This window comes from Mus caroli, unplaced genomic scaffold (assembly GCF_978045245.1).
Source record: "Mus caroli unplaced genomic scaffold, Mus_caroli_1 scaffold_11, whole genome shotgun sequence".
Taxonomy (NCBI): Eukaryota; Metazoa; Chordata; class Mammalia; order Rodentia; family Muridae; genus Mus; species Mus caroli.
The window spans coordinates 119,843,773-120,420,488 of record NW_028227266.1 but is presented as its reverse complement, the minus strand read 5'-3'; the positions used below and the strand labels follow the sequence as shown (position 1 = coordinate 120,420,488).

The 576,716-nt window shown below is 48.6% G+C and overlaps 4 protein-coding genes, 1 long non-coding RNA gene and 2 pseudogenes across 20 annotated transcripts; 3 read left to right on the top strand and 4 right to left on the bottom strand.

Annotated features, from left to right (window-relative positions):
- The first annotated feature begins 20,191 nt into the window (after positions 1-20,191).
- On the top strand, positions 20,192-26,271 carry Cck (cholecystokinin). 2 transcript variants are annotated; one of them, XM_021173380.3, is made up of 3 exons: positions 20,192-20,394; positions 21,506-21,721; positions 25,903-26,271. In XM_021173380.3, the coding sequence occupies exons 2-3, from the start codon at positions 21,508-21,510 to the stop codon at positions 26,034-26,036; spliced, it is 348 nt and encodes a 115-aa protein (XP_021029039.1). In that variant the 5' UTR covers positions 20,192-20,394; positions 21,506-21,507; the 3' UTR covers positions 26,037-26,271. The 2 variants fall into 2 exon arrangements, with proteins under 2 accessions (XP_021029039.1, XP_029337758.1); XM_029481898.2 differs by lacking the exon at positions 20,192-20,394 and adding an exon at positions 21,207-21,304.
- Positions 26,272-41,536: 15,265 nt separating this feature from the next.
- Positions 41,537-147,872, bottom strand: Trak1 (trafficking kinesin protein 1). 12 transcript variants are annotated; one of them, XM_085828195.1, is made up of 16 exons: positions 147,574-147,872; positions 119,202-119,396; positions 85,944-86,020; positions 76,890-77,006; positions 74,929-75,029; positions 73,964-74,072; positions 71,808-71,886; positions 70,912-71,042; positions 69,644-69,718; positions 68,887-69,018; positions 65,970-66,046; positions 64,226-64,462; positions 63,056-63,372; positions 56,917-57,276; positions 47,338-47,440; positions 41,537-44,238 (listed from the first exon to the last, which is right to left on the bottom strand). In XM_085828195.1, the coding sequence occupies exons 3-16, from the start codon at positions 85,992-85,994 to the stop codon at positions 43,476-43,478; spliced, it is 2,652 nt and encodes an 883-aa protein (XP_085684321.1). In that variant the 5' UTR covers positions 85,995-86,020; positions 119,202-119,396; positions 147,574-147,872; the 3' UTR covers positions 41,537-43,475. The 12 variants fall into 12 exon arrangements, with proteins under 12 accessions (XP_085684321.1, XP_085684318.1, XP_021027598.1 ...); XM_085828192.1 differs by lacking the exon at positions 147,574-147,872 and adding an exon at positions 130,441-130,675; XM_021171939.3 differs by lacking the exon at positions 147,574-147,872 and adding an exon at positions 130,441-130,674 and having other exon boundaries at positions 57,058-57,276.
- A 78,642-nt stretch (positions 147,873-226,514) lies between these two features.
- On the bottom strand, positions 226,515-228,873 carry LOC110302576 (uncharacterized). Its single transcript, XR_002378814.3, has 4 exons — positions 228,346-228,873; positions 227,781-227,928; positions 227,358-227,468; positions 226,515-226,964 (listed from the first exon to the last, which is right to left on the bottom strand). It is a non-coding gene; the product is annotated as an uncharacterized LOC110302576 (long non-coding RNA).
- On the top strand, positions 228,566-512,024 carry Ulk4 (unc-51 like kinase 4). 4 transcript variants are annotated; one of them, XM_021173384.3, is made up of 37 exons: positions 228,566-228,582; positions 233,267-233,450; positions 238,170-238,269; positions 238,392-238,531; positions 240,902-241,064; positions 242,019-242,120; positions 242,638-242,721; positions 244,073-244,148; positions 245,289-245,381; positions 246,845-246,966; positions 247,117-247,186; positions 247,869-247,965; positions 249,309-249,413; positions 251,949-252,009; positions 253,495-253,676; positions 254,867-254,913; positions 258,624-258,702; positions 274,985-275,092; positions 278,415-278,498; positions 290,938-291,099; positions 295,540-295,722; positions 309,722-309,849; positions 317,742-317,875; positions 320,797-320,918; positions 321,056-321,112; positions 326,367-326,418; positions 326,512-326,606; positions 332,381-332,432; positions 333,230-333,374; positions 336,414-336,506; positions 350,031-350,079; positions 378,765-378,870; positions 400,254-400,420; positions 408,402-408,500; positions 439,212-439,397; positions 510,073-510,158; positions 511,861-512,024. In XM_021173384.3, exons 2-37 carry the CDS (start codon positions 233,313-233,315, stop codon positions 511,922-511,924), a joined length of 3,831 nt encoding a protein of 1,276 aa, XP_021029043.1. In that variant the 5' UTR covers positions 228,566-228,582; positions 233,267-233,312; the 3' UTR covers positions 511,925-512,024. The 4 variants fall into 4 exon arrangements, with proteins under 4 accessions (XP_021029043.1, XP_021029044.1, XP_021029042.1 ...); XM_021173385.3 differs by lacking the exon at positions 228,566-228,582 and adding an exon at positions 228,972-229,134 and having other exon boundaries at positions 246,848-246,966; XM_021173383.3 differs by lacking the exon at positions 228,566-228,582 and adding an exon at positions 228,972-229,134.
- Positions 256,211-257,862, bottom strand: LOC110301392 (mitochondrial import receptor subunit TOM20 homolog pseudogene; annotated as a pseudogene).
- Positions 363,065-364,462, top strand: LOC110302596 (elongation factor 1-alpha 1 pseudogene; annotated as a pseudogene).
- Positions 512,025-516,098: 4,074 nt separating the features above from the next.
- On the bottom strand, positions 516,099-543,125 carry Ctnnb1 (catenin beta 1). Its single transcript, XM_021171279.2, has 15 exons — positions 542,946-543,125; positions 526,415-526,475; positions 525,854-526,081; positions 525,452-525,705; positions 525,094-525,332; positions 524,812-525,013; positions 523,580-523,724; positions 521,377-521,480; positions 520,961-521,299; positions 520,655-520,813; positions 519,397-519,516; positions 518,957-519,107; positions 518,745-518,866; positions 517,953-518,013; positions 516,099-517,306 (listed from the first exon to the last, which is right to left on the bottom strand). Exons 2-15 carry the CDS (start codon positions 526,425-526,427, stop codon positions 517,098-517,100), a joined length of 2,346 nt encoding a protein of 781 aa, XP_021026938.1. The 5' UTR covers positions 526,428-526,475; positions 542,946-543,125; the 3' UTR covers positions 516,099-517,097.
- Positions 543,126-576,716: the final 33,591 nt, after the last annotated feature.

The following is a 576,716-nucleotide window of genomic DNA, read 5'->3' as shown; positions in this document are numbered from 1 at the left end:
ATGACCTCACACTTTATTCCTTGTTCGATGAAAAAAAAATCTGAGACAATCTTTGAGAACCTCTTATTCAGTGGTTCTTAACAGTACTCCATACCAAGGAGAGCGTGTGAAGAACTGTCCCACTGACCACACACAGTCATATCCCATTTCTCCTCACGTTGGCACACGCCCTGCCTGCTTCTTCATTAATAGCATCATGGAGATAATGAACAAAGAGAAAGAGAAATAACAGTGGTTGAATGTGTTGGGTGGCATTTAGGGAATCCTATTTTTTCCCCAGAACTCACAAGCTGAAGGAAAGAATTGAATGCTGAATGTTGCCCTCTAATCTCTAACTGTGGCCCCCACTTCAAGAAATAAACATAATTAAAAAAAAAAAACACTTTTTAAAAGAGCCCTGAGAGGTGATGTAATAGTCAAGAGAGCACGCATAAGACCTGAGTGAGGCTCTTATTATCCACCAGGCCAAGACCAGGCCAGGAGCTCACAGCTGCCTGTAACTCCAGATCTGAGGAATCGGTCAGCCTCTTCTGACTGCTCCAATACCCCTCACAGATGTAGATGTGGGGAGTGCGTGACGTGGTGTGTACATCCTGCCATGAAGGACTTGCTCTGGGCCCATACCCTCAGAGAAGATGGATTCTTATTTCTCACCAGCAATTCACGCCATGGTTTGGGAGGATGTTCAGTGTCTTCTAGCCCCCTTACCTAGGGGATAAGAACATGGCTTCCTGCCTTTATTCTGCTATAAGAAGTAGAACCCCAGCACCCATATGCTTCCCTCTGCCCACTCTGAATCCTGATTGCAGGTTGCGGTGTGAATTCTCCTCTTGGTGCTGACTGGATTGAATTAGCAGTTCAACTTCCTTAGAGTTTCCCCAGCCTATTGTTCTGCTTATTTGGGATTGGCCTCTATACTGGATACACTCAGCCTTAGTTTTCCAGTATATGTTGCTGATCTGTAAATATGCAGACTTTGTGGGTCTTTGGTTTTAGCTATATATTCTATTTTCCTTTTTATATTTTACCTATCACTCTTTGAAGAAGAAGGAACTCAGTAAAGTAACATTTTATAGAAGAAAATAGAAACCTGATTTCCCTAAGATCTTATAGGTAAGAAACACAGTGAGACCACCTGCCAGGAGCACAAAGTGGATGCTCCAACCATGGCATCAGAATGCCCTTCCTTTCAAAAAGATTTGTTCATACATTCATTCGTTCATTCATTCGTGTGTGTGTGTGTGTGTGTGTGTGTGTTTGTGTATGACAGAGAGAAAGAGAGAGAGAGAGAGAGAGAGAGAGAGAGAGCATGTGGGGAGGGGCACATGTCTGTCTGTCTGTGTGCACTACAGGTATCCAGGTGCCTAGGAAGAGGCCAGAAGGCGGCACCATATCCCTTGGAGCTCCAGACACTGGCTGTTGTGAGCTCCTCTGCAAGAGCAACAGAATTCATAACTACTGAGCTATTTCTCCAGCCCAGACAATGGTCTCCTTTTCACTCTGAATCTAGAGGTTCTTTTATGGATGCCTAAACAGAGACTCTCATCCTGTATGTATAAAATGAATCAATAGTCAAGGTAACAGTTAATCAGGAGTTGAATGGAAAGCAAAGTATCTTTTTCAGGGGACAACCTGCAACATTCACTCCTCTTGTGAATGACATTGATTTCAAGTATTGGCGACGACAATGTTCACAAAGAGCTTTTAATGCTCAAGTAGCAGCAAAGATGTAAGCTACACACCACTGTCTGGAGCACAAGACACAATGGGATTTACAACATAGGCCCTACTCCGAGCTGGCCCCAAAGTATCTGTTTTTAAAAATACAATATACAAAATGACAACTCAAAGAATTTGGGGCTGTTGTAGAAAGCTATCTTCCAAGCTAACAGAGGATCATCATGACTGCGGGACTATTCAGTGATGCAGGTGCTTTGGGAGGGGATCACTCAAACTCTTATAATTGAGAGACAGACAGACAGACAGACAGAGGGAGGACAGCTACGGGTGTCTCCTCAGGCACTTTCCACCTTTGGTTTGAGAAGGGCGTCTCTTACTTAGGCCCAGATCTTCTCCCTGCAGGCTAGCTTGTCTGGCCAGAGAGCCCTGGGAGTTACTGCTGCCCCCTTCCCAGCACGGAGACTGTAGGTCTATCACAGTTCTTACCCTTGTGCTTGAGCTTGAGCCCAGACCCTCATTCTCATAAGGCAAGCTCTGAAACTTCCTTCACTTAATCCAAGGGACAGGCAGGTTCTCCGCCTGGCACGGTGGGTCCGGGCAGTCCTGCGGTAACTAATTGTGAAGCACAGCACATCCTCACCTTCGTTTTTTATGACCTGCAAAACGTCACTTAGCTATTACGTGGTCTGAGAAAACGGGGGATTGTGAGCACTTCTGCAGTGATACATATTCACATCACTAAGGACAGCTGCAGGTTCTTACCGTGGTATCCATTTCCATCAAACTGCACTCAACTGATGGAGCTTCATACATTTCAATGTTAAATAACAGAGTAACCTTCATGGATGCAGATTAGACAGCACCTCGGGGTAATGTGCATAAAACCAAGCACGTATCCATAGGGGTAATATCAGTATATCAGCATGAACAGCCAAGGTGGCCCTGTGATGACTCATCTTGGCTGTCAACTTGACTACATCTGGAACCAACTAAAACACAAGCTGCTGGCACTTCTGTGAAGGATTTTTTTTAAAGATGTATTTATTTATTTATTTATTTTATTTAACACTGTAGTTGTACTCGTGGTTGTGAGCCACCATGTGGTTGCTGGGATTTGAACTCAGGACTTTTGGAACAGCAGTCAGTGCTCTTAACCACTGAGCCATCTCTCCAGCCCCTGTGAAGGATTTTCTTTTTCTTTTTCTTTTTTTTTTTTGTGAAGGATTTTCTTAATCACATTATTTGAAGCAGGAAGATGCACCCTAAATCTGAGCAGCACTTTCTGGTGGCACCCAGATCAAAGGACTTGGAAGAAGGAACCTGCTTTCTGCCTGCTTGCCCTGACTCTCGCTGGCTGATATTCCTTCACTGATATTAGAAAGTGCTAGGTTCTTTGTGATTCCAAGGTAGACTAAAGACCAGAAGCTCTTCAGGAATTTTCTAGGCCTTCAGTGCCAGATTGAGACCATAGACTGAACAACTACTGATTCTTTACTTTTCCAGTGTGAGACAGCCATGGTTGGACTATACAGGCCGTATCATATAAGTCACTCTTATAAATTCTCATATATGTATACATATGAGAGAGAGTGTGTGTGTGTGTTTGTATATACTTGACCCAGAGAGTGGCACTACTTAGAGGTGTGGCCTTGTTGAAGTAGGTGTGTCACTGTGGGCATGGACTTAAGACCCTTATCCTAGCTGTCTGGAAAGTTAGTGTTCCACTAGCAGCTTTCAGATGAAGAGGTAGAACTCTCAGCTCCTCCTACACCATGTCTACCTGGATGCTGCCATGCTCCTGCCTTGATGATAAGGGACTTAACCCCTGAACCTGTAAGCCAGCCCCAATTAAATGTCGTTTATAAGACTTGCTTTGGTCATGGTATCTGTTACACAGCAGTAAAACCCTAAGACAGAAGTTGGTACCAGGGACTGGGGTATTGCTGTGATACGCCTGACCATGCTTTGGTTTGGAAAAATGTGGATTTTGGGACTTTGGATTTGGAAAGCAGTGGGATGCTTTAAATGGGGCTTAATGGGCCATCCTAGTAGGAATATGGAAGACGTTGTTGCTGTGAGTGATTTGAATTGTGCAGACTTGGCCCAAGAGGTTTCAGTGAAGAATTTCAGAATGTGGCGTAAAGACTGTTTTTGTGCTATTTTGGTGAAGAATGTGGCTACTTTTTGCCCTTGTCTGAAGAGTCTGCCTGAGGCTAAGGTGAAGAGACTCAGATTAATTGCATTGACAAAGGAAGTCTCAGAAACGCACGCCATAAACTTTGTTCTCTGGTTAAGTCTCATGAAGAACATTTTAAACAAGCGTAGTGAGCTGAGAAAGGGAAAATATAAAATATATGGTTCAAGTATTAAAGGGGCACCAGGAAGTGAAAAGGAACTGAATCCTGTGTTCCAGGATTAAATTGAATTAAGGGAGTCGTGACCTTGGGGCAAGATTCCACCCAACTAAATTTAGGCCCAGGCATGGTAGTATAAACCTTTAGTTCCAGAAGGCAAAGACAAGTAGATCTCTGAGTTCAAGGCCAGCCTAGAACAGAGCAAGTTCTAGGTGAAGAAAACTTAAAATATGGGCTTGGTGGATCACACCTTTAATTCCAGTGCTCAGGGCATGCAGATCTTTGAGTTCAAGGTCAGTCTACAGAGCAAGATCCAGGGCAGCCAAGTTTAAGCAGTTGAAGGAGCTGGAAAAGAGGAAGCTGGTGATAATGTAATAGAACAAGGGGGTCGTGTTCCAGCCCCAGCAAGCAGCAGAACTCAGCAGCTTTGGCCATGTGGCTCTGGCTTTAGAGTCAAAAATAAAAGGGACTACTGGGATATTGATGCTGGTTAGCTGGAGCTAAGAAATTAGTAGTGATTAAGAACAGACCAGCATCACTGAGGTGAAATCTGGGAAGTGTTTTCTAAGAGCACAGAGGTTGTGTTCCAGAGATAGCCAAGTTTTACCTTGTGCTGGACTCTACTTGGTAATGTATAAGAGTCACCCAGGTGGTACTGGTTTTGAAGTCATGAAGGGGTCATGGAGAGCAGCTGAGGCTTGGCACTGTGAGAGGCCATAGAAGGTCAATGGTGAAGGTGCAGCCTCAGTTGCAGTGATGGCCCAGGACTGAAGGGATCATGCAAAGGAGTTGAGGCTTGGCACCATGAAGAGAACCTATGAAAGACTATTGGTGAAGCCTAGTTGGAATGGAACACCCCAGCATTTTGGAGACACCAGTACCATAGGATGATCACCAAGAACAGCAGCAGCAGTGGTGTGGATCAACCTGAGCTTAGAGTGCTACAGAGGGCAGAGCTAGAGAAGTGACACCAACCCTTTGGAGGTCCCCCGGAAGATCTTGTGTAGATCCCAGACATTGAAACAAGCTGTTCTTGCGTGCGAGTCCAACTGGACCAGCAAGAACAACGCTGCAACAGGATCCTTCTGCACGTGCTTATTGGGAGAGCTTGATTGTAGAGGCAAAGAGACCCCGAGCCCAGAACTGGTACTGCTTATATAGGCCTAGGAGAGGCGTGTCTCACACCCGGATTGGTTATGCACTACACCTCATTTGCATGTTCCTCATCTGATTGGCTACTTTCTCTCAGTATCTCACAGTACCTCATTAACATACCTCATTTGCATGTCTCTCATCTGATTGGTTATTCTCTCAGTACCTCATTATCATACCTCATTTGCATGTCTCACATCTGATTGGTTATTCTCTTAGTACTTTGCAGAGCCTCATTATCATGCCCGGGCCAGGCAGTGTTTTGGTGAAAAATTTTACTGCATAAGTAAGCATTGGTCGTTTGCTCAAACTTATGCGTGGTGGCCAGCAGAAGCCTGCGCCACTCTGCAACGGCACATGCGGCTTCCCACAAGCTGTAACACTGAAATTGCTGTGGAGACCCCAAGATGTTCAAGATGCCAGAGCTGTGGGATATCTGCTAAGGAATGCTGCTAACAGGGAGTGGAACCAGCCCAGGAGAAAGAAGTTTGTTGCAGTCAACAAAGATGAAAAAGGAGTTGGAGACCTGAAGACCACTGTGACATCAGACATGGAGATGCAGAGTTTGGAGTTTGCCCAGCTGATTTCTTGTCTTGCTTTGGGGATTACAGTTAAGTGACTGGATGGATCTTAGAAGAGACTTTGAACTTTGGACTTTTAACATTGTTGAGACTACTAAAGACTATGTGGACTTTGGAAGTTGAACTAAATGTACTTTTTAAAATTATGCTATGGTTTTTATGGCCCCCATAGACTCATATGTTTGAACAGGCCTATGGGGGCCAGGGAGTGGGATATGATGGTTTGTACATGCTTGGCCCAGGGAGTGGCACTATTTAGAGGTGTGGCCTTGTTGAAGTAGGTGTGTCACTGTGGGTGTGGGCTTAAGACCCTCACCTTAGCTGCCTGGAAGTCAGTCTCCCACTAGCAGTCTTCAGATGAAGATGTAGAACTCTCAGCTCCTCCTGCACCATGCCTGCCTGAATGCTGCCATGCCTTGATGATATTGACCGAACCTCTGAACCTGTAAGCCAGCCCCTATTAAATACTTATAATACTTGCCTTGGACATGGTGTCTGTTCACAACAGTAAAACCCTAACTAAGACAAATAGATACAGATATATTCACATATACACAAACACATATATATGATTGGATCAGTTTCCAATCAATTGATTTCCTCTGGATACAGTTTTATGGCATAAGAGAGAGAGAGAGAGAGAGAGAGAGAGAGTGTGTGTGTGTGTGTGAGAGAGAGAGAGAGAGAGAGAGAGAGAGAGAGTACCAGATTTTTGTCATTTAAAAATGTCACATTTAGCATTTTTAAAGGACCCTGACTAATACAAGCCCCCAGCTGAAGGGACACCAGTCTGAATAGGCAAGACTAAGACAAAGACAATCACAGGCCAGCTAGTTTCCAGCAACTGTGAAGTGTCATATTGTAGAACATGTCCTTGCTTCAAAAATGCTAAATGTGACATTTTTAAATGACAAAAATCTAGTATACACACACACACACACACACACACACACACATACACACACGTACTCCTATGCCATAAAACTGTATCCAGAGGAAATCAATTCTCACAAAAGGTCTTCTGATTGCTGTTCCCATCCTGACAACCTCGAGCACACTCCACAGTGGGATCACCATCAGTCGGCTACTTGACCTAGTTTTACAAACTGTGCTGTCCCCAAAGCACACTTCTCATAAATGGAAATAATTAAAGTGTGGGCACTCTGAAGGACTCCCCTTCCACTCAGCACACACCCTGCTGGGGAGTTGAGAGCATCCTGGACCTATGTCCTTTCCATCCGGGTGAGGTAGCGCAGGCTCATTGTCTCAGACTGACTGCTGGAAGTGTCTGCACTGCCAGGGTGAAGCCAATACCTGAACTCTCTTAGAAACAAGAACAAGGCAATCCTTGGACTCTACGTGGGTCCTGTGGGATCCACACTTCAGGTGAGCATAACATCTCCTGACTCTGAGCACTGGGAACATGCACCAATGATCCAGGCTCCTTAACGCTAGTCAAAGCTGAGGATGCAGGCTCGTCTGCAGAGTGCTTGCCTAACGTGCAGAAAGCCCAGGTTCAACTTTATAGAAACCAGTGATGCTGTTGCACATCTACAATCCCAGCCCTTGGGAGGTAGAGGCCAGAGGACAAACGTTCAAGGCCATCCTGAAATAGACTCCCAGACCTTAGCATATCTGTTGCCATTGGAGGTACCATTCTGACCTTAGAACCCAGCCCCTGCCAAAACGGAAACCAAGACCTGATCCATCAAAGACCTGGTCGATAGCTACAAGGTCCAGGAAAACATCTGAATGTGTTAACCTGGCCTATTGGTTTCTGTAGCTTTGCTTCTTGCTAACAGAAGTACGCCAAACAGAATGTGGTTTTGTTCATAAAAGACAAAGACCATGAGGCTTGGAACTGCATGATTTGGGCAAGTTCTCCAAGCAGTTGCTGGCCAGCAATACACACTTTCTATTTGACTCTTTTTTTTTTTTTTTAACTTGTCTGTGTGTTCTCTTACACGTTGAGTTTGAGGCTAGCCTGGGCTTCATAAGATCCTGTTTATGAACAAACCAAACTTTTTTTTTTTTAGTTTAATTTTTCTAAAGTGCCACCAGCTGGGATCAAGTGTTCAGCCACATTAGCCTACAAAGGAAGGACACTTCACATTCAAAGTTCAAGTCTAGCCTACAACATGGTCTCAGGTAGTCCCCAAGAAGAAAGGGAGGTGGAAGGTGGAAGGGTATCAATTCTCCAAAGCTGAAATTTACCTCTATGTATAGTATGTTGGGCTCCTCCCAACAAAAAGCACACTGGGAGTCACGGGGCCATAGAAGTCAGGCCAACCTATAGGGGAGAACTGTGCTAGGGCACTCATGGGCTCTGAAGCCTCTAGGGTCGTGAATGCAGGCCTGCATGTGACCACCATTTTCTCCCACTCACAGTGTGGTAAGGGTCTTTCTAGAGCCTGGAAGCAAATATCCATGGGTGGAAAGAGAAATATAACCACCTCTCTGAAGACAGCAGCACCTTCTCTCGGGTTCTTTAGGCCCATCTGTGTCCTCTCCAGGCAGGCAGACTGCCTGTAAATCCCAGGGCTCCGGCTGCAAACTCACCCACTCCTGGCTCCGGATCTTCTCGGCTGTAGCACAGTACATGCGTCTCCTTTTGCAGCCTGGCACCTCTTGCAGTAACAAGACTTGCCAAGAAGTAGCTACACTCCCTTTCCTGCTCTTTACATCCATAATTTCGCTTTAAAATTAGCAACTTATTATACAAAGGGTCGTCCACCAGGAGCCTGAAATAGTCAGAGAGTTTAGAGCTCTGGTGGACTTCAGTGGTTTGTGTAGTATCCCTCTCTTCCTTTGCCTCAACTGAGTCAGAATGGAGGATGAGTGGCTGGGAACCTTGGGATGCCTTTCTAAACTGAGAGCTTCCAGAGAGCCTCTGCGCTCTTCTCCTTCCCCTGAGCATTGTTTTGACATCAGACTTTGTTCAGAGAACGGCAGTACTTGGGGAAATGGCAGAAAATGCAAATTCTCTCATCCTCAGGGCTTCTGACCCACTAAAGATTTATCCTGTCTGGGCTGGTGAGATGGCTCAGTGGGTAAGAGCACCCGACTGCTCTTCCGAAGGTCCAGAGTTCAAATCCCAGCAACCACATGGTGGCTCACAACCATCCGTAACGAGATCTGGCGCCCTCTTCTGGAGTGTCTGAAGACAGCTACAGTGTACTTACATATAATAAATAAAAAAAAAAAAAAAAGATTTATCCTGTCAATGAAAGACACAGCTCTCACCTCGTGAGTGGCCATGGCTTGGGAACAGGGACTCAGGTTTCCCTAACTCTCTCAACATGAGACTCTGGGAATATTCAGATTTCTTGGGCTCCATTATTCAAAACTTAAGAGCTAAAGGGAGAGAGCCAGGTCTCCCTTTAGAGAACTGTCATTCCTGCCAGCCCAGGTCCCCCTTTAGAGCATTGTCATTCCTGCCAGCCCAGGTCCCCCCTTAGAGAACTGTCATTCCTGCCAGCCCAGGTCTCCCTTTAGAGCACTGTCATTCCTGCCAGCCCAGGTCCCCCTTTAGAGAACTGTCATTCCTGCCAGCCCAGTTCCCCCTTTAGAGAACTGTCATTCCTGCCAGCCCAGGTCCCCCTTTAGAGCATTGTCATTCCTGCCAGCCCAGGTTCCCCTTTAGAGAACTGTCATTCCTGCCAGCCCAGGTCTCCCTTTAGAGCACTGTCATTCCTGCCAGCCCAGGTCCCCCTTTAGAGAACTGTCATTCCTGCCAGCCCAGGTTCCCCTTTAGAGCACTGTCATTCCTGCCAGCCCAGGTCTCCCTTTGAGCACTGTCATTCCTGCCAGCAGGCAGCGAAGCTCTCCAGGATTCTGACCTCCTCCCCAGCCGAAGGTCTGCTTGACAAACTGAGGCAGGGAGCAAGACTATAAAACCAAGATTCTTAATTAAAGGCTGAGCTTCTCCTTTTCCTCTTGACTCCAAGCTCCAAACTCTTACATAAGCAACACAATCTGGCAGACAAAAATCATTCTCTCACTCCTCTGCAAGTCCTTGGCAGCCCTGGGTACGGCAGCCAGAAGTTCCTCACCCATCTGGAGCCAGGATGCTGCCAGCCATCCCCACAGAAACTAATAAACTCCTTCCTTCACCCATGTCCCAGGTGAAAGTATTGCGTAGATGCACATGTGCAAGCGCATGTGCACACACACACACACACACACATACATGCACATCCACTCGAGAACACACACATACAGGTATGCACACTCACGTGCACACGATCTTCTCCAGCTGCTGGCTTGTAACAGTGTGTGGCTCTCTGTGCAGTTTCAGGCCTGCCCTAAGGAGCAGCCTAGGTTGTTAGGGTTAGGACTAATCAGGCCACGCCTACCCGTCCTAACCTTTCCTTTCAGGAACTGTAAAATAATTGCAAATCCCTCGCCAGTGAGCCTCAAACACCCTAACATGTCCCCCCAGTTCCAGGAGAATAGTAGGCCCTTATTTAATTTTCACTTCCCTAAGGAAGTTTCCAGGCTGGGGCTGCCTGTCTGGACACCTGAGTGCTGCCGACAGAGGGTGTCTTAGTCCTACAGCTGTGAAGAGACCCCACAACCAAGGCAGCTCTTATAAACAAGAACATTTTACTGTGTAATGCTTACAGTTTCAGAGGTTTAGTCCATTGTCATCGTGGTAAGGAGCTTAGCAGTACGCAGGTGGGTGCTTCGGAGCAGTAGCTGAGAGTTATAATCCAATCCATTGATGAAGGAAGACACTGAGCCTGCCATGGGCTTCTGAAACTTCAATGGCCATTCAAAGTGACCCACTTTCTCCAACAAGGTCACACTTTCTAATCCTTGTGATCCTTTCAAATGGTCCCACTTCCTATACTGACGAAGATTTCAAATGTACCAGCCTGTGGGGACCGTTCTTATTCAAACCACCACACATGGGTCCATCTCTTCCTCACTTCCCTACCGGTCAGCCAAGCATTTGTTCCCAGAATGGAGACGCCACCTATGAATCAGAGACAGCCAGGCTGAAGCAGAGCTAGGCTGGAACCTCTCCCTTCCTCTGAGACCTGTAATCAGGGAGCCTACTCTGTACTGGGGCCTGACCACTCCTCAGAGCCCCTACCCTCCTGCTGCCTGCCTTTGGCTTTAGTAACTCTTGTACTAAATGTCTTATTCAGGACACTCTGCCTGAGTGTCCCCTCCAGTCCCAAACCTGAGGCCTTTCGGGTGGGAATGTCTAAACAAAGGTTTCGTTTTAAGGTGAAATTCCCACCGCCCGAACACAGCAGCATGAGCGCAGCAGGACAAGAGAGCCTCCACTGTTCCTTCATGTTGCATCTACCTGTGTTTTGATTGTTTTGTGTCTGTGTTCCTCCCCCATAAGTCCCCCCAAAATATCACCATTCACACTGAAAGGTATTGCCTGTCTCCAACCCTCTCCCTACTGGCTGCCAAAATTCACACACAAAGGGATGGAATCCCAGGTTGAATCCTGTTCACCCCAACAGACAGTTTTCCATGACTGAGCTCCGTCTTTCAGGAGCTGGCTTTGCTGAGTGAAGCACTAGTAAGCAAGAAAGGGTAAGAGAGGGTTCTCAGCAATGGTTGTCAGCACTGAAAATGTTCAGACCCTCTTATTCGGCAATGCCACACCTAGGAACTCATCCTATTGATAAGATTGTGCATATGGGGAATGAATGGGTCAGCATGTGACTTTCAATTCATACAATAGGTCGTGTCAATCCAGTCAATGCCACAGACTAACAGCTCTACGGGTCAACAAGCAACCACCCAGCACAAGCCTTACAATGGATGACTGTTCCAGTTTCATTCTGATGCTGTGATTTTATATATATATATATATATATATATACATATATATATATACATATATATGTATATATGTACATATATGCATATATATACGTATATATATATGTGTATATATATATATATATATATATATATATATATATATATACCCTAATGATAAGCAGCTTAGGGAGAAAAGGGTTCATTTGGCATGCAATTTCAGGTTATGGTCCATTGTGGAGGGGAAGTTAAGATAGAAGCCTGAAGCAGTTCACAGCTCATCCACAGTCAAGAGCAGAGATCAATGCACACACCATTGCTTGCTTATGCTCAGCTCAATTTCTTCACGCTTATGCTGTTTAGGATCCCTGCCTAGGGAATGGTGCCACCCATGATGGACTTGGTCTTCCCATATCTATTAATAACCAATACAATCCCCACAGACACACCAACAGATCAACCTGCTCTATATAATTCTTCAGTTGAGGTTCCCTTCCCAAGTGACTTGAGGTTGTACCAAGCTGATGGGTAAAAATTAACCAACAGAATGGTTAAGTCACTGTTCCTGTATTGGGACACATTGGTGAAACACTTATATAAGAGAATAGGTACTGAGGACATTTTATACATTAAGCTCTATGGGAAATGAAGGTAAAAATCTGATAAACACTGCATTCACAGGGTCAGGCAGGTGAGGCTGTTCTGCCCCGGGTCCCTCGGATGCCCCTCAGGCCTTAGAATGGCAATGTCTGTGCCCCTCCCAGTTGTTTGCAGCCATGGGTCTCTCAGAAGAGCTGGATCATGGACACCCTAGAGACTGCTCTCAGAGGGGGTGGGCTGGAGATGGTGAGCACCCCAGCTCTCTCCTTCCCTCAAGGACATAAAAACATTTACATATTTCCCTCCCTGTACCCCAGCACAACAAGCCTCACATACGTGTCCCCTTATCTTCTCACTGTCGGTTACACCTGCCGGTGTAAAACCACTGTTCTGTCCTCAAGGGTGTGAGAGAGAGTTTGTTCTGAAGCAAAGATGAATGACCATGGGCTCTGGGCTCTGTCTAGGGAATGCAGATTCAGATCACAGTGTCAGAACAAAGAAAGCCGTAAATCACTGCAGAGGCATTAGTGGGGAACATCAGGTAGGCAGTTCAGAGCCAAGCAGGAAAGTTTCTGCATAGACCTCAGCTGCTACCTGATGGCATCCTTAGCCTTTGGTTGGTGGAAGCTGGAAGTCTGTCAGGTTAATATATCCCAAGTATTTTTACCTGTCAGTCACAAGGACGTTAGGTCAGATGCAGGGAGGTGGGTGAGAATCGGAGATGAATGGGGCTCTGAATGATGGCCTAGCAGAAATGTCACAGGGCTCTGGACCTTCAACACCATCACTGTAGTTCTGCTCAGGTGTCAGCTTGGCAGAAGGTTTGGTGGAAGGTACCGCTCTCCTGGGAACTTGTTCACAGGCTCTCCCTGGGGTTTTCCCCGTTCGCTGCTGCTTGAATGAACTGGATTCTCTTCAAAGTCTCCCCAGATAGAGGATTCCTCGTTTCCACACCAGCTTCGTAGAAATCCCAGGGAAACAACAAAATACACTTCTGTGGTTGTTTTTGTTTGAGACGGGTTTCATGTAACCCAGGCTGTGTAACCCAGGGTGGCCACACACATGTACATGATCACACACATACGCGCACACACACACACACACACATGCTATATAGGCAAGGAAGACCTTGAACCCCCGATCTTCCCACCTTTGTCTCTCTAATGCTGGGGCTGTAGGTGTCCATCAGCACACCTGGCATGAACAACTGAAAGCTTTTCTAACTTGTGGGAGTGTTCTATGTCAAGCACTGCCCATGTTTTAAAATTCCCTCCCCACTGACGTACTGAGAATGGGGGCACTTTGGAAGTGACCAGGTCATGGATGCTTCTGCTAATGTGAAATGTGCCCTTTAAGAATAGGCTACCTTGGGCCGGAGAGATGGTGCAGCTGTCAGGAGCACTCGTTGCTTTTGCAGAGGACCTGCGTTTGATTCCTACATGGCGGTTCACAACCATCTGTAACTTCGGTTCCAGACCATATGACATCCTGTTCTGACCTCCTTAACCACCAGGCATTCACGTGGTACACAGATATACCTGCAGGCAAAATACTCATACTCATAAAACAAAAATTAAAAAATGTAAAAAAGACTTCCCTCTGTCACCTGAGGTACAGCAGGACAGCGTGCCTGTAGCCAAGCAGAGTCCTCAGCAGGTCGCACACCTTTCTGGTCCTGGAATTCCCAGCCTCTGGCTTCCAGGAACACACTTTCTGCCCTGCCACTGGTCTATGGTGCGTTGTCCTACCAGCTTAGATGACTAACAGACAAGGCTGCCTTCCCGGCTCTCAAGGCTGTGAGCTACTTGCCAAGGGGAATGTCAGAGTCCAGAAGCAAAGAACTCACTATTCACACATACTGGTTCTTTCTCCCTTGCCTCTTCCCTCAGTCCTGATTTCTGGGATCCATCCAAGGTCATCTTCCACCCCTAGATGTTTGTCCTGGGTTCTGTCTCTGTAGGAACCCAAATGGAGGCGAGGTATCCTAAGGGAGCTCTCACCAGGAAAAGTGGGCACTGCCCTCCAAGCCAGGACTGCTCCCTTCTTTCTTGTTAAGTTTTTTCAGATAAAATCTGATGACCATGCCCAAGGATCTTATAAAAGTGTCAGGGTGTCAGGGTATAGTCAGGCCAGTATTCTGAATTGTGGCCAGAGGAACACTGCCTTGAAGCAAAGGTGGCAGAGCTCACCTTTCCACACTGGACATTTTTTTCCTGAGGTGAACAGAAACCCTGATAAGAAGGACTTGTGTGAGCCTGTGCTCACATCCACCACTATGACACTGGACAACTCTCTGGGCCCAGGTTTACGTCAATGTGGCTGCAGACATAGGGCAGGATAAAAACAAGAGCCTGCTGGGCAGGGTCACGCAGCCACTCCAAGTCACCCACACTCTCAATAAACCCAATAACTTCAGTTATTTCGCCAAGCTGGACTGGACAGAGTCTCTCTTTGGTCGGTCTGCACCCCCTTTACTGGGATGAATATGAGATTCACCAGACAGGGGTTTGGATGTGAATGACCGAGGTAAACCTGAACCTGTAGTCAGCAGCTGAATCTTCCCCAGAGGTCAGCACATCCCCTGTTAAGTGCCTCGAAGCTACAGTTAGGTTGTGACTAAGCTCCATCAGAAAGGACGGACCAGTTGCCCAGTCGGCACAGGTGTGTGCTGACCAAAGGTCGCCACCCTTGTTATAATATCTTTTACATCAGTTTAGACCCTATCCCTTGTGGGGTTTTCTAGAGAACCATGAGAAGAAATATCCTACAAAACAGATCTTGTTTACCACGATTTGGGAGAGGAAGGGGGTCATTTTCCTCCATACACATGACACTTACATTATAAATATTCATTAAAAAACACCTTTGAAAGCCATGGTGGAAAAGTCACTGTGCTCTGCCTACTCATGGCACAGCCCAGCCCAGTCTCTTTTGAGTAAATATTTCCCTCAGCTTCACTAAATACGCTTCTTACACTGTCTCTGTTTTCCAACTGGATTCCTTCCCTCTAGAAGATAGGAGTTGGAAGACCCACGTAATAAACAGACACTTGATTTGTGTCCCAGGAAACCACACAACAAATTACCATTTCTAAAATGGAGAAAAGAAGCCCTCAAGACCTAAAACAGACACCTTTCCCAAAACCGATGCCTTTGTGGTTACAAGACAGCTTCTTGACCTCCACTAAACAGGATGAGCGGTGGCAAGCAGAAATCCAATGAATAATAAATCAGGCTCCTGCTTGTCCCTCGATGCCCCACTAAGCTTCCTACACTGTGAAATGGACTCGTGTTGTTGAGAGGCCTCTCATGACTGGAAAAGCCCTTTGTTGAAAATGTCATGTATTTCCCAGCACTGGATGAGATATCATTTAACATTACAATTTTTTAAAGATCCATTTGTCTTATTTTATGTATGCAGGTGTTCTGCATGGATGGATGCATGGATGGATGGATGGATGGATGGATGGATGGATGGATGGATGGATGAATGGATGGATGGATGGGTGGGTGGATGGATGGATGGATAGATGGGTGGTTCATGCATGCAGTGCCTGAGGAATCAGAAGAGGGTGTCAGATCCCCTGCAACTGGGGTAACAGATGGCTGTGAGCCACCATGTGGGTTCTGGAAAGCAAACCTGGGTCCTCTGTAAGAGCACCAATCACTCTTAATTGCTGAGCCATCTCTCCAGTTTGTCCTTCAACATTTTAATCACCAAAACCAGAAATAAATTCCTAGATTCCCAAATTGGCCAACAGTCAGATTTCTCGTCACTTCTTCCTTTTTTTTTATTAGATATTTTCTTTATTTTCATTTCAAATATCCCCCCCTTTCCTAGTTTCCCCTCTGAAAATCCCCTATCCCCTCCCCCCTCCCCCTGCTCCCCAACCCACCCACCCACTCCCATTCCCAGTCCTGGCCTTCCCCTATACTGGGGCATAGAACCTTCACAGGACCAAGGGCCTCTCCTTCCATCGATGACCAACTAGGCCATCCTCAGCTACATATGCAGCTAGAGCCACAATTTCCACCATGTGTTTTCTTTGATTGGTGGTTTAGTTCCAAGGAGCTCTGGGGGTATTGGTTAGTTCATATTTATGTTCCTCCTATGGGGCTTCAGACCCCTTCAACTCCTTGGGTACTTTCTCTAGCTCCTTCATTGGGGACCTTGTGCTCCTGGCAAATACAGAAGTGGATGCTCACAATCGTCCATTGGACGGACGGAGCACAAGGTTACTTCTTCCTTTCAAATATAACATCCGGACAAGATGTTGGCAGTCCTCCATGGGGGACAGGAAGGGTCCACCAAGGAGGAGTTCTGGGCTCTTAATGTGGAGTCTGGGGCAGGGGTGGGGCGCAGTGGAGACCACAGAGTGGACACTACCTTTTTCATCCTGTTCCAGAGAGCAACTTGAGGGAGGGCTTATTTTGGTTTGTGGTTAAAGGGAGACAGGCCATCATGGCAGGGAAGACTAACAGCAGGGAGCTTTGTGACAGCAGCAGAATAGCACTGGACCTCCTACCTGCTCACACCTCCGTGGTACAGGAAGCCAAGACCGCAAGTGAGGCCTGGCAATCAACCTCCAGGCCTGCTCCAGTGAGCCACTTTCTCCCATGAGGCTGTAGCTTCTAAGGGTTCCACAACCTCTCAGAACAACCCGACTAGCTGGGACCAAGTGTTCTAATATGAGAGAGAATCTCACATTCAAACAAATCTGCTACCAACTCTCAGCAGATGAAACACAATACAACCCACAACCAAGACATAACCCCTTCTTTATGTGGGCAGAAAAGCTATCCCCCTTCCCTTCTAAGCATACAGTGAGCACACACCAAAGATCCCCGAGGAGGATCCTCCAGCAGGCCTTCCTATGCATTCAAGCAAACTTGCCACCCAGCCATCTCCAACCTCTGCCCACTTCCGTGTACCCATCCAGGACCATCACACATGCAAATTATCTTCCCTGCTTGCTGTCTTTCTCTTCCACATCTCTCCTGCTACAGTGGATGTGTATATTGTTCACCGTGGACCCTCTACGACACCTGCAGACAGCTGGTGTTCTCAGCATGGTTATACTGAGATGAGACTGACTCGGGGAGAGAGATGATCTCAGGGAACAGAAGTGAGGACCAGGAGAAGCTAGTTAGAGATGCTATCAGGGTTACTGCTGGAGTAAAGGACCTTTGCGAAGTTTCCAGAAGTTTCTAGAATGTTCCATTGCAGAACTGGGTTTTTCCATCCTTACTGGCTTAGGTTAGGCCTCTGGGGAGCAACATCGTCATTTATAGGCATAGAGCTTGAAGGAAGAGAAGTGGAGTTCCAGTGAGTGAGTGAGTGTGTGTGTGTGTGTGTGTGTAAAACTAGAGTGGGGAGAGGAGCATAGAGCAAGGACATTGTCTCAAAAATCATCTGCTTCAGGGGCACTAAACCAATACAAGAGAAACGCAAGCCCCAGCCTCTCTTGCTGCTAAAGGTCATACTCAGAATTACTGTTCCTGCCGGGCGTGGTGGCGCACGCCTTTAATCCCAGCACTCGGGAGGCAGAGGCAGGCGGATTTCTTGAGTTTGAGGCCAGTCTGGTCTACAGAGTGAGTTCCAGAACAGCCAGAGCTACACAGAGAAACCCTGTATCGAAAAAAAAAAACAAAAACAAAAACAAACAAACAAAATTACTGTTCCTGCCTCCTCTGCTTGGAGGAGCCTCACTGAATCACTATGGCCATGGAATCCAGGCTCCACTTATTTTCCATCAGTCCTACCCAGAATTCCCAGGGAAGATGAAGAAACCATGGCTACAATATTTTATCAAATAAAGAGTCCGTTGTGCCACCTTCTTCCAGCTTCTTACTGTCCCTGACACCTTTGGCTTCTCCTGGTGGCTTTTCTACTCTGGCCTTTGACCCTGCCTGTGGTCAGGTGCTGGACCCTTCTCGCGTTCCTTCCTCTGGCTGTCACACCTGGGAGTCTGGGCAGAGATGCCTTTTCCCTTCCCTCCCTTCCCACCTTTTGAGTCTCTTCCTACAGCTTCCAGATGGGAAGCCACAATCTACAGGAAGAATCTTGGGTTGCACCTCCAGTGTCCCTCTGTCCAAGACTTGAGATCACAACCTCCTCTAGCTGTGCATCCACAACCTGGATTCATCACCCACCCCCTGCCAGACACACACCAGTTGGTGTGTTTTCTTCTGAACTCCCCCTGTGGCCGATACACTTCCACCCACCCTTGTCTCTCAGCCCAGAACTTCACAGTCAGCCCCAGACACCAGGTACCTTTGGGTTTCTTGAAGAGCAAGACGCTGCTTCCATGCCTGGAAGTTTCTGCTTATGTCTACTGTTCTAGCTATTTGGATGTTCTATTGTAGGCACTTAGGACTTGTATAGTGTCTGCTACATTTGTGATAGTGAATAAATTTCACAAAAGCATATTAGGCTTCCTATAAATCTGTCCTCATTCCTCAATAGCCCTCCTATCTTCTGTCTTCCTAACCTGTCCTGGTCCCCCATGTCTGCCCTAGGGACACCTCCATGTCACCACCAGACTCAGTGGAAATCCTTACTCCGCCCTTGGCTATTAGTGCAGATCTGAACTCAGTTCCTTGTACTTGCAGGCAAGCACTTTACTGGCTGAGCCGCCTCCCAGTTCCAGCTCCAGGCCCCCGGCTCCCAAAGGTGTTTATTTGTGGGTATTTATTTTGTCCAGTCTTGGTCACACCGCATCCCCAGGGGCTGGGCACGGTTCATAAATCTTGAGGTAAGTGATGGAGGGAAGGAGGCAGCTAAGCGTCAATATCTCAGCCCACCGACCCAGGGAAGACAGCGCCTGTGGATTCCGACCATATCCAACAGCCTTGTGCCAAGCTGCTTTATCCACAATTCCGGACATGCTCGATCTGTCACAGATACATTCGCACAACCTGAGCTGTCTTGTGCAGGAAATCACCCCACAGCATTTAATCTGTTGCTGTTTAAAACGTGTTGCCTCTAGGTTGCAGACACCTCTAGAGCCACAACCATGAACCTAAACTCTTAGCATCGCTTGCTGTTTCTCGTAGTCCCCCTCAGCCGGAAGTCCCCAAACTGTGTGCCTTTTCTATTTAGAAAGAGTTTCTAACCCTTTCTCCATTCACCCTAGCTTGACAGTGTTGAGGGCATGGTTGCCTTGGCTGGCGGTGACCCCAAGTTACAAGTTAGCAGCAAGGAGGCTGCTGTGGGGCTTCCTCAGTACGTGTTCTGTGGAATGGGGTTAGAGGGATTCAGCAAATTCTAGCACCCTGGGCATAGATAATCACTTTGTTCTGCGAGAACTGGGGGTCGCAGTATTGTGCGCACTACAGCAGAGAGAGCCCCCTCTCTCCTTCTTGCTCGGTAAGAGTCTTTTTCTCAGCCAAGATCCTCACCACCAAGTGAAATCCCATAACTTTAGAGGGACTAGACTGGAAAGGGCAATCTGAGCTCTTGGGAAGGTGCGAGCCCAGCCCCAAGGCTCAGCCAGACAGAGCTTGGGGGTGCCTGAGACACTCTCTGGCGCCACTTCGCGACCAAACGCATCAGTAGATGATAGGCCCCCGGGAAGTTGTCGTGGAAAGAAATTACAAATATTTTCCCAAAGGCTTTTCACAAAAAGGCAGGAGCTGCACCCAGATCTTAAAATTGTGTAAGAATAGAATCCAGGATGCCAACTGCAATTGAGTTCTGAAAAACTGGGAGCCCGATTTCCCTCTCTCACTTGTGAGAGCCCACTCAGGTCTGAGGTGGTCCCAGAGAACACACCAGGATTACATCTGCTGACACCCAGCCTGTGAGGGCCCCCCAGTTTTCTTGAAGGATTTGATCCCCAAAGCTCACTGAACTTGGTCAGCTTCTCCATTGCAGATAAACTCCTGTTTTTCACCGAGAGTGGAGGTGGCACCCTCCCTGAGGCAGACTCTGCCGACAGGTGGGAAGGAAGCTCTTTAGATAAAGAGTAAGACCCATGCAAAGTACCCCCTGGGAGGGGCTATCCTCACTCACTGGGCTGCTTCCCTTCTCTCCGGGGGCCACATCAATCGGTGGTCCCTCCAGTGGCTGTCTCTGAGCACGTGTCCTGCTGGACTGCGTCAGCACTGGGTAAACAGATGACTGGCTGCGAACTGGGAGGAGCTATTTAAGAGCAGTCACCCTCCCGCCTGCCCTCAACTTAGCTGGACTGCATCCTTCTGCGCTGGAAACCGCCAAGCCAGCTGATCCCCCATCCAAAGGTAAGTAGCTGGCTGATCCAACAATCTTGAGTGTGAAGAATATTGGCCTGCAGCTTTGCACCTCTTGCTGTTTAGTCTTTCCTTTTTCTGTGCCTTCCCTCCCTTGACAGCTAGAAAGATTTCCTGAAGTCAGAAATAGCCTTAAAATGTGTCTGGGTGGGTACTGCTGCGGAGAGACTTGTTCTGTATGTTCTGTTTACAGCAAGGCTGGGGATAGCCACTCTTAGGGTTTCCCTGCTGTTCGGAGCACTTGGCAATCATTTAAAAGAAACTACCTAGAGATTTAAAGATTTATGCCCATTTTCTAAATGCATTAAAAAATTAAGGCTTTGGGGAATAAAAACATATTATGTATGATACATCACCCATCTGCTCAGTTCTCAAGTGTAGCAGGGCTTTGGCCACATCTGAGGACTGGGCACAGATTTCTGGCTTTTGCTTTGTATAGTGACTTCCCGCAAAACACAGAAGAATCTATATAAATACAGCTTCTTTTTATGGGCCCACACTTAAAACGGCGTTCCCCATTGTCCTGACATTTTTAATGTAGTGAATAAATTTAATCTCTCACATTTCTCTCCAGAAGTATCCTCCCAGTGTTTCTCTGTCTGTCTTTCTGTGTCTCTCTGTCTCTCTCCTCTCTCTCTCTCTCTCTCTCTCTCTCTCTCTCTCTCTCTCTCTCCTCTCTCTCTCTCTCTCTCTCTCTCTCTCTCTCTCTCTCTCTCTCTCACACACACACACACACACACACACACACACACACACACACACACACACGCTTCACTCTGGTTTTCTGGTTAGAAGAGAGATGAGCTACAAAGGCGTCCTGGAACTTCAGGGAAGCAGGAGGAGGCGCTGCTTCTGAACACAAGCATAAAAATAGGAACTCTGCGGGATTCCCAGGTCCCAGGTGTGGATAACACAAAAGCCAGGCAGAAATTACCGCGGTGGCCAGGGCGCATCTAGGAACTTCGCTTGGCTACGGTTGAGCCAGTCTGACCCGGCTGCAGTCCCCATGTTCAACCTCAGCCGACTTCTGTGTGCGGGACTTTGGGCTGGAGCACGCTGAGGCCAGCCTTTGGTTCACTCTCCTCGCCTTTGCTTCCCATAGCCATGAAGAGCGGCGTATGTCTGTGCGTGCTGATGGCAGTCCTAGCTGCTGGCGCCCTGGCGCAGCCCGTAGTCCCTGCAGAAGCTACGGAGCCCGTGGAGCAGCGGGCGCAAGAGGCGCCCCGAAGGCAGCTGAGGGCTGTGCTCCGGACGGACGGCGAGCCCCGAGCGCGCCTGGGCGCACTGCTAGCGCGATACATCCAGCAGGTCCGCAAAGGTAAGGGTGTCCGCTCCCCGTCAGGCTTCTGCTGCGGCTCCAATCTTGATCTTTTCAGCACTGGCAGGGAGGAGGAAACGGGACGCACAAGGAGCAAAAATTTCACTTTTCTTCCCTGAGGTACGCTGCACAGCGCTGTGCAGGTGGTGTTCACAGGGGAGGTGGGCGGAGGGCTTACCTCGTTGGTAAGGGGAGCCGGCTAACAGACCCTTTTCTGAACTGATTTTGACACTGTCTTCGTATGAAATATAAAACCGTTTTAGGACAACATTAAAAATAATAATAATAATCGAGTGCTGGTAAGATTCCTCAGATCCGCCCTATCTCTTCTGCTGGGGGCCACCAGACACTGACCTTGGGAACCCAGGCAGGAAGTGGGTCGGGGCTGAGACAGCCTGAGATCTGAAAAGAGCAGGAGGTCTTGTGCACCTCTCCCCCAGTACAGAGCAGGAAGAAAGGGTCAAAGGGCCAAGAGCGTCCCCTTGACTGCAAGCAGGGGGATGACCACACAGGGAGAGTTCTATCTTACCTTTCTGTAGCTGTTGGAACGCTGAGCTTCTCCGCATTGGAAGGTCTTTCCCATGAATCCCATGGGGGATTCTGCGCCTTGCCCTTTGAATGTTCTTTTCTGTGCCCAAACCTCTCATTTTAGAGAAGAGATGAGAGCAGAGTGACTCAGATCCCCTCCCAGCTCTGGAATTCCAAGGGTAGCCTCAGGAGTCATGGCTGGCCCCTGAGACAGCTTTCATCTCTGACTTTATTCTCAGTGGCATGGATGGTAACCTCTGGTTGGGTGTTAACCTGCACCAGTAGAGCTGGATTAAAACGCAGGAGGTGGGCATCCTTTCTGTGGAGCTCACGAACCCAATTTGCCCTGCCCGAATTTGAACAGCCCATGGTTTGTCGACCCTGCCTGCATTTGGCTTGACTGGAGATGGAAAACTGGAGCGCCTGGTTGCGTCTCCTAGAATTTCACATGAAGATAACACCAGAGGAAATCAAACGATTTCTTACTTTTCTTCCTGTTTGTGAACTCCCACTACAGCTGCCCCTTTCTAGGTTATTTTCTTGCTAATTCAACAGACAGGAGGAAGAGAAGGATGGAGGGACAGAGGAAGGAAGGAAGGGAGGGAGATTAGATAGATAGATAGATAGATAGATAGATAGATAGATAGATATAGATGGGCAGATAGATAGGTGGACAGATAGATAATTGAATAATGAGAAAACCTGGAAACCTGGGATGCCCCTCTCCATTCCCTCTGATCACTCATGTAGGATCCACTCTCTGGTGTAGACCACCAGCAGCCCCTTCTGAAGTATTCTAGACTTCACTGAGCAGTCAGTCTAGAGCCTATTTGCTTAAGTTTAGGACTATTCCAAACAGTTCTAGCAACAGAAAGCCTGGTTGCTAAATTATTGCCTAGAACCAACACATGACAGTGGGGTTTTTTGGTTTGTTTGTTTTTTGTTTTCCCCAGCAGAGGTCTGAGCTGAAAGCTCCTCTGAGCTCTCTTCTTTGACCACTCAGGAAAGAGTTGGATTCCTTACCTCACCCTATGACTTGGCTCTAAGTCCTTCACTATGCAGTACTGGGGACGGATGGCAGAAAAGGTGGTAGCGTCACACCTGAGGACAGATCTGTGTAGCTTATGAGAACCGAGGCATGTTCCAAACACAGCATCCATGACTGGTTGTATGGCCATGCACTGGCCAGGCTGCTGGCTTGACAGAAGCATTGATGGTTCAGAGCCTTCAGAGTGGATGCTAATCCCTCAGCAGGCAGGACGATAGGCTGTGTTTCCATGTGACTGTACAGGGACCCAGGCTGCATACATGCTGGTGATTTTTAATCCGAAAGGTGATGAACAGTTACATAGCTGAAGCTTCTTTGCCCGGGCCAGGCTATCTACCCCCAAAACCTCACTGAATGGATTCTCAGTTCCCAAACAGGGAGGGAAGGCATGGGGCCAGAGAGAGGAAACACAGTTGCTGATCATTGTGGTGGTTTTCTTAAGATTATCTGGTTAAATTCATTATACAGTTAGTCTGGATAACTGACTCTGGTGTCTTTTGAAAAAAAAAGTTTTATTAATGTGTATTAATTATGCCATAACGGTGAGTTTCATTATGACGTTTAGTACACCATATATCACATTCAAATCATACCCCACAACCTTCATCTATTCTCTCCCCCGCCCCTGCTCCCGATCCTCTTGCCAAGTAACCTCTCTACTTCTCTACATTCTTTTCAATGACCCAAGGGGTCTCATTAGGGCTGCTTACTGGAGCATGGGCAAAGATGTATCAATAAGTAATCCTTTTGGCTGTGCTAGCCTGTGGGCAGGAGCTGGCCGGGAAGCTGCCTGCAAAACACCCAAAAGGTGGAAACATTGTAGCCCCAACTCAGTGGGAGCCATGGAGAGGTTTCCATTTCTCCACGGAGGTCCCGCGGGACCACTCTTTACCCTTAGTCAGCACAGAAGGTGCTATACTGGTTACAAGCCCAGGAGGCCATTGACAAACAGTGTGGGGTGGGACCATGCCATCTGCCTTCAGAGGGAGGAATCTTGTCACCACACCCCTCCTTGCCCAGATCACACAGTTGCTGGTACACATTCTTGGTTATAGCATTGTGCTTTGGTCAAAATGGCTGATTTAAGTTTCGTCTTTTGTGACTTTTCATTCAGTTTTTTTTTTTTAATGTCAAGATGCCAGTATTTTAATCTGATAGGATTTATTCTTCTGGTTATTATTTTTAAAAGAATGTAGCTTTCTAATCATTTATAAACAATATTCATATGTAGAGAGACCTTGATTCTATTACTTTAAAAAAAATTTTTTTTACTTATTCACTTTACACCCTGCTCACTGCCCCCCTCCCAGTCACCTCCTCCCATAACCCTCCCTCCATTCCCCTTCCCCTTCTCCTCTGAATGGGTGGAGACCCCCTGAGTACCCTTCACACACACACACACACACACACACACACACACACACACACACACCCTGACACATCAAGTCGCTTCAAGGCTCTCCCACTGAGGCCAGACAAGGCAGTCCCACTGGCAGAACATATCCCACAGACAGGCAAAAGCTTTTGGGATAGTCCCCGCTCCAGTTGTTCAGACCACATGAAGGTCAAGCTGCACATCTGCTACATATGAGCGTGGAGGCCTTGGTCCAGTCCATGCATATTCTATGGTTGGTGGTTCAGACTCTGAGAGCCCCAGGATCCAGGTTCGTTGACTCTGTTGGATCCTATTACATTTTAAACATTTATTCCTGAGGAGGAGCTGTGCCAGGGTAAGCCTGTGGAGCTCAGAAGACTCAGACTCAGGAGTCTGCTCTCTTCTTCACTGTGAGGGTCCAAGGACTCAAACTCTCGTTGTCAAGCTACGCACTAAGCATCTTTACCCACTGAGCTGTCTGACTGGTCCTCGTTCTAAAACTTTCTTCTTCTTCTTCTTCTTCTTCTTCTTCTTCTTCTTCTTCTTCTTCTTCTTCTTCTTCTTCTTCTTCTCTCTCTCCCTCTCCCTCTCCCTCTCCCTCTCCCTCTCCCTCTCCCTCTCCCTCTCCCTCTCTCTCCCTCTCTCTCCCTCTCTCTCTGTCTCGTGTGTGTGTGTGTGTGTGTGTGTGTGTGTGTGTGTGTGTGTATCAAAAGGTGTGTACTTGGCACAGTGCACCGTGGAGGTCAGAGGTCAACCCTGGGTGTTGATTGGTCTTTACCTTACCCCTGATTTGAGGCCGGGTCCTTTTTGTTATTTGCTGATATACTTTGTACTCCAGGCTACTTGACCCATGAGCTTCTAGGGGATTCTCCTGTCTCCACCTTTCATCTCAGCACAAAGACTTGAGTTTGATACCCAAGAAACCACATGAAAAAGCTGGGTGTGGTCTGTTCCTACAACCCAGGGATGGGGAGGCAGGTAGGATCGCAGAGGCTTGCAGCTGGAGTGGCCCAGGCAGTGAGCTCCAGGTACATTAAGAGGCTCCGTCTCAGGAAGATGGAAAAGAGACTGAGGTACACACAAGTGTTCATATGTATATGCTTTTATGCACATACATGCATGCACACAGGCACACATGAGAGCCCTGGCTTTCCCCACTGCTTTAGTCCTGACTTACACTGGTCATATTCTCAGATCTAAGGCTCTCCTCTCCTTCTCTTCTCCCTGCAGCTCCTTCTGGCCGCATGTCCGTTCTTAAGAACCTGCAGAGCCTGGACCCCAGCCATAGAATAAGTGACCGGGACTACATGGGCTGGATGGATTTTGGCCGGCGCAGTGCCGAGGACTACGAATACCCATCGTAGTGGGCCAGCATCTCGGCGCTGCTTGGAGGAGGTGGAATGAGGAAACAACCACACATACGACCCCTCGCCTCTAATGTCTGACGTTTTGAGTATCTATTTATTAAGTCCCCAATATGAAATCTGTCCAGAGTGTGCAATGCAGCCACACCTCAACCTAGCTGTGTGGTCGGAAGGCAGTGTTTCCTTCAGTGACTCCCAGACCTAATGTTGCTATGCTATTAAAGAGATTTCCTTCTGCCCCTCATTCATTGTGTCCAGTGGGAGTTCCCAGACCGGACAAGGAGGGGAGCCTGGTACATGATATCAACAGGTAAAGCCTTGCAATAGGTGGCTCCAGAAATGGTTTGGGGCATGAGTGCTGGGCACAGAGCTGGCCTCCCAGTAAATGCAAGGTGGCCTGTGGGAGTACCCTTGGGTTCAGCTCCAGGGCCCACCCTTGGCTATACTGATGCTGAGTTACGCCCCATAGTTTGTCTTCTACAGACCAGGGGTGAGAGCCCTGAAAGGTAGAAATGGATGACCCCATACCCCAGCTGGTGAGTCGCAGATTTGAAGGCTGGTGCACCCAGATGAGTAGGATTCCATTACCCAACACCCTCAATCTACAGAAAGGAGGAAATCACCAGGGGATGGTGATGGACCTCACGTTCAGATTCAGCCAATCAAGGCACACCTCCAAGCTGACTCTCAGGCGACTCCTACTGGCCACAGACCATTCTTAGACTTCTACTGATGTAGCACCAAGCCTAGGCTGTGTCACTTGTCCTGGGAAATCCATACCTATTCTGCCACAATCAAAGAGGACACTGGTGTACCAGAGAAATGATTCCATCCTCGCCTAGCTTGGTGGCTTTATCAGGTTTACCTTAAGCAGCGCAGACCAACATGGGCGTCAGCTCACGAAAGCCACGTCTTCAGAGCTCCCTGCACAACTTGCAGGCAACTCCATGGCAGAGTCTCCTCTTCCATTTAAAAAAAACATTGACCAGTTTTATAATCGGGGTTGGGGGCTTGTTTCCTGCGAGTTTCACAAGACTGGTGAGTCTCCCTGTCCCCTTGAGGAGGAAATGTTTAAACTAGAGGAAACAGTTACACAACAGCCGGTGACGGCTTGCCTTCAGCCCTGTCACACTGCAGTCAGTCAGCCATGCTGGGAAGACTCCTGCCATCCAGAGCAGAATCTGTTCATTCTCTGTGGGCATCAGCAAAGGGATCTAGACCACAGAGACGATCTAAGAACCACTACCCGCAGTGCAGCTTCACCACAGAGATGATCTAAGAACAGCCACCCACAGTGCAGCTTCTCCCGACCAAGGCCTGCAGGACAGGGTTGCACAAATGGGACATATATTGAAAGCAACATTTTCCAATCTATGTTATGTTCAGCAAGCCCACCCTGGCCCACCTTCACCCACTGGGATCTTCAGTGTTTCTTCAGTGGTAGAAAAGGGATCCTTAGTCCTCCTGGTGACCCCAGGGAAACACGGTCAGAGAAATCTTTAACCTGAGCACAAGTTAGAATACCGTGTAAAATTAAGATGCCAAGTAGATATCACAATGCACTGTCTCCTCCTTGGGTTCTCACTCCATTTGGTCTGACAGTCTGCTCTCTGAGACTGCCCCGGATATGAGGTATCCGATTCCCATTTGTGATAGTAACTTGGTAACTTGATAACTTGACTGGATATAGGTCAGCTAGGAGACACACCTCTAGCTGTGTATTTCCAGAGAAGAGAAACTGAAGACGGAAGAACCACCTAAACATGTGGCACCATCCGTGGGCTAGGATCCCAAGCTGAATAAAGGGAGAGAGCGAGCTGGACACCAGCAGCCACTTCTCTGCTTCCTGATGCTCCCATCATCCTCTCTGTCCAACACAGTAGACCGTATCCCTCTAAACCTCGAGCCAATCTAAATCCTTTCTCCCTGAAGTCGTTCTGGTCGCAGAGAGGGGACTAGTAACTAATGTACCATAAGTCATTCAAAAACATCTGTAGGTCTGTGTTTTTAGCATACCACCAAGCGTGGGGTGGGGTGGGAGAGTATACCCTGTGTGCAAATGTGCGTGGGGGTAAGGATGGGGTGGGCGAAGGACTCAGAATTGAACACAAAGCCAACAGTATCCAAGGAATGAAGAACAGATCTGAATTAGTGGCTTTTGAATCGCCAGACATGTGGGCACTAAGTTTTCAAGGACTCCTAGAAATATAAAACCCATGCATCTTGGTGATGCTGTTCAACTCTTTCTTTAATAAAGAACCTGTAGGAAACACAGGCATCTAAAAGGACAAGAGACACACAGACGACGAGGGGTGGCTCTCATGTCAATAAGATCAACAAACTCAACAATCCGTCCCCAGGCAGAGATTAGTTATATTTTTTGGATATTTCTCCTTCTGCCTCTCCAGACACATCAGTAGGCTCTAGCAGAGAGCTGACAGTGTCTGGATTCAAGGACTGGTGCTGGTGGTACCAAACAGGGGTGAGCTCCACAGAAGGACTCCATATACTGGTGTCTTTTCTCCTAGTTCAAGGACTTAGCTCCATGGGTGGAGTAGCCATGGTAGCAGGCAGCAGAAGGTGGCTGGTCACGTGGTATCTACAGTCAGGAAGCAGAGAGACAAGGGCCCATGTTCAGCTTTCTCCTTTCTATTCATTTGGGGGCCCTGGTCTGTGGGATGATGCCACCCACAGTTAGGATGGGTTGTCTCTCCTCCGTTCAGTCTTTCTAAAAACATCCTCAGAGACATAGCAGAGCCATCTCTTCTAGGCGGCTTTAAATCTCATCAAACTGACAAGAGCAGATGCCTTGTGTGCCAAAGGAAAGACTCTTAATCTCTCAACTTCATTCCTAGGAACGCTCAATATTTTTCCCTGGCACCTTTGAATCATTGCTCATCCTGGAGGTAAATACAGCAGAAACCAGGCAAAGAGAGAGCTGCAGCCTCACTAATTTCCCCTGGGCTCTAGATTCGACGAATATTTGTTATCAAATGTGAAAAGCATTTGTTGTGTCTTTCTTCTGCTCTGAGCTACAGCATCTGCTCCAGATCCCCCCTCACTTCCTGGATCCCACTGGACAAAGCTCCCCCCCACCAGTAGTATCACCTCCACTCACTCCTGAGTCTGACCTCACCCCTCACCCCTCACCCCCTCGCCTCCCTGAAAACACTAAACTCAGTTCTGACTTATCTTCCCTGAAAAGCACAGCTGGATCTTCCTGATCCTTTGGCTCTGCCTCACCCGCTGACCCATCCTCTAACTTGTCTGCTTTGCCTCTTTCCTTATCACCTCTCAGGATTACACTGTATATTAAATGCTTGCTTGTTCTTTCTCGCCTACTAGGACATCGGTCCCATAAGGGCAGGGTTTTGTCTGTTTCATTTAATTTCCACACTTACCATAGTGTCTGGACTCAATAAATATTTGTATAATGGATTAGTCAGCAAAGGAAAGTGTCTTAGATCCCTTCCAACAAGGTTGCAGATGGGTTCTAGAAGCAATTTCATTAGGAAAGTAAAACACACACAAGGGTATGGTCAAGTCCTTCCAAGCCAGCACAGGAAGCCGAAAGGCAGGCTGTCACACAGATGTCACGCATGAGGGACATGCACAGAGTGACAGAGTATTAAAGTACACCCACCCCTCCCCATCACACACTCAGCCTCAGTTCTTTTTCTCCAGTCAAAACCCAGACAGGGAGCCAGTGAGATTGCTCAGGAAGTATGGTTGCTTTCCACTAAACCTGATGGCATGGATTCCATATCCAGGGGCCCACAAGGTGGACAGAGAGACTTGATTCCCATGAGTTGTTCTCCACATACACACCGTACCAGGTGTGTACCCCCAAAATAATAAGCCAAGGAATTCCTATTGTACAGTTGACTTTTTAAAGCTTAGATAATACTGATAATATTAGAGGGAGAAAGGGGAAACATGGAGATTTTTTTCAGTGGGCTTTCTCAAGTGTGTCAAAGACGTGAAAACTGTCCAGATAGCTGCCGGCAAGGGTCTGAAATGCTAGCTACTTGGGAGGCTGAGGCAGGAGGACTGTGAGTTCAAGGCAACTTAGCAGCAAAACTGTGTCTCAAAATAAAAAGTAAAGAGAAAGCCAGAGATGTAGCTAAGCAATAGAGCAGTTAGCATAGGTAAGGCCTGGATTCCATCCTCAACACCACCAACACACACACACACACACCATTCTCACACACTCACACACAGACATATGTACAATCACACACACAAACACACACACCCCACACACACACCATTCTCACACACTCACTCACAGACATGTACAATCACACACACAAACACCCCCCCACACACACACCATTCTCACACACTCACACACAGATATATGCACAATCACACACCCCCACTCACACACACACATTCACACACACTCACTCACACAATACATTCACACACTTAACCCACAAACATATGAACACACACACCACTCATTCACACAGACACACACACAATACATTCACACATTCACACACACACAGTCACATACACAACACACAACACTCACACTCACGCAAACACTCATACTCATTCACACAGACACACACACAATACATTCACACACTCACACATACACTCATACTCGGAGGGGTGCATTTGCACATGAGAAAGATCACTTTAAAGTTCTTCTTTATTAAGGCCTTCAGAGTTCCAGCAGCTCTGAAATCTGACCAGCTGAATCTGTTGAGTTTCTTTTCCTAGGAGAAGTGACCACTTCACGGTACTCTGTATTCTGGAGACATTTGATGTGTGCCCTGGACAAAATGAGCATTCCCCTGAGGCCCTGAACCTTGTTGGCATCTTAAATTGTGTTGGCATTTTTGCTTTAGTGGGTTATCAGCCCGGTTAAGTCTGCACAAGTTTCACCACCTTTTGGCCATGCCCACAGCAGTCTGTTTGAAGAGAGTAAAGGCTGCCCCTGGGCATCCTTTCTGGCAGGTGCCCAGTGGCCAACCTGGGAACTGATTCATCAGAGACCACAGCCATCAGAGCCTTCGGTGGGGGAGTGAGAGTGACTGGCAAACATTGTGCACATGTGCATAATTATCTATAGACAAGCTTAAATGATGACAATATTAATAAAAGGACTTTCCATGGACACTATACCCCTCCTTAGAATTGGGAACAGAACACCCATGGAAGGAGTTACAGAGACAAAGTTTGGAGCTGTGACGAAAGGATGAACCATCTAGAGACTGCCATATCCAGAGACCCATCCCATGATCAGCATCCAAACGCTGACACCATTGCATTCACTAGCAAGATTTTGCTGAAAGGACCCAGACATAGCTGTCTCTTGTGAGACTATGCCAGGGCCTGGCAAACACAGAAGTGGATGCTCACAGTCAGCTAGTGAATGGATCACAGGGCCCCCAATGGAGGAGCTGGAGAAAGTACCGAAGGAGCTGAAGGGATCCGCAACCCTATGGGTGGAACAACATTATGAACTAACCAGTACCCCGGAGCTCTTGACTCTAGCTGCGTATGTATCAAAAGATGGCCTAGTCGGCCATCACTGGAAAGAGAGGCCCATTGGACTTGCAAACTTTATACGCCCCAGTACAGGGGAACACCAGGGCCAAAAAAAATGGGAATGGGTGGGTAGGGAAGTAGGGGGGAGGGTTGGGATAGCATTGGAAATGTAATTGAGGAAAAGATGTAATAAAATAAAATAAATAAAAGGACTTTCCAAAGAGTATTAACTTAACGTTGAGGAGGACCTACCCTGAATGTTGTGGTATTCGAGAATGCACTGGGATTCCAGGCTGAGTAAGAGAGGAAGAAGGAAGCCAGTCAGGCACTACATACCCCTTCCTTGCTCCACCAGGATGAGCGCCACCAGCCCGCCAACCCCCTCCACCGCCTTGCTTTCTTCACTGCCACAGACGACCACCTGCCTTCTTCCTGTACTCAGCAACTTATCAGGCATTCAGCACTGAGAAGCAACTGTGGTGGTTTGAATAGAAACGGCCCCCATGGGCACTTACATGTGAATTCTTGATCATGGGGAATGACACTATTAGGAGGTGTGGCCTTATTGGAGAAAGTGTGTCCCTGGAGTGGGCTTTGGGGTTTCAAAAGCTCAAGCCAGGCCCCGTGTCTTGCTCTTTCCTGCTGCCTGCTTACCCAGACGAAGAACTCCCAGCTACCGTGTCTGCCTGTGAGCGGTCACGCTCCCCCACCATGATGATAATGAACTGAACCTCTGAAACTGTAGGCAAGTCACAATGAAAACTTTCTTTCCTAAGAGTTGTGGTCACAGTGTCTCTTCATAGCAGTAGAACTCAGACTAAGACACTGACCAATGCAGTATCCAGCAATTGCTGCGTGAATCATATCCCTGATGGGGAAGCTTCAGGCACAGTAACTTACCCATGAGCCCCGAGTGGATGCTTACGCATTCTGTTCAGGTTGCTGAAGTCTCTCTGTGAGGCCATGTCGAAATCTGTAGGACTTTCCCTCCTTTGTTATTCAACCAACTGAAAATTTGAGATAATTAAATTATCTTATAAGTTTGTGGAATTATATATTTAATGAGTGATTTTTCATTCTGCCTCTGAGCTTTTAAAGTGGCTACCAAAAAGAATGAATTCGGAAGACCACCCAATCACCAGAAAGAAAATAAAGATGGCTGTCAAATAAAATGCTTTCTGTATAATTAAAACTAAAAAGGGGGCAAAAATCCAAACAACTCTTCAAGATATTTTGAAGACAACTTGGTAACCATGGTTACTTCTAATTAGCGAGCCAGCATCCTCTGCCTTCCAGATCTGAGTAGAGGAAAAGTGGAAGGAAAAACAATTCCAGAAAAGTGAAAATGTTAAGTTCTGCCCAGCGCATCCATGGTTGTGTTTAGAGCATAAAAACAGTGGAGAATTTGCTACTGGCAAGCTGGCTGCTCCCACCTTCACCTTTGCCCCTGCCTCACTGGGAGCCGTAACCACTAACCACAGCCCGGGATGTCTACAAAGTCTCTTTGGAAGAAGTAACACCAGGGGCAGAGCCCGAACCGGCAGAATTAAGGTGTTTCATAGTCAACTTCAGGTGTCAACCTCACACAAACCTAGAGTCGCCATGGAGGAGGGAGCATCAGTCATGAGGTTGGACTGTGGGCAAGTCTGGGAGGCTTTTGACTGAGGACTGATGTAAGAGAGCCCAGTCCACTGTGGGTGGTGCCAGCCCTGGGTGGGTACTTCTGGTCTATATAACAAAGCAAGCCATAGAGGGATCCAGTAAGCTGTGTTTCCCCCATCTGCTTCAGGTCCTGTCTCCAGCCTCCTGTCTCGGCATCACTCAGTGGTGGACTGTAACGTCAAACAGACCCTTTCCTCCCCAAGTGGCCTAGGTCATGTTGTCTTTCACCCCAACAGAAAGAAAACCTGAACAGGGTAAGTCTTGAGTGCTCGGGATCCTTCTGTAGTAGGTTCGGTACTGTTCTGGACAGTAGGAAAATGACACAGCTGGCTGTCACAGCACCCAGCAGGAACTTCTTGATTACCTGGACTGGGTCTTGAGCAGAAAGGAACCCTAGGAAAGAAACTGTCCTGGAGTTTGATCCAGATTTCCTAAGAGATAGGAGTAACGCATACACACACAGGCACGCACATAAGCACGCACACACACACACATGCACTCAAACTCACACTCTCAAGCATACAAGCACACATGCACATCATGTCCACACATAAAACACACACTGCACACGCCTGTCCCTGCAGTCTTTTTTGTTTTTGTTTTTGTTTTTTTTGTTTGTTTGGTTTTTTTTGGTTTTTTGAGACAGGGTTTCTGTATATAGCCCTAGCTGTCCTGGAACTCACTTTGTAGACCAGGCTGGCCTCAAATTCAGAAATCCACCTGCCTCTGTCTCCCGAGTGCTGGGATTAAAGGCATGCGCCACTCAGACCTTCTTAAAGCCCCATCTTCCGCCTGAACGAGCCCACAGCTGAGTCCAGGAATGTGCAAGGCTCCTGAGTCTCTGGGGCTTACTCTACATCCAGGAAGAAAGATTTCATTTACAATGAGTGAAAGAATGAGCCAGGTTTACAGTCCACACTGGCCACAGTGGACAGACAACACAGCTATTGTCAGCCTCTGTCTGGGAAAGAAACCTGAGGTGGAAGCTGGGCACTGTGACCTTTGGCCTGAATGGCAACCTTCTGAGGCTGTTATTTACTCTTCCCACCTATTTACTCAAATGCTATTTACTGGTCTGGGGGTCTAGTGCCTGTCTCACAAGCATAAGGGACTGAGTTCAAATCCTCAGCTCCCATATAAAAGCTGAGCATGACAACAGGAGTCTAACCTCAGTGTTCTAAGGATGGAGCCAGAGAGATCCCACAACTCACTCTGCAGTCAGTCTAGAGAGCCGGTGAGCTTCAGTGTCAGCAAAGAAACCCTGAGCCTAAGTATAAGGTGGAGATTGATTGAAGAAGACATCTACATTGATCTCTGGCCTCTACATGCATGTGCTCATGCTTTAACATGCAATACACATGTGTGTTACATACACAACAACAACAGAGAAGGATTTCCTGGGTTGACCCTGGTGCGGGTGCACACTAGGATACAATGTGAGAGACAGAAGGATTAGTGCCCCAGCTTTCTCTGTCTTGGGTGACAAGTCAAGTTCAGAGGCAGAGAGGTAGACTGGTTCCATCTGGATGCCTCTAAGACATGTAAACACAGCACGTGCCAACTTGAGCTCCTGACTTCCCCCTGCTCTACAGAAGGCAACTCCATCGTCCCCGAGGGTGCTTTAGGCACCCTAACCCTTGGCGTCTGATTGCTCTCCACATCTGCCACCTAAACTGTTGACAGATCTTGTTGAATTGACTACAAAATGTGTTCAGAACCTACCCTGTAGGGTGCAAAGTCGGCTCAGTGGTTTAAGTACTTACTGGGAAGTCTAAGGACAGAATCTGGATCCTCAGAACCCACGTAAGTTCCCGGTCAGCAGAGTTTCAGCCTCTGAAGGTGAGACAGGGGATCTCAAAGCTCACGCTTGCGACCAGCCACATCGATGAGCTCCGGGTTGGCTTGATAGGCCCTGCCTCAAGGAATAAGGTTTAAAAGCGATGGAGGATAAGTCCTGACATCAACCTCTGGCCTCTACATGCGCACACACACTACTGCACACACACTCACACACTTGTGAATGTGCATACACATATGCACATGCCACACATGTGGGTTTTTTTTAAAAAGATTTATTTATTTATTTTATATATATGAGTACACAGTAGCTGTCTTCAGACACACCAGAAGAGGGCATAAGATCCCATTACAGATGGTTTTGAGTCACGGTGTGGTTGCTGGGAATTGAATCCAGGACCTCTGGACAAGCATTCAGTGCTCTTAACTGCTGAGCCATCTCTTCAGGCCGTCACATATGGGGTTTTAATAATTTTTTTTAAAAATTGCTTGCTCTGCACTGCTTACAGACTCACCACCTTGCAAGATGGCAGCCCACCAGTGTCCTTGCTTCCGAGGAGGCTTCCGGTCTGCAGTCCTGACTCCTGGGCTTCACTGTGCATCCGTATCGTGCTGGGACGTGCATGTGTCTCAGCTCTTTTTAAAATGAAAATTTTTCTACTCCCAACAAGGAAAGAGATCAGATCAGCTAAAGACAAAGAGGTGGGTGTCACCCCGGTGGCAGAGAAATTAAGCCATAACCGCTAACCAGTTAACAAGGCTCTGTTTTCAAAAGATGGAATGTTCAGAGTTGGGATTTGATTATTGCCACCCTGGAGATTAAATCTAGGAAAACACACACACACATGCACACACACACACACACACACACACACACACAGAGGCAAGCACTGAGACGCTCCCCTAGCTAGAGAACATGGGCACTGTACTGTGGTAGAAATCAGAGCTCTCTCTTCTGCAGAATTTGGGAAGAGGTGTGGAGTTGATAAAACTGAGATGCATGATGTAGCTGTCTTGAGAAGCGCTCCAAGGAGAGTGCTGCCTGGATGCTATTCCTGCAAGGACGGCTGTGGCCGCTGTTGTTTGATACTACTCCTGGAGCGATATGAACAACTAAATGTCCACTAACCTCAGATAGAAGATAGGGAACCAACGACAAACAGGAGTATGGGAGAGCCAAAGTCCAGCTTGGCGAACCAATGAGACTTATTGGAATATGGGTGAGGGGTTACTTACAGGAGCAGAAATGACTCAGGGACAGCTCCATCACCAAAGCCCACTCTAACAGTGACAGCTCACAAAGCTGGGAGCCTAGAGCACACTGCACAGCCTGCAGGCCTCTCTGCGGGTGGAGAACAGTCCTTTCCAGGTGGCTCAGCTGGTCCCAGCCTCTCCTGAGCAGCTTCCCTTGTTTGAGAGCAACTCCCAGCAGTCTTTCCTGCTTGTGTACTCTTGGGGAGGGAGAAGTCTACTAATTCTGGTCAGTTTCAGGGACTTCCTGAAGCTACACTGAGTTGTTTGCTTCCTGTCCTAACTAGCTTCCCTTCAGGATGGGGTGTATCCCTTCCTTTTAGGACACCCTGTTGTTTTACCTCCTAATAAACAGGCTTCAATTTGAGGCAACTGGTACACAACAGTGACACCTTGTGGTGGGGACAGGGGAAAACCACATACTGTAGCCGGGTAGAGGTGCTGCTATATTGGTAATGGACAAAGACACAGACAGGAAGAGGCTAGTCTCCAGGGATGTGGTTCAGGGAACCCCAGCTGTAGCAAGGCAGTACATGCAAATTTGCACCTGGGAGACAACAAATTCATAATTAGTGCAACCGCTGTCCCCTTGTTTCCCATGCTGGGTGTGTTGTTGCGGTTCACATGTCAAAGCACCCACAGGTTGCTGAGCCCCCAGACAGGGTTTAGAAGGAACAAAACACAGGCTGAATGTCTCGCATATGCCCTGAACCTCCCCTTGGGGGACAAGCGTGAGGGTTTGTTTGTTTTGTTTGTTTTGTTTTTCTTTTTGGAAGAGCTTCCCCACTCCACCTACGCTTCTCTTGTAGCTAGGCCATAGGCTCATACAAGCCGCCCCACACCCCTAGCCTCTCGTGGGCTATAGGTTTATGACAGTGAACTCCATTGTCAGCAGTGTGAACCACATGGACAATGGTCTCCTGGTGGTGGCATCGTCTGGCATGCTCCTTCCTCCCTGGCCACTAAGTCTGATTCTCAACTTTAGGGAGGCTCCTTTATGTAATCATTATCCTTCAATAAACCTTAAAAAAAAATCTCTAACCCAGCAGTTCTCAGTCTTCCTGATTCTGTGACCCTTTAATGCAGTTCCTCATGTTGTGGTGAACCACACACACACACACCATAAAATTATTTTTGTTACTACTGCATAACTATAATTTTGACACTGTAATGAACTATAATGTAAATATCTGTGTTTTCAACAGTCTTAAATGATCCACGTGAAAGGGTTGACATGGAAGGGTCAACGACCCACAGGTTGAGAAGCAGTGCTCTAACCCACCCAGAGTCAATTTCTTGCATTCACAACTAAGAGGCTTAGCTTGTGTGAATGCCAAGAATATCCTGTTTGTTGTCTTCTTACATTAACGTTGAATGCTTCATAAAGAATCTTTTAAAAGGCAGGGAGAGCCGGGCGTGGTGGCGCACGCCTTTAATCCCAGCACTCGGGAGGCAGAGGCAGGCGGATTTCTGAGTTCGAGGCCAGCCTGGTCTACAGAGTGAGTTCCAGGACAGCCAGGGCTATACAGAGAAACCCTGTCTCGAAAAAAAAAAAAAAAAAAGGCAGGGAGATCAAGGCACAGTGGTTGAAATAAGGTGGGTCCCAAAAGAGGGGGGAAGAGGAGACCTTCAGAATTCATGCAGAAATGGGTCAGAATCTTGAGGGAGAACCTGTTTCCTTCATGAAAAACAGAAAAAAAAATCAAAGACAGCTGACAGCAAGCTTGTGAGTCTGTGAGTCTGGACACAGGAAGCAGGGAGCTCTCCTGTGCAGTGTCTCTGTTTTCACTGTAAGAGAGGGGCAAAGGTGTTTGTTTAGCAGAGTAAGGTGAACATAGAACACAGCAACGGGAAGGCCTGTTGTGGTATCTAGAGAGCCAGCAAGCCTGGCATGAGTTGTCTATAAAACCATCCGGCCTCAATGAAGCCTAGCTGAGGTAGATACGGCAGATCAGCACCTGCACTTCTGGCTTATCCTCTCCACTCTTAATCATTTCAGGACCCCTGCTTAGGGAATGCTGCTGCCCACAGTGGGTTGGATCATGCTATATTGACTAACTTAATTAAGATACCCCCCCTTACACACACACGCTCATGAACACACACACTCACACACACACACACACGCAAACTCCCAAAGGCCAACCCAAATGTAGACAATCCCTTAATGAGACTCTTTTCCCAGGTGATTCTAAGTTGTGTCAAGTTGACAATTATTAAAGCTGACATTAGATGGGCCGATGTCCAAGCCCATCTAAAGGAACATCTTAATAACACATAACATTTTCATAATTATCTCTAAGATGCTTTCTGGATGGTCCAGGTGTGGTATTGAGTGTGTGTGTGTGTGTGTGTGTGTGTGTGTGTGTGTGTAAGTGTTTCCTCTCCCATTGGATGCTGAGTTTTGCTATTCTTCATTGCTGTGCCTCTCGGCCCCATGACTTCCTGATGCCCCAAGCACACGGACTCAGTTCCCTGCATTCATGACCACATCTGCTGCCCCCTCACAACCTCCACTCGAGCCTGTCTGGATCCTCAGAGCAGCCTGAGGCAGCCGCTAAGTGGGTGCATGGAGCCTCTAAGAGGGAGAGCCAATCCCCTGCTAGAGAGGCCCCTGAGAAGCCAGTCCTGCTCTCTGAGCGTTTTTCCCAACCTTAACCCCAAGCAAAGTCCCTTTGCAAGTGATGGCCCGAGTGGGGTTAAGAGTGAGACAGAAACCTGCACTCAACTGCTTTTTAGGGGCGAGCAAAAGTCTGATAGATCTGGTGATCACTTATCCAGGGCCCAGTGCCAACAGGCCTTCTTTTATCTCTGAGCACCCTCTACTGGCCGTGAATACAAACTCCTCTTGGGCTATGATGGAACCAGAAGTTCACACATCATTTTCTTCTTAGACCCCCTTTTATACGCTTTGGGGAATTCATATTGATGCCTCCCTCTGTCTGCCTTCTCCAAGATGGTATCAAGCTCTGAATGCAGTACTGCTCGACCTGAAGGGGAGGCTTCTGCTATTCTCTTTGGTCCCATCCACAAGGTTCCTGGATTCACCTCCCTTCCTGCTCCCGGGCTGGGCGTGGTAGTGAGTCCTCACATCTACGTACGTACGGCTGGACGCCTTTCTGCTGAGCCCCATCTGCTGCCATTTCTCCTTCCCCATTGCTCAAGGGAATCGTAGCCCTGTGGTGGAGGTGAGCCTTAGGGTGGGGCTGTGTAACGCCTTCCTTCCTAGCCCCTGTAAAACTGGATCATCTGTCCTTGGCTCCTAAGACTCATTCCAGGCTTTTCCCATAACCTGAAATTCAGACCACTAGAAAAGGGGAATCAAATGTATAAAGAATATTGCGAACCTCCAACCCCTCTCTTTCCTTGTCTGCTGCAAGAACTTCCAACCACTCAGTTCTTGACATAGGTAATTGACTAGTGAGCCTAGGAGCCCGTAGGGTGAAGATTACACTGGACTGGCAGAGAAATGAAAAGAAACAAACAAACAAAACAATGGTCCAGCAAGCTTCCCCTCCAGGTCTGGTTTCACATCAAACTGTGTACTTAGCCTTTTCTTCCCTCATAGTTGATAGCCAAGAATTTGACATCTTTGTTTCCTAATTCTCCTACTGGCCTTTTTAGGGACTCTTGTCCTTGGGTTGGACAACCTGGGCTGGGCGTGAGGGGTGAATTTGGGAGTGGTGGGGAGAGGGAAGTGGATATGGGAGGAGTTATGAAGTTGCCAGTGAATAGGATTAAGATACATTGTATGACATTCTCAAAGAACTGAGAAAATAATGTTTTTAAAAGATACAGACGAGGGGTTCCAACTCAGAGGGTCCCTTGTAGCATCCACAAGCCACATGGACTTAGCATAAACAGTTCCTTTCCCTGCAAGTTGTAGCTTAGCAGGGAACTTCCTGTTCCGCAACCAGGGGATGCTGAGGGTGAACCCCCCTTGCATCAATATGTGGAGGAAGAGAGGAGCCCAGGGTGGCACTTCTATGGTTGGTCTCCTCTCTGTGTCTGAACACTCGGTCCCTAGCTGTTTGGAAAGGTTTCGGAGGAGCCTTAAGCTAATGCCACAACTCACTGAATAAGTGGTCGATGTGGCTGGCCTTGCCTTTCGGTTTGCTGGCCCAGCCTCCCTCTCTGTCTGGCAGTGCAATGTGACCAGACGTCTCCCATTTTCCTGCCCCCATCCTTGCCCACTATGATAGACAAACCGTATTCTCTTGAGCTGCAAGCTAAAACAGTATCTCCTCGTCTTTAACTGCTTCCTATCAGGTACTGGGTCACAGCAATGAGAAAGTAAATTCTCTCTCACCGCCTTTACCTGCCAGTGGGCTGCCTCACTGGCTCTCCCTACTCAAAACACACTCTGCCCCTCACCAGCTGCTTCCTCTGTTCTCACGTGGTAGAGCTATCGCCCCCTCCTTACAGATTAAAAGGGTGGAGGCCTCCAAAGACAGTGAGTGGCTTGCTCGAGGTCATCATTACCAAATGGTTGAACCCGGCAATTTGCTCAACACCAGTGTCCCTGACATTAATGCCACACCCCCAATGTCCAACACTCATGCCACACCCCAGCGTCCCTGGCACTCATGATGCCACCCTCCTCCCTCCCCCCCCCCATCTACCTCCAGAGGCAGCACTGTGAGTTTAGTCTTTCCCCCTCACACTGGTAGCCTTTACCACTCTTGGTTCCTAAGAGTATCAGCAGCATTCTATGGGAGGAAATTTGACACTACCTCTCTGGTGATTCTCTCTGTGATGTCATACCCACGTGGGGAATCTCTTACACAAGGCGGCTTTGATTACTGTGCTTTAGTCATAAAAGATGAAAATCAGCTCTGTGACTGCCTGTAGGGGACTGGCTCATAGGAGGACCAGTATGTTCACAGGATTGAATTTGTGTGGAGCAGCATACAGCCCTGAAAAGTGCATCAGGGTCCGGCAGGGAACTTGTCCATGGAATGCTATTATGTTGGAAAAGGATGGAGGGATGAGAGACTGGGGGGTATATACCTTTCATTTACCATCCCCCCAATAACAAATGCCTTCAACTCTTAAAGAGGTAAATTTCCTGATGAGAAGCTATGTACACACCAAGGCTAGAGAGATGGCTCAGGTGGAAGAGCAAATCCTGCCTTTGCAGAGGACCTGAGTTTGGTTCCTGACACCCACATTAGGCTGCTAAAAATGACCCATGACTCCAGCTCTTGGGGATCCACTGCCCTCTTCTGGCTTCTAAGGGCAATTGCATTCAGGTGGACACAGGCATACTAAGACAAGACAAAAGCTTTCCATCTTTGAGCTTGTTTTTATTGATATTCGTTAGTGAATGAAATCTTGTGGCTGATCCTGATGCATCACAACACGATGTTTTTGGTAGTGTTGCTTAATGTTGATCACCGGTTTGCTAACGATCCTATCACCACCCCTAAAGTGTCGTCGGTTCTTACACTGGTGCTTCCAGTGTGGACGGGAGGGAGGCCGCTCTGAACACGTGACGTGGTCCATCCAAGCCAAAGTTGTCACCCTCCTTTCCTCTTCTACCTACCGCTTTAAAATACATTCAAATAAAGTGTAAGTGACTGCGCGTATCTGCGGCAGCCAGGAGAGCAGAGAACGCGATGAACCAGCACTCTGTTTGGAGAATAAATAGTTTGAAATCGTGGGACTGACACTGGCTGCTTGGAGACCTTCTCAAAGCATCCTTGGTGGGCATAAGGTGACCCTCCTCCATTCAAGGAAACATCTTTTGCTGAGGGTGGGGGAGTTGTTCATGTGACAATTTCTTGTACACAGGATGCTATCCTTCCACTGATGTCTGGGGCAGGTGACCATGTGACACACAGACATACAGCCATCCTCAGACAAAAGTAAATAAATAATATACCTGGGCTGGGATCTCTCTCTCTCTCACTCTCTCACACACACACACACACACACACACACACACACACACACACACACACACAGAGGCTTGAGCTGGAAGCGGAGACAGCATGTGATTAAAATACAGCACACATGGATAATAAATAAAAATTCATAACTGCACAGGTGACAGCAGCAGGCCCAGGCCACGCTCACTTGCTCACACTTCTTCCATTCATAAGCACCTCTGATCTTTTCCTATGGGCAGAAATGGGATGAGGGGACAATGGACTTGGGGGATGAGGAGGAAACTTAATTCTAGTTTTGAAATGAGGGGACTAAAAACTGCAGCCACTGAGGGCCACGGAGCTCTACGATGTGGCCTGAGCTCCCTTCAGAGTGGAAAGGGGCCAGCAGCCATCACACTTGACACACCTTGGCTCAGGATGCCCTGAGGTGTGTTGTGACTTCGGCCCTTCCCCTCCACCATGTATAGGTTTAACAGCCCTGTCCCCTTCCCCATGATCCTATTGTTACAATGAGAACTGGTCATACATCACCCTGGCTGTGACGTTGGGTCCCAGAAATAAGCTCTGTCATTAGAGAGTTAGCGTGTGTGCCGTCTGCACTTTGGTGTCAGAACCAAGAGAAACTGCCAGTACTGAGACTTCCCTGCAAATAAAAATTTTAGAAATGGGAAGAAAAAAAAATCGATCACACAGAACACAGAGGGGCCGCCTGATGGCGCATCAGAGTGTAAATACATTCTTTTCGCGTCAGGCTCTAACCCTGACAGCTTGTGACAAAATACAAGGTAACTTCAAGTCAGAGACGGGAAAAGAAGTCTGGAGAACAGACAGTCCATCGGGGCAGGATAGTGCAGACCTTGATGAAGCTGGGCCACCTACAACTGAAAGAACAGCTCTCCGATGGCGAGCAGCCCTGTCTGTCGGCTGTCATAGGTGAGCGAGGAGACCTGTGCCACATGGCGGCTCTGTGTGCACCCTGACAGTCTTATGCAGAATTCACCAGATTCCTATCCATGGGATAAGAACAGCCTTGGGAATTTCAGTGCTTCTTAAAAGTAAGGAAGAAAGGACGCCACCTTCCCCCAAATGAGCTCAGGTGCCATCCTCACAAGATTGTGACCTTGTAGGGTTATTACTTCCTGTGGATTGGATGAGAGAGCAGACGCAAGGTCCCCAAGTCCTGTATACACACCATATGGAGTTCCACTCTTCCCCCAAGAGGCACACAATTGATCTGTCTAACTCAGGAGGAGTGGACCTCAGAGGAGACAGGGGTGTGAGTGCTCTGTCGGGGGCAGGAGGCAGGGAGCAGACAGGACAGAGATCCCCGGCCTCACCGCAAGCTAGTCTGTTTGGGGAGCTTAGCACCCATCAAGATGCCCGAGGTGAGGATCACAGGGGCTCTCATCTGCACACTGGACCCGACCATGGTGGGGAAGCTGCGATTCCGTCGGATGCCACTGGGGCACCCCAGAGGCAGGCCCTCGGGGACCAGGCCCCCAGGGACAAGAGCCTGTGCAGGCCCTGTGGGTCCACAGAGGAGAGGTCCCTGTTCCTCAGTCAAGGTAGGGATATGGGCTCGTCCTGAGTTCACCACTCTGGCCACCCCAAACCTCCTGACTTTGTCTACAAGGTTGAGGTTGGAGACAGACACATCTGTCTGGCTCTCGCTGCTCCGCACGGGCCTCTTTTCCCTCACCTCCCTCAAGATAGAGCTGGCAGGCTTGGAAGCCAGGAAGTTGTTGTAGGGAGGGCTCGTGCACTTGAACTCGAAGGAGGGCGGGGAGGCCGAGGGTGTTTGCATAGGGGAGTTTGGTGGGGTGGACGGGATCACAGCCATCCTAGGGGTGTAGGAGTGGAGGAGGGAGCCCCTGCCGGCTCTGTCCCAACTCTGGGGGTCGTACACGGCCGCTGAGATGCCTCGCTCCTTCAGCAACCATACCAGCCCCAGGGACGTGCTCATGGTTGTCGTGGACTCCCGGACATTTGTGAAAGACTCAGCCAGGCTCAGTCTCCGGGGGGTGCATGGCGTGGCCACTGGCGTGGATTTCAAGTGGCTGGTGCTGCTACAAGCCGGAGCTGGGGCAGAGTTAAGGCTGAAAGAAAGGGGGGGGGGCTGGTTATTCATGAGAAAGAACCATCAGTGGCCCGGTCGCCTGCAGGGAGTGCAGAAGAAGCTTGGGGAAGGAGAAGACACTCCCTGCTGTGCCCTGTGGAGCCTCTAATCCTCATTTTGTAGGGGGTGGGTGGGGTCTCTTACTGTGCTTCAAGTTAGGAAGCTGCGCATGGTCCCTTGCTTACCCCAGAGCCATCTGTCTCCTCTGTACATGGAGATGCAGACGCTAAGGTCAGTGGGTGTACTCAGGGCTGTACTTGGCTAGTAAGTGGACAACCCTGGACTGGAACCCACATGCGAAGCGGCCCCACCGATGTCAGGACATGACAGGAAGAGACTCTTCAGCAACCAAATTACCCCAAATAGTTCTTTTTCCAAACCTTGATCTTTCAAACCTGGGCCGTGAGTTGCAGAACTTGTTACAGGAACAGCAAAAACACAGCCAAGGCACAGGACTCAGCCTCGGCCCCGTGCTGTTCTTGCTCCCGCTTCCCACTATGCAAACACCTTGGGATGCAGTGGACTGGTCAGGGCAGGGGAAGGAAGCCACATCTAACATGATCAACCTGTCTAGGATTTGTAAGGTTCAAAGCCCATCAGAGTGTGTAACAAAGCCATATTCGTCCGTCTACCACGGCCTGATGACTGGGGAGACTTGGGAGGTCCCAGCATCTGTGATCCAGCTGGGAAAGCCACCAGAATGCAGGCAGCAGGGAGAAGTAGCAGTCTGTGCTCACAAAGCTGGCTTTCAGGGAGGTCTGCCCTGCTTCTGAGAGGGTGCAGAGGGACAAAAGGAAACCTACTGCCACTGCCTCGTGGGACTTCAGCTGGAGTGGTCAGCTTCCCTAGCAATAGGCCAGCTGAGCAGTCCCCAGAACTCAGTCATAGAACCCTCTCCCCAGGCTGCTCACGGGAAGCTCAGGCACCTTGGGCAGGCACCAACTAGAAACAGAAAGGGAACCAGGACCATCTGGAGAAGGCCCTTGGAATGATGAGATGGGGCCCCTCCCTCCCTAGATAGAGAGAGATAGAGGTGCCATGTGACCCCACATTTAGGTAGTCTCCCCACCTAACATTGGCGGGCATGGGGTGGGAGCCACAGATACAGCTCATCACACACAAGCTTGAGAGAGGAGATTCTGCAGAGTTGGGAGTACCTGGAGAGAGCGCAGCAGATCTGGGGATAAGAAGGGGGACTTGCAAAAGGCGCAGGAAAGGTTTTTGTAAATGCTGAGAGTTTCTAGGAGGTAAGAATGTTCTAGACAAGAAGGGAAATGAGTGTGGCCATTCCTACGAAGATTTTCAGGACTTCCCCCCACCCCCCCCCACCCCCACCCCCCCCCCCCAGTTGCATTTCTTCCCACCTCAGACAAGACAATCCCCTACCCCCTTACCCCTTGTAGCTCCCCTTACACCTCACTTCCAAGGTCTTTCTGCCCCGCCCCCCACATAGCTACTTCTGGGGTAAGACATACTTGGGGGCAGTCTGAGGCCTGTGGCTTCAGCCCAAAGCATACATTTAGTCATTTGGCTTCACAAGGGACATCAATGCTCTGTGGCCTTTTAAAACAACCTCCTCTAAACAAAGTCACAGGTTGGGAAGCCAGCATCTCTCAGGGGCAGCAAGGGACAGAAACAAAGCGGAAATCCAGGGACCCCATTGGGTGAAACCTTCTGTTACGCCTTCATTAGTGTTGACATTCAGCTAGTCTGGGGGGTTTAGCTGGGTTAGAATAATGGTCATGACCATGTTAACCAGGCACAACCAGAGAGACACATGGAAGCCTCCGTCCCCGGGTTAGTGGCAGCCACAGTTGCACACACAGCTCCTTGGGCGTGGCCCTGCAGGAGCAGGCTCCATTGGCCGTGTGCTCACCCCCTGCCTTGCCCGTGGGCTCAGACTTTCTGCCCTATATCTCCTCTCAGCTCAACAGGGCATATTGCTGCTTCGTCGTCATCCTCACAAGACCTGTGGAAAATTATTCATAGTTTAAGGTGCTCCCAGGGGTGGCCGCCCCGGCTGAGCTGGCCCTCCTCACCTCCCTCCCTGACTCCATCCATCAACTCTAGGATCTAATTTGACTGTGTCACAAAGAAAGTGGGGGGGTGAGGGGGTGGGGGGTGGATGTCACTCTTCTGTGTTCTAAGATACCATTCTCCCTTTTTCCTGGAAGGCAAGGAGGGAAGCCAGATGGCTGACATCAGGTCAAACAGACCAACATCATTCCAGATGGTACACGGGACAGAGACAAGCCACCACACTGGGCACGTGGCTTCGCCATACTGTGTTTGACACTGGCCATTAGAGTTTGGCTGTGACATGTGGCTCCTGGAGTCTGCTCCAGGGAGATGAAAGGCTTCTATAGAGCTCAGTAACTCTACCGTGAAAGAACTCCACTCTCCGTTGGCAAGCTCAGAGAGAGCAACACCAACTCAGCCCCAGGGCCTGCGGAGATGGTGGCTTCAGCCATCTAAGGAGAGCCCAAAGAATCGACATCACAGCTACAGAGGGGGCAGTGAAAAGAGGTTTCCCAGCCCCCATCTACCCTAGATCTGAACAAACAAGGCCTAGGTTCAGAAAGAAAGATGGGACCCAGAACAGGTGTCCACAGATGCCTGTAAGATGCTTAAGCCTGTTGGGTTTGGCTCTCTGTGTGCATCTGTGTATGCGTATGAGTGCACACATGCATGCAGTGCCAGAGGTCAACCTTAGGTATTGCTCCTTATCTACCTTGTGTTTGAGACAGGATAGTCTCTCTCAGCAAGCAGGCTAGGCTGGCTAGCCAGTTAACTCTAAGGTGTCTATCCACAGGTGAATACAAGGCCTCGCTTTTTTTTTTTTTAATGTGATGGAGTTCAAACTCAGGTCCCTATATCTGTAATTGTCTGCTTTTTTTTTTCTTCCTTGACAAAAGTCTCACTATGTAGGCTGGCCTACAGAGATTAAAGGTGTGCAACACCACACCTGGCTTGGAATCAGCCTTTGAATGAACCTCCTGACCTTCATCATGAGGTCTTGTGAGAAAGTTGGGTCCTGGACTTGTCCCGTTCCCACCCACTCTGGGGCCACAGTCCTTACCTTGGCGTGACCCGAGTGAGCTCGTCTGAAGGGTGCAGGATGCGGCAGGTGGTAAAGGTGAAAGTTGAGTTGGTCTGTGACATGCACTTCCCAGGGTGGTGCGCTAGACCGGGAGAAGAAGGAGAACAAACGATTCCTCGAACCCATTATAAACCGCAAGGGAGGCTAATGTCCAGCAGGACCCTCCACAGGTGTGAGTGGCGATGGGCTACCTTGTCAACTGGATCTGGGCGTGGAAGTCGAGACACCAATGTTCTGGACTGAAGGTGGCCTCTCAAAAATAACCATGTTTTTGAGCACTGGTCTGCAGAGCATCAAATCCCAGCTTCCGGCCCAATCCAGACAGGGTTCCTCATTCGACTTCTTGGACCAGTAGTGGATCCAGTTCTCGGGGGACCGGGGAGTGCCAAGGAGGCTTAAATTTAGTTTTTCACCACAGAGCTCAGATCTGCCTTCTTCTAGCATGCTTGTTGTGTATTTCTTTACAGTGACAAGCTGGTGCCAATGCTCTGCCCAGAGGAAGGGGGAGTGGGCAGGGAGAGGTACTTAGCTCCTGAAAGCAGGCAAGGTTCACACAGCTCCCTTTTCTGTTCACACAAAAGGGGCTCAGGGAAGCTGGCTCCACTACTGTCCAGACACCTGTGACGATCGTGGTGGGACATGTCTTCAGCAGCCTTAGCAACAACAGGTAGGAGTTCCCAGGCCCAGTCTGGTCTGACTACGCCCTCGTCACTGCCCCGCATGCTGGCAGCTTTCTTTAGCACGGTCTCTAAGACACCCATTTTTACTAGAACTGAGACAAGATGGTGTCCTTTGAATGCTCCAAGGTGTTGTTGTTAAGGCAGCTGATGACCACGGTTGGAGCAAAGCAAATCAGGACCATGCACCAGAGAGCCAATGAAGGAGCAGGGAGAGAATCTACGACGACGTCATGATTGTCAAGGTCATCCTAACTCATAACTTGGGCATCAAGGGAAAAGAAAAAGCAAGTGGGTGTTGTGGGAGGGAGGAAGGGTGTGTGCATCAAATCCCATGCAGGATAAAATCATGAGACGAGGTACCCAACCCACTGCCCAGCCCTGCAGCAGCTCAGCCCCCAGAGACCTCCTGGGAAAAGTCTCCAGACCCCAGAGGCCAGGAAACTCAAAGGTTATGAAGATTCAACTATGAGAATCTTTCTCTTAGGTTTGAAAATTAAAAAAAAAATTAAAAAAAAAATAATCTGGCTTTGTGTTAAAAGAAAACTAAAAACTAAATGAAGCAAACAAGAAAAAAACCAAAAAACAAAAACAAAGGAGTGGGTGGAGAGTCGGCTAGAAACACACCACAGGGGGACAAAGTCAGAGCACAAAAATAGTGATGGTGTCCAGAAGAGAAGGGGAGCTTGGCCTCGTGCCTGCTGGTGGTGTGACCCAGCTGTGTGTCCCACGAGGGCTGGGTGACAGACACCTGGGGTGGCAGCCAGCACTGAGACCACAAGCAGAGGCTTGGCGGGAGGCACAGAAAGACACACAAGCAAATGAAGCACGGGAACTGCCTCTGTGAACCATGGCTTTAGCATTGGATGTGAGTGGAGGCTCCTGAGCTCGGGTAACCGAGAAGGTGCTGCGGGGCGCCAACAAAAAAGGACCAAGCTATGAAGAAAAGGTCAGCCAGACAATCACAAGTCTTGGACAGCGACAAAGTCCAGGAACAAAACCAACAGGAAGCCTGGGAGGAAGGGTTATTGGGAAAGACAGAAAGGGAAAGGGGCAAGCAGATCATTAAGACAATGGCAGTAGCAGGAACACTAACAATAACAACTCAACAAGGCAAGGCGGGATTAGAATCAGAAGTGCAGCCCCCATCTGGACACACAGAGAGACTATGCAGCTGCCCCGCCCTAACCCATTAGGTGTGCAATCTCCGAGGAGGTCATTTTAGAGATGGAGTTGAATCATCGGAAGGAAAACCCATCCCATCCAAATGGGTTTGGGAGAGAGGAGAAGGCTGCTAAAAATTCACACACACCCCCCTCCCCAGGAACAACGGACAGCTTTGAAGATCAAGAGGATTGATTGTCTGAAGAGCCAAAGCCAGAGAGATTCGGCCCCTCCACAATACCACTGGGATGCCTGGGTGCTCGAACTCTCGGTGTCACCACGGACTGCCGGGACGCAGCTGTGCCTCCCTTCCTTGGGACACAATATAGAGACAGTGAGTTTCACTGGGAAGGACTCCCCACAGCCCCTCCTGTTTGTCCCAGAGAAGCAAAACATTGAATCCTCAAGCCACCAAGCTTTGACAGTGAGAGACACGAAACACCCTTTGCAGAGCTGGGGCTTGGGTTCAGAACCGGAGTCACCAAGACCATGTTGCACACTGCCTCACAGGCCTCGGGTTGAGGGTACAAAGGGCAGGGTTCCTTGGAATGACTACTCCAACTTCCTGGTGAAGTCCTTATTCTTGTCTGATGCCACGCACTCCGGTTGAGTCAGCTTGACAGGCGGAGGCTTGGAAGTTATCTCATGAGGGAGAGAATTTCACGGAAACTCCCTCCTGGAGTCTGGCGTCCTTTCTAACCCATAAATTAATTTTCCATTCCTGAGTTAGTCTAGTGTATGGATCCACGTGCTCTCTATTAAGCATTACCCTATTATAAGTGCCTTTTAAGATTGAATTCTGACATAGCTAAAGCCTCCCCCAGTGTTCCAAGACCCCAGATAACAGCAAGGAAGTTTAACCTATTCAGTAACTAATTAAGCATTAAAATAGACGAGGCCATTAGCTCAGCTGGTCTGCAGAAAGAGCCTGGGAATCTCACTGAGATAGAAATCCTTAGTACAGGCTACATTCCATACCTAAAGCAAGCTGGTGTACTCTCCTGACAAATGGGGATTCTCCAGATAAGAATTAGCAAGACCTAGGAATTTCGGGGTCCGTGACACTACATTATTCTTGAGGCCTGCCAAGAGTAATAACCCCCTGGTGGTATTAACACTAAAGTGTGAAATTCTTGCCTGTCACTAGGCTGATCCTAGGCAGGGCTGCTAATCTCTATTGTAAACATCTATTTGATTCCTGCAAATTCCTTTCGCAGTCATTCCCTTGTATCTAGTAAATTTCAGTGTACCTTGTCTGATGTGATTTGTAACCCCTGATATTCTCTGTATTATAAAAAAGTCTGATGCTCGACCTGACAATACATTCAGATTCAACACCTCTCCTGTGTGTGTCTGTTTGTCAATTAATCCTACGCTTTGCCCACTTGCCCGAGAGACCCGTTCCACGCAGACACAGGGACCCAGAGGGTCTGCGGCAGTCTGAGCCTGACTGGAGGGCTTCCAGCTTAAGGGGGATGGATGGACAGATACCACAGTTGATCACAGCCTAGAGCTTCGTGGCAGGTGTCCAGCAGGTTCTAGGTTACTGTGATTGAGCCAGCCAGGCACTTCCAGAAGTCCAGTCCTGTGCTAATTTGGGCTTCGTGCTCAATAAGATGAGAGCCCACTCTGTTCAACTACCTGACCACTAAGAGTGCGCTCATCATTTTATATAGAGATGGATTTTTCTTTAATTTAACAACCCTAAACCTTTTGTTTAGTTCTTCTTTCTCCTGATGTTGCTGCAAGCACTGGCAAGCTTTAAAATCAACTAAACCTTGGTTATCAGAGATCTACAGGGGGTGAAGCACAGGTGAGTTGTGTATCACAGGCCAGCACTCCCTTCGTCCAGCTTGTTGAAAGGCATGGGAAAGGCGAGACCCACTCTGTTCTTGGTTTGCTGATGTAGCCTGAGTGTTTCTGCTTGGAGTGGAGGCACCTAGGAAATGACACTGCCTTCTTGCCCATGGCCAGGACCCAGGGTGGGTCCCTGACACATCCCTGAGTCTCTAACAGAGTTGGGAGGTGTCTGCATCAACCAGGGGGAGCTGCTGCACTACAGAGTGTGTAGGCTTCCCAGGATAAAATGCAGAGAGGAGATGGACCCTGGTGTGGCTCAGGTGCTCTGCTAAGCTCAGGGACCCTGCAGGAACTGACAGATGATGGGACTCTGCCCACTTGGGCAGCCACGTTCAAACACACGTTTTGTGCAGTCCTTAGTAATTTTTATCCTCTGTGAGGGAGGGCAAGCTGACGTGCTCTGGAGTAACCATTTTCCCCTCTGAACGACACCCTAGAAGCCAGTCGTTAAAGGAACACCCAAGGGGGCTGTTCAGAGGCACTGAAGCCTGTTGCTTGGAGTTTTGAGAGGTGACACACACTGAGGCTACTCCACAGACCCTTGAGAATGGGGAGGCGCTGGCTCTGCTCACACTCATACTAGGTCTTGTATTGAGACAAGGGCTCATGTGTTCCAGAGCTCACTATGTAGCCAAGGATGGCCTTGAACATCTGACCTTCCTGACTCTACCTCCCAAGTGTTAGGAGTATAAGCGTACACCACTCCTGGTTTATACAGTGCTAGGGATGGAACCCAGGACTTCATGCACACTAAACAAGTGTTCTACCCACGGAAAAACATTGTCAGCCTAAGCTTGCTTATTTAAGATCACATAAATAATTTCTAAAAATGTCAAAAAATTTTTTTAAATGTATCTGAAAATCTTGCAAAAGGGACCTCATCTTTACAGGGCACAGAGTGTATTCTATACTCACTCTGTGGGGCGCAGACAACTGGATGAAAGAAGGAAGTGTACCCTACTTTCCTGACTTGACCATGGGGGTGTGAAGCGGTCATGTGAGCTGGACCTGCTGTGCACTATGATCTCACACACACACACACACACACACAGCCACTGTATCAATAGTGGCACCCAGGAGCAGCCTTTCCTACCAAACAAAGCAAAGCTGCCATCTTCAGAACTGAAAGGCCTGGCTTGAGTCGAGCCCTAAGAACACGAGCAGGTTTCTGGGTTTTGTCTTTAAGGATGCCCAGCGGATGACAACTGTGTCCTGCTCAGGAACAGAAAGCTGCCTTCCCAATACATGAGATTCATTTTCATGACCCAGATGAAGGCAATCTTATAGAATTCTTCCTAAAAAGACAGGCACCGGGGCACAGAAAGATGTTTCATAATGTAACAGTGCCTATGAAAGATCATAGACAGAGAGAGCCCTGTACAGCCATGTGCCCAACAGTCATGTCCCAGAAAGCAGAGGGAAGGAACTGCGTGATTACCTGTGCTTGCCTTGGCACAGGGACACTGTTACACTGACTTCAAAGGAGACTTATACAAAACGTCTTATTTTGATATACAGTCTTGTTATGTAGCTCAGGCTAGCCTCTGAATTCATCATCCTCCGGTCTCAGATGCCTAAGTGCCTGGATGACAGATGTTTGTCCCACCCTTAAGCTAAGAGTGGTTTTAAACTATTCATTGTTATTCCTTTATTGGCAAAGCTTCCTAAGGTCTTAGCTTCTGGCTTCCCCATTTTTCTCTGCTCCCTGAGAGTTTCTTTGATTAGCCCTAGTCAGGTCCTGTAGCTCTGTGAAGGCCCCCGGCTCCCCGCCCATTAGGCCTCAGTCTGGTAGATTTTCTGGAAGGTTCCAATGTGGAGACTGAATAGAATCAGAATCATAAGATCATTTTTCTGATTTGGCACAACTGATATTTATAGTTCTTGCGAACTTAAGCATTCTATTCACATCATAGCAAACTGTTGTCTGTTTCATTACAAAAAAAAAATATATATGTGCATTAGGAGACAACCCACTTCGTTGCATCCCGCAGAGAGGGCAGGCAAAGCTGCTTCGTGACTCTGAGGCATCCTCTTGAGGAAAGAAAGTTTCAGAGCACAGTGGAACTGTCAACGGGGTAAATGCAAAACTCTTCCCTGGATCTTTTTGTACCAACGAGGCCCAACTCCGTGGCCCTCACTGCTCATCCTCCCTTCTGGGGCTGACACAGAGAGGCCAGAGAGCCTCTTCACCTGCTTGGGGAGGTTGGAGAGCATGTCTCCCATTGTTCTCAAGGCGGTGGCTGCCTGTCGGAACATCTCTTATAAATGTCTGCTCATAAAGGCCTCTCCACACAGATCTCTCTAGAGCCTGCTCTGTCCAGTTTGGAGGAATCAGCTCCTCCCTCCCTTCCCCTGCCCTCCTTCCGGGTTGCAGCTGGCCTGTTCTCAGTTCACCAAATGCTCTTAGAAAGAGGCTGGGACTTTCTTAGCCTGTCTTAACCAGGTGGGTGTGAGCAGAGCATTCACTCTGTATGGACGTAGGGATGCAAAGCCAGGGCCTGGAAAATGTTCCCATCCCATGTGGAACACGGGAAGGAAGTTCCTTCTGCCAAAGATACCAGAACCTTCCAGACCCATGGGGTCACTTGTCCAGCTCCTACATACATACAAGTCCATCTGTCCATCTTCTGTGGGTAGTGGTGAGGCTGGGTGGGACAGAATCAAGGAGTAGAGCTTTGCTCCCTCAGGGCACTGCTGTGTGACAGAGCAAGAGATGGGCTTCCCTGGCCGGGCCTCCTCCTTTCTGTGGAGGGCTATTCTTTTGATCCCTTCACCCTGAGCACAGCTCGGATCTCTGTGTTGGTGAAGAAGCAGCAAAAAGCTATTTCTTGGCTTCTGCCTCTGGCATCCTGGGGCTTGAGATACAAGAGACCTTCAGTGGCCTGTTTTGAATGAGTGCAGTTTTCATAGTCTACACTGGTGTCAGGATCTTGGGGCCAGTTGTGAGCCATGTGCACTGCAGGGGACAGAAGTGGATACAGCCCAGGGGTCTTCATGAGCCAGTCTCCATGACACACAAGCCGATCTTTCAGTTCATCTCTGGTGCCGGCTTAATCCCATCTTTCCTTCCACTGTGAATCTTCAGGAGAATTTAACTGAGCTAAATCCTGTAGTGCATTCCACCAACAAGCTACCAATAGAGCTTAATCAATAGAGCTTAATCAATAGAGCTTAACCAACCTCTTCCCACATGCCGGTTGTCCCTGGCCCCAGCCATAAACTAAAATACTGGGTCCTGGCAGGGCCAGGTGGTGACTATCCTGAAAAATATGCTTCCTGTGTAAATCTAGAACATAAGCAATCATTAAAATGAAGTAAAACTAGGACCTAAAAGTTGTTTTCAACCGTCTGTTTTAATCTTCTAGGTAATTTACAACACAACAGCATAGGGCCATCCTTCATCAGACATGGGATTAAAGAGAAAAAAAAAATCAAATGGTGCTTCAAAAGACACACTCAAACACACTAATAAAAACATCTACGAGGTGAGTCTTCCCACTCTTCGGCCCTGCTCAGTATCAGCTGTAATCCTAACTGCCTTCGGATTCAAACTTCTTTCCTCTGACCCCTTCCCAGGTACACAGCAGCTCTTGGGAGCACAGGGACCAGGTCATTGGGACAGAAATCCCAAGACCAGAGCTCCAGGTCTTCCCACGAGACTCACCAGCCTTTAGCCACCCCCTCCCAGGACTGTGCATAAAGAGCATTTGGGGTATCCAGTGTAACTTGGGGTGTCTTAGACTTCTACTCCTAACAGCAGATGGTTCTGTCACTCATCAGAGAAAAGGAGCTATCCTGCCCTGCCACCCTGCCACTGTGTGGCTCTGCATCCCCTCTCTCCGCATGGTGCTTCTAGAGAAGAGCTCCCTCCGGGAAAACAAGCGCTACAGAGCTCTCCCGTCAGCGGGACAACGCCTTTCCTGAAAGGCCCTGAACAAACTGATCAGCTGTGCTTGGAATGCACACCTGGAGCCTGATTCTTTACAAACTCTGCTCTGTGTGTGTTTGGCGCTCCTCAAATCAAGTTGTTGGGAGAACGTGCTGGCAGGTTCAGCAAGAGGTAGGACGCTAGGCAAGAAGGGCCACTGTTAGGAGGGGCAGAGGTTGGGCCTTGGGTCCTCATAGCCAGGACTCTCGCCCTCTGACCTCTCAGGGCAGATCTTGGTACAATGAATTATATTCTTTCTGAATGACTTTCCTAAGATGCACCTGGGGAAGGGATTTGTCCTTCAACTTCCAGGACTGGCATTCTAGCTAGGAGGGATAGATGTGACCTTTGACACCTACCCTTATAGCCACGGAAGTCAGCCAGACACAGGTATGGTGCTGTCTGCCTTCGGATGGACCCAGTGCTGATAACAAAGGGAGATTTGAAACTACAGGCTGCGGTCCAGTCATTTGGTATTGAGCCTGAGATCCTCCTGCCTCAGCTTCCTGGGAATTATGAGTCTATCCCACCAGGCCTAATTGAGTCTGTGGACCTCACAGGATAAATGTCTTCATTTCCTCCGCGTCACTTGCTAACTTACTTTTAAAAACTCAAAACATGGGCCGGGCGTGGTGGCGCACACCTTTAATCCCAGCACTCCGGAGGCAGAGGTAGGTGGATTTCTGAGTTCGAGGCCAGCCTGGTCTACAAAGTGAGTTCCAGGACAGCCAGCCAAGGCTATATAGAGAAACCCTGTCTCGAAAAACCAAAAAAAAAAAAAAAAAAAAAAAAAAAAAAAAAAAAAAAAAAAACTCAAAACATAAATTCTGTGATGACACCTCTAAGGTTGACATTTAAAGAAACAGTTGGTCCAGGTTGGGCCCTTAGACCATGGCTGCCTGTAATTAACCTGGGGGGCGGGGGTATGAGACACCACCGAAACCTTCATTCTACCTCAGCTTTCACAACAAGCCAAGTGTCAGGGCCTCTTAAAATTATGAGGCGGAAAGAGGAATATCCTTTCCTTGCATTTAGTGACCTGGGGATGGCCTGAGGAGGACTGCATCAGTCCATTCATTTTTCCTGACACCTGAGTTCTTCCATGTCCCAGCACAATGAGCTAGGAGCTTCAGCAGGCAGATGAAACATCTGGATACAGAGTAACCACATAACTAACTCCCCAGAGGTCCCAGGAGCCTCAAGCATAAACTTCCCATCCCAGTGCAAGGTTTCTGGGTCACCTGTGGTCACACTGTGTATAGGTGGGATGGGGGCTAGCCTAGTATGTATAGGTGGGAGGTGGGATGGAGGCTAACCTGAGCACCTAGCATCCACCTTGTAAGAGCTGAATGACACCTCTTAGTGTGTACCTGGTTAAAGAGTATCACTAAACACTTAGCGCATGCGCCTTCACTGAGGCTAAGGCACATCACAGAACTGACATGCTTTCAAGCATTCTGAAAGTGCAGAGGGCTCTGCACTTCTTTCCCTCTGGTTTCCGCACATTCTACGTCTTCTCAGTCATTGCCTTTTCCCTAAGACTTCCCCCAGCTTGCTCAGGCTGGAAATCCAGAGAGGACGTGGGAGACATCAGATCCAGGGTAGGATGGCCGTAACAGAACCCTCGGGTGTCCCCGTTCTCAGGGCCCCATATCCCACTTTTTAGCAGCCTTTCCTGCTCCCGCTTGCAGGGCCCCAGGGCTCCATGACGGGCAGAGGGACCCACTCCGTCACAAGCGGAGGATCTGGTCTCTGTTTTCAAAACAGAGCCTGACAACGGGAAAGCTTTTTCCTGTCATCCACACAGACGAGCAGAAGCTACGGACACAGAGTTACTACGGGTGGTGCCAGGAACAGAGACGAGCAAGGCCCAGAGCTCTGCCTCCGGTAAAGGTGTCAGGTTTACAGGACTAATCGAGGCGCCCTCACCAGACCCCTCCTCCTCCTCCTCCTCCTCCTCCTCCAGGCCCGCTTGTGCTGGCGGCTGGTGCATCTCCTCTGGGGAAGCCTGAGGCTGGCTGGAGTAACTTCTGCTGCCTGAGACAGTCACACGTGCTCGAGACCTCTCACCTGAGGTCTCCGGGTGCTGAATTGGCGTGGAGGTAGCTAGGCCCGCCAGAGAAATGTGGTCACCTGTCTCATCTTCCTCAAAGTCGTTAAGGCAGTACACTTCATCCAGGTCAACGTCCAAAGTCCGGAAGCCCTTGGTGACCACACCAGGACGGGGGTCCAGGATGCCCCCAAGATGAGGCTGGGCCAATTGCTGCCAGTGGTGAAGCGTGGCTGAACCTTGTGGGGGAAAGAGAGTGGATACCAAGAGAAGGGAGAGTTAGCATGGCAGCTAGAGCAAATGTTTCCCACCCTCAGAGCTCAATGTGAACACCTGAGCTTGCACAGGACTGTGGGAGGGGCTGGAGTCACCTGAGCTTGCACAGGACTGTGGGAAGAGCTGGGGTCACCTGAGCTTGCACAGGACTGTGGGAGGGACTGAGGTCACCAAGCTTGCAAAGGATTGTGGGAGGGACTGGGGTCACCTGAGCTTGCATAGGACTGACTGTAGGAAGGACTGGGGTAGAACTGGCTTGACCTAACTGGACAACAGTGTGTCCCTGTCACACCAAGAGGGAGCAGCACTGTAAAGAACCAATACTTTCAAAAGTAAAATTACACTATATATTGTGTGCCAATGATGTCTGGTAACAAAGTATTTTAAACCACCAGGTGCTAACACCCAAACTTAACACATTATCACTTTGCTGACAGAAGAGGGTGAAATGGTGAGCAAGGGCCACAGGAAGCTTGTGAAGCCAGCAGGAGAAAAACCGGGGATCAGAAAGATACCCGGATGCTCAGGTACAAGTCGCCTGACGACCATACCAGACCCACCTGCAAACGGAAGCTAAGGAAGGAGAGTGGAGGAGCCACCAGGTGAGGCAGGGAGGACAGAAGGCAAATAAGTCACAGAAGCCTAGAGCAGAGGTGCCATCTCCAGGGTGACACCAAACCCTAGGACTCAGGTATCAGCCCGAGGGTTTGTAATAACACCAGAGTGTGTCCCTGATGACCTCATGTGTCCCAGGTGCTCTACCAAGAAAGGTGTCACAAGGCCAGGAGTATCTGCGAGCCTGGATGTGGAGGAGCCAAGCGGCATCTCATGAGTGCTGTGGTGCTCCATGCTTCTGCCCGGCCTCTGGCCACCTGTCACACCATGCAGGATGCCACGTCTGGCAGAAGGCCCAGGAGGCTGGGACCTGAAGCCCTCTTCTACAGACAAAAGTTTAGACACTCAAATGTACATGGCCAGAAATAAACAGGCCTCATGCTGCAGACAGAGAAGCCCTCAGAGATAGGAGACTGCCTGCACCATGGCTCACAGCATCCAGGACTACTTTCTAGCTGAGTAAAATCTCCTTAACAGGGAGTGGGGGAAGGGGAGGGGTGGGGTGGAAGCTGCTAGCCACCAGTGCCTTGTACATTGAGAGAAGAGACAGAAAGGTGGTTGGGGTGGGTGAGGGGCAGCCCCGGCCAGGCACTGGGTAAGGGATGACATGGAGGTCTTAGAAGGATTCTGAAAATGGACTACTTCAATTCTGCTTGAAATTAAAGAGAAAACCTAAGCACACTGTAAACCCCGACACCCTCAGCCCTTCACGGGCTGCACCGGGTTTAAGGACACACGTTATAGCCTCCTTGATAGACTTGGGCCTAATGAATGGGGTAAAAAAATACCTTCTACAAACAAAAGGAAAAAGAAAAAGAAAAACAACAAAACAAAACAACAAAGAGGTTGTTAAAAATGGAATCCACCCTATAAGGATTTTATAACCAGTCCTCAACTTGGCACAAAGCACAGGTACTTTTGTGGCCAAGACTGTGGGAGAAGACAAGGCTGCTAGCGCCACCCAGTGGCCGAGCTGAACATCCCAGTGATGCTCTGAGGCCCCACAGACTCAGGCACTGACCACTGAGGGAAATGCACGAACTGGTGGGGCATGCAGGCATCTGTGGGATCCTGAGCTCCAAGATGCCACACACAACTGTTTCCTAAGGCTAGCTCATGTCAGACACGGCAGTATGGTGTGCCTCTGTGATTTACCCATGTGGCCTTGACAGAGGACAGAAGGGACAGGTAGGAGCACTTTTAGTCTGTAATCTACATTCTTTTGTTTTCTAAGCCAGGGTTTCTCCGTGTAGCCCTGGCTGCCCTGGAACTTACTCTGTATTCAAGGCTGGCCTCGAACTCAGAGATCTGCCTGCCTCTGTCTCCTAGTGTTGGTATAAGCCGCATTCTAACTTTGTGCTGTCTGCAGGGGCACTTACGGTGTGCCCCTGCACACATACATTGTAAGGATTTCTTTGACCTGGCTGCAATCCAAATGGGACTTGGGGAGGAATTCAAGACATGGTAGTCATAGTAGACCCCCACTACACAGAGAGACCACTCAGGAAGACCATCAGCAGCAACAGGGCAACGCAGAAGCACTGTGAAACTCAGAGACAGGCTAACTCTCTGACTGGAGGGGCAAGGCTAAACTATGGGATGACTGGCTGCCTCTGCCTCCTCTCCCTGGATAACTTTCTGGCCAGGGATGAGATGGAAGGCAGATCTCTGGTGGGATAACCCTTTGTCTTCTCCACTAACTGAAGACAGCCTGAAGACTCCACCCCTGCCTCTGTTTACTGGTGTTTGAAATCATGGTGGCATGTGCTCCATATTCCAATAAAAACTCACTGTGCTCTACACATAAGCACTGTTATGCACTCCTCAAACTTCCTCACAGGGAGTGTCACTCACTGCACAAACGGGAATGGAAGGTTCTTGAAGCTAAGTGACTAGGGTCAGATCATGAGTGCTTCAGGCAAGTGGGCTCAGTGACAGCAGGGGTTAGCCACCAGGTATATACATGGTGCCAGTGACCCACAGCAGAACTTCCAGGTGGATATCCAGGGCCTAGCAGGAGGGCCAGACACTCATGCACTGAGGGAACCTCTGTCACCACCCATCACAATGTCCATGTGCTTTCTCACGGAAGGTTACGGGGAGAGCCTGGAAGAAGCCATCATCAAGGACAACCTGGATGTCCGTATGTCAGGACACCGTTTTACCAGCACTCAGCACTGAGTGTGGGCCTCACCATACGCCTGACTCCTTTAGTTTCGGGATCACCCTGTTGTCTCTCCTCCTCACAGACAAAAACACTGAGTGTGGGAGAGACACACCAGAGGCTGTGTTAGAGCAAGCAGCCACCTCTGGCATCTGTCCCCGGAGGCTCTCAGCAGAAGAGAATGCCTTCCTATGGCTGAGCGTCAGGGATCCAGCAATAGCAAGCCCCGGCGACGGCTCTGCCCATGGGACAGGTGTTTTCAATCCCTCAGACCCGAGAGCTGCCTCAGCCTTAGCTCTGATGTTTGGCTTGTCAACAGTGGACCTCAAGAACACTTCCCCCTGGCTGGGTCGGAGGCTCCAAGTATTCAAGAAGCCTAGCACTGAGCAGAAGCCCCCACCATGACACTCCCATGCCCCAAGTCCTTACCTAGGAATTCCACCCAGCTCCAGGCTGGCTGCCTGAAAACCTCTCCTTGATATGGAGCAAAGGTGAAAGTGACAGTGAAGCAAGCCAGAGCACAAGGGCCTCACCCTGTCCTTTCTTTCTGTGTCACTCCCCAACCCAGCCTCGTTCCCTTGTCCAGCAGGAAGCAGGACATGACCACCACACCCTGCCACCCACCTGAGAACACAGATGGACTAGTGCCTGCCTCGGTCGGTCTCTCTATGACAGATACCTCCCTCTATCTTGAATATTCTGTTCTTCACTTGCCTAACCTTGAAAGGCCTGGTGAGAACATGAGAGCGTCTGTCGCACCTAGCTCCACTGGGCCGGCAGACACATGAGGAGATGGCAGGACGGTTGGCATGAAGAAGGAGATCTAGACAGAGGACACTGTTGGCTTCTACGATGCTCCCAGACAGTGGTCTCCGGGGAACTCACCCCAGGTGCCTTTCCCTGGACTGCTGGTGATCAAAGGCACTCCTATCAGTGTCTCACTGGGCTAGGTGAGAACATGACCTCAGTGTAATGACAGTCCAGATCTGGTAACTGGGCCCTACAGACCCATGTGGCTGAATCGGGACAAATCTGATAATCTTGTTTGACAGCTATTTGCCTATGTTACAAATAAGGAAGATGGCTCAAGAGGGAAGCTAACTTGGCAGGCACGGTGACAGTGTTCGGAGGCTGTAGCTAGGAAGCCGACTATACTCACACCCCATCTTAGAGTAAACATGGCAACACAGATATTGACTGTGCAGGGGAAGAAAGGAAGAAAATATCAGTTGTCTTTGGAACAGCTGGGGAAGACGTCTGAGAAACACAAAATGAAGCCAAAAGGATCCTTATCACAAGGCTGTGTTACAGGCCACAGTGATAAGAAGGACGAGGGTGCCACAGGCAAAATCCATCTTACAAATGAATGGGGTCTCCTCTGACTCTTGTCATAAAAATATTGCCACCCAGGGCGCAAAGTCAGAGAAATAGAGATGAATTGGTCAAAATAAAATGTTCAAAATCTCATCCTGCAATGCACTTGAAAAAAAATGAGCCCAAGACGTAACATAGGTGACCCAACGAAACACGATAAAGAATGGGAAGCCGAGAGGTGGTGTCTAATGGTCTTTGAGAGACAAAAGAAGAAAAGAAAAGAAAGGCGGAAATAAAACTGCAGAAATGGAAGGTTTTATTGAAAGAAAACCAGACATAATTGCAGGTCAGAAAACAATCCCCAAGATTACAACTGAACAAACAATTAAAAAGGAGAGAGCCTCCCTGTCCTGAGAGCTAGGGAGGGACCTAAATGACACAAACCATAATCACTAAATGACAACAGAAAGAAAGAAAAGAGTCCTCCCTCTCTCTTGGGGACACAGGGACCATGGTGCAGGGGTGACCTCAGCTTTGCAGGCTGCCTGCCCAGTAAGGCTGCCTCGGTCCCCTCTTGGGATGAAAACAGTTATTCGTTCTCTATAAGCACGGAGCACAAGTCTGTACCTGTGTGACAGAAACCATCTGTGGCACCGAAACGTTGCAGTGAGTGTGGGGTGTAACTGGATTAAAGCATCAAAGATGCTCCCGAGAAGGGATAAGGATAAAAGCTCAGAACAGTGCAGACATACAGACGTCTGACTTTACATCAAAAATACACTACGTGGTTCTAAAGCAGGGCTTCCAACTCACACGGGCTTCAGACTAAAGTGTGTATGTGGGGGGTGGGGGTGGGGGCGGGGTGTACACAAAACCAGTACACACTAGGTGGCTCCTGACAAGGCAGGGGGACAGAGGAAACAGTGAGGTCTTCTAGGAACTAGAAGTACTATGGGGGAGGGGGATTAGTGGAGTCTAAACAGGCTGGCCTCCAACCCTCCCTCCCTCCCTCCCTCCTGCCTCCACACTTCAGACTGGGGGGTGGGGTGGGCTGGGGGGGACCTAGTTCACAGCAAAGCACACCTCCAGAAAGCCACATCCTCACTATGAAAAACAGATTGGAACATGTGATCGATCACACACACACACACACACACACACACACACACACAGACACAGACACACACACACACATACACACACACACGACACTTCCACATGCCTGAGGGTCGGGGGTCACAATGCACACTTTGCGTTATTTGACAGTAAAATCTCTGAGAAGCCAATGTATCCCTTCCCCACCTGTCTCAGACCCCTGGGTTATCCAGAAGTAGCTTGTTGTCACACAGCTACCATGGAGGGTCTGAAGCTGTGCCACTGCCACTACATTTGGGTCCTAAAGTGTTAAGGACAAAAGTGAGAGACCTGCACCTGTGGGAGTTTCACCCAGGAGTGTACTGCTCAAGCCAAGACAGAGACTGCAGAAACAGAGGGCACACCTCAGAGGAACTCAAACCAACAGCGTGGGTGGCTATCTCGAAAGAAAAATGAATAGGTGTGACACTGGTGGCTGGCTTTCCTGTGGTGGATCAGGGCCCAGAGAGAGTCGCAGAGGAGGACAGAGAGGGGCCGAGGCCCCTGGTGGTCACCTTCGAGTGGCTTCACGATCTGCAGCTTCTCGGGCAGGTAGGAGCGGCTGCTGAAGGACATGCCAGAGAAGCCCGTGAACTCGGAGAAGCGTGAGTGTGTGCCCAGGGACATGATGCTCTCGGTGGGCGTGAGCGAGCCACTGTGCAGCTCCCCCTTCTCAGCCAGCTCTCGCAGCTTCCTCTCCTGCTCCTCCTCGAAGAACCTCCGCTCAGACAGGTAGTTCTCCCGGCGTAGGGATAGCCGCCTAAGTGCTGTCTCCAGGTCATGGGAGCCTGGCGTGCCTGGTGTGCCCGGCTTCTTATTGTGGTCCTCGTTCCTGGGAAGACAAGGGTAAGTATCTACAGCCAGCAAAAGATAGTGAGACCCCACCACCACCACCCAGGGCAGAGACAGGAAATGGTCTGAGGAGACCAGGGCCAGCCGGCCACTGAAGGAGTTCCCTCTGTGGGTCTCAACTGACTATTCTTAGAGGCAGGTGGTTGTACAAAGACGAACTGAAAATTTGCAAAAATGTGTCTTCATAAGCATCTCTCTCCAGGTTGTTCTGGAAGAAACCTTTTGCAGGTGGCTGTACGTAGGTCCTGAAGGAGAACCGACTCAACCCTCTCGTCTCTTAAATGAAGGGGGCTGTGCTCTCAGTTCTGAGTGAAACCTGCTCTGATCTTGGAGAAAGAACCCTTCTGATGGCTTAACTGGTCCAAAGTATCTATTTTAGTAAGTCAGAGGGTCAGGGTGCACAGGAGGATGATGGGATTGGGGCTGGGGTTCTACGGGGCGTTAGGGTGGAGAGGAACTGACCATACCTAAGGGGAACACACAACTGACAAGCCCTACATTCCACCTTCTGAAGCAAACCGAGAGCCTGGGATCTCCTACGCTTGCCAGCACCCAGGCTCCCGAGGGGTCACGGTGATGATCTGTGGGAAACGTGTTAGTTCTCCCTCCATGATGGAGGAGAACTAACCTCCCTCCACAGTAAAGCACACTGTGGACATCAGCTCGAGATACTACCCCAGAAAAGACCAGTGTCGTGGATAAGGTGGGTAACTGGGACGTGTCGGCTCTCATCCACCTCTCTCCGATGGTGTCTGAGCCCACGTTCAAGGTGCATCTCCTCCCCCCCCCGCCCCCAGCTCCCTCCAACAGAAGGAGAGGAGCCCGCCGCTCACCCCAGGTCGGCTGCCTCGGTCTCCAGGAGGATGCTGTTGGTTTTGTTATCGAGGACCACGTTGCTGACGTCGCTGCCGTAGAAGCTGGAGCGAGGGGTGCTGACGCAGCTGGACAGGAGGGAGTTCATGGCTGAGGACTGGTTGGAGCCCGGGATGTTCATGGGGGAAGGGGTTAGTGATCTCTGCTTGACCACTTGATTGACGTTCCTCACCGTCTCGAAGACACGCTTCTGGTGGCTGCGGAGGACAGGGCAGCCGTGAGCCAGCATATCAGGATGAACCTGGAGCTAGCTCCTCCACAGACGCCTACCATGGGTGGCCCGCTGTCTGGGGGGGGCCTCACATGCTCCTTAGGGAGTGGGGTGCCTCCATCATAGCATGCTAATGCCAACCGCACCTAAGGCTCAGTAGCACAGCTCAGCATTGATGAGCTAAGGCTAGCCCAGATGACTCTGTTTATCACAGAGTAGCCTGAGCTACAAATGCTAGTGCTTTGGTGTTGCTTCTTTGTCCCTGGCAGGCCAGCTTCTTTCAGACATACAATGAGAACCACAGGAGGGCCGTGCTCGCTCGCAGACCTTTGTGGAACGAGTGTAACCACTCACATAAAGTGAAACAGCAGAGCTCCACGGCAGTCTGGAGTTTCTGCCTTGAGAGGATAAAACCCCACTGGGCTATTCTTAGAAACTGCCATTTCTAAGCACGGAGCCCACAGTTTGATTTCTCCTTTTAAGGAGAAGAGGGTTGGGCATATGCTCGGACTGGCTGCTTCCTCTGGGGATGCCGGAGCTGTACATACGCCAAAGCCACCAAGACGCTAGTCATTCAGGAGGAGACGTGGTCCCCAGATCTCTCTCAGTGTTCCATGAAGGTTATGATGGCTTGTATATGCTCGGCCCAGGGAGTGGCACTATTAGAAGGTGTGGCCTTGTTGGAGTAGGTGTGGCACTGTGGGTGTGGGCTTTAAGATCCTCATCCTAGCTGCCTGGAAGTCAGTCAGTATTCTACTAGCAGCCTTCAGCTAGGAAGCCAGTATTCTGCTGGCAGCCTTCAGATGAAGATGTAGAACTCTCAGCTCCTCCTGCACCATGCCTGCCTGGATGCTGCCATGTTCCCACCTTGATGATAATGGACTGAACCTCTGAACCTGTAAGCCAGCCCCAATTAAATGTTGTTCTTTATAATACTTGCATTGGTCGTGGTGTCTGTTCACAGCAGTAGGGGAGATGTAGGGGCCGAGACCCCAGGAGTAGCCAGAGGATCAGAAGCCTGGCTCACAGCTCTGAAGAGCCCATGTTTTTCTTTTCTTAGCAAACATGAACACTTTTTAGGGTAATGCTTTCCATTAAGGGAAAAGGTGGAGGGTGGGAGATGGGAAACCCAGCACCCTCCCCACTCCCTAGAAATTCATCAGGTAACCTCCTTTGTTGGTTTGGGTTGTTTTTCCAAGATGGGACCCAAGAATCCCAGCTATAAAGAGGGCCTTGAACGCCTGAGCCTCCTTCCTCTACTTTACCACAAGGTGCTATGAGGGACACAACTCAGGGCCCTGCATGCCAGGAGACTACTCTACCCACTGAGCTCCAGCCTTAGAGAGATGTCGCTGTATCGTCTACTTCCCTTAACCTGACAGGGAAGGACCATGGCTGGCCGGTGGTGTCTAAGGTCCATACACGCTAGGTTATGAGCACCGGTTCTGAGTCAGTTTGAGGGGACTTGAAATATAAAGGCCACGAGGTCATACGTGATGTCTGGAGACTCCAGCTCTTCCAGCTGCAGCTCCTTGCGCATAGTTCCCTCGATTTCTGCAGCCAACGAGTCCTGGGGAAAGACAGAAGACATGCGTGGACTGAGCAGGGGCTCAAGGCTTCCATTTCTAGATGAGGTCTGAGGCCAGAAGAACCAGGAGGAGAACAGGCACCCAGCAGTCTCCAGACTTCATGCCATACAACACAAGGCTAAAAGCAATCCCTACACAGAGAGAATCTGCCAAGCCATGGCCAGGGCAAGTTCTGAGCACACAGCACCTTTTTTTTTTTTTCTGTTTTGTTTTGTTTTGTTTTTCGAGACAGGGTTTCTCTATATAGCCCTGGCTGTCCTGGAACTCACTTTGTAGACCAGGCTGGCCTCGAACTCAGAAATCCTCCTGCCTCTGCCTCCCGAGTGCTGGGATTAAAGGTGTGCGCCACCATGCCCGGCGCACAGTACCTTTTGGGTTTGAGTGAACAGCCCCTGTCTCTCATGTAGCTGAGTGTCTGACAGCCAGGCACTCTTTGGCCAAATGACAGAGCTAAACTTGTGGCTACAATGTGGGATGGAGAACTCAAGGGGCACAGGAGAGTGTGTTCAGAACAGTGGGAACAAGTCCAAATATCTCTAAGCTTCCAAAAGGTCCCACACAGTCCAGTTCATGGTCCCAGTGACTCAGGATTATGACACACAGGAGGCCAAGGCTTACACCTCTGACTCCTAGGTAGACAACCTGCTGAAGGCTCTCTGGTTCTGCTTGCTGGGGAAAGGTCCCTGCCTGCATGGACTGTGGTAGACATGTTGCCACCGCTGTACTTTCTCTGCAAGCTCCTTGCTCCACCAGCTAGCCATGGCAACCGTCTGTGTTCTCAAGTGACAGGACTGCTGCTTCCAGTAAAAACCTGTACTCCCTCTTTGCAGACATTCCCTGCCCACCCTGACCCCACCGCACCCCATCTTCCACACAGTGCGCCAGTTAGCTCTTTAATTCCTACTAACTTTCTGGACTACACTGCTGCCCTTTTCTGAGGGGATGAGGGAGTGTAAGCTTTAGGGTCAGGGGAAGGCTGGTCCTGGAGTGCTAACTGCCCAGGTGTACTGAGATTGACCCCACATACCCCACCCATGCCCACCATGTGAGGGAGGTTTATGAAAACAGAGGACATATTTCCCCAACAAGGTTCAAGGGACACCCGAGTCTGCCTGTGGACTGCAGATTGAAAAATCCCACCACCACAAGGCAATGGAATTGAAAACGCTGATGAGGAAAGCTGCTCCTGGCAGCTGGAGTGGCAGAGAGCAGACACAGATCTGGGCGCTCAGCTCCAGCCACATGGGCACGCTGCAGCCTTTAGACTTTCAGAACAATCCTCTCTAAAACCCGAGCTTGCAAGAGCCTCGAAACGGGCGAACAAAAGCTTTCAGTAAGCATGACAGTGGAGACTCCAGGGCGTGTGCTAGCCAGGATGGTTTGATTTTTTTTTCCTTCTTTTTAAATTATATATATTTTTAATTGTGTGTGTGTGTGTGTGTGTGCATACATACACACAGGGACACAATGACAGTGCTTGTGAACTACGGTGGACCTGCTGAGGTCAGAGGACAATTTGGGGGCGTTAGTTCTTTCCTGTCTTATTGAGATGGGGGTCTTTCCGGTTTCTGTCACTCCTCACAGTATTCCAGGCTTGTTGGCCTGTAAACTTCTGGCAGGTTCCCTGTCTCCACTTCCCATGTCACAGCATGAATGCAGAGATTACAGATGTGTGCCACCAGATCCGGCTTTTCTTGTGGTCTCAGGAGGTCAACCTCAGTCTGTCAGGCTTGCACATCCTAGTGTTTTTATGTGCTGAGCCTGACATCTCCCCAGCCTGGGTTTGTGACAGTTTTAAGGCCTTGGCCAGTAGTAAACTTACAGGCTCACCAAGCAGGACTTGGGAGGAACTGTTTAACTGGGCTGTCTGGGGTGGATAGAAACTGCCTTCTCTGTCTGGGGTGAATAGAAACAGACTTCCCAGGAAAAGTATCTCTGCAAGAGACTCCTCCCTCAATCCCTTCTCAGCTGCTGAGACAGCTCAGAAATCAGAGAACGGACTCCACAAAGTTGCCCTCTGACCTCCATGCATGAACCAACTCTAATCACACATACAAACACAATAATAGTAAACAAACATTTTTAAAATTAAAAAAATTGACCCTTTTCTCGCCTTGGAGAGAATCTGTTATTCTGCAGACGAATGGAACAACACCTGGACCCACAGGAGCTCTTGGGGGCTTGTTCTCAGGCTGTCTGTCATCCATGTGTAGTTGCTGCTTGGTTGGCTACAGCTCTACACTGTCTTGTGCTAACACCCACAGTGCTGTAGGACACAGCCAATGCGTGCCTTCCCTAGCTTAGGAAGCTATGGTCTGGTAGAACATATGATGAGCACGCTCACTTCCTTCTAAGTAGATATCACAGGGAAATGACTGGAGACTAAACTGGAAACCCCTTTGTCCGTCACCAAAGCCCTTCAGAGCCTTGACATCAAACAAGCCATACCAGGATCATGGGGGAATGCTATTTTTAAAAAAGTTGGTTCAAATCCCTGACATCAACAGAAGGGTTAATAAACACACAAGGAACCAGGAGAAGTTCAGGCTCTTTAAGGCATGGGTAATAGCAGCCCAGACTAACATCTAACTAAATCAAGTTCTTTGTAAAAATCTCCTAACAGCTGCAGGGAGAGCAGCCTATAAAGAGCTAGTCCATCTCAAGGAATCAGGAGCCCCCAGCTGGCAGGTCCAGTGCAAACTTTAAAGAAGCAAGCAGCTCGCAGGAAAGATGTAGGACCAGGGATCAGAAGGGGACACGAAGCCCTGGGCGCTAAATCTGAGGATGGTCTGGGGAGAGGCGCACAGGAGAACCCACTCACCATGGGGAACAGGCCCAGAGAGTGGTAGCGCCGGGACGTGGGCATCGTCTTGTTCCGCAGGTTCTTCAACTCCTCCTGAGCCTCGTGAAGCATCTCCATGCACTCCGCGTACTTATCCTCCAGCTCTCGGAGCTGTGGGGAGAGATAGAGGGTCTCAGACAGCTCCAGTGAGCACCCAGGTGCCGACACACCCACCAGCCCTCCTGCCTGAGAGGCAGAACCTGCGGCCCTGTGGGCCCACGGCAAAGCGGGCTAGATCCACAAGGCTGGCTTTTCACAGACTCGGAAAGCTGCTCACACGCTCACAGTGGGCAAGCCAAAGAAAACGCCCAGACAAAACATTAAAGAGGCTAAGAGGCAAACCCTCTTCTCCAGCTGCATCTTTCACTTTTGTTTGATACAGGGTCGGTCTATGTAGCCTAGGCTGTCCTTAAACTCATAGCCATCCTCCTGCCTCAGCCACTTGTGGACTGGGATATATGTACTACAATGCCCAGATTCAAGTTGTATCTTTGAACAGGCTCTTTACAAGTCTGTGGCACATCTTGTTCACCTATCTAGTGTCTATCAGGAGTCAGAATATGTCAGGCCCCCGAGGTACTGAATCCAGCCTCCTTACGCTTACACCAAACGGCAGGCACAGAACCCAGGCAAAGCAATATCATGCTAATTCAAGAGTGAAGTGTTTAGTATGAGGGGAATGACCCGGGCCTATGGGGGAGCAGCTTCACGAGAGAGTTCAGGCAGGGACACCCACCTCGGCTGTGAGTTGACGCTGGGCATCCTTGGCAGCGCCCAGGTGCTGGACAAGCTCTTCATTTTCCACTGCGCACTAAACATGGTAAAGATAAGTCACCTCTGTTAAGACACTCAGGAGCCTGACTGTCCCCTCCTGTTACCTGTCTGTGAGGAGCTCAGCACTGTCTAGAGAGAAGCGTGCACCGGATGCTATGGCAGAGCACTGCCTTTCATATAATTAAAAAAACAGACAGGCTTTTAAAAATGTTCTCATTCGTGTTTGTGTGTGTGTATGAGTGTGTAAATGTGTGTGTGTGTATGTGAGTGTACATGAGTGAGCATGTGTGAAAGAATGTGTATGTGTGTGAACCTGTGTGTGCATGTGTGAGGGTATGTGAGAGTACATATAAGTGTGAGCATGTGTGTATATATGTGTGTGTGTATGTGTGTGTATGAATATGTATGTATGGATGTGTGTGTGAATAAGAGAATGTGTATGTATGTGTATGTATGTATGTGTGTGTGAGCATGTGTGTATATATGAGTGAGTGTGTGTGTATGAGTGTATATGTGTATGCGTGTGTGTAAGGATGTATATGAGTGAATGTGTATGTGTGTGTATGTGTGTGTATAAGCATGTATGAGTATGTATGTGAGTGTGTGTGCCTACAGTGCACGTGGAGGTCAGAGGTCACCTTATGAGCATTGGATAAACTCAGGACTTGGCAGCAGGCGCCTTTCTCCACTGAACCATCTCGCTGACCCCGTCAGGTAATTTTGAAGGTAAAGTCTTCCCTGGGCACTTGGCACTTGATTATTCTCCATAGCCCAACCCCCACCTCCAGAGTGTGAGTGCTTTCTGGGAGTCTGTCCTCCCTCCCCTCCCCTTTCTGTCTGTCCTCCCTTCTTTCTTTTCCAGAGGCACCTCCTCTCTTCCTTCCAGTCAGAGCCCAAGGGACACTAGTCAGACACACCACTCTCCCACCAACAATATCTGAAGGGACAACAAACAGCAGACTCCGTGGTTTGTCAGATAAATCCCAAGGCTCTGTATCTACAGCACTTCTCTATGAACCCCACTAACTTATAGATCACCCTTAGGAGCAACATCATCATAAATAACGCCTCGGCCAACCTGCGGCGGTGGTGGGGTTAGTGCCTGAGCTCACTAAACCTCCTCCAGAAAAAAGTATGCATGGCTCAGGTGGGGAACGGGCCTCCCACTTAACCACCTGTCCCATCCCCGCATGGCCACTGCCTCGTCACCCGGAGACGCAGAAGCCTTACAGATTTTGCCTTCTTCTGTAAGTCCACGATTTGCGACAGCAGGTGCGTGATCTCCTCCTGCTGCCGGGCGGCATCTTCCGTCTTCTTAGCCAGCTCCTCAGAGATGCTCGCAATCTGGACGTTGGCATCCCCTGTGACGAAGTAATGACAAGCAGGTGGCTGAGTTGTAAAGCCACACACAGACCAAAGAGGGAACACCGTCTTTACGGGGAGGAGTGGGGATGGGGGCATGGAGGGAGTGGAAGTGGACATCTTTTCAAGTGGTGATGTGGTTCCTGCAGGGGCTGGAAAGAGAAGGAACCCAGCCTTCTCATTGGCTGTCTCTCCTGTGAGGGCTGACTCTACTAACCAAGGCTGTCCCCAGGGCAGGACAGCAGGCTCCAGGAAGAGATCTGGAAGTGATCCCCCAAAGATGACTGCACTTGGCTGAACCCCAGTGTTCCACTGTGAACAGATCACAACAGGGACTCTGCACACAGAGCACTTTGCCTGTGGCTTTTGGAGCTGCAGCCCATTTTACTAGACATGAATATGAGTTGTGTTTCACTTCGCTGAATGCCTTTTCTCTTATCTTACCTGGAAACTCATAATGGAGGGCATGGGGAAGGTCACTGATTTGAATAGCAAAGCTGAGAGTCAGGCCTTCATTGTTGTAAATCAGATCATTGATCTGGGCCGACCTTGAGCATCATCAAATGATTACAATATTCCAATACTGAGTAGACATTAAAATTAAATATCCACCTCACCGAGAGCATGGCTCTCAACTCACAAACGGGCAAAGGCTGGCAGAGGCCTTCTGCTTTCAGAGAATGCCACGGAGCCGTTGGCTGCTGGGGAGGTGGTGGGAGCATCTTAGAGGAGGAGGGGCGGCCGGGCAGGAGGGGCAGACATACTCAGCTCCTTCACGCAGTCGTTCACCAGCTGCTGCTCCTTCTCCTCATAGGTGATGGTCTCTGTCTTCAGCTGACAGGCCTGTGGATGTAGATGACGCTCAGTCAGGGGACGGCGTCCGCACAGTCAGGACTGTCAGGTGGACCAGGGTCTGGGCACAGAGCTGGGCAGTCTCAGGCTTTGGTATGATCCCCTTCAACATCTCTGTCCCTGCACCATCACACACCACGCAGAGACGTACCGTACCTCATCTGTATTCCCTGCCTAGGCCATGGGCAAAGCCCTAAAACAGAGACCTGATGGCTAGGCACCACCAGGGGGCGCCACACAGAGATGGGAGCGCAAGTTCTACCACTGAAAGGCCATGGCATGTTAGTCTGTTTGCTACTTGCCTGTGTGCATCCAGCTCTCATAGATATAACACTTCTGTGGCCTTTATCATGCCTAAGACACTGTCCTGACCACAGCAGCTGCTCTGTGAACAGCCACACAGGAATAGAACTGTTGCCATACCAGACACAGGTTCTGAAGTGCCATTAGCTCTGTCTGACCCAGTTCTACTAAGAACAAACTCAACATGTTAAAGACAGCGTTATGACATGGTCTCAAGAGTCATTCCGAAATGGTGGGCTTGGGGGCTTATCCCTGGAACCCTACCGCTTGGAAGACTAAGGCAGAAAAACTGGTCTGGCCATGAATCTGGAGCCAGCCTGGGCTACACAGTAAGCTATAAGCCAGCCTGGGATACAGAGACCCTGACCCAAACAAACAAAAGCCCCACAAACCAAATAGTCTGGAAGTGATGGTGCACACCTTTAATCCCAGCACTTAGGAGGTGGAGGAAAGCATATCTCTGTGAGTTCAAAACCAGCCTGGTCTACAGAGTGAGTTCCAGGACAGCCAGAGCTATATAGTGAGACCTGGTCCCAAAACAAAACTGGAAAAGAGAGAAGGCACACATAGCTATTCGTAGGACTTTGGACAGCTTGCTCTGGCTGAAAAGAGGAGAGAAGAATGAGACAGCTGGCTCCAAGAGTGTGGTAGGCCCTGACCAGCTGGCTCCAAGAGTGTGGTAGGCCCTGACCACAGGCAGAGATGAAAATTCTGAGGGCATACATGGGGCCACCAAGAATCCACACCTGGATCAGAGCCCTTGTGCTCTATCTTGAGATGGAGGGGCTGGGTGCCTGGGACTGAGGCAGTCACCTGCACCAGATGCCAGGAGACTGCAGCTAGGAAGCATGGGCTTGCCCTTCTTCAGCCATGGGTCTATAAGACCAAGCCTGGGTGACATTGTCAGTCACCCTAAATCACTGGCTAGTGTGGGGTCTGCAAAGATAGGCTGTGGGAAAGAGTTCCTTGTGCCTTGACAGGAGGCTCTTTCCAGTGTGTGGCAAATTCAAAGTGACAGATGGTCTGCCCTCCTGGGGTGTCTCTGGAAGTCTAGAGCCAGCTAAGTAGGCTCACAGCCCAAACCTGACAGACAAGGGCCATCCCTTGCCTACAGACAAGCTCAATGCTAATAAAGACAAAAAACACTAAATCTACTCGAATCAGAGGTCTTAGAGAGTGGTGGTGGGTGAGGGGGAAAAAGCTTGGGTTTAGAGCCAGAGGCTGCAGATCCCGCCTTTGTCATTTATTAACTCTGACATCTTCAAACACCCAACAGCCTGGCACCTGAGTTTCACTGCAAATGAGACTCAAAGTAAGCAGCTGTAGGCCCTACTGTGAAGACTAACAACAGTGATGCTAATAACAGTAATGTAACAATCTTAACAACGTCGGGAAGGTGCCTGGTACAGTGCCTTCCAGGTTCCCAGGCTGCCTCGGCCCAGCCTTTCCAAGTTCACCATGGCAGACCAGTCTCTGAGACCTGGTACACCGTCTTCTTGGTGCATCTCTACTCCTCAATCATTACCCCAGCCTTCGGGCCAGCGCTCGGGTGCCTGTACCCAACCCAGTCTCCACCCACTGCAACAGCCGCCTGGGAAGCAATGCCCACACGCGGCCGAGCCTGCAGCTGAGCACCCTGACTGAAGAGTGCAAGCTCAATCAGGACGTCTTCAGATGGGCGTTAAGCAGATGGCACTGTCACTGAAGCTGTCGCTGCCAGAGGGACACCCCCACCCGAGGGGTGAAAGCGGGGTACACATGTCACCTCAGATCGAAGTACAACGTTCTCCTCTTCAAGGTCCTTGAGCTTCTTCTGAAGAGAGTCCAGGTGGAAGTAATTCTGGACGGAGGAGGAGGACTCATTCCTCTTCAGCCTAGGAGAGCAGCATGCTCAAAATCAGAGAGGTATAGTGGCCACCTTAGCTCACAACAGGGGGCCAGGGGGCCAGGGGGCCAGGGTCATTTAACCAATGCAATTCCAGGATGTCTAAGAGTTACTTAACTCGAGATGGGCATCTATTCACAAGGAATGTTTTTGTGGGCTGCTGAAGCGGCTCAGAAGGGAAAACTCTTGCTGCCACACCTGACAACCAGCCCAGGACCAACAAGGTAAAAGGGGAACACTTAACTCCCGAAAGCTGTCCCCGACCTCCACATGTAAGCCATGTCACGGCCGTGGCCCCACCCACCCACCGCAATGTACACAAATAAATAAATGAAAAATTAAGTGTTCTATATCTGCCTCATATGTGAACTCAGTCCTCATATGTGAATCCTGTGACCTACATGTTCTTAAGAGCTCCATGCTACAGTGAGGAAATCAACATGGAGTGAAGTCACAACACAGCTGTGTCCCTACAGCAGACCACTAAGCTCCCAAAAGCAAGGGTCTCCTGACTTTCACAGAAGCAGCCAGACTTCTGTCCCAAGGACCTGAGGCTCCAGGATCTATGTTTTCATCCACCATTGAGCACACCCCATTCTCACGGATGTGCCAGGGCAAAGGGCCACTCTAACAAGCCAGGATTGACACCTTGTTAAGAGGGAAATTGCCCTCCACTCAGCAGCTCACTTGAAGCAGTGAGGTGGCGTCATTTGAGGCCTTCAGATGGCCGTTCTGGGAAAGACTATCCCCAAGACGCTAGTGGCCCTGCCTAGGGGCCTCCAAGGGCATCCATTCCACATCAGCCCGCCTGCCCTTAGCTCTGGGCACCTGTGCTGGTGACTTACGGGGTTGAGCAGACAGACTCGGGCTCGCTCTCCTCAGCGGCACTGGTGTAGAATTGAAGCAGCTCGTCTTTCATGGACAGCTCATGTCGGAGCTGAGACACCTGTGTGGACAGCAAGGGGCAGATCGATGCTTGCTGGAAGGTGGCAACGTCTTTCTGTGCTCGAACGCCAGAGAGGGGCGGCATCCCAAGTGAAGGCTGGTTTGCTACTCAAAGTTTCAAAACCTTGAGTTTGACAATGTTTAAGAAAAGCCCAGCCCATCAGTTCTGGGTTGGAAACGGTCTCTGTCCTCACATTTGGTCAGAAGAGCAGAGAGGGGAGCAGAAGGCTCTGGAATGATCAGGGGGTTGATGCTTGTTGGCTCTGGAAGCAGCCAGATGACCAGCTGGGCAAGTGGCCAGAACAGTGGGCCATGATACTAAATAAAATGAGAGGCCACTCACTTTGTCAGAACCCACCCAGTGCCATCTCAGAGCAGATCTGTGGCTGTGCTGCCTCTGGGTGGGCTGCCAGAAGTGGTTCACAGACTCTACCCCTCTTAGAAAGCCACACAGCTCTCCATGTGACCAGCACACCTCAGTGTCCCTCAACAAGCTGGTCAGACCCTCTGCTGCATTTAGAGGTTACTGGGCAGAAACTCAGGGTATGGGAAGAAAGACAAGCCTTGAGGAAAGCCACGCTGCTGACTGATGGCTCTGCCACGTGGCTGGTTTGGGCTCAAGGCTTTCAGACAAGGCAGTAGCTATCAAAAAACTTCTCACCTGCCTTTCCAGCACTCAGTGAGGGCTGTGAGGGAGAACTGAAGTCTGTTTTCTGATGTGGCTAGGGGTTTGTTCCAACTTTCCCACACCACGCAGGGCGTGGACTTGGCTGTCCTTGGTGAGTCCACTTGTTTTATATGCCGCATAAAGGTTCTCCCTACCTAGAGGGGCCACTTGATGATTCCCCAAAGGGAAGCATGACCTCATAGCTTTCCAGTTCAAAGCTTCTCCTGAGAAGCAGGCCATCTCCACTCCCATGGAGTAGAATGCTCTCCGTACACACCCAAAAAGTCTCACACCAGATGGCCACCGAAGGAGGCCAGTGGACGACCACTCGCTGACACCTAGGTGATGTCTCCCTCTACTCAGAAAGCCGACCTGCTTCCTTACCTAACTGAGGCCATTTCCCTGAACCAGGGACGGCAAGAACAACTTTATTTCTCCCCGCAACACTACAGCATTCCAGCTTACCATTGCTGAGAGCAAGCTGGGGATGACACACTTTCTTACAAGTGGTTTGAAAACATTAAGCCCAAGTCTGAAATAGCTTTAATGAGAAAAGGGAGTAAGATTGGCTACATCTTAGGGTCTTAGATGAGGGCATCCTTTCCCACTAAGGGAGTTAATGATGGACAGAGAGGAAGAAAAGGTGGGAAGGAAGAGTCCTCAGAGTTAAAACTTACTGCTGGGAGAACAGCATGAGAGGAGAGAAGCCTCCATGGACAGCTGGGCTCTGACCTCCAAATCCCTGTTCTGTCAACCCCAGCTGACTATTATGTCTCCATGCAGTTTAAACATCACTTCCGGGAGTCAGCATCCTTCCTCCTGACTCTAGGCTCCCCTTGGTGATGGTGAAATAGTCCACAGCTGTCCTCTCCCCTGACAGCCTGAGCACCATGAAATGAAGAGTTTATACAATGAAGACTGCAGGCCACAATGTTGCACCGAGTTTATACAATGAAGACTGCAGGCCACAATGTTGCACCGAGTTTATACAATGAAGACTGCAGGCCACAATGTTGCACTGCTCCGGTGCTTAACACAATGTAAGAAGGGCAGCTGCTCCTGCACCTGCTAGTTCTAAGGACCCAGCATAGAAGGTCTACATGTCAAGTCTGGGTTCTCTTGAGTACAAGTCTTGCCACACCTGCCTGTGCTCCCACCCACCTCCCTGACTACTCCCAGGCCAGCGGTCCTCACCTCCTCCCGGATGTGCTCCACCTGCTCTTCCAGCAGTTCATTCCTCTCAGTTAGGGTCTTGTTCTTCTTCAACAATGACTGGCCGATCCTCGCAGCCAGCTCCAAATCCCGCTCTTTCTATGAAAGACAAGAGGGAGAATGCAGACTTAACATCCTGGAGGGGCCAACAGGGCTCAGTGTCAGATGGGCATGCCCAGAAACAGTAGGAGTATTAACAATTCGCCATCCAGGTACTAGATGCCTGTTAAAGAGCAATAACTTTGGTCACACATGTGCAGGAGCCACGCAGGAAAAGTTGATGAAAACCAGGCACATGGAGGCAAAATTGCTTTATTTGTTAAATCGTTGGTAATATTTCTCCCTACTTGAGAGCCAGCACATGGAAACACCATTGACTCAGATGGGTGAATGGATGGATGGATGGATGGATGGATGGATGGATGGATGGATGGATGGGTAGATGACTGGATGGATGAATAGGTAGGTGAATTGGTAGACAATAGATGAATCTATAAATGGATGGATGGATGGATGAGTAGGTGAATGGGTGGGTAGGTAGATGGATGGATGGGTGAATAGATGGATGGATGAATGGGTGGATAGATGAATGTGTGTGGGAACTAAAAGGGGCCCAGGGGAAGGAGGGGGAGGGAGGATAGCCCATGTCTGGCCAGAGTTCCTCCTATGCTCTGGACAGGCGAACATGGGAGGCTGCCAGATGCTTTTCACTCATCCCCAGGTGGGCATCCAAGCCTCTGACCTACTCGATGGGGGATGGACATGGGGTAGCCCCCGACCTGGGGGCCCCGGGGCCACACCCTGTAGCCCCGGGGTTATGGGAGAGGGCTGAGGGAAGAGAGGTTCCCGCACAGGCAAGAATAAGTGCAGCTGAACAGAGACAGTCTATGGTTTTAGAGCTTGATTATAGAAAGGCGGGGGAAAGAGAAAAGGTAAAAGAGAGAGAGAGACTGGCCATGGCCAAGAGGAGAGAAGGAGGAAAAGGAGAGAGAGAGAAGAAAGGCTAGAGAATAAGAGGGAGAAAGTGAGAGAGAGAGAGGAGAGAGGAGAGGAGAAGACAAAGAGAAGAGAGAGGAGTGAGAGAGCAAGGAGAGGCCAAACAGCCCCTTTTAAAGTATGCTGCTACCTTTTCTGTTGCTAGGTAACTGGGGAAGAGTTTAGCCTGAAGGTCAGAAGTTTGGGACATTGCCTACTGCTAGCCACACACTTCTCCTGTGGGGGCTGAGGGGAGAGGTAACTTTGACAGGAGCCAGGGTTCCAGGAGACATGAGAGAACTCCTTCCATCCCATGGAGATGAATTATCACCACCATGTCCCAGGGTTCAACATCTCAGCTGGAGACCAGGCCATCTGTGTATAGCCCAATGCCCAACAAATATGTAGGTAAATAAGTAGATGACAGATGAATCAATAAATAAATGGATAGATGGGTGGATGGATGAATAGGTGGGTGGATGGATAGATAAATGGATGGATGAATGGGTGGGTGAATGGGTGGGCGGGTGGATGGATAAATGGATGGATGGGCAGGTGAGTGACTATGCTCCTGAATAAAGCAAAGAGCTTGCGTAGGAAGACAGGCATCTTTAGCTCACATCAGGAGGACTGAACTAGAACATGCTGAGTTCCGCATTGTAACCAAGGAAGAAACAATGTTTAAAATAAATTAGGTAGGACTTTATTTGTTTTGCTTTTTTCAGTTTCTTCTTATTATTTTATTTAATTTTATTTATTTACAAGAATAATTCTGTAAGGGCAGAGAAGAACCTGTATCAGCTACTCATACTTTAGAGGCTTTGTACGTGTAGGAACAGGGTGTTCTGACAATTCAGCCATGACAACAGGCAGACAGAGTGGGCCACACAAAGACACGGCTGCCTCAGTGGGAAGAAAGATGTCCCAGGTAGGGGACAGGTGCCAACTCCAAATCCATCCCAGTAAGCTCCACCTACTTGCATTAGATAGGCTGGTAAGGTAGAGGACATTCTAGGAGACCTCACCACTTCAGAGTCTACACCAACTGCCCTCTTCACTTACTCTATGAAGAAGCTGGACGGGCCAGCTGGAGCAGAGACGGTTGAAGGCTCCGATTCCACACTGGGTACTAACTACTCTCATAGCCTGAGTGTTCCTTTCCCCCAGAATCGGCAGCACTATAGTTTTGTTCAAGCCACAGAGGTGAGAAATCACTAAAGTAATCACAGTTGGTAACTTGCATGATAGAAATGAGATCATAAAAAGATGAAGAGGCACGGGAAAGCAGCTGAGCTTTTCACGCAGCATTGTACAGAAAGGGATGCCAGCGTGGAGAAGGCAAGAATGGCTGAAGTGCCTATCTGTGAGAAACAGTCGTTTTAAAGGCCTCGGGTTATAAGAAACCCCCATCCTCTCCCCCCACAGCCCGGGACGTGCTCCTTCACAAACTCCCCACCTCACTGGTTTGGGACACTCAGCCTTGTGTAATGAACAGTCTGGGGCTTCAGATGGCTGCCTGTTCTGACCATGGGCTCCGTCATGTAGCAGACTGCTATGTAAGAGCACTGATTGCTCTTCTAGAGGGTCCAGGTTCTGGTCCCAGCACCCACATGGCAGCTCATGACCTTCTGTAATTTCCCAGAGGATTTGATGCCCTCTTCTGGCCTCTGTGGTCACCGGGCACACAGTGCACAGATGTACACACGGGCAAAACCTTCATACACATAAAAATAAGCCTTTTTAAAAATTAGAGAAAAATCAAAACTGCTCCTCACAAACAGGCTGGGTTATCTGTAATTTTCTAACTCGGATTATTTGTAACTTTCTACTTTGGATTACTTGTAACTTTCTAACTCCGGGTTTTGAGACCAGCACACACCAGTCACCAAGGAGAGAGGGGCTTAGTGCCACCTGCTTGTCGGTGACTCTGATGTACTCCTAAGTACACTTCACACACCATTAAAATCCACTCCTGACACTGTTTTAGGTGAAAAATGACAGCTCAAAAATGAAAATATGACAATGCCTTCCACAAAGCACAGGCGTTATTCTGTGCTCAGGCTTTGGCTGTGTGTCTATAGAAGTGAGCCATAGACACCCACTACATAGTTGGACCTTACATGCTTTCCCACCATCCCTAATCACACAAAAGCTCAGCACGCGTGGAAAGGGAGCTTCACGTGGCCACAGGACACGCTGGCAGTCCCAGCAATCAGAGATGCTCAACCCTGACTTTATCCTCAAGGGCCCTGGGGAGACACCTGTGGCCCTTTGTCATCCTCAGACTCTGGCCATGCCTCACCTGAGGGGAGGGACAGGAAGAATGGTGTGGCTGCCCAGGATGTGAGTACCCAGAGGCAAACTCAAGATTAGCATTAAGTCAAAATGGTTCCAGTCCTCTCACCTGTGGCTAAAACTGCTCTAGCAGCAATGTTCACTTCTCTACAGAAGCCTGGCCTCCCCCGGCCTCCCTCAGCCTCCCTCAGGCCTGTTAAATCCCCTGCCAGGACAAGCACCCAGCCCAGATGGGGTGCTCAGCAGGAGCTTAACATTCTCTGCTCACTTCCTGACCACGTTCCTTGATGATTTCACCCCATCGAAGATGCTAATTTCCAACAAGCACAGATGTGAGTTCTCAATGCAAGGAGCACCTCGGGCACTGAGGCAAGGAGCACTACAGGGCAAGGAGCACTATAGGGCAAGGAGCACTACAAGACCAGGAGCACTACAAGGCCAGGAGCACTACAGTCAGTGAGGCAAAGAGCACCTCAGGAAGTAAGGCAAGGAGCACCTCAGGCACTGAGGCCAGGAGCACTATAAGGCAAGGAGCACTACCAGATAAAAAGCACTACAGTCAGTGAGGCAAAGAGCACCTCAGACAATGCTGCAAGGAACACCATAGTCAGAGAGGCAAGGAGCACTATAGTCAGTGAGGCAAGGAGCACTACAAAGCAAGCCACAGCTGGAGGACATGAAGGGCAAGGCTTCCCAAGGGACAGGGAGGGCTGGCACCTCAGAAGGACAAGGACAGAGAACAGAACAGGAACAAACACACAAGGTCAGGAAGCCCTTTGCCCCTGACCACACCTCACAGCTGCAGGGCCTCTGGCCTCTTGCTCTCTGCCCACCCAGCTGGGAGCAGCTATCACAAGCCTACACTGGAAATCTAATCTTTATAGTAATTACCCAGGGCACGTCTGCAGGATGAAAAGCAGGAAGGGATGAAAAACTGCTTATGAGTAACAGGAAAACCCGAATCCTGTACTGCCTCCAGTCTATCTTGTCTAGCTTGTTTCTGGCTTTTGGGTGTCTGATAGTGTTGTCTGAGAGAGAGGGTCTAGGAGTTCATTCAAGGCTCACCTTGAATCCTTGGTCCTCCTGCCTTAGTCCCTGTACTGCCACAGCTGGCTCTGTCCAGGTTTATCAAGGCAACAAGATTGTTAGTTTCTTTTGAGAATCACAGATATAGGGCAAGGTGTATGTGTGGGTATGCCTATGTGTCTGTGTGTGTGTGTATCTGTCTGTCTGTATGCCTGCATATATGAGTATGTGTGTCTATGTGTTGCCTGCATGTTTGAGTGTGTCTGCTTGTATGTGTGTGCATGCCTGCACACATGTGTGCATGTGTGTGTATATGTGCACCTGTCTGACATGTGTGAGTGTGTATCTGTCTCTGTGTGTCTATGTGTGTGAGTGTGTATGTGTAGGGGGGGAGGAGTCACCTCCCATTTCTTGTTGCCAGTCAACATAAATTGAACATTTAGTTCTAAAATCAAGAAAACAGTCAGGAAATGAGTTTGGTTTTAACCTTAGTGGCCACCACAGACTATAAATAACTAACTCAGGCCCTGGAACAAGCAAGCCAGTCAAAACCATTTCTTTACTCTCTGAGAAATGAATCAAGGTCACTTGAAAGCCTACAACCTGATGTTAGCCCTTGTCACCAACACACACTGGGCTGGCTAGCACTCTCCGTGGAGATGCTTAGCCTACACCCACGCTCAGCAGTGACTCATCCCATTCACCAATTTTAGGATAAAAAGTGTAACTATGGGCCAGCAGAAGGCGCGCTCTAACTGGGGCAGAAGCAGTGAACTCTTAGGTACATCCCAATACAGTCAGGCAAGCAAGCCTGAAGATCTCACACACACACACACATACATACACATACACACACACACACACACACACACACACACACGGCTTGCAGCTGTGCTTGAATGCCCTGAGAAAACCCTGCAGCACACAGTATGCAGTTGGTATGTACACCAGCATTCCTGAACAGAGCCACAGAACCCAAGCAAGAATGGTGTAAGGTGGCTGTAGCAGTCAGACTATGAGTTATCCAGTTCCAGAGAAAGGCAGGGACTTCCCTGTGATATCTTATCAGGATCAAGGACAAAGGGGACAGCAGCTATTTATAAAACAGGGAGGTGCAGGCATGATTGCCTATCAAAAATAAAACAAGAAAGCAGTAACTAAGAAGGGGGGAGGGAAGAAACTGCTCTAAGGAGATGTGATTTTCCTTTTTAAAGCTAGGATTTCATATGGCCATGTTTAGTCAGAAAATTAACCAAGGAAAAGAGAATTCTTTAAAACAAAAATTTTGAGACAAATCTCATGTAGCCCAGGCTAGCCTCAAACTCCCTAGCTAGCTGGGAATGGCCTTCAACTCTTTGCCCTCCTTCTTTGTCCTTCCAGGGGCTGAGACTGCAGGCAAGCACTACCAGCCTGGCCAAAGCGGGGAGTTCTTCATACAGGGACTCTGTATAAAGGGATGGAGACCTTGGGAGGGGTCTGGAAGGGACTTTGAATGTTAAAGCAGAGAGCAAGGTGGTAGGTACCCCATGGAATAACACCCACAATGAGGCCTCATCTATCACAGCCAAGGACTACAGGCTGTGGATGCCCAGAGCCACAAGGGCACAGGGCCTGTGATTGTCTTGACAACCAAGAAGCCATATTGCCAGAGACTCAAGTGTTCTCAAATGCAATGGGCAAAGCTCTGAGTCCCATCAGGGAATAGTTACGAGCCAGAGCCAAAGTCACTGGGATCCTGGTGTCTGTCCTTCAGACTTAGGTCCCTCCACTGTGACAATATCATCTACCATCAAGAGCAGCTGTAGAATTAATGTAAGACAGATGGACAACTGTTGAGGTTTGGTCTGCTGCTATGAATTATAATGCCAAATCTTGTATCCTAAGGTCGAGTTGCCTTAAGACAGCGTGAATGCTCACATATGCCAGCTTTGGTTGTGCAAGCCCTGCTCCTTAATTTAAAACTATTGATTGAATAGAGATGCCTCCAGCCTGTAGCTGTGCAGAAGACAGGTAAGCAGGGGTCTTAGGCTTGGGCTCTAAGGCAAAGACCACAGAGAGAGGACGGAGTCAGAAGTAGAAGTCACCATGGGGTAGGTGTATTGTGCGCACATGGCCTCAAGGGTCAGCCTGTTGGAGTAAGAGCAGCTTAGACGAAACACAGCACGTGATAGCTTGGGATTATTGACAGGAAAGCAGGCAAAATAGCACAGAGGGCTGATATCTGCCCAGCTCTAGTGTTGAAGGCTTATAATAAATATAAAGGTTTTGTGTCCTTTATTTGGGAACTAAATGATCTAGGGTGGAGCAGAAACCCCCAATTAATATCTACAGCAGTTAGCTGCTTGCCAGATTTCACCCCTACAAGTGCAACTAGAGACAGATCTCCCACAGAAGGGATGGGATCTCACGGCAGGAGCTCAGACACAAGACTGACCAACACAAAGGCTCCCGTGCTTCTGTCTCAGTGGGGACGTAGCTACCGTGGCCAGGTTCCAGAGCAGCCTCACAGGTCCTTACAGCATGAGAGTGAGGCAGGTAAGTGCAGACTGACGGACTTGACCTGTGGGCCGCTCTGAATGCCACCTCTGCAGGCCAGGAAGGGGGTAAGGCAACCATGGAGAGTGTGGGATGAGAGCAGAGGCCAAGGACTTAGAACAGGGAGAGGGTGACGCTCACCACCGAGGCTCAGGAGCCCAGAATCCCCCACAAAGGCCTAGAAAAATGGTCCTAAGAAAAGGGCCCTCAAATGGGGGAAGAAATCCCACACAGGGAAAGGTCAGCAGGTCCATTTCCAAACCCAATATGCAGCCAAGAGAGCCTGAAGCTGGGCCCACACCAGCCTCAAGATGGTGACAGCCTAGTATCACCAGAAGGCAGGAGGACCACCACAGAGTCCCAAATCCTGGTATCACCTACGTGGAGCTGAGGGGTTCTTGTCTCCTCCTTCAGAATAGAACAGATGTGTGCCTGGGTGAGTGGAAATGTCACATACAAAGAAGGAAGAAACAACGCAAGGGAGAGGAAGACGTGAGGGGCAGAGGGTTGGGGGCTGCAGGAACCACAATCCCACCACACTGTCGGGACCTGCCCGTACTGCAGTCTCACCCACCGCTGCCTGCAACAGTCACTGTGCTTTCAGTGTCTCCCCCAAGATCCCACCCTCTTCCTGGGGAGCTGCTAATGGAAAGTCACTGGACACAGAGTCATCCTAGATTCTAGAATCAAGGCCCAGAGCTGCCTGTGCACTGAAGGCCAGGTTTGTGGTGGGGCCATTGCTGAAGGACGGGCACTGTATACATACATACACACACACACACACTCACTCACACACACACACATATACATATACATACATACACACACACACATAAACACACACCTATCCCCTTAGTCCCATCCCCATCTGGCAGTGAGGTTTTGGGAGGCTGTGTCATGTTGAGGAGGTGAATCCTGGCTGCAGGCAGTAGGTCAGCAGGGGCCAGCTTTTGCAGGTTATAATCTGGCACTGAGTTCCAGCCACCTTCTGTTTCCTTGCAACCCCATGAACTGAACAACCACGCCCTCATGCTCTCACTTCCACAGGGGAAGCCTCCCTGCCACCTCTTCCTCTAATATAATGTGCTGAAATCCCCGAAACCATGAGCCCAAAATAGCACCCTCTTCCCAACCCCCACAAACTGTTTCTGTCAGGTTTGGTCACAGGCATAAAAAAAAAAAATTACCAGTATTTCTCCCGGGGACTGCCCCACCCTGGCCTTCAGGTATTCAGGGCATACCCATGTGTCCTCAGGGGGCGTCACAGTCCCCTATTCCCAAATGAAAACAGGACACTAAGACCAGCTGAGAATGTCAGTCTCTTGAGGGCATGCCATCCGCCTGATCTGACTTGTTTTCCCCAGATCAGCCATGGCAAGCACTCCTGCTGCTTTGTATTTCTATGTTGATGCTGCGCTTCGCTCCACCAGCCAGCTGAACAAAGTTCCCGAACTACGTTCTGAAACCACAAGCAAGAACATACCCTTCTCCTGAAGGTAGTTTAGGACTCTGATCAGAAGCTGGGTGTCCCGACAAGTACTTAAAGGACACTTTTTTTTTTTTAAATGCCATCAATTCAGAATATCAAAACCAAACAGGTGTATCTGGTCTGCAGCTTACTGTTTACATCCCACAGGTGTATCCAGCCTGAGGCCTGACGACTGTGTACATCCCAAGATGGCTACAAATGTGGGCTCACGCATGTGTCAATGGCAATGTCACACTGCAATGTCACAAGCTGGATAACTCCAATCTCACATATCAGCGGGGCATGACAGTATGTTTCTGTAATCCCAGCCCTTGGGAGGCAGAGGTCAAAGCATCAGGAATATGAGGCCGGCGTCAGCTACACAACAAATCTGAGGGCAGACTTTGCTGTAAACGGTAACAACAAATCTAATTCATGTATACAAAACCAATAGCTGCAAAGGCCTAGGGATAAAGCTCCTAGGTGTGATGGTGAATATCTTTAACCCAGCCCTTGGGAGGCAGCGGCAGGCAGATCTCTATGAGTTCTAGCTCAGCCTGGTCTACATAGCAAGTCCCAGGCCAGCCAGGGCTACACAGTGAGATCCTGTCTCAAAATAAGCAAAGTAGCAAAATGAAAACACTAAATTGCATACTACAAGGCGCAGCGTAAGGGTCCTTCCTGAAACAGCCCACACGGACCCCCTCTAAAGGCCCTCACCTCCCCCAGACACTCACCTCCTCAAGAAGCCTGGTGACAGCATCAATGTCATTGTATGTCTTAGTCATCTGGCCAACTCTTTCGGCACATAGAACTGCAAGAGACAGAAAAGGCAGTGAGATCGCTAACGGCGGAGAGCTGGCTACGGGTGGGCATCTAACTTGGCTCCTCAGACCGTGACATCAGGGATTCGACCCACACCATCCTCACCATCACCAGGCTCTGCCTCCAGTGATGCTGGACTGTGGGTTACCCACTGACCACAGAGACAAGGGCGCGGTAGGTCGGAGCTTTCAGAAAGCAGCCGTCTGTATAACTATTAAACAACAGTCTACAACCTACAAGTTCACAGTGACACACACCCTTCTTCCTGACTGGCCTAGACTCTAAAGCTTCTGTATCTGCAGCATTAGAGTGCTGTCCTTTGAAAATCTACTGCACAGCCATTACCACCATGGCTGCTGCACACACATGCATACACATGCACATACATACATGCACCCAAACAGGCACTCACACATGCCTCCATGTACACATATGCACACATGTATACATATGACACACATGCATATATGCATAAGCATGCACCCATGCACACACATGCACACACATGCACACATGCACTCACACCCATGCACACACCTGCACACATGCACTCACACCCATGCACCCACACACGCACACTGAGCACAATTCCATGACATGTACGGCCCACTGCATCATGAGAGGCTGCTTATGAACCACTTTAGATCTTTGCCTTCTCATTTCCTTCTACTGAGGAAGGCTCTAGACTGCTACTGCCTCCAGGACAGTGGCTCCCAACCTTCCTAAGGCTGCGTGAGGCCCTTTAATACAGTTTTCATGCTGTGGTGACCCCCAACCATAAAATTATTTGCCACTTCGAAACTGTTACTTTGCTGCTGTTATGAATCACACACTGTGTTTTCCAGTGGGCTTAGATGACCCCTGTGAAGGGCCAGACCCACGTTCCACCCCAGAACCTGTGCAAAAAAGCATGCAGGCGTGGTGGGGTGAGTTTGTAAGCCCTGCACAAAAGAGATGGAAACCGGTGTCTGAGGAATGACACTGGAAGTTGACCCCTGACCTCCATGAGCATCCCCTACATGCACACACACACACTCGGGCACACACACTCGGGCACACAACTTCACAGCGATGTAATGTAACACAACCCTGGAGAATAATCCTATTAACAGTGAAAGCTTTCATAATGACCCACATCCGACGACAGCCGCTGAGAGGCACCTGGGACACGAAGTCTCTCACCAAGTCACACCCAGAGCCTTGCTAGAGAGCTGTCACTGGAATTCGGCAGCCTGTAAATATTTTAGTGTGCAAGCAGAGCTGATCCTAGAGATGAGCTCAGAGAAACCTGATCTTCTGGAATGATTTCCTAGCTCAGGCCGAGCCTGAAATCTGGCTTTCAATCTGAAGCACAGGAAACCTGGAAGTGAGAGCCTGTCCTCTGCCTCCTCCCCTTCCATGGCAGCCATTTCCCCCACAGAGTCCTCTGCCTTCTGGCAGCAGACACTGCCTGGCTTTTTAGCCTTCCTCCTTGCCTTCACGTTGGCCGGCAAGGGAATGGCAGGGAGGTGTATAAAGGGGTAGTCTAATCTGCTATCCATGGAATCCAGCTCAAATGCTCTGCACAGTTCAGTGGCTCAAGGTCAACAAGTTGTCTCTGTGAAGACTGCTGGGCTACTAGGAGCACTTGTTTTTCTCCTGAGCAGCTGTGAGGTTCCACACGGAGGAAAGGATCCAGGCTTTTACTCCAGCCTTGCACTCATCAGAGGTAACACAATTTAAAAATTCTAGGATAGGACACATCAATTGATGGAGCTGACCCAGCATGCATGAAGCCCTGGCTCCTTCTCCAGTACCATATGAACCACACACAGTTGTGCACACCTGCAACCCCAGCAGGAGGGAGGCAGAGGCAAGACAAACCAAAACTCAAAACCAAGCCAGGATCTCTGCCGTGTTCCTGTAACCACAGACAGACAGTGATGTGCAGTCTTAATAATATGGAATGGATCCTTCTGTGCCCTAACCCAAATCCTAAAGTGGCTTTAATCTATAGAAATATCGTACCCCGGAGCTCTTGACTCTAGCTGCATATGTATCAAAAGATGGCCTAGTCGGCCATCACTGGAAAGAAAGGCCCATTGGACACACAAACTTTATATGCCCCAGTACAGGGGAACGCCAGGGCCAAAAAAAAAAAAAAAATGGGAATGGGTGGGTAGGGAAATGGGGGAGAGGGGGGAGGGTATGGGGGACTTTTGGGATAGCATTGGAATTGTAATTGAGGAAAATACGTAATAAAATATATTTAAAAAAAAAAAAAGAAATATCGCATGTCAGACCCAAGTCCCAAAATGGCTTTATTCTATAGAAATGTCACATGTCAGACCTAAGTCCCAAATGGCTTTATTCTATAGAAATGTCGCATGTCAGAACTGAATGCTGCCTCAGCCTTCTCTGGTTCATTGATCGTCATCTGTGTGTCCCCCTTGGCATGATGCTCATTTGCATACACATATATTGACGGCAGAGCTGGCAGTCTTTCCAGTCTCTTCTCAAGCCCACACTGTCACCAGGCGCAGACTGTAAAGAGGCTGGGCATGCTCCCTTCATGTTCTCAAGACTGACAACCTCACTAGAGTCTCCGGGGTGGAAGGACATTCCACAAGACGCAGTCTATTGCCTAAGCCCAAACATCCAGGTAAAAAAACACTGCTTGCTCTAAGCAAGGCTTATGTGAAGTATTTCAGTATGTATGCTTTTAAATATATATACTATCACAATTTAAGGAGAGATATGTACGTGTGTGTGTGTGTGTGTGTGTGTATGTACACATATACACACATACATACATATACACACACATACACTAATAGTATACAGAAAATAAAAAGCAAAGCAACCACAAAAATATGAACATTTGGATAGGGTCACAGATTTTAATTTTGCTTATGCTTTAAAAATGATTCTAAAAGAGCAGAGTTTGAAGGAAAGACTATCCAGAGGCTGCCCCACCTGGGGATCCATCCCATAAACAACCACTAAAACCAGACACTATGGTGGATGCCAACAAGAGCTTGCTGACAGGAGGCTGATATAGCTGTCTCCTGAGAGGCCCTGCCACTGCCTGACAAATACAGAAGTGGATGCTCACAGCCATCCATTAGATGGAGCACAGGGTCCCCAATGAAGGAGCTAGAGAAAGTACCCAAAGAGCTGCAGGGGTTTGCAGCCCCATAGGAGGAACAACAATATGAACTAACCAATATCCCCAGAGCACCCTGGGACTAAACCACCAATCAAAGAAAACACAGGGTGGGACTCATGGCTCTAGCTGCATATGTAGCAGGGGATGGCCTAGTCGGTCATCAATGGGAGGAGAGGCCCGTAGTCCTGTGAAGGTTCTATGCCCCAGTATAGGGGAATGCCAGGGCCAGGAATCGAGAGTGGGTGGGTTAGTGAGCAAGAGGGGGCAGAGGGGATAGGGAATTTTCGAAGTGGAAACTAGGAAAGGGGATAACATTTGAAATGCAAATAAAGAAAATATCTAATAAAAAAATTTTTAAAATAAGGGGAAATGATTCTAAAAAATAACTATAGCAACACTACACTATCGAGGGAAATTATTTAAGATATTTTACAGGAAATAGACAGTTGACTAATATAAGGTCACAGGATCTCTCTGGCTGACCTTTAAGATAAATTAGTATCAGCAGAAGCCTTCTCTTAGTTAACAGATGACAGAGATGCATCTTATGGGGCACAGGAAGATGCTGACCTCATCTAAACATCATGCAGCAATTGATCCAGGCTGCTTCTATCGAGCATGCTCGCTGGGGTCAGTTACTGACCACACAGCCCATGCGATCCTCAGAGCACTTCAGAGTGGTTTCTCACAGCCTTTCACAAGTCAGAAGATCAGGCCCAGCCGGGGGGCTGCAGAACTCAAGGTCAGACAGACTAAGCAGGGCAGCAGGTAACCTCTGTGTCTGGGAAGCCTCTGACGCTTTCCCATCGCCTCTTCCCAGCAAACCTTCAGGGCACTTCAACGTGGAAGCTGGGACCTGACACGGACAGTACTGCAGAGAGGTCAGGTCAGGGCACCGCAGGGGTGAGTTTATGAAGTATACACCAAGCTGAAGTGAACGCACAAGCAGCAGAGATGACGTCATCAAACTGGACCCTTACCACAACCAGCAGAAAACACGGGGGAAAGCTGAGGTACAGCTGGAGCTCCTGACCGAGCTTCTCCCATGGAGGCCGAGCTTTGGCCTCTCCGTTCCCACTTGTAGGCATTTTTATATCATGGGCCTAAGGACAGCAGCGTCTATTGGAAACAGCTTACCTCCTAGCTGTCGGCAACAACACAATGCATTAGCTCTTGGGCTATTTAGTTTTCCTCTTCCCTCCCTGTCACAGAGCTGGGGCTCAACTCATCCTCAGTCAAAGGGCCTTGGAGGACACAAACACACTTAGGTCTGAAGTGGGATGAGCAGCCTGGCTTCCAGGGGCTGCTTCGCTGTGAGCTCCCAAGCGTTGCAGGTCAAAGAGACTGAGGCTACACTGTAGGAGCTGAACCTCACCAGTCTGACGTCTGAACTCAAACAGGACAGGGCACCATAAAGGGCAGAGCAACGTTCAGAACCTGCACGACAGAGAAAAGAATCCTTGACCTTGGAGAGGTTTTCACAGAAGGTGGGGTCGGGAACCCAGGCCCAGGCTGGCTCCCTAACTGCTGGGTTTTAGATGAGGTGGTAGACTAAGGAGAGTAAGAAAGGAACAAGCCTGCCTTTCAACTACAAGGCGAGTAAACCAGAATCTGCTTCTCACGTTTGGCTGTCTACCACAGAGCTCGGCTATGTCCTCTCTCCACAGGGACCCAGGCCATGCTATCAAATCCACCCCAAAATGTGTCCAGAGAGAAAGCAGCTACAAATCTCTATAATTCAGGAACACTATGGTCCATATGCTAACGAAAGCATTAAATGCATCCTGCCTCAGACAGCAGATCCACAGGGCACACTCAGCCTTCTGCACCACCCGTGACTCTAAGGGATGCGGTCATCCCGCACCCTTGGGGTGCACAGGAAATAGGTCAATGCAGGAGACACTTCAGAAATAAACAGCTTGAAGGGCTGAAGGGTGCAAAGCCCTTCAAAGAGCTGGGATTGTTAGTTAGACATAGAAGCACGCACCAGTGATCCAAGTGTGCAGATTAGCCAGGTCTACAAACTGAGACCCTGTCCCCAAAAGCTAAGGATTCAGACTTTTGTCATAGGCCTATAGAAAACCACTAGAGGGTTTTCACAGGATAGCATTGGTGTGCGGTTTGTATCTCACAAAACATTTTGGCCCAGTGTGGAGTGACTGGGTATGATACACATAGCAAGCCTGGTGACATGCGTTGTTAATAAATGTGCTAGATTCTTCCAGAGGGCTCCTCCCTGAGTGACACTGTGAGATAAGGACTTAGTAGGAGGTAGAACATAGCGTAGGCTCAGACACAGCCAACAAGAGCGACCACCCTCCCCCCACCCCCCACCTCCAGTAGCAAGATAGGCTGCAAATGAGACCATGACTTTGGGATAGTCACAGCGTCGTAGAGTGAGCTCTGAACATCACTACCAGTGTTGTCACAGAAGGCCTGGTGACAGAGATGCCCTCCTGGGAACTGGCAGGCTGGGCTGCACTGCAGTTTGGGAGATCCCACTTGGAGGAGCTGGAAGGGACCAAGACTTTCTTCTTGGGGAACAAGCCTAGGCTAGCTGACCAGAGAAAGGGACCCCTGGCATTAGGCTGAGGTTCTGAGGGGTGCTTAGATCCAAAAACCAACGTGTGATATTTATGCAAGTTAAACCACACCCCAAATAATTTTGAGAATACATACCGGCAGACCCCAGCTTCCCACCCAATCAGGAGTGACCTTGACTGAGGACTCAGACACAAACCCTACTAGGGAAGGAGATGATGGGGTCATGGGGTCAGGCTGGCAGGGGTAGAAGGAATGAGGAAGGGAATAAACTAAATGCTGACTGGCAAAGGCTAGAGCAGACAGCAGAAAGTCGGAGTGCTGGGCCGCAAGAGCAGAGAGGAGATGCACTGAGGGTGGGATAGGTGGTGAGGAACTGCACAGCTCCATGGCTGCCACCTGCTCTTCCTGAGGGTCCCTGTGTCACCATGTCACAGTAACAGGCGTGTAAGCTCCTTGACACTGTGGCCTGATCAGCCATCTTAGAGCTTGAAGACCACACTCTTCATCCATTTTGGTGGAATAAATGCATAGCTGCTGTGAGGACACCCAGTCAGCGTCAGCATGAATACATGAAAGAGTATCTTACAGCTCTGCAATATATGTATGTGCACACTTGTGGGCATGTGAACATAAACAAAGACATTGCTATCCCTCAAGAAAACGCTGTTTCCTCGTAACTCAAAGGCCACACAGCCAACTTCCATGGCTGAGGCCATCCAGGACTGCAGGTTTTCAACAAAGGGTGCTTTAAAAGTCAGGCTCTGAAGTCAGGTGGTGGTGGTGGTGGTGGTGGTGGTGGTGGTGGTGGTGGACATTTTTAGTCCCAGCACTCAGGAGGCAGAGGCTGGCAGACCTCTGAGTTTGAGGCCAGCCTGGTCTATGGAGGGAGTTTCAGACAATCGGGGCTACACAGAGAAACCGCCTTGAAAAACCAAGAAAAAATAAATAAAAAGGTTCTAACTGGCCCCCCAAGGAGCTTTTCCTCTTGTCGCTCGTAGCTTATTATCCACTTATAACTTGTATTATAAGAAGTTCAGGCCAGCCAGCAAAGATGGCTCAATGGGTAAAGAGGCTGGATGCCAAACCTGATGACTAGAGTTCAATCCCCATGACACACTTTAGTGGAAGGAGAGAGTCGATTCCAGGAAGTTGTCCCTGACCTGCACACTCACGCCAAGGCATGTGCATGCACACACACACAAATGTATTAATGTAAGAAAACATTTGGAAATATACTGACTAAGCAGCCATGTACCCCAGAAACACCAGCCTGCCCCGTGGAGGCAGCAGCAGGTGTCAGGACAAGAAGCATCGCTCCGGTCTGGCCCTTGATCCACAGGAAGCAAGCGTAATAAATCCTACTGTCTGCCCTGTTCACACAGCAGTGGGTGGAGGCCCAGGACCTGTGAGCCACAGCCTAAAGGCTCCCTATCAAATCCTGGTTGAGTCACCTCACAGACCAGGTTTCCGGGCCTCACAGAACACGCATCTTGTAAAGCTAGTCTGCATGCCTTTGATTTAACACATTCATGTCCTGCTTTAAAATGTACCCAGCGCTGCCACTTCCTGCAACAAGCAGCCTGCAGACATGGGACGTCCAAGACCATCCGCCTCTGGAGCAGGCAGCTGTCCACCTCCTTGTGGGTGCTCATGCCCACTCTCCACCAGGCTCATGCATGCCCAGTGATGCCTCGCTCGGTGTCTACCCTGGCCTCCGCACCTGCTATTTCCTCTGGGGAGACTGTCTTTCTCTCACATCTCCATCTGGGAATTTCCTGCTCTTTCCACAGCCCAGCAAGAAGGAAGTCCATCTGAGCACCTGATACCCTAGCCATGTCTCTCCTCTCGAGCCCACATCTGTGAAATGGACCAAGGAGATTTGGCAAAGAACCAATGGCAACTTGTCGTTGCATGGTTCTTGTGAATGCCGAACAGGAGCAACCCCACAGAGACCCAGGGCTGAGTAAGCTGAACATGTTGCCAGGGAAACCAAGGCTCTAAGAAGGGTAGCCGGATTACCTAAAGTCACAGAGCCTTTTGAGCATCCTAAGTATCTGCCGGTGGGAAATGAAAACAAGCCTCTGCCTAAACTGAGCTCACGGCAATCATTACAGGCAAGAAGTAGAAACAAGATACATTAACGGTTGAATGAACAGAGCGTGGTGTATCCATACCATGGAATATTGCTTAGACATAAAAAAGGAACTCGGAAGAAATACATACCACAACATAAACAAACCTCAAAAATCCTTATCCTTGGGGGGGGGGGGTTAGAGGGGAAGACACAAAATGTTGCTTTGTTCTAGGATCCTACTCATATAGAAGGTGCCTTAGCATTTGCTTAGGACTGGGGCTAAGTGTATGAGGTTCTTACTAGGGAGAAAAGGAAGCAGAATCTACGTGCGAATTGCAGGAAGGGTTGCACAATTCAGGGCATTCATACAAATCATGAAACTGCCTGGTAACAATGGATGACTTTTATAGAATACAAATTACATCCTGGTATTTTCAGTAACCAAATACGTACAAACAAGGGTCACTAAACCACAACATATCCCTACCACTTCCCTATAGCAATGTGTGAAAACGTTCTTTTGTTCCCTCAGCCCTGACTATGCCTTGTCTGGGTTGCACTGGTGTTGCCAGACAGGGAACCATCCAGGAACAACTGCAGAGGAACCAGGAGGCAGCCTTGCCCTGCACAGGATTCAGGTGATACACAGAAGAAAACTGGAGAGATCTTTTTGCTTGCAAAGAACAGTCCATTACTACCTAGTGATCCAGAGAGGGGGTGAACACATGTCACCACCCCAAAAATGCAACTGAGTCCCCTCACCTGGCCCTGAAACTTCCTGCAAACAAGCTGACAAGAAATGAAGAGGGGAAAGTGGCAGAGATCTGGGACCTTAGCAAGCAGGAGGAGGTGGACACTCCTCCCAAACCACAGAAGCTTCTGGCCTGCTGGCTTCCAGACAAAGGCACACTATGTCCCTGAAATAGCAGCATGGGCAGAGGCTAGCCCAGAGCCAGAGCCAGGTTCACCACACAGCACTCCAGGAAGCCCTGGCCACGTCTGTGCGGCGACCAAGCGGAGAGAGGGTGGCAAGAGCAGCTCGCAAGCCAGTTCTGAAGCCCTGGGACTGCTTTATTGACTCGCTGCCCCTCAGCCCAGTAGCCCAAGAGGCTGAGGGTACCTAGCAAGTCACTAAAGTCACAGGAGAGGGAGGGCTGGGGACCTGACTCAATGAACAAAGTGCTTGCCAGGCAAGTCTGGTCTCCCAGAAACCTGGTGAAAAGCTGGGTAGTCCTCATGCTGGGTGGGGTGGGGACAGGACCTGAGTGTTGCTGGACGGACAGACCAGGCTACTCAGGGAGTTCCGGGTTCAGGGAGAGAGCCCGTGCCAAAAAATAAGGGAAAACTGGTGGATGAAGACACTTGATGTCAATTTCTGGCCTCTACATAAACCTGCACATGCACCTGGGTGTGTATGCACGTGCACTTACACACACACACACACACACACACACACACACACACACACATGGCAGAGAGGAAAAACAGGCGCTGACCATGACTGAGATTAACAACATGTTCCCTGGGCACTTTATAAACACTATTCCACTTATAGCCAGAACAAGCCTGCAATGCAAACAGGAGTCCCATATAACAAATCAAACAGAGAGCGAGGCCAAGTTTCAAGGACAGGTGAGGTGTAACTATGGACTTCATGCAGTAATCACAGACCTCACCCCAGACTGGAACTCTAGGTATTGACCTATGGTGGGCCACTTATCCCCAAGGCTTTTACTGAGGAATGAATCAAGTTGCTCATTCCTGGGAATGCACCATTGCCCTGGCCCTTGGCTGAGTGTGTATGCATACCCTCGCCTTCATAGCTGATATCCACCCTAGGAGAAGAGCCCACCCCAGTGTCTTTAGAGCTATTACGGGTGGTGGGAGGGGGACTGACCTGTTTTCCCCATGAACTGCCAGAGACCACTATCTTTTAAGCAAATAGATGGACCCCTCAAAGAATTCTTGACTTAGCTGAAAAGGTAAGACACACATACACTACACTGCACAGAGCAGCTGCCAGGCAGGCAGGCAGGCAGGCAGTGCCAGGCAAAGATGCTATTGGGGAGTTAGCTAGGATCTGCCAAAGGACTCTAACATAAAGACCATGGATGATCTCTGCGCAGGGCTGGCTAAGGGGTGACGCTGGTGCCCCACAGTTGTTCTGGGCTAGTTTGTTTCTTGCCTGTGATGCTACAGTGAAGTCCAAGCACCCATGCATCCTGCTGTTCACACAATGTTATATTCCACAGCCAGCAGGACCCAAGGCTTCTCAGCCCTGTACACAGACCCATCCATTTTCTGATGGGCCAAGCCACCCCACCTTGCAGCCCAGGAGTCTCTTTGAACTGGAAGAAAATGTTCAGTTTATACTACTTCCCAAGCTGCCCCTAGGGGCTTGACTGGAGACCTTGGCTAGCCAGCAGATACCGCCCTGGACGCTGACGTGGGAGCTAGCTCAAGGTTCTCCATTGGGCTCTGGGTTTCCAGGAGTAGCTGCCATGTCTTCCCGTCTCTGTTTGTCCGGATTCTAACTTCTGGCTAGTGCTCACAACTGAAAACTTCCTGTAAGTGGTTGCTAACACCTACTCTCTGACACAGGGGGCTACTCTGGGGATAGCAGGATGCACAGGCTGTCACTCGGGGACCCTGAACCTGTTAGCTCTTGTTAGAACCAGAGCTGCTTGTTAGAATCAGAGCCTGGACCTCAACAGCCTGATAGTCTAAGTTCAGCTACATGTCCCCAATAGGTCGCTTAAACAAGGAACAGCAGAAAGCAGAGAAAGGGACCATAATCAACGTGGCCACACTAGGGAGGGAAATAAAGGGGTCCAATGACCTCTGAATCTACCTTAGGGTCCTGACATAAAGTCGAGATTTAAACAGGGGACAAGAGGCATGCCTTAGCTAAGCATCCAAGGTCAAGGTTTGGTCTCACTACCATCGCCGTCCCAAAGCCAGTCTCCCTGGTGGTCTGACTCGCTATCAACCTTCCTCTTAGCACTGCCACCCTTTCCTTCTCCCCATGAGACTCTGGGGAAATCCCCACTTTTGGGGGCCCACAGTCTATACCCATAAGAAGGGACCCACTGTCCCTTTGGAGTATCTTGCTATTGGGATGGTTACATTCTCATATGACCCCTCAGTTCACTCCGGCCCATTCTGCATCCTCTTTCCAAATCCTGGTTTCTGAGCAATCCTGGAAAACACCTGCCTAAACTTTCACAACTCCTTTTGTAACTGGGGAGAGGCCAGGGCGAGAGAAGAGGCGAAGGTGCCAGGCTTAGGCAGGTATTTCCTTGAGAAAGCATGAGACCTGCCAGGCAGGCAGCACACCACAGCCTCTGTTCCTCTCTCACTGTGCCTTCCTCATACCAGTGTGATCCTCAGGCATGCAGAGGCTGTGAACACTCCCTTCACATCGTTCAGCTTTGCTTGATGTCATCCCTGGTGTTAGTAGAGCATTGATCATCTGAGCAGGCCACCCAGCACTGGATATCACCTGCGCCTGTTGCAGCTCCATAGTGGTCCGAGTCACAGAGATAAAATGAGCATAGGGTCTACAAAGGCCTGGAACTATATGAGGAAGAGCCTGGGTGTATAGCTGAAGGACTCACAAGGCCCTGCTAGGTCGGCCTCACTGGAGTCTGTGGTAGAGCACTATCCTCCCAGACAGACAGACTCCATCTTCAGGAGCTCAGCTGTGCCTGTCTGCAAGACATCACCAGAGAGGAGCTTGCTCACTGCCGAAGCTCCCTCACAGAAGGTGGAGCGGGGTCTGAGACCCTCTCATGACTATCTAGCCCCTCTTTCTAACCAGCTGCATGCAATTCTAACTGCGTATTGCCCTGGGGTCTCAGGGAGGGGCTAAAGTATACTGGCTGGGGAGAACATGAGAATGGGGCTCCTTTTGTGCAGTCATGGGGGAGCCACCATCCATGCTGGGTGCAGACCATCGCGTGTGGCTGCTCTGGGGTCATTCATGCCTGTGGTCAATGTCCCTCATCCATGCTCCCAGAACACTAACCAGTGTCCCAGGGTGTACCCTGGGGGAATTGAACTTTGGCTTGTCACTGGGACCTTAGCAAGAAGGGGTAGACCTTGTATCATCCCCCTAAGGGTCCTTTAGCTGTAAACACAGGCAGGATCTTCACCCCAGGTTAATAGTTGGGGAAGCCCCAGGACAGGGCCAACCTGGTTGAGTCTCTTGTGTTCTGACTGCAAAATGGAGATGCCTATCTCAACCTTGGATAATTTTTTTCTTTAGATGATTCAGTGAGTGTATCAGATGCACTGAAATGCCATACTGCACACCAAGCCTCTGTATTGAAGAGTAACCAGCTAAGGTCAGAAAGTGTGCCTTGCAGCCACAGGCCACTCGGGGGGAACCACAAACTAAGGCGTACAGCATCCACCATGATCAATCAGATGGTTAGCTCCCTGCTTCCTCTGACCGGAAGTGCTTCCTTTTAGAGGAGCTAGCATTGCAGCTAAGACCTCAGCAGCCACTTCCCTCTGCCCCCACCAATCACTGAAGGCTTCCTCTGCCCTCCCAGACCTGTAGCTGGGAAACAAGAAAAGCAGTAGAGCTGTGACCGACCTGGTCCGGCCCATTTGCTCTGGGTGATATCACAGCTTCCCGGCAAAACTGACCAGGAAGCCACCACACCTTGCTGATCTGAACCACAGAGTTCTGTTGAGCCAAAAGCAAGCCTCAAAGATCTGCTTGTTGTATTTCAGTGGCAACTGAGTGTCATTTGTCTTTTGAAGTTACTATTCATAAAAATATACTGTCTGAACATTATCAACTGGGCAGCCAGGAAGACTTACTGGAGAAATGAGGAGACTGAAGAGGCAGACAAGAAAAGGTGACTGTAATTGTCTGCGGTAAGACTGAAAGAACAGCAGCAGCCCCCAACTCAACTCCCCAGCAGCCTCACTAGTCTCAGGAGACTTGGGTGAGCACTGTGCGTAGAGCCCGGACTGCTGGGTTGACCCCTACGTTCTGAGCAGGAGTTTGAGGTCTGGGGTAAGGCCAAGAATGGTCATGCCTTAGAAGGGCCTGGAAGATGCTTGGAATTGGAAAGGCAGTTAGCCAGCAGCACAGGTGGGTGCAGACTATAACATATTTTTAACCCCACAGGGTTCTTGTAAGAGCTTAAGAAGATATGAATCCACACAGGGCTGGAAGGATGGTTCAGTGGTTAGGAGTGCCTGCCAATCTTGCAGAGGGCCTGAACTCCCAGAACCCACACAAAGTGGCTCAGAGCTGTCTCTAACTTCAGCCACAGGGGATCCAATATCCTTTTCTGACTTCAGTGGTCACAGTAATCACATACGCGCACACACACACACACACACACACACACACATACACACACCCCAAAACCAAAATGAGAAAGAAACCCCAGAATAAAAATAAATTTTTAAGTTGAATGTGGTGGCACACACCTTTAATCCCGCCACTGGAGAGGCAGAGGGAGACAAGTCTCTGTGAGTTCAAGGGCAGCCTGGTCTAGATAGCAAGTTCCAGGCCAGCCAGGGCTACACAGTAACATGCTGCCTCAAAAACCAGAAACAAATAATAAATCTATATAAAAATAACTCTACATATAGTACTTCAAATGGCCCTTGGCACAGGACAATACCCCATGATCATCTGCAGTTATCAACTGAAAAATATCAATGTGGGCATAGAAAAAGAGATAAATTGTATATGTGTATATGCATCTGTGTATTTATACATGTATGCATGTATATATGTGTGCATGTGTGTGTGCGCATCCGTGTGTGCCTCTATTTGTGAATGTGGTGTGTGCACACATACATGTGTGTGCCTCTGTGTGTATCAATGTGCATATGTGTGTGAATGTGCATATGTGTATGAATATGTGTGTGAATGTGCATATGTGTGTGAATGTGCATATGTGTATGAATGTGCTGTGCATGTATCAATGTGCACATGTGTGTGAATGTGCATGTGTGTGAAGTATTCCATGCACCTGTCCTCCACTCTGACAGTATCTGGCACCACTCCAGAGTCTTGCATGCCCTCTGATTTAGAACCACATGGATCATGGCTTAAAAAGTCACCTTCTTGTGTTTGGAAGTGATTCTTTGATGCACGCACACCATTTTGGATCTTGTTAGAATGCAGATTCAGGCTCACTGGCTCTTGGGCAGTGCCTGTGTCTCTGATTCAGCTCCTGGGCAATGCTGGCCTGGGTCACCCTGGAGCACGGAGCTTTAAAGGACAGGAAAAAAGCCAACGCTGCCTGGGCTGGACCTAGTTCCACGGCACAGACCGTGCCTTCTCTTGATCTTTCTCTTGATCAGGACCCAGGAACCTGACAACTGCTGACTCCATCAGTATCTAGAGACCAGACTGTCGTCCCCCACCTCACCCCACACTACCACCCATCAGCCTGGCACTCCTCCCCCAACACTACCCCTGTCAGTCAGTCCGCTGTGCCTTCCCTCCCACGGTCTGGTGAGACAGCAGACAAGCTCCTGGCCTCATCGGATTCTCAGGTCTCTGGCTGCCCCACTACTCTTCTCTGCAACCAAGAGCTTGCAGCGCTCTGGGAGTGAGGCAGCAACAGCACCCTCAGGACGCTATCTTCAAAAGAAGAGACCTTGAGCTCTTGGTACTTCTGAAAAGTTAGCCTGAGCCATGAGAACAGAGCCTTCTGAGGCAGTTGACAGCTATCACTCACCAGGCTCAAGGGCACTGCTGTAGCCATTGCTTAACTACCTGCTTCACTTCCCAAACCATTTTTCTCAAGCTTGCAGGTGAACCCCAGAAGCCTGGCTAGAGTTAACTTGTATCAATATTTGGGCATGCTGCAGGGAACCTGTCTTCCCCATCCAAGAATCCTCAGAAGCAGCCCTCCCAGTCTCAGGTGGTTACCATGTTACCCGGAGATATCTCTGAAGTACTTCAAAGTTAAAAAAAAAAAAAAACCATCTGGGTGGGACAGCGCAGACCTGTAATCTCAGGATCTAGGAGGCTGTAGCAGGATGATGAACAATCCTAGGATAGCCTGGGCTACATAGACAAGACTCTGTCTCCCAAAAAGAAAACAAAATCCACATTTGAAACCAGTTATTAAAATCTGATTCACTCTCTTGGTAGAAAATGTGTAGCCATCAACTTACTAAAGACCATTTAGTTACCAAACGACTGTCACTCTTTAAACCAGTGCTGGGATATCACAAAGGCAAACAGGGATCCAATCTTGTGAACTGGAGGAATTTCAGAACCAAAAGCATACAGTGAGCCACAGAGGCGGGATGCAGAACCACACACACACTGCTTAATGCTCCTTATGTGATCAAAACGGGCTGAGGCAGATCTGAGTGGGCAAGAGTCAGAGCTATGGTTTCTGGGGAGGTCTCAGAAGCTAGAAAGGGATGCTGAGATGTTCTAGAAGCCCCAGGGTGCTGTGCTACCTGGGCAGGAGTCCTACTTGGACATCAAGCCATTTGTACACCTGTTCCTTTAAGAACTAAAAGAATGAGGCAACATCAGTGGCCAATCTTGCCTGGCTGGACACTAACAGGAAAAGGCTCAAGTAGTCTATGTAGCTCAAGCTAAAGCATAGCATTTACCATCCTCCAAAATGTCCATGGTATCGTTCTGCTCCTGGGTGGCTGCCAAGATGTCCAGGGTATCATGCTGCTCGGGGGTGGCCACCTTCTCTTCATCCTGGTAGTTGTATTCAAAACATTCCTCTTCCCCTCCCACGTCTCTCAGGGACATTGTTGAAGTCGCCCCAAATTTGAAACATTGTCCTAAGGGACTGTCCTTGGGAGAGCCTTTGGCCACCTGCCCAGAGGAGCCATCGGGGTCCAAAGCGCACATGCTGGGCTCCAGCCAGGGTCGCAGACATGCCCTGGCTTGGCAGGAGTGGACGGGTGTGCACAGGGCCACCCGCCCAGCATCACTGGGAGAAGGAAGGACAGAGTGGCTCACAGGACCTCGGAGGCGGAGCACAGCAGGCAGAGCACCTGTTGGAATAGCAGCACCCTGCCAATTGCCCTGGACACAGAGGGGAGCCAGGCAGGAATGTACGGTGCCCTGAGGTACGCTCTTGGCCTTTCTCCCCCTTGAGAAGAACAAGAATGGTAGCGTCCTGAAAGTTTCATAGCAACTGCAAAAGAAAACACCAGCCACGCCTCACGCAAGTACACCTGTCTGTAGGAAGGCGCTGCGGCTAGGGCTGGAGGAGTTGCCCTGATGAAGCATTGCTCAACACGTCTGAGCTGAGAGACTTCCTGTGGGTGTGCTCGTAGGAATCTGAGGAGACTGTGAGGAGCCAAGGACTACAGGGACCCAGGGGCAGGAATCCTGACTTCTCACAAATGAAGAAGGATGTGCAAGAACCATCACCTGACTAAATACCACCACCCAGACCTTCTCGGCACAAGTGCCATGTTATTTTCCTCATTATTCTGTGTTTTATAAACCCCACGTTCCCTTTCAAGCTCTGTCTACAAATCCAGGAAGAATTCTCTCACTGCTAGAACAAGACAAGGGAAAAACTGACCGCCTAATAGCTTACAATGGTGCCCCAAGGAAGAGCCACAGTTGATGGCATACCTTGATAGCCATCCCCTGCATTGCTTGAGTTTGCCTGTCACAGATAACAACGCAGGCGCCCCATCAGATTCTCTGTGAGGTGGCCCTGACCAAGCACCACAGCTGGACATCATAGCTCATTCTGTGGTCCCCAGGCTCCAGCCTTCCCCCAGCTGCACGCAAATCCACACCTGCTGACTTCCATCTCTCTGGCTGTTGTCCCCTGCCACGTAGCCAGGAAGGGAAGCCGAGCAGCGAGATCATGGAAAGAGCAATACACAAGGTGGAGGACTGGGTTTCACCCAGCCTGGAGGCTGAGGGCTGAGGACCCCTTAGTTACCTGAGCTAGCCTGCCACACTGAGCTATAAAGACTTTATAAAGACTAGTATAAAACCATGTGCCGCAGCAGGATGCCACAGAAGGATAAAGTTTTTACTTAAAAAGTCCAACTAGAGGCAGATTATTATACTTCCACTAAAATTTTAGAACGTCAAAACGATTGCTCCATTTTAACACATTAAGATTGTGTTTGGAAATGACAATGTTGCGGAAAATCACAGGCAGATTTCAAGATTAGAATTTCAAATTTTTTTTGAAAAATTATGTATCCACAAGGTTTAAGCACAATGCTTCCAAGATTCAGGCATGGTACCACATGCCTGGATTCCCAGCACCAAGGAGTTCAAGGCCAGCCTGGGTTACACAGCAAGGTTGTATCTCAAACACACTCATTCAGTCAAAAACATAGTTTAATCTTAATAAACGTTATCAAATCATGCTTACTGGTTAACTTTAAGAGATAGTGTGCCAGGGTATCAGGGCTTTTCCAGATGAGAAAACTGGTTGGTTACTCCAAAGTGTAGGAGGGACATGCGGGGCGGAGGAACCTCCACGCAGAATGTGACTCATCGCCACGTATCTGGACTGCTGGAAGTGTAGGATGCAGTACGCAGAAGATAAAGGACAACTCAGGTTCATTTCACTCGTTCAGAAAAACTCGAGCAATTTCACCCATCAGTGAGTTATTCACATTCATCTTTTGGTTTAAATTGAGGGTGTTTTTAACAATGCTGTCCAAGTCACATGTCTACCTACACGTCTACACACACACACACACACACACACACACACACACACACACAGAGCTTAGGATATCACTGTTTAAAAATTTTCCCCCCAAGCCAGGTGTGGCTCATGTCAACAACCCCAGCACTCGGCAGGGTGACACAGGAGGATCACTTAAAGTGGGCTCAAGAAAGACTACACCTACAAAAATCAAATCAAACCAAAAAAAAAAGTTCCTGTAGTCTCGCTTATGAAAGCTCTTAAAGGCACAGTGCACCCCCCCAGAACTAAGCAGAGGCTCTGTGAATTTCTCTGGACATAGCTGTATTTACAGAAAAACCTCGTGGAAAAGAACCAAAATCCCTGAGTATTTTCATCCAGATTCCCAGACGCCAAGACTTGATACATCAGCCTTTCCCTCTCCACAGAGAGGTGCTGTCGTCTGGCCCTCCTTGTAGTGACTGACGGGACTCATCCTCCTTCAGCCTGGGTCTGATTCAGTCTGGCTGCCATGCTCTCTGGTGTCCAGACGCCACTTGTTTGCACAGAGCACCGTTGGCCCATCATGGAGGGTCATTTCCTGGTGACCTCACTTACGACATTGGCACTGTAGTCTTAGCCCTCTGTAGGTGGAGGCAGGAGGACCAGGTTCAAGGTCTTCCTTGACTACAAAGCAAATTTAAAGCCAGCCTGGACTACAAGAGAATCTGTCAAAAATTAAAAAAAAAAAAAAAAAAAAAAAAAAGGAGCTACTAACAAAACTTTACCCAATGAAAGTAACTAACACTGCTTAGCTCAGAGTTTAGACTGTGAAATCTGGGTACGCGGGGATGCATTCTGCAAAGACTCACAATGCTGTGTGCACTGTGTTGATGGGGGCTGCAAATTACTCTAAGGCCCTGAACAATGAGCCTCCTCTGACTCTTATGATGAGCTCCTACCCTGAGACCCTCCCCACACCCTTTAATGTCTTACGTGATCGAGCAAGGCCAGCACATCTGAAACTGAGGTGGGAAATGGACCCAGTAACTCACACCAGGGGAGGCTCTCCTAGTAGTCAGAGATCAGGAGGAAACACACCGGGTTCCTAACAGCACCTTGTCGAGACTGGGATGTGGGGTGGGGATAGGGAAGTGGAGGAGGGGGTGTCTGTCCTCACTGCCCTGAGTTGCACATTCCCATCTTTAGTGCAACTGACCATCTCAAAGAGTCAGAACCTCTGGCATAAATGATGACTTCGTAGATTTCAAAACACTTGACTCACCCTTTGCTATTATCATGGAAAGTTCCTTTAAGCTTCCCTCAGTATTGATTCAAAGGCCAACTGATAACGCCAGAAAAGGCAAGTATCTAATGATCTGCTGTTTGAAAGATCCATCTAAGCCAAGTAAATGTGATTTCCAGGGGGGTTAGAACCCATGTAGTTAGAAACTGCAGAGGAGGGGGAGGCGGCTCAGTAAGGACACAGTACTCACTACGCAAGCCTGGCAACCTGAACTCGATCGGCAGGAGCTACACCATGGTGGAAGGAGAACCAGTTCCACAAAGCTGCCCTTTGACGTCATACACATACAAGAAGAAGGAAGAAAACTGGGGACTGGAAACCAGCATTTGTGGGGTACCTAAACAGGTCATTTTCTAGGTCCCAGATCCTGTTATCCTATTTTGCTATCTTCAGTGGGATTTAGAACCCGCCACTTGTCCCAGGACCAAAGGTACAAAGGTTGAAGATCTTGCTCTCCACGTCCTCAGATGGCAAAGGCAGTCAATATCAACTGGCAATCAATCCTGGGGCAATGAGCCATCCCCTCTTCTATTTCCCTTGCTCTTGGAAAGGACCCATCAGGATGCCTAGAGCCAAGTGACTCCTCTGAGACTGTGAAGTAAGAGCATCCTAGTGGATGCCAGATAAGAACAGACCTCCTGTGCCTCTCCAGACACGCACTGAGCCACGGGCTTCACTGAGAATCAGACAGCACATGGGGTCCAGACACTACGCCCTGCTCCCCAACCTCTAGGATGGCTCAGGGACATGCCCAAGTCACCCACTGTCACCCAAGCTCTCTAAGCCAATGAGACACGGGGGATGAAATGAATAGTGTCATAGAGCATCCAGTCACCAAGGAGGCCAGAAGGGGTCAACAGTGGCTTCCGAAAAGCAGAACCCAAGCATCGTAGCAGGATGGAAACTTGATTCAAAACATTATTTAGCCAGAAAAAGACTTCATCCACCCTTCCCCTCAACTCTACACCCCACTCTCCTTGTCACCCAGAATCTCTGAAGATCAGACAGACCCACGTGCCAGCACTACATACTGCCAGGGGCCAGGGTAAAGTTTCTCTATGCCTTTTAAGAGCGTGTCCCAAGAAAACCTCTTGGCCACCCTGTTGCAGCCAAATGTTTGAAGACAAGGAGATAGTCCCACGGCTCTCTACTAACTAGGCCAGCCTCCGGCCTGTTACATCACCCAGATGTTCAAACGTAGTCACACCTGAAGCAATCAGAAACTTCGGAGTCAATTAATAAGCACTCACCTCACCATTAACGAGCTTGAGGAGAGCTGAGAGGACTTCGCCACTGAAGAACACACTTCTAAAGTGGACGTTAATTTAATTGTCTCCTTTTTCTGGTAAAAGCTGGTGATTTAAGGGTCATTTGCAGAGAACAACTAAGGACAGCAGAGGACTACGACCCACAACGGTACCTCCCAACACAGCCCTTCCTTGGCAATCCCTCCCAGAATTCCTCTCAACACTGTCCACCCTGTACTTGAAACCTGTTGACACCTGTCCAGCCACACACCCCAGCCACCAAGCAGCATCCTCTCAAGTGAGCCACACCCTCCTTACAAACCTTGATGGTCCCAGAATGGTATATTCTCTCTGTGTCCCATCCATCCTCACCCGGGACCCATCTGTGCTGAACGCAGCCAGCAAAATTCACTTGAATCACCCGCTGCTGGGGAGGCTGTTTCTGCCTTCCCCAGGCTCCTCGAGACCCTAGCCCCAAGGTCTGAGCTCTGGAAAGGACAGATTCTTCTAGACCTTCCAACTGCTGACTCCTGAACACAGGCTTCCAGCCTCTAGTACCCTGAGCAGAACACAGGGAAACACACACACACACACAAGATTCAGTCCTACAGAAGAAGTCCCATGCTTGCAAGCCCAGAACCCAGCATACCAAAAGCCATCTATCTCCCATTCTAAACAAATGACTATGCACGACAAGAGTCACCCTCTGTCAAGAGCCCTGCCCACCTGCCATCCCCTCTGTCATGCTTGCCGTGCCTTCTGGTGATGCCAGTTCCTGTGCTCCCATCTCCCCGGGGAGGACTGTACCCCCCCCCCCACACACACACATACATCCCCTGAGATACAATGTCACCGCTCATCCAGCTCTCCCGAAGAGGCCTTAATTACCGTCTGAGCATTCTTCATAATACCAATCCAGTTCATAATAGTCCGTGTCGGTGAATTTCTGCATAGTCAGGATTCTTGCAGAGGAAGGAACGGACTTCACGGCGCCATGAATTGTCAAGTCAAACGCTGCCATGCCTCCCGGCCCTTCCAGAACACCCGGCAGAAGAGCATCCCCAAACACTGCAGAATTTGGCTCTGCATTCTTAATGATAGTCTGGAGCCAGGATGGGCGAGGGGGCAGAGGAAAGGAAGACTCTACAGAGGCGGAGGGGTGGGGGAGTAGAGGCAGAGGAAAGGAAGGCTGTTTGCAGGGCACTGAGAGACCCCGCAGGCCCGGCTGATGAAGCTCACTGGACAGCAGCCCTGAAAGGGAGTAGCTGGAATCATCCTATCCAGACGCCCGAAGGGTGACGTCAGAGCCACACACCACCACCCGCTGGCTCGCTCAAGCCTCGCCCCCTGATCACTGCTCAGCTTTCAATCTAACTGTTGCCATAGAAACTGACCAGCTCTGAAAAAAAAAAAAAATGACACAGAGATGAAGGAAATGTCTTCCAAGGATGCTGGGAGCAGAGGTGCCATTCAAGGAGATGGACGGATGTGGGCGTGGCTTAGAGGCACCACCCCCTCTCTCAGGTGAAAAGCCTGGTTCCTGAGCCTCTGCCTGGGCCACTTCAGAATGTTTTTTTTCCCTCCTGCAGCTAAAAGAGGGTGACCTTTTAAAGTTTGCAAATGATTGTTTATTTGGTTTTCTTTCCTTAACTTAAGACATTTAACGGCGCTTCCTAATTTTTTAAAATCACCACTTAAAGGAGACTGAATGAATGACCCAGAAAAACGAAAACATTTTCACTTACATCCTGTACTATTTATTTGGTTTGTGTTTTTGTTTGTTTGTTTGTTTGTTTTTTGTTTTTTTTTTTTTTTGTTTTTCGAGACAGGGTTTCTCTGTATAGCCCTGGCTGTCCTGGAACTCACTCTGTAGACCAGGCTGGCCTCGAACTCAGAAATCCGCCTGCCACCACCACGCCCGGCTTCCTGTACTATTTATGCTTGTGTCTTTATTCAAACTTCTCAAAAAGTAGCAACATAGGAATTGAGGGGAATGTCAACCTAAAGGGCCCCGTGTCATATAGTGTCATTGAATTTACTGTCCCTTAGGTGGGTGATCAAGAACAGCTATCGAAGAGGTAGATGCCCCTGGTGATGGAGTTAAAGACTGGGGCTTTGAAAGTCCTTACAAAAGCACACGGAATCCATTAAAGCAAGCAAGCAAGCAAGCAAACAAACAAACAAAACAGTGAATTTTAAGTGGGCTTAATTCTAAGCATTTGGCAGGCTTAAAATGTTTCATTATAAAACTGAAACACTGGACAAGGGACAGATCGTTTTAGACTTACTGTAGGTTTAAACTCCAGCCCAGAAACATATTCCCTCTCTGCTCCCTCCCCCCCCCCATCCCCTTGGCACTCAGAGAATTCTTTCTGGAAGACTGTCTTTGGCACTCCAGAACATTCTGCAGCACTCTGACCTTAAGGTACTAGATGCCAAGTAGCTCCATCCTCTGACCTCCAAAATTGACCATCAAAAACGTTTTCCCACAACAACAAGAAATGCTTTTGCATGAAAATTCTGAAATTGTAAATGTATATTTTAATATCTTTGGGGGACCCTGTTTCCCAAAATAAGGCAGAGAAAAAGGGTAAAACTTCCAGACATCGGCCCATGCACACAAGTAACTAAAAAAATAAAACAACAAGTAAAGGGAACTCCTTAGAGCAACTGAGAAATCTCCAAGAAGGCTCACGTCCTTTCCCTGTGGCTGGGCACACTTGTCTCATAGTGTACGGATTGCATCCATATTTTATCTAAGCCCCATCACATACACAAGCGAAAGCTAACAGGAGGGTGAACACAGTGCTATTTCACAGAGAAGAGCCTGGGCTTGCGGAGTCAGCTGGAGGTTGGGTTCAAGCACTTGGTCATTGTCTCAGACATAACGGTGTTATCTGCTAAGTGGAGGAGATACCAATACCTGTTACAGAGATGGGGCGGCGCTTGCTCGGGGTGATGGGTGTTCTGTTTGGCATGAGTTTAAGGTAAGGCAAGTTAGCAAGAAATACTAGTTTCAAGCATCCTCATTACTACCTCTATAAAAAAAAAGGAATGACCCAGCATGAGCAATCAGAGTGCAGAACCCCAGCTATGATTAGAAAGTTGAGGAAGACACACCATTCAGAAGCACACACTGCCAAACACACGGATCTCAGTAACAGCAGAGAGGATGTGGCGGACTAGCTGTGGCCAGCAAAAACTGCCGGACAGCAAAGCAAGGCCGCTCTGACCGCAGTGTGCACCAATTCCAAATCATTTTAATGTTTAGGAAACTGGGAACAAGGGGCTGGGAGATCGACCTGTTACGTAAGGTACCTGTGGTATAAAAATGAGGACCAGAGTTTGGGTTCCCAGCACACAGCTAAAAGCCAGGCATCGGCCCACCTCTAAAACCAGCACCCTGAAGGCAGAGAAAGACTCTAGATCCTTAGAGCAAGACTAGCCGAGCAGGTGAGCTCCCGATTCAGTGAAAGTCCCTGACTCAGTATTAAGTGAAGACTGATCCAGGATGACAGCCAGTGTCAACTTCTGGCCTTCACATGTATGCATGTGCATCTATCATATGTGCACACACTTGTTAACATTCGTGCACATGCCACATCACACACAAGTGCATACACAGACACACACATACACATAGACACACACACAGACACACAAACAGACACACAGTGGGAGAGCACAGAAAGAGAGAGAGCTCAGAGAGAAAGAGAAAAAAAGAAAAGTGGGAGCGGGGGTTGAGGGGGGCGAGGCCTGGCAAGGATGCCTCTCTCCTATAGCAACGCAGTGTATGGCCCTTCAGTACCCATGCTGGGATCAGAGAACACACAGGGTCCCTGCAGAATCCGGAGCATGGAGGAACCATGACAGTAGACAAGTCCAGGTTCTGAGGACGCAAAAGCCACTCCCAATGGTCTCAGATGAAAAGATGGACAAAAAGCCAGCTTAGAGCTGAACTGAGTTGTGACAATTTAAGCATTGTACCGAAAATACAGTTAATTATACCTAAAAGGAACAGGTGGTGTGTTCGAAAGCCATGACGCCACAGTGAATATCCAAAGCAAGGCAGGCAGGGAACGTGCCAGCTCTCACACACAGGGCAGAGACTAACGGAGCTATTTTAATCTGCCTTAGGAAGTTGGGTAGGTGTGCCTCACTGCTCTGTTCCTGCCACCCAACCTTCTGGAGGCATTGTTCGATGTGTCTCTGTGCAGGGTGGCTATGACTACATCAGCCGGATGTGGATTGCACACAGGTACCAAGAACAGAAAAGCTTGGAATTGTGGGTATAAATCACACCCAGACAGGAGGAGGGTCAGACCCAGGGCAAAATGATAGACTACCCAAGGCTCCAGAGGAGAGCAGAATGCCCTACCTTGGGGGGAGAGGGGGTGAATTCTTGAGGTCAAAGTGCAGTAGACCCTGTTAACAGTCGCAGCAAGACACTGGCAGACCTTGTTGTATGTGGATTCCAGGATGGGGTATCTTGAGGTTGGGATCTAGGTGCAAACCCTGTCACTTCAGGGAACACAGGTTGAGGGTTGAAGATCCGTCTGAAGATTTACCTCCTGGGCCAGCAAGACAGCTCAGTGAGTAAAAGCCTCTTAGCCTGGCAGCCGAGTTCAATCAGTGGGACACACATGGTGGAGGGAGAGAGCTGGTTCCTGCAGGTAGCACACACACACCCCTACCCAGAAAGAGAAAATGTAATTTAAAAGAAAAAAAAAAAAAAAAGATTCGCCACCGGAAGCTATGGGCCTAAATTAAACGTTCAAGGTGGTGTCACCCTAAATTAAAGGGGGTCAAAGCCTCCTTAAGGAGAAAGTGGCAAGTCACTGTAGGGTAGAGTGGAGCATGTCCCCAAATCCAGGAGTCACGGGAACAGTGAGCCCCAAGGTCTCCCTCAGAGCGCCCCGAAGGAGCAAACATGGACCCCTGGACTCTGGACTCCTGACCTTCAGAACCGGAACTGAACCCAGGTCACCGATGTGTGGCCAGCTGCTCAGAGCACTGGAGAGCTAAGGTAACTAGGTAACTAACTACTAGGGAACAGCAACGTCCTTAACAGCTAAAAGACTCCTGAGAGGCGGGAGAGCTGGGGTGATAGCTCAGGCTGTGAGATCCTTACTGAGCAAGTACAAGGACCCACATTTGATCCCCAGAACCTGTGCTTAAAAAGTAGGGTGAGTGGGTTGGAGAAAGGCTCCCAGAGGACCTGGGTTCAATTCCATGCAGTTAAAAATGGTGGCTCACAATTGTCTGTAAGTCCAGTTCCAGGGGCTCTGATGACCTCTTCTGGCCTCTACGGGTGCCAAGTATGCCCAGTGCACAGACATACATACAAGTAAGTATAACAGCCAAACACATGAAATCATTTTATAAGCCATGTATGGTGGCCTGCACTTGTCACCTAGTCCTGGGGAGAAGGAAGTAGGCAGGTCCCTAGGGCTCGCTGCTCAGCCAGTCTAGTACATATGGTGAGTTCCAGGCCAGTGAGAGACCAAGTCTCAAACAAAAATATGAACAGAGCCTGAGGAAGGATGGCTGAAATCATCTTAGCTCCCCACCACACACGCAGGTGTAGCAACACAAAGAGAACATGTATATAAATGCACACATAAACACACACGTGCACAGAGAGGAAACACGCTTAAACAGGAGCCCTGCTGCAGCCCTCCCTCTCTGAAACACATTCCCAGCCCTTGCAAAGTACCACCACCTTTTCCCACAAGGCTGGAGGCAGAAGGGAGGGCGGGCCTGGCTAGAGAGCAGGCGTGCCATCACTCTGCCTGACGTTCCAGCTTTCTCTTTCCAATCTTCGCTGCTGAGACTGTCAGTGCCAGCCAGTGAGAGCTCATGACAGCAGGCAGTCTGCAAGGAACAGCTTGATGCCAACTGTCCCTTCTCACTCCAGGCACAGGCAGCCCCGCCACCAGGGGAGGGAAGGGTGGAAGCCGCCATTCATAAGAGGACCTGCAAGCAAAGAGAGGGCAAAGCCCAGTGCCTGGGTCGGTGGCAGCTGCCATCAGTATCAACCGCCTCTCTGGAAGGGCAGGAAGAAGATGTATCTTGGCATCAGTAAGAAGCCTGAGAGGGTCTGAGGTCACCACCTGCCAGCACAGAAGGTCTGCAGAGGGGGGGGAGGCGGTGGGGAGGGGGGAATCTCAGGCTCGTGACCAGCAGGGCACACAGATAACACCACCACTTCAGAACCACGGGCTCAAAAGTCCCCTAATTCTGCTCCCGCACAAACCCTGCCAAACAGCGGCAGCCCGTGGGGATCGCAAGTGAGAGCTGAGCTGTCATGTCAGTTTCCTGGCTGAGCTAGGTCCAGTTCTGTCTCAAACTTGCTGAATTAACACGAGAAGAAAACAATCTGTACAGAACAGCTTGCCGGCCGTGTTGTTCATGAGCAGAAAAAGATAATGTTGAAATCTGGTTTGATCAAAAAACGGTGAAAGATGCCAGATGACCGACGACATGGGACCTCGAGCATGTGCTACGCCCCAGAATCCCTGCCCGGGGGTCCAAGGGCAGCCAGGCGCTTTCTCTCACATGCCCCTCCCTGAGAGGCCACTCCACTCCTCCAGCACCAGTGCCTAGACCTGCAGCTGGGTGTGGCTGCCGCGACTTCAGTGGCTCAGTCGTGGAGTATGACACAGCCTGGCCACACTGCGCTCACTTCCAATTCCCACAGACATCTGAGCCAGCTAATATGGAGAAACATGGAAGGGGCTTTGCTAATGGGAGGAGTTTGCAAGGCCTCTTCACTGACCACCCCCGCCCTGTCCCCACCCCCACCCCCCTGCCGCTGCCGCCGCCACCAAGGTCTGTGTGCGCACGTGTGCGGGTGCGTGCGTGTGTACATTTGTGAGAACGCACTCCTGTGCGCGCACACACACTCTTGGTTAACTGTACACACTCACACACATCCTAAAACGACTGACCCCTCTCTGAGCATCCCCTCCTAGGTAACGGTTGGTCAGCTGTACAAACAACAGTAAAGGAAAGATTCTTGTAAGACTTGTAAGACTTCTGAAAACTCCAAATCTAGTGGCTGCGGGGCAAACTGCTTACATATGTTATGCTGCTGGGTCTGATACCCGGAAGCATGAGGGTCTGGTGGTGGGGGAAGAGGAAGAGGACAAGGAAGAGGAAGAAAGCCTAGATTTTTATCAAGCAATGTGCTAAACAAACAAACAAATCACCTTCAGCTTTTTCAAAAGGTAAGAGCCTGTCTGGAGATGCGGAAAAAAAAGATGCTTAAGCCAGGCATGGCGGCACAGGCCTGGATTCCCAGCCCAGCTGGAGTGGAGGTGGGAAGACCATAGTTAAAGGCCAGCTTACACTACGGTGAGTTCAAGGAGCAGACAGGTTCTGAAGAGGCAGAGCCGGTGTGAGAGGAGAGATGGATGGTGGGTGACGAGGAGCATGTGGACGAAGAAGAGGGGAGAGGAGGAGGAGGCAAAGGGGGAGGAAGAAGGGAGAGGAGGAGGAGGAGACAAAGGGGGAGGAAAAAGAGGGGGGAAGACAAGAAAAGGAGAGGGAGGGGCCACTGCTGCAGATAGTTTAACTGCACAATAGACTAAGCTCTCAATGGGAATACCTTGAATAAGGCTCTTCATACTTACCCAGCATCCTCGTACCCTCCCCAGTAAGAGCTCTCTCGATACAGAGGCTCCTCAGTATGTGAGATCAGCTGCGGGGAGGGGGTGCAGGGCTGGAATGGAAGGGCACAGCAGACCGTGTGTTCCCACAACCAGCCAACACAGGGCCAGGTGCTGCCCGTACCTCTGTCTGGAGAGTTGAAGCTGACAGGACCTGCTCCAAGGTAATCCCTACTGAAAGAGCATGGCAGTCCAGTCAAGGTGTCGGGGTGGGAACCCTCACAGAGGAAAGAATGAAGTCCCAGAGGGGAGGTCACTGTCCTCCTGCCCTCAGCACGAGCCTGCACATGCCACAGTCCTGGGCTAGGATGTGAAGAAGATCAAAACAATAGAGATGTGTCCACCTGCTTAGTAAATCTCAGGCAAGAACTCTGGTGCTGAAAGGAACGCCATGCCTGCCTGATCCTGCACATACTGGCTGGCTGGATTACTGCACACCAAAAGCAAAGGCTGGGGTGACATTCCAAAACCTGTTTGCTTCGGGGCCTGCTCTTTCCCAGATGACCTCTGAGGTGTGGTGGTCAGCAGATCTGGGTGTGACACAGAGAATTCCTTCTTGGATCAATTTGTGTCAACCATAAAAGGCCGGGGAAGAAGGACCAACTGGAGCATGGTCACCTAAGAACAAACATGGTGACCTTGCAGCTTGGTGTGCGCTGAGTGTCACATGACTGGTCTACTGCACACCGGTCACCATCAGACCACATGAGGCAGCTGGATGTCACAGAGCAGGAAGCCGTTTCAGGTAGTGCAGCACATACTCTGTGAGCCATGGAAATGAATTCTCTGAATGAATGAGGTGACTCTGGAAAGGGTGATGTGGAAGGAGGTCTGACTCAAAAAAAGCAGATAGGGAAGTGTTCCCTCTCATCAGCCAGGCAGCTGAGGGCCAGGTTCAGGGGCAGAGCCTGGCTGTCCACCGAGGGGTGGGGGGCTGGGGGGGAAAGGCGGGGGGGGGGGGTCTTACCCCCAAACACGGTGGCCAGGATGTACCTACCCTGGTTTTACCCCTTCTGGTTTCTCATCTTAGGGAGCCCTGTATCCCCAACTCCACCAGTCACAGTGGGCACTGCCCTACACAATGCCCACAGCGGACCTAGAAGGGAAGCAGTGGACAATGTCTTCTAAGCCACCCACAGTGGCCTGGCACTGGTGATTCACTCTACTGAGTCATGTGTCTCCCGGGTTACAGATATGTAAACACATACACAAAACCCAACCAGGGCAGGGATGACAGCACAGTGGATAACCTGCCTGCTGTGCAGACACGAAGATCTGGAGATCTATCCCTGGTATACACTAAAGGAGCCAGGTATGCTGGCGTGCCCCTGCGATCCCAACTCTGGTTCCTAGGGGCTCCTGACCAGCCAGTCAAGCTGAGTCACTGATCTCCAAGTCCACTGAGAGAGCCTGTCTCAAAACGTAAGGTGAGCCAGCACGGTGGAGAACACCTCTAATGCTAGCACTTTAGAGGCAGGTGAAGCTCTGCTTTCGAGGCCAGTCAGGGATAGATAGTGAGACCCTATCTCAGAAACAACAACAACAAAACACCAACAAACATACATTGGTGATGGATAGAAGACAATGCCATCCTCTGGCCTCTACATATACATACATATATGAGCACACATATAAAACACACACACACAAAAAAATACATAAATAAGTAGTAGGACCAGGCACAGTGGTGCACACTTCAATCCCCAGACTCAGAAGGCAGAGGCAGATGGATCTCTCTGAGTTCTAGGCCAGCCAGGGTTACATAGTGAAACCCTGTCTTGAGAATAAACAAACAAATAAAAAAATAAATAAATAAAAACCCAGGACACCTGGCACAGAGCAGGGCCCTAGGTTGCTCTCTCCACATCACCTGCACTTCTAGCCCTCAAACACCTACAGCTGTGTTGTGCAGTTCTGAAAACCTAAGGAAAACCAAATCTGCTGATGTAAGAGCTGATTAATGAAGATCTTTCCAAAAAAAAAAAAAAGGTCCACAGTGCCGTAGCAACGCTGCTCCCAGTGATGGGCAGAGGCAGGTTTGACAGTGTGTAGCCACTGCTGTGGGTGTGCAGCACCCAGGCATCTCTGATCTCCACTGGTAACAAAGTTGCATGCCCTGCAGCTGACATCCAGCCTCAAGTTCCGGTCCACAGAAGACAATGTGACATCTCTGTTGGAAGTTAAGGGAAATAACTAAATTCGTAAAACTCTTACATTTTCCTGACTGACCATTTGGGTGGGCTGTGTCACAGAACTTCACTGTAAATCTTTAATTTCAAAGTGAATACCTGATTGTTCAATTAGCAGATACTTAAGTTCTTCTTTTTAAAAAATTCTATGTGTTTGTGTGTGTGTGGGTGTGTGCACGTGCGAGTGCAGTGCTCCCAGAGTCCAGAAGAGAGCGTCCACTCGCACCTGTGGAGCACCTGTGGAGCACCTGTGGAGCACCTGTGGAGCACCTGATGTGGCTGCTGAGGCCTGAGCTCGGGTCCTCTGCAAGAGAAGTCAGGGTTCGTAACTGCTGAGCCATCTCTCCGGCTCCAATTAATAGACATTAATAAAGAGCCACCCAGCTCTAAGCACAGAATCCACAGAAGGAAATAATACACAAAAAGACTTGGATGCACCCAACCTTAAGCTCATTCCAGCTCTTGTAGTTTACTCTGTGGTACCCACCTGTGATTCTAACAGGGCTTCCTTTGCATTTTCTTACATGCATAACTGAAAACAAATGACGAATCTCTGCTTGAGTCTCCTGATAAAGAGACCTTAGGAACTGGGCACTGGTGGGCCTTGCCTGCCTGTAGATGTTTTATAGGGATTCAATGAGTCACTTCTGTGGCCATCCTATAAAATGGTCTGATGCTGCGGTGACCACCACACCAATTACACTACGCATGCGCAGGTCCATGGCCAATCGATGCTTGTGAGAAGGAACCAGGAGCCTCCCACGGCAGAGACAACAGCGAGGCTCCAATAGAAGAACAAGTTGCATGACAGACTTTTTTACAACTGATTGTTTCAAAGTATACTGTGGACTTACATCCACAAGAGAAAAATACGGAACCTACGTGGTAAGTGACTTGGCTTTCCATGCACAATCCCATACTCACTCCTCGCTGGTACAGATACCCTGGCTAAACAAAACTGACTCACCAAGAACTTCTGACCCACTATGAGGCACGCCAGATACTCTAGACCTGGATTATTCTATTTTCGTTCTTATTGACACGGGCTATCAGGAAAGCCCGTGGAAGATACACTCAACAGGTCAAACAGAATTCCTTCTTACTCGTATCTAATACAGAGAACCTGAGAATTGCCTTGCACACACTCTAAAGCACCAGCTTATAGCTGCAATTTGCTTTATTATAAATGATCTCAGAAATTGGAAAGACTGGTTTATGCTAGTGAACTGGTTTCTAACTGCAGAAGGTTCAAGAATGTACCACAAGCTGGTTCTCAGTGACCCTAACCCTAACCCTAACCACTAACCCTAACCACTAACCCTAACCCTAACCCTAACCACTAACCCTAACCACTAACCCTAACCACTAACCCTAACCCTAACCACTAACCTTAACCACTAACCCTAACCCTAACCACTAACCCTAACCCTAACACTAACCCTAACCACTAACCCTAACCCAAACCACTAACCCTAACACTAACCCTAAACACTAACCCTAACACTAACCACTAACCCTAACTACTAACCCTAACCCTAACCACTAACCCTAACCCTAACCACTAACCCTAACCACTAACCCTAACCCTAACCACTAACCCTAACCCTAACACTAACACTAACCACTAATCCCAAACCACTAACCCTAACCCTAACCACTAACCCTAACCACTAACCCTAACCCTAACCACTAACCCTAACCACTAACCCTAACCCTAACCACTAACCCTAACCACTAACCCTAACACTAACCCTAACCCTAACACTAACCCTAACCCTAACCACTAACCCTAACCCTAACCACTAACCCTAAGCCTAACCCTAACCCTAACCTTCTTCTGTTACTGTCAGAGAAGCAGGAATATCTTTAAAAGGGGTAGTGTGATGACATGAATATGCAAATGAAAAATACACAGATATGTATTGACTGAGAGTATATTAATTTTGTCTTAAGGTTTTTTTTAAATTATGGATATATGTGTACATCTGGTCTTAGGCATGTGCATGAGTGCAGTGCCCACAAGTGCCAGAAGGGGGCATCAGATTCCCCAACACTGGAGTTACAGATGGATGTGAGCTGCCCAGTGTGGGTGCTGGGAACTGAACTCAGCTCTCCTAGAAAAGCAGCAATCTCTCTTAACTGCTCAACCATCTCTCCAGACCCAGAACAGGTGAATTTCTAAAGAACAGAACTCCAGGGATGGAGGTCACTCCGCGGCAGAGCACTTGCCTAGCATGTTGGAGCCTCTGGATTCAGTCTTACTGTGGAAAAAAATAAAGCAACATGTACTGCCTGGTGTGGTGGTACCCCTCCTGTAATCTCAGCATTTGGGAGGCTGAGGCAGGAGGATCAGCATGAATCTGAAGCCAGTCGAGACTACATAGAAAATTCCAAGCTACCTAGTGAGACTCTGTCCAAAAAAAAAAAAAAAATTAAGAAGCATCCTTTTAAGGACTGAATCCTTTGCAAACGGTTAGAATAGTTGCCTAACGCCTAACATGTACAAGACCCTGGGTTCAAATCCCAGCATTGAAAGAATAAAAGAGAAGGAGAAAGGAAGAAGGAATGAAAAGCAACTGGCATTTGAGTAAACATTAGCAACAGTAAATATTAATGTTTAAATCATTCTCCTGTCAGCAGTACACGTCAGCACACAGCACACAGCACTCTTCACTCGATCGCCCTCCCCACCTCACTCCTCGCCTCCAGGCATAAGCTCACCCGACAGGAAGCAGCTCTGCCACCTCGAGGTATAACTCTATACTGCAGCAAGGATTTGGCTCCTGGAATTCCAGCTTAACCAGCTTCCATAGTCAGGCTTTGCTGTCTACACTGACAGAAGCTGCCTAGATTTCCTTGCAATCTTTGTTTTTTAAATGCAAACAGATTCACTCTCAATGGGGATGTATAAGGGAAATGATGGGGCTGGAGAGAAGGCTCAGCAGTTAAGAAATTAATTGCTCTTATAGAAGAAGTGGGTTCAATTCCCAGCACCCATACCGTGGCTCACAACCATCTGTAACTCCCAGTTCTAGAGCATCTATCGCCCTCTCTGGTCGTCTCAGGCACTGCATGCAACAGGATGCGCATACTTACAGGCAGGCGATCACACATATAAAATAATACACAATAAATACAAGTCATTATTTAAACCAAAAAAGAAGAGACATGAGAATAATTTGAAGTTATTCTGCATGTTTCAAATGAAAATGCTTGGTCCCCACTACTCATCTAGACCAAGAAGACCCCTAACATGGTTAACCCCGAAGATCACATCCCTCTTGGCTGCTGCTCCACAGATGGCGGGCCCACAACACAGGACTTGGCATTGCACTGCTGTGCCCACAGAGGGCGCCAGCTACTTACGGAAGTATTTCAGCGTCTCCTCGATCTGCTCAGTTGTGAGGTCGATGTTGGCATCTGGGGAGATGAGGGGCGTATGCAGCCAGTCATCGTGGTCGTAACCATAGATGGTGTCCGCTCTTAGCTTGTAATGGGGCAGCTGTTCCTCCAGCAGGCTAATGATCTCAACTTCTGGAAGGTTGGTGCTGTTGCACACGTCTGGAGAGAAGAAGACTGAGTGAGAACCTACCCTGGCTGTCACTTCCAAGAGATAAGCTTGAGACCTACCCCTTGTCACCAGTCTGCAGCATGCAAAATCCAGGCAAGGACATATCCAGCAGGGGTCTTTTCTAATTTGAATCCTACTCTCAAGACATAGAATTTCTGAGGTGGGAGCTGTCTGATGGGCAGAGTGGCACAGGTAGGTACCAAACATATATCTTAGAACACTGTATAGCCAAGTTTGGTGTCTCCATTAGGGTTATTGCCACTGTGATGAAATGTCACAACCAAAAGCAAGCTGGGAGGAAAGTGTTTATTTCATTCACAGTTCCATGTAACCGTTCATCATCAAAAGCAGTGAGGGCAGGAACTCAAGCAAGGCAGGAGCTGGTGCAGAGGCCATGGAGGGTGCTGCTTACTGGCTTGCTTCCCCAGGCTTGTTCAGCCTGCTTTCTTATAGACCCCAGGACCACCGGCCCAGGGCTGGCCCCACCCACAATGAACCCGTCCCCAAATAATCACTAATTGAGAAAACACTCTACAGGCCTGTCTACAGCCCAATCCTATGGAGGCATTTCGTTAATTGAGGTTAGTCATCCTCTCAGATGATTTTAGCTATATCAAATTAACATAAAACCCCAGCCAGGACATACAGCCACTGTGACTGATGGCCACTAAGTAAACATTTCCAAATAACTAATACTGAGGGTTTTGAAGGATCCCAACACCATGAGATAAATGGCACATAATCCAGGCGGCGTGACTGGGTCACTGTACGGTATATACATGTATTGAACTGTGACACTGTACCCCATAAACATGAAAACTATTATGAGTCCACAGAGACTAGTATTTTAAGCTTAGAACTCTGCGTGCTGACTGCAAAGTCCTCCCCATAGTAGCGCCTCCTGTTGAGTGCCTACTATCTAGGGAGGGAAACTGACTTCTCAAGCCTTCTTCTTCCAAGTCTTTTACCCTCTTCTCTCAGTCATTCACTCTAGAGCTGACCCGGTTACCATTCAACCAAGGCATCCAATTGCTTAAGCTATCCCCTCCCCTAGAATCTAGGCTGCATTTAATTTATTGATCCACCCTTCCTTCCTTCCTTCTATTCATCATTCCATCCATCTACCCTTCTTTTCATCCATCTATCTTTCCTCCCTTCTACCTTTCCATCCATTATCCTTCATCCATCCATCCTTCCTTCCATCCATCCATCCATCCATCCATCCACTCATCCATCCAACCATTCATCCAGCCAGCCAGCCAGCCAGCCAGCCAGCCAGCCAGCCATCTATCCATACAGTCATCTATCCAGCCAGCCAGCCATTTATCCATCCTTCCTTTCATCCATCCATTATTTCTTCCTTCCATCCTCCATTCAATCCATCCATTCTTCCACCTGTCCCTCCATCCATTATTCCTTCCAACCTTCATTCCACTCTCCCACCCATCCATCCATCATCCATCCATCCACCTTCCCACCCACATCCTGAATACTAGAGGCACAGTAGATGCCTGTGAGCACAACCATCACACAGCAGTGTTTCACAGTCCTGACCTCACCACAGCAGTGCTTCTTCCTGTGTAGAGTCAGCAGATACAGAAGCAGGGCCATCCTCCCAGCCGCAGCTGGAACATAGCCCCTTCCCTGACCCCCTGACCCCCACCCCCCAAGCAGAGTTACCTTCTCTGTCCCCCCATACCCACAGTGCCCTGTCAGAACTCCTCTGTCTTCTGAGCACTGCAGTGCATCACCCATCTGACCGTGAGATGGCAATCTTTCACACACAGGTGTCCTTGATTCACCCCTGGACTCCACAGCTCTGGGTCCAGGCTGTGCTCGTAGCCTGGGATGCTGTGGTGGGTGCTTCTCCTGCCGCTGTGACCAAACCTGATCAGAGTCAGCTTACGGAGGAGGGCTTACTTTGGTTCACGGTTTGAAGGCACACAGTCCATCGTGATAGGGAAGGCGTACTGGCAAGAGCGCAGAATGGCTGGCGGCACCGCACCCCAAGTCAGGAAGCAGAGCTAAATGAGCCCTGGTGCAGGGCTCGATTTCTGCTTTTTATTCAGCTCGGGAGTCCAGGAAGAAAACGGTGCTCCCCACGTCCAATACTGGTCTTGCCGCTTCAGTGAAACCTCTCTGGAAACCACAGGATACTGCAGAACACCTGGAGGTGTGCTTCCATGGTGATTCTAAGCAGCCAAGGTGACTGTGAACCACCCCCATATAATCCACCCAAGCAGTCTTTTTATTTAGTTAAACTGAAGCATGGCAGGATGACACCCAGGATGGGGACACCCCCACAGTGCCCTGCAGACTATGATTAAATCAACATGACGAGTTTCTGATGTCACCATAAGCTCAGCCCCTTTCAGCAAGGAAGTGGTTTACAGCAGTAAACCACTGTGGGAGTGGCTTGAGTCTCCTCAACCAGGAAGCTGACTGCTCTCCATGTGGGCCTAGCTGGATAAGAGAGGATGATGGAGCTGGGTGTGGTGGCACACGCCTTTAATCCCAGCATTCAGGAGGCAGAGGCAGGCAGATTTCTGAGTTCTAGGCCAGCCTGGTCTACAAAGTGAGTTCCAGGATATCCAGGGCTATACAGAGAAACCCTGTCTCGAAAAACCAAAGAGAGAGAGAGAGAGAGAGAGAGAGAGAGAGAGAGGATGATGGACTCTGCCTTTGGTGCTAAGAATTGGTCCTCGGCTAGGAGAAACCAATCAGAAAGTTAGCAGGGCAGATGGTTGAGGAAACTGGGAACACAGATGAAGGCAAGGATGAGGCCGGTTCACTCTGGAATATGGAATGTGGCAGGGGGATCACATGGGGAATTGGAGATGCTGGGGGGTGGGGCGGGTTCCCCTTCCTCTCCCTGGATGAGCAGAGGCAAGAAGGCAGGAGGTGGTAACCCAGGTGGGACGGTGGGGATGCAGGTGCCTGCAAGACCAGGTCAGGCTAACCTGCATCCTGTTCCTCTGTAAACTGTCACTCTCTGCGCAGAAACCCAGCAATCCACACCCACCTCAAGATTCCCAGGAGCCTACACTGGCCCACCACACTCAGTTTGTAAAGACTCACTGCAGAACGTTCCCAGGCAGGAAGCCAGCGTGGGCTCTCAAAGTGCCAAGAAGAGGGCAAATGATTGATTGTAAGGTGTGGCCTCTGGGGATTTCAAGGTGCTTTAGGGCCACAGTTCAGTCCCCAGAAGGGGCAATGTGTGCATCTGAGCATAGGGGCTTCTCTGCCTAAGATGGGAAGGATCAGGGCAGGCATATTCAGTAGCTCAGCTAGCAAAGCCTAGGCAAGACCTGCTGTGTCTCAAAAGTGTGTGGAGAACAGAAGCCGTGACCGCCCGCAGAGAGCTATGACAGAAGCCATGACTGCCCACAGAGAGCCATGGCCCAATGTCCTCAAGACAAGGACCTTCCCTTCCCACTCAGTCCCCAAGGAAACACCCTCCACTGCAGGCCTACTACAAGGTGAGCAGCCAGTCCCCACCTCTGTAGAACCCTCAGCTACTGCATGGCCACTACCTGAAGAACCCGAGGAAGAGGACCTGGGCTCAAGACAGCTGCTGCCAGTCAGTGGCATCTTTCGGCTAAATAGAGATCTGACCAAACCAGCTCTGTACAGCTGCCCCACCCCCACTCCCCAAAGGCAGCGGCAGCCTGTCTGCAGGAGAGTGGGCAGGGGACCAACACATTCCCACAGGAACACCCACACAACAGGCTGTCATTCTCTGGTGTCTCTGTGGTGTTTGACAGTAGGGAAAAGAACAGAGCCCAGGGTAGGTGGAGTGTGGAAATCCCTTCTAAGAATAACATGTCACTTGTGACCATACTGTCACTTGCTCAGCCACTGGGACTCGACCTGTCCTTCCAAGACTGGACCAAACATCAGGGTATTTGAACTTTTCATAATGCGGCCAACCATCTATACATAAGCAATGTTGCAGTTGCTTTCACAGCACAGAAAGTTAGGACATAGGACAGGCAGCTGGAGGCAGCCAGGGAGCTCACTCCTTGACCTCAGGGACGGAAGCTCTGGGAACTCCTGGAAGAATGAACATGAGCGTGCTGGACCGAGAAGACACATGGAAGTCTGAGGCTGGGTAAAAGTGGCATAACGAACTATGATGAGGCCAGGCGTGGTGGCACACGCCTTTAATCCCAGCACTTGGGAGGCAGAGGCAGGCGGATTTCTGAGTTCGAGGCCAGCCTGGTCTACAGAGTGAGTTCCAGGACAGCCAGGGCTACACAGAGAAACCCTGTCTGGAAAAACAAACAAACAAACAAACAACAACAACAAAAAAGAACTATGAAGACTCGTGGGACTGAGGCTGGGGAGAAACCCAGTCAGTAAAGTGCTTGTCAAGCGTGCATGCGGAAACCCGAGTTCCATCAACAGAAAACACATAAAAAGGCTGGACGTGGTGATACACACTTGTAATCCCAGCCCTGGGGAGGCAGAGATAGGTGGATCCCGGAGGCTCGCTGGCCAGCTGGCATAGTCCTCCTGGGAATTGCTAGGCCAAGGAGAGACCCTGCCTCAACGAACAAAATGGACTGTGTCTGAGGTAAGCGACATCCAGGGTTGTTCTCTAGCCTCGGTACACATTTTCATACACTCATGCACCTATATACGAATGAAGAGAGAACCCCCACACAGAAAGAATCTGTAGAAACATTGCCAACACTGGAAACCCACAGACGGGTGCTTGCGGACTGTCCCAGCTGGAAACTGAGGACGAGGTTTTCTTTGCTCAGCTTCACAGGTGAGGAAGGAGCATGGGTGATCTTGTTAGTCAAGGCCAGGCAGCTAAGCAGGTGGCAGGTTCAGTCTGAGGAGCCCTCAGTAACTAACAGGCCATCCCTCTGCTACCACTGTCCATCTCTGGAAGCCCGTGTGTGGAGCTTAGGGTGGACGCCTCCACACATGGGCGAAGGGAGGTTTGTTAAGCACCAGGACAAGGCTCTCAAGCTGTGTCCTTGTCACCTGCCCAGCTTGCAGGTGCTAGCCATCTTTAGCCACACAGGCAATGCCAAGGCCTGTGTCGGCCCTGGGTGCCTGGACAAGCGAAAAAGAGCACACACGTGGTGACTTCCATGTAGACCAAAGAGAACACACATGATGCGTTCCATGTAGACTAAAGAGTGCACACATGGCACCTTCCATGTAGACACATGAACACTTGCCTTATGGGAGCCATGATTCACAAACAGCTCTGCCTCTTGTGAAGCAGCCAAGCCCACAGCTGAACCACGCTTCCCAGCTCAGCCTCTGCTGTTTTCTCTCGATTCCCTTACATCAGGACACACAAACCTCCTGCCATTCTCCACAGCTCCCCACCCCCAACACACACAGAAATCTTTTTTTTTTTGAATCAGCTATTTTAGACACCTCTAGAATATTCACTGCCCATACCGCTGCACCCTAAAATGTCACTCAAATGTCAGCTTGAGTTTGTGAACCTTGCCTGACCAATTCTCCCAGGCTTCCCACAGGCCTCGGCACATACACAATTACACAACAGTGCCAGGCAGGGCTTTCTCCGTATCTCCTCCCCACTAACCGAGAGCCACTCAGGAGAAAGGACTCAAGAGTCCCAGTCCAGCCTCAAACCCAGCCTGCAGACCTCTTCATCTTCCAGGAAGAGCTGCCTCCAGCTTTAGCATGCAGGAGGTGCTGCCATCCCATGATGGGGTTATTTCATGGCCCTAGCTCTCTGTCTAGCACTACAGAAAAGTGTCACAGGACAGCAGAAGTGCCCCCACGTCCCAGGCAGAGGCCAATGTAACGCCTGCCATGGAAGTCTACTCCCAGGATCCCCTAGGGACTGCCCAAGCCCTGAGGTCTGGAATGACCCACTTCTAAGATGAAGGCACCTCTCGGGAGCTGCCTGGAAAGGAGGGGACAATACAGGGGACCCCAGGGATCTCGGAATATAGAGGTGGCTCTCTCCATTCCCACAGACTCAGACTGGATGCTTTGAGGAGGCCCCTCCACCTGAGAATTTGTTCTGTGCTGGTTTGTATTTTAACCTACCAGGTTTTCTTCCTTACAGCAGAGACGATGACTCTAGTGTTCAAATTTAAAACTCAGGGAATCTCAGAAGTCAGGCTCCCTGGGAGGAGGTCTCCTCTTCCGCAGGGTACATAACTGCTCTGGGGTGGCTGTCCCCAGATGGAGAAGGGATGCACGCCCAGGATTCTGGGCCTGCTGCTTCAGGACCATGCACAACTGTCAGGGGACAGAGGACACAAACACCCCTGACCACTCTGCAGATCTGGAGACACGGGGAAGTCATCAGGGAAGGAAAGGATAAAAGAGTGCAAAACAGGAAGGCAAAAGGAAAGAAAGAAGTCAGAAGAAGGCTTTGGAGAACCAGGGAGAGGAAGCCGGCGCCACACTGCCACCTTCTGGACAGCCAGTGCATAGCAAGGCTTCAAGAATACCCAAACCAAACCATGTGACCAGCTTCTCCCAAGACTCCGAGTCAGCGAACCAGCCCGGGTGCCCGGCCTCAGAGCAAGAGAGAAGGAAAGCGTGATCTATATAAACACAGTGGATCGCTTTCAGCCTTACGGAGGAAGTCAGACCCGCAAGAAACATATGCATCTGGAGGCTACTGTACTAAGTAAATGAAGGTGGTCTCAGAGAGGCAAACGCCATGCATTCTCTCCCATTTGTAGCTCCTAGATTTTGTAGATACATAAAACCAGGGAGGCAGCCGGACGTGGTGGCGCACGCCTTTAATCCCAGCACTCGGGAGGCAGAGGCAGGCGGATTTCTGAGTTCGAGGCCAGCCTGGTCTACAAAGTGAGTGCCAGGACAGCCAGGGCTACACAGAGAAACCCTGTCTCGAAAAACCAAAAAAAAAAAAAAAAAAAAACCAGGGAGGCACGGGTGATATGAAAGGGAAAACTGTCTAGGCCCTAGACTGTAGGGGAACAAAGCTGGCGGAAAGAGGTAGGAGGGCTCAGAGAGGGAGGGGAGTACAGGGTGAGCGTGCTCAAAGCGCACTATTTGGCTGCGTGAAAATGGCCCATGTGACTTTGTAGAAGTGGGCAAAGCAGTCTGGAGAAAGGGGCCCCAGCCCCGTCCTGCCCACGCTGTGCCTTGTAACCCCCACCCAAGCCTCATCGTTATCTCTCTGGACTCAGTTCCTCTGTGTGTGGGACAGTAGCAAGAGGAAGGCACTCTCTGCCCACCAGCAAACTCTGAAAAGATACAGGGAGGGCCACAGGCTTACGGAGCATCGTCTGGGGCAGCACCCACCTTCTCTGTCCTCCAATGCTGACTTCGCTAAGACTCAGGATCTGAATGGTTACACAAAATCCCCTGATTTCTTTAACGTTTAAAATCACATTTACTAACTTTATTTATTTATTTATTTATTTATTTGGGGACCTAGATGCCACGGTGCACCTGTGTAGAAATCAGTTCTCTCCCACCACATTGATCATGGTGACCAAACTCATGTCATCCTGCTTGGTGGCAGGTGCCTTTTCCCGCTGAGCCATCTTGATAGTCCCTCAAACCCCTTGATTTCTACATGCTAGACTAATTCAGAAGTTTTTAAGTAGACAAAGGCCACATTAAACAAGTCTGTATGCTGGGATTTCCCACCCTGCCTGTCACTGCAGACCTTGGGAATGCATTGTGGCTACATTAACAGAGACAAGCAAGGGCCCAAATGAGAGCCACTCATCAAACAGGGCCAAACTGCCAGCTCCCCCCATCTTCACCTTTCCTCCTAGTCCCTCCCCAACCCACTGCTCAGCCACAAAGTATCCCCACCCTGGCCCCAGTCTAAGTCCCAAGAGGAGCCGATTGGAGGGAGCAACCCTCTCCCTGGTCTGTCACCCTTGGCAGCAACTGTGAGTGGCCACGCTGTGTCAAAGCTGCGCAGGACTCCTCACCTTCTCTGTAGAGACCTGGACACCATTACACCTTCCTGGACATTATAAGGATTGAAGGGTATAGACCCAAAGACACTCATATGCCATGCAGCACAGGAGACACTTGGCCATCTACAGCTGACAGAGAACACTCTTCTCTCGGGATCAGGATGGTTGGGAACTAGCCTAAACTTCTCTGGGGAACGCGGTCACAATCACTTATTTTTGCCTGTTGTGAAGGGTTTGCACTACGTAGCATAGTGCAGGTTAGCCTGGAGCACACCATCTTCCTGTCCCTGGGTCCCGGGATTACAGGCCTGTGTTGCAGGCTGAAGCCACTGGCACTTAATCTTCTCTAACACAGATGCTATAACTCCACAGATTACAGGAGACTCACAGAACCATCTGCTGTTTCAAACACGTCAGTGGATGAAGGCAAGCAGGGCCAGAGAGGCTGTGGCGCCACAGAGCCAAGCATGCGCATTGAGCATGGCCGGCCGGAAACTGGCACATGCGCGTTGGGCATGGCTCCTATGCTGTCTGAACAGCTTCTAGACCCTGCTAACCAAGACCTTGCAGATCCTCTGCAAGGCTCTGCTGGCCTCAGCCAGAACACACTGTACTGGCTCTAAGGACCACCCAGAGGATGGAAGACTTGGGAGGGCGTGTTATGGACTAAGCCAATAGACTGGAAGGAGAGAGCAAGGCCTCAGGGTACTGGGTGAACTTTGGGCTGAGGAGGCACAAGACAGAAGGTAGGGCTCTGTGTCTGAGGTCCCCCATGCTCTCAGTAGCCAAAGAGGGTCTCCAGGAGCACAGGGCAGGCAGACAAGCAGGTAGGAAACTGGAGAGCAAAAGCCAACAGAGCTAAGCTTCAGAGAAACAAACAACGCTGGAGATTCTCTAGAATGGTTGAAGCCTTAAGCACCTGAAGAACTCGGTATCCAAAAAGCAACCAGTTCAGGGGTACGGATATGCCCACCACCCCGATACACACATGCACACACACATACAAGCCCTCACACAGGCTCCTAAGATACATACCCTGACAAGCAGCTGTGCTGAGGTAGCCAGTCCACCCACTCGGTTACAGAAACAGGGTTTCCAGTGTGAGGCTAAAGGGCAACCTTGAGCAACTGAATGTGGCGTGGTTCAAGTGGGCATGCTGGCTTGTTGTGCAACAGAGCGGGCAGCAAAAAGCAGGGCAAAGCAAAGAAGGAGGGACCTGCCGAGACGCCTCCAAAATGCCCATAGCAAAGCAGATGGTCTCATGCTGGTGACGTCGTGGCTGCCTTACTGTGGGCAAAAACGCCCAGGAATGCCCACACATCGATACAATCGGCTATCGATATATCTCCCTAGATGCAATCCTGTCCCTAAAATGGGTGGTGTGTGGCTTTTACAACAAACCAAAATGTTAAACCTACGTGGAGGAGACGTTGTTAAGAACACTCAGAGGGGTGAGACCCTTAAGAGAGTGACCACCACCAGAAAAGGCAGCTGGGAAGAAAGCCACTCCCCTCAGGTTAGCCAGAGCCTGAAGCTCCGCTGGCATCGTTAACGCTGCCCTCTGCCTAGTGCAGATGTGGCCCTGAGAAACAGTTCAATAGCTCCTCAGTAAATGAGAGCTGCCACATGCCACAGCAATCTCTACTGCTGGCTCGCAGGCTGAAAACAGTTGTGCTGAGGGAACCATACGAACACACTCGCAGCAAGCTATTCACAGGACTAAAAGGCAGAAAAGCCCAGATGTCGACAGACTTAAGAACTGATAAATGAATACAAGTACACTCGGACAATGGAACACTAGTCAGCCATAAAGACAGAATGCAGTGTTGACAGGCACTCCAATGTGAGTGACCCCTGAAATCAGAGGATGTGAAAGAAGCCAGCCATGGAGACCACAAGCGGCATGGCTTTTTTTTTTTTTTTTTTTCAAAGCACCTAGAGACTGTCCACCCACCACGGAAAGGAAGACTGGGCATTGCCAGGGGCTAAGGAAGATCGACTATTAATAGAGATCGCTTCCTTTGGGTGAAAATGTCCAGAGCCAGGCAGTGGTGAGTGTGCAGTATGTAAATGCACTAGCGGTACAAAAGTTCACTGGTAGAGGGCTTGCCTAGCATGCATGAAGCTAAGTTCAAACCCCAGACCCGCCCATTTAAAGGAGCGGTGCTCAGGTGCTCAACAGTACAGAACGATGGGCTTTAAATGTGTTCTTTGACAACTGTTAAGTGTATTTTAACACAACTTGTGAAAAGTGTTGTTTAAGACGATAATGAACCACTAACGTGTACAAATACAATGTCTAGAATCCAATGGCAAACAAGGGGTGGGGAAGGCCCCTGGCTCAGGGGCAAAAAGAAGACAGGTGATCCCAAGGCAAGCTGGTTAGTAAGACTAGCCACATCAGTGAGCTCTTGGTTTGATTGAGAGACCTGTCTCAATAATTAAGGTGAAAGATCAATAGAGGACGATTCCCCACATCAGCCTTGGGCTTCTACGTGAGTGTGCACACGTGTGCAAGTGTACCCCCACACATGTGTGCCTATACATGCCAACATGAATACAAATACACAATACACCACACACACAGAGATACACACACAGATACACACACACACAACAAGAGGAAGATAATGTTAGGCATTCAAGAGTATACACTGGCAAGAGAAGTGGGAAATGACAAAGGCTTTGACAGCACACGAGTCTGTAATACACTAAAGGTCTAATCCACTGATGTCTACATTCAGAACAGGTGGGCTCATGGTAAACATGAACTCAGGCTGTTTGGGTCTGGTTTTGTCGAGTGATCCTAGCTCGGTCCAATTATGAAACAATCTAAAATCAAAACTAAAGGTGATCCCGCGGATACAGGAAAAAAAAAAAAACCCTTCTCTCTGGCACACACACACACACACACACACACACACACACTGGCTCACAGGAACCTTTCCAGCCCAGGGTCTCTTCCCACACTACAACCCAAGCCTCAGCCAGTATCACTGGGAACCCTGGATTTAGTTCAAGTCTCCACTGCCTAGGGACAGTGTCAGATCCCACACAACACAGGCTTGATCCCCAAAATGCACCCCTCGAGCTCAGTTATCAGCAGCAAGCCTCAGAATCCTACCTGTGCTTCTGACCGAGGGTCTATGCATCTGGGTTCCCACAGTCCACTCTGTGGGTTCAATGAATCTGCCTAAATGGCTCACAGGATTCACAGGAACTCACTTCCGCTTACGACAGACACGGTTGAGGCTATGTACAGGGCGAGCTTGGTGCTGGTCTCCCGCCTTCTCTGAGGTGCTACCTTCCTGGAACTCTATGTCCTCAGCTGCCAGGAAGTGCAGAAAACATCAAAAAAAAAAAAAAAAAAAAAAAAAAAGCGTGGCCAGCCGTGTGGAAACATGGACGGGTCTGGAGATCAGTGGAGACTGGCAGAGCCAGTCTGCTAGGATTCCTCAACCTTTGCTCTCTGAGGGGAAGGGCAGAATCCCTCATGAAACAGGTTATGTGTCTTCTACTGTCCAACAGGTACAGGAGGGAGATCTGGTCACAGGCCAGGCAAGAAGTGAGGTAAAGGCACTTGCTGCCAAGCCTGGTATCCTGAATTTAACCCCTGAACCCACACTGTGGAAGGAGAAGCCTCCCACACACACACAAGCTATCCTTTGATCTCCGCTCACAGGCCAGGCACACATGTGCACACATGTACATATGCAATAAATATTTATACGTATTCCTTTCTGGCCAAGGGTCTATGCATCTGGGTTCCCACAGTCCACTCTGTGAGTTCAATTAATCTGCCTAAGTGGCTCACAGAACTCACCTCTGCTTATGAATTCTTTCTTAAAAGAAGTGAGGGTGCTCACCTCTGAGTGCATCAAGCAGAAGATGACTCGGGAGACCTTATGAAGGCCGAGGGACTGGGGAGGAACTCCATAGCCGAAGAGGAAAAGGCGTATTATAAACAAAGGGACTTTTGACATATTCTCTCTCTCTCTCTCTCTCTCTCTCTCTCTCTCTCTCTCTCTCTCTCTCTCTCTCTCTCTTCTTTCCTTCTTCCTTTATTTCTGATAGTGTCTCCTGTAGCCCAGACTAGCCTTGAACTCCCAATGCAGCCAAAGATGACCATGGACTCCTGCCTCTACCTCCCACATGCTGGGATAACCGTTGGTATGGGCCCCAGCCCCTGGTTTACACTTGACATTGATTCCTGCGACCAAGCCCATGTGTCGTATTTCTTTGGAAGTAGTCTTTCACATTAAATCCATTACACCACTCAATTAAAATTACTCTACACTAAAGTCCTAAAGGATCTTATAAAAACCTGATCATATTTCCTTTCATGTGTTTTGGTTTAATTATGTAGGGTTAGGAGTGGCCTTGGGAAGCACTGTAATAATTTTTAATGGCTTTCGTAGCTGGATATGGTGGCGACCATCTGGACTTCCCGCTCTTGGGAAACCGAGGCAGAAGGCCGTTAAGTTCTACACAGTAAGTGTACCACCCTGTCTCACTGAGAAGAATGCTCACTGAGGGGAGGTGCCTTGGAAGCCAGGGACACTTAGGTCGGGCGAGCCTCATGAAACAAAGAGACCGGCTCAGAAGCGTGGAAGCCCTTTGCTAAGTGGTTTGGAAAAGCACAAGACATTTTGTGAGGCTGTGCAACGTGTCCGGTCCTCCTGCTTGACTTTCTGGGCTGGGTTGCAGTGTGAAATCACCTGACAGAAAGCACACCACACAGTCAAGGACAAGACCATCCACTCCACAGAGCCCAGAGTCCTCAGGGCAAGGCCTGAGAGAGAAAGGACTCTCAAGCTGCTGCCCAGACAAGACTGCCAACCGGTCTGCAGCAACGATTCCCAGGACAGGCTAGGACAGAGCACATTTCCCAACAAAGCTGCCAGCTGGTCTGTGTCCATGTTTGTTTGTTTTGAGACAGGGTCTTACTATAAAGCCCTGGCTGGGTTGGAGCTTGATATGTAGCTCAAGTTCCTTGAACTCACAGAGATCCTCCTGCCTCTGCCTCCTGAGGGCTGGAATTAAAGGCCTGTGCCATCACCCTTTGAGTTGCCAACCTTTTTATCTGTTCGTCCATCCCTCTATCTACCCATTGTCTATTTTGTTCATCGTCTATCTATATTTATTATCTGTCTGTCTGTCATCTACTAGTCAGTCAACATATGATATCTATCACCTGTCTGCTTGTCACCTACCCCGCTATCAATCCTCTATCTATACGTAATCCTGGCAATGCTAGTAATGTAGAACAAGGGCTTTGCTCACAGGTGACATTTAGAATTCTGCATTTGTGCCCACCCAGACCTTTCCCACCCTCACTCTCTTTCATGAGACAGAAAATCATGAAGCAAAGGACTCCGAGTCCTCCCTTCCAGTTCTAGATCCTTCAGAGACCCATCCCAGCATCCCTCCCACTGTGGAAGGTGTAGGGAGTGGGTCTGATGATCCTGTTCCCCAATTGGTTCTTGAGCTATCAATAAAGATGCCAGGGGCCAATTACTGGGCAGAAGGAAAGAGGCGGGACTTCCGGGTCCTGCAGGAGAGCTGAGGAGATGCGGAGGAGGGAGGGTTTTCACCGTGCTTTTGAGGGAGAAAAGGCTGCTTCTCCGGGCAGAAGGTTAGGGTGTTGAGCTGGGACTAAAGGTAACTGAGCAGCTGAAGCTGAGGGCCGATTGAAAGGTGCTGAGGGAAGAGTATTGGGAAGGGCACGCTAGGCGAGGGAGATCAGAAGTGCCCAGCAATTGAGCCAAGAGGACAGATTGAAAGTGTGTGTCCTTCATCCAAGGATCCGAGGGAACATGGGCGGGGCTGGTAGTGTGGTCCGCCTGGAGCTTATAGCTTGTAGCAAAAAGTACACACTACAGAAGGCACCAGCTTCTGCACTGTCACCCAGAAGTGGCAAACCTGCTGGAGCCAGCTAGAACTAACCTGGAGCCAGCTATGCATCCAAGGATGACTTTGAATTCTTGATAGTTCCACCTCCACCTTTTAAATAAGTCTCTGAATTGTTCTTGTTTGGTTTGGTTTGGTTTTGACACAGGGTCCCATGTATGCCGGGTGGCCTAGGACTTCAAAGACTCCAGTCTCTGCCTGCTGAGACGCAGGCATCTGCTACCCTCCCTTCTGTCTCATAGAAGTTTAAATGAAGTCGCATGCTTCAAGGCTCTGCTTGAAGAGAGTTGCTGGTCTTGGTTTGGCCACTGGCTCTGGGAGATCAACCTTCCTGTGTGCCCGCTCTTCCTGTGCCTCTGTGGCTCCAGCCAGGATGGCTGCCTGCCAATCTGTGTGTCTTCTGGTTACAGTGTCATATAACTCCTATAAATCTGAGTGTCCAATTTGTAGAATGCACACGTTTTTCAGGAACAAGTAAACATCACTGTGTTAAAGTTTAATTCTGCACGCTCACATCGATCACTCTGCCTGTCTGCATTGTTGGGGATGGACAGCGGGCTCTGCTTGCTGGTCACCCCTGGCCCCCCACTTACATTCTCCATACTGTTGCTCGGGCCTTCCCAGATCAAGAGTATTCAGGAATATTTTCTTCCAGAACAAGGACGGCTTCATTTCCATATTCATTCTAGCTTTAAACCGTCTGAATTTCACTAGACCTTAAGGAATTCAATAGGGAATCCAGTATACTTTCCAGAATAAGCTCAAAGGCTAGAACAGCTGACAATAGCTCTTTTTTTTTTTCAGCTTTTCCTTATTCTTTTTTTTTTAATTTTTAATATTTTTATTACATATTTTCCTCAGTTACATTTCCAATGCTATCCCAAAAGTCCCCCATAGCGTCCCCCACTTCCCTACCCACCCATTCCCATTCTTTTGGCCCTGGCATTCCCCTATATTGGGGCATATAAAGTTTGCAAGTCCAATGGGCCTCTCTTTCCAGTGATGGCCGACTAGGCCATCTTTCGATACATATGCAGCTAGAGACAAGAGCTCCGGGGTTCTGGTTAGTACATCATGTTGTTCCAACTATAGGGTTGCAGATCCCTTTAGCTCCTTGGGTACTTTCTCTAGCTTCTCCATTGGAAGCCCTGTGATACATCCAATAGCTGACTGTGAACATCCACTCCTGTGTTTGCTAGGCCCCGGCATCATCTCACAAGAGACAGCTATATTTGGGTCCTTTCAGCAAAATCTTGCTAGTGTATGCAATGGTGTCAGCGTTTAGAAGCTGCTTATGGGATGGATCCCTGGATACGGCAGTCTCTAAATGGTCCATCCTTTCATAACAGCTACGAACTTTGTCTCTGTAACTCCTTCCCTGGGTGTTTTGTTCCCAATTCTAAGAAGGGGCACAGTGTCCACACTTTGGTCTTCATTCTTCTTGAGTTTCATGCGTTTAGTAAATTGTATCTTATATCTTGGGTATCCTAAGTTTTGGGCTAATATCCACTTATCAGTGAATACATATTGTGTGAGTTCTTTTGTGATTGTGTTACTTCACTCAAGATGATGCCCGACAATAGTTCTTTTAATTTTAAAAAACGATCTTATGTATCTGGGTGTTTCGTCTGCATGTATGTCTATGTGTTTCCCTGGTACCCATGGAGGCCAGGAAAGGGAGTCAGATCCCCTGGGACCATGGCCGTGAGCTACCATGTGAGTGCTGGAAACTGAAACCAGGACCTCTAGAAGGGCAGCCACTAAGCCATCATCTCCAGCCTTGATCAAGAGTCAAGATTCTTTTTTTTTTTTTTTTTTTTTTTTTTTTGGTTTTTTGAGACAGGGTTTCTCTGTATAGCCCTGGCTGTCCTGGAACTCATTTTGTGAGCCAGGCTGGCCTCAAACTCAGAAATCCGCCTGCCTCTGCCTCCAGAGTGCTGGGATTAACCGCCCGGCTCAAGATTCATACTGTCCCTGGTGACACCAGCACACAGAGAGGTTAAGTAAGTGGAGGCAGGTCACACAGCGGGAGACAACAGACCCTGCTTTCTAAAAGACTGGCCCCAGAGGGCACTGTCATAAATAACTACTACAGGTGCTACTCCTGCCTCCATGGCCCTAAAGCTTCATTTTAACTTGTGTCCAACTTCCCAGAGTCTCTGGGTCTTTGAGAGTCCCTTACACACAGTTAAAGACTCTCTTGGGACATTCTGAGACTGTCTCCACCCAGGAACCCCACAGTCACCTCAGACACAAAGGGTCTGTTGTGCTCTGTGCCTCAGCTTCTGAAGGCTAGGTCCTTTCTGGCACCTCAGATTACAGAGGCCGCATCCCTTGGCTGTCTTTCGCCTCATAAAATATGTGCTTCAGATTCCAGAACTCTCCCACGCTATGCCCAGAATACAAGGTGCCAGCCAGAGTCCAGCATGGCCTCCAGCTACGAATGACCTCTACCTTCTACCCATCATGCTTTGCAAGCACCATTACATTCTTGCACAGGTGTGAAAGATGAAGAAAACCTGCTGTAGAAAGTTCACGTCACGCTTTGACTCCTGGTGGAGGTGGCCTGATGGACATTGTTGTCTAAAAGCCCTGGAGCCTGGCACAAGAACTTCTCAGCCACCCACTTCCACCTCCACAGCAAAACATGACCACGAGGCTTACATTCGGACACCACCTCAGAAGTGACGGTCCATAGGTACAGACCATAGCTGGCCAGGGATGACCTGAGCTTTTGGACCTTCCTAGGAATGCAGTAACGTTAAGGGTGGTGGCCATAGTGAAAATGGTAAAACCAAAGGAGAAGAGGAGCCTGGGGCCCTAAGGAATCAGGGTCTTACCAGCTCTTTCTGCAAAGCCTCTTTCTGAGCATGTGTGTGTGCACACATGTATGTGAGTGTGTGTATGTGTGTGCACACATATATGCACATGGCTAGAGAGGCTGTGTGTGTGTGCATAGGCGTGCACATGTGTGCACATGGTTATGGAGGCCAGAGCTCCCACCTTGGGTGTCTTTCTCGTTTCTTCCCCTTGTTTTCTGAGACAGTCTCTCCCCTTTTCCTGGCTCCCACAGGTTAGGCTCAGCTGGCTGGCCAGCAATCCCTGCTTGTCTCTGTCCTAAGTGCTAGGATTACAGGCAGAGAATAACACCCCTGGATTTTTTTTTAATGTGATTCTAGGGATGGAACCCAGGTCCTCATCCTGGCTCAGGCATCTCCCAGCCCTCAAGTTCTTTTACTTCAGAGAAAAATTAATGGTATCAGGTGAAGCTGTTGTCCAAAACAGACAAACTTCATCTTTTCCTTATAGCTGTTAAGTGACTAGATGTGAACTGGTGTTTCCCTAGCCCAGAACAAATTAGGACAAGCATTTGTGAGTCACTTTGCCGACCCCAGCCTCTTCTTGGGCTTCACAGGCTTAATGTGGGGCTTAAGGTCAAGTTTACCATTTGCAAATCACGTACGTTCTGTGCAGAATCATTCAGACCTGATACCCGTGGCATGGCTCCGAACATGTCAGAAAGCTTGGGCAGGGCAGGGCCAGGACATAGCTCAGTTGGCAGCACAGTCTAACATGCTGGAAGCCCTGGGCTCAATCCCCAGCACCACAGACAGAGTGCAGCACCAATAGATAAGGTCTGTCCCAGGGAACGCAGGCAAGGAACATGAGATTACTGGACTCTGGTCACACCCTCCACTACAAGGCCAATTTCCAGGATAGTCTCCAGTGCTCAGAATGGCCAGGGAGCAAAGCCAAGAAGAGGTGAATAAAGAAGGTTTCCTGCAGTCTACACAGCTGCAATAACCGCCTCACAACAGACCCCTTCTGGGAGATGGAAACACAGGGTGTGGGGGAATACGGCTGCTGTAGTGCTCTACATGTCCACTAAGTGGTGCTACAACACCACACTCCCAGCCTCACAGGGTCCTCCCGCTGTCTGACTGCCAATCACAGGCCTGGGAAGGACATGAGTCCAGAAAACTTCCAGGACTGCTACACGGCGTGCACGCTCTTGTTCTTCTATGTGCACGAACACCGAAGAGAAAAACAAAAACAAAAACAAACAAACAAAAAAAAAACCTGCCTGCTAACTGTCATGCTCCTCTCAGATCTCACTCTGCCCCGTGCCCTTGTCATTAGGCTTGTCATTAGGCCATTGGGCTCTTGGTTCTCCTGTTTCTCTTCCTCTTTGGCCTTCTATCTTCTTGATCCTCTCTTCCTCCCTCCAGCCCCACACCCACTCCCAAGTCCAATCTGCTGGCCATGTTCACTACTTTTTCCCCTGTTCCAGACTCTTCCAGATGCCTACAGCTCTACTCTCCCTCATATCTACAATAAAAACCTCCTCAACCATCCCTTGGAGGGCCTGTGTCCTCAGTTTATACGCTAACAGCTGTTAAAGTCACGCTGAGCTGTGGAATTCAAACCAGAACAGATGCACACAAGGAGGAACAGCCCTGGCATTAGCTGCCTTTCAGGCTCATGTTCCTGGGAGGGGTTGCAGGAAGGGTCCTACCCATGGGGGCCTGTCCTTGTCCTTAGAAATGGACCCTGGACTGAGGGGTGGGATGGCTCACTTTAAGTGCACAGAGCCCTGAGCTCCATCCCCAGAACTCCAAAAAGCCTTAGAAATAAAGCCTACTTCCCTCCCTCTGGGAGTTTAGTCTGTCTTGGGTTTTTATGGAAACACCTGGGTCCGTCAAGCTGGGACTGAGCCTGGAGGTGAGAGTTAGGGTGTGGGTCTGGGTGGCTCCCTTAGGATCTGCATTCCTCGGCATCTCAGTTCCACTGGCCCACAGAAGAAGGTCTTACTTGTTAGAGACTCAAACCATCTCATAGACCCAGATCCTGGGCTCCCCATGCCTACCCATCCCCGTCCAATTCCTCTACCAATGCACAAGTACAGGTGGTGTGTTCTACCAAGTCCAGCCACTCATGCAGGCAGTGGCCACCACACAATCCCTACCTCCCAGTTCCTGGCTCTCCTTAGCTGCAGTGGGATCACACTTGGCCTCTGCCAGCCACACACTGGCCAGTCCTGAAATCTGAACCTTCATGCCCTCGTCTGATCATAAGCCTGTGTGTGTCTCCAGCCTCCCCTCTGTTTCTCCCAGGATTCCACATCCAGACCAAGGGTCAGACAGCCTGCTCAGCCTCAGTTTGCAATGGGTCCTGGGGTCGCATTCACCCTAAGGTATCCGCAGAGCTCTCACTGGGCGAAAACCAAAAGTCTGGAGAAAACCTGTTTTAATTTGCTTCCCCAGCTGCTGTGATAGAACCCTGACCAAAGGCGGCTTGCAGGAGGGGAGGGTTTGCGTGGCTTCAGTCCATAGTGCAGTCATGGTGCACCGTCCATCACAAAGGGAACTGAGATCAGGAACCTGGAGGCGGGAGATGAAACAGAGGCTGTGGAGGGCACTGCTCCTGGCTTGCTGGCCACGGCTTGTTAAAGTTTGCTTTCTTTTCTCTTCTGTTTTTAGTTTATGTGTATGGGTCTACACCCACAGAGGACAGAAGTGGGTGTCAGATACCCTAGAACTGGAGTTTGAGGCCACTCTTCGCTGCCATGTGGGGTGCTTGGAGTTGAACCCACATCTTCTAGAAGAGCAGTCAAACCCACAGTTTGCTTTCTTATACAATCCAGAATCACCTGTCCAGGGGCGACACCATAGTCATGGGCTGGGCCCTCCCTCCGCAATCATTCATCATGAAAATGCCCAGAGTTGTCCACAGGCCAATCTGATGGCGTCTCAACTCCTCTTCCCACTTGACTCCAGTCTGTGTCAAATTGACAATAATAATAACAACAACAGCAAACAGAACTGAGAGCAGTTCTCAGTGAATGAACTCAAGTGTCCCCAGACTTCCTTGAAAATGGGGCTGAGTCCTGGGATGCTGTGGCCTGCAATCAATTTTCTAAAGGAGACCTAGGAGGAGGAGATGGGGTAGATGGAAGGAGGAGGGGAGGAGGACGAGGAACAGAGACAGGAAGGAGGGGAGGGAAGGGGGAGCTTGGGGGTAGTGGAGAAGAGCAGGGAGAGAGAAGAGCTGGAAACAGGAGCTGCCCAGGGTCCCTCTGAAAACAGTGGGGGGGGGGTGCAGCTGCTGCCACTCTCAGGGTGATAGCTCACAGCCCTACCAGGCCTGCAATCCCATCTGTTTGAGACGTCTGGGAAGTCTCGGGCCCTGATGGTCACTGCTGCGTTTATGTAAAGAGCATCTGGCACCTGTGGTAAGGAGGCTCTGTCCCTCCATCCCTGCTGAGCTTTCAGAGTCAAGACCAACAGTCAGTGAAGTGCAGTGAGCCGCAGAGGCTGGGTGCTGAGCTGGGCCTGACAGGAAACCTTCACTACCGTTGATCACAGGACACATCACAACTTTACACATCAGCACAGTGACAGGCACTTAACATATGCCAAGGGAACCCCAAGGATGTCACCATCATGACCGCTTTAGAGATGGGGAGCTGGTAAGTAGATACTGGCCTAGGGCGGATGAGAGGGCCACAGCCACCACTATGAACAGTCCAGTCTAGCCAGCCTAAAGCTCTAGATCCAAACTCAACACAAAGCTGTGCAGCCCCTCCCTTGGGAACGCAGACAACGCCTGCCCCAGCAGGAGCTGAGATAATGCATGACGGACCCAGAAGGACAGTCAGCCGGTCAGAAGGACAGTCAGCCGATGTCCGCGCCTACATCAGATAAAGAGTTCACAGAACCCTTAAAAATCACTGTGAAGAAGGATCAGTCCATATACTCCTTTAAAAGGCGGGGCTGCCCAGAAGAGTTTGCCAGAGTTCATCCGATGGACGCCAAAGAGAACAGAAGGGAGAGGGGGAAGGGAAGGGAAAGAACAGCACTGGGGAAATCCTGCTCCCAGAACAGCTCAGGAAGCTTCTTCCAGCCCCGCCCAGGCCCGCCCAGACCCCGCCCAGGCCCGCCCAGGCCCCGCCCAGCCTCTCTGGGAACCGCAGCCAGCGCAGCTGCTCCCAGCAGGGCCCATAAGAAGAGCAGCAGCCTCCGGGAAGAACAATGTAGCTCAGCAAGTGAAATGGACCGAGATGTTGGGTGGGGGTTAACACATTTCTTAGTGTCACAGGTGTGCAGACCAAGGACAAAGGCCAGCCACATCTGCAAGTGAGAATTCAAAGCAGTTGGTTGAAGGATCTGGGCCGGTGTCACCATGGGGGACAGGAACTGAGGAGGGGTCTGTAAATTGGGTCTGGCTGCAGGGCTACCTGTGAAACTGTTCTGCCAGCCAGGCCCCTTCCTTCCCTCTACCTCCCTCCGCTTCCCTCCAGACCAGCAGCAGCCACCAGGGTTTTTCTCCAAGCCAGACAGACAAATTGACAGGCAGACAAATGACAGAAACACAAGAGGCAGGCAGACAAATAGACAAAAGGCTGTAGCAGGCGACAGAGTGAACTGGTTAATCATGAGGCCGGAACAATAAAGAAGCATACTCCAGCCTGGTCTACAAAGTGAGTTCCAGGACAGCCAGAGCTACACAGAGAAACCCTGTCTCGAAAAACCACCAAAAATAAATAAATAAAGAAAGAAAGAAAGAAGCATACTAAGTGAGCGCTGACTGCATACTAAGCCTTACTAAGGATTCTGCGCCTTATGTATGCGCTTGCTTAATCCCTTCAGCAGTCTTACATGAGGTAAAGAAAGGAAGGGGATTTTAAAGGTATTTCATGAAAAACGGAAGTAACCCACTGTGTGAGCTACAGGCAGAACTGATAATAATGTGAACAATACATGTTCATACAACACCTCCATCAAAGTCCACCAAAACTCAGGTCCGACTCCAGGCAATGCCTCTCAGACATTAGAGACATTGCTGGGTGGGCGCACAGATCTTCCCAGTCCTGGAGAACAGATCTGCAAAGCTTAGCAGTCCACACAGCAGTCGTCTATGGAGAGGGAATTAATGACGTCGTTGGTGGCTAGGGAGACAGCAAGTAACTTACTGACACAGGCTACAAAGTAACACAGATGATTACAAGGAGAGAGGGCACTGAGACATCTTGAGGAGAGGAGAGCTAAAGCAGGGGTTCTCAGCCTTCCTGATGCTGCCATCCTTTAATACAGTTCCTCACGTTGTCATGACCTTCCACCCACAAAATTATGTTCATTGCTACTTCATAACTACAACTTTGCTATTGTTATGAATCTTAGTGTAAACATTTTTTGGAGATAGAGGGTTGCCAAAGGTGGTTGAGAACCACTGGACTAACGGGTACTCTGCGGCAGTAGGAACTCACTCCACTTTTTCCGCTGCACATTTTTTTACGTGAGGTGCCTCACAGAGAGCTTCAGAAAGTGGGATTGGCTATAGAGGAAGCAGTGGGTGTACATTTCTGTGAAGACAGGCAAGAATGCAGCAGAAAGATTGAATGTTTTCAGCCACAAGGAAGTGAGGAACAGCCTGGTGAATCACGGCTCTCGCTCCTTACCTAGGACAGAACACGTCCCAGGAAGTGCCAGGGACTGGCGAGGGTGGTCCTGGGATGCATGAGTCACTACGCAACATGACTTTTCCTGTGGGTCTCGGTGCAGAAAGCTCGGACGGTGGATAAAAAGCAAACCCATAGGCAGACCTCCCAGATTGAAGCCTGCTACGCAGGAATCGATGTCTTCACTTAACCTCCCTCAGCCTCAGTTTTTCCATCTATAGAATGGAAAGCATGGCCAAAGGTTGCCATACTGCGTGATGATTGTGAGCTTCTGAGAAGGCCTGGGTGACCCTTGCCTTGGAACACCCATCACCAGGAACACAGCATCACAGTTGCCCACGGGTCCCCTGACAGAAACACTGAGTGTCTACCTAGTCTTGTCCTGAATCGTTGCTCCTGGGGCCTGGTGTACCCTGCACCTCCCCGCCTTCACTCCCAGGCACACCCTTGCTGAGTAGGGAGAACCAGGTGCCAGGGCTGAAGGCCAGGCCTGGCTCTCAATTAAATGTTCCTCCATTATAATTTATTGCTTGCTTGCTTGCCTCCAAAGTGGCTTGGGGTGGGTGAAGGCTGTAACAAGGACGTGCTAATGAGAGCCACCGACTACATCAAAAGCCTGCTTCTGAGGAAGCAAACAAGCAAACAAGCAAACAAACAAACAAACCAGGAGGAAGATAAAAAAAAATACACCAAGCACCTGGGAACTACAGTCACAGTTATAGGTCAAGAATCTGATTTATAGGTCAGCTAGAGGAACTCAGAGAACAAAGGTGTCTGCTGCCAAGCCTGACAGCCTGAGTTCAATCCCTGAGACCCACACAGGGGAAGAGAACTGACTCCCACAAGTCCTCTGACAAATGCAAAAATAAAAATATAAAATGTAAGTTTAAAAATTCTTCTTTCTTCTTTATATTGGAAACCCTCCCTATGCAGCAGGCGTCCTGTCTGTCATGCAAGGGAGAAGGACAGAACAGGAAGGAGCAGGTGGCCCTGGAACAGGAGTCTTTGCAATGATCAGACTTCAGCTCTAGAAATCAGCAAGAGACTCACAGAAGTATTTCTGTCCGTCCACCTGCAGGATCTCCACTGTTAGGCCAGGGAGATCCAGAGGGAAGGGGCAGGAACTGATCCTAACGTGGGACTTTGAAAATCCTAGCAATTCCCCAGATTTAATCTAAGCTGCAGCTTCTCACTGTACCCCACGAGAGGTACCCCACTACCCACGGTCCATTCCTTCCTGTTTCTTTCATGGCCAAGTAAATATCACTTAGATTATAACTTGTCAAAGGGAAGTATTAAAAATAAATTCCTAGAATTACTAAACCATACTTTAAGCTAAACGAATGAAATGTTCAAGAAGGCCACATGTTTTATTTAAGCAAGCCTGAGGAGGCTAAGATGCCCCATTTGGTGATTAAGTGTGAGTGATAAGGGACAAATTCCTCGTGTGGCTACTTTGGGGTGAAGGCGGGGGCAGAGGGGTGTGGCGTTCTGGTTGTTTTGCTTTAATGTGTTCATGTATGTGTATTTCTGTAAACATGCATGTATATGTATATGTTCCCATGATGGCCAGAAGTCAGCCTGGGTCTTTTCTCATTTGCTCTCCATCCTTGTGTTTGAGAGAGGGCCTCTCATTGGCCTGGGGCTCACCGATTTATCTATATGGGCCAGCAAGCCCAGGGGTGTTCCTGTCTGCCTCCCCAGGGCTGAGAAAGCAACCATGCACCAGCACACCTGGCTCCAACATGCGGGTCTAGGGCTGGAACTCATGCCCTGGTGCTTGTGTGGCAGGCACTTGCTGGGCTGAGCCGTCTCCCAACCCAAGCATAGTCTCCCTCGGGCAGGGCAGATGCCAGGAGCCTCCATTCCCTGAGAATTTCTTGCTTGTTTTCCAAGGTTTACAGGGGCTCACTTACACCCATGTTCACCTCTGGGCTTTGTGCAGGACCAGGTCACTGAGAAACCCCAGAAATTAACAGATACCGCATCAAGAACTTGGTCCTGAACATCCAGGGGCTCCATGCACCTTCATCAGTTAAGACTGCAGGTTTGGAGTCATCAGCTTAGGAATAAGACTTAAAAGTCTGCAAGCCTGAATTTGTTAGTAGGGGACTGTGGAACTCAGTAGGCTTTGGAGTATAGACAGGAAACTAGATGGGTCATCCCACCGTCAGACTTGAATCCGATCCACTCAGAGGAACTGAGAAGCCCGCAGCAAGCAACAAGCCAGAGCAGGCCGACATAAAGCTCTCATCAGGGGTGTGGGGACCACAATCACAGGGCCAAGCTTTGGGCAAAGAAGACACAAGAATGTGGGGGAGGGGGAGGGGTGCTGAGAAGTTCTGCTCTTCACATCTGAAAATCCCTTGCTGACCTACACACCAGCCTGGGCGCTGACTGATTAAATGCAGAGGCGGAGGCGGAGGCAGGGGTATCGAAAATTCAAGGCCTTGCCTGACCTACAGAGCGAGTTCAAGATCATCCTGAACAAGGCAGTGAGCAAAAACCACAAAATAAAAAGGTTTAAAAATGGGGAGGGTGGGCTCGGGTGTAGCTCACTTATCCAGAAAGCATAGTCCTCAGTACTGAAAAAAGAAGAGGAAGAGAAGGAGGGGAAAGAGGAAGAAGAGGGGGGAGGAAGAGGAAAAGAGGGGAAGAAGGGGAGGAAGAAGAGGAGGAAGGAGAGAAGGAACAGGGGGCAGCAGATAGTACTGATTTGGAAACAGGGGTTTTAGAGGCAGACTCTACCAAGGCCAGCAAAAATCTGACCTACATCTTACACCTGGCTATTGCTGGTCTCCCCTGAACCCAGTAGAGGAGATGTGAGAGTAAGTAGCATCCAGCTCCCCTCCATCCCAGCTGCCCATCATTCAACAGGGTGATTCCTCAACCAACCAGCAACCCGACCCCCAGCTCAGAGCAAGGTTGAAGCCACGACCCTCTCTACTCTACCCTCCCTTCTGGCCACACCACAAAGTAAACTTACAGCGGACAGACGGACAGACGTTCCCATGAAAACACTCACCACATGAGTCTGTCCCAGCCAGTGTGTGGCTGAGTCCTGGCAGAGGTTGGGCCCTGGAGGGCTGCCTGAGCTGAATTGCCAATGCCATGGGCAGACACAAACTCCAAAGAGGACTTGGAGAGAGAGCGGTCCTCCATGCAAGTTTGGCCACAGCTCTGAGCCTTCCTCAGCAGTTTTCCCAAGCTTGCTTGTTGGGGCAGAGCTGAAGATCCCCACGCTGCCCCGGGACGCACAGGGGATTATGTAACTCCGGCAACCAGGAGCCCTATCACCTCATCTTATGAAACCACCCCAAACAGAAAAAAAAGGCGCACCCACAACACGACACCTCTCTAGGGTGGGGCGGGTGGGGGTGGGAAGGCAGGGAGAGAAGCTTTTCTGATGGGCAGCTAGTTTTGCCTAAACTGTAGCGTAGAACAGAAATCCACTGTTCTTCTCAGGACTCCCTGGGAAGTGAGGGTGGAGGCACAGTGCCAGGTGGCGTCCCAGGGCTTAGCTTGGCAGAGCCCTCAGAATCCACAAAGAGCTCCCCGGCATATTCAAGGTCTCTGGAGAACGCGTTTGCATTTTATGTCTTTGTTGCACTGACCGCCTGATAGGACTCTCTTTGGCGGGGAGGAATTGCAGGGGTTGAATATCTAGCTCTTTGCCTGAGTTGGCAAAGCTGTGTCTGTGGCTGCTGGGCATCATGGACATGAACTGTGGCTCTCTGGTGTCCCCTGGGGCATCCTAACCAAAAGCCTGGGATTTCTCATCTCTCGGAACCGGACGACGCTCCAAACTCTACACTGCCATTCCCTCGCCCTCGGTTGTCACGATTTGAGAAAGGAAACTGGTTGGACAGGCTGAGGTTCCCAAGATTTCACTGGCAGAATCAAGGCTGGGATCCCAGCTCCGTGTTTGGAGTGTTCTGGCCTCCCTCATCTCGTCCCCTCCATATGGAGCGGATGATGCTTAACAACCCTCTGTGTGCCCTGCTTGTCCTGCATCCATGTGCAGCCAACTTCTTCATAGTCCTCTGTCTCCCCAGCCAGCTTAGCTTCCTGGACGACGCCTCCCTACTCAGGACTCTGACAGGGATAATGCTCCAATTCAGCTCAAAAGCAGACACCATTCCCTCTCACTCAGGGCTCAGAGCCAGAAGACGCTTCCCACTATGTTCAAGGACTCAAAAGGAGTCCCCACAAGGAGGCCCATGTGCCCAGAGGGGACATATAAAGGAGATGGGCCCGAGAGACCTAAGGGTCCTATTAGAGACTTTTAGAGGTCACTGTAAGAAGGAACCTCCAGAATCTGAATGAAGTGAAGCCATTCCCCCCTCCGCAGTCAAGCATCAGCTCGTGCAGGAACTGGAGTGAACTGAGCTGTCCTGCAGAGACAAGAACATGGGCCTGCAGGGCCCACTGGGATTCTCCTAAGAAGGAGTTCCCAACATGTACCTGCACTGAGAAGAAAGATGGATTGTGTCATATGTGGGTGTTTAACACCATGCCCTCAAGTAATATAGACAAGGGCGAGGGATCAGGGGCACAGGGGAGGGGTCAGGGGCACAAGGGAGGGATCAGGGGCACAGGGGAGGGGTCAGGGGCACAGGGGAGGGATCAGGGGCACAGGGGAGGGATCAGGGGCACAGGGGAGGGGTCAGGGGCACAGGGGAGGGGTCAGGGGCACAGGGGAGGGGTCAGGGGCACAGGGGAGGGGTCAGGGGCACAGGGGAGGGGTCAGGGGCACAGGGGAGGGGTCAGGGGCACAGGGGAGGGGTCAGGGGCACAGGGGAGGGATCAGGGGCACAGGGGAGGGATCAGGGGCACAGGGGAGGGATCAGGGGCACAGGGGAGGGATCAGGGGCACAGGGCAGGGAGGGCAGCAAAGGGGCTACACTAGAGGGTGCAGGAGAGCCAGGTGTACAGGCCCAGGCAGGGACGAAGCACACTGGCACACCAAAGAACCACAGCTGTTTCTGTGCCCCTCAGGAGTCAGACAACTCTTAATACACGGGGCATCCTGTGTGTAACTCTATGGGTAACCCAGAACAAAAAGAAGCTGCTAGAAGCCATTGTGCACAGGCAAAGTGTCCTGATGTGTGCAGCCAAATGTCCTGATGTGTGCACCAGTGTCCTGATGTGTGTGGGCAAAGTGTAATATGACTGAGGCACACACGGCGTTGGACCCCTTTCTGTGAACATAGCGTGTGGAGCCCTTCCTGCATCTAAAACTGACACTACATGTCACTGCCATGACGCCCATGCCAGTCTGGAGAAATACAACCCAAGAGAGAACCAAACAACACTGAACACCCATGATGCTGCCTGGGGCCCAGTGCTACTGTCTTCAGCCTCTGTGACAATTCTGTGACACGCCGACCCAAGCCACAGAATGACACCAATGAAGCAGGTTCTGAACGGAAGGTCCCTGATCTCAGATGGTGACTGCATCCACCCTGTGATGGTTCATGCTGTCACCTGACAGGCTCGAGAACCATTTAGGAGACAAACCTCTGGACACGTCTGCCAAGAAGTTTCTCAACCGTGCTAACTCTGGTGGGAAAACCAACCTTGAGTGTGGGCTGCGCTATCCCATGGGCCCTAGGCTGTGTAACTCTTTCGTCTCCTTGACAACTGTGGATGCAGTGAGACCAGCAAGCTCACAATCCTGCACTAACTTTTTCCCAACCATGACAGACTGCACTCTAAACTGTGAGCCAAAATAGGCCCACCTTCCCTACAAACTGCTTTAGCCAGTTAGGCGGCCATGGCAACATGAAAACGCATACACTCCCAGGCCTTCTCCTAAGGTTGCATACCTCTCCCAATCTTGATGGCTGAAGCCCCCTCCCCATCCCCAGCAGGGTAAGGTCAGCATACCGGTGATGGTGCAGGCATCCCGGTGCTCTCTGTAGCTGGGAGCATCTTCCACAGCCTCGCTCACATAGTACTCTTCAGGGATGCCCGGGCCGCAGGCGAGGACCGCATGGCTGCAAGCCTCAGAGATGGGCGTGGAGCTGGCCGAGGTGTCGTCGTGCAGGGCTGTGGCGTCCAGCTTGGCAGGTTTCAAGGGGAGGTGCCCACTGCCATGGGGAGTCCCCACTGCCGGAGTCAGGGGCAGTCGGGCGGATGGCCCCCCGGGAGATTCAGTGTACCAGAAGGTGCGGCTCACAGAGAATCTGTGGAACAACCCAGAGAGAAGAACACCGTCATGAGGGTCTGTGGATACGTCTAGACAAAAGCCTTAAGATCAAGGCAGGGGAGATTAGGGTCTTGTCACAACACTGCAGAGATGGTTCTCCGGCTAACCATGCCTCAGTCCCGACACAGAAATCGGCCTTGGCTTGTACTAAGACATTAACAAAGTGGCCTCAGCTAGAAGGGCAACAGCCATCCTCAAAGGGAGAAGCCAGGGTGGGCATGGAGCAAGTCATGGTGGGCAGAGCATGAGTGTATGCTCTGAGGAAGATGCAAACTGACACACTGCTGTGCCACGCGAGGCGATATGGTCATCTGTACACTCAGTTATAAATAACACCATTAAACTCTGCTAAACGCAAGTCCACAAAGAACTTTAAGGCCGGCGCCCACTTTAAGCTACAGTGAGATAGGAGTGAACTCCTTTGAGAACCTGGTAAGTTAAGACCTTATTTAAAAAAAACAAAAACAAAACACATCAGGCCCATTTACAGGCTCCTGGGGAGGGCCAAAGACAATGAGTGAGAGCCCTGGGAATGTTAAGTGATAAGCAGGCTACAGCAACATCAGTCCCCTTGGGCAGCTCAGACTGCCACTGAAATCTGACTATAGCCTACAGGAAAAGAGTTGCTCCGTTTCAACAGCAACCTACATGTTACCTCTCAGGACAGTGCTAGCCCCTGAGGAGTTATCCTTTTATTCAGTAAGGGTCCTCTCCCTCCCACCCACCTACACACACACACACACACACACACACACACACACACACACACACGGCAAAAGTGTCTAATAGGGGTGTGTTGAATGATGTCTACAAAACCTACTTTAGTGACCAAGGCTCAGTGGATAAAGTGCTTGCCACTCAAGGACCTGAGTTCAAGTCCCCAGCACCATGTCAAAGCCAGGCACAGTAGTTCATGTCTATAATCCAGCATTTCTACAGCAAGATGGAAGGTGGAAGAGGCTCACGTGCCAGACAACCTAGTGAACAGAGGGCAACAAACAGATCCTCCACAAACACAGTAGAAGGTGAGGTCTGACATCTATGGTGTCCTTTAACCTCTATCTCTGTGCCATGGCACACACACTTGCACACCCACTTACTTGCACATGCATGCATACACACACACAGAGTATACATAGGCACAGAAGTTCAAAGAGAGTGGAAATGTAGCTTAGCCATTAAGAGTGTGTACCGCTCTTCCCGGAACTCATGCTGGGTGGGTCACAGGCATCTATTACATCACTCCAGCCCTAGACTTTCTGGTGTCTTTTTTTCTGGCCTCCATGGGTACCCACACACATGTTCGCGGACACTGAGATGATGCGGCAGTTAAGAGTATCTACTGCTCTTGCAGAGGTCCTGCGCTTTTTCCAGCACCCGTGTCAGGATACTCACAGCTTCCTATAACTCTAGCTCCAGGGGATCAGATGTGGCTTCCAAGGAAACTTCAGGCACATGGGCACATCAACTGACACAGGTGCACACACATAAACAGAAAGAATTTAAGTGGACAGAAAGTATGAAATGGGAAGAGGCAGGAGGTTCTGTGTACCTAAGGAAACAGAAGCAAGAGAGACCTGGAACATCTGTAGGATGACATGTGGAACCCAACTGGCCCATCACACCTGGTCGGCAGAGATGCACAGAAAAGTGGAGAAGCAGCCTAGTGAGAAGGCACAAAGCATTCTGGGTATTAGGGCTGGAAGTTGGCGCGCCAGAAGTCCTCCACGGGTTGCCAGCCATGCTCGGTGCTTTAGTTTGGGAATTCTTTAGATGAGGCTAAAGGACGCTGGCGCTACCCTGGCAGTCTTGAGCGAGTAATGGCTTCCTCTGCGCCGGCTGTGTTCTGACTCTGGTCTGGACACTGACTGGCCAGGAACAGTCTAACAAATGACACACGTCTGTATACATCTTCACAGGAGTGGGAGAAGGAAAGGCTGAGCGCCCAGTCTGGGAACCCATGTTAACCTGAAATGATCCACCACCAGGTTAGTTCTGAAGAGTTCCAGAAAAACAAACAAACAAACAAAGAAAGAAAAAAATCCAAAAATCATGAAGGTGAGATTAAAGGGAACAAAATACAAAAAAAAAAAAAGAAAGAAAGAAAGAAAGAAAGAAAGAAAGAAAGAAAGAAAGAAAGAGAGTATGGTGTTTCAAAAAGATGTTTAAAGATGTATTTATTTCATGTGTACGGGTGTTTTTTGCCACATGCCTCTCTGCAGAGTGATCAGTGCTGGGGGAGGCCAGAAGATGTTGTATCCCACAGATCTGGAGTTACAGGTCTCAGTGAGCAGCTATGTGAGTGCTGAGAATCAAACCTGGGTCCTCTGGAAGAGCAGCCTTAACCTTAACCTTAACCTTAACCTCCTAACAAACGGAATGAGCCTCACTCAGTCACCCAATGACCCATGTGACTCCCCCATCTAATTTCTGACTTGAATAGAGTCCCAGGCCCGGGAAGACCAGGGATGGGGGAGGGGGGGGAGTTGGGGGAGTGGATATGCAGAAGAAGGGGAAATAGCCCACCCCAGGGTGTGAGTCTGCGGAAACCAGAAGAGGCCAGGGGCTGGGGAAGCAGCCCAGTGGCTTGGGAGGGTCTGAGTTCTATGGCCAGCACTCAACTAACAAGAGTCGGGTGGTGGAGCCTGTAAGCTACTCCTGAGGAGGCGGGGATGGGTAGCTCACACATGAACACATGCTCACACATGTACACACACGCAAAGCAGAAAACTGGTCAGAGGCTGCATAGTGCACACGTTCCAACAGCCCCAGGCACCATCTGTGGAGACAGGAAGAGGAAGCTAAGCTTCCGGCTGCTGAGACATGGGCTGGATCCCTGCAGGTGGCTGAGCCCAGCCCTCCTCTGCCCACACCCGAGACCGCCTAGCAGATGATAACAAAGCTGTGATCAAGGCATAACAACCCTGTGTTCTGCATACAGCAAACTCATATGCCGGTCACCACTCTCAAAATTACTCAGACTGCCCGAGAAAGTGAGCCTTGTATGTCCCTAAAATTACACTTGAAACGGCTCTCTACGGCAGCACACAGTTACACAAGGGTGCCACTACTGGCCCTTCTGAGGCTGGCAGGGAGCACGGAGAGCAGCCCACCGTCGCCAACCTCCCCGTGTGGCCAACTCTTCTTAGGTGAACGTTTAGCAACTCCACTTAGGGGTAAGAAAATAAGGGGCCACACAGAGTCATCGGAGGGGACCAGTGTGAAGCTGTTTCCTGCCACTGAGTGCTGCGTCTCTCTCCCAGCTTCCCCTCACGCAAACAGGCTCAGGAGAAGATCCTGGATGGCTCTGGCCCCAGCAAAGCCTGGCACACACAAAGCCAGGGCTTTCTTCCAGATAGAGGAAACAAACGGGCTTTTGAAAAGCCTGCCCATGGGTGAAGGCAGCACACTGTGGGCTGTGCGGTTGACTGGCTGCAGCCTGGGGAGCCAGGGGAAGACGGGACCCCAGTCAGCAGAGGAGTGAGAGGTTCTGCAGCCTGGCCATTTTGGCAGACAAAGGGGTGCCAGAAAGATAACAATGGGGATGGGGGCAGGCCAAGAGTATACACCAGGGGGAGGAGCATACACCAGGGGGAGGAGTATATGCCAGGGGGAAGAATGAACACCAGGGGGAGGAGTGCACACCAGGGGGAGGGGTGCACACTCTGGGTGGGGAGTGCACACCCCAGGGGGTGAAGGTGCAAAGGCACAAATGTCCCTTTCTTTTCTAGAATATCATACAATGGATTTCTCCATTTCTCTGGTTTCTGCTCCCTCAACTCCAAACTTTACCTCAGAGAAACCTCTTTTTTGTTTCGTTTTTTTGGTTTTTTTCAAGACAGGGTTTCTCTGTGTATCCCTGGCTGTCCTGGAACTCACTCTGTAGATCAAGCTGGCCTCGAACTCAAGAAATCCACCTGCCTCTGCCTCCCAAGTGCTGGGATTAAAGGTGTGCGCTACCACTGCCAAGACAGAAAAACCTCTTATGTTTTTGTAGCCAATATCTGTTTCCTGTGTTTTCTGTCCATTTCCCTCCTAACCTTCACTAGGGTGAAGTCTCCCCTCAGCTACCACCTCCTGGCTGGAGTCCTGGGCTTCTCAGGGGTCTCTACAATGTAGGGGTGTCATCTGCATTTGTGAAGCCGTGGGCATAAGGACAGGAGGTGGTCCCAATCTGAGAGTGTGGAAAGGCCCAGAGTCGCCTGGGCGTAAGCATAAGAGGCTGAACACACAGAGCCTGTCTTCTCCTTTCTAGTCTAGGAACAAGCCCCTCAGAAGGCCAGACAGTCTTCAGGCTGGGCATGGAGGGCAGTCACTGGAAGCCCTGGTTCCCACCTAGGACCAGCATATGCCTGGGATGAGGCAGGATCCTGACAGGGGATATGGAGGGACAAGGGTAGAGGAACAGTCCTTCACCCTGGGATCTAGGTCACCCTTCCTGCAGGCTAGGCCAGGAAACCTCAGCACAGTCAGCCGAAAAGGCCAAAATCACCAGCGATAACATGCGTCTCCCTAAAGACACCCCAGACAGGGACACTGAAATGAACAAGCTGTGCTGACTTTGGGCCATGGTGCGTCTGTGACCTTTGTTTGCCCTCCTGTCACCCCTAAATCTAAACAACATGCTCCCTAAAACCACCTTACAGTTCCAGTTACAAACTGGAGGCTTTTAAGGGAAGTAAGCCAGTTCATAGAGACTTTACCTAGTTTTCAAACTTGGCTTCATCCTTAAACCTCGTTGTAAACTGAATCCTTTGAATAACATAAACACACACACATACACACACAATGTAAAGACACCTAGGTGTAGCTTTCTTGGGAAGTTTACACCTATGTCATTCATTCATATATGTATATATTCATTCACTCACATATAAAGGTATATATGTGTATTTATGTGTATTTATGTATATATATATATATATATATGTATGTATGTATACAAATATACATATGAATGATAGAGACATGCTTTCCCTAAGCACTCTGCTCCCATCTCCCTCCTTCTCCCCCTCCCTTTTTCCCCTCTCCCCTCCCTCTCCCTCCCCTCCCCCTCTCTTACCCTCCCCCCATCCCATTTCATTGTTCCCTTGAAGCATATGTTCTCTCTGATTCCCTCACTTGCTTCACCCTGATTCATGCTCAGATTCCTTTCTGCTAAGTAGCCAGGAACCTGGCTTTATCTCAGCGGATGTCCCTGGGGATACTGGACTCTTGGGGCCTCCAGCAGCAACGCTGGCTGTGTCTAGCTGTGTCCCTCTGCAGCTGACAAGGGGACTGTGTGGGGCGCTGTGCCTCCCTTTCCACCACGGTTGCCACTGTTACTGTCAGCTGCTCGGAAGGTGCTGAGGCTAGCTTGTACTATTTTAAAGTACAGGCAACCCTGGCACGGCCAGGATTGGAAGATGAGCTACTGCCTGTAATGGAATGTGTGGCCTTGTTTAACGCTCAACTTAGGGGCAGCATTAGCATCTGCTTTCCTCGGGAGAATCTGGGCTCAGGGGAGCCAAACAACCTGGCAAGATGCATAGCCTTGCTTGAATGGATCCAGATATGTTACTGCTCAGGTTGAGTGGCGCTGGACTTAAGGAGAGTCAGGCACACCATGTGGCCACTCACGACCAACCATTCCCTCTGCCCTGGATCTATGAAATGGCATTCCCACCATAGCAGATTCAAAGGAGCTCCATGAAGACACACGGGCCTACACCTGTCCAGTCAGCAGAGATGTGGGGCTCCAGTAGCCAAAGCCTCCCATAACTGCCCATCTTAGCGCTCTCTGACCTCCGATGCCCTTCCTGGCATTCCCATGAGTCCACTGGCTCTATAACAAGTAGCTAGTGGAAGCTGCATGCCAACACTGAACAGTGGAACAGGAGATGAGTTTCAGCCAGGTGGGGTAAAGAGCAGCATGGCCAAGAAGTCACCAACTAACAAGCCGCTCGAGCTACCCAAGATTCACTCCAGGGTCGCGGCTAGGCTACACACAGGATGCTAATCATCCTGTTCACAGGGTGACTTTTAGTTTGATCTCGATAGAACCATCCTCGTGATGAGAGGGTGTAGAAAGGCGTGGGGGAGTCAGGGGTGCGTTCGTGGTTCATCACTGCAGGTGAGGGGCTAACAAGAGTTTCTCTTCAGGAAACGTCAGCCTGTGCAGACACCACCAAGGTTAACAGCACCTTGGCAGGGCATCCTGTAACCAAGTTGTGAGGACCCCCACATCAGACAACACCCTCTGAACGTCAACGTGGCAGGCGGGTGCCCTGCTGCAGGCCTGTCCTGTAATCCCAGCACCTAGAGAATGGAGGCAGGAGGATAAGCTGGAGCCCGGCTTGGGTCACACACAGCAAAGCTCTACCTAGAGAACAGAGCTGCTGATCTAGCTCAGTAGGTAGAGGACTTGCCCACCATGGCCAGAGTCCTGGTCCTCTGTTCCCCAAGCCCCACCATACACACACAGAAGCAGGGATGCGAGGGAGAGAGGAAGGGAGAGAAAGGAGAGAAAGAAGGTTGAAGCATCATCATGGTAACCGAGGCACAGAAATGGAGATGACAGTTTCAGTAACTGTTCCTGGGGCTGTTGTACTTCTTATGACTGTTGTGAGGGTCCCTGGGTCCCTTGAAGGAACAAAGGAGGACAGCAGAGGTCAGGTGGACACTGTTACAGCAGCGGTCCTGAATGCCTTGCCCTACCCCCACCCCAGAGATGTGCACACATGAAATCAATGTCACTTTTTGAGACAGGGTCTCACTCTATAGCTCTGGCTGGCCTGGAATCCATAATCCCCTTGCCTCAGCCCTCCAAGTGCTGAGGTGGCAGGCCTGCACCACCACACCAGGCTCAACGCCATTTATTTATCTCCTGTGAAGGGACAGGAAAGTTCTCTTGCTGAACTTAGAGCTCATCATTGCAGCTAGACTGGGTAGCCAGAGACCGCCAGGAATCCATCTGTGGCTGGCTCTCACATGGGCTCTGTGGATCTGAACTCAGGGCCTCATGACAATCAGAGAACACTACTGGGCTCCCCAGCACTTCGAAGCAGTTATTTTTAAATTATGCATGTGTGTGTGCATGGTTTTGTGTAGAAACACATGTGTGCACAAGTGTGAGCACACATGTGTGCATACATGTGGAGGTCAGGGGTCAATTCTGGGTGTCAGCCTGAGACATGGAGTCTCTTTCACCGACTTGGAGCTTGTGGTGCAGCTGGCTGGCCGCCCCACTGTCTACTGTCTCAGTCTCCCTGGGTTGGGACTGGAATACCATGCCACCATATATACCCAGCTTTTATACCTGGTTTCTGGTGATCAAACTCTGGTCCTCAAGTGTGTATGGCATGCACTTTGCTGGCTGGGTCACCTCCCCAGCCCTTAGTGCCACCTTAAAGCCATGCCTTCTTCTAGCTCTGGAGAGCCTACCTCCCCCAATAATAACACAACCAACATCACTTAAAGAAAGTTCCGGGCTGAAGAGATGGCTCAATGGTTAAGAGCGCTGACTGCTCTGCCAGAAGTCCTGAGTTCAATTCCCAGTAACCATATGGTGGCTCACAACCATCTGTAATGAGATCCAATACCCTCTCTGGTGTGTCTGAAGACAGCTGCAGTATACTAATATAAATAAAAAATAAATAAACAAACAAACAAACAAATAAGTAAAAAGAAAGTTCCCCAAACTCAAGAATAAGAAAGGAATGACTGTGGCCCAATCCAACCCAGGCCAGATTCCTTTAGATCCTTCTGTAGCAAAGAAGCAATGACCCCAACACACAGGCCTGCAAAGTAAGGAAGGCTGATCCTCTGATACATCAAGGTTTCATGAATGAGAGGCGCTGTCACATGACCAACCCCCATGTCCAAGAATAATTCTGTTGCAGCTGAGAGGCAGCCCAGCCTCGACTCTGTCTCCTAGAATCAGGGAGAAAATGAGACCAGACCCGGAGCAGCTCAGCCTTACGTAACAGTCCCAACCCTCTTTTAGCTGTAGCAGCAGATTTTTTAAAGCACCATAAATAGCTCCCTCTCCTGCGGGGATGCCATCCAGCCACAGAGCCTGAGGCAGCAGCCGGCTTCTCCTCTTTCTTCTGCAGTGGAACCTTCACAAGCCTTCCAACACAGAGCAAGGTTAGTGAGGCAAGCTCACCTGGCCCAGGACAGACATGTGTCACTGACCCCTAGAAGCTAGGGGAGATTCAAACTTTGGCTATTGGCCCCCAAGAGTCAGCACTCACAGACTGGCACAGGCAGCAGAGACTACATTCGGGGACCCCACAGAGGGGGCTTCTCTTGCAAGGTGGCACTGCGGGGGACAACAGTAGCCGTCAGACATTTAATCCTGCCAATCGAGGGGCACAAGGCCAGCCTGGCAGGCAGCAGGAGGGAGGAAGTTGTACAAGGCCCAGCACAGTGATAATATGTCAGGCCCAACTGCAAGCTGAGTACAGAAAGCCACATCCTAAACCCTTCATATCCCAGGATTGGAGGAGGAACCTGGAGGCTGGCCAGAGCTGGGAGGGAGATGGCAGGAAGGACTACCTCGTCCACAGACCCCTGCAAAGTGCTCATGGAATACCTGAGATGCTAGGCTGGAAAGCCCTTACCTTGAAAAGAAAAGTTCTGCGCAAGAAGGGCTCAGGGACCTGGGTTGCGGAATACTGCAATCTACCTAGTAGGAATCATTGCTTGGAAGGGATACTGCATCCCTGGGGAGGATGCAGGCCAAGATCTACGGGAGGCTGGCATGGCAGGGAGGGGGTGTCACATCTGCCCTCCGGATATGGGCCTAAAGTTAATCATCAACCACGCCCAGTGGCTACTTAGCCTCAAGTCCCAGGACAAAAGAATCAACTCCAAAGGGTGGACACCCAAGATCATGGGGTAGGGCTAGGAGAGGAGCAGCTGTCCATAGTGCAGTCTTTAATGTACTCAACCTCTCGACAACAACAACAACAACAACAACACAAGGGCCCTACCAACAAAAAAGGGCATACAGGCTGCATGCATCATGTCATGACTGGATTCCGCCAGGTGGGGGCACTGTCAACCCTAATTAATTCACAGCAGCCAGAGGATGGCAAGCCCATTCATTCTCTTCCCATTGGCTGCAGGGGGGAAAAATTGACGTTTGAAGTCATAAGTTCTATAGCCCAGGGAGGGCAAGAGGGTTGGGCAGGTAAAGGAGCTTGCTGCCAAGCCTGAAGGCCTGAGTTCAATCCCTTGAACCCATATGGTAGAAGGAGAGAACAGATTCCTCCAAGTTGTCCTGAGTGCACCACACACGAAGACACACACGTGCGCACCAGCACATGTGTACTACATAAGTGTGCATGTGTGCTTAGTAAATATTTTTTTTAATCACTAATAAAACCACAGCCTGTGGCGTATCGAGGAAACATCAAGTCTCTCATTCCTCCTTACAGTGTGTGTAGAATCTTAGCTTTTCAGATCATGCTGGGACAACAAAAAGAACCACCGTACTACGAGGAAAACAGCTTTCTCACATGAGCACGCGCGAGGAAATTATGATCTTCTCACACCCAGAAGCTAAAGGCAAACAGCATAAAACGTTGCTCAAGCTGATTCAACGACAGAAGTTACCAGGAAAAATTATACAGGCTGGCAAGATGGCTCAGCTCACCGAGGACCTACGGCAGAGCCTCATGGCCTGGGACTATATTTATTGGAGAAGAGAAGCAAGTCCCACGAGTTGGTTGGTCTATGAGCTCCACACATGCTCTGCATGCTCCCTCCACACATAGATGCACACACAAGAAAGTAAATAAATAAGCAAGCAGGCTTCAGGTTACCGGGAAAATGTCAATGACAATCAGAACCGTCACCCTAGCATCTTTCCATTCCTAATTGGCCTGTGCTGCTCCCTTCAGTGATGTTCAGGAACTTAGATCAAAGCAATCCCACAGGGATAGAGAGAGTTCCATCAGTTAAGAGCACTGGCTGCTCTTTCAGGGAACCTGGGTGTGATGGTTTGTATATGTTCGGTCCAGGGAATGGTACCATTAGAAGGTGTGTATCCCCATTGGAGTAGGTGTGGCCTTCTTTGTTGGAGTAGGTGTGTCACTGTGGGTGTGGACTTTAAGACACTCATTTTAGCTGCCTGGAAGCCAGTATTCTGTTAGCAGCCTTCAGATGAAGATGTAGAACTCTTAGCTCCTCCTGCCCCATACCTGCCTGGATGCTGTCATGTTCCCACCTTGATGATAATGGACTGAACCTCTGAACCTGTAAGCCAGCCCCAATTAAACATTGTCCTAAGAGTAGCCTTGGTCATGATGTCTGTTCACAGCAGTAAAACCCTAACTAAGACAATGGTGACTGCCTGTAACTCCAGTCTCAGTGAAGAGAACCTCTTCTGAGCTCCAAGGCCATCACATGCACATATGCATATGCACACACACAATACACACACATACATACAAACAAAGCACTCATATACATAAAATAAGTCTTATAAAATTTAAAAGTAATTCCATAGCTAGTTGTTCTCTAAGGAAAAGCAGAAGTTGGTTCTAAGACCTAACTTTCCTTGTAGCACGTATGAAGACAGGGAGACCTGTTATCTATTACAGATGTCAATTAAATAAGACACAGTTGGGCCACACAACACAACTTGTCCCCCTCATTCCTGTGCCTTACGATAGCAACACAGAGAAACTGGGTCACCAAGAACAGATGTCAAGCACGGGCTCAGTGTGAAATCACAGCTCACAACCCATTGCAGGGCATGGTGTGTCTGTCTGCGCTAGAAGGAGATGCAGAACTTCGCCACACGCACCACCAGGTCAGAGCCTCTCTCAACCCTCGTCTGAGATGCTTCTATCTGCAGCAGGCAGGGATTAAAACAGAGACATAACTACCCAGAAAATAAGAGACTGTTGAGAGCTCAGCCCTAAGAGAACACATGTAATGGCACACATACCCCAGTGTCCAAGGCTCAGGGTCCCTCGGAAGCTGGAAGAATGTGCCAGCCAAAAGCAGTGTCCGCTACAAGTGAGCCTCTGGATACGGCATGCAGATGGACGTGTGAGCTCACGGCAGTGGAAGAAACATGTACAAACCTACACAAGTCCAAGCCGGACAACATCCCAGTACGGAGAGGGAAGTCGGGCACATGATCCCACCCCTAGCCAGGGAGCTATTAGCAACTGTTAGCTGCTGGGAGTTGGGGGGTATAGGTTTCTCTAATTGTGTAGCTCTTGGTAAGCTGACTATGTGCCAATGGAAGACGACACCCCTCAGCTGGTTGGGTAGCACAAAGTAATCTTGAAGGTTTTTATAAAAAAGCATCAAGTTGGATGGGCTGGGAAGGGTCACTATGATCACAACAGGCTGCATGAAACTCTCAAAGAACTAACTCTTAGTAAGGCCTAAATGGTCTAACTCACCATCTGCCAGGCAGTTACATCATCACTATCCCCGCCCACAGAGCCACACCCGGCGGCCTCCGTGACCCTTCCTTATTAGGACCTTGGCAGCTTCCAACCCCACACTTCAGCCCATTCCTCTCTCCTGCTGAGTCACCTGACTTGTCTACACCCACACCATCCCAACATCCTGGCCGTGAGCAAGGCTCCTCTACAAGGGCACAGGACCGCACACTAGTTTCCCAAGGTGTTTCCTCTCAGTGCTAAGCACTAATCCCAGAGAAGCCACTGAACCTAGTTCCTCTTGATAAAGCAAGGAGCAGTAATGATGTGAAACAGTAGGGGGCGCTACGAGGACTAAGTGAGATAAGTATACAGTAGGTGCTCCATAAATGACAGCTCTGCAGTTACCCCAGAGATAAAACCCTCACAAAGCAGAGGGAAAACAGAACCTGAGGGGAAAACAGACCATGATATTTTAATGGGCATTTTCCTAAAATCAGGGACTACAGACTTCAGAGCTCTGTACGAGACAGCTAAGAGTGGGTTATAGTCGGGCGATGGTGGCACACGCCTTTAATCCCAGCACTCGGGAGGCAGAGGCAGGCGGATTTCTGAGTTCGAGGCCAGCCTGGTCTACAAAGTGAGTTCCAGGACAGCCAGGACTATACAGAGAAACCCTGTCTCGAAAAACCAAAAAAAAAAAAAAAAAGAGTGGATTATAAATGGCTTGCTTCTACCAGATTAGGTCGCCATTTGGCCCTCAGAGCTTAGAACACAGTAAACTCAACGTTTATAGAACAACTTCATTGACTAATCCTTATGCCTGCCTCTGTTGAAAAAGAGAAAGAGACACCCTGGCCTCCCTGTCCTTACCAGAGTGTGACAGGTCAATTACAATCCCAGCAATCAATGGTGCATACATTGTCACAGCAGGAAATGTCCAAGGGGGTTCCTGAGTAACAGGCTTGCTACCTCCACGTGGACTCAACTCCTCACAGAATTCTACACAATTCAAGGTTTGAAAACAGAAGGGAGGGAGGGAGGGAGGGAGGGAGGGAGGGCCCCCCACATAGCTACCCCAAAGGGACTGCGAGTTTGTTTTAAAAATCATATCTATTTGCACATTGGCCCTCAATGTGCCTGAACTACAGTGGAATCCCAGCCTGGTGTTTTTCAAAACAGATTCCACAGCTATGGAAACACAAGTTGCCCTCAGCTATGACTTCAGTGTGGGATACAGAGAGAGGAAACGATCCAAGTTAGCTACGCCACCTTCCCACAGACAGTGGACATCCAGGAAACTATGCCTCCCCCACTCAGCACACAGACCCCTTACCTCTCTGATTTATAGGCAAACACCACACAAAAGTTCCCCTGGTGAGTGTGTGGTGGTTGGGTGTGGAGATAATTATCTCCCTAGTCTAGTGGCTCTAAATGAAGCCCCTGGAGAAGCCAGCAGGCCTTCTGTGGACTGCAGGAACAGATTCTGGACTTGATCCTGTCTGACGGTGAAGGAGGAACATTCTAGAGCCCCCATCAAAGGTGTCCTGGAAGATGGCGAGCCAGCAGCTTTCAGCATTTTGTCTAAAGCAGAACTTGGGACCATTCAGAAGCCCTGAGCCTCTGCACAGGAAAACCCAGGAAACAGGCGAAGACGGAGGCTTCCAAGAGCAAAGGAGGCACCAGGCTCAGCTCAGTCCCCAGGAAGAAATTACTTTCTTACTGAGATGAGCAGCAGGGCTAGGGACCAACAGCTCAGACCCACACAGTAAACAGTGGCCCTCTGGCCTCAGTCACACACTTCCAGGACAGCGTGATTGCCTTGGGGTGTGCTGTCTGAGCCAGCACAAAATAGACTACGGTGAACTAGAAAAAAACGGCAGGGAGAAACAATGTTTCAACGGAAAGGAGGGATGCTGAGCAGGGAGGACTTAGTCATCCCCAGGCAAGAGTGCTCCTGGCACAAGCACTCCCCAGGCATCAGACAGGGAGCCGCCCACTCTGACCCCTGCTCAGAGAGACTGCAGCCACACTCAGCTGCTCAGTTTTTACAAGCCCAGATGCTCTACCCCCACCTCCATGAAGAACTGTTGAAGATGAAGAACTTAGGGCTTGGGATGCAGCTCTGTGGCAGAGCAGTAGCCCAGCCCTGAGGCTCTGGGTTCAATGTCCAGCACTGGAACAACTGGACTTGGTGGCTCACACTTATCATCCCAGCACTAGAGGTGGGGGGCAGGAAGATCGGGAGTTCAAGGTCATCCTCGGCTAAAGAGCAAGGGCCAGCCTGGGCTACATGAAAACAAGTCTCAAGAAAGAAAACCAAGCCGGGTGTGGTGGCACACACCTTTATTCCCAGCACTCAGGAGGCAGAGGCAGGTGGATTTCTGAGTTCGAGGGCTAGCCTGGTCTACAAAGTGAGTTTCAGGACAGCCAGGGCTACACAGAGAAACCCTGTCTTGAAAACAAAACAAAACAACAACAACAACAAAAAGGCAGAAAACATTCTTAACCTTTAGACCATGTTACTAGCAGTGTCATGGGTTTAAAGAGCACAATTTTGAGCCACTGAAGATCCGTTTGAGAAAAAAACAAAAAAATGTTTAAGGGCTGGAGAGATGGCTCAGAGGTTAAGGGCATTGGCCAAGTGGGCCCAAGTTTGATTCTCAGCTCACATCCATCTGTAACTCTGGTCCCAGATCTGAGGCCCTCATCTGGCCTGTGGTACACATATATCCAGCAGGCAAAATATTCCTACACATAAAATAGATAAATCTAAAAACATATTTTTTTCCCTGATCATTTCCCACTGATAATGGAAAAGTCCCATGACCTGCTGCTAAGTCACGAAGGTATAAAAAGCTGGCTGCCGAGGCCAGAGAGACTGACTGCTCAGCCTGTAGAGTCTGCCAAGCTTGATCCTTGGGAGCCACACGGTGGAAGGAGAGACCTGACCCCTGCGAGTTGTCCTCTGTGCAAGAAAACTAAAAAACACTAACACATAAGCAGCAATGATGCTAATAAGCAAACAGCGATGCTAACAGCGATACGTCGCAACAATGTAAGCAGCAATGCTGACACATAAGCAATGACATAAGCAATGATGCTAACATGTAACAACAATGCTGACACATAAGCAATGGTGCTAACACATAAGCAGCAATGCTGGCACGGAAGCAATGAAGATAACGCATAAGCAACGATGCTAACATGTAATGATGACGTAATCAGCGATGCTAACACATATGCAACAGAGAACTGACAACTGGGCGGAGTTAGGGTGGAGGGATGAACAGGGTATGGGGTCACCTCTTTTACTACTCTGGACTTTAGATCATATTCATGTTTCATATGATCTCAAAATTAAAATAAGTCACCCTGAAATCGGGAACAGCAAGAGACCAACTTAACCATCAAAGCAGTGAGCTATTTAGAAGGATTAACCGCCTAGATGCTTAAACCTGTGATTCTGTGTGCCCCGTGCTAAGAGATTTCTAAAGAAAAAATAAACTTCAAAGAATTCCTGCATTCAGTAGGAAGGAGCTGATGCAGAAATCATGGACACACTCAGTGAATATACTCAGAAGTATACATGTACACTAATGTACACATTATACATACAGTTACAAGCTATGCTGTGTACAATGCAAACACGCTGCTTACAAACAGGCTTTTCTTTTTCTGTTCAGCAGGAGGCATTAGTTGGAGAGGCAGGGGGTGTGTTTTGGGCAGGAGTAAGCAAATCCTTTAAGTGTGAATGCAAACAGTCCCTCACACCAGGAACAGGCAGGAGGGGCAGATCTCAGCAGGCTGGTCACCTCTGGAAGGCAATACTGCACTGTGTGATCCGCCCAAGGCAGCTGGGACTCTCCTCCTCTGTTAAAAAGACCTAGGTCTTTACCAAGTAGGCCAATAACCCACCATGGAAATGCTGCCTGAGACAAAGCCCACGGGAGAAGCTCAGTGAATTACAGGGAAGCTCGGGCTCTGACACAAGAAAGCTGCAACCCATGGGGCCAGGATCACTCAGAGCAACAGGGCTGAGAAGACACAGCTTTTAAACCTACTCTGTCACCTCCACGATTCAGACATCTCCAATCAGAATCAAACACCAAAAAATGCAGGGCACTTAACCCTAAAAACGCACATCTAATTTTTTTTTACGAGTTCTTAGATCATTTTCAGAAGAGCCTTTCACCTCCAGGAAGTCTAGTGCAAACACTTCAGCTTTGTTATTTTTAGGAAGTCCCTAAACTGCCTGAACCGTTTGCCTCTGCCAGGGCCTGTTTCCCGGGATGACATCACCATCAGGCAACCGTCCTCTGAGCCTGTGAGTCTAGAATCACAAATCAGCTCTTCAGATCCCGGCCAGGAACATTCTAGAGCCCTCAGGAATTACCTCTGGGTCACCCGGCATGTCCAAACATCTGTTTCACGGGCTTGTCTGCGAGAGGATCACATTTTTGCGGCCTAACACTCCTGACCCTCCAGAAGACATGCTGGACCTTCCTTAGGTCTCAGAACCCTAAAACCTTACTGCGAAAATGAGCATTTTGCTATTCCCAAAGCCCTTCAGGAGGGCGGCCCACCCCTTCAGCCACTGACAAATACATCAGTGGGTATGGCTGTCCCTGTTAGCATTATGTACAACAGAGGGTGGGACAAGTCTGGCTCAATGCTAAATTTGCTGAGCCCTGGTCAGTGGGAAACCCTGCCTCAGCATGACCTCACTACTCATGACCAGTGTGGCCTTGATTGAGTTTCTTAACGTAAAATGTATCTTCTAGCTCTAAAAACCAGGCAAGCTGTGTGTGGTGGTGCCCACCTATAGTCAGTCTCAGCACCCAGGACGCTGAGGCAGGAGGATCATGAATTTGAAGCCAGCCTGAGCAACACCACAAGACCCTGTCTCCACAGTCACTCAATAAGCCAATCAAGGAACAAGGTCAACTATCTCCCAAGGTGGTTACGAGAGTTGAGAGTCCAGAGGTGAGCGTGCACTACACACCCCCTTGTAGCACACCCCTATCTCCAACTGCAAGGTTTGAAGGACACAGAACTCCTCGGGAGGGACTGCACTGAAGTCCAGGCAGGGCAAGGGACAGGGCATAACTATCACGCACTGTTTTCCTGTAAAGCAACCCTTCATTGGGGGAAATTATATTTTGCAGCAGACTGAGCAGTCTTTGTTAAAGTCTGGAATTGGACGGACCACACTTTCTCAGCAGCAAAATACCTTGTTTAAAGCCAGAGACAAGATGGACACAACTAGGGTGGTCAGTGATGCCATCCTAAGCAAGCCTCAGAAGGGCTGTTCCTCAGCGTCACACGCTAAGTAACACGTAAGTGAGCTGGTGCATAACTTACGACAGTGCCACCATCATGCCTGGCGTTTTATGTGGGTGCCGGGTGGGAAAGAACTCAAGTGCTCATATTTGAGCAGCAAGCACATTATAGAATGAAAATATTAATTTCAATGTATCCTCAGCCAAATAGGCCCAAAGCCCTGGCACCGCTATCACCGGTACCTCTCTGTCACACCAAGGAATCAAGAGATGTCCACAGAATGAATGTGTCTGCTCCCAACTCCAGGAGAGTCCATGTCAACCATGGCAAGTGGGCATCCTAACAGCTGAGCCATAGCCTGCTGTCCAAACCTCACCCGATGCAGGGTTCCTGCCACGCCCAGGGCAGGGCCCCTCTCAGCTCTGACTTTGCCTGAAGCTCCACCTTCTGCCAGCTGAGCAGTCTCATCCAGAAGCAGCTGTTTTACCCTCTCACAGAGAGAGCAACATTCTCCAAAGATGGAGTCACAGAGCCCTGGAAGTGGAGAGTTCCCTCCAGAGCAACAAGGGCAGCCATCATTGGAATTCAATAACCCCTTTCCAGAGAAACTGAGCAATTTCTAAAAAAAAAGCATTACTAAGCAAAGCAACAACAAGACTGGCAGAGGGATAGAGGGTGTGAGCTGAGGATAGCAGGATGAATGGGGAAGGTGAAAGGATGGACCGATGGACAGACAGACCCAGAAGGTGGTAGGTGGGTAGGCGTCTTAGTGTTAATTGTTGTGATGAAACATCATGACCAAAGCAACTTGGGGAGGAAAGGGTTCATTTGGCTTTCACTTCCACATCCCTGTTCATCACTGAAGGAAGCCAGGACAGGAACTCAAACCAGGCAGGAACCTGAAGGCAGGAGCTGATGCAGGAGCCACAGACACTACAGCACAGAGCAGTGGTCCTCAACGTTCCTAACGCTGTGACTCTTTAATATAGTCTCTCATATTGTGGTGACCCCCGAACATAAATAACATTGTTTTGTTGTTATTTCATAATTGTAATTTGGCTACTGTCATGAATCATAATGTAAATTATTTTTGGAGAAAGAAGTTTGCCAAACGGGTCTTAACCCATAGGTTGAGAACCTCTGCCCTCGAGGCTTGCCTGAAGCCCAATCTTACAGAGGCACTTTCTCAGTTGAGGTTCCTTCCTCAGATGGCTCTAACTTGTATCAAGTTGACATAAAACTATCCAGCACAGTGGGTAAGTGGGTGGGCAGATGGGATGTATGAATGGGTGGGTACGGGGTGTGGAGACAGATGGACAGCCTGGTTGCTCCTGAGTCAGATGAACAATCTGGCATTTACCGTTGATGCTGTTCTGGTCCACAAAGGAGATGGAACACAAGTGAGTCTGCCGGACACCAGCAGAGGAGCGCATTTCTAACCTCCCTGCTGTCCTTGTGCTGGGGCCGAGTGGAATTCTCACATGATTGCCAGGAGGTCTATATTAAGCATCTCAGGCCAATTATTCACTAAATAAAGTTCAAGTGGCACTGGGTTCACATGACCCCGGGCTCTCCAGACAGCTGACTGTCCTCGTATCTCCTGCCTGCACCACTGGCTCCAAAGCGGCTCCCTGACAGACTTCTCCTTGGCCATAGTACAGGCTGGACCCTCGAGGTGAAGTGTGAGTACTTCCAAAGGGCTGGCAATGCCCAGGGCTGCGGGCCTCACACTCAGTGTGCACGTCTGGGAACAGCCATGGCTCTCACAAGGCTGAGGTCCATGGCTATCCTGGATGTTAGCATTGCAAGAGGCTGCTGGGTAATGGGTCCATGGGAACTCTCTGTACTCTTGACTTTTCTATTAAACCAAAATTACACCATAATAAAGAGTTTAACAAATACAATAAACTTTAGGTCAACCTCCAAGCCTTCTGAAGCAAGCACTCCAGTTTTCACAGGGTCTATCCACATAAGTCCTGGTCTTATTGTATTTTAGTCCTGATGAGATTGCCCTGGAAGGGGTGACGGGCAGACGGAACAGTGGTATGACTGCGTTCACGGTAAGATGCATTTCCAGGGCCGGGCATGGTGGCGCATGCCTTTAATCCCAGCACTCAGGAGGCAGAGGCAGGCGGATTTCTGAGTTCAAGGCCAGCCTGGTCTACAAAGTGAGTTCCAGGACAGGCAGGGGTATACAGAGAAACCCTGTCTCAAAAAACCAAAAATAAATAAATAAATAAATAAATAAATAAATAAAAGATGCCTTTCCAGAGGGCTGGAGAATTAGCTAGTCTTGCAAAGGACCTGAGTTCAGGTCCCAGCACCCACATCAGGCAGATCACTTGCAACTCCAGCTCCAGTGGGTCTGAGGTCTTCTGGCTTCTGTGGCACTGCATTCACGTGCATGCAAGCACATACAGACATAAATAAAAATAAAAACTAAGTCTTAAAGAACTCCAGGTCTTCATCCTGCTGTTCTCACTTCCTCCCTTAGGAGATCTTCTCTATTCTCAGAACTTCACAGGCACATCTGCCCCTCAGTGAACCTGGACTAACCCTGTCTAATTAAACAGGCACTCCCTTCCCACAAGTAGGATCCAGTTCCCTTCTTAGCCTTTCTTCTTAGAAGTTAATTCCTCCAACACACAACAATCCACAATTGCAAATGCAAAGCCCTGCACAGGTGGAGCCTGCCTGTGTTTTGTTGTCTGCCAGTGGGATTTCTTCAAAAGCCTCCATTGGCATCTTTCTCCTTGGCTTGGTTTCCTGGGATGCCAAGAACGGAATTCTGTTTGTTCAGCTGGGGACAGGGTCTCCTGTAACCAGGCTGGCCCAAGCCACTCAACACCCTGCCCACCGTGTTCCCACCACAGGGAGACTCTGAAACCACAACCTTTCCTGAGAGAATGCTAAGCTTTCTGAGTAGGGTGACTCTTTAAAATGTGATACAAACAGTAAAGGAGATTGTCCCGAGTTATCTCGTACCCCACCGCTGAAAACAAAGAAACAGACAGAAACATGTTTCCTGGAAACTACTGACAGGACCACACAGGAACAGCCCTGTGACTTTACTAGAATCTATAAAGACCACCCACCAGAAATCCTACTGGCAAAGACAAGTTGTATCTTTTTAAACTCAAGCCTTACTCAGGTGGAAGAACTGGACACTGGACGGGAGTCTCTCACAACTGTCAGAGGCATAGAAGGGCCGACTCTTCCCCAGACTTGAGCAAAGACGGAACAATACAAAAGACCCAGAAACAACAGGCAAGAGCCGGTCAGATGCAGGTCAAGTCATGTGCTGCTGAGCCCGATGACAGAGGATGAGAGAGGTTCAGTTTCCGGGAACCCAAAGGGTAGGAGAGAACCGGCTCACACAAGGTGTCCTCTGACCTCCACACTTGCACCTTAACACACATGTGATCGCGTACCTTTATAGACATATAAACATATAAATACATGTATATGCTTTTTAAATAAACAAGGCTATACTTAGGAGTCTCCTCCCTCAGCATGCAGATAGGACAAAGCAATTTCATAGGCTATGCCCAGTTCCCAGTCACCACAATAAAGACAAGCACGGGGACTGGAGAGATGGCTCAGGCTTGCAGAGGACTTAAATTTGGCTCTCAGCAACTACTGTGGCAGCTCACAACTGTCTTATCACAACAGTTCCAGGGGATCTGACGCCCTCTTCTGGCCTCTGCAGGCATCTACACACACATGACATTCACTCACAAGCTCACAAGGCACATACACACGTGTGCTCACACACACACACACACACACATACATACACACATGCACTCACACATGCATACACACACACACACACTCACACAAGTGTTTAAAAACAAAAGACAAACTTGGTAAGAAAAGCTACACCTCCCCCTCCCACAAAGCCAGGGGGCAGGCGCATGGCCTACATTTCCAAGATGAGGACAGAGGCCCTAAAACTGGACACTGGCCCAACTCTCTAGCCAAACGCCCATGTGGAAGAGACACAGCAGAGCCCAGAAAGAGCAAAAGTGGCGTGGTAACCAACTAGGGGCAAAGGGCAGCTCCAGGAAGGTGGAGGACCAGGTGAGGCTGAACCTCAGCCTTGAGAAGACGCCCACAGAACACCACATTCAGTTTTATTGGCGTGTAAGATGAACTTTTCTTCGGGTTGGTTATATACTGATTCATTAGCATACACAAACCACCCAGCTGAGGGTGAGGCGGCTCGTCACTCAGTGAAATGCTAAGGTTACAGGTGACTTTATGGAGGGAAGGTACAGAGTCTGCCCAGGATGGAGCCAGCAAAGAGTCCATGTTCACCCCTCCCTTCCCCCAGGCCACAAGCAGCAGGATTCACCTTGAAGCAGGTTCTTCTCAGGTCAGTGGGAAGGAAGGAAGCCGACACAACATCACCCACAGTCCTGTGAGAATCTCCTTACGGCTCCCTCTCACGGGGGAGGGGGTGTGGAGGGTGGGTGTGTGTGTGTGGGGGGGGGTCTTCAGCACCCCTCACCTAATCACCATGGCCCAAGCCAAAACCATGGCCCAGCCTGGGCTAAGGAATGACCCAGCCCCCACGTTGTTCAACCTACACTCCAGCAAGCTGCAAAAAATGCCGAGGGAACAAAATCTGGCTTCCATACAGGAAGGAAAACACATGGCAGAAAATGGACAGGGGTATACAATCAGTGTGGGACACTGCCATTCATTCATTCATTCATTCAGCCAAGCAGGCATCCATTCAGGAAGCTTGACTGTCAGCCAACTGTTGTCTCTGGTGAATATGACCAGCTACATTGAAAAAAGAATATTTTATTTCTCTTAAGATCCCAAGTAGCACTGGGAATCCCAGGTGTTCTTGAAGTCAGGGACAGCGGGAGCGCTCTGAATTACTGTATGGTACTGTGCCTCGCTGTTCTAGTCTTCAGGAGCACGGCTGGCCAGGACGCGGCTGGGCCCAGTGGACAGAAGGTGCCCTTCAGCTGGCTCCGCACTATATTAATAGCAGCTGTGTGGGTCTTAGGTTACAGGCGGGTTCAAAGCCACATGACACTGGCTCCGACAAGGAAGGCGATTCCAGCACTTACCTCTGCCTCTCATACCCGATTTTTATTTTTAAAATGCTGGTATTATAAATGGAAAGGCTGCGGTTAAAAAGGATTAAAGGGATAGGGTTCCATCCAAGGTGGCAACCGGGTCTCGGGAGGGGTGGGGAGCGAGGACTGTGAATGCAAGGACTGGAGATGTGACTCAGGGATGGAGAACCTGGCTAGCAAGTGAGAAGCCCCGAGTTCCACCCCTGGTACCTCAAAAACAAACAAAATCCCCAAACATGAATTTCAACTATCCGATATGGACTCAGTGGCCACACCAACTCACTTGGTGAGTTGGAGGCCAGGGAAAGACCCTGCCTCAAAAAGAAAAAGAGAAGGAAGGAGGGGGGGGAAGAGGTGGAGGAAAGGGAGGGAGAGAGGGAGGGAGGGAGGAAGGGGGCTTGAGTTGGATTGTGCTTCAGGGAGAACATTGTCCTCTGACCCTCACATGCTAAGGCACACGTGTGTGCCCACACACAGGTACTCACACACACATGTGCACCCACACACACATGTACCCCCACACACAGTTTTTTATGACTGTATGTTACTACTCCATTTGGGACAGTATTAAAACATGGGAATTTTTACTTTTTTCCTACATATCTCAATGATGAGAACAAAAAAAGCAACATTTTAAACTTTGTAATTTCTAGCTGGGCAGTGGTAGCACACATCTTTAATCCCAGCACTTGGGAGGCAGAGACAGGCGGATCTCTGAATTCAAAGCCAGCCTGGTCTATAGAGTGAGTTCCAGGACAGCCATGGCTACACAGAAAAACTGTCTAAAAAAACTAGAGAAATAAATGGGTGGATGGACAGACAGACAGACTTTGTAATTTCTAATTTTGCCCATGTGAAATAACCTGGTATCAACTAGTCTTGGTCAATACAACTTAGAAGTCAGCAAGAAGGGGAAAGCCTGTGATTGCTCAGACTGAAGCTTTTAAGGAAGGGAGAGTGTGTAGAAAGCTACTTACTCGGATCCTAAGTCAGTGAGTGCCAAGGAAAGAGGCTCAAAGCCCACGTGCTCCTCTCACACAAGCCCAGCATTGAGAGGCCGAGTCAGGAGGACCCAGGCTAGCCTGGGCTACAGTGGTGAAGAAGCTAAGGGAAGAAGAGAGAGGAAGAAAGGTCGGTGGGTAGATGCCCGGCTTCTTACAGAGAAACCAAAATCAAAATCCTAAGACTCCACTTCACCCTGAAGGATGGGCCTGATCAGTGAGATGGATAACAAGTGTCGGAGGGGAAGCAGGCAGCACACAGCTCTCTCCCTCATGCTGCCTGGACAGCAGGGCATGCTTGGCATAGCAGGCCATTTTGGAAAACACCATGGCAGTTCTTCAAAGCCTGAGCAGAATGAGGTCACCCCACAAATACTCTCATTCCGAGAGGAAGATGTGTCGCACAAAGCTTGTCACAGTAGACAAAAAAGAGAAACAGCTAAAAGACGCCATGTCACACTCACAGTGGAATACTCCTCTGAAATAAAAAGACACAATGGGCTCATACACACACACACACACACACACACACACACACACACACACCACAACATGGACCAACCCTGAGAACACCACGCTAAGCAAGAACTCAGGCTTACAGAAGGGTCTATGTCACAACTCCATCTCTAGGAAGTATCTCTGTGAATGGACTAAAAGCCACCAAATCCGTCTTTTTGAAATATTTCTCCACCATGTGATGTGTATGCACACATACTCATGTGTGCATGGGGCAAGGTAAGCATGTCCCAGCATGCATCTGGAGGTCAAAAGACAATCTCAGGAGTCAGTTTACATGGGCTCCAGGATCCAAGCTGAGACCCTCACAGCTGCACAGCAGGCATCTTACCCAGTGACCGTCCATATGGCCTGAATGATGTACTCTAGCAAATGAACTACACAGTACAGCAACTATGTCTCAATTAAACTGTCTTTTTTCCTTCCAAAACTTTTCTTGCACCTATGGGAAGAGATAAGACACTAGGCAGTTTCCCTGGGGCATATTCTGCTTGTTTGGGATGGTTGCAAGATATGGAGAGGAGAGGAGAGGAGAGGAGAGGAGAGGAGAGGAGAGGAGAGGAGAGGAGAGGAGAGGAGAGGGACAGACAGACATAGATATACACAGACACACATGAAGATGAGGAGGAGGAGGATGAAGAGGTCATCACCATCTGTCCTTCTGTAAGATCATCTGAAGAAAGTTCCCAGTGTCTCTGGCTCTGGGCACACCTCTGATATATTATTAACAAATGTCCAGAGAGATTCCTGGCGATAATCAATCTCAAATCTGGGATGACTCATCTCTGGATGACTTGCCTTTATCTATTCAAATGAATAAAATGTCCCCCACTGTTTCCACTTTCCACGATACACAGAATTCCTGACGTATAACACACTCAACATTTTCAACTACACTGAGAAGTACAGCAGTAATAAAGATTAGGAAGTCATTTTGTCGATTTATTTAAAAAAAAAAAAAAAACAAAAAAAACTAAGGAGGCTGGAGAAGCTCAGCTGGCAAAGGGCTCACCTTGCAAGGTCCTGAATTCAATCCCCAGTGCCCATGTAAAAAGCCAGGCACCATTGCACACACGGTGGGAGAGCCCAGGAATGGTGAGTCCCTGAAGCTCAGTCCAGCCTGCTTGATAAGCTCTGGACCAATGAGAGATCTTCTCTGCAAAACAAGATAGAGAGGGACCAAGGAACAACAGCTGAGGGTGAGATCTGGTCTCTACACACACATGTGCACACATGGTCTCTACACACACGTGTGCACACATGGTCTCTACACACACGTGTGCACACATGGTCTCTACACACATGTGTGCACACATGGTCTCTACACACATGTGTGCACACATGGTCTCTATACACATGTGTGCACACATAGTCTCTATACACATGTGTATACACATGGTCTCTATACACACATGTGCACACATGGTCTCTACACACACGTGTGCACCCATGAATTAGGGATCAACTTTTCTGTGGAACATTTCTTCTGCCAGGAAGCAGGCGAGGCCTGTGAAGTCCCAGGCTCGGGCAGCAGGTGGCTTGAGGTACTAGTCCATATTTGGTTACCACAATGAAACACTCGAGGTTGGGCAGCTTATAAAGAAACAAGCTCCCTGTGGGCCACAGTTCTCAAGGCTCTATGTCCCAGATTGGACATGTTGTGGCTCCCCAAAATGCTCAAGGGTCCCACAATGCTGCTCTGGGGTCTTTTCACACATTCCATAGGCCATACCTTTAAATATCCCATCCCCACCTCTCCACACACCCCCACCCCAACCCCGTGCACATCCACCCATATCCAAACTACACAGGGGCCAGGTTATTCCTCAATAACCCATGGCTACCCATGATGCTAGAATAAAATAGAAATTGCTTGCTAGCCGGGCGTGGTGGCGCACGCCTTTAATCCCAGCACTCGGGAGGCAGAGGCAGGCGGATTTCTGAGTTCGAGGCCAGGCTGGTCTACAAAGTGAGCTCCAGGACAGCCAGAGCTATAAAGAGAAACCCTGTCTCGAAAAACCAAAAAAAAAAAAAAAAAAAAGAAATTGCTTGCTATCCAGCGTGCACTTGCCCTTTCTTGCCTCAGTTTCCTGGGCCGGGACACCAGACAAGTCAAAGGTTCAAACTGAGACTCTCCAGTCAAAGGGTGGACTAGGAACTAAATTATCCCATGAGTACCAACTGATCATGCCAAAGTGCTTAGCACAGTACTTGGTACAGAGCAAACGCCACCTGCCATCACTGCTATAGCAGCACACCACTTCAGTGTGCTCCAGGACACCCCCCACACACACACACACACACCTCCTACCCGCACCACCAATCCCACCCCGTATTCTGAGTCTGGAATTCTCTCAGAGTGAATCTTAGGGATGGTAGACAGATTGTTTCCCTTTATCCCCACAATGAAAAGCCCAGCCAGGCTATCACAGTATAATAACAGTCAACATGAGATAAAATCAGGCAGACAGCACCCATAAGGCCCACGGGGCAGACTCCAATGGAGAAGAAAGAGCCCCATTGTTTGAGCACAGCCTCGGGGAACAAGAACGCAGAGAAGCAGGCATTGTTTGGAGGAAAGAATCTGCAGGCTCGGTGCCAACTGTGAAAGAGCAACTCTGGCCTTGTGGAGCCAAGGAACCCAGGCAGGGGAGTGGCCTCTGGAGGCTCCCAGCCCTCCCCTCCCCACAGGGTCACCTGGAGCACCAACACCCCAAACACCACAGGATGATGTCTGATGCAGGGTCTGGGCACAGGGCTCTCTTTGCATGATGGCCCTTAAATCCCACAGCACCTTGTCCTCAGCACTGAGGTGTGTAGGGTCCCTCCCCTGTGCCAGAGTGCTATGCTGCATTCATCCTTGGACTAAACCTCCAAATGTGATCTCTGTCATCATGGGTGTTGGTGCACCCTGCTCCATTGGATGCACAAGATTGTCTAAAGTGCCAGGCAGGGTACAAATCTGTCCTCCCAGTGCTTGGGAAGAGAATCAAAAGTTCAAATTTATTCTGGACTACATAGTGATTCAAGTCCAGTCTGGAATACATGGAAGAAAGGAGAGGAGGGAGGGAGGGAAGGAGGGAGGGAAGAAAAAGAGAGAGGAAAAGAAGAAAAAGGAGAAAGGAGGAGGAGGAAGGAAGGGGAAGAAGGGAGAGGGGAAGGGAGGGGAGGGGAAGAAAAAGGAGGAGAGGGAAGTGGGGGGTGACTTTCCTACACTAGAACACAAACCCTCCCAGCAAAGGAATTTTCCAGTGTTGGGAGGGGGCTGGCCCTGGAGAGGCCTCAGGGGAGTTCTCCACACCTTCCTTCCAGACTTGAGTAGAACACCCCCCCCCTACCCTGGAAGCTCCACCCTGCACCCACCTTCAAGTCCATGGAACCCAGGAAGTAAGCACTGGACACACACACACACACACACACACCACCTTAGGAGGTTTATAAAACACAGATGCTGACTCCTACCCAGGTCAAGGAAGTTTGAGTGAAGGCAAAACACTCCTTTGTGTTAGTTTTTGACACAGTTTCTCATGTAGCTCAAGCTGGTCTCAAACCCCTAAGTAACCTTGAACTTCTGGCCCTCTTGCCTCTACCTCCCAAGTGCCAGGATGTTGGTCCGTGAAAGGCAGCCTGGTTCCTGGTCGAGCACAGGCTTGAAATCCTGGTGACCCTGTAGGGATGGTACTAGGACACGCTCCGGGACACTTGGCTCCTAACATGAGGCCGCAGCCCTCCATAGATTGATGTTCTTCAGTCACGTAAGGGAAATACCCCAAGCCCCTCCACAGGTAGAAGATGTGACTGACTTGTGGTCACACAGCCTCAAAACAGATCTCCATTTTAATGAGGCACCTAAAGGCCTGGAGCCAATAAACTCCCCTTCCCAGACACTCCTCCCTGCAAAAGGTATTTAACCTCAGGCCCGCCCTGAGAAGTAGGGTACGGTTTTCCGTCATTCACTTGCCACCATTGGCAATGAATGTCTTAAAACCATGGACTGTCTTTTTCATCAGGATCCACCATGGGAAGCAATAGAACAGGCCTTTGCCTAAAGAGCTAGCTGCCTAATCTCCCACAGAAGGCTTCTCAATGCTCCCAGCCTCGGTCCCCACCAAGCCAAGCCAAACAAGCCAAGGGCTCTCTCCTCCCCGCGGGACCTAGCCGGAGCTCTCCCCTCTTTTCCCCTTCTGCTCCGGGCTAGATCCAGGCCCTGGGTCCCCACTCCATTCTCAGCTCTTCTGTGGCTCCCAGAGGTGCTTGGGTATCCAAGAGCCTGAGAACCAGACAACCCTGTCCTCCACACAGGCCCGGAGATCCCCGAGCCAGCTCCGGCTGTCCCCCGGACCTCAGACTGTGCTCCCCCACCCCCAAAGGGGTGTCCTGAAGCTTCCCATAGCCCGACACCTGCCCGGCGCCAGCATGGGGTAAGCACAATTAAAACTCCTGCGTCCCACCTCCACCCATGTCCCGAGCCCTGTGGCGGAGTGGATGTGGGACACCCCATAACCCGACATCAGGATCACAGGCACTAGGACACCTCATCTGGTTTATATGGAGCTGTTGACCCAGGGCCTCATGCGTGCCAGGCAGGTGCTCTACCAGTTGAGCTACATGCCCAGCTCAAGAATCTGACAGTCTCCTGAGGTGGTGCTGAGGATCCTGGGACCACATGGAGACGGCTGGGACAGTCAGCCCTCACCCAAATTCCAACACAGGTTGGACACCACACCCTAATGCACCCCACTTCCCAGAGGGGTCTGCTGTTATTTTTACACATCTTTGACTCCTTGTGTGCTTGGACTGCACTGATGGATGTTCCTTGTGGCTTCCGGAGGCTCTAATACCAATCTCCCAAAGCCAGGGCTGCTCTAAGTATTATATTGCAAAGGCACAAGGTGGCTGTAATCACAGAAGAGGGTTAGAAAGGGGAGACGTTTAATAAGAAAACAGTCTCAGCTACACATACTTGGACAGCCACAAGGGCTGTGTTCTGAAAGCAGAATGAAGGGCCCAGACCCCTTATCTTTTGTGCTCCTATTTCTCAGGTCAACCTACACCTTTCATCCTTTCTCTCAACAGCAGCAGCCGAGTGTGTCCTCCTCTAGGAGCCTTTGCAGGATCGTCCAGCTCATGAACCCTTGACCTTGGCACAGCCCTAAGGCCAAGGCCTACTTAGTAGAAGGTGAGACAGACAGGATCCCCAGGGCCGGCTGCCTTCCCCAATGCATTGTCAAAGGAAACAGTAAGTAAAGACACACACCCTGGCTTTCACAAAGACCAAAGCAGCAAGGCCAGGGAAAGTCTTTGGCAAAACAGAGCTAGGATGGGTGGGGAGCCTTGCCTGGGGCCTAAAGCCTGCGGCTCATGTGGCCAAGTCAGACAAGGTAAAGGGTCGTAGCTGTCATGAACCCAGCTAAGTTAACTTCCTTAGCTCTTCTGTGTATGTGTGTATGTGTGTGTGAGAGAGACAGAGAGAGAATGTGTATACACACACACACACACACACACACACACACGTATATAAATAGACAGGAGAGAGGGGAGTGGGGGAGGAACAAAAGGGGGAGGGGGACAGAGAGGGTGGAGGAAGGAGAGAAAGGGAAAGGAGAGAAAGGGAGAGGAGAGAAAGAGGGAGAGAGGGAGAAAGAGAGAGAGAATGTGTGTATATACATATATATGTAAATAAATAGGAGAGAGGGGAATGGGGGAGGGAGAGAAGGGGGTAGGGGACAGAGAGGGTGGGGAGGGAGAGGAAGGGGGTAGGGGAAGAAAGAGTGAGAGAGGGAGAAAGAGAGAGAGAATGTGTGTATATACATATATATGTAAATAAATAGGAGAGAGGGGAATGGGGGAAGGAGAGAAGGGGGAAGGGGACAGAGAGGGTGGGGAGGGAGAGGAAGGGGATAGGGGAAGAAAGAGGGAGAGAGGGGGAGAGGGAGGGAGAGAGGGGGAGAGAGAGAGAATATTGCACAGGCATGGGGACATGACTTCAGAACCACAGCACCATGGAGGAAAAAGGTTAGGCACAGAAGTGCAAACCTGCAGCCCCAACGCTATGAAGAAGGAGGTGGGCAGATCCCAGGGCCTCTACAAAGTTACAAAGTTACTGAGTTTCCATGTTCAGGTGGAGGGCAGAACAATAAGAAAGACACCTGGCATTGATCTCTGACGGGCTGTCCCCTGCACCTGTGAGCATGTGTATACACACTCTCATGCAGAGACAGAGACAGAGACAGAGAAAGATAAGAGACAGACAAATACACAAGCCAGCCAAGTGGTCCCTCATCTTCCCTTAACTCTCAGGAGACCTTGAGAGAGAGAAGCATTTAAAGAGTTAAAGCCTGTAAGAGGAACCTCGATGTAATTTGGAAGCATGCAAAGCCACTAAGGAGACAAAGCCTGAGGCTGCCTGGGAGGAGTGAGAAAGTTAAGGACCGGTGGGACTGCACTGTGGAGATGCTGAGAACTGGTCTGCGGTCTAAAGGAAGGAGGACTGTGCCCCCATTCCAGCTCCTCATCGCTTCCACAAACACCCACCCGGGCAGTGGTCCAGCAGAGACTGGAGATGAAGCTGAAATGGAGTCTGTGGGCTCTGCAGTGGCACAGACACAAAAGAAGGCGGGGGGGGGGGGGGGGGCTGGGGAGAGGAGTGGTGGACAGGACACGGGGCTTGAGGAAAGTACTGGAAGGGGTGGGGCTGAGGGGCAGGATCCCCAGCAGTGAAAAAATACAATTAAAGAATAAAATAAGTAAAAAAGCAGGCTTGACAATATACTATAGACAGGGTTACATGTAAATCTAAACACTTAACATGTGAGACCAGGTGGTCTCTCCCTACACACCCACACACACCCTCCCTTGCTCAAATCAAATGACAGGATACAGGCAGCATCCTTCAAGGGAACCCAACAGCCCAAGACAAAGGAACTACCAGGCACTGACTCCCAGAATCCCCAGTGAAAACCTGTCCAGTACCCTGTCACTTAAGGTCCAGCCTGCAGCCACCCATGCTGTTCCCACAGCTTCCAACATCCCCCACCCCCCGAAAGAGGCCTATCAGACATGAGAGGAGAACCTCCCCTCCAGATTCTAGACACAGAGACAATGGAATGACAGAACTGAAGAATCGGGGACAATTCGGGCAACAGAAAAGAGCTTCAAAGGAGGAGACTGTGCAACAGGAAAACCCAGCTGAATACTATTCCCAAATAGAAGAAGAGAAGGATTGGGAAGAAGCGACAGAGCTTGTAGAAACTCACAGTTTGAAGGTCTGGGGATCCCCAGCAACCACACAGAAAGGCCAGTGGTGGCTTTGTGTGCATGTTACCCCACACTGAGGGACAGAGAAAGGTGGATCCAGACAGTCACCTAGCCAGGCAGTGAGTTTCTAGATCAGTGAGAGCCTGCCAACTACACAGTTGGCTTTTATGAGCACAATTATCTCTGAAGCACCTGAAGATAATTCCGATATAACACTTTTCAAATGGTTTTGCTTTGTTGAAAGAATGACCTAAGATTTGGCTGCAGTTAAGGAATGTATCTGACTCTGAAGTATTGTTATCCTGGGTTATGTGTGTGTACATGGGCATACACACACACACACACACACACATTGACCTTCTACTATCTGTTTTAAGGTCTAGGCACTAGGATTTCTCTCCTGGCCACGGGAGCCGGATGCAGTAAGTGAAGGGAAGCAGCAGCTAAGTGGACCACCTTCTTATTCCAAACCAGCACACCACGGATCAGCACCAGTGGCCATAACCAGAGGCCATAACCTCTAGTTCTCATCCCCAGAATATTAACCTCTGCCTGCAGCACTTACATTCTACCTGTGATCCATTCAAAACTAGTTCTAGCTAGGTCTGCTGGTGCACACCTAATCTCACAAGGCTAAGTTTGTGGCAAACCTGGGCTACATGTCTCAAGACAACAACCAGCCGGACAGTGGTGGCACATGCCTATAATCGCAGCACTTGGAAGGCAGAGGCAGGCAGATTTCCCAGTTCGAGGCCAGCCTGGTCTACGGAGTGAGTTCCAGGACAGTCACAGAGAAACCCTGTCTCGAAAAAACAACAACAGAGGCTGGTGAGATGGCTCAGTGGGTAAGAGCACCCGACTGCTCTTCCGAAGGTCCGAGGTTCAAATCCCAGCAACCACATGGTGGTTCACAACCATCCGTAACGAGATCTGGCGCCCTCTTCTGGAGTGTCTGAAGACAGCTACAGTGTACTTACATATAATAAAGAAATAAATCTTAAAAAAAAAAAAAAAAAGAAAAGAAAAAAAAACAACAACCAAAAAAACAAAAAAACAAAAAACAAAAAACCCAAAAATAATAGGAGGACTTTCAGCCAGGTATAGGGTTACACATCTGTAGTGTAGCACTCAAGAGGCTGAGGCAGGAGAACTGTTGCTAGTGTGAGACCAGCCTAGGCTAAGTAGTAAGTAGATAGGCCAACCACAGTTACATAGGGATACTGTCAAAAATAAAGTAACTGTAATAATTTTTAAAAGTAAAAGTTGTCCTCCTACCAAGCAAAAAAGCATTTATTTGAAAATGGTAGGGGAGGCTCTCTGTAACACACCAACCACTCTTAACAGGCAGAACAGCTGTCTTCTTTGAAACAGTGGGTCCCTGTTGCCCTAAGCCAAATGCTATAGACAAACTGCCTGTCTCAGGAAAATAGGGGTTCCTGTACTTTCCACCAAAAAGACAAAACCCAAAACCTGCAGTCTGGTCAAGAGAAACCTGCAGGAGCCAAATCGCATCCATTAGGAGCTGTGAGGTCTGTTAAGGGGACTGAGTGAGAGGGGTGTGTGTGTGTGTGTGTGTGTGTGTGTGTGTGCAGAACAGGGGTCATAGCAAGGACAAAGGGCTCCCAAGACAGAAGGAAAGAGAGGGGACTAGAGGAGAAAAGGAGAAACAGGAGGCGGTGTGTGGAGAAACAAGAGGGAGGAACCAGAGGAAAAGAAGTGGGGGTGAGGGAGACGGGGCAGGGGAAGGGAGGAATGGGGGAGGGGAGAGTGACAAGCTGGGCAGACAGCTGCAAGCCTGCCAGAGTTGCTAAACTGCGGTCTGCTGTCCACAACAACCGCACTTTCTCCAGGAGCCAGCTGAAGTTTTAATCCTTCCCCAAGGGAAGTGAGAGAGAGAGAGCTCTCAAAGCCTACGGTCCAGCTTGAATGACACAGAGGGGGGTTTCCTATTGGATTTAAAAGTCTGACTGCCACAGAGTATGGTAACATGAAGCCAAGCCCAGACAGGGGGACAGCCCACTGAGCCAACTACAGTTAGAGCTGTACCCTGGCTTGATTCCCAACACTAACAAGGCCTTGTGTGTGTGTGTGTGTGTGTGTGTCTACGTGTCTTCCTTTGGAAGGAACATATTTTGGAAGGCCAGGCTGAGAAACAATATTTCAAAAACGAGCAATCAAGAAACAACTCAAAAGCATCATTAATAAAATTAAAACAACACAAGTGTATGACCATCTCAGTGATAAAGCAGTTGACAAAATTCAACACCAGAAGCAGAAAGCCACATTTTCCCATCCTTAATGGGACTTCTGCAACATCACAGCTGACAGAACATCTGCTCCTGAGATCAGGAACAAGACAAGGCAGTCTACACTCGCCCAAGCCACTCAGCATCCAACCATGGTTCCTGCCATAATCTAGTAGTGACGTAAAAGGAAAAAAAGACGCTCAGACTGTAAAGATAAGGACTAGATCCACACAGAAAAGCCATGGTGCAGTGCATGCTGGTCATGGCAGTGTTCAGGAAGCAGGGACGGGGAGGTTGCAAGTCAGGTCAGTCAAGATGAGCAGGGGCTACTTAGAAACCCTGTCTCAAAAGCCCACGGCTATGCTAGGCATGGAGGCACACACATTTTAATCCCAATGTTCAGGAGTCAGAGGCAGGTGGATCTCTGTGAATTCCAGGCCATCCAGAGATACACAGTGAGCCTGGGTCTCAAAAATTAAGTAAAGATGCCGGGCAGCTGTAGCACATGCCTTTAATCCCAACACTTGAGAGGCAGAGGCAGGTGGATTTCTGAGTTCAAGACCAGCTTGGTCTACAAAGTGAGTTCAAGGACAGCCAGGACTATACAGAGAAACCCTGTCTGGGGGGGTGGGGGGTGGGGGGTGGGGGGAAGCACTGGTCTGGTAGAATCCACATGGCAACTGAAAGCTATCTGTTTGTTTGTTTGGTTGGTTTTTTTGGTTTTTCGAGACAGGGTTTCTCAGTATAGCCCTGGCTGTCCTGGAACTCACTTTGTAGACCAGGCTGGCCTCGAACTCAGAAATCCGCCTGCCTCTGCCTCCCGAGTGCTGGGATTAAAGGCCTGCGCCACCACGCCCGGCCTGAAAGCTATCTGTAACTCCAGTTCCAGGTGGCTGACCTCCCTCTTTTGACCTCCATGGGCCCTGTATGCACGTAGTGCACAGACATACATGCAGACGAAACACTAATACACATAAAAATAGTAAACCTTTAAAAATAAAAATAAATAAATTGAAGGGCTGGGGGTGTGGCTTAGGACAGAGTATTCACAAAGGTAAGACTCTGTGTTCTCTTCTCACACAGGGCAGAAAAGGACATTTAAAAAAAGAAGAAGAAAAAAAGGAAGAGAGAAAGCCTTAGGCAACCCACAAATGTTTTCAGAGCAAAGGCAGGGTCGTCAGATCAGAACAGCCGGTTGTGCTGCTAATAGCAGCAATAAGCATTTCAAAACTTAGGAAACTGTCTCCTCCATAATATTCCTCAAAAGAAGAAACTCCTTAGATACAAACACAGCAAAAATGCAATGCTCAGGGACTGGAGAGATGGCTCAGTGGTTAGGAGCACTGCTTGCTCTTCTGGAGGTCCTGAGTTCAATTCCCAGCATCCACATGGTGGCTCACAACCATCTATCAAGGGATGTGTCTGAAGACAGGTGCAGTCTACTCATATGCTTTTTAAAAATGCAACGCTCGGGCTGGTGAGATGGCTCAGTGGGTAAGAGCACCCGACTGCTCTTCCGAAGGTCAGGAGTTCAAATCCCAGCAACCACATGGTGGCTCACAACCATCCGATAATGAGATCTGATGCCCTCTTCTGGAGTGTCTGAGGACAGCAATAGTGTACTTACATATAGTAAATAAATAAATCTAAAAAAAAAAAAGATACTAAGAAAAAAAAAAAAAAGAAAAAAAATGCAACGCTCAGTGTCCAAATAACCAGGAATTTCTCCCACACAAGCTGAGGGAGAAATGGGAAGATGACAGTCCTGTCAGGGGCTTGTAAGCGGGTTCTGTAGACTGCATGCGACTCCTACAGTAGCTCACAGGCCATTAACATTCACGTGGAAATGCGGTGTAGAGAGATAGCTTGGTCAGCAAAATTCTGCCATGTAAACACAGGACCTGAGTTCATTCAACCCCCCAGAACCCACATTTTTAAGGAAGCTGATGTGCTGGAAACTAATCTCAACCCCGGAGCTGGGGGTGGAGATAGGAGGCCCCTGGGCTCTCTGAACAACTTAGCCTAGGGGACTCTAAGCCAGAGAGAGATTCTGGGTGGCACTGGAACAGGAAAGCACCTGAAGGGGACTGGAAACACAAGTGCATGCACACCTACCTTCTTGAGCATGAACACATACCCACACACAGACACACACACACGCACACGGAAATGTGAGGATTAGAACAGGCTCACCAACCTTGATGAACAACAAAAAGGACTCAACCTGCCCGACTCTGTGCCTACTCCATAGCCGCAGCACCCGTGCAGCGTGCTACATCTGCCTTGTGTACATCAATGGGACTACCCGGACTGCTGCAAATAATCTCTCATTTTTAGCTTTCCAGCAAGACAATCACCATGGAAAGAAAAGACTTTTCAACCTAAGGTGCTAGGACCATCAGCAGTGTGTGGAGCTGGGGGTGGTGTGCAGGCCTGCAAGGCCAACGACAGTCTGGTGTGTGCCTCGTCGGGAGCTGTGTCTGCTCACTACTCCCAGATTCACCCTACCCTGCCCCCACGCTCCTTCAACATCTGGGGCACCAGACACTGCAGCGAGAGCTGGGGAGGACAGGCCCCTGACCTCCAGGAGCTTATGGATGAAAGAGGGAGGACCCGTGTAGTCGTCAGGGAAAATGGGTATGAAGCAGCCAGCCATACGCCTGGGCCAGCATTACTCAAGTCCCGACACTCCCAGAGCAGCTAGCTCTGTATCACAATGTACGAACAGAATGTGTCTGGAATTCCACAGAGCTATCTCCAGCAATGGCTGGGCTACACTCAAAGAGGAATGAAGTCCCTACAAGGCTAAAGGACACAGCAGCCCTGTGTACACAGGCAGCCCTGGCAGGCCTCTAGCTCTCAGAAGCCGTTTCTAAAATTTCACAAATGTGGGCTGGAGGAAAGCTCAGTCAGTAGTAACATGTCTGCCACACAAACACCCACATAAAACTCCCTAGAACCCACATAAAAAATCTAAGTGCACACCTGTAATGCCACGCTGAAGAGGTGGAGACAGGAGAATCACCTGAGCCATCGCGCTGAGTCAGGGGGCTCTGTGAGAGATCCTGCCTCAGGGGTGGTGTGATGGTGGTCATGGCAGGGTGCCTCCACAGATAAAGGCGCCTGCCACCAAACCCAACAACCTGAATCCAATGCTCAGACCCCAGTGGTGGAAGAAGAGAACTTCCACAAGAAGTTTTCAGATCTCCAGTGGTTCTGTGGCACCCCCTCTCCCCCCCACATATACACCCACAAAAAAAATAAAAGCAAAAGAAAAATTCTTTAAATACTAAGGTGGAGAAGAACTTGAGAAGACACCCAATGTTGAGGCCTTCAGTCTGCACACATGTACACACACAGGCGCGAGCACTAGGGGAAGATGCTGAGATCGCTTGCTCTGGCGGGCTGCCCCCACTCCACAGAGTGTGCCCACTCACCACAGCAGAATAAGAATAACTCATACCAACGACGGTGTTGTGCTTTGAGCGTTGTGAAAATCAAAGGCCATGGGAAAGGGTTGACTGAGTACCCCCACCCGCACACCCTGTGCATGCTCCACCGTGAACCACGGCTACTGCTGAGAACCCACAGCACGTGAGCCAGCCACAGCTGGCCTGCATGAAACGTATAAGCTTCAGTTCCATAAGACAAGGGCAGCAGTGGCTCTTCCAGCGCCGTCCAAGACGCTGGGTCGTGTCCCCTGTTGACCAGTGACATCTCTTACAATATTCTTTACCTTCAAGTGGCCACAGACAAAAATAGCAGCTGAGCCACTGTCAAAATGCTGATACAGACAGGCCACCTCGGGTCAGAGAGGGCTTCCCTGGCCAACTGTAGGTCAGGCCTCAAAGGTGAGCAGGAGTTGCCAGATTAGGGTATGCTGAGGAAAAGAGCAGGAGCCACAGGCAGGAGCCACGGGCAGGAGCCATGGGCAGGAGTAACAGAAAGGAAAGTCTGTGGGGCTGGATGCATCCAGGGGGAAGCTGAAAAGGCCTGCACAGCTTTAGCACGAGGAGATGGCAGCCTTTTGAGCCCACTGGGGAGTTCCTGAGCTTGTTTGAAGCACAGGAATGATGGGGCTCTGTTTGTACTGCAGGGTGGCCATATCCTATCTGGGGACATCTGGGAGATGGTGGGGTGTAATAGGAAGACTTGGGTCATGAGGAGTATGAAATCAAGTGGGACCAGGCCTCTTCTCTACACAAGTTCCCACCGTCTGGCACTGCACTGCACTGCCTAAATGACCATAAACTGAAGGCCCCTTATTATGAACCAGAAGAAATCTTCCCCACCCCAACCCCCCCCCCTTTTTTTTGAAATAGGGTTTCTTTGTGTAGCCTTGGCTGTCCTGATTGTAAACCAGGTTGGCCTTGAACTCACAGATTCATCTGTCATTCCCTCCCAAGTGTTGGAATTAAAGGCATGTGCTACCACGGCCTAGCCAAATCTTCCTTCTTGATAAGTTGATTATTTCAGACACTTTGTTATAGCCACAGGAGGCTGATAACAGGAGGATAAACTACAGTAAAACTCAAGGATCAGGAGTGAGTCAGAAACTAGATACTAACAACAAAGACACAGGCCTGGGAACAGCTCAGGGGCAATGTGCTGGATAACTGGCTGGATAACCAGCAGGAGCCACAGTCGGGAGCAACAGTTGAAGGCTGCCTGGGGAGAGGAGGCTTCAGCCCACAGGAACAGTCATTGCAAGGGTGGAAAAAAGGACAGGAGAGAGGACTTTCCCAGGAGCCCAGGGGAAAAGTACATCTCAAGAAGGAAAGAGGGCTGAAGGGGGCTGGAGAGGCCAGCCTGGTCTACAGAGTGAGTTCCAGGACAGCCAGGGCTGCACAGGGAAACCCTGTCTCGAAAAACAAAAACAAAAAACAAAACGCCCATACAAACTCCCAAACCTTGTCCTGGGCTTTCACCTCTGGCCATCCTGTCGCATGCACGTGTCTCACCCACACCCATTCGCTAACCATAAAGCTAATTGGCAATTTTTTATTGATTCCTCTAAGGCCCTCCATCCCCGGGGTGCAGGATGCAAACGGTGCACAGTGGGAAATCCAAATAATCCAAGGTGGCGGATCCTCGTTCCTGCCAATGGGCACACAGGAGGCAGGCTCCTGCTTCTCCCTGTCTAACCGCTGCAAGCACATTACCTGTCTGTAGATAGGGGTGCTGCTGAGGCTCACTGGCTAAGAACTGCACGAGATCACACAGCCTACACCGGCTGCACGGAGGACAGAGGACCAGGTTTCCAAAGTAAAAGCAGTGTGACCGTGGCAGCTTCAGTCACTGCGAGGCAGGGTAGATTGCATTATTTATGGCCCAGCAGTCAGTTATCCCCATTCCAAAGCTCCTAATTGCAGCTCACACCACTTCTAAGGAGGAGGGTCAGGGCCCTGGTGGCTGGGTAATGAGTCCCTTTGCCCCTTGGAAAGCCTTCCTCTAACTGGCTGAGATGGACCAATGAGGCTGCAGTAATTACCTCGCTGTTCATAGTACCCAGAGCTGGGTAAGCTAATACTTCCAAAACAAGCATGGCTGTCAGCTTCTAAGGAAAACCTGCATCTCTAGCAGGCCCCACACTCAGCCGCTCACTGCCATCTGGCTCTCGGATGTAAGAAGGCTGGAGACTGGCTGTCACATTTAGACTGAGTTAGAGTGTTGCAGGAACAATCTTGGGAACAACAAAACCCAGGACTGGGGCTGGTGAGATGGCTCAGCAGTTAAGAGCGCTGACTGCTCTTCCAAAGGTCCTGAGTTCAAATCCCAGCAACCACATGGTGGCTCACAACCATCCGTAACAAAATCTGATGCCCTCTTCTGGAGTGTCTGAAGACAGCTACAGTGTACTTACATAAAATAAATAAATAAATACCCAGGACTGAGTAAGAGGAGACAGATAGCTTTTCTTCTACTGTTCTGAGATGGGGGTCTGATGCAGCCAGGGTAGGCCTCCAGCTCACTGAGGCCAGCCCTGAGGATCCTGTGTCTCCCACTGCTGGGGATGAAATCTAGGGCCTCTGGTGTGCTAGGCCAAGCTGTATCAGCAGCACCCCAGGAAGAAATAAAAAACGGAGACAGCAGTCCACACCCGACACTAAACACACAAGGTGCGTAGTTCTTGGTAATTTGGGAGTTATTTGGTTATCAGGAAAACAAAGGACCTAAACTTCTTGAGGGTTTTCTTAAATTTATTTGAGCAACACCTTAGCAAGCCCTGGATTGAAGAAGGATGCGGTGAGGATGGTTAACAGGATAGAGAGGAAAGGAGAGAAAATCCCCCACGTTCCTGCCAGGCAGGTGAGTCTGCCTGACGACAACTAACTGCAAGTTTAGAAAGAACTGGTTGAGAAGATTCTGAATGTTCCCAACTGTTCCATGTGCTTTCTGTCTGACCCAGCACAACTTAACAGAGGGGTCATTTCAGGTTAAATATCCAGCACTGGGGAAAGTTAGGGCAGGAAGTGAAGCAGAAACCATGGAAGGACTCTGCTCGCTGGCTCTGTTTGAGGCTCATGCTCAGCTAAGCCTTCATATACAGCCCAGGCCTAGGGATGGTGCCATGGTGCCACCCACAGTGGGCTGTGCCCTTCTGCCCACATCAATCACCAACCAAGACAATATCTCACAAATGTGCCTACAGGCCAACCCAGTGGAGGCTAGCCTTCACCCGAGACTCCCTCTTTCCAGGTGACTCTAGTTTGTGACACGGTGATAACAAAAACAAAGCAGAGGACACCCACAGACGAAGTGGAGCCCAAGCATGGCAGTTATGATGGCCGTTCTCATCTGCACATGTGGATTAAAAGCAGGGGTAGGAGACAGAAGGAGGAGTGGGGAGGAAGAAGGGGAGGGCAAGCATGGTATCACATTTTTAATCTCAGAAGGTAGGAGTCAGAGGCAGGCAGATCTCTGTGAGTTTGAGTCCAGTCAGACCTACAGAGTGAGTTCTAGGCCAGCCAGAGCTCCCTGTCTAAATAAATAAATAAATAAATACCCAGGTATATTTTAAAAATAAAACTGACAATCCACATACACATCTCAGGGCATGGGTAGTCCTTCAACCTGGAGAGAACAGGACTCCCTACCTCCACCCCTGGGCCTGTCTGGGAAACCACATAACATTCTGGAATGAGCAGGTACAACCCTAATTCATTCAGTTCCCCAAGGAGCTCATCGCCATGGAGTGTCCTCCACCAGTGTCCACAGGAAAGCATGGGGCACCTTTCTCTCCCACAGCTTCATGCTATGCTAACCACCTGCCAGCCATGCTCCAGGCTATGCTACCTGTCAGCCATGCCCCCACCCCCACCCCTCCCAACCCCTCCTCCCACCCCTGAACCTGCAGATGGAGCTGCCAGTGCCCTCCTTGGCCTCTTAAGAAGCCTTACAAAGTAGGAATGAATCCCACCCTGCTTGCTGAGGTGAGGCAGCTTCCAGAGAGCTGGCTAAGCTTGCCTCAATCTTCCTGGGATTCTACTATCACCTCGCTGTGAGGAAGGAGGGGGCACACCCCAGGCAACCAGGCTCTAATTCACAGAATAATTTTTAACACAGTGATTTTTTGACTTTTTGTTTGTTTGTTTGTTTTGTTTTTGAGGCAGGCTCCCTGGGATCTCAGGCTGGCCTTGAACTCAGCATACTAAAGAATGACCTTGCTGGACAGTGGTGGCGCACGCCTTTAATCCCAGCACTGGGGAGGCAGAGGCAGGCGGATTTCTGAGTTCGAGGCCAGCCTGGTCTACAAACTGAGTGCCAGGACAGCCAGAAACCCTGTCTCGAAAAACCAAAAAAAAAAAAAAAAAAAAAAAAAAAAAAAAAAAAAAAAAAACCAAAACAAACAAACAAAAAAAAAAAAAACAAAAAACAAAAAACAAAAAAGAATGACCTTGAACTGAAAAATCCTCCTGCCTCCACTTCCTGAGTGCCAGGGTTACAGGCTTGTACCACCACACCCAGTTTGTGTGGTGGCTGGGGATCAAACTCAGGGCTGCATGCTAAGCAGGCACACTAAGACAGGTCACATCCCCAGCCCCCAGGGCGAGGCTCAGATGAGACACTGTATCCATTCTAGGCACAGATACAGCACTCATGAGAAACCATCACTGAGCAAGCCACTGAGAATCTCTGGAAAGCTTTGACTCAGGAGACAGTCAGTGAGGTTGGCTGACACCAGCTGTCATGCTAATGCCCTTGGCAGCAGTATGCCCTTTTCCTCAGTGATTTGGTCAGCAGTAGCCTTGTGATCATCAAGGAAGGAGGAAGTCTAACGTTTTTTTCTTCTTCCTTCAAGAAAACATTTTTTGTATGTTTGTGTTCTAGTTTCATTCCACTGCTGTGATAAAATATCATGACCAAAAGCATCTTGGGAGAGAAAAGAGCTTACTTGGCTTATACTTCCAGGTCCCAGTCCATTGCTGAGAAAAGATAAGGCAGGAATTCAAGCAGAGGCCATGGAGGGACGCTGTTAGCTGGCCTGCTCTCTGGCTCATGCTCAGCTAGTCTTGCACAATCCAGGACTACCAACCAGCCCACTGTGGGCTGGGCCCTCTAGCATCAATTGATAATTCACATGGCACCACCACAGGCCAATCTGAGAGTGGTAATCCCTCTACAAGGCTTTCTCCCAGATGGCTCTTCAAACTGATAATTAGAGAAAGCCAGAATAATCTGGCTGTCGTGTGACCTGGGCTAGACTAGAACCCTCTTTATGACCCAGGCTGCCCTCAAAATCTTCCTGCCTTGGCCTCCAGGATACTGCTGGGATCCCCTAGTGGAACTATCACATCCAGTGAGAAAAGTAATTGCTTAGCTACAAAATAGAAATGTGGCTCTCAACGTCCTTGTGTTCCAAGTCTACCCTGGGATAAAGACACCATATGCTTCTTAGATGCATCTGCCACTAAGCCTTCTTTGCTAAATGCCTGATTAGCAATTACACAGAACACCTACAGTCAAACCACCATCGCCACTAAAGGTAAACACGCTCTGACATCACAAACTCCATTAAGAAGGTACATGGATCCGGTCCTCACATTAGACTCTCGGTGTCCACAGCCAGATGCCCTGAGTCCCCACAGCCTGCAGTACGACCCTCCCTCTGAAGTCCTCCTCCTGGAGCCTGTTCTGCCTCACTCCCCTGGCTCTCCATAGCAACAGGACCATGGTGCTCCCCTGAGCAACTTCCTATCATACTCTGATCATAATCTAAGTTCCTCACCAGGTAAGTCGAAGCAGGATGTGGGTGTCTATTTGCCCTGACCACCACCAGGTCCCTCTGCCTCCATATCACCTCCCTAGGGACTCCAGGGCTCAGCCAGCCACAGTGACCTTGCCTAGTCCTGCCACTTACTATTTGCTGGCTCTGGGAACCTCTCCCTGCACAGTTCCACTTCCATTATTCAGTCTCTCCTTACTCCTACCCTTCCCAGAGACACCTGTGTCACCTGCCCACTACTCTCTTCTCCCTAGATGCTGAAGTAGCTCTGTCCTTGACACTCAGCAACTCACAGTTAAACCACTTTACACCAGCCTGGACCCCTCTCCATTCTGCCAGGAATCCCCTAGTTCCAACGCACATGTGTGTGCACCCACGTATGTATGTGATGTGTGTGGTGTGTATATGTGATGTGTGGGCAATGTGTGTGGAATGTATATTAGTGTGTGTGTGTGTGTATGATGTGTATGTGTGGGATCTGTGTGTGAATGTATGTGGTATGAGTGTGTGTGTAATGTGTATATATGTGTGGTATGTATATGTGATATGCATGTACTATATGTGTGAGTGTGGGTGGTATGCGTGTGTGTGACGTGTTGTAGGTCCTATGGGGGAGCAGCCAGTGCTCTAAACTGTTGAGCCATTTCTCTGGTCCAGCTCACGGATGTTAAGAAGAGGAGTAGCAACTTCAGGCAGAAGCCTTATATTCTATAAGGAGTAGACCACAGAATTCAGCTGCTGGGCTCAGTATTTGTTCATCTCACCACACAGTCAGGTCTGGGGCTTCCCCCAGCCCCCAATCTTTGATTTTTATTTTAACGATTCAACAATAATTTTAAATCCCTAAGTATTTTTCTAAGCAGATATACTGACTTGTCTTTGAAATTCTCCGTTAAAACTGTCTTCAGACGGCTGTGACCACAATTAGTCAGAAACGCCCCTCATCTGTACACAGACCGCTTCCTTAGGTTGTGCGTATAACCAGGAAGTTCTGCCAAGGTTACAAACTTAAACCGATCAAGACTCCTGCACTTTGAAATAAACGTTAGGGAGCGTCCACCGAGAGGCCACGCCCGGGATATGTCGCCTCAAAGCCTCAGACAGTGAGAACAGTGTAACGGCGACTCTGTCCTGTGGAGGCTGTGATGGGACCCAGGACAGCAGCAGAAAAGATGACCAGCTGGCTAATGTCACACAGGCTTGTCCCCTCTGCCCCAGGCTCACTTCTCAGCCTGCCACACTCTGAGGACAGGAAGATACCAACCTGCAATTCAAACCAGGCTCCTGTAACTTAACAGCTCTCGCCCAGGGTGACCCCCAGACCTCCCAGCACACCTGACACTATCTAAGCAAGGCTGAGGTTCACAGTTGATCAGGGCGGACAGGCTTTGTGTCCCGCAGCAACCAAGTTTCACACAGAAGTGGGAGGGATGGGGAAGAAGGACAGACAGTAAGAGAACTTGGAAAACAGGGTGGAGAGAGAGGGAGAGGTGGAGAAGGACAGGGAAGAGAAAACAGAGAGGAGTAACGGAGAGAAAGACAGGAAAAATAAAAAGACGGAAAAGGGAAAACTCTGTGGTTTTTAAAAAAAAAAAGGCGCTGTTTCCTGGGCAAACTATCTACCAGTGTGAACCCTGACTTTTCCACGCCCTGTATTATACCATATTCGGGAAGTGAGCTCGGCTGGAACCGCGCCTAAGAACATCTGTCCACGACTGGAAACCGCCCTAAGAATAGCACAGCTGGTGTCCCAGGACTAATGAGCTCACCCCCACGTGACCACGTCTGCCTCCTTCCTCTGCCGCTCCTCCTCCAGGGAGGTGGGAAAGTCCAGCCCTCCCCCACACTTAGTCTTTATTTCCCTCGGGGCCTTCATTCTTCCTTCCAGAAGCCACTCCTGCCGCTTTCCTGAGCTGGGATGCTCAGACCCAACAATTCCCCTGAAAAGACACGACCTTAGCATGAAAGGCAAATATGGGGAGAAAGGTGGGCCCATCGCTTCAGGGCTCGACGCCATCAAGAGGGTTACGCTATGCTGGCGAATGGATCAATTCCTTGAAATAGCCAACTTCTCAAAGTAACAGCCACATGGTATATCCAAATAGTTGTGTGCATGTCTACAAGTAACGATGAAAGTGCTGAGACTGGAGAGTGCTCAGCTAGTATAGTGCTTCACAAACACGATGACCTGAGTCTGAGTCCCAGCACCACAGGGACAGTGTTGGCATTTTGTCTAGGCTCCGCCCCACAGTTGCCTGGCAACAGCTTGGTGGGCCTGACTCACTATAAAAGGGGTTGCTTGCTTGCCCCCCTCCTTGCTCTCTTGCTCTCTTCTCCTCTTGCTCTTCTCCCTCCCACCCCATTCCCTTCCCCCTCTCTCCACGCGCTCATGGTCGGCCTCTACTCGCCCCCCACCCCCGCTTTCTCTGTCTTTACTACCCCATCAAACACCCCCCCCATGCCCTACATAAACTATGCGGTAGTATGGATGGTACCTTGGGACAGGAGTGGGGGTGGGAGGTGGACTGGGGGGAGGAGTGAGAAAGGAATGCCTCAGCATGGGCCCTCAAAGGTACCCCCTTCCCCCACATTATGACTCCACCAAACATATCCCTGCCTTCTTTTCCTTTTATAAAGCACAACAGGATATCCCAGGTCTAATGAAAGACCCTGTCTCAAAAAATAGAGCAGAAACCCCTTGAGATAGCTCAGCCAGTAAAGGCATTTGCCCAGCCTGATGACCTGAGTTTGATTCCTGGGACCCACATGATAAAAGGCAAGGGCTCCCCCCCCCCCCCCGTGATGAGCACACGTGCACATGAGTGAGTGAATGAATGAATGAATAAATGAATGAGGTAGAGAGACTGAGAAAGACATTGATACAGGCTTGTTTTTTTCTGCCAGTTAAAGTTAATCTGCCTAGACATCAGAGCCCCTAACTGCGACACACAGACACAGACACACACACACACTCAAGAGTATGCACACACAACTTAAAGAACAAAGAAAGGACAGAGGGAAGGACGCAATTCCTAACTGATTAGGAAAGGCTAGAAAGTCCTGTGGCATAATGAACAGCCCCTCCAGGAGCCCCTGTGACTGGGTCTGGCCAGCCCAGAGCTCATTTCCCATAGACCAGGAACACTGCTAGAGTGTAAGCCCTCCAGACCTGGGAAGGGGGCAGGGCGGTGAACAGACCAATGAGGGTACAAGCCAGGGAGGTTTCACCCTGACTGGTATCTGCTCTGAAAACTGACCCCACAACCCTGCACTTTGAAAGACCTTCCAGCATTTTCAGAAACCACACCCAGGCACAGGATCGGGAACCCTAGCAGGAATCCATAGGAGGGGATGCCTAGTGGTGCTGAGGTTGTCTCTATGGCAACCGAAGAGGCCGCTGACTCTGGGCAACAGATCCAGACTGCCAGATGGGCATCTCTCACTCACTAGAGAAAGACAAAGGGCCCTTTTGCAAAACCACACTCAGTAACACACAATAGCACGCATGCAGTCTTGAGGTTAACAAATTACCAAATTCCACCCCTGTCTACCAGGTAATTATACCCATAGCAATTACACAGCTAGCTGAAAGGTGGGTAATGATTAACCATCAAACAGCGCTCTACACCAAGACCTGGTGGTGCTGCCGTCTTCGTTTAAGACATACATGAGTTGCACAAGTCTTGACAAGCTCATATTTTTGATTTATAATGCCAGGGCAGCCCACGGGTTAAAGCTGACAAACAAATGGAACATCAGCAAGACAATCATTGCAGGCTTGGGGAGAGGCTGGGCTGAGGAACGCGTGCCTAACACTTGTGATGTCCTGGGTGGGAGCCTTTAAACTGACAAACCTTTGTTTAATTACTTTAAGGAATATCATACTTTGTCTCCTTTTGTGGAATATTCAGCACCCTGAACAGAACCTGCTGCCAGACCCAACACAGGCGACTTCCCTCACAGGACACCGCGGGCCTGAACCTGGAACATGGCTATTTTCATCTTTGTCCTTTTGCACTTTGTAGGTCACATATCCAGGGCGAGCTGCTCTTTCTCATGCCTTACAGACTCTTCCTGGCTCCATCCTCAGTTCCTACTGAGCTATACTGGAAACTGAGCCAAGAGGAAAACCAACAGTGCTGATCCTGTCTTGAATTAATCTTTTCTTATTTTGCCTCTCATGCCCCTCCACCCCTGCCCCCACCATCATTTGGAGTCTTTAAAGTACTACATTAAAAATAACCACTTATACTGAGCTGAGGATCTGGCTCAGTGGTCAACTGCATGCTTATGGTGGGCTTGAGGCATTGAGTTCAATTCCTGACTCAAAAGAAAAAAAGACTGATCGTAATTCCTGAGATTTTTTTTTTCACTTTCCTTTAAATTCTGGACCTCCAGGCAAGTGCCCAAGTCAGAAGAACAAAACACCCTTAGGAAACGAAAAAAAAAAAAACAAAACACTCAAGTTCCATTACCCACCCTGAAGACTGGATAACAGTCAGTCACCTTAAGGACCACCTGACAAAGTGTGTGTGACTGTGTGCTATGTGTGCGTGCGTGTGTCAGCCATGACACATATATGGAGGTTACAGGACAATTTCAGGAGTTGGCTCTCTCCTTCCACCTGTGGGTGCCAGGGATAGAACTCAGGTCCTCAGACTTGGCCACAAGCACCTTCACTTCCTGAGCCATCCTGCCGGTCCCATTTACTTCATTTTACAGCCTGATGAGTTCTCACCTGAGAACAGACAAATTAACTAGAACTCCTTCACAGGTTTTAATTATGTCTCACACTGGCAGTGCCCCTTTGTGTACTACTTTGCAGGACACATCCACATCTCTGGCCTCCGGTGGTGTGAAAAAAAAAAAAATTATTCTGCAATCCTCCAGAATGGCCTTGTGCATCGGCCTCTTTTGCTCAACATTCTGTCTGCAACGTTCAGGTGTTTGTTGAATGCATTCATGCCTCATTCTTTCTCCTGGCTGAGTAATACTCCATTGTGTGGCTTGTGGGGTTTCAGTTTGGGGAGGGGGGTCTCATGACTGAAGCTGCTATGGAATAGGTACCAAAGCACCCACTGAGGAGATGCGTAAGCCCAGCCTGCCTCTGGGTACCAGGTGATGTTCAGGTTTTATTGTTCTTCTTTAAAGATGGGGTCTCATGTGTAGCCCAGGTCGTGTAGTCCAATCTGACAGACTCCAGACTCCGTCTCCAGAGTGCCTGTGCCACCGCGCCCACCCCAGCTGCTCTTTCTGTGGGGTGATCGACACACCTTCAGCACTATACCTTTAGCACTCGGCACTGTCAAATGTCTCACCCGGCTGCCGGCTGCCGAGGAATCTTTGCTAACTGAAGCAGCTTCTGATTGGCTCTGATTTAACACAATTCACAGCTCTAACAGTCAAGCTCTCCACCCCCATGTCACAGAAAAGGATGGAAATGTCCCTAATGCAGGCTCACTCGCTCTAGGCACCAGACAAGTATGGATGATGTCCTAAAGGGAGCCTGCAGAGGGTCACCAGCAGTACCAGTGCTCAGGTGCTGCGTGCTGGTATAAGGTGTCTACATGGCTGTTTGTCTGGCTAGCACGCACGGAGCCATGGCTAGCTTGTAGGGTGTCCTGGACTTGATTCTGAGCACCACATAAACTGGGTGTGGTGGGGACGGCCTGTAACTCCAGAACTTCAGAGGTGGAGGCAGGAGGACCAGAAATTTAAGGTCACCCTTGACTACTACATAATGCATTTGAGGCCAGACTAGGACATATGAGATCCTCACTCAGGAACAAACAGAAAATAATAACAAATAGAGGTGGCTAGGTGTTTCAGCTCTGACTGCCAATCCTGATGACCGGACTCCATCCCCTGGTCCCACATGGAGGAAAGAGAAAACTTCCTTTGCCAAGCTGAACTACACACAGGCGTACACATGTACATACATGTACACACACACACACACACAATATAAAGACTTCCTTAAGCATTTGAACAAAAGTCCTCCACAAAAATCAATAACTACATAGTGTCTCCAAAGCTTAATGTCTCTGCTGAAGTACAGGAAACCAGGTGGCATGAGAGCAAATTTCTGCACACCTACTGTGTACAAACACATCCTTGCACACCTGTGTACAAACACACCCTTGGCCTCCCACAGACCCCATCACAGTCACCATGAAAAGGCTCCTTCCCCAGCTCCCCTCCCTTTCATGACCTCTTTTGCAACCATGCTGGATTCCTTCTACCAAAGACATCTCTCCCCAGATGGGCCCCAAACCCTTACCTGTTGCCAACATTGACCTGAAGACTTCACTGTCCCAAACATGTCAGCCTGGAGATCTGAGGAGCACATCACATCATGCCCGCCCCATTTGGGAGCACTCCCATCAGGATGCCCCCAGGGCCAACTGTGATGGCTTACCTTCACACAGGCTCAGCCTTGACCCTGCCCCTCCCCCACCCTCTAGGCCCTCCTCCACCCCCCAGCCTTCCCTTTTCCCCTACACATCACCCAAACTTGCCAGCTTCTTTCCACTCAGACAGGACCTACCATGCAAACAGAAGTCACCTCCCCTCAGTCTGAGAAAAAGCTTTCTTAGCAGGTCTCAGGCGCCATGGAGACCGAGGGGGCCCTAGACACTCACACTGACTCCAGATCCTTTTACCACAGCAAAGTCAGACTCCCCACTCTGCCATGAGGCTTCTTTTTAGAAAATCTGGCAGATTCAACCCTTTTCTGCCCTAGGGACCAAGTGGGGATTCTTGGGGTTCCTGGGGGTGACCAGGTGGGTAGTTCTCACATTTGCTTCTGAGGGACACTGTCTGCCATGCTGTCTGTTGTCCTCGGCCAAACAGAATTTGACATGTAGAAAAATAACCAAACTCCGAGGGATATTTATAAAGTTCTTTTTTTTTTTTTTTTTGGTCTTTTTCGAGACAGGGTTTCTCTGTGTAGTCCTGGCTGTCCTGGAACTCACTTTGTAGACCAGGCTGACCTCGAACTCAGAAATCCACCTGCCTCTGCCTCCCAAGAGCTGGGATTAAAGGCGTGAGCCACCACCACCTGGCTGCAAATGCAATTCTTGTCCCTTTTAAATGTGCATCATTTCTTCCTGTCCAATCCCACTGGGTGAGCTGAGCGGGGGCAGGGGAGGGGGAGACTCCCGTGTGTAAAGCACTGACTATGACAGCCTGAAGAACAGAGTTCAAATCCCAAGGCCTACATGACACCGAGCCCTGTGCTCTCTCAGGGAGCTCCCTGACCAGCTAGCCGGGGTACACAGTAGCAAACAACAAAAGAGAGACCTTGTCCCAAATAAGGTGACAGGTGAAGACCAATGCCCAAGGCTGTCTTCTGACCTCCACATGCGCATCACGGCTACAAGTTCCCCCAGGGACCTACCATTCAGTATCTAAGCATTCCCACCTATCCTTCAATTTGTAGATGTATTTATTCACTTTTGGTTTTTAAAGGTCTTACTTGCTATGTAGCTCAGGCTAGCCTCAAATTTGAGTCAATCCTCCTGCTCTCTGCCGTTATGAGAGAAACCATGAACAAAAGCAAAGTAGGGAGGAGAGGCATATTCATCTCACACTCCCAGGTCGCAGTTCATCATTGAGGGAAGCTGGGCAGGAACCTGGGGCAGGAACTGAAGCAGAGGCCACGGAAGGACAGTACTTGCTAGCTTGCTCTCTATGGCGTACTCAGCCTGTTTTCTTATAACACCCAGGACCTGCCCAAAGGCAGCACTGCTAACAGCCATCTGGGCACTCCCACATCAGTCACTGGTCAAGAAAATGCCCCACAGACTTCCCACAGACCAACCTGATGGAGGCAATTCCTCAGTTGAGGTTCCCTCTTCCGAGGTGCCCTAGGCAAGCTGAGGGCACTAACCAGCACAGCCATTATGCACAGCTTAATCACTTTTTAAAATACAAACAACTCCCCCAACTCATATACGGCACAGACACATCCATGGCAAACGCTGACATCTCGTATTTTTTTCTGTTTTCCCAGTGTGTGTCTGGGACCTTCATTGGCTTTGCAATCACAAAAACATCCTGCTTGTTTTCTCAAATAGCCAAGCTGTTTCCTTAAATACACAACAACAAACAGTAGGTTTCCCACAAGCGATCTCTGGAATGCCTGTATCCAAGCATCCAAGCATCCAAGCATCGGGTCCAGAGGGATTTTCCTAATGTCGTGGGACTATGGCAAAGTTAACTCTTTCTCCTCAAAGCCTAAACAGGGAAGTTGTCAAGGACACAAAAACCACAGCCTACACCAATGCTTGATGGTGCTGAGGCCTCTCCCTGCTGTTGCTGTCCAGGGAAGACAGCAAACTGGCCAAGGCAGGTGGCCCACAGTGTGTAGGTACCATGGGTACCAACTCCTGCATTCCCTAACCACCCTCTGAGGTTACCACACCATTCAGGTGCAGTCAAAGAATACCTGGTGTTGTGTGACAAGACTTTCCTTGGGGGGATGCAACACACACAGTTACTCACCCCAAATAGGGAGCCCATGACAGACCAAAGTGTGAATACCATGAGTTTATTGGGGTTACTTACAGGAATATGGGTGAGAGATTACCTTCAGGAATGTGGGTGAAGGGTTACTTACAGAAGCAGAAATGATTCAGACAGTGGCATCTCCAATCCTGCCCCAGCATGGGTGACGGCTCACAAGCTGGGAACCTGGAGCATGCTGCACAGCCTGCAGACAGCTCAGCCAGCAGGTTGGAAAGGAACTTTTCCAGGTGCCTGGGTTGGTCTAAACCTCATCTCAGACAGTTTCTGCTTCTTTCAGGTCTGGCCTCTGAGTTGCCTCTGCAGCTCAACTTTATCCAACCTGAGTGGAAAGCTCAACTTTTAATGTTTACTCGTAGAGGGAGGGACCTAGTGAATTTGGTCTGTTTCAGGGACTTCCTGAAGCTATTTTGAGTAGTTTACCTTCTTGCAGGAGGGAATGCTTTAATGTCTGAGGAAACTGTTATACAAGACCAGAGGCAGAGGTGGGGAGGGGTGAGGCTGCAGAGGTGGAATGGGGTAAGGTCTGGGAGGTGGGAGTGGGGGTGGGGTGATGAAATGGTCAAATACTAGCACAGTGTGAATGAAGCCCTGCCTGAGTTTGACCCTCATAGAAAAAGAAGAGAGGGTTTTATGCTAGGATCAACATTTCTAAGCACCGGTCTCCAAAGGGGAAAGGAAGGCTCACTGTGCACGACATTTCCCCCAGACCATTAGATCCAAAGGCTTTTATGTCAGTCATCATGGTACACCTGTTATGCCAGCCCTTAGGAGGCAGAGGCTAGTGGATCTCTGTGAGTTCAAAGACACAAGTTCTCAGCTGAATGAATGGATGAATGAATGAATGAAAAATGGTTAACAAGAAGGTAAAGACCTTTCTTTTAACTAATAGATGAAAACATTCATGTCCATAAAGCAGAATTATCTGATATCCACAGTATTTGGCATCTCATTTAAAACACAATATGCCCTGAGCCATCTCAGGACATCTGTCCCCACCCCAGGCTCACAGATACAACCCCATGAGTCACACATAACGATCCCCTCCTGTTCTCTTTCACACTTTGCTCTAAAACCACTATGGGGTACCCTGAATCACAGGTCACGGGCTTGCGTTTCTGTTTGTTTGCCTGCGTTTTTAATCCTCTGGCACAAAGTTCACCAATTCCATCCATACAGGATGGCACGCAACTGCCCATCCCTGTAGTTGAAGCACGGCCTCAATTTTCTTCCCCAGTTTTAGCAGTAGCGAAAGGCCACTAAGAGGACCCATTGAGAATGAATGACCCTTGATATCATGGCCACCTCCAAAATTCCCAACTCAGAGTCACAATCTAACAGGCTAGCCCTATTTACCATGAGACACCCCCACACCCAGTATACAGAATGTGGCTCACCGGTAAAGCAGAAGTTGGCCTGTGCAAAGCTGTGGCTTCCGTTCCCAGCACTACAAAATGAAACAGCACATGTCATTTCAATCTGGTTTAGATTCTTTCTCTCCTAGATCCACCAACTGTAATTCTGGGTATACACCCAAAAGAAATGAATGTAGGGACCCAGTGTATTATTTGTACAGCAAAGGTCGCAGCAATGTGAGCCACAGTGGCCAATGATGGAAACCCTGGTGTTCAGTAATGGACAAAATATTATTCAGGCCGGGCATGGTGGCACATGCCTTTGATCCCAACACTCGAGAGGCAGAGGCAGGCAGATTTCTGAGTTCGAGGCCAGCCTGGTCTACAGAGAGAGTTCCAGGACAGCCAGGGCTATACAGAGAAACTCTGTCTCAAAAAAATAAAAAAACAAAACCAAAAATATTATTCAGCCTTACAAAAGAAATTTGACACATGCTTCAACAATAACAGCAACAAAACCACACAAATAAACAAACCAGCAAAATGAGCCAGACACCGAGGACAAGATGGCTTGTTTGGCATTTCTGGTGTGGCCAAGTTTAGAGACAGGAATTTGGGGTGGAGGGTTATCAAGAGCTGGGATGGAGAGATATGTTTAATGGGTAGTGAGTGTTTCAGTTGAGGACAATAAAGAAGGTCCTGGAAATGTAGGTGAAGGTCTCTACACAACACAGACATATTTAATGCTACACGCTGAAAGCAGTTAAAATGATATATTTATGTAATATATATTTCATGGGTATTTTTTAAGTGAAATAAAAAATGATCGTTCTTAGGAAAATCAAGGTTTTCTGTTACCTCACGTTAAGGGACTTGTGTAGCTATGGGGAAGGACATGAATAATTAGCCAAGGATTGGCTGCTTGCTCTTCTCTATACACAAGACCGTTGGGGAGCCAGAGGCCTGAGGGGGTCCGTGGCTTCATGAAAGGCAGGCAAGAGCAGGTGGCACACACGGGCCTTGGATCTTACACCCCAGCTGCCACTCGGCCACTGTACCTTGTGACACTTCTGCTCGGTGTGAATGACCCAAAACTTTAGACCCACTGAACAACAAAACAAGAGTAGATGGGTGAGTGTGTCAAAGACCCAGCTAAGAACCGGGCAGATTGGTGGGTGAATTCTTAAGAACTCAGAAAGACTGGGCTGGAGTTGGGCTCACTTGATAGAGTGCTTCTCCAGCACTCATGGAGGCCTGATTTGGTCCCCAAGCCCTAAAAACTGGCATGGTGGTGGACTCCTATAATTTCAGCACTCAGGAGGGTCAGAAGTTCAGTCATCTTTAGCTACATGACAAGTCTGAGGCCAGCCTGGGCTACATGAGACCGATCATAAAACAGCAGTCATCTATCTTTGTGTATATGTGTCTGTGTGAACATATGCATATGTATATGTGTATAGGCATGCATACATAAGCATATTCATGTCTGTGTATATGTGCATATACGTGAGTGGGTATACGCATATACGTGTATCTATACGTATATGCCTGCATACCTATGTATACATAAACAATACCTATCTTGCTGATGTCTTAGCTCCCTGCAGAGGCAGGAGGGGAGTGTTCCCGGCTGACTACACTTGGGGCTGTTCTCCTGGCTGCTGAGAGAGAATAGCAAGTCAGTCCTTCCTCTCTTCAGCACCTCCCACTTTACAGTTCATTGCCCAGGATTAAAGGAAAATGGGGTTGGGGGAGGAGTGGACTCAAAGATCTTTCCTAAAAAACACTAAGCCCTTTCCTTTCAGTGCCTGGCAGGGGCGAATGCAAGGAACACTGAGCCCCAGCTCTATGCAGCAGGGAAGGGACTTACTCTGCCCAATGCCCACAAGGTCTGGTCAACTCAGAAAAGAACCTGTCTGCCTAAGCACATGGTGATGGCTCTGTACACGCTGCCTGGAGACATGTTGAAAATGCAGGCTCAGATTTAGCAGGGCTAATATTCTGCAGATCTAAGAAGTTTCCAGGTTGACACGATGAAGGTGATGGCGGTGGTGATTGCGGTGATGGTGATGATGGTGGTGGTGGTGATGGCGGTGGTAACAGCGGCAATCGAGGACAACGATGACCAAGATGCCCCCCACCCCGGCCCCATTCTGAGAAATGAACCCTCTATGTTCCTGAGGTCTGCCTGTGCCACTACAACAGGGACCGAAATTTACACAGAAAACAGAGGAGGCTAAGTTCCCCCCATTAAGTACTACCCTCTTAAGCTGTTCTTCCTCAGGACACAACCACCTCCTGCCACCATGAAGCGGAGCTCTTAGCCTCTTGGCACAGATGAGCCCTCTGTGGTCTCTCAGCTTGGTCTTATCCCTGGGAAGATGGCTGACACTCCTGCAGCTTAGAAGACTCTGTCCCTACTCCCAGAGAAGTCTCCTGAGATCTTCAGACAAGCAAGTCTGGGACAGCTCCCACACCCCCACATAAACACCTCAGCCAAGTGAGGCCAAACTACATCTAGCATTAGAGAGACTTCTTCTCTTTGGCCACATCCCAAACCGGAAATAATTTCTTCAGGATAGAGGTGAGCCTGTACGAGGCCAATGGGCTGAACTGTTTTCTAAAAGCCGGTGCTGGAGAGATGGCTCAGCAGTTAAGAACAAATGTTGCTCTTACAGAAGACTAGGTCTAGCCAGGCAGTGGTGGTGCACGCCTTTAATCCCAGCACTCGGGAGGCAGAGGCAGGAGGATTTCTGAGTTTGAGGCCAGCCTGGTCTACAGAGTGAATTCCAAGATAGCCAGGGCTACACAGAGAAACCCTATCTCCAAAAAAAAAAAAAAAAAGAGAGAGAGAGAGAGAGAGAGAAGGAAGAGGGAGGAGGAGGAGACTAGGTCTCTCAGACCCCAGCATCCACATCAAATGGCCAAGACACTTCAGCTCTAGGGGGACTCTAACGCCCTCTTCTGACCACCTCAGGTACTGCATCCATGAGCAAGTTCACAGAGATACACATACACACATAGCTTTTAAAACTAAATAAAACCCTGACCTCTCCCAGAATGTTCGATGGAGCCAACTGTCGGGTCCCACCACACATATTCTTGCTTAGAAAGAGCTGCCTAAAAGGGCTCCCTTATTCCACCAACCAAGCGGGAAAGTCAGAGAGAGGGTCTATAACACAGTGGCTCCTCCTGTGTCGACAGGCTCTCCATATCCAAAGCCTGACTAATAGTGATATTACAGATATAAATCGCTTTGAAGCAACACAGTGAGCGTGGGATTCCCGTCAGCTCGTCCCCGTGAACCTGCCAGAGGATGGAGGCATATTTCAATCAACATGATCGGGTTATCTAGTACTAAAGTCCAGGAATCGAGGCTGAGAACAGTGACACTGAGGTACCGGGAAGAGTGGGTAAGGTGAGGGCACAAAGTTCAGAACATACAGTCAAGTCGCACAGGTCTCACACTTGGGGCTATCTCCAACTGGCTCTCTCTCTTTTTAATGTTAGTGTATGGATGATGTGCATATGTGTGTGTTCACGTGGGTACATGCGTGTGCATGTGGAGGCCAGATGATGACCTCAAGGGTCATTCCTTAGAAACTGTCTGCCTCGCGTCTTGACACAAGGGTCTCTCACTAGTGTGGAGCTCAACAACTGAGCTGAACTGATTGGCCAGAGAGCCCCAGGGATCCATTTATCTATTCCGCCTCAGTGCCAGAATGACCGAGATGACCCAGAACGATCGTCTGAGGCCACCACGCGTGGATGGAGCACGAGTCACACTTTACTGATTGCGGCCATCTACTCATCCCTGATTCTTAAGAAAGACGAGATGAGAGAGAAGGAGAAGGAGAGAGAAGATGAGAGGAAGCAGAGAGGCAGAGAGAAGCCAAGAGTGAGCCGGGGAAAGGTTGGTTTACAGTCCCCCGGACACACGCAGCATGGTCTAACTCGGCAATCCAGGTCATTTATATTGTGGTGGCTACTCTGACATCCCTAGTTATTCACAGTGTCCACTTCCAGCTTGGCACAACACTCCCTCTGGTGAATTCTCTTCTGCTCTTGAATGTCCTGATGCGCCAGGCATCTAGAGCCCGAGGACGGCCTGGAAATGAGCCGCCTCCGGGCCTCTCAGGCTGGGAGCGTGCATGCATCACTCTCCACTGCTTGGCACCACCGTGTCAATGTAGGAAGGAAGACTGACACACAGGAGGCTAAGAATCCATCTTGATGGGGAGGTGAGTGGGGAAGGGCAAGCATGGTGGGAGATGGGGACCCTGAGAGGCCACGGTTTCAACCGTCAGCACAAAACAGGGAAGGAACCGGATGAAGTGGGACACAGAGCCCACCCCTAGTGACACATTTCCTCCTGCGAGGCCTCACCGAGTAAACTTCCCCAAACAGCACCACCAACTGGGAACCAGTGTGCAAATGCCTGAGCCTCCAGGGCACAGCTTTCAGGTGTTGGGGAAGGCAGGATAAAGCACCTTTACACCAAAGCAAGAAGAGTCCAGGCTGGGTGCAGTGGCTCAGGCCTGTGGTCTCTGCAGCGAGGAGGCTGAGGCTGAAGCACCTTGAGTCCAGGAGTGACTACTAGCTTAGAGCAACATAATGACATTCTCAAATAGCAAGCAGGACAAATCCACACAGTGTGCTGGCATATGCACACTGTATCCCAGCCCTTGGGAGGTGGAGGCAGAGGGATTAGGAGTTCAAGATTAACCTTGGCTCCATAGCAAGTCTGCTGTCAGCCTGGACTGCACAAGACCCTCCCCACCCCTCAGACCCACCAAAAACACTGAATCCTATTTTCTGGTCTTCATCACAGTAATCATTAACTCAGAAAAGCATCAGAGGCCGCGGCTAAGCTCCCAGACCCTCTGCTAACTTCCTGAGCCTTGACGGCCACAGGAATGAATTAAAAGCATCAAGATAAGCCACTTTGCAGTGTGACACTCTTTATAGCCAGCAGCCACCTGAGAAGCCACTGCCCCCAGCAGTCAGAAGGCTGCACCTCGTAAAGTTCTTAGAATGGTGAGGCCTTTTGAACAGGTGGCCTGGGAGCTGTCCGGCTGGCCCAAAGCCTGGACAAGGATTCTGAGATGCCCACGCACCATCTCACCTGGTCTCAGCACTCCAAGTAAGCAAGCTTACTTAAGCAAGCATCAGCGGTGCCACACAGCCATTCAGAGAAAACAAAGTCCGGCCTAGACCTTCAGATAAACGTGCTGGCGCTCACGTACACCACACCACATGCTTAGACGGACCTTTTCAAGACTGAAAGTGACCCCACTTGGGTACCCCCCCCCCAAAGAGGGCAAGCTGGATCAAGGATCATTGTTCAGAAAGAAAGAAGACAGAGGCGGAGCCAGAACACTCATTCATCCCTGCACCTCCCACCCGGCAGACTTAACCCCAGACTGCAAAGTAAAGTTGAAGATCCCTGCGGCCCTTCCAGTGGAGACCGGTCTCCTAATATCTCTGAAAAAGAGCACCCTTTGTCCCTGCGTTTTCAAACACATGGGGAATAGGCTCAGCCTGGAGACGCCGGCCACTGCAATGAACTCGAGTTTGTCAAGCTTGTAGGGCAGAGACCAAAAGTGCTTTAAAGGCCTGAGTGTGGAGGGCTCAATCTGGGGAGCCCTCAAGAAGGTGAGAGGGAAGACTCTCCACTCTGCCGAGTTGACCTCTGACCTCTGGACATTGTCATACACACAGTAATAAGAGAAAACGAAAAAGGTCTGATTGTGTGTCTACAACCTGTAGTGAGTTTAAAAGAGTGCCTCACCCTCCAAGCCTCCCTTATGGAACAGAAGGGGAGAAAAGGACCTCCCCTGGTAGGAAAGGTGACCTCCTGCCCGCTCACCCACTGTCTTATCAGATGCCTGGAGTAACTCAACAATTAGGCCTTTATAAAGTGCCCAAGCCTAGAGGAGCAGGAGGCCTGCTCTGCACCTGGGAGCGGGAGGTCAAGGTCGGGGATCACAGGTGGCTCGTGCCAGAACCATCCAGCAACGCAGAGGACTCCGGGTGTGCAAGACCAGAGGCAGCCTCAGGCTGGCGAGAAAGAAGTCTTCATTCAACGGCTCCCCGACAAACAGACGCAGCCATTTGGAAACTGAAAGTTTGAAACCCCTTTCATTGTGAATCATGAGCCATGTCACTGTCAAAGCCTGACTTGACACACACTATAAACCTATAAAAGTTATCATTACCATAATATGTCTTAATTATTCCCACCAGGACTTTTCAAAAGTTACAACACTACAAGCTCAGTCAGACCTGAGAGCCCTCCAATGATCTATAAACTTTCATAGAAAACAAACTAACGAACAAAACCACTAACTGTATTCCTTCCATTGGTCCAGTTGAGTTTGGGGGACCAGGATACATGGGACAGGCAGGTAAGACTGGCTAAGTTAGGGGCAAGGTCACACAGTCTGCAGAGGCTGTGAATCTCAGCTTTTCCACTCCAAGACCAGCGTCCTTACCTCAGGAGGGTGGAGCTCAGCTCTGCGCAGGAAATCAGACCCCAACCGTCCCCGGGGCATCAAACAGGAAATGGACCTGGTGCCTTGCCAAGCGGCCAACAGCAACCCAGCCCTTGGCAAACCTGCTATGCCTCCACCTGGGCGTTGAAAGTCAGTTTAGCATCCCCCTGGGCCCAGCTCTGATTTGCAGCTGCTTCTCCACTTGGCCTGGGCTTCTCTGTGAGCAAGCTGGAGTCAGAGGTCACAGCCTTTAGTGTGAGACCAAAGGGGAAGGCAGCTGTCTGTCGCCCAGGTCCACCTCCACCTGTCATCTCCACCCCAACAGGGAGACCGCCCCACTGCACCCATGCGCGCGCGCACTCACACACAAACACATACACACATACACAGGGGCGCTGGAGGCTGCTCAGAGCTCAAGCTGCCCTCCTCCCTCTTGACCGTTCTGGTAGTTAGAAATTGGAAAGGACCCTGTGCCTAGTCTGTTTCCTTATGGCTTTCTTCCACCTTCCCAAAACTAGAAAACCATGCAGGAAAAGAACATGTATCCTGGCTACCCTCTACAGACAGTAGGGTCAACCTTACACAGTTTCAAAGTTTGCGAAGCAAATCGGGAAACAACAAGAAAAAAACCCCAGAGGCCTCAGCATCCATTCTTCCTGCTCAAAGTGGGCAGTAAAAAAGTCTGTCTGAGCAAGCGCAGGCAACTGCTTCTAAGGCTGAGGCTTTGCTGGGGGAGCGCCAGGGAACTTAAAAAAAATCTTCCCTTAACAAACCCGAAAATTTTGTTTGTCCTGACATTTGCTTTTTACCCTCAAGAGGCTGACCTTGGAGACGACACAGAATTGTACAACAGAAGTAAAAGAAGTGACCCAAAGTGAACTCCTTCACTCTCAAGGATAGAAAGGGGGGTCCCTAGGCGCACGACGTTATTTACATGAAGTTCGGGCGGCGAGTGGGAATGTGGGTGCTGCGCGCGCTCGGGCCCCGGGCTCTCTGAAGGTCGTCGGACTGTCTCCGAGGCTGCCCGGGCCCAGAATTGGAGTACACGCGGCGAGGCGGGACAGGGTGGCCTTAGGGCACCTTTCCGGGTGTCCTGGGTCGTCCTGCAGGTGCCACTGGGGAGCAGCTGAGCCGGGGCCCCTCCCCAGCCGCAGGCCGGGAGCTCGAGCTACTTACCCGCAGGAGGCGCGGGGACGGCGGGCGCGGTCCCGGGGCCGGTGTCGCTGCTCCGATTCGTTGTCCGCCCGGCCCCGGCCGCCAGTGGCTCACGTTCCCGGGACTGCGAGGCTCAGCGTAGGCGGGTGCCCGGCGATCCGGGACGCTCCGGGGCTCTGCACGCGCGTGTCACGGGCCGGGGGCGCGCGGGGGCGGGGGCCGAGTGGGCCCCGGGGTGGCGGGTGGGGGCGCGGCCGGGGACAGGGACCGGGCCGGGGATCGTGTCGCGGGCGCCGCAGCGCGGCCTCTCGCCATGGCTCCGCGCGGCCGGGCCTCGCGCCTCCCCTCGCGCTGCCGTCACCGCCCGACGCGCGCCGGGCCCTCCCAGTCCGTCCCCGCCCCGCCCCGCCCTCCCCGCCCGGCCGCCACCTGCACGACAGTCTTCGAGCGCTACAGTCCTCGGTCCCCGCAGCGAGAGGCTCCGAGACCCCAAAAGCTCTGGCCCACTTGGCACCCCGGAGCGTGCGTCCGGGCACTCGCGCTGGGGCGGCTTGGGGACCCCACTGCCAGCGCCGTCTTGGGGTATCAACCCCGGAGTCAAGCACAGAGTTAACGACGCAGGAGGGGGCCATAGACCAGCCATGAGGGCAATGCCATCAAATGAGGAGCTGGTGGAGGTGGCAGAAAGGACAAAGAAACCCTCTGGGAAGCAAATAACATGCAGACTGGTTAACATGGCCCAGCCTACGCGGTCTGCCTACGGGTTACAGGGGACACTGGACGGGACTTGGAGAGACCCAACCTGAACCGAAGATGAGGAGAAAATAAACCCCTCCAGACCCTCCAAATTTCAGGACTAGATAGGAATTGAATAGGAAAATTGTCCAGGCAAAATCTTCCTTGAATGCTCACTGAGAGTTGGGGGAGGGGAGCACTGGTCACTAGATATTTGCTTGAGCTAGTCCATTTCTCCACAGACTTTCTCTCAGCGACACCTGGACGGGGGTGGTGGTGGTGAGAATGCCCATTCAAAGCACAGTTGGGGGGACACGTTGACCTCTGGTGAGAGGTGGGCATCCTCCTTAGAACCCTGCTCTACGCGGTACTCCTAGGAGACTGAAGTTTCACTAAACCCATTATGAGCTACATTTATTAAAGAGGGATGAGCTGTGTCCCAAAATCCCCATGCCATAAAAAACACACACATGAAGCTTAAAGATATGAAACCTGTCAGGAATGGGAGGGCTGACTGACTGTGGCTAAATGGTGTGCCTTTGCTGCACTGGGTGGTGTGCAGAACATTCCAGAACATTCCAGCTGACCAGGCTGAAATCTGCACTGTACGGCCTAAAATACTGGGTTTAATTTATTATGTGCACAGACAAGACTGTCATCATTAGGACTTAAGGGGCAAAAGCTGCAGGTGATTTGGGAAGAAAGAGGCATCCTGATGGGAACAAGGGAGAAACTGGATGGGCCAAACATTATCAACGAGTCTCAGTGTTGGGTTCTAGAATATCTTTTTCTTTTCTTTTCCTTTCCTTTCTTTTCCTTTCCTTTCTTTTCTTTTCTTCTCTTCTCTTCTCTTCTCTTCTCTTCTCTTCTCTTCTCTTCTCTTCTCTTCTCTTTTTCTTTTATGTGAGTACACTTTAGCTGTCTTCAGACACACCAGAAGAGGACATAGGATCCCATTACAGACGGTTGTGAGCCACCATGTGGTTGCTGGGAATTGGACTCAGGACCTCTGGAAGAGCAGTCAGTGCTCCTAACCCCTGAGCGATCTCTCCAGCCCCTAGGGTATCTTTTATGGGTTTGAAGTTCTTTCTAAATAGAAGAATTCTCCAAAACATCATATAAGAGCTGAGGCGAGCCGGGCATGGTGGCGCACGCCTTTAATCCCAGCACTTGGGAGGCAGAGGCAGGTGAATTTCTGAGTTCGAGGCCAACCTGGTCTACAAAGTGAGTTCCAGGACAGCCAGGGCTATACAGAGAAACCCTGTCTCGAAAAACCAAAAAAAAAAAAAAAAAAAAAAGAGCTGAGGCCAGGTGGACAGTGTGTGTGTGTGTGTGTCTATGTGTGTGTGTGTCTGTGTGTGTGTCTCTTGTGTGTGTGTCTCTGTGTGTGTCTGTGTCTGTGTGTGTCTGTGTGTGTGTCTCTGTGTGTGTGTGTCTCTGTGTGTGTGTCTGTGTGTGTGTGTCTCTGTGTGTGTCTGTGTGTGTGTGTCTCTGTGTGTCTGTGTCTGTGTTTGTCTGTGTGCACATGTGTGCGTGTACACCTATGTGCTTGTGAGTGTGTGTATGCACGTGTGTGCATGTGTGTGTGGAGAATGCCCATTGTATGTATGTGTACATGTCTGGGCGTGTACTCATGCCCCCACTAGGAGGCCAGGATTTGACATTAGGTGTCTTCTATTGCTCTCCACCTTACTCTTTTTGCCTTGAGAATTTTATACATGTAAACAATGTACTATGGTTGTCCCCATTTCACACTTCCTACCCGACATGGCCACCCAGCACATTCCCCTCACGACCTCATGTCATTTCCCCCAGCAACCCAGTTAATGCATCGGTGCTGCTCTATGTACTGGGTGTGGAGCATCCGCTGGAGCATGGTACCCTCCAAGGACCATTTGTACTCCCCAGCAACTATCAACTGCTAGAGGCTCCTACGTAAGAGGTGGGGCCTGGATTTAATCTGTCCCATCTCTGCCCACTTCTGTCTGTCTTCGTCTTGTGCTGGTGACCAGAGCTGGTGCAAGTCCCTGTGAGTGACAGTCGTGCCACGTACAGAAAACAGTGTTTCTCAGCCTCCTCTCCATCCTCCGGCTCTTACGTCCTGTCTGCCCCCTCTTCTGGGATGTCCCCTGAGCCTTAGAGGGTTGAGTCACTCACTGATGAGGCTAGACTGCCTAGCTAGCTAGCCTTCAGAATGAGCCCATCTCTGCCCTCCCCTGCCCCCAGCACTGTTATGAAAGTCACATGCCACCATGCCTGACTTTTTAGGGAGTACAGGGATCTGGGCTCAGGTTATAGGTTTACATAGTCTACACTTGACCACTGAGAGTCATCTCCCAGCCCAGTTTTGGGTTTGAGGTGGTTGGGTGGTTTTAGATTTTAGAGACCATCTCATACAGCCCAAGCTGGCCTTAAAGTGGTCACTCTGTCCCTGCTTCCCAAGTGCTGGAGTTACAGATGCACACCACAGCAGCAGGTAACAAAACATTGTATTTTTGATTGTATTTTGATAGAATGTAGAATGATAGAATGTAAATGTGCAATTATATCAATGGAATTTCAGTCACACAGATTAAACCATCAGATATACGCCAGGTTTGATAGACTATGGCAGGCTGGCAGGATCTAGAACAAGCAATCTGAGAGGGACCAGCTTCAGAACCCAGTATTCAGTAGGAATGGTCCTGCATACAACCTGAAGACTTAAAGGGGCAGGGGCAGATTGTCTGAGGTAAAACCGGTAAAACCAATGCCTTCTGGTTCTGGAAGTTAAGAACCGTCATCTGGCCTAATCCATCTCCTTTCCCTTGGGACGTGATCGCAGTTTGAGGTGTAGAACCAGGGCCCCCCTGGTTTTTTCCCACTGCCATTTCAGCCATTCCTGACTCCCCCTTCACTGTAGGATGACTCTCTCTGTCAGGGATCCCACAGCCACCACGCCTGACTGGGAGACAGGGTAGCACCTTGCTGGACCCTCATCAGAGAAGGTTCTTCTTGCAGTGGATGGAAACTAACACGGAGCCCATAGCTGGACAGTGTGCAGAGAGCAAGAGACATCTTTACCATTTTTTTTTGTTTGTTTTTGTTTTTAAAGATTTTATTTATTATATGTAAGTACACTGTAGCTGTCCTCAGACACTCCAGAAGAGGGCGCCAGATCTCGTTGCGGATGGTTGTGAGCCACCATGTGGTTGCTGGGATTTGAACTCTGGACCTTCAGAAGAGCAGTCGGGTGCTCTTACCCACTGAGCCATCTCACCAGCCCCCATTTTTTTTTTCAGCTTAGTTTTTTTTTTTTTTTTTTTTTGGAAGTTGGTTGTGTTCCGAGCACTCAGTCCTGCGTGGGATTTCTGTGTCACATCCTCTCCTGGAGGCTCAAGGGTTTGTGTGAGAGAGAAGGGAGAGAGATTGTTAAGAGCCAGCATGATGGATGGCTCTGAGGAAACGGTGTCTTCCAGACATGATGGGACTGGTGTACATATGAGCTCACGGAGACCGTGGCAGGAAGCACAAGACCTGCACAGGCTCAAGCCTGAAACAGTCCCAACGCCCAGAGAGGGAAGCAAACACAGGCTCCCACCCCTGATCAATAAGCAAGTAGTTGGTACCCGCTGGCGAAGGGAACCTCGGTTTTCTCATCTGGAGTGTCGCTGGGTATATCAACCACACTCCAGGGCAGGATGCTTGATCAGAAGCAGTTAGCCAGCACAAAGCTCGCTCCACGTGTGTGCACACGAGTGTGCTGCACACACTGTCAGTGTGTGTGCATGTGTGTGTGGTTTGGTTTGAGACAGAAAAAGAATATGAAATTGGGTGGGTGGGGAGAAGGATCTTGGAGGAGTCCAAGGGGGGAGAATATGACCAAAATATATGAAAATAAAATAAACCCTAGACTTAAAAGCATACAGCCGGATGGGGAGAGGTGTTCTTTCAGCCCCTTCTGGTGTGTACACGCCTCTTAATTGTGGACATGTGCAGCTGAGGGTAGCCTTGACTGTGGCCAACACAAAGTGGTGAACTTACTTTAAAATAAGGCATCTTTACCATTTTTTTTTTCAGCTTAATTTTTTTTTTTTTTTGGAAGTTGGTTGTGCTAGAGCACAAACTTTGTAGATGACAACATCATGTCACAAGTCTGGACACCTCTCATTTGCAGGAAACTGCGGGCAGAAAAGTGGCGTAGAACCACAGAAGCATCAAATTAGTGGTCAGCCCATAACTGCAGCTGTTCTATGTTCCTGCATTTTTACCAGCTGTCTGAGACTTGCTTCCTACAGCCACGAGACGCCAAGCTGGTACAGATCCATGAGGTCGGCCACTCAGTCCCGGTCATTGTCTGCAGCCTTGTTCTACAGGCAGGGCCCTGACATCTGGTTCCCAGCGCCAAAGTACACACAAGGATCCTGTCCCTGATGAGAAGGAGCTGGTGTCCTTTCCCCAGCATGGAGGAAGCAGGTGGCAGGCAGAAATGGTAATTGCCCTGGCAGGTCTCAGATTGGCAAAACACCGGGCAGAGGTCTCTGGCTTCCACTGGGCCAAGAGAACCACTTTTTACTTCCCTTTTGTTGAATTGAATGAGCCAACCCATTTGAGCTGGCTGTGGCCTTCATCCTTAATCCCAGCACTCAGAAGGCAGAGGCAAGAGGATCTTTCTGAGTTGGAGACTACTTGCTCTCTGTAGTTCTGGGCTAGCCAGGGCTATAAAATAAGATCCTGTTTCGAAAGAAATCAGCACATTTGATATTTTCCAGGATCTGAGATAGTAACTCAGATAAAATGCAAAAAAAGGAGTGTACCTGCTCTATACTAGTTTAAAACCTGCAGTACAACCTGGGACCCCAGGTAAAAATGCAGAAAATGACTTAAGGCTGTCCCTGTTTTAGCCTGGGCCCCAGGATCAGGACTGAAGAACAGTTAATGCGTAAGTTGTTTCTTTAAGAAAGTGACCCCATAGGAGGGAAGGAAGAGTTAGGAATAGAAAGAATGAGACAAGGAGGGGGAAGCCACCCCAGCATACAGAACCCCTCCAAGCACCTGGGGCTCTGTTCTATCAAACACACTGATGAACTGGACCAGGTGAAACATGGAGTCTTTCATCTCCCAGTTCCCATCTCCTAGGACTCAAAGAGATGCCAGGAGAAGTAAGAGAACAAGATGAAGTGTGGTGTAGACACTGGGATTCCTGTCTGTGTGTTCAGTTAATTCCCAGCACCCAAAACAGCACCTGACTCACAGCCGATGGGAGTTCCGTTTGCTGATTTGCAGCCCACGGAAGAGCAGTTTGAACTGACAGCTGAAGAGATGAAAAGAAATAGGTGCAGCTGGGGTTGGAACTCTCGGGGCCGAGGCTTCAGCGCCAGAAAGACCGAAGCATAGGCTTATTTGATGCCAGGAGCCAGAGACCAGCCTAGGCAGTATTGTGGGCTCCCATCCTACAATGTTCTGTTTGGTGTGTGTGTGTGCCTGCTTGTAGCACATATTAGATCAGGCTAGTGCATAGCTCTGCGCTCCTGCTTGGAAATTCCTCTTGTGGAGCAAAGAAGGAAGCTCAGAGAACTCAGGAAGTTAATGATGCTTACGAGCCTCAGGACGATCACAGAGTTAGGGCAAGATGGCTGTGCTGGTTTGAATATGCTTGGCCCAGGGAGTGGCACTATTTGGAGGTGTGGCCTTGTTGGAGTAGGAAGTGTGTCTTTGTGGCTGTAAGACTGTTTGCTTTCAGAACAAGATGTAGAACTCTCAGCTCCTCCTGCGCCATGCCTGCCTAGATACTGCCTTGCTTCTGCCTTGATAATGGACTGAACCTCTGGACCTGTAAGCCAGCCCCAATTAAATGTTGTCCTTATAAGACTTGCCTTGTCCAGGACAGCCAGGGCTCAAAGAGAAACCCAGTCTCGAAAAAGCCAAAAAAAACAAAAAAAAAAACAAAAAAACAAAAAAAACAAAAAACAAAAAGACTTGCCTTGGTCATGGTGTCTCTTCACAGCAGTAAAACCCTAAGACAATGACTCAATTAGAAAGGGGTTTCCTTCCAAGTCTGACTGTGCAAGTTCAGTTCCCAGAAAATCATATGTGGAAGGAAAGAAACAATTCCAGAAAGCTGTCCTCTGACTTACACACGCACAATGCACAAGCACAAATATATACATACAGTCACACAAAAATGCACACAGACAGACACACACATATACACAGACACTACATACAAATATGTGTGTGTATGTGTGTGTGTGTGTATATATATATATATATATATGTATAGTACAGGCACACACATATACACACAAACATGTACACACACATATATACACAGACATACACACATATATGTGTGTATATATATATACATAGACACACACAGGCATAGGCAAACATATATACGTATAGACATACAATTTTATACACACACACGTATATATATACACAGGCACACATATTATACATACAGACACACAAAAATGCACTCACACACATATATACACAAGTGTGTACATACACATACACACACACACACACACACACATATATATATATATATACACACACAAACATAGACACACACAGATGCAGGCAAACATATACATACATATATACATACATACACACACATACAGACACATGTACACACATACATACAGACATACAAACATTCATGCACACGTGCACACATACATATATACACACAGACACACACATGTACACACAGACATACTCATATAGATAGACAGACAGACAGACACAATAAACAAACAAACAGGTTTGTTTTTTGTTTTTTTTTTAGTTAAAAATGGGCTGGCGAGATGGATCAGTGGTTTAAAGCACTTGTTCTTCCAGAAGACTTAGGTTTGGTTCCCAGGACCTACACAGGCTCACAACCATCTGTAACTCCGGTTCAGGGCATCCAACACCCTTCTAGACTCTGCAGGCACTGCATGCATATGGTCCACAACCCTATCTGCAGGCAAAGCATTCACACACATAAAACAAATAAATGTAAAAAAATAAAGGTTTTGTTTTGTTTTTTTTCAAGACAGGGTTTCTCTGTGTAGCCCTGGCTGTCCTGGAACTCACTCTGTAGACCAGGCTGGCCTCGAACTCAGAAATCCACCTGCCTCTGACTCCCAAGTGCTGGGATCAAAGGCGTGAGCCACACTGCCCAGCTAAAGTTTTTTATTTTTGTTTTGTTTTTTTTTTGTGTTTTTTTGGTTTTTTTTGTTTTGTTTTGTTTTTAAAACAACCCAAGGTTCTATAAGAAGAAATAGTTGCTGGAAAAAGGAGAGTCTCCAGTGGAATTGCCTGCATGCTGGGCAGGATTGCAGGGATACAGCTTTTGTGAGTCCACACCCAGGCTAAGGTAGGTGTTCCAGTGAGGCAGCTGTCTTTAGTGACTTACTCTCCTGCAAGCATCCCCATAAAAGTTCACTGGCTTTGCAAGTTAGACTCTTTGATTTTTTTTTAAAAGATTTATTTATTTATTTTATGTATATGAGTGCACTATAGCTGTCTTTAGACACACCAGATCCCATTACAGATGGTTGTGAGCCACCATGTGGTTGCTGGGAATTGAACTCAGGACCTTTGGGAGAGCAGTCGGTGCTCTTAACCACTGAGCTATCTCTCCAGCCCCTAGACTCTTTGATTTGTCTTCCATATCCTGTCTTCCGTGTCCTGCCTTCCATGTCCTGTCTTCTGTGTCCTGCCTTCCATGTCCTGTCTTCTGTGTCCTGCCTTCCATGTCCTGTCTTCTGTGTGCTGTCTGAGATGAGCTGATGTTTGCTCACATCTTCCCAGGAGGTCATGCAACAGCTGTCTGAATGATGACTCCAACAGGTACAGTCCTGCCTCTTATGGTCCTTTCATTCCCAGAGAGGAGGCAGATAATGTGATACACACAAGCCTAACCTATGATTGGTTTGGGAAATGGGACATGAAGTGGATGCAGGATTATCAGGATGTATGATGAATTAGATGGGAGGCTCTATCTAAGGAGCTAATACATGGAGATGCAGAAGTGCCAGCCTTGTAGATGGGATGAACATCGGACCCACCAAAGCGCATCTCAATAGCTGGAGGTGGGACTGGGTTTCAGAAAGGGTCTTGGGGTGTGGAGAGAGAGTGAAGAGCTTTAGGTTGGGAACTAACGTGCTGTTGGACAGGTCTATCCTCAGACAAACTGCTGCTCACTAAGGATTATCCCAGCTGGGTGTGCTGAGTAGAAGGACCTTCTCCTGAGTTGTAGGTAATTCTGCCCTGATTGCACATGGCCTTGGGCTCTCGGGGAGGGGCTGGAGGACATAGGCTGGGAAGACTAGGAGAGCCATCCACAGGGCCATGGTAACCTGTAAGGGGTGGCTCCTTTAAGGTCATCCCCACTCCTGGCAGTAACCCCTGCCCATGGTCTGTAAGTAATCCTGATAAACACACTTGCTTCCTGGTGTAAACTTTGGTGAGATCAATTTTGTTTTGATATCAGGAAGAGAACAGATGTTGTCTGACCCCTTCTTCCCAGGGAGAAAATTCTGGAAACATATCTGTGTAGTCACAGGGATGTGATGAAACAGAGGTGAATTTAGAGAACCTTGATGTTTTTGCTAGGCAATGGCGGGACAGACAACTGAGAGCATCTGCAGAGAAAACTGGGACATGGTTGTCCATCTCCCTGTAGTAGGAAGCTGAAATGGCTGTCCAGAGGATAATAGTGGGTTTAAGGGTGTGTGTGTGTGTGTGTGTGTGTGTGTGTGTGTAGTGTGTGTGACTTCAGCAAGAAAGATAGGAACTCCTGTGTTAGCCTATGAGCTGAGAGAAAATTTGGACAAGTGGAGGAAGAGACAGAGGTGCTGGCTTGCAGTATCCTAGGGCTGGAGGGCCAGAGGGAAGAGAGAACACCTATAGGACCCTTCCTTGCAGGAAGCATTAAATAGTACAGGAAAAAGATCTGAGGTAAAGGTGGTTGTGAGAGGACGGGAGAAGAGGTGACATATGATGCCACCATCATGGGTCAAGGTAGGATGTGCTGACCAGAGGGCAGAGAGAGCTGAGGTTGGGGAAGGATGGGATTGTAGAGGAGCCTGCCTGTGCCCGATGCTACTGAGGAGGCAGTGTGTACTGGGTGGAAACCTCAACAACTGTCCCCTTAATGTGGCAGCCAGGGCACCCGAGGGGTAACTAGATACCCCACCTTAAATGATAAAATCGCTGGTTCTCTAAACACTCAGGCTCGTGTGGACTCTGGGACCAAGTGAGCTCTCTGTTCTCCACCCCAGTCTACGCAGGAGCAAATGATCATAGAAAGCAGGAGCTGGGGATGCAGCTGGTGGTAGAGTGCTTGTCTGGCATACACGGATCCCGAGGTTTGGTTTCTAGCACCGGGTAAAACCTGAGCACGGAGCCTCACCTGCAGTCTCAGCACATGGCAGGTAGAAACAGGAGGATTGTTGGCTCTACAGCAAGTTAGAGATCAGCATGAGCTATATAAGATTCTGTCAGGTGGAAGGAAGGGAGGGAGGAAGGAAGAGAGGGAGGGAGGGAGAGAGGGAGGGAAATGTGAAAGAAAGCATGGGTAACATGATCAATACAGAGAGGGAAGAATAGATTCAGTGTTTGGCTAACATGTCCACCATAAGGAGTCTAAGAACTAGGCAGAACCTATTTTTATTTGATTTATTTTGAAACTTTTATTTTATACGTATGGGTGGTTTTTCCTGCATGTATGTCTGTGTACCCACATGTGTGCAATGTCCATGGAGGTCAGGAGAGGTCATTAGATTCCCTGGCACCTGAGTCATAGACAGTAGTGAACCACCATGTGGGTGTTAGGAATCTAACTCAGGTCCTCTGAAAGAGCAGCAAGTGTCTTAAAGGCTGTTATTTCTCCAACCCCTGGCAATGCACTATAAAAGAAAAAAAATGTCCTGGGCATGGCAACACATACCTTTAATACCAGCACTTGGAGTGGGAGATAGAGGAAAGCATATCTCTGTGAGTTCAAGGCCAGCCTGATCTACATAGTGAGCTACCCAGGAGCCAGGGTTACATAGTGAGACTGCCTTAAAAGAAAGTTCTGTTGGTTCGAATGGTAAGGTCACAGTTTTACAACGGTGCATAAGGATATATGGTTGTTAAGTAGAACTGGGTGCTGGAAGCCTGATCCCAAGGGAAGACACCATCATTTATATATGGCCAGGGTAGGACACTGTCTTAGTCAGGGTTCTATTCCTGCACAAACATCATGACCAAGAAGCAAGTTGAGGAGGAAAAGGGTTTATTCAGCTTACACTTCCACATTGCTGTTCATCACCAAAGGAAGTCAGGACTGGAACTCAAGCAGGTCAGGAAGCAGGAGCTGATGCTGAGGCCATAGAGAGATGTTGATTACTGGCTTGCTTCCCCTGGCTTGCTCAGCCTGCTCTCTTATAGAACCAAGACTACCAGCCTAGAGATGGTTCCACCCACAAGGGGCCTTTCCCCCTTGATCACTAATTGAGAAAATGCCTTACAGCTGGATCTCTTGGAGGCCTTTCCTCAACTGAAGCTCCTTTCCCTGTGATAACTCCAGCTGTGTCAAGTTGACACAAAACTAGCCAGTACAGACAGGCATCATCACACCATGTCCCCTCTCTAGCCTGCTCCTGTCCCCTCTCTAGCCTGGTGGTCACACCTCCTCTGGCCTTGTCCTCTGTCCAATAAAACATACTCTGTTCTACCAGTAGCTGGGTGTTCTGGGAAACAACAGGAGGTTCTATTTGAGAAGTTTCCATCCCTTGTTCCCTTGGGTAATATGTGATCTGCTCAGTCTCCTGGACTGCCTTCATTGATTAGACATCCACATGACATGTTGTGTGCTGATAAAACACCCTTCAGTGGTAACCTTCTTCTTCCCTCACACTGATCTTCTGGTCTTGTCAGGCTCTTTTCTTGCCCAGCTTCTCATCATCATTCACAAATAAACTGCATAGCCCCTGGGAAGTTCAAGGCCAGCCTCAGCTACATAGTGAGCCCATATCTCCAGACAAGCAAAGACACACTGGGGACTCAGCTCAACTATAATCCCAGCACTCAGGGAGTAGAGGCAGGAGGATCCGATATTCAGGGTCATGCCTGACTTCATAGCAAGTTTGAAGCCAACTGGGCTACATGAGATCCCGTCTCCACCCCAAAAACCCTTTCCCTCTGTATATTTCAGGGGCTACTCTGGGAGAAAGCCTATGCTCCAAGGCAATATGTTGTGCTTAATCTTGTGCTAGTCCATGCTTGAGAGGTCAGCACAAGGAGACAGCGAGGAAGCCGCTGAGACTGTAGTTATGTCACTCCGAGGAGAGGAGAGGCGGGGCCAGCAATTTCTGAACTGTGAGGAATGTGGGAGAAAACAAAAGTCTCAGCCCTGTTGGGCTCAGCACCAGCACGGAGAAAATTCTTCCTCCTGGGTCTTCTAAATATATCAGTTTTAGCAAATGAAGCGGTGACCCAAGATGAATAGCCTCCTGTTACTCTTGCTGAGAGTCATGAATATATCAGCCAATGAGAAGCAGCCTCTGGAGAAGAGACAAATAAGCCAATGAGAAGCAGCCTCCACTGCGTAGCCCCGGCAGCTATAAAGGCGACTTCTTAGGTCGAATGTGACTAGTGAACTTGATTTACTTTATCCAGCATCACCCCACGCAGGGCATGCTGACATCACAGCAGACAGGGAAGGACAGTTCGGTTAGCTGTAGCGATAACTTTAGGATTTCGGGAACCGGGCACACTCGATGCCTTTCAGAAGGTGATAAGACAGCAGGGCACGTCCCGTCCACAGAAGAGGACACAGATAATGATAAAAGCGTGAAGTCCAGAACCAAGGGCCGGCTACCGAAGTGTTCCGGGATGCTGCTAACAGGTGGATCTTTTCCGTAATACCGAGTCCAGCTTGGCTTTCCATCTAAGCGGCTTCATCCTGTAATCCTAGCTCTTGGAGGCAGGGGCAGAAGGACTCAGTGAGCTCAAGGCCAGCCTGGGCTACACGAGAAATGGCTCAGTGGGTAAAGGAGCTTCCTTCCAGGCCTGAAGACCTGAGTTTGGTCCCTGAGACCCACGTGGTGAAAAGAGAGAAAAATCCTCCTGCAAGTTGTCCTGATTCTCTCTCTCTCTCTCTCTCTCTCACACACACACACACACACACACACACACACACACACACTAATATGATGTATTCATGTATTCTTTATTTTAAGATATATTTCTTTGTTATGTTTCCCTTTTCATTTCTGATTTTATTAATTTGATGCTGTGTCCCTCTGCTTAGTCTGGCTAAGGGTTTATCTATCTTACTGATTTTCTCCAAGAACCAGCTCCTGGGTTTGTTGAGTCTTTGTATAGTTCTTTTTGTTTCTATTTGGTTGATTTCAGCCCTGAGTTTGATTATTTCCTGCTGTCAACTCCTCTTGGGTGAATTTGCTTCTTTTTGTTCTAGAGCTTTCAGGTGTGCTGTCAAGCTACTAGTGTATGCTCTCTCCAGTTTCTTTTTGGAGGCACTGAGAGCTATGAGTTTTCCTCTTACCACTGCTTTCATTGTGTCCCATAAGTTTTGGTATGATGTGTCTTCACATTCATTAAATTCTAAGGAGCCTTTAACTTCTGATATATATATATATATATATATATATATATATATATATATATATATGTATATGTATATATATATACACACATATATATATTTATTTATTTTGCTTTTTTTGAGACAGGGTTTCTCTGTGTAGCCCTGGCTGTCCTGGAACTCACTCTGTAGAGCAGGCTGGCCTCGAACTCAGAAATCCGCCTGCCTCTGCCTCCCAAGTGCTAGGATTAAAGGTGTGCGCCACCACGCCTGGTTCTGATGTATTTTTAAAAGAGACTAAAGTTCTCCCAAGTACAACTCCAGAAACTATACAGATCTCTATTCTCAAGAGGTAAAGTTAATAAAATAAAATAAAATAAAATAGCCAGGATGGTGCTCGGGAGGAAGAGAAAGAGGATCAGAAGTCCAAGGCTATTCTCAGCTATATAACACGTTCAAAGCCAGCCTGGACTACATGCATCTGTCTCAAAAAGAGAGAGCACAAATCACCATTCTCTGTGGACCACACTAGTGAGAGTAGAAATACTTTGCAGATACCCACACTGAGTGAAGTACCTAAGGAGGCCAGTAGAGGGTACCAGATCTCCCGGAACTGAAATTACAGATTGTCCTGAGCCACTATGTCAGTGCTGGGAACTGAACCCAGGTGCCCTGCAAGAGCATACAGGGCTATCAACTGATGAACCATCTCCCCAGCCAGCAACCAGTAAAATTTAAACCACAAACTTTTCTTTTTTTAAATAAAATCAAGAAATCCAATATACTTTGAAATGATTTTTTTTTGAGAGAGACCCTCTTGTGTTATGTTTTTTGAAAACTGTCTTATGAGAGGATGCTTTACTGAGGACATCCATAGCATTTTTCTGGAAGTTGCCTAAAAAAGGGCATATGCTGCTTTTGCTGGAGTGGACACTTGAGAGAACACATAATGTTTGAGAGGGTATAAATATAACCAAAGAGACAGTGGATGGCATTGTATGGTATTGATTTATCTTTCTGCTCTTGACTGATCATTTGTCATGACTTCCTAGAGAGAAATGCACCTAAAACTTCTGGTGGCATTCCAGTGGCTTCTTGCCGCTTCCACGGACTCAAGCTGACTGATCTTCCAGATCGAACTGCCATTGCGGATTGATGAATGGTGTTTGTGAGTGGCACGAACTATGGCTACTAATTCATATAAATTAAACTGCTAATATCCTGACAACACAGATTGGATTTGCCCCCCAAAAATATTTCTGGGGCTGGAGAGATGGCTCAGTATTTAGAACTACTGGAAGTGTACTCTTCCAGAGATCCTGAGTTCAATTCCCAGCAACCACATTGTGGCTCACAACTATCTATCTATAATGAGTTCTGATGCCCTCTTCTGGCATGCAGGTGTACATGCAGATAGAGCACTCACAAATTAATAAAAATTAAAATAAAACTATTTCTAAACAGGTCTGCATTCTCTTTTTTCCTATTACCCTTCCTTTCCACAACCTCTGGTGGATGATGGGCTAGAAGGGAGGTCAAAATATTTAAGTATACTTATTAAAATAGGTTTTAAAAATATAAGCCTACAGGACTTACTAGTAAAGCATTGTTTATAAAAAAAATAATTTGAGGGGGGGAGGGTATGGGGGACTTTTGGGATAGCATTTGAAATGTAAATGAAGAAAATACCTAATTAAAAAAAAGCAACAACAACAACAAAAAAAAAACCAAAAAACTGATTTGGCATGTTGAAATTTGACATGTTACTTCATACCTATATTATTAAATAGATAAATAAATCAAAATAGCATGTGAAAAAGGGAAAAAACAATAATTTGAAAGTATACTGCTTTTTAAAAATCTGGAAAAGTTTAGGACATGTGGATGGAAAAAGCAGATAGTTCTGATTGTCTGGGGAAATACATGTTTTTAGCTGTTGGGAGTGTACAGGAAGTAATGTATTCTTGTTGCAACTTCAAAACACAACTGAAAGGAGAAAGGACCCATCTGGGCTCATGGTTTCAAGGTGCTGTCCACTGTGAGGGACATGGGAGAAGCTGCTCATGGCCAGAGAGGCAATGGTGGTTTACATCTGGGCAGGTTAGGAAGCATATATGGGACAAGAAGTAAGGTCAGACTATAGGCCTCAAGGGCCATTCCACATTGTTCAGCTTCCTCCAAGCTGGTGCCACTTCTCACAAGTTCTACAAGCTCCAAAGCCTGTGGGACACTTGACATCCAAACCATTAGAAAAAGCTAAAATAAATAGTTGCAAGAGATCCCATCAATAAAGCAGGACAAAGTCAGAGCAGACCCAGCAATGTGACAAGGCCAATCCTGCTCCCAGGGTTACAGAAAACAGAAGTCTAAACAGTATATTAGAAGACTCCTGGGGCTGGAGAGATGTTCAGAGGCTAAGAGAACTTGTTGCTCTTCCAGAGGACTCCTTCCCAGAGCCACACCTGGCAGCTCATAACTGCCTGTAACTCCAGCTCCAGTGGATCTGAGGCCCTCTTCTGGCCTCCATAGGCACTGCACTCACATGTGGTGTACACACAAACACACACACACACACGAAAAGAAAGCGGCTTCAGTGCGCCTCATGTGTCTTCCCAGCACATGTTTCCCTTTCCCTTTTGCAGTAAAATGAAGAGACTCAGGAATCACCAACGTCTTGCAGAGATATTTGTCCTCACTGTCTCCCGGGCTGGACCTCTAGCAATGCAGGTGTGCCTCTGGCCCAACAGTCTTCCTTCTCAGGCTCTGCCACACTGTGCCCTCTGACTGTCCGTCCCAGCCCAGCTGATAGGAGGCTATCCAGGCTAATTAGAGTTGATTAAGACCAAGGATGTCGACAGGATGCTAGCCAAAGTAGCCAGATGGAAAGATGTGGTGTTGATCTCTCATCTGTGGCAGCTCCACTCAGATGCCCCTCCAGAGGGAATAAAATCATAAAAACGTTTAAGACAAACACCTGTGAAATGCCAGAATGAAGCCATGCTTTCCTGGACCACTTAAACACTGATAATAGAGCTGGAGAGTTGGTTCGGCAGCTGAGAGCACTCGCAGCTCCTGCAGAGGACCCGTGTTCAACTCCCAGCCTTCACACAGCAGCTCACAGCTGCTATAGCTCAGCCTCAGGGGATCCAGTCCCCTTTTCTGGCCTCTCTGGATACCAGGCACTTAAAAAAGGTGAAACCATAATGTAAAATCAACGAAGAGAGATAAAGATTATGCAGAATTTAGGAGTGAAGTCAAGATATCTGAACAACCGGTCTTGATCAGCAAGCAAAACCTATAGTCATATACACCAGGGGCCATTTCTGTCACAGCAATGGACAGGCTCTAAACACCTTAAAACGAGAGGGCTCTGAGACAGTCCTGAGAATGCGGATTTGTGGCAAGCAGGAGGCTAGTCACCCTCCTTTTCATAGCAGTCAGGATTCTGTGGGCCCTTGGGTAAATCAGATAGAAACTGTTTTAGTGCAAGAAAACTCCAAGAAGTTTCACGAGACAGGTGGGTTATAATTCAATTCATAGAAAATACTTTTCCAATGGAATTCTTTTTCTTCGTTACTCCCTAACACCTGCCCAGTTCTTCCTGTGGTAAGGAGACAACCCTAGCATGGTCTGTCTAGGGAATGTGACTCATCCTTTGGTGTCCTGAGATTAACATCATCACATTCAGCATTTTATGGGACTGCAGTCATGTAGACCAAACCTATGGCCTAATGTATGCTAGATAAGCACCCTATTTCTGAGTTATATCCCTAGATTTTTGATAGTTTAAAAAATATATTTTATTTTGACAGATCTCAAATACGTATGTATGTATGAATGTATGCATGTATGTATCTATCTCAAGACACCTACTGTGTCACACTCAATTCCGTATCACCAGCTTCAAATGTCTGTTGGATGCAGTCTTCTATCTGAACAGTTCCCTCCCCGACCCTGTGCAGCAATGCTAACTGCAGACATCAGTTTCATTCATAGCATTTCAGTGTCTCTAGACTGTCCTAAGTCCTTTAAGGACGTGCTGTCATCACAGACCCAGGTTGAGAAGAGTCGCCATGAGCTGGTAAGTGGTCACACATAATTTCCTTCTTTGGTTGTTGAGTTCATAATCTCTTTTTCAAGGCTACATGGTCAGTTTGCATTTTGCTAGAGATATGTCACCTTTATCAGATTTTCTCATTATTATTTATTTTTTTTTTTGGAAAGTGACATTTAGCAGGAAAAACATGCAGTAGAGCAAATTATCAGGGCTCAGAGGCTCAGAACATAATCCCAGCTCTCTGGATTGCAAGACTGAGGAGCAGAAAACTGCTTCGCCTGTGGGAACTGAAGGCTTTCTCTCCTCAGACTTCCTCCATGCTGTCTGAGGTATTAATAACTCTCTTCAAAAAGTCTATCTCTGTAGATAATTAAAAAGAGAGAGAGAGAGAGAGAGACAAGGTCTTATATCGCTTAGGCGGGATCTAACTTAGGGGCTCAATCAATACTTGTCTCCTAGCTCCCCCAAATATAAGGGTATCATTGCAGATAATTTTTCTTCCTTTTTTATTATAAATATTTAAAACTAAAATTATGAACTTTCTCCTATAAGTACAAAAATAGCCCAAGGGAGAAAGAGTGATAACATGGAAATAGACTTTAATGCATATATTAAAATTTAGAGCTGTAATGAGGAAGATATCAAAATTTCCTAAAGAGAGGTAGAATCTTACTGCTAGTATAATTGCCTAATTATTCTTAGAAGTAATAAAGTTACATTCTAACTCCCTGTGTTTGCCAAACTAAATCCTAGGTGGATTAAGTAATTCAATATAGGAAGGAAGCAATAATAAGTAGGAAGATACAAATCTACTATGTAAGAAGATACCCATAAGCTTGAAAAGAATTTTAAAAATAAGGTATGTTAGTTTTTATTGCCACTGTGACAGATACATGAGAGAAATAATTTAAAGGGAGAAATTCAGGGATGGAGAGATGGCTCAGCGGTTGAGAGCACTGGCTGGTTTTCCAGAGGTCCTGGGTTCAATTCTCAGCAATCACAACCATCTATAAAAGGATCTGATGCCCTCTTCTGGCATGCAGGTGTACATGCAGGCAGAACAGTCATACACAAAATCAATCGAGAGAGAGAGAGAGAGAGAGAGAGAGAGAGAGAGAGAGAGAGAGAGAGAGAGAGAGAGAGAGACTGATTGATCATGATGCACAGTTTCAGTCTGTGGACCCACTGTTTCTGGCTCCCAGCCAGGTGGATCGGTAAAACGTGGCAGGAGGGTCTGGTGGGACAGGGCTGTTCATTTCACGGGAGCCAGAAAGCTGAGAAAGTACACAAGACAAGATACCTCATAGGCCTGCCTCCAAAGACCCACTTACCTCAGCCAGTCCCCACTTTCATAATTACTTCTCAAAGCTAGAACAACTGTCCTGGTACACGTGTGTCTTAGTTAGGGTTTTACTGCTGTGAACAGACACCAGGACCAAGGCAAGTCTTATAAAAAGCAACATTTAATTGGGGCTGGCTTACAGGTTCAGAGGTTCAGTCCATTATCATCAAGGTGGGAGCATGGCAGTATCCAGGCAGGCATGGTGCAGGAGGAGCTGAGAGTTCTATGTCTTCATCCAAAGGCTGCTAGTGGAAGACTGACTTCCAGGCAACTAGGGTGTGGATCTTATACCCACACCCACAGTTGTTGCGGCCTGCCCGCAGTCCACAACATGAACGGTTCAACTGAGAATGGCAGTTCGAGCTGAAAAGAGAGGAATCTAGACGGGGCGGAAGAAAGAATGGAGCTAAGACAACATTCTGATCAAAGCTCAATTTTACTATTTTCAGACACTCAATTATAAAGGAAGGGGGAGGGAACCCGATTTCCCGCCAAGTAACTCAGGGTCCAGTAGCAGGACGAACACATGTGTGCCTCCAGGCAGCAAAGGCAGGTTCCAGCAGTAGGCGTGGCAGGACAAATGAGCAGGAAGCTCCACCCTTGAGCAAGCAGGTTCCAGGCTGGGGGAAGGGAGGCCACACACAGTGACACACCCATTCCAACCAGGCCACACCTATTCCAACAAGGCCACACCTTCAGATGGTGCCACTCCCTGGTCCAGTGATATACAAACCATCACAACGTGCTTAAATTGAGGACGATCACCAGCTGCAGAGAAAGCCTTCACCATGAGTCTATGGGGACACTTTTTATCCTACTCTGTAACACAGAGACAAGGTAAAATGTCGATGTCACCTACCACGTAGGAATTTATCCTCAGACACAAAAACAGAAACAGAGATGCTTGCCAAGTCTGATGTGCAATATCGTGTTCCTTAGGTTAGGTGGCTCAGTTGGTAAGGTGCTCACCACACAGGCTTGAGGACCTGAGTTCAAATCCCTAGCAACCACCTGAAACCTAAGTGGGATGGTGCATGCTCATAACTCTAGGGCTGGGGTGGTGGGGACGGGTGGATCCCTGGGACTTGCAGGTCAGTCAGCCTGCCTTAACCAGCCATTCCCAGGTGCCAGTGAGAGACCTTGTGTCAAAAATAAAACCAAGGAACAGCTCTAGAGGACAACACCCAAGGCTCACATCTGGCATTTACTCACACGCTCTCACAAACACAACTGCCTTCTAAGTCAGACAACTGCCATCTCCGACTGCTGAGTTGCTGGCCAAGGATCGTCTCAGCAGGTCCAGTTGACTATTGGCATTCCGTCCTAGGAGAGGACAGGAGGGTCTTTGGACCTTTACTTGGGTTTCCGATCGCTCCTCCCAGCCATTTATATTTTCTCCTAATTACTTGTGGAGCAGGGAGTATTGGAGAGGTCCTAGATATACAGGCTGAAGAAGTGGGGGTGGGAGGGGAGGGCCACCCCTGTGGCTATGGGGAAGCAATCTTCCACGCTGGGCGAAGACTTTTCCAGTGCTTTGGGTTTGCAGTGCTTCTGTCTGTTAGCCCTCATCCGGGCTCTGTATGTAAGCCTAACAAATTCATTGGTTCCCTCGCATGAGCTGTGGTGGAATTATACCTTGGTTTATCCTTAGAAACTTAGGGTCCGCCGGGCAGTGGTGGTGCACGCCTTTAATCCCAGCACTTGGGAATGCAGATTTCTGAGTTCGAGGCCCGGCTGGTCTACAAAGTGATTTTCAGGACAGCCAGGGCTACACAGAGAAACCCTGTCTCGAAAAAAAACAAAACAAAACAAGAAAAGAAACTTAGGGTCCTATCTCCCCACCGCCACACCCCACCTAGAAAAGGAACTTTAGCCCCATCTCTAGCCCGATTCTGGTCAACTGAGTTGGGCTTTCTTCCTTCCATAGATACTGCCAGCCTGCTCTCACATCGGAATGGAAGTTGGAGGACTCCAGTTGGAGGCCAACCTGGGCTATACAGTGAAACCCTGCTTAAGGAGGAAACACAGCAAAACAGCTAAAGCTGTGGCGCTCTGGGACCAGGCAGACATGAAAGACTAAGTCCCACCAAGATGTGCGGCGCAGGCAGCTAGAAGGCTGGGGCCACGCGATTATGCTGCCTTCCCGGTGGGATCTGATCACCACTGCACGCCCAGACTAGAGAAGCCGATCCGTCCTAACCTCGGTCCGCTGAGTCTGCAGCGACCAACGGGCTCCAGACCGAGAAGTTTCCTGAGGAGGCTCAGAGGCAACAGCGGGTAGATGGGGAGGGGTGGCTCTAGCCACGCCAATCTCCGGTCACTTCCGGTCCATGCCTCCTAAGCTCAGCCAATCAGCGCCCTGTATCGCCGGCGTCCTATTGCTGTCATGGAGACGAGGGGGCGTGTAAACGCCAAGCAGGGCCTACAGTGGGGCTGTGTGAGTCTCGCCATCTCTCCCACCTCTTTCTAGAAAGGATGCACTGGCTTTAGAGTGCCTAAGGCCACTTAGGTGTACTCAAAGATTCTCACTTCCGGCCCCAGCCCACAGCGCCGGAAGTGCTCAACCAGGCAGCATCCGGGTCTTTTCCGGCCGTCCTTGTGTTGCCATGGAGATGGGATGGAGGCTTTCAAATACTGAGGGATGCTCGCCGGGCAAACCTGGGAACTGCCCACGATTCCGGTCTCTTTCCAGTTTCCAGTGTCCCCTTAGGCCAGCGAGATCATGTTCGAAGTGGCGTGGGGTCCTTAGTGTTGCTGGATGGGCGCGCAAACTCGCTCACTTCCGGGTTCCTTCTGGGTAGCGATCAGCCAATCAAAGTCCCGCTCCTTTTCCCGCGTCTCGCAGGTTGTCATGGTGACGCAGAGGGCTCACCCACGCGTCCAGGGGAGTTGGCCAGGTCTTTGGGTGCCTCGGTTTCCTCTGTCCAGGCTGCGGCCTCGCCGTGGCAAGGCAGAGCGCGTGCAACTCGGGTCCCCCACCATCGTGCAGGTGGGTGGGCAGCTGCAGCTCCATCCCTGGTTACATTTCTGACACGCTTCATTCTCCTCAGAGGCGCGACCACTTCCCACAGGACAGCAACTTATCTAAAGTCTTAAACTTAAAAAAAAAAAAAAGTTTATTTACGTGCGTGTGCACGTGTTGAGTGTTTGCGGAAGCCAGAAGATGGTGTTGGATTTCCTCGAGCTGGAGTTACAGGTAGTTGTGAGCCACCCGGTGTGGGTGCTGGGAACAGAACTCAGATCCTCTGCAAGAGCAGTATGTATTCTTAATGGCTGAGCCATCTCTCTTGTCCACTGATAGTTTTGACAAGGTTTCTTGTACATGTGAGAGAGTGTGCGCGCTTGCATGTGAGTGTACTGGTGGACGCTCCTGTGTGTGCAGGCAGAGCAGGGTGTTGAGTGTCTTCCTCTGGCGCTGTCTGCCTTTTGCCTAGAGACAAGATCTTTTTCCCCAGCCGGAGGCTGGTTGTTGAGACTAGACTAGCCTGCCAGTGAGCTCCTGGGGTTCTCCCGTGTAGGCCCTTCAAAGCTGGGATTACTGGGTTTCTATGTGTGTGTTGAGTATTTGAACTCAAGTCTTCAGGCTTGCAGAGTAAACACTTAGCCAGGTGAACCGTCTTCTCAGCCCCATGTTCTTTTGTAACAAAGACATTTTAAGCTATCATACAGTATCAGGGCTTCACTACGACATTTTCCTATATGTCTGTCTTTGTGTTTTCCTTATGTCTGCCCCTCACTATCTTCCTCTGCTCCTCTTACCCCCTCCTGCTTGTCCTCTTTCTCATCCTTTCATAGTTGTCTTGTGGCTTCACAGGACCTACTTTTATGTCTTGATTTTGCATGAGAGGAAATATGGTGTTGTGTCGTTACTGCCTCCCGTGACCCTTTGTTCCTGCTTCTCCTCCCTTTAGGCTCATTTTTCTTCCCCATAGTCCTCTGTTTACTCCCGTTCCTCATATATGGTATATGTTTAAATCTAGGTTATATATTATTTTGTATATTCCCACTCAATTTCGCCAGAGAGAGATAACGTAGTGTTTGTCTGCCTGGCTCTGGCTTACCTCATAGCATCACCGCAATGACTGACTCAATTCATCTTCCTGAAAATGATGTCATTCCACTCTTCCTGACAGCTGAGTGGCGCCCTGAGAGATGCCAAGTATCTCTGCGTATGCTGCCTGAGCGGCCTTTGGATGTTCATGTGCACGTATGTGCATGCGTGTGTGTGTGTTCACACAGGAGTAGCATGACTGGACATGTAGGTGATTCTATTTGACTTTTGAGAATGCTCCATGTTGATATCCTATGGTTTACTGTATAACACAAGAACCTGGCCTTTGTCTGCCTATCTGTGACTCTTTGCCCACTTCTAGGTGCAGTTTATAAATCAGAACTTCCTCTTTTCTCTCTCCTTCCCTTCTTCCCTCCTTCCCCCCTTCCCTTCCTCCCTCCCTCCCTTCCTCCATCCTCCTTTTCTTCTGTCCTCCTCCTCCTTCTGTTTGTTTGTTTGTTTGTTTGTTGAGACAAGATTTCTCAGTTTAGCCCTGGCTGTTCCGAAACTCACTCCATAGATCAGGTCGGCTTCGAATGCAGAGATTTGTCTGCCTCTGCCTCCTGAGTGCTGGGATTACAGGTGTGCGCCACCACTGTTGGACCAGAATGTGTCTTACACTACCTTCTCTGCACAAGTCTCCCTCTTTGCACGTGTCCTCACCAGTGCTTCCTTGATGGCAGCTGTTCAGACTGGGATGAGTACCAGTGTTTTGAGTTTGCATTTCCCTGATGGCTGATAGTAGGAACATATTCTCACTCATTTATAAGCTCTCTGTCTTTCTGCTTTTGAGAACTATCTGTTCTCTTCATTTTCTCATTTGTTCGCTGGTAGTTTATATTCTTGGTGCCCTTGTGCGCGCGTGCGTGCGTGCGTGCGTGCGTGCGTGTTAGACATTAATCTTCTGTGAGATGCATTGATAGCAAGGATCGTCCTTCTGTTCTGTGAGCTGCCTTCACTCTGACTGGTTCCTTTACTGTGAGGAAGGGTTTCAGCTGATGTCATTTGTTAGTTCACATGGTTATACCCTGAGTTTTTTTCCGGAAAGTACTGCTTCTGCCTGTAGCTTAGAATGCTCTCCCTGAACATTCCCGGAGTTGCTGCTTCAGGTCATATAGTAACATCTTTGATTTGTTTGAGGTTAAAAATTTTCACACTCTTTGTACAGGGTGAAAAATTAGGATACATGCATGTGCTGGCTAGTTTTATGTCAACCCGACACAAGCTAGAGTCATTAGAGAGGAAAATGCCTCTGTAAGATTAGGAGTTACCCAGTGTGGTGCTGGGAACTGCACTTATCTCCTCTGGAACAGATGTTTGTGCTTTTAAAGCTCTGAGCCATCTCTTCAGGGCTGACTTGAAAACATACAGTGCATCTTGCACCTCTGGATTGCAGCCAGCGTGGTCATGGTTTTAATGTATTCCTGCATTCAGTTTGTAACTATTTTATTTAAAAATTCTGAGTCTATATCAATAAAGTTGGTCTGTATGTAGTCTCTCTCCCTCTTTCCCCCTTCCTCTCTGTCTGTCTGTCTGTCTCTCCTCTCCACCTCTGTCAATCTCTCTCTCTCTGTTTCCCTCTCCTCCTCTCTGTCTCTCATCTGCTCTCTTTCTGCCGTCTATCTTCTGTCTGCATCTCTGCCCTCCCCGTGTGTGTGTGTGTGTGTGTGTGTGTGTGAGTGTGTGTGTATTACTTAGCTTTGGTGTCGGGTGTCCATGCTTTCTTGACTTAATTCAGTGAGTTCACAGGTGATAATATTTTATTTGCTGAAATAAATGACCCAGCAGTCTGTGCGCCATGACTGACACTGGGCAGATGTTGAGTCATCTGGATGTGGCAGCTCAAATGGAGCAAACTCCTGTTTTTTTTTTTTTTGGTTTTTCGAGACAGGGTTTCTCTGTATAGCCCTGGCTGTCCTGGAACTCACTTTGTAGACCAGGCTGGCCTTGAACTCAGAAATCCGCCTGCCTCTGCCTCCCGAGTGCTGGGATTAAAGGCGTGCGCCACCACGCCCGGCCCAAACTCCTGTTTTTCATTATGGAGTCACTTCTGGCAAGGTGTAGCCTGAACCATTGGTCTATACAATGTGGAGTAGTTGACCCGACCTGCACTGTCACGGCCACACGCACAGGCTGTTTCTTTGCTTCTCTTTCTTGTGAAGTCAAGGGCTTGCATGTTGCTCTCTCAGGCCAGGCTCTTTCCACTGTGATGGGGAAGAGCAACAGAATTCTGGCACTGTGAGTTCTAGGCCAACAGCTGGCTGTGGTGAGTTCTAGGCCAGCAGGTAGTGTCACTGGAGAGGAGGGAACCTCAACTGAGAAAATGCATCCATAAGATTAAGCTGCAGGCCAGCCTGTAGAGCATTTTCTTAATTAGTGATTGATGGGAGAGGACCCAGTTCATCGTGGGTGGGGCCATCCCTGGGCTGGTGGTCTTGGCTTCTGTAAGATAGCAAGTCAAGGAAGCCATGGGGAATAAACCATAAGCAGCACCCCTCCATGGCCTCTGCATCAGCTCCTGCCTCCAGGTTCCTTCCCTGACTTCCTTCCATGATGAACAGTGATGTGGGAGTGTAAGCCAAATACACCCTTTCCTCCTTAACTTGCTTTTGGTCGTGATGCTTCATCACAGCAATAGTGACCCTGACTAAGACACGGGGCTACATAGAACGATGCCATTTTTAAAAAAGGTGGGAGAGAGACTGGAGACATGGTTCAATGGTTCTGGAGAGCACTAGCTGCTCTTCCAGAGGACCTGTGTTTGGTCCCCAGCACCCACATAGTGGCTCACCGCGGTCTGTAACTCCAGTTAGAGGGGATATGAAGCCCTCATCAGACCTCACTGGACGCCAGGCACACATATGGTGTACAGATGTAAATGCAGGCAAAACACCCATATGCATAACATAAACTAAAAACAAACTCATCTTGTTCTCTTATTTACAAACAAAGCACAGCGACCCTCTGTGGCTGTGGTGGAGCTGAGTTTGCGGCGTTGTTTATGAGTCCTAGGCTGACTCCTGGAGCTGTTGGCTTGCATCTGTCATCCTCTTTTCTGTTTGCTTCCCAGGAGCTAGACATGCTGTTTTACCGTATATGAGCAGTCGATCCCAGACATGGAAAACTTCGTCTTGTATGAGGAGATTGGCAGAGGAAGCAGGACTGTCGTATATAAGGGGCGCCGGAAAGGAACCATCAACTTTGTAGCCATCCTTTGTACGGAGAAGTGCAAACGGCCTGAAATAACCAACTGGGTAAGTCCTGGGGAGTTCTACCCTCCTGGAGGCTGCAGGATGCCAGCTGATGGTGAATGTAACCCCGAGAGTCTGGGTGCAGAGAGAAGGCCAGCCTGGGCTACATAGGATGGTGTAGAATGCTTGCCTACTGTGTGCAAGGCCCAGCATTTTGTTCCCAGTACTCAAATAAATAGGTAACAAGTTAACAGAGGCCTTTAGGCTTCAGTACCCACAGTCAGTGTCTTCACCCTGCTAAGAGGGCCCCATCTCTTGTCTGTTGCTGTCAGCCTTGAGTAATGAGCTAGCCTAGGCGGTGGTCAGCTCTTGTGGTTTTGGTGCAAGGGGATCTATGGTAGACATTTGTTTTAAGAGTTGGTGTATGATGGTTGGCAAGATGGCTTGGTGGGGAAGCACCTGCCACCATGGCTGACGAACCTGAGTTCCACCCCTGGAACCTCGCAGCTCGGAAAAGCTGTTCCCTGACCTCCACATACACCCTCCAGCGTGCAGCCCCCATGCACAGGCAGCGATTCCCTCAGAGGCCAGAGAACAACTTCCGGGTTCCTGGGGCTCCTGGGGACTGAACTCAGCATCAGGCTCGGCGGTGAGCACGTCTGCCCGCTGAGCTAACTTGCTGGCCCAGTACGTATCATGCTATAGGACCACATTTACACTTCATTCTGCAGGGAGGCGTCCACTCTCACTGCCCACAGATTGTTCTGAGTTAACTGTGAGCCTGGAGGCTGAGAAGGAGCTGCCAGCTGTGCTGTGCATCTTCTGCAGACACAGGGTTGGGGGGACAGTGACAGAAGATATCACCTGACCAGCAGGACAAGCCAGGCCTTGGAAACGATTGCCGGCTGTGTGAATACAGCACAGATTACACTCTCAGCACCTGGGTCCAGCGTGGCAGAGTGGGCTGCTCACACGCCCACCACTCTGTCATTGATGGAGGTTAGCTTTGCTTGGTGGTGTCCACTCAGGTAACACAGGCTGTATTCTAGATGCCTGCCTGCAGCCTTCCAGGCCCTTTCCCTCCTGGCCTGCAGACACTCCCTCTGCACAGTACAGATTAGCCTTGTGGGTTTTGAGTGTTGTGTAAACAGATCCTGGATCCCTCTGTGAAGTAGAGCTCGTGTTTCAGACACTAATAGGACACATGGATTGGAGGGGAGCAGTGGTTTTGTTGGGTGTCCAGCTAGATGGATGGCGATGCCAGTCACTGAGAGGGGAGACAGCCCAGAGATGGGCAGACCTGATTTTGGTTTCAGGGAGCCCGTTGTCCATCCAGTGGACTGTTAGGAAAGCGTGGGTGTCTGAGTCTGGTTGAGAATTACATCTAAAACAGAAATGTAAATTGGGAGCACTGTTGTACTTATCAATGTTATGTCGCAGTGAGGGACGGTTCAAGAGGCCTGGCTTTCTCCATTACAGCATGTAGAATGTATAGAGGGATAGAGCCAGCAGGGGAGAGCACAAGACAGCACCCAGCAGCAGACTGGAGAGAGGGAGTGGGCTAGCCACACTGATAGTGGCTTCTCTACCCCTCTGAGACCAGTGAGGCAGGCACTGGGCCAATGACTACCCCTGAGTTCTTTGCTGGTGTTCTAGCTTCCACTTTGCTGCTATTAACTACATTTGCTGAGAGGAGACTCTTTGCACACTTATACAACTGAGGGGGACAGGCCCAAAGTGCTCACAGTGAACCTAGCTCTAGGCAGAAGCAGCACCCTAGAGCGGACAGCTGTGATGGGGGGTGGGGTGGGGAAGGGTTTGTCAGAGAAAGAAAGATACAGGACAAAGAAAGAGATCAGAGGTGCTGTTGTGCAGCTGAGAAGAGAAGGTCAGCTGTACTGTGCAGTGAGGAGAGAGAGGTCAGCAGTGCTGTGCAGTGAGGAGAGAGAGGTCAGCTGTGCTGTGCAGTGAGGAGAGAGAGGTCAGCTGTGCTGTGCAGTGAGGAGAGAGAGGTCAGCAGTGCTGTGCAGTGAGGAGAGAGGTCAGCTGTGCTGTGCAGTGAGGAGAGAGAGGTCAGCTGTTCTGTGCAGTGAGGAGAGAGGTCAGCAGTGCTGTGCAGTGAGGAGAGAGAGGTCAGCAGTGCTGTGCAGTGAGGAGAGAGAGGTCAGCCGTGCTGTGCAGTGAGGAGAGAGAGGTCAGCAGTGCTGTGCAGTGAGGAGAGAGAGGTCAGCCGTGCTGTGCAGTGAGGAGAGAGAGGTCAGCCGTGCTGTGCAGTGAGGAGAGAGAGGTCAGCCGTGCTGTGCAGTGAGGAGAGAGAGGTCAGCAGTGCTGTGCAGTGAGGAGAGAGAGGTCAGCAGTGCTGTGCAGTGAGGAGAGAGAGGTCAGCCGTGCTGTGCAGTGAGGAGAGAGAGGTCAGCAGTGTTGTGCAGTGAGGAGAGAGAGGTCAGCTGTGCTGTGCAGTGAGGAGAGAGAGGTCAGCTGTGCTGTGCTGTGCAGTGAGGAGAGAGAGGTCAGCCATGCTGTGCAGCTGAGGAGAGAGGTCAGCTGTGCTGTGCAGTGAGGAGAGAGAGGTCAGCTGTTCTGTGCAGTGAGGAGAGAGGTCAGCAGTGCTGTGCAGTGAGGAGAGAGAGGTCAGCAGTGCTGTGCAGTGAGGAGAGAGAGGTCAGCTGTTCTGTGCAGTGAGGAGAGAGAGGTCAGCCGTGCTGTGCAGTGAGGAGAGAGAGGTCAGCAGTGCTGTGCAGTGAGGAGAGAGAGGTCAGCCGTGCTGTGCAGTGAGGAGAGAGAGGTCAGCAATGCTGTGCAGCTGAGGAGGTAAAGGCTGAGGACTTAGGGATGGATGGAGAGGTGACCAACCAATGGCCTCCAAGGTGAGACTTCAGTGGAGACAAAAACTGGAGCTGGGTGTTCACAGAGGAGAAGATAGACGCAGTTCCAGCTTTCTGCCGTGTGAGGAGGGAACAAAGGGAGGGTGCATCTGAGGTTAGGATATTACCTCAGGCGGAGTGTTTATTCTTGTCCTGTGGAAGGGTCCAGCCTGTGTAAGCTGGTCACCATCAGCTCCATTGTCCTTCTTGCCTGACTGTGCTCCAGGCCCTTTTGGAGCCTCTTCAACTTCACCTGCCTTGGAAGTTTACTGGGAGTGGAGGAGGAAGAGGTCTGCTGGGGGTGACCTGGTATCTTGACTGAAAGCCCTTTGGAAGTTCCCTAGGAAATGTCTGCCAGTGACGTTCTGTAACATTGCTGGTATCTATAGAACTGGAGTGTGGGGCCGTGGGTGTGGGGGAAAGAGGGGAGTGGGGGAGAACCCACGTCCCACCAGATTCCTGTGCTCTGGGCAGGTGGACTCGGGAGGAGTGTGCACACTTTCCACATGGCCCTGGGTGGGCATCAGGCTGTGTTAAGCCACTGACCCCACACGGTGGGTGGTGGACAAAGGGCAGCCCCAGGTACCAGGTTCTCAGTCTCCAGCATCCCATGCTGGATACTGTGGAGGAGCTGAGAACAGAATAGGGGCCCTGGGGTGGCTCTTGGCCCCAGGGAGGAAGAGAAGAGAGGGCAGGGAGAAAGGAGAGAAGGTAGAAAGAGAGAGGCTGGCCATGGCCACATGGAGAGAGGCAGGAAGAGAGAGAGAGAAAGAGGGCTAGAGAGTAAGAAAGGTAAAAGCTTAAAAAGAGAGAGTGGTGGGGCCAAGCAGCCCCTCTTATAGTGGGCTGGGCTATCTTGCTGTTGCCAGGTAACTGTGGGGAGGAGTCTAGCCAGAATGCCAGACTCTTGGGACATTGTCTGCGAGACTGATAGCCACAGACCTCCCCTGTGGGGGCTGTGGGGGCGGTTGCTTCGACAGGAGCCAGGGTGCAGGAGACATGATCGAACACATTCTGTCCCATGTAGGTAGAAATTACTACCCACTGGGTCCCACCTGGGTTCAAGACCTAAGCTTGACTGGAGACCAGGCTGTCAGTGCATAGCGCATTGCCCCACAGTGGAGGAAATGTTTTCTGGTTAGGCATGAGGCTGCTTTAGGTCATCCTGGCTTCTCTTACCAAGGACGTAGATGAAGTGGATATTGGGTCGGCCACCAGGAGCCTTTTGGCAGGGACTCATGAGCAACTCTACAGGGACAGATAATAGAAGGGGGTGGAGAGTACTGATAGCTGAGGCAGGTGGGGCTGGAGTGGTCTGTCCTGGGTAGCCAGGCCGAGGCTAGACCCACTACAGCTCTCAGTCGGCTGGGCAGTCATGGACAGAGGGTGGGAGGGGAGGGATATCCAGCGCACCTTTTGGGCTTTGTGTTTGGTTCTTTTCTTATTTCACCATGCATACAAACTACCAGTTTGTGTATGTGAGCTATGAGACTGGTGACTGCAGAGCAGACCCTGTGCCCGAGTGTGCTTAGGGCTGGGGAGGCTGAGCCATGTTTGTGGGTGAGGTGCATACACCAAGTTCAGGTTATGGCATTCTCAATCTCCATCAGATATACTGGGACTCAAGGCCGTCACAGCACCACAGTACACCTATGGTTCCTTGGGAGCAGTGGACATTTTGATGTGACTTTCAGCCATTTACCATAAGTAGTTTTCTTCACACTGCTAGCAATTGCACACTTACTCGTACACTCATACCCACACATTGGTACACTCACACGCTCATGGTGTTTGTTAAAGTCGCACATCATTAGCCTTTCATGTGAGTCCTTGAGAACCAGCGCTTACTTCTGATGGCCATAAACAAACCCCACAGTTAGTGTGTTTTCCCAGTTGTAAATGCTGTGTGTTTTTGTAGGTCCGTCTCACCCATGAAATAAAACACAAGAACATTGTAACTTTTCACGAGTGGTACGAGACCAGCAATCATCTCTGGTTGGTGGTGGAGCTTTGCACAGGTAGGACTGTCATGCAGACACAGGGCTGGCTGGAGGGCAGCGGCGATGGGCGGTAGGTGGTGGGCTGTGAATGGTGGACCATGGATGATGGATGTTGGCTGATCCGAGCTCAATTCCTGTAGGTGGTTCTCTAGAAACTGTGATTGCTCAGGATGAAAACCTCCCAGAAGATGTCGTGAGAGAGTTTGGGGTGGACCTCGTCACAGGGCTGCACCATCTCCACAGGCTGGGCATCCTCTTTTGTGACCTTTCTCCTGGGAAGGTAACTAGTGGACGCTGACTTAGTGGTACCTCACATCTCAATCCTGAGGACTTTCTCAGGGCTATTTTTTTTTTTAATAAAAGGAAATTTATGTCATCTATGTAAGCTGTCTATGGAAATCTACGTCATCTATGTAAGCTGTCTGTTTATGTTGCTTTTGGGACAGAATCCCTCCTCACTGTGGAAGTCTCTGAGTTTTCAGTTCTTGCGTTGTGTGCTGTGAGTGGTGAGCCACTGCAGTCTCGCTTAGCACTGGAGCATGGGCGTGCCTGGTCTGACTGTGGCACACCAGACTGTCCTTTTCCTGACAGCACAGACGGCACTTCGTTTTCATTACACTGCTGGCCACAGGTGGATGCCTCTGTGTACTATTCAAGGGTCACCGGCCTGTTCAGCTTCCCAGCTGTCCTCAGGCAGACTTGGAAGCTGTGTGTGTGTGTGTGTGTGTGTGTGTGTGTGTATGAGCTTCCTTCTCTGCAGTGTTTGGGTGTGTTCAAGCACCCCACACTGCTGCAGAAGCTACGCACTTAGCAATGGCAGCAGCACTAGTCTGAGCTTTTCTTGTCCTTTATGCTGCAACGTGAGGGCTGATCGTTTAGTTTGTGGTTTGCTCTGTCAGCAATCTGTACGTGAAGACAACTCTGAAGGAAGGGGTGGGAACCAAAACAAGGAAGACGGAAAGGAACACCATGGAGATCTTACAAATGATATAATAGCTCTTGCTCGAAACATTCATAGACCTAACCCAGGTCTCAGCTATTACTGTAGCGCAGAAGGCAGGTAGGTACAATGTGCAAATGTATGGGTGTTATCTGTAGACTTTGAAATTGGAATTTTATAGATTTTTCACATATCAGGAAATACCATTAAGAGCTGGGCACAATGGCTTGTGCCTATGATCCTATCACTTGAGAGTCGAGGCAGGAGGATTGCCTGGTATATGTAGTTCCAGAACATAGCCTGGACAACAGAATGAGACCCTGTCTCAAACAACTAAAACCTAAAATGACTCCCTTCCTAAACATACTGGTTTTTTATTTATTTTTGAAAACAATTTAAAAATATTTAGTTTACAGCTGAAAACAGGTGAGGGTGTGGTCTTTGGGTCTGAGGCTATAGTTTGCTTAGTATTGTGTGGAACATTTAATGAGGTGTACCGCAAGACTTGACAGGAGGGTCTGTGATGTAAACTGCTTTAGAAAACTAGTATTGGAAAGAGCTGAGCAAAGTTCCTGTTTCTGCCAATAAAGTTTTATTGAAATACTGCTGCACCCGTGGCCAGCGTGTTACCAGTGGCTATTGTTTAGAATAGCTTTGGAGCTGTAGAGTTAGGACATGCTGAGTGGTAGTCTGTGTTTGAGCACGTCTCCAGGGGATGCTGACAGTCTAGGCCACTGTGGTGGGTTAGCTGACATCCTTAGTGAGTGTCTGTGAGTTAGGCCAACTTTAAACTGCTCTCACCAGAAGGTCGCCAGCCCTGTTACTGTTGTCTAGACATTTTCAGTGACGTGGCTGGAAGTGATGTAGCTTCCTGGGCTGGTTCAGCAAACTACAGCCAACTTCTGATCACACAGGGCGTTGGCCAACTTGAGTCAGTCCCAGCCCTTTGTCTGTGAGACTTCCATGAATCCCCACTGAGCAGAAAGAGCGGGTCTTATCCTTCCTGCTGTACACGTGAGAAACAGTACACCAAGGACTGCCAAGGTCAGGCAGTAGGTAGGCGGTGACTTGGGCCTACCTCTTATGTCCAACACTAGCACTAGTTATGGTCCCTCAGTTCAAAACCCTGCACTACCTTTCTTGAGTAAATGACACACAGGCAGGCGGGTCTTTAAACCCCCAGCCACCTCTGTGTGTTCTTGGGGCCTTGAGCTCTGTCAAATATCCACATCCCACAATGCTCCAGGCCTACATGGTGTGGTAACCTCATACAATCTCTGCACATCAGAAAATCTTCCCCCAAACAATTTTGACCCACAGACTGTGGGTTTAGAGCTCGAGGGTACAGAGGACCAGCCATTTAATCTTTATCTTCGTAATGCAACCTGTGTGTTCTTATCTTTCCCACAGCCCAGGCTCCCTGCTGGCTCTCCGGTGTCTGAGCCAGCTTTGATTCTGCTGTTCCTAGAATGTCATATTGACTGTTGGGGGCGGGGGCAGTAAAGCTCCCCCCCACAGTTTTATTTATACCACATCTTCCAGGACCATTTCTATAGTTCATTGGCTTCCTTTTATAAGTTCAGTGTCATACTTCTTCTGAGCCGTGACAGAACAAGGGAGCCGCAAAGCCCTGGGCACAGTTTGCAGGGTCCCTGTGAGGCCTGAATTGGGCTCTGAGGCCTCTGATGCTCTCTCTTTCCACCTTTGCAGATACTCTTGGAAGGGCCTGGAACACTGAAGTTCAGCAATTTCTGCCTGGCAAAGGTGGCAGGGGAGAGTCTGGAGGAGTTCTTTGCTTTGGTGGCAGCAGAAGAAGGAGGTGGTGACAGTGGAGAGAATGCACTGAAGAAAAGCATGAAGACCCGAGTCAGAGGTACTCGGGAGCCTGTGCTGAGGAGATGGCATGGTTTCTGCTTCACTGCTCACACGTATGTGGGGAAACATGACAGAGGGTCATAGCTGCATCCTGGGCAGCTTGAAGTGTCCCCGCAGCTCTGAGGGTGTGTCAGCACAAGAGGTCTTGGACAATGTGGGCACCTTCTCATCACCCACCAGAGCAGAGCTAGCTCACTCAGCTCTCAGAGCAGGCCTGGCACACACCAGTGGTTCTCCAGTGTGCTCAGCCCCATGGCCAGGTTGATCTTTGTGGTCCAGGCAGATCTCGTGGGGTGTATTCTTGGCAGGTGGGCTTGACAGTGAGGGGCTGCCAGCAATGTCAGGGTTACTGAGCTTAGGGCTGGGGGTGGCTCAGTGACTGCTTGCTGAATGATCAGGGGGTCCTGGGTTTGATCCCCTAAAGCCCATGTAGAAAGAGCCAGGTGTGGCTGCATGCATATGTTCTGGGGAGCAGAGACAGGAAGATCCCTGGGGCTTGCAGCGCAGACACTTCAGTCAAACTAGCGAGTTCCAGGTTCAGTGAGGGACTCTGTCTCAAACAATAAGGTGGAGATCTATAGAGGAAGTCATCCAAAGTCAAATCAACCCCTAGCTTCCTCCTGCATTTGATGTGCATGCATCCACATATGCATGCACATACCAAACACACACAGTGGATGTGGGTATGTGGCTATGTGGGCATGTCTGTGCATAGAGAGTGGAGGGCAGAGGGCAGCTTGGGAGTCTGTTCTCTTTTATTGTGTGGGTCTAGGGGATCGAACGCAGGCCATCAGGCTTGGTGGCTAGCAGCTCTGCTCTACTGAGCCATCTCACTGGCTCTAGCAGTTCTACCCTATGGTGTACGCATTCCCTGTGTCTTTCTATCTCAGTAGCTCCTGTGCTGGGAGTAGTTCAGACGCCCAACCCAGCCACTCTCGGCTTTGGTTTTCAGGCTCTCTGATCTATGCAGCTCCGGAAATCGTGAAGGGGACCGAATTCTCCGTAACCAGTGACCTCTGGTCTTTGGGCTGTCTACTTTATGAAATGTTTTCAGGTGATTGTTTTTTGGTTCATTATAAAACTAAATCATACTAGAACAAAGAGCAAACCGTGCGTTTAGTGTTTGCAAGTGCCTGATCTAGCAGGTGTCACAAAATTGGTTTTAAAACATTTTTGTGTATGCCAGACTCAGCTTTGTTTTTAGGCTGCCAGGTGCTCTTGGAGCATTCTGACATGTGATTTTCATAACTATCTGCAATGTAGAAGTGCACCGGACCACTGGGGAATATGTAGAAGGTCTCCTGCAGCCCGTGGGCGAGTGGCTCGGAGGCACTGAGGGACTGACCCCGTGTGAACTTGAATATTGATTTGGAAAATTAACTTTGCATTTGAGAAGGCTGGAAGTGTGTAGCCTGGACACTTGCCAGGCATGCAGTAGTTAGTAACTGCTCATTCCCTAGAACTTGTGTAAATCTTGTATTTAGGAATGTGTACTTCTCCTGGAATACCTGTAGTTAAGTTTGGGATTAGTGTCGGTGACAAACTGATTCTGGAAATTCATGTGATTTCAGGGAAACCCCCATTCTTCTCAGAAACGGTGTCAGAACTAGTTGAGAAGATTCTGTATGAAGACCCATTACCACCAATCCCAAAAGGTAGGTGAGTGCAGCCAAAGATCTTACCTGAGCTTTTGAAGGCCCACCTTCACCCCAGCTCTTCACAGTCCACCAAAGTTATGTGTGGCAGTGGCATCAAATCAGAACACTTTTACTCCTATTTTCAGCCATACTAGCAGCTTCCCTCATTTAAAATATGAATTACTACAAGCAGTCTGTTGTAAAGATTCACGTGTGTATGTGCGTGTGCGTGTGTGTGTGTGTGTGTGTGTGTGTACTGTTTCCAGTTGCTAGTTGTGGGGAGGCTTAGCCTTAGCACATACCTTTAATCCCTTTGGCTGGAATACACACACGCCTTTAGTACACATCTTTAATCTGAAACAATGAAGGAAGTTAGTTTGTAGAAGGAAGCACCCATCTTCAAAAGTTATGTCCATTTGAGTGGCAGACAAAGTGATGAATCCGAGGAAGATCTGACAGAATAGGATATGCCCAACTCTCACGAGAACAGAGTGGGGGAGGCCAGGCAGTTTTACCAAGAGAGTTGTGCAGAGAGAGACCCATGAGATGAACCAGGCAGCCAGAGATCCGAAAGAACTAGAATGGGTGAGCTCAATCAGCAGGCCTCAGAAGGTGAGAACATTCTAGGCCCAGATAAGACTGTACAGAGGCGGGAAACTTCCAGAACGAGGCCTTGGTTAGCAGATGGAGGCAAAAGCCTCCAAGACACGATTATGTCAGGTGAGTAAAGATTCTGTAACCATGGTGCCCAGCTTTCTGTGCATCGACTCCCAGTTGAAGGGTGCTCAGCTGTTTCTTAGGTCACTGTTGTCCTGGCCACTTCTTCCAACCACAGACTGGCCGTGGCCACAGTGCATACATACCCTCCTAAGTGCTATGAGGTCTGAGGGATGTGGCGGCGGCCCTATCATGTGGTTATGCTCAGTTTTGTTAATTCTCTGTTGAAATCTTTCTGAAGAAAGGAGGGGCCGCCAGGATCAGAATTACAGTGCCTTATAGGGCAAAGATGGGAAAATTAGGACTGCTTCAGAGAGGAAGGTCCAGCTAAGCACTGAGGTGTCCTGTGAGTGGCGCGGGCCGGCGGCCCTCCGAGTGGTTATTTCAGGGAAAGGACTGTCCCAGGGCAGCCAAGACCAAGCCGTTGGGATGCCCGCATGTGAGTTCCAGTTAAAGGTCTGCGTGTCTGCTCTGCACGCTGGTCCTGCTCAGCGCAGGCTGTGACATGGTTAAAGGGCCCAGTGCCGCCTGTGAACACAACCCCAATGTGTCAGTGCTGTTGCTTTAGATGCTGCTGAGGGACAGTAACACAACGTCCATGTCTATAGCTTCCTCTTACCCCATCTCCATTTGGGAAAATCTTTGTTCACAGACTCTTCATTCCCCAAAGCATCCTCAGATTTCGTTAACTTGCTGGACGGATTGCTGCAGAAGGATCCTCAGAAAAGGTACGGACCAAAGGCTGTGAGGATGAGGCGTGGAGGCCTCTTTCCTATCACGTGGGTACAAAGATTTTCCCTCCCTCCCTCCCTCCCTCCCTCCCTCCTTCCCTCCCTCCCTCCCTCCCTCCCTTCTCTGTCTCTCTCTCTCTGAGGATTTCACTGCATGGCTCAGGTGGAGCCCTTCTCAGCCTCCTGCACTGTGATTACAAATCAATACCACCTATACATCCCACTCTCTCTCTGTCTACTTCCTGCTCCTCTCATCCTCTTCTCAGGCTCCTCTTTCTCCTTCCTGCAGCCTTGGATGTTGGAGGGAGGGAGTTTTCACTGAGCTCAGTTCCTCTCAGTGCAGTGTGTGCACCTAGACAGTAATCAGCTGTCTTCAATGCAGTGAGCATGCCTACACAGTAGTGGGGTTCAGCTCCCTTCAGTGCAGAGTGCACGTCTACACGGTAATGGGGTCCAGCTGCCTTCAATGCAGTGAGCATGCCTACACGGTAATGGGGTACAGCTCCCTTCGGTGCAGTGTGCACACCTAGATACTAATGGGGCCCCGCTGCGTGGGATGCTTCCTGCCACAGTAACAGAAGCAAAGCAAGTAGAGGAGGGAGGCTGATTCCAGCTCACCCTTGAGAAAGGGTCAGAGGCCCTCGTGGTGGGTGAGGCAAAGCACCCAGAGCATGAGGCAGCTGGTTACATTGTCTCCTCAGTCAGGAAGCAGAGAGCAGACATGGAGTGGGGCAAGGTTATAGGATGTCTGGCCTGTCCCCACCTCCCATGATGTACCTCCTTCCAGCCAGTCCCCTTTTAGGCTCCACAACCTCCCTCAGTAACCACCAGCACAGAATGAGTGCACACACACACACAGACACATCTGTGTCAGCTCACATCAGAGCCACACAACCAACCAAAACATTCATGCTCGTTTTGTAAGACATTAGGCTTGTTGGATTGTGAACTTGAAACTTCAGATTCTGTGGCTGCTATGGCTTCTGACCTTTGATGTTTGCTAAGGAAGAGTGATATGTAAATCAGCTGATACTCACAGATGGAGGGATGTGATGCCATGTGTGTCAGGAATGTGATGCTGCTCGTGTGGGTCAGGTCCGAATCTCCTTAACGAGCTGTGCCATGTGTTTCCTAAAGATTATCCTGGGAGGGAGTTCTGCAGCACCCATTCTGGAAAGACGCCCTGCGGAGAGAAGACCCAGACTCGGCCTCCGAGGACTCCCCCTTCAGGTAGTGTGCCCCAGCCTCTGTGCCACCCAGGCCCAGTGTGGTCCTAGCCTTGGGGGCCACTTGGGGCTTCACCAGAACAGGTTTAGTCTTGATGTAATTGTTATCTTGTTCATTTTCTGATCAGGGTTTTTTTTCCCACCCCCCCACCCCCCCAGTCAGCATCTTGTGTGGAAGCCACAGTCTGGCTTGCTTGGCACACCTGGGTGCCTGTCTTCTGAACACAAGGCAGGATGCATTGACCCCAGTTCTGTTAGGTGTGGTCACAAAGTGTGGGTAGAAGTGACATGGGAACCATAGGACCAGTGACTGTTGTGTGTTCCCATAGGACCAGTGTCTGACTCACTAGCATTTATTCCTCTAAAGATCATGTGATGGGGAAGGGAAGGGAAGGGAAGGGAAATGTCACTGAGTTGCTGTCAGCCTAAGTGTAGAGGGTCTGTGATGAACTTGGCTTTCCTGCCGGCCTTCTATAGCTGTGTGTACAAGCAACTCCAAAATTAGGAGGTCAAAGCTCAGGATATGGCGGTCATGTGTGCCCACAGACTCATCTAAGTGTGTCCTGCCCTGGCATTTTGTTGTTAGTATAAAATCTCTCAGTCTTGGACACTGGGCACAGTGGTGGTATTGCTAACTTTCCCTGTTTGCTCCCTGGTAAATGACTGCTTCTGTTTTTATTTTATTTTATTTATTTTATTTTATTTTTTTTTTGGTTTTTTCGAGACAGGGTTTCTCTGTGTAGCCCTGGCTGTCCTGGCACTCACTTTGTAGACCAGGCTGGCCTCGAACTCAGAAATCCGCCTGCCTCTGCCTCCCGAGTGCTGGGATTAAAGGCGTGCGCCACCACGCCCAGCTACTGCTTCTGTTTTTAATTTTGCCAAATGCAGTGTGTTGTGTAGTGAAGTCAGGGTTTATTAATCGTGATCGTCTGTGCTGCAGCCATGGTCTCATTATGTCCTCCTGTCAGTGGGGCTTCAGAGCTGGGCTGGCGCTTTCCCCCTTCTGGGTGTTTCTAACCCAGCACAGAGTGAGCATCACTTAGACTCCAAGTCTTGGAGAAGCTGAGGTGATGTCAGGGTTACCTGGCAAGAGGATGATCAGGGAGCTCACGGAGAATTCATCTGCCCTCTCACCTCTAGAGGCCGCTCACTCCTGTTCCTTGGGACAGTGACTGACCAATGGCCCTTACAGTTAGTTTTCATGGACCCCAGGGAGACAGGGAGAGAAACTTGCTGGTTTTTGTGGTACTCCAGACTCTGGTGTCTGCTTGTCTGTCTGCTTCTGTCCATTTGTCAGAGAAAGGGTTTTTAGACTTCTAGGTGTAGATAGAGCTCAGTGGAAAACTGCTTGCCCAGTTCCGTGACCTCATAGGGTAAGACACACAGTGCAGCTACACCCTGATACCTTTTGAGATATTTCAAAGCCCCAGGGAGTCTGAGGTTTGTTTGTGTTGATCTCCTGTTAAGCAGCAGAAACGTCATGGAGTGTTCTGGACCACATGATTCCAGAGAGCTTTTGCAGAGCCCTAAGAATGGACAAGCCAAAGGGCAGAAGGCAGCTCATCGGCTCAGCCAGTCTTTCAGGCTAGGTAAGGCTTGGTTAGAGCAGTCTGTGGGCTGAGGACCGTCGAGAGGAGCCCCCAGCCCCATATTTGCTTTCTTTTCCATGCCTTCCCGTACTTCATTCTGCTCATGGTGGTGTCTGTTCCTCCTGGGTAACCTATACTCTTCGACCACAGAAAACCCAACTGAGCTGAGGCCCAAGAGCATCATAGGAGGCCAGCAGAATGAATCCATATTTCTCCTCAGGTATGTAAAACCCAGTTGCACCACCAACCAGTCAGAAGATAACAAAATTCATATTTTAAAGTTCCTGGCTAGAAAAGAAAACACTAATCCATGCTTCTACCACAAGCCTTGAAGAGAGTCAGTGCTCATCCCCAGGTGGACATGAACACAGAGAACGAAGCGTCTGGGAAGGAGGACATGAGAGTGGGAGGGAGACAAGGGGGTGGATGCGTGTGCGTGTGCAGAACACATCGTCATGAGAGCCATTGCTGAGTATAGTCAGTAGATGCTGGTGACACACTAAACATGTAGCAAATGTCACCAAAGGAAAAGGCTGTGTGTGTAGCATGCAGTTTAGACATAAGTAACTGATTACCCAGGAAACTATCCACGGAGCAGTTACAGGGCCAGCGGGAGGCTCAGTAGGCCACACACCTGGGAGACCAAGGGTTGGGGAGCACCAGATGTGCAGAGACATCCTCGGACTTCCACTTGCATGGGCACATGTACCAACACTCTTTACAAGAAGCAGCTGCACAAATTACAGTCACTAAAAAGTTAGGCCTCAAGCTGCTTATATGCTGAGGACCTATGCAAGAGGCATGGAGCCCTTCCTCCCAGCTCCCCTCCACTCTCCCTGCTAGGAGACAGGGAACGGACAGGATCGCTTCTGCAGCCTGTTAAGTTGCTGTGTGTTTTCCAGTTCACGGCCCACTCCAAGGACTAGCGCCATGGTGGAACTAAATCCTGGAGAGGGTGAGGACCCCAGCTCACCTCAGAAGACCTCTCCCTTATCCAAGGTGAGCAGCCATGGGATTTATGACACATTAGAGACACTTGTGGAGAACATTACCAGTTGATGTGTGAACCCTGCTGTGAGGATGGCATTCATTGACCATGGTGTGAACCCTGATCGATGCTGGATTTCCTGGCAAGCACAAGGCCCTGGTTGTTGCTTAGAGATAGGCTTTCAGTGGTGATTATATTGAGGTATAACGGACATGAAATACAATTTACCCATTTAAAGTAGATGTTTCATGGGCTGTAATGGGATTCACAGGCTGTGTGACTGTTATCCCAGCCAATCAGAGAGCTGCTTTCATTATCCTATAAAGAAACACTGTAACTGTTTGCCGTCACACTTGGCCTCCTCCAAGTCCCCACTCTAGTCCATGGGTTTTCCTAGACAGCCTATTCTACACACTTCATGTCAATAGAATTACAGAATATGTAGTCATTAATCATTGTATTACAGTTTGTGTGTGTGTATAACGTGTGTGTGTACCCCCACTGACACAATGCAATATGTGTGTGTGTGTTTAATTCTTTAGAAGCAAGGCAGCATGCCAGCCAGAACTTTTAAAATCCAACAATTTAATTTCCTGAGGAGGATAGAAGTAGTCGCATGTTTTGTGGATAAAAGATGGGGCAAGGCTCACCGTAAGAAACAAGACCAAGCCAAACCCTGGGCAGTGCTAAGTCACCTTTACCTCACGGTGTGGGAGGATAGCAGTGTGATCCTGGCTGGCCTAGTGGTGAGAACTGTTAGTGTGATTGACCAGGCAGCAGTGAGAACTGTTGGTGTGACCAGTCAGTGGTGAGAGCTGTTGGTGTGACCAGTCAGTGGTGAGAACTGTTGGTGTGACCAGTCAGTGGTGAGAGCTGTTGGTGTGACCAGTCAGTGGTGAGAACTGTTGGTGTGACCAGTCAGTGGTGAGAGCTGTTGGTATGTCCAGTCAGTGGTGAGAGCTATTGGTGTGACCAGTCAGTGGTGAGAGCTGTTGGTGTGACCAGTCAGTGGTGAGAGCTGTTGGTGTGACCAGTCAGTGGTGAGAGCTGTTGGTGTGACCAGTCAGTGGTGAGAGCTGTTGGTGTGACCAGTCAGTGGTGAGAGCTGTTGGTGTGACCAGTCAGTGGTGAGAGCTGTTGGTGTGACCAGTCAGTGGTGAGAGCTGTTGGTGTGACCAGTCAGTGGTGAGAGCTGTTGGTGTGACCAGGCACACACAGTTCAGTATTTATGTGAAGACCCATCAGACTGACAGTATCTTCATCACACTTGAAGTTCATTGACACAGGCGTCCAGGACCTCTGGTCTGTTGCTCTCCTTAGTAAATGTGAAGTGTGACTTTTGCTCTTGTTTCAGATGACAAGCGGGCACCTGAGCCAGGGGGCCCTTGAGTCCCAGATGAGAGAGCTGATCTACACGGACTCGGATCTTGTGATCACCCCAATTATAGACAATCCGAAGGTGCAGAGGGACGCCCACTGTGTGGGGGAGGGGAGGTCAGCGCATTCTCTGCCTCACTGTGTCTCCTCTCCTCTCCTCGGCTGCTTGGCCTATGTGCTGCATTGCCACAGGCCCTAGCCCTCCCCTTCCCTTCCCTTACACGTCAGTGCAGTGGGTATGCTTCATCCTGCTTGATCTCACTTGTTGCATGCCATGGAGGTCCACCAACCTCTAGATCCCAGCCTCAACTCCCATTCCCATCCTGATTCTAGCTGTGCTTACAAAGCACAGGGCTCAGTGATGGGGAAGGATGGGCTGGTCACACAGAGCCAGTCTCTTGCATGGTGTCCAGACTGATGTGGGGGACAGTGTGGCCCTGGGGTCTCAGCTCCTGGTGTGCTCTTTGCTTCTGTAAGAGCAGTGTGTTGCTGATGGGGACAGGGACTCAAGGTGAAGCATTGTCTCTGACTCCTAGTTTGCTGTGATTTCCAGGCCACACACTCACCCTCTGACTTTGCTCCATGTTTTTTTTCTCCTCCTCCTCTTCTTCCTCCTCCTCTCCCTCCTCCCCCTCCTCCTCCTCCTCCTCCTCCTCCTTTCTTCTTCTTTTAAAATATTTATTTATAGCCAGGCGTGGTGGCGCACGCCTTTAATCCCAGTGCTCCAGAGGCAGAGGCAGGCATTCTGAGTTCAAGGCTAGCCTGGTCTACAAAGTGAGTTCCAGGACAGCCAGGGCTATACAGAGAAACCCTGTCTCAAAAAACAAAAAACAAAACAAAACAAACAAACAAACAAACAAAAGAAGATTTATTTATTTTATCTATATAAGTACACTGTCACTGTCTTCAGACACACCAGAAGAAGGAATCACATTCCATCATGGATGGTTGTGAGCCACCATGTGGTTGCTGGGAATTGAACTCAGGACCTCTAGAGGAGCAGTCAGTGCTCTTAACCACGGAGCCATCTCTCCAGCCCCCTTTGTTTAAGTCTTCCAGCTTTGTATTTTTAAAAATCTTTTCCACATTCATTTGTGTCAGTGTCCCCTGCTCTCATCTGGGAACGTGTTGATTTCCTAGACAGGCAGTCTTTGCCTTACATGACCATCTCCTATAAAGGACTGAGTCTTTCCATGAGTCAGAGTCTGGCGGAGAGACTGGACTGCGCTAGGCTTCATGGGTAATGCAGTGTTGTCCCCATGGCCTTTGTAGACCAGCATGTGATTCCATTGGTTGGAGTCTCTTCCTTTATTTCCTTACTTAAGGTTACTGGAAAACTTTAGCAAGCAGAAATTTTGTTTCTTAAACTATTTTTATCTAAACAATTGTCAGTTATATTTTTAAAACAAGTTTTAGATTCAGGAAAAGGCTTGAGGTTAGAGAAAGCCTTGCTTGCCTTTGCTCTGCCTAGCCTGACGTGGTCGCCATAGGCTCAGGGTGGCAGGCCAAGGACTTAGTGACCCCAGTCTCCACTAACTCCACCCACTGACTCTGATGTCTTTTTTTCTGCTCAAGGCCCACATCACACTTGCAACCCCTCCATCCGTCTACTGTAGTCTGTCCCTGGCTGTCATGGCCTGTGACACTTCGTGACTGTAGCCCTTTGCTGAGTGACCGTCAGGTGTTTTGTGGAGTGTCTTTAGTTTAGATTTTGCAAGGACTTAGAGCATCAGATTTGAGTAAGACTCATTTTGTCATTTTGTCAAGAATGCTGTCTGTCTGTGAGGGCTAAAGACAGCAGCACACAGTTCTGCAGATGTTAGGCACAGGGGTGACTGATCACCTCTGGAGGCGAGGGGCCCATGCTCTAAACTCCTAGACCAGCCACTGATTTCTTCATCACAGGATTTCTCAGATGAAGTGCAGGTGCATGATGAAGTATATAAGTGTTAGTGCCCTCAGCAACAGCCATTCCCTTCTCAAAGACAGCCATCAAGGTCTTCCTGTCCTTCTTCACTGCCCATGCCACATCAAGACCTTAGCCCGCCTTCCACCCCCACCGACACTGTCCACACCACACCAGTCTAACAACTTGTTTCTTTATTATTTTTAAGAAGTTTCTCTCTGTGAAGATCTGTCTATAATTTTGTCCTGCCTGTTTGCCTTGTTTTCCCAGTCAGATGTCAATGTCTGACAGTAGAGTCATGTGTTTAATGGCTTGGCTCCTCCTCAGCTCAGTGGCTCACTGCGGCAGGACCTGAGCACTCTGTGAGGCTCTGTCTTACTGAAGATATTGGTGGAAATGGATTTTAAAACGAAACACTCTATTTATATTTATATCTTTGAATCTCACGTGGCACCATTGAATTATTTTTGTTTGCTGGTGCTTTGAGACAGGGTCTTGCTCTGTAGCCTAGGTGAACCCTTAGCTCTCCTGCCTGTACCTCCCAGGGCTGGGACCACAGGGTTATGCCCTACACCCAGCCTGAATCCTTTTGATGACAGACCAAAGGGTTAAGTGTCAGATGGTTCTTTTCTGACTTTGTTGGTCTGTGTTTGGATACAGGGACAGCTATTGAGTTTAAGAGGTTTCTTAAAAGTGGCTTTCCTACCACAGATAATGAAACAGCCTGCAATCAAGTTTGACCCAAAAATCTTGCACCTACCGGCATATTCTGGTAAGTCACAGAGCCATCGAACACGCAGGCCTTTGTACACAGATTGCATATGAACCTTCCTTACTTGCAAATGGAGGGTTTGTGAGAGGAATAGCTAACGACCTGTTTTCTTGTTAATGCTTTCAGCCCACCTCCTGCACACTAGGGGTCAACTGCAGATGTCTCGTCCTTGCCAGCTTTTGATTTTCCTCTGGGCTGATGTCCTTTTGTGGGTGGGGAAGCCTCTGGGGTGCTGGGCCTGTTTTCTTGCTAAGTGTATGGAGAGTCTCTGCCCTTCCCTGGTAAAGACAGCGAGATGTCAGTCTTGCATGTTGCTGCCGTGAGTGCCAACAGTCCAAAGGTTTGGGATCGTGTTAGAAGGACCAGGACAGTGGAGAGCAAAGTTGGGTGGCTCACCCCTCATGGGGAAGGTGTCTGAGAAGAGATAGCTGACGGCTGCTGATCATTACCCTTCAGCCCATGAAAGTCTTTCCTGGAGTAAACCTCAGGAATTTTGCTGTTTATCTTTTTAGTGGGCCAGTTCTCCCCTGTGGCTAGGTCACTTGGTGATTGGGACTAAATTCCAGATAACAAAACAGATGCACAGTTAAGAAGACACCAACTTACAAGTGTGCAGGCCAAGCTCATACATGGAAACAAGCTAAGAGCAAAGCCTCCAAGAGGGACGCTTCTGAGGGACCAAAGTGACAGAGTCATAGTGTAGCCAGCATCGAGAACCCTTACCCATGAAACCCAGGAAATCACCCAGTCCTTCTCCTGAGAGTTAGAGAACAGTTGCAGTTTTTACAAACGAGTCTGTCTATGGATAGAGATCTGTGCGGTTAGACGACATTTCTGTTGTCTTTGGTTTGTGTAGGAAGCTGGAGGCTGGAGTTCCAGGTTTTGCCAGCCACCCTACCAACCTGGATATGTCTAACAGTCATTTTACCAGACTTGTAAAAATGTGTGTAGATGTTGAGTGGATGTAGCTGTATGTGGTTGGGCCTGTGCACATGCAAGTGTGAGCATGTGTGTCAGAGCATGGCCCCAATGTTATCCTTAGACACGCTGTCTACCTCTTCAGAGGGAGGTCCCTTGATCTGAGCTCATTGACTAGACTAGACTGGCTGGCCACGGAGCCCCAGGAAGCCTCAGCTGTCACTTCCTGAGGGTCAGGATTGCACGTGTGGCTTCAGACTCACGTCCTCATGCTTGCAAGGCTCCCTGTCTCCCCAGCTCTCTGACCTGAAAAGATTATTATTATGGTCATTATCATTACTGTTACTATTGTAGCTGTTGTTCACTGACATGGTTATGTCTCCCTGAGTAGAGACCAGCCAAGCAGAGCATCTCCTCAGAGCGGGGGTGGGGTGCCTTTCTGTTAACAGTCATGTGGTGTTTCCTCTTCATCCCGGCCCTGAGTTCTCTGTTCCTCTGCTTCTCACTCGATGTCTGCTCAGCCCTCTCCACTTCGCACATGCCCCCTTGGCTTCCTTCTCTCCACAGTGGAGAAGTTGCTGGTCCTCAAGGACCAAGACTGGAATGACTTCCTGCAGCAGGTGTGCTCCCAGATCGACTCCAGTGAGAAGAGCACAGGGGCACTGCGGGCCAAGCTGAACCTCCTGTGCTATCTGTGTGTGGTGGCCACGCACAAGGAGGTGGCCACCAGGCTGCTTCACTCCCCGCTGGTAGGTACTGCAGGGTGGATGGGCTTCCCAGGGACCCACCACCTACTCTGTATGGTTGGCCTCTGTATCTCAAAGACATGTGAACAAGGGCTTGGGGCCGAGTGAGGGTCAGCTCAGAAGTAGAACAGAACAGGCAATTAAAAATAGACCAAGGACACACACACACACACACACACACACACACACGTTGTAGAACAGGGGATCCCAGGGCCTTACCCAGGCCAGGCAGGGGCTCTGCCACTGAACCACATCCCTGACCCTAGTTTTTATTTTGAGCTACCATCTGAGTTCCCCAGTCCTTGAACATGTTCTGTAGCTTAGTTAGATCTTGATCATATGATCCTCCTGCCTCAGCTTCCCAAGTTGCTGGGATTATAGGCCTGTGCCACCATGTCCAGTTGGTTACAATCGTAATCTGATTTAATTACAAAGAATAAAGTGATTTATTTTTTAATGAAAATTTTTCTCATGAAGGTTTTGGAAAACCATCCTCAACTCCTTCCTTGAAGCAGTTGTGTGGATGGTGATTTCGAACTGTGGACATTTTTGTTAAGTGTTGGCTGGGAGCCGTTGTACCTGTCCGTAATCAGGAGACGGAGCTCTGTGCTGGTGTAAACTCGGGTGGCTTCTGCTCCTGGCCACCTGGACAAATGCTAAGGTTTCCAATGTGTGAAAGGACAGAAAGCCGTACAGCATTCGCTTCCTGTTCTCCTTGGTGGGCCTCACTGGTGACTGTCATCGGCAGAGCTCCTCAGGCCAGCCTCTGGAAGGTGCAACTGTGGCAGTTGCTACTGAGCCCCTGAAGTCAGCCTGAAGAAGTTTCGGTTCATTTTGCTCCCTCCTAAGTCACTATGAAGGTTGCTTGTGTGTCTGTTGGGGGTGGGGAGAGTACTTAGTAGGACAAATCGAGAACATCTTGTTCTTAAATTTTTAAAGATTCATTTTATCTTTAAATTGTGTGTGTGTGTGTGTGTGTGTGTGTGTGTGTGCGTGCATGTTACATGAGGTGCTCTTGGATGCCAGAAGAGGGTGTCAGATGCCCTGGAGCTGAAGTTACAGATGGTTGGTGGTTATGAACCTCTATGCGGGTGCTGGGAATTGAACCTGGGTTCCCTGCTAATTCACTGATTGCTTTGGATGTTGTTCTGAATAAAACTTACGTTTTGACGTTTTTCTGTTTTAAATTCTAGTTCCAGTTGCTAATCCAGCACCTGCGGATAGCTCCTAACTGGGATATGTAAGTAACATTCGTATTTTAAAGCACATTCTTTGTGATTTTGTAGTTAATGCCAGACACACCTCACCATAAGCACAGTCCTAAGTCACCCGAAGTGAGCCTGCGGTAACCACGAGACACTCACAGCCACAGCCTGTTGTCCCAACGTGGAAGGCCGTCCCTTTTCTGGGTGTTCATTTTGAGATCAACTCACCTTTGGGTTTTTCTTCTTGTGCCTGCCTCTGTCACCTCTGTCTTCCTCCAGTGGCAGGAGTTTCCCCACGGTATTATGGAAACTGATGGGACAATCATGCACGGTGCTCATGTATGGGAGCTGCAGGCTCCAGGCTCCTCTTGCTGGGGCTTGATCACATGATGGAACTGTTTTCTGGGAGGAGTCTATGTGGGATGCAGAAGTGTAGAGTGGGATCCCAGGTCAGCCCTACCTCACCCCCAGGGAAATCACATTCACTGAGCCTCAGTGCTCGAATCTGTAGAGTGGGGCTGTGTCCTCACCTACTCAGTAGATCCTTGGCCGACTGTGGGGCCAGAAGTGAGGTCTGGTGTACCACGGTGGCGAGGTGGGGGTGGGGAGGAGGTGGGAGGTGGGAGGTGGGAGGGGAGGTGGTGGTGGGGTAGTGACTATCTGTGTCATCTTGGAGACTCATGATGGAATGCTGAGGTTGACAGAGGTGTGACAGCAGTTTCTCCTCGTGGTGAGATACGAGGGCATCCGTGGAGTTTTCGAAAGGCTTTGGAAGGAAGTTTTTCTTGTTATCTCAGTGCTGTTCTTGCTGCAAACAGAACTGGGCTGCTGTTTGTCTGATGTCATTTCCTGGTCTGCAGCGCCCCCTGCTGACTTGAAAGTGCTTCTATTCCTTTCTATTTTTTTTTTTTTTTGTCTGCAGGATTTTAATGCTCAGTTTTCACAAACACAATTATCTATCCAATTTTATGACTTACAGTAAAATGTACTAGCCTCTAAAAATGTGTATTATTTAACTGTCCTTTATACTCCTTTTAAATCTTTTAAAATTGATCACTGGGAGTTTTTACACAAGTAACACTCTAATGTATTTACTTGAATTGCACGTCCTGAGAACCAATGAAATCCATGATATTTTGATAATGAATGAAAATCTCAACAAAATACTTTTCACTAGAAAACAAGGGATCTGCTCCAAACACACGAGCTTTGTAGACTGCAGTGCAGACGACAGTGTAACAAGGGTGTCTGCCCGTATTCCCCGGAGCCAACCAGCTTCGAAGCTAACTGTTAAATCATTTTAAACTGAGAGTTACCTATCATGTTGATGGCTCATGCTACATCTTCTTCAGCCAGGCTCTGAGCACTTGCGAGTTTCTGACTCATGGTTGGAAGTTTGGTCAGAAGTGTCGGGAACACTGGTCCATGCCTGCAGCGGCTGCTGAGACTGTCAGCACACAGCGATTGCGTTTCTCAGGTGGTCTACAACCTTCTCGTAGTCACCTTGCGGTAGTAACTCTTCACCAAGCTGTGTCTCTTCAGGGAAGAGTTCTGGACAGCGTCAGCATCTCTTAAGTCAGGGAACTGGGAAAGACCGACTCTCTCCTTAGCAAGCTTGTTCTTCCTCGTTCTTGAAGTTGGGGCCACTCTGGTTTTTGTGGTGGAAGTAGATGCAGCACCGCATGAAGACAGCACTGCACACGCCCGTGGCCATGGCACTGTTTTGGCCCGCCCTCTTTACTCGGCTGGGGTGTGTGCCAGGCCGCAGCCCAACAGGCAGTGGTTAGCTCTAAGCTAGCTCCAAGGCTGATCACAGCACTCAGGCCACTTAGGTCTTATTCTTTTCTAGCACTGTTTAAAAACCCTTTACTATTTAAATTTGGAAAAAAAGTTTTTTGTTTTATCAGTTAAAAACATTTTACTGAGGTAGTATCTTACTGTATAGCCCAGGCTGACTTGGACCTCCTGGCTTTATGCCTTCCTGAGTGCTGGAGTTAGAGGTGTGTGCCACCCTGCCCTCTGCTCTCTGCTACTTGTTGTTTTCTTTCAAATACTGCTTTTAGGTCTTAACATTTTTCTGTCTCTGTCATCCAAGTTTGCTTTATATATAGGAAACCAAATTTAGTAAGGCATAGCATTGTCTTATGTGCCTTAGTAAGGCATGGCATCATCGTATGTGTCTTTTCTCCCCACAACACATGTGACTTTAATATTATTGACAACTCAAGGCCATTTTCCACACTCCCATCTCTACCTGCCAAGCACTTGGGGTACACTGCGCACACATCACCACACCTGGCTTTTAAGTGGGTGCTGGAACTTTGACCTCTCCAGTGGCTTGGCCGGGCTTCCCTCTGAAGCTGGCGTCTCTCTTTGGTCTTAGTTACTCTCTGTTGCTGTACTAAGACACCAGAACCAAGGCAACTTATAGAAAAGAGAGTTTATTTGGGGTTTACATCAGCACAGGGTTAGAACCTATGAACATCATGGCAGGGAACCTGGCATCAAGCCGGCAGGCATGCAGCAAGACCAGCTGAGAGCTCACATCTTCATCTGTAGGTTGGAGGCAGAGAACACTAACTGGGCCTGGCATGGGTTTTTGAAACCTTAAAGCCCACCCCTGTGACATACCTCCTCCACAGAGGCCATGCCTCCCTATCCTTCCCAAACAATTCCACCAACTAGGGACAAAGTATTCACACATGAGCATGGAGCCATTGTCACCCAGACCACCATCGCCCCCCCAGCTCCAGGATAGGAAACCACAGACTTGGGTCCTGCACCTGTCCCCTGTCCTCCTCAGTATGGATCACCTGCTGTGGGGATATCACAGCCTTCCCTGAAGGCCTGCTCATCCCAGTGGCTCTCAGGAGGTTATTTTCCACCATACTGTCCGCTTCATCTCTCTGGGTCCCCTGGGGTTTCTGTTCCACTTCCAGCTTCCTTTGGTTTCTGGTTATCTTGCAGGTCAGCGAATCTTTCATGTCCGTAGACTCTTTGTGTCTTTTTTCCCAATGAAAGTTTTATCAACATGACTTTTTTCAAATCACTCTGAAGCACTGCTTAGTAATTTATCAACATTCAGTGAGGTTATCAGAGCCACCTCATTAAAACTAGTGTTTATTAAAATAGAAGAATAGAGGCTGGAGAGATGGCTCAGTGGTTACAAAAGCACCAGCCGTTCTCACAGAGGCCTTGGGGATTGAACCACCTGTAACTCCAGTTCCAGGGACTCAGACGCCCTCTTCTACCCCCCATGAGCATTGTGAGCACTGGGTGCACATGTCTGCATGCAGGCAAAGCACAGATACATATAAAATAAAATAAAGGAGAAAATTTCAGCCAAAGAGAAAGGCTTTCATAAGATTAATAATTTATATTCTCCAGGTTTTTAAAAATCACAAACTGTCTAAACTTTGACACTGTGATTCGTGTTCTGTATGTACGTGACAGGGAGTTTCCCTGCACGGGGGCCTGCTCTGTCGTAGTGTATGTATGCGAGTGTGTGTGTGCATGTGCATGCCCCAGTGTGCATGTGGAGGTCAGAGAACAACCTTCAGGCGTCAGTTCTCTCCTTCCACTGTGTGGGTTCCAGGATTGAACCCAAGTCATCAGACTTGGTGGCAAGCTCCTTTACCCACTGAGCCCTCTTGCCAGCCCCACTTCCCCATCTTACAGCTGACTCAGGTCATCAATACGTAGTGGCTGGTAGTGATGACTGATGCCCGTGTTTCTCTTTCTCTAGACGGTCCAAGGTTGCTCGGGTGGTCGGCATGCTGGCCTTGCACACAACAGAACTTCAGGAAAATGTGCCTGTTATCGAGGTGATTTCTTCCATTACTGATACCTTCTGTATGGCAGGAAAGATTGCTTATAACTTAGCACACTCAGCTTTCATTGGCCTCCACTTAATTTTGATTTGGGGGAATTGTGCAGTTGTAAGACATGGCCCTTGGGACCCTCTGTGGGCTCTAACTCAGTTCATCTTCATGTGGAGTTTGGCCTCTTGGAGGCCACAGAGGCCCAGACTGCTTTAAAGCACGGCTCATACTTAAGTCAGTTCAGTTCCTTCTGGGTTTTCACGCTGAGTTCACTACTTCCCCCCTTGTCCCAGGACAGCAGCTCCCTGACAGGTGAGCCCTGTGCTTGGAGGTTCTCTGTGTCCTGAAGACCTTTTTTGGAATCAGCGTCACCCTCCCCTGCCTTATTTTGGTGCTGGGAGTCTCACTGAGGGCCCACGCGTGCTAGGCACGCACTGGCATTAGCAAGGGTTTTGCTGGGTGTGGTGGTGCATGCCTTTCATCCCAGCAGGGCAGACCTGGTCTATACAGGAGCTCCAGGCCAACCAAGGCTACACAGTGAGACCTTGACTCAAAGAACTGAAAATGGGAAGATGAAAGGGATTTATGTGGCTACCCAGCGACGCTCTGCCTGTGCAGTGAATGTCACCACCATGTGGCTGCCCCAGCTGTGTGCAGTCTGTGATGTAACTTAACAGTCTGGGCAGGCTCAGAGTGGCTGATGTGAGTCTGGGACAGTGGCAGCAGCAGCAACAGGGTGGATGAACCGGCAGGTTATGGGGATGAGCAGGCAAAAAGTAAATGCTTTTTTGAGGGCCTCGTGGCTGGGCTGCCTGGGGAAGATATCATTAAGGTGGATCTTCCTACAGTTAATTGAGAGAGACCCTCACGGATCTTTCTTGAGGCTCATATCATAATTCGTTCCAGATCCAGTTAGGTAGACAACCTAGGCTAGCCATCGCTCACCTACGTAGATATACTCATACCTAGCCTTGTTTCCTGGTTGCACTTTGATGGCTGTTGAGAGATTTGCTGATCGCTATGATAATATTTGAAAGCAGAGGCTGGCAGAATAAATTCTATGTTTAATATTCAAACTGCTGCATCGTCACAGACCTGCAAATGAAAGCCAGAACGATATGCCCAGTAGTCACCATGTTGTGGGAACTCAAAACTCCACACAACTATAAATGTTGGGGGGGAGCACTGGGGAGCAGTGGCTCCCACAGACTGCTGGTGGGAATGCAAGTGGGCGTGGCTGTTCTGGAAGACCTGCCGTTTCTCCCAGGGCTGAAGACATCTTTTCCTGCGATCTCATAGCGTCTGTCTGCTATCCCCCAGCTCTGGGTCCCTCGTGGCATGTGAAGGCATGTGTACCTGCAGTGTTGTCTGTACCAGCCTCACACTTATCAGAATGGATAGAGTGGGGATGCTCACTACACGAGGCACCAGCAGCACTGACAAGAACAAGCCGCAGCTCTGGGCTGGAGTGAAGCTCGTGGGTGGTGCTCGTCATGGACATGAGTGGGCAGAACCATGAAGTGACCCATCTGGGTACCGAGGAGTACCCAGAGGCTGTGGCTGCTCTTGCCCACAGGCCCAGCTCCTCTAGAGAGCTTGTTTCAGGGTTCCATCTGGGAGCTCCGCTATCCACACACTTGCCTGAAGCCTGGTCCTCTTCTATGGGGAAAGTCCTCTCCTTTGACAGAGGCTTCAGGAGGGAGGAAGGGGAAGGGGGCACCCTCCTTGCCAGCCAGGTCAGCCAAATCAACCCTAGCCATCAGTGAGGTGACAGATGTCGCAGCCAGGTCCGTCCTCACATCTCAGTTCCCCTTTGAGATGTCTGCAGGTAGATGTCACAGGGATCTGAAGACGAGGACTCCCTTGTGACATAATTGGGGGAAACTAGGAAGCTTCCTTTATCCCCCATGGAGTCTCCAGCTGGGGCTCCCTGGGACCTGGTTATCAGAAGTTCCCCACTGAAGGAATTCCCTGGGGTCTGTGCAGGGAACATCCTGAGTCACCTGGGACCTGGCCATCATCACCCCTGTGACGGGCTTGCCTCACTCCGCCTCCATACACATGGTTCGCCATCTCAGCGCTTGCTCTTGCCATTGCCTATGAGAAGCTCTTGGCCATCAGTTCCTGGGCTACACTGTGGTCACTCCCCCGAGGCTTAGGCCACGCCCCCGAGGTTCAGGCGGCGCCCCAGGCTCCTCCTCCTTCAGCTCTGCAGCTTTGTTTTTCTGCAGCTTTGCTTTTCTGCGTTTATTAGGATGAGATGCAGGGGCCTGGGAAACACTGTTTTTCTCACTTCCTGTTTTACAACTTTATTTTTGTGTGTAGTGTATGTGTTTGTACATGTTATGTACACATGTGTGTGTGTGTAAGGGCCAGGGGTTGATGTCCTGTATCTTCCACTGTCTCGCCCCACCTTACCTTCTCAGACAGGGGTCTCTCACTGACCGTCTGGACCGGCTGGCCAGTAGCTTGGGAATTTATACCTGTGGGGGTTTGAATAGGTTTGTCCCCATAGATTCATGTGTTTGAATGCTTGGCCATAGAGAGTGGCACTATCAGGAGGTGTGGCCTTACTGGAGGAAGTGTGTCACTATGTACGTGGGCTTTGAGGCCTCCTAGGCTCAGCCTCCGCCCAGTGTGGAAGATGGTCTCCTCCTGGCTGCCTTAGGATCAAGATATAGACCTCTTCACTCCTCTAGCCCCAAGTCTGCCCGGAACTGCCATGCTTCCTGCCATGACAATAACGAACTAAACATCAGAAACTATAAGCCAGCCTCAATTAAATGTTTTCCTTTATAAGAGTTGCTTGGCCCTGGGGTCTCTTCACAGCCTTGGCAACCCTCACTAAGACAGGACCCAAGCCTGTCTTTCTACCTCCAGTACTAGGGTCACAGAAATGCGTGACTGTGTTTAACTTTTATGTGGGTGTTATGGATCTGATCTCGGGTCCACACCCTTGTGTAGCAGATAATTTTCTCATTGATCTGTCTCCCCTCCCCCCATATTTTACAACTTTGGCAAAAATCGAAAATACTGTATGCAGTTACAATGTGTTATGAGGTAACAATGTGTATGAGCACACTCCATACCTGGTCACTGTGACACAGCTGTCCCCAGTTGTCAGAGACAACCCAAAGCCCAGGAAACCTTACTGTTCCTGACCTGCCATGTGTCCTGCAGATCAGCTGTTTCTAGGGAACAGCTTCCCTAAGGAGCTGTTTCTAAGGCTCTCTTGCTCTCTGCTTTCACAGACTCAGAACGGTAGTCTTCGTGGGAGGGTCTTTGTGCTGTAATTTTTAGATGATTACAATATCCAAGAGACCCAGCTTTAATAACATGACAAAGTTAACTTGTCTGATTATATTCCTGAACTTGACAGAAAGAAATAGTGTGTGTGTGTGTGTGTGTGTGTGTGTGTGTTTGTGTGCCTGTACTTTAAAAAAAAAAGACAGTCTCTCTATGTAGCCCTGGCTCACCTGGAACTTGTATGTAGACGAGGCTGGCCTCGAACTCACAGAGATCTGCCTGCCTCCTCCTTCCAAGTGCAGGGATTAAAGATTTGTGCCATTATGCCAGGTTCTGTGTACATTTTAAATTTTATTTCTTTCATGTACTTTAAAATACTGTTGTTATAAGCAATTGGCTATGTCAATTTCAATAGCCACTAGGTGGCAGCCAAACACTGAAGAAAACGTGGTAGATTTGGCAGTCTGTCTTCAGCCTGGCGGCCTCTGGCTCTGGGGGCTTGGCAGGCACAGGTACAGGTTTTGTCTTCTCACAGTGTCTGGAAGTTTCTCCTCAGTATCATCTGGCAGTTGCACTGGTCACAGTTTCCATTTGAAGGTTAATTCCTGGCGGCCTTTCTAGAAAAGGGCAGACGGTGGCCAGTGTGATTTGTGGGGATGCTGCTGCTGGACCTCAAATTTAGAACTCCTGGGGTCAGGTCTCTGAAACTCTCTCTGACCTACCTGCCTTCCTCTTATCTCATCATTGCTGGCAGCACAGCACTGGCCGAGTTTCCATTTCGAGTAGTATGAGCATTTTTTTTTTTTTTTTGGTGTTTTAATAGAATTTCCGCACAACACAGCTGTTTAATATGCTGACGGGGTGAGTCCTTGTGGGTCTCATGTGTAACAGCTCTCAGTCCTGGGGTGCCGTCCACGGGTTTAGTCCCAGGAAGGCAGTGGATGCCTTAGGATGCTGAAAATGTATGTGACTATGAGCCTCTTAAACCAACGGCCCAGGCTAACCCTTTCACTGACGTTTTTCTACACTGGAAGATGTCAAACATAAGAGTCAGGTGTGTAGGCTGGCACTGTTCTCTCAGTCACGGTCAGTTCTTGGCCAACCTTTGATCCCTTCTTCCTGCTGCTGCTTCTCCTCTGTCTCCCTGCTTCTCCTTTGTCTTCCTGCTGCTGCTTCTCCTCTGTCTTCCTGCTTCTCCTTTGTCTTCCTGCTGCTGCTTCTCCTCTGTCTTCCAGCTGCTGCTTCTCCTCTGTCTTCCTGCTGCTGCTTCTCCTCTGTCTCCCTGCTTCTCCTTTGTCTTCCTGCTGCTGCTTCTCCTCTGTCTTCCAGCTGCTGCTTCTCCTCTGTCTTCCTGCTGCTCCTTCTCCTCTGTCTCCCAGCTGCTGCTTCTCCTCTGTCTTCCTGCTGCTCCTTCTCCTCTGTCTCCCAGCTGCTGCTTCTCCTAGCTGCTCTTTCTTCTCTGTCTCCCTCTGCTTCTCCCCTGTCTCCTGGCTGTTCCTTCTCTCCTCTTTTTCCTTGTTCTGACTTTCTTTCTTGCTAGAATATTTTTAAGAAAATAATAATATCAGTTTACTCATATTTATGATTTATGTAATTTTATTTTTATGTATGTGTTTGTGTATCTGTGTCTGAGTAGAGATGTCCTTGGAGGTCAGAAGAGGGCTTTGGATCTCCTGGGGCTGGCACTACGGGTGGTTGTGAGCCACTTGGTGTGGGGAGTGGGGACCAAACCTGAAGCTTTTACAAGAGCAGTGACTGTGTTCAAGCGCCGAACCTTCTCTTAACCCATGCTTGGGCCCCACCTTCTCTTTGCACAGATCCACCTAATTTTCTGCCTCACACTCCTTTGGGGCCTGAGTGGTGTCACACTTTTGGGAGACCTGCACTTCATATATACACATGAACCTCTACAGTTTTTCTATGTAGCATTTATTATTATAAATATTCTGATTATAATTCATTTTTCTAATTATAGCAGTGTAGCTATATAAATCTCCCAACATCTCCCTACAGTAAAACCAAAAAAAGACATTTGGAAGTGCAGGCTAAATGTGACAAAAAGACTAAAAATGCACAAGAAAGGGAAGAAAATTCTCAAAAGTCACAGTGGACCTGACATGTTGGCCTGAAGGTTCCTGGCATAGGCCTGGCTCGTAGCCTGACCTCGGATGTGATTGTTTACAGCCCCTGATGTGGCTAATTTCAGTGAACTTGCCCTTGGATTTTTTTTTTTCTAGTTAACAAGCTTTTGTTTATTTTCTGTTGAAAATGTGTGCAATTAGTTAATCATATTTCAGTGAATCTGGTGGGGTCAGGACACAAAGGTATTGAAGCCCAAAAAAGTGTGAACTAAACAGACAATAATGTATTTCATTAGTTCTTTGAGAGTGTCATACAGTTATAGCTTTCTGCCTCGGCTTCCCTCCACCCCCCGCCCCCCAAGTTCCATAAAGGACATTTTGTGCAGTCCTAATGGGTGTGGGGCCACTCCTTGCAATGTGGTTGGCCTACCCAGGGGTCACACCCATAACAACACTCTCCCAGTCCCCCAAGGCCACCATTTGTCCATAGCTTCTGAGTTGTGGGGTAGGGGCTGCTTCCCGCTCCAAGCCAGACTGCTAGCTAACAGGCTTTGGCCCTGTGCAGACAGGCACAGGTGCTGTGAATCCATGAGAGCATCCTGTTCCTTTCTGTCCTGACCCGTTCCTGGCTCTTACAAACTCCCCGTCCTGTCCTCCACGATGAGCCTTAGTGTGTTGGGGTGTGGGATGATGCAGCGGCTATTTTGGGTGGAATACTTCACAGTCACATGCAGTCTCCACTTTGGCCAATCGTGAGCCTCGGAATTTAGCACCGCCCACTGCACAAAGAAGCTTCTCCAGTGAAGGCAAGAGCGGTCAAGAGCTGCACTAACGCGCATGGCTACAAAGTTAAGTACTGAGAACAAGAGCCGCACTAACGCGCATGGCTACAAAGTTAAGTACTGAGAACAAGAGCCGCACTAACGCGCATGGCTACAAAGTTAAGTACTGAGAACAAGAGCCGCACTAACGCGCATGGCTACAAAGTTAAGTACTGAGAACAAGAGCCGCACTAACGCACGGCTAGAGTTAAGTATTTAGAAGGCATTTGGGCCCTGTGTCCATTAGCAAACTAATAGTAGCAGGCTCATTCTAAGGGCCAGTGAGCTCCCCACCTCGGGTTCTTGTCCAGCCATGCAGAGGTAGGCGTGTAATTTCCTCTGTGTGAGGATCAGGCCCGGAAGCTAATGAGAGAGCAGTTGGTTGCACTCATGGGTGTAGCTCACCATGCCCGTTATTACAGTCCAAGTGTTCCCAGCTGGGTGAGATTGTGTCCACCTCCTCCCCAGCGGCCTGCATAGTACTTCTCGGTACCATGAGAGCGACATAGCAGGAGGAAGTGTCCCAGTCAGCACGGGTCTGATTTCTTCATGTCCTATGACCCGTGTGTGCAGTGTCTTCAGCCAACAGGGTCTGATGGGCAAGCGAGAGCAGTGGCCACAGCCTCTTCTGCTAAACAGACACTTTATCAGGTGAAAGGTCTCAGGCACATGGACAGGAAAGTTCCTTCTGCATGTGTGCAGATGTTAATTCCAATACTCATGAGACTTCTGACCTTCTTTCTTTTTGGGTTTTCTGGGAAATGATAAGCAAGAATTGAATCATCACATTTTTGTTTATGTACACAAACATTCTTGGTCTGTCTGTGTTGAGCCCCAGTGTTCCTGTCACCGGGGGACTGCCACATCCAGAGTCACTTTTTGCTAAATATCTCACAGCAGGTAATTTTTACAGGATGCACTTTCTAACTTCTCACGTGAACCATGAGTTCCTCTCCTGTGTTTGTGGCTCTGCCTGACTCTGCTGACCACGGTTGCTTGGGCAGGCGGGCACCTGGGCTCTGTTCTCAGAGCATTGGGAGGCGTGGGAGTCTGAATGCAGTGTCTCCAGAGCCTCGCCGGCCATTGTATTCAATGCTCTACTAGATGAAGAAATGCAGAGAGTGACTTGGGGATTGAAGGCACTGCCCAGGCACTGTAAGAACAGGTCCCTGAAGCAGAAAAAAAATGCAATTTAAAGCAAGCCTCTTTTGTAGTGCCACTATTTGAGGGAGAGTTGAAGGTCCAGCCTTTAAGAATATGCTAACAAGTGGGTAATAAGGCTCTCTTGCTCTCTACTTTCACAGGCTCAGAACTGTAGTATTCGTGGGAGGGTCTTTGTGCTGTAATTTTTAGATGATTGCAATATCCAAGAGACCCAGCTTTAATAACATGGCAAAGTTAACTTGGCTTCATTGAGAAACATTTCTTGGATGAGCAGGTGTGTGCTGTTCCCACGAGTATCACTGGGGTAGGCAAGATGGCTAAGCAGGAAGAGGTGCTTGCTGCCAAGACCGACAACCCGAGTTTAATCCCCAGGACCCGTGTAGTGGCAAGGGAGAGCTGATTCCTGAAAGTTGTCCTTTGGCCCCCACTTGTACACTGTATGTGCACCCCTGATATATAGTAAGTAGATGTAAAATAAATACGTATCATTTATACCCCTGTAGGGCTCTCCACAGTCCTGTGGCAGCCTGGAATCTGGGAGAGGCAATAGATTTCCCTCCATCCTCCTCAAGTTTTCTGTGTCTTTTTTGGCCACAGGGTCCTACCCTGGCATAAGGCAGCCGATGCAGCTGTAGAAATGGCTCCCTGCTGGGCTCTGCAGGGTGTGAGGCACCATGTGTGGTCAGGAAGGGGGGACCAGAGGCCGGGCCTGCAGTGTGGACATGGCACATGGATACGTTGTCCTTGGGGACTCCAACATTTTCACATGCACGCACGCGCACACACGCACATGCACACAGACACACACACACATGCGCACACACATGCATGTGTGTATCTGTGTGGGTTCACAGGTTGGAGGTCAGAGGAAAACTTGCTGGACTTAGCTCTCTCCACCACTGGGGATCTCGTGCAACTCAGCAGACTTAGTAGCCGCTGAGCCATCTTGCCAGTCCTCTTTGACTTGAGGAGAGCTAACTGAAATTAAAATGGTAAAACCAATACTTTGGGGGAGTTGTGAAAAACCTCAGTCATTCAAAGCAAAGGAACCCGTTCTCAGTTAGGCGGAGTGCATGGAGCAAATGTTCCTAGCAAGAAAGGCCAGACGTGGCGCAGGTGCAGGCGGACACCACCCTTCCCTTTCTGTGGCTCTCAGGGGCTGATAAGGGAGAAGCCAGGAAGCAAACGTTCCTGAATGGGGCCCTCTCAGTCAGAGCCTCCCAGCCATGGTGAGGTGGGAATGAGACTGTTCAGCCACGGTGAATACACAGGGCTGACCTGCCAGGGCAGTGCACTGAGGGCCGCTGGGGGCTGCGTGGAAGTGGATTGCAATTACTTCCTGGTCCATGGTGGGTGTGGTGGGCTGGGAATAGTGGAGGTGGTCATCTGGATGACAGAACTGGCCTAAACTCTTACCAGCACGGTTGTCTGATCCATTTGTCCCCTCCAGCCACAGAGGGCTCTGGTGTCATTAGCCTGCTACCTGCTGGCCCAGTGGAGCCCCAGAGGTTCTGGGTGGCCTCTGCTCTTGAGTGTCAGTTAGACACTCAACAGAGGCAGTTTCCAGGGAGCACGAGCAGAGAGGCCAGTGCTGCACAGGCTTGTTTCCCATCTCACAGAGGCAGCCCAGGCTCCTCCTGACCACGTCTGCCCTCTGGTGGCCACTCCGGGGAAGCCCTGGAGTCTGGACAATGTGTTCTCACTGAAGAGCTCCATCCACCCTGCTTCCATTTGCTGTCTATTTAAATAGTCAAATGCAGGTCTGCTGTAAGCTTCTGACCCACTGGCACGGCTCTGTCCCACAGTCCATTTCTGTCTAATGTAATATATGTGTGTTAATCCAAGGTTGTGGGTCTCAAGGATTCCTCTCTCCATGGTTTTTCAGGGCCCCCTTGTGGGAGGTTAGCCAAGATGCAACCTCCATGCACACAGGCAGAGAGGTGCTCTGCTTGGCTTGGTCTTATGAATACATTATTTTTGAAAAACAGTATCTGTAGTTGGTGCTTGGGTCGACCCAGTTCCTGGGCACTTGAGGTGAGTGGCATGCTTATGAGCTGTGTCCTGGACTCCCACGCCATTCCAGCTGTGCAGAGGTCACTGCTGCACCTTGCCGCATGTTATATAACAGTATATATGCTATTATATATTACATGCTGCACCCTACCCCATGTTATACAACAGTATATATATACCATTATATATTACATGCTACACCCTGCCCCATGTTATACAACAGTATATATACTATTATATATTACATGCTGCACCCTCCCCCTTGTTATGTAATAGTATATATACCATTATATATTATACGTAATAGTAACAGCCAGTGCATTGCTGCATTTCATTTTATCCCAGTGTCAACCATACAGCTGGCTTCTGATTGCCACATGGAGAAGGGCTGCAGAAGGATGATTGACAAGGCCTGGGCTGGCTCCTGACATTAGAACTCTCCACAGGCCATATCCCTTGTCGGAAGTCAGTTCTAGTAGCATCTTGGCACTCAACTGGCAGGCTCATCAGTGATCAGCAGGCGGATGGGGTGGGGTCTCCAAAACCCAAAGGGTTGGACCTCCGTATTGTGGTAGGCAGTACATGGTGCAATGAGTTATCTTACTTTAAATTTTTTTTGTTGTTGTTATTTAGTTTTATTTGTGTGTTCATCTCCCTGTTTGTATGTGGACCACCTGCATGCAGTGCCAGCTTAGGCCAGAAGAGGGCATCAGATTCCATGGGACTGGAGTTACAGGTAGCTATGAGCCACCTGATGTGGGTGCTGAGAACCAAACCTGGGTCCTCTGCAAAAGCAACAAGTGTTTGTAACCACTGAGCCATCTCTCCAGCCACCTCCCTTTATTTGGAAGGAAGATTCTTGTGTACTCCATACTGTGGGTCTCTTGAGGTCACTGCCAGTGCCACATACCATGAGCCTTTTCAAGGTCTGCCTCTCACTGTCTGCCATGTGACAGAGTCCGGCTCAGGTGCAGCTAGCAGAGCGTCACCAACACAATGGGACAGATTGGTGTCCTGTGTGTGACCAGACAATCCAGGGTCCTTCTGGGTGGGCACAGCAGGAGACCTGACAGGGAGGCGACTGGGAAGTTTACTGTCAGTCTCTCCCACTTCATCTCTGGCCTGAAAAGGCTGGGCCCTTCAGAGCCCTTCAGGCTGGTGCCCCCCAGGCCCACTTCTGCAGGATGCATCTGACGGTGGCACAGAAGGCTACACCCAGGGGCAGCCCAGCATTTCCAGCTGCCTCAACTTCTAGGCCCGTGTTTCTTCACTTTGGAGGCTTGTTAAAGTTCTGGGTACTCAGAACAATTCTGTCAAGAATGTTCCCAGACTAGGACAGACTCCCTGGAAGTAGATGCAGGCACTTGCAGATTTGAAAATTCATGATCCTACCACGTGGGCCAAATGAGCCCCAACACAGTGCCCCAGGAGCCCAGGATCTCCGGACAGCTGGCTACAGTGCACATTATCACACCTTAAGACAGGATGTAGTTTTGTGAATTTTTGGTGACTCCCATGTGGGCTGAGGGAGGCTCTGGAGATCTGAGTCTCTGACCCCAGGAACCAGCCAGCCTCACTGCCCCTTGTCCCTGGCTCAGTTCCCGTCATGGAGGGAGAGGTTCTAAGTGTGGGTGTCCATTTGCTGTTGACCTCTGTTTGGTTAGAATCTCCGGGGGTGGGGGGGGTGGATAGGGAGGGATGATGACAGACAGCAGACAGACGGACATTCCCTCACTGTTTCCTTTAACACCAAAGAGCCCTTGTTTCTTGGTGCCCTCTCTTACACACTGGCCCTTTTCTTATTCATACAGCCTTGGGGTCCCATCTTGATGTGGATGGTCCGTTTGATAGCACACGAAGAACAAGCCCTGGGGTTTGTCCCTGGTTCCCTTTCAGAAGCCATTTCAAAGTCACCAAGATTCACTACCGTTCTCCTGAGTTAAAGCTTGCTAAGTTTCCGGGTTCCTACTTTTTCTCTGTCTGTCTGTCGTCTGTCCTATTTTGGTCTTTGAAGTTTTTTTTTTTTTTTTTTTTTCTCTTTTCTTTTTACCAGCTCTGTCATGAGTCTATCAGATTTATCTAACATTAAATAATCCCAATAGGAGGACATTTAAATTATTTTGCCTGGAAATGGGCAAAGGGATTTCAACACAGCCAGTCTCTTCATTTACATGGCAAGGTTCAGCGCTACACAGTGTTCAAAAGGTGTTTTTATTATTTATTTTGCTATGTGGTCTCGGATGTTGAAAGGTCTCAGATGTGGATTCAAGAGGACCCTGAGACGGACTGATGGGGGGTTGGAGTTTACTAGACGTTATTAATGACATGGGCAGACAAACAGATAGACAGACAGACAGCAATGTGTTGACACTCTGAGGACAGTTTAGCCCTAGCACCAGAGACATAGCCGTGGCTTTGAGGAGAGGAATTGGGGCCCACATAACAAAGTGGGGTCTCTTCCCATCCGGTTCTGAGGGTGGGGAGGTTTGATAGCACAAGCCTGCTGCGGGGCTCTCAGATTTCCAGGCAGAAGGTAGGGAAGGGGGCTGGAGGCAGGATGTGTGGCCACCAGTGCCCCCTTGGTGTTGTCTCAGTAGGAGCCTGTGCTGTCTGTGAGGGGAAGTGCTGTGGCCGGGGCAGCAGCTGGGCTCTGACATTGCCTTCTTTCCTGTATGTGTGTGAGCCCCTGTGGCATGAGCGCAGAGCACCCCTTCAGGGGTCACGTGACACTCAGGTAGGCAGGTGTGAGAGCGGCTAACCCGTCTCACCTTTTCACTTTGCTTTGTGATTGTACCTCAGTCAATAGGAACATGTTTTCCTCCTTGTTACTGTCCGTTCACGCGCTCCATTTGTTCCTTTTTAAAAAAGAACGGACTGTTTTATGTGTTGGGCTGTTTTGCTGTATATATGCATATACACCATGTGCTTGCAGTACATGAAGAGGACAGAAGAGGGCGCCAGATCTCCCTGGAGCTGCTCTTACAAACAGTTGTGAGCTGCCATGTGGATGCTGGGAATTTAATTCCTGTCCTCTGGAAGAGCAGCCAGTGCTTTTAACCAGCTCTCCTTTAACCACTGAGTCACCTCTTCAGTCCCTTTCCTTGCCTTTTAAATATTGATATATCTATGTAAAATTTAAAGATAAGTTGAAAACCAATAACTTGATATTGCAGAGATGGTGTTAAATGCTACCTACCCATGTTAACTTTTTGTAGGTGGGATGTGAGGTTGCCAGGGTAACTTATCTGCTGTGTATCTGTTTACAAGATGCTAAACTCAGGTTTATGGTTTTAAAGGCTCACAGCATTAAAATTGTCTCAGTCCCTGGTGTCGCTTCACCACAAACACCAGAGAATTGTGAAAGAGAAATTCTATAAGTTCCAGTAGCAAGCTTTGGGATCAGAAAGCCTAACCTGATATTTGAGTATAGGATACCTTTGACTTTATGAAAATGAATCTTTTAATTTGAGGGTGTTGTTGACTTTCATGCAGAAGTTCTACAAACACTGGATACACTCCATCTGGCATCCCCCAGTGGTAGCACCTTGGGATGTTGACCTAGCGATCACTAAGGAAAGAACACTCTGTGCCTCGAGGCACATATCTGTCTGCCCATGCGTGCTTGTGTGCTGTGGCCACCAGGCTTGTCCCCTCTGTCCGCAAGTACTGCACAGAGAGCGAGCACGCAGCACGCAGCCTTTGGCTTCTTTTCTGCAGTGTAGTATTCCTGTGCTCTGTCTCCCCCTTTGTGTTTTTTTTTTTTTTTTTTTTTGGTTTTTCGAGACAGGGTTTCTCTGTGTAGTCCTGGCTGTCCTGGCACTCACTTTGTAGACCAGGCTGGCCTCGAACTCAGAAATCCGCCTGCCTCTGCCTCCCGAGTGCTGGGATTAAAGGCGTGTGCCACCACGCCCGGCTCCCCTTTGTGTTTTGAAGCAGTTTTCATGCACTCGGTGCACAGTGTATTTAACCATTAGCCCTTTGACAGACATCTGGGTCCTTTCCAGTTTTAAGAATTACAAATAAAATTGCTATAATCAGGCTTGTTTCTTTTTGTACAAATAACTCTTTATAAACCCTTCCCTAGGGTAAATGTTCAGGGCAATAATTGCCATGTTGTGAGATTTTTTTTCTCAGTTGTTTATTTTTTTTTGCAGTGCTGGGAGTGGCACCTGCCACCTTTGCATGCCAGGGAAAGGTCCTACCACTGTGCTACATCCTCAGCCCTTGGCTATTGAGGTGATGTTTTACATGTAGCACAGGCTGGCTTTGAACTCATGAAAGTCCTGCTTCTGCCCCTACACGTGTGCTGCAGTACACTATCTTAAAGGTACACTATCTCAGCTGGTTTACTGCATCAGATGGCTGCCCCATTCACACCTCACTGTCACAGGGTGGATGACCTCTCACCACCCAGGGCTTTCCAGGCTCCCTCTGGGTTTTAGTTGTGATAGTCGTGGGGCAGGGCCTCATTGGGGGTTAATTTTCATTTCCCTGATTTCTATGGTGCTGAATTTGCTGACTGCCCATCCTCTTTGGAGCATTGTCTCTATGCCTTCAGTGTTAGATCAGCCTTTCCTAGTCCTGGATGGTGAAGCACCACATCATGACTGTTCCCTGGATGGCTTGTAGCTTAAGTCCATTTGGGCTAACTGTTTGTTCAGGGTGTTGGACTGAGGTTGAGGCTCACCTGTGTTTCCTGGTAGCTGGTGGCTGTCTTGTCTCTCAGGCTGACTGCATGACAGTGGGTCACTATATCGGTTTGTCACATTGGTCAGGCATACTCTTGTGGATGCCTTTCTGTCCTACTGTGAACAGCTGCTCTCCCACAGTGCACTCTCCTTCTTTCCCTTGAAGTCTTGGCGGGCCAATCCCAGCCTCTGTTAACCCCCATGCTAGTCTGTGTCTAGCAGTCTCACATCAGAGAGACCATGGTGCATTTTGTCTTCTGTGTCTAAGACATGGGAGTCGAAGTCCAGGACTGTGGCTGTGGATTTGCCTTTATTCTTCTTATTTATTTATTTATTTATTTATTGATAGATATAGGGTTTCTCTGTGTAGCCCCAGCTATACTGAAACTCACTCTGTAGACCAGGCTGGCCTCAAACTCACAGAGATCCACCTGCCTTTGTCTCTCAAGTGCTGGAACTAAAGGTGTGTGCCACCATGCCTGGCTTGTCTTTATTTTTGGTAAGTTTTCTGGGGTTTTGCTTTACATTGCTTACAGCTCTCTTAGTGGGGATTCATATTTAGGATTGGTGTGTGTATATGTGTGTATGATAGGTAAATATATATGTATATGTATATATGTGAGCAGTTATATGTATATATATCTGTATATAATGTATGTATATGCATATATAAAACATGTCTGTGTATCCATGTCTGTGTATGTATATGGCATATTGCATATGTCTATGTCTACATGTATGCATGTAAACAGTATGTGTATATATGTCTGTGTATATTCATGCATTTGATGAGTGGACTTCTTTACTATCATGTAGAAGTTTCCCTTAGTCTCTAGCAGACTTTGTTTTGTTCTGAAGTCTCTGTTTTAAATACAGCCGGCTTTGCTTTCCATTCACTCCCGCTGCTACATAGTTTTTCATCTTTCACAGCCAACCCACCAGTTTCACCAAACTTTTATGTGAGTTTCTTGTAGGCAGCTTATAGTTGGGTCAGCTCTGTTTTAATGTTACTCTTGCAGTCTCTGCCTTTTAATTGCTTTATTTATGCCATTTATACTTAATTATTAAAATATTTGCTCCTATGTCTGACGACTGGCTTTTGTTTTCTGTTTGCCTTAACTTTTTGTTTTTACTGCCTTCTTGGAATTTGCTGAACATGCAACTCCATTTTGAATTTTTTTCCCCTGTGGTGTTACTGGCTTCTTCTCTTATGTAGATATTGTTTTCAGTAGTTGCTCTTAGGTTTTTATATCAGCATATCATAGTGTCATTTTACTAATTCAAGTGAGGTGTAGAAAATTCCTCCCTTTTTAAACTCTGTCTATTATGTAATTATCTAAAATATGTTCTCTAAATATATCAGAGCCAAGTTGTAATTTAAAAATTTTTGCCTTTGCATCAAACATAATTTATAAGGTATGACAGGAGGAAAGCATGTTCGCTTCTCTTCTGTTTTGTGCCCTTTCTCTTGTTTTGTTCCCTACACTGCAAACTGCCTTATTGGGCCCTTTGCTCTCTCTTTAGAATTATGTACTCTCACCATTTAAAAGTGTAATTTGTTAGTGACCAACTTGCTGACTTTGTAGAAAACAAACTTCTGAGTGCTGGCAGAGTCAGAGGACTGAATGTGACTTCATGGCAATTGATGATGATGAAGGACGTCCTGTTGGGTTGAGCACTACAGCTCGGTGATTCCCTTTAACAAGCACTTCAGTTACAGAGTACACTTCTTGGCACACCCTTGAGAGCAGGAAAGAATGGATCATCAACAGTACAATAACACGGGAAATTCTCAACTATAAGAAAAAGACCCAGGATATGGCCATCTGTACATAGACTTTAGAGACTGTGAACCACAGACTAGTGGCAAAGAGAAGACCATTGTCTGGGACTACCAAAGGACCATCAAAGAAACTCTGGGAACTGAGGAGTTCTCAGATGTACACACATTCCAAACGTCACAGGAGCCAGCGAGATGGCCCAGTGGGTCAAGGAGCTTGCCACCAAACCTGATAAACCTGAGTTATATCCCGGAACCCACAGTGGAGGGGGAGAAACAGTTCCAGAAAGCTTCCGTCTTCCTCATGTGCCGTGGGATGTGCATGCCTGCATAAGTACACTGATGAAATAGAAATATGAATGCAGTTTATTGCTCATCAGTTGTCATTTGGGGTGGCTGTCTAAAGGTGTCTTGCTAGCAAGTGTTCCCATGATACAGATGAATCACTTCAAGGTACCCTGAAGTGATGTAATTTTTTTTTTCCTGTTGCAGGCGATCACACTCTTAACTGAATTAATTCGGGAAAACTTCAGGAGTGGCAAACTGAAGCAGTGCCTCCTGCCCACCCTTGGGCAGCTTCTCTACCTCGTAGCCACCCAGGTGAGACTGTCTGATGAACCTTGGGATGTCTGAAGGGCTCTGACGCTCCCTACTGAGCCCTCCACAGATCCCACCTCACTTCCCTTTCCCATAACTTAGGGCCTTAGGATGCTGACAAGTCCTGAGTAGAGAGCATCTGCAATCTTTTTTTTTTTTTTTTTTTTTAAGATTTATCTATTATATGTGAGTACACTGTAGCTGTCTTCAGACAAGCCAGAAGAGGGCATAAGATCTCATTAAGGATGGTTGTGAACCACTATGTGGTTGCTGGGATTTGAACTCAGGACCTTTGGAAGCACAGTCAGTGCTCTTAACCGCTGAGCTATTTCTCCAGCACCCCCCCCCCCCCCGAGCTTCTGCAATCCTTTTGTGGCTCTCATCTCACCTCCCTCCCAGTGTGTTTGTTCCTTTGGCTTAGCAGAGTATCAGCTACTAAAGTCCTCAAAGCTCTCGGTGGGTTCTTGGTGGTTAGAGTCCTTCAAGCAGGGGATGATGTTGATCTTCCGCTGTAAGAACTCTGCCTGGTTTCAATGAGACTCTACCTTGTACAGATACAAACCTTGTGATGACAGCTGGTGAAGGACAGCTGAAGTTAGCCATGAGTAATTGCTGTTCACCGTGTGTTTTACAGACTATTACTGAGTGGACATTGATAGATTATGGGCTAGTCATATCTCACCCTTGTGAGCTTTAGATATTCTTACAGGTTTCAAAAGGCAACATTCTTTCTCTGTATTTTTAAAGTTTTGTCTCTTCCACTTCCCTCCATCTCTAGCCTAGCCGGCCCTGCTGCACCCCTGTACCTTAGCACTCCCTCCCCGTACCTGTGTACTGTACCCCCCACCTGTGCACTGCACCCCCCACACCTGTGCACTGCACCCCCACACCTGTGCACTGCACCCCCCCCCCCCCACGAACCTGTGTACTGCACCCTCCAGCCCTGCTTCCCGCACCTGTGGGGTGCATCCCCGCACCTGTGCACACACTTTCCTCTGCTTGTGCCATTTTCTCCCATGATACCAGCTTTTTTCTCTCAAGTGGACCTAGCTTTCCTGGCTTCTGAGTGGCCTGTGGTGAGGCATCCTGTCTATAGTTTCTGCACTTTTTCCCCTCCTGGACATTTTTTTTTCTTTTTTTTTTTTTTGGTTTTTTGAGACAGGGTTTCTCTGTATAGCCCTGGCTGTCCTGGAACTCACTTTGTAGACCAGGCTGGCCTCAAACTCAGAAATCTACCTGCCTCTGCCTCCCAAGTGCTGGGATTAAAGGCGTGTGCCACCATGCCCGGCTCCTCCTGGACTTGTTTTGTAGCACTCAACTCCATGTGATTCATTTATATTCTTTAGTATAAGTTTCTCTCTCTGTTCTTTATTTAGCAGTGTCTCATCATGACCGCATGACTGTTGTTTAGAAGTTTCAGTTCGAAGTACATGTTAGTTAAGTGTCCTGTTGGGTGTTGGGGATATAGCCTAGTACCTGTGAGACCCCGGGCTCAATCCACAAGACCAGAAATGAATGACTAGTAAGCCAGTGAGCCCACGAGTAAATAAAGAAATGCAGGCCGTGTATGCAGGCCCCTGACGGGAGCAGGGAAGGAGTGAGGAGGGTAGAGAGACATGGTGGAGAAGTGTCCCTTGGCCCAGACGTGTCTCGATCCTAAGGGAGCGAGGACAAGTCCCTAAGGTGTAAGATGGACTCTTAGTCCACTCTGGTTTAAGTGAAGGGATTAGATGGAGATCCCCCAGGGATCCCCAGGTTCATGAGGACAAGCCAGGGACAAACAATTCGGTCGCAGCCATGGGTCTCTGAGGAAAGGTAACATCACTGGGGCCTGGTGATGCTGAAGTCTAAGGCTCGCGACTAAAGAGAACACACTGGGTGGTGACAGAAGTCACTGGTGACCTGGGGCTGGGGAAACGGAGAGGTGGCTCAGGGGCCCAGGACTGCCAGGAAAAGTAAGGACCAGAACGTAGATCCTCAGAAGCCATAAATGTCAGGTGGGCAAGCTGGCTCTGTGAGCTCTGCTTCAGTGAGAGACTCATCCTCATTGTAGAAGGTGCAGACACGAAAGATGGCGGTGTCACCCTCTGGCTGACACACACACCTGAATGTATGTGAACACAAACACTCCAGTGACGCAGTCCACACACACACAGCAGTAGCTGGTGGCTCAGCCCTGCCTGGCTTATACATCTTTACTTGGAGTGGGAATGCAGAGCCAGGTAGAGTGGGCTGAGGAGACCCAGAAGCCAGTCGATAGTGGTTGTATGAGGGAAGAGGTGGCAGGAGACGGCACCCTCTATATAGCCCAGGCTGGATCTTCTGGAGTGGGAGGCAGAGAACCCACTGAGGTGGAGACGAGATTTAGTGGAGAGAAGACATTGTGTCTAGGAGTGGTAGAGGACAGGTTGTTGTTTGTTACCTATGGGCCCAGAGAAGGTAGGATGGGAATGAAGCCAAGTGGGAGGAATGTGTGGGGCTGTCCTGTCAGGACATTGGGCATCGGGAAGATCGATGCCTCCCAGCCTGTGTGGACTTGGTTATTTCTTTCTCACAGATTCTCTGAGGAGGGGAGAGTTCACGAAGTGGCAGGAGGGTCACAGGTTAGAGAGAGAGAAATAGAAATGGTTGGTTAGAGAAGCAGAACAGCCAGAGACTGGAGTTGACAGTGCCCCAGGGCACTAGTGGGTCATGCGTTACCTCTGTGACCCGTGACTTTCTCCAGGGACTTTGTTGTTTGACCTCAGGACTGGAGAAAGCAAGTGACTGGCTGCCTGCAGTCTTAGGCTTCCCAGCAAGGGCAAAACTACTGCCGGAAAGGGAAGGTATTTCAGGCTTTTGGTGGAGTGGAGAATTTTAGGCCAAGTGATCCAATGCAGGAGCTCTGAGGAAGGAGGAGGGAGGGCTGGGATGGTGAACCGGGGTTCCCAGGGCCTCTGTCTCCATGTTCCCAGCACATGTTTCCCTCTGCATTTCGCTGCTTCTTGCCTGTTTAAGGGTTGTCCACTCTAGCGTGGACTTCTGCCATGGTAAGAGTTGAGAGTTCTGCATCTTCCACCTCACACAAGATAACTGCTCTGAGGGCTGAGGGCACAGCCAGCCTGTAGCAGGAGGGCCTGTTCATCATGCTATGCAAATACTGTGTGCGCACGTGGCAGTAAGAGGCCCCGGGTCAGGTCCGAACGTCAGGTGCGAGTTGTGATTTCAACGAGACCTGGAAAGTTTCAGATGATGTCTGCTTGAAAGTTTTTCCTCAAATGACGACGACCTTTTGTGGCACTGCCTTCACTGTCTTCCCTACCTTTTTCTTTTTTTTTTTTTTTAGGAAGAAAAAAATCAGCACTCCAGGGAATGCTGGGCCGTCCCCCTGGCTGCGTACACTGTGCTTATGAGGTGCCTCCGGGAAGGGGTAAGGAGCCTTTGTTGTCCTCTGTAGACCCAGTCACTGCAGTTGCCCTCCAGGCTAGGAGCGTAGCCTGAAGCAGTGCAGGCTGCTTGTCAGCCCAGCGTTGCTCCTGAATTTAAATAATCTGGGCAAGCTGGTGTCCCTATTTATTTAAGCGCCTGGTTTAAAAGATGTTGGGAAATGTGAACAGAGTGACCTGCCTGTCTCTTATATGATGTTATTAATTACCCTGCCTCTGCCCAAGATTTTGCTATGGCAGCGCAGCAGGCAGAGTGTATGCAGAGCCCTCTGAGAGCCTGCCTGCCCCGTGATGAGCTTGTAGCTGCTGTTCTGTGACCCATGCAGATGGCTGTCCCATGACCCCTTGTCATGGAGTGAGCATCTGTGCTACCACGCAGAGTGCTAATAGCTGGCCTTGCAGGGTGGTGGTCTCTGTTTCCTTGGTGTTAACTGACGTGGTTCCACCCAAGGAAAAGCCACAGGCTAAAGACATTAGTTACTGCAAGAATGAAAAAGGCCGCAGTGGAGGCAGCAAGCAGTCTTGGCCAGTGTCCCATGTCTGCAAAGGGACACCATGACCATGGTGACTCTTATGAAGGAAAACATTTAACTGGGGCTGGCCTACAGTGCAGAGGTTTAGTGCATTATTGTTGTAGCAGGAAGCAGGGCAGCTCTCAGGCAGACATGGTGCTGGAGGAGCTGAGAGTTCTACATCACAGTCTGTAGGCAACAGGAAGAAAGAGTACCGTGGGCCTGGCTTGAGCATTTGAAACCACAGAGCCCACCCCCCAGTGACATACTTCCTCCAACAAGGCCACACCTCCTAATAGTGCCACTCCCTGGTGACTAAGCATTCAGATCTATGAGCCTCTGGGGCCATGCAAACCACCATAGTGTGTAAATAAAGTCTGAGCACTTCTTAGCCTGTAGGTCCTTTGTCATGATGGTGCATGTGACATGGGTGTGACGTGGGTGTGATGTGGGATGTGACATCATCATTTATCAGTAGGGTGAGAGCGTGGTCCTCAGCTATAGCCAGGACCCATGCTCAGCCTCCCCAATCAAGGCTTAGGCCAGGACACTTAGAGGACACTGGGAACACAGATGGAGAAGGTGACAGTCCTGTCGACACACTGGCCTGGCCTGGCCTGGCCTTTTGGGGAGACAGGATGAAGCATGAGTGAATAAACATGTCAGGGATGTAAGGGCCTGAGGGCAGGTGTGAGGGCTGAGGCCCAGGGTCTTCTGCTGACAGTGAGCAGGGGGCCTTGGGTCTCCTCTCCTTCTCTCCTGAGTTGAGACTAGTGGCTCCCAGGAGATTTTTCTCCAGACTTTTCTTTTTTTTTTTTTTTGGTTTTTCGAGACAGGGTTTCTCTGTGTAGCCCTGGCTGTCCTGGAACTCACTTTGTAGACCAGGCTGGCCTCGAACTCAGAAATCCGGCTGTCTCTGCCTCCCGAGTGCTGGGATTAAAGGCGTGCGCCACCACGCCCGGCTCAGACTTTTCTCACTACTTTATTGCTGAGGTGGGAACAATGGACCCAAGGCTAGGGTGGCAAGGATTTAAGTATTTACAAAGCAAACAAGATACAGGCACTAGTCTCATGGAGAGTAGCCATTGGGGTGGAGGCTTCTGGGGCTGTTAAGATCAGGCTTTGTTTGGTGGGCACTGCAGGGTCCGAGTTGGACTCTGTCTGTCAGTCCATCTGTCCATGAGAGACTGGGTGCTCTGCTTCTTAATTTTGCCTTTGGTCTCCGTGTGCAGGCTTTGCAGATGACACAACATGGAGAATAACGTTTGGTCACTAAATTATTACCATTTTTAAATATAGTTTTATGTATGAGTAACATGCTTACTTTTATACCATGAGTTATATATATTATGTGTGCATGTATGTATACATGTGTACACACGTGTGTGCATGTGTGTATACATGTGTGCACACACGTGAATTTGAGTTATATGTGTGTGCATGTGTGCCCACATGTGTATATACATGTACTTGTTGAATTATGTTTTCATAAAGGGGGAAGGTTCGAGTTTTGTTATAATTTATGAAGATTCTTTGGAGAAGCAATTGAGTGTGGTCTTGGTAGTGTGCTCGCCGCCACCACCGAATTGCAGAACATGGTGTAGGGTGCGAGCATTCCCCCTAAGAAGAGACCGCTGTGCTTACGGCTCACATCCAGTGGTCCTGGGGCTGACAGAACTGCCTGATGCATCCAGGACTTGCTTCAAGGTGGAATCATTTCTAAAGCCTTTTACTCTCACCTGCTGTGGCTCTCAGCATGACTGGTGTTTCTGGTGCAGTTCATTTTCTTAGGAAAAGCAGAAGATTTGGAATCTGTGTGAAGTTGAACCCACATGCCCCTCGTGGGTGGGGAGCTTCCAGCCTGAGAATTTTCTTCCCCTCTTGGATTACACCTTACCTATTCTTTTTTTTTTTCTTTCTGTTTTGTTTTTTTTTCTCTCTCATTGTTTTATTTTTTATTTTTTAACAGATATAAACAAATATAATAGACCAAATACATGGACAAAAATACAAGAATTATATGATCATCTCAATGGAAGCAAAAAAATTTTTTTTCTGGAAAGATTAAACATGCCTTCTTAATAAAAGTCCTAGAACAAGTAGGACTGTAGGAAACATATTCCAATATAATAAAGGTTATGTATGACAAACCCATGGCCAATATCATCCTAAATGAATAAAACCATTAATAAGCCCCATTAAAATCAGGACTGGGAGAGGACTGCCCACTGTCCCTACTGCTCATCCATAACATGATTGAAGCATTAGCTGGAGCAATAAGGCAAGAGAAGGGATACAAACAGGAGAATATTAAGTCAAATTATTTTCAGTTGAAGATTATATTATCCTATACCCAGTGTTCCCAAAATTTGACTAGAAAAATTGTAGAAATTATCAATAATTTCAGCAAAGTGTTATGATACATAATTGGCTTACAAAATGTACCAGTCTTAATACATATGAGTACAAGCCTGCTGAGAGAGAGATCATGGACACACTCCTCTTCCCAGTTTCTCAGATAAAATAAAATATTTAGAATATATATAACGAAAGAGGTAAAAAAAAAAAAAAAAACTCTACAATGAAAACTTTAAATGTGTGAAGAAAGAGATTAATAAACACACTAGAATTTGAAGACCTCCCAAGTGTGCAGCTTGGTAGAATTAACATTGTGAAAAAAGACCTTCCTACCAAAACAATTTACTGATTCAATGAAATCACAATCAACATCCTCATCTCATTCTTCACATAAATAGAAAGAAAATCCTCCAGTTGACATGGAACAACAAAAGACCCAGAATAGCCTATTACTCCTAAATAGGTGTTTTTGTTCGATATTAGAATGGCTACTTCAGCTTGTTTCTTGGGACCATTTGCTTGGAAAATTGTTTTCCAACCTTTTACTCTGAGGTAGTGTCTGTCTTTGTCACTGAGGTGTGTTTCCTGTATGCAGCAAAATGCTGGGTCCTGTTTACATATCCAGTCTGTTAGTCTATGTCTTTTTATTAGGGAATTGAGTCCATTGATTTTAAGAGATATTAAGGAAAAGTGATTGTTACTTCTTGTTATTTTTGTTGTTAGAGGTAGAATCATGTTGGTGTGGCTATCTTCTTTTGGGGTTTGTTGAAAGATTACTTTCTTCCTTTTTCTAGGGTATAGTTTCCCTCCTTGTGTTGGTGTTTTCCATCTATTATCCTTTGTAGGGCTGGATTTGTGGAAAGTTATTGTGTAAATTTGGTTTTGTCATGGAATATCTTGGATTCTCCATCTATGGTAACTGAGAGTTTTGCTGGGTATATTGGCCTGGGCTGGCATTTGTGTTTTCTTAGGGTCTGCATGACATCTGCCCAGGATCTTCTAGCTTTCATAGTCTCTGGTGAGAAGTCTGATGTAATTCTGGTAAGTCTGCCTTTATATGTTACTTGACCTTTTTCCCTTACTGCTTTTAATATTCTTTCTTTGTTTAGTGCATTTGGTGTTTTGATTATTATGTGACAGGAGGAATTTCTCTTCTGGTCCAGTCTATTTGGAGTTCTGTAGGCCTCTTGTATGTTCATGGGCATCTCTTTCTTTAGGTTAAGGAAGTTTTCTTCTATAATTTGGTTGAAGATATCTAGTGGCTCTTTAAGTTGGGAATCTTCACTCTCTTCTATACCTATTATCTTTAGGTTTGGTCTTCTTATTGTGTCCTGGATTTCCTGAATGTTTTGGTTTAGGAGCTTTTTGCCTTTTGCATTTTCTCTGATTGTTGTGTCAGTGTTTTCTGTGGTATTTTCTGCACTTGAGATTCTCTCTTCTATCTCTTGCATTCTGTTGGTGATGCTTGCATCTATGACTCCTGATCTCTTTCTTAGGTTTTCTATCTCCATGGCTGTCTCCCTTTGTGATTTCTTTATTATCTCTATTTCCATTTTTAGATCTTGGATGGTTTTGTTCAGTTCCTTTGCCTGTTTGATTGTGTTTTCCTGTCATTCTTTAAGGGATTTTTGTGTTTCCTTTTTAAGGGCTCCTACCTGTTTAACTGTATTCTCCTATTTTTCTTTTTTTTTTTTTTTTTTTTTTCGGTTTTTCAAGACAGGGTTTCTCTGTTTAGCTCTGGCTGTCCTGGAACTCACTCTGTAGACCAGGCTGGCCTTGAACTCAGAAATCCACCTGCCTCTGCCTCCCAAGTGCTGGGATTAAAGGCGTGTGCCACCACTGCCCAGTTTTTCCTGTATTTCTTTATGGGAGTTATTTATGTCCTTCTTAAAGTTCTCTATCACCATCATGAGAAGTGATTTTAGATCCAAATTTTGCTTTTCCAGTGTGATGGTGTATCCAGGACTTGCTATGGTGGGAGAATTGGGTTGTGATGATGCCAAGTAACCTTGGTTTCTGTTGCCTATGTTCTTACCCTTGCCTTCCGCCATCTGATTATCTCCAGTGCTACCTGCCCTGGCTATGTCTGACTGGAGCCTGTCCTTCCAATGATTCTGGTTGTGTCAGAACTCCTCAGAATTCAGTTGTCTCTGTGATCCTGTGATTTTGGCATCCTGTGATCCTGAGATCCTGGGTGTGTCAGAGCTCCTGGAAGTCAAGTTGCCTCTGGGACCTGAGATTCTGGTGTGACCACGCCCCTGGGATCCTGTGATCCTGGGTGTGTTAGAACACCTGGAAGTGGAGCTTCCTCTGGGTGTTGTGGGACTGGCTGCAGAGTTTGGGCCCAATGTCTGCTCAGGACACCAGCCCAGACCGGGAGGAACCTGTGCCACTGGTTGGGTGGGGCTCCTGCATCCCTGGATCCCACTGGTCCCAGTTACTCCCAGTGGTGTTGGGACAGATGTTGTGTCCTACTCACCTCTATCCTATGATCCTGGGCATGTTAGAGTGCCTGGGAGTGGAGCTTCCTCTGGGTGTTATGGGACTCCATCTTATCTATTCTTTAGATATTTATTTATGTATGCTATGGCACAAGTCAGAGAAGAACTTGGGGAAGTCAGTTCTTTCTTCCCCCATATGAGTCCTGGAATCTAACTCACATCATCAGGCTTGGCTGCAAGCTCCTCTACCTGCTGAGCCCTCTCACTGGCCCTTATCCTCTTTTGTGGAATAAGGGCCTCTGTGACTTCAATCAAGTTTCCATCGTTGAATGCACAGCTATGCACAAAGTTCATTGGTCCTCAGTGCTGACCTCTGGAAGGGAGGGTACAGTATTTCCCCTGACACTTTTTGATGGAAGGAATCGAATCCAGGACATGTGCATGTTGAACAGGGTGTTGATGGTGCACCCTCTGCTGCCACCTCTGAGATGCATGCCCAGTTCAACAATTCTGTTGTTTATAGCTAGGCTGGGGTTGGCAAATGTTTGTCTAAACCACAGTTCCTCTCAGCCCCCAGAATGTGCTGGGAAGTGGATTTGCCCTTCCACCAGCAGGGTGTGAAGAGCCCAAGCCCACAGCTCATCAAACACTTGCTATCCTCAGGTATTTTGTTGTTAGGCAGGATGGGCAGATCTCCCGACGACGGTTGGTTTGTGAGGATGGCCAGCCTTCCTGTCACCTGCTTGCTTTGCTTTCTTCTCAGGAACACTTGTCTTCCCTTAGATCCGATTTACCTTTTGCTTTGTAGGGAGCTGTGCTGCTGTGCCCCACTGCTGGAAACCATTGCAGCCATCTGTAAAGGGGAGAAAGTCACAGTGGGAGCCCCCTTTCCTCACCTCCACTGGGCAGCTGTCACCATTTCGCCCCACCTAAGTTATGGCACTGAATTTAAAACCCAGGCATTTGTGCCTTTATTTTCTGAACTGTTGGGAAAGCTGCACACGGGGTGACACTCTGCCTAAAGAAATTCATGTTTGTCTCCTTCGATTGTGTGTTTCTGGTGCTTTAAAAAGATTTATTTTTAACTAAGTATGTGTGTGTGTGTGTGTGTGTGTGTCTTTGTGCACATGAGTACAGGTGCCCACTAGCCAGAAGAGGGCATCAGATCCCTTGGAGCTGGACATACAGACATGTCTGCCACCCAACATAGGAACACATGTGCTCTTAACAGCTGAACCATGTCGTGGGTACTTGTAGTTGGTAGTGGCCTTCCCACTTTCTTTACAGTGCCTGCCTGACAGCCAAAAGTCTTAAACCAAGGTCAGGTGAGATGGCCAAGAGGCAGTGGCCTTGCCGCCAAACCCAGTCTGCATGTGATTTCTGCATGTGATTAACATGCACTCCACACGTACTCCCTAAGGAAATAAACATAAGACATGAAGTCCCTGTAGTTAATGCAGATGCTTTTATGTATTCATTATAAACTTTCTCTTTTTTTTTTTTTTTTTGGTTTTTCGAGACAGGGTTTCTCTGTATAGCCCTGGCTGTCCTGGCACTCACTTTGTAGACCAGGCTGGCCTCGAACTCAGAAATCCGGCTGTCTCTGCCTCCCGAGTGCTGGGATTAAAGGCGTGCGCCACCACGCCCGGCTAAACTTTCTCTTTTATCTGTTCATATTTGTATGTTTTTTTGTTTTGTTTTGTTTTGTTTTGTTGGTTTTAGAGATGATTTCTTGTAGTGTAGCCTTGGTTGGCCTGGAACTTCCTGTATAGCCTAGGTTGGTCTTAAACTCCCAGTGTCCCCAGTACCCCCCAGTCCCCTCAGCCCCCCAGGTCCCCTCAGCCCCCCAGTCCCCTCAGCCCCCCAGTCCCCTCATCTCCCCCAGTCCCCTCAGTCTCCCCAAGTCCCCTCAGCCCCCCAGTCCCCTCAGCCCCCCCAGTCCCCTCATCTCCCCCAGTCCCCTCAGTCTCCCTAAGTCCCCTCAGCCCCCCCAGTCCCCTCAGCCCCCCAGTCCCCTCAGCCCCCCCAGTCCCCTCAGCCCCCCAGTCCCCTCAGTCTCCCCAAGTCCCCTCCCTCAGTCCTCACAGTCCCCTCAGCCCCTCAGTCTCCCCAGTCCCTCCAGTCCCCTCAGCCCCCCAGTCCCCCCAGTCCTCACAGTCCCCTCAGCCCCTCAGTCTCCCCAGTCCCTCCAGTCCCCTCAGTCCTCACAGTCCCCTCAGTCCTCACAGTCCCCTCAGCCCCTCTAGTCTCCCCAGTCCCTGCAGTCCCCACAGTCTTTGGTCTCTATTCTCCAGGTGCTGGTTTCACAGGCACGTGCCACATCTGGCCCCTCATATGGCTGTTTGGGGTCCTTTGTGGTTCCATATGAATTTTCGACTTTCTTCTTGTTCCTTTAATAACAGTGTTGGAACTTTGATAGGGAGGCCATTGCATTTTTTGGCAATGTTAATCCCTCCAGGTGGTGAACCTGGGCATCTTTCTGTTCATCCAAACCATCTTCAGTTTCTTTCCTCATTATTTTACAGTTTCAAGTCTTTGATCTTACAGTTCTTTGGTCAAATTTATCCCCCAAGTTTGTATTATAGATTTTTTTTCCTGAATTTTACTGTCAATTTTACTGAGGAACACTGGGCCTTTCTCTGCCCCTACTACCCTCTTGACTCCCTTCACCATGCCCTAAATAAACTCTACTCTATGACACAGAGAGAGAGAGAGAGAGAGAGAGGCTGAGACTGAACAACAGTGAGAAAACATGAGGGGACTGTCATGTTTTGTTTGGTGACCAATGCGTGAGCTCGTGGGCTCTGACCGAAGCGGGGGAGGGGGGTTCCCAAGGAAGGCTCATCCCTTAGAGCTCCACACCAGCAGCCTTAAGTTCTTGGTTATTTTCCATCATCACTAAGCACCCTAATCATTCTGTACATTTTTCTTTCTTCAGTTCAGAATTAGTACTTCATGTTTTGTGCCTTAAAGGGCGCTTAGGACTTCTCTGAAGATTGTGAAGTCGACCAGTCACTGCGTCATTATGCGAAGCCTCTTGTAAACCCTGATGTTCACCACTCTAATGGTGGTGCGGCCCCGGAGAGGAGGCCTGGGAATAAAGTCTCAGGCAATAGCCAACCCACGCAGAGCACCAGACGTCTTACACTCGAGGGGTGGGAGGAATCACACAAGTAAAGTGAACAATCTCAAGGACAAGCTGCGGGCGGCAAGAACACGGTTTCCATGGAAACATAGAAACAAATAGCAATAGCCAGCTGTGATCAATACTCTAACATAAACCCACTCCTCACGTGCATCTGGGAGGGGTTTGGAAGCAGGTTTCAAGAATAATTCAGTGTTTCTGAAGAAGCTGAGGTCGAGAGACTCTTGGCTTGTTTTCTTGGAGTTTCTCACAAGCACTCAGAATCTCCCTCACATGACTCCATTCTTGGACCATGTTCTGACATCTGTCCAACACTCCATCTAGGTAAAAGAAGTATATTTCTGGTTAGAATGGCATTGTGGGCATGAGGCTTCCTCTGTACTACAGTGCAGGCATTCATCACTGTGGTTGGTGAAAGCTGCCTCACCTCACTCTCCACAGGTACAGTTCCCATGTGAGGAGTCCCCATGGGCCATGGGAGGTCAGAGCTGTGTTCTGTGTGTGTGTTGTGTGTGTATTTCCCCCTTCCTTATTAGTAAGATTTCTCCTAAAGGAAGATTTTATTTTAACAAAGAAAAGTTTTACTGACCTCTTTAGCTTTGTTTTGCATGTTGTCAAATGTACAACAAGGCAAGATCCTCTAAACAAATCAAATTTGGTTTTTCTTCATTATGACTTTCCTGGTGTTGAAGATGGGGCCAAGTGCCTACAAGGGCCTACATAGTTGGTGCATATGCTGTCTTCCACTGTGCAGCCTCTGATGGATAACCAGGGAAGAATTCTTACAGAAGGGTTTCCCACAGTGATTACATTGATAGGGTTTTCTGCTTCTGTGGTCTCGCTGCTGTAAGGACAAGGAAAGAACTCTTTTTAAATGCTGTCCCACGCTCATGACCTCTGTATGGGTTTTTGTCTCCAGCATGAGTTCTGTATGAGTTGAGAGAGTTACTGTGGATCCCATGTGATAAGTTGAGATCTGCAGTGAATCGCATGTAGCCACTGTAGCCCTCTGAAGAGCATCAAGGAGACCACTCTGAATAAAGGGTCACTCACATTTACTTAATTCATGATTTTATTAGAGCATTCTTTGTTGTCCGAGTAGCTGAGCCCTCTGGTAATGGAGTTTTCCATATCTCTTACGTTCACTGATATTAACTTCAAAATCTGCTTAGTGAGGACTGTGCAGTCTTTGAGTGTTCTGCACACTCCAGCCTTTGAAGGGTCTCTCCTGTGTGTGGGATCTCAGAAATGCAGTAAGGAGGAGCATGCCAAGGGTTCCCCACATTCAGCATATTGCTGTGGGTTTATTCCAGTCTGGGTTCTCTGTGCTGTGCTGTGACAGAATCCCCAGCCCATGCAGCCTGAGGGAGGAAGGGCTTATTTTGCCCCTGGTGTGCGGGTGCACAGTCCACCAAAGCAGAGGTGTGGTGGCTGCAGCTCTGAGGCTGGGTTTCCTTGCTTCCTCCCTTTGCAGTGCCCAGGGAGCAGAGGAAGGAGAGCCGTGGGCTTTTCCTCTTTCCTCCACTGTTTTCTTTTCAGCTTTTTCATTCAGCCTAAGATCTCAGATCCTGGGTTGGTCCCCCACACTTCCCGGTGTACTCACCTCCTTAGTTATCCGTCTCTGGAAATGTCCTCAAAGACTTGCTCAAGGGCGTGTGTGTCTCCTAGGTGATTCTAAACTCAGCCAAGTTGATAGAGAAAATTAGCTGTCATATGTACTTAGGGTTGAATCACCCTAAAGACCTTTTCATATTTGTTGTCTTTAAAGGGTTTCTCTCCAGCATGCCTTCCCTAACATGGGAGTCCCAGCATGCCCTCCCATGTGGTCCCTAACATGGGAGTCCCAGCGGCAGCATGTCCCACACTCAGTGCATTTCAGAATGTGTTTTCAGTATGTCTTAGTCAGGGTTTCTATTCCTGCACAAACATCATGACAAAAAGCAGTTGGGGAGGAAAGGGTTTATTCAGCTTACACTTCCATACTGCTGTTCATCACCAGGGAAGTCAGGACTGGAACTCAAGCAGGTCAGGAAGCAGGAGCTGATGCAGAGGCCATGGAGGGATGTTCTTTACTGGCTTGCTTCCCCTGGCTTGCTCAGCCTGCTCTCTTATAGAACCAAGACTACCAGCCCAGGGATGGCACCACCCACAAGGGGACCTTCCCCCTTGATCACTAATTGAGAAAATGGCTTTCAGCTGGATCTCATAGAGGCATTTCCTCAACTGAAGCTCCTTTCTCTGGGATAACTCCAGCTGTGTCAAGTTGACACACAAAACTAGCCAGTACACAGTATGAGTTCTCTACAGTCCTAAAGGGGAGCGCTCCAGCAGAGACCTGTTCGTCTGCTGCCTGCCGGATTCTCTTGTGTGAACGTCTTGTGTGTTGAATCCCAGCTGGAGACCTTCCCACATCTGCTACATCCAGAGGGTCTTTTGTACTGTGAGTCTATTCATGTTCTAAGTAAAGGGTGAATACTTCCGACAAACATGTCTACTCTATCATTGCCACAGGATGTCTGCTGCATCAGTTTTTCTTTAGATTGAATGGGATGTAAACTCTCACAGAGAGGTCCTCCACAGGCTCTGGACCTACGGGGCTAATGCTTGTCTGCTTGCTAAGGAATGTATTACTCACAGAGGCCTTCCCCAGCCATTGTATTGTGCATTTTCTCAGCCGAATTGATTTGTGATGTTCCATCAAAGATGACTAGAAGAACATAGTCTCATATTTTTTGTGACCCTATTGGTTTTTAATTGTTTAAAATTACTTTCAAGTGTTGTGAGAGTATGTGTGTGTATCTCTGTGTGTGTGTGTGTGTAGAGGCTTAGCTGTCTTGCCTGGGGCATCACACACACACACATACACACACACACTCATACATACATATACACACACACACACACACACACACACATATACACACACACACACACACATACACATACAGTTTTGAGCCTGAAACTTGCCTCGTAGGCTACATGGCTGGAGAGCTGGCCTCGGGGATCCACCTGTTTCCAGCTCCCCAGCAGTGCGATTACAATGCCTCCACTGCCTACCTGGATCTTTTTATATGAGTTCTGAGAATCAAACTCCTCTTGCTTGCAAGACAAGCACCTCACCGTCATTCCCCAGCCTTGCATTTTCCTCTGTAGAGCTGTGCTCTCCTGTCTGCTAGGGAATAGTTAATGAGGGAGGGGTCAGAGCCAATGAACTTTCTACATCATCGAGTGCCAAAATTTCGTATACATTTTAAGCACTTAAAGAGGCTTTACATTCATTCACTCACTGTGTGTATGTGCACACATGTGGGCACACATGTGCTATGGTGTGCATTCAGAGGTCAGAGGACAATTTGTGGGAATTGGTTCTCTCTTTCCACCATGTGGGTCCTGGGGACCAAACAGGCCTTTGGGATCCGCAGAAAGCACCCTTATCCACTGAGCCATCCCCCCCCCCCCCCAGCCCTCCTTAACAACGTTTCTGCTTCCTGAAAGCAGTTTGATGTGTTGATGTTTGTTTTAGCCCCTGGGTGATTTGGTTACCCTTGTGGGTATGTCTGTCTCAGGACTGTCGGATCCTGTGTTTGAGCGCCTGTGTGTTGCTGCTGGTTGCCACCTGATCGTCCTTAGCGAGGGCTGAGCTGACAAACGCTCCGTACTTTGACAGTTGCATCTGGTTTTCACACTGCTCATGTGCCTTATGTTAGTTATTTTCTGGGTCATTTTCCCATTTTGATTTTATTTAAAGCAAGTGAGGTTGTGTTCTGCTTCCTGTTTAGTACGCAGAGGGCTGTGTTCTCCCTGCTCGCTGGCGAGGAGTCCGCTGGCTCTTTGTAGCAGCCTCAGAACAACCAGAACGCTATCCTCAGGAGCTATGAAGAGAGCACACGCACATGTTCCTCACACTGAAGAGCCTTTGCTTGGGGAAGCGGCACTTTTTGAATTCCTGCTTTCTGTTCATTCCTAGGAGGAACGGGTTGTCAATCACATGGCTGCGAAGATTATCGAGAATGTCTGCACGACGTTTTCTGCCCAGGCGCAGGGCTTCACAACCGGGGAGATTGGGCCTGTCCTGTGGCACCTCTTCAGACACTCCACCGTGGACGCCCTGCGGATAACCGCCATATCGGTGAGCCCGGCATCTTGGGAGGAGGGAACCAGGGTGGAGCACTCTGACTGAGGAAATACCCCTGAACAGTAAATTTCATGGAAAGGGTAGAGATGTTGGTCAGAGGGATATCTCAAGAGGTGTACTAGAGCAGAATTCTAAAAATTAGCCTGGAAGAGTTTGGGACTTTGTGGGATGTGGCGTTTATCACAGGTTAAAATTAGATGGAGCTGAGTGTGAGAGTTCATGGCAGACGGTGGGATCTGGGGGATGCATGCTTGAGTGGCCACAGTAGAGGTCCTTCCACCATGTGCATCCCAGGGGTCAGGGGTCAAACCCAGGTCATCAGCTTGGCAGCCACTGCCTTAAAGCCTGTGGTACCATCTTTTTTTTTTTAAATATTCATTTATTTATTATATGTAAGTACACTGTAGCTGTCTTCAGACACTCCAGAAGAGGGAGTCAGATCTCATTACGGATGGTTGTGAGCCACCATGTGGTTGCTGGGATTTGAACTCCGGACCTTCGGAAGAGCAGTCGGGTGCTCTTACCCACTGAGCCATCTCACCAGCCCCCTGTGGTACCATCTTAACCCCCTTCTCTCCTCCTTGCCACTGGGGGGTGAGCCTGGGGCCTCACATGCCAGGAAGTGTTCCACCACTGAGCAGTATCCACAGCCCCCCTTTTGCCTTCAGGAAGGTTGTCTGTCTCCTCCCTCCCTCCCTTCCTTCCTTCCTTCCATCCATCCATCGTTTTTTGTCAGAGTAAGTTGTCCAGGCTGGTCCCAAACTCCTGTAACCCACGCAGACCTTGAGGATCCGCTTCTCCTGCCTCAGCTCAGCTTCCTGACCGCTGAGCTTGCAGCCTGGGCCTCCAGGCTGAGAGCGTATCTTCTTGTTAGTCCAGGTTTTCAGATCCGCTTCTCCTGCCTCAGCTCAGCTTCCTGACCGCTGAGCTTGCAGCCTGGGCCTCCAGGCTGAGAGTGTATCTTCTTGTTAGTCCAGGTTTTCAGATTCTGAGCTAAAAGGTCGCATCCCATGAGAATGAGATGAAGCCACTTTAGTGTTCGGGCCTCCGCAACTCTGTCGCTCCCTTGCTGTTGATGGGTGGCCTGCTGCTTTTCATACGTGGTTGTCGTGACTGGGGTAAAGGTTAATGGTGTGTGAAGAAGTGTCATTAGTCTGTTGGACAAATGGGAAGCGTTCTCTTGTCATCGTCTCTGGATTCCTGGTTGTAGGGTGCTCAGGCTGTGTTTCTCAGCTCCTCCTCATACCACCCGGGGAGGGGGGCAGTTTCACACCTCACCTTCCACCCTGAGGCTTCCCATCTCCTGTCATCCTCAGTTCCCCCCAGCTGCCCAGAGGAAGATGGAGGCCTGCCGGCAGCTGCCCTGGCTCCCTCCTACCCCTTGTGCTTACCTCTCCTTTAGACCATTATCCCAGTGAGAGAGCAGCTGAGTGCAGCTTCTGTTAGAGCCCTCCTGCCTCTGGGTCTTTTAGTTCCTTCTTGGGAAACTCACTCAAGTGCTTGACTCTGCACTTCCCCAAGTGAAGGTGTGGTGGTTTGAGTTTGCTTGGTCCATGGGATGTGGCACTATTAGGGGGTATGACCTTGTTGGAGGAAGTGTGTCACGGAGGTGGGGGTGGGGTGGGAGGGTGGGGAGGATGGGAGGGTGGAAGGTGGGAGGGTAGACTTTGAGGTCGCTATGCTCAAGCTCCACCCAGTGTGGGAGACAGTCCCCTTCTGCTGCTCTCAGCTCCTTCTCCAGCATTGTGTCTGCCTGGACACTGCCATGTTTTCCACCACAGTGATAATGGACTGAGCCTCTGAACCTGTAAGCCAGCCCCAATTCAGTTTTCCTTTATAAGAGTTGCCTTGGTCATGGTGTGTCTTCACAGTAATGGAAACCCTAAGTAAGACAGTGGAATTTTTCTTTTCTTTTCTTTTCTTTCTTTCTTTTTTCTTAAATATTTATTTATTATATGTAAGTACACTGTAGCTGTCTTCAGACACATCAGAAGAGGGTGTCAGATCTCATTACAGATGGTTGTGAGCCACCATGTGGTTGCTGGGAATTGAACTCAGGACCTTTGAAAGAGCAGTCGGTGCTCTTAACTGCTGAGCCATCTCTCCAGCCCCGAAATTTTTCTTTTATTCTTAGATCCTTGTAGCCAGGATTTAAGGAATCTTTAATTAAGTCCATTTTCCAAAAAGCAAATGCTGACATGCTAGCAAGTCCCCAGTCTGCATGTCCACTCTTCACAAAGCCACTTCTGTAGGGAGCTATTGGGGCATTAGCTCCTTTCTAGCCAGCATACTGGGCTTTCCCAACTGCTGCTGAAACTGACTGGAAGTGCTGTCCCCCACTGGAGTCTGAGAACCAGCATCCTGGGCACTGAGGCTCTTAGAGAACACCAGCGCCAGTGGGGCTTGGAACAGAGATTGGATCATGTTGTTCTGTGACGGAGTCAGCATCCTGGCTGTGGGGAGTGAAGCTGGGGAATGAGTGGGAAAGAAAAAGCTCTCTGAGCAGGCAGGTTGTAGAGCATGTTCAAGTTCTCAGCAATTTTACTTATTTACTTGCTGCAGAAATGACAAAATCTATCTTTCTTTCTTCCTTTCTTCCTTCCTTTCTTTCTTTCTTTCTTTCTTTCTTTCTTTCTTTCTTTCTTTCTTTCTTTCTTTCTTTCTTTCTTTCTTTCTTCCTTCCTTCCTTCCTTCCTTCCTTCCTTCCTTCCTTCCTTTCTTTCTTTCTTTCTTTCTTTCTTTCTTTCTTTCTTTCTTTCTTTCTTTCTTTCTTTCTTTCTTTCTTTTTGGTTTTTTGAGACAGGGCTTCTTTGTAGAGCCCTGGCTGTCCTGGAACTCACTTTGTAGACCAGGCTGGCCTTGAACTCAGAAATCCACCTGCCTATGTCTCCCGAGTGCTGGGATTAAAGGCGTGTGCCACCATGCCCACCCGGCTCAACAAAATATTTCTAAGGTACATTTTTCTGAAAAAGTTTACTTCCATATACTTAAACAGCCGTGCATGAGTGTAGGGAGTCTCTGAGCCGAGGCTCTGACCATCTGTGAGAGCTTCCTGATTGCTCTGGGCCATAGCCTGTCATCTGTGAAACAGGAACTCTTGTCAGATATTCTGAGACAGTGTCCTGCACACACTGAAAACAATGTGTGCCTTCAGCAAGGTGCCTCTAGTTGAAAGGGAAGACCATGTGTGAGGCCCAGTTTGTGGAGCAGAGTCAAGACTAGACATATTTTCAATTGATAGCATTAAATGTTTAAGTATCTGTACATCTTTTTCAACGTGAAGGGGCTTGGTAGTATTCTATGTTACGTAGTGAGAGCTCGTTCTGTGAAAGCCTGTGAGTTGTTAGCCCATCACTGTAATTATTATTATCACACCTCCCAGTGTTAGAGAGCAACTTTCAAATGTTATGTGTACGTATGTTAGCTTGTCTGGTAGTATACAGCACCATGTGTGTGCAGTACCTGTGGGGACCAGAAAGAGGTGTTTGTCTTAGTTAGGGTTTCACTACTGCGAAGAGACAGCATGACCAAAGTCACTCTTAGAAAGGACAACATTTAATTGGGGCTGGCTTACAGGTCCAGAGGTTTAGGCCACAATTGTCAGGGCAAGAAACATGACAGCGTCCAGGTAGACATGATACTGGAGGGGCTGAGAATTCTACATCTTGATCCAAAGGCAGCCAGAAGGAACTCTCCCTTTCACACTTGAGCATATATATTACCTCAAAGTGCTGCCTGCACAGTGACATACTTCCTCTAACAAGGCCACAATTTTACCAATAAGGCCACACCTCCTAATAGTGCCACTTCCTATGGGGCAAGCATATTCAAACCACCACAGTGCTGGATCCCTGAAGCTAGAGTTATAGTTATGAGTCACCATGTGGGTGCTGGGAATCAAACCAGAGTGCTCTGCAGGAGCAGTTGGTGCCTTAACCATTGAGACACCTCTCCAGCCCCTTTGCCTCAGTCATGTTAGCAGCTGGATCTGTTATCTCATGCTTGTTGGAAATGTCTGAGTCTATGGCTTTAAAACAAGTGACAAAGCTGCAGGTTTGTGCCCTCTCTGTTGAGCAGAGGTGAGGGGCGTGTGTGGGTGTTGAGCAGAGACCTGAGGTGTGTGTGGGTGTTGAGCAGAGACCTGAGGTGTGTGTCGGTGTTGAGCAGAGGTGTGGGGTGTGTGTGTGTGTTCAGAAGTGTGGGGTTTGTGTAGGTTTTGAGCAGAGGTGTGAGGTGTGTGTGGGTGTTGAGCAGAGGTGTGGGGTGTGTGTGTGTGTTCAGAGGTGTGGGGTTTGTGTAGGTTTTGAGCAGAGGTGTAAGGTGTGTGTGGGTGTTGAGCAGAGGTGTGAGGTGTGTGTGGGTGTTGAGCAGAGGTGTGGGGAGTGTGTGGGTGCCCTCAGAGTCTGTGAAGGATCTGTGCTCCTGCTCTCACAGGCCCTGTGCAGGATCACACGGCAGTCTCCTACCGCCTTCCAGAATGTCATCGAGAAGGTGGGTCTCAATGCAGTCATCAGCTCCCTGGCCTCTGCCATCTGCAAAGTGCAGCAGTACATGCTGACCCTGTTCACAGCCATGCTGTCCTGTGGGATTCATCTCCAGCGGCTGATCCAAGAGAAGGTAGGACTCTTCCTCCTACAGTGGTGCATGCTACATAGAATGTCATTGCTGCAGGCCTAAGCAGGCCTTTTGACCCTTGTTAGACTCCCAAATATACCACAGAGCATTCCTTGGAAGATGCAAGGAGCTGCTTTTGGAGACTAGCACTAGCATGTGGCTTCTGCTGTCTCCTGGTAATGAGGAGAAGTAGTAACACCCGTGAGCCTCCTTCTCGCTGGTCTTCCTTACACTGTCTTCAAGGCTCAGCTTGGTCCCGTTGTGCCTTGTCTTCCTCAAGGGAGAGGGCTGGGCTCCGTTTTCTCTGGTTCCTGTGATCTATGTCCGTTTCTCCCCTGGTCTAAATCTCTGTAACTCGTGTCATCTCTTGCTTCTTCTTCCTCCATTTTTTGATTTTGTCTCCTTCCAGGCTCTTGATACCCTTTATCTGATTCCCAGTAGTTTCTAGTCTGCACAGTGGCTCTGACGGCATCTCTGTGCCATCGTTTTTCCAAGTGTTAATTCTTGCCCCCGCTGAAGAACGGTGTGTACTACCACCACTTCATGACTGAACCACACTGGGAATGCTGCCCCTCAGGCCTCCTGCACGCCTGCTGCATCAAAGCCCACATGTGAATGTTGCCTTTGATGAGTGATTTGAACCCAGTGGTTTCAGAAGCCACCACACTTAAAAAAGACCATGTTTGTATATAAGTTGTTTAAGTGTCACCTTAAGGGTTGCCATAGTTTGGGTCAAAGTTAGCCGTGTTTCTAGCTTTTCTGGTTGCTGGGACTCTTCCTAAGATAACTTACCAAGCAGTGCTCTGTACACCTGCCATGGTGGTACGGGGCACACTTTAAAATCAGAGCCTCTTCTTCATTTGTCTGTCCACTCTGCCAGCAATGGATCCAGGTGCTCGCACATCTGGGACACGCCCCCTGACGCTGGGCAGCACCCTGCTCTCAAACCAGAGTTCTGCAAATCTCAGTGAAGTATTATGGATGCGGCCATTGAAACCCACTTTGTTGGCTGTGGTCCTACTGTATCGAATGCTGTCTGTTGTTTCTTATATTTAAAGCTAGAATTTTGTTATGTTAATAATATACTTGCATGGTATTGTAGTTGCTGTTGCTGTGATAACTACTCTTATGAGGCAACTCAAGGAAAGGGGGTTTATTTTAGCTCACAGTTCAGTCTATCATGACAGGGATATCAAGGCTATGGGGGCTTGAGGCAGCTGGTCACATCTATCCACAGTCAGGAAGCAGAGAGCCGTGACCACAGGCTGCTCAGTTCCTTTCTTGGCCTATACAGACCAGGATCCTAGTCAAGCGGGTGGAGCCACCCACAGTGAGCAGGTCCTTCTACCTCAGTGACCATAATCAGATACGCCCCCACCCAACTCTGCCCACCCTACCTACCCACCCCAACCCATGTTCCCAAAGGCCTGTCTCCTAGGCAACCCCAGACTTTCAAGGTGGCACTCAAACAGCTTGGTACATGAGAGTCTAAAGCACAGCACTTTGTCTTCACTCCAGTGTAATGTTACTCAGATGGCAGTGGCTGCAAGCAAGAATTGTTCAGTAATCTGTGTGAATATTCCCTATTCAGTCTTCCAAGCATTCTACCATCATTGTACAATCACTCTATGGCTGTATGGCTTGGTCTTCTTGTGGGACTCCTAACAGTGGGAGTGCGGTTGTCTCTGACTCTCTTGCCTGCTCGTGGGACACGGGACACTTTTCCTCCGACTGAGTTACATCATCCAGCTTTAATATGAATGGAGGTGCCTAGCCTTACGGGGACTCATATCCTTGATATCTATGGTTGATATCCACGGGAGACCTGCCCTCTGCTGAAGGGAAATAAGGAGAGGAGCTGGGGAAGAAGGGAAGGAGGAGGGATGGATGGGAGGGCAGGAGGAGAGGGCAAACTGTGGTCAGAATGTAACATCTGAGGAAGGAATAAATTTTAAAAAGAAAGAAAACAAACCAGTCGCCCTTGGGCAGCTTTACTGACTTGTGGTAGAGAGGTGGAGAGTTTTAACAGAATTACTTTTAAACTTTTGATACACTATTGTATTATATTTTACAAAGTCATAAAAATTAGATTCTGTGGCTCTGTATTTAGTTTCTTCCCTTGGCTGTCCAGGTGCTGCTGCACACCAACAGGGAAGGATGGAGCCGAGCCAAGTTTCACAGTCAGTGCCTTCCCTTGGTGTGTCCAGACTGGATGAGTCCAGAGCCGGTGGGGCAGCAGGATCCTGGCAGGGCAGTGAATGGCAGGGAGGAGGGGTCTCCTCGGCTCTGCTCTGCTCTGCAGTGTTACAGCCATCTTAGATGATAGTCAACAAAGCAGCTTGTGTTGTTTATGGGGGTGAACTAGGGCTGTATAAACCTTGGAGAGTGTGAAGGGGCTCTTCTTAGGGTGAAGTTTCATTGGCTGAAGTTTAAGGTTCTGCAGATACCTCATTTACAGGGAGAGGCCTCCTAGAAAGTTGAACCTGAAGCTCAACTAATTGCACCAAGGATTACGTGACATTCCTCAGGCAGAGTGTGGGGGTTGGGACTCCCCAGACAAGGTAGAGCAGAGGAAGCCCTGTTGGGAAAGGGAACCCTCCATTTTGCACCTAGCTCGGGGAGCTCTCCAGACATGTTATCTCCAGATAAAAGAGGGATGATTATTCACTTTTAATTCACATCGGCTCTTGCTCCCACCCAAGTATGCACCAGATCCAACTCTGCTTGGCTTCTGAGACCAGATGACCAGCCAGTGCTGTGGCTAAGGCAGGACCTGTCTTTTCCTTTCTTTAAACTTTATTACTGTGTGTATGTGATTGTGTGAGCACATGTGCCATGGCGTGTGTGTGTAGCTTTGTGTAGCTGGTCTTCACCTTCATGAAGAATCTAGTGACTGAACTGCAGGCCTTGAGTTCCATGGCAAGTGCTTTACTAACAGAGCTGTACACTCAGGATGTCATCATGCAGAAGTGCATCCTGAGTACCCAGCTCGGGCAGAAATGCATCCTGAGTGCCCAGCTCGGGCAGAAATGCATCCTGAGTGCCCAGCTCGGGCAGAAGTGCATCCTGAGTGCACGGCTCAGGGCATCACATTTACCCACACTGGTGCCATCTTGAAAACTGAAACTCAATATGCAGACAACATCTTGTGTGGCAAGTCATAAGGCTCTGAGAATAGTTAGTTCTTGTACTTTTGTAGGCTGTCTGACACTACACTGGCATGGGGAAGGAGGCATGGTCTCTCTAGTGCTGGTTTGGGCAGGCGTCCAAGTTCCTTGTTGAGTTCTTTGATACTGAAGTTGAAGGATGAGTGAGCCCCTATGGCACTGGTCAGAGGGGGTCCTGACTATCTTCCTTGCCTTCTCTGATGGGCACCTGGCTGGCAGCTGGGCAGCTGGGCCCTGGACACTTTCTGCACTAACGCTAGTGTCTGGGAATGGTGCTTTCATCACTGACGGAAGGATATGAAGATGTGGGCTTCCTGCTCTGCCTCTCCTGGTGACAACCACAGGGGAAGGGAGAAAGATTACTACTGCTGCATGTGAGCAAGCTACAGACTCCATATGGTATGCTCTGACAGCAAGGCTGGGAAGGGGGACCCAGCTGGGGAAAGGGACCCACTGGAGAAAAGTTCCTGGGTTTTGCAGAGTTGTGATGGAAGCTCCAGCTTTCAGTGAGTCTTTATTGACACTGCTCTGTCAGGGGATGGTATTGGGGTACCCTATCATGATCAGATGAGGTCTAGGACCCCACAGCCCCTTTGTTGATGGAGCCAGAGATGTGTTTTTCGTGGTATTTGGCGAAACCGAGTAGTCGGTATCTAGTAGTTTTCTGTGTTGCAGACTTAACCTGTTCCTTTGGCTTTGCATAGTCATGCTTGATTATTTTCTTGTGTATTTGTGCATGTATTGTATGCACATGTGTGTTTGGTGGGCTCACCTGTGCATGCACAGGTGGGGATATTTTGTAGCAATTTCTTGGGATTTGAAGCTTTGATCCTGGTTCTGACTCAGAAGCTGAACAACTCACAAGTCTCGGAAAGTCCCTGAAACAGACCAGACTTACAAGGCTCCTCTCTTCCCAAGGTTATATAAGTGGCAAGGATGGCTGAGGAGAGGTGACCCTCCAGCCTGTTGAGTTGCAAAGATGGCAAATTTTCTAAGTCCACACTCAGGCTGGGTGGGCATTTTGGTGATGCAGTTGTCTTTGAGTTACCCGTGTTCCTGTGAGTAATTCTTCACTCATGCTTTTGTAAGTAACTGCAACAAACCCATTGCTTCCCCAAGTGTGGCTTTGATAGAGTCATATCTTTGGTCTGTTCTTACTGCCCTATTTGAGGTGAGCAGATGTTTGTTTATATCTCCTCAGGAAAAGGCAGGAAGGCCTCTACTCCTTTCCACCTTATTAATTTTTGAGAGAGTCTCTTACCGAACATAGTGTTTGCAGTTTTGGCTTGGTTACCTGGCTGGTCAGCACATTCCCAGTGTCCTCCTGTCTCTGTCTCCCTCCACTTAGTACTGAGGTTAGAGGTGCAGGCTGCCAGGCCTGGCTTTGGCCTTTGTGCTGGGGATCCAATGCTTGGTCAGCAAGTGCTTTACCCCAGAACTGTCGCTCTGGTTCCTTATTTTCTTGTGATAAACTTTTAAGTAAAATTGCTGGGTTTCTTTTATTTCTAAAAGGCCCCTTTCCTGAGTAGTTTACCTGTAATAGTGCCGTTTAGTATGTTGGAAACAGCTGTCCTGCTGCTGAAAGGCTCAAGTGCCGTGTGGCAAAAGTGCTGTGTCTCAGAGCTGTCCTGAGTTCATGGTCAAAGCCCCTTTTCTTTCTGTCAGTCTGTTTGTCTATCTTCCAAATCTTAGCCCAGACACATAGAGGCCCGATGGTAAATTCCTCTTTTCTTCTCTTCGTACTCTCACCTCTGGGGCTTCAGTAAGTCACGGGAGTTAGTTTCACTTGTTGACAGTTGTAGTTCTAGCTGGAATCTATGTCCTGAACTCACACAGGTTGCAAACTCCACTTTGTCCTTTGACATGAGCACATGGTCAGCTGGTGGCTGCTCTCGGAACTCAGAACCTCTAAGCACAAGAGGAGTCGGGTCCAGAAGACTGTGCAGCTCAGTGCAGCACCCAGCCTCAGAGAACCTTGGCATGCTGGGTAGTTGTCACAGAGACATACCCTGACTGCAGAAACAAAACCACCTAGAAAAGACTCCCTAGGAGCTAACTGGGATGAGGAACCGAGAGTCGGCTCCGAGAGTAGCCAGAGTGAAGGAGGCTTGAGGCATGCATGTGTAATGAAAAGGTTCAAACGCCCCACGTTGTGAACCTGTCACCAGTGGTAGCACACACAGCTAATTTCATTTGACTCAAGTACATCAAGGACACTCACGTCATGTTTCAGTTACTACCTGCTTCACCATGTCACAAAACTAACAGTTTAGGTCTTCTAAACATGTATTTGTATGTGTGCATGCCTGTACTTACATCTAAATATGAGATTGCACACATCAGCATGCCTGTAGAGGCCATCATACAACTTGCAGGAGTCCAGTCTCTACTGCTATCATGAGGTTCCTGGGGATTGAACTCAGATCATCAGGGTTGGCTGCAGGCACCTTTGATGTCTTGCTGGCCCTGTCAGTTCGTGATATCCTGTCATGTTCACAGTTTTCTCATTGTCTTGTACGTGACTTTGATAGATTATTTGACCTGGGATCTAACTGCTCCTGCCTCAGGTCGGCTGGTCTGTTCACCTCCGCAGCACAGAGGTCCCCTGCATCCTTTTCCATCTTCAAAGTAGATTTTTGAGCAGAGACTTCAGAGTTCTGTGGACTTTCCCCCACCTGGATTTGGCTGATTGAATCCAGCAAACACTATAAAACACAGCATCTTTTAACATGATGCGTGTGTTTCTTGTAATGTGTGCTTACAGGTTTGACTAGATCCTGGTTTGGAGCCCCAGGGAAGGGTAAAGTCCACCAGGGAATGGATTCCTCCCAGGAGAAGAGAGACCATGGGCCACTCACCTGCCTCCTCTCTGCTGTGTGGAGCTGTGGTGGCGTGGGGCACGCACAGCACAAGTGGCACCCGGTCTTCCTGAGGCCGCAGCAGCTTTGCTTTGGTGGCGTTTGCCGAGGCTGGGCTCTTCCGGCATCAGAATCTTGTCATTTCTCTTTATTACTTGGATTCCTCTGTTGGAAAGATGTCTGAGGAGCGATCTGGTACATTTTACCAGAGCAAAGGCAGGGCAAACGCTTTGTACATTTGTTTACTGGTTTGCAGAATAATGAGTTGGTTGCTTAGCAGTCTCCAAAGACTGTTTCTTTGAATATTCTTACGTGTTCGCTTTCTGTGTAAGTCAGCGCAGCACAGAACAGCTTTTTTCCTAACGGCTCCGAGTCGCCTCCTGGGCCTTTCCGTCTTGACTCTTGTGGTCTTTGCATCTTGCTGTGTGATATGACAATGGTTTCCGGCTTGGATGTCTTGTCTCAGGATCTGGAGCTGTCTGTCTCTCTAAGGAGTCTGGCAGGGGCTCTCCCTGGGTTTGGGCTGCTATCATCTCCAGTCTTTTTGACTGACGGAGCCAGCGAACATCTATTTAAAAATATGTCACCTGCTTGTGGTGGCATTTATAGTTTTATATTTAGTGGGGTTTTTTTTTGTTTTTTTTTTGTTTGTTTTTTTTAATTTAAGCTGGAAATCTTGGTTCCTAATGTGATAGGATTTTACTGTTTTGTAGTGTTTGGTCAGGATGGCAACACAAACATTATGATTTTAAGTACAATTCTTATTTTTTTGTCAGTGTTTTTGTGTTTGGGACACATAGGCATGTGCAGGCAGGTTAATTAGTGTGCTTCGTTCTCTTATGCTGGACTCTCTGACACTGCTAATTCCATAGGTACTTAGGTATTTACTTGATTTTTTTTAATTGAAGTATATTAAAAATAGTTCAATTTGATTTTCTTTTGAGGCAGGGATACTAGTATCCCAGGCTGGTCTTAATCTCCCTATGATAGTATCTCAAAATGACCTGATCTTATGACTCTCCTGCTCCTCAGTGCTAGGATTAGAGCTGTGCACAGTCATGTCAGGTTCATGTGGTGCTGGGCATGGGACCTGGCTTCGTGCATGCTGGGTAAGCACTCGAACGCTGAGCTAGAATTCTTGCCTAGGCATCTGGGAAACTGGCTCGGTGGGTAAAGTGCACTTGCTATGCAAGTTTGAGGGCCAGGGTCTCCATCCCTAGCACCCACATAAAAAGCTGGGCGAGACTGGCTAGAGGGTCATGTGACAGACATTGTCTCAAAGGCAGAGATAAAGCCGGATACTTGAATGCTTCCTCTGGCCTCTCTCTCTCTTTCTCTCTCTGTCTCTCTCTTTCTCTCTCTGTCTCTCTCCTTGAATGATGAGTCCGTTAAAGGAAACAATGACCTGGATCCTGTGGATAGCTCAGTGGTTAAAGACCCTTGTTGCCAAACTGATGACCTAACCAGAGTGTGATGTCTATACCCACAGAGGAAGGAGGGACCCAGCTCGCAAAATTTGTTCTCTGACTTGTTGTACATATGTGCTGTGGCAACACACACATACACACTCATACACACTCATGCACACTCTCATACACTCTCACACACACTCATATATACTCTCACACACATTCTCACACACATGTACACACTCACATATACACACACTCACGTACATATTCTTACACAACTCACACATTCACACTCACACACATACTTTCACATACTCATACACACAGTTCTTTGTTTGTTTGTTTGTTTTTGTTTTGTCAATCTGATACAAATCTAGACATATCTGAGAAGAGGGACTCTTAGTTGAGAAAATGCCCCATCAGACTGGCATGTAGGCAAGTCTGTGCAGTGTTTTCTTGGTTAATGATGGCTGTGGCAGAGCCCACTCACTAGGGGCAGGGCCACCCTTGGGCAGATGGTCCTCGGAGCTCTAAGCAAGCAGGCTGAGTGAGCCTGGAGAGCAGCGCATGCCCATTGCTGGGCTTCAGTCCCAGCCTCCAGGTCCCTGCTTCAGTTCCTGCCCTGACTCCCCTTCGTGGTGGTCTGTGTATCACAGCAGCAGAAACCCTAAGACACTTGTTTTCCTTCTTAAGCATAAAGTTCTCTGATGGGTAACCTGCTTTAATCTTCTGTTAAGAATATAAGCAAATGTGCCTGCTTGCTTGCCTGTCTGTCTTTCTGTCTGCTTGTCCTCTGCATATTCGTATAACTGCTATCTTCTCTCTCCCTGCCATCTACATCTGTGTGAGGAGAATGTTAGTGACTCTCCCCACTTCTGACTGGGAACAAGTCAAGCACCGAGTCTTAGGGATCCCAGCAGAACCAAGCTGCCCTACTTAGGGAAAATGGCCCCTAATAGTAAGTTCCACTGGGCTGGAAGAAGAATAATCTTTGTGGGAAGACACAGCTTTATGCAGTGTGGACCCCTGCCCCTGAATACTCTTCATATCTGTGTGGCATCTATCTATGCCTTGGTACCCAGTGGCTTGGCACCCACTTCACACAGGGCTCTGTAGTGAGAGTCATCTAATGCGGATTCTCCACAAGCCCTGGATCCTGACCTAACTGGCAGAAAAGGTGACCAGGCTTGCATTTTGGACCAGTGTTTAGTTGACACTAAAAACTGGAAGGGGCTGTGATGTTCTTTTCTCCCAAGGTTAAGAGGTGGCCCAGGCTACCCCAAAGGTGCCGTCTGTATGTTCTTGGTGGGTAACAGGTGAGGAAGAGCCTCATTCAAAAATCTGCCTTTGTTAAAAGTTCACTAAGTTTACATTAAACAGTTTTGAGTTCAGAGTTCATATTAATCAATATTTGGAGCCATTTGAGATCTTTGGTTTTTTATTTTATTTGTTGTTAGTTTTGTGAGTCAGTTTTTCTATGTAGCCCTGCCTGTACTGGAGCTTACTTTGCAAACTAGGCTGTCCTGGAACTCACAGAGATCTCCCTGCCTCTGCTTCCTGAGTGCTGAGATTAAAGGCTTGTGGCACCACACCTACCCAATTTTTGTTTTTAATAAATGGATTTAAAGATGGAAATTCTCTACTGTTCCATTTCTTCTTAAAGTTTTTCTGAAATCCTAGTATTTATTAGATTTTAGGAGCCCAGTCCCTCATTGAAAATCGTGTGGATTATTACAGTAACTGACTTTGAATATCCATGCATGTTTATGGGAACACTGTGACAGGCTAATTAGTGTCATGGCAGTCTGACCAGCATCGACAGACAGTGTGGTCCAGTCCCAAGGGGGGCCCATAGGGAGCCCCTGGAGAGCCTGCAGTGAGGCAGCTTCCTTAGCGACAGGTGTGTTCCTTTCCCTTTAAAGATTTATTTATCTTATGTGCATGAGTGTTTTGTGAGCATGTATGTCTGTGAGCCTGTATGTATCTGATGGACACAGAGGCCAAAGGCATCAGATCCCCTGCAACTGGAATTACAGATGGTTGTGAGCAATGATGTGGGCTCGGGAATTGAACCTGTGTCCTTTGGAAGAACAGCCAGTCTCTTAACCACTGAGCCACCTTGGCAGCCCCCAAGGTGTTTTTCTTGCAATGTCACTAGATGTACTGGTTTAGAAGTTGCTAATGAAGGATTTATGAAATGGCAACAGATCCCCAAGTGCTAATCAGATGATGAGTTTGCATCTTGCCATAAACTTCATTGGAGTGAGTGTGTGTCCTTCCCACGAATGCCTTCCCCGTGCTTCCCAGGTTGGATGTGAGGTCAGCTTGTGTTCTCACTCCTACCAGCAGGAAGCAAGAGTGCAATGTCATCATGATCACCTGAGTGCCCTTGGTGATCTCAAGAACATTACCACACCAGGTAACATGGACAGGCTGTTCTCATTGGCTGTCGGCTGTGATGCTGCGGGGGAAGCAGCCTGGCTTTGCCCGCCCATGCTTATCACTCATCAGCTAATCTGATCTTTATGATGTGTGTGTGTAAGCAAGGACAGCTTTCCTCAGGTCTGTTCACCTTACTTTTGTGCAACAGGGCTTTTCACTGGCATGAACTCTTGGAGTAGGCCAGCCTCAAGCAGTCACCAGTGTCTGCCAGCTCCTGTGACCCCCCTTTCTGCCTGCCCAGGTGTCTGTCATGAAGCTGGCTGTGCGCTGAGAAGTGGTGTGTTTGCTTTGGTTCTGTGTCATCTAACAGATTTCCTATTTCCTATGCTGACTGCTCTGGTTTTATTTGTGCTGCTGTTACCACTGCAAGGACGTGAATGTGGGATTCGTCTGTTTTTCAGTCTGAGGATAAATTCCTTCAGATTAGCAGCTGTGTCAGAAGAAAGAGGCAGGATTTTGAGCCGAGGTAATTTCCTGTCAGCTGTAGGCAGGGCGGAGCCCTCACCAGCTGTCAACTGTATTGAAGGTTGATCTGTGTGCAGGGACACCTTCATCTTTGCTGGTCTGCTTTTCATAAAGTGAATTAGTATTTTTCGTGACTTTATATTTCTTTGGCTATTAATGATGACAACTTGAGTGTCATGGTGACACAACCCTAGAGACCTCTGGGAAGAGGGGACCTCAACTGAGGAATTTCCACCATCAGACTGGCCTATAGACATGTCTGTAGGGAGTTTCTTGATTAATGATTGATGTGTGAGGACCTAGCCCACTATGGGCAGTACCATTCCCTAGTCAGGTGGGCCTGGGCTGTATAGGAAATGTAACTGAGGAAGAGAGCCAGCGAGTAAACAGTATTCTCTCATGGTCTCTGCTTCAGTTCCTGCCTCCAGGTTCCATGCTTGAGTTTCTGCTCTGGCTTCCCTCAGTAATGGACTGTGACCTGTAAGCCAAATAAACCCTTTCCTTTCCAAGTTGCTTTTGATCACAGTGTTTACCAGCACAGCAGGAAGCAAACCAGTACATTGGATGCTGTGCTGAAGTCATGCTGTGCCTACAGGATTCTGTAGAGGATGCTGAAGGGGCTCCACTGTTATAGGTCTTGTTTTTTTACGGATATTTGTCCATCAGGAGAATTCTCCTTTACCCACATAAAGTGTGCTGCGGGTGCAATATTTTCATGGTTTCATTTCCACGAATTGAGCGCCTTCTCTGCATGTACTAGAGTGCTTCCTCATTCTGAGATTTAAATCAGCCCCCATCTCTCCTCTCCTTTTCTTCCTTCCATTCTTCCCTCCCTTCCCCCACCTTGGCCTCTTTTTGCGTTTACTTCTCCAAGGTTTATTTCCACTGGGACACGGCAGCTGTTCCTAGTGTGTCACTCCTGGCTCTCCCCCAACTCACTGTCCCAGTGTCATCCAGGTGTGTCAGCTATTTTCTCAGGGTTTTCTTTCTCCATGAAGAGACCTGCCCTGGAGTCTCTGACAAGTTCCAGTGTGGACAGGCGGCCCTCATAGCTGGTCACAGCCAGCACCGTGCAGTCATGAGGGAATTCCTTCACTTTTCCTGGGTTCAGTGTTCTTGTCTTGCCTTATTTCTACCTGGTGACTAAGCAGGCATCGGGAAGAGGAGCTGTGTGTGTGTGTGTGTGTGTGTGTGTGTGTGTGTTGGTGTAGAGGGCCAGTGTGTCCCACATCTGTTCTACTGGAGCTCACTACTTACAAGCTTCTGTGTGTCTGTCCTTAACCATGCCGGCAGTTTTCTGACCTGTCTAAAGTGTGAGCACTATGTCTCTTTCATTTCAATTACTTAACCTAATTTCCATTAAAAACAAACCAGGAACTTTAAAAGGAGAAACAGACATGGATTCAGTCTCCAGACTGCAGGCTGAATCCAGGTCTGCATTCAGTCTAATGATGTTCCTTATGGGAAAAACCTCTGGGTCACCTTTGGTCATGCAGCCGTCATTCTGGACAGGACCTGGTGGGAGCTCGACTGCTTGGAGTGTGTGTGAGCATGTGGGCATGCAAGTGTAATTTTAATTTTTCAAGCCCCATTTTAATGATGGTTCTTAAACACTTTAACCTCCCTTGAAGCCCACCACCCACCAGAGGTAGTGGGAAAGAAAGGATACAGGGGAAGTGGACCTGTTTAGAAACGTTCTTTGTGGCAACTCCCATCTGTGTTGTCTGGAAATTGGCAGTTCAGTTCACAGGTCAGCAGCAGTAATTTGATCCACTTACAAACACTTCATGGATACATCAGCAGTCCAGTTTGGTAGAGTCGGGACAGCAAATGTGAATCAGTAGCAGTGGCACGACCTAGCAGAGACAGCCAGGCCTCAGCCTTGGCACAAGTCAGCAGGAGGGACCTGGAGGAGCACCAGCAGTTCTTGGTTGTGCCTCTCAGGGAAGCAAAGATCAGTGACAACGTGAGACCCACACGCATGGCACAGCTAGCTGTCCCTGCAAGCCTAGTCCTGTCTCTGTCACTGTCCGTTAAGTCCTATTTATACCGTCCAAACATCACGTGTTCTCTACAGGTCTTTCCTCAGCATGTGCTTCTGTCTAAGCTGATGTCACTCCCCCAATCAGCTGGACTCCAAGGAAGCCACCAGCACACCACCAGAAGTTTGTTGGTTTGGTTTTTTGTGTTTCTCTCTATGGAATTCTGACAAATGCAGCTCAACTAAGCAGTGTAAGGTGGACCAATACCTGCGTGTTGTTAGTGAAGACTCCTTCATCATATGTTCTTTCACACACTTGCCTTGGCAGAACATCCTCTCCTGTGTCTGCTTCAGTGAGATGTTTCTTCACAAGTCTGCCTTTCACCTGTGTCCACTTCAGTGAATCACCCGTTCACGTGTTTACCCCAGCAAAACACCATGCAACACAACTGACTCTCCAAAGAACCCTTAAGTTCCCACTGTGTGTGTGTGTGTGTGCCTCTCCTGTTTGCATATGACCCCGTCTGGCCCTTGCTCAGTGTTGTCAGGAGAATGGAGGGTTTTCATTCATGTCTGCCATCAGGGTGGCTCTTAGGCTTTATTTGTTAAGCCCCACAGAGCTCTGTGAGCTCAGTGTAAGAAGTGTGAGCCCCACAGAGCTCTGTGAGCTCAGTGTAAGAAGTGTGAGCCCCACAGAGCTCTGTGAGCTCAGTGTAAGAAGTGTGAGCCCCACAGAGCTCTGTGAGCTCAGTGTAAGAAGTGTGAGCCCCACAGAGCTCCGCGAGCTCAGTGTAAGAAGTGTGAGCCCCACAGAGCTCCGCGAGCTCAGTGTAAGAAGTGTGAGCCCCACAAGCTCCGCGAGCTCAGTGTAAGAAGTGTGAGCCCCACAGAGCTCCGCGAGCTCAGTGTAAGAAGTGTGAGCCCCACAGAGCTCCGCGAGCTCAGTGTAAGAAGTGTGAGCCCCACAGAGCTCCGCGAGCTCAGTGTAAGAAGTGTGAGCCCCACAGAGCTCCGCGAGCTCAGTGTAAGAAGTGTGAGCTCAGTGTAAGAAGTGTGAGCTCAGTGTAAGAAGTGTTTCTGTGCAGACATATCTGCTTCTGCTGAGACTCAGATCTGCGCTGTCCTCCGGCCTCTAGCTGGTCCGTCTACTCCCTGCCACACTTACTTCCTGTCTGAGCTGAGTACTTCCTGCCACACTTCCTGTTAGTAGTTCCTGCCATACTTACAGTTTACACTCGAGTACTTTGTAGTTTTCAAGTGGGCTGGATTTGAATTCAGCTCAGAATTTGAGCAAATCACTCACCATTTGAAAAATTATCTTCTTTAAGAATGTAAATGTTTTTAATTAAAATATAATCAAATCACTTCTTCATCCTCTTTCCTACTCCTAGTCCTTCCATGTCCCCTCCCTTCAACCCCTCTCATAGCCCTCCTGCAAGATATAGGTGTAGGAATTAGGGTTCCATTTGCCCAGGAATTAAGGCCAACAATCAACCGGGTTGGGGGGTTGGGGATGCTCTTGTCAGCACTCACTGGCTAATTTCCGGTTTAAGTGAGATAGTGGTACATGTGGGTTTGGACAAACTAAGGACACAACGTGGCTGAGGAGATTTTATCTCCTGGCCCTGTTTGCTCATTGCAGGCTATGAGCTGACCTGTCTAACATGTCTTCCACAGGACTTCGTCTCTACAGTCATCCGCTTACTTGACAGTCCGTCCACTCCCATCAGAGCCAAAGCCTTCCTGGTGCTGCTGTACATCTTGATTCATAACCGGGACATGCTGCTGCTGAGCTGCCAAGCCAGGTATGGGGCCTCCGGAGGCTCTGTCAGGGGCCTGTCTGATTGCTGGTTTGTATGTGTGATTGTCGTGGAGACTGGTTATCAGCCTTTATGTATCTCCTATTGAAAACCCTGACTAAAGTTTATCAAGCCTTTAATCTATCTCCTCGGCAGTTTAATACATCCCAGGGAGGACCCTGAGGCAAGCAGGCTTCAGCCTTCCCAAGAGCTGGGATTACAGACGCCCTGGAGACCCTGAGGCCATGGTCAGTCAGGGCTCTGCTGGGTACATAAAAGTGGGAAAGGCACTATAGCTGGGCAGCTTCTGAGCTATTCCTACCTGACAACGCTGGCCTGGCCTCCTTCCCAGCCTTGTGGCTGGCCAGTCACCTGCCATCTTAGCCTCACCCTGGCCTCCTTCTCCATTAGCATAGCAAGGTCCCACCTGAGACATCTCCCTCTCCCTCCCTCTCCCTCTCTCTCCCTCCCCCCCTCTCCCTCTCCCTCTCCTGCCCTCTCCCTCTCTCCCTTGCCTGGAAGTTCCGCCTTCTCCTCTCCTGCCCATTCAGCTCTTTATTTAACCAATCAGGAGGTAATGGAGAACCATGTTTTACAGGATGCTGAGTCATGTCAAAGCCTGAGCTGCAGCCAGATCTCTGGGTATAGGAGTCAGCATGTGAACACACAGTGCACAGAAACATCCCCAGCACAGCGGGAAAGAAGCGTCTGAGGCACTTGACTGTGTGCGAGGGAGGAGTCTGGGGAGGCTGGAATGGGGTACCAGGTGCTTAGAGGGCTGGGCTGTGAGTGTCCCTAGAGGATGGGTTCCCAGCTGTTGTGCTCCGCAGAGAACATCTGGGGGCTTCTGGTCTCAAGGACTGAGGTGGATAGTCTCAGGGGAAAAACACCAAGGCTGATGTCTGGCCTCCATGGGCAAGGACAGACAAGCACACAAACACACGGGTGTATACATAGGCACCCTACAAGCTACATGTGCACACACAGGCAAAGGCAGAGTCACTTTTGCTGTGGGCAGGACCTCTTCCCGTCCCCGAAGCTCCTTCCACTGCCCTTGTTACCTGAGGTTGATTATTTGGGATCCACGCCTCTTCCGTCTGTCCTGGTCTCACGTCTGTCTTGGTTGGCCGGCACTCCTTCTTACCCAGTGTGCCTGGTCTCTCTGCTGTTTAAAGATACTTTCTTCCCATTAAGGTTCAGAAGAATTGTATATTCTCTGGGGAGTACTTCTTGAATCTGTAGATTTCCATCTTTCGAGTAAATCTGATTTTCACCCATGACTTTTTTGCGTACTTTTTCAAGCCCCTAGGCCTCGACTCCCCTTGTTTGACCAAATCTCCCTTTTGTTTTATCTAGTTTTTTGTTCCCTCTGGGGTTTAAGGTTTATAATTTCAAATGTTCTCTTCTCAAATCTCCTGGTGTAACTTATCCTTTTGGGTACTGTTGAGAATATCTAGTGAGGTTTTGCATTTTTCATTTAAGACTTTAAATTCTTTCCTTGGATTTAAGAACATTTTCAGGGCTTTTTGAAAATTTTATTTTTTACTACGCTTCTTTTGAGTCTTGGGGCCGTGCATGCCCCTAACACACATGTCGGGGTCAGAAGGTAATTTTTAGGAACCTGTTCCCTCTGTCCTCCTAGGAGTCCTGAGGATGGGACCTAGTCATCAAGTGTGGCAGCAGCCAGCTCTCCTTGCTGGCCCCATTACAGAAGCTTGCATGTGGTGTCTGTGTCTGGCTGGTTCTTCCAGCATGGCACTCTCGCTGCTGCTTGCTCCTGTCCAGCTTGGTGTCAGTGCGCGGTGATCTCCCAGGTCTGTGGTAGACACTGTTAGATGATATTCTGCAGGTTTTGCTTCCCAGGAGGTTTGAGTCGTTCTTCACTCTGCATTAGGTCCGGGGCGTGGAGGAGGTGTTGCTGATCACCGGACCTCTGACACTTCCCTTGTATGGGGATCAGGAACGGTAGATGGCTCCCTCCTGCCCCAGAGATCGGGGCCACAGTTGTCAGCGTCTCGTCCTTGCAGGGGGAAGAGGTGCTGCTCCCAGCTCCCAGCCTGGGTTCTTCAGTGAAAGCCTAATGCCCGCGGGCCAGCAGAACTCTGGAGGAGAAGGGAGAGGGCATGTGTGGCTTCCCTTTGATCTGTCAGACATCTTTGTACGTGAGGTTCAGGAAGGCAAGCTTCTAGGGGATATGCTGGGACTGTTCTGGGTTGGAGGCTTTGGAGGCGCTCAGGACTATGATGACGAAGGAGACCATGGCCATACTGGTCCTCACACACTGTTCCTCCCATCCATGTGATTGACCTGGAAGGTGTTCACTAGGTGTAGATAAGGGGAGAAGGGAAGGGCTGGTTCTGTATTCACTGTGACCATAATCCACAGTGACAGAACCCATGTATTTTCATGTTTCTGTATAGCGCTCATCAAAAATAGGAACTAAAGAACAACACCAAATTAGTGTCTGAGGCCAGTGGGACCGAGGGGTTACCTGTCCTGATTCAGTCATTATACTAAGCGTGATGGGTGGAGTGTGATGTGACCTAGTGCCTCGGCGGTCTGACACTCGTCCCCAGGTATGGTGCTAGTTTGAAGGTTATGGCAGGCGGAGCCCAGGAGGGGTGGCCTTGAAGTCCTGTCTTTTTCCTCTGCTTCCCGCCCAGCTTTTGTCTGCCTGCTCCTGCTGCCCTGAACCCTGCCGAGCCTTCTCTGCTGTGTAGACAGACTCTTCTCTCTGAAATCAGTGCTGGGGAAAGGGGGTGGGGGGAGGAGCTGAGCTGTGAGTAGGTCTCACTCCTGTCACTAAAAACAAAGCAAAACAAACAAGAATCCAGAGGAGAGCGTTTGAGGGGCTCAGCAGGTAAAGGTGACGGCCACCAAGCCTGATGACCTTCTGAAAGCTGTCCTCTGACCTCTACACATGTGCTGTGGCATGTGCAGATCCATATGCCCCGCCCCATGAACAAACAAATAAACAAAATAAATAAGTAAACATTATAAAAGATGAAAAGGATCATTGGTTTTTTTTCCCCTAGACTTGGGAATTTGACCTGGTGATGTAAGTTGTTCTCAGAGAATATAGAGGCCCCTGTTCCCTTCTGCCCTGCAGCCCAGGTGCTAAGTCACTGTGTCTACAGCAGATACCAAGCTGAATAGGACAAGGCACAAACCCGGCTGATCAGCTGCCTGTGCTGACTGCCCATGTGGCAGTACCCAGCCTTTCCTGGCCCTGCTCTCTGCCATAGCAGAGTCCCTAGCACATCATCCTATTGCCTGTCAGCCACTGATGGACGTCCCTGGCCCTCAGCCCGTGATAACCTTTATGGTATTCTGTGGATATTTTTCTGCCTCCTGTCATCTCTGCCATCCATTGATTGTCTATATTTCAGCACATTTTGTGTGATGTCAGCTCTCCCATCCATCTGCTGTGAGATCTGGCCGTGGATCTGAGCTGTCAGCATCAGATAGAAAGGATGTGACAGCCCCCAAATGTCCACCCATTTCTCCAAATGGCTGCGTGTGAGGGATGGTGAAATGGGGCCTTCAGTGTCTCTGGGGAGGACTCTTCCTCCTGAGGACGGATGGTCTACAGGTCCACCGTGAGGTGTGCTGCTAGCGAGCACGGTGTGAGAGCCCTGGGAGGTGAGTGGGGGAGTCAGGCTTCTCTCCCCTCCCCTCCTGGCATCTCGGTTAATATGGAAATCAGTGAAATAAAGGAAAAAAAAACCTGCTTTGATCTTAAAAGGAAGATTTTCTTAAAGAAATATTTACTCTGGATAATTGGTTAACTGTGTGGGAAAATTTTATTTTCTCTGCTTACACAAAAGTTAATTCCAGGTAGATTAAAGAATTATATACCCCCAAGAAACCAAAAACAGCTGGAAGGAACTATGTTTACACCTGGGGGAGAGAAGAAGCACAGAAGCAAATACTCATCTCAGCTCTGTTTAATCTGGAACCTTTGCTTTCCCTTAGAAATCACAGGTAAAGCACTAGCTGCTCTTGCAGAAGACCCAGGTTCAGTTCCTGGCACCCACACCGTGGCTCACAACAGCCTGGACCTCCAGTTCCAGGGGTTGTGCTGCCCTCTTCAGGCCTCTCTGAGTGTTGCACACATGTGGTGCATGTATGTGAAGGCATAACATCTAGATACAGAAATAAAATAGAAGTTGTAGGTAAACCTTACGTGCTCACAAAACTTCTATGGTTTTGTATTATACATAATAATCTCTCTGCTTTAAAGAGATTTCTAATGACAGGGATAGACACTTTGCATCATTAATAATTAAAGAAATGGCTGGAGAGATGGTACAGCGTGTGGTGATTGCTATGCAAGTCTGGAGAACTGAGCTCAGGCCCTGGAACCCTTGCAGATGTGTATGGAAAGAACACCTTCTAAAGGTCAGCCTGGCTTCCACGTGTGTGCTGGGACACATGAGCCTACACATGACGATGTATGTGCTGGGACACATGAGCCTACATGTGATCACGCAAAACATGGAAACAATGGCTAAGGATGATTGTAAGCGGTAATTATTGCCATCTTACATCTGAAATGAAGCTGAGGGGGAGGGGCATTTGCTGCTCTGCTGAGGCTACCTTTGCATGGGTAATTCTGGGATGTGTCTTAGGAACTGGATTGGGTATTTCCAGTATGTGGCTGAACCTGCACAGGTGTGTGCTTCTCTAGTGACCCTAAGCAGCTTACAGAGCAAACACCCTGCAGCTCTCTCACTAACTCTCCTCTCGCTGAGCCCCTGAGGAGCCTCCGTCTTTGCCTCTGTGCCCTTGTCATACCCAGGCCTGTGTGGAAGCACAGAGGCAGCTAAAGGGCTCTGGTGATGTTCACAGAGCACTGGCTGGGTTGGATTCTGTTAGTGAATGTTGCAATCCTGTGGAAACATACATTTTCATATGATCTCATTTTTTTCCCCTAGAATTTCCCTCTCTCTTTTATTATGTTAGTTACTTTTCTGTTGCTGTGGTAAAACAACGTGTGCAGAAACGGTGAAGCTACAGGATGTGGGGCGAGGCTATGAACTCTCAAAGTTGCCCCCAGTGATAGACTTTCCTCCAGCCAGACCTCATGTCCTAGGGGTTCTATGATGCCTCTAAACAGTGCCACCCAGTGGAGGCAAAGAACCCAAGTACTCGAGCCCCTGGGAGACTTCTCATTTAAACCATTTCATATCTATACATGTGTGTGATGTGAGTGTGTGGGTTCATATATACATAGGAGCACAAGTGAAAATGTGGGTGTATTATGTATGTGTGTGTGCACATATGTGTGTGTGTGTACAATGTATATGTGTGCACATGCATTTTGTTTGTGTGTGTGTGTGTCCAAGGCTGAAGTTGAGAATTATTTCAGTCTCTTGTCTACCTTATTCTTTGATCCAGGTTGTTTCAATGAAACCCAGAGCTCATTGGACAGAGCTAGTCTTTGGAGCTAGCTTGCTCTGGGGAATCCCTTCTTGGCTGTTTGAGGCTGTAATTGCAGGTGGGTCACCATGCCCACTTGGCCTCTCTGTGTGTGGAATCTGCACTCTGATCTTCCTGCTTCCACAGCAAGTGCTTTGCTCGCTGAGCTATCTCCCACTTTTCTTTCCTGGAGCCTCTTCTCAATAATCCTAAGCCCCAAGTGGGCTCTACCCATCCACTGAACTGCTGTCTAGTGCTCCTCGGCAGCATGCCCTGCACTCTTAGCCACGCTCAGTTGAAAGGCAGGATGCAGCCAACTCTTGTTTGACACCATGCTCACTGGACAGTTTTCCCCAAGGGTCGAGTTTGATTAGTTCAGTAGGATATTGTAGCTGCCCATTCAGGCTCTCTGCCAGTCCACTGCCATAGTCCCCAGTCAGAGTTAGGATTGGCAGTGCGTGGAGATCTAAACCTCCTCCACACATGGTGGACTCTCTGGACTTACAGAATCATTGCTACCCCGTAAATGATGGCTCACTACTGTGTGCCCAGACTACCAGATAACGGCAGGCAACTTGGCCTCAAAATGCATTGGCCCCACCAGTGACAGCATGGCTTTGCTCTAAAAACCCAAAGATTTATGCTGTGACTCACTGTGTTGGCATAGTCCTGGGCCCCACTCACTGCAGGCTCTAAGTAGCTAGTAGCTCCAGCAAAAGGCTCCAAGGAACATTCTAGATTCCTGTTTTTCCTTTCTGCTCATATGAACTCTCTTTTTTTTTTTTTTTTTTTGGTTTTTTGAGACAGGGTTTCTCTGTGTAGCTCTGGCTGTCCTGGCACTCACTTTGTAGACCAGGCTGGCCTCGAACTCAGAAATCCGGCTGTCTCTGCCTCCCGAGTGCTGGGATTAAAGGCGTGCGCCACCACGCCCGGCTCATATGAACTCTTATGTTTCAGGTCAATTAGTCAGTGTATGGGTTCTGAGAGTTGTTAAGTATGTCTCTCCCAGTTACAGATTTCAGAAGTAAAGAACCAACCAGAGTAGCCCGTAGATATGCTGGAGTTGCTGGGATTTGAATCTGAGTCAAAAGTCCATTTATCACCTGGCCTCCAGAGCTGACTCAAAAGTTTTGGTCAGAAATGAAGGTGTGGGATTGGAGGGGGAGGAGGCCGCCTAGGACCCTGGCAGGGATGGGGGAGAGAGGAAAGACACATCTGGTAAATATTTAAGGGAAATTATTCCTGAATGAGGAGAAGCAAGGGCTACATGAACAGTGTATGCAGTGAACACATAATGGGCTCAGCATGGAAGGAGCTAGAAGGAGCTGAGGGTAGTGAGCACGAGTGAGGCTGTCTGGTCAGTGTCATGCTCCAGCAGCAGCTGCCCATGAGGTTTGCAGAGGACACAGGTCACAGCCAAGGGGGCAAGGAGAAGCTGAGACGATGGTGGAGTGTGACCTTTCCCTCCTCTCCTGGTAACAGAGTAACTTGTGTAGGGAAGGAGGGTTGGATCAGCTCACAGCTGAGGACTATACGGTTCACCATGGCAGGTGAGGCAGGAGTGTGGACCTGGGCCACCTCATGTGTGAGCCACTCAGGAAGCAGAGAGCAGGGAGTGTCAGTGCACATCTGCCGGTGCACATGTGTGTGGTACACATCTGTGTGATGTATTTCTGCCAGTTCACATCTGGTACCTATCTGCTGGTACACATCTGCCAATTCACACCTGCCAGTGCACACATCTGTGGTACACATCTGCTGGCGCACATCTGTGTGGTGCACACCTGCCAGTGCACATCTGGCTCCTCTTTTTCCTTTTTCATTCAGCTCAGAACCCCAGCCTGTGAGCCTCTGCCTCTCACATTCCAGGTGGATCCTCTCTGGTGACACCCTCACAAACACATCCAGACGTGCATCTACTTGGAGGTCCTACGTCCAGTCAGATGGACAATGAGGATTAACCTGTAGTAGGACTATCTTAGACCAACCGACAGTGTAAATAATGACACAGAGACTTTTTAATATTTTTAAGCGGCTGGGCAGTCTCCTGACTGCACTTAGCAAGCTTCTCTCACACATATGCATGGTGCATGCGTGCATGGTGGATCCATGTCCATAGTTTAATATTAATGACCAACAGAAGGGCTGGGACCAGTGGTTCTCCTCTGATCCTGGGAGGCTGAGAGTCCTTGGTGTGCAAATGTCTTTGTTGGTGACCATCAGTCACTTAGAAAATGTGTCTTTTCATTGACCAAAGGCTAATGAAATCGGGGTGCTGTTTGTAACATGGGGAGAGACTTAATGCAGCCCTCTTTTCTTCTGCATGAACGTCTGAGCTTGTAAAGTGAGGTTGACTGCCTGACTGGTCAGCACCGCTGGGACTCCACCTCTGCAAACACATGACTCAGTGGCACTTGAGGACAGACTCTGCATCTGTCTTATCATGAGCAGTAATCTTTGCTGTGTGCTCTTTGCAGGCTGGTGATGTACATCGAGAGAGACAGCAGAAAGACCTCCCCAGGCAAGGAGCAGCAGGGTGGGAATGAGTACCTGGCCAGGTGCCTGGACCTCCTCATCCAGCACATGGTACAGGAGCCACCGCGGATCCTAGGTAAATGGCAGCCGTTTACCCTTCTCGGGGCCCATGGCTGCTTGCTTGTCTGTGGGCTGCTTCTATATCACCTCTTGTTATCACCTCTTGTTCACTCTTGTTTCTCTGTTCTATTTTAAAAATTAATTATTAGGAATTTTACCTGTGTTTTGAATATGTTCATCCCCCTAGGCTCTCCCTCTTCCTATCCAGCTTTGATTTCTATTTCTTCTTCTATTTCTTCTTCTTCTTCTTCTTCTTCTTCTTCTTCTTCTTCTTCTTCTTCTTCTTCCTCTTCCTCTTCCTCTTCCTCTTCCTCTTCCTCTTCCTCTTCCTCTTCTTCTTCCTCCTCCTCCTCCTCCTCCTCCTCCTCTTCCTCTTCCTCTTCCCCTTCCTTTTCCTCCTTCTCCTCCCCTTCCTCCTCTTACTCCTTTTTTTTTTTGGTCCCTGTCTAGCCCCAGCTAGTCTTGGCATTGGGGACCGCTCTGAGGTGTGATCATTAGGCACCTCAGGGGCAGAGCATTAAAACAAAAGAAGACAAAGCTATCAGACCCTCCCTCTCTTAGCAGCCACCGCGTGTCGGCCTCACACATCAGTCCTGTGGTTGTCTGGCTGGAGCTCCCAGAGGCCTTGTGCTTGCTGTCTTAAGTCTCTCTGTCTGTTTTTGCAGGGCAGTGTGAGACACTCTGCTTGAATCTGTCGCTTTAAGACTTAAATTTGTCTTGTTTACTTTATGATTGTTTCGTGTCAGTCACAGGATTGAGATGTGTTACACTGGGGTGTTACCTGAGGTAGATGGCAATTAAAAAATAAACAGGAAACTGGAATGGAGTTGAGTCGGTACTTGTGTCCCACACATGAAGCCGTGGGCTCCATCCCCAGCCCCGCATCATCCAGTGTGGTGATGTCTTCCTGCACTCCAGCATTTGTGGGGTAAAGGCAGGAGGGTCAAAAGTTCACAGCTATCCTCAGCTACATAGTGAGCTTCAGATCCTCAAAATAGAAAAAACAAAACCTCCCAAAGCAAGAACCATGCCCGACAACAGTAATTTAATATTGAGTTTATATGGTCATTTTGAGTTAATTTTCTCAACATTTTTCTTCATCTACATATGCACTTAGTCCTAGTCAAAAGGCTGAGAAATGATCTGCCCATATCTTAAAATTAGGGCCATACATATATTTGTTATTAAAATGTGTATTTGTTTAATGGGTTGGTTTTGTTGTGATCTCATTATGTAGCCCAGGCTAGCCTGGAACGCAGAGCTCTGCCTGCTGCTGCCTCTTGAGTACGGGGATTAAACGTATGCACCATCATGCCTATTTTTTTTTTTTTTTTCGAGACAGGGTTTCTCTGTGTAGCCCTGGCTGTCCTGGCACTCACTTTGTAGACCAGGCTGGCCTCGAACTCAGAAATCCACCTGCCTCTGCCTCCCAAGTGCTGGGATTAAAGGCGTGCGCCACCACGCCCGGCTTGCCTATTTTTGTTTTTTATTGATATTGTTTGTTTTTTGTTTCCTTTGTTAAGACAAAGTTTGGATTGGAATTGAACTCACTGTGTAGCACAGGCTGGTTTTGAACTCTGATCCTCCAACCTCAGTCCCTCAAATGCTAAGAATTCAGATATACAGCACCACGTCTGGTATACCACATTATATACAGGTTTAAGTTTCTAACCTGTTAAAATTTGATGTCATGGATTTTGATAGTTCAGCATCTGAGAACCTGGGTGGTTTGAAGAAGCGTTGTTGGTAAGGACACAAGGACACGGATCCACACCAGCAGAGGACACTGCCTGCATGGGAGGAAATGCCTTGCCTTGTTAAAGTGATTCGAGGAGGGGTGGGTTTCTTCCCCTGGTGTTCCCAGCAGGTGCGGCTCTAGGGCCGAAGTGTTTACTTAGCACATTGAGCTAGATTCTAGCCGTCACGCTGAAGACTCAGCTCTGCAGCGGTGGGAATAAGGCAACGTGGCCGTAACTGTCAGCAACTCTTTCTTACTTGTAAATTAGGAACGTTCTCACCTAATGATTGAAAACTGAGCACCTTACAATTCAGCCAGAAAAATGCTGGAAATTGGGCTAGAGAGATGGCTCACCAGGTAAGAGCTCTGGCGGCTCATCCAGAACACGTGGTTCAATTCCCAGCACCCACATGGCAGCTCACAACTGTCTGCACTCCAGGTCCCGGGGATCTGATGCTCTCTTCTGGGCACCTGCACTTATGTGTACACACACACACACACACACACACATACACACACAAATAAATAAAAATAAAATAAATCCTAAAAGTTTTAAACATTATTTTCATTTTTTCTTTGTTTTCTTTTTCAAATTGTGTTTTACAATCTCTTTACCTGTAATTTTAAATGAGTTTTCTAAAGCAATAAGCAATGATAATCAATTTGAAAAATACAAATAAGTCTCAGACCACTACTGTACCGTATCTCTTTATAAATTATGTCTAGGCTAGAAGTCAGTTATTGATAGTGGCAATGCAGACCGTCACACTCTGTCCCCAGAGGCCACAAGTGTCCTGTGTTACCAGCATGTGTGTGTGTTGGGGGAGGGTTGGGGATGTGGCTCAGTTGGTAGAGCTGCTGCCCAGGATGCTCAAAGCCCTGGGTTTGATTCCCAGCACTGCATAGAACCAGACATAGTGGCGCACAGAGAAAACACCAGCACTTGCCTGTAGATCCAGCGTCTGGGAGGTGGAGGCAGGAGAATTGCCTTGAGCTACATACTGACGTGGAGGCCAGCCTGGGCTACATGAGATCCTCTCTCTCACACACACACAAGTGAACGGAAGGCTTGGTGGCTGCCCAGTGCTGTAGGTTGAAGGCGAATCATCTCACCGGCTGGGTTGTGATGGACCCATGGCCAGAGGCCCCTGCCCCTCTGAGGTCTCTTACCACCATACCTCTCTTGCTGTACTTCTCAGGCGACATTCTCAATGCCCTGGCAAACGTGTCTGGCCGGAAGCACCCATCCACGGTCCAGGGGAAGCAGCTGAAGATGTGTCTCCCCATGATGCCTGTGGTGCTTCACCTGGTGATGTCGCAGGTAACACATGCCTACCCCCATGCTTGTCCCCAGAGCAGAGCCACCTCCACTGCGACCAGAGCCTTCCGTTCATTCGTCTTGGATTAGATGTGCTCATGGCTTTGGAGATCTAATCCGTGGGAAATCTTGTCCCACAGGTATTTCGACCTCAAGTTGTGACCGAAGAGTTTCTCTTCAGCTACGGAACTATTCTTGTGAGTAGCAGGAGCCATGTGTGGCCAGCACCACTGCCATTGCTGATGGCTGCAGCACGGGTGCGAGAAGGGAGGAATTGAAAGGCTCAGTGGTATTTGTTTGTAGGGAAGTGACCTTTTTATATTTTTATCTGTTCTCTGTAATAAAATTTGACATTTGGGAAAAATACATTCTCTCCTGATAATGTATTTTGTTCAGAGACAGCCCCTAATAGGGTAACAAGCCCACGTAAACACTCAGTAGATAGCGAGTTAGGCATTTGAACAGACATGGGTGGGAGTCGGGGGCTGAGAATTCCGTGCTACTAACTGGCTTGGTGCCAGCCACGCACACATCTCTCTAGGATGATGTTTTCTTTGCTAAGTTAGACTCAATTGTGCTCCGTTTTTTCTTTTTCACTTATTTTTGACAATGTGGGAAGATGTGAAAACAAGCTGACCTGTTACTTTCATTCCGGGTCTGCACACACAGATTTTTCTGATGATGCTGTGCCCAGGAAGTGACAGTGTGTGGTGTGGGCATGCTGAGGCAGGACACTCTAAGTCCTGTCACTCGCCATCTGGAGCCTGACCTTGCTGTCTACACTAAGCCCAGGAGTCTTGAGGGTGTCATAGCGGCACAGACAGCACCGTGACATTTCGGCATCATTGTTTCTGGGAAAACATTGTTGTTGTTGCTGCTAGTGAGTGAGGTTGTTTTCTAGAAGGTTCTTCCTGGAGGAGAAGGTGATGTTTCTAGGACACACATCGAAGAGAGGTGTCTGAGGTCAAAGTGTTGGGGCTCTGTTTCAACTTTGTTCTCATGGTATGAAATCCTTAAGTCTAGGAAGTTCGTGCAGTGGGCCGTGAATTCTCCTGCATCTGTGAGCACCACCCCAGTCATCTGCCACCCCTGTAACTAGCTCTTTGTCTCTCTCCTACCAAGACTGCTGTAAGGACATGGCATACATGTCAGGGTCTAGAACAGTCTTGTCTCCTGTAGCGTGCCGTGGAGTTTCACACAGTGTTGAGTAAACAGGTGTGGCCTGTGTTTCTGTGTGTTCTTCTCCCTCTGACCCAGTACCATTCCCCTCCCCTGCCCTCCCCTCCTCTATTCTCCCTCTCCTCCCTCCTCCCTTCCTTTCTTCCCTCCCCACCCCTCCCTCCCTTCCCCACCTCTTTTACTGTCTGGACTTTTCTCTGCTTGCAATGAGCACACTTTATAGTTTCAACAACCAGGGAAGCCGCTGTGAATTTTCAGGAGAGAATTGTTTGCACCTATTTCAGGGACAGAGCACCACATGGGCTCAGAGACCAGAATGGAGGCCACATCAAGGAAGGGCCTCTTTCTTCTCCAGGAACAGGTCTGCTCTCTGCTGGTCTTCTGTAGGTTTGCCTCTATACAGGTGTTGGTTGAGAATTAAAACCAACCTGCTTGGTTTATTATGGTGTGGGAAAAAACCCTTCACACTTCTGGGTCTTGGTTCTCAGTCGGGAGTTTAGATGAACACAATGGCAAACTTCTTTTTTTTTTTTTTTTTTTTTTTTGGTTTTTCGAGACAGGGTTTCTCTGTGTAGCCCTGGCTGTCCTGGCACTCACTTTGTAGACCAGGCTGGCCTCGAACTCAGAAATCCGCCTGCCTCTGCCTCCCGAGTGCTGGGATTAAAGGCGTGCGCCACCACGCCCAGCTGGCAAACTTCTTATTTTGAGGCTGGCAAGATGGGCTCAGTGGTTAGAGGTGCTTGTCGCTAAGCCTGATGACCTGGGTTTGAGCCCTAGACCCATCCAATAGAAGGAGAGGCCTAACTCTTGAAAGTTGTTTAAGGGCACCACGCATGCATACGGGCATGTACACATGCACATGCACACACACATGCACACGCAGGCACACAGGCACCCACGCACTCATGCACACAGTCACGCAGGAATGAGATGGTCTTTGGGCCATCTTCCGAGTTGAGGCAGCGTTCTCAGTGTGCATCATGGCTGCTCCTAGAACACCTTCATGGCTTTCTCATGGTATCTGTTTGTACCATCTTGGTGTTGAGTGACATTGGAAAGCACAGGTCACTGTCTAATCCACAACCTGGTTCAGTTATCTGTGCATTTGTTGTGAGCTATTGAGTCAGATGTTGCTTCTGTGAGTTTAATCTTCCTAGAAATTAGCAAAAATATTCTTCCAGTTCCTGTGTCCTTCTGATGTCATCGGAGGGAACCAGCCAGCCTCATGCCTTCCAGCCCCCGGAAATGGGAAGTGGAGGCCGACATCTAAAGCTTTGAAAACATTTGTTTTTCTCTTTGGTTAGCAAAAGTTTGCTAAATGTCATACATACATGGAACAATGTGTACAACTACATACATGTATGCCAATGTGCCTGCCTTCTGGACATGTCAGGGCTGGACCATGTCAGTTGACCTTGGATCTTTTCTCCACTTTATCCTTTGAGACAGGGTCTGTTCTGGAGCCCCGAGTTTGCTGCTTGGCAGAGAGTGTCTAGGTCTCCCTGTCTCCACCTTCCAGTCTTTCACAGTAAGCTCCAGGTGTCAGCTTGACACAACCCAGCTCCACTGGTGAGAGGGAATCTCAGCTGACAAATAGCCTGGAATAGATTGGACTGTGGGCATGTCTGTGATGTAGGAGTCCCAGTCCACTGTGGGCAGCGCAATCCCTGGGCAGGTGAGCCTGTTGGAGAAGTGAGTTAGCTGAGCAAGCCAGAGGAAGCAAGCCAGTAAGCAGTGTTCCTCCATGGTTTCTGTTTCAAGCTCCTGGCCTGCTGTCTTTCTTCAGTGATGGACTGTGACCTGTAAGCTAAAACAAGCCCTTTCTCCCACAATTTGCTGTTGGTCATGGTGTTTATCACAGCAACAGAAAGGACACTGTTGCTGCGGGATTACAGGTGTGCACTGCCAATGCTGTGCCCACTGCTACTGCTGTGCCCAGCTTTGGTGCGGGTGCTGGGCTTTGAACTTGGGTCCTTGTGCCTGTTCAGGAAGCACTTGTCCCACTGGACTGCCTCCCTGACTCAGCTTTGTGAAGAAATGCTCTACTTGTTCCATCTGGAGCTCAACATTCTTGTCAGTATTCTTTATAACGTGTCCAAGTAGTCTCCACCACACTAGGCTTACTATAGTTTAGCTTTCAAAAACTGTGCCTCGATGTGAGGTATTAAGTTCCCGCTGTATCCAGGAACAGCATACACCAGAACTTGTTGGCTTTGGGTAAAGCGGGTATGAAGAAGGCCCACAGTTGCTGTGTCTTCACTTATCACAAGGGTCCTTAAAGCAGGGACCTGGGGGTAAGTGGCCCTGTGTGTCTTTAATGGCACCAGGCCACAGCTTGCTGTGTCATGTAAGGGGCATTACCATCTTCATCAGAGCAGCTGTGACAACTTGAGAGATTCCCTTCCAGCTGTATGCAATTCTGCTTCAGTTGCACTGGGTCCTGTGGTCTGAGGAGGCTCTAGAGCAGTGTTTCTCAACCTCAGGGGTCACATATCAGATAGTTATATTACGATTCATAATAGTAGCAGCAGTACAGTTCTGACACATGAGGAACTGTGTAAAGGGTCGCAGCACTAGGAAGGCTGAGAACCACTGCTCTAGAGTGTGCAGAAAATGGAAGGCGACTTGGGGTGGGGTGTCAAGACTCCATCTGTGTAGCTAAGGGAACATGGCATCCTTCCTCACAGGCGCACAGCTTCCTGCCACCCTCAGCTCTGCTCCGGAAGTAAACCCAACAAACCCAGCAGTTGGGTAAGCTGGACACTGCTGGGGCAGTTCTTCACTCCGCTCCTTTTATGGTAGAACATTCTAGATAATTACATATGGGATATGAGACTAGAATTAGCTTTATATAAACATTTCCCCCAATTAAATGAAGTTTGGGTCTTAAGGAGTCTGCTGTTGTGCCAAGACTGAGCAGGTCGCTTTTAAACCATCTTGGGCCTTCATCTTTGGCCTTCACCAGGCAGGGATTAGCCAAATGCTAACTGCTCCTTCCCCGTGCTGTGGAGGCTATGGCCAGAAAACAAGAAGGAAAGACAAAGGGAGATGAATGGGTGGCTCTTTATTTCCTGCCTCCTTCCTTGAGGTTCTTGGTTCATGAGCCTAGGACAGGGAGGGACTTGTAGGTTCTCCTGACCTTGCTGGTTTATAAAAGTGTAGATTGACAGCCAAGGCACTCCCCAACCTGTGCGAAGCTTTCTGACAAGCAAGTTCTTGATGGCTCTAGGTTTGTGTTGTGGAGAAAGCAGAGATGGTATCCTGCTATGCTGTAGAGCAAATGACCAAATGCTTACTTGTAGCTCTGCGAATGTTCTGGGGAGGAGTTTCTGTCTTTGCACTGACTGTAAACACCCATTCCCATCTTGCTGTGGGGTCTGTTCTGCCTCCTGGAAGGACAACTGTAAACTCCGAGGTGCCCTTGGCCTGGCAGCAAGTCCTTTTACCCACTGGACCTTCTCTCCAGCCCTGACGTGCTGTTTTCTGCTCCTCACTCTTCCTCAGGATACGGCAGTCCTGAGCAGTCTGCTGGTTTGTGCCAGATTGTGTAAGGACTGGTTTCTTGAGCTGAGTGTGTATGGGGACTTAACGGGGATGAGAAGTGTCTGCTAGAGGCAGAGGGTGTATGTGGCTCTGCTTGACCATACATACACATAAAATAAATCTTAAAAAAAACCCCAACACCTTTCTTTTAAATTATGTATATGTATATATCTGTGTGTGGGGTTTGTGTACATGTGAGTGCAATACCTGTGGCGTCCAGGAGGAGGTGTCAGAGGTCCTGGAGCTGAAGTTACAGTTCTGACCCATCCAACTTGGGTGCTAGGAACTGAACTCTTAACCACTGAGCCACAGGTATATACTATTCATATATATGAATATACTACATATATTTATATAAGCACATTTTAAACTATGATTACAAAGTGTATAATATATATATATATATTTAGGCTTTTTAAAATTTATTTATTTTATGAATATGAGTACACTATAGCAGTCTTCAGACACGCCAGAAGAGGGCATCAGATTCCATTAGAGATGGTTGTGAGCCACCATGTAGTTGCTGGGAGTTGCACTCAGGACCTCTGGAAGAGCAGTCAATCCTCTTAACTGCTAAGCTACCACTCTAGCCCTATATTTAGTTTTTTCCCATGAACTTAAGAATCAGAGGTGTGGATTCAGACAAAATGCTACCTACCTAAGTTTTATTTCAGAGTTATTTTGAGCTCCTCATTTATTGAATACTTATTTTGTTTTGTTTTTTTTCAGAGTCACATTAAGTCAATTGACTTGGGGGAAACCAACATAGACGGAGCCATAGGTGAGCAGCCCGGGCCTTTGACACCCATGCATCATGAAGGGCCTGGGTGGCAGACACCTACGGTAACCACCTCTGTGGTCTCGATCATCCTAGGCATCGTGGCATCTGAGGAGTTCATCAAGATCACCTTGTCGGCATTCGAAGCAGTGATCCAGTACCCGGTTCTGCTGGCCGACTACCGCTCGACGGTCAGTTTCTCGGGAAGCCCTCCATGATTTGCTTGATAATCCTGTATACACGTATGTTGGGCTGACAGGTGTTCATCCCGTGGAGAAACCATTCAGGAAAGTGGGGAAAGCCCCAGAAAGCTGCTTCCAGTTTTGATTGGGGGGTGGGTGGGTGAGTTTCTCCGACTGTCTCTTTGCTTCCTCCCCCTTCTCCTGTGGTAGCACACGCCTGTGGAGGAGGGCTTTGCAGACATTGGGGGTGTTGCCCCTGCCTCGCTAGTGCTGGGATTTCAGGCTGCATGCACAAGTCAATCTGTGACTTGTGACTTCGCAAGCCCCTCGAGGGTTCTGGCTCCCACTGTGGCTGCCCACTCAGCCACTGCTCGTGACTTTGGTTGTTTTTCTTCTGTCATAGGAAGACATCTTGTAGACATTTTGCGTGTGTTTTCTCTCCACATCTACATTGCTGTTACAGTTTCCTGGTCCCTGCAGATGTGTTTGTTTATGTGCATTTCATGCAGTTGCTAATCAGAAGTCAGCCACATGCCTTTCTGTGGCATCTGCCACACTGTGCTCCTGGCTCGGTCGTCCTGTGTCCTCTCTGAAGCCTCCGTGTGCGTTCCTTTCTCCTCAGATGCTCATGCTGGGCTCAGCTAGGAGCCTCATTTTCTTCAACTGAGACCCTGTCATGCCACGGCCTTCTATGTGCAGGAGACATTGCACGCCATGACTTCTCTGTGTTCTAGGAGTGGATAAGTGGCCAGGCCTTGGTGGCAGAGCTGGTATTGCCCAACGTGGAGAGTCATATCCCTTTACCTGCACAGAGCCACGTATCAGAGGCTCACTGGACGCCTGTACTGGCAGGAGCCAGTGATTCCCAAGGGTCCTGTCGTGTGTACTTGGTGGTGAATGCCTCCTGCCAGAGTCCATCCTTTCTACCACAGACTTTCATCCAGAAATAGCTCTCGAAGCTCCCCGATGTCTTCTCAGGCTTGAATAATGTTAGGATTTGGGGGTTTCATACCTCATCACAGTGTGCAGGGATAGAGTTGGTCCACATTTCCCTGTACACCTAACAGGAAGGAGCCAGTCACCGCCATGGCGCTGGGTCCAGTGCATCCCAGGTCTCTGATTGAGATGTTACTTATTGATCCTGTTGCTTGATGAACAATAACCTCATGGCTAATTTGTTCAGATCCAGTGTTTATAAATATCTGTATTGCATTTAAATAGAAATTTAATTAGTGTGTTTTCTAATCATGAAACACAAGTGTGCTAATTATTGCCACGACAGCCTCAATTATGATAGGAAAGGCATCGTCACCATGTTACTGCTTCATAAAAATGCTCTCTAATGCTGAGGCTCATGGGAAATCTTCTAATTATCTCTTCTTGGGCATGAGTGGAATGCATGAGGAAAAGAATGCACACCCCAGGGAGCCTCTATTGTCTTAGATTTCAGCACATACCGTGTTCAAGGCTCCTGATCGATACCTGCCTAGCTAACTGCATTTAATTCTTGGTAAGCACGGAGCCAGCCCAGCTGCTGCTTTGGGTTGTCAGGGTATTTAGTTCCAGTGGGCACATGGAGGTCAGCTCCACCCAGTACAGGCACCTGTGAGTCACCTTTCACTGTGTGGAGAGACCTGACAATGGAGGGAGGTGTAAGGCAACACAAGTTCACTTTAATTGCCAACTTGCTACAATGTAGCATCGCAGTGGGAGGGAGCAAGTCTCCATGGGGAACTGTCCAGATCAGGTTGCTCTTGGGCATGTCTGCAGGGAACTGTCTTGGATATGGTAACTGATGGTAGGGGGTTGGTGCATTGGTAGGGTGTGTGAAGCACAGGACTAGCCCACTGTGGGTGGCCCCATTCCTGGGGTTTGTGTCCTAGACTGTATAAAAGGAGAGACAGTGAGTGTGAGCTAGCCCCAAACAGCATCAGGTAGCAGAGGGAAATGGTCCCACTGGCCCCACGGAAGAATGTTTCTATGACCTTTCCAAGAAGAGGAAGCACTGTTTAGTTTGAACCTGTCAAGTGTGCAAAGCTGGGACAACCAGACCTCCGTAGAGGAGGGAAGTGCTCCTGCTTCTGGTAACTTCTGTCAGCATCCAGAAATTGGTGCCACATGGGTGAAGCGCCCCTCCTGGTCACACAGGTGGGAGTTAGGCAAAGATTAAGTGTAACTAGTGTTTTTCTTCCCTTATCTCTCTCCCCTCCTTTCTGGCCTCAGTAACTTGAAACAATGTGGAGATTTATTTTTTTGTGAACCAGCTCTTTAAAGGAAGGCTAGAGAATGCAGGGCGAACTGTGGATAGGAGATCCTCAGGATAGGCAGTCCTGAGTAGTCTGCTGGTTTGTGCCTGATTGTGTAAGGACAGGTTTCTTGAGCTGAGTGTGTATGGGGACTTAATTGGGATGGGAAGTGTCTGCTGGAGGCAGAGGGTGTATGTGGCTCTGCTTGACCAGGCCTAGAGCTGAGCAGGCGTCCCCTCTCTCGGGGAAGGTGTTTAGGAAAGGACGCCTGAAGGGATTGTCCTCAAGTCAGGCTCACTTGGCCAGGGAGACCTTGCTGGGACCCTAACTGACAGTGTTGGGAGGAGGTGGGAGGAAGAATGGAGTTTGCAGTCAGAGAGAAGTGAGCAATGTCTTCCTGGGCACTGTGAGGTGCTTGGGGCTGTTGTTTCTAGGATGCCATTATAGAGATATGGAGTTATGTGCCCGGGTTACTTTTATTCTCTGCCCAGGAGAGGCACCGTTACTGGTGAGGCATACTGTGGTCAGAGAAACCCCTCCAGCAGGTGGTGGATTAGCATTTGACCCACTCAGGTCTGAATGTCGCCTTAGGGAGACAGCTTTATCTCACTGATCCTTTGCTAGATCCCCCACTTTGTTGAAACCAGTCCTTTTCTAAAATACCTGGATGGATTCTATGTATTATTTGGTGCCCCACCCTTGTATTCTCCACCGGAGCCCGGTCACCCCTGCAGAGTGGACATGGATTTTTTTTTCCAGTGTGATTATAGAGTTCTGCCTACATTCAGGGGAATGTAATTAACCCCCTGCTGTGAGAACCTTGGGTTGGTGTTGCTGAGGCCTGTAGATTCCATTTTCAGTGTTGCTTTAAATACACAAACTGAAGTGCATGCAGTTTTATGGAAAAGCCTTCATACTGAAATATCAACTGATAACACATTTGCCCTGGCGCTGGCTGGGCCCCGTGCCACGCACTGAGGTTGTTTGTCTGAACAGCTCCCTCTGACCTCAGCCCCCTTGTGGCGCTGTCTGTTCCCCTTCAGCCCTCCTTCAGATGCTGAGGAGGGGTGGGGGAAGGAGTGGGAGCATGAGCACGAGGGGTGCAGGGCAGACCAGAAAGGCCAGCCTGCCCTCAGGATTTAGACCTCCATCTTGCCTACTGTCTCTAGATGGTTTGATTCTTTCTAGGTCATTTTCAAGTGAGCATACTAGGCCCTCCCCATCTGCAAATTCAGGTCTGTAGCACTAAAAAGCAAGCGAGGGAGGTCTGCAAAGGCAGAGAAGCAGCACCCAGCATGCCTGTGAGGGCATCACAGGGTCGAACATTTGATACCCAGTGGCTGTATCAAACATACCTTCTCTCCCCAGAAACCCTGGCTCACCAACCTTTATGGTTATGTCTGTGTATGCACATATCTGTAAATGTGTGTGTGTGTGCACACATCTGTAAATGTGTGTGTGTGCACACATCTGTAAATGTGTGTGTGTGTGCACAGTCTGTAAATGTCTGTGTGTGCACACATCTGTAAATGTGTGTGTGTGTACACGTCTGTGTCTGTGATGCACACGTCTGTAAATGTGTGTGTGCACACATCTGTAAATGTGTGTGTGTGTGTACACTCTGTAAATGTGTGTGCACACGTCTGTAAATGTCTGTGTGTGCACACATCTGTAAATGTGTGTGTGTGCACACATCTGTAAATGTCTGTGTGTGCACACATCTGTAAATGTCTGTGTGTGCACACGTCTGTAAATGTGTGTGTGCGCACAGATCTGTAAATGTCTGTGTGTGCACACATCTGTAAATGTGTGTGTGTGTGCACATGTCTGTAAATGAACATACTTAACACCGAAGGAACTGCTGTGCTTTGATAGCAGTGTGATGAGACCCCTGTGGACACTGTCAGCTCATCTATATAATTTATTTTCTGTTTTTATAAGCTCTGTACCTGATGGTGTTGGCATAGGAGTCACATGTGTGTTGATATTAGGCTGTGTCAGTTATACACATCCCTCAGCCAGTAAAGTACAGACAGTCACCCTTGAGACGTCTGTGGGCAGGGAGAGGAAAGTCTACAAACTTGCTTGTAGAGCCGCTGCCTCCTCCTCCTCCTTCTCTTCCTCCTCCTCCTAACAACTCCAGGAACCAAAAACACTTCTTGACCCTGTGCCCTGAAGACCGTAATTACTTAATATTATTTTCAGTTGTATTTTATGTTTTCCATTTTGCTAGGGTCATTGTTATATACTCAGGAGCATATTCTGCCAAAGGAGCGGTGCTCTTCTTCCCCGTACTAGAAGCTGAAAGACGATACCCTGTTTTGAAAGACAGAGTTAATAAAATCTATCAGATGGCTTTTCTACTGTTTGTTTCCTTTCTGTTCTAGTTCATTCATTCTCTTGAATAACTCACCCTGACCATGGCCTCCCCACTTCTCATATAACTCACCCTGACCACGGCCTCCCCACTTCTCTACTTTTCCATCCTTTAGTGTGTGTGAATTGCTGAATGGACACTAATGCTCACATAATACATTTTTATGTATTTTCTTACTTTATTGATGTGTGTAGGTGTGTGCATCTTGCCAGGGTGTACACTTATGTGCAGGTGCCACAGAGGCCAGAAGAGGGCGCTGGATCCTCCGGAGCTTGACTTACAGGTAGTTGCATGCCATTCAACATGGTGTTAGGAACCAAGCTCTGGTCCTCTGGAGCAGAGGGTGTGCTTAACTGCCAAGCCATCTCTTCAGCCCTCCTGTGTTTCTTATTGAAAAGCCTCTGATAAAGACATCAGTGCTGGTGAGCTAAACGGGAGCAGTCTTTTCTTTGCTAGCACTTGGGTTAGATTTTTAAACTCCCATGCTCTGGAGGTTACTTCCGAAGGTAGAATTTGTCACTGTGGACACTGTTGTGGTTGCCTTGAGGCAGTGAGGAGAAGCAGCATTAACTAAAGCCAAAATGGCAGTATAGTTCTGAAGGTCTCTGAACATGTGTGCAGGGTTGCACAGCGCCTTCCTTCAAATGTGAACCGTCATGCTGTCTGCGTTCTTTTGTGAGTTGACCACCCCCCAACACTAAGTACAACTGTGAGATTTCCCCAGGCTATTCATGTAATCAGTCACAGAGAAGTGAATTGTTGAGTCTTTGTGGAGTGGGTGGTGGTGTGGAATTGGCTTTCTAACTTACTATGTTATTGAAGTTATTAATTTGCTGTAGAGTCTGAATCCTTTCTCAACACAGACTTGCAGGCCCTGACTCTTTTGTTTGGTTTTATCTGGGTTTAAAGGGCTCTCTCTTTTAGGTTCTGTGTACCTGACCCTGGATACAATGTGACCAGCTGCCTCACTCTCCTGCCTGCCACCATGCCTTCCCTATCACTGCACCCTCAGGTTGCTAGCCCAGATGATGTCTTACACCCCCCAAGTCACCTCAGGCTCTCCTCTCCCTCCTCTGATAGCTATGGACGTATTAGGGCTGGTCCCAACACCTGTTTTCTGTGCAGAGCTCCGAGCTAGAGCCTCCTGTCCTTTCTTCCAGGTCATGGATTATATTTTACCGCCCTTGGTCTCCTTGGTTCAAAGCCAGAATGGTGAGTAAGGCTATGTCACTGAGAATTGACTACTCAGTCTGGGTGCTGCTGGGGACCTGGGTCCTCACCACCGTCCTGCCTTGCAAGTGTGTACCACCTTGATGAGCATACGTTCTGTTCTCTCTCTGTCTCTCTCTCTCTCTGTCTCTCTCTCTCTCTCTGTCTCTCTCTCCTCTGTCTCTCTCTCTGTCTCTCTCTCTGTCTCTCTCTCTGTCTCTCTCTCTCCTCTGTCTCTCTCTGTCTCTCTCTCTGTCTCTCTCTCTCTCTCTCTGTCTCTCTCTCCTCTGTCTCTCTCTCTGCCTCTCTCTCTGTCTCTCTCTCTGTCTCTCTCTCTGTCTCTCTCTCTCCTCTGTCTCTCTCTCTGTCTCTCTCTCTCTCTGTCTCTCTCTCTGTCTCTCTCTCCTCTCTCTCTCTCTCTCTCTCTCTGTCTCTCTCTCTGTCTCTCTCTCTGTCTCTCTCTCTGTCTCTCTCTCCTCTGTCTCTCTCTCTGTCTCTCTCTCTGTCTCTCTCTCTGTCTCTCTCTCTGTCTCTCTCTGTCTCTCTCTCTGTCTCTCTCTCTCTGTCTCTCTCTCTGTCTCTCTCTCTGTCTCTCTCTCTCTGTCTCTCTCTCTGTCTCTCTCTCCTCTCTCTCTCTCTGTCTCTCTCTCTGTCTCTCTGTCTCTCTCTGTCTCTCCTCTGTCTCTCTCTCTGTCTCTCTCTCTGTCTCTCTGTCTCTCTCTCTCTCTCTGTCTCTCTCTCTGTCTCTCTCTCTCTCTCTGTATGGACTCACAGTCTTGGAACTTTTTTCTTCATTCCAGTGGAGTGGAGACTCTTCAGCTTGAGGTTGCTCTCAGAGACCACCACCCTGCTGGTGAGCCAGGAGCCGGAGGAGGGCGACGAAGAGGCCAGCTGCGATTCTGACAGCAGTCTTCTGGCACTCATCAGAGATGAGCTGCTACCCCAGTAAGTACCATGCTGCCCACTCGCACAGGCATGTGTATTGTGCAAGGGAGCTTCTGTCCAGCTGGCCCCATGATGGGCTCGGCTCTTGATGTCCCTGTATCTTTCTTTGCACATGGTCTCATGCTAGAGAGGTCTAGACACAGACAACAGCTATTCCACTGTGGAGAAGCTAGAAGTCTCAGTCCCTCTTCACAAGCCTCTGGCGGGCATTTTTTGCTGGGTACAGTGCTCTGATACAAATTGAAAGATGTTCCTAGATGGGGGTAGGGATAGGGTTATGATTCAGGACTAGTGGAACATGGAATTGTGGCTTCTTGTGGCACAACTCAGAAGTAAGAGGGATGACGGCCAATCGCCCTTTTCCCCAGACTCCTTGGGGAGGGGAGTTGGTAGCCTAGGTGATGAACATGGAGGGGGGTCTTTCTTCTGGTTGCCATGTTGCTCACATAGCAAGGATGGAGCACTAAGATTCCCAGGAGCTCCCAGGGAGGATGGGGACTCTGTAGGATCCTCATAGTGTAGAGAACCCTCCGTTGGATAACACAGAGTACTTTCTGCTTATCTCGAGAGGGTCTCTCTCTGTAACCTAAGCTTTCCTGGAACTTGCTGTGTGGGCCAGGCAGACCTTGAGTTGACGATCCTCCTCATCCTTGTGCTGATGTTACAGACATGCAGACCACGCCTTCACAGAGTGTTGTTAAAAAGAGTGCCTCTTCTCCCCATACGGTCATCTTACACGATTAAATGCGAGGTTGTATGTTTTGCATTACTGTGCGTGAAAGCCAGATTGTGGCTTTCCTCAGGGCTGGGCTGCAGTCACTCAGGTGAGCAGGCCTTCTGGAATAGCAGCCTTGCCTGAAACCTCCCTTAGTCTGCGGCATGGAAGATGGAATTGCCACAGAGGAGGAGACGGGTCTAATCATGCTATGAATTTGCCAGTGGTGAGTTTGAAATTCCTTACCTAGAACTAGATCCACTTTGAAACATAAAATCAAAGTCTAACATTTCAGGTGGCTTTGGTCCTGACAAACTGGCTGACCAAAGGGCATGATGTTTGTCAAATCCCATGCTTAGACTCTCTGTGATGACTCTGTCACCACGTCCAGGGGACTGAGGCTAACTAGCTGTTGGTTACTTCTGTCCTATAGTTCTCGTGTCTGTCTGTTGGTCCATCCACCCACGTGTGCATGCCCTTGCTTGTTGGTTCCGGCCCTTCCTTCAGTTCTCGTTGTCTTCTGATGGTTGGGTTTGGGTAATGCTCCCTCCTTACTACTGAGAGGGTGTTTCCTCTTTGGGGAGACAAATCTCACATCTTCTAGAAAATAATCCTGGTTTTTAGTCAGTGGAAAGACAGAGTTGGATTTTAAAGGTTCCTGCTGAAAGGAAACGGTATTTAATGAAGCTTAAGCCCAAGTCACCTTTCTTAATGAATCGGGTCCTCTCAGGAGTTTAGTACCCAAATCACCGTCAATGGTGGCTGAGAGATGAGAATGGTCTTATGTTCTCAAGGTTGACTGTGCATATGTGATGAGTACAGGTGCCCAGAGAGACCAAAAGACTTCTTATCCCCCTTGAGATGTATCTGGCTCTCTCATGAGGTACAGCCATGACATTCTCACAGATAAGCAGCCTCACAAAGTGGGGGTGTGGGGTAGGGTGGAGTGGGGGTGGGTGTGTCCTGAAGGGTTTTAATCTTTCAAGATGGCTCCAAGGAAAGGTGCTGGGCAGAGCCTGCTCTCTGGGCCTTCAGCAGAAGCGAAGGGGCTGGCAGAGACAAGATGCCAGGCCTCATTCTCCACATGAGGAGTGCACTTCCAAGCCTGTTGCAACCTCATTTATCGATGAGGACTACAGAGAAGATGACACACAGTGCCCTGGGAAGGTGCAGAGAATGACAGTAAAGGCGAAGGGTTTCCTGCTCCTACCTCACGGTCAGGGAAGGTATTACAGGGGCTGAACAGGCCTCGGGACAGTCACCTATGACAACTGCCAACATATATTTGAGCTTCCCAGTGTATTTATGTATTCATTTTTCAGATGAGTGTTTGGCATTGGAAGGATCATGCTGATAAAATGTTTTGCCATGTCATTATGACAGAATGACACCTGGCGTCCCTCTCCTCGGGAACATAAACACGGCCTCTCTTTCCCTTTCATTAAAAAAGAAAATTCTCTTGTTACCTGTAAAATCATCAGGGCCATAATGACTTCATAAATTATTAGGGCTTCATCCTTTAGAATCTGGGGAGGAACATGCTCCTCCTCCTCCTCCTCCTCCTCTCCCTCCTCCTCCTCCTCACAGGTTGCAAGCCGTTTGTTTCCTTTAAGCATTTGGGCTTTAGATGTTCCAGTGACAACACACTGTAGGCTCTAGGAACATTGCTTAGGAACAAGTGTCACTCAGACTTTGTAATTTCCATTCCTGTGGCTCAATAGATGTCTGGAAGTTTGTTTCCTTCAGGCACAGGATTCTGGGCCAGAGTTCCCTGTGTGGGAACACTTGTCCAGCAGTGCAAGGCCCTGGCTTACGTTTCTAGTAAAACACACACATGCACCATGCACACACTCACACCCACTCACACCCACACCCTCTCACACACACACACAGTGGGGTGGAGTGGGCATGAGAACGCACAATGTTACAGTGAGCAGACAAAACCCTCATGTGTCTGTGCTTGCCTGCAAAAGGGAATGTGAATATGGAATTCTTTCTTCATCTGGCATCTGTCCCCTTGTGATTGACCACGTGTCCACTGCTCCTGTGCAACACTGGGCCTCATGTCCACCACAGGACCCAAATGTGGGGTGGCCTAGAGACACTAGCATGGACAACCTATGCCCAGGTCTCTTGCTGGCTGCATAGCTCAGCGCTGGCTGGCTTTCCCTCGTGCTTTGTGCAGTGGGCGTTGGCTTCACCAAGAGTAATCCGTGAGCGTGCTGTGGTCATTGCCAGATGTTGGCATGTACCAATCTGTCACTCCCTAACATCGGGCCGTCTGAGGAGGGAGACTGAGGCGTGACGGTGGTTTCGTTCCTCAGGTATGAGCACATCCTCATGGAGCCTGACCCCGTTCCTGCCTACGCGCTGAAGCTGCTCGTCGCCATGACGGAACACAACCCCGCTTTCACCAGGTACTGGGAGGCCAGCGTTGTAGCTGCCAAGGGCAGGGTCACCAGGTACTGGGAGGCCAGCTTTGTAGCTGCCAAGGGGAGGGTCACCATTTAGTCCCCACTTTGTGTCGCTGACCCTGTGTTGGGCCAAGTTCACACGTTTTAACCCCTTACTTGAGTTTGCACCCCATGGAATGGGTGATACTTCAAACTGAGGAAGTGTGGACTCAGGGAGCTAGCCGGAGGCATAAGTTAGATTCTCAGAAGTCACACAATGCTTGGGTAAACAGTGAGAGCAGTACTCGCTACGTTCCTAGAGACAGGAGAGTCCTCAGATGCCAGCAGGCCAGCTAGCTAGAACGTATTTAAAAGCAGAGAGACCTTGCTTCGAAACAGGCAGCAGAAGCTGGGACCAACAGACAACAGATGACAGCAGATGTCATCTATTTATGACTGACATGTGTGGCCTTGTGTGAGCACACTGGCACACACATAAGTGTACACATACATACACATGTCTGTCTTACACATGCAGCCTGAATGATAAACACTTTAAAGGGAAAAAGCCCTCAACACATAACAGTATTTTATGTGTGTATGAGCGTGTGACAGTGTGTGTGTGTGTGTGTGTGTGTGTGTGTGTGTGTGTGTGTGTAGTGGATTTTGTTTTTTCTTTTCTGAGACAGTCTTATCATGCAGTAGAAGCTGGTCCTAATTCGTTGTGTCCCCCCGGCTGGCCTCGAATGGTACCAATCCTCCTGCCTCAGCTTCCTCAGTGTCAAGATTGCAGGTGTGTGCCACTATGTCCAGGTCACACGTGGTTTTAGAACACCAGCCAGTGCCCTGCTTCACAGTGAGGGAGCCGGTAAGTCCTGGCCAGGTTGGTGGGCTGTGTGGCATCTGGCTTAGCTAAAGCGACTTTGAGCAGCAGAGAGCTTCTGTCTGCTCAGAGTACTGCAGCCGAGACCCCATCTTAGGAACTCACTGCTGGGGCATTTTGATTCTGCAGGGGACAGTGTGATACGCACTGTACCCAGCCATGACAACTCAGGTGCACCAAGCCCACACCCCTTTCCTTTGTCCATTTTGAAGCTGCGTTTTCACAGTGGTTAGAATCTTCAGACTGAGCATTCTGACCTTTCTTCTTAAAGGAGTTCTAACGTTTCTTCCAACAAGAGAGCCATGTCGTTGTGTGGAAATTCAAGAGTGACATTCCTAGACATTGAGAATCGAGAACTTTCTTAGCGTCAGCTACCAACACACCTCAACACACCTAGAATGGTGGGAAGTGGGACCCTCAGATGAAGACTTGCCTCCATTCTGCTAGCCTGTGGGCACATCTGTGGGGTGTTTCTGTTGTGTCAGGAAGTGTTTGTGAACCCCAAAAGACCACCAAGGAGCCAATTCCAATGTAATCGCATTAGGGTCTCTTTATTACAAGCTCGGGCTTGGGCTCACCTTCAACCCAATCCTGACACAGCAGGATGGTAAGGGAAGGTGGAGCAGCCTCAAACCCCCAGCAGGACAAGGTTTTATAGGAAATGGGGGCAAGTGAGGGAGTGTCCGGCCTGGCGAGTATCTATTGCAAGCCGACAGGTGGGTGTTGTAGAGCAAGACCGTGAACAATCATGAATGGTCTGAAAGTACATCTGAGACAATCCGACTAATCCTTGGTTAACCGTTGCTAGGAAGTAGGTAGGGAGTGATTCTTTAGTATGGACCAAGGACAGGCTGTGGGTCCAGCTGCAAGTCAAGTTCACAGGCTTTTTTTCTTTTAAGATGCAGGCTTGTCCCAAGATGGAGTAGGTTTGGCCTCTCGTTTCTTGATTGCTAATTGGTGTGGGAGGTCCCAGCCCTCTGTGGGCATTGCCATCCCCAGCAGGTGGCCTGGGTGAGGTAGCCAAGCTCCTGCTCCAATTCCAGCCCTGGCTTCCCTCCTTGATGGGTTGTGAATTAACCCTTTCCCACTCGAGTTGCTTTGGTTATGGTGTTTATCAACAAGAGAAGGATATAGGACAAGACTGGTATGGCTGTGTCTGTCCAGGTCATCAAGCTTTGGCCAGTTCATTAATTGTTGTCTTCTTCTGTGCTGGGATAAAGGCAGGCAAGCGCCCTTTCACGGAGCTGAATGCACGGCTCTCACTTCCATGAACTCAAGTCTCTTCCTGTCCTGCAGGCTGTGCTCAGACTCACGTCCTCCTGGAAGGTAGCTGCTGCTCTGTCCTGTTATTTAATAACAGCTGATCTCACTCCTGAGGCAGGTGCTATGGACTCTAATTCTTCCGTTCCGATGAATCTCCCCACCCTAGAGAAGCGAGAACATAAAGAGCCTCCTCAGAACAGTCTTGTTTTGAAAATGATTACATCCAGGCTTGGAAGTTAGCTCACTGTAGTTTTTCCCCCTAAGCATTTAAGAACGGGAGCCAGTGCACTGATTCTTAGAAGCATTTTGTTTTGGTCTGAACAAGTAAATGTTAGAATATATTATCTCTGTCTTAAAGTCTAACAGTAAAGCCACAGGCTCTCTGGCCACCGCATCCCCTCACTGTCTGAGTCTGTCCTCCCCGCCCAGAAAAGCTAGGACTGTGTCACTTATACACATACACACACCCGCAGGGAGGTGTGTGTGTTTTGAAGTAGTATAGCTTTGTATCGTGGTAGTTGATTTTTAAAAATTGAGATTATCACTCCCTGGCTCCGTGATAATTGATTTTTTTGATTTATCAAGCGACCTTGGTGCTCTTTGCAGACTTATGTGCACTTATGTGTACTCTGGGTGACTTCTTTGCTGAACTCATATATGAAAACTAGATTTCATTTCATTTCATTTAGCATTCACCCAACTACTCACAACATTGAATCTCTTCAGTGTTTATTCTCTGTGCCTAATAAAAATAAGAGCTACATTGCAGGCTGGGTGTGGTGGCGCTCATCAGTAGCCCCAGCATTCTGGAGGCAGAAACAGGTGGGTCTTTGTGAATTCCAGAGGAACACCATGACCCAAAGCAAACGGGGGAGGAAAGGGTCTAGGTCTATATGTAGCTTACACTTCCACAGGACCGTTCATCACAGGAGGAGTCAGAACAGGAACTCAAGCAAGGCTGGGACCTGGAGGCAGGAGCTGATGCAGAGGCCATGGAGGGTGCTGCTTACTGACCTGCCCCTCATGACCTGCTCAGCCTGCTTTCTTACAGAACCCAGATCACCAGCCCAGGGATGGCACTGCCCACAGGACCCTCCCCCATCAATCAGTAATTAGGTAAAATGTCCTATAGGCTTTCCCATAGCTCTCTTAAGAGGCATTTTCTCAACTGGGGATCCCCACTCTATGATAGCTCTAGCATATGTCAAGTTGATAGAAAACTATCCAGTACAAGCCCTATGAGACCGGAGAGTTGTCCCAGTGGTTAAGAGCACAGGCTGCTCTTCCAGAGGACCCAGGTTCAATTCCCAGCAGCCACATGGTGGCTCCCAGCCATCTGTAACTTCAGTTTCAAGGGATCCCATGCTTTCTTTGGGCTTCTTTGGGCACTGCATGCATGCACATGGTACTCAGACATACCTGCAGACAAAACATCCATATACATAAAATAAAAAATACAAATTTTAAAAGAAAATAAAAGAGTCATATCCCCTTCAGCCTTCACTTTATCTAAGAATATGTTCCTCACATGGACTTATGGGGTAGCATTGGAAATGTAAATGAAGAAAATACCTAATTAATAATAATAAAAAAAACCTAAAAAAAAGTCCACATGTTTTTTCTGTGATTTAATATACTTCACAAGACTGTATATAAATATAAAGGTAACTTATGGTATACAGTATGGGAAGGTATATAATATCCTAAAGGAGTAAGGAATATTCTAAATGCTAATACTAAAAATAGCCGAATCATTTGTTAAAGGTAGTAAGTTATTTACCTCACTCTTCATTTGCCAATTGTTGACTGACTGACTGATTCATTCATTCGCTCATTCATTCATTCATTCATCGATCGACTCTGCTAGAGAGAGGACCTCACTGTGTGGCCTGGACTTGGCCTTAGATCTCTGTGCCCATTCTGCCTCAGGTGGCCTCTAGGCTTACGTATGGTCCATGGGTGATAAGAAATGATTTATTCTGGAACCAAATCTGAGTGACCATGTCCAGAACCAGGGATTAGCTAATCCCCAAGAGACCAAGTTCCAATGTGGTTCCGTGTCAGCAATTTCACATAAAAAAACAAGAGCTGTCGTAAGACAAGGGACCTTTCACATGCATCGGTGGAAACGTCGGGTGGACATGTGAGGTGGGAGATCTCCGCTCCAGGCATTGGAGCCTTTGGTGGTAGAAGCTAGGGGTCTGTACACCCGAAGGATTTACCTCATGGTCCCAGGACGTTAGGGCAGACAGTTTGTGTCTTAATAAGAATGGGCTTTGTGCTGCTTTGATGTATTATGCTGACAACTGGTTCACAGGCTGCCTTGCTGTCCCTGACTACCCTGTGGACTTCTAATGTTTTCCAAGGCCTGTCAGCCTGTGTGTACTCAGCAAATTTAGTTTTGTCTTGAGTATAGGAAACGATTGATTGCTGGGGCCAATCCCAGCATTCAGAATCTGAGGCTGATGACATCTGGCCCTGTAACTCTCTCTTACTGTCTTGGGGCCAGAAGCTGATGGCCTCTGGCAATTTAGCTCTCTTGCTATTTTGTGGCTAAAAGCTGCTGGTTTCTGGCGATTAACTCCTGCTGATAGCAGTAGGGTATTAAGGAAAGAGGTTAGTTGCTTGGGCTGTTTTCTCTCTGACTGGTGGGCATCTCTGCAGAGTTCATTAACTCTTTGTGAGCCAGAGGAAAAGGAAAAGGAAAAAGAAGAAAGTCAGGCATGTAGGAAAAAACCACACGCTCTGGATGAAGCAGAGCAAGAAAAGCTCCAACAACTTTTATTGCTGTTCTCAGCTGTTGTATTTTCTCTAAAATATTACCTCATACAGCTATCAGGTAGAACCGTTACAGCCGGATAATTGATCACATGGTTTTCTAAGCACTTTTACATCTGTAAGTTCATAGTAAGATTATGGTAACAGTTCATGGCATAGATCGATGAGGTTTTAAGGAGTTACAGCAGAATCATTTACATGTCTTTCCATTAACACTAGTACCTGACTAAGCATTCATTATCCTGACTAAACCTGACTAAACATCACTAGCTCTATAAGTTCATTATAAGTTTAAAGCAACAATTTTTATGTCATAGAGACAAATGATCTGCCTTATATCTTATTATTTTAAGTTTTATATAGATAAACAAATTAATATTTTACTTTCTGTCCTTGCACCTACAATAAATTGTCCATTCCCAGTTTATATGACCTTCAGTTACCAGATAATGGTCTCACAGCTAACCTAGAAGGAATGCTTTCCTTGATCATAAATTTGTTCCAAGCCTGCTTTCTTTTCTTAGTGGAATTAGCCAGTGACACATGAAGGTTTACAGGGCTCTATTTATAGCTTTTATTCTATAGAGGGCTTGAAATTGTATCAATTTAGGAATTCTATAAAATCATTATCAGGAACTATGGAATCATCAATTCATCTAAACCACGTCATTACATGAAAGTTCATCTTCATATTGATTCTGCAGGAGATGTGCTCAATAGGGTGGGCTGATGCCTAGGAACCATTAGGCTGTGCAATCGTGACAGGAAAGACAGATCAGCAGTGAGAAGCAACCCTGGGATGAAGTCTCTGAGGACCTTGTCTCTCAGAGCACACCCATCACAGCCATGCAAAACGGTGGGCCATCTCGAAAAAAACATCACTTGCTTGCCGTAGCCTTTTCTGAATTGCTTCTGACAGATGATTATTTTAAAATTCCTTATACAAAATATTTAGACAAGCACAAAGATGCTTTATTTTTGTTGACTTTGTCGCATCTGGGCTCAGCCCACGTCACACAGGGAGGAAACTTGCAGGACCATGAAGTGATCGTCTCACATCTACTCTCAAAGCCAAGAGCAGACCAGGTTAGAAGTGAAGTCAGCTTCACCCACGATCCTGCCAGATGTATCCCTTCAGACATGGATGGGAGAAAAGGATGGAGGGAGAGAACCATCTCCCGGATGTTGTCATCTGACCTCATGCACACTAGCAACTGCAAGTGTATTCACACACACACACACACAGATGCACACACATATACAGACACACACCCAGGCACACACAAACAGACACACTGCCATACACACACACAGGCACACACAAACAGACACACTGCCATACAGAGACACACACACACACAGGTGTGATGACAGCCAACAGACAGAGGAGATGTAATCATTGATGGGAAGAAGAACAGATGAAGGGACATGTGGCTCCAAGCTGGCCTTCAGGTCCCACCATGAGCTTTAGGTTTCAGTGGAGAAAGAATTAGAGCCGAGGCGAGAGGCACCTGAGTAGGTCGGTGGCAGAGTCTCCATGTCTAAGCTCTGGTACTTCAGGGTGAGCACGTTTAGAATCTGCACTGGGGACCAGCCTGGCCAGCAGTGTCTCTGTCTCTATCTCTGTCTCTGCCTGTCTCTCTGTCTCTCCCTCTCCCTCTCCCCTTCCCCCTCTCTCTCTCCTTCTTCCCCCACCCCTCTCTTTGGATTGATGGAGAGGCCAGCACTGGCTCTCAGGAACCTGGATGGGTGAGTAGCTCACTGTGTGGCCATGCTCTGGTCATGCTGTGATGTCCCCTCCCTGGCTCTCTCCTACAGCCGAGATTGTGTCTCTGTCTGCTGACAGCGCATCATTAATGCATCTCTGCTCACCCCTTCCTGTGGATCCTTGCTTTGACCTTAGCACTTTTTTTCCCTTCCTTGTGGTCATGGTGATACCTGGACCGTGCATATGCTAGGCAAGTGCTTCCGCTCAGCTATGTCCCAGCCCCGATTTTAACCCTCCTGAGAACAGCCAAGGTTTTCTGATGGAACATTTGGCTCCCACGTGCTTTTCCTTTTCCTGTTTCTCACCATAGCCCAAATCTTGGATATAAAGATGGGGAGTTGTGACTGACAGCAGGCTTCCTAAGCCGCACACCTCACAGACTTTGCTGCGTGATGACTGTGTCCTCTGCTGTATTCTCCATCCCTACCCCTCAGGTGTACAATGTGGACTGCCCTGCATGCAGGCTGGGTTTTCCTGCAATGTTTATGCATAAATATTGAAAATTGAATTTCATGTAATTTTCACATATTAAAAAATAGTCATCTTTGATGTCCTTCAGTCCTTTAAAAAGCTTAACAACAGTTTCCAGCCAATGGGTCATACCAATGCAGGCTGCTGGTAAGGAGCTTGGCCAGTGGGCATCCTTGTCCACCCTGAGGCAAGGTGAAGGCCAAGCTCACCAGCCTGGCTCACCCCCAAGCCTGGCCTCCTCACCACAGTTAGTGAACCTGTGTTTTAAACCAAGAACTTAAATTTAAAAAGTGTGTGTGTGTGTATGTGTGTGTGTGAGAGAGAGACAGAGACACAGACAGAGATAGATAGATAGTGTGGTATGCGTGTGTGTGTGTGTGTGTGTGTGTGTGTATGTGTGTGTGTGTGTGTGTGTTTGCATGAGTTTACATTCACTGTGTGAGTGTAGCACCCTCAGAAGAGGGCATTGGAGCCTCTGGTGCTGGAGTTATAGGCATTGGTGCACAAACTAGTGTCGGTGCTGGGAACAGAACCTTGTCCTCTGCAAAAATGGTGCAGGCTCTTAACCACACTGATCTGCCTTTCCAGTTCCATGAACGCGTGCCTTCTTACTCTAAGGCATGAGTGATCTGCGATGGGTCCCTGGGAGTATAGTCCCTGCTGCAGAGAGTGAAATAGAGTCACAGAGCCACCAGAGACAGGTGCCTGCTGCAGAGCTCAGGGTTCACAAAGAGGATGAACGTGGAGCTTAGAAAGAGTGTGCTCCAGACCCAGACAGCACAGTGCAGCAGGATGCGAGTGCCTCGTGAGCCAGGCCCTTGGCTAATGACCTGTGTGGGGATGGTTCCTGGAGAACCCTTCAAGGTGTGTCAGGGCATCCGATGTCTAAGGGCTATCGCCAGTGCCTATATGAGAGAGAGAGAGAGAGAGAGAGAGAGAGAGAGAGAGAGAGAGAGAGAGAGAGAGAGAGGAGAGAGAGAGAGGAGAGAGAGAGAGGGGAGGGGAGAGAGGGGAGGGGAGAGAGGGGAGGGGAGAGAGGGGAGGGAGAAAAGAGAGGAGAGGAGAGGAGAGGAGAGGAGAGGAGAGGAGAGGAGAGGAGAGGAGAGGAGAGGAGGAGAACTGCTACTGTGCAGAAGCCATCTTGTATACAGCTTCCCTTTCTCGCTCAGTGTGTGTGTGTGATGAATGTTCGCTAAGCAGATGTGGGTTAGGACTGTGTTACTGGGTTGTAAACAGAATTCCTGATTCCCCTCAAGTGTCCCTCCTATTAGAAGACACTTAACTTGACCAGTGATTCCTGTGTGAAAATTGTTACCCTTTCCATGACCATCTTGGGCAATGGGAGAGTTCTGTGTGAAAAGACTAGTACTGTAACTTAGTTCTAAGGCTTTCTCAGAGGGTGGAGCAGTCATGACCTGAGCCTATGACCTGAGCAAGTCATGTCTCTGTGTTTGTGTCCACCGGGGTGAGAATTTCCTCAGGGAAGAAGTGTCCTGCTTGGTCAAAATTCTTTGGGTTTTTGGAAGATAAAAGTGTGTTAAAACTGTGGGAACTTCAACCCTGGCATCTTTGTGTAAGTATGTGAAAAATATATTACACACTCAGGTGCACACACACTTCCACACATGCACACATATGTATACACACACACTTCTTGGTGAAGTGCATGCACACATATGTACACATGTGTACACATACACACACACACACACACCTTGGCGAGACTCCTGCAGTCCTCTGTAAGTGCATTAGGAAGCGTGGCAGGAAAGAGCAGATGTTTGAAGGAGAAGTACCACCACCATCACTGCTTTCGGGTCGATGACACATCATCCTGTAACTAAACATTAGAAAGCCATTTCATTTTGAAGCTGACTCACTGAACAAATAATTTGAAATGCAGCTTGATGTTGGAGATTTTTAATTTAAAATGACTGTCACTGGCTCACTAGACTGGTAAATTATATAAACGAAAAAGCTTTGTTTATTGTCAACTACTCATTCAGTCAGAATAAATATAAAATCTAAAACTCCTAGCCAGTATTGTTGGGAGGCTAAGCAAGTGTGCCCTCGGCTGGGTGTGTACCCCCAGTTCAGTGTGTGCACCCCAGTTCTGTGTGTGCACCTCCAGCCCAGTGTGTGTACCCCAGCTCAGTGTGTGCACCTCTAGCTCTGTGTGTGCACCCCAGCTCAGTATGTGCACCCTCAGCTCAGTGTGTGCACCCCAGCCCAGTGTGTGCACCCCAGCCCAGTGTGTGCACCCCCAGCCCAGTGTGTGCACCCCCAGCCCAGTGTGTGCGCAGATGGACCAGAAGCAGAAGATGAACTTCTCCAGATGATGGATGCACCTGACCAGGACCGCTTAGCTTTGCACATGGCTTGCCATTTATTTAAACCCAGGTCTTGTGTCAGGACCCTAAAGATGGACTCTCTAGATCACTTTATTTGTTCTTCTTCCCAGTGTAGCCACATTGAATAAATCACCTTTCTTTGCTTTTCACTATTAATTATCTCTTTGATTGGCATATGGGGGAGGGGTGGGCGAACCTATTGGAAGTGTTTGGGCCCAGACTCTGACCCTAAATTAAACCTCAGTTATGGGAGGAGCTGAGTGAGTCTGGTAGTGAGTTAGCTGATGGCCAGCAAGCATATGGGAACCTGAATCCTCCTGTGGAGATCTGACCTCTGCTAACAGCGAGATGATCAGAAATGGATCTTCCCTATACTCGGCCTCCAGACCAGAGCACTTCCTGGCACACCTCTGAGAGGCTGCCCTAGGCATGCATAGCCAACTAGACATCCAGAGGGCATTGAGCCCACATCTGGACATCTGTAAGCTGTTAGTTGGTGACAAGCTGCCAGGTGACCACAGTTCCTCATGGGTCATTGGTCTGTTTCTGTGAACTGCTGCTACTCAGACTGAGGGATTTCTCGACTTGTCACAGATGGGTACCGTAGAAGCTTGTGTTCTACAGACGGCAATGTAGACATTTCCCACTTTGAGTCCACTGTAACAGGCTATGTCCCTCCGCCAGCAAGAGATCTGCTCTGGCTTCTCCCATTCAGTCTGTGATGAGTCCATCTGATGTCCACCAATGTCCTTTGAAGACTCCTCACCCAGGCTCACTGACTGGACATTGGCTCTTGGTTCTCAGCCACCATGCTGGGAATGTCCAAGTCACGTGGATGGGGGGGGAATGGTAGATGCCCCAGCAAACAGAATTAACCAAGGGTTTTAAAAATTGCCCCAGGTATAAAGGCTTGTGAGTGTGGTTCCTTCCTATACCTTCAACTCTCTTAGATACCCCATCCCCTGTCTTCCCAGCTGTGACCTCAGTCACTGGGGGCCAAAGGCAAGACCAAATTGCTGGCCCACAGAGCCTGTGGACTTGGGAAATGGTTGTTTTGTGGAACCACATTTGAAGTAGTTACATGTTTCCCTAAAATACCGCAGCACTGACATCATTATAACGAAATTCTGAAAAACACATGGACAGAAGCAGAAATTGTAGATTATCCGTCCCATGCCATCTCATGAGTCAAAGCAGTCACTACCCTGTCAAGGGAATGGACTGGAGCAGGTGTCAGGGCAGATGGCAGAGAGAGAGACAGAGAGAGAGAGAGAGAGAGAGAGAGAGAGAGAGAGAGAGAGAGACAGAGGCACAGAGACACACACACAGAGAGACAGACAGACAGACAGACAGACAGACAGACAGACAGACAGAGGTAGAGGATCCAGGATCCTCCCTTGGGGAGGATGTGACCCTGTTTGGGAGGAGTTGGTTTGTGGACCCAGGCCTTTGCCTCATGGATTTTTCTTCTGCTCTCATTGTTGACATAGCCCCTGACAGAGGCAGCTTAAGGGAGGAGGGATTAATTTTAGGAACTTTTTTATTTTGAGATTTGTTGTTGTTTGTTTTGCTTTTGGTATAGCAATTGGCACTTTTGTAATGTGTCTTGATCATATCCACCCCCGTTCCTCCTCCCTCTCCTGTATCCCCCGCCCCTCAGTACACCCCCTCTCACTTCACATCCTCCTCTTCTGTGTAATACACTGATTCCGATCAGTGATGCGTGCCAGCAGGTGTGGGGTTGTCTACCAGAGCATGGCCATACTGGACAGAACAGGGGATCCTCCTTCCCAGCAGGTCTCATTTGCTGCTAGTGCCTCAGCCCAGGGGAGGAGCCTTGTGAGTCTCTCCCCAGCTCATGCTGGAAGTTGACCGAGCTCGGTCTTGTGCCGATAACCATGGCTGCAGTGGGTTCATAAGTGCATAGTCCCTGGCACATCTGGAAGACGACGTTTCACAGGGTTCCATCCACTTCTGACCGGTCCCACCCGCCTCATCTGCTATCTTCTCTGAGTTTGGGGGCTTTGATATAGATATCCGAACTCAACAGTCACTCCTTGGATTCATTAATACTCATGAATCTGTATTAATGGCTGCCCACTGCAGAGAGAAGCCTCTCTGGCCAAGACTGGGAGCAGCGCTCCATGAATATAAACATAAAGGTTTAGAAGGCATTAGACTCCATGGCCTTTTAGTAAAACAGTGAGAGTGGGTTTCCCCTTCGAGGGCCTGTGACCTCTCCAGCCATAGGCCTGGGACCATGATCACAGTCCTGGCATGAATTTCCTCAAGTGAAGTTGGCTTCCCATCCAATCACAAAGTGATTGGTTAGCTTGGCCCCTGCTCTATCTGACTTTACATTTGACTCCTTAGAGCCCATGTATAAGTGGGATCTCCTAATGTCGTCTTTTCTTTATTGAATATGGCATCTTTCTCTGTAGTTCAGGCTGGCCTTGAATTCACTGTGTGGATCAGAGTGGCCTTGAACTCATGAGCCTCCAAATTCAGCCTCCCCAGATCTGGGATTCTGTGTGTGTGTGTGTGTGTGTGTGTGTGTGTGCGCGCGCACGCGCGTCACCATATCCAGCCTCCTGCCTGCTTCATTTTATTTAGAATGACAACCAGAGACCATCATCCCCAGTGATGGCTTCTGTCCTGTCCTTTGCTGACTGGCATTCCGTTGCATGCCAAGGCCCACGGTTCTGAGCTCCCGTTCTCTGAAGGGCACTCAGGCAGTTGCCGCTCAGGACCACAGACACCTCGTGAGGAATGGTGGCCATCCTCGGTCTTTTCTGTGTTTCCGTCCGGGAAGCCCGTGTCTCCCAGTCCCTTTGCAAGTGTCTGTGAGCACCATGATGCTCTCTTTTATTTGTGTGTTATCAGAGACAGACAAGCTCCTGGGAGGCCAGGTGCTACAGCCCTGTTTCTGTCAGCCTGGTGTCTGAGACACAGACATCTCCAACAGAGGCAATGTGCTTGTCTTATCCTACAGAATCGACACTAACAAGATATTTAAAAATATGTGCTTTTTGAGATTTCTTCAGAGAGATGCCTTCAGAGGCCAGAAAGAGGGGATTGAATCTCCTGAAGCTGGAGTTAAAGATGGTTGTGAGCTGCTCATTGTAGGTGCTGAGAAGTGAACTTGCCTCCTCTGCCAGAGTGGTGTGTGCTCTCAACGACTGAACCATCTCTCCAGCAGCCAAATGTGATCATTGTTAACCAAACCTATTTGGAAAATAAAGTTTTATTGCTACACAGCCATGCCTGTCCACCTTGGCATCCTTACAGCTGCCTGCCACATCACTGCAGCTCAGCTGTGGTTGCCATAGAGACTGAGAGGCTGTGTAGAGTCCAGTATTTGCTACTCTCTGGCCTGTCACTGTTTGTCTTGTTTGTCCTTAATATTACTTTTTGTGGCACTGGGGTGAAGTTTCTCCCACTGAGCTGTGTCCCACCCCCAGATTATTAAGCTTAATAAAAACTGGCTTACTTGGATGATTCTGGTTTTATCAAGGCGATTTTTCTCTAAAATTTCATGAAATAATCATTGTTATAACTGATGATAATTTATAACCAGATTTGAAGAAAGAAAGTGCCTAGAGTGGACTGGGTGATTAGTGTCCAATTTTTTAAAAATTAAAGGCCATTAAAATTCATTGTGCATTAATTTATTTATGCCGGGAAGAAGCTAACGAGGCAGAGATAGAAAAAAGTGACGGCACCACATGCCGGTGGTCCTGTGCGCAGTGTGCTCTGGTGACAGCATTTAACCTGGCATTACCTTGGTTGGTTGTCTTTAGAATAATTGAGAATTTTAATTAATTTTCACATTAAAATATCACTTAGGCTGAGCTGATCATTGTGAAGATGTCTCATATTTGTGTTTAATTGCTGGAGTTGAGTGTATCCACTTAGACTTTCTCCAGCAGAGATTAAGCAGTTAGACATGGGGGTTTCATTCCACCCTATTAGGGTAGCGTTGTTTAAATTCATATCACCATACACGTGCTAATCCCCCCCTTTCCCTCTCCTTACAGGCTTGTGGAAGAAAGCAAACTGGTCCCACTCATTTTTGAAGTAATTCTGGTAAGTTTGCAAGTATGTCTTTTGGAATTCAAGTTTTAAAGTTTTGGGGTGAATTGCATGGTTGCTTCTCTAGCCCCCCTCCCTCCCTCCTTCCCTCCCTTCCTGCTGCACTTGTGTGCAGATCTTCTCTTCAGCATGAACGTCAGGAGGTTTCAGATCAGCCATCACACAGTTGTCTTCCTCAGAACTCAGAACAGCTTAGCTTCCTTCACCCAGCCAAGGTCGTGTGTCTTAAATGAACACTACCGTCAAACCAAATCTTCGCTCTGTGGCTCCTGTGTGAGGAGAATGAAATGGAGCCCAGCACTGGCTTCCTTTCCCTTGAAAATCTCCTCCTCGGCCTCTAGTGATCTGAGATTTGAGTTGCAGCTCAGAGTACAGGAGTGTCGCCAGCCAAGACAAAGTTCCCCTTTTACCAGCACCCTAACCCGCATAGCTCAGTGACAGCCTGACGAGACTCAAGACTCAAGACTCAGAGAGGGAGGGAGCTTCCCTCGTTCATCTCAAATATGCCTGCAAACTGTGTGCCTATATAGAAAAAGCAAAGGCCAGTCAAATGTGCCTCAGACCAAGCTCCCTGTCTTGGATGCTAAAGCAGACACCACACGCTGTCCACGTCTTCCTGTTCTGAAGGCTGAGGCTTGTGGAGGGTCTTGCTGTGACCACAGGACAGAAGGCGGGAAGACAGGGAGCAGGCTTTGTGGAGCCACCCAGGGGGAGGGAGAGATGGGGATGCTCCACCTCCTAGCACCCAGGGGCCCAGATATCAAGACACACATGCTGAATGTGGTGTACAAGGTTAGAGGGATTGTTCGGAGTGCGGGAAGGGCGTCTAGAGGTGGCATCAGGAGGAAGAGCTGCTGAGCGGGACTTGTCTGGGTTGCCACAGCCCCGCGCATGCCTCTTGCAATGGCTGCCGTTGATTGACAGCCTGCTTGGACCGAGTCAGTGAGTCCACCTCTGAGTGTGTCTGTGAGGTGTGCAGGCACAGGTAAGTCACGGGGGCTGTGGCATAGCACACAGCACAAGCCATCTATGGATTCAGAACTTGGGAAGACCACTGGGAGGTGTGAGGGGGTGCATTGGTAGTGTGTGTGTCATCCTGGCCTCCAAGTCTGTGTCCTGCCAACCCTGGTGGAGTTCCCGCTACGGTGGACAAAACCCTGAAACTCTGAAAAGAGAGATGCCCCTCCTTTGAGTCAGTTTCCTCGGTCACTGGGTCACCAGGTTGGCATCTCTCCACACTCAAGCGTACAGGCGTGTCCCTTGTTACTTGTTGCACACTTGAACTCGTCTTGCTTTGGAGGACAGTGGATGCAGAGAACTGCTGAGTTGGGCTGTAAAAGTTGGTCACAGTGTGGGAAGCAAAGCGTTCCAGAGTCACGTTTGGTGTGTGAAGAATGCAGTGACACAGAGGCCCCAGAACTAGGCAGGCCTTCCTGGTAGATGCTGTGATGACTGTGGGTCTGCCTGCTGTGGGTGGCTCAGTTCCCTGGGTGACTGGCAAAAAGTTCTCATTCTCCATGAAACCGTGTGCCGCGTGGGAGATCCCCACTTGTTTAACATTTGGAAATGTCAGCATCCCACCTCTAGAGTCTGCCGTGGGAGACTGGGAGGTCGGCACGGTCGGCTTCCCCAGCAAGTGTGGTGGAGGGGTCCGTGCTGCGGACAGCGGGGCTGGGGGTGGGGGTGGGGGTGGCAGGAGCATCACCTCAGCTCCTCTCTCACGTGCAAGTGTGTGTGAGAGTCTTGTGCTACCATCTGTGCGAGGATGCATTCCGGATCAAAACCAGGGGCCATGGAAGCAAAATGCCCATTCCCTTACACATAAGAGAGAGTAGGAGAATTCTTTGAGAATTTCACGCCTCTATGCAGCATACTGTGATCTTGTTCACCCCTAACTGCATCTATCCTCACCTCCCAACCCCCACACTCTCCCAGCTTCATGTTTTTGTTTTTGTTTTACTCAAGAATCCTCTGGGTCTAGTTCATACTGGCCATACGCTCAAGGGTTTGGGACCATTGACCGGGGGGCATGGCCAACCGACAAGGTACCTCCTTCCTCTTCCAGCAGCCATCTGCTGCAGCTAGCTCCTTCCTGCCCATGCTGCAGCGCTGACTGGCTTGCTCTTGCACATGTCTTGTGCAGGCGAGCACAACTGTAGTGAATTAGTGAGCACAGTGGCTTTGTCGAGTTCTGAAAACACTTTCACCCAGTTCCCCACCTCTGGCTTTTTCAATCCGTAAGCCCCTCCTCCATGATGGTCTCTGAGGCTTGGGGGCAGGGGACAGGCACCACAGACGTGTCCCTTTGCGGCTTGAAGGGGCCACAGATACTCTCTGCCCTTTGACAGTTCTGAGTTTCTGCTTTAACCACCATCCACTGTGCAAAGGGACTTCTCCGACAAGGTCAGAGAGAGGCAGTTCACCACGTGTTCCGTTAGAGTGATGGTTCCCGTCACCCTGTCTGTTCATGGCCATCTCCACGTCTGAAATCCCAGCAGGAAGCTCTTTCTGGCAGGTGATGTGCTGCATCTTCATGATCAGCAGCGGTGAGCACTTAGTGAATGTCACACCACCATTTAAGCCATGCTGTCCCACCCTCTCAGCCACAGGGACTGAGGGTGGAGCCTGCTTTTCACACCAGGAACCGAGTCCTGCACCCTGCACCACTGCTAGTGTGATGCTCTGTATCCAAGAGGACATCCTGTGTTATGTTCCTTGCTGGGTATTATTTGTTACTTTCATATTTACTTGTTGTGTGTGTGTATGGGGGAGGGCACCTACATTCCAAACACGTGTGTGGAGGTCAAATGACAACTTTCTATCATGTTGGTTCTGGGGACCAAACTCAGGTCACCAGGCTTGGCCACAAGTACCTTCCCCCACTGAGCCATCTTGCTGGCCCATGGTGTTACCTAGAGAGGATCTGCAGCTGCTAAGTAAAGAAAACACGAGTGAAATCAGCTGCTTTTACAAGGTCAGACTTTGATGTCCTTGAAGGATGTTAGTCAATTCCTACTCTGCTTCTGTCTGTCTTTAGTCAAATAACCTATGTCCTCCTCATTAGTACACGTAGTAACCAGTGCCGTGTCTGTAGCAATCTTTGTGGACACACCCCTTCCCCTTGGAAGTCCCCTCACCAGCTATCCCTGTTCTGTGAAGCATACTTCTGTATCCTGATGTCTCTGAACTGAAGCAAACTTTCCAAACCTGTGGAACCCCTTCACAGTTGCTGTCAGCCTAGTGACCTGGGTGTCACAGCCATAAGCAATTTATCTCACGTTTATTCCCTTTGCATAAATGTATTACAGACGTCTCTGTCTACAAAAGTCTGAAAAGAAGTGAAAAATAAGAATTCTGAGTTGAATTGTGATATTTTTCTCTCTGAGTGTCTGATAAAATACCTGTGCACTTTACAACTGGCCTGTTCCTGAAGTTAAGGACAGCACATACCTCAGAGAGGGTTAACATCTGAGTCTGAGGGCCTTTGTGTGGCATGTGACATGTGTGTGGCATGTGACATGTGTATGGAATATGGTATGTGTGGCATGTGCATGGCATGTGGCATGTGTGTGGCATGTAGCATGTGCATGGCATGTTTGTGGCATGTGTGGCATTTGGAGTGTGTGGCATGTGGCATATGGCATGTGTGGCATGTGCATGACATGTGGCATGTGTGTGGCATGTGCATGGCATGTACGTAGCATATGACATGTATGTGGCATATGTGTGTGGCAACCTCTGTCAGTGACTCTGAATGAGGCCCAGTAGGAAGATGCTAAGGGACCCTGTTCAAGTGTGGTTACCTGTCACCAAGACAGCAGCACACGCTTGATTCGCAGCATGGCAGCCTACAGTGACCTCTGGGTGACCCTTCTCTTCACTCTACCCAAAGCTGTTTGTGGTTAAAGCCTGTGTATGGGCTTGTAGCGTTTTTCTTCCTTCCCAGTGTTCCTTGTGCCCACAGTGCATGTTTTCCTTGGTAAACACTTCCCCTGAAAAGGGTTTTCTGGTGCAAGGTTATCTCAGCAATCGGGAGACAAGGAGTACCAAAAAGTCACACCGTGCAACAAACCTCACACAGGAAATGTATTGGAGAGAAACACAGAATGGTGGCTGCCTTGAGCAGGAACAGAGACAGCAGGGGCTGGGAGAAAGGGGGAGAGCTTTGATAGGGTCTTAGGAGCATGGCCAGTGAGCTAGTGGAATAGTACTGCTTCACCATTGACCCCAGACATGGAGTGGGGATTTCCAAGTCCTTGTTCTGGGACAAGCCAGAGGCAGGGTGATTTTTCCACCCACCTGTAACCCCTCCATCCCCCTCTTCTGGTGGGCAAGAGTTGTTGGCTTCTTCTCTACGGCAGGCATCCAGGACCAAGATGGAGGGAGCAGTCTGAGAGCTGGCACGCATGCTTTGCTGTCCTCTCTCTGGGTGCCATGTGACCAACTGCATCCTAGTCCCCTTTCTTAGAACTATGAGCTGCCCCTCCTTGAGGTTCCTGTGTCCCAGGATTTCACTGTACCACAGAAAAAAAGCCAAACCGATGGTGAGAGAGAAGCTTCCCACCCCAGGGTGTGCTCTCCTGTGTGTGTGTGTGTGTGTGCCTCTGTGTGTGCATTCGGCAGGGTATCTCTCAGAGTGTGCTCTCCTGTGTGTGTGTGTGTGTGTGTGTGTGTGTGTGTGCCTCTGTGTGTGCATTCGGCAGGGTATCTCTCAGAGTGTGCTCTCCTGTGTGTGTGTGTGTGTGTGTGTGTGTGCCTCTGTGTGTGCATTCGGCAGGGTATCTCTCAGAGTGTGCTCTCCTGTGTGTGTGTGTGTGTGTGTGTGTGTGCCTCTGTGTGTGCATTCGGCAGGGTATCTCTCAGAGTGTGCTCTCCTGTGTGTGTGTGTGTGTGTGTGCCTCTGTGTGTGCATTCGGCAGGGTATCTCTCAGAGTGTGCTCTCCTGTGTGTGTGTGTGTGTGTGTGTGTGTGCCTCTGTGTGTGCATTCGGCAGGGTATCTCTCAGAGTGTGCTCTCCTGTGTGTGTGTGTGTGTGTGTGTGTGTGTGCCTCTGTGTGTGCATTCGGCAGGGTATCTCTCAGAGTGTGCTCTCCTGTGTGTGTGTGTGTGTGTGTGTGTGGCTCTGTGTGTGCATTTGGCAGGGTATCTCTCAGAGTGTGCTCTGTGTGTGTGTGTGTGTGTGTGTGTGTGCCTCTGTGTGTGCATTCGGCAGGGTATCTCTCAGAGTGTGCTCTCCTGTGTGTGTGTGTGTGTGTGTGTGTGTGTGTGCCTCTGTGTGTGCATTCGGCAGGGTATCTCTCAGAGTGTGCTCTCCTGTGTGTGTGTGTGTGTGTGTGTGTGTGTGTGTGTGTGCCTCTGTGTGTGCATTCGGCAGGGTATCTCTCAGAGTGTGCTCTCCTGTGTGTGTGTGTGTGTGTGTGTGTGTGGCTCTGTGTGTGCATTCGGCAGGGTATCTCTCAGAGTGTGCTCTCCTGTGTGTGTGTGTGTGTGTGTGTGTGTGTGTGTGCCTCTGTGTGTGCATTCGGCAGGGTATCTCTCAGAGTGTGCTCTCCTGTGTGTGTGTGTGTGTGTGTGTGTGTGTGTGTGCCTCTGTGTGTGCATTCGGCAGGGTATCTCTCAGAGTGTGCTCTCCTGTGTGTGTGTGTGTGTGTGTGTGTGTGCCTCTGTGTGTGCATTCGGCAGGGTATCTCTCAGAGTGTGCTCTCCTGTGTGTGTGTGTGTGTGTGTGTGTGTGTGCCTCTGTGTGTGCATTCGGCAGGGTATCTCTCAGAGTGTGCTCTCCTGTGTGTGTGTGTGTGTGTGTGTGTGGCTCTGTGTGTGCATTTGGCAGGGTATCTCTCAGAGTGTGCTCTGTGTGTGTGTGTGTGTGTGTGTGTGTGCCTCTGTGTGTGCATTCGGCAGGGTATCTCTCAGAGTGTGCTCTCCTGTGTGTGTGTGTGTGTGTGTGTGTGTGTGTGCCTCTGTGTGTGCATTCGGCAGGGTATCTCTCAGAGTGTGCTCTCCTGTGTGTGTGTGTGTGTGTGTGTGTGTGTGCCTCTGTGTGTGCATTCGGCAGGGTATCTCTCAGAGTGTGCTCTCCTGTGTGTGTGTGTGTGTGTGTGTGTGTGCCTCTGTGTGTGCATTCGGCAGGGTATCTCTCAGAGTGTGCTCTCCTGTGTGTGTGTGTGTGTGTGTGTGTGTGTGTGTGCCTCTGTGTGTGCATTTGGCAGGGTATCTCTCAGAGTGTGCTCTGTGTGTGTGTGTGTGTGTGTGTGTGTGTTGGGTATCTCTCAAACTGACCTTGGCAGGGACTCAGGGGTGAAGGAAGAGCTGTCCTGGGGAAGGAGAGGGATTCTAGGTGGAGAGTGGGAGGGTCAGCTGCACAGGGCGAGTTGAATGTGCAGAGACACGGGCTGGTGTGAAGTGGTAGCCCTGGAGACTGCCGGGCAGGCCTTTCTGCTGTTTGCTTAATACCGGTTTTGGGAAGCCACCCTTAAAACGCACATGGCATCCTCCTCCTAGGTAGAGCAGTCTGTGCTGCAGGAGGCATGTGTGGCAGACACAGATCACTCACCTTAGGCTCAACTCGGTGAGACAGCTTCAGGTCATAGGCATCTGCTGGGAAGGAATCGCCGTGGCCCTCCGTCACTGGAGGATACAGACAGTGCTGGCTGTAGGTCTCCATTAGTGGTGCTCTAAGATTGGCCACAGGGACCGTAGGAGGGAAGCACAGATGGTGGCTGGTCTCTGAGGTTCTGCATAGGGTCCCAGGACAAGGACAACAGAGAAAGAGCATCAGCTGCCGGGCCCTATACACAGGTCACACCACAGAGATCAGGGTGGGGGTGGGTAGGGAGCTGCTCACCAATGGCTGCCTTCTGCTGCTGGATACTGCTACCCTGGCAGGGCCTACCCATGGGAGAACCACCTCCTACTTCCCACCCCCCCACCTATATACCTGGGTATATGTGTTGATACCAGAGAAGGGTGTCCTTGTTTTTTCACTGTCTGCCGGACTGCCCTGGGACAGGGCCTCTCACTGAGTCTGGAGCTGGACTGGCAGCCACAAGCCAAAGTCTCCCTCCTGCCTCTGTCCCACGGGTTCCAGGTGTGCATAGCTACACTGTTGTTTCTATGTGGCCTCTAAGGATTCGAATCTTGGTCCTCTTGCTTGGCCTGCCCTGCATTTTCACTGTCAGCACCATGCAGCCATGTTGGGTGATGTCGGAGGACCAGCTGCATCAGTGTGTGTGAGCCTGGACCAGCCTGCATCAGTGTGTGTGAGGCTGGACCAGCCTGCATCAGTGTGTGTGAGGCTGGACCAGCCTGCATCAGTGTGTGTGAGCCTGGACCAGCCTGCATCAGTGTGTGTGAGGCTGGACCAGCCTGCATCACTGTGTGTGAGGCTGGACCAGCCTGCATCACTGTGTGTGAGGCTGGACCAGCCTGCATCAGTGTGTGTGAGCCTGGACCAGCCTGCATCAGTGTGTGTGAGCCTGGACCAGCCTGCATCAGTGTGTGTGAGCCTGGACCAGCCTGCATCAGTGTGTGTGAGGCTGGACTTGGTCCCATTGACCCCGTCTTCTGAGCCCGAATTTCTAAGGCCCCTGGATGGCACTGGTAAGCATGGCTTCCCTAAGGCTGTGAGCCAGCACTTGCCTGACCGTGGGGTGTAGAACAGATGAAGAACACAGAGTGGAGGCTGTTCTTTTTCTACTTTGCCTCTTTGCAAAGCGTTACAAGTTGCACTAACGTGTGTTTTAAACATGACTTTGGATTAGCAGCCTTTGAACATTCCTGCAACTCTAATCTCTCATTTTATTTCTATGGTTTATGTTATGGCTACTTCAATAAATCATTTTAATGCCAAGTGATACAGGCAAACTATTTTATTGGAAGAAAAATCTTTATTCATGGCAGATTTTCCAATATGTGCCAAAATACTGCTGTCGTGATATTTTATGCTCCTGTTTCAAAACAAACAGTTGCAAAGCAATTTCAGTGGCGAATGTGAACAATAAAAATGTGATTAGCAGTTCACGAGCCTGGCGGCCATGTTGTTCTAACGGCTCTCCAGCACAGAAAGGAGCCACAGTAAATCTCTGGAGTCGGCTCTGTCTTCAGAAAGGCGTTTCTTTATGGGTCCTTGGTGCCTATAGGATTTCATCTCCCGGATGTTAAGGTGGCCCAGCCGCAGCCCTACCACGTGTAAGGAATAGTTTGGGTCCTGCACACTCGAGTTTATCTCTGCATCTCTCAGCTCTGGTTGTCCTAATTCATGTGATTGCTTCTTGGGGTTTGTATACAGGTTCCTTAGAAACTCAGATGCTGTGTACCATGCTCTTGACAGGGGTCTTCTATGCAGATAGGCGGAGATTTCCCAGCACAGGAAGCAAGGTGGTATTAACATTCCAGAAGGCTTAGGGATGAGCCTTTGGAGGGCACCCCAAATGGATGCCAGTAATACCTGGGGCATAGTAGGTTTGTCTTATTCTAAACCCACTTGTGCTGCTCAGGGCTTCTGTGGCACAGAAAGGGGCTATGTATAGCCCATTTGCTATTGGCCACACACAGGACTCCACCACTGCTTTTGTTCTGTTACTGATGTGAAAGTGAACTGGCCAGATAGCTCACAGGTAAAAGCACTCCCCATGGCAGCCTGACTATGTGAGCATGGTCCCTGGAGGCCATGTGAAAAAGCCTGTTGTGTTGGCTTTCATCTGTAATCCTAGCACTCCTGAGGCAGGATGGGAGACAGACAGAATCACCCAGAAGCTCTTACGGCACTTAGCCTGGCGTTTGTACATGGGGTCAGAAAGAGCAAGAGAGACCCTGTCTCAGAACAGAGTGGTGGAAGAAGCTGAGTCCCAAAAGTTGTCCTCTGACATGGACAGGTGTGTTATGTGTGTCCGCACCACACACCCCATACACACAACAGTAATTTAAAAATGAAATTCAAAGGTGGGTTTGCACAGGTTCAGGCTTGGTTCCTTAGACTATACGTGGTGAGGGACGTTCAGTTGGTCACAACAGCAACAGAGCGTATTACTGAGTAGGGCCACATTAGCAGAGCAGATGGGCCAAAGTAAACAGGATTAGGAAACTGACTTCCCTGCGATCAGTCAGCTGCTTTAGAGAAGACATCCTTAAACAAAATAAAACCTTGCATCATACACAATTTAGAAAAGCGGGGAGTTTAATACGCCTTTGGCCGTTCACAGAGAACATATAAATGGTGTCCTTTTCTATCTCTAGTTTAAAAAAAAATCCTATTTTTCCATTGCTATAATTTGGATCTGGAACGTCCCCAAAAGCTTGGATGACACTGATGGGTGTGGTAGGACCTCTGAGATGTAGGCCCACACCAGCCTTCCCTCCCTTTAGGTTATGTTGTCTCAGGTATTTGATAATAGCCGTGGAAGGTCAGCCCGCTGCCATCCATCATTCCTACGTGTCCTAAGTGTTGGGCGTGACTTTGAGTTAAAATGCAGGATTCTCTTTTCACCCCCTCTAAACTAGCTGAAAAGCACCAGGGAGCAGTAGGCTGGTGATGTCACATGCTTCTCAGGACAGCTGTCTGCTGTCTGCATTGTTGACTCTTGAGGGGTTGGGAGATGAAATCTAGGAAGTTGTTCTTCAGCATGGCGTCCTCACACAGGGGGTCAGGTCAGCATGGTGTCCTCACACAGGGGGTCAGGTCAGCATGGTGTCTGTCTTCACACATGGGCACAAGCCTGGCATGTGCTGTTCCTTGCTTCTACCCTGACTGTCTACCATTTGGGAATGCCCAGGGGTTGGCCACTGGCCACGTTGGTTTCAGACACGTGATAAAGTGTTTGCTGTGCTGAGGCGTGGCTGAGCCACAGGCCCCTTGGAACTGTGGGTGTCTGCAGCCCTTTGAGACATAGAACAAGTTAACTGACTCGTGGCCAGTTCAGACTTCTGGAAGGAAAGTGTAGTGTAAAACTGCAAATTCTTCAGATGTGACTACCAAATGTTGCTGTCTCCCAGAATCCCTCAGGACACCAGATCCCAGAGAGCGAGGAAGCCAGAGCACCTGCCTTTTCATTTTTAAAAAAATGTGCAGTTAGTGTTTTGCCTGTGTGTGTGTCTGAGTGAGGGTGTGAGGCCCCCTGGAACGGAGGTTACAGACAGTTGTGAGCTGCCATGCGGCTGGGGATTGAACTCAGCTCCCCTGGAAGAATGGCCATTGCTGAGTCATCTCTCTTGCCCAAGAGCACTCACCACCTCTTAGGTGATAGCTCGGCAGTGAAACGCCACTTTGGTGAATGAAAGCAGCCATTCCTGGCTCTGCATTTCTGTGCTCTCTTCCTGTTTTCCTGGCTGAGCAGTAGAGGCAGAATTGATGCACTTACCAAGAGCCTCAAGGATCCTCAGAAGGAGCCCAAAAACCAAGGCCTTAAGTCAGTGTAGACTTATGGGAAAGTGGAGATTTCCGAGTGGCTCCAGCCAGTGGAATTGCGCTTGGGATTTATTAGAGGCACCAGAGTGGAGCAGAGATGCGGTGCAAAGCCTCTCAGGCCAGCTACAACAGGGGACTTCTGGATTTGGACTCTCGGTGACAGAAATAACACATGCTTATAATTTAAACAATGCAGAAAGTCTGACAGGTCGTGAGGAGGTGTCTGATTTCATGGCCTTCAGATTGAAGCATCTGCTTAGCATTTTACACATGTGTAGTATGTTTGTTCCAAACTGGAATTGCATTAAGGACTTGGTTTCTTCTTTTGTACTGACTGTAGCAATATTGGTCGAATGTGAGTGTGCATATATGCATGCCCACGTGTGTTCATTATCAGTGACATCATTGCGCCAGGGCCATTTAGTTTACCTCATTAGGGGACATTTTGTGTCTTCTGTTTTCCCATATCTATATGGAAGGTTTTATTTTCATGCACATTCCCTAGAAAATTCAAAACAGCTCCTTCATCTCCTTGGTTAAATTTATGACTGTAATTTTTGCCTCTTTAACTTATTTATAAATGGAGTTTTCTTAGTTTAAAAATATTTCCGTTTACTGGTGTGTGTCTGTAAGTTTATACACATTAAGTGTAGGGTGTGGTGCCTTTACATACATGCAGGGGCCAGAAGAGGGCGCTGTTGTTCTCCTCTGTCACTCTTCATCCTCTTGAGGAAAGGTCTCTCCCTGGATTGGGAAGCCAGCCAGACCCAGTTATCCTGCTGTCTCTGACACCTGGGAGCCTGGGCTGCAGGCATCTGCAAGGATACCTCTGTTACCTGTTAACCTGCATGCTGAAATCTGAGTGGGCTCTGTGTGTTTGTAGAACTAATCCCTTTAACTGCTGGGCCATCTCTCCAGCTGTTCTTACAGATTTTAAGGTAATTCGTGATTGATTGTAGAAATGTAAGAGGATTTTAATATTCTGTATCCCACAGTTTTACTGAATACAAAGTTCAGTCAGTTTTGTGGGTCTTCACCGTGCAGTTAGGTGCCTTTCTGTGCAGTTTATGCGATATTTTTCTTGACTTGTCGCCCCACTCCCACTCCCTGATAAGATTGGCATGTCTGTGGGGACTTTCTTGCTAATCACTGAAAAGAGCCCATCCCACTGTGGGCAACGCTATTCCCTGGGAGGGTGGCCCTGGCTTACACAGGAAAGCTAGGTGAGCATGCCTGGGTGCAGGTACTCGAGGCCCAACAGGCAAGCAGGGCTCTACTGGCTTCTTTGTCAGGTTCCTGCCTTGAGTTTCTTCCCTGGCTTTCCTCAGTGATGGGTTATGACCTGGAAGTATATAAGCTGAAATAAGTCCTTTTATCCCTCAGGTTACTTTTGCTCAGTGTTTCCTCACTGCAGTGGGAAGGGAAGCAGGTCTCAAGTTTTCCTGGTGAATTCAGTCTTTACTTAATCTTACCAGCTTCATTTGGTCCTTGCCCGATGCCCCTGTCCCTGTGGTGTGGCTGCTGCTTCTGATGTCAGTATGCTGAGTTTCTGATGTCAGTACGCTGAGTTTGCTTTCTTTTTTATGTTCTCTTCGGCCCTTCTGTGCCTGTCCAACCATCCTGGACCGCCATATAGGAACTTGAGTTTCTTGCAGGCAGTATGCAGCTGGGCCAGTCTCACTTGTAATCTATGTGTGAAATTGTCTTTTCAGCAGTCAGTTTAGATCTTTTATACTTCATGTGGTAATTGATGTGTTAGGTATTGCCCGTTCCTTTATTCATTGCCTTTTCTCTGTTTCTGTTTTCCTCCTGTTGGTTTTCTATGGTTTACTTTAACATTTGTTTAGAATTTCTTTTTGGTTTATATGTAGTAGTTTTGACTGAATTTCTTCATAAGGACTTTAGTGTGTGTGTGCGCGCGTGCGTATCTGCGTGCACACAGGCACACAGATGCACACTCTATTCCTTCCTACTGCACATGAAAGTGTCTGTCTTCTCTGTGCATGGACCATGCTTTCTGTCCTCCTGCCACTGTTAGCCCTGACTGGTTCCCCTTCTTGGCTGTCAGATTCTCTTCCTAAGCATCACCTTGCTTCTCCTGACTCAGCCACATTCCTCTGTCATTAGTGCTAGGGGTGCCCAGTGTATCTTAAAGGACAGACCAAGTGGCAGATTTTCATTTGTAGAATTGGTTGAGTGAAGTCCCTCTGTATTACCAACTTCCTGCAGCAGGAACTGTCTCTTGTGTTCCACTGTGTTCCCACACTTAGATCACCAAGTGTTAGGAGCAAGTGCTCAGCAAACACCTGTGAGAGCAAGTGTGTGTGTGTGTGTGTGTGTGAGAGATGGGATGGTGGTGAGTCCAGGTTGTGTGTGTGATGGGATGGTGGTGAGTCCAAGCTGGGATGAGCCATGGAGTCTGGAGTTAACCTCAGAACCTCTCAAGCGACATACAAGAATATTAAGCAGAGAATTGATCTTTGCATTGCCATTTAGAAAGTTCTACCTGGCTTTTTCACAACGGGTTTGCCTTCAGAACACAGGTATTATGAAAGCCACCACTAATTCAAAGCAAAAATGGGAAAGGAAAAGACTCACATCAATATTGTAGTAATTGGACACGTAGATTCCAGCAAGTCTACCACAACCGGCCACCTGATCTACAAATGTGGTGGAATTGACAAATGAACCATCGAAAAGTTTGAGAAGGAGGCTGCTGAGGTGGGAAATGGCTCCTTCAAGTACGCCTGGGTCTTAGACAAATTGAAAGCTGAGCGTGGTTGTGTATTACTATTGACATCTCCCTGTAGAAATTTGAGACCAGCAAATACTATGTGACTATCATTGATGCCCCAGGACCCAGAGACTTCATCAAAAACATGATTACAGGCACATCCCAGGCTGACTGTGCTGTCCTGATTGTTGCTGCTGGTGTTGGGTGAATTTGAAGCTGGTATCTCCAAGAATGGGCAGACTTGTGAGCATGCTTTTCTGGCTCTACACCCTGGGTGTGAAGCAGCTAATTGTCGGTGTCAACAAAATGGATTCCAGTGAGCCACCATACAGTCAGAAGAGATACGAGGAAATCGTTAAGGAAGTCAGCACCTACATTAAGAAAATTGGCTACAACCCTGACACAGTAGCATTTGTGCCAATTTCTGGTTGGAATGGTGACAACATGCTGGAGCCAAGTGCTAATGTACCTTGCTTGGTTCAAGGGATGGAAAGTCACCCGCAAAGATGGCAGTGCCAGTGGCACCACGCTGCTGGAAGCTCTGGACTGTATCCTGCCACCAACTCATTTCAACTGACAAGCCTCTGCGACTACCCCTCCAGGATGTCTATAAAACTGGGGGCATTGGCACTGTCCCTGTGGGCCGAGTGGAGACCCATTGAGTGTTCTCAATCCTGGCATGGTGGTTACTTTTGGTCCAGTCTATGTAACAACTGAAGTCAAGTCTTTGAAGCTTTGAGTGAAGCTCTTCCTGGGGTCAATGTGGGCTTCAATGTAAGGAATGTGTCAAAGATGTTAGACGAGGCAATGTTGCTGGTGACAGACAAAACGACCCACCAATGGAAGCAGCTGGCTTCACTGCTCAGGTGATTATCCTGAACCATCCAGGTCAAATCAGTGCTGCCTATGCTCCTGTTCTGGATTGTCACACAGCCCACATAGCATGCAAGTTTGGTGAGCTTAAAGAAAAGATCGATCGTCGTTCTGGTAAGAAGCTGGAAGATGGCCCCAAATTCCTGAAGTCCGGTGATGCTGCCATTGTCGATTTGGTCCCTGGCAAGCCCATGTGTGTTGAGAGCTTCTCTGACTATCCTCCACTTGGTCGTTTTGCTGTTCGTGACATGAGGCAGGCAGTTGCTGTGGGTGTCATCAAAGCTGTGGACAAGAAGGCTGCTGGAACTGGCAAAGTCACCAAGTCTGCCCAGAAAGCTCAGAAGGCTGAATGAATATTACCCCTAACACCTGCCACCCCAGACTTAATCAGTGATGGAAGAAAGGTCTCAGAAACGTTTGTATCAATTGGCCATTTAAGTTTAATAGTAAAAGACTGGTTAATGATAACAATGCATCGTAAAACCTTCAGAAGGAAAGAATGTTGTGTGGACCATTTGTTGTGTGTGTGTGTGTGTGTGTGTGTGTGGCAGTTTTAAGTTATTAGTTTTCAAAATAAGTACTTTTTAATGGAAACAACTTGACCAAAATTCTGTCACAGAATTTTGAGACCCATTAAAACAGTTTAATGAGAAAGGAAAGTTCTACCTGGGAGTCTTCTGTGTGGGGAGAGTGTGTCGGAGCGTGTGAGTTAGCCAGTGGTTATTATCCAGCCTCTGTCCCTTCATGGGCCCCTTTCCTGGAAGTTCTTTTCTCTTTTCCTTTTAACATGTGTGGATAGACTCTCTCCCCTGTGGTAGGGGAGAAATGGATTTCAGAGTTTGTAGCTGTAGAAGGAAGAATATTGTTGTCCTTTTCCAACATGTCCATGTCCTAGCTTCAGTGTCGACATTACAGGAGCTAAGACTATGAGACTGGAACAAGGGTGGGCATGGACCAGGGAGGGCTGTAAGTCAGCTGACCATGAGATGGGGAGGTTGCTCTGGGTGATCCTGCGAGTCCTGAAACAAGGAAGGTCCTGAAAACATGGAGGGGATTTCTGAGTTTTGCATGAGAGAGACAGATCTGGCCAGCACAGGCTTTGGCTGTGATCAAATGGCTAGCACCAGCATGGAGGGTAGAGAACCTACTTTGTCTGCTTGTTTGAGCAGACATAGTCTATCAAGGCAGGGAAGGCTTGGTGGTGGGATGTGTCCTGCTGTGGTGGAGGATCCGTAATGTGGATCACGAGGCCGAGAGGGGACAGGAAGTGGAGCCGGGAGATAACCCTCAAGGCCCTTCCCCGTGACCCACCCACTTCAGTGGGGCCTCACTTCCTAAAGGTCCCACAAACTTCCAAACTGTTCCACTGGCTAGGGGCAGGTGTTCAGAGCCTGTGGAGACAGTTCGCATTCAGAGTGCGTCAGATGGAGGAATACAGCCACCTCGAGAAGCCGGAAACCATGATGGGGTGGGGGTTCCCCAGATGCTCCATAACATCACTCAGGCCTGTGGACAGCACTGGGCGTGTCTCTCACCCTCTAAAACTGTAAGGGTGGGTTGTGTCATTTCAAGCTGTGAGGCTCCTTACTATTCTTGATGTCAGTAGTGAGGAGAACCTCACACTTCCTCTTATTTAAAAAGTTTTATTTTGTGCACATGGGTATGCTGTCTCCATCTATGTCTATGCACCGTGTGTACCCGGTGCCTGCAGAGACCAGAGGTGGTCATTGGATCCTCTGGAACTGGACGTACCGACGCTTTTGAAGCTACCATGTAGGTGCTGGGAACTGAACCTGGGTCCTCCAGAAAAGCAGCAGCCTGTGCTCTTAACAAGGAGCCATCTCTCCAGACCCCATCTCTCCAGCTGCACGTGCACACACACACACACACACACACCAACATGCATGCACACACACATACACACACGGGCACACACATGCACACGCACGCACACACATACACACACACGAACATGCATGCACACACACACACACACACACACACACACACACGCGCACATGCATATGCGCACAGAGTAAATGGACCACGGAGGACTCGAGAGGGAATAGAAACAGTCTCAAAGGAAGCCTCAGCTAAGGTGCAACACAAACCTCCCTGGCTCATGCTGTGTGTCTTTTCTGTGGGATATGAAAACACCACATGTGTTTAATGATGATTCTGAAATTGAAATCCATGGTGTGACTTTTGGTCCTCACTGGGCAGAGCAGAACTGATGTGGTTACGCGTGTTGCCCCCACAGGTCATGGGTCAGGGACTTCTATGCCGTGTAGCAGAGCAGTTTCTGTTGTGTGGTAAGAAGTGATTCATTGGCTCGCTAAGATAGGCTTTCTTTTGAAATCCATCACTTGTATGCATGGAAATGGTGACTGCTTCCCGTGTCTGTCTGTCTGTCTGTCTCCTGAGATGCTCCCTATTCTCCTGAAACTCTGGATTTTAACTTTATTTCACTGTAAAACGTTCACGAGCATTTTCACAGCTCCAACCCAGCTCCTTTAACCTCCCCAGAGGGTTCCTTGTAAGCCTGTCACGGCCTGTTTAGAGAGCTGAGCCGATACACTGGGGCTGAAGCGAGGCCCAGCCTTGATGGCTGCTCAGGGAGCGATGGGCACCGTGAGGCAGGGTCCGGGCATCTCCGCTCTTCTCAGTCATTTTGCAACTGGGGATTGTAAAATGAGTTGTTATTCTAGCTGTTGTGCATAAAGGACACACAATCCTAGTACTTTATTTATAAGCTGTAAGCCTAGATTGGGCAGGGTGTGAGCTTTTGTAACTTATGTCCCAGTCATGTGTTCCTTGTTGTTTGCTGTTTGAATCTCACCCAGTTATTCTCGTGGTCATTTCCACTCCTGGTGGCGGCCGCCTCCCTTCCTCTCCTGTCTCCTCTTTTTTCAGTCTCTCCTGAAGCCGCTCACTCAATCCTCAAATTCTGCTTTATCCTCTCTACTACCCAATCACAGGCTTAGGCTTTTATTGACCAGTTCACTTTAAACTGAGGAGCAGGGCTTAGGTAGCGCCACTTGCTGTGCGTGAAGATCTGCTCGCCAGGGGCAACCAGGACTGGGGCCAGGATTTAGCCTTTGACTACACAGTAGCACCAGACCAAGCCTGACAGGGGATTCTCAGAGTCCCGTGTCCTGTGTCCACTTGTCCCTCAGAGCTGTCTTAGAACTCCAGAAAGGCACGATTGACTGTATTGAAATGATGTGTCAGAAATAAGGTTTGTGTTTTTAATCAAAAAGTCATTCTTTAATTAACACGCCTCAGAAAGATTCACTGAAGGTGAAGGTTTTTGGCAACAAAATTTAAAGGCCATGGAGCAATCTAAGTCTCCATGTAGGTTTCAGTGTCTCCTGGCTTGGGTTCTGCTTGTAGGTCTACCCTGTAAACCTGCCATCAGACGGAATCTGGTGGAATCTGTACATTTTTATTTGGAGTGATGAAAATAACTTGTGGTCTGCATTCTGTGGCTGGATATTTGCATATACCCATCTTACTTCCATGTATACCACAATGCATACTTCTGCATACCACACATATCCACGTATATCCATCATGTGTCTAGTTTTACTTTATCCAGGATCTCACTGTGTAGCCCAGGCTGTCCTGCACGGCTTCTGGCCACCTCACCAGCTCCTTCAACCCGGCCACCTCCCTGTCCCACCAGAGAAGTTGGTATATGGTCTTTTCATAATCCATGTGTACGTGTGAGAAATTCTTTCGGTTCTCTAACCCTCTCACATCCCCATTCCCCTCTCTCTTTCTGCCCACCTCTTTCCCATGAGAGGGATTGAACTCAGGGCAGGGCAGCACACATGCTGGGCTAGCCCTCCGCTGCTGGGCTACGTTCACCTTTTAGTTTGAGATGGAATCTGGCTAAATCACTTGCATCTTTTTATTTTCGGGGACCAGCAGGCTTTGTTAACTGTAGTCCGCCCTCCTCCGCCTTCTGAGTGCTGGGCTTGCAGGCACGCAGCAGCTCCCTGTCTGCTTACCTTCTTTAAAGGGAATCTTCACACACTAATAGCTCATTCAGCTTTGTTTGTTTTACTAAAGCAAGCCCGCTGTTCCAATGTCCCAGGGCTAGGAGGTGCTGAGGGCAAGCCTGGCAAGGGTCATGATGACCCTTGTTCTTGTCTAAGTAGTGTTCCCCTCTCTTCCCTTTCACCTTCCCTTCCTCCCCCTCCTTTTCTCCCCTTTCCTATTCTTTTAGCGATTACAATCCTTGGATTTTGATAGGAATTGTATTGAATCTTTACCTCCTTGTGTATAGTGAAATTTGACAATTTCAGATCTAAGTAATGAACATAGTTCATTTCTAGTTGTGGTGTGGCTCAGCCCTTTGCACACACCTTTAATCCCTCTGGCTGGAGTACAGACACGTCCTTCGTGCACACCTTTAATCCCAAACAATAAAGGTAAAGTTAGTTTGTAGGAAGAAGCACCAATGTGTGAAAGTGATGTCTAATTGAGTGGCAGACAAAGCGATGAATCAGAGGAAGATTTGACAGAATAGGATGTGCCAGATCTCTAGAGAAGAGAGAGGAAATGGAAGCTATTTTAGAGAGAGACAGACAGCACAGTAGAGCTCGTGGGGAGCAATGCAGTAGAGAAGGAGAGTTGAGCAGCACAGAGAGGGAGAAGGAGCGAATTCTACTGGGAGAGTTTAACAGAGACAGATGGAAGAGGGAACAAGCTAGACACAGGTGAAGACAGAATGAGCCAGAGAGTGAGGAACCAGAAGATTAGAACATATTGCCAGAGTTAGTTTGAAGTGAAGTGAAGGAATTCAGTAAGATGCTAAGAGAAACTAGATCAAATCAGTCAGTTTGAAGAAGAGATTTGAGCAAGAACAGCTGAGTTGGTCCAGCCAGCCAGAGTCCAGAAAGAACAAAGGGTCTCAGATTAGATTGTACAGAGGCTAGATGCTTCCAGGACTAGACCTAGGTTAGCAGACTGAGGCTGTAAGCCTCTAGACAACATTTCTATCAGTGCTGGGAGCCTGCCTGACCTGGAATGGTTTGAAGTGGGACACAGTGTTGGACATAGAAGTAGCTTTAAAGACTGATGATCTCTGGCCTTCTAGCTCTCTAACTACACTCAATGCTGAAGCTGCTAGCATCTAAAAAAAAAAAAATCTAAATATTTTCTTGCTTATTCTGTGGTTGAGAACCGCTGACTTGGGTGATTAACACCTATAGCCTATCAGAGGGGGAGGGGGGGACTAAGTAAAGGGTTAATCGCCAGAGCTCCTTTCTCTCTGGTCCAGAAGCCTCTCCTCTCACTTGTCAGAGGGGGAGGCTTTGAACAATACATTTTTTGAACCAGGAGAAGAGAGTCACCCTGGCAGAAGGAAAGGCTTTTACACAAGCAAATATGCATAAACACACATACATTCATACACACATGCATACATACACATTTGTTAGCACATACTATTTGTTGGGCCTAACAATCGGTCTAACCAGCTTACATATTACACACACATAGCCATACTTACATATCATATGGAGCAAAGCCCAAGCTCCGGCACAGGAAGAACTCACTCATCCTGGCTGAAAAATGAGCTCCAGTATTTACTGCATAGAACAAGAAAAAGCTTCTACCCTTCTATTGCTAAGTGAATTAAACCCAAGTCGGTAAGAAAAAATCTGTATCCTATTTAGTAAGACCAATCCTGCCTTGCTGTTAAGAAAAAACCTGTCCCATGGTAAGAAAGCCTGCCTGCTCTTTCTGCTCTCTCTGTAGTTTCTTCTTTCTTTCTTCCTCTTTCTCTATATGTTCCTTCTGCCCTTGCTCATATGTTATCATTCGTAGTCTTTTGTACTTTTTAGGACAATAGATCACATGGGTTTCCCAGGCATCCTTTTTTTTTTTTTTAAACAAAAGTTCACCAAAAGTTCTAACATAAATTCAAATCATAAATTGAGTAAGTTTACAGCAGAGATGTTTACATATGTTTCCATTAAGACTAGTTATCTAGCTAGACATTCATTACCTGTCACTAGTTCCACAGGTTCATTGAGAGTTAAAAATCATAATTCTTGTGACTAAGTTATCATTGAAGTTTTGTCTAGATAAACCCGGTCAATATTTTATCATCTGTCCTTACACCTACAATAAATTGTTAGTTCCTTTTTATGACCTTTGGTTGTTTTACGACCTCTTGTAATGTGCTCCAAGTTGTAGATGCCTGCTTTCTATCTCAGAAGCAATTAACTCATGACACTTGACTGGCAGAGTTCTCACTGCAGTTTTGACATCAGAAAGGATTTAATAACAGTTCTATTATAAAGGGCTTAATAATTACTAGTATAATCTTAGGAATTCTTATAGGATCATCATTATGAATTAAGAAATAATCTATTTGTCTATACAGCATCACTACAAGATAGTAGTACATCTTCATTGATGTGCAGAAATCTGCCCAAAAGGATGGGCTGATACACAAAGTTCATCCATTCTCTTAACTGGCATCTCCTATAAAGTCAAAATCAAAATACTGCCAACATCTCAGGATATATTACCATTGTAAAACATCATAGTGAGGGAACACTGGACCAAAGCAAAGCCAAAATCCATCAGGGCAAACTCCAAATTCTGCATCTCCATGTCTGATGTCAAAGCACTACCAGGTCTCCAACTCCTTTCCACTTTGATGACTGCAACACACTTCTTTCTTTTGGGCTGGTTCCACTCCCTGTTGTCAGCAGATATCCCACAGCTCTGGCACCTCTAACATCTTGGTGTATCCAAGACAACTTCAACATTGTACCTTCTTATACCAGTGTCTGGGATCCACACATGCTCTTCTGGGCTCCTCCACAGGGCTTGGGACACTTCTCCAGCTCTGTCCTCTGTAGCACTCTGGGCTTTGGTTGACTCTCCTCCACTGCTGCCGTTCTTGGTGATCAACCCATGGTACTGACATCTCTCTTCCAATGCAAGTAGGTTTCGTCATGAACCTCTCACAGGCTCTCTTCATGGTGCTAAGCCTCAGCTTCTTCATATGACCCCTTCAGTCCTGGGCCGTCAACTGCAACGGAGGCTGCACCTTCACCTATGGTCTTCTCTGACTTCTTTTAGTGCCAAGCCTCAGCTGCTCTCCATGACCCCTTCCTACCTTCAAAACCAGTGGCACCAGGGTGACCAATGCGCATTAACAAGCCCAGTTGCTGCAGGAGGTACAACTTTGCTAGGAGTCTTAGCCAAGGTCACCCTGGATTTCTAGAGTCTTCTGGTCTTTTTTTTTTTTTTTTTTTTTTTGGTTTTTTGAGACAGGGTTTCTCTGTGTAGCCCTGGCTGTCCTGGAACTCACTTTGTAGACCAGGCTGGCCTCGAACTCAGAAATCCGCCTGCCTCTGCCTCCCGAGTGCTGGGATTAAAGGCGTGCGCCACCACGCCCGGCTGTCTTCTGGTCTTTTTTTTTTTTTTAAAGATTTATTTATTTATTATATGTAAGTACACTGTAGCTGTCTTCAGACACTCCAGAAGAGGGCGCCAGATCTCGTTACGGATGGTTGTGAGCCACCATGTGGTTGCTGGGATTTGAACTCTGGACCTTTGGAAGAGCAGTCGGGTGCTCTTACCCACTGAGCCATCTCACCAGCCCCCGTCTTCTGGTCTTTTAATAGCTTCAACTAAGATTGGTTTGGAGAGCCATTTGCCTGGCGAATTGTTGGTCCAGTTAAGCTTCAGAGTTTTCTCTCTCTGGGATGCTTTTCTGGAAGCACTGGGCGCAGTGAAGAATCTTTAAGTCACCTGCCTGCTTGGTGGGTGCTAGGAGGGTGCCTGTGCTGCTGTGGAGCAAAGAGTAAACTACAGACCTGTTTTAGATTTGCCCCGACACGACACAGTGCGTGGCTGCTAGCCATGCACCTCACTGTCCCTGGAGGTGTGCATCTAGATGGCTTCGCTGCAGCATCCTGCTGGGTATGGACAGCTTAGCCGTCTGTCGGTCACACAGAGCACTAAACATGATTGACATCCATGAGAGAGCAGCAGGACTGAGACTAAGGGCTGAGGTGAGATGATGGATAACACAGGACAGCAACACAGGGAGGGTGGAAGGAGCTGCCTGGCTGATTCCGGTCTTTCCAGCAGGTTTGGTGTGACTGCAAGCCTGTAACTACAACATAATGCTCATCTCACAGACACAAATATAAAATGAGACTCCCCCCCACCTCAAATTGCAGAATGGCAAGATCTTAGATGGTCCATCTCTTATTAATCTCACAGGGGCTCATATTGGAATATAAATGGACCTTATTTGTGCTTGCAAATCAAATCACCATGAAAGGTTATTTCACGAGGCAGAGGCAAAATCATAATAAAATAATTTAGTGAAAACTGGAGCTGAGAGTGTGCTTAATGGAACATGATGGGGTTTAATTTCCTTACTATTTCCATCATTAAAGCTCCATTATCTTTCCCGAGACCTCATTTAGGCATCCCGTCACAACGCGTCTCTGAGATGTTTCTGGGGCACACAGGAGGCTGGGGTGCCATTAGGACAGAAACCACTAATGCTGTCCCTCCTTTCATTTCTGTGCTTTGATGGCCGCGCCTGTCATCTGAGCTGCATACCTGCTCACTCTCACCTCATCTCCTGAAAGCCATTCGTGCCTGTGGTCTTCAAAGGAGGGAAGTGTGGTTCGTGAGTCCAAAACAGAACCAAGTCTTACCACTCAGAGAGTCCCAAGGTGCAGAGGCTCGAAGGACTCTGGCAGGTCCACCTTGAGTCCCCATCTTAATCATAGCCACAGCTGAGTGAGACTTGACCACAAGACCACATCCGGTCATCAACAGCCACAGCAGACCTTTCCATTTCACACTGTGGTGGTGCTGTGTCTCTTGTTGGTCTTGAACTCCATCGAGTCCTAAAGTAATTGATACCTTAGGCACTGATTGTACTGCGTGTGCATGCACACGTGCGATCATTCTTATGTCTGTGTGTGTGTGTGTTATACACCTGCGTGCATTCAAAGGCCAGAAGTTGGCATTGAGTAAGGCTCATTGCTTTCCACCTTGTTCCTTGAGACAGGGTCTTCACTGACCTGAGGCTTGCTTCCGGCTAGGCTGGCTGCCTCACTCCCCGTGTCTGCCCTACCTGCGGCTAGGGTTCCAGGCATGCATGCATGCTAGTCCCAGGTTTTAAGAAGGTGCTGGGGGGTTGATCTAGGTCCTCTTGCTTTCACGGGAAGTGATCATATTCACTGAGCATCTTCCAAGCCCTAGGCATTCATTCATTTTTACCCACAGTTTCATGTGAATTCTAAAACCTCAGCCCAGTGCAGGTTTTTGGTCTGAGTAGCTGGCCTTGGTGCGGCTTGGTAAGGTTGAATGTCTTCTGCTGCAAACACAGTTCCAGTGCTGTTCCCTAAAACCCCTTTCTTTTCTGGGTCTGCAATTTCCATTGCCTGTTTATTCCTGAGAACTTCCAGCTCTCACTGGCCTCACCTGGCCAAATCCTCGGTACTCTGTCCCATGACCCTTCAGGGAGTGGCCTGGCCATCCTTCAGATAGGACCCCACCCCCAAAGGAACTTGATTGGGGCCTGAGCCCAGAGTGAGGCAGGCAGGCAGGAACTGGAATGGAGTGTTGTTTCTTTTGGCATTTTCTAGTCTAGGTCAGTCACAGGTGGCTGTTTACTTTTTCAGCTGAGGTTGGTGTCAATCCCAGCTGAAAAGCAACCTGGAAAAGATGGCTGGCAGTGTTGCCTTGAATCTGCCACCATGGTCCTTGATGGCATAGGCCTTGATCCATGAACAATAAAACCAAAGTGTTTCTACATCTGGGTGCAGGTTTGGGGTTCTCGTGTGGAGTCTCAAGAGAATCTGCCACGTTCTGCTTGTCTCACAGACTGTAGCGAGCAGGGCAGGTGACTCAGGGTGATGGTCGGTGGAGAAATGGCTAAGCAGCTACTGCCCTGGGAAGGACTTGTGCGTGGATCCCAGCACCTACCCTGGGCAGCTGCCAAGCTCCTGTAAATCCCAGGCCCAGGGGATCTGGCGCCCTCTTCTGGACTGACCAGGTACTGCACACATGTGTCTGTCTTCCTGAGACAGTTCGCACTGAGCATCCACAGCTCACCAGAATTCACAGGCAGACAGTGCCCTCGTGGCGGCGGTGGACAACAGTGCGGTAGGAAGGAAGCAGTTTTGGCACATGTGATACACCAATCAAGAGACAATCATTAAGACATTTTCCTAAAAAATAGCTTTTCTTTAAGAAACATTTCTTAAACTTTAAATTAGTGCATTATTTAATACCTCATTTTGTTTTGTCCTTTTTTTTTTTTTTTTTTTTTTTTTTTTGAGACAGGCTCACTCTGCAGAACAACTTAACAATTCTGCCTCCATCTTCCTCTCCAGGGCTAGAATCATGAACGTATGCCACCCTGCTGTCGAGCAGCTGCTTTTAACTGGAGATTAATTATCGTTTTCTTCTTAGGCTTAGCCTCCCTCAGTGGTCTTTGGTTCCTAGTTACTTTCCTGCCTGGGGATCTGGCCTGGTGCCTTGAGCACATAGGCCATGTTTACAGCTACTTAGCCTCAGCGCCCCCTCAGTCCAGTGGGGGAACTACACCTGGGCCCTGCAACAAGAGAATTCTGCCCACATAGCTCCTCATGCCAGTGCAGCAGGCTCTTCGCCAGGCAGCTGTGGGGCGAGAGGAGCCGTGTGCACGCTTGCATTTTTTTCTGGTTCATCCTTCCTGCTTCAGGCTGGTCTTTTGCTCAGCACATTGCAGGACAGGTCGGTCTGTCAACACTCCAAGAAGATACATAAATGAGATGGCATCCATCTCCAGGGACGCTGGCAGCTTCCCTTGGGCTCCGTTGCCAGGGTTCTCTGCCTAAGCAGACTTGGCAGTGGTCCACCATGCTGCCTCGAGGCACACCCCATCAGGAGCCAGGACCATGGAAGCATGTTGCTGGAACTCCAAATGACATGGATATGCCAGGCTAGCAGCCAAGCAACACAGTTAGCCTGCCAGGAAGGCCTGCTCAGCACTGCCACTACCGTGGAACCAGGGCTAGCATTCTAAGGATGAGCCCAGCAGTGGCTTGGCATCAGTATCCGCTGATTCCGGCCTGCTGCTCTGCCAGGTAGAGAGCTTCCCTCGAGCCCCTCCCTGTGGTGCCTGTCAGTGGGATTTAACAATAGCATTTACTCCCTTCTCTTCTGTAATCAGAAATGGGGATGATGTCCACTCGGTCTTCCGGCCATACTCTTAGGTTGCTTGCACCTTGCTCCAGATGAGAGGAGAGCCTGGGCCCAGGTCTCCTTAGCACTCACCCAGCTGTGTCAGAGCCGCTCGGCACCTGCCAGCTGGCCTCCTCCATCAGCAGAGGAGCTGCTCAGCTACACCATTCCTGACACAGCAGGTGCCACGCAGGCACTCCAGTCTCTGCCAGCCGCAGACAGCCTCACAAGGGGCCCTAATCTCGACCTTTATTCCCAGGAGTTCCTTGCCTCTCTCCGTGAGGCAAAGGGCAAGGCTGATTTTAAACTAGCGGGTGACCTTTGAGTCTCACCGAGCTTGCCTCCTTCCTCTCGCCCCTCCCCAAGGGTTGGTGTGTGACTCAACCACAGAAAAGTTTCCAAATTCTTCAGAAGAAAGTTGCCTGGAGCTGAGGGTTGTCGGAGCATTGTCCTGCATCTCCCTGATGCCCCAGCCTTCTGTCTTGGGGTTTCAAGCCACACCACGGCTCTGGACACAAACAGATCTGTAGAAACAATCTCCCTGGGCTCTCTGTAGATAGATGGGAGTGTTTCATCCCAGCTCTAGCTTATGTGATAGAAGCTGTGGGAATGATGTGGGAGATTGCATCCTAGACAGTATGGATGGAGAGGAGGATGGATGCTGAGCCTAGTGCGGGAGGAAGCAGAGTCGTACGCTGTGCAACTGTGCGGGTTGTATGTAATAGCAGCTACTAGTGGATGAAAGGACCTCATAAAAAGTCACCCGTCGAAAGCAAAGTGTCTTCCCCTCATGTGTGTTTACCATTGCTATAAAGACTACCAGCTTCTCAGGGCTCTGACAAGAAGCAAGATGTTTGCAAAGGGAAGTGAGTGTGCACTGTCACACCCCAGAGCCTCGCTTTGAACCCACTGTGGAATTGTGTGGTCCTAGGTGATTCCAAATCCAGCCAGGTTGACAGTGGAAGTGAACCATCACATTGTGGCATTTTCTTTCCGTCAGGCTTCATTGCTGACCGCAATGTCTTCTGGGTCTGCTCCGGTGGAGTCCCTCCTTTTTAAAGACTGAATACTATCCATTGAAGAAAGGATTTTGGCAAGGACCAATGCTAGCTCACAGCTCAGAAAAGTCTCCAATGCTGGTCTCTGGAGGATCAGGAGTTTCAGAGAGATTTCAGCCCCTCTTGGGGGGTGGGGGTCCCTCCTACCCGGAATCCCAGCAAGGAGGGCCATAGTCTGAGCACTGCTGTGACTTCCAGGCCAAAAGTGATTCCCTGGCTAACAATGAGACAGTGTCTTTGAAAATAAAAATACAGGGAAAAGGGTAATTGCATCATGATTACCTAGGTATCAATAGATTTGTATCCAGTGAGATTGGGCTGCATTTGCCAATGCTGTGGCCTGTGAGCAGGGGGTGCTGTGTCATTTCCAAGAAGGACCTAAATCAAAGATGGATTGGCCCTGCTCTCTTCAGTGAACAACTTTGCTATGTATCATTAGTTACTTATCAAGAGCAGTATGTTGTGTCGTCTGGTCTCTTATTAATCACCCCTTTCTTCCACCATCGAACTGTGAGCATAATTGGATGAAGTTGGTGGCTTGCAGCCGCCTTCACATCCATCTTCCTAAGCCAGTGTCACGGAAACACTGGATTGTGGACATCCACCCAGGAGTGCGCTGTGCACGTCTGATTCTGAAATCGGTGTTAGACACTGGTACTCTGGAAAGCTCACACCTTGTCTTTGTGTGTGTGTGTGTGTGTGAGAGAGAGAGAGAGAGAGAGAGAGAGAGAGAGAGAGAGAGAGAGAGAGCAAGAGAGAGCCAACCAGCATGGTGTCAGGGGAGCTCTCCACAGCAGGATTCCTAGTCACAGGCACACACTGCTCTCTGTCTACCCTGGAGCGCCTGGCATCTCTGCCCATGGATTTTCTCTGTTCCCAGGCAGTTGGACGTCACAGCCAGGGTGATGACCACCTCGCTGGCTCTTAAAGCTTTTGGCCAAGTGCAGTTAGTTGGCCAGGGGATGGTCACAAGTTATGCCTGGTCAGTGGACAGGGGAATGTCAGCATACTGTGGGCTGGGGGAACGTGTATTCACATGACTCAGAGCAGAAATGGGAAGATGGCTCACAGACCAGGCCTGTGGCTCAGACAAGGCTCTGCTGTGCCTGGCCAAGGTGAGCGTTGGAAGTAAACAAGGACCAGGTAAGTAAGGCTGAGGGGACTCTCCAGGAGGCTGGAGAGAGGGCTCCATGAGATGTGAGAGCAGCAAGTTTCAAAACGTGGGCTTGTAGATCATCTCCTAAGTCACAAACTTGGACTGAGGTGTAGATGCCCCAGCGCAGGAGTGAGAGGGACCGATGATAAAGTTCTGCTTACTCTCACCCAGCCCATGACCATCACGGTCAGTGCTTCTGGAATCAGACACTCAGTAGCACGGCATTTGTGGGGTAGAATGGCGAGCCCGGGAGGGGCGAGGTCCATGCTGCTTACAGCCATTATCACCCTCTGCCACAGATGCCACAGTCCAAGGAACCCAGTGAGCAGAACACAGACTCATGCTGTTTCTGGAGATCATGGCTCACAGGACGCCTCCCATTCCTGCATCTCTCCCTCGCCCCTGTATCTCTCCCTCGCCCCTGCATCTCTCCCTCACCCCTGCAGTCCCTCACCCCTGCATCTCTCCCTCGCCCCTGCAGTCCCTCACCCCTGCAGCTCTCCCTCACCCCTGCATCTCCCACCCACCCCTGCAGCTCTCCCTCACCCCTGCAGCTCCCACCCACCCCTGCAGCTCTCCCTCGCCCCTGTATCTCTCCCTCGCCCCTGCATCTCTCCCTCACCCCTGCAGTCCCTCACCCCTGCATCTCTCCCTCGCCCCTGCAGCTCTCCCTCACCCCTGCAGCTCTCCCTCACCCCTGCAGCTCCCACCCACCCCTGCAGCTCTCCCTCAGCCCACCCTCAGACCATGGTTTCCTGCTCTTTGCTGTCCATGAGTTGCTGCCTTCTGCACTCATGCCATTCTTTAGTATGCTTATGGTACATTGCCTCCTGCCTCTGCTGAGAGGTAGGCTTTATCACAGCAGGATTTTACTTACCCCACCCCCATCTTTATTTCCAAGTGAATATTTGGGGGCACAGTGAATATTTGTTGCAAAAACTGAAATGATTCTAAATGCAACAAAGTTGCATTGGGATCCTGGAACTGAGAAAGACAGCAGTGGCACCTGGGAACGTTTAACTAAGGCCTTGTTTAGTTACTTCCCTGTTAGTAACCGAGCTGCGCTCTGGTAAGATGCTGAAGAGAGGAGCGGGGCTGGAAGTTTACCTCCATCTCTGCAGTGCTTCTGTTTCGGAAGAGAAGGGACTCAACCCTTCAGCCACATTTTGGAGAATGAAGGAGAAAGGTAGTCTATCTTGAGGATGATGTAATGTTCTGCCCGGTCTGTTGCAGGAGCATCAGGAGAGCATTCTGGGTAATACCATGCAGAGTGTGATTGCGTTGCTCAACAATCTGGTTGCCTACAAAGACTCAAACATGCAGCTGCTTTATGAACAAGGTAAGCTGGGAATTGAACCTGGACCCTCTGGAAGAGCAGCCATTGCTCTTAAGCACTTATTGCTGCTGGACCAGACCCTAATAGATAGTTAATACTAATACTAATAATTGATCTCCAAAGTAAGTCTTAGCCATCAACTGATGTCCCCAGCTGCAGTTTTGACATTTTGGTCCTGGGTGTTGGAGCTCTACTTTATGTGCAAACTGTGCACTCAACTGCTTCAGTATTCCTCCATCCTGAGGAAATTATGCATTGTCCTCTAATGAGAAATATCAGCAAAGGCTTGGGGCTTGGGTGCACGACTGTACAGTTCCAGCCCCGCCTGTTTCTTGTGGGCTATATCCCGAGTGAAGCAGCTTCTGATACAGTGGGAGGCAAAGGAACGTACAGAGGAGAGAAACAATCTGAGCTTCAAGTTCTGTGATAAAAGGCTTATGAATCGGAGTAGGGTGTGGCCTCTGGCCTGTCCAGCCTGTGGTGGTGATGGTGACCCAGAATCCTTTGCTCCCTGCTACAACAACAGTAGAAGCAAGAGCATGATGAGTCCAGATCTTGTTAGGGAATAGAACTGGGCAGGCTGTGAGTGTCACTGGCCACAGCCTGGGCGTTTGGGGACACAGAGGTCTGGCATTCCATGGAGCTTGAGGACCATCTGACCTCAAAGATGAGAGCAGTCCTGTCCCTTGGTGCTCTTGTAAGCTAAGAATGACCTTGAACTCCTGACCCTTGCACCCCCACCACTCAGGGGCTGGCATCTGCTGTGTACCAGTGGTGCTGGATTGAAGTGTTAATGTGTAACTCAGTGGTTTGGGTATTGGTTTGTTTGTTTTATTAAACATTTTTATTTTAAAAATGGGGGTGAGATTATAAAACAGAGTGAGACTGCTTGCTTCTTTCTGAAAACTATCAGAGTTATTAACATTTCGGAGCTGAGATTGGGCTCATCCTGCACCCTGACATTTCCCTAATGGATCTGAGTGCCAACCTGGCTTTCCCAGCAGAGCTGTCAGGGTGACAGATTTACACGGCATGGCACAGTACCACAGACCAAAAAACAAAGCAAACAGAGCACCTCCAGAGAAGCATTTAAAGGAACTAACTCTCTTTGTCTTCGATGGTTCATAGAGTGTCAGGAATCAAGACACTGATTTTTTTTTGTCAAGTTTATATTAATCTGTCTAAATCAGCGTTTATTCAAGAGACCAGAAAATCACTTTGAGAGTAGTCTGTGCTCTAAGAATAAAGAAGCCACATTTGACAGCCTTCTCAAACTCCTTGAAGAATAACTTTCAAAGCTGGGTGGCACATGCCTGTTATCCCAGCACTAAGGAGGCAAAGGCAGGGGCATCAAGAGCTAAGGGCCAGCCTGAGCTACATAGTGAGCTCCCAGACATCCTGGGCTGCGTGATAAGTTCCAGTCCAGCCTGGGTTACATGAAACCCTGTTTCAAAAAACAAACTCACTAGACAAGTTGGCAAACCTGTTACCTGGAGATGCATTAAGCAGCATTTGGGGACACATGCAGTGTTTGCCATGTGGCTTTGGCCATTCAAACCTGAAGCAATCCTCCTGCCTCAGCCTCTTTAAGACAAGGACTACAAATGTGGCCACAAGGCCTGGTTTTGGTCTCATGTTTTAAAAACGTTTCTTTATTTTATTTCAAATTCTGTCTGTCTGTCTGTGTGTGAAGGTGTACATGCAAGTGCGGGTGCCTTCAGAAGTGAGGCATTGCTTGCTGTGGAGCTGGACTGACGGCTGACTGTGAGCTGCCTGGGGTGAGTGCCAGGAACCGAACTCAGGCTAGAGCAGAGCATGCTCCAGCCACTGAGCCGCATCTCCATCTCCAACTCTCGTTTCCGTAGTAACTGTCATGCACACGCTTACTCTGGTGATGGAGCTATAGAGGATGGAGCTGTAGCAGGCAGCCACATGCTTAGTGAAGTCTGAGAAAAATCCCTGAGTGTTCTAAAACATGTTCTCTGGAAACTTCTACAAGTCTCAGTTATGCAGAGACTGGGTCAGTTAGAGTTTACCTGGTTACAGCTCTCCTTAAACCTTCGCAAAAGCGCTAACTATGGGACGGGTGCAGTGGGTCTGTGGACAAGGGGCTTCATCTGCACAGCCTTGTGAGTGTGTAGGGCTGATGCTGAACTAGTCCTCTCCTAGGCCCCCCTGGCAGGGAACTGGCGGAGCAGCAGGGGCTGGAGTGAAGACCCCTTCAGTCACTTGTCTAATTAGTGTCTCTGGCTCTGTAATAGAGATGATGACATCACACCCACCCACCCACCCACCTGTAGGGGACTGGTGAAGGTGAAGCTGGCTAATGGGCATGAACCATTGGAGAAGGGCCCAGAACACAGTAAAGCCACCAGAAACAGCAGCCACTTTCCATGAACCAAGCAGGCTCCCCGGGGAGCCTTCCCAGCCTTGCTTTACTCCTGGTGCCTGTAGACACTTCCTGGCCTCAGCCTTTCTGATACCCTGTCGGTAAAGGATGGGTATGGAGCATGTGCCAGGCACCGCATGCAGGGCTGTGCACAAGGTTGGCAGGATTTAAGGTAAGATGATTCGTGAAGCAGTTAAGAGACAAATGCTTAAGAGCAGCCGTGGTACCCGGCACTCCCCAGCTATCCATCCCAAGCCCCTGAATCCCAGGGCTCAGCCTCATCCCCCTCCCCATTTTGCTGGTGGCACTGGGACAATGACATCCCAAAATCTCTCAGCCAGAACCTTCCCTGTCAGGAGACTCTGGAGAGCTGTGCTTGTGTTCTGTGTAGCTCGCCCAGGTGACGTGTGCAAATGCACCAACACTGGCACTACCTTCCCGTCCTCCCTTCTGTGTGTACCTACTGTGTGTAGTGTAAGACATTATGTATTTGAAAGCTTTGAGACCATCAAGATTGGTAATAGCTGACGTGTTCATTGCCTCCTGACCCAATTTTACCTCTGCTGCCATGGGACCCAGCTGGGATTTTATGCATCCATGTTTGGGAGCTAAAACATTGCATGCAGTGTTTGTCTGGCTTCCTCTGGCACCCACTTCCTCAGTGTTCAGTGAGGATTCCTCAGACCTCAGATGCTCTGAAACAGTAAGCCATTTTACCAGCCACCCAAAAGGGTTCCAGTAAGAGACAGTTAACAAGCTTCCTCCTCTCTCTCCAGACTTCTTTTAAGATTTGAGACAGGGTCTCACTATGTAGCCCTAGATGTCTGGGAACTCACTGTGTAGATCAGGCTGGTTTTGAACTCATAGAAATCCACCTGCCTCAGCCTTCTGAGTGCCGGGACTAAAGGGGCATGCCACGGTACCTTGCCCAGATTCGATTTTGAAACATGAATATTGGTGAGGAAAATACTCACAGGAAAGTGAGTCTGAGACTCTGGTGGAAGAGTTTCAGGCAGCTGTGCCTTCAGTGGGTGCTCAGGAGCTCCAGAGAGCCTGGCCTTTGAAGCCATCTTCCCTCAGAGAGCGCACACCCACAAGCATTTGGAGAAGGGAGCATGGCCTGGTGGTTGGCGGTTGGTGTGGGTTTGAATCTGGGCTTGCAGCTTACTCCCTGAGATGCCCAGGCTCATCTCTTCTAGAGATAATGGAGCCCCTTCCAAGTGTTTGTTTTGAAAGTCAAATGATAATATATGTAAATTTTCATGCATAATCACCAAGATTAGCATAAGCATTTAAGGTAAGTAGTAAAAGCCAATGAGCCTGTCATCTTGACATCTGACCATGTGCAGATCCTGCAGTGGGAAGGGAGCCGCAGCTGAGTGACAAGAAGAGACAGTGTGTGTCCCGGTTCTAATTGAGTTCGTCTTCACCAACCAGCAAAGCGCCACCAGCACGCCAGAGCCCCTGCTGTTAATAAGTGGAAAATGACTCATTTTCAAAATGGGTGACTGCAGGATTCTGAACAAAGGGACACTTCTCTTAGGAGGTGATAATTGAAGAGGAAGGCTTCATCAGGGGGGATCTAGGGCCGTGTGTAAAACGTGCTAATGGAGGCGAGGCCCAGAGGAGACCTGCAGCCGCTGCCCAGGAGGCAGAACTAAGCTGACAGCTGCACAGAGCACTCTGTCTGGCCTGATCACAGCTTATGGAGGAAATGAACCACACTTCTGGTGGATTAGCGCCACAGATGTGGCTTTAGCATTTACTTAATGATAGTTTGTTTGGTAAACACTTCTGATCCGTGGTTGGCTTTCTTCTTCACTGTACCTGGTGCTTTCTGTCATGGCCTGTCATTCCCCAGGGTCTTACAATTCCTTGTCAACTGAAGAGTAGAGAAGGTAATCCTTCTCTTATTCCAGCAGAGGAATAAATGTCTGCACACCTTATATCTGAAGAGAAACTAGTATCCATAATATATAAAGAGCATCTACAACTCAATGATGGGTAAACACAGGACCTAGCACAAATGCAGAGAAGACTTGAATAGACACACCGCCCCACCCCCACCCCCCAAGAAGAAGCACAAGTAATGGCATTTGTGGAGCCTGGGCGTCTCTTCCCCATCCCCTCAGCGTTCTCCCGGGCTTCTCTGAAGGAAAAACTAGTGTCCCTACTGTGGGGAATCAGTTGTCTCTTCTTCAAGAGGGAGAGCACCTAAGTGAATCACAGATGAAATGTTAGGAAGAAGCCTGAGAGGAGCACTGGCAGAGCACAGTGCGCAGGTACAGGCTCACGCAGGCGCAGGCTCACATCTGCCTGTCAGACTTGAGTGGCTCCGGGAGGCTGGACCCTGAGGTGCTTTGTGATCGATTATCTTTGGTTGGCATTGTTTTCGTTTATCCTGTGGTGTATGCAGGGCACCAGTTCCAGGCCCCGTGGTGAACACTACAGTTTCTCAGCGAGGACGGCAGATGGTCTGCCCGTAGCTTAGTCTCGTCTCCCTGGGCATCTCAAATCTTCTGTCGGGCCCTTAGTTCCTAATACAAGAGTGCTGTCATGGAACTGTGGGCCTGAGTTCTATTCAAGTCCCCAGGCGGCCACTTCACATTCAACAGGCTGGAGAATGGGGGACATGGAGGTCAGCTCTGGGCTTGGGGACGCAGTGTGAGAGGTTGGCCTCTGGGCTGCTGAGCTCCTGGACTGTGAGTCGCTGATTCGTGCTCACATCATGTTTACCGAGCAGCCTCGCTGTCTCCAGATGAAGTGCAGGGGAGAAGTTAATGTGAAGAAATCAGGCTATTAGGATGTAAATCGTTTTGTGTGTAAGCGCTTTCCTGATGTGTGGCGCAGCACATTCACTTTTATTCCCTTCTGCCACTTTTGAGAACTGAGGACGGAAATGTGGAAGGAGCAGGTTAGACTCCAGCAGAAGAAGTGCCGGCATCTGCCTCTCCTCTTTCCTTTGATGGCGTCAGCGCTGCCAAGCTCTCTGGTGCCTTCTCTTTTATATCCTTAGAGGGAAAACAAATCTCTAGCAGGCAGCCGTTACTGCAGCTCATTGCTACAGGACTCAGCAAGCGGGGCATTAAAGCAAAGATGGTTATTAATGGGATTAAAACAGTAATAAAACTTTATGGAGGCATTTAATAACTCCTCCACACACCATGAAACAAGGCTAATCCTTCCCCTTCACGGGTGAAGTGTGCTATCTGTGTCAGGGTCCACTGCTCTGACTCTAAGCTGAATGTCAAGAGATCACTTAGACTTGAGACTTCCTCATGTGCATTTTATTGTCAAAGTCCTTAGGATCCCAAACACTTATGAGGTGAGACCCCGGAGAGCAGCGATCTAGAGAAAGGTTTTGATAGAGTAGAGCACAGACCCCTTCCACTTGCAGATAGGAAACCAAGCACTGGCAGACCATGAGTCTTGTCCGCCTGAGCACTGAACTGCGAGCTGAATCGGGCTTCCTCTCTTACCTGTCTCAGTTCCTCACTAGGAGTTGAATGCACACAGGCCATTGTTCGCCACCCACTGGACACTTTCCCATAAGTGGTTATTTCTGGATCTTTCTTCCAGTATCTCCCTTCTTTCTCTGTTCCTTGCCTGGGAGAGTCCCTCTCTTGTTGCACAGGTTGTTCACTCTGTTTGTTTCCTTCACTTTCATTCAGCAGACCACTTGTTGTTTTTAATTTGTGTATATTATGTGCATTCACGTATGTGTGAATGCATGCATGGAGGTCAGAGGACAATCTTAGGCATGGTCCCCACTTCCCACCTCTTGCTATTCGCCACCGTGAATGGTCATTCGTCTCTCTGACCTGTGAGTTTCGGGGGATGGATTCTCTTGCCACAGCCTTCCCTCTCACCAAGAGTGCCAGGGTTATAGGCATTCACCGTTGTCCTAGCTTTTACCTGGGTTTGGATCCCCTGAATCCACCCTTGTGTGGCAGGTGTCCTGTCTTCTGGGTGCTTCCTTCATCTGGGAGCTACTGTCTTTGGATCAGAACATTTGGAGTCACAGTAGTTCTGTCCTGTTGATGCTCTTCATTGCTCAGATGACCAAAAGTGGATAGTGGGGTCCAGGTGCTCGCTCAGGACCCACAGCTCCCCCAGGAAGGACTGAAGATGATCAGAGATGAGAGGCCTGGCCCAGGCCGCTTCTCTCCGGATGCTCGCCCAGCCAGTTCTTAGGTGAGGCACGGCTTAGCTGAGGTGCCACTGGGCTCTCTCTTCCACCTCCCATCTGGCCCTGGTGTTGGCTTTAGATTTTGTGGATTGAGCTGGGACAGTTGCTTCTTTGAAAGCTGATGTTAGTGACAACCCAGGTGCTTCCCGTATAGATGCTCATTAGCTCTCAGTATGTTTGGAGATTAATAACAGGCTTGAAAATGTATAGACCTGGCTAGTTTCTAGAAAAGCACCATGTAGTCAGAGAATAAAGTCCTGCTAATCCACTATGAACTGAAGGTCCCTAAGAAAGCTGCTCCTACAGTAAAGTTTCCATAGACTGGCTGATGAGAGCATCATGATTGCTGGGGGCGGGGGGAGGGGGGGATGTTGCTGATGGCTGTGGTTTGAACGTGAAATGACCCCAGCTTGTGTGTTTGCACACTTGGGCCTGGTCAGTAATTCTCTGGGGAAAGATTATATAACTGTAGGCAGTAGAGCCTTGTTGGAGGATGTATATCATTAGGGCTGGACTTTGAGGCTTTGTAGCCAGGCCCTACTTCCTGTTCTTGCTCACTACTTCCTGTGTGTGGATGAGCTATGACCAGTCTGATTCCTGACTGCCGGGCCAGCCTCACACTCCTGCAGCCTTGCCTTCCCCATTGTGAGGGACTGTGTCCCTCTGAAACTGAGAGCCAAGATAAACCATGCTTAATTGCTTTTGGTTGGGGTATTTTATCACAGTAACAGAAATTAAATAGTACATAGATAAAGAGCCAAAATCATGTGAGCTTCTCTTAGCCCCTTTACTGGGGCATTACTTCATATTCTGGTTGTGATAGAATACCAGACAAAAGCAATAGAAGTGGGGCTCACATGGCCCACAGTGTAGGGGTGCCGTCCATCACCGTAGAAAGACGTGGAGCTGGCACATGAGGCAGCTGATCACGAGGTGGTGCTGGGCTCTGCTAACTCTCTCTTCCATTCACTGCCTGTGGGGTGGGGCTGTCCATATGTAGGGCATGGGTCATTCCACCGTTGTTAAGTTGGTTAGAGAATCCCTCCCAGATGTGCCAGATCCCAGAAGCTGACAGTCAAAGTATAACCATCACAGAGCCACTTGGCCGAGACTGTTGGTAAAGACTTCAGAAAGTGGTAGACATCAGAGATTCCCTGCTGTGCTGTAACTTGCCTCCCTGATGACTGCAGCCAGGTGTTTGGATAGGTGACAGTTTGTGACTTTTAGTCTCAGAGGAGCGTGTCACTGGGGCAACCCAAACACATGGTCACCCATCTTCTGCTCAGGACAATCTGCACCGCTCCCCTTGAAGCAACAGTGTTTCGAGTTGAAGTTGACCCTCCTTCTTGGGGGACTTCCTTAGTTCTGCCCTCCCATGGGCACTGTCAGCTGGAGACTCTGTCTGGTGCTCTGGCGTGTCCCTGCTATGGGACACTTGAGTGCCTGTTTCCACGGTCGATTTCATAAATTACTCTGAAAAAGGGAGGATTGGTTATGTTTGAAACTCATCGGTAGGCAGGAACCTCTTAGACTGACACAGTAAGCAGGTGGGCGCCACCAACTCAGCTCATCCCATCTCCACAGAATGGTCACCAAGTGCTGCTCAGTAAAACCTGTTCAGGAGCAGAAGCCTTGATAAATGTTAGTGCTGGGGCTGGTAAGATGGTTCAGCGGTTAAGAGCTGAGCTGTTCTCCCAGAGGTACTGAGTTCAATTCCCAGCAACCACATGGTGGCTCACAATCATTTGTAATAGAATCTGATGCCCTCTATGGTGTGTCTGAAGACAGCTACAATGTGTGTGTGTGTGTGTATGTGTGTGTGTATGTGTGTGTGTGTGTATGCTAGTGTTGGTGCAAGACCCTCCTGCAACCTTTGCCTCAGGGATATCTGCACAATTCACTCTTTATGCATGGAAGATACTTCCACAGGGCCTAGGAGAGAGGGCAAGGCACCTCAGTGTCCACCTTTATCATAACAACAAAGCAAGACTCTGTGAGGAAGCCACAGAGGGGAGAGTGGCCTGTACCACCTCTCCTCCAACCCCAAGAATTCAAATAAAGTATGCAGACAGGAACAAGCTGAAGGAGAAAGGGCTTGACAGGTTCAGCACCAAAGGTGGAAAGCATGGTGACCGGCAGGCAGGCATGGTGCTGGGGCAATGGGTGAGAGCTTACATCTTATTTAGAAGATGCAGGCAGAGAGAGTAGGTGAGATAGAGCCTGGTGAAGGCCTTTGAAATCTCAAAGCCCACCCTCTCCACCCTCCAGTGGCACACCTCCGACAAGGCCACACCTCCTAATCCTTCCCAAACAGTTCCATTAGCCAGGGACCAAGCATCAAACATAGGAGCCTATGGAGCTATTTATTCTCTGCCAAACCCTGCAGCCTGCCCACCTCAGTTAACCCAGTTAACTACACAATCCCTCACAGGCATGCTGGGAAGCTAAATGATCCCACACAGGCATGCCTAACGATTTGTCTACTAGGGAAGTTAAGACTCCACCAACTTGACAGTTAGGAGGAAGAGGGAATTAATGCCAGGTGGTAGACTCAGTCAGTGACTGTGGACAGAAGTGTAGGCTCACACTGGCCTGGGCGCCCAGGCACAGCCTCCTCTCTTCTCTGTCTGTGGGGAGTCAGTACAGGACTTTGCCTTGACACTCAGCATCACACCAGGGAAGCCCAGCCCTGGGTGGGTGATCAGTGTCCTCTATGCTTGGCTAGTGCCTACAGATGGAGCTTTAGGACCTGTTCTGTGACTGGTGGGAACCCTTGGCTCCAGTCACACATGCTAGCATCTCTTGAGGCCAGCTGTACTGACATCAGGCTGTCCATGGAAACGTGGCTGTGTTTCTGCCGCTGTGTTGGTTGGCGTGGATCTGCACTCTGGGTAGGCCCTGTGCTGCAGTATGGCTGGCCGTGGGCTTGCTTGCCCCTCCCACTCTCAGTCCCAGGAGGCATCATATGTGCTCATCATCTCCTTGTAGAGAGAAGAGGGAAGTAGCCATAAAACTGTTCTGTAGTGATTCAGGGACAGTGCCTCCCTGCTAAGTCCTAGTCCGGCCTCCCACAGTGACTGATCACAGGCTGGTGACTCAGGGTGTCAGTGCTAGGCCACTTTGGTTCCTGCTACTCAGTAGTACAATGTGAAATCAAGAATGTGAAGGTTCTGGTTTTTCTCTTCTCAAGATTGCTCTGGCCCTTTCGGTCTTTGTGCATCTGTGGATTTTAGGATTTCTTTCTAACTCTGTAAGGAAAGCCATTGGTATTTGGTTGTGAAACTAAATGAGCTTCCTAGCATGAATGTCAGAAACAGAACTGGGCTCTCTGCTAGAACAGCAAGCTCTCCTAACCTCTGGGCCATCTCCAGCCCCTCATGAGCTTTGTTCGCTGTTGGATTTGACTGGCTGACAGTCCATGGAGTGGATTTTTGTCCATGTTTGTCTAGACATGGTGCTGTAGCCTCCATGTATCCACTGTTCCCTCCTTAGGGTTTGGTAATGGTCATGATTGTCTCACGGGGTGTTGGTTTCAGGGAGGCTATTGTCCCATTGGGGGGGGGACGATGCTTCTTTCTTTACTTGTTTGTTCATACTGATAATTAATATTGTCACAGACAACCTTGTCAATATCCCCTTCCTCTGCCTTCAGGGCCAGTGTATCTCTCTATATGTGTGTTTGTGTGCAATGACATAAGCACCCAGTGTCTCTGTGGATTGTGTGTGTGTGAGAGAGAGAGAGAGAGAGAGCGAGCTCTGTACAGGTGCCAATGGAAGCCAAAAGAGAGCATCGGATCCTCTGAACTGGAGTTGCAGGTGGTTGTGAGCCACCATGTGAGAGTTGGGAACTGGGGTCTTCTGCAAAAGCAGCCATTGCTTTTATTTAACAAGTGAGCCGTCTCCCCAGCTCAATGCTAGTTCATTTTAAATTACAACTTTTGATTAGACTGAAAATTACTAGACATAAAATGTTATCTCTAAATATATGTTTACGGTTTGCATTTCTAGACTTAAGTATAACTGAGTCAATCTGATGTATTCAAATATGGGGCAAAGTTAAACTGAGCATTTCTGCAGGGAGACGATGGCTATGTATTTCCCCTCTGAGAGCCATCATGCATAAGGAGACGTGACTAGCTCTTCTCTGGCCACTGGGGGGCGGTGTGGAGGCTGGGGGCGGCGTGGAGTCTACAACTGTTGGGCTTAATCAGCAGCTGATCGGACACTGGTGGGAAATGAGTTCAGAATATCTGTGTCAGTCAGGAGGATGTGAGCATCTCAGACTGGAAGCAGGACTGGCTCTTATTTCCAGTTGCTCATCATTCACATTTAGTTGTTGTGAGCTGACCAGTTGCAGCCGCTGATAGAGACTGGTCACAACTGGATAAATCAAAGGCCACTTCCTAACTGCTTGTGCTGTCTGGAGAAGACTGGCAGTCTGTGGCTTGTGTGGTGGGAAGGTCGGGGTGGTTTGAGCAGGTGGGCCAGCATGGTGAGATGTGGTGCTGTAAACAGGGCCAGTGTTGAGCCTTTCTTCTCATGAGCACATTTCAGCATAAACACGGAGGATAGGAGGGAGAGAGAGAGAGAGGAAGAAAGGGGCAGCCATGCCATCCTGAAAGTGACAGGTGTTCTCTGGCCATATGAGTGTTTCTGTCTTAATTAAAAATAAGTGGAATATTTCATACTCTTCATTTTCATGTTTTCATGGACTCAGCCATGAATGTTTTTGCTATTGCTGAAAGCAAAAACAACAAAGCCACAGATCCCGTTGGTATTTCTAAGACTTTAAGGTCTACTGAGTATTTCTAATACAGATTCGTTTTCATTTCTAAGTAGAATTCAGACTCCACACAGTGGCTCTCTGTGTCCATTTCAGGATGTTGAAATATCAGATAATAATGGCCAGGCTCACCTTTCTCCCAGAAAGCCATGAAGGTGTCTAAGTGGGATCCTATAGTTTTCTGTTTGTGTTTGCCAAACTCCTTGTGCTTACCTTTTGTTTTGAGATATGTGTGTGTGTGTATGTATGTATGTGTGTGTGTGTGTATGTGTGTGTGTGTATATACATATATATATGTATATACACATACCATATATATATGTATATATACATATATATATATATATATATATATATGTATATACACATACCACATCACTTTGGAAAGGGACTAGAGAGATAGCTCAGCAGTTAAGATGGCCTTGTTCTTATAGATGAACTGAGTTTGGTTCCCAATATCTAAGTGGGTAGCTTACAACTACGTATAACACCAGTACCAGAAATCAAACACCCTCTTCTGGTCTCTGTGGGCACTGCATTCATGTATGCCTACACACACACACACCTCAAATCTTAAAAATAAACTTTGGCAAACTCTGAGCAATTAGAATATTTTCCACTCCAACACTTTCCCATTCTCTGCTGAATCTCCAGTTATGATTCACATCACACACACACACACACACACCCATATGTACTTACATACATAACTGAGTCTCATCCAGCCAACCATGGTCTCTGTCTCCCAAGTTAACCATCTTTCTGCTTTTTCTTTCAACTGAGTCACTTCTACAGCTCTATCTTCAGGTGTGCGAGCCCCACTCACAATCATTTCTAATCCTTTCTTCCCACCAGGAATGCATAATGCACCTTTTGTTTTAGAACGTCCGTGAATTTTTGCCTGAGGGCCTGATGTTAATTTGCTGTGACCAAGCCTTCTCCATCTGTCCCCACACTGTCCTTGGCTACTTAGGAAAGCCGCACCAGCTCTGTGCCTCCCCCTGCTCCGCATCCTCCCTTGGCTGCAGTTTGCATCTCCTGTTCTTGGGGACTGTACTCACCTTGTGACATAGGTGGCCACAGTGGGCCTGTGCTGCACATCTCAATTCTGCTCTGTAGACAGAATGCCAAATCTTCTCTAGCTGTCATTTAATTTATAGGAGGCTCAGCTTGTTTCTTTCAAGGCTTATTTTGAATTCCTGTTGCCTCACCTGGGTTAATAAGGAATGGCGTCTGGGTCTTAGTTAAACACTCAGGACTCCTTAGTGAGGCGGCCTCCTCTCTGGGTTGTCAGACTTGTCTCCCTGCTGTGTGGGCCTATCAGGCTTGCAGGAGCCATCTCGGCATACCTCCCTCAGCTTCAAGCAGAGAGCATCAGAGAACTTAGATGGAGGCTTTGGGGAGCACCATGCACACTTCTGAGTGGCTCTTCATTCCTCTACCTTTAACCCTTCACTTCCTGAGCTCCAGCCCAGCTCCCCTCTCAGAGGAAGACACTCTGCTCAGGCCTGTCACCCTAGACTTGTCCCGGAAAGTTCAACTACATCTGAAGCTGCAGTAGTGAGGGAACTGCATTAAAGTTTCCCCTCCCTGGGGTCAGAGCCCTGACAGGTTCCTGTCTCACGTTTGAGGAACCGTTGTCTCTGGTACTTGATTTAGAGGCTAGCATCATGTATGACAGAGGTCTGGTGTGTGGCAGGCATGTTTCTCACTGATTTTTTTTTTCTCTTTGGGAAAACACTCTCTTTTGCCACAGTCATAATGTTGCTCCCCTATCTATCATCCCTGTCCTTTGTCTTCTGTTTTTCCTGCCGTCAGCTTCATAGACATTTACCTTACATGGGTGTCGGCTGTTGAGAGGGTGAAAGAAGCCGCTCCCTTGCCCATCCAGGAACACAGTCCTGCGCCCCTCTCTTTTCCTAGGCCAGCTTCCTACTGATGAATACCGTCTGTGTTCTAAAGCCATGGACCTCATTATAGATCGCAGACAGGACCTTGCTTGGTTTGAGTACATGTTCTACATTTAAAGGTGTGCTTGCTTCCGTAGATATCCGGGCTGGGAAGACATCCTTGTCTGAGAGGATGGTGTCAGTGACTTGGAAAATATACACAGATTCCCTTAAAGGGAAATGTGGATTGCAGAGGGGTGGGTTGAGTGGAGCCAGGGCTGTGGTAGCATATGCTGGTGAGCCTATGCCTGCTGCACTGAGGAGTGGGAACAGGGCACCTCAGTGTGGTGGATGGCTATGAGAGGCAGGGACTATGCACTGTGGCTGGAAACTGGAGATGTTCAGCCAGCCAGAGCTGGAGTGGAGAGAACTGAATGCAGGGCTGGGCTCATTCTTAACCATGTGATTGGTGGCCTGATGCTCAGGCTATGGCCATAGCAGAGGGTGGTCTGCTGTGGTGGTAAATGCAGTATTGTACCAGGAGTCGGGATGCATAGCCCTCTGACCTACTGAGCTGTTTGTAGGACTTGGCTCTGTGATTAGAGATTCATTTAATGACCATGAGGCACCAGCACATGTGTGTTAGGTCATAGCAAATAAGGTCATCACTGCCCCTAAATACTTCCAGTCTTCTGAAGTCCCCATGGCTATCCCTCTGCTTCCAATCCAGGATGGCTTCCCCAGCCAGCTAGAACTAAACATCAGAAAGCCTAGCAAACCATAGCCAGGTACGGAGAATTCTTCTGCTAGAGGCCTTATCAACACAGCATCCTTGGGACGCAGCCATGGACTGAAAAGGAGCAGACTGTGTGCTTGGTCAGAATCAAGGGAGGGTGATGGATTTTTCTTCTTCCAGGAGGGGCTGCTAAGTATCACACCCAGAGCCTCGCTCACACTGGACAGGCGTCCCTCCACTGAGTCACATGTACCACCTGAGATGGTGCCGTAAAACAAACTGAAAGGCTCGGCTGGCAGAAGACAGAAGAGAGGAGAGGTGAAGGAGACTTACAGGGGAGGGGCTCCTTATGGGAGGAGGAGAGGTTGCAGGAGACAGGACCGAGATGGGGCAGAGCTGTGAGGAGAGGGCATGGGGCCCCTCCTGCCCAGAGGCCTCCAGGAAGGATGGGTGGGAGGTGCTATCTTGCAACTCCATCTTCTCCACCTGGCTAATCCAGCTGTGGAGACCAGCACTGTGGAGTCCCGCCGGCAGCCGGGCAGCCCTTCTCCTGTATCTGTCTTTCAGTGCCAACCCTGAAACTTTCTTTTAAAAGTGGGACAGACCAGGAGAAAGTGCGAGCAGGTAGGAAGAATTTCTCTTGCTCTGGGAAATCAAACTAAAGCCTTGCAGTGAGCTAATTAAGCTTCCAGTCACAGATTTAAAAATTGCTTCAAGTTCTGTCAATCATTCCTTTTGATTTTTTTGAAAGATGTAAAATATCTGTATGTTTTCTGATCACCCAAGCAATGCATATTCATTATAAAAATTTAAATAATGCAGAAGTACATGAAGGTAGAAGTGAGTCAGTCCTAGAGGTGAGACTATGTATCCACAAGAGCAGAGCTTGCCAAGTGAGTTACTGCTAGAGGTGACCCATGCAGTGTATCCACACTCGGAGAGCTCGCCAAGCAGCCTGAGGGCGTGAAGAACGTGAGACTGGGTAGGACTGAGCAAACTTTGCTGGCTCAGGTCCCACATGAGCCCTCTGCGAAGTCGGCTTCTCAGCATGGTGGGAATAAGGGCTGGCCGGAGAGAGCAGATCCTGGCTGTGCCTAGATAACGTGTGTAAAGCACATGACATATCTGGTTATAGAAGCCACACTCTGTGCTTGGCAGGAAGTTGTGAAAAGGCAAGGGAGGCTGTTCTCAGCGCCTTGTCCTCTGCTGTTTTTTCCCATGTTGGGTGCCAGGGAAGTGTCTCTCTGTGAGTCTAAGTTCGTTGGTTGGTTGGTTGCTGTTTAATTTCTTAAAGCGATTTCCAGTCTCTCCACTCTTCCTAAGTTTCTTTAATCGTCCCTTGATCACTCTCCATGGAATTATTCTTCCTGATTCTGTCCTCTCCTTAAGAGTAACCCAGCTGTATTTTCCTTGATGGTTTGTAAGGGCTCTGGTGTTTGGGGATATGAACACACGTCACATACATGAGTTATTCTTCTCACTTCTTGAAATGTTGTCATCTGAAACGTCCTTGTCAAGTCCGCTCTGTTTTCTTGCACTTGCCTCCCCAACCAAGGGCTTGGTGCTTTCTGTCTAAGGCTTCCGTCAGGTGGGGCTATTTCCAAGAGTTTTATGTGAGCTGCAGAGACTTACCCCCTGAGGTGATTTTTTTTTTAAGTGATGAAGTAGTTACACAGTACTCTTAGTTCCTAAAAGGGCTTAGAATCCATCTGCTGATGTCCTTGCTTGTGCGCCTGGCTCCTGGGACACCTGTCTGGACTCTGCCCCCTGCTGTAGCTTTTCATGCCTATGTTAGCATCACAGCATTTTAATTATCATCTCCTGTAAGAGTTTCATGGAGTGGTGACTTGAGCTATCATTTTGCTCTTAATGTTTCAAGCAAACCTGAAAACCTGTTTGATAAGCCCCTAAAAATCCCAGTAAGTTTTAAGTCCTGTAATAATTATATAGGCATTGGATTTGGTTTTATCTACATTTCCCATTGAAACTTGTCTGCCTTTAGTCAAGGCTGTTGATTCAAGCCTCATCTGCCTTTTTTGTGATACATCTGATCTTACATCGTTCTGTGTTTCACCTTACCCATAACTAGTGATAAGATACTGTTTTTATTCCTGATATTTTCAACTTATTTGCTGCCTGACTATCTTGGTCATCCCAAACAGAATCGAGAAATACAGTCAGGACTGTGGGGCTCTTTCTTACTTCTGGCTTCTGGGGACTGGACGTGCCTCCAGAGTTCCCCCAAGAGGGGTCCATGCAAGATTGTGTGCACAAGACATGCACAGATCTGAGCACACAGAACTATGGCCCATAGCTTCTGCTCTGCTGTCCCAGGGAGCCAGACCACCTCACGGTCACCCAAGTCAGTCAGGACACGGCCCATGACTGCCAGACTCTCTTGTTTCAACCTCACGTTCAAACTCAGGCCAGCTACAGGAGTGTGTGGGACCCTGGCTAGAAGGAAGGTACCCTGTGTTCTCTACACCCTCATGCCCCCATCCTTAGGGAGGCATCTTAGGCCTCTCTGACTCTGCCTTTATGGCCCTCCAGCCTCTGGCTGCCCTGAGCCTTGGCTTCCACACTACAGCAAGCTCTAGTGCTGCCTCTGCAAGTTCCCCTCAGGTGACCTTGGTTTGCTGTGGTCAATAAGAGTTTGCTAATGAACAGCAATGAATTTCTGGTCTGCTCAGGCCCAGAGTCACATTATAGTGTCAGGACTCAGCACCTGCTGGGAGGCGGGGCTGTGCTGTGCAACCCCGGGGCCTCGTGCCCTGCCGCAGTGGAAAGGTGGGTTCCAGAGGTCAGGAGTCACCAGAGCCCCACACCAACTCTTCTGCTTTCTGCCATGTGTCCCCATTTCTGGTTATTTCTGTGGTGTCACGGGTTCATTTAGGTGTAAATGAACATATAGTGTAAGTGAACATATAGAAGTTTCTTCATGACTTGAATTGATTTTTATTGTAGCTTCAGATTCTTCAGAAATCTGATATGTCAAGGCTGCCTGTCAGTTTTTTCCTAAATAAAATTTCTCCACAAAACAATAACAACCCCCAAGTGTTGTGCATTTGCCACCGAGCGTCTCATTGCAGAGTCTGACGATGCTCTGCAGATGCTGCCAGCTGGAGTGGTTCCTGCTGTTGAGTGGCACCAGTTAATTAACTGTTGCTTTCGATGTCACCGAAGTGACAACTGCTGTGAGATTACAGACTACAGAGGCAAAACTAAGACCTGCAAACTGTGACTCCAAAACAGGCTTGTTTCATTGTGTGTGTGTCTGTGCCTGTATATGTGTATGTGCGTGTGCTTGTGTCACTTGGAAACCAGAAGAGGGCCTAGAGCTAGAGTTACACATAATTGTGAGCAGACATGTGGGTGTTAAGAGCTAATTTTGGGTCTTCTAGAAGAGCCACGTGAGCTTTTAACTGCTAGCCCCAAGTTTAGTTCAAATGTTATCATAGAGTGATGGAAGAGATTGAGCATCATACACGAAGCCCCTCCCTGTCCCTGCCACCCTCCCCCCTCCTGGCCTACTGACGTATTCAAACAACACATATTATTTGTGCTCAGACTTTGGACTTACAGGTCACCCCTGTCTCCCTCTTTCTGCGTTTCCAGTTGCTTTAGTCACAGGAAAACAGCTGACAGCGGGTGGGGCCTCATGGCCCTTTCTCAGCATCAGTTTGTCATCCGTGGCGTGGCTGCTGGGATGTGGTCAGCTGTTGGCTGAGGCTCTGAGGGCAACAATGGGAGAGAACCCTATAGACCTTTGGTGGTACAGTTCCCTCAAGCTGGGATATCACGATGACTAGCTTTAGGTATGGGTGGACATTGACTGTAATCGACAGTCAAAGTTTCATGTCCATTTATATTGAAAATGTATGGAGATAACATTCTGTATAGACTGCTGACAGGTTCAGAAACAGCAGTTCATGGGGGTTTCTTCCCTCCGGTCAAGTGCATAGGTAGGGCTGTTGTTTGGCTCTTGGTTGCCCTCCCCAGCCCCTTGTGTTGAAGGCTTTGTCCCAGCCTGTGACACTGTTGAGAAACTGTAGGGCCTTTAGAAGCTGCACCCACTTAGCTATGACTCCATCCTCGGACTGACTGGGGTATTCACAGCCCTCAGGACTCAGTCACCACTCAGGGCCCAGCTTCTGAATACTGCTACATGCACGCCAAGGCATCAAGGGCTTTCCTTACACACCACCTAATATTGTTTGCTGTTGTCATGGCGACCATGGTAACACCTGGAGTGTGTAAAGCAACACAGTGGGTTATTCTTTTGTGCTTCTGCAGACTGGAAATCTGAAGTTTTGGGCAAGCTCCCTTCCTTCTAGAGACTGGGTCCTAGGCCTTGCGAGAGCAAGCTGGAAAACTTCTGGCAGCCCCAGCCCTGCTGAGCTGTGATCCACTCTTGCCAAACTCCAACATTTTCTTTTGCAGGTCACACACACCCATGACTTAAATGTCTCAGGAGACCCTGGGACTCACTGGGTTCACCTGGGTCACCCAGGATACTGCCCCATGCTGTGTTGATTAATTCCATCATGTCAGCAGAACCCTGTTGCCTTATGGAGTCAGTGCACAGGTCAGGACAGGTGTGCGATGAGACTGTTAACCTCGGTGAAATGTAGACTTGAGTTCACGTGGCGCCATTGCTCGTTTGTAGAAAGAACAACTTCCCCTCACTGAGTCATACGATCCGGCCACCTCTTCCTGCAGAGGCCGATGTTAATAAGCCTCAAGAGAGTGAACTCTCCCTGAAGGTGGCCTCTGTTTGGACAGGGTCACATTTGGATTTAGACCTCTGTTCACACAGAACAGCAAAGTGCTTCTTGCACAGGCTCAGGCGCACAGGCTCTGAATCTGCTTTCCTCTCCAGCAGATCACAACAGAGTAAGGAACTACTGTGACCGGAGCGAGGACAGCTCATGCACATTAATATTCCCAGAACACAGAACACTTGGAAATGACCTGTGAGGAGAGAGAGCTCCTTGAGGGGTTTGCTCATAATTAACACAAAATTATTCTCAAAGTATCTTGATGAATTGGTTATAATGAATGCAGAATAATTCCAGGGTTCTTTGACTTAATGAAGTTTGGTTTCTTTTAGATATTTTAGGATGGAGCATTAAGCTGTTATGATTGGGAGTGGAGAGGAGGCTCAGCGGGGTAAGAGCACTGGCTGCTCTTGCAGAGGGCCTGGGTCAATTCCCAGAACACAAGGTGACTTACAACTACTCATAACTTCAGTCCCAGGGCATCTAAAGCCAGGGCATTGCAAGCACACGATGCACATGGCTACATGCAAGTAAAACTCCCCACGCATAAAAACGTAAAAATGAAAATAAAAAAATAATAGTTATGCTAGCACATAACCTGAAGGCTGGAAAATGCTAAACTGCTTTTGAAATGCCTTCCCAGAATAACCTGGAGAGAGACAGAGACAGACAGAGACACAATGTGTGTGTATATGTGTGTATATATATATGTGCATGTATATTTATGTGTATATGTGCATGTGTATGTATGTGTATATGTGCATGTGTATGTGTGTCTATATGTGCATGTGTATGTGTGTATATGTGCATGTGTGTGTGTATATGTGTATGTGTATGCATGTCTATATGTGCATGTGTATGTGTGTGTATATGTGCATGTGTATGTATGTGTATATGTGCATGTGTATGTATGTGTATATGTGCATGTGTATGTATGTGTATATGTGCATGTGTATGTGTGTGTATATGTGCATGTGTATGTGTGTATATGTGCATGTGTGTGTGTGTATATGTGTATGTGTATGCATGTCTATATGTGCATGTGTATGTGTGTGTATATGTGCATGTGTATGTGTGTGTATATGTGCATGTGTATGTGTGTATATGTGCATGTGTATGTGTGTGTATATGTGTATGTATGTGTATATGTGCATGTGTATGTGTGTGTATATGTGCATGTGTATGTGTGTGTATATGTGTATGTGTATGCATGTCTATATGTGCATGTGTATGTGTGTATATGTGCATGTGTATGTGTGTCTATATGTGCATGTGTATGTGTGTATATGTGCATGTGTGTGTATGTATGTATATGTGTGTATATATATTTGTATATTTTTTATGAAGCTTCTTGGCAGTTATACCTGGTTTTGCCACAGAGCTACAACCCTGAATGAAGCCTGTGTGGTTTGGATAATATTTATCCAAATTTTGTTCATCTTTAGTGATAAAATTGTTGCCTTTGCATTTGTCACGGAAACTTGATGTGCATCCTGGGGCAGTAGCTTACACTGTGTGGAAGAGACTAGGGCAAGTATGCTGTGGGTCCAGTAGAGTGGGCCTTCAAGGCATCCTGTGCGTCTTACCAGATGCTCCAACATGGGTAAGAGTTTTCAAGATTGACTTTCTTCATTAAGAACGTGGTGGGTCTGAATTACACTGGAGTCTGCCATCCTATCCATGATTTATGTTTGCAAGATTATTGTCTCATGTTGCTTCTGACTCAGTCATATTAACGTATAGAATAATGCTAAATATAGTAATGGTGAAAATATCAAAATAGTGTGCACAGAAGCACAATGTGAAATGTTTGCATCCACTATACCGCACTAAGGGTTGGCAGTGCGTCTGTTAGGTGCAGCCATACGAGTAGGCCAAACCCACACGTCATTTCTCTACATTGTAATTGATTGCATTGTTTAAATGCATGAGACAAATTTGCTTGTGTTATCTCCTGGAAATGCCCAATTGTCCATCGCCCTGAGAGACTTGGCTTCTGAATCCATCCTGGTCCTCAATTGGTTGGACTGAAGAACCTGACTTCTAGCAACTTGTATGTAGCATGTTTTGTTTGGTCAAACCTACTTGTGTGGATGTGTGTTTCTGAGCGTGGTTTGGGGGAGCTTTGTCTTAAGAGACACCATAGTGTGAGCTGACCACATCCCATGATGGAGAGGGGCAATGGGCACAGAACCCACCCCCATGCCCAGCCAAGAAGCAATTGGCACGGTGGAAGGCCACATGTCCAGGAGTGTATGAACAGCAGCACACAATGGGCTTGATCACTTAAAACAAAAAGACACAAAGTTGGGTGGGCAGACATTGGGGACAGTGGGGGCTGAGGGGGGAGCAGTGACCATGACCAAAACACAGTGTATGAAGTTCTCAAAGAACTTAACAAAAAAGAAAAAAGGAAAGAAAAGCATCTTGGCCCATTCCAGGCTCCTGAGAAGACACTGAGGGCTTGAGGCTTGGAAACCTTCATTTTAAGCGACTTCCCCAAATAAACATCATAAGCGCCTTGCACAGCTCGTGCCACATTGAGTCCCAGAGCCCCTGCCAGCTCACACGTTATTATTTTTATAGCCTCATCACAAATACTTTTCCTTTTTCTACCGTCAGGACTCGTTGGTCATGTCTGTAACATGTTCACAGAAACTGCCACTCTGTGCTTGGACAGGGACAATAAAACCAACACGGAGCCGGCGTCCACACTGCTGGCCTCCCTGCTCGATATCCTACTGGGCATGCTGACCTACACTTCTCGGATCGTCCGGCAGGCTTTGCAGGTGAGTGGCTGCCTCTCTGTCCTCTGCTCTGTAATACTCTGCTGACATGGCTGTGTTTTCAAGGGATGTATGCTACGGACGCAGCCTGCCTGGGCCATGTGAGGCAGGGGTGTGACCAAGGAGAGCTGGGTAACTGGGTCACAGAATCTTCAGGGAGGGCGGGAAAGGCTTGTTGGGCATCGCCTAGAAAACACATGAGAACAGGTTTTGCCTTGGGTACATCTGGAGTTGGCTAGGTAGTGAGCAGCAGGAGGCTGAGCATGCTGGGAGCAATGGACGGCTACACCCATGTTTTATATATATATATTCAGCAGGAAGCTGAGCATGTTGGAAATGACAGACTGGATGGTTATGCACATGTTACATATGTGTCTGAATCGATAGTTATTTCATTCTTCTCACAGAATACCTGGTGAAAAGCAGCTTTTGGTAGTGTTTATTTTGGCTTTCAGTTAGAAGAATATAGTCTGTCGCAGTGGGTAGGCTTGGGGGCAGGAGTGTGAGGTGAGGTGATGACTGTCCCCATTACGTCAGCAGGAAGGTGACAGACAGACATAAATACCAGCACCCATCTGTCTCCTCTTTGTTCAGTGTTGGCTCCCAGCTCATGAGACACCTTGCTGTCCAAGGCAATTAAAGTCATCAAGTTGTCAAGGAAGGTTAACTACCACAGATGTGTCTGTCTGTCTGTCTCTGCATATACTCTACTTTCATTCACTCACTTGCTTCCCTTTATATCTGGTGATAAATATTCAGTACTGTTAGATGAGTCTGGGGGTCTGTAATGTGTTCTTACAGCCACAGGCAGTGCAAATCAGCCACGAATATGACCCGTGTTAACTGTGCTCTGTGACAGGGAGGGGGCAGTTTTACTGGTTATTTCCCTGTGATAGGCGCCTCTCCAGGCCTGTTTCATTTGATGCTCACTGACCACCCGAGTCACGTGATACTTAGATCAGGAGAATGTCACATGCCAAGGTCAGGTCACTGTCACGTTTATAGTCCTGTTGAGATGACTGAGTCCTGTATTAGATGGTCCCTCTTGGCTGGGATAGAAGCAGTGTCATGGCGGCGCGTTGCCGCTACTCTCCTGCCCCACCCCGTAAGTCTCTCTTTAAACAACACTGTTCTCTCTGCTGTTTCACCATTCTGGCTTTGTGACGTTCTTTAAGATGTAGCCTCTGGCCGCTCCAAGCACCTTGATGACCCGTCTGTGGATCAAGCACAAAGGCTGTAGATTAAAGAAAAAGATCGAGAGTTTACAAACTCCAGGACAGGAGAGAAACTCTCTAATTCCAGGTGATTAAGGAGATGAGAAATCAGGACTTTAAAACCTACAGCTCCTTAACACAAACTGCTAATTCTCCTCAGGCTCCCTGCGCTCCAGCGCACCACTGCTTGGTCTGTCCTTCAGTAGCCTTCGACCCCATGGCACTCACTGTCATCTGTCTCAGTCCTGACAGTCTGAGCCAGGAGTTGTTTTCCAAGGTGGCTGCTGACTTTGATCTCCATCTGTAGAAGTGCAGCCTCCCTCCAGGCTGAGTTAGAGGAAGGAGCTGGGAAAAGAAGCAGAGTGCTCTTGAGAGAGACAGCTCTGCCCATTTCCTGCTTGGATGCCTGCACACTTGAGAGTCGCCTCTACTGCTTTTAAAACCCTCCACACGGGGGCTGTGCGGAAGCCCGTGTCTGCATCTGATGGAGCCTCTTTACAGGGGCCAGTGGAAGGACATCAGTGAAGGTTAGAGTCTCAGTCAGACACAGAGCAGCTTTGCTTCCTAGGGAGGACAGAGAGGAGCCCAGAGCAGGAGTGGGGGTGAGCGGGTGAGGGAGGGGGGTGGTAGCAGCAGCTGGAATCTCAGTGCCGGAGTGGGGGTGAGTGGGGGGGGTTGTAGCAGCAGCTGGAATCTCAGTGCAGGAGTGGGGGTGAGTGGGGGGGTGGTAGCAGCAGCTGGAATCTCAGTGCAGGAGTGGGGGTGGGTGGGTGGGGTTGTAGCATTGGCTGGAATCTCAGTGCAGGAGTGGGGGTGAGTGGGGGGGTGGTAGCAGCAGCTGGAATCTCAGTGCAGGAGTGGGGGTGAGTGGGGGGGTGGTAGCAGCAGCTGGAATCTCAGTGCAGGAGTGGGGGTGAGGCAGGGGGTGGTAGCAGCAGCTGGAATCTCCAGCAGAAGTTCTGCTCCCAGCCCCACAATCCTGTCATTCAGAATCAGCCCCAGCTCATCTCCCCAGGCATGGGGTGGGGGACAGGGAGGCACAGAGAACTCATGGCTGTAGTGAGAGACGCTGGGATCTCCTGAGCATCACCTTTGCCTCTGTGGCTCTGAGCCAGTTCCCCCAGCTGTCTGCCTGCCTGCTGGGTTTCTCATTCTGTGAAGGACTGTTGTGAAATCTAAAAGAGAGAATAGAGCATATACCTCTGTCATGGATAAGCCCAGCATCCTCCCTCACTTGGTCCCGGGCAGTCACCAGTGCCACTGCTTGGATCGTGGACACCATTGCGGAGGGAAGCACCCACCACCTTGTTGGCACGGGCGTTGCTGACTAAACCAGCCCCTGGGAAGCCAGCGCACCATGGTGCTACTTTGATGGACTTAGGATCCCAGTGTAGACTGAGTGAACCACAGGCTCCTATACTCTGTGTGTTAATGGCCATCTACTGTAAGAAGTAGATTCTCTGACGAGGCTTCAGAGTTGCACTGATTTGTGGGCACAAGAGTTGTCAGGACTTGTCTCATACTGACAGCACCTCCAAGGCTCAGGAAGCATTAAGGTGTGAGAGCCAGAGGCAGAGGTTGAATTCAAGGAGACTGCCTTCCAGACACAGCAGGACAGACGCTCTTGGAACTCACAGTGATGGTGACAGCATGCAAAACCTATACAACCAAGGCAGACAAAAATCCCAGCATGGAGAGAGGGTGTGGTCATGAGTCCCACCTCTAGCTGAGGAGGTATTGGCAAGTGATAGCTGCCTGGAGAGAGTCTGTTTTTCCTTAAGAGTGTGCCTCCTGGCAGGTCAAGTGCTATCCAGGACCAGGCCCCACTCCCGAGAGAATTTGGACAGAATAAATTGGATGGGTTTAAAAAAAAAAATAGAAGGCAGGTGGATTTCTGAGTTCAAGGCCAACCTGGTCTACAAAGTGAGTTCCAGGACAGCCAGGGCTATACAGAGAAACCCTGTCTCGAAAAACCAAAAAATAAATAAATAAATAAATAAATAAATAAATAAATAAATAAATAAAAAATAAAAAAAAATAGAGAGAGCAAGGAAGAGCATGAGGCTGGGTGGGTAGGGAGGTGTGGGAGTGGGTAGGGTCGTGGGCAGCTGTGGGAGGAAGGGTGAGTGTGATCTAAGCACAGAGTGTAACATTCTCGAAGCACTGAGACACTTGTTTATTTTAAGGAGAGGGAAGTTAGTTTTCGGGGACCGTCCAGGTTAGTCAGGGAAGGCTGCCAGCTACAGATGCCCACACTCATCTTCTTGTACACATGGCCATGCCATGATCTGGAGGGCAGGGAGCTCTCAGATGGATAGCTGGAGGGGTGGGTTCTGAATCCAGTTTTGAGATTGGGCCGGACTTACTATTTACCAGACTTCCCAGTTAGGGCCCTGTCTCTCAGTGCTGAGGAGGGTAAGAAAGCTTGCTACAGCGTTCTGCTGGTGGGACGGTCGGGCCCTGTGGTCTTGTGTCATGGTGGGGCTGGCCTCTGTGCTTGTGGTGCATGGTAGACTTTCTCACCTTTGGTCTCCAGGGTCTTCCCTTGTGGCTCTTCTCATGAGTCACCTTCTGGCTACATCTTGAACTTGTGTGAAGTTTTTTGCCATCATCCCATCTAAGTCTTTTGAGAACAGCAATGGGCCATCATTCCCTGTGGCATGACTTTCTGACTCTAAGAGAAACATGCTAGACCTTCAAGCTCCACTCCAGGGTGCATCTGCATTCTCACCGGCCCTCTCTCTGCCAGCCCAGCTCCAAGCACCTTCATCCTGCTTTCTTCCCCCACCTCCTCAGTGCTAGGGTAACAATAAGGTCTTGGGTGTCTTAAGCAAGGGCTCCACCACGGGGCTATATCTTCAGCCTTAAAATATGTCTAGTCACATGATACTAGCATGTCTGTCCCACTCACTATTTGTGGAACCTTTCTGAGGTGTTGGGATTTGAACCTAGGGCCTCATACGTGCAAGGCATGTTATATGACTACGTTTGAGATGCATCCTGGGCAGACCTCAGTATATCTGACAGTCTTCTTGCTGCCTCTCCTTCTACACAGATACCTCACGTCTGCTCCCTTGGCACACCTGTGCGGAGTGGCCAACGCCATGCACGAGACTCAGGTGGCAAGACTGGAAGTGATAGTTTTATATTCAGTGTTGGGCTTTTTTATACTGAGAAACTACACGTGTGTGTTTTTTTTTAATTCTATTTTAGATCATGTCATATGGCCATTTACTGTCAAATGTAGCTCATAAGTTGACATTTCCAGGTTGAGGGACTATTCTATATATATTTCTAAAAGAGTTCTCTGAGTTCCACGCTCATATATCTAGCAGTTTGCTTAGTGTGACCACCAGATGCCCTGGAACTTAATGCTGAACAAACCATTTGTCCCCTAAGACCATTCCCCCACCACAAATCATGCCAGCCTCCCCCTGCAGCAAGCCATGCCTGTCCCTGCAGCAAGCCATGCCTGTCCCTGCAGCAAGCCATGCCTGTCCCTTCCTGCTGCACAAACAAGGAACCTGTAAGTCTTGTTTTCTTCCTTTTTATTTCTTCATCCAGTCTGCCACCAAGCAATATGGAATTCTACCTCAGGTGTGTAGCAATGTAATTACTTTTCTCCAAACCTGATCAGGCTTCTGTCGTCTCTTGCCTGGACTATAGCACCTGGGCAGGTCTAAGACACTGGGTGGTAAGAAAGGGTCAAGTTATAGCCCAGTAGTGACAATGGACACTGTCTTCTTAGGAAAGAGTCTGTGGGTCAGAGGTAGAGGTGGAAGACCTGGTTGGAAGGACAGTGCTGTGTCATGTAGGGACAGGAGCTCCAGAGTAGCCAGGGGGCCACAGAGCTGGGTGTCCGGAGGCCAACCTAGAGAGCGAGATGCCGAGGTGGGGGCAGAGGCAGTTCTGGGCTTCTGCAGTTTCTCTGAGCCTCTCGGGAGGCCACCACATCCAAGCAAAGTCTCTCACTATACAGGGCTTCCACTACAGACTGGGTGAGTCCTTGCTCTGAGTTTTTAATGTGTTCCTCTCATAAGCTGCCAAGTTATGCAAAGTTGAGGTCTCTGGAGTCCCTGACGCTGTAGAGAGGTGGCACATAGCTGCCACGGCAGGGTCTAGGCATTACCTGATGACCCACCGGGTGTCCTGAGGGCAAGTGTTCTGTGACCTCACCTGCCAGCTCAGAAGCCTTGGGACTGAAGCGCTGGCCCCACCGCCCCTGCTGCAGCCCACATCCTAATTTGCAAGCCTGTCTTAGCCTTAGCAGGAAACATCAGCGAGAGCTCCAGGATAATGTGTTAATGTTTAATGTGCAAAGGCTGCTTTTCCACATCAGCCTGTGCCTCCGAAGGGAAGGGGGGGTGGATCAACAGGCAAGATGCAGAGAGGCCCAGGTCTCCAGGAGAAAACTGCTTTTCTTAGAAAGGTAGATGAGGAGGAGGCAGAGGGGAGCAAGCTAACAGTTGCTATTCTTCCCCTCAGCCAGGAAAGGTGTCGGATTCTCAACAAAGTCCTTCTGTTCCAATAGTAGCAGTAAGAGAAGCAGGCAGGTGAAATTCCATTTGTAGGCCTGAAGTGTCGGGGGGAGTCTTGGCTTTCTATGGATGGACCCTGGAGTCCAGGTTCATGATATAGGGCAGAGAGGCTTGCTCTGCAAGGTCAGGCTGAGGTCATGTTCTAAAAGCAAAGACAGAGTAGTATCAGAACCTGTTTTGAATATAGAGCTGTTCATCTCTGTGGTAAAACCCCTTACAATTAGTTCTCTGAAGGCCCATGGGGTATAGCTCTGATCAGAAGGACTTGACTCTTATCCTGGTACAGTTGAAGCCTATGCATAGTGCGTAAAGTTCTCAGGTTCACAGGATCTGGACTGACCTGGAAGACAAGCCTCTAGGCAAAACTGGGAGGAGTTACCTCAACTGTGTTAACTGAGGTGGGGAGACCTGTCTTGACTGGGCAGGACCTTCTGTGGGCAGAGATCCCAGACTAGAAATGAAGAAAGCTAGCTGAACAGGCATGCACCCATGGCTTTCTGCCTCAGACCTTGGATGCAGTGTTACAGGCTGCTTCAAGCTTCCCTCCGTCTGTCCGGACTTCCCTCCGTCTGTCCAGACTTCCTTGCCTCAGGAGATGGTACCCTTGAACTCTGAGCCAGAATAAAGCCCTTCTTCTTCAGGTGCTCTTGTCAGGGTAATTTAATCATAGCAACAGGAAGGTAACCCAGACAGAGTCTCAAGTTGTGGAGAGCCATCCCTGGAGCCTGGTCATGTAGCATGGGTTGGGCAGATGCTCTGCACGGGCGTTACTTGAGCACGTGGTTGCCATTGGAGATCCAACTGAGAGTGTGGCAGTATGCACAGAGACATGGTGTGTGTGTGTGTGTGTGTGTGTGTGTGTGTGTGTGTGAACTGGGAGTGTAGTGGTGTGCACAGAGACACCCAGGGGGATGAGTGGTATGACTTGGTGTTGGATAGCCTTGGTTTGACCTCTGGCCCAGTTACTTATATGTGACTTTAGATAACTAAATTTAAGTTTCCTTTCATCCCCTCCCCCAATGTTTTTGGGGTGTGTGTGTGTGTGTGTGGTATATGGCATGCATACATTCAGGTGCACTCAGAGGCCAGAGCGAGTGGTCAGGTGTCTCGCTCCTTCACTCTCTGCTTCCTTCCCTGAGGCAGAGCCTTTCAGTAAACCTGCAGCTAAGACGGAGGCCAGTGAGCTTCAGAGTCTCCTACCTCCTCCCACACAGCCTCGTCTGGCTTTTCATTTGAGTGCAGGGGATCTGAATTTAGGTCCCTTATTTTAAGTAACAAACACTGTAGCCCACTGAGCCATCTCTCTGGCTGTCACCCACAGTAAGAGTTTCTACACTTCAATTTTCTCACTTGGAAAGTAGGGCCAGAAGTCTGGAGATAAGGCGCTCCCCCAGTGCAGGGAAGATGGGTGCTCACCCACTGCAGGCTGTAGAATGTGTGAGCTTTGAATAGGAAATGTCCCCCATTGGGTGTGTGGTTTTGAGCATGTGGTCCCCACCTGGTGGCACTGTTTGGGAAGGTCATGGAACCTTTAGGAGGTGGAGCCTCATTGGAGGAAGAAGGTTGCTGAGGGCGGGGCTTGAGGTTTCCTGATCCACTGAGACATGAGCAGGTGGCCTCGGGCTCCCACCCCCACCCCCTTCACTGACCCCCGAAGTGTGGCCGAGTGAGTCCCTCCTTCCCACAGCTCCTCCTTTGCTGTGGGATTTGTTTCGAGTCAGGGTCCCGTCGTGTGCTCTTGGCTGGCCTGACGTGACCTGTGTCCTAGGCTGGCCTTGAATTCACAAAGCACCGTGTTTCACAGAGTTGCTCCTTTGAGAATTTCTGTCTTGGTGATGAGATGAGGAGAATAACTAATAAAGTGTCCCCCCACAAAGTACCCCACCACAAAGTGTCCCACCACAAAGTGCCCCACCACAGTGTCCCCCCACAAAGTGTCCCCCCACAAAGTGTCCCCCCACAAAGTGTTCCCCCACAAAGTGTCCCACTACCCTTCCTACAGCAGCCCCTCCCTGCTCCTTGTTGTGTTGCCTAGGACTCTCCAGGTCTGCACTGCTGTCACAGTGTCCTGAAGCACAGTGTCCCTTCCAGGGCCTCCATCCTTTCAGCACTTGGGGACAGGGCAGCCCTGCCCTCCTCAGCCCCTCTCGTCGTGTCCCCGAGTGCACCGGCCTCACGCTATCAAGCTGACGAACCACCTGGACTCCATGCATTTCCTTTCCTTTGTTCCAGGTCCAGAAGTCAGGCTCAAGAGGGGACACACAGGCTGCAGAGGACCTGCTGCTTCTCAGCAAGCCACTCACAGACCTCATCAACCTGCTCATCCCACTGGTAAGGGCTCACCTGTGTGCATCTGCAGACGTGCAGACTGAAACAATTTTATCTGAATTCCACGAATGCGTGAGCTCCTGTTATTTTGATTCCCTTCAGAACTGGAACCAAAGGAGCCCCCAGAGGCCACTTGTTTTATAAAATACTAAATTTATACTTGATTTTAGGCCAGGTGGCTTATCACTGAGATAATATTTAAAGTCCAAGTAAAATGCTGTACATATGTTAAATGAGCTGTTGAGAGACAGATGTGTAATAGTGGGTGTGAACTACACAGTGAGACCCTGTCTCAAGAGGGGTAGATTGATCTATATATACATGCATACAATTAATAAATAGGGCAGAATCAAATCCAATTAGTTCTTAATGAAACTATGATAAAAACACAGTAAATTTCCCTAAGAAAGGACAAATCCACTGCCTTCCAAGAGTCATCTAGACACAAGCCCCTCACCCTGGATAGGGCAGGGGGGAAAACAAGCCGGATTAACAAAGCCACTGAACTTCTGGGTGAGACCAGGGCTTACCTGGAACTCCAACCAGCTCAAAGGTTTCAACCACACTGAAACAGGGAGCTCGGTGCTCCCCTTAGACAGCAGCCAGCTGGAGCCCACTGGTGAAACTCCATAACTTATGGAAAGCAAAAGGCCTCATGGAGATCCATGAAAGTGGGCCTGTTCGTGCCTCCAGAACCAGACGACCGAGCGCTGTGTGCCTCTGGCCCCTGCCTCTGTGAGCCCGGCAGCTCACTGGTGAGGTCAGGACAGCTGGTATTTGGTGTTTACTGCCCTGTGGCTTCAGGGACCACCAATGCAATTTGGGCGAATAATTGTATAGGTTTGGGTGCATCCAGGAAGTTAAGGTAAGGTGTGTGGTCACCTGTAATCCCAGAACTCAAGAAACTGAGGCAGGAGGATTACCTGAAGCTTGACTCCGGCCTGGACTATGTGGTAAGTTCCAAGCCAACTGTGTTATATAGTGAGAACTTGTCTTACCAGTAAAAACACCAAATAAACAGATGAAAACCACCCTAAAGGTTCAACCAGAGAAGCACAGACAATTAGCAGTGGGTTTCTGTCATAAATTAGAAATGACAGTGAGAGTATAGGAAGTGTGAAGTAGGCTCAGTGAACTAACCAAGGAGCCACAGCAGTCAGGAAAGACCTTACTGCACTGTGTCCACGAACATGGGCTTGACCTAGCTCTGTGCTCAGCATCAGGGGCAAGTGCATGGTAGACATTACTTACATAGCAGTATGTGACCTTATTGGTTGGTTCCACCAATAGTAATGAGGTCATGTGGTGGCTGTGGACCTTCAGCCAGCTGGACTTGGCTCCATAGGCACCAGGTGGTCAGGCAGTGTTGGAATAGTAAAGCTCTCCTTCTGCCTCAGCAAGGATCGTACTTAATCCCTTCTTTTCTCTGATGTGGGGCCCACCTTTACTTTACAAAGAAGGCCCCTGGAGCTGCTGAAGCTAGAAACACAAAACTTCAGAGCTTAGTTGTCTGATCTCAACACCCACGTGTACCTCACCAAAGTTCTCATTGGCCTCTGGATTAGCTTTGAACCCTTGAAACCCTAAACTCAACCGGGTTCAGCAATAGTCAGGTGGTAGGGGCAGGCTGGGGTAGAGGGCTGCTCTGTGTTTTCTGGTATTGTTTTAAGTGGGAGAGGTTTCCATGGCAGTCAGTCTTTATAGCAGGGGGAGGGGGGCTCTGGTGGCTTCAGGAGATGTGCTGAAGGGAGGGTGTGACAGACAGACACATGGACAAGAAACAGTCTTGCCAACCTCACCAAGCGTTATTTGTTTAGAATAATGAAAGGAGCTGTCCTGTGCCCTGCTATGCAGTCATATCCAGCCCCTTACAGAGGTGACCAGGGAACATAAATGGTTTCAGAATGCAGGCTTCAGTCTCTCCCAGCCACTGTTGCCAGCCCTGCCTGCCACAGCTGCTGGGGCCTCTCAACTTTATTTTCTGCGATATATGGCTTTGGGTAACAGACTCAAATCTCAGGGGAGGGGAACAATCAGTCCTCTTCCGGAGAGCTCTGCCTCTTCCAGACTTGTTCTTTCAACAGGTGTCTGTCCCAAGCGGTCGGGAATAAAACATAAACAGGCTATAATGACATGTGTCACACTGGGGCAGAGCAGACCACACTTAAAAGGCCTTGACTGCGAACTCAGAAGACGGCCCTGTGTTTCATGTTCTGAGCTGATCTCTCCTTTAAGCCTGCAGTTCCTGGAGTCAGTCATCAGGTGGATCTTTGAAGTGGGCAGATGTGGCCCACCCTGCCTCTCACACCTGTGCTGCCTGCAGAGCCTGCCCTGTCAGCTCTGATCTTGGGTGTCTCCACCAGCACCTCAGGCCTCCAGAAAGTTCCAAGGATGGCGCAGAGGCTCCTGTGGAAGTACCTTTCCTATTTGTCTAAAATTCCTTTATATGTTACATCGAACTACTTAAAACAGCCCATGTCTGCCCTGGTCGGCAATGGCCATGCCTTTCACTTGTGTTGAGCTTTTATGAGCAATAGAAGACAAGTCACTGGCTACTGTAACACAGGGTTCCTTACTTGAGTTGGAGTCATATGTGGCTTGAGGACAGGCAAGGGACAGGGCCACCCAGACTCTGTCTCTGAGGCCTCGTAGGACTGACGAGAGGAGCAGGCGATGGAGCCCAGCTCAGCGATGCTGCGTCAGAGCCTTGGCTTCCATCCAAACTCTGCTAACGTTGTCATGTGCATCTGAATTTCACCTCATCTTATTGGTTTGGTTGGAACTGTGTCTCCTGCCTGGAGCAAGGACTTCTTCTCTCAGCCCCCAACCCCAACTATCCGAGATGTGGTCCTCTGTTCAGACCAGAGTTCTGGGACACAGATTCTAGAGTCCTCTTTGCAGACAGCTCACCTCTTGTCTTCAAAGACAAATTTTTTCACAAACTGTTCACAGATTCTTCCCAGAGCACCCCCCCCTGCACCCCCACTTTTACAGATTTCCTTCTGGACACAGGTTGCATGTTCAGTCTTGTGCTCAACTCTTGTCACCTGCTGATGAGTCTCCTGTCTTCCCATCCAGCCCTCTACTCCCAAGACGACCTCTCATTCACCGCTTCTGAGTGCTGGTGCCGCCGGGCGTGGTGGCACATGCCTTTAATCCCAGCACTCGGGAGGCAGAGGCAGGAGGATTTCTGAGTTCGAGGCCAGTCTGGTCTACAAAGTGAGTTCCAGGACAGCCAGGGCTATACAGAGAAACCCTGTCTCGAAAAACAAAACAAACAAACAAACAAACAAACAAACAAAAAAAAAAAACCAGAGTGCTGGTGCCTGATGGTGCCTTGGCCTGTACTGGGTGTGCGTGAATTACCCCAGTGCTGTCCCCTAAGGGATCCCAGCTCACCGAGATGCTGGCTGCTAGCCTGAGGCTCTAATGGATTGGTAGATATTTGCCTAATCTATGTGAACTAGATCATACCCCTCCAGGTTCTTACTGAAGCCTTGAGTTTCAGCAATGGCCATGATAAGAGTGTTGTCCTGTGTCTTTTCTGGGAAAGATTAACACACATTTATAGCTTTGCATAAAGTGACAGCATAGGGGAATCACGGTGAAAGGCATGTGAAAAGCATCAATCCCTGGTCTGTTCCAACAGTCTCGTGACTCCAAGTCCCCTTTGCATGAAAATGTTGGGGTATTTGTTCCCACAGGTGCTGTTGGGCCATTTATATTTCTGAAACCATTTGAGCCCTACCTCTGATTGACCAGAAAGGACACAATAGCACTGACAAGGGCCTTGTAGAAGATTACTGTACTTGCAATTTACACAAACAAAACAGAACCAACCCTAGCAACCAGGCAGCTCTAGCGAGCACAGAGGCTCTGAGCGCTGACTCCGGATACCGTTGTCTGTGGCCAGACCATCCTGAATGTGCCCTGCCTCGTCAAAACAGAAACTACACACTGTCACCTTCTTCTACACGGAGAGACCCAGAATGTGGCAGTCGGTGTCTAGATGTGTGTAGTTTCAGGAAAGGAAGATTCCAGAGCTACAGGTGTGCCCCCTCCCATTACTCTATGGATGTTTTGAATGATGTCATTTTATTTTAGCTTTTAAACAGCATTTTGTTCTTGGCTGTGGTGCCCTAAATTAAGAAGGCATTCCCTGATGGGATAAAAAGGGTCCTGATGAGCTCCCAGAATGCCTCTCACCCATGGAGGACCCACAGTGCAGCACTCATCGTTCCCTCAAGCCAACTCTCCTGTTCTAGTGTTCTATGATCTTCCCGGGGGAAACGTGAACAAATATCTGTTCACCTCATAGGACACGGAGGGAAGACTACCAAGGTGACTCCGCCAAAATCTAGCTTAGGGAACCAATGAGTTAGTTAGTTAGTTGTGGTTTCTTACTATAGCGTAACTAACTCAAAGGCAGATACATATCCAAAGAGCCCAAGCATGGTTGACAGTTCAAGAGAGCTGGATTCGCTCTGCCCACGTTGCAGACAGTTCCACCAAAGGGTCTCCTCTTTCCTAGAAACTGTTGTTAGTTATAAAACCTTTCAGAGGGCCTTGTGAGTTTGAAAGGCTTCCTCTTCTTCCTCCCCCCCCCCCTCCTAAAGGAGTGGGCAGTGGGACACACTGAGGAAAACGGGGAGTGAGAGGGACAGAAGGGCTGGGACTCTGAGATACAGGTCCTATCTAAGCTGTTGATGGAAAGGTTTGTTAGCCCTTTTTCCCATGTTCCCTGTACTCCTGCCTTGACTTAAAAAGCATAAGAGCACAGTATTTCTGCAGAGTTATGCTTGGGTTTGTATGTCCTCTGTGAGGACAGAGCCTTAATAGCTTGACTCAGGAGTTGGGTTGAAAGATTGACTTCAGAGCCAGGCCCCATGGTCAGAACTTTACTGTGACTTTTCTATTTACATATCTCCCATCTTGTGATCAGGATGATAATGATCTGTGCATCTAGGGGATACAGAACTAATGACTTCACTTTATTTAGTGGGATCAAACAAGTACAAATAGACCCAAGAGAGCTGGTCAAAGCAGTCAGGAGAGAGCAAAAAAAAAAAAAAAAAAAAAAACACGTATTTAGACTGGGGCTGTGGCCCCATGGTAAAGCTCTTGGTTACCATAAAGACTTGGCCTCAGCTCCAGCGGGGGCGGGGGGGGGGAACCACAACAAAACACTTCCCTGTGTTAGCTTCACCATGTGTACTGAAGCTCATTAAATAATGCAGGAAATTAAATTAAACTAAACAGTAAACACGCGTTTTCACTTTTCAGTCTTTGGAGTGGGAAACTGATTATGGACTCTTAATTGGCAAATTAAAATGTAAATAGGTATGTGTCAAAAGCTTTGGAAATATCCCTGCCTTTAATCCCACTTCCAGAAGTGAGACTGCATAGGAAATAGTTGGAAGTGTGGGGTGTATTTGTATAAATACATAAACTCACGACATTATTTTCAACATCAAAATACTTCTTAACAACTTGCAGATTGCTCAATTAGAAATTATGTTCTGATTTTTTTTTAATTTGTGTGTGAACATGAGTGAGGGAATCAGGGGTGACTTCTGGCAGTGTCTTTACTTTTGCTGAGGTAGGGCCTGGCTTCTGCTGCAACACTGGGTACTCTAGGCTATCTCACTCTTGAATTTCCAGGCGGTTCTCCTGTCTCGGCTCCCATCTCACCAGAGAAGCATTGCAGACACGAGACCACTGTTCTGGGCTTTTATGTAGACTCTGGGAACTCTTGCATAGGTCATCAGCCTGGGTGGCAAGTGCTTTTCTCCAGTGAGCCTTCTCTCTGGCCCTAAATTCTGGTTTTAAGGTAGAATTCTATATCACTGAATATGATTTTCAGAGCATATTTAACAATGTAGGAAAATAATCTAACATGACATTAATCAATACCAGGGTGCTATGAGATGATAATTCAATGTATATTTTTTTAAATGTATATATAATTGAAAGATCTTACGCATATAGTTTAACCTATGTTTAGAATAAACAATGTTTACATTTATTTAATTATTTTGTGTGCATGTGTCTATTAACAATGTCAAAATACCAATATGGAGGCCAGAGGACAGCTTGCAGAAGTCAGCCCTCCTTCTACCATGCAGACCCTGGGGATCAAACTCAGGTCATTTGCCTTGGCTCCTTCACCTGCTGCTCCTACTGATCCATCGCCCCAGCCCTTAAAATGAGCATCTCGTAACGATGGGCACACACGCAGTGTCCTTCAGGACTGATGCGCACACACAGGCTGCCCAGTCCTGACTGCACAAAGGCTTCCTTTGCTATCTGAACAAGGGCGTTAAGCCTTGAACGTGGAGAAATGGAGTTCTTAGCTCCCACCTAGAACTACCTTAGCCGCTGCAGATGCCCATCAGGTTCACCAGACATTAGCTGCTTATGTCATCATGGCAGCCTGTACCTCATCTGAGGAAGGCACAGGGGAGTCCCCAGGCAAAAGGGTCCCGGCACCTACCGAGGACAAGGCAGCTTGTCATGAGCCTCTGTCCTCCTGGCTAACAGTGGTTGCTAGATTCCAGTGCAGCCGCTTTTCCCATAAGGCATTGAGGCAAGGTACCGAAGTTAGCAGAGCTGGCCGGTCTGGAAGCTGGAAGGCTCCATCCACCTTGCATCCTGTGAGGTTGCCGACTCAGGAGTAGTTTGTGTGCACAGATGGTGGTCCATCCCAGGCTGGCGGGAGCCTGCTCACAGCAGGTGTGCCTGATGACATATGGCTCTTGCCAGTCATCCACTCGGTTCTGCAAGGCCCAAGAAAAGCAGACGTTGCTGTTTTCTGATGGTTTGCACATTTGCAGTTCCTGGCACTGTACACAGTGGTCAGGCCATAGGATGCCACTGCCCTGGGAGATGGGGTCAGGTGGAGGTAGAGAGGAGTCCCAACGTTGCCTCCAAACACATGCTGCAGCAGAATTATGGGAGGCTGCCATGACCCTCACAGAGAAGAGAGCTTGACACTCCTGTTAGAAAAATGCATGGAAGGGAGCCAGTCAGTGAACTCGGGCTGCTGCCCCCAGACTCAGGGAGCCGAGCAGCCGAACCAGAGTCAGCAGAAGTAACAATGAGGACTGGGATCAGGCTCACCGCACACAGGAAGCAGGCCGAAGGGCTCTCTGTGCGGGATTTAAGGAAGCATTTAGAACATCACACAGGTCAGGCATGATGGCTCAGCAAGGGAGGGCAATTTTCCCAAATTTAAATTATTAGTACTCTCTTTTGGAGACAATATCTCACTATGTAGCTCTGGCTGACTTGGAACTCACAGAGATCTGCCTACCTCTGCCTTCAGAGTGCTGGGACCTGAGTTCGATTCCTCCTAGCCCAAAGCCCACATGGTGGGGAGAGAGACCTGACTCCCACTCGTTGTCCTCTGAGCACACATGCACCTTGGCATGAGCATGCTTGCTTTGGAGTGCGCATCTCTTTTGGCTTCTGAGAAGCACTGTCTGCTTCACGAATCTGATTCTTCCAGCCAAGGGCAGTGTGCTGGTGCACTGTCCGTAGGCTAAGAACAGTTGGGTTGGCCTCCTGTGACCATAAAATGTCTCATGGTACTGTAATACCCAGTTCACTATGACTAAGATGAACATGAAACCTTGTGTTGAATTTAAAAATAATCCTTTTCTACTTTTAGACAGAGCAAGTCCCATGTCTCGTTACCTAGTCTTGGATCTGTGAGAGGAAAATAGTGATTTCTTTTAAAAAGAGAGAGATGGTGCACGTGCCATTCATTCTTGCTGTCCCAAAGTATCCTTCTGCAGAGGACACATGGTTCCTAACAGGTCTACTTTTTAGTCACCATTAAAGAACACAGCTCCTGCCTCCTCTCCAGCAGGCTGTTGTGGGTGGGGTCCCTAACTCTGTGTGTACCGCAGGTGACACCCACAGGAAGGCACCTTTCTCTGGGTCAGCTCCATGTACCACTTCAGCTTGCATCACTATAAGATTCACTTATGAAACAGTAAGATAGAGATAATTAAAAATAACCAGCATGAGGTTTGCAATGAGACTCAGCAATAGTCGGTGGGATAGGAATTACAAAGTATTCACTAGGACTGTTCTTTTGTTTGTTTGTTTGTTTTGTTGTTTTTTTTGTTTTGTCTTTTCGAGACAGGTTTCTCTGTATAGCCCTGGCTGTCCTGGAACTCACTCTGTGGACCAGGCTGGCCCTGAACTCAGAAATCCACCTGCCTTTGCCTCTGCCTCCCAAGAGCTGGAATTAAAGGCATGCACCACCACCGCCCGGCACTAGGACTATTCTTAAAGACATCGCTTACAGGCAATTTTCAGAGTAGCTGAGCATGTGTTTCTACTTATCGCCATTTATCCTCACACAGGTGGTTTTTTAGAATTTTTGAGGCTCTTTGCCATGGACTCTGATGCTTTGGCCCTTGCCTCATAGGAACTACTTTCCCCTGGCTGCACTCCGAAGTAACAACACAGTAACAAAAGCAGCCTGAGCCTGCGAGAGAAGGCTTGGCTGGGCTCATAGCGGACTGGTGCAGCCTGTCCTGGTGGACAGTCCTGGCCTCAGAGCTCAGGGCTCTGGCCAGGTTGCATCTGTGGACAGGAAGCGGAGAGGGATGAATCCTTGTGCTTGGCTCACTCTCCCCTTTCAGGACCAAAGTCCATGGAATGGAACCCCTCCCCTCCACCGGGATTAGAGTAGGCTGTCCAGCATCAGTTACCCTAATCAAGATAGTAACTCAGCCAAGCTAATCCCCTCATAAACACAGGCATAGAATAACTTACTCAAGGCAATTCCTGACAGACATGGCCATATACTATTCTAATCTCGGTAATGCCTAAGAGAGTACCTCGTGGCCTTTGTTCAAGGCAACTCCAGACCCGGCTGGGTAATAGCCCCAATCATCACAAGCATAGGTAGCTAGAAAAAGCCACATGGTGGTGTGGATGCTCAGCCTGTAGTGGGCATTTTCATTTTCTGTTTGGTCAGCTTAGCTGTGGTTGGTTGCCACATTCCCTTGGGAGGGAGCTGGGCTCAGGAACAGAGGTCATGGGGTACACTACCTCTTCCTGATCCTTCTTCCATGGGGCCTGTGGGGGCAGCACACAGTCAAGGCCTGCAGACAGACACTCATCTTCTGAGACACTCAGTTATAGATACCTTCAGACTATTCCTTCCCATCTTCCTTTACATATGCATAGTTTATAAGGGAAATATTTTTCAACTCAGAACTATTTCTGTAATTATGGCTAGCTCATAACATAAGATTCTCTTGAGGCAAAAATAAGAAACTCATATTTCATGTAAATGAAGTCTCACAGCTGTCAGATGGGCGGAGGCCATGGTCATTACAGAATCCTCCTTGCAGAAACACTGCAAATACGGGAAATGCCATGTTTAACTCAGTCATCAGCACGAGGGAGGTGGACCGGCAGCGGAAGGCCTGACCCTGTGTCCCGCAGGCTCCTGTTCTAGAGTCGGCTCAGACCTAACTAACATCTTACCACGATGAACAGAGATGCTCTGACCAGTGATGCCGAGCACAGGCATCAGTCCTGAGGAAGGGCTGACAGGCCAGGTAGCCGTGCATGTCCATGCTAGGACAGCACGTGACCTGCGTGCGCAGATGGAGGACCATGCCCTTTCCCTGAAGCTGAAGTTATCAAGCTGTTGAACCTCCATGTGGCTGCTGGGAATCGAACTCAGGTCCTCTGCAAGAGCAGCAAGTGCTTTTAATCACTGGGTCGTCTCTCCATCCCCTGCTGTTGCTTTTTGAGATAGGGCCCTATAGCCCAGGCTGGCCTAGAACTTAGGGTGATCCCCCTGTCTCATCACCCAAATCCTGGAATTATAGGCATGAACACCACACCCAGCTGCCATGTATGGCTTATGTGCTACTGTTCTCTATTAAGTTAAAACACTTACATACATGTATGTTTCATATATATGCATCATGCCTTCTGTAAGCAGAATTCAAAATACTTAGAATGCAGAGGTTGGCCTCCTACTCACAGAGCTCTGCCTGCCTCTGCCTCCCCAGTGCCGGGATTAAAGGCATTACCATGATTAATTACCTTAATGTCAGTCTCTCTGATCGCTTGCTGTGACTTCTGCCTGCTTTTTCTGCTTCATCTGCCTTGGTACAGCACCTTTGAATATTAATAAGTGCATCTTGTTGTCACAGCAAATGGATCTTTCATTTTCTTCTTGCTATTTCTCATTTTGTAGATATTTTAATTACAAAGATGGCATCTTACAGATAAATGTATCGGTTCCTTTATACTTTGGGGGCTTTACATCTGGTTTTTAAGGGTCCTTCCATCTGAGATGACAGATGTAATCAGACATGGTCACTTGTGCTTTCTTCTAATGCCTGCGTGATTTTGCCTCTGTGTGTTGCCTTTGGGTTTGAAAGAAAATGAGATTTTGTGTCTTGTGAGTTGTTTAGGAGCCTGAGCCCCGACCTGGGGCTGAGAACAAAGCAGAACAGACAGGGCTGTTGTTAAGACATTCCTAAGAACAGCTTGATTGTACAAGCAGGGCTATCTTGTCTGGGTCAACACCACCTGGCCGGAACCTCCCCTCTGTCTACTGCCCCTTGACGCCGGGTAAAGTCATACATCAACTGGTTGCTATGTGAACAAAGATAAGCCCCCAGCCCACAGAAACAAAGTCCTGATGCCCTGTAATCTTTCTGTTAATGTTTGAATAAGCCAATAGTGTGTCGCTATGCTGAATTCCACACCCCTAAGCCCCTTACCCCATAAAAACCCCTAGCTTTCGAGCCTCGTGGCCAACATCCGTTATCTCCTGTGTGGGATGCATGTCAGTCCGGAGCTCCGTAATTAACCGTCCTCATGTATTTACATCAAGATGATGGTCCTTCGTGACTTTTTGGGTGCACGCCGAATCGGGAATTGGGTGGGGGTTTCCCCACTAGGTTCTTTCAGGTTTTGTCCAGTGCCATTTTTCTGTGAGGAGTGAGGTGGACATGTATTGTTGAAAGTTTTCAGGGATCAAGGGCTGTATAGATTCTGTGCCCAGAGTCGCACCTGCAAGGTCGCACCTGCAAGCCTCCATCCATATTTCACAGAATACAGTTAGTTTTGTTACTAAACAGTTGGAAATATCCCACATTCTTGGAGATGACAGCCAAGCATCATCCTATGAAACTTTGTCTCCCTGGCCTAAGAGAATGTCTGATAGAGATAAATGCAGGGGCTGGGTGTCAGGGATCTCTTACAACACAGAAACGGAGGGGAGCTCGGTTAGCCTGATTCTCTGACTGTTCTGCAGTCTTGGATCCAGCCAACCATGAGCTGGATCATTTGTAAAGAAGATCACGTCTGTTTCAAATATATAGGAGGTCACATCTGTTATGAGCGTGTAGAAGATCACATGTGTGATAAGCATGTGGAAGATCACGCCTGTAGTGAGCATGTACAGATGATTTTCTCATTGTTCTCTGATCAGTATAGCACAGCAATGATTTGCATCATATTTACATTGTGCTTGATCCTATAGGTGTCCCAGACATGATCTGAAGTCCACCCAAGGGTGCATAGAGGCTATATGCCCTTCCACTTAGGTTAGCATCTGCAGGTGTCAGTGGCCTTTGCAGGTTCCTTTGTGTACTTAGGATGACAAGGGAGACCACTTGAAGCTGAGCCCCACTGATTTGCCCCTCCCCAACCACCGGCCACCAGCAGAGCTGACAGTGCCACTGGAAGTCAGGTCTCCAGGAAGCGCTGCTATCCTTGTCATCTGACATTCCACTCAAGGGTCAGGCCCTTGACAGGAGAGAGTGGTGTTGCCAGAGTCAGCTGGGTCAGCTCTGAACTCTTTAGCTGTGGTTGCAAGGGCTTCATTGTGGTCAGACACGTGACAGCAGTGGGCAACTTAGTACAAGCTCTCTACCTCCAAAGCCAGATACAAGGCTGGCAAGATGGCTCAGCAGGGGAAGGGGCTTGCTGCCAAGGTTGACAACTGAGTTATATACCTGGGACTCACATGGTAGATAGAACCCACGAGTTACACTATAAGTAAAGGTAACTTTAAAAGGGGACAGGATAATACACCCTAGAGTCATTTGGAGATCAGAAGGGTTAGGTACTGCAGGGTCTTGGCAAGGCCTTGGAGCAGAGTCCACACCCCACCCTACTTCCTCTGCTCTGTGTTGTGTAGTCCCTGAGTTATAATACTGTGTGGTGAAACCCACGGTGGTGACAGAAGATTTCTCCAGAGTCTAGGGCTGTGTGTGCTCTGTTGTAGTTTTGCCTCTGCCTGAAGCCATGCGATTGTAGATGCTCTCTGAAAGGCCAGCTCTTTGTCAAGTTTGAAGCCACTGAATAGTGTGGCTATTCACCCGTAACCACGATGCAGTGGGTTAGCCGTTTTGATAACAATGTTTGGCTTTTTGTTCTGGCCTTATGCCTGCAGCATTACCCTGTCGATGGCTCCCAGGGGTTTTCCCATGCTGCATGCCCTGTAATCATATTACCCCCATCTGATAAACAGCTAGCTCGTATTGTAACAAACCTCTCTGCACACAGCCTTGTTAATGTGCTAAAATAATGGACCCGGGGGCATTTCCAAAGAGTGTGACTCTACAATTAGCCGACCTGGAGGCTCACAGCATGCTGATTGAGTTCTACCATGCTGCAATCACAGGGGTCCTCAGAGCACACCAACCACACTGCAGAGGCGCCTCTGGGCCCTCAGAGTCCTTCAGTCCCAGCCTAGATAAACAGTCTTATTTCATTCAGTCTGGATACATCTCTTGGATAAATGAACCATGTCCTTTGGAAGCTGTGACTTTGAGTTAAAGAATTCACGTTAAACATCCAGACGGTAAAGGCTTAACTATGCTCCATCAGTGTCTCTCAGACTGGATTCTGCTGTAAATCACTTGGTTGGTTTAGTGTTAGGCACACGTTTTGTAGAATTGGCCTTGCAGTTTTTTGTTTTTTTTTTAAGGACAGCCATTGTCTCCTTGGAACTCACGCTTTTAAAGAAAACCTGTATCAGCTCTTACCTTCTTTGAGGGCATACCTTCTACTCATACCTATATTCATTAGATCTGAACTCTTCAGAAAGGAATTATTTTAATACAAGGGAGGATTTTCACAGTCTTTGATTCAGTCAACAGCCTTTTCTCTCTCTCTCTCTCTCTCTCTCTCTGTATACATATGCTTGTATGTGTGTGTATGTATGCATGCTCATGTGTGCTGGGCACACGTGTGTTAGGTGTGGGTGTATGTCTGTGAGCATGTGCAAGTCCAAGGTCAGCATCAGATGGCTTCCTCCATTGCTCTCTACCTTATTCCCTGATGTAGGGTTTCTCAGTTGAACTCAGATTGATTGCTTACTCCCAGAATCCTCTTCTCTCATCTTCATGTGCTGGGATGACAAGTGGGTCACCACACCCACTATCTTTTACACATGATCTGGGATCTGAACTGCTGTCTTCATACTTGTGTCCATGCACTCTGACATCCCCAGTCCCCCAGTCAAGAGTCATGCCAGCTTCTGGACTGTAGTCCTGCGGGCACTTTCCACAACAAACCCAAACATTTGTGCATTTTTGGTTCCTTTCTGATGGTCCTAACACACTGAGTCTTTTGGAAGCTGTTAGCAGTATCCCAAGCCCCTACCGTTATGGAGAGGTTAGTATATAACTCATGACACATGGAGGCCATTTACCTGAGTGAGAAATTTTCCTTTCCTTTTTTTAACTTTAGGGATAGGATTTTTAATTGCAATAGGAATGGTCATCACAAGAAGCCAAGCAATGTAGAAGTGAGTAGTAAAACTACCCACCCACCCCCAACACACACACACACACACACACACATACACTGTGGCATTGGGCCTATGACATTTGATCTGCCTCTGTCATTCCCTTTGCAGTCACAAGCGCCTGGGTCGTGGGTATGGGCACACTCTTCTCTGTACTTGCTCTGTATTTGGGTATTATAGGCTCTTTGACGTCTGCCTCTGGCCGCCAGTCTTGTGCTTCTCAGTGGCTGAATGGCATCAGTGTGAGCTTCAGACGCTCCTACCAGAGGCCTCTCAGGTCGGGTGCAGCACATGCTCTTCTGAATGCCCGCAGTAACTTTCTGGTGCTGCCTTCAGGCTTCTGCATCAGCTCCCACAGTAAGACGACTGGCAATCAAGAGTGCTTTTAATGAGTACTGATCTGGTGGGGCTCAGTTTCTGCTCTAAGTCTGCAGTGCCCCCATTCTTCTACTTTCCTCCCCTAACTGCAGCTTCTGACTCTTCTTAGCTTTGCTATTTATGGATGAAGATTCAGTTCAGGAAGCTGCAGTTTGGATTTGTTGTTCTTCATGTTGTTGTTGTTGTTGTTTTGTTGTTTTTGTTGTTGGCTGTAGCATTAGGAAGGAGCACATAAACTCAAAATACACAAAATTCAAGGGCATTAAATTTGACAATGTGGAAAATAGATGAAAATAATAGAAAAATATAAATTGCCAAATTGCCGGGCAGTGGTGGTGCACGCCTTTAATCCCAGCACTTGGGAGGCAGAGGCAGGCGGATTTCTGAGTTCGAGGCCAGCCTGGTCTACAAAGTGAGTTCCAGGACAGCCAGGACTACACAGAGAAACCCTGTCTTGAAAAACCAAAATAAATAAATAAATAAATAAATAAACAAACTGCTAAATTTGGCATCAGAGTAAGTAAATATCAAGCTCCAGAAGACCAGCCTGAGGAAGGCACCTACTCCATCTAGATCATGTGGCTTGGGATATAAGCATCTTTATCCATTGAGCCCTCTCACAGGACCCAGTCAAAACAGTCTGAAAAGTTCAATGTTGGCTTCTCAGTATACAGTCACCCTGTCTGCGTTCTAGAGGTCCTTCTTTCTTAGAAATCACCTTTCTAAGGACTGTCTGTGAGAGGAAACAGAGTATGATTTTTCCATGGCTGGGGAACAGAGAGGAGAGAAGCAGTTAGAGCCACTGTGCTTCAGGAGAGTTAAACACTAGCATCCCCTGAGTCACGACCAAACCAGAAAACTCAGGAAACACCACTGTATGACCTTGGTGTGTGTGTGTGGGGGGGGGGGGGGGGAGCTCTGGTGCTCAGGTTCCTGAGACCCCTCTGAGGAGGAGAGTCTTCCTGGAGGAGGGGAAGCAGAGAGCAAGATGGGGGGGAGACCACGGGCAGTGACCCTAAGAACTGTGCCTCCTCTTACTTGATCTGGCCCAGCCCTGTCTCCTACAGGATGCACACTCCCAGAATAGCACCACCTACTGGGGACTAAGTGTTCAACACAGGAGCCCTTGGAGACAGATTCCAATGGGGCATTTTGCATTGTAAGTGCTAATGTTCAAATATTGCCATGTGGTTTACAAATGAATCCTAGATACTAAAGAGACAGGCACCCGCTGTGTTGCCCTGGTGACCCAGAACACAGAGCCAGTGGCAAGGCTCCCAGCTCATTGTGCTAAAGTGATAGCGAGTTTCCTAGCCTACTTGCAAACGTCTCTCAACTGATGACCATTTGCATTTAGGATGAAGATGAGAAAACTTTAAAAAGAAAATCTAATCAGAATAGTGAGGGACCAGTGTCAACAGGGAAGGAAAGTTTAACTCATGAGTTCAAGAGTAACGCAAGCCCTGTGATCGTGAGCTAGGATTTTGTGGAAATGAGAGAGAATAGAAATAAGATCAAAGTCGATGCCACTCTTCATTTTCTTTAACAACCACCACCACCACCACCACCACCACCACCACCACCAGCACCAGCAGCATATGTTTTCTCTGTTTTATATCCGTGGGTGGTTTGCCTGACGTTTGTCTAAGTCTTTCTTCTGATACACATCTCCTGCAGCCTGTGGGTGAGGCTGGGGACGTTTTCCCATGGTTTGTCAAGAGTGTCACAGCACCTAAGGCCTCTGTAGACTGTCCTTCAAATTCTACATAGTAAGGACCAGGCTTCCTGAATTGTGTATGTGTATTGTAGTGTCCTGTGTCAGGCTCACACCCCTGACTTACACCGTACCACATTCTTCCCTAAGGATCCGGAGCTGAGAAGAAGCCAGAAGGTCCCACAGAGCAAAGCATTCCTGATTCCTGCCCCATGTGGTGACACGCTGTTGAGGACCCATGAAGGACAGGCGTCCATACCTCACAGCCCGCTGGGGGGTTGTTGAGGTGGCTGTAGCTGTGTGCATATTGAGAGCTTCCAGATTGAAATTTTTGCCGAGACCCCTTGAATTCCATATGTGCTCCCCTTGCATAAATCTCCACCATAGTGATAGCGGAGTCATCTGTGAGTGGCAGCATGGCTGTGTGACCCCCATGTCTGCAGGCTGTGCTCCCTCGCCCTGCTCCCTCCTGAACCCTCGGGCCTCTCCTCGTTGCACACTCAGCCCAGCCCAACACTACCTCTCAAATCCTTAGAAGCCCCGAGCACACTGCTGTCTCATCTCCTCATGGTTGGTTTTCCTCCTTTTCCTGTAACATTTTTATTAAGAGTTGTAAGGCTGCACCACAAGCAGAAGCTACCCCCCAGACTCTGGAAGGGAGTATTTCCCTGCCATTTCTCCTTCATCCTTCCTAGTCTTAGGCTTTGGATCTTGCTGTGGAAACCTTGAAAGTCATTTCCTTCAGTGTCCACATGGCTCCTGTCCCACGCTCTGGCCGACTAATCAGAGGCCCTTTCTCAGAGGAGCCATGGCTGTAGGTCCTACAGCAGTGGCCTGGTGTGGCACCGTGTGCCCACTCTAACAGCCTCATGCTTCGTGCACCCTTTTCCTCTCAGCCCTGGACCTTCCTGACAATAACTGTGACATGTGACACTATGATAGGAAGGAGGGTTTGTTTTGTGCACAGTTTGAGGGTGGAATTTGTCATGACAGGGAGCAGCGTAGTCACACTGTAGTAGAGCAACGGATGCTGTCGATTACGACAGATGTCCATGGACGCCTTTTTGTTTCACTCGCCTCCTTTTTAATCAGCTCAGGACCCCAGCCTAGTCGGTCGGTCCGAGGATCCTGCCCTATCCAGTCCCCAGTGCGCCTTCAGGAATGCCGGCCTCTGTTCATGCTTTCTCTGCAAGGCCGGAAGGATGTCACGTCTGGACAAATCCTTTCCCTTTCTTCCTGGTGATGAGTTTCAGGAAGGCAAGCTAATTGCAGTCTCTTTCCTTACCACTTCCCTGTTAGGACCATGTCCTTCCTACTCCTCCCAGCATCCCTCACTTCCTTTGCAGGATGTGTACCTGAGGATGTGTGTCTGGACTCTGTCTCCTCCTCTTCCTTTCTGTGTCAACCTGGGTGGAGCCAGTGAGTGTTCTATTGTCTGTGCCATTCTGGAAAGTGTTCAAAGGACTAATTAGAGGCCAGTGATTGTGTCATTTCAAGAGGGGATACAGAGATCAGTTGACAGGCAGCTTAAGAAGTGCATGTCACCCAGAGTGAGGACCGTGGGTTATAGCCTCGGGAGCGCTCACAGGAGCCATGATTACCGTGAGGATAAGGATCATGGCAAATACTTGTAAAGTGTGGGGGGGGAAATAAAATAAAAACGCCAAACCCAGTAAATCCAGGTTTTCACGTGGAAACTTCTTTGTTATAAGTCAGTGTTTGATCTTTAAAATAACTGTTGACAGACTCATCCCTGAAGCTCCAACCCTTCTGTGTTAAGGATCTTTCAAAGGAGTTGTGTTTCCCCACCATTCCACAGTTGGCAGCAACTTTCAGTGCTACCCAGGGCAAGCTGGGACCCATCTGTGCCACCTGTGCCTTTCGATTTGTCTTTGAGATGTTTTCTGAATCTGTGTAGTGTAGACTTAGAGTCAAATCAACAAAGCGAGTGGCAGGTCTCTGTCCCTCTAAGGATGTGCTGGGGTGGAGGTCCGGCACTCCCTCCCCTCTGGGGAGGGAGCAATGCTAGGAAGGACTTGGGGCTGGGGTGGGGCATTTCCACCCTAACCTCATGGACCTGCTCAGAGATATTCTCACTGCTGCTGGGGGTGGGTGGGGCAGGATGTGATGGATGGAGGCAAGGCAATCAGCAGGCCTTGAAGGCCTTGGGTGGAATCCTGTAAAAGATGTCCTAACAGTGCAGAGATCTGTCTCCAGGCACTGTTAGCAACATCAAAGGGACAGGAAAGGCTGCTGTGAAGTGGCTATTTTTGTTCTTTCTTTGTTAATGTATTATCTTCTCTGGAACTAAGCATCCCCATGTTATGACTGACAAAGCACTGTGGTAGGTAATGGAACTAAGTATCCCCATATAACTCTGACAAAGCACTGTGGTAGGTAATGGAACTAAGTATCCCCATATAATGTCTGACAAAGCACTGTGGTAGGTAATATTTTTAAAATAGAATACACAATGAGAAAGATTTTTGATTACATTGTGTTGGATGTGTTGATTAAAGAGAAACAAATCCGCCACAACTGTGATTTTTAAGTTTAAAACAGTTCTTAAAATTCAAGTGTATGCGTCCTTAGAATCATATCCAGGCTGCATGCGTGTATCTGTTTACATCTCTTCCCACAAAGTATTCAAGGTGGCCAGTACGAGCACTTCGAAGAAACGAGGCTGGCAGACTGAAAACAAGATGTCAAATGGGCGTAATGATAACATGTTTATCTTAAGTTCAAATCTAATTGGCCATGGCTGAGTCTATAACTAAAGCTAGGAAGCAGTCAACAATGGCCATAAGCCAGTTTCTGCATAGAATAAGCATTTGCAAAGGTGAGTGTTAGTTGTCAAGGTGATAGAGCCTAGCAGCACCTGGAAGATGGGCTCTGGTACATGCCTGTGGGGTTATCATGATTGCATTAACAGAGGGGAGACTGCACACTGTGGGTGGCCCCATCCCCTGGCTGGGATCCTGGACCTTGTAAATGGAGAAGGGATTTCAACAGCAGCAGCACCCCTCTCTGCCTCCAGATTGTAGGTGTTGGTGGTGAGCAGCTGCTTCAAGCCCTGACTGCTCTGACATCCGGCCCTGATGGACTGGACCCCTGAGCTGTGAGCCCGAGCTCACAGAGCAAGTCTTCCTCCTAGAGTCATCTCCTTGACCACAACGGAGCCAGGCTAGACACCAGTAATAAAAGGATTACAGGAAAGAAGTCTGACATCTGAAAAGCAAGTGCACTTAAAACAATTCACAGGTCAAAGATGAATTCTCACAGGAAGTTTTAATACATAGAAGTGAACTAAAATGAAAATATATCAAAACTTGTAGAATGTAGCTAAAAGCATCACTTAAAGAAAAATTTATAATTTCAAAACCTTATGTGAGAAGAAAGGAAAAGCCCAGCCAGGCGTGGTGGAGTCTGACCCGGCACTCACTCGGCACTCGCTTGGAGGCCAGCCTGGGTTCTGCAGTAAGGGTGCTTTCGAGAGTGAGCAGGGCCTGCCAGGCATTCCTAAGGCCCAGGGCTCAGTCCCCACTGCTACCAAGCAAGCAAAAAATTAACAAGAAGAAAGAGAGGGAGGAAATGAAACTATTTGGGGGAGGGAGGGGATCAGCAAGCAGAGTGGGGGAGGGTGGAGGAAGGTGGAGGTGGGGGAGGGTGAAGGAGGGAGGGTAATGAGTGGGAACAAGCACAATGGCATGTATTATGATGCTGCAGTGAAGCCTTATTGCTACTTTAGGAAATAGGTAAAGAATAGAAAATTGACTCAAAGCAAATCAAAAGAGGAAAACCAATTAAATGAAAAATTAACTCTTTGGGGGTGGATTTGAAAGCTAACAAGAAACTGAAAAGGATGAGAGAAACAGAAATGGGATGGAATGGAAGACCTGGGCACAGCCCTGGAGAGGAGCCTGGGGTGCTCCCAACAGCTCCTGAGAGGAGCCCTGGGTGCTCCCAACAACATTGTGCTCATGAAGAAGTTATTCCACTCCTTTATAACTACAAAACTTCAACCAAGATGAGCATTGAATTGTTCTGCAGTCATCAGGGAAATTAAATTTCTAATCTCTCGAAACCCAGATAATTTCACCAGATTATACCAAAGAGAAAAGGTTTAGCAACAGCCTTACATAATTTCTTACATAAGATAAAAGAGGAAAGTATTTCGCAGTCCACTCCCTGCGGATGGCGTCACTCTGTTGTTGATTTCAAAGAATGATCAGGAAAGCAAAATACCAAAACATACACACGCACACACACATACACGCACATGCGCATGCACACAAACCACCACTCACCAGATCACAGACCAGGATCTCTCCTGACTTGAGAGTCTCAGTTCTCCGTGCAGGGCCTGTGGATTGAGCACACCTGTGGGCAACAGATAGCAGCAGGATCCCCTTCAGATTTGTTCAGAAAATATCAGTTAATATATCCTACACCTACACAGTATTATGAAGAAATTGGATATACCATGAGGCTATACAGAGAAAGTCGTAGACAACGTCTCACACTAGTTTCTGATAAAATTTCTCATCAAACGAGGATTAGATGGGAAGGCTTCTCAAGCTGGTAAAATGTCAATGAGAACTACAACCAATATAGTATTGAAGAGTGAGCGGCTCAATCCCATTTCTCTAAGAGCAGGAGAGTCATGATGTCATGGCTGCCATTCTTAGCTGACATGGCACGGGAAGAGAGAGAAGAAAGGCGCACATTCTCTCAGGAAGCCAGCCCTGCTTGGAGGTGACAGTGTAGGCCATTCTCAGGGTTGAGACATTCCATCCAGGCTACAAGATACAGACACAATAGAGAAAACACAAACTCATCAACATGTGTCATCATGTATCTGTCTGTGGCTTTTGTGCTAATTATACCTGAAAATTCATCTTAAAAAATCCTGTCTGTGTGAACAAAGAGTGAGTGAGTGTGCAGAGACTTAAACTAAAAAAATAAAACATTATGTAAAATTGCTCCAAAGAGTAAAGTGCACCATGGCCCACAGGAGCAGGCGTGTCCTGGACACTGCGGAAGAACTCAAAGATGGCGGAAATAGATGCAGAGAGCCGCTCCCATTTAGTCGTACCACTGTGAGAACATTTGCTCTACCCACGAGGAGTCAGGCAATTCCTGAAGAAGTCAACAGGTTTCTGGAGACAGGCAAGCTAGTTCTAGAATTTATAAAGAAAAGCCGACAACCTAAAATGGCTGAAGTAATTTTGAAGAGAAAAAAGCCATGAGGGAAGTTCTCAATGGGAATGAGGAAGACAGCACGTGACCACAGTGAGCACGTGACCACGGTGGGCTAGCCCAGATGGACCAATCGGAGTAGAGAATGCAGGTCATGTAAACACATTTGGATGATTTTTTTTTTTTTTACAAAGATTTACTTTTTAAAATTATAAGTATATGAGTATCTGTGTGGGGGTATCCAGAGTCCACAGGAGCTGGAGTTACGGGTGGTTGAGGTGCTGGGAACAGAGCTGTGTCCTCTGCAGAGCAGTGAGTGCTCTCAGCAGCTGGGCCCGGCTCTGGCCCTGCCCTCCTAGGTCTTTTTTTTTTTTTTTTTTTTTTTTTTTTATTTATATACATTACATTCCAGCTGCAGTTTCCCCAACCTCTACTTCTCTCAGCTCCACCTCCCAATCCACTAAGGTGGGGCTTTAAAGCCTTGAATTTAGTTTTCTTTCTTTCAACTCCTCCTCAGTTTTCCTTTAAGAAAGAAAGAAGCGTGGGCTTCCCAGGGATATCAACCAAACAGCATCACAAGTTGCAGCAGGACTAGGCACAAACCCTCACACCAAGTAGGAGGAAACAGGTCCCAAGAACAGGGTAAGAGTCAGAGATATCCCACTCCCACTATTAGGGGTCCCTCAAGCTACACAACTGAAACATGTGTGCAGAGCACCTAGCTCAGACAACACCAGCTGTGTTTGTCACATCAGTCTCAGTGGGCCATGTTCTCATGGTGTCCTCAACCCCTCTGACTCCTACAGTCCTTCCTTCCCATCCTCTTCAGGGTTCCCCTGGCTTTGCCTAGTGTTTGACTGTGGGCTCCGTGTCTGCTCCCATTACTTGCTGGACAAAGCCTCTGTCATGACAGTTGGCCGAGGCCCTGATCTATGCGTACAGCAGAATACCACTAGGAATCATTTCATTGACTTTTTTTTTCCTGGTCATGTTTGGTTTTATTGCATGTCTCTGGACATCATCCAGCCTCCGGTTCCTGGCCCTCCATGCAGTGTTAAGTATGGGCTCTCTCTCGGCACAGGTTTCAAGTTGGACCAGTCATTAGTTGGCTACTCCCGTAAGTTCCATGACACCATCACCCCAGCACATGCTGCAGACAGGGGAAGCTGGAGGCTGAAGGTTTGGTGGCTGAGTTGATGTCCCAGTCCTACTGCTGGGAGGCTTGTCTGGTTGTACAGAATGGCCGGTGGGGGCTCCATATCCACCAATTACTAGGAGACTTCTCTAGGTTCACCCTCGGAGAATCCAGGGAGCTTCCATGACCCTGCATTTCTTTATCACAGCTGAACGCTCCCAATTCCAGTCATCCCTCCATACCCTTCCCCAACACCTGAACGTTCCTGTTCCCATCCTCACCTATCCGCCAGTCTGCCTGCAAAATCTATTTCCCCTTCGCAGGGAGATACATAACACCCACCACCCCCAAAGCTCGTTGTTACTTTGTCTCTCCCGGTCTGCGGATTGTATCATGATAATCCTTTCCTTAACCGCTAATGTCCCTTATAAGTGAGTGCGCACCATGTTTGTCCTTCTGGGTCTGGGTCTCGGGATGATTTGTTTCTAGTTCCATCCATTTGCTCGCAAGTTTCAGGATATCATTGTTTTTAACAGCTGAGTAATACTCCATTGTGTAGATGTACCACATTTTCTTTATCTATTATTCAGTTGAGGGAGTTCTAGGTTGTTTCCAGTTTCTAGCTATTATGAATAAATCTGCTATGGACATAGTTGAGCAAGTGGTAGGATGGGCACCCTTTTGGTATATGCCTGTACTGGCTGGCTTTCGGTCAACTTGACACAGGGTGGAGTTATCACAGAGAAAGGAGCTTCAGGTGAGGAAATGCCTCCATGAGATACAACTGTAAGGCATTTTCTCAATTAGTGATCAAGCCATTGTGGGTGGTGCCATCCCTGGGCTGGTAGTCCTGGGTTCTATAAGAAAGCAAGCTGAGCAAGGCAGGGGAAGCAAGCCAGTAAGGAACATCACCTCCACGGCCTCTGCATCAGCTCCTGCTTCCTGACCTGCTTGAGTTCCAGTCCTGACTTCCTTGGTGATGAACAGCAATGTGGAAGTGTAAGCTGAATAAACCCTTTCCTCCCCAACTTGCTTCTTGTTCATGATGTTTTGTGTAAGAGTAGAAACCCTGACTAAGACAGTGCCCAAGAGTAGTGTAGTTGGGTCTTGACTTGGATGGAATCCCAAATGTCTGAGGGATTTCCAGGCTGATTTCCATAATGGCTGTAAAGTTTGCACTCCCACCAGCAATGGAGGAGTGCTCCCCTTACTCTACATCCTCATCAGCATGAGCTATCACTTGCAATTTTTTTATCTTGACCGTTCTGACAGGTGCAAGATGGAATCTCAGAGTTGTTTTGATTTGCATTTCCCTGATCACTAAGGACGTTTCTTTACTCTCTTAATTAGAGATTCCTCTGTTGAGAATTCTTTGTTTAAATCTGTACCCCATTTTAAAATTGGGTTATTTGGTTTATTGATGTCTCAAGTTCTTTGTATATTTTGGACATTAGCTCTCTATCTGATGTGGAGTTAGTGAACATCTTTTCCCAGTCTGTAGGCTGCCATTTTGTCCCGTTGATATTGTCCTTTGCCTCACCAAAGCTTTTCAGTTTAATGAGGTCCCATTTATTAATTGTTGATCTTAGTGCTTGAGCTATGGGTGTTCTGTTTAGGAAGTTGTCTCCCTTGCCAGTGCATTCAAGGCTATTCCCTAATTTCTCTTCTCCTCTGTTGGTTCTGTATTAGGGTTTTCTAGAGTCACAGAACTTATAGAATGAATCTCTCTCTCACATACATATATGTGTGTGTGTGTGTATACACATATATATACATATATATGTACATATACTCTTTCATATATGTGCACACACACATATATGTGTGTGTGTATACATATATATATGTATATATATATATATATATGAATTTATTGGAATGACGTACAGGCTGCAGTCCACCTAGTCCAACAATGCCCAGCTGTGAATGGAAAGTCCCAAGAATGTAGCCATTGCTTAGTCCCAGTTCCACGAGGCTGGATGTCTTATCTGGTCTTCTGTATAAGATGGAATCCTGAAGAAGTAGGCTCCAATGGATGTGCTGGCAAAGTGAGGGCAGTAGACAGGGAACCTCATACAGGCCTCCAGCAGAAGGTATGGCCCAGATTAAATGTATGCCTCAAGATCCAGATCACAAGTGTGCCCTCCATTTCCGGATTGTAATTCATTCCATATATAGTCAAGTTACAAGCAAGAACAGCCATTACAGGTTCAGTGTATCTAGTTTCATACTAAAGTCTTTGGTCCACTTGGACTTGAGTTTTGAGCAGAGTGATAGATGTGGATCTATTTCCATTCTTCTACATGCCAACATCCAGTTAGACAGCACCATTTGTCGAAGATGCTTTCTTTTTTCTGTTGTGTATCTCAGGCTTTGTACTGGCTAGTTTTGTGTCAACTTGACACAGGTGGAGTTATCACAGAGAAAGGAGCTTCAGTTGAAGAAATGCCTCCATGAGATCCAGCTGTAAGGCATTTTCTCAATTAGTGATCAAGCCTCGAGAACCCATTGTGGGTGGTGCCACACCTGGGTTGGTGGTCCTGGGTTCTATAAGAAAGCAAGCTGAGCAAGCCAGAGGAAGCAAGCCAGTAAGTAACATCCCCTCCATGGCCTCTGCATCAGCTCCTACTTCCTGACCTGCTTGAGTTCTAGTCCTGACTTCCTTTGGTGATGAACAGCAATGTAAAAGTGTAAGCTGAATAAACCCTTTCCTCCCCAACTGGCTTCTTGGTCATGATGTTTGTGCAGGAATAGAAACCCTGACTAAGAAAGGCTTCTTTACCAAACACCAGGTGGCCATAGGTGTGCGGATTTACATCTGGGCCTTTGATTTGATCCCACTGATCAACCTATCTGTTTTTATGCCAATACTATGCAGTTTTCGTTACCATAGCTCCTTAGTATAGCTTGAAATCGGGGATGGAGATACATCCAGATGTTCTTTTATGGTAGAGAATTGTTTTAGCTATCCTGGGGTTTTCGTTTCTTCATATGACGTTAAGTATTGTTCTTTCAAGGCCTATAAAGAATTGTGTTGGAATTTTAATGGGGATTGAATTGAATCTACAGATTGCTTTTGGTAGGATGGCCATTTTCACTATGTCCTACCAATCCATGAGTATGGGAAATCTTCCCATCGTCTGGATCTTCTTCAGTTTCTTTTCTCAAAGATTTGAAGTTTTTGTCATACAAGTCTTTCACTTGCTTGGTTAGAGTTACCTCAAGTTATTTTATATTATTTGTGGCCATTGTGAAAGGTTTTGTTTCCCTGATTGCTTTCTCAGCCCGTTTGCCATTTGTATATAGGAGGGCTACTGATTTTTTTCTTTTGAGTTTTTCGTCTATCCAGCCACTTCACTAAAGCTGTTTATCAGCAATAGGAGTTCCCTGGTAGACTTTTTGGGGCCACTTGTATATTCTACCAAATCATCTGTAAATAATGATCTTTCTTCCTTTTTTAAATGTATGAGTGCTCTATCTGCATGTACACCTGCATGCCAGGAGAGGGCATTGGATCCCATTACAGATGGTTGTGAGCCACCACTTGGTAATTGACCTGGGAATTGAACTCAGGACCTCTGGAAGAGCAGCCAGCGCCCTTAACCACTGAGCAACCTCACCAGCCCCATCATCTTTCCACTTTGTATCCCCTTGATCTCTTTCAGTTGTCTTATTGCTCCAGCTAGAACTTCAAGTACTGTATGGAATAGACATAGAAAGGGTGGACAGCCTCGTCTTAGCCCCAACTTTAGTTGGCTTGCTTTAAGTTTCTCTTTATTGAATTTGATGCTGGCTATCAGCTTGCTGTATATTGCCTTTATTATATTTAGGCATGCACCTTGTTTCCCTGGTCTCTCCAAGACTTTTACCATTGTCTGAGGCTTCTTCAGCATCTAAAGAGATGACTGTGTGGGGTGCTTTCAGTTTGTTATATGGTAGACTGTGTCGACAGATTTTCATATGTTGATCTGTCCCCGTGTCTCTAAGATGAAGCCTACTTGACCATGGTGGATGATCTTTTTGATGTGTTCTTGGATTCAGTTTGCAAGTATTTTATTGAGTATTTTTGCATCTGTGTTTATGAGGAAAATTGTCTGTAATTATCTTTCTTTGTTGAATTTTTATGTGGTTTGAGTGTAAGGGTGACTGTGGCCTCATAAAATGAATTTCACAATGTTCCTTCTGTTTCTATTTTGAGGAATAATTTGAGAAATATTAGCATTAGCTCCTCTTTGAAAGTCTGGTAGAATTCTGCACTAAATCTGTCTACCCCAGGACTTTTATTGTGGTTGGGAGACTTTTAATAACTGCTTCTATCTCCTTTGAAGTTATAGGTCTATTTAAATTGTTTGTCTGATCTTGATTTAATTTTGGTAAAAAAAAAAAAACTATGTATCTATCAAGAAAATTATCTATTTCTTTTAGATTTTCCAATTTTGTAGAGTACAGGTTTTAAAATGAAGACTAATGATTCTTTGGATTTCTTCAATGTCCGATATTATGTCCACTTTTTTGTTTCTGTTTTTGTTAATTTGGATATTTTCTTCCTTCTATGTGGTTTGGATGAGGGTTTATCTATCTTGTTGATTTTCTCAAAGAACCAGCTCATTATTTCATCAATTGTTATACTGTTCTCTTTGTTTCTGTTTTATTTATTTCAGGCCTCAGTTTATTTCCTGCCATCTGCTCCTCCTGGGTGTGTTTGCTTCCTTTTGTTCTAGAGCTTTTGGGTATCCTGTTAAGTCACTAGTATGAGATCTCTCCAGTTTCTTTATGCAGGAGCGTTCTGCTATAACCTTCCTCTCAGCAACACTTCCCCTGTGTCCCATAAGTTTGGGTATGTTGTATGTTCATGTTCATTGAACCCTAGAAAGTCTTTCATTTCTTTATTTCTGCTTTGACCCAGTGATCACTGAATAGAGAGTTGTTCAGTTTCCATGAGTTGTAGGCTTTCTGTTGTCTCGGTTGTCATTGAAATCCAACTTTAATCCGTGCTGGTCTAACACGATGCAGGAGGTTATTTCGATTCTATTAAGACTTGTTTTGTAACCAAGTATTTGGTCAATTTATAGAATGTTCCATGAGGTGCTGAGAAGAAGGTACATTCTTTTGTGTTTGGGTGAAGTGTGTTAGTTCCTGTTAGGTCCATTTGGTTCATAGCATCTGTGAGCTCTAGTGTTATTTTTTCCTGTTTAGTTTTTGTCTGGTTGACCTGTCAATTGGTAAGGATGGGGTATTGAAGTCTCTCACTATCAATGTTTGAGAATCAATGTGTGATTTAGGCTTTAGTAGTGTTTCTTTTACAAACATGAGTACCCTTGTCTTGGAGGCATAGGTATTAAGAACGGAAGGATCATTCTGTTGTATTTCTTTCCTTTAAAGAGTGTGAAGTGTCCTTCCCTGTCTCTTTTGCTTAATTATGATTTGAAGCCTATTTTGTTGAAGATATTAGAATGGCTATACCACCTTGTTTCTTGCATGAAAAATCTTTTTCCAACCTTTTATTCTGATGAAATGTCTTATCTTTGAAATTGAGGTATGTTTCTTGTCTGCAGCAGCAGGATGATCCTGCCTTCCCATCCTTTCTGTAAGCATGTGTATTTTTACTGGGGAGTTGAGTCCACTGATCCTGAGACCTATCAGTGACCAATGATTGTGAATTCCTGTTATTTGGGGAGGGGGGCGTGCACATGTGCGTGTGTGCGCACGTCCTTCTTTCAGTCTTGCGGCCGTGAGATTATTTAGTGCTTGTGTTTTCACGGGTGTAGTTAATCTCCTTGGGTTGGAGTTTTCCTTCTAGTACCTTCTGTATGGGTAGACTTATGGATAGATATTGTTTAAGTTTGACTTTGTCGTAGAATATCTTGTCTTCACCTCCTGTGGTGGTTGAGAGTGTTGCTGGGTACAGTTATGGTGCGGGAGTCTGGGCTGGCATCCGTGTTCTCTCTGAGTCTGAAGGACTTCCTGTCAGGTCCTTCCAGCTTTATCGTTTCCATTGAGAAGTCCCGTGTGATTCTGACATGTCTGCCTTTACATGTGACTTGGCCTTTTCCCGTGCATCTTTTAGTATTCCTTCTTTGTTGAATATTTAGTTTTGATTATTATGTGTGTGTGTGTGTGGGTGCTTTCTTTTTTGATCTAATCTGTTTGGTATTCTGTAAGCTTCTGGTATGTTTACAGGCATCTCCTTCTTAGGCTAGGAAATTTTTCTTCTTCCATGATTTTGTTGAAAATATTTGAGCTGGAAATCTTCTCCTTCTTCCATTCCTATTATTCTTTTTTTTTTTTTTAAAGATTTATTTATTTATTATATGTAAGTACACTGTAGCTGTCTTCAGACACTCCAGAAGAGGGCGCCAGATCTTGTTACGGATGGTTGTGAGCCACCATGTGGTTGCTGGGATTTGAACTCTGGACCTTCGGAAGAGCAGTCGGGTGCTCTTACCCACTGAGCCATCTCACCAGCCCCCCTATTATTCTTATATTTGGTCTTTCATAGTGTCCCAAATTTCCTCGATGTTTTGTGTCAGGAACTTTTTATATTTAACATTTTCTTTGACAGATGTGTCTGTTTCTTCTATCGTATCTTTTCCACCTGAGATTCTCTCTTCCATCTCTTGTATTCTGCTGGTGACGGTTGTGTCTGTAGTTCCTGTTCTCTTGCCTGGGATTTTCATCTCCAAGATTCCCCAGTCTGTGGCTTCTTTATTGCTTCTATTTCCATTTTCAGGTCTGGAACAGTCTCAATTGTCTCCTTCATTTCCTCAAATTGTTTGTTTGTATTTTTCTGAATGTCTTTAAGGGATTTGGTCATTTTTCTCTTTAAGGACCTCTATCATCTTCATAAAGTTGGTTTTAAGGTCTTATTCTTGTGCTTCACTACGTTGGAATGTTCAGGGTTTTCTGTGGTGCGGCTGGGCTCTGGGGGTGACATATTGCATTGGCGGTGGTGTGTGCTTACACTGGCCTCTAGGCACTGCTTTGGAGTGATTAGAGGTCTAGATGCTAATTTCTGAGTTTGTCTTACTGCTTGGGTGTTTTGATTCTTGGTTTCTGTTTCCTCTCTGCTCGTCTTGTCAGTCTGTGTTGTCTTTAGCAGAGCGGGAAGTCTCCATCCCAGTTGGACACTGGGGCATGGCAACTAGGGGGGCACTGAACTGGGGATAGGATAGGGGAAGCTGCGAGAGTGAGAGAGTGCAGGAGGTTGGTGGGCGGAGCCTGCCTGGGCTGTCTGCCTTTCTTAGGACTGTTAACTAAGGCATTTTCAGGAACAGTGCTAGAGCAACAGAAAGTTCAGGGGGCTGGGGCTCATTCCTCCCCCCCCCCCACCCCCAGCCTCACAATTTACATATAAGTCAACTCCAAATTAAGTGAAATTTAAGTATAAAATATAAAACTATAATAAATTTAGAAAAAAATATAAGACACAACCTTCAGGACTGAAGGTATAGCCAAGAAGTTTTAGACTTGACACCACAGCACCATTCCGAGGAATGGAAAACCAACCGTTCATTGGATTTCATCAGCTATTTTTTTTTTAATGCCAAAGATTTTGTGAGGTTGACAAAAATGGTCATGTTCCTACATAGAGGCCATACTTGGAAAATATAGAGCCAGACCCCAGGGGCTGCACTGGGGACGATTAAGGAACTCTGAAGTGAGTGAGACGAGGCTGAACCACACCCATACGTCAGAGGGAAGACACATCGCTACTGTTGGGGGGCACATAGTTTCCTTAAAGATAAACCTGAGTCCCCCTGGCACAGCCTGGCAGCTCCCCAGAGAGTAAACACTGGTGTTTATTTTTAGGGCCTATTTGGTATCTACAGGAGCTTTATAGCTTTAGAAACGGTGCACGTTTTCCTTAATGGGCATATAAACACTCTGGACTATTCCTCAGCAGTAGAAAGTGAGGCTCAGCTAAGTAGCAGGAATTACTCCACAAAAGCCAGTTGTCTACACCACAGTGACCTTGTGGAGAAGAAAATAAGCAAAGTCCCCTGTTCATAAGGCTTTAGAAACACCTTAGGCTAATTAGCCTCGGTGTCTTTTATGTAGCAGAGGTTTCCTAAACAAGTTCCTAGCAAGCATGTGCCTAAAGAGGCAGACAAGGTCACATCTGTGGCCAGCAATGAAGGAGGCTGAAGCCATCCTGGCCTGCACAGTGAGACCCTGTGTCATGGAAGAAAGCAAAGAGGACAAGGAGGGAGGCTCAGAAAGCAAAGGCTGCCGGTGCTCAGTGGTGCAGCCCACCATACACACATTAGCACGTGTGTGCTGCTGGCTGTGGGCCACTCTCTTCTGAGGGTTGTAGGAAAGAGCACAGGTGCCTGGAATTGGTGTGAATAGCCTTCAGGAAAGCACCGTACTGTATGAATGATGTAGCTACTAGAGTGTCTGTCACCTTCTCGCTCCCATGATTCATTGTGAAGCCGGTCTGCGCTGCACAGCAGTAGAACTTACACAACCCTCTCTGCCTGCTTCCAGCTTCCCAGCGAGGACCCTGAGATCTCCGAGGTCTCATCCAAGTGCCTGTCCATCCTGGTGCAGCTGTATGGAGGAGAGAACCCCGAGAGCTTGTCCCCGGAGAACCTGGTGACCTTTGCCAACCTCCTGATGACCAAGGAGGACCCGAAGGACCAGAAGCTTCTGCTGAGGATCCTCAAGAGGATGGTGAGTCAGCCAGGGCGGGCCACGGCCACCACAGCAGGACTGGGCAGGGACCTTATTTCAGATTTCCAAAATGTCTCATGTGTGGCGTGGGCCCCCCAGTTGCCTCTGTGTGCAGTCATAGGTGGCTGACATTGGTCATATTCTGCATGTTGACGTTGGTTATACTCCATATGTGTTACATTGTCTTTCTGAACCACATGAGAAATGCAAGACATCATTCTTTAAAAATGAAAGAAAGGGAAAGAAGGCAGAGAGAGACGTAGAAGCTGGCTCTCTGGCTGAAGTGTCCTAATTAGTCATTAGCACTGGCGTGATTCTTTGGCACCCTTGCCATATCTATTCTGCTTCAGCCAGCTACCATGTTTGTTTGGTTTTTTTTAAGATTTTATTTATTATTATATGTAAGTACACTGTAGCTGTCTTCAGACACCCCAGAAGAGGGCGTCAGATCTCACTACAGATGGTTGTGAGCCACCATATGGTTGTTGGGATTTGAACTCAGGACCTCTGGAAGCGCAGTCAGTGCTCTTAACTGTTGAGCCATCTCTCCAGTCCCCACCCTACCCCCCACCCCCCGACCCCTTTTTTTCCCACTGATGGAGTTAGGAGGCCTGGCACACTTGTGAGTTCTTTGAGTTGTAAGAAGTTACAGAGGGAAGAGCTTCCCTCAAGGGCCTACCTCGGACACAATCATTAGATGTACGTGCTGGCCAGGGGCACATGGACATGGCTTTTAGTGTCCTGAAGGTCAGTGTGCCCCACCCCATGGCTCCTGAGGCTGGAAGCCTGGGTGGATTCAGAGAAGGTAACCCTGAGGTGTAAAAGGCCCTGTAGCATGCCATGACTGGGATACAGTGCTATCCATCATCTAAAAGGTTGGGGGGATATGTGGTCTCCAGAAGAAATACCCTGGCATTTCTGTTTAGGGTCTCAGTCTTGGGACAGAATCCTTCTGAAGCCATAATTGTCACTAACAAAGGATTGGACTGTTCAGCTCTGCTGATGGACCCGAGCATGTCCCCCAGGTCCTCTTCCTTATCCCTCTGTATTTAGAGAGTTTGGAGAACAGTGTGGAGCCTGATGATCGACTTACCTGTTTCATTTACGGGGAAAGTTGGGAGATTTTTAATCATACTTCATGCTTTTGCTATAAAAACATGGTGGGCGTCTTCAAGTCCCTCCCAAGCCTGTTTATTACTCATAGTGTTCCCAGGAGGACTGCAGACAAGCCTGCATGTCTGTTAATTAAAGCTAGTTTACTCCCAACACTCAGTGCTGATGGCTTATCGAGTACTGCAGAACTGTCTGGGGCCTAAGAGTGGCTGAAGTAAAGCTGCCAACTACTCTGGGAAAGCAGGTGTATCCAGGAGAAGGTGGCACCTGTCATCTTCAGGCCCATATGTCAGGGGCAGTGAAGGTGTCAGCTGGGCAGTGGGTAATTCCAGTAGCCATGTCATGGCTGACTCTGAAAGTGATGTGATTGGGATGTCTGACAAGCACCCACCCCTTGAAAGGTCTCTGCTCTGTGTCCTCACCTGCAGGGGAGGGGGCAGGAAGCCCTGGGTGAATGTGCACCTTGTCAAGGGCATAGGCTTGTCATGGACACCAATGACTGCAGCCATGGCAACTGGCAAAGCCGTCCTCTGGGTAAGGTTTCGAGGTGTGGTGACACCTTCCTCTGATCTAAGTGTTTAGGAAGGATTAACAGTGTGCACAAACACTATCAGTCCCAGGTCTCTGCTCCTGGGTGACTGATGACACTTCCCCTGGTGGTGTACATATGAACATTGCTGTGCAGTGGATGCCTTCCCTCAGACGGAGCCCTACCCACACACCCAATCACAGGTTTTTAAATCTGTGTTCTGTTCTTCCTTCATTCCCTCCTTGCCTGAGTCTGGCTAAGCCCCTGAGCAGAGTAGGGTACGGCAAGCGCCCAGCTGTCATTTCCTATCTAAGTTCTGACATTGGTCACCGGATGTTCTTCTGTGAATATAAGTGTCACAAGGCATTTCCTTGTGTGCTGAGCCCATATGGGCATGTCCAGGCCCCATGCATCCCACAATGGCTGTGAATGTGGCTCAGACATTGCAGATGATAGCATCCCTGGCCAGCGTTATCAAGCAGACAACACAGTAGGTGTTCTATGATGCAGGTCTGGGAATTGCTTGCTTGTTCTTATTCTTCTATTTTATGACCATGTTGAGTCGCAGAACTCAGACTGGACCTGATTTTGACCACAAAAGTAAAGAAATATTCTTGGTATAAAAATATACCTCAGGAGGTCCCCCTCTCCTGACTTAAGTTTCTCAAGATTGCAACCTTCTGTTTTTATTTTGTCCTCTCTCTCTCTCTCTCTCTCTCTCTCTCTCTCTCTCTCTCTCTCTCTCTCTCTCTCTCTCTCTCTCTCTCTCTCTCTCTCTCTCTCTCTCCTCTCTCTCTCTCTCCTCTCTCTCTCTCTCTCCTCTCTCTCTCTCTCCCTCCCTCCCTCTCTCTCTTCTTCTTTTACTTTTTTCTGTCTGTCTGTCTGTCTTTTGAGACAGGGTCTCTCTAGTCCTAGCTGTCCTTTAGACCAGGCTGGCCTTGAACTTACAGAGATCCACCACCTCTGTCTGCCTCCCAAGTGCTAGGATTAATTGTGTGCAGCACCAGGGGTGAGTATGAGGGGTGAGTGTGAGGGGTGAGTGCGAGGGGTGAGTGCGAGGGGTGAGTGCGAGGGGTGAGTGCGAGGGGTGAGTGTGAGTGTGAGGGGTGAGTGTGAGGGGTGAGTGTGAGTGGTGAGTGTGAGGGGTGAGTGTGAGTCTAGGGAAACTGTTAAGAGCAGCAGAGTTACCCAAGTTAGCACACAATAGCTGTGAGTGTTGTGTACTAACTCCCCTCACTTCTGGTAGAAGGGCCTGGAGAGTCTCCTGGGGAGCGCCCTCCGGGGCCCACGGGCACCTGATCATGGTTGTTCTGGGTGCATCTTCCTGCCTGTTACTGCCGAAGTCTGCACATTACCTTGGGAACTCCCCCGAATGAGTTCCATATATCTTTCCAACAAACAAAAGAAAGGAAGTATCTTACTAGAACTCTTAATTATCACAGGAGAACATGTCCTGGAGACCATGTATGTACGTCTGCATGCGTGAGAATTTGTAAACCTTTTCTGCATGTAATGACTCCTTTATATGGGAGAAATTTCTATGCAGCCCTGGGTATATAGGTATAAATAGGAACAGAAAACATTTAGTGATAATAGAGCACAAGAAAATTTATTTTAAGACAATTCTCTGGCATACATGTAGCCTTAACCACTTATTAAAGACAGCAGTGTATTTGCATACCAATGAGATACACGGGCATTGCCTGAGGAGTTAAATCTCAGCTGGATGCAACTGCAGGACCAAGAGCGATTTCCATATTCGTTGGGCTCCATCTGCACCTTGGTTTTGTTACTGTGGATCTGAGCACCCTTTGGATATACATTACATAGCACATATGTGTTTAGTGTCATTTCAGAAATTCTATCCTAATCTTAAGCTAGAATTCATTAAAGAATTGTGTTTGAAGCTCAAACAGCAATTTTAAAAGCCAAATATTCTAATGTAAGACAATCCTGAGATGGGCCAATTTGATCCTGTCACGCTGAGTCTATTTGCTGTGGCTGTTCCCAGGAGCTCCATGCAGCACAAGAGGCCGTGTGCCGAGACAGTGTGCACGCTGCACGCTGCACACTGCACATGGCACACGGCATAGCCAAGGCCTCAGCATCGTCAGCGATGCGCCACAGACAGTGCTGCAAGCGCACCATTCCTGAGGCACTGCATGGTGTGTTTGGTTTGGTTTTTTGAGATTGTAATGATTTGATTTTAACACTTCTCCCTTTCCTCCCCCTGAATCCTCGCATGTACCCCTCCCTACTCTCCCCCAAATTCGTGGCCTCTTTTTCACTGTATTGCATGCATATGTTTTTGTATTACATATATATTCCCAAACATAACCTGTTGAGTCCATATCATGTTACCTGCACGTATGTTTTCAGAACTGACCATTTGGCATGGGACAGCCAGTTGGTGTGCTCTTTCCTGGGGAAGACCCCTCCCCCACTCCCAGCTTTACTCCTTACGGGATTCGAGTCAATTTGGCATCAAGCCTCAGGAAGCCAGTTACTTACGAGCTTTCCTCTGACCTCTGACTTCCAGTTCCACGGCTCCATGTGCTCTCATGACCCATAGTTGAAGGGCTTGGGCTAAACGTAGATCAAGTCAGACATCCAGGCCCGGCCTTCTAGGGATAGCACTCTTAAAGTCATTGTTAGGACCCCGCTGAAGCTGTCCTGCTTTGGGAGTCAGCTCCTTCAAATGTCCTCCTAAAGGGTCCATTTCCAGAGTGTTCCAAGACTGTGCCCCATGGCACCATGGCTTCTATCCCAGCTGAGCGACTGCTGCTCCCCACTCCTTGCTGATGCACTCAGTGGCGCTGGGCCCTCACCCCATGTCACCTGTGCCTCTCCCTCTGCTTTATTCATGGCGTATGTTTATCCCTGCTTCAAAGAGGCTCTCAAAGTGCCACTCAACACAGGTTTTGTTCAGGACACTACTTTTATTTACGCTAAACCAGTAGCACTTGCTCTCTCTCTAGGAGCAGGAGCTAGAAACAGATCGTATTAATCGCAGCTCTAGAATATTTGATTTTTAAGTACCACAGAAGTTTTGATGCCACTTAAAAAATCATTATTATGTCCAGAACCCAAGGCTGGTTATGAACTCCTAACAGGCCTTTTGTGCGATGGGTATGGGCAGGTTTTAATGAAATTTGAGTGTCTCTAGAGATCACAGATACTTGGGCCTTTAACATTGTGGCGTTGCTTAGCAACCTGGAAGTCATTACCTCCCAGGCATTGTAACAACAGGCTGCACTTTCCTTGCTGGTCTCTGATGAAAATGTAATGGAGACAATCCCTTTCTAAGGGCTCCACTCCAGAGCAGGCGGCAAAGTGGATTTTTTAATTCTCTTTACAGCCTGGGCAGTTTTTAATCCAGTATAAAAAGCATTGTCTCCTGACTGCCACGGTAACCGAGCGAAGCGTATTCTCAGGTGTTCTTAAGAGCAGGACTCTGTTGTGGCTCTGTAGAAACTGCTCACAGATGCGGCCTCAGCACGTTGGCAAGACCAGCATATTTACTGTCGACTGTCAGTTAACACAGGGTGTCTTCTTCGTTCATTCCACCAAGACGTTTGAAGATCTTAGCAGGGCTGAAGAATATACCAATGTCGTACACTTTAGAGGTGTAAGAGTAATGTTAACCTGAATGACTGAAAAGTTGGATTTATGGAAAAGTACATTTTTCAAAGTTCTTATAGAAGAGTCTTGCGTTGTGTAATAAACAGACACTCTGTGCATTAAGTTCCCAGATGCACTGTTCAGGAACCCAAAGGACACAGCACACAAACCTGTTGGCGGATGGGTAGATGCAGCATGGTGTGTCCATGTAGTAGCCCATCAGTTGGCCATCGGGAGTGAAAAGCTTTATAGATGGATCTCGGATGCAGTAGGTGGTTAATTAAAGTCAAACACAGAAGCCCGACTGCCTGGCTCTTGTCACATAGAAGGTGGGGGCTGGGTAACAATATCCTGGAGAATCTATAAAGCCGCAGAACGAGATACCAGGAGCTGCAGTATGGGCGCTGTATCTGGCCGCTGGTGGGTGTGCCTGGCTTTCTGAGCTGATGGGATTTTCTGGAATTGACGGGGAGACAGTGGTGAGAGCGTGAAGTTCCTGGGCAGCATTAAGTTGTAAACTTTGAGATGTTAAGTTTAATGACACGTGGGGGTTTTGGCTTGTTTGTTTTTTATTTTTAACAAATTGAAATGCCAAAAAGAAAAAGAGAAAAGACCTTAGCTAACTTGGGAAGCCTGGCAAGGAGATGAGGGGAATGTGGGTGTCAAGGGTGAGGAGGGCAAAAGGGATAAGAGGGTGTGGTGTCCTGCTGCATGTACATGTCCAAATACACATACGCACACATCACAAACTAATATAGCTATAAAAATGAGTCAGAGTGTGAAATGTCACTGACAACAGGAAAGCACCAGGTTGAGAGGTCTCTAATAGACAGCACTGGCCTGAGAGAGTGTTTAGGACTGAGGAGCCTAGTCCACCACAGGCAGGAAACAGGTGCCCCAGGAAGCTTCCGAGGAGTCTCAGCCCTGGACCACTGAGACTCTGAGCAGCTAAAGTACCCGCCTTCACGCCTGGCAGGCTGAGTGTGGTCCTTGGACCCATGGAAGAATGGAGAGACTGTATTCTATAACATTGTCCTTTGACCTCCACAGGTGTACCGTGTCATGTGCTCAGAAACATACATTATACATGTGCATAGTAATAACAGTTTTCAAAAGAAGCCTAGCCTTAGGACAGCAGGGCTCAGAGGAAGCACAGCATGAGCCCAGCCCTGCAGGAGAGCTGCTTGCTTCCCTGCTCCCAGCATCCCCATGGTCCCCTGCAAGTGGACACAAGAGTCACTGAGCTCTGGGCCTGGTTTCAGGCTCCCAGAATCACCACACCCATAAATGGGTAAGTTTATCCTCCACCTGGGATGCTTCACTGGAATGCTGTGGGGCAAGGCTGCCTGGCTTTCAGCAGGCTCATGGTGTGACGATGTCCTTTTGAAATCAAAGTCAGATCTCCCAAACCACTCACTGGTTTACCAGGCAACCAGTCCCCACTCTTATCTTCAGTTACAGCCATGACCAAGCCAGACATATTGCTGGACTTGTAGGAAGGTCCAGACCCAGCACAAGATAATCTAAGGAATAAGATGGGCTGGTAAGAGGGCTCAGTTGCTAACAGGGCTTGCCACCGAAGAGAAAGACCTGAGTCCAGTCCCTGGAACCCACAGGATGAGAGAGAACTGCATCCCTAAAGTTGCCCTCAGACCCTCACATATATACCACGGCTTGCAAGCACACACATGCACAATAAATAGATGCAAAAACAAAACAAAACAAAACAAAAAAACTGGGTAAGAGGTGCAAAGAGTTTTTCCATGTGGATTCAGACAATCTGACACCCCTCATGGGGACAGTATGTTCACCACAGGTCTGGTGACCCAGCAAAATTAAACACGCACCCAATGGTGTGAAAAAGGGCAGGTACCTCCCCACATTCCTCACGGGGGTTCATTTGCATATTATATGCATAAATACATCTGTTTACTTAGCATATGATAATGGTCACAGTGAGTCACGAGTATTCTAAAGGCAGGTATGCTGATATCGAATAATCAGCTGACCTGTAAATACTCTAGCTGTTGATGTATCTACAGTATACACCTTTGACAGAGACAAAGAGACACACACACACACACGGCGGTGGTGGGGAGAGACATTCAGTCATATTTTCCAGAGATGTGCAACAACAGACCATCCTCAGCTTCTGATGATGTTGCATCCCATAAAGACACAGAAAGTTAAAACTATCTTAGATTCAAAAGGCACTTCCTACATAGCTGACCTGCTACACCTTACAGCAGCTACACCCTAGAGTGTGGGCTGCTTGCATGTGTTTGAATGGCTGGCTAGGAGCTTGGAGCATACCACTGCCCGTGTATCAGTGTTACACCACGGAAAGACCCAGAGCTTAGGAAGAACGAGTGTAAGTCAGGGCCCATCTGTGTTTACTCAGACCAAACGTATGTGCCCATTTTAAATTGCTTTTATTTCACGTGTGTGCTTGTGTGTGAGTGTTTCTGCGTGTATATCTGCGCCTCTTTTATACATTGCCTGTGGAGATCAGATCTCCTGGAGCTGGAGTTACAGATGGTTGTGAGCTGCCACATGGATGCAGGGGACTGAGCCCAGGTCTTCTGCAAGAACAGCCAGTGCTCTTTAACTTTTCAGCAGTCTCTCCAGCCACCATATGACCATTTTATTCTGCTCCCCAAAACATACGATTTCTTGGAAAAATACCTTACATTTCCAATACTATAATAAGCAAATAAATGATTAGACCATCCCAGACTGAACCCAGAGGTCAGTCACCCCTCTGTTGGGGAACTGCTGTGAATTCCTCGGTCTTGGCTTCCCCCGCTGAGTGAATCTTTCGGGGGGGGGGGGGTTATAGAGAGAAGTGTTCCTGTGTGGAAACTGGTGCTGTTGTGTGGCCGAGACTCCTCCGTGTCCCTGAGGCTGGTCACACTGAGATGTGGGGAGTCTGCTGGTGGTTCCCGGGCTCCGTGACTGTGGAGCTGTGCAGTGTCTGGCATGCATACTGGCTTTTCTCTGGGTGGAGGCTAAGCTTGTGCAGCGTGCAGCGTGGATAGTGCACCTTGTTGACGTGACACCTTCCAGGTGGCACCTGAGAAACTCACCCGGCAATAGGACTGTTGGGAGGTGATTACATCTTGAACTGGGAAGTTCAGCCTTAATTTGGCTGATGTTTTTAGTTTATTTGGCATGGCCATATGATTCGGTTGTCTCTCTGTTGGCATAGGTAAAAATTAAATTCCTTGGTGTGTGCACCCGGGAGGAGGCCTATGTGCCCATGTGGAGGCTGGAATTGATGCTGGGTATCTTATTCTGTTGCTCTCTTGAGACAGCCTCTCGCTGAACCTGGAACTCACTGTTTCCGACCACCCCGATCGTCTACCTCAGCACCAGCACGGAAGTCATGGGCACATACTGCCATTCCCAGCTTCTGCACTGGGGAATGCCATGTACAGCCAGTCTTTTGCCCCTGAGCTGGCTTTTCAGCCCCTGTTCCTATAGGCAAATTTTGTAGTTGCAAGAAAAACTTTAGCAGTCTTATTTTCCAGACCCACAGGACTTTCTGCCATCTCACTGTAGACCACATTAGGATGTGAGATGCGTCTCAGATACAGGAAGGAGATTTTAAATTTGCTTCATTGAGTTTTGATCAAAATTCTAGACTATGGAGGCTGCCACATCTTGTCAAATCTTAGTTTCTTCTTTCTCTCAAATGAGGTCATGAGCCGTGACCTGGAGAAACGTCCCTCACGGGCTCCCATAGGAAACTTAGACTTTGTACCTGTTGATAACTCAGCACAAGGAGCCTAGGAGTTCGGGTGCCAGAGTGCAGGAGATGCTGGGTGGCCCTGCCTCTGGCATTGTTCATGGTGTTGCTGACTGACAGGACCCCAGTCCTTTCTTTCTCAGAACTGCTCCTGGCCCATAACTGTGCAGCTACCAGGGTGCCTCAGGCATCATCCCTGCATTTTAACATGGTCCCCTGGTGTCTGCTGTGCCTACACTGTCAGCATTGCAGAGTAGGTGCTAATACAGATGGGTGTGAGGGAAAGAAGCGTAAGGGAGGAGCCCAGGCTATCTCGTCCTCCCACTCAACACCCATGGCTTGGCGCAGGGAGGAAGGCAGGACGCAAGTTGACACTGCCAGCACCAGCTATTAGAAATGATCAGGACGTTTCAAATGAATGTTTCTGATAGGGTCTTCTGTCTCTAAAGTATGTCTGATCCAGCAGAGATCTACACATAGGAAGTCTTGGAGCAGGGCTAGAGATGTCTCAGGAAAGGAGTAAATTAATAAGCCAGAGAGACATGATGGTCCCCAGCACATTTCCTCAGCTGCCCTGAGGAGGATGTGTGCCTGCTGATGCGTGTACTGAGCAAGCTGTCCTTGCTATTGGTCAGGTCAGGGGTGAATACGGAGGGGGAAATGAGGGTAGGGCGAGTGCCTCCACTGAATCCAAGCAAGTCCTTCTGGATGCAGAAAAGAGAACCCAGGCTGCACCCTGTCCCTCACCCACTGTGCATCTTTGGGGTTACCAGTGACCATCTGAAGATGGAGTGCTTTGCCATGTGGAGCCCTCTGAGTGCCAGGGGACCGGATGACCAGAGTGTCTGTCACACAGCTTAAAGTGGAGCAGTCACGCAGGAGGACAGAGACTCACACATGTATGCAGGTAGCAGTGAACTGTGGAATGGCAGTCATGTGACCCACACAGGTCCCATGCTTCCATCCATTGTCTATCTCAGTAGAGGACCAGTTCTGTCTGCCCAGGGTTCAGTGACAGGGGAGCTAAACATACCTGGGCAAGGTAAGATCCCACATCATACCTGTGCCCCGTGCGTGTGATTGCTGACATAGAGCAATGTGGAGAAGAGGTATGGGCTAGCAGGTGCTTCACAGCCCAGAGGAGGCTGCCAACCTTCTCCAAACCAGGGATGGGGTCAGTCTCACTGTGCCTTGCTCGGGAGAGCTCAGTGACTCTGCATGGCCAGCTCATGACTTATGCATAAGCATGGGTGACCCCATCTGGCCTCCCTCAAGGTCCTGACCCTTCCCCAGCCCTTCCCTGCTGCCAGTAGATAATCCCCTGCAACTGAGGAACCAGAAGCCTGTTACCAATTACCGTGGGCATCTCTGTGCACCCCCCAGAGAGTACCATGTGCCTTGTTAGGCTTAATTGCATGGCCACAGAGAGCTAGAGCCTCTGGCATTGTATCATCCGTGGCCCTGGGGCATCCCAAGGATGGGCAGCTTGGTGACGGGAGTCCACTGCTCAGTGGAGCACAGACTGACTGAGTCCATTACCACTACAAAGGCTGGAGAAGGGTAGGCTGCACCAGGACCTCTTCTGCAGGGAGTGACACCAGGAAGCTCTGCCGAGCTGGAGTGCAGTGCGAGTGAGTATTCCTTCCCGTTACAGGCTTGACGATGCTGTACACAACAGAGTGTGTAGAGCTGCACCCACACTGGACGTGGAGCCAAGTCGATGGGGTGCTATAGCGCCCCAGAGAAACCCCAAGTGGAAGGATAGAGCCAGCTCCATTTTATATTTCAGAGAAGTGTGTGTGCAGGAGGCCAGAGAGGCATGTTCTAAAGCCAGGGTTTAAACCCAGAGTATGTGAGTGTGTGAGTGTATGTGTATGAGTGTTTGTGTTTGTTTGTGTATACATGTTTGAGTGTGTGTATGTGAGTATGGCTGTGTATGTGTGTGAGTGTGTGTGTATGTGAGTATGGCTGTGTATGTGTGTGAGTGTGTGTGTATGTGAGAATGACTGTGTATGTTTGTGAGTGTGTGTGTATGTGAGTATGGCTGTGTATGTGTGTGAGTGTGTGTGTATGTGAGAATGACTGTGTATGTTTGTGAGTGTGTGTGTATGTGAGTATGGCTGTGTATGTGTGTGTGTGAGTATGACTGGGTATGTTTCTGAGTATATATGACTGTGTGTTTGTGAGTATATGTGTGTGTTCGTGTCTGTGCATGTGTGAGCGTATGCATGTGAGTATGACTGTGTATGTTTGTGTATATATATGTGTGTGTGTGCATCTGTGAGTGTATTGAGTATGAGTGTGTGTGTGAGTGTGTGTTTGTGAGTATATGTGTGTTTGTGTGTGCATGTGTGTGCATGCATGTGTGTGTTTGTGTGCATATGACTGTGTGTGTATGTATGTGTGTTTTGAAACAAGATGTATGTGTGTTTATAGCCCAGCTCGCCTTGAATTCACTCTGTAACCCCAGCTTGCTTCAGAGTCACTATGTAGCCTAGGCTGGTCCCTGACTTCTGTGATCCCCCTGCCTCTGTGTCCTGAGCAGAAGCTATAGCTTAACATGTAGCCATCAGTCATAGTGTGTGATGTACTTCTTACCCCAGAGTGAAGAGCTGGTTATTTCCTGGAGTGTTCTTGAGCACAGTCTGCTTTACCCAGGCAGGACTGTCACCTGTAGTCTGTTACACCAAGTGAGGTTTCCTCAGAGGGAGGGAGGGAGGGAGGGAGGGAGGGAGGGAGGGAGGGAGGGAGGGACAGAGAGGAAACGCTCTGAGAACTTTTGCACACAGCCGTCAGCTTCACGCGCTGTGGCCTGCACCGCTTGCCCTTCTCAGCCTCCTACTCCAGGCCTGTGACTTTCACAGCTGGTGTCCTATCAGCCAACAGGCCAGGCCGGGAGAGTGGGCCCCTCTATTAATCAAGGCAGCAGACCTGCGACCCTCACAGGAGCAGCACCGCAGAGTGGTCTGCAGAAGTCCTCTGAGCATGGCTGACCTTGGCCTGGCTGACAGCAAGCCATGAGTAGCAGGAGCCTCGAGTGAACGCAGGCATGTTCAATTACGGTGCTCTACAAACTGGCTGAAGCCCTTACTTATATTGATGTAAACACAAAAATAGCCACTTTCCCGAAAACATCAAAACAGAGTTGGTCCTCATAAATATTTCATGGTGGGAACCTGCATCTAATGTAAATCCATTAAGTCACAATGGGGAAGGCACTCGACCACCTATGAATATTTCACACTCAAAAGAGATAAGTAACATTGATGAGCCCACTACCCAGTAAAATTCTGTTTTAAACAATGTCCCTGTGAGCTATGGCACCAGTACACACCTGTAACCCCAGCTCCTGGGAGGCGCTGTCAGGAGGATCTACTCAGAGTTACTCCTCTCTGCGTAATAACCTGTGATTTCAGGGCCAGCCTGGGCTACATGAGACCCTGTCTTAAAAAAAAAAACAGCAAAAAGAAAAGTTCTAGATAGAACAAAATAGTAAATACATATAACCTGCTACCTAATAAGGTGTGTATAAATACATGTCCTCATTAATTGTATGCAGATACGAAACTCGAAATGTACTTAGACAGAACTTAGTACACCAGCGATGGTATACTTAGAACTTAGTTCACTAGCAATGGCGTACTTTGAGCAGAGTACTTTTGGACCTTCCCACAGTTTTGCCTGGATCCCACTGCCTGCTTCCCCAGAGAATAGCCCATGCCAGTCTAATCCCACTCAGAAGAACCCTCTCCAACAACCCATCGGTTGGCACTTCTGGTAACTTCCCAAGTCCAGCTTTTGCTGAATTTTGCTTACTGCGTCAGCTCTTCATCAAATCAAGTTTACAGTTTTCTAATCTTTAAAAATGTGTCCAAGCTTCCTGCCGGCTTCCCTCAGTCAATGCCTCTCTGTCTGTCTGTCTGTCTCACAGGGGCCAGGCCCCCTCCTCTGTGTCAGTTTCTCTCAGTAGGCCTTGCTGTCTCACTCCTCCCCCACTCCTCTGGCCTCTTGTGCCTCTGGGAGGTGCAGCAGCTGCATGCTTCTAAGTCACTTTCAACCTTGGGACTCACTTTTCTTCCCTTGGGCCTTTCTGGCTTGCACCCTGCAGTCTGATGCAGCTGCAGATCTCCATGCTGACCGACTGCCCATCTTCCCACAGCCTTTCCAAGCCTGATGTGGGTGAGAGCGGGCGAAGTGTTCCTTACCTCTTCCCTCACTCGCCTGCTCACTTGGAAATCATGACGGCCCTTCCTCCAACATACTGAGACTCCGATCATTCTCCCACCTCTTCTGTTGGCTTCTGACCTGGCACTTCCCAGTGGTCCCCCGTCACTTCCCACAGTCCCCCCGTCACTTCCCACGGGTCCCCCATCCTTTTCTGTTGCTCCTGTTCCTCTGCCCTGCCATCTCTTCTCTTGGACCCTTTAAGTCCTATGTAAGACTGTACTGCTCAAATGTCCCATTGACTCTTGTCTAGAGAGAGAATGCAGACACCCTGTCCCACAGGGCCCCACGGTTTGCCACCATCTATGTGGCTCACCTCTGCGGGGGTTCTGTCATCCCCATGTGTACAAATGTGTGCCTGGAATAAATGTGCAGCGTCCTCTTTCTGGAAGATCCTGTGCCACAGCCCCACATGCTGCCTCTCTTTAAGTTCTTCAGGTGTTCCGTTGGGTGTCACCAGTCAGCCATTCCCTGGAGCAGCTGGCAAGACAGCGATGCCCATCGCCTGCCTCACGGCTCCCTTCCCTTCTCATTTTCTGGATTTGCTTCTTACCCTCTCCAAGACTGTCGCCACTGTGAGGATAAAAAAACCTGTCCCAGTGTCTCCCTATTGCTGTTCTCTCCAGCACAGACTTGTTCAGAGCGTATTGATTGTTTAAAACAACAAACTGTCTCTGTGGAGTAAGACCTGCCCCTCCCTGGATGGACTCAAGCACTGAACTGTCTTCAAGCCCACAGCCCACGGGACAGCCACCCACACTCAGGCTGGGTCTCCCTCTGGGCAGCCCCTCAGGAAACCCTGTCAGAGAGAGCTCAGTGCGATCTCTCCGAGTGGCTCGTGGCTGCAGGTTGTGAGGGACGCTGTGCCATTCGGAATGAGAGGCTGTGCAGCCACATAGCAGAGCATGCACCTGGCTCCTGTGTGCAGATAGACGGGTTGTTTGCCTGTCTGCACATCCAGTCTCTCACCTGTCAAGCAGGCCAGGGCTCTAACAGATTTCTTGTGTCACACTGTGGACAGCATGTGAGGGTTAAACGCCGTCATCGTTGTTGTCAACTTTACAGGATCTAGACGGACCTAGTCTGTCCCATGGGCTAGGAGCCCAGCTAAGTGAAACAGAGAGAGAGAGCAAGCTGAGCATTGCTTTTTGCTCAGCTGACTTTTTTTTTTTTTTTGCTTCCTGACTGTGGATGTCATGTGACTAGCTGCCCCTGCTGCCGTGCCAGCCCTGGCGTCTGTCATGATGCACCTTCAAACTCTGAGCTTCCTCATGTTGCTTTTGTGAGAACAAAGAGTGGTGTAAAAGCCGGAGTGTCACAGCTGTGGCCGCAGCTGGGCAGAGTCCGGGACCTGTCAGGGGCTGATTGCCATTTGTGTTGGCCTCATTGCTGGGTCTGTGGCACCCGCGATAGCAGGCCTCTTCAGCAGGCACACTGCAGACCCGTGTCTCTCGTAAGGTGTGGTACTGGGTTGGTAGCAGCAGACTCCTGCAGCCATTTTCAGTGACAAATTCCAGCACTGGATTTGAGTGAGTCCTACTGTGTGCTAGGCTCTGTCCTGGGTGTGTGAGGGATGAGCAAGCTGATGACAGTCTTCAGACTCGAAGGAGGCCAACAGTGGCCTGGTTAGTGTTAGGCTCTTGCTGTCACACTCTGAGGAGCTGACAGTTGAGGAAGCAGACTCCCTGTAAGCTACAGTTGTGTCTTGCAGTTCCCGCTTCTTCCTGCCAGCCCAGCTCAGTGCCAGTGACCTCAGAGGTGTGTCATGCCCACGGCCTATGAGGTATTTTTCAGACTTGGACAGCACTGTGACGGAGATGCTTAGCCCTGAGGCCTTCATGACAGGATCACTGCTCACACCAGTCCCAGGCCTGAGACTCAGCTCTAGCCAGAAAGGCCCGGACAAGCCACCTTTACCTCCTCAGTGACTCTTCGTCAGTGAGATACAGGGGCAGCATCTGCCCTCACGTCCTCCCGGCTGCGGGGACATGTGTCCTCTGACTTCCAGGTTGAGTGTCCTCTGTGTACAGGTGCTGTCAGGCTGGGGTTTCTACCGCTGTGATAAACATGACCAAAAGCAACTTCAGAGGAAAGCATTTATGTCATCCTATGACTTGAGTTCATTGGGAAGCAGGGCAGGAGCTGAAGACCGTGGAGGAGTGCTGCTTACTAACTTGTTTTTTATGGCTTGCTCATTCTGCAGTCTTACCCAGGACCACTACCCAGGGCAGCCTGAGTCCTCCCATATCAATCACTAATGGAGAAAAAGCAGCACAGGCTTGCCCACAGGTCAGTCTGGTGGGGGCATTTTGATAACAGAGAGTCCCTCTTCCCAAGTGACCCCAGCTTATGTCAAGTTGACACAAAACTAGCCAATACTGATGTGACATGGTTGGGTGGGCACGGGGCACCACACCTGACACATGGAAGGGCCTTAAATCCTCTTGGCCATGTGTACCCAAGATCCTTACTGCTCATTGTTACACCCCCAACTGCTGTGGCCCCCCTGTGGCCCTGCTCTCCCCAGAGCCTGGGGCCAAGTTGCTCCACCTGAGTCCAACCTCACTGTGTTTGGGGAGGGTGTTTCATCTGCTGCCTTTGCTTCACTTCCAGGCTCCCAGGACTCCTGGCTCTGACGCCCTTCCCTCCTTCCCTCCCTCCCTCCCTCCCTCCTGTTCCTGTCAACTTAGACCTGAAGAGCATTTGTTATTTTAGCAAAGTTAATTTCAGATGGTTGACTGAATAGCCAGCATTTGACCTTTGAGGTGTGTGAGACGGGTGTTACAGAAATGACTGAAAAGTGAAAAGTATCCTCAAAAAACGCCAGAAACAAAACAGGACTCTCACAGTTCACACTGCCCTCCCCCAGGACTCTCACAGTGCACACTAGCCCTACCCCAGGACTCTCAGTAGTTGTACTGCCCCTTCACACAGGACTCTCACAGTTCACACTGCCCTACCCCAGGACTCTCAGTAGTCACACTAGCCCTACCCCAGGACTCTGACTGACTAGTCACACTGCCCCTCACAGGACACTCACTATCCAAGCAGGGCTCTCATTACTCACACTGCTTCCCTGCCTGCCTCCCACTATTCACACTGTGCATCCCAACACAAGACTCACTATTCACACTGCCCCCCACGGGACTCTCAGTCCCACTGCCCCTCAGGACTCCCACTATTGACACACACCCCAATACAAGATTCACACTATTCACACTGCCCCCCACCCCCGGACTCTGACACAGGACTCTCACTCTTCACACAGCTCCTCCACAGGACCCGCATTATTCACACTGTGCACCCACAGGACTCTCAGTAGTCACACTGCCCTCCCTAACAGGACTTTCACTAGTCCCACAGCTGTCTTTTGCTACAGTTTAAATGGCATAGGGCTTATGCCTACTTATTCTAACATTAATAATAGAAAAAAAAGAGTAAGCCTGTATTTTGGGGTGCTACAGTTTAGGTCCTCTGTGAGAAAATTTGTCAAAAGAGAACCACCATGCTCACTGAATATTGGGAGCTGGGGGAAGTTATTAAGAGATAGGCAGTAAATGATACAGTTGACAATAGCAAATCAAATGTATTCCTCACAGGAGGCTTCAGGCCTCATTTGTGTGTCTGAAACATCCCAATGATTGCCACACCTCACCTCGTCCTAATAAGGCTCGATGGGTCTTAGATGATCCCCGTTCCTTATAGGAAAGCATGTAACATCACCAGCAGTTAGGCACAGAGCCCAAGGGGACAGGCTTGTCCCCGGGGTGGCCTTAAATGTGGAAACACACTGAATTTTAAAGCATGCATTTTTCATCTTACCAAGGTCAAAATGATAAGCAATTTAAATTACGTGTAAGGGGGGAAAAGTACGGGAAAGTTAAATGAGATCCAGGTGTTTATCTGCAAGAAGCTGCTGGATCGCCGTAGGGCTAGAGAAGGGTTTGCGGAGGGCGTCTGTTCCCTAGTCTTCTGCTCTGATTTTCATGACATCTTAGGCTTGCCGTTTCATTTCCACATACCCAGTAACGAGATAAACAAAGCGTGGACTACGGGATAACGCTAGTTAAACATTTATACAATCTATCCTGTCATTCCCAGAAACTATTAAAATGTAATGTTCTTATACAAAATCATTCATTATACATTTATAAGTAGCCTGACGAGCGGGGAGGTGCCGTCCTGTGGCCTGTGGCTGACTGCTATGGATTCGGGTGGCAGCTGCTCTCTGAGTCCCAGTTCTTCGGTGATTAGATCCCACAGTGCCCTGGGACACGCTGCATTTCGTTTGCATGAAGCACGAGGCTGATTATGCGTTTGGGTTTGAGACCTTCTGAAATGATCCCACACAACCGTCTTGACAGCTCTCCTACAGAAGGAAGGCGACTGTGAAGACTTCTCTACCTTAAAGTCTCTATTAAGTATCCAGAGACGGGATACGAGGAAGGAAGTCACTCAGTTTCCACGAGTGTCTGTCCCTCCATGGCTCCAGTCTACAGCACATACTGTACAAGGAAGTAGGGTGGGGGAAGACAAGGAAGTGGGGTGGGGGAAGACAAGGAAGTGGGGTGAGAAAGACAAGGAAGTGGGGTGGGGGAAGACAAGGAAGTAGGGGGAAGACGTGGAAGTAGGGTGGGGAAGACATGGAAGTAGGGGTGGGGGAAGGCATGGACAGTGGGGCTTGGGGTAGCCTTTCTAATGTAAAAGGAACCTAGCAGAAGTGTGGCTACAGTCTCTGTAGGACCACCCAAACTTGAATGGGGGTTTGAGGCTTTCCTTCTCTTCTGAACCCTAAGTCTTTTCTCATTTGGACAGTAAATACTACAGCCAGGGCTGGTTCTCGGTGGCCTGGGATGTGGCATGGGAACTGTGTGCATCCTTGGCAGGCAGCATAGGGATTCTGTAGCTATGGTGGTGGTTGTACTGTTATGCCCAAGTCCCAGGGACCCCAAAGACCACCGGAAGAGCCAATTCTGATGCAAACACATCTTTATTAAGAACTCCCAAGCAAGGTCTCTCACCATCCCATTGCAGCAGGTCAGAAGTGAGAGCCCTGAGTCTAGGGGCGCAGGGTTTTATTGTGGTTACAGCAAGCTCGGGGAATTTTCATATGAGTCAGCAAGTTAGTATTTTGAAAACTGCATCTCTGGTGTAATCTGCAGGAACCCTACATGAGGGCAAACCCACCTGACACACAGGATGGCTAAGTTTTCTGTTCTCTGCAGGGTGTCTTAGATTACCTCTGTGCGCCTTGACCTTGACCCTGCTGCCTTGACCTTGACCCTGCGGTTGCAATGTTTGTTCAAGTGGGCTTTGTGTTTTTCTTCCTGAAATTGGAGTTTAGACCCTGGTCTCACACAAAATGAAGTTTCTTTAAAAACAGAGTTGGCTGGGCTTTCCAGTACCACTTTGCAGGGTGGGCAGTCAGTAGTTTCTGAGACCAGGTGGTTACCAGGAGGCATTTCAGAGGAAAGGGACAGCCACGGCCATGTATCTCAGGCTGTGCCCTTTCTAGACTTTTTTTCCCCCCTCATTCTTAGAAAGGCCAGTTACTCAGAAATCAAGCAAAACAAAGTCAGAAACAACAGGTGTGGACTGTGCTGCCCTTGTTGGTGACAGAGAAAGACAGCTCCCGCTATTATCAGTCTATGTGGAGGGTGGGGATGTAAATTTGATGAATAATAGTGAGCTTGCATGAAACATGGGCATGAGTTGTGCTTGTGGGGAAATGGCTTTCACAGATAACATTTATCATAGTGTAGTGTTAAATGATGAAATACATACCACGAGTGTGGAAAATACACCAGGATATAGCCTGGTACATTTATGTGCGTATCAATAACGGCAAGATGGACAACCTGATCTACATTTGACTCTTCAGAAAGGTTGTGTGGCTTTGGGAGTGCCCCTGTGGGGAAAGAAGAACATAAAGAAAATGTGTGCTCTTCCATCAAGAGTTGGAGTCCGGTGCCTTGGGCCCTGAATTCTGTAGAGAGACTCCTCCAATGAGAAGCCACGTGCAAGGGGAAATCAGAGTTCTGTGCAGGCTGGATGAGCTGCCCGTGGGTGGGAAAGGCTGACTTGGCCTTTCCTAGAGCCCAGTTCTAAAGGAGGTAAAGGCACCCTCCAGCTGACTTTATGCTACGGGAGTCAAAAGTAGTGACACTGGCTGCTTTCCCCCAGGGCCACAAAGGGCAGGTGGTGGTAGGTAGACACATTTCATGCTGCCAAATACAGGCTAGAGGGAACATGAGTTCAAGTTGTCCCAAGTCAAAGGGACCCAGATAGAGGCTGTCAGGAGCCAACCTAGATAGTCAGGTCTCCTTAAGAATGTCCCCAGAGCCGGGCGTGGTGGCGCACGCCTTTAATCCCAGCACTCGGGAGGCAGAGGCAGGCGGATTTCTGAGTTCGAGGCCAGCCTGGTCTACAAAGTGAGTTCCAGGACAGCCAGGGCTACACAGAGAAACCCTGTCTCGAAAAACCAAAAAAAAAAAAAAAAAAAAAGAATGTTCCCAGAGCAGGGTTAGGAGGCATATGCCATCCAGCTGGTTCCCATGACTGTCCGGCCTGCAGGAATTGTACTGGATATGAATAAGGAGGAGCGCTGGATTTGTCTTTACTGTGAGAACTGTGTCAATGACTTTCCATTTGCAGTGGCCTTTAAGGTGGTCTGAGCCCTAAGGTGCCGTGCCATAAAAGACTCTGACCAAAACCACTTGAGGAAGAAAGGGTTTATTTCAGCTCACAGCTCAAGGCTATGGTCCACAATGGCAGGGAAGCCGGCTGGTCCCATGGCATCTACAGTAAGGAAGCAGAGAGTGATGAATGCCGGCACTCAGCTCACTTTCTCCCTCTTACATGTCCGGGATCTCTGTCTAGAGAATGGTGCTGCTCATAATGGGCTGGTCTCACACCGCAATTAACCTGATCAGCATTGCCCCTTCCCGAGAATGCTCGGCTCCTAGGAGAGCAGTGCAGTAAGAGCTCTCTGGCATAGCCGCCCTGCAGGACCTCAAGTGATAGGGCAGTGCGAAGGTGACAACTGACCCTGATGAGACGGTGCAACTGACCCTTAGCTCTAGAGACAATGAGACAAGCAACTTAGAGAAAGGGACACTGAGATCCGTTAGTGTGAAATGTCACGGGACTGGATCCTGGGACCTCCATTAACTGCAGCATGGAGCCAGAGTGGGGAACGCATGACAGGAAGGGGATTCTAGAGTGGAGCGTGACATGTTGGTGGAACAGGGAGGAAGGAATGAAGTAGACAAGGTCACGCAGAGCCTGCCCTAGGAGGGCCTTGGTACACCTCAAGTGTTGAATGCCGGGGACAAGGGGCATGCCTTTATGTGTTTGCTGAGGTGTGGGCTGTATGGTTCTGCCTGGGCTCTAAACCGGGAACATTCAAGGCAGGGATTCCTTATTTTATAGTTTTTCCATTTTGCATGCTGAAGCAGTGTACAGATGTGCAGCCAACTCACGCAGACATAGCTCGGAACTGAGTTGATTATTGGAACAAACTTTGAAGCTGTGAGATGGAGCCTTTGAACTCAGCTGGGGCCCTGACGATGTTGCTTTTCTTTCGTGCCTGCTCGATTTAGAGAAAGGGATAAATCTTGTGAATCTTTTTTTTTTTCCCTTAAAAATCCTTTCCTCTGTCTAAAGGGGGGATTCCAGTTACCATGTTCTGTAATTGGCATTCTTTGAAGATAAATCCTGGGTAATAACTCACGTGTTATTTTTAAATCATTAGAGAAGTTTGACACTTCAGAGCCTCTGTGCCCGAGGCCTGAGGTCCAAGACAGTGCTGCACCCTCTTCTCGTGCTAAGTATAGCGTCCCTAAAATACTTGGGAAAAGATTTCTCAAATGAATTTAAACTTTTCTTTATCATTTCTGACAATGTCATGCTTGTATGCAATAGACGGATTTTCTATTCTTTTCAAAACCAAGAACCCAGCGTCTTCTCGCAGTCACCTTTTGTCAGTTATTTTATTTCAGATTTGCTTCCTGCAAACAACAGCTACTATCCTTTCTCCTGTATTCTTTTCCTAAACAGTAGTTCCTGGCAAAGGCTAACACAGTCCACAAGTCCTTAGACCCACTGTAAGCCAGCCCCCAAGGCGGCTCAGCTCTACTCCCACCTGATCTCGCCTGCCACACTCCCAGTCTCCGGCTTCCACCTCACAGCTGCCGTCCTGGCTCTGTCCTCTGTCCATCCAGGCTGGGCCCTACTGGGGTTGGGGCGCTGAGTCAGGGCTGGCTTGGCTAATTGTTGCAAAGAATGGGACCAGGAACATTGCTGTCAGGAGCTCTCCCACCAGAGCTCTCCCACCCAGGCTGGTCCCCACGGTGCTCCTGGACCAAAATTAGAGAGCAGAAAGCATCCAAACTCACCACACCTGAGCCCAGCTGAGTGTAATCTTGTTTGAATGCCTAAAAGTACAGAGCCAGGCACCGCTGCGGTTCTAACACATTGTACAGGCATGTAGTCGCATTCCTGTAGTTCTAACACTTTGGAGGGTGGGGCAGGAGGGTCCTTGTGAGTTCAAAGTCAGCCTGACCACACAGTGTGATCCAGCCCTGTCTATGCTACACAGTAAGTAAGGCCTGCCTCCAAATTAAAAACAAACAGAAAGACAGTGTTGTTGAAGTGGATGTTTTTCCCCTTCAAATAAATTGTGTACAACTAAAGAGAAGACAGGCCGACCGCTGTGACTCCTGGTTCCCGTGTCATCCCCATCAGTAATGGCTGTGTAAGCCCACCATTGTGTTTGGCTGGCCTGTGAGGAGACAGCATCAGAGGCACACTCTGTCCTTCACTGTCCGCTAGGCAGCAGGGGCCCGGGCGTTCCTCACCCAGCGTCCGTCCACCAACCCCAGCTGGGCTGTCGTTCTTAGAGGCTCTCAGCTTTGGCTTGCATTGTAGACAGGAGAAGCCCCCGACTGACAGACACGCAGATGGATGCATCAGTCGCTCCTTCCAAGTGCTCTCTCCTTTCCTGGATGTGAAGTGGCTGCTGTGGGGGATTCTGTTCACACTGGAGGCTTCTGCTGCTTCCCCAACGAAGAGATGCTTCATTCTGAACTTCTGTCTCCCCTTTGCTTCCTCACCCAGCACCAGGCCAGGGCTCTGGAGGAGGGAGAGGGAGGAACTTGCCCACCAAGGTGGATTACTGCACTCTGCCTGACTCCTATCCTGAACCTTATTATGGTGATTTCCTATAATGCCAGGTCCAAAACGACATCACTTAATACATGTTGAGATCTTATGCTGCCTTCACTTTTAATATGGACAAAATTACCAATAATTATAATGGCCCAGGAAACTCCTAAATTATAAAACCATTTATGGGAGCTTCAGATTACATTTCATTTCTTAGACAACATGAGAAGGAAGATCTGAAGTGCAGTGTGTGTGTGTGTGTGTGTGTGTGTGTGTGTGTGTGTGCCAGAGGACAATCTCCGGTGTCATTCCTCAGGGACATTGGACACTGCCATGGAGGCTAGGCTGGGTGCCTACCTGTCCCCAGCTCCCAGGCTGCAGTCACAAGCATTCACTCCTCTACCTGTTTTGTTGGATTTTATTCATAACTTTTTGTTTTGTTTTGTTTTTGTTTTGTGTTTTGGTTTTTCGAGACAGGGTTTCTCTGTATAGCTCTGGCTGTCCTGGAACTCACTTTGTAGACCAGGTATTTATAACGTTTGCATTTTATTTATTTAGTGTGCAGGGTGGATCCTGTGTGTGCCACAGTGTGGAGACCAGAGGACACCTGGAAGGGTGTTCCCTCCTTCCAGCATGTGGGTCTTGAGGGTCAGGCTTGTTGGCAGGTGTCTGTCCCCTCTTGAGTCATCTTATTGACCCTCTATTGATTTGTTTATTATTTTGGACTCTTGGGGATTGAAATTGTGTCCTTGTGCAGAGAGTGAGCACCTCACTCACTGAGCCACCTCCCCAGCCCTTAAACTGCTGTGCATTGTCTTCTGTTTTGTTTTGTTGTTGTTGTTTGCTTTTTCTGAGCATGTAGGTATCTCTGTTTCTTCTCTGAGAGGTAATGCACAAGAACACAAAACTTCTCTGAGATACTTGACCATATATATCTGCCTCCTCCGAGTCAGCCTCAAGCCCTGAGCTGCTCTCCCGCTCCTTTGCCACTGGTCACCTGCAGTGACCAGCCACCGGCCAGGCATGCCTCATCAGGAGGATGTGCACCTTGTAGTTCCAACTGATCTAGACCATAGCTTCCTAACTGGGGCCCAGTTTGTGTAACAATGTGGGGGTCACAAAGAATTGCTGGCAGTAAAAGGTTTCTGAGACAAAAACTAATTCAAAATCTAGTAGTGTCACAGTGTTCCTGGCATTGTTTGTGCCGTGTGCGATGTGTGTGTGTGTCTGTGTGTCTGCATGTATGAGTGCATTCATTGCATTGTGTGACTTCCCTGCAGCCTTGGCTTTGACCTCTCTTTCTCTCTCTCTCTCTCTCTCTCTCTCTCTCTCTCTCTCTCTCTCTCTCACACACACACACACACACACACACATACACACTCACTCCTGGAAAGCCTCCACTCAGCCCTCAGCCTGGTGACTGTGTGTTTTTTCTAAACACAAGATTTCCTATGCTGTTGAACCTGAAAATTTCGAGCTGAAATTGTCTAATTGAAGCAAGCTTTGTTTTGAGAGCATCCCTGGATGTGAAGAACACAGACTTTTATAGCTCAGGGGTAGGGGTTCCCAAAAGGGGGCTTTGGCAGGTAAAATAGACAGAGTTATAGGAACAGAACATAAGCATACCATGTTAGTCCCTCCTGAAAGAAGGCTGCCATTTCCTGGAACAGGCAGTACAGAATCATTTGTACTTAAGGTTACAGGTGGGGCATAGCCCAATACTCGAGAGACCGAGGTTTGATCATAAACAGGAATGAATCTACTAGTTTGTCTTTACTGTGAGATGGCTTCGAAGCTTAAGATGGAGACAGGCTGGTTCTTCAACACAGACACATTGGCTCAGTTTTAGAAAACTGTACATTTCCCTGCTGGCCCTCCCTTGGAAGTATCTAATCAGGATAGCCTTGGAATGTACTGGTTCAGGCTCTTTGCTTTTTGGAAACCATGACTTAGGTTGTTGATTTAAGTTTCATGAAGAAAAAAAAAGAACAGAGTATTCAATAATCTCTGCCGTCCGGCTCGGTGGCGTTCTGAGCTTTTTATGGTAAAGGGTGTGTTCTCTCTGTCTGCTCCTGCAATGGCCATGGGCCACAGGCTATTGCGAACTCTAGATATGGCTAACGCTGCTGAGGTCTGGGAGTGTAGTGTCATTTAATTTTAATTAACTTAAAGTTCCATGCCACATGCTGCCAGCTACTATTACATCAGGCCCTGCCATCCAGTTAACCCCATCCTAGCCAAGAGCACTGATCAAATATGTTCCCTGTCTATTCATTGCTAGCAATAGAGCGAGCCCAGGGACCTGTGTGTGTTAGCAAAGCACCCTGCCACTGAGCCACCCATCCCCCAGCTCAGCAGCGACTGACTGACTGAATGAATGAATGTGGAGTAAATGGCCCTACGCAAGCTCATACAGCAGCCCAAGACCCCGGGACTATGCATAGGCGGATCCATCACCTCCTGCCTGGCTCTCTGGTATTTGCATTGGTTTGGCCATAATCGTGTCATTGAAACCTCACCCCTGAACACTTTGTGGTCAAGTAGATTTGAGGGAGGGAAAAAAGAAAAGAAAAACAAAGCTATTTTTCCGTCATTTGTAATTTGAAGAGTAAACAATAAAAAACCCAATCAAACATCAAATAAGTGTTACACAGTAGAAATTATATATATAGCCACCCAAATGCACGTGATCCCAGCAATTTCATTATGCAAATGTGACACAACAATTTTAATAATGCAAATGTGACCCAAGCAGCAGAGGTTTGAGGTTCAAGGGCAGAGAGAAGGCTGATAGGCTTATGTATCTGGTGACATTTTCCTTGTTCATTTCCACTGTGGGTTAGGCTGATCTGCTTCCTCACACTGTGTAGGCGGGTACCATATTTCTTCATGATCCTGGCCCCGCATCAGTATGCAAATACTAAAAGTCACTGTATAAGACGTTACATCGCCTCTTACTGCCCACATGATGGGCAACAAGACTGGATGGATCTTGCCATGTGACCCTCTTAAACACCCCAGTAAGCAAAGCTGCGTGCAGAAGTTTGACATCTAGTTCCTGTTTCTGTTAGAGAAGGCCAAGTCAAAAGCCTGAAGGTTTTCTTGGATACAGCTTGTCATGTCTCCTCCAGATCAGAGGCACCCTGCTCGCCCTGGCCCGTGGTAGTCAGGAGCTCCATCTAGGAATGGCCTTTCAAGTGTGGGTCCCAAGAGAAAGGCTCAGATGCAAGGTGGACACACACTGAGCAGGTGTTTGGGGAAACCAGGGCCAGTGGGTAAAGCAGGGCCAGCCAAGCAAGAGTGGACGGCAACCACAGGTGCAACCTCCAGGTCTTAGATCCCAGGGTCAGTACTAGGCAGACATTAGGCCTGAAACTATGACTTCACTTGAAACAAGGGAACTGTGTGTCAGGCTTGGCAAGGGCTACACTGTAGGACTTTAATCCCTATGTGCTTGAGGGCCTCTGGGAGGGCAGACATGGTTGGCAAGCCAAGAGCAGTCTCTGACTAAAGTCCCTGTGTCCCTGAGAAGGGTGCAGACTAAGGCGATTGGGGGCCTGTGCGGACTCTGGCCATGCCCACTAAGGTCTTCCTCTAGGCCCTGCCCCTATCTAGCCCCACCCGCGTCCCACCTAGGCTCCGCCCCTTCTAAGTCCCACCCCCAGGCACTTCCCATCATCCCGCTTGTGGTTGATACTTCTGAGTGTTTGAAGATGCTTCTGTTGAACCACCAGACTGGCAAATGGTTATCACCAAGCCAGTGAGGGCCTGCAGGGACAGGAGGGCTCTCTCTCTGCCTGGTGGCTTAAGTGGGTTTACAGACCTGGGTCAGCCGCCCTGTTCCTTAGCCATCACACCTGGACTAGAACCTGAGCAGTTAGCTCTCCGGCTCTCAGGCTTCAAGCCGCGCCTCCCCCCCCCCCCCCCCCCACATTCGGTCTGAAGCTCACAGCAGCAGATCAGTGGCATCTCCTGCCTCCACAGTTGCCTGACCTGTTCGTCAAAAAAATCTCTGTGTAAAGAAACATGCATTGAATGTGTATTCACAGACAGACACAGACACACACAATATCCTGCCAGCTCTTTACTGCCCAGGTCCTGACTGACACCCTGTTCCACCCTACTCAGAACACTAGGTCCCTCCCCTGGTGGCTTCCAGGGGAACTGGAAGTGTCCTGGTAAATTAGGTGCAGGCAAATGGATTTCCTCCCAAACAGTTCTTATTCCATTGATCTCAAGAGTCTGAAAGGAAAGGGGTGAATGAGGGAGGAACTCGTGGCCAGGCCAGTGGGAAACAAGAGACACCCTAAGGGAGGCTGATGAGGAATACACCAGATGCACACACTGAATTTGTGACTCTCAAGATCCAAAATGTTGTGGGCACGCCTACCTTCTCCAGGCAGGGGCAGGGGTACTGGGATCCCAGGAGCCAGGCTCCTTTATGTTGAGGCTGGTGATCCCAGTGATAGGAATGGCTGCAGCCCCTTCTCTTTGTGTCCTTATTTACTTCCTGCCTTTCAAAGCAAGCACCCCTGTCTCCCCGCTCTGTGTGGGCACAGGTGCTATTCTGAAGGAGACATAAAAGCTTCCTTGGTAAAGAAATTGCTTTGTTCCACCCCAAGGCTCTCAGCCTTTGAGAGAAGAGAGCTTGATAAGCTCTCATCATCTCCGGTTTTCAGAGAGGAGGCCAGACAAAAAGGTGTTCCCTGTCCCTCTGTTCCAAGGACACCAGCCCAGCCCAGCTCAGAGAAAGGGACTTCAAGGGTCAGCACACCTGCAGTTGCCTGACATTCCAGCACTGCTACTGGGATGAGAAACCCAAAGGGGTGTCCTGGGGTGCATGCAGGGGGAGAAGGAGCCCAGAAGGCTGGCCTGGGGTCCATGCAAAAGGATAGGAAACAAAGTGGGCAGTAGCCTGTGGCTGAGGCTGGCTCTGCTGCTACAAGACTGTAGGTTTGCCAGTAAATGGTGGTGAGATCAGGGCCCCAGGACCTTATAATTGTGTGTGTGTGTGTGTGTGTGTGTGTGTGTATGTGTGTGTGTCTGTGCACATGTGTATGTGCTGCATTTGTGTCTGTGCACTTGCCAGTGTATCTATGTGTGTGTGTGTCTATGTACATTTGTGCAGAAACTTTTTTCTCTCTTACCAGGTGTGTGTGTGTGTGTGTAAGAGAGAGCACGCACTTTCTGCCTTCTAGTGCCACCCCTCCCCTCTCCCCTGACACCTCAGACAGGTAGGGCTTCACTTCCCTTTTGAGTGACAGGAACAAGGTGACTTTTAGTCTAGAACTCCACTTTCACCTCACACAAGGGACCTGTCAAAACAATGTCAACTTTAATGTATCCAAATAGTCTAAACTTCTTGTTTTTACACATTAAGTACACACAGCTGTCCCCTGGCATCTGTGGAGGGCTGCTGCCAAGGTAAAGAACACCCCCCTGCAGGTCACAGTCCTCGATGCTCAGTCCTCACATAGAATGGCATAGGCCTGGTGTGTAGCCATCACATCTCCCTGTGGACCTTAAATCATCTCTGGTTTGTTTATGATACTTGGTGTAGCTAAAGTACATATCATACCATATTGTTCTGGGAATAATGACAAGAATAAAAGCCCTGTCTCCTGTCCCCATTCAGTACACACACAACCGGGCCTCAGGACATAGTTTCTAAAATGAAGGTGCAAGGTAGGCTTCACGGGAGAAGCCCTGAGAGCAAAGGCAGACAGAGGGAGAGAGCCAGGCAGGACGTCTGTCTGTCCCAGGGATGCCTTCCAGTGTTCCACTCAAGCACATTCAGTAAGGTGTTTGACAAACTCAGGATTCGCTTCTAGGGAAGTCTGGCAGAATGCCCTGTGTGTCCTTCTGAAGAGGGGCCCAGGCTGGGGTGGAGAATGTGGTCACCACCATACTTGTCGATGTCCATGTGTCCTGCCCCCTTAGCTCCTGCCGTACCTAGCCTGAAAGCTGTGGGACAGCCTGCTCCAGGGCAAGCATAGAGCGTCTGCCTATGACACAGAGGCAGAGACCACTCTCCTTGTTCTCTGACTTTCCTTAAAAGAGCGCAGGTGGCTTTCTGTTGGGGCTGTCTCCTATTGACATCTTCCATCTTCAGGAGCCCCTTAGAGGCTCGGGATGGAACTTCCTTATCCAAAAGAAGAAACAGCCTGAGGTGAGACTCAGGGTGATAGTCAAAGATCAAGTGTGCCTCTGTCTTCCTGTCCCCCTGCCTGTGGCACCCAGCTCCCTTCACCTGCTTGTACCCCAGACACTGGTTTGGTAACTGTCAGTTTCCTGTATATCGCGATGCATGGCGGCACTGGGTTCTTTAGCAGAGTACCGGGTTCTTGCTCATGGCACAGGCCATGTCCCTAGCCTGTGGAGTTAGTGGGTAGGGAGTAGTTAAGGAAATCGAACCTTATCTCAGCGTTTCTTCTATTCCTGAGAAGCGCTGAGAAATCCTTCAGTCTCCAGCTTTCCCACTGAGCCAGACAAGCACAGACAGAACGTTTTCTCTAAAAATCCGAACATTTGTTTGGTGTTGAGATAAGGGCTGATTTTGTATTCACAGGTTGGCCTCAAACTCAAGGCCACCTTCCCCCCCCCCCGCCCCCCGCCCCAATCCACGATCAAGGGAGAATGAAACAGAGGAATCACAGGTTTGTGGTGGGAAGGGTGTGGTAGCTCATCTATGACGGCAGGAGCTGGCCACACAGCATGTTCCACCTCAGCAAACCTGGCTATAGCCTTCTGGGCTGCCTCGGCCCTCAAGTCCTCCAGAGAGCACCACATGGCTGCCCTCCTCCACCCCTCCTCCTCCCTGAACCTCCATTCCTGCTACTTCACAGACCAAGTTACACTTGAGTTAATTAAGCAGGAAAGTTTCAAAAGTATTTATAGTTAACTCTTACTACCACAAGTCATGCTTTCCCATACAATAATCATAGCTCAGATATTCTTGAGGCAAGATGTTTCAGTGACCCACAGACCCACAGTGTCTCTTTGTTTCAATGATATGTGGTCTCATAAGTGGCCTTTCTGTGGCCACCTTTGGAGGACCGCTGAGTTAGAGAGGTAGAAAGGATGAAAGAGGCAGCCTCTGGCAACACCAGTGTGTGTGTGTGTGTAAGAGAGAGAAAGGAGAGAGAGAGAGGTGTGTGAGTGTGTATGTGCGCATGTGTGTAGATGTGGATGTGTGTAGGAGTGTGTGTGCAAGTGTTTATATACATGTGGGGGGTGTGCACATGTGCCTTTTAAAGTTTAAAAGTTAGTGTAGTGAACTTTGTTTTGTTTTTGTTTGTTTTTTCTTTGTGGTCTAACAGTCATCTAAAATCATCCTGGAAGCCCCAAAATTTTCAACTAGAAAGAATGTAGGATGTTAGGGTGGGGCACCCTCTCTGCAACCATTGCCCTGCACAGCAATTAGCAAAAACCTACATGGCTACTACACCACTGGTAACCCAACAGGCCTCCCACTGATGGGGACAGAAGTGAGTCCTCTGACTGGATTGGCAGAGAGGCAGCCTCACCACCTAATCTGTGGAAATCCTAACAATGCTTTCTGTGGGTTAAGCCATCTTCATTTTCAAACTCCCTATGTCCAGCCCTCTTCCTGTTACCATAGCAACACAGATTTCATGATAAACAGTTGTCCACGAAGACCTCCACCTGCCCTCAGATGTCGCTGCATGCTTTCTTTGGTCAGGCTGTCATGGGAACATTATCCTCCTCCCCAGATCTTGATGCAGCAAATAACACCTGACCATTAAATACGTGGGTGTGTTATTAATGTGGCACCAACTCTCTTACTCTAGCACCCATGGTAGCCAACGGTGCAGGGCCATTGACAGACTCGTCTCTATTCCTGGGGCCTCTGCATCTTTCCACCCTGGACTGGCACTGCCAGTTTGGATGTTCATGGCTTATTTTCCGCACCCCTCCTGAACATCCAGAATGCCAGCCCTATTTCACCACCCCCAAATCCTGCAGAAAATCGAAAGGCAAATAGCTTGCCTGGGTCCCCAGAGAAAACCCCAGAAAACATTCACCTGAGAAAGCAGAAGACCTCTTGAAGGTGGCACCACCCTTGGTCACTCTCGTGTGAGAGTCTCTGAGCTGCAGAGGGCAGTTCCAGACACCATGGTGACGGAGCGTTGAGGGCCAGTGTGGGTTGCAGACGTCATGAGCTCTAGTTACTGCCAAGTGGACTGGTCCACTCCATGATGCAGAAGTGTTATGGCCATGCTCACTGGGCAGGTTTTGCCCTCACAGCTGGTGGCATGTACCTGTCTAGATGGTGTTTGTCTGTCCAGTGGCCCTATGTGGAGTATCTATTCAGGATGTCTTTGTGGCTTATTCTGCCTCTGACAGTGTCACAGATGACGCCGTTGGAGAATGTCTCTTCTCATGATGTGAAATAGCCATCACCTTGTCCCATCTGGCTCCCGGTCCACCATTTGGTGCTTGAGGGGAAAGTGTCAGAGATCCAGATGAGAAGCTGGGAGCATTTTTAAAAACTGGGTGAGGTAGTCTAGGAATATTAAAGGTTAGTTCTAACTCCTGAAGAAAGAACATTTCTTTTCTGAGACAGGGTTTCTCTGTGTTGCCCTTGCTGTCCTGGAACTCACTCTGTAGACCAGGCTAGCCTCAAACTCAGAGATTTGCCCAGCTTTGCCGCCCGAGTGCTGTGTTTATGGTGTATGGATTAAGATGTAAGGATTAAAGGTGTGTGCCGCTACACCCAGGCTGTACTTTTCTGTCTGCCCTTGCACCATTGTCTGCATGAGCGGTGCATGAGCCATGTGGTGCAGACCCTGCTCACTGCACAGCTCAGACCTCTGCCTCCCACCTTGACTGCCCCAAGAAAACCAGGAATGTGGGTGCGCATTCCCCTAGCAGGGGCCACGATGAAATCAGGCTGACTCACGTTTGGAGTTGACTCACACTGAAGTTGATGGCTTTCTAGAGTTTTCCTAAAGTCATGAGAATGCTTGACAAAAATCACACAGCAAACTTGAACTGGCCCTAGATCTACTTTGCAATTACTGACTTTGGAGCATATTAGCTTTGGAAGGATAGGTGTGTGTGTTGGTATCTGATTTTTCTACTGGAAATATCTCTGCTCATTTGAAGAACTATAGACCATATCTATAGACTACATGGTGCTATGAACTATCCAGTGGGTTCTAAAGAAAGGCTTAGAAACTTTTAAGATCTGACATCACAAGATCTGTATGTAACAGTGATTTTGTGTTGGCATAGCATTAAATCTTGCTCATTTTATTTTATTTTTAACAATTACTATCTTAACTTGGAAAGAACTGAGTAGAAAGGAAAGTTACACAGAAACCCCAGGTGACACACCCATTACAATTATTGTATATTTCCTTGTTATTTTGAGACAGTGTGCCTATGTAGACCAGGCTGGCCTTGAACTCACAGAGATCCACCTACCTCTGTTCCTACGGTGCTGGGTTTAAAGGTGTGTGCCTCCATACCTGGCCATTTCCTTCTAATTCTGTATCTACTCATTCTCTGTTGGCATATATTGATAATTGTTTTCTGAAAGGTGCCAAGACAGAGTGAGACCTTCTTCATGGGTAGACAAAGAGTACTGAGTTACTGGTGAAGATCCCTGAAATCACCCAAAGGGATAAAACAGTGTGCTGAGAAGTTAGCCTGAAACATCCTGAGAGGTTCAGTTTGCTGTACAAAGATGCCTGACGATTCTGACTGACTGTGCAAGTCAGTATGGAAAGATATTTGAGAGTGCATCTTGTACTGTAGCCCAGGTTAGCCACCTTGGATGTGAACCAATCTGCCTGCCTTTGAATCCCAAATGCCAAGATTACAGATGTGGCCCACACTCTAACTCTGGTGTGCTCTGTCAAGAGAGAAAGGCAGATTGCTGACAGAGAAAACTGTGAGCGCCCGGGGACCCCAGGTGGCATCGTAGCACTGTGACACCTTAGTTACACGTGTGACGGGGGAGATGTTGGATTTCCCTGAGAGCCAGACCCGGGGAGCTGGTGTCAGTGAGTGGTGTTTTACTCTGCAGTTGCCCTTCATTGCCCTCAAGCCTTGGAGCCCCTCAGTGCTTGCACACCTGCAGCCTAACCCAGTGTGTACCCACTTGGCCTGGGTTTCCACCTCCACCATGATGGACTGTATCCCCTTAAAGCCCGAGTCTGTGTCTTTAAACATCTGGGGTTTCAATAGCCATGGATTATATCTCTAGAATTAAAATTAAACACCAGATAAAAGACAAAGAGACAAATGATTCCAAGTGCCTGAAACTGGATCCCTAACTCCCCAGATTGAGCCACTGAAAACTGAGGACCCTGGGAGAGGGTGTTCCCCAGAATCCTGGGAGAGGGTGTTCCCCAGAATCCTGGGAGAGGGTGTTCCCCAGAATCCCACTTCAGAGTTGAACTGTGGATAAGTGCGGGCACCTTGGGGGCTCTCAACGTGTCTTGCTGGGTGTGGGAAGCAGTTGCCAAAGGTGGCATAGGGCATGGCTCCCTGTATCTGGTGCTCCCCAAGCCACACAACCACGGAGATAGAGATGAGACCAGGGGTTGTCAGTGTTTGGGGAAAGAGGCTGCGGGAGGAACTGGTCTCAGGAATGAAGATCTGAGCCCTGGCTGCGGTAGTGAATGAGAGATTGCCATGTTAAACTTCACGGGCGTTTGTACACAGGAAGAGGTCATTTTTGCTGAAAGCTAATTTAAAACAATAACAACTTTCAAAAAGAAGAAGAAGAAAAAAAGGAGGTGAAACGAGCCAAGGAAGATTACATGTCTGAAGCCACATGAGAACAGGGCTGTGGTTTTCCAGTCGACGAGCAGATGTCCACCCCACGCTATCCTGGCCGAGCCCCGGGAGCTACCTCAGCATCGCCTCTGCCCAGGGCCTCATTTCCTCCCCAGAAGAACTGTAAGGGATCATCCAGTCTGTGTGAGTGCATTCGATGCCTTCCTCAGTGCTGAGACCAATACCCGCTGGGAATGATTTAAAGACATGGACTCGTGGTTTGAGGGAGACAGTTCATCACAGTGAGGGAAGTCACGGCACTGTTAATGATGGTAGAAATGTGTGCCTGGGATTGTTCATGTCTCAGTGGGTCAAGACTAGGGGGACATCCTTGCTCCCCTATCTTCCTCCCTTTCCCTTCTTATTCAGTCTTTAACTCCAACCCATGGCATGGTCCTCCCACATCCAGGATGGGTCTTCCCTCATCATTAAGCCGCTGTGGAAAGGTCACCTTTGCACGCCAATACTCAGTGTCTCTGAATCCAGTCAAGCAGACAGTTGAAATTAACAGTCACAAACAAATCCTGAATCAGGAATCCCTGCAAAATTTAAAACTGGGCTTCCACTTATGCCTTTATGGAGAGGGAGCTTCCACTGATCTCACTTTGCCCGGTGCCTCCCCACAGCATCGACCCTGCTTCTGTAACTCACCTCTGTAGTTTGATCTGAATTGGCCCCCCGTACTGGCTAGTTTTGTGTCAACTTGACACATCTGGAGTTATCACAGAGAAAGGAGCTTCAGTTGAGGAAATGCCTCCATGAGATCCAACTGTAAGGCATTTTCTCAATTAGTGATCAAGGGGGAAAGGCCCCTTGTGGGTGGGACCATCTCTGGGCTGGTAGTCTTGGGTTCTATATGAGAGTAGGCTGAGCAAGCCAGGGGAAGCAAACCAGTAAAGAACATCCCTCCATGGCCTCTGCATCAGTTCCTGCTCCCTGACCTGCTTGAGTTCCAGTCCTGACCTCCTTGGTGATGAACAGCAGTGTGGAAGTGTAAGCTGAATAAACCCTTTCCTCCCCAACTTGCTTCTTGGTCATGATGTTTGTGCAGGAATAGAAACCCTGACTAAGACAGCCCCTAAAGGCCTGTGTGCTGTGGGTGTGGTCCCTGATGTTGTTATTGAGATGTGACACGGTCCTTTGAGCCCTGGGGCCTGGTGGGAAGGTCTTTGGAAGCCTGCCTCCAAAGGGGCCAGGCCAGCTCAAGCCCCTCCTGTGTTTTCACTTCTGTCCGTGACTGGCCATTAGTTCTGCTACTTGCTGTCAGGGTGCATGTACTACCTCCCCCAGCCCTAGAACAATGCAGCCTGCAGCAAGGGACAGTGAGAACTCTGAAACCAGGAGCCAAATCGACCCTTCCTCTCCATGCTGATCTTCTCTGGCATTTGTTGTAGCGACTGGAAGCTGACTGACACACCCGTCCCCTGCCTCTCTTCTCATCTCGGTGTCCACACCTTCCCGTTCTGACCTCTTGCCCTCTGTCTCACTTGCCAGCATCCCTCTGAAAATGCACTATCTAGGCATATGTGGGTTCCCTGCGACATTCTGCCACAGAGCACAGGGCTGCCCTTCCATGGGCCTGACCCAGGTTTTCTGTTGCCGATCACACCCCACCTCGAACCCTCCGGACTCCAAACTTTTAGATACTGTAGTCACACATGCTGTGCAGTGCCCTCTCTTCCTCCTGTTCCCAGGAGCGGAGGGGGGGGGAGGTCATTCTTCCCTCACTGTGCAGTACTCCAACCCTCCTACTCCCTATGTCTTCCTAGGGTTGGCCATCCCAGTCTGTCCGGATCCCCCACACCCCCAGGGTTCTGACATTGGCATGCCTTGCTTTTCTGGCTTCAAGCTCAGGCATGCTGAGTCTTCTTCACTCAAGTTGGCAGTTGGGTCCGGTATGACTTCACAAAGGCTTGAGGATGGGAGATGCTTCGATTTCAGTGTGCCCCTCAGCTCCGACTCACCGGGACAGCCTGTTCCCTGAAGAAAGAAGAGCCACCATGCCATGCCATGCTATGCCATGCATTAAGCTTGGCCCTGGTCTCTTTCTGAAAACTCCTCTTAGCTATTGCTCTTTATACTCGATGGTTAATTGCACGCCTTGGTGCTCATGGAGATGGCTGGGGCAGGATGGCGCCACGTAAACACATGTTATCACGGTAATTAGCACCGCCGCCAGTACTTAAGTAGGCTGGCAACCCTGGGCAGCCTCTGGCACAGAATGGGTGTGTATTGAGATGCAACTACCACACATCTGGATTCTGGTTTCCATAATGGCTGTACTTGAAAGCGATGCAAAGGCATTAATTACATTAATAGGGGTCCTAGGGCTGCTTCTGCCCGTGGTGGAGGGGGCGTGGCTTCTGGCCGATGTGAAGGGGGCGTGGCTTCTGGAGACCACAGAGGAGGCAGGAAACCAAACCATCCCGGGGAGGAGGAGGACACAGGGTGTAGGAACTCTGCCAAGGAAAGTGGGGGGTGGGGCCTAAGTGGCCGAGATCTGCTGCGACTGAGGTGTACTTGGAACGGTGAGGTAAACCTAACAGGGTGGAATTTGCTGCGCTTTGCTCTTGGACGAAGTGCCCTGGGGACTTTGTCCAGCAGGACATTTCCCAGGATGCACTGAGCAAGAAGGTACATGGAAGCTGCCAAGACTGACCTTGTCTTCTCTGCACAGAAACCTCCCTCTCCTTCCAAACTTCTTCTTCTTCCTTCTCCTTCTATTTATTCTCTGTTCATCTCCCCAAAGGAAATAAACCGAATCACCCTTAAAGCTAAGATCCTGCACCATTCACCTCATTAAAAACCTGTAAACGGCAGGCAGGCACCCAGCACCTATGCGCAATGTTAGCTTACTTACAGTGTCTCTCCTGGTCCACCTGTTAGAGCTCCCACCCACAGCATCTGCCAGGGCCCTGCCACCATCTCTTGGGAGGCGGGAAGGGGGCTTGCCTGCTCTGACTTAGTGCTGTCTGGTTATGTTATCCCTGTCTTCTGGGCCTTTTACCATGTCTATCCCCAACCCAAAACACATGCTCTCTCAGAAGCCTTTCTGAATAGCTTGAAATAAACCATCCAAATTTTCCTTTGCCTGGGAAACGTCTACGTTGTATCCTGTCAGCTGCCTTGGCCTTGAGACAGACTCTACCCAGTATCTTTCCTTGACTCTTAACAAAGAGGGTAGTGTGGTGATGTCACCCTACCAAGAGTGTAAACATCCTTCCTGGAGTGAGTACCCTTGCCAGCCAATGTGGGCCGATGAAGCAGAGGGCTGGGGACTGTCGTGCAGACTGCGCCATCAGCACTCTTAACTTGTACTCTAGTTAATAATGAATTAACTGCAAACCTGTATTCAGGAATCAAATATGAAGAGTGGTCTGTATTGATTTGTGAGACATGATTGTGTTCTCAGTACCAGAATGCTGGATCTGCTGCCTGCAGAGAGAGCTGTGTGGAGCATCTCTTTCAGGGAGCCTGAGCTGCAAACACCTCCCACACTCCCAGCCCACACACGCTGAGGCCTGTAGTGGCAGCTACACCATCGCCCTGTGCCATGACTCTGCCCAGAAGATGATAAAGACCATGTTCTGCTCTGTTACATATGTGTAAATGGATTATGCATATGTATAAGTTAATTTATAAATATACATGCATGAATACATATGCATAGAATTCGTTCATGCTGCGGGTGTTTTGTTTATAAGAATAAAATTCTTTCTTCAGGACCAGGAATACCTCACCTGCGATTTCCATGTCTGGATGCTTTTTGTTAGAGGCACAGACTCATGTAGAGACTGTCTTCAAACTCCCTTTGTAGCCTAGGAGGGCCTTGAACTCCTGATCCCCCTGCCTCTAACTCCTTAGCCCTGGGATCATGGGTATGTTCAACCACACATGGCTTATGCAGTGTGTCATGGGTTCAAAGCCAGACCTTCATGCACGCTAGGCCAGCACTGAGCTCCCGCTCTGGCTCCGATGGTGGTGTATCTGGAAACTGTTTCCAACCAGGACAGCGGCACATATTCTGGAATTTGCTAAATGGATAAGCATTGGATTAAAAAATCTGTGTAATTTACAGATCAACACGAACTCCTCTTCCTTTTCACTTTAATAAATTCCTCTTTGTTTTTATTACTGCGTCTGCACACACATGTGCACAGGTGCACACATGCTATGGCACACATGCAGATGTCACAGGTGTTCTGCCTCCCACCGTGGGCTGGGGGGAGGTGGGCAGGCTGTCAGAGTTGCACAGCTTACACTTACCCGATGACCCCCATTCCAGTTTATATTAGAGCTTAGCTTGCCTTTGAAGAGTTGAAGTTTGGGCACTGGGGGGTGACTTCGCCCGTAAGCTTACCCGTGGCTCACCTTGGTTCCTCAGGCTTGCCGTGACACCCCAGCTTCAAGCTTACTTTTGAGGCCTCGTTTTTGTGAGTGACCAGATTGGCATCATCATTAGCTAGGAGAGGACAGCTTCCCCTTGGGAATTCCAGGACATAGTCTCCTCCCTCCTGTTTTGTCACTTCTGGACCCTGAATGTATGAGGTCAAGCTGGGCTGAATGAAAAACACATCTTTTCAACCATCAGATGATGGTAGGCTGTGCCTAATGACCCCAGAGGTGTTCTCTTGGATGGAATGGGCCTCCCTGCCCCAGCCCAGGTCTCTGCTGCTGAATATGATGATGTGGGGCTGTGTACGTTGCAGGTACCCAAGGTCTCAGAGGTAATAGCGCTTTTCTGAGGAGACATCTGAGTGCATCATTCCCCCTCGACCACTGACAGATGCTGGGCGGAAGCAAGAAAGCCAAATGAGATTCTCCCAGGGACCACAGTGTGCGAAATGCCTGTAGGAAATGGAGAGAGAAAACCGCTTGTCAGCAGAGGCACAGAGAGCAGCCACCTCCCTCAGAGCTGAGTCAGCCCTGCTCTCTCAGCCGCCCCCTGATCGGTCCCTTTCCCCTCTACCTGCAGAGGTCCTCTGTCCTTGTGTTAGGACTGGACTGTTGCTTTTTACTGACCTTCCCCCTGACTATCAAAACAGGGCTTAGTCCCTTTCTGCAGCTCTGGGGAGTGAGCCTGCAGACCCTGTGCAGTATCTGAGCCTTTGTGCACAGAGCAGACACTCCATAATCGCACTGAATCTGGAAAAGTCCAAACTCGAGGAAGCAGGTGTTGAACAGCCCTCTCGGGGGATTCAGCTTCCTTACTCTGCAGACACTGACTAATGGCCGCTGCTGGGGCGTTCTCTTCAAGGCCTACATCTTTTCAGTCCCTTGTATACTCTTGAGTTCAGCAGAGTCCCAGAGCCTTCTTGTTGAATTAGAGGGAGAGCAAGGACTGGCTGCGAGACCTGAGGTCCCAGCTGAAGCAGCTGTGCTGTGGGAAGCCTGTGTCTGGGCTCATACTGCAATGACAGCCGTTCCTCAGAGCAACCCGTGGTGATGCTGCCGGATCCGGAGGCAGCCCGGCCGAATCCCTGTTCTGTGAACCCAGACAATGATTCTACTATTCTGCTCACACAGGAAATATTTCAAAACCATGCCTTCTACTTTTCTCTTTTCCCGTCCTAAAGTCTCTCCATTCCACGGTTCTTTCAAATGGCGGTAATTGTGAGGTCACTTGCTATTGGCTCTGCCTTCCTCTCTGTAGCCTCCTCCTATCTCCTCTACCCTCAACCCTGGGTACAGATGCCCATGGGAGTGGCACGCACAAGGGGCTGGGAAGAACCAGTGAACGCTCAGATGTGTTTACAGCCAGTCGTAGCTGCTGAGCATAGACTACAATGATATAGAGTACGGCAGGTATAGATACTATAGGATAGCAGGTAGTGCCGAGACCACTGGCATGTAGTCAGAAATTTGCATTTAATTAGAAAATACTCTTTTGCCTTGAGCTGCATGTAAATTTCTTTAGAGAGACCAACCTTGCTCTTGTGTTTTGCATTTGGTTGTTCTGCTAGAGGTGGGGTTTAAGTCTCTTTCCAAGATCGCTTCCCATGCTAGTGTGTTTAATGTATGTTGTCTACTCTGATGTGCACAGGCTCAAATGTGTAAACGTGCATCTATACATATTACCACGTGAGTGGAGTTTAGAAGATATGCATGCAGCTGTCATAAGTGTGTCCTTGTGTAGAATCCAGGGAGAGAGCACAGCTTTTCTATACGTCCTGTTTGTAGTTTAACTTGTTGAAACGTTGTCTTTTTTTTAACTTTGTTCTACCAAGCATTGCACTTTGGCACTCTGCCCCTGTTGCTATGTGCCTCAGCCATCTCTGTCTCTAGAACAGAAATCCATGCGCAGGCTTGCGTGGCCTCGGGGCAGGGATGCGGGTCCTCCCGTTCCTGTCAGATTGTTTTGCTGAGGACTTCCGCCAGGTTAAATTCTCTACTGTGGCTCTAGAGGGTCTTAGGCCCATCACCAGCAAGCATTTGTATCGTTGTGATGGATGCAAATAACAGAGTCAATGTAACTTGCCTTCTCTGTAAGCTGCAGTGTGGCTCCGGAGTTCCCTCTGCGTCTCCTGCCCTCCCTCTGTTACGTTTTAGCTGCTCCTGGCTGACTGGCAAGCATGCTTCTGTGTTACAGATATCAATGCCTCAAGCCAAAGATGGCGGGTATCATCTTGATGATGAATGTGTCTGTTTGCTTTACCCACAGCATATCCTTCAGTCTCTGGAAAGATCTCAACCTTGGGTGTTTAGTTTCTATTTTAGGGCCTGGCTGAGCAGTCTCCCTGAACCCTGTCACAGGCTAGCCCCAACCACAGGCTAGCCCCGACCACACTTTGTTTTCACCTCAGGCCTGGCATGCAAATCCTCGACTCTCAGCTGTATTTGGCTTTGCCTAATTTGAGGAAGCAGTTGTTAGCAATACATCCTTAATATTTCTGAGATGTGTGTGGCAAAGTGTACTCCATATGCTTGACCACTTGACCAACTATCATTTCTGTGCCCATGGCTCCGAAGCCCTGGTGCCCACATGGACCACAGGAAACTTTGTGAGCCCACAGGACCAAGAGGAGCTTTGTGAGTTCACAGGCCAAAGGGAGGCTTTATAAGTCCCTGGGGACTATGGGGACTTTTGTAAGTTCTTGGGTACCACAGAGAGCTTTGCGAGCCTACAGAGGCTTCAGAGAGCTTTGTAGAAGTGCAGATTTTTGGTCCCATGGGAGATTCTAACTCCTTGGTTCTAGAACAGAGCTGGGGGCTTTTCCTCCCTGTGCAGTCCTGGCAACCAGGCATTTGTGTGACAAGAAGTTCTAATCATGGCCTGGTGATATTGAATGAAGTGCTTCATGGAAGACTAACCCGCAGTACCAGTCCAGCCTCACTGAGTGCTGTGGGCCTAAGACAGAGCTGAGTGGAGATTTTAAACCCTGGGCTCTCCTCACATTCTTGTTCAGCTTCCAGCAGCACTGAGTGTTCTAAGAACTATCTGTTGTTTCGGGGACACTACACCCTAATTAATACCTTCTTCTTTCTAGAAACACCATGAAGTGGTTAGTGGACATACAAGATCTGGGGAGAGACCATCTCTCTGGGGGGTTGTTGTAAGAGCGAAAGAGAAAAGTAAGAGCCAAGAAGACCTGGCAATTAATTTCCAGACTTTAAAAGTAGCAGCAATACATACTTGCATGAATTTGTTCAGTCTGAAGACTTGTCCCAGGGCACCCTGAACCTTACTTCAAGTAGGGTATCTCCAGGGTCACTTCAGGAGGATATTCCCAGCTGAGGACTCGTGTCCAGGATTGGTGAAGCAGCCAGACTTGTTCTCAGTGCCTGGCCCAGGCTCTGGACAAGGCAAGGTCACAGTTCCTTCGCTCCATAGACTCTGGAGAAGAAATGCAAGCAGACCAGGCTCCAGGGGGCCACGGTGACACGCACCTGCAGTCAAGGTACTTGGGAGGTGCAGGTGAAAGAATTGTGAATCCAAAACTAGCCTGGTTACGTAGTGAGACAGTATCTCTGGAAAGAAACGAAAGTGTGTGACCTGACAGTTGACAGCCATGAATGGCCATGTTCACGGTGGTGGGTGGTGGTCCTAAGTATTTCTGTAGGAAACCACAGGGCTCCCTAGATGATGTCACAATGATGGCTTCCCTCAGTGAGGGCTCAGGAGCCAAATACATGCTTCAAGTACATTCCCTTAATCTTTCTGAGAAATCTGCCCACCCCACCCCCGTGTGTGCGTCTGTGTGCACGTGTACATGTGGGTATGTATCTGGAGGCCTGAGTCTACTCTGTCCTTCTCTGTCTTATTCTATGGAGACGGTCTCTTGCTGAACCCACAACTAGACTGGTGGACAGCAAGCCCCAGTGATGTTCTTGTCCCTTCCCCACAGTTCTGGGTCACAGGTGTGTGGCTGCACCCAGGCGAGCTGGGTTGTTTTGGTGGTGGTGGTGGTGGTGGTTGGTAGTTTTTTTTTTTTTTATTTTTAAGAATTCCTTACACATATACACTGAAATTTGAATCCGGAGCTAGTCTAGGCTACGAGAGACCCTGTCTCTAATGACAACATAGACAGCTCATGTGGTTCTTGTATTACTTGGTGTAATACACAGCATCTAGGAGGGTGGCAGATAAGAACCATGAGGTCAGATGCTAGTAAATGAATGTGGGGGCATAGTGGCCCTCCCCTTAGACAGAGACAGTGTGGGGGCATAGCAGCCCTCCCCCAGACAGATGGAGACAGTGTGGGGGCAAAGTGCCCTCCCCAGACAGAAAGAGACAGTGTCGGGGCATAGCGGCCCTCCCTTAGACAGACAGAGACAGTGGTGTCTTGCTTCGACCATGTGCCTAAAGCCAGCAGGGACTGCAGGCCCAAGTCTGTCTTCCACTCATCTGTGGTGACACACTCCCAGAGGTGCTACACGGGCAGCCTAGGAGAAGAATGGAGCCTGCAAACGCACTCCATAAGTCCGTGCTGATTTCACCTCCAGCCTTCATTTCTATGACCTGTTGCTGTCACTCAGAACCGTTCAGACTTTCTTCCTCAGAATCCACCCTGGCGTAACTCGCAGTACTGCCATCACCACAGCACAGCACTTTTAAAATCTGGATTAGTGTTCCTTGAACACTGGGTATGAGTCTTCTCCATGTTGTGGGAGCATCACCATTCACATCTCAGCATTGAAAACCCAGTTCGTTTGCTCAGCCAGCCGTGGTGGGCTGCAGTGCCCCAGCTGTTCACTGGAGCTGACCTCAGGACGTGTGATTGCCTCTTCCTGCTCCTCAGGAGTGACCCCTGTAACCGGCCCCAGTCCTTGGGATTTCCCTTGGCCATAGGCCCTAGATAGCCACATTGTATTCTAACTCCAGAGATGCTCTGTGGCCAAACACAAAACTCCACTGAGACATTTCTTCCAAAAATCCCAATAAGACTTCTCCTGAATTAAAGCCAAAACCAGCTCCCTGTTTTTATTTAAAAATACAGTTCCTAAAGGCTAATTTGAGTGCTTGGTTCAAAGCAATAGGACACTGAAGTATGAGGGCTGGACTTAGGAAGAGAAATGTAAGCCATTTATACCAGAGAAAAGGGCCCACCTGTTACTGTCTGTCGTGCAACACCATGGGAGGGAAGCACTTAAAAAGTCATTTTCTCTGTGTGTTATCTTTTTTCTCCCCTGCACTAACCCCCTTAGGGTTTTCTCAAGAGAAGGGTATTGGAAAGTGAAGAGCCATGTCTGCCTTTTAACTCATTAATAATTCACCTTCCTCCTGGCACAGCAGTGTCGGCTGGACCCATTAGCTGTAAGGTCAATACAGTGCCATTGGCAGCGGGAGGAGATCGGTGAGATGGGTGAGCTAACACTGAGCACACAGGCCAGGGCACTTGACCGCAGCTGCATCAGCCCAGGAGCCCGACCCACAGCCTGCTCATCGCTGGCGCTGTTGTAAATAAGCCCTCAATGTCTCTGTGTGTGCTTCATTTCCTTGGGCACACACCAGTGATTGGGCCGCTGGACAGTTTGGAAACTAGCCTGATGATTGCTAGGCAAGGGCCCAGCCTCTAAGGCATCCTCCCTAAGCCCTGATAACCTGACAGGCTCCCTGTGCTGTAAGAGTGACCCCCTAAGCTATTTCTTTAGTTCTTGCTGGTAAGGAGCTTGGGCTATGGTTTTGTCTTGTCTGGAGAGCCTTCTCTGTCTTCAGCCTAAGACTGTTGCAAGTGATGGACATCCCTCTGGGGTTTGTATTCTTTTTAAAAGTAAGGTCTGGGGAGCTACATCTCTCAGACTGGCCCTGCTCATAGGTGACTCTTCCTGTCTCAGATATTACAGGCATAAACTATCACGCCTGGTTTGCAGTTTCTGTTCTCAGGAGCTGCCCCTTCCCCGGCACAGAGTCTGGGTGTTTCAGCTCAGGAATGGTGGAAAGACACTGTGGTCCATTCAAAGTGCTGTTCTTGCCTGAGAGGGCGTGAGGGAGAGGTGGGAACTTCTGGCCTTGCTAGTTTGCCTCATCCATAATGCACCGATGCTTTGAGAATGAACAGGGCAAGGGCTGTGAGAGCCACGCCACCACCCTCAGCACGGGCTAGGCAGAGGAAGGAGGCTCCTGCCACCTGTCTGAACTTGGTCTGCAATGCATTTCCTCTTCATGTTGTGAGGAGTCTTGGGGAGCCTTGAGCTTCTCCCATCTCTGTATCTTGCAGCTCCCAATTTCAATCCCAGTCAGTCTTCTCGGCTTGTCCTCACATAGCTGAGGCCGACGCACAGGTGTATTCCCAGGACTGGCTCCCTGTATTCCTTAAGGCCTGGAGCATCAGAAGGAGACTGCCATGCAGAGAGAGAATGTGCAGCTGAGATCCTCAAGCTATGCATGTTCCCCCCGCTCCAGGAAGCCCCTCATCTCAGAGAACCCTGCCAACAGTCATGCCAAAGCCCACGTCCACTGTGCATAATTGACAGTTAGCTGTCTGTATTTTCCTGTGTGGAGACAGACAGAGGAACCACGCTGGGTCCTTGGGGAGGCTCGCCTGTTATTCCTGGCATGCCTGTGCAGATGTCACATGCACGGCTGCGGCCACAAGATCTTAATTTGAATGAACACCACTTCTCTTGTTTCTCTGGAAAGTGGAATTAGCACTCCCGCACAAGCTGGAAATGCTAAATTGTTAATATCCTCCCTGGAGTCTTACTTCTCACACCGACTCTTTCAATGATTTAATCTTAATTTAGGCAGACTACAATATCCCTGATCAGCTCATGAGCTAGAAGCCCTTTAAATGTTATTAAAAATAAGGCAGACTTTTGAGCTCTGAGAAATTTGTCAAAAATCATTGAAGAGCAAGCTTACTAACAGCAAAGCTGTATTTTTAAAAATGTAAATAATGACTTAAAAATACTACTCGCTCTTTGGAATTTGGGCATTTGGAGCCTTGTCCCATTTGAATATGATGTTGATTATGTTCTGATATAAATGCAGAGTTGTATCTTCTAGTCTCTAGTTGTGGGTTCTTTCAGCATATACTGTTTTTATGAAAAACTCACTCACTCTTTAAATATATATATATATATATATATATATATATATATATATATATATTTTGGTTTTTCGAGACAGGGTTTCTCTGTATAGCCCTGGCTGTCCTGGAACTCACTTTGTAGACAGGCTGGCCTCGAACTCAGAAATCCACCTGCCTCTGCCTCCCGAGTGCTGGGATTAAAGGCGTGCGCCTCCACGCCCGGCCCTAAATATTAAAAAAAAAAAAAAAACAATCTACATTGAGTTAGTTAGGCATAGCTTATTGAGGGTTTTTTGTTTTTAACATTTAGGCTTGTTTATTTAAAATTTGATGTGTGTAGACCCATAGGCAGATGCTGTCTAGCAAGGACCGCAAAATGATTAAATTTTCCCTAATCCCCCAGCAGATGCTCAGTCTAAGTTCTTTACTGGAATCAAAACTTTACACTGCCTTCTTTCATTTAAAGATTGGGTGATCGCTTTCATCTGTGCTGTTTGCAGCTTGGAGTCTGAACTTTCGGAAGAATAGTTGGGGAGAAAATAAATGAGAGCCAGAACCCAACACTACTCCAAATATTCATGAACTTTGCAGGTAGCCACTGCAGTGGGTCATTACAACATACTAACCTTAAAAAAAAATCCACAAAGCAGCTGTTTTCTATCCTGGTTAGCTAAAATTGTCAGCTTGACTTAGCTAGAGTTCCCTGCGAAGGGTTTCATCAAGGGATTGCCCAGATCAAACTGGCCTGAGGGTATGTCTGTGGGGTTTGTTTTGAATATGAATTCAGGAGGGCCCAGCCCACTGTGGGCAGCATCGTCCCCTAAGGAAGCTGCTCACTAAGCATGGGCTTGAGAGGAAGCCAGCCAGCCAGCAAGTTCCTCCATGGTTTCTGCTTCAAGCTCCTGAGTGAGTTCCTGCCCTGACTCCCTCCATGATGGACTGTGACCTGAAAGTATAAAACAGATAAATCCCTTTATCCCCTAAGTTGCTTTGGGTCAGAGTGGGTTTTTGTATTGGTTTGGTTTGTTTTTTATCACACCAACAGAGGCAAACTCAAACAGATGTCTTCTGCAGGGCTGGGTCAGTGGTCATGACCTGTCTTGGTCTGTGCTTCTCATAAAAGGTCCTTATCCCTCCTTCTGTTTTTGAAGATAGTTTGCTGGGCACAGCAGTCTTGGCTTTATTTTATTTATTTTCAAGGCTTGAGATGCATCCACCCACGCTCTGTTCGCTTTTAGGGATCGGCTGCTATTCTGCCATTTCTGACCGTTAGGTGAGTTGAGGTTCCCCCTCTTACAATGTTGGGCATTGTTTCTTGGATTTGTGCCGTGGAGAAGTGTCTCTCGAGTCATGTCTGTTGAAGTTCTAGATGCCCCTTGAGTTTGAGTGTCTGACTTTCTCTCAACCTGGGAAATTGTGTGTCCACAGTTTCACTAGCTTTCACATTCTGTGCCCCTTCTTCTGCCCCATGGATTCTGCAGGCTCTCTGAACTGTATCCCAGAGTTTGGGGGCATTGTGGCTGTGCCTATGTAATTTCTTGTTGGTTTTCAAGTGCAAAGCTTCAGCACCTCTACTTCCACCCCTCTGATGCTTCTCTTTGGTGCCTGGCTATGCCGCCTCCGTAACTTTTATCTGATTGTCTGAAGCTTTCTTTTCCAACCGTGGTGCTCGATATTCAGAGATCTGTTTCCTTGCTGAATTCCTTCAGTCCCGTAGTTTTTCTCATCTTACTGACTTTCTGTGGGGCAGGGGGGCTGTGCTCAGCTTATCTGTTGCCAGAGGTTTCAAAGAAGAAAGAAAATCACAGAAATGTTTGGAAATCAAGAGGACAAATGCGTTTGAGAAACGCAAACTAAGTTTTACTGCCAGCAACCAGGGCCAATCCTGCAGAACTAAGCAGCAGAGGACATAATGGATTCAAATAGACTTCTTTTTTTTTTGTGGGCAGGCCCTGTCCTTGTTAGCATCAGCACCTCACAGCAATGGCTCATCTGGAAAGATCATTGCATGGTGGTCCCTGCCCCTCACCCCTGCCTTGAGCCCACAGTGAGACTTTTTCTCTAATTTCTTTTGTACTGGCTGGGTTTTTAAGTCGAGAAGCTTCGATTGCCTCACTTAAAGTAAACGCATGGACTCACGGCTCACCAGAGATCGTTTCCACGGAAAGCAGCGATGAGCCGCTCATCGCACAGCTACCGCCTGGCTGAAATTTAAATAAATCAGGATGGTGTAAAATCTTTTCAGCTCCCTACACAGTTCAAGTCCTATCTACTCATGGCATGCAGCTTAGCGCTAATTAGAGGGTCCGTGGGCTCTAGAAACATTCTGGCTACTGCTATTATGTCATTGTACCCAAATGCACATTTCCCCCTAATCTGGAAAGATTGAACAGGGTTTCATTTAAAATGAAAGAAATACAATGCTGTCTGGTTACGTTAGTCTAACGTTCTTCCCACAGGCAGATCTGCCCTCAGCATACCAACTGCTTCCCATCTGCTGGGCTCTGCCCTCGCTAATGAAGGCAACAGGCAGCATGCAGCAGGCATGGCCCTCAGGAAATAGGTGACCCTGAAATCAGACCTTTTCTTGTTGTCATGAAATGCAAGTCTTCCCCAACCCTTTGAACCTTGTCCTGCTCCGTCCAGGACTATGAAGTCTTGGGTGAATCCAAGTCTGAGGAGCTCAGCTGGACAGACAGCCATGTTTGACATGTGCCATCTGGACTTAACTTCTTGCCCCTGTGGCTTCGGGGTCCAACTGCTATAGCTCAGGCAGAAACTCAAAACATGAGACACAGTTGAGCTTTAGTTATCATGCATAAAGGAAAATGGTCCCTTGTCAACTGAAAGGTTTGACTTGGTCTCAGCTACAAATCCTGTCCACAGTGCTCTTATTACAGTGTGTTTGTGTGTGTGTGTGTGTGTTTATGTGCATATGTGTGTGTGCACACGCATGTGCGCACTCGTGTGTATGATGTGCATGGAGGTCAGAGGAGAACCTCAGGTTCTCATCTTCCACGGTGTTTGCCACAGGCTAGCTGACCTGACAGTTTCTAGGGATCCTCCTGCCTGCATGTCTTTTCTCACCATAGGGGCTCTGTCTGGGATTAGAGACACACCATGTCACCACATCTGGCTTTTACATGGGCTCTGGGGATTCAAAGTCAGGTCCTCATCTTGTGCAGTAAGCTCCTTAGCTCCTGAGATGTCTCCCCGGTCCCATCTGTCCAAGCTTTTGTGTAGTGATCTCTTGTGCGTCCTGGGATGCCCGGGGCCTCACCAGACTGTGCAGTGACTGTGAATGTCCATCACTAGGCCACAAGATGAAGGGTCACTCAGGTATGGTCACTTGCATACAGACACTAAGGGCTTTTGGTAGAGACCTGTGAAGAGTATTTACTGCCAAGTGTTTCTCTCCTTCAGGTGGTTCTATAGCCCTTAGTCTAAATATACATTAAGCTGTAAGCTACAGACAGGGATTAATGTCTGTAGCGATGCGAGACTCTTTCAAAGCTCGATGGAAAAACAAAAACCATGAGTTTCTCCCACTTAGAGGTGTGTGAATATTCTAGGAGCTCACAGCAGCATTCACTCACATTGCCAAGATACTCCACATGCTTGTGTTCCTCTGCCATGTGAGCATGCATTAGCATGGAGATAACTTCGCCACCCTTGGCCCACTGTGTGCTGTGAGGCTGTGCTGACATTGGTGCAAATCCAGCAGGAGACACTGCAGGTTGAGGGGAGACAAGGCAGCAATCTCAGAGATGCTTCTGTGATCCTGTCCTGTAGAACTTGAGACAAGCTCAGGTCCCAATCCTTCACTCTGACCCACTGGGGCCACCCAAGCTCCCGAAGGGGTCCAAAGTCAGGCTGCTCTCACACATGCTGTGAGTCCACTGGACTGATGCTCAGCCACTGTGGGGCTGGCAGAAGGTAGAGAGATGGATGGTCTTCCACAGGGCAGGAGAAAATGATCCCCTGCAGGGCAGTGGCGCGTAGCAGTATAGCCCCTTGCTGGCCCAGGCCACCTGAACAGAAGGCCAAGGCACAATGGCCTTTGCAAAGCAGTATCATCTCTGCATGTGGGTTCTCCCTAGCACAGGCACCCTCTGTCCTCTTTTGCCTTCTGTGGTCACTCCCTCCCAGCCTCTCTCTGCTTTTGCTTACCCCTACCCACTACTTCATCTATCCATTGTTTATTCTTAGTCTAATGTTTCCTCACCTAAGGCCTGGGTGGTCTACCCTTGTCTCCTATACCACCTCCTGGGAGCCTTAGCTGCCTCCACTGGCCCTGAGTCATCTGAGAACCCCTCTGCCTGGAGTGGAGGCCCTGCTCACTTGTGCATCTCCTTCTACCCCTTCCAAAGGCCCCTGGTGCATCTGGAATCACACATGCACATGTTCAGGCACACGCTTGAAAACACAGTCACACATACATGTGCGCACACAGACGGTCTCTCACACACACGCACAGTCAAGCACACGGTCTCTCACATATACATAACACAATCATACACCCACATACACATACAATCACATACGCACATACACATCTAATCACACACAACAGTATGCAGGCACACATGCATTTTACTAGCGCTTATAGCCAGCAACCTTCTGCCTGACCCCTGTGTGGTAGGCAGTTTTCCTGCAGGGAGGACAGAGCTTCCTTCCTCTCAGCTTCTGTGGGTCTGGGGTCTGTGCTCTGAGTGTCCACCAGGCTGATGCTAACCCTGCCCACCCTTGGGACAGACACCCTGGCTGAGAGCTCCTGCAGCTCCCGTGCCCCCCCCCCCCCCCCAGTCAAGGCTCCTTTCTTTCACACTAAGTCATGCGGATCCTCTTCTGTTTTTATTAGAGTCTATTTTTAGATCCACTTTATATTCATGGCAACATTAAAGGGAAAGTGCTGAGATTTCTCAGTGCCCACCCATATGTAGCCTCCCACTCTGGGAGAACATCCCCTTGTTGGTCACCGCTGGAGTCCAGGCGTCCAGCTGTGAATGTCTTGGAGACTTTCCCCGGCCTATAATTATCCAAGAGTCCCTCGGCCTGGAGTTTGTCGGCACATTCTCCACAGCTGATAAGCCCGACTAGCACCATGCTGTTTGTAATTCACACTGGGGTTCACACTTACCGTGGGGTGTCGTGTAGGTTTGGACAAATGTGCAATGTCACACACAAGTGGGCGGAGCTCGGAGCATCACACTATCCCAGACATCTGTCCATCTGTACCGTACTGTCCCTTTCTCATCCCATAGACCGACCGGCCGATGATCATTTTCACTGCCATGTGCTTGCTTCTTTGTTCTCTACAGTGGCAGAGTTAGTGTTGAAAGCGTTCTGGGTTGGTTCCGATCACTCATCACATTGCAATGACATTTCCCTTGTGTCCTGCCACTGTTTGGCAACTCACCCTGTGAGCACAGAACAGTATTGCATCCTCTGGATGGACTACCCATTATCCATCCCTCTGCCTTCAGGAAGAGGCTGGGTTTGGTTGCTTCCACATTTTAGCAATTTTCTGTAAGCACCCTGAGGAGGAGGCTTCTGTGCAAACATAATTTCTGCTCTTCTTGGTGATCACCCAGGAGTGTGGTCCCTGGAGCACAGGGGGAAGCACTGCCATGGGCTGTAACAAACCCTCTAAGAATCTTCGCAAGCGAGTACTCATTTCTTCATCCCTAGCAACAGGAACCACAGTTCCTGATGCCCCACACTCTAGTCGGTGCTCAATGACCTCAGCCCCTTAGAGCCCCACCATCCCAGAGCGGATGTAGCAGCTCTTCAGAGTCAAAGCAATTGCAGCACAGGTCTCGGCAAGCTATTCTGCAGTTGTTGACAGACTCACCATCAAACATATTTGGAGAGGCACTAGACCCCAAGTAGCCAGCACACTTTGCAACCAGCCTGTGAGCGCCTGCTCCCAGCCCCTGACTTCATAGCTGGGTTGAAATGATTCGCCCTCTGTCTTGTTTTCCTCCCTGTCAAGGACACCAGGACTGTGTGTGTGCATGTAAAGCCCCCAGACACAGCACGCCTTCAGGAGGCAGCTGCCCTCATCTTACACAATCACACCTTAGCAACCCAGCGGGGTAATGAGGAGATGCAGAGCCCCATTCCACTCCCTAGAAACCTCAGCTCCCTGCGTCTCCTCTGCTCCAGTCAGTACCGAGCTGTGAGTGCTCCGTGTAGTGGGAAGCTAGGTGGCAGTGCCCCCAAGATTTCCTCCTGTGCTACTCTCTGTGGCATCTGAGACCAGACAGAGTGTCAGAGGGGACTCTAGGCTCTCACTGTAGAACGCAGCCTCCACCTCTGCAGCATAAGATGTACGGGTTCTGGCATCATAGAGGTAGTGCCTTCAGGAGGATGAACAACTTCTCAGCGGGGTGGGGAGTTTTTGGCTTTGTTTATTATGATTGTTGGGAGATGTTGAGTCCAAATGACTGTGAAATCTACGTGAGAATTTGAAGCATGCAGAGTTGCCCAAGTCCCGTTGTTGTCCTGTGTCTCCTCAACGAATACCTGAACCAGCGAGCCTGGCAAGCACTGGCTGTAATTAATGAGTTCACTAATGACATGTTAATCTCAAGTTAGGGATATGTTTGTTGGGTATGTAGCTTATGATGTCACAGTAACAGCACCAAAAAAACCAATAGGCCGTCTGCAAGGTTCTGAGTAGGAAAGTAGATGAGATGGCCCAGGAGTGGACAGCTGCGCTCACTGCCCAGCCCCCAGCACTGTTGCAGAGATACCTGCACGGCCCTGCAGAACCCTGTGTGGGAACCAGAACACAGTGGGACTCTGTAACTCACTGTCTTCAACCAATCTATGCTACTGGGCACCTTGACCATTCCAATAATGGCCTCAAAGAAGGCCAAGATGCTCCACAAGTGCGCCGGACACGCCTTTTTCCTAAGGACCCCTGCTGGGCCCATCAGGAGTCTGGGAATGGAGGCTCCTACAGAACTCTGAGGGCCATGTAGTAGTTACTGTACATTATCAACAGGAAGTAGGTCTTCCATGTCAGATTGGTGGAGACAGTGGGCATATTGCCTAGCACAGAGGGCCTGGAGGCACTGGAGGGTACGTACCTGCCTGGCCTGTTAGTTGTAGGTGCCTATGAGGGCTCTCCGAGACATATTGAGGCCTTTTCCCGAGGCCTCAGCACACACCCCTCTGGTGTTTACCTTCCCTGGGGCGAGCTGTGTGGAGAGAATTGCATGGACAGAATGGTGTTGGAAAGGACGGTGAAGCCAGAGCCAGGTTTTATAATCACGGTGCTGTCCACTGACTGCTGAACGGACACCAGACTCACACTGAAATTTAACAGTTTTCGTCTCATCAAAGAAGTCTCTGTGTCTCCGTAAGTCATCTCTCACCTGCCTCAGACACTGGCAGCTTGAAAGTAACTCCTAGACATTTAAGCCTCTGATAGTACTTACACAGGCTCATGGGATCAAGGTCCAAAAGGCTTCCCAGCCAAGCCTAAGAAAACAGACTCCATGCGCCCTGTCCTCACAGGACCCTGTGTGTAACCTTGGTAAGTAAGGAGGAACACAGGAGTAAACATGGGTTGACTAAATGTGACTTCCCCTTAAGTGACTGGAATGACTGTCACTCATTCACATGTATGCTCACTTGTGCACTCACATGTACACACACCTGTGCACTCACCTGTAAACTCACCTGTGCACTCACCTGTATATTCACCTGTGCACTCACATGTACACTCACTTGTGCACTCACCTGTGTACTCATCTGTGCACTCACCTGTGTGCTCACCTATGAACTCACCTGTGTACTCACCTGTGTACTCTGTACACTCACCTGTGCACTCACATGTACACTCGCCTTTACATTCACCTGTGCACTCACCTGTGCACTCACCTGTATACTCACCTGTGCACTCACATGTACACTTGCCTTTACATTCACCTGTGCACTCACCTGCACACTCACATGTACACTCGCCTGTACATTTACCTGTGCACTCACATGTACACTCATCTGTGTACTCACCTGTATATTCACCTGTGCACTCTCATGTACACTCACCTGCACACTCACCTGCTCACTAACAAGTATACTCACACCTGCATGGACTCTGGAAAATGACAGCGTCATCTTAGGAGGAGGTGAGGCTCCTCTGTGATTGAAACTAGCTCTCCTGGCTTGGACCTTGTCCCCAGAGCTCAGGAAGTATTTCATTCTCAAGTCAGCAGTGTTAGGGGCCGGATCCTTTGAGAGGTGTTTGGGTCATGAAGACTCTGCCCTTGGGAAGGGCTTTATCACAGAGAGGGCTCCTGGGACACAGATAAGTGTTCCCTGCCTCCTTTTCTTCTTCCTCCCTCTTCCCCCTTCCCCCTCCCTCCCTCTCAGTCTTCCTCTCTCCTTCCACCCCTTCCATCTTTTCCTGAGAGTAACAGCAGGAAGGGCTGTTGCATGTTGCCTTGGCATTTCCAGATTCCAGAGCTGAGAGACATAAGCCATGGTTCTACATAACTCACCTAGGTTCCGCATTTTGTCTTACCAACATCACATGAACTAAGATGCCCAGAGTGTCCATGCCCTAGGGGCGAAAGGAGAGCTGAGGCTGCCCTTCATTGGTCCTGCCCTAAGCCCTGCTCTTTGCAGATCAAAGTCAAACAACCAAATTTCACCCCTTGGAGGCCCTATTTGATCTGATTTTGTTTCTGAATTTTGGACCAAGACAAATCAATATAAAGATAACAATCTAGCTCCATTCACAGCTGAAGTCCATACCCCAAGGGCACAACCATGGAAGCTGAGCCCTCACAACACCTCAGTTCTCTAGCCAGCAGGAAACAGGATCCCTCTGTCTGCCCTAAGTTCTGTTTTCCTTCCTTTTACCAAATTAAGCAGAAATGATTTATTCCTGCTTGTTAGAAGGAGGGGTGGTCCCTAAATCCTGTACTTGCTTGGCCTTCAGGCAACCCAGGTCCTGCCTGTTGGGTAGCAGTCCCCATATCAGCATGTGTGTGCGTGTGTGTGCATGTGTGTGCATGTGTGTGTGTGTGTGAGAGAGAGAGAGAGAGAGAGAGAAAATCTGTGCTTGTGTGCTGTATGCACTTGTGTGTGTGTGTGTGTGTGTGTGTGTGTGTGTGTGTAAGAGAGAGAGAGAGAATGTGTGTGTACACCATAGGACAACTTACGTATTCATCCTCCTTAGACACCACCCACCTTGTCTTTTTGAGTCAGGATCTCTCACTGAACCTGGAGCTTGCTGCTTAGGTTAGGCTGCCTGGACAGCATGCCCAGTATCCACCTGCCTTTGCCTCCCCGATGCAGGGATTACAGGCACAAACTACCATACCCACACCCTTTTATGTGGGTCCTCAGGGTCAAAGTTAGGCCTCCATGCCAACAAGGCTATCAGTTCACCAGCTGAGCCCTCTGCAGACCCCTGCTCCCAGCCTCCTAACCGTCAGGCCCTATCTGGACATCTTCACCTCTTAGCTCCATCAGTTGCTGCCAGGCACCCTAGGCTCAGGATTACTGATGTAAGAGGGGATGTCTCAAAGCCTTCTGCACCATCCCCTCTGCCAGCCTCAGTGAGCACTCCGCATGTACAGTGCACAGCACAGCAGCCTACCACTAGGAAGGTGTGGTGTGGCCCCTGTGAAGAGCAGTTGTGGGGAGATGGCAGATGTCCACTGGGAGGTAGGCTGCCTGTCTCCCGAGTACCTGTCACTGTTATCACTGTCATGTGAAAGTATTGTGGAGAGAAAGCAAGAGGCAGGCTGGAGAGTTGACGGAAGGAGTCTTCATGTGGGAGTACTGGAGCATGGAGTCAAAGGAAGGAGCCCTGAGCGTCAGCAGAAAGCCATGTCCCTGGCCCATTCCTGAGCCCCACTCCACCTGTGTTCCCAGCCCCCGGCCTCCCTTCTCCTAAGCCATGGCTATGCCAGCACCCTTGGGTGTTCCTGGGCTCTGAAGAAATGCCTTCCCTATCTTGACCTTTGCTGTGCCCTGCTTCCTTCTCTGTTTGCTCCTAGATGGATGCTGGGGGCCCTGCTGTATCTGACAGCAAGTTTGTAGCCTTGGTATCAAGCCTGGACAGACCGAAAGATCCAGGCCTAGCTCACTGAGCTGCCAGCCTCATCCAGGAGACTTCACTCTGCATCCTAACTCACCCCACTCTGGGAAGAGACCCAAAGAGCACCCACCTCTCGGGGTCACACAAGGGTACAGGCATTAATGCCTGGAAGTGTCCCCAAGCTGTAACACACCCTTATTAGTCTACAGGGCATTGTTAGTCATTTATCTCTGAAAATGTCTGGCAAACCAAGGTCCCAAGACTTCTAGGATTTGACAGGATTCCAGCTTTAAGGCAATCTCTCCAGTTTCAGTCAGTAGTAAGACTGTTGCGTGCACAGCCCCATCTGGCTGCTCTCTGGCTGTTCTGCTTTGTTGAGTTGATCTCATTCTCTGTATTTCTGTGATCACTTTGTACAGGAAGGGGACCTTTGTGACAGCCATTGCAACCGCCCTGTTGGCCTTCGGTTCTATGCACACTGGCTACATGAATTTCCACGTGTGATATGACTTTATGGTATCAGGTTTCTGTCTGTCTGATTTTGAAGAAGAGCTGCTAAGCTCAGAGGTCAGCCTCAGACCAGTGTGCCTTGACCTTTCCTGCCTCTGTCACTTGCAATCACCGTCTGTCATCCTCCAACAGACACACACACACACACTTCAGCCAAATGACAGACCCAACAGCAAGAGCTCTGGCCTGAGATGACCAAGCAAGCACCAGCCACCAGAGATCAGCTCTGAAGAGCTTCCTTCAAAGGGAACTAAATCACTGAACTCCCCCAGGTTCTGGAAAAGGATTTACAAGCCTAGCGTACCCCCAGCCCCACCAGCAACCACGAGACTGAGAAGGTCTAACCTGGTCAGAGGATAGAAACCACTGCCTGATGCCAGCCACTGTGGTAGACCTGGGGTGCCCAGCCACTGTGGTAGACCTGGGGTGCATGAGCAAATCACCAGCCCCCCTTCCCCTCTGGGGGACTCCTAAGTCGGGCCCACGTGGCCCAGCAAGGGTATCCCTGCTACACAGTATCCTAGGAAACGGCGCAGAGTCTCCTTCCTCTGGGCTGACGTCCCTCTCTGCCATTGCATTCATCCTTGGACAAGGTCCAGGCCCAGTCAGGACTGCGCACATGATGCCTGCTCCTCCCAGGTACCCACAGTGGCAGCTGGGCCAGTCTTAGTGAGGGGCATGGCAGATCTGTGGTCACCTCAGCCCCTGCACATGTGAGGAAAGAGTCTGACCATACTTATAAGCCAGTGGATGCTCCCTGGAACACCAGAGCATCTGACCTTCATGCCTTGACTTGTCAGGACAAGAACCCCAAAGCTTGTGGTTACCATCACTCCTTCCTCCCCCACTGCCCCCCCTCCGCCATTCCTTAGGGGTGGGTTCTCATCTTTCTTTGAAAAGGGTATTTCTCAAAAGACATACTTTCTGCCTCTGCCAGACACTCCCTGCAGCCAGCGATGGGAGAGGCTTTGATCCTGTGGGCGTTCTTTAAAGTTTGATCTTTTGATCTAATGTTTTGTTTCTCTATTCTTAATGGCCTGCTTTGGAATCACCTGAGTGGTGGGTCGGATAAGACAAATACTTTTTAAAGCAGAATCCATGTGCAAATGTTGCCACCAAGTCCCTCACAAGGTGCCATACTGTCACCCTTGAAAACCGGCAGGGACTGCATGCAGGACGCCTCCTCACTGTCCTCTTGGTCTGTATAGAGATTAATAAAGAGCCTTTCCAGGGCATTTGCCAAGCACCGTGGACTGGGCGGGGATCCCTCTTCCTCTCCCCCTCCCTCTCTCTTCTCCTCCCCCTCTTCCTCCCCCTCCTTCTCTCTCTCTCTCTCTCTCTCTCCCTCTCCCTCCCTCTCTCTCCCCCCACTCCTAGGATACCACACTTCTCTTTGCTCTGGCTCCCCTGGAAGATGAGCCCCGAGGCCAAGCTGAGGGGCAGTGCAGGGAGCAGCCATAGCCTACTAGAAATTCATGTGGTCTTACCCAGAGTTCTTAGCAGGCAAAGCCCTGAGCCCAGGGTACCCAAGTGCTAGGATTAAAGGCGTGCGCCACCACGCCTGGCCTCGTCATAGTTCGTTATGCCACTTTTACCCAGCCTCTGACTTCCATGTGTCTTCTCGGTCCAGCATGCTCATTTTCATTCTTCCAGGAGTTCCCAGAGCTTCCGTCCCTGAGGTCAGGGAGCAAGCCACGTGACTGTGACAGGGGCAGCTTGTCATATGAGCCTTTGTGTCTTTGCTATTACACAAGTAGAAGCCCAGCGTGGAGACGACCACGCTGCTCATTATCAATCCTAGCAGCCCACGAGAGCTAGTCACTCAGATCCGTGATATTTTTTTCTTCTGGGCCACTGTTGTTATAGCCGTGGGTTCTAGGCCAAGACTTGACATTAATTTGGATTTGTTGGTGGCAAAGATCTCATGAATAATTTAAATCAGAATTCTGAGGGTGCTACCAGCTTTCAAGGGTTGGTCCTTAGGCCCTTTAGGGAAGTTAATTAATCCTGATCTCTGGAAGAAAAACACAACCTCTGTGGCGGGTTGTGTGCTACTCACTGTCTGTGTGTTTCTGGGTAACATTAAAATATACCATAAGCTGAAGACTGCTCACAGAACCAAAGATCTGACACCTCCCAGGCGGCAGGCACGGGGAAGATGTTACAGGGGAGACATCAGGTGGGCATGGGGACATGGAATGTTATAAAGTAATCTTAGAATTTCTGCTTCTGGTCAACATGGACTTACACAGCCAAGACTTGAACTAGCCAAGAGGAAGGATGGAGCAGGTAGAGGAATTAACATGACACTAGACACTGACAGTTACAGCTAGTAGCCCCCAAGAGGTGACAAGCAAGCAGGCAAAGGCCACAGATTCTGGGAAACTGGTCTGGCCTATAGCAGAGCTCCTGAGCAGAGCACAGAGTCCAGAGCAGAGGGTCGCCAAGGCAGCCAGGACTCAGGACACAGCTGTGGACAGGAAGCTTAGGGTCCACTGCTGCCCACTAAGCACACTAGGGACTATGGGATGGGTTCACAGGAAACTTGTTCAAGTGTCCACCTAGAACCAGGTCTCCTGTAGTGCTGACTGGTGTCAAATAGAACACACAGCACTTCTGGCCACTGGTGAGGAGAAATTCATCCTAGACAGAGTCCTAGCAAAGCAGAGAAGCAGCAAGGCCCCAGAGAATCCTAATGCTTCCAGTGAGTCAGCTGCATCCCCCCAGACGGACAGTGCAAGAGAAGTGTCAGGAGCTACGTCCTCGTCACCTGGCGACAAACGTCATCAAAGATGCAGAAAGGAGGAAAACTAAGCCAGCACCGACTGACTCGGACTTCAGAGTGGTCAGACAAGGTAGCACCATGCATATGTGCAAAAGGTCTGGAGAGTCGCGCAAGATGATTTTAAAATAAGAACTTCCAGAAATAAAAACTACACACAGGTTAGGCTTGGCAGCAAATTAGACACGTGAAGGAACCATGGAACAGATAGTCGGCCACCCCTCCTCCCCAGATATCCCACTTAGGTCAAGAGGGAGCCCCCCTTCCTCCTGTCAGAGTGCTGGGACTCCATCTGTCGCATCCTCCTCCCAGTCCCTCTGTGTAACAAAGCCGAGCTTCTCCAGAGCCTTGACTCCGCCCACTGAAGGAGACTCAGCTCAGGACAGCTTGTATGTCTCTCTCTGTTCAAGTGTCAAGTGTCTAGTGCTCCCCAAGAGGACATGTGGTTGACAGGCCACCTGGTGATCACAGGTCCTGAGTCCAGACCCCAAGCCCTGTCATGACAGGGACACCAGCATCCCCACCTCTTCCCCCTGCTACTCTTCAGCTAGATCCTCTTGAGGACCGACCCAGCAGGCACAGGCCAAAGGACATTGGTCAGTTCGGGACCCCCACATCATTGTGGAGGCCGAGATGCTCCCTAGAGGCTCCAAGCCTTTCATTCAATAACAATGTGTATACGGAGACCACTCTAACCGTTTCTCAGGAAATTCTTTTTCTGTGTAGCCAGAGGACCCTGTGAGCCTCCGGAACCTCACACCCCACCATAGTTTCTTGTCTCCCTCAGTCACATGTGGTACATGTTTAGTCAGCTGACACCTGCTCTGTTGCTCCAAGTTGGAAACCCCTCTTCTTCAGACCACCTTCCTCAAAGGCACCCCCAAAGAAAGTCCTCCGTGTGTAGTCCTGGCTAAGGGAGGGAGGGTAACTCTCACATAAGTTCTGTTCGTTTGGGTCATTTGTCAGAAATTTACAAAGAGGCTGTAAGCATTTGATCAAGACCCTTGACCAAAATCACAGGGGGCATGGGAACTTTGGCAGTCCAGTAGTCAGAACCAGGCTTAAATCTTGACTAATGGGTACCTGACGACTTTAATTATGTAAACCAAAAAATACTTGAATTCCAATTTTCCTTTCTAATTTCCTCCAAGTTTTGCTAATGGGAAGAAATTCCAATGCCCCTTAGAGACACAGACTTTTAAGGTGACATTTGTAGGACAGAACAGTCCCGGAGAGGACTTGAGTCGCTATGGGCTCTCATGGCTTCCCTGGCTCCTATTTTGGTGGCTGCCCAAGTATCTAGCCAGTTTCTGAGGAGGTCCCTGAAGTGAAGGTGAGCCTCATGGAAGTGCCTGCCTCCTGCTTCCTGCCTCCAGGAAGCACTCAGGTTACTTCCTAGGCCCATGTGTTGCTGCCTCTGGCTTCCCGTGGCTGTGCACCTACCCGCTGGTCTTACAGCAGCTTCTCACCTGCCTCCCTGAATGAGGGTGGGGCCTGACCCACACTGAGAAGGGCAGGACATGGGCTCAGTCACCAGCTTGGCCACTGTGGCCTACTCTCCTGTCCCTCTGACCCAAGAACTTCTATTCTGTATTAAAATCCCAAGTATGTTCAGAATTCCATGCATGTAGGCTCCTCCAAGAAGTTTGGGAACCAGGCCCACCCTATAATGTCCTTTCTGTATCCCTTCCTCACTTGTGGGCACCATGTATTCCCACTAGCAAAGATGGTTCTGCTCAACACCTTTGTTATGAGCAAAACCCACTGCTGGTCACAGCTGCTGTCTTGTCACAGCAGTTGTCTTGGGTAACATGGCTCCAAAGGCTCACTGACGTGACAATTTTGTAATGTGCTGGGAAGTGGTCTCTCACCAAAATGTTCATATAGTGAGCCTATTGGTAAGATTATGAAAATTGTCAATTAACTGATGTCCCCTCTACCCAGAGTCAATATCCAGACACACTTCCCATCTTCAAATGCAAGCCCCAAGCCCCACTCTGGCCTCATCTGAAGAGTGCACAGAGCTACTCGGGGGTCAGAAATGGAGTTCTCTGCTTCTATCCCACGAAGGCCTCAGATTTGCTTCCTGCTGCCTAAGGTCTATTTAGATGTTTAACCCCACAAGACAAAGGGCTACAAGATATTTGGTGATGTCTTAGTCAATGTTCTGTTGCTGTGAAGAGACACCATCACCACCACAACTCTAACAAAGTCAAACATTTGTTTGGGACTGGCTTACAGTTCGGAGGTTTAGTCCATTGCCATCATGGTGGGAAGCATGATGGCAGGCACGGTGCTGGTCAGGAAGCTGAGAGCTCTGCATCTGGATTGGCAGGCAGCAAAAAGAGACCGTGAACCACTAAGCCTGGCTTGAGCTTCTGAGACCTTCAAGCCTGCTCCCACAAGGCCAGACCTCCTAATAGTGCCAGTCTGTGAGTCTAGTCTATAGGGCTCTTTTCTTTCAAGTCACCACAGTGACTTCACCTACTAGGACATATCCATGTCTGCATACAAAGTAACTCTGACCTCAGAGTTTTGTTACATCGGAGCCCCTGAAGGTCCAGTCACATTGCCCACCTCACCCATGCAGTGCCCATCTCTCATACACTGAGGGCCTTGGACTTGAGAACTTACTGGAGGCCTTGAGCTTGGAGTCTCCATACTTGCTGCAAATGCAGGTAGGGACTCACATTATAACAAGGGCTCTGTAAGGACTTCCTCTCTGCTCTTACAGTGGCCAAACAGCACAGCACCATAAAGTGGCCAACACTTTGTAAAGTGGTGAGCTGAACAAAGGAGGAGGCTTTGAGGTTAACTTAGCCTGATGACCTGGCATAGTTCCACTTAGCTTCCCTCCCTCCACAGGTAAATCCAGAGAGAAATGGCTGCTAGGTTACTCTCTCCCTCCAAGTCTCCTCCTTGCCCTCCCTACATACACATACATACACATGCATACACACATACATATACATGCATAACACATATACACATGCATATATGTGCATATATACCTGCACAAATATATATACACACAGACAAGCAGAAAGGTATATACATATACATGTACCCACATATATATGCATGACATGTGCATACACACATGCATATACATATATATTACACACATGCACAAATATACAACACACACAGACAAGGAGAAAGACATACACATGCATGTGCACACACATACATATGCATGACACATGCATACACCCATGCATATACATACATACATACATACATACATATACAAACAGAAAGACATATTCATACACATATTCACTTATATCCCCTTGACTCTGATCACAGAGGCAATTCCTTCATTGTCATGGGAACAGCTTGCTATAATACTGTGGCTCAAGTATACAGTGCCTACCCAGCAGTGCCTTACTTCTGAGCCAAGTCCTCACACTTGCCAGATCACATGACTACTACTGGAATGTTCTCTCTTGGCAGGAATTACTCCAGCCATATCCCACGGTCACCTGCTGTCTCACGTGCTGTCGCCGTGGAGACCCTTGCTTTAGTCTCTAAGCACTTAGTGAAGTCTCTTGGCAATTGTGCACCTTAACCCTGTATCTCACTAGATCTTTCTCTGGGTAGGCTCTAGTCTATGCCTAATCCCACAAGGGGTCCATAACTCTCATTTCTTGCCAATTAAACCCGTTCCTTCCCTTCACTTACTTTGGGCCCGGCTCTTGTAGATAGTTCCATCAGGCCTAAAAGGTTTCCCAAACCAGCTCTCTTACATTCTACACTTCAAACATACTGGCTTTAATGGCTGGAAACAGATGTAATTATGAACAGCTGCTAAGCAATAAGGGCATTTTACCTGCCCTGTGGAGAGCTGAGAGACCTGGCCAGCCTCAAGTGAAGGAGGAAGCAGCTGCGGATAGATTTCATCTAAAAAATAATTGTGTCTTACGGGTGCAAAGAAAAACACTGAGGCCCCCATCTTGTCATCTATGGCTTCTGGTCAAGCAGATTCAGTGCAGCCCCAACTCTGAGAAGCAGGAATCCAGTTAGGCTGAGCAGTGAGGCCAGGAGAGGCCAGAAGGAGGAAGGGAAGTACCTACCTGAACCGGAGCCTGCTCTCCCAGCCTGCTGCCTGCAGATCTGCAGAGCCCTGCAGGGCTGTCTGTGTCCCTTGTCCCCTTTGGCCCCAGTGCTAGGAGCCACTGTCTTGAGCTTTATCCTCCCCCCTCACACAGCTCCACCTCTGCCTTCGTGTCAGATCCCACAGATGGGAGAAAACTCCATAGTTGTCTTTCCGAGGCCAACTTACTTCACTCAACATGGTGAGCTCTCTGCCCATTCTCCTGCCAACTATCCTCTCCTTCTTCCACTCTCCTTCTCCCAAGTTGCCATGGTCATGGTGTCTTTTCACAGTGACAGAGCCCTCACTCAGACATGGGTGATTCCCTTTTTGAGGCATCTCCAGATTTCTTTCAGCTCACTTCCTTATTTAGGGGCCTCACATGCTTTTGTGAGGAAGATAAACCTCTAAATGAACTCCGAGGAGCCTCACATGCACCTAGCTCCCAGTGCAGCTCAGTAAGACTGTGTGAAAAATCTGTCCATCCATCTGAGATGCGCTCAGTCAGCATCCTGTGGAGGTCATGAGGCACACAGGAGTCTTACATGGAACAGTGTGGCCTAACATGAGGTGAGACCTTCACAGCTGCCAGAGACGTCTGGGAAGACCCAGAATGCACCCCACAACACATGATAGAAGGCAGGAGAGGAACTGGTCCATGGTGGCTCTCCTCAGATCCTGCCCTGGCGACAGACGGCAGAGGGAGGGTGACAGTGTCTTGAGAAGCATTCAAGAGAAACAGCTTTGAAGACACATTTAAAAAAAAAAAAAAAACGCAGCTGAGAAGACAGAGCATGTAAGAGGCCGGCAAAAGGGTTGAATGGCAAATCTGTTTTTGAAACTGAACTCTGTGAAGTAGAGTTGTCATAGTTACTTGCTTGTTTTTACTTGTACCTGTGAGATCTGAAGCCCAAAGAATTAAAAATAATCCTCCTGTGTGATGTGTGTGTCTGGAACAAGTGCCACGGAGCACCTGGGCTGCCTCTGGTGCATCCTGTCTATCGGCACTGCCCGGGCCTGTCAGGGATGTTCAAGTGCCTCAGCTTTGCTTTGCCACACAGGCTCAGCAAAGATATTAACAGTCATAAACAAACACCACAGCCAGGGCCTGTACGCACACATATACACACCACAGCTGGGTAGAAGCAGATTTTCCCAAGCTTCATGAGGGCTCCTAGGAATCATGTTTCTTGACAACTTCCTGAAGCCTGTGGAGATGAGCAACGTAGTCCATTCTGATATGCAGGCTTGGAGCTGTCTCTGAATGGCCAGCAAACCAGTCATTGGCTCTCACAGCCCTGGCTGCACACTGATTGAAGGTCAGTGCCACCTTCAAGGTCCTGCCACTGCTAGAGGGCCCAGGGTTGTTCCTCATGCTGGGCTGCCGTGTGAGAAGCTGAAGTTGAGATTAGAGAACCAGAATCTTCCACGGAGTAGTCTGTACAACGAATCTGCCTTACCTGTGAGCCCGGGAGGACCTGAGGGCCAGTCCGTGGGATGGCTGTGTCTCTCACCAACATTCAGGCTATTTATTTCAAGTGTTCTGTGCGGGCTGAGTGGGTGGAAGCTGGCTCAATGCACCGTGTTAACAGAGCCATAGCGGAGGGCTGAGGAGTCACGCTAGATGTTACTCAACGCATGTTTCCAGCTTTTATGTATTTATATAGACTGTGCGTATGTATAATATGTACATACATGTGCATAAGCACACATATATGCATGTGTATATGTACATATTAAACTACAGCCCCAGAATTATGTCCAAACTTTCCATTCACTAGACACAAAGTTTAGGTTAACTAGACACAAGGTTTAGGTTAACTAGACACAAACTTTTGGTTAACTAAACTTTTGTGTCAACTATAGACAGAACCTAGAATCACCTCATAAGAGTCTCAATGACAGATTGTCTATGTTTGCTTGACCCGTGAGCATGTCTGTGGGACTTGTCTTAATTATGTCTGCTGATATGGGAAGGCCTGGCCCACTGTGGGTAGTACCATTTCCTAGGCAGGGCATTCTCCACTGTTTAGGGATGGGTGAATTGGGCTAAGCACTAGCTGCCAAGCAAGCAAGTTTTCTTTTCTTTTTTTCCTACTGTGAATGTGCTGTGACTTCACTTTGAAGTTCCTGCCTTGGCTTCCCCACAGCGATGGGCATAAGCTAAAATAACCTTTCTCCTCTAAGCAGTTGTTTGTCAGAGTTTTAGCACAGCCGCAGAAATGAAACTGGATAAAACTCACCTTAGTACTAAGGTCAAATTCCCCAGCTCTAATGATTGGTGAGCTCCGTGTATTCAGTGTAATTTTTGTTTCTGTATTGATTTGATGTTAGCCAAACACTGCCTATCAGATTATCATGACTGGGACCAAGGAGCCACAGCTAAGTGTCCTTGACGTCTTAGACTGCCCCACTCTAGCCTTTACCACATTGCAAGGTCACTCCAGCCCCAGAGGAGACTTCAAGACTGAGTTCTTCAGACCTTATTCTGCTTTATTCTTTCTTCTGCTTCCCCAGCTTCCTTTCCACTTATTCCCCGGGTTTCCATCATAGTTTTATTAAACTTTCTGGATGCTGGCAGGGTGCTATGTTGCTGGGTTATTTTAAAACTCACCTAGAAGCCAGCTTGCTGCTGTGTGTTATTGACGCTGTGGGATCCTGACAGGATCTCGCCTTTTTATGGGACTTGTTTATCCTGATGCCCCCACTTCCTCCTCTCCAGCCTTCTTTTGATCTACGTGAGCGTGTGTAGTGTTGCACCGCAGTCGATCTGTTATGCCTTCTTTTTGTTTTGTCAGGGAGAAAGGGTGTATTCTGGGTCACAGTTCATAGTAGGGAAGGCATGGTGGCAGCAACCTGAGGTGGCTGGTCACATCACATCCACAGTCAGCTCACGTTCTCCATCTTCCTCAGTCTGGGACCCCAGCCTGGAATGGTGCTGTGCCTCCTTTAATTAATCAATCAACTTTACAAACCCAGCCCCCCCCCTCCCAGTCCTTCCCTTTCACCCCATCCCCTCCACTCCTCTTCCCTCTTTCTTCAGAAGAGGGGAGGTCTCCCATGGATATCAACCAAGCCCCAGTAAGACGTGGCACATCTTCTCCTATTGATGCAAGATGAGGTAGCCCAGCAAGAGGAAAGGGTTCTCAAGGCAGGCAATGTAGTCAGTGACAGCCTCCACTCCTACTGTTCCAGGCCAAGCTGTAACATCTGTGCAGAGAGCCTGGGTCAGTCCCGAGCATGGTCCCTGGTCTCTGTGAGCCCCTATGGGCCCAGGTTAGTTGATTCTGTGGGGTTTTTCTTCAAGGAGTACTTGACTCCTGCCTCTGGCTCCTTCAATCCTCCCTCCCTCTCTTCCGCAGGATTCTCCAGGCCCTGCCTAATGTCTGGCGGTGGGTCTCTTCATCAGTCTCCATCAGTTGCTGGGTGAAGCCTCTCTGATGACGGTTATGCTAGGCTCCTGTCTGCAAGTCCAGCAGGGTATCATTACCAGTGTCAGGGGTGGGCTCCCCCTCATGGCGCGGGTCTCAAGCTGGGCAGGCATTGGTTGGCCACTCCCCCAGTTTCTGCTCCATCTTTACCCCTGTACATCTTGTAGGCAGGACAAATTGTAGGTTGAAGGTTTTGTGGCTGGGTTAGTATCCCAGTTCCTCCACTGGGAGTCTTGCCTGGTTACAGGAGCTGGCCATACCCCACCCCACCCTCATTGCTAGGACTCTTAGCTAGGATCACCCTCATAGATTCCTGGGAGTTTTCCATGTACAGTTGTTCCTCTCAGTCCTCTCCCTCTGTCCTCCTCTCACCTGATCTGTCCTGTTACCATCCCCACCCCCACTTCTGTTCAGTTCCTTCCCCTTGTCTACCTACAATGTCTATTCTATTTCCCCTTCTCAGTGAGATTCACATGTCACTTCTTGAGCCCTCCTTGTTACTTAGCATCTTTGGTCTGTGAATTGTAGCATGGCTGTCCTGTACTTTTTGACGAATACCCATTTATAACTGAGTACATATCATGTTTGTCTTTCTGTATCTGGGTTACTTCAGGATGATCTTGTCTAGTTCCATCCATTTGTCTGCAAATTTCATGATGTCATTGTTTTTAACAACTGAGTAATATTCCATTGTGTAAATGTACCACATTTTCTTTATCCATTCTTTGATTGAAGGATATCTAGGTTGTTTCCAATTACTGGCTATTACGAATAAAGATGCTATGAACATAATTGAACAGGTGTCCTTGTGGGGTAGTAGAGAATGTTTTGGCTGTATGCCCAGGAACAGTGTAGCGGGGTCTTGAGGTAAAACTATTCCTAGTTTTTTGAGAAACTGCCAAATTGATTCCAAAGTGGCTGTACAAGTTTGTACTCCCAGCAGCGATGGAGGAGTGTTCCCCTTGCTCCACATCCTCCCCAGCATGTGCTGTCAGTTGAGTTTTTGATCTTAGCCATTCTGCTGGGTGTAAGATGGAATCTCAGAGTTGTTTTGATTTGCATTTCCCTAATGGCTAAGGACATTGAGCATTTCTTTAAGTGCTTCTCTGCCATTAGAGATTCCTGTCAAGAATTCTCTATTTAGATCCATACCCCATTTTTAAATTGAGTTGTTTTGTTGAAACTGTAGTTTCCTGAGTTCTTTATATATTTTGGATATCAGCCTTCTGCTGGATGTGGGATTGGTGAAGATCTTTCCCCTCCTGTAGGCCGCCATGCTGTGCAGATTGGTGAAGATCTTCCCCTCCTGTAGGCCGCCATGCTGTGCAGATTGGTGAAGATCTTCCCCTCCTGTAGGCCGCCACGCTGTGCAGTTGATGATGGGTCTCCTACAGAAGCTTTTCCGTTCCATGAGGTCCCATTTACTGAGTGGTCATCTTAGTGCCCAAGTTCTTGGGCCTTTAAAACCATCTGGCCCTGGGCTCTTTTTATTGTTGTTGGGAGTCAGTCAATGACTACTTCTATTTCCTGAGGAGATATGGGCCTATGTAAGTTGTGTATATGATCTTGATTTTAACTTTAGTAAGAGGAGAAGAGGGGCATAACAACAGACACTGAGGAAATCTAAAGAATCACGAGGTCTTTAAATACCTGTTCTCCACGAAATTGTTCATTTCTTTTAGATTTTCCAATTTTGTGGAGTACAGGTTTTTGAAGTAAGACCTCATGATTCTTTGATTTCCTCGGTGTCTGTTATGTGCCTTTTTACATTTCTAATTTGTTAATTTGGATATTCTTTCTCTGCCATTTAGCTAGTTTGGCTAAAGGTTCATCTATCCTTTTCATTTTTCTCGAAGAACCAACTCAGGTTTTTTTGTTGGCTCTTTGTATTGTTCTCTTTGTTTCAACTTTGTGGACTTCAGCCCCGAGTTTACTCTCACCCACTCCACCTGGGTCCATGTGCTCTTTTTGTTCTCGAGCTTTCAGGTGTGCTGTTAAGTCACTAGTCTGAGATCTCACTAATTTCTTTATGTAGGCATGAAGTGCTATGAACTTTCCTCTTAGCACTGCTTTCATTGTGTCCCATAGTTTGGGTATGTTGTATGTTCATTTTCATTGAATTCCTTATTTCTTCTTTGACCCAGTGATCACTGAGTAGAGAGTTGTTCAGTTTCCATGAGTTTGTAGGCTTTCTGGTGTTTCTGTTGTTATTCATGTCCAGCTTTAATCCGTGGCGGTCTGATAAGATGCAGGGGGTTAATTCCTTCTGTTTTCTTGAATCTGCTGAGATCTGCTTTGTGACTGAGTATATCATCAATTTTGGAGAATGTTCCCTGAGGTTCTGAGGAGATATATTCTTTTGTGTTTGGGTGAAATGTTCTGTAGATGTCTGTTAGCTCCACTATTTCTCTGTTTATTTCTGTCTGGATGACCTGTCCATGGTCAGGCGGTGGTGAGAATGGGATGTTGAAGTCTCCCACTCTTAATGTGTGGGCTTTGATGTATGACTTAAGCTTCAGTAATGTTTCTGTTATAAATGTGGGTGCCCTTGCATCTGGGGCATATTCAGAATTGAGATGTCCTCTCAGTGTTTTTTTTTTCCCCCTTGATGAGTATGAAGTATCCTTCCTCATCTCTTTTGATTAATTTTGGTTGAAAGCCTATTTTGTTAGATATTAGAATGGCTATAGCAGCTCGCTTCTTGAGTTCATTTGCTTGAAAAGCCTTTTCCAGCCCTTGACGTTGAGGTAGTGTCTCTCTTTGATGTCGAGGTATATTTCTTGGATGAAGGATGGATTCTGTTTTTGCATTCATTCTGTTAGCTTGTGTCCTTTTATTTGGGAATTGAGTCCACTGATGTTGAGAGTTAATGACCAATGGTTATTAATTCCTGGGTTTGTGTGTGTGTGTGCGCGCATGTGTTTCCTTTCTTTTGGTTTTGCTGGTGTGAAGTTATTTATTTCTTGTGTTTTCTAACCTCCTTAGGCTAAAGTTTTCCTTCTAGAATCTTCTGTAGGGCTGGCTTTGTGGATAGATTAGTTTAAATTTGGTTTTGTCGTGGAGTATCTTGCTTTTTCCCTCTATGGTGATTGAAAGGTATCGTAGTCTGGGCTGGATTTGTGGTCTCTTAGAGTCTGCAAGATGTCTGCCCAGTCTCTTCTGGCTTTTAGAGACTCAGTTGAGCAGTTGGGTATAATTCTAACAGTCTGACTCGTTACTTGATCTTTTCTCTTGCAGGTTTTAGTATTCTTTCCTTGTTGAATATTTAATTTTGATTATTATGTGGCAAGGGAATTTTCTTTTCTGTTCCAACCTATTTTGTGTTCTGTAAGCTTCTTGTATGTTTATAGGTATTACTTTATTTGAGTTAGGAAAATTTTCTTCTATGATTTTGCTGAAAATAGTTTCTGGTCCTTTGAGTTTGGAATCTTCTCCTTCCTCGATTCCTATTATTCTTAGTTTGGTCTTTCATAGTGTCCCAGATTTCCTGGATGTTTTGTGTCAGTAACTTTACATTTAACATTTTTCTTTCACTGGTGTATCAATTTCTTCTATGCCTCAGATTCTCTCTTCCATCTCCTATGTTCTGTTGGTGATGCTTGCATTTATAGTTCCTGTTCTCTTCCCTGGGTTTTCCCTCTCCAAGATTCCCTCAGTTTGTGTTTTCTTTATTGCTTTTTATCCTGTTTTCAGGTCTTGAACAGTTTCATTCATTCCCTTCACCTGTTTGACTGTATTTTTTTGTATTTAATTAAGGGATTTATTCATTTCCTCTTTACGGCCATCTATCATCTTCCTAAGATTGGATTCAGCAGTGATGGGATAGCCAGGGCTTGCTGTAGTAAGATTTGCTGGGCTCTGGTGGTGCCATACTGCCCTGGCTGTTGTGTTCTTATGCTCTAGTCCTCTGGGTTTGGGAACTTTCCAGTTGTAACGTCTAACGTACTCCTCCTTACAAGTCAGCAACGGCTATTAAAGTCCAGGAGTGCCCCAACTCTCATTGATTTTAGTAAGCTCTTTCAGTTTGCTTAAGACAATTGTACAATTTCTTATTGAGAATGTCATACATGCATACAATAAATATGACATTTACTCTTCCTCCTCCATCCAACTTCTCCCACATCCCCCAGCATGGCCCCTGCCCAACTCTATCCTTTAAAAACCCATTAGGTCAAGTTAGTGCTGTCCTTATGTGCTCAGGTGTGCAGCCATCCACTGGTTCATAGGACATAAAGAATGTTTCTCCCTCCCACAGCAGCCATCCCTTCCCCTCTCTATGGAGCACTGAGAGCACCTCCCCTGTTCTATGGAGCACTGAGCACCTTCCCTTTCTACCCTGTCCTTGCCCAGGTGACAACTGCTGAGAGTTGATGGATGCAGTGTCATGTCCTAAAGACAGCATGTCACAGCCTCTCCACCCTCCACAAAGGCTGGTATCATGGTCCTCTCTCCTGGGCACTTGGTTGTCCCTGTAGTTTCCCATTTGTGCTTCCTAAGCAGGCTTGTGGGTAAAGGCAATTTCATCGCAGCTTATGGTGTGACTTCCCGAAGAAGCACAGCCTCTGCGTGCACCACATGTGTATGCAGCCCCCCTCGAGGCTGTGTGCGCAGTGAGCGGACCTGGACAGGTCACACAGACAGAAGCCTGTGCTTACTCTCACCACCAGGATGTCACAATCGCCATTTCAGACAGCCATCCTTATGTGTGGTTCTCTAACCACGTTTCTGGCACACCAGGAAGAGGAAGAGGGTCTCAGTGGAGGTGCAGACCCAGCTTAGGATCCATGTAGCCCCCAAGTCCTCAGGCTCATCCTGAAAATGAGGGACACTACTCCCACCTTAGTTGCCACGATCAAGTGGAAAGGCGTGGAATTCTTTTGTAGTGGCGGTGACCTGAGGCTGGCTGGCCTCAGCTTCCTGAGGCCAGGAGCGGGGCAGCCGGGCTTTGTGGGGCTCACTATCCTCCATGTTACCTAGAACATACTAAATGCTTACCTTGCAAAGTGACTATGTACAGACCACTGTATGGGCCTGACCACTGTATGGGCCTGACCGTCATCTAACAGCAACAAGTCAGGGACGGGCCAACTGAGGCTGTCTTCTTGTGTTTTAGGTAACATCCAATGAGAGGCTCTTGGAAAACCTCAAGAACACCGGCAGCCTTCTGCAGGCCCTGGAGCGCCTTGCTCCAGCTCACAGGTATGAGGAGCGAAGTGACTGACTGCTCGCTCAGGTCAGCAAATGCTCTGAACCATTTTTGCCCCTCTCTCCCTCCTCACTTATCAGGGCCAATATCTTGTGGCCTGTCACTATACAACTGGGCTCCACCCACTGGAGAAGGAATACAGGCCTGATGGTAGAATACCATGGGAGTCAGCAGAGGTAGTCTTGACCCTGACAGCATCATCAGGCTGCCTTCCTCAGCCCTTCTTTGCCGAGTGATCGAACACCCAGCTGCTGACAGTGGAGGGATAGCTTCACACACACACACACACACACACACACACACACACACACACCCACTAAACAGTTTGGTGAGACCTATGGACTAGGGGTCACCCAAGGAGTATGTCATCCACACTGGAGACAGACATGGTTATCTCAGTGATGACACTTGGTGGACTGACAGCCTCTGAGTGGTAGGTACCCAATCTGGAAAGCAGGGTTACTGCTGACAACCCCACCAGTCAGTTCAGTGCTGCAGCCTGGCTAGGGTGAGGCTTGGTGAGCACAGAGCCCAGGGAGATGGCTCTGGTCCCCGCATCCCCTACCCTGGTATCTGGCATTCCATTGTTTGGTTTCACACACAGTATCTGGGGTTTGTATCCATATGAAGGAAGCTGTGGCTGTGGCCTGTGAGGTTGATGCTCTGCAGCAGCTCACGGCCCACATTCCCTGTGGGGTTAGGAAGAGAGTCTGGCTTGGATGGTGCCGTCCTTCTCATCTGCTGGGCCCCTTGGTGTGAGGCAGAGGCCAGGAACAGCCACCAGTGTTGACCAGTGCTCAGGGTGGCCTGACCACTGAAGAGGGAGGTGGTCAGCCAGCTCCCTAAAGCCCTTCTGCCAGCCATCTGGGTCTGCACACCTGCTGGGGCTGTTTGCCCTGAGACCAAAGGTAGCTTATTTTTGTGTTGGACTAAAATTTGGATCAAATGTGTCCAAACGAGGCTTAACGTTCTACAAGGCTGTGACCTTTCCGCCCACACCCAGGACACAGGCAGACCTTGCCTTGTCTCTCAGGGTTTGTTCAGATGCCCCACCTGCAAAGGCCGGATGAGTGGGTGGCACTGCTCTGCTCAGACTGCCCTGCCAGGAGGCTGGCCTTCCATCCATGCCAGCCCTCCTGGGGCTTTGGTGGGCAGTGTGGCCCCACAGGACTGTCCTGGACTGCCAGAAGCAGGCCAAGTTCAAAGACATTCCACCACCCCTCAGGGCCTTTGATGCGCAGAACAGGAATTCATGGCACTGTCCCTGGGTGGCAGCCCTGTCTGCTGGACTGCTGCTTTCATGCGGCACCCCACCCACCTACCCCATTATGCGCTAACAGCTATTTCCTTGCCTTTGAGGGTTCCACCCGTGGTCTAACGTTCTCTTCGGGAGCTGCCATGCTTTTCTTTGTTTCTAGCTTTTCTTTGTTTCTAGCCAGGTTTACATGCGTCTCAAACAAAACAAAGTTTCTGTTTTAAGCTCCTAATTGCCCACTTGCAGTCTCCTAGCATTATCCCAGGGTGCATGGAGGTGAGAGCCCACAGTGGAACAGGAGCTGGCAGTGTAGAGAGGAAGGGGTTAGACTCAGGGTGGAGAGAGAGATTTAGGAACCAGGGGCTGGGGCTGAGGTGCAGCTGAGAGGCCCAGCCTCTTAAGGAGGTTTGACCCCTATACACTACTTTCCTCTTCCACAGCTCACCCGTCGACACTGTCGTGGCTTCCTTGGCCCTGGAACTCCTCCAGGCTGTTGGGCATTAGACACGGCCATCCTGTGGCCCCCATCTGCTGCACAGTGTGGTCAGGTCCCACACCATCCTTTCTCACCAGCCTCAAGTGGAGCTAATAAAATCAATGGGCCAGAACCTGATGTCTCAAGCCCTCTCACTGACTGACCTATTCCTCTCTATGTGGAGGTCAAGTGGCCTCCACTCAGGTGAGCCACAACCCTTAGCAGCAGCTAGGGAGCAGGCTTATCTAAGCCCCACTTTCCTCTGGTGTTGCATGGCCACTTCCTTTTCAAGGACAGACAATTCCAAGAATCCTAGGGAGGCCTGGGTGAGACTGGCACGCACAGCAAGTTCAGTTTGCATGCAGGAGTGCAGGACACTGGAGTCCAGCAGTTGTGGGGATGCTGGTGTCAGGGCACAATTGCTTCTCCCGACTGCCCCTCATTCCTTACAATCTCTGCCATGTGCCAAGTGACAATTCTGGTGGACACTGAAGGATGAGGGACTGCTGTGTGGGATAGGCCTGTTCGAGCCAGCCCTGGACTGGGGCCTCTGGGACTTCAGACCAGATTTCTGGCCCATTTGCTACTCCCGGATATTTCTCTGGGGAGGAGTGTGCACACATGAACCATGTCCAGAAGCAGCTGGCCCAGGTTGGGCCGGCAGGCAGAGGGATCCTTCTGTAGGACAGAAGCTGGTCCTACTGCTAGCAGCAGCCCTGCCTTGACATGGTGATCTGGAGAGCCTGCCAGCTCCCATTTAGCCCCATGATGAAAACAGCCATACCATGCCCAACCAACCGCAAAGGCCTCAGCTTCCTGGGCCAGGCAGGCCCTCCTCTTGCCTACAAGGCCCCTTGGTATGACTGGACTCAGGGCTCCACTGTCCTGAGCGGGAATTGGATGAGGTGACAGACACAGAAGCACTAAGGATTCCATGCAGCTAGGAGTGGTCTTTCACCAAGCTGTGTGCCCATGTGGACCTGGCCTGGCTGCGTTATGCAGTGATGTGGCTAAGTGTTCTAAGGGAGCAGGTTCGGGTCTTAGCTCCCCTCTCTGTCCAGTGCTTGAGTTCTGGGATCTTGCTAGAAACTGCTTCAAAACAACAAGACATTCCTCTTCCTCTCTCCTTTTCAGAACATGGAACAATCTAAACCAGGAAGGCTTTAACATCCCAGAACATTCTGTCAGGTGATTTGTTTACAGGCAAGGGGCCTGGGGTGTGAAGCAGGGTTGCTGTCTTGCTAGACACTAGGCCTGGCAGCCACTGCCCACGCCTCCCATTCCCCCGCTTCTCCCACTCAATGTGATATGGCTTGCTCCCCAAGCTTATAAACTACTGTGGAAACTTGATAGATGAGCACACTGGCTAGCTCTGCCCCACGCCCTCCCTCCCTGCCCTGTGCTGACCCAGGCTCCAGCCTGCACTGCAGCCTCACTCCCTAACTCCAGCAGCCACTAAGCACACCAGGCACAGACAGAAGCAGAGCACCAGGCAGGTGGCTGCCCCCAGATCAAGCCTTTGCCCTAAACCACAGCCTAAAAGTAGGGGCTGGTTGTGCTGCCCTCAAGAAATGCCAGAAAGTAAGTGGCCACAGCTGCCCTGAGGATACCTAGGTAGCTGTGGTGGCCACCCTACAGCTCTTCACATGTGTACATCTTTTGTTTTCTGTGTGCACTCACAGACTCCTGGGACACTAGGCTGGCATTTCCTGTGCTCTAGTCCAGCAGAGAGCTGCTGAACAAGGAGAATGGAGGGTTTGCTCCCCCCATCCCAGCCAGCTCACAGCCTTTACTCCCTTCCCCACACACTGAAAAACCAGCCACAGCCCAGGTGGTAACCTCAAAGGCAGCACAAGAGGGCAAAGAATCGGTGGCCTCTTGTGACTTTCTTGGGTCATACGGTTGGCCTAGACAGAAGCTTGGGACCCCAGTGGTAGAGGATGTGACTAGCAGCTTTAACCAAGAGGCAACAGGCCCAGAAACACAGCTCCTACTGAACCTTGTGCAGCAGGTAGTCTCTTGTTTCTGTAGGTGGCTCTGTTCAAGGCCCCATATGCCCCAAGGGCAGCAGCCATGTTCTACTTTTCTATTTATGCACTCAGCCATGCTGGAGTCTTTTACAGAATGCTCATCAAAATGGTCATGTGACAGCTCGCTTAGCTGTTGGGAGTTTCTATTACCCACAAGGCTCTGCCTTTGACAGCACCTCAAGCTCTTGAGAATATCTGGCTTGACGGTCTGCTGGCCCCACCCCAAATGGACACAGGATATGGTTTTTATTGTCCATGAAGATCTCTTGGAAATACAAATGGTACTGTTCCCAGCCTAAGAGGTCTTTGCCTCTCCTTTCGAAAAATTGTGTGCCTGTCCACCCCAGTGCACGCGTGAAGGCCAGGGCACTGCTCTCTGGGGTCAGTTGCCTTCCACTCTGTGGGGACAGTGCCTTTTTAAAAACACAATCCCACTTTCATTTACAGGGTACCACTGTCACTTGTGGAAGGGGGAAGTTGGCTTCCCCTCTGCTACCTGGATCATCAGGTACCCTGACCAGCTGAGTCATCTCATCAGCCTGAGGCAGGGTTTCTCCTGCCACATCTGGCTTTTTAAAAACACAGGCTCCAGAGCTCCAACTAGGATGGCCAGGTTTTTGCCTGCTGAGCCAGCCCTCTCTGGGGCTGCTTGCTTGGCCTCACCACTGACTGCAGAGACTTGTAACTTCTAATGTTGGCGGTTGAAGAGTCAGGGGTAGGAGAATGGACAGACCACATCCCACAATGTTGCCTTCTCCTTCAGATCTCACCAGTTTATAATTGTACTCAGGACACTACTCTCCGGAGGCAGTGTGGTAGAAGATCACTCTCTAGAGAACCGCCAGCCATCAGACCTGTCAGATCAAGAGCAGCTGCTTATCTTGCCAGCACCTTTCACTATCAGGACCCAGATCATAGTACCTCATCTGTGCCCTTGGCGTGGTGGCTGCTGCAGAGGAAAGAGTCAGGTGTCTAGCTCCCAAGGACAGCTCAAAACTGGAGCTGCAGTCAGAAGCCCCATCTTCCCTTCCCTTCACCTGGTCAGAACCAGGAGCACAGCTGTTTAGGAGCTCCCACCTACAACATTTCTTCAGACGTGTGGGTGCGTGCCTGCCAGCATCCTGTGCACCTCACCCCTCCAGGCATGCCTCTGTGAATGCTGGCCTACTCAGTGTGCTAAAGTGCTAGTAGAGTATGGTGTTTGCTTTCCTACAAGCCTCCAACCACTGCCTGTGAGGTGTGTCTACATCTCAGACAGTACCCATCTGCATTTCTGTCCCTTTGCCACCTCTGTAGGTAGGACTTGGCTCTATATCATCCTTGTGCTTCTAGGTATGTACCAGAACTCCCACTATATGGAATATCCTGCTGTGGTCCCTCACATAAAAAGGGTGACTGGAGTAAAGCTCTACCCCTGTTAACCTGACCCCACTCCACTCTGGATGCCAGCAAGGTATCTCTGAGGACTTCCTCACAGGACCCTCCTCCTCCTGTGAATTTAGCAGGCACAATCTTAAGACTCAGGAAACCACAACAGCACAGCACAAATTCTCACTTTTTAGAAAACCCAACCACGAGTTGTAACACATCTTTCTTTGTAGGAAATGTGTACAAAGCCTGCTTGACAGACCTACCACCAAAATGACAGATCATCTGGCAAGTAACAGGGAAGGCAGCCCATTTTGGTTTTAAGATCAGGTAAACATAGTTACTGGTTCAAATGAATAGAAGGGTTGTCCTCTCCAAGTGAGCCTCACTAGCAATGATGTTTAAGTTCAAACCCAGGCAGAGCTTCACTATTGCACAGTGGGATGACACCAGCCTAAGGAGGGCTTATTGAGCTTCCAGCTTTAGTTATTGTTCAGTGTAGCACAGAGACTACTGCAGGAAGTGCCTGCCTAGCTCCCGGGCAAGAGGGTGAGCTGAAGGAGGACTGGTTACACAGGCTTCCTCAGCCCTTTGGTCACAAGTGCAGCCAGCGACAATATTCAAGGAATACAAACACACTTCCTTCCTCTGGTTTGCCTGGGTTTTGATGTGACACTGCTAAGGGTCACCGAGCACTCCCATCCAGACTTGGTCCTTCTCTACCCCGACGGTGCCCCTTCCTTCCCCTGGGCAAGCTGGGTGCCTTCATCACCCTGAGCAATCATCTCACGACAAACAAACAAAATGACACAAGTGAATGAATTAAAAGTTTAATTCTGAACCATTTTTATAACCGCATCTGTTGAAGCATTGTATCACAGCAGGTTACAACAACTTTGGGATAAAAGGCAACTGGTATACTGTCCAAAACAAGGCTCAAATAACACCTCTTACTGATTTACCCTACCGCACGTATCCCCGATAAAGTTTTTGTTCAAAAACATGAAATAGATCCACCTGCTTATTTTAAGCATATTAAAAAGGAAACTAATCGGACCATTTCTATCTGTCTATTTATACAAAAGGCTACACAATGTTACACGTCTCCAGATTACAATTAGCGTGATTATGAATTAGTGTTCTACACCATTACTCAGTTCTTAGAAATCAGAAATTGCTGTAGCAGGTTCACTAGAACATAACACTACTTAAAAACTAACAGTTACTGCAAAAAATAAAAGCAAGCAAAGTCAGCACCACTACAGATATTAAAACAAAGAACAAGCAAGGCTAGGGTTTGATAACGCCATCTTGTGATCCATTCGTGTGCATTCTTCACTGCGTGAGTCACTCCCCAAATCCATTTGTATTGTTACTCCTCGACCAAAAAGGACCAGAACAAAAAGCGTACTTCGACTGTTCCCATAGGAAACTCAGCTTGGTTAGTGTGTCAGGCACTTTCTGAGATACCAGCCCACCCCTCGAGCCCTCTCAGCAACTCTACAGGCCAATCACAATGCACGTTCAGACACTACAGCTGTATAGAGAGAAAGGCTGCTATTAATGTTGAAAACAGCAAATGTTACTCATCTGAGTATGACGCTGCAAAAGCTGTGGCAAAAACATCAACGTGAGAAACTTCCACACATGAACATCTCCTTCCAAGGTATGTATCTGTTTTGTGGCAGATTTACAAACAGGCCTAAAACCATTCCCACCCTACCAAGTCTTTCTGGAGTTCTGCAGGCAGAGTAAAGTATTCACCCACACTGGCTTTTATAAGCTTTCTTACCTAAAGGACGATTTACAGGTCAGTATCAAACCAGGCCAGCTGATTGCTATCACCTGGGGGCAGCCCATCCATGAGGTCCTGGGCATGCCCCAGATCAGGCAGCCCATCAACTGGATAGTCAGCACCAGGGTGGTGGCCACCCATTTCATGCTCCATCATAGGGTCCATCCCCAAGGCATCCTGGCCGTATCCACCAGAGTGAAAAGAACGGTAGCTGGGATCTGTAGGAGTCAGGGTGTCCACAAGACGGGCAAAGGAAAGAGGAGAGACTGATTAACTGTGGTAAGGACATCTTGCCAGGAACACTGCTTTCTAGGCTTCTCTTCTAAGTAATTACACAAAGCCAGGCCTCACACAGTTCCTGAGACTATCACACACCAGCAGCAGTGTGCCTTCAGCTCTTGATTCTGACCTGGCAGAGCATGCAGCAGCTTACTGTGCCTGACCTCCTGAGAATGGAAGTCTGATCTGCCTGTCACAGATCAGATGAGAAGCCAAGGTGTCACACAGCTCCTTGGATAAAGCCTCTGGGGTAGAGTGATGATAGCAACAGCACCTTATGCTGCTCAAATTTGGATAATTTTCCAAAAAGCTCTGATCAGCTATGAATCACCCATCCTAGACCACCCCACCCCCATACCCCCCCTGTTCCTTCTCCAAGACAAAAGGTATGATGAAGGGTTGTGTGACCAACGAAGAGCCAGGCGACAGGGCTGGCAGGAGGAGCATGCATCGGCAGCAGGCCGTGGCCAAGCTCCCTGTGCTCCACACTGCTGCTGACTCTGGAATTCAGGCTGCATGTTTAAGTGCAGCCACCACTTCCTCCAACCCAGGTTCCCAGGCATGGACAAGGGCTTTATGACATACCATCCTGGCGATATCCAAGGGCTTCTCCCTGGGCACCAATGTCCAGTCCAAGATCTGCAGTCTACATAAATGGGTACAAGAAGGACATAAAATTTCAAAACCACACCTGAGTGTTTATAAACATAAGATCACAGAAGATAAACACCTCAAACTGCATGTAGCATTGAAGCACTCACTCACTGAATGAATCTCTACAGTATGAGAGACAATGGCTGTTCCAAGGATACAGGTGCAGCAATAAACACTGACAGATTGCTCCATCACTGAGTGCACAGTGGGAAATGGCAGTCTGAGCCTGAGTAGCTGGACTAGCAAAGCTGCCATTACCCAGACAGAGGCAGTTGTGGGAACAGGCTTCAGGATGCGATGGGTAGGAAAATGGCAAGGGCTCAGATCAGAGCACATTCCGATGTCTACTGAATCGCTCCCACATGACTCACTGTCTGAAACCCAAGACTGCACTCAGGGAGCATCACACTGAGACCTGGCCTCTAGCTGGGAACTGTGGGTTTAAAATATACTTCTAGGGAAAACTACTAGAAAGTGATTCAAAGACTTTCTGTACTGAGGACAAATTACTAACAAATTCAAAGAAAAGCAGACTGTATAAACAGCATATTGATAAACCAACTGACTCTCAACTAACTGCTCAGCAGACTGCCCTCCCTCTCACCCTTGGAAGACTGAGAGCCCTATCTCACCTATGCTCCTTTGAGTGCTGAGGGAGATGGTGCTCATGCTAGCTGGAGTTAGAGCACAGTGAACGCACTGACTCATGCAATGCTGGCCTACCTCATTCCAAGCCATTGGCTCTGTCCTGAAGAGGGAACTGGTCAGCTCGACTGAAAGCCGCTTCTTGTAATCCTGTGGCTTGTCCTCAGACATTCGGAATAGGACAGCAGCTGCGTATGTTGCTGGAATAGAAAAAGAAACTAGCCCTTGAGGCCAGGCCCAGGCTTAGGCCCAGTGCACGGCAACTAATGGGACTGGGCTCCTCAGCTTACCCACGCCTTCATTCCTGGAGTGGAGTAACTCTGTCAGGGGAGCTGTAGCTCCCTCAGCTTCAATGGCCTCTGCAGCCTCCTTGTCCTGAGCAAGTTCACAGAGGACCCCTGCAGCTACTCTTTGGATATTTTCAATGGGAGAATAAAGCAACTATGGAGAAAACACAGAAACAAGACCTAATTAAACCCAATGTAAAGCATGACTTGTGCACACTGTGGTGCAAACTTGCCCAATCTGGAGTGTCAGCAGCACCCACTTGGCTGTGTGCCCAGAAGGCTGCTCTGGCATATAGGATTTCTAGAACTGTCCTCTGGCCCGCCCTCCTCCTCAGGCTATATAGTACCAATGCTCTTGACTAAAAAGTCAAGGCTTCTGGTCTCCAATCCTCTCAATGTCTAGGGACTCAAGTCTGGAGGGCAGTCACCTGAAGCCAACGTACCTGCACAAACAATGGAATGGTATTGAGTCCTCGGATTACAATCCGGTTGTGAACGTCCCGAGCGAGGATGTGAAGAGCTCCAGTACACCCTTCAACTATCTCCTCCATGCGCACACCCTCCTAGGAGGAGAAAAGCAGTTAATAAGCTGGCACTCTCTGAGCAGCAGTTGTAGCCACTTATGTGCACTGTCTCCAAAGATCCTCACAGCTTGCCCAGTGCTCTGTAATGGAGGGTCCCTTCCGCTGAGTATAACGGAAGGCTCCTAGCAACAGGCCTTCTCCCTGCAGTGTGAGCAGCTTTCCTGTGCTGTGACTTTCAGCCTCCACCTGTGCCAAGCGCAGCGTGCCATTGCTCACCCAGACTCACTCTCACCATGCACCCTAAGGGATCAGCAAGTCCCAAAGGTGACCACAGGCACGATGTCAAGAATTTTTGCACTAGACACTTGAGCTTCTGCAGATACAAACCCCACAGGCACTGAGGACAGTGGCTGTCCAGCTTCCTTTTACTTCCAATCCCAAAGTTGGCTTTGTCACTACATGGAAGAGCATCAACCTTTCTGGGTAAAGGTAGGTGAGTGTGGGCCATTCCTTCCCACTTGTCCTCTATTTCTTACACGTATCTGGTGAAAAGATTCCCCAGCTTTATCCTACAGTTAAACCCCACTGAGCTGCCAGGGGATTGATTGCCCAGAGACCCAGCAGCAGGCTGTGTATTTGCTTTCTAATCTAGGTTTTAACTACTACTTTTATAGTCAACTTGATTTCTTTTTTTTTTCCTAACCTGATTTCTCTAAGGACACAGAATTTCGTTCATAGACTATAAGGCACAGCGCCTTAACCAGGAGGCCATCCTATGTATGGAAAGGGGCCAGAAACAATAACAGTAAGCAAACACACAAAACCACCAGCAGTATGGGGTTCTTAAACCTGTTCTAACAGGCTTCCTCTTGATTTCTGATGTGGAGAAGAACCTGATAGAGTGGATACAAATATGGCTGTGGTAGATTTTCTACATTCGCACATGCATGCAAGATCTAACCCACTACAGTACATTACACTCCACGTCCCTTTTTAAGGTTGACCAGGGAAACATCACCAGAGCTTTTCACACAGTGTCTCTGGAAACCAGTCTAGTCTAGTCTTTTTCAGTCATTAGCAGCCCTTCACCAAAAGATGGGAAGGTAGAGACAGCACATGGAGATTGCATTCACCCCACCCCATTTACAACAGCCATGTGTCATAAAGCTCTACCTACCACAAACTGCTGCTGCGTTCCACCCATGGAGGTGCGCCGTTGGGTGTCCTGATGTGCTCGTACAAGCAGCTGAACTAGTCGTGGAATAGCCCCCTGTTCCCGCAAAGGCGCATGATTTGCTGGGCAAAGGGCAAGGTTTCGAATCAATCCAACAGTTGCCTACAGAGGAAAGAATCAGTAGACAACACAACAAAGCACAAGCAGTGTTGAGTGAAATGAACGCTTCGGGTCCCACCACCCTACTCCCAGCCAGCCATCCCAGCAGACCATCTCTATGCCCAACAGAGCTCCCTGCTAACAGTTCACCTTTATCAGAGGCCAGTGGGATGGTGGGTGCAGGAGTTTAACCACAACAGGCAGTCCATAATGAAGGCGAACGGCATTCTGGGCCATCTCGGCTTCCTGATGCCGGCTGGTCAGATGACGAAGAGCACAGATGGCAGGCTCAGTGATGTCCTCCCTGTCACCAGCACGAAGGACGGTACGTACAAGAGCCTCTATGCCACCCACTTGGCACACCATCATCTTGTTTTTGTAATTATTGCAAGTGAGGTTAGAGAGAATTCCAGCTGCACAGGTGACCACATTTATATCATCGGAACCCAGAAGCTGCACTAGAGTCCCAAGGAGGCCTTCCATCCCTTCCTGTTGAGATAAAAACACGATGAGCTCAGAGCTCATGGAGACCCTAGTGCCAAGGCAGCAACTTGTGTACAATATACCTGCTTAGTCGCTGCATCTGAAAGGTTTCTGAGAGTCCAAAGACAGTTTTGAACAAGTCGCTGACTTGGGTCTGTCAGATGAAGCCCCAGTGCCTGCATCCCACCTGCAAAGTCAGACATCAAAGGCAGGCCTGTTAGCCCTCACAGTGTCCCGACTCTGAGAACTTTATTTCCTTCAGTTTTTTAGAATGTCACACAGCTTTTCTAATCTACCTTGCCAGTGACAACTCATGTCAAATGGCTGCTGTACCCTTCTATTGTTTATGGACAGTCTCACCATCTGTAACATTCCTACCAACTCCTTTCATTCAGCTACTTCCAGAATGACCCTCAGTACCAGGGACAGTGTTGACTATCACATGGTGTGCGCAAAGGGCAACACTGCAGTCCTCAAGTCAAGAGGTCATGTGAGTGGGAAGGCAATGCCTGCAAGCCTTGCAGTACAGATGTAAACAGACAGTAGACACCCTGGGACTCAGGAGTCAGGTAAGCTGCACTGTGGTAGCTCAGTCAGTCAGGACTACTTAAGCCTGAGTTCCAGGATAGCCTGGGCAACAGTGACAGGCCATATAACAAGTCACTTAAAACACACCTCTTTCAACTGAAATCACTTCTGAGTTAAGAGACACATTCTTACCTCCTTGTTCGTCCTTCATACTTACTCTGTGTCCTCAAACCTGACTAATTTGTCACAACTATAATTTAGTCCACCTTCCCGACTTGATGACAATGGTCTCTCAAATAATTCCTTCCTCACAGCTTGCTTCCAGCTGCTGGCAGTGACCTCTGTTGAGGCTGATGCTCCGCCTTTGGTAAATGGCTGGCTACTCTCTTTATGCAACTTGCCCCAAAAGCTCATCAGAATAGCTTAGGAGACAGCAGGTCTGAATGGCAATAGCCCATTAGGCTCTTCTAAGACACTCCTCTTCTTTACTGTCATAAACTCAGGCAGCTTCCCAGCCTTAACCTGCCTTTCCCCATGTCCTTCTAGCTGAATGTCACCTTAAGGACTATTTACTTGCTAGGTTTTCTAAGCCAGCTGTTTCCTTCAGTGGTCCCCACTGTGCAGCTACTCTCCTGCTCAGCAGAGCTGCACAGCACACAGCTGCCTCTAATACTACCTCCCCAGCTATCAACCTTGAGGACATTAAGCAGTGTTCTCCATGTGTTACCAAAACAGCACAGTCACCTGTGCACCAGGGCCCTGCCTAGCTCATTGTACCAACATCACTCCTTGCTTTAAGACATGGCCCACACAATGCTCTACACCCAGAGAGCATATAAGCTCCCATGTCTCATGCAAAATCAAGGTTGCTGCTTCCCCCGAAGTGCTATGCAGCACTCCTTTTCTGGGATGGCCTCCTCAGTAGCTGTCCACTCCTAACATTCCTCCGTTCTAGTCTGAGACAAGGCCTTGCTAAATAGCCCAGGAAGTCCCAGACCTCTTGACTCTGCCCCTGCTTAAGTGCTGGGGCTCCAGGCCTATGCACTGAGCTTAGCACCTGCCTTTGTGTGTTGTGCTAGGAACCAGTTCCCCACTGCTCTACAGATGAATGCATGGTAATGGTGTCAATTACACTGCTTCAAGTATATATATTCAAGATAAACACATCCACATCAGAATGACCTCGGGCATCCACACACATCCATTTCCAACTATCCTAGCTACCCATGGACTTTATCAATCTATAAACTTTACACTTAAACAAGCCACTTGTGTGTCTCTCAGGCCCATGGTTTCACTGTTAGCAACTACCTCAGTAACCAGAAGTGTTCCCAACGGCCCAAAGAGGGTTGGTTGCTACAACCCTGTGCCTCATCCTCAGCACCGTCCTCTACATGATGCCTTCATCATTTTCCACTTCTACTTGGTTCTGAAGCCTAGGCAGATATTAGTTGCTTACTGAAAGGAAGCCAGAGAGCTGCAACCACGAAGCCTGGACATAAACCATGTATTTTCTCTTCTATCACTGGGGAGAACACCTTAACAACAAATCTCAAACCAAACCAAACCACTTCTCTGCTACTAAGCTGTTGTCTAGATTCACAGGGCTGCTAGTGAGGCCCAGCCTCACATTTACCAGAATCAAAGTCAGAAACAAGCTTATGGAACAAGGTGTTTTTGTTGTCTCTGAAAAAAAATTTAAGTAACACGGGGCAAGCAAACAAGTACTGTGAGTGGTCTCGGGATCTGTGTACTCACCAGCTTCTACAATGGCCGGCTTGTTGCTAGAGCAGACAGACAGCACCTTCAGCACTCTGCTTGTGGTCCACAGAAGCTTCTCGTAAGTGTAGGTCCTCATTATGTTTACTAAGGCTTGGGGCCCACCACTGGCCAGAATGATGAGCTAGAGAGAGATGGAACTGTAAGTCATGAGGCTGGAGAACAATGCTATCCATCACTGAGTTACTGGACATGTAAGAACTTTAGCCAGCTTGCAATTAAATGTGTCTCTGGACCCTTCTGATCCACAGTGGGGTCCCAGGTATGTGACTCCTGTGCTACAATTCTGCTCAAACCCAGGCACACCACCTTTCTCAAGAATACACCACCTTGAGCTAGAGAGATGGCTCAGCTGTTAAAGAGTGCTGGCTACTCTTCCAGCAGACCCAGGTTCAAGTCCCAGCACCTACATTGCAGCTCATAACTGTCTGCAAATCCAGTCCCAGTGGAACCAACACCCTCAGACATACAGACATACATGCATGCAACACCCTCAGACACACATACATGCAGGTGAAACAACAATGTATGAAAAAAAACACTAAAAAAAAAAATTTCAACTCTGGCCACCTCTCCACAATAAACACAGAGGAAAAACACCATGAAAAGCAAGCAGGGTTGCTTGTAGTAGTGATGAAAGTTCTGTTGAAACAGCCAGTTGAAAATGGGCACTAAGAGCCCGTAGCTTCTGACTCTGATCTTCTATGTTACGTACCTCATGAGACACTGCAGAATACCCACCCACTCCCTCACCCTGAAGGTCCTTGAACATTTCCATAGGCAGGTCTCACCCACGCCTGTGTTTAAGATCTTATCTCCTGGACTTTGGTATGGCCAACAAAGCCTCACAGGATCCACCTGGCCCAGCTACAACCTTAGCCCAACTCTAACACTGTCTCTAGCACACCATCCCTCTTCCTCCTCGGGACTGTGGACTTCATCCTCTCACCGCCTCCTCCTAGGTAACACCTCCTCACTTCTTCTCAAAGATTGCCACAAGACCTCAAAACACCATGTCCTCTGCATATCCAGCCCCTCTTCTCTGCCCAAGTGTAAACAAACACTCATGAGGCCTGCTCCCCATCCCTTCAATGCTTAGCACCGTACTGTACACACAGATTCAATGTCTAAATCTTTGAGCCTGTGTGTGTGTGCGCATACTAAGAACTCAGTAGCTCCACACTCTGTGCAAACAACTTTCATCACTCTACCTTGCTCTCTTGATTGCCATAAGCTAAGATCTGAAGGCAGTCTGTTGTAATAGCCAAGAATTTCACGTTTGTTTTGTTGAGCAAAGCAACCATTTTCTGCAGTCCACCAGCTAGGCGCACTGCCATTTTAGCTCCTTCCTGATGGAGCAGGAGATTATGCAGTGTCGTGATGGCGTAGAACAGTACAGAATCCACTGGTGACCTGGGAAGAGGAGAGCCTTTGTTAGCCACGCCAGCACCTTTATACTTCCTACCCTTCAAGTTCCCTGGCCGTTCTCTTACCCAAGCATTTTCACCAGCGCTGGGATGCCGCCAGACTTAAAGATGGCCAGCAAGCCCTCGCGGTGGTGAGAAAGGTTGTGCAGAGTTCCGGCAGTACAACGAGCTGTCTCTACATCATTTGTATTCTGCATGGTGCGTACAATGGCAGACACCATCTGAGGGGAGCGCATGATGGCATGTCTGGAAGCTTCCTTTTTGGAAAGCTGATGGACCATAACAGCAGCTTTATTAACTACCACCTAGAATAAGGGATGAAGAGGCACCATTAGTTTCCAAAACTTAGTGTGAGGCAGTCATTGGCATCCCCTTGAGAGTTTCCCTCAAAGTAAACTGAGAAGCAAGTTACATCACTGCTTACCTGGTCCTCATCGTTTAGCAGTTTTGTCAGCTCAGGAATTGCACGTGTGGCAAGTTCCGCGTCATCCTGATAGTTAATCAAATTGACAACTGCATGTTTCAACATCTGTGATGGTTCAGCCAAGCGCTGGACATTAGTGGGATGAGCAGCATCAAACTGTGTGGATGGGATCTGCATGCCCTCATCTAGCGTCTCAGGGAACATGGCAGCTCGGACCCTCTGAGCCCTAGTCATTGCATACTGCCCGTCAATATCTGGAAAAGAAAGGTAAATCCAATACTCACTAGGCATGTGAGACTCCACTACCCTCCACCCTTCCTCCAACCCACTTGTGCTGTGGCTGAGCTATCACACAGCCCTGTCAAGAAACTTAATGCTAGCTTCCAAACACAAATGCTTTACCAGCTACTTGCTCTTGCGTGAAGGACTGGGAAAAGCCTTGCTCCCATTCATAAAGGACTTGGGAGGTGTCAACATCCTCTTCCTCAGGGTTGCCCTTGCCACTCAGGGAAGGAGCTGTGGTGGTGGCACCAGAATGGATTCCAGAATCCAAGTAAGACTGCTGCTGCCAATGGCTGACAGCAGCTTTTCTGTCCGGCTCCATGGCCATGTCCAACTCCATCAGGTCAGCTGTAAAAACAGAGTATGTTGGTGCACTGAACATGCTACCCGAAGAAGCCATCTACGACAATGACCCATTGAAATACTGTTAGAAAGACAGCTAAGGAGAGCAGAGTGAGGGTCAGTATGAGCTCCATGGGCTGGGGTGGCCTGAGAGCACTCATTAGATCCCATCGGTGGCTTGCTGATTATTTCACCAAGCCAGTGGTAGTGTGCATAAGGGAAGAGAACAAAGGCAGTCTGGCCAGGCAGCAGGGGCAAGAGCAGCAGGGGCTATGAGGCAGACCCCACCCCACAGGCGGCTAGGAAACAGATCCTCAGACGGGGAACTGAGTCACAAACCTTGAGTAGCCATTGTCCACGCAGCGGTGTCACAGCAGCTGTGCGCTGAGCTTCAGATACCCTGAAAAATTCCATCAAGTCATTAAAACTTAAGTTTTTTTTTAACCCAGGTCACTGTAATTCTGCTACCTGTACTAGGCTGTGCGCCCCCACACCAAAAGTCAGTTCACCATGGCATACACTAAAAATACACAGCAGCCACGATGTCAGGCAGTTCTTCTCAATAGAAAAAGATTGCAGGCATAAGGGCTTCTTGAGAATGTCCCCTCTCTAGGGAAAGCCAGCCAAGAAGCACCCACTCAACTCTAGCTGCACTATGAGTCCTGAAGGCCGCGCATGCCTTCAGGATACCTGGAAATCCCAATAGCCAGGAGGCAGTGGAGGTTTTTAAAAAGAAAAACATCAAATTTTTATTAAACAAATCCAATGTTTTTCCTGATATAACACAATTACCAGATCAGAATGGTGATTTATGCAATTTAAGAAGCAAAATTACTTGACGTCAAAGTTTGAAGCACAAATAAAAGTACACTTGTGAATAAGATTTGTCTAAGTTCAAACAATGTTGTACACACCATGTCAACTGGTATGGAAGTCCCTGTGATTCAAGAGTGTAACATCTTCCACTGGTGAACTTTAGTCTAAATTATGTCTTCATTTTGGTTTTAATGTATAATATTCAAGAAAACTACCAAATCATCAAGGATAAAATGGGAGCTTAAGGCTCATGACCTCTAGGTACTCTATAAACAGATTCCACTAATGTCTATCCCAAGCAGGCCGCACTACAGTTCACATAATGAGTACTTACAATCAAACAACTTATCTTTTCCTATTTTCTGAGAAACTGTTCTCTCTAAAGCCCAGGCTGGCACTCCTACCTTGCTCACCTTCCTGAGATGGGCCCACATCTGGAGTCCATCATTCCTCTGAGGCTAAAGCAGGTAAGCTCAAGTTGGGCCCTTGCTTCAAGGTCCACAGTTCAAAGTGACACATAGGTGTCAAGGGCAGGGACCACTACCTTAAGAACCTCCTACCCTAAAGTGAAAAGCACAACTGTGCAGTGGGCACAGAAACTTCCCATCTTTAATCAACAATGATACCCATTCCGGTGTGGAGAAGTGGGTGTGGCCCCCCCTTTGCTCACCTTGGGTAGAGCAGAGATGCTGCCCCCAGCCTTTATGAAAGTGCAGGCCCACTGCAGCTCTGCAGAGGGGGATTTGTACCCTGACTGTATCTAGCTCCTTATGTGGCCCACACAGACAGGTCAGGAGACCAGGCGGTGCCACTGCTACATACTACACACCGCCATGCTACCTCCTTGTGGTGCACGACCCAAATGGCTGACCTGGTTATTTGGAACACAATATTTAATAATTTTATGGGGGAAAAGCTCATGTTCTGAACTCAGTATCTGCACGTTAGAGTTCTGAACACACAATCCATTAATTAACATACAGTATTAGCACCTAACAAAGCACCCTACACAGTCCATGAAACAAACCGCCCCCTGCTCCACACAGCAGGCCTGGAGGGTGCAGACCAAATGTCTGTCAAAAGGCAGAATGAAAACAGGATGAAAGAGAGCTGACAGTTTTAAGCAGCAACATTCAGGTCAAAGAAATTTTTTGCAGAAAGATCAAAAACTGAAAGAATTCTAAGCACTGTTCACCAAAATAAAAATAACACCCTGGCAAGTCCACCCAGAAGTGGAGCAGGGCCCTGTCCAAAAGAAAACTTTTCCTCAGAGACTTTAAGCTGAGGGCTGCTTGCTCTCTTCCAAGCACACCCTGCCAGTTTCTTAAGGGACCAATCATATAATTCCTAAAACTACCACTGTGGGAGATTATTTAATGTCAAAAGAAAAATCTCAAGAAAAGCAAACTCAGCAAAAGCAGAGTGCCTTTAAAATGGGGTAAGGGGTACCACAAATACTCTACCCTGGTATTCCCATGAAACTTAAACCAAAACCAATAAGCTAAGTATTAACCAAAGTTGCAAAATACTCCTGAAACACCATAGGGAAAGACCTCAGACATTAAAGAGAAGAAAATGGTGATGGATCCAGGAACCGAATCAAAGTTTCAGAAAACCCACAGCTGCATGAGGAAAACTTGCCTAAGTTAACAGCTCATCCTGTGCCAGTGACCACAGGCTACGCACAGCACAGTGTCTGCTGACAAGGAGCACGTGGGGCTCCCAGCTTCTCTTGCATCTCCTGACACATCTGCTTCTGCCTGGTTGAAACCTAAACAATTGTTCCGTCTTGTCTGTCGGATTTTTTAATGTGGCACTTTATTTTTATGAAGCACAGAGATGCACTGTACTTAAGTTCTCTGAATATGCATATTTAGGACAAGTGTTCACACACTTCAATTTTACAATTATAACTTTGTATTTATTGTCAGCCTCACAGTACTCAAGGTAGTATCAACCCTTCTTAACGTAAACAAATGTTAAGATGGTACTTTATGAGCAAACAAGGGCTGGCAAGATGGCTGAATGGGTAAAGGCACTTGGTACCAAGCCTGGCAACCTGAGTTCCATCTCTAGGACCCAGAAAAGGACCAACTTCCCAAAGTTGTCCTCTGATGTCCACCACATGTGTACAGGCACGCACGCGCACACACGTAAAGAAAAATACAACACATTCTTTTTAAAAACAGACACTAGCACAAGATGAAGCCAGCAAGTACTTCAGCATGGGAGGTGAGGTCCCTATAGCCCCAGCCCAGAGCTGAGGAGCTGATGAATGCTCAGGGAGACAGAGTGGGGTTTCTGAAAGGATGTGTTCCAATGGATGGCCCCACACCCATGAACATATGAGTGTCATAAACTGGAACCTGTGGGTCATTAACAAAAAGAGGACATGAAAACTGGAGTTTTCTGAGGTGGTAGCTAGGCCTGCAGGTAGCTAGGAGGAGTGAAGAGAAGGCCTGCAGGTGAACAGGATCGAAGTCCATTATATACACGTAGGAAATTCTCAACAAAAATCTCTTAAGCATCTTTCCCCTCCAGCTCCTCAGTGCTCACTAGCGTGTGACCCAGCACTGCCATCACAGACATACAACAGCAGGTATCACACCCGCTGCTTCAGTGAGGACAGTGCCAGCTTTTTAGCAGGTTTTAGGTTTTATTTTTAATAATCAGGTACAGTTAAACAGTATCACCTACAAAATGTTTATTAATCTGTCATGTGTACATGGGTGTTTTGGTGCAGTATTATCTATACCTTACACAGAACTAAATACAAACAAAAAACAGGTATTAGCATTTCAAATAAAGCTCAGTTATTTTAAAACTTAATCTCTGTACTTCTAAACCTTTGCGATTATTAAAATGGAGCCATCCTGAGGGGAAAAACCAGTTCTCTCAACAAGTAACTGCATGTTTTTAAGGTGGGCAATACCTGTAACTCTCAAGGCTCTTATGCCCAACAAGTATGTTTTGTAATAAGGATTCAATACAATAATAATTTTAAAAGTAATCATTACAATTACATGCAAAAAACGATTGGAATCCATTTACAACATCAAGAGAAAAGAAACACACATGGGAGGGGGTGCCAGTCTGTGCACTGGGAGGTCTTGCTTTCTAACTAGAAAGGGGTCATGTCAGATGGGAGTGCCAGCTCTGGAATCTCGTTAGTTCAATATACTCAATCAAATTCTAGGCTGACTTCTTTATTTAGATAAAACCACTTTACTCCGACTCCTGAAGTTGATGTAGGGAAGCCTCTCCAACACTTGTCCCACCCTGCTCTACGAGCCTCCCTGAGCTCCCTCGGCGTTAGCATGGCTGTGCTTCATGAAGGTGAGACTTACATGCTCATGTTTCTGAGGCACTGAAAGTTTATTCTCATTTTTCCACAAAGCAGACAGAAATGGGAAGCAAGTCTTGCAACCACCTGGAAAGAGCTAGAAGACTTGACGAAGCATTCGAGAAATTGCCTCGTCATGCTAAAAGCTGACCTTACCTGTACCTCTCTACAGTAAACCCACCCCTACATTCCAGCAGACACCACTAAAAAGTAAACATCAAACTAATGTAGCCATTAGATTTGTGTTGAAACTGAAGCCCATCAGAAAGCATAATGGATGTGGCACACCCTCACACATTATACACACACGCACGCACGCACACGCACACCAGTTAAAATGCTAGACAGTGCCCCACTACCTACATGGTAAATTTTAAAATAGCATACAAGAAACATGATTAAAGGCAAAAAAAACACAGCACACAGGAACAGGACAAAAAAAAAAAATCTTTACAAAAGGCACACCACAGAGAACAAGAAACAGTATTTCAAAGAAAAAAATAGAATTGAGCAATAAGAACTCACTCACATTTAAGGCCATTCTGTCTCAGCCGACCACAGTTAGAAAAGTAGATGACAACCACAGCTGAGAAGGCCCAGTAAACCTAAAACGGCTGGAAGCAGAGCTAGCCCCACCTAGCTATCACTAACACCTGTAAGTTAAAGCCTCAGTTGTTAATGGCAAAGAAAGCCAAGGTATTCCACCTGGATGTATAGGGTAACAAAAAAGGCTGTATACTACAACCCAGGACTGAAAAATAATCTATGTTAATATTCACCCAATGGACAAACTAAGTACTTTTTGTTACTTACTGGTACTACAATATTGAAGAAAAAAGTCAAGTTAAGGCCATATAGCTAAAAAAAAAAAAAAAAGCCTCCATATTTATTAAAGAATGTTTAAGGACAATATATTTTGACCATGCTTTTTCCCTCCCCCAACTCCTCCCCACCCAATAAGAGAAGGGAGAACTGAGCTGCGAAGTGCACCTTAGCATCTTAGAAACAAGGAGTCACCATAGTGAAGTGTCCTCCCCAAGGCAGCATCAGCCAGATGGACAAAGTCAGGGCAAAACACTCTGCAAGTGGACAAACACAAAGGGTTAGGGGTTAGGGTTACTCTCTATCTGGAAAAGGCACTATATGGTGACCAACTTAATGCAGGCAGGTAACTATATAGCAGCCTGGGGATCAATGAAGATGCAGAATAAAACTCAAAGTGAACTAGGAGCTACTGACCACGTAGTGTAACTTTTGAGTAAGAATTCCCCAAGCTCTCTAGGGGCTGGAGCCTAGCTGAGACTCCTCCTGAGTCCACATGGGAGATTTGGGTTATAAGAGGACAGCAGTTAACCAGGGAAGTAGTTACTGCAGCCAGTCAGACAAGACAACATCAAGCATGTAGACTCCATCAAGCATGTAGACACATAGGTTTTGCATACAACCTGCAGAACCAATACAGACAAATTTGAAACTGTCCTGCGTGTTAATAAAGGAGAAAATAGGAATAAATTCTTGTATTGGACATCCTATTTATTCTATGTTGGCCAAATACTGAGACATGCCCTCTTTGCAGATGCAGAAATCACTACTATCTTGGTTCAAAAGGCAAAACTGCTAAAACATAAAGTGAACGTTGTATTCTCTCGGGGTGGGGGAAGATCATTGTTTTCCTTAAAGCCAGTTCTTATTGATGTAACCAAGTTCTGAACTAATGAACTATGCTTTTCAGTTCAAGTCCTAATCTGTCTGTAGCCTAAGTCAGGTGCCCAGCCTTGTCAATTCAAACCTACTTTTTGCTTCTCCAGATAAAAGAAATCCTACCCAACTCTCCATTCCTCACAGTAACTGCAGCCATACCCACGGCCCAGTGTTTCTCAGGGCTGCACACTCCTCAGTCCACTGTGGCTCTATCATGCCCAGGAAAGGCAAAACTGCATTTCAAGATGGTCTCCACATCCAGAATATAGGCAGTTAGTGGCAGGACTCCAGAAGTAATTTAGCATTTTACTTTCCCTCACTTATGAAAAACATCTTCCTCATCTACACTTGTTATGAGTTTCTCTTCCCCATCAAACAAACCACAACTCTGGCTTTCAGAACTTCAAGACATGTACTCAGGGGACTGAAACTTCACCTTCAGTTTCTAAGTCTACAAAATACTCAGCATATATTAAACCCAAATATTTAATAGACTAACATGCTTATCAGAAAATAAAATGTTGTGCTCTGTGAAGTATGGGTAACACCATACTAAGGCAGTAGATATGCAGCCAAAGAACTTCATTTCTCTCCTTCACTTTCTGTGTGTCCAACACAGCTCTGACCTCATCAAACAGGAGTCAACCTGACACTGCACCACACTCTCACTGAGGACAACAGCATGTGAAACTTTTTGTTGTTGTTTTGACTAAACAGACTAAGCCACAAGAGGAAGAAAGGGTTTTTAAGTGAGTTAACAGGTTACATGAACATAAAACTGGACAAAATGACCTAGGAAAGCCACAGTTTTATTTGGGAAAAAGTCTTTCAGGCTATCAAGAATTTAATAAACAGTATTTAATTGAACTCGTTTTCAATACCACGAAGATCTGCAAGTGTGCTCAGGTGTTCCTACACGCTAGCCGAGCTTGTGCTTGCTAACCAAGAACTGCCACAGCCAGGAGGAGATGATACACGACTCTGCCATGGCACTTGTAGTGTCACATGGAACTGATGCTAACCCCTAAAGGATTGTAAAGACAAACCATCAGAGCCCAAACTTCACAAACAGCATCAGCTAGTAACACACAAGGTTAAAGCAAAGGACCCAAAAAAGGAACTCGGAGTGCGCTGGCAAGAGCCTCAGGCAGCAGCTGCTCCTTAAGACAGAACTCACTCTTTACGCTTGTGCCCCAGCAGCCATGTCCAATTGAACTGCCATGTCACTGTCTAGTAGTCTTCCAGAACAGCAAACCTTACAGCTATGAAGTTTGCTATATTTAGAGTATTTCAGAAAGCGAATATTTTACTGAGAATGTGACTGCATTTTATTATTTTGATAAAAAGAACTTCAAGAATAGCCCCTCATCTTTGTCGTATTGTGAGTCCCAAAGCACAGTGAGTGGTTACCTGGAGCTACACATCAACAAACACCCACTGGTGTTTCATTTGGTCAATCTTGTGATCTAAAAGGAATAATAGTTTCAAGACACAAACATCATAAATATGAAACACAGATTCCCTTCACCTATTCACCAAACATTTCAGCATCCACCACAGGTTCTGGGGATGGTCCCACTTTGGACGAGCTTCCAAAGCTTTCTGAAGAGTAGCTTTCAAGCTGGGACCAGGTTTCAGGAAAAGAGGCACCATGAAGGAGCAGAGCAGAAACATGCATGAAATCTCAAAACCCTGTGCAAGGCCCACACACATTAGCAGGCTCTGTTACCCTTTAGCAACCATACTTTGAAAAGAGATGGGTGAAGTGTAACAAAATGGCGCTGAAAGAGCAATCACTGAAGTTCTTCAGTCTGTAGTAGGAAGTGGGTGGTTGGTTTGCTGGATAATTGGAGTCTTATTTTTCTTTTGACAGGGTCTCACTGTGTGACCTGAACTTGCCATGTAGCCTGTCCAGTCTCTGCCCCCGCTTGTGCTGGTTCTCAGCACTGATGACAGGACAGCTTATTCTTGCTGTAAGAAGGAAGGGACAAGTCTGTAAGAAAGAAGGGACACCAGTCAAGCAGGAAAAACAGCAGGCCAGGTGACTCACAGCAGCTCAGGACTGGGCAGTAACACTAGGCCCTAACGCAGCTTGAAGGAGCAATTCTTTAGAGTCAGTAACAAAACTGAGTATAGGGAAGAAAACCCTGTCAAGAGGGATGAAAGATGAGTACTGAAGCTCAAGCAACGAGGTCTGGTAGGGAAATGGTGTCCATCTAAAGCTACACTATGGGGAGGTTGGGGGGGGGATCACTTATCAGTGGCTGTGGACAGTTAAGATTAACTTTTTAAGATTTTAGTTTTTCAGTGATGCAGCTGCACTCTAAGTGTCTACCAGCCACAGGTAGCTGAAGCTCCATCAAGACAACATAAACACTGTTCCCAGTACCACAGATCATGGGTCTAAGCAGGAGCTGAGGCACTGTTAATTGAGGATGGCTCAACAGTGAGGTATTTGTAGATCTTCTTGTCAGGAGCATTGGCTGAAAGCAAACAAAGGGCAAGGGACCTCAAAGTCGCTGCCCATCCAGTTCAGATACAGAGAGCAAGAAGGCCTGTGAGAGGAAGACAGCAATACAGACTACTTGACAGGCCATTTTCAAACAAATAAGGGAGGGTGGTCTGGTACTTTTTTCAAAACAGGGTAAACAGTTGACAATGGGAAGGAATTATGTGAGCCCATAGTGTTTCCTCAGTCTGAAGGAGACCCAGGGTAGACAGGACGGTCACCACAGGAGGTCATGCTATTGGTGCAGCTGATGTACCACCTCTGGCTAGGGCAGAGTCCATTTAAGGGGAACAAAGGCATCAACTACAAGGCCTCAGCAGCCAGAAAGCCCCATACTAAGGTGGTAGAGCTACAGCAAGAAAATGATGGATATACCTGAGAGAAAAGTGGGTAAGACTTGCAGAGAATCTGAGCATGTTATGAAAGGAGAACAGCTCAGCTGTAACAGTGTGAGTTGGGAATGGGAGCAGGCAGGGTCAGCTTCCAACTCACTGCTTGGGGTGTCTTCCAACACTCATGCACTATGGAGAAACACCAAGAATTTACAGGAGAGAAATCAAGGCTAGATTTGCAAATCAGAGTATTTAAAGCTTTTAAAGCTAGATCGTGGAACCAGACAGGGAGGTTCAATGACTAGCCCTTCATTCACCCCAGACACGCAACATAGATAGGTCAGAGAAAGGAAAACAGCCAAGGAGCTGCCAAGGCTAAGAGTGTAGAAAGCGTGCCCAGGTATGGTAGACTCTTAAGTTCCAAGCAACTGTAGGAGCTGGGCTGATGCTACAATAACTTAAAGGGGGCCTACGTGGCCACTGACATGAGTTGGGGGTCTGGGGGGATTTAAAAAAATCATTAGTTCTTTAAGTCACATCATGTCCATATGCAGACAGCAAGAGCCAGGCAGGTCTCAGAGAAGCATTGAAGAACAGGAGGGAGAAGGATGAGCGATGCTCTTGTTCTGACCACATCCACAATGATCATCCATCCAAGGGAGTTCTTCCAATTCACTATTCTTAGCAATGACAAAGCAAGAACAAAGCTGAGTGGGGATGGAGGAAGTGGTGTGGGTCAGAGGGGAGAAGAGTGAAGTGAAGCACGCAAGGGGCAGGCTGTGGGGTCCACAGACTGAGGAGCAGGGAAGCCTGTGACACCATACGGCCCCATAAACTGAGTCTTGGGCTAGAGGATTGGGAGGCTGGGTGCTTGGAATGAGATGAGGAAGGCAAAGTTCTGAGTATGTAACAACAGGACTGCGGGGCTGAACTGAAGGAGAAAACAGTATTACTAGAGGAGTCAAGGAACTATGAGATCAAAAATCCCAAACACAACCCTATAAACAACCTTTTGTCAGAGCATAAAATAAGATGTCATCACAAAGTCGTGCTGGGGACAGGGTAGCTGAACTACACAGTGCAAACAATGCCATGAATCGTTTACGTTCTAGAGTTACCCAACGGAAGCCACACTACCAGGAAACAATTCATAGGCCAGACCACACGAGTTGACACAATTCTAAATGTGTATTACAAGGAATTATGACTGGCCTAAAGGAGACCAAGACAGTGAATCAGGTGTTGATGAAGAGTTCCAGGCAGAAACCTGAAACATAGACCACCTGCAGGGCGATGTATAATTTGAAGGCATCATCAAAGTTTGGAGTCTGACACAATGATCAATCCCAAGTTACAAGACCCTTGGGTCCAGTGGCCAGAAGTATGTAAAAGAGTAGAGGGCATACCTCAACGAAAAGCCACAAGAAACTGCTACAGACACCTTGACTGGCTTGCTGGTGACCAGCTGCAAAAGGTTGGAAATAGGTTATCCCTGCCCAGGCAGAGTGACAAGAGTGACAGTTGTCCAGAAAGCAATATGCCCCTTACTGTCAAAATGGACCCTTGATGCAATGGATCAGGTCATGGGTTCCAGCTGTGCCTCTGGTTGAAGAGAAAAGGGTAGGTAACCAGTCTTCATAGAACTTTTCAGAGATATTTCAGAGAGAAATATGAACTGTGACACAATGGCAATTAAGGAAAAAGCCAAGCCTTTCTGCACACGGGCAGACAATCTCTAAGCACCCTCAGAAGACCACTCTTCTTCTGTTAAGTGATTACAGCTCCCTACTCAGTCAGCCTCCATGGTGGTAGGTAAAACTGCCTCCAGCATTAACACCACCACTTTTTGCCCTCCAAAGTGTCTGCAGCTCTTCTTGTATTCCTAGATTTCAACTGCAATTTCCTAGACAAGAACAGAATCAGACAACGTCCAGAACTTTAGGACCCAGGAAATGTAACAGCACCACTAAAGGTAGGTAATAAAGGCCTCTAGCAGATAGTTATCAGGCATGGAGTCACAATTTGGCTAAGTAAAAACCTAAAATACACTCTTGCCATGGCGGACCTCCTCCTTCCTCCCAAGCCCAGGGAGTTCTCAAGTTCTGCCTCTGTCTCTCCTACCCAGCCATTGGCTACTGGCATCTTAATTTACCAATCAGAACCAACTGGGGGCAGGATCCCTCAGTGTCTTCCACGGAGACACAATAAGCAGTTTTGGGGACCAAAATTAACATTTTAATGAAAGCAGCAATAGGTCAAACCCACTACAGTGGGTCAACAGTGTTTAAAAACCATTCAAGAAACCCTGTGGTGTACACTTGTTTACAACAGTACATCCAAACCATGAGGGAACTCATTCCTGAGCCCTTGTTGCTCTAGTTCTGGAAGGGGGCACAGCTCTTCACCTGCTTAATCTGTATTAAGGAAATGTTGGAGACCATTTGCAGCCACCACCCTGTAACAAATTCTTACTCCAACCTAAATATGAGATCCTCAAACTGCACTTCCAAGACATCTCGCAGTGAACTCCATTCCTTACGTTTTATGTGACTAATGCCCATAAGCATATATTCACTTATGGGTACACAGCTCCCATCTCTTCAGCTATTAGAAAGTCTGATACTACACATTTTTAAGTTAGTCCCAACTCCATCTTTTGTACTCTTCCTTCTCCTTCCAACCAACCAGCAGCAATCAAATCCACTGACTCCAGATAAGGTCTCTATGATGGGAGGACTTAACATGGAATAAAGGTTATAAATCACAGCCTCTTTAAAACTGTTAACGACTTTAAAAAAGAATTATCAATGCGAAAACTGAGTTAAATCCCAAATAAAACCAGAAGAAAAAATGGGAAGTGCTTGAGGCAGCTTCCAACAGAATCTAGATCAGTGGTTCTCATCCTGGGGGTCGTGACCCCTTTAAGTGTCCAATGACACTTTCACAGGGACCACTCAAGACCATCCAAAAACAGATACTTACGTTACAATTCATACCATTAGCAAAACTACAGTATGAAGTAGTGACAAAATACTTTTATGTTTGGGGACACCACAACATGAAGAGCTATGTTAAAAGGTCACAGCATTGGGAAGGTTGAGAACCGCTGCTCTAGATGATCACGGCTTTCTTATGGCACTGCATGGTAGGAAGTGGGAAAGCATAGCTTTCTGAGCCAACACTGATAAACCACAACCAGGAAAACCCCTGGAATACTACAAGACCCTAGCTAGGTGCAGTGTTGCAGTCTCAGCACCTTTACAGCAGCTGCAGAAGACACACAGGACCGTGGGACAGGTGAGTGTTCTAGGAAACAGATGCACAGATCCATGTTGTGCACATGGTTATCACAGCTACAGCGCTGTATTCAGACATACTTTTGTTGTTTGTTTTGACATGGTGTCATTCTGTACTGCAGGCTGTCCTCCTGCCTCAGCCTTTTGCTGTGACTTGCAGAGTGAGCCACATCAGGCTTAGATGATGCTTTTGAATACCAGCTGGCTGTATCGAGTTCAGCCACTCTGCCACATAAACAAAGACCACTTCCACACAAACATAAATTGACCAAGAACAATGCTCTGCTAAAATGAAACACTCACCTGACCTCCACCTCAACACTTCTAAGTTTGGCACTAGCCTAATACTACACGCAGCTTAGAGTCTTCTAAGTGAAATAGGAAATGGTTTAAAGGAGCCTAGTGGACTGACAGACTATGCACACAGCATCTGTGGGGCTTCTGTAGCATTCACCTAGCACGTTGAGTCTGGACCATGAAGAGCTGGACTCAAGCTACTTCTCCACCAAGACCCATGGGTTCACTAGCCCTAGTAGTTGGCCAGGTTACCAGCACCAGGCATTTCCTCCTTGTTGAACTGGTTCTATATCCAACTAGAAAGCTGCTGGTTACCCCAAAATATGCAATCCCATTACTGCACCCTTAGGGTTTATCATGCCATGCTTGTCATGGCTGTGGTTTGAAGGCATCATAAGCTGCAAAGGACTGTTGGTTGCCTCCCTCCTTTGGAGACTTATGCTGTGTCTTCTGGTTCCAAGAGAACTAGTAATCAGGAAGAGAGCATCCTCTAGGCCTTGGTATGAAGTGCATGGTCTCTTCAGCAACAGGGACTTACCTTCTACTTCTTGGAGGCAACCAAGGGTAACAGCAATAGGCTATTAGCTATGTTCTGGAGCCTAGTGGACAGACCTGGCAACAACTCAAAAGAGGGCTTTTCCTGCCTACTAGTGGGTTTTTGTAGTCTTCCGTATTAGAAGGGAGCATTGTCCGTTCAGATGAGTAGAGGGGCAGACCGTGAGACACAAGGAACTACAGGCAACTAAGAAATGCTGAGAGTCTTCCCTAGAAAAGAGTACAGTTGTTATCCAATACCAAATGGTCAGCTCTAAAAACAGAAACCAAATAGGTTGTACTTAGGGGTGTGTGTGTGAGCACGCGCACATGAGCCACACACGTACATACGTAACAATGATTTACAAGAGGCCATGAATTTGAATGAGAACAAGGGTATATGGGCAGGTTTGGAGGAATGGAAGGGGAAATGATACAATTATTTTAAAAAATAAGAGAAGTAATTCTTAAAGTCACATTCAAATGTGACAATGCTCCCTTAAAGCAAAAAATTTGTATTGTTACCATGAGTTCTGAAGGCTAAGTGGATAACCATCTCTACACTATTTGATTTTAGCCTGTTTCTGAAAAGCAGAATCCAAAAACAAAATTTAAACTCTCAAGAATCCTTCATAAACTGACCATTTCACTTCAAAAACTAATTCAGAATATGCTTCATTCTATTAACCTGGCTGATTTGAAATGGTATTTTCAGAAGTGACTGAACGTCACCACAGGGGTGGAAATGAAGGTCTAGAACAAAAGCACTCTGAGTGTGCAGCAGAAAACCTTCCCACTACCAGTACTGCTCTGACTTCACCCGAGGGAAATACACTTGTGTTTTACAGTGACAGATCTTCACTGGGAACTTAAGAATTTCACCTCTATTCCTCATCCTTACTCCGAGGAGCCTAAGCATTTGGCGTCTCACACTGTAAGCAGATGTGCCCTAGACCACCTGTTCTCTCGCAGACGCTCCTACCCTCCTCCCAGGCCAGTCTTTAACTGCAAGTACTGTACAACTGGTTCTCCTTACAGAGTAACCAGGATCCATTCCACACAAACTTGCAGAAATCGAGGAAAAGTGACCTGTGTTCTGTCCACCGGAGGGCGCTCGACATGACTAGAGCACTGCCGTCTCAATTGAAACTGGGAAATGTGTCTTAAGAGACACAACTAAATTCAAAACGGTGACTGGTGACTAAGTCCTAGCAGGACTGCCTACTTCCTTTAAAAGGCCTTCTCCCCATGGAAGATTGGATGCTTTCTTCCAGAATTATACCCCAGCAGAAAAACCAGGGTTCTCAGTCAAGGGAAGCTTGATTTTACATTAAATACAAAGGAAGATTTCTTAGGTCAACAGGTCTTAGGTAAAAAGACCTTTCTCCGGAAAGTTCTGATTCACTTTCAATTGACACAAAACACTTTTCATTTTATAAAACTTGTAGCTAGGAATCACACCGCGACAGGTGTTGCTGAACAGCAAGCATCTCAGGGCTGCCTAACATTCTTCAAGCTGTGTCCTCTCAGGACAGAGGCTGCCTCCACAGGCCTCAGAACTGAAGTAGCTGTTCATCTACTTTACTCTCTTTGGCATGAAGATGTCTTCAGTGAGATTGTTTTAAATAAAAAGGAGTTGACAGAGGCCACAAAACAACAAAAGAAAACGGATTATAAATGTTTGTACGTTTGCAATATTTTTACGAGTTTGTGAACACCGTTTATCAGGAGTTTGTCTCTCAGGTTTGCTTCTGGTCAAGGACACTAAAAATTTACCACTAGGTGATGGGCAGAGACCACGACCTGACCTGACCTCACCTCACCTCAGCACTGATACTTCAGTTGACTCAATCTAACTTTCACTGTCCACTTCCTGCTTAGAAGTACAGCAACAAACGACTGTAAACATACCACTCCACTCGCCACCTGCAGTGTGCACAGGCTCTTGTCCATGCTCTGCCCTGCGTTTATTTGCAAAAGGGCTCCACCAGTTTTCCTGAGCACACATTTCAAAATACACTCCGACTAAGAAAGTTGCTCCCCATCCCCCACCTTGGCTGTGGGATTCTGACACTCTCAGCTCAGGCTAAGGCTTCACTCACAATCTCTAGTCCCATCGTCACTACAGCAGTAGATACTTCCCTTCAAGCTGGAGACATAGATACCCAATATACAGTCTCTAAACTAGTGTTCTCAATCTGGGGGTTCAACAACCTTTTCACAGGGGTCACCTAAGACCGTGGGAAAACACAGACATTTACATTATGGTTCATAACAGTAGCAAAGTTCGTTGTGAAGTAGCAAGGAAATAGTTTTACAGTTGGGGTCACCATAACAGTTGAGAAACTATTTTAACAGGTCGCAACATCAGGAAGACTGAGAAGCACTGCTCTAGACGACTATGAGAAATGATCAGATGACAGTTAAACTCTATTTCTTCACGCCTGCATTCGATTAAATGCTTCCCTATTTGAAGATGGTCTTTTTACAGACTGTGAGGCCCAGGACTCTGTCCCAGGCAAGCTAAGCTTTCCAGATAGCCTGCTTCCTTAATTAAGGACTTCAGCCTGGGAGGGTTTGTTGTAGAGAAACATCTGCAAGTTTCCAACTTCCCTGCCACCACTAAAGGCCTTGTCCAGACTCGGCCTTGAGGACAAAGGTTAGGTAGGTCACAGAATGCCTATCCCCAGCACCATCATCAATGTTGTCTGCTGTGAAAGGGCATTCTCAAACAAACCTTGGAGGCACTTCATTTTAACTTCGGGGATTTCTGAATGTTTAAGGTGAAAGTGAACTAAATGTAACTGCGGGCCTTAACTCAAATAAAGTTTGAGCCGGACATACAAAACCGAAATACAAAGGCCACAAGCTTAAGCAACACTAAATTAGAACCAAGAGAGCAAGCTCTTTCCCGGGACGAGGAGTGACTGCACTGAGACATCTGCAAGCCTCAAGTAAATAGAGAAATGGCTTCCTAAATCCCAGACAAAACACTTCACAACTTGGCCATGTGAAAAACATGAGGCAGACTTTATCAAAGGCAAAGCTGCCGTCTCCTCAGCTTGCTGTCTGGTCTAAGCCACCATTATTCATGGCACAAAGCTCTCGTTTCACTAAAACCACTCCTCGATTTCCTCTCGCCGACCTCCGCATACCAGCAGCCCAGCCGCTCTCCATTCAGAGCTCAGGCCCCGGGAGGGGGGCTGCGGGGGGCGCGGGGGAGGGGAGCCCACAGATGTCTGGAGACCCAAGCCCGAGACAAAGCTGCCCCGCAGCCAGCGGGCTCACCGGAGCGGGCCTGGGGTACCGAACTTAGGAGCGTCGGTTCCAAGTCTGGTCCCCCAAACAACACTCAGAACAAGTCGCCAGGCTCCCACGCCCTGGCGGTCCGCGCTCCGGCCACTCCGTCTCGCTCAGAAAGCAAACGCGCTGGGGAGAAACACTTGAAGCGGACCCCACACTTACTGGCTAAGGGCAAGTCCCCCTCCCCCAAGCCCAGGTTTCGGATCCCGCGCACCTCCCCCCCCCCGCCCCCAACACCAGGAGTGGCCGGTGACTCGTCCACGGTCCCAAATTCCCGCCAGGACCTCGGCCCCGCAGCCATCAACCCCACGCGAGCCCAGGACGCCACCCTCCGAGAACACGCTCCTGACGCATCCCGCCCGCTGCATCCAAGTTTGGGGACTCCACGGCTTAAAGTTGTTTGGATTCAAACTCACAGTCAGGTCGTTGCAGGGAGAAAAAAAAAATTGTCTGTGCGTGCTCCACGAGGGACAGAGGGGACGCGCGCCAGGTCCCGCGTCCCCCCGGCTCCGCGGGCCACGGAGGCGAGGCCCCCGCCCACCCCGCCCCCGCGGCGGCCCCAGCCGGGACGCGAACCGCGGTCCCCACCCCCCACGGCGGCCAGCCGTCCATCCGGGCTCCCGGCGCGCGCCCGCCCGGCCCCGGCCCCAGCCCGCGCGCCCCCGCGGCCTCCCGCCGCCACCCGGCCCGCGAAGTTTCCCGCTGGCGCGGCGCGAGCCGGCCCGCCGCGGCGCCGCACCTCAGGCCCGCGCGCTGCTCACTCGTGGCCGCCCGCTCGGCCTCGGCCTCCTGCACTGACGGCTCGGCGCCCACCGTGCTCCGTCTCCGCCTCCCCGGGCCGCGGGCTTCACAGGACACGAGCTGACGCGGCCGCCACCGAGCGAGGGCTTAAGATGGCGCCGCACAAGGAGCGATTTATAAGCGGCGCGGCACCGTGTATCCTGCCGCCACCGCTCCGCGCGGAGCGTTCCGCCGCGCGAGGACGAGGGGCGGGGCGCGGGCGGGCCGGGGAAAGTAGTCCCCGCCAGTCCGAGTCGCTCTGCGCGTGCGCCGCCGGGAGGGGCCGAGCCGGGGCGGGGCGTCCTGACGCCGCTCCATTGGAAACTAAAGGAATCGAGAGCGGGCCGCCGCCGCGGGCCGGGTGGAGTGCGGCCTCGGACGGCGCAGGTTCGAGGCTGCCGTCACCGGGGCACCGGCCGCCACACCCCTGAACCACCATTGGACCCCACCTACACTTCACCGCTCGCAGGAGTGTTCCGCTTCCCTTCCTGCTGTGCCTCTGGAATCCGGACAGGGAACCTGGGGCCCAGCCACCTTTCCTCCCCACCCCAGGAGGCCCTGGAGTCCCCAAGAGTAGACAACATCTATTAACCAGTGATTGAGCTCCACCACTGTGTTCACCAGCGTGATTCCTAGAAACCCCATCTTACCCAGACCCACTGGGTCAGTAGAACCAGGCGTGGGGACGTTTTCCAAGGACAGCGATTTTTACTGTATTGTTTGAGAAACTCGAGTGTGTTGCTGAGAGGACCTGTGGGTAACCTCTTAAATTTTCAAAACTAATTTTGTATCCTTCGAGAGCTTTTTTTTTTTTTTTTCCTAAATCATGACAATAGGCTGAAGTTGGATCTTCTCTTGGAAATGGCCCCATTGTTGTCCTTCACGATTGGCACTTGTCAAAACTGGAGCAGTTGAGGTGAATTGGCTGTCTCCAGCCTATTATTCTGAGCTCACGTCTCTTCCCAAACAATGGCAACAGCGAAAGTTGCCCCACTGCCTTCTTTCATCCCAGCGCTGTAATTAACGCAAGTAAACAATAGGTCCTTATGTACAGGTACTGGCAGGAAGCCGGTGCATCACTGAGGCAGGGCCGGTGCTGTAGGGCCAGCTTAGTTTTTAAATGACTCAATTTTCTATCTTAAAGACATATCACCGTAACTCCGTGAACCACCACAGTCCACCATTCCGGAGCTGCTCAGTGAGGGCCTTTGTCTAGACCTTTCCCCTCTGCAGCTCTGCTCGGATTTCCGGAGAGTAAACTCTGCTGCTGGCTGGGGCTGACTTGGCCTGCCATAACTCAGAGAGATGGAGCAGGAAAAGGTATTTTACCAAAGCCCTACCAGTGGTGGTTGCAGCTACCAACCCCTAATTTTAATTGTCACATGCAGAGTTAAAGAATATTTGGTCGACTCGTTTAAAATTAGATAGCTGACTTCACCTCTGTCGGGGGGGTTCCTTTCTTTTTTTTTTTTTTTTTTCTTTTTGACACTTGCTTCTTTTTCTGTGTCCCAATTTTGCTTTTTTTTTAAAGGGCACGCTATTAAAACCCGTTAAGAAGTGTCTGCACCATTGACAAATCTAAAAGATAAAGACAGCCTTGTATTTATATTCCTCTAGCCAGACGCCAAAACAGAGCGCATAAGTCTGGCATTTTAACCCCAGCGTAGAATTAAAAGTCTCAATCCCTACTGATAATTCAGAGAATATGTTTCAGAGAAAAGGCAGGTTTTACCACAACGCAAACACTCCTCTTCCTACCCAGTGTACCTCGGCAGGAGGCATAACCAGGTGACTGGCCTTGAAACCAGTGAGCTGAATTTTACATTTTCTCCAGATTTCTGTTCACTTCGTTCATGAAACAAAACTGTTCCATAATTTTGTCACCAAAAACAGATGACAATTTCTGTGAAATTAAGACAAATATTGTCATTACACCAGAAAGAAACACGTCATCAACATACCTGATGAATAAAGAAACCTGCCGGTTCTCTGAGCTAATTTGAAAATAACATAAGCAGCTAAGGAGGAGGTGGTTTTATAAAATTAGTTGCTAAAACAATTGACCCCAGGTAACCCACTTCACATAGATGGCAATTGGTGTCTCTTCTGCACCCCTTCTCCCCAAGATCAGCCCAATGGGTTCGACATAAAGTAATTCATTTTGAGAAATGGGATTGGAGGGGGGGGGTGTTTGTCCTGTAATCAGACCACCTGCAGATCAAGCTTTGCCTACACTGAATAGTGTAGAATAATAGTGAGCCGAGAGGATGCTCACTAAAACCACACACACACACACACACACACACACGCTCAGTCTGTGTTTGCACTTTGTGCAGAAGTAAGTATTAATAAGCCAGCATTAGTCCTTCTGCTCTAAAAAATCCATTAGTCAAACATTTACTGTATACCTAAAACAATGAGCCTCCTTTTGAAGACAGCGGACGTCTTTTGATTAACACCTTCATTTAAAGTAAAACTGTAATTGTCAGTCAAGTCCATTTGACAATAGGCACAAAAGATGGAAAAACACACTGAAATTAGGGTGTGGTCCACTTTGGATTCCACCCCAATAACCCTGGGAAGGAAGACTTCTTTCCCAGCAGAGCCTTACACTCAGAAACAGCCAATACTGACTCTCTAAGACCTGTTAAAAATAATTTCTTTATGATAACGTGGAAACACCAGGCAAAAAAGCCATCACAATCCGCTTTCCGTTCTAACGTTCGTCAAGTGGGCTATTTATGGATCCAGACTTTTGATTTGTAAAACACCGTGTCAGGGGTATGTCATCTTTTTGTTGATTTCCAGTTGAACAGGCTAAGCAATTGTAAATACCTCTTGTCAGACTACGTGTGGCTTTTTCTCCCACACAGAGGCCGTCTAGTAACCCACTGGGCAGATTCCGCAGAGAGCCACGGTGGAAAGCTCTCACACGCAGCCCATGAACGGCTCCAGAGCGAAGGAGGGACCGTGAAGGAAGCGGGAGGTGATGGGTACGGAGGTGGCCGTGGCCTGGGCCTTTAGTTATGCTGGCACCAACCTTCACACTTGCAGTTGCGTGTTCTCCGGGCCTTCCTTGGATTATGTTCTAAAGATGTGTTTTAACGGCTACCGTACAGAGCGAGATGAGGAAGCAATGGAGTCTCATCGTGACAGGCAAAGGGCACAGAGGTATATATGTTTCTTAATATTTCTCAGAACAGATACCAATGCGGTCCTAGGAAAGCATGCTTTGACACACATACTCCCCAATACTATACTCGTGCAAAAATACACACACATGCACTCACACACACAGCCCCTCTATTAAAAATTTCAAAATGGTTGCAGGTATTTTATTCACAAGAAGGTTCAAGGCGTTTCCCATCGCAAGAAGGATTAACTTACCGGAGGATTCTGGGACTGCAGATGAACACTGCGGCAAAATCCTAAATTCGTCGAAAAAAATCATTTCTGGACTCCAGCTGCTAAAAATAATAGAATTATAGAAAATCATGAGGGAGATGAAAACAAGCCATTTTCACATCCCAAAGAGTTTGGGGTGGGGGGTGCAAGCCTTTTCTTTTAAATGATGTCTTTAAACAATGCAAATGTTAAAGTAGCTTTTCTTTGCCAGAGCACACAGCGCCATGAAATCGATAATTTTTGATCTTTCGGTTAGTAGGCAACATGGTGAGCTATTGCAGGGACTGCAGGCAGCAGACATGTTCTTGTCAGCTGAAAATTTTCATATTGTTTTTGAATCTATTGAGATTTATAGAAGAGGATATCACCCCGGTTTTTGTTCAGCTTGCACCAGGCTACGGTGGGGGCGACGCGAACCCTCAGTTTATCGACATATACATGTCTATTGCTTTAGATATATTAAAAAAAAACAGGGGGTCTTACTGGATCTTAAACAAAAAATTATGTAAAAGGAGTGGCTGGTGTGATTATAATCCCATCATGCAGGGTCCACGGTTCCCATTTAGTGAAATTTCTCAGAGGGCAACTTCTTAAGAACATCCCTGCTGTGCTGAATGAAAAGCATGAACCAACCAAAGACAGAACTCATCTGTGTTTATATTTTACAGACAATGAAAAACCCACTCTTTGCATTGCTTCTCTCTCCCCCACCTTATTATTTCATGGAAACTGCAGCATACCACCCCCCCCGCCCCCTCGCAAACACTCACCACCCAGCACTGCAGTGTTCCGTCCCCACTTGCCTGTCCTTCCTTCCACACCCTTTTCCGCTCTCACAAATTCTGCACGCGCCATCTTTGTGTGGGGGATGACGCTCTGCTAACTTCACTCAGCCATTCTCTCACAAATCCGTTCAGAAATAGAAAATTACAGTGCGCTTTGGGGGCTCAATTTGCCCGATTTTCTTACAGTCTTCCCTTCTGACATCGAAACATGGAAATGACAAGGGGGGACTCCCCCCAAAGAGATATTTCTATTCTTCCCATAACCTGTTGTATACAGTGGTGATAAAAATTATTATTAACATAATAGCAACAGCTGCAGCCTAAATAGAAGCTATGAGATAATTAATGTGCTACAACAAATTAATTTGGTGCAGGTGTTTCTGTTGTGAGCTGGGTAACCCAGGCCATATAAAGTCTAAATACAAGGACCGTCCCCGCCACTAAAACAAAATGGAGAACAATATGTCCTGTTCAACAAATGTGGTTATTATTAAAAAAAAAAATTCCTCCCCAACTCAACCCCAATGGTTTAGTTACAGTGGATATAGTGTCCTGTGGTTGATGGTGGTGGTGTGTGTGTGTACACCACAGTCCACGGTATGGCATGTTGAAACATATGGAGGTTTTATGCTGTCTCAGTTGGAAAACATATGGGCCAGCTATACTTTTTTTTTTTAATTATTATTAAACACAGACCACCATATTTAAGGACAACATTAGTTTAACAGCAAAAATTATGTGTGTAGCTGAGAAGAAAATAGTTCCTTATCTGAAGGAACAATTTTTAAAGACCATGACGTTCACCCACCTTAGAGAAGCCTCGTTTTTAGGGTGATCCTTTTCAGTGATGTGACCCTTACCTGTCACCAAGGGGAAGGCTTTAGGGAGAGCTGCTGCAGCCAGACCACAAGCTTGTGCCAAAGCCACTCTTAATCCGAGGAGCACCAGCAGGGGCCTGGAAGAAGGTCACGATGCTACAAGCAAGCGTTTGCCTCTATTTTATACCTACTGCTCAGAAAAAACAAAAAGTAACTTTGGGCATGGAAAAACAGAGGGATGTACTAATTGATTTTTTTCTAACTAGGCTAAAAAATTTTACTTAAAGATATAGTCCCTTCTGATTGTTCTCCTAGTAATGCTACAGTTAGCGTGACAACCTAAAATTTGTTTGTTAAAAAGCAGTGCGCATGCACACACACACACACACACACAATCATGGGCAAAATGTGAAGGTTTTTAATCATTCAATTTTACTCTATTTGATGACTTTTTACCATTAATTCTAAGCCTTCAATGGAATAAATTGATTTCTTATAGGATCCATGCATTTTAATATTTTGATAAACTTTTGCAGACATTTTAGCTCTAACAGATCCAAAGTTATTCAAACCACAGTTATTCACATACACACCCACGGAGTGCTGCATTGGTATATTATTTCTTTAAAATGTGCCTTCTTTGTAATGCTCCTTCAGTGAGCTGGAGGGATGGATGGTCTGAGCCACTTGCCTTCTACACAGAGCACTGAACATTTACCACAGAATAGTCAGACACACGCCTTTTTCATTCTTTTGTTTTTATCAAAGCCTTTTTCTTCACGATCTCTGTTCCAATCTACTCAGATCTTGGGTTTACAAATCCGTAATTTGTACTGGGAAATGGGAGAGAGAGAAAGAAGACCATGATTTTTTTTTTTTAATAGAGAGGGAAATAGCTAGTTCTTTGAGAGACATAAGAAAAGTTGGGCAGTTTGAAAGCACCCACGTTTGCTGGGGTTTCCCCGTGCTTCCTACTCTAGCCTAAGCCAATTCAGGCTGAGGCTCTGACTCCAGGGAAGTGGTGTGATTATGAAATCTATGTGGGGAAACACACAGCGCTCTCATGTCTGTTGTCGGGAAGAACTGCCCACAGTAAATATTTCTCCTTCCACTCTAAGTTCCCCACACAGTCAGTGCTACTCACTCCAACCATCCAACCCTGGCTCTAGCAACCTCTCCTCTTAGCCTTAGAGGTGACCCTGCTCGCTCAGGTTTGAAACAATGTTTTCTAAAGCGATGGTTACTGTTAGTCAGTTTGTGGCCGGGTGTCTTGTTACAGGGAAAAGCAAACAGAGCTAAGGCAATTCGAGTGCTGGCTTGATTGTGACAGTCACACCACACTACAGCTTCCTCCTGAGTGTGCCTTAACATTTCTAAATATTTTTTATTTTACAGTGTACATAGTAATTCTATATACAGAGCCCCTGGATGTATATTTATTTGAATGGCACACAATTTACTGCTGCTGATACTTAGACTAGATATCAATGAAGCTTAACTCACTTTAAGATTATAAAACGTAAATACAACTGCTGTATTTTACCTCTGGATCCTCCAGCTGCTTATGGGCACATTTTGGATTCTATTTGCTCCAGTCACCCATTGTTCGAGAACTCTGAAATCATTTGCTTAATCTGTTAAGCTAACTTTTTATCCATTCATAACTTGGGTAATTTGTAACTTGACTTATTGTCATTGCTGATCTTTGCAGTGTCCTTTAGAGACTCCCACCTTGATCCTCTCTACTGGCAGATTCAAATAAACCTCCATCCATACTGTCCAATGTAACCAGAATATACAGTATATATATACAATGTAATCAGAATATACACTGTGTGTGTATACAATGTAACCAGAATATACAGTATATATACAATGTAATCAGAATATACACTGTGTGTATACAATGTAACCAGAATATACAGTATATATACAATGTAATCAGAATATACACTGTGTGTGTATACAATGTAACCAGAATATACACAGTCACTTGCATTACCAATTTTTTATATACTTAACTCCTTCATGTATATCTAAATATCCTGTGTCTTTTTCAACCTTACTATTGTTTTTAAAGGAAGTGAGCAATGAGCACAAAGGGGGTCTTTTAAGGTCAAAAGACTTTGAAATATCTTACTTACAAGTAGTTGCCTTTGGGAGCTGGAGAGGCAACTCGGTAGGTAGGTAGTTAAAAGCACGGGCAGCTCTTTCAGAGGGCTGGGGACCAGCACATACCTAAGGTGGCTCACAGTGCCTACACCTCAAGCCCAGGGTATTCAGTGTCCTCTTCTGGCCTCTGTGAACTCTACGCTCATATACACATACCTACATACATGCACATGAAAAAGAAGAAGAATGTTTGCCTTTGGAAGCTGGAGAGATGGCTCAGTTGGTAAAGTGCTTGCCATTTAAGCATGAAGACATAGGTTTAATCCTCCAAACCCACATAACAAAATCAGGCATGGTGAGTATACTTATAAGCCCAGGACTGAAATAGGCAGGTCCCTGGGGCTCACAGGCAGTGTAGCCTGTTTGGTGAGGAACAGATCATGTCCCCAAAACAAGATGGATCTATCTATCTATCTATCTATCTATCCATCCATCCATCCATCCATCCATCTATCTATCTATCTACCTACTTAACTACCATGTATGTACCTACTCACCTACCTATCTATCCAAATATGTGGAGAATTTTCCAAAAGCTTCCATATAGGGCTGGGGATGCAGCTCAGTGATAGAATAGATGCTTAGCATGTACAAGCCTTAGATTCAGTTTCATGCAACATGTACCATAGACCCCAAGAGAGAAGAATCCCAATGACACTATCAACGGACAGTATATACTAGGTAGGCACAGTTACCTTGGGTGTTGTAATAGTTTCCATTTTCATCAGCCATGTCTGAATGTCTAGTCTCTGACAGTTTCATCATGGGAATGTGTGTAAATGACTCTACAACCCAGACAGTCACATTCTAACTACACATGAATGAGGCTACCCAAGGCTTTCTTCTTAAAGCAGGCTTGGCTTGGGGGTAGGAGTAGGAAGGTGGGCAGACAGACATGTCTGAGAGTTAATTCCTTACAAGCCCCACCAACCACCACTGTTTGGGCAGAGACTCAGTGGGTGAGTGCCATGGTTTTCTTACTTGAAAATCCCAGAGAACACCCCACACTGCCTCCCTCCCAGAGAACACCCCACACTGCCTCCCTCAACCCACACCTGAGCTCTACAAACTCGTGAGGGGCCCCGGCTGGTCATCTGTGTCTTCACTTTCTCTTCTCCACCCTCCATTCCTCTGTTGGTCTTCCTTCTATCATCTCTAAATAAACCCTTTGTACGAAGATGGACCCCGTGGGACAATATGTCATCAAACTTTTAGTTTGTGAGTGACACTTTGCAGTTTGAATTTGCATTTCTCTTTCAAATAAAGCTGAGCACATTTTCACACATCTGAATATTTTTCACTGTGTTCCCTTGACTATATATTTTGCTCGTGGTCTCTTCCATTCCTATAAGATCTCCACATCAGCACATCTGGTCTACGTCTGTAATAGGATTTTTTTCCCGCAGTTTATTTGTGCTTGTCTGGTTTTGTTTCCTTTACTATTTTTTAATCTCTCCTCACTCGAACACATTTTTTAGCCATTTGGGAGATTTTTATATTTGTTCATTAATTTAATATTTGTTTGGTTAGTTGGTTCTGACTATTGAACCCTCATATTGAAGGCCTCATGAATACTAAGCAACCGCATTCTCAGCCCACGGTTTTATTTTTATGTAGACAAATTAATGAACCTTTCCTTCCATCTCTTCTGCATTTTATGTCATAATCAGAAGCACTTGGCAAGATGGCTCAGCAGGTAAAGGTACTTGCTGCCAAATCTGACAACCTGGATTGGGTCCTGGGACTCACATGGAGGAAGGAGTGAACAGGTGCCTCTGGATGGTCCTCTCACCTTTACCACATGCCTCGGCTGGCACATGTCCACCTACCAACCCAAAGTATAACTAGAAAGTGTAAAAAGGACTATGCAGGGGCCTAGCAAACACAGGAGTGGATGCTCACAGTCAGCTATTGGATGTATCACAGGGCTCCCAATCGAGAAGCTAGAGAAAGTACCCAAGGAGCTAAAGGGATCTGCAACCCTATAGTTGGAACAACATGATGAACTAACCAGTACCCCGGAGCTCTTGTCTCTAGCTGCATATGTATCGAAAGATGGCCTATTCGGCCATCACTGGAAAGAGAGGCCCATTGGACTTGCAAACTTTATATGCCCCAATATAGGGGAATGCCAGGGCCAAAAGAATGGGAATGGGTGGGTAGGGAAGTGGGGGGCGCTATGGGGGACTTTTGGGATAGCATTGGAAATGTAATTGAGGAAAATATGTAATAAAAAATATTAAAAATTAAAAAAAAAGAAAGTGTAAAAAGAATCACTTTCCTACACTCCAAGTAATAAATAGGATCCAGTGTTTTAGAATGAAACCATGTCTGTTTATATATATATATATATATATATATATTATATATATATATATAATATATATATATATATATTTGTTTTTTTGTTTTGGTTTGGTTTTTTGTTTTGTTTTGTTTTTTGTTTTTGTTTTTCAAGACAGGGTTTCTCTGTGTAGCCCTGGCTATCCTGGAACTCACTTTGTAGACCAGGCTGGCCTCGAACTCAGAAATCCGCCTGCCTCTGCCTCCCGAGTGCTGGGATTAAAGGCATGCACCACCACGCCCGGCTCTGTTTTTATATTTTTATTAGACATGTATCCTATGAGATATTCTCCAGCTCACACTGACTCTAGTCTGTGGTCTCTTCCAGAACCACCCACCACTGTGAAAACTATCCTTGGATTGATTTGGGTCTGATGTCATGTCACCTAAATGTATTTCTGGACTTCCTGTTTCTTCTTGCCAGGGACTGTGGGTCTCTCAGCTTCTCTCCTCACTCCACCTCCACTTCACCTGCAGCAGAGATAGTTCCTCTGTGTCATGTCAACCTACAGTAGACGCTTGGCATTGTTTTCTTTATCGAGTTCATGTTTCATCTCTGAAAGTGTACATTCTCCCCATTTCTCCCTGCTTTCTCTGTTTTGTTCTGTGCAGAGCAATGGGTCAAGTCGTGTGCCCTCTCCCTATGTCTTTGACATTATCACCCCAAAAATAGCAGCGTTCTTTTTTTATGTCAAGTTAAGAACTAACAAAAAAACATTGAGAGGACTCTTAAAATTCTTTAAAACCTGATTTCTATAGCTCACCCCTCTGCTGTTTGTATTTTAGATCTATTTTATCTTAATAATTGTTCACTCAGAAAAAGAGAAGGGTAGAGAAGAGGAGGGGGGAGAGGAGGAGGGAGGGGGAGGGAAGGAGGAGTAAGTGGGGAGGAAGGAAAAAGGAAAGAGAGAGGGAGAAGGAAGGAAGGAAAGAAGGGAGAAAGAAAGGAAGGGAGGGAGGACAGAAGGAGGAAGAAGGGAAGGAAGGGAAGAAAGGAAGGAAGGAAGGGAGGGGAGGAGGGAGGGAAGAAGAAAGAAGGAGGAAAGGAAGGAGGGAGGGAAAGAAGGAGGCAGGCATGATTTTTACTTCTTAAATGTTGTAAATTACTCGTGAACTTGATTAAACTTCGTTGTTTTCACCAAACCAGACTAGCCAGAAGAATTAAAACCACCGTTTTAATTGATTGCTAGCTGTCTGTGAGCAGCTACAAACATTTCTCTGGCACTTGTGGTGCTTTTTATGCCGGAGCCCACTGTGCTGCTGACCTCATTCGTATCACACCCGAGGGGATTGTTCTGGAGCTAATGCCACTTACTGGTCTTTGCTTTCTCCACAGAGGCGTAGCCTCCTCTCAGAAGGAAGGAACGAGGCCTGCCACATTCTGTAGATCTGCTTAGCCATCTTACTCTTGAACGTGAGGCAAGGAAGGCAACCCAAGCCCTCACCCTCTCGGGGCTCCGAGGCTCCGTCGCCATTGTCTCAAGCAGTTCACTAGACTTTGTGTGTCTGTCTCTGCTCACCTCAACTGGGAAGAAATTGTGATGGTTAATATGGCCAACTTGACAGATCTAACTCACCCAAGAGACAAGCTTCTGGGCAAGTCTGTGAGGAAGTTTGCAGACTGTGTTCACCGAGGTGTGAAGACCTAACCCCCGTCCTCACCCCTGGGGTGTGGGCAGCACCATTCCGTGAACAGAAGCTGACTAAAAAGGAAAAAGCAAGCTGAGCACCAGCGTCCATCTCTCTCTGCTTCCTGACAATGGATGCCATTGCCCCATGCTCCTGCAACCATGTCTTCCCCGCCATGACAGATGGTGCCATGAGCCAAAATCAGCCTCCCCTCCTGGATTTAGTTTTGTCACAGCAACAGGAAGAGCGACTGATACAATAGCATTTCTGCTGTTAGACAAGCATAGCTGCAGATCCTGCCTGGGGAGCTAGCAACCTTCATGGCTTTTCTTGTATGAGACCAGGAACTTGACCATCCCCTCATCCCTCCATAGGGTTCTGCTCTCTGAAAATTCCACCGTCACCACCCACCTGCTCAGCAGGATAGTCCTCCCTAAGTCCCGGGCTGTGGTGCCATTATAATATAGGTGGCCATAGCAGATTCCAGGAAGTGGGGCTCGAAGTGAAGGAGGCACATCTGAGGGACTGGGCTTGTCTGGCTGCTAATGAACACACAGGGTTTTTCCTACTTAGGAGTAAAAATGATGGAAGTCTATTTGAAGACCAGGCACAAGATAAACCCATCACAGAGCCTACTGATGGGACTGGTGTGTTGTGAGTTCGTTGTACATCTGTGTTCTTGTATACCAGAAGACAGAGGTGTTTAGGTGAGTGTTTACTGAATGCATTCAACTCGGTAAGAACACAGGCTAGGGCTAGCCAAGACTCCTACATAGCAGAAGTGTGTTCAGGGTGATTACATTTAATTGACTTAATTGCCCCGAGTTTCATGGATAAGGTTTTCTGGGTTTCCTGCTTCAGTTGAAAGAATAAAGATCCTTCATGATCACTGTCAATTCACTTCTAAAGGCTGCCAGCATGCAGGGTGCCCCTTAGATTCTCTTTTCTTGAGAGGCAGGGGTTGTCTATAGAGGGAGGAAGGGAGGGAGATCGAGCAAGAGAGAAAGGGAGAGACAGAGACAGAGGGAGAGGAAGAGGAAGAGGGAATGGAGGGAGAAGGAGAGAGACACAGAGAGAGGTAGGCGGGGAGGGCGAGAGAGAGACTATATGTCTCTACCTCTCCCAAGCTGGGATTGCTAGCAAAAGCGGCCATGTTGGTCATCTTTGGACTGGACTCAGGGTACTGACCTCATTCTTTCGTTGGTAAGAGAAGATCCTCACCGGCTCAGCTCTTTCCCCAGCACCTTTGATGGAGGTATGAACTTGGCTCATTTATCCACAGCCCTGTCAATTCCTTCTGTAAATAATACTGTTTTCCATCTTGACTGTGAGGATGTGACTCTCAGCAGGGAGACACCGGGCTTCACTCGTTGCTATCCAGAATGAAATCAGGCCATAGTCTAGCCTTGGGTGCTCAACATAGTTACTGAATTCCCCTAGGCCTGAGCCCAGGATGGAATCACCAGCCTGGCTCTCTGGGTAAATAAGATCTTCCCTTCCCTTTCTGTGGTCCCATGGTTGTTCTGAAGCCCAGCAGTCAGAATGGCAGTGACACTCCCAGTGCCATGGGAGGCTTTCCAGAAGGCTCACTGGAAGGTTATTGTGTGAGGAATAAGAAGGAAGGCTTCTGTTCTTATCTAGTGTCTGGTTAGAATCGGGGACTTTGGAGAAATGAGAAATGACCGCTGATGGATGAGGGATTTCTCTTCGATGGGATGAAAGAGTCTACACTAACACAGCAGAGAATATACTGTCATCCGCTGAGCTGCAGGCTTTAAAATGGGAATTACATAGTAAACGAACTCTACCTCAATGAACTGTATTTTGTTTTGTTTTGAGACAGTGTCTTAGTTTGGGTTTCATTGCTATGAAGAGACACCATGACAAAGGCTGCCATTATAAAGGACAACATTTAATTGAGGCTAGCTTATAGGTTCAGCCCATTGTCATCAAGGTGGGAAACATGGCAGCATGCGGGCAGACATGATGCTAGAGAGGAGCTGAGAGTTCTACATCTTGTACTGAAGTCAAACAGAAAGACTGACTTCCAGGAATCTAGAAGTATCTCAAAGCCCAACCCCACAGTGACACACTTCCTCCCACAAGGCCACACCCACACCAACAGGGCCACACCTCCCATTAGTGCCACTCCCTGGGCCAAGCATATTCTAAACCACCACAGACAGGGTATCTTAATGTTGCCACAGCTGGCCTGGGACTTTCTAGGTAGATCTGGCTGGCTTTGACCTCACAGAGATCCTCCTGCCTCTGCCTCTGCCTCTGCCTCTGCCTCTGCCTCTGCCTCTGCCTCTGCCTCTGCCTCTGCCTCTGCCTCTGCCTCTGCCTCTGCCTCTGCCTCTGCCTCTGCCTCTGCCTCTGCCTCTGCCTCTGCCTCTGCCTCTGCCTCTGCCTCTGCCTCTGCCTCTGCCTCTGCCTCTGCCTCTGCCTCTGCCTCCTAAGTCCTGGAATTGAAGCAATACACCACCACACCTGGCTCTCAATGAAACTGTATAAAATTATTCATCTATTTTATCATTAACCATTCTCTTTCCTTGAGTCACTCCGTGATGAACCGAGATACGCACCTTTCAAGGGCAGCATGTAGTTCCTGTGACTAAGTGCACATATCAAAGGCATAAACTGAATCTGGGCAAAGGTCGTTTGTACCAGCTTTAGAGACGCTTAGAGTTCTTTTTGAGGCATAGTATCATTTAGGCTAGGCTGGCCTTGAACTTGGTACCTAGGGGATGGCATGAACTTCTGATCCTCCTGCCTCTGGCTCTCAAGTGCTGGGAATGAGCTACAGGGTCCTTCCTGAACATGCTCGGCAAACACACCCCCAACCTCAGTTCTCAGACACTGCAATTCCTTCACCATACAACAGGAATCCGATTTGTCCCTCAACTGTGGCTGATACTCTAACAGCTTCGTTTTCAAATGGTACATTTATTTATATGTGGAGGTCAGAGGACAAGTTGGAGAAATTGGTTTCCTCTTTCTACCATGTTGGTTTGTCAGGCTTGGCAGCAATCACCTTTATCCTCGAAGCCCACTCACCGGCCCCTGATGTTCCCTTTTAAAGCATTAGATGAATGAAAGGTCAGAAATGCTGGCCTTGTAGCTCTCCCCTCTCACACCTGGTGTGCAATGACTGAAAGGTCTACAGACATCTCCCGGAGAACTTTGGAGATCCATTCTTCAGCATTTTATCAGGACTGCTGAGGGAAGCTCTGAACCTGAGGCACGAGTCACCTGATTAGGTTACCATCTTGGCCCCTCCCACGCCCCCAGCCCCCAGCCCCGGGCCTCTGGTATCTATCTCCCAGAACCTGCTCCTGAATGTTTCCAGGCTGCTGGAATCCATTTTTGAACATTGTCCAGATACCCACCGGTGCTTGGGAGTGCATGTACCACACACATGGGATGGGTCCTTAATCAGTGATGTGGGGGAGGGGACGACGCCAAACTCGGGCTCCCTGGTCGCAGGTCCAGCCAACTCTGAGCTGTCAGTCACACTCCAGAGCCTCCTGTGGGTGGAGGCTGAAGCCACTCCCCAGGTGACACACCCTTCCTGGCTTCTTCACCTTCTCTGTCTTCTTTTGTTTTGCTCCCAGGTCTCCTAGGCAGCACCTCTTTCATTAATCAAGGCATGCTGGGCCAGCCTTTATCTCAGAGTTGGCTTCAGAGCCCTTAAGACCACAGTCAACATGTATGACCAATCCATGTGCTCAGTGCGGTCAGCATGCCCAGGCATGCAGAGGGTGTGACTGTTTGGTGCAGCCAGGCCTGCTGTGGGAATCTGGGCAAGCCTGATCCTTAGAGCCCTGGAGTACTGGGCCGGTAGGGAACACCTGAGACCTGGCTTTTTTCCCTGTATATTTTAGAAGGTTTGATGAAACTCAGCCTTGGACTCTTAGGTTGGGGCTCTCTAAGCCGAAGAAGAGTGGGGCTACCTCTGCCTCCCCCATTCAGCAGGCTCCATAACGTTTAAAGCATAAATGTTTTAGAGAGGGTCACAAAAAAGATCTGTCTTTACTTCAGCTCCAACCTGGGTGCCAGCTGAGTTTTGGCAAACTTCCAACCTCCCAGTTCCGACCCAGGTTTTCTAAGTCTCCAGAACCTTTAACTTTAGATAAACAATGACATCCCCCACACACCATATATGAGGTTTTCTACCAGCAGATAGTGGCCAGTGTGGGTGTATGATTCAGGCAGTTTAGGCTCACTCACCCTTGGTCACTTGCTAGCTGTGAGAATGCTCACTGCCTTCCAGGGTAGCTGCAACAAAGAAATGGACCAGTGCATGGGATCGGCAACATTGTGTCTAGCACAGAAAACCACCCAGAACGCCAAGCCTAGTGACCTAAGTTTGATCCCCAGGACTCAGGTGGTGGAAAGAGAAAACCACCTCACACAAGTTGTCCTCTGACCCCCCCCACCCCCACCCCCTTGTGCTTCACCGCATTTGCTCGCCACCCACACATGCCCATGCGCACACAAAATAGATAAGTGTAATTTTAAAGAATTAAAAAAATACTAGTGACTAATTTTTTTTTTTTTAACTTAAGGACATTTCTATTCCTGTTGGCGTCCAGCTGGACACATGTGTGAGTAGCTAGATTTTGCGCATGCGTGCTCTGTGCAATGAAGCTCATCCTGGCCACGGGGTTTGAACAGAACCTGCCTTGGGGATTAGGGTTAGAAGGTACATCATAAAGAGTAATTGCCTTCCAGAGCAGGAGACACAGAAACAATGTGCAACCTGGAGACAGCAAGCCGATGGAGAGACGCATGCCAAGAAAGGTAGGGATAGTTCAGACTACCAGGCTGTGACAAAAGCCTGGGGGCTGATGGGCAGGTGAGTTTTCAGGCGCAGTGGTCGTTCCATAATGTGGACACGTGGTACCAGGGAAGAAAAATCAAGATGAAGGCAGAAGCATCCAGAACCTAACACACAGAAACAGCAGCTGCAATAATAAAATCTCTCTTTGCTCTTTGTTTTTAAACTGAAGTATATGTTACTTATGCAGAATACTATCTCACTGTGATATCTCCATACACATGTAAATGTATATTTGGGGGGCTGGAGAGATGACTCAGCAGTTAAGAACACTGACTGCTCTTCCAGAGGATCCAGGTTCAAGTGCTAGAACCCACATGGTGGCTTATAACCATCTCTAACTCCAGTTCCAGGGGAACTGATACTGCCCTCCTCTGGCCTCTGAGGACACTGCACACATGTGCTGCACATACCTATGTGCAGCCCAAACACCCATACACATAAAATAAAATAATCTAAATCAATTGAATGTATTTTCTTATTACTTGCTTGTCTCTTCCCCTGCAGGTCTCCTTCTTCTCATGAATGAGCTCCACCCCTACCTGTTTAACCTATAGGTCTGTTTTTCTTTAAACTAGATTCTACATATGAAAGGAAGTATGGTATTTGTCTTTCTGAGGCTGGCTTATTTCACTTAACATGATGATCACTAGTCCCATACAATTTCCTACAAACAACATAATTTTATTCTCTATGACTGAGTAAAATTCCCTTGTGTCAATAAGCCACATTTTCTCTATCAATTCATTCTTGATGGGCATCTAGACTGAGTACATAACTTGTCTACTGTGAACAGTGGATGCAATGATACACACAGGCATATTCATATCTCTGTGGTATGTTGACTTAGAATCCTTCAGGTATATATCTAGGGTAGTCTGAATTAATTCACATGGCGGGTCTCTCCCTCTTTCTGTCTTCCCCATCCCTTCACTTCACACTTTCCATACTGATTTCCATAGAACTATACCATTTATAACATTCCTACTTTCAGGCCATAAGCCCCACCCCCCGCTCTGGCTGCCCAGGCCCCGCCCCTTCCCCTCACCATCTTTTGTCACTTGTTTTCTCAGTGATGATTTGTGATGTCAACTTAATGGGATGTAGAATCACCTAGAAGATAGGCTCCGGATGACTGGGAGGGCATTTTTGGTGATTTACCCACAAAGGAAAAACCCACCCCAAATGTGTGCAGCACCATAGCACGCTCTGCATAAAAAAGGAGAAAGCAAGCATTCATCTCTGCTTCTTCCCTCAAGATGAATGTGACCAGTGGCCATGGACTGTCCTTGAAATGAGAGCCAAACCTTCTTCCTGAAGTTGCTCTTGTCATGGCGATGAGGAAAGTTACTTGAGAACACAGTGGCCATTCTGACTGTGGAGAAATGGAACCTCGATGCTTGATTTGTGTTTTCCTGGTATATACATATGTTGAATATTTTTCACACACTTACTGGCTATTGCAATAAAATATTTGGATGCAGGTTGGTTATATTCGGAAGAGGAAAGTAGCAGACCTTGTTTATCAACCCAGTATCGGCTCCTATCTGCCACTTGAACCCACACCGAGCAAGGCCCACCTCCCTTGAGCTATGGCATAGTTAGACCAGCAAGACAAAAAGGCTGCTTACTGGAGAACTCCATTTAAGCCACAGAGAAAACCGGCACTGTGTTTGTAGTTCTCAGCCCACCTTTAACAGGGGCGTGACACCAGGAACCTCAGGAGCTACATTAAACAGCAAGACAGAGGACAAGACAAAGCCAGAGGCATTGGCCCCGAATCTGAAAATTTGTCACTGGAGTAACCAGTTTCTATTTGCTTGAGAAACATCGGACTTCAAGATCCCGCTCCTGGTACTCTTGGGGAAGAGCATTCCAAGATGGTTGGTTGATGGGGATTTTCCTCCCCTCCCCCTTTCTTCTTGTTTGATTTGAGATTTAGCCCAGAACAAGCAGGAAGGTATCTGAGAATTGACTGAAACTATCTTTGTGGCTCTATAGTGCCTGAGAGACCTAAAGCAGACACTTAACATATATACTATTGTGTTACCTTCGACCTTTCTGCTAGACAGAGCGCCACAGTGGTGATACCGTCAGACTGTTATGGCAAAAGGGGGTATTGAGGTCTAATCAATTCAGAAAATATACACAGCTAACAAGATTTCATTACTGTGGGAATCCTCACAGCCTTTAGTGGGCGGGCGGGCTGGAGAGAGAGCCATACTCCCAGGCCTATATGACCTGCAGCTAGCTAGTGCTCTCCCAGAGGACCAGAATTCCAATCCCAGCACCCATTTTGGGTAGATTCAAACCATTTGGAACTCTAGCTCCAGGGAATCCAATGCCCTCTTCTGGCCTCTGAGGGTACTACACTCATGTGCACACACAAATGTAACAGATAGAACATCTTTTTTTTTTTTTAATGGAAAAAATAAGCAACGCATTTATTGCTAATTGTTATGGTGTTAAAAACACACTTCTGAGATGTCTAATGTTTAAGCATTTGCTTCCCAGCAGGTGGCGCTGTTTGGGGGGGGTAATGGAACCTGCAGGAGGGGGCCTCCTTGAAGGAAGTGAGTCCTGGGGAGCTTGGCCCTGTTTCCTGTCTGGTATCGGCTTCCTGTTCCATCGGGGTTTGAGGAGGGGAGGTGTACTATCTACACACTCCAGCTGCCACAGAGCTCTCTCACACACACCATGCCGTCCCTGCTGTGATTGGCTATATCTTAGAGTGTGATCCTGAATAAATCCTCACAACACCCGCCGTCCCCGCCCCCAGTTGTTTTTGTCTGGCATTTTGTCACAGTGTCAAGGAAAGTGGCTCTCGCGAATGTCTGTGTGAAGCAAGGCACACCAGGCCCTTCCCCGCGGGCTTAGGATGCTCCCAGAACATGTAGCTTCTGGTGGGTGGAGAACAGAGGAGAAGAAGCGCATTAGCTCCTGACCGTGTTGTCCCACCACACGGACTTTGCCTGGCTTACTGTGTGGAGAATGGAAACAAGAAGAAGGTGCTCTGCCTGTGAGCTGTGTTGGTGCAGTAGTGGCATAAAGCTCGTGGGAGAAACCAACCAACATCTGACTGGATTTAAGGCCACTCTGTGAGATGGAACCCATCCCTGATGCTGCTTGGTTGGCCAAGAACCTGAGACTGGACAGGCCAGGGACCTAAGGGAAAATCAAACACTACAGTTCTCCTTAAGGAGCATACCGATGAAATGACTCCTAACAGCATTCCGCCATACGCTCTCCTTGTAGCCACCACTTGCAGCAGATGGGGGTAAATACAGACACGCACAGTCTCACCTTATGCAGAGAGTGAGAGACCTTGGAACACTCAGCGCTAACCATGCTGTCTATGTTTTCAACCCTCAGGGCTCAAGGAACCCTGCACAGGGGACAGTGCAAAAAGTGTAGGAGCCAGAGGGGACAGAGGACACCAAGGAAGCAACACCTTCTAAACACGGCAAGATCCCGAATGTGTGAACTCACAGAAACCGTGACAAAAGGCACAGGGCCAGCATGGTCTGCACTAAGCAGTCCTGGAGCCGAAGGGACAAGTGGCTATAGCCACCATCCCTAACCCAGCAACGATCTCCAGCTGATAACCACTTGCAGATGAAAATATGCCTTTCTCCAAGGGAGTCTCACTGGGGAAACAAACCACTCTTTTTTTTTTTTTTTTTTTTGGTTTTTCGAGACAGGGTTTCTCTGTGTAGTCGTGGCTGTCCTGGAACTCACTCTGTAGCCCAGGCTGGCCTCGAACTCAGAAATCTGCCTGCCTCTGCCTCCCAAGTGCTGGGACTAAAGGCGTGCGCCACCACGCCCGTCAACAAACCACTCTTAAGGGTAGGGTTCAAGTCCACAAACTCAGTGGTGTCTTTAGAGGTTGTCTCCGAAGGTTGAGTCTTTTTTAAAAATATTTTATTTTACTTTGCAGGTCCTTTACATATATGCTACGGCTTCCAGTTTTGCGTTCTTATGTGTGCCAATGTGTGTGTGTGTCTGTGTGCTTCTTGTGTTTTTTTCTTGGGCTCTTTCTTCTGTTTGTGTTTGTCCTGTTCTGATTTATTTTATTTTAACCATTCCTTAGACTCCTGCTTGTTTTCTAAGGAGAGATTAAAAAAAGATGTGAATGGAAGGAGAGGTGAGGAGGGGTTTGGAGGAGTGGGGGTGGGGAGCGAGAGGAAACCATAATCAAAATGTATGAAAAAATCTATTTTCAATAAAAGGGGGAACAAGGAGAGAGTATTGAAGGTTGTTCACGGTACCACCCTTTTTTACGAGGTCATGTTTCCCACTGAGTTATAAGTACCTCAGCAGTCACTTGTGCTGCCTGCCCCCCCCCCCCATTCACTGTACGGCAGTCACCTGTGTTGCCTGAGCCCCATTCACCCTCCCTTTGATAACAGAGCTCACTGACACACATCCCACCCTCCACTCTCAGGTCACATAGTGACTGACCTGCCCAGTCACAGCTGTGTAGCTTTCCTCTTGAGTCTCACGTAAACATTTCCTAGGATTGAATCGAAAGCCACCTTTCCACCCTACATCATCATCATCGTCGTCATCATCATCAGGCGCTTCCCTGAAGACAGGAAGGCCACCAGAAACTCAGGAAGCACAGGAAAGAGACAGCAGCCGCTGCTTCTATATATTTGCATCTTACTGAGGACTGCCGAGGCACACCCAGTCCTGCTATTCTAAAGGACTACTGGGTTTCCCACTGGGTCACCCCAATTAAACCTTCCATACTTATCCCTTCATGCCACTCTTGATGCTTTCCTGGGCCCATACTCTGATTTCTCTTCCCCAGTCGTCCATTATCTTCCACCAGGACTCCCAGCTGGGACAAACTGAGACCTTGTTCTACAAAGCCTTTATGGTATAGGGTATCTGGCTACCTGTGAACAGGTGGGAAGGCTGTGACTATACCTATCCACCAGCTGGCAGGTGATAGCCCCATCTCTATGCAAAAGCATCCTGTTTACGCTAATATTTTTTTTTATGCCAGTTGCCAGCCCATTCCTAAGGAGTATATTTCAGAATCAGGTGTTAACAAAATAATGAACAAAATCAAGTATACAGTCAGCAATTATCAGTTTCCTTTGATGAATCCGCCCTAGAGTTTACTATCACCAATCTGATGTAAAATTAAACAGAACAAAAGAGCGCCTTTGGGAGGGGTATAAATCAGCATTTTAAAACAACCGTTTCATCTACTCTGGGCCTTTACTCTGAATGCATTTACTCTGAGAGCGGTGGGGCTCAGAGAGTGACCCTGGCCTGGAGGTTTGGTAGATGCTATCTGGGTTTGGTGAAAGGATCCAGGGGGCCTGTGGGAAGCATGTCTTGGTCTCAGAGAGGTAGCTTGAATCCACACCAGCTGGTTCCCAAATCACGTCTGCAGCACTCTTGTGGCTTTTCCAGGGACTTGGCAGAGCTTGAGAGCAGATAAGAGCCAAGAGCAGTTCCGTGTCTCCGCATCTTTGCCCTGGGCCGGCTACAGGGTTCTCTTGTGCTGCTTCTTGGAGAAGGGTCAGCATGAACTGAGGCTCTTCTGCATATTGGGATTTGTTCCTCAGTTGAAGGGATGGTAGCCCAATAAGATGTTGCAACAACCTTAAGAACAGGTGGCACATTCCTCTGTGCTGCTGAGATAAAACCCAGTCTAGGCCACAGTCCATCCCAGAGTGAAGTAGGGGCAGGTCCAAATAGGACCTTAAAACAGAAACCACAGAGGAGTGCTGCTGGCTGGCTCAATCACGGGTTTAGTTAGCTTTCTTCTACAACTCAGAACCACCTGCCCAGGTGATGCTGCTACCACCTGCCCAGGTGATGCTGCTGTCTGTAGCGGGTGGGTCCTCCCATGCTGATTAACAATCAAGCAATCCCGCAGACCTGCCTAGAAATGAAATGATTGTGAGAACCAGCTAGAAGCACTCCTGGACTCAAAGGACTCTTAAGTCAGCAGACTACAAACACACTTACAACCACATTCACTGCAGCACCGTTCTTAATGGCCAAGATTAGGAATCCGTTCAAATGTCCATCGAGGAATGACTGAATGAAGAAGTTACAGAATATAATAAGTACAACATAGCTTTGTTCTTCCACAAAGATGAACGACATTACATCACGTGGAGGAAAATGGATGGAAAAAGATCATCACACTAAGTGAAATAAGCCACGTTATGAAATTTAAGTCTTTTTTCTCACATGTGGAAGCTGCATTTAAAAAAAAAAATCCCGGGGACTGGAGAGATGGCTCAGCGGTTAAGAGCACCGACTGCTCTTGCAAAGGTACTGAGTTCAAATCCCAGCAACCATATGGTGGCTCACAACCATCTGTAACAAGATCTGATGTCCTCTTTTGGAGTGTCTGAAGACAGCCACAGTGTACTTACACATAATAAATAAATAAATCTCAAAAAAAAAAGTACCTTTAAAAAAAATCCCACAGGTATGAACATAGGATGGGGACTCTGGGAAGAGAAGAGGAAGAGGATGGAGGAGGGGGCGGGGCCATTAGGGGCGGGGCCGTTGGGAGAGGACGGAGAGAGTAATAGAGGGATGTTGTTGCTAAAACTCCTTCTTCAGGTGGAGACATGAGCCGAGTCTCCTCATTCCTCCAAAGTTCATTCCTGGGAACCAATGAGTTTACTGCGCTCATATCAGACCCTGGATGAAGGGTTCCTGACAGGGGCGTGGGTGGCCTTGCTGAAAGCAGCCACACTGGAAGGTCTGTACCCGCATATGATGACTCCCCAGGGCCGTGAGGATGGAGCCCCTTCCCCAGTCTACCCTCACCGGTGTACTCTAGCTCCTCTTAAGACCCGGGCCAGTTGTGTGCAATTAGGGCAGAATTGCACACAACTGGCTGGGAGAGAGGCTGACTCCTCAGGAGAGCGTCCACTGACCCTCTCCACTTCCTCCTCTCTGAGGGAGTGTCAGCAGCCCACGGGCCCTGCTGTGACACTATTCTTCAGGATACACAGCTGATCTGACAGAAATGGTGTCAGTTTGGCTTGGAGGATAGTCCTGTACGGCAAGTGTGAATGCAATCAAAGTACAAGATCAGTATGTGTGTAAACATCATGATGCCACCTCATGAAAGCATTCTTCAGAATACTTAATTAAACTGTCTTAAAAAAAAGACTTACCCCTGGTCACTTACACCAGCCATCAATTCCTATATAATGTGTCCCCGACCTAAAGGTCATGAGAACAGTCTGATGAGCATCTGCAATTGGAACCCCATGGAGAAAGCCCTGTGTCACATGGTTTGAAATCAGTTCTTCTTCTTCTTCTTCTTCTTCTTCTTCTTCTTCTTCTTCTTCTTCTTCTTCTTCTTCTTCTTCTTCTTCTTCTTCTTCCTCCTCCTCCTCCTCCTCCTCCTTCCCCTCCTCCTCCTCCTTTCCCTCCTCCTCCTCCTTTCCTTCCTCCTCCTCCTTCCCCTCCTCCTCCTTCCCCTCCTCCTCCTTCCCCTCCTCCTCCTTTCCCTCCTCCTCCTCCTTTCCCTCCTCCTCCTTTCCCTCCTCCTCCTCTTCCTCCTTCTCCTTCTTTCTTCCTCCTCCTCCTCCTCCCCCTCCTTCTTTCTTCCTCCTTCTTCTTTCTTCCTCCTCCTTCTCTTCTTCTTTCCCCTTCTCCTCCTCCTTCTTTCTTCCTCCATATGGTCATTTTAAAAAGGGAACCACTTCCTTGTGTTATGGATATTGAGACCCTCAGAAAAAGACCTCCAGACCTCAGTTTACATTATAAACTGATTAGCCAAATTTATTAAAACTGCTAGCAGGACCACAGTCTCTAAGCCAAATTATGTGCTTTTGACATAATACTTAACACAATGTATAATACATGTAATATTACCTGACAACTAAAATCCTCTCCCATTGCTTCTGTGTGCTACCACAGGCTCCTGTATTATAAACTGGTTAAAAGATTAGCCTTACAAGCTCAAGACCAACTCGTACCTCAACACGCATCAATGATTTGATCATGCAGTAGAGATCCAGTGGAAATGTGATGGCTAAGGAAACTTCCTTTTATGCCTAGCGTCCATCTTGGTACCTCATAGCCATTTGTCTCTGACTCAGGTTCCTAGACGATAAGTTATCTGTAACTCTGACTCTTTGACACCTTCCCCCCACCCCCACAGAATATACAGCTGTGAACATCTGTTTTGTTATAACTAACTGCTGCTTTGAGCAGGACAGTGCTCTGGAACTGGCCCTTAATGACATACAGGTATTCAAGGACTCCTCTAAGAGACAGAGTTTAGCCCTGACTATCCTGCAACTAATTCTGTAGGTAAGACTGTCCTCAAATTCAGAGATCCACCTGCCTCTGCCTCCTGAGTGCTGGGATTAAAGGCAGACCCCACCACTGCCCAGCTGTGGGGTTTGTTTTTTGTTTGTTTGTTTGTTTGTTTGCCTTTAAAAGCTCTTCCTATATGTGCCTCTGTACTCTAGTCTCTGATTTGGCTTAAAGACTGTGATCCTGCCAGCAGTTTTAATAAATTTGGCTAATTATAATCTAAACTGAGTCTGAAGGTCTCTTTCTGGTGTCTCAAACCCCAGAACAGAAGGAAGCCGTTGCTTGTTAGAATGACTGTATGTTATAATAATTATATACTTTCAAATAATTTGATCTGGATATTAATCAAACATTTACGTACAGTAACTGTTCAGTCAGCCTCTTGGGCAGCACTTGTCCTGCGTCCGCAGCCTTCACTCATGCTGTTTCTATTTCTTGGAGTATCTGCCTCCATTGCTTGCTGCCCATCAGTCATGAGGCCACATGGAATTTTGACAGGAACCATTAAAACATAAAATGAAGTCCATAAATCTTAAGAGGTCATTCTTTGCTGAAGGCCAGGAGTGTTCATCTTCTCCCTATGCTCCACCAGTTCTCAGGTGCGCTCCTCGGCCCCCCCCCCCCCCCGCCTGGTGGGGCAGGGAAAGGGTAACTCACACACCTTATCCCGCCTTACTGTGTCACTGCGTTGAAACGATCGGTGGCGCATCCTTTGGGGGGGGGGGTCTTGGGTAACCTATGTTGGATACATTTGCAAACCTTGAAATGAATCTGAAAGGGATCAAGAACAGCTTGGGGCACTCGCTCTTCAAGAAACCACTCGCTTCTGGGAAATCCACCTTCCAGGTTTTGTAAATCTCCGGATCAGACTCTTGCTCAGTGTCCTGCAGTGTCTTGGCTTGTGTTGTTGCCTTGATAGACACTCAACAGAAGCCACTTATGAAGGAACATCTGGGCTCACAGTGAGGCAGGGAAGCAGGGCTGCATCAGTGTGAGGTAGGTGGTCCCACTGCATCCAGACTCAGAGTAGAAAATGAAATAAAGTGGGATCAGGCTACAAAGCCTCTAGACCCACCCCTAATGACCACTTTCTCCAGCTCGGCTCCGCCTCCTTAAGGTTTCACAACCTTCCCAAATAGTCCACTCTCTGGGAACCAAATGTTCAAATTCAAACATGCATATCTGTGATGGAGGTTTCACATTAAAAACATAACACTATGTTCTTGGTGCCTTGCTTTCCTGGAAGGAGATACAAATGGTATGAGGTCTCTTCCATCTCTGAGATGCCAGGACACCCACTGAGCTTGAGTCTTCACAAAAACAAACAACAAACAAACAACAACAAGAACTCAAACAGACAGCTTCCAACTCCTCTGTGGTAAATTGGACACACAAACCCTCAAAGTGGGCCGAAGCCTCCTTAAACCCGCGGCTGCGCAGACTAATTTATAGAGTATCAAGTCCACCCATTCTGACTTCTGGATCCCATCTGAATCTGGAAACAGGATGGCCAGGGGCTTAGGGTATTATTAGAAAACTCTAAAAAATATGCGCAGTCTTCCAGTTACTCGCCTTTGGGTCTCAGTTTGTTCATGTGTAAAATGGGGTTAATAATGGCGAAGTCAGAATGACACAGAACACGGTGCTGAGAACGCACAGTTGGAGCTGGAGGAACCTCAGTCAGTGTTGCTCGGAGGTCACTTGGGGAGAGCATGGGAGGGAGGCTGGAGTCCTGAAATGTGCTCTTCTGAGGGACACAAGGAGGATGGAATAGAGCCGTGGTCCTTAATCTTCCTGATACCGAGACTCTTTAACACAGTTCCTCAAGTTGTGGTGACCCCAAACCATAAGATTATTTTTGTTGCTACTTCACAACTGTAATTTTGCTACTGTTAGGAATTGTAATGTAAATATTTTTGGAGCTAGAGGGTTGGCAAAGGGGTGGAGACCCACAGAATGAGAATCGCTGGACTAGAGACATTGTTGCTTTTGGGAGTCCTGAGCTGGGCTTCTAACTCAGCCAGGCTCCTCTGGGCTGTGCATGGCTGCTTTGGCTGGGTTGGCCTTTACGATAAGCAGAGATTAGGGTCTGGGGAAGAAAGGATGTGCCAGTATGAGGACTTCAGTCAGATTCCAAGCACCCGTGTAAAAAGTGAGGTGCAGGGGTGCATGCCTGAGATTCAGAGCTAGGGCGGGAGAGGCAGGAGGGTCCCTGGTTCTCACTGACTGTCCAGCTTAGCTGAATCAGTGAGGTCCAGGTCCAGCGAGAAACCCTGTCTCAAGAAGTAGAACCAACCAAAGAACGTATGCAGGCTGGACCTCGGCCTCCCCACGCATATGGAGCAGATGTGCCGCTTGGCCTTCACATGGATCCAGAACAACTGGAGCAGGGACTGTCCCAAAAGCTGTTGGCTGAACAAAGTGGGATGTGTTCTACCAGCAGGGCTGCATTGTCAGGAAGTGCCTAGCCTCAAAGAGACTTGAAGTGCCAGGGTCAGGGGTGGGGGTGGGGATACCCAGGGGGCCCACCCACCCTCTTAGAGGAGAAAGGAGAGGGAATGGGGGAAGGACTGTGGAAGACAGTGACAGGGTGGGGGGCTGTGAGCAGGGTGTAAAGTGAATAGTAAAAAATAAATAAATAAATTTTTAAAAAAGAAGTAAGGTAGAGTCTGAGGAAGACGCTGGAGATTGTTATTCTCTCTCTCTCTCTCTCTCTCTCTCTCTCTCTCTCTCTCTCTCTCTCTCTCTCTCTCGTTGACTCATCCAGTCATCTTTCCCCAGGGCTGACTGGCCAGAGATAAGCTAAGAAGGGACGGGATTCCAGACCTTTTGTCTAGCTCTAAGGAATTTGCAGTCTTCTAGAAGCAAAGGTAAGCATTCCAAGGGCTTTAAGAAGGCTTTGATCAGAGCTGCTTCTTAAGGATCACAAGAGGGACTGGGGCTGTAATGTTCATTTGGCCCGGTGCTTGCTTAATGCAGGAAATCAGCCCTGGGCTCAAACCCTAGCACCAGGGTGGAGGGTCAGAGTTCAGGACCATCATATTCTACATAGCTTGTTTGAGGCCAGCCTGGCATACACAAGACCCTGCTCCCTGTGGGAGGTGGGGGGGGGGGGGAGAGAGAGAGAGAGAGAGAGAGAGAGAGAGAGAGAGAGAGAGAGAGAGAGATTATACTTACACAGGTCTAGGCAGAGGGCCCAGAGTGGAGCAAGATTCCAGTTATTTCTGCGGTCTTTCAGAAAAGAGATCTATCCAGTCTCTCTCTCTCTCTCTCTCTCCTCTCTCTCTCTCTCTCTCTCTCTCTCTCTCTCTCTCTCTCTCTCACACACACACACACACACACAAATGGGGTCTGGAGTGAGGATAATGGTTCTAAATTCAATCCAGGAGTTGGATCAGCTGAGGTTGGTGGCCACCAGATTTTCACATTAATCTGGTTATCTCCCTGTGTAGATAAGCCACACAGGGAGAGAAGACATGCCATGATATGGCAGAAGCCTTGATGCCACTGGGCTGAGTGAATGTGAGACCTGACCTAGCATGGGTGAGTGCTGCCCACCCTGGTTGTGCTTGGCCAATTCACACTACATCAACTTCCTGAGAGCTCTGAGGAGGTCCTGTGAAGGGCCAGAGGCTGGAAGATCTGTTTTCTGGGTAGACGGGGAGCCTTGTATTTTTCCCGTACAGTATACATGGCTGCCCCAACCCCACCGCACAACTTTAACCCATGGGGATAGCTGCAGAGGTGCTGTCTCTGAGAGAATCCACTGCCTGCCTTCATCCCCAGGGATGCCAGCCAGGGAGCAAGCAACCTCCAGGAGGTCTGGTTTCTGTTCTCAAAGGCTCTCATCAGGAAGGAGAGCCTCTTCCCCTGGGGCTAGAGTAAAGGACTGTCCATAGCCCTAGGAGGCTACACTCTGGCAAAGGACAAGGCGAGGGTGATTGTTGTGCCTCCAGTAGCGCATGTGTGAGGGCCGGAGGGCTCCAGTACAGGTGCAGGGGATTGGCCCTGTATGACCAAGTAAAGCAGAGGTGGGTAAGGGGACACTGCCACCCTTAGAACTCATTTATGACACAAGATTGCCAGTGGTGCAGGCTCAGACGGCTGTGCAGGCAAGAGAAGCTCAGCTTAGAGTCTCAGCATTCTTGTATAAACCCTAGCACTTGGAGCAGGGGCTGGGTGTGTGTGTGTGTGTGTGTGTGTGTGCAGAAACAAGCCGATCCCTAGAGCTTGCTATCGGGTCTGTCTACCAGTGACTGCCAGGTTCAGGGAGAGAGCCTGTCTCAAAAGCTAAGGTGGAGTGAGATAAAGGAAGACACCTGCCTCCAAATGTGTGTGTGTGTGTGTGTGTGTGTGTGTGTGTGTGTTTGTACACCTCCCCCCTCTGCGCATGTGAACACACACACACACACACACACACACACACACACACAGAGACATGCCTCTGTGCAGAAGTGCACACACACTCCGAAGACTGATTCCACTGTAGGGTGGACTCCTGCTGGTGACCTCCAGCCTTCGTGTGTGTGTGTGTGTGTGTGTGTCCCTGGGGAGAAGGCAGGGAGGAGAATGCACACACCCCAACACACCTCTGTGCATAAGTGCACACTCAGATCCATTGCAGGGTTGTGATTAGTTCTCCCGGAAGCCCAGTTTTTCAGTCTTGGTCCTATTGAGTTTGGGGACTGTCTGAGTCAGTGTTTCTATTCCTGCACAAAACATCATGACCAAGAAGCAAGTTGAGGAGGAAAGGGTTTATTCAGCTTACACTTCCATGCTGCTGTTCATCACCAAAGGAAGTCAAGACTGGAACTCAAGCAGGTCAGGAAGCAGGAGCTGATGCAGAGGCCATGGAGGGATGTTCATTACTGGCTTGCTTCCCCTGCCTTGCTCAGCCTGCTCTCTTATAGAACCCAAGAGTACTAGCCCAGAGATGGCACCACCCACAGGGGGACCTCCCCGCTTGATCACTAATTGAGAAAATGCCTTACAGTTGGATCTCGTGGAGGCACTTCCCCAACTGAAGCTCCTTTCTCTGTGATAACTCCAGCTTGTGTCAAGTTGACACAAAACTAGCCAGTACGGGGACCATATTATTCTTGGGGTGTTGAGTGATATCATTGTGATCCAAGTACTGGCAGCAGCTTCCCCTCTCCAATAACCAGAATTGTCTTGGATATTTCAAATGCCCCTTGGAGGGGCAACACCACCTCATCATAGGAAGGCTTCTGGTTTTGGGGATTCTAGCTCTTTATGTTGAGCCCAACCCTGCTCTAACAATGGCCTCATGAGCAAAAGGAAAAGGCCAGCAGGGCAGCTGTAGAGAGTGGTGAGGGGTGACAAGGGACACTATCCCTGGGTGGAGGGTTGCAAGGGAACATTATTGCTGGCTTTTCCATAGTCCAGGCTCCTGGGCCAGCTTTGTGAGGCCAGGACTTTAAAATTCCACTGTACTGAAACCCTGCCCTTTGCCCCTCCTCCATCCATCTGACACCCCTCCCCTTGTCCTGCTCCCATTCTCAGTCATTGCTTATTCTTCTGCACTCTTCTTCCTTTGCCTGTGCACCTACACAGTCGGGTAGGGCACCCACTACTCATCAAGTGAGAACCCCAAACGTCCACAATTGCAAGCTGGCTGAGACTGGAAAGGAAGCACTACTCCCTGGATGGTTGGTTGGTTGGTTGGATGGTTGTTTGTTTGTTTGTTTTGCTTATTTCTGAGACAGAGTCTGATGTGTTCCAGGATGACCTCGAACTCATATGTAGCCAAGAATAACCTTGATCCTTCATCCCCTGCATACAGGCATGTGCTACCATGCTTAAACTATGTGTGGTGGGATTGAACCCAGGGACTCATGCAAGCTGGGTAAGTGCTCTACCAACAGAGCTATATATTCCAATCCCTTGGCAGAGCTTCTCATCCTTACAGTTAGTTACCCATTGTAGCTTATTGTGTATTTTTTTTTCTATTGTGTAAATGCCTTCATCTTTGGGGAGAGAGGGTTCATTTGGTTCACAACTCCAAGTTAGGCTCCATCATTTCTGAGAAGTCAAGATGGCAGGATCTTGAAGCAGCTGGTCGTACATACTACAGCCACTGTCAAGAGCAGAGAGTCATGAATCAGTGCACATTAATGTTACCTACCTTACACAGTCTAAGGTTCCCCAGCCCAGGGAATGGTGCTGCCCTCAGTGTGTGGGGGGGTCCTTCCCACACCAATTATCAAAATCAAGACTCACACCCTACCCCCCCCCCCAGATCCTCTCAGAGGCTTTTTCCAAACCCAGGTGGTTCTAGGCTGTGTCGCACTGGCAGGTAAAACCAACCATCACACTCAGGAATCCACTGGGCCAGTACCTGACGGCTGTAATCTTATCAGGCTGTATTGTATGCCTTGCTTATGTATTGATGTGTGACTTAAGTGAGGGGCAGAGCCAGGAACTCAGCAGGTGCTTGGCAGACTGAATGAATCGATGAACCTCTCCCAGTCTCAGTTTCCTGTCACGTGAAGTTAATGAGGTTTCAACATGGGTTCGTTCACACAAGCAGTCACCCACATGGAAAGCACAGGCCGTGCGGTGTAGCAAGCTCTTCGTGCTGTTCTGACCCCCCCCCCCGCCCCACCTACCTGAAAGTGCCTGCTTTCTTGGCCTTTAAACATTTTTTTTCTAAGTTTATTTTTTTTTTTGTCCAGATTTCTATGACCACCTGCCTTAAACTGAGTCAGCCCCAAACCCTTTGTTCTTCCCCAAGCTACTTCTAGAAGGTTCTGCACCAAGCAGGTGTCCAGTTTCATTCAGAGCCGTAGGGAAGACTTTTCCTGTGTTCTCAGGAAGGCATTTACACATTCGTGAGTGTTTTTACAAGCCACTTGAACTGACCCCAACCACAGGCACAGGACATCCACTCTCAAAATCACCTAGGATGGAGATAAGCGGTAAGGAACTCACTTTATCCTCACCAAAATGAAATTAAACATCATGTACCCTTGCGTGTGTGCGACAGAGCAGTGGAGATAGTCTTAGGTGTCATTCCTCAGGCGCATCCATCTTGATTTTGGAGACAGAGTCTCTCTCTGGTCTGGAGCTCACTGTCTACCCAGTGAGCCCCAGAGATCTGCCAACTCCCTGGCACTGGAATTTCAAACCCCATGCCCACCTTTCCTCATGTAGGTGTCAGAGATTGGACTCAGGACCTCCAGTTCACCCAGTAAGCTCTTTGCCTCTGAGCTGTCTCCTGAGCCCACCCATACACTTTTAGGAAAAGAAGACTCACGTGCCACAAGTCAAAGGACTGGCTGGGGGCCGCCATACGGAGACGTATAGAGCTAGACAATGGCCACTGAGTTCACACAACCAATACTGCACCTCCATTGTACAGGTAAACAAACATTGGCCCAGGGAGCACACAGAATCCAGAGCAGGGCCCAGACAGCATCAGGACAGTGGAACTGAGCAGCAGCTGTCACTGGCTTCAGTGACATCTCATGACAAACATCCCTGTTGTCCACATCAACAGGTAAATGCCTTCCTGGGCAATTATCCTGTCTCCTCATATGGCTGGCTGGGGATTAGTTAATTAATGCAACAATATTTGCCAAACACAAACTTTGCTTTAAACCAAGTAAGGGGCAAGGTGAGTGATGGCAGCTAAGACAACCAAGAGGGGACTGGTGAGTCCTTTGTTTCCATTTTGAGATAGGGTCTCATGTGCCCCTGGCTGGCCTTGAACTCCTGATTCTCCTGCCTCCATCTCTCACTACCTTGCCTGGTTCAGAGTAATTCTGGAGATTGAACCCAGAGCTTTTTTTGCTTGCTAAGCAAGCACTCTCCCACTTTGTTCATAGCCTCAGCCTGACACATTTAGTAAGAGAACTATCTGGAGTAGGTTTCTAGACCTTGATTTTCTAGGCTTCATTTACCGCAAAAAATTTACGAAAAAGGAAGGGATTCTGCAGAAACGATGTCCTAAATGGTGTCCGTCTGTCTGTCCCATCCTGCCTGCTTTCTTTGTGGACCCCACCCCTCAAGTTTGGACTGGGCGGGAGAGGTTTCTCCCTGGGAATATCAGGCACAGTGCAGATCTGTTCTTGCTGTGTTTCCAGCAGCTGCACCTGTGTAAGGCCTCCAAAGATAGACTTTGCCCCCTGGAAAGAAGCAACTGTGGGAAGCAGGAAGCTCTGTCACACCTACCTGGAGCCAGGAATGTCCTGAAGCAGTTTCTGTAGAAATCAAACTCTCTGCTAAATGGCTTTGCCCTCTGACAGTCTTTCCTGGTTCTGCCTTGTGATCAGCAACCAGTTTTTAGTTCATTCTGCTGGTACTCTTGGCCTTTGTTAAGCATCTAAACTACAGCTGTCCAACAAGACTTGCCGCAAAGATGGTTTGTAAATAAGCTTGAACAGGCAGACTTTGTAACCATTTTATTGTTCTGGTGTGGGGGAGGGTAGTAGTGTGAGTGTGTGTGTATCATTGGGAGGTAAGGATGGCAGAACTCTCGTGAGGGAGAGCCTGACCGATGGAGATTACATCCGCTCTCTCATAATTTAATTCTGTTAAAGGGGAAATTTAAAAGCCCCGCAAGATTTAAATGACCTTTAAGCCTGTAGATCAACAGGAATGTCAAGACGTCAGAATGAAAGCAGGAATTCTTGAAGACCTGCTTTAGGAACCTGCGGGTCAGAGGTCATGTATGGTCTGTGTACTGCAGCCCTCTCCACCTTTGTTCTGGTACCTCTGCAATTCCAAACATGGCTGGGCAGGAGCAGTCACAGGTCAGGTCTCCTGCGGATCATGCCTGATCAACACCCTCCTCCTTTCAGGGGCAGCTGGGGAAAGGCCTGTCCTTAGATCAGGGCCTTCAGGGAGACCTGAAAATGGAGGGCATCAGAGCCTGTGTTCAGCCAACCCAGCACCCCCTCAATGAGGCAGACAGACAGAAGCAGGCAGAGAGGACAGCCCCTGGACTTACTTTTTCAGCCCTATAAGGACACATAAGAATGAACTCTGAGAAGCTAAAAGGATTTTAGAGAAAATAGGTCAATTATGAGAATCAAATGTGAACGTTCCACTTAGGACACTCAAGTAGCTGAGATAGAAACAAGAGGTATTTTTCCCCAGTCAGGGCTGTGCTCTGTGGGATCTGCCTTCCTCCGTCTTTAATTTGTCTTGGCAGATTCTGCTATTCTCTGACCACTTCTAATGGTTAAACATAGTCAGCTCCTGTTACAAGTAGCAATCTTGAATCTATTGCCGTTCCTCCCACCATTTCTGTGTAGACTGGTAGCTCCAAGGAGACACATCAAGAGAAAGACAAGGTTGTCTTTTCCCTTCAGCTCCCTCCCTCTTCTGTCCCCAGCTTGTTTACACACTGGGGTGGATGGTGGGAGATCTGGAAGCCAGACCAGCTTATATGACTGTCTTGT

Excerpts from the sequence above, each read along its gene's own strand:
- Ctnnb1 (XM_021171279.2), bottom strand. Across the intron at positions 525,706-525,853 it reads CACGCAAGAGCAAGTAGCTG|ATATTGACGGGCAGTATGCA; the intron begins GTAAAGCATTTG and ends TTTCTTTTCCAG. Across the intron at positions 517,307-517,952 it reads CCTTGGATATCGCCAGGATG|ATCCCAGCTACCGTTCTTTT; the intron begins GTATGTCATAAA and ends TGACTCCTACAG.
- Trak1 (XM_085828191.1), bottom strand. The coding sequence starts at position 101,661 with ATGTGCGCTTTGGACCCCGATGGCTCCTCTGGGCAGGTGGCCAAAGGC. Across the intron at positions 57,277-63,055 it reads GATCGTGAAGCCACTCGAAG|GTTCAGCCACGCTTCACCAC; the intron begins GTGACCACCAGG and ends TTCCCCCACAAG. Across the intron at positions 47,441-56,916 it reads GGAGGAGGAGGAGGGGTCTG|CGCACCACCCTGGGAAGTGC; the intron begins GTGAGGGCGCCT and ends CTCCCGGTCTAG.
- Ulk4 (XM_021173384.3), top strand. The coding sequence starts at position 233,313 with ATGGAAAACTTCGTCTTGTATGAGGAGATTGGCAGAGGAAGCAGGACT. Across the intron at positions 238,532-240,901 it reads GTGACCTTTCTCCTGGGAAG|ATACTCTTGGAAGGGCCTGG; the intron begins GTAACTAGTGGA and ends CCACCTTTGCAG. Across the intron at positions 244,149-245,288 it reads CAGAAGGATCCTCAGAAAAG|ATTATCCTGGGAGGGAGTTC; the intron begins GTACGGACCAAA and ends TGTTTCCTAAAG.
- Cck (XM_021173380.3), top strand. The coding sequence starts at position 21,508 with ATGAAGAGCGGCGTATGTCTGTGCGTGCTGATGGCAGTCCTAGCTGCT. Across the intron at positions 21,722-25,902 it reads CATCCAGCAGGTCCGCAAAG|CTCCTTCTGGCCGCATGTCC; the intron begins GTAAGGGTGTCC and ends TTCTCCCTGCAG.